The sequence below is a fragment of the Apodemus sylvaticus genome, chromosome 11 (genome assembly GCF_947179515.1).
Source record: "Apodemus sylvaticus chromosome 11, mApoSyl1.1, whole genome shotgun sequence".
Classification (NCBI taxonomy): Eukaryota; Metazoa; Chordata; class Mammalia; order Rodentia; family Muridae; genus Apodemus; species Apodemus sylvaticus.
Genome location: NC_067482.1, coordinates 51,728,007 through 52,304,722, shown reverse-complemented (window position 1 = coordinate 52,304,722; position 576,716 = coordinate 51,728,007). Strand labels below are relative to the sequence as shown.

The window sequence follows — 576,716 nt, the reverse complement described above, 5'->3', positions numbered from 1 at the left end:
ATTCTGTGCCAGTGCTCCCAGGCAATAACACATTTCTTTTCTCTCTATTGAATAAAAATCTTTGAGCATATTCTTTATTTTCCCACTAAATCTATTTAAATAATACAACAAATAATTTAACAATCACAATAGGCTCATAATCTCTGTGACCATTTTTTCTCATCCTATTTTCACTGGTGTGTGTGTGTGTGTGTGTGTGTGTGTGTGTGTGTGTGTGTTTGTGTGTGTGTGTGTGTGTGTCTACTATTTTGTCCAATCTCAAAAAACTTTTATAGTTGTTCTCTGATGTTGTTCTTAGAGAGTATTGGAAATTGACCTCATCCTGGACAGTTTGCTGGGACATTGCCTTTAGCAATGATTTGAAGTATTTTGTTTTTGTTTCCAGTTTTATAAGTAAAATGAAAACCCTTAGTAACCATAATTTATCTATTGGTTTAAAAACTCTCCAGCCCTTCAGCATGATACGGCATTATAAATAGCTTTTCTGAAGGCATGAATTTATATTTTTCTTATATATGAGTTTATTAAATGGCTAATTGCTTTTGTAAAATTTTAGATTTTTATCATCCAGGAGTACCTCTGAGATAATACTTTTGAGAACCTCATGGGTGATTAACTCAGGTAATAGTCAGGGTTTACAATAATAGTTTTTGAGATGTCACTTGCATTCTTTGCTCTTGCATTGATATGGTTTCATCTGGGCATGGCTCCAAGCTGTATCATTATGTTCCTCTTGGCTGTTTGCTAGTTGAAACAATTCACTCACCTTGTGAAAACTCCTTAACATCTATTTTTCCACATGGAAATTTGAAAATTAGTTCTATAGAAATGATTTTATAAATATGAACAAAAATATAAATAATCATTATTGGTTGGAAATCACTTGCAATCAATAGTCTAAGTACAACTTTTGAGATCAGTTGAATGTATTCTTGAATTTTTAAAATGAGGTCAAGTTTTAGAGATGTTGCCTTTATGGAAAATACTGTGCAGAAAATAAGTGAATTTTCTTATTTCTTACTCATGATTTTTCTTAATTTGCATAGCCCGTGAAAACATCTATGTACTATTAGATAATATTTTATACTATTTTACTAGATTTTCATTCATTTTACTTTTTATTGAAAATACATTTTTCTTTCACATAATACATCCTGATTATAGTCTCTTCTCACTCTACTCTTCCTAGTTTCTCCACACCCTGTCTCCCATTTGGATCTATTCCCTTTCTTTTTCTTATTGGAAAACAGACAGGCTTCTATGAAACCATAATAACAAAATATACTAAAATAAGACAAAACAGAAACTATGACATAGGACATTGACAAAACAAGCAAACAGAAAGAAGTTATTCTTCAGTCCACTGGTCCAACTCTTAAGACAGAAACCTCTAGGGTTTTTTTTTTTGTTGTTGTTGTTGTTGTTTTATTATATACTATTTTCCTAGAATATTTATAAATAAATGAGGAAATTTGAGCATTAAAAATGTATAGATGGAAGCTATTTGTGGCAGCACTGAAGAAGTAGGAGAATCTATGTGAGTTTTATTCTGGCCTGATCTTCATGTCCTTCCCAGGACAGCCTGGGCTACATAGTTAGATCCTTTCTAAAACCATGTAAAGGTGGAAATGAACTTATAAACATCTTCATTTTATGGTTGTGATCCTAGCCTTTAACAGCTGAGCCATCTCTCCAGCCCAACATCTTCATTTTAATTGAGTAAAAATTTTGTTTTCATTTTTAGTAAAAATGATTTAAAAGGTTACATCTAGAACAATGATTTCATATCTATGCTTGGTAGCTTCGAAACACACCTACAGTAATTTCCCTCCGCTTCCTATAACTGCCTCATTACAAAGTAGCTTAGTTGCTTATACCTTTCATCAGAAAGTAGACACTATTCTCATCCGTCACCACAATAATGACTTTGTATAAGTCTGGGAAGTTAAAAGAACAACAACAAAACATTCTCTCACAGATTTGGAAAGAAGAGTCTGAGTTCTCTGGAGGCTGTGGCATGGAAGTGGTGAGACATAGACCTGTGAGCCATGGTTTTCTCTTGCCTCTTCAAGCTCAGGTCATTCTTATCCCTTCATCTTCTGCCTGTGTCTTTACATGATTCTTCTCTGTCTCTCTGTTTTCTGTGTTATAAAGGGCACATGCCTTTGCATCTGATGTCTGCCTGAGGATATCCAGCATAGTCTAATAGTGAGATTTAATTGTATCTGCAAAAGTTCCTTTTTAATGCACACCAAAATTCATAGGACTTTAATTTTAGAATATAGCAATATATTTGTAGAAGTTATTATTCAGTCCACTGGTCTGACTCTTAGGTCTACACTGATTATAGGAAGATCAACAGCTCATGGGACAATGAGCTCAATGGCATCTATAGCCAGCTCTCGTCCTTATTTGCCAGTGTAAAATGTGCTGTATAGTCTGAATAATAGTGACCTACGTGTTATAGATTGTTAAAAATAATATAAATTTAGCATCTGTTTTATTGTAAATTGCACATTAACTTTTGGCACAGTGACTTCCAAGATGAATGATAATATTATCGTATGCTTTATCTTAGTGTATTCTTCTAAGGCTTCACTGTATCATAGTCATCTAGGTTGTAAATTCCTATTGGGTAGCAAACATCTGATATATGTATCATCAGTTATCGACTGCAACTTTTTCCTTTTTCCTAGTAGATAAATGATCCTGAAGATCTTAGAGGGCACTTTGAGTTTGGATTGGCTTGTGTTGTAGGCTATTCTTGCAACTGTGGATTTGAAGATTTATGAAGACTCATTGACATATCCTTTCAAGTATAGTCAAGTTGCTACTTATTCTCAGACATTTGTTGTAGGACGTTCAACTTTAGTCAGCTTCTCTCTCCTTTTCAACATCTCCTTTTCTTCATGAGGAAAACTGTGTCTTCTAGTTATCAGGTCTTCGGGAAAGTTTTCTAAAAGAATTAATTCAATTACAGGAGGACCTTAGGTCTGGAATTGGTGAAATATTGCTTAAAATTGATCCCTTTCTCCTTGGACAGCAATGCATGGCTATTTAATAAAAATCTCAGCTTTTATATTTAAGGGAATTGCTACTTCTTTAAATTAACTTAGTTGGGTTGAACCTAGAGTTTCTTCCTAAACTCTTTTTCTTCCATTTAGCTAAACTATAATATGCATATTTTAACCAATGCTCACTGGTTAAAAGTGAATCCCACTTTGCCTGGTTCATTTGAGTAAGCTTATTTACTGCTCCATTTTCTTATTTTTACACTTTTAACTTTTTATCTGTGGTTTCAGTTAAAAATACAAATTCATAATATAAAGAAAATAAGTTACACAATCCTTTTTGTGTTTGTATAAAACATAGAGTGCCTAATGATTTTTTACAATCTAAGAACATTCAATTGTCAATGGGTTTTGAACTGATATACAGAAAATTTATGTGGGTGTGTATGGGTATACACATGAGTCTAAGTATAATCATCCATGAAAATGTGTACATTATATGGGTAAACAAGACACAGTTTGGTGGCATTATGCTCATAGTTTCAAGATCATGTTAATCGTATACCAAAGTAGCACTATCTATGATATATTATATTGCTTTATTCTAATTTGATCAAGAATGCTGAAATCTCTACTATCATGTGATTATTTAAGAGCATAAATTTACTCTAGGGATTGATATGAGTGTATTGATGAGAGAATTAAGAATAACATAAAAACATGTGTTTATGCAAAACACCAAAAGTGTATTTTCTGAGGTCTTTAAATACAACTGATATTCCCTGAACATCATGAAGATTTTATGGCCTTGTTTTTCTAGGGCATCTGCTGGCTATCTCCTTCTGGGGATACCTACTATGGTCAAACGATACTGCGGTCTCTATATGGTTCAGGGCAAGATAGAAATTATAGATTCAGTTGAGGTTTCAAGTCTGCCATAATGGTATGAAGACTCCAAACCTAGAACTAAGATACATGGAGGAGAACCCAAGGGCAGTAGATGCTATAGGACAGCTACAATAGTGTCACAAACAGGCTCTTTCCTAGTAGCAGTGTTTAGATATTAAGCATGAGGTTAATCTGTCTTTGAGACTCACATGAATTTGGCTCAAGTATTACCTTTGCATTTGGGGGACTGTAAATTATTATTGGAATAGTTTCAAGCATAGTTGGCATCTAGCCTTGTGTTAGATTCTTCTCACCCTAGTAAGAAATCACCACTTTGAATTTGACCACTTCAGGTAACACAAACTCATAATTTTACTTTTTTGAAATTCCATGTTTCACAAGGTTGTGGAAATCGTAGGTTTAGTAGTCATGATTGGCTCAGATCTAGTATCTGCTTTAGAAGCATAAGCTGAACTTAGTCACCAATGCATACATTGGTCTCATAATAACTTAATACCACAGCCTATGTTTTCCTTCTATGCCTGCCATTCCTACTAGGACTAACGTCTAACATGAACCAGAATAGCACATAGAAAATGTTGTATTGTCTTTTAAATGTGTAAGTAAACAATCTTGCAAGAATGACAGACAGAGAGAGAGAGAGAGAGAGAGAGAGAGAGAGAGAGAGAGAGAGAGAGAGAGAGAGAGAGAGAGAGGGAGAAAGAGAAACTAGATTCTTGATGACATCACTTAGCCACTGGCTGAAGACTGGAACTGACTTCTTATTGATTGAGATGACAAATGTTTCTCTTGTTCAATCTTCTTTATTTGATATTCTGCAATTGTTTTTAAAACAGAATAAATGCTACACATCTCTACCTAAACACACCAAAATACACTATGGAAAATGTAAATGTATAATTAGAAAATCCATTATTCTTATGAAATATGGTAAATTATATATATTTATGGCATATAATACTAAATTCAGAAAATCAATATATAAATTATTAATACATCTGGTGATTCAGACTTTCCAGCACCCAAGATAGCAAGAAATTTTTCATAGGTTTTAACCTTTCCTTTTGACAGCAAAATAGCAATTCATGCTTTTGCTTGCATTGTTTTAGCAACAGACATTGAATTTAGTTTCTTCAGATAGAGCTATTGTTACTGCCACATATATTTTTATTCCTTATGATGTTAAATGGTTCCAGGTCAACATTGATTGTCCTTTGCTCAACTGCCTTTGCTCACGCTCTGATCCCCAGCCACTTCTGTCTCCCCTTCTGATCACTTCTCTGTTTGTACTGCTTTCTCCCTCCCCCAGGTTCTACTTCTGAAAGAAAGCATGCAATGCTTGGCTAATGGAATGTGGTTTATTCACTTAAACTGAAGCCAACGTGGATATGTTTCATTGCCAATGAAAATTCCTTCATTTTTTCATTATAGCTAAATAATACTGTGCTGTGATGATATTTATTATTTGTCTGCTGCTATGTTCCTAGGAATATTCCATGATCTGCTGATGACAGGTCAAGCCTGTTAGGTGAACATGTGCAATGCACTGAGATGCACCCCTTGTCACGGACAGCAGAGCTTCTGAGAAGTTTTGAAGACAGATTGCACTCTCTCTGCTTAGAACCTAATAATGATGGGAACCCAACAGAGCAGGATGTATTAAACCCATTCCCATAAAGAAAGCACACAAGACTGTTGAGTTTATTTGCACACTATGTCCAGCAAATTCTGCAAATCAGAATGTAAAATTGCAGTTCAGTGGCTTTCAGTTTCTTGTCCTTTGGTAGGACCAATGTCACTCACATAATCTCTAAAATAACACACTGTGGTTATAAAGCAAATCTTGATCCTTACAACCCCTTATTGCATGCATGCATATGTGTATATATAGGTTTATCTATATGTATTCTATATTTATATATGTAAATTTATAAATATGTAAATTTATATATTAACCTTATGTATTTTAGACTTATATATATGTATAAATCTAGAATATATATGCAATACATAGTCATATGTATGGATATATACATACATATTTTTCATGTACCTTATCTCATTCATCTTTCCTGGAGTTTTCTACTTTTGTGTTATAGAAAGGAAAACTTTGCTCAGCACATGAATAAATGTATGCAATTTACTTCTAGGTCCTTTATGGGATTTTAATAAAAGTGCAATTTACTTTTAAAATAAAGTAAAAGTAAAAACATCTATATTTTATTCGATTTTTTTAAAATTTTTTATTTAGAGGCTTTTTTGTTTCTTTTAGGAGGAGTAGTTATGCAAAAATCCATCATTTTACCCCTGGACAGGAAATTCCTAGTCAACACTATCCTTGCTACTTCTCTTTCCTTCTGTTAACCCCCCTTTCTCTTTTTCTCTCTCCCACCAATATATTATTATCTACACAGATATACAGAAACACACACAGGCATGCATGCACATGCACTACACACACACACACACTATGTAAGCTGTATAGGAATATAACCTCCTGTAGTTAATACTCATCTAGAGCCTCGTAAACAAAATCAACACCTTATTAAAGATACCATGACAATACTGAGAATTGTGCAGTCTACGTGTTTGCTTTACCAGCACTGAGTTGAATCATGCAAGATAGTTTCTTGTGGAAAGAGACTGATCATATTTCACCCTCAGCTTGCTGACTCCAAACCTTGTATTTCAAAGTACCTCATCCTCAGAATGACACCACTTTTTTAGAGCCAGTTCATTGTACAGTATTAACTTTAGGGAGTTTAAACATAAAACAAAGTTATCTTTTTCAAGATAAACATTGATATTCACCAGTATGAGTTTAGTCTTAATCCCTCTAGTAGGTAGTAGGAACAATGCATATACCTCTTTTTAATTTTGTGTCTTTACAAATATTTGACACTATCGAAACAGATACTTTTCATAGTATTCATTCTATTGGTGTGAAGAAATACCATGACCAAGCAAATCTTATAAAAGAAAGGATTTAATTTGGAACTTAAATTAGACACACTTTAGAGTGTCTAAAGCTTACTCCACTGTCATGACAGGAAGCATGGTAGCATGAGGGTAGACATAGTGCTGGAGAAGGACTTGAGTGTTTGCATCCTGGTCCGCAAGCAGTAGGAAAAGAGACTGGTCCTGGCATGTGCTTTTAAAGCCCAAAATCCCCTTCCAGTGACACATTTTCTTCAACAAAGCCATCCTGATGAATCTTTCTAATTTTTTCAAATAGTTCTACTCCCTAGTGATTCAGCATTCAGATATAAGAGCCTGTGAGGGCCCTTCCCATTCACAACATCATAGTTGGCATTAGTTGGCCTTCGTATTAAGTGCTCATTTCCACAGTAACTAGCATATGTATGTGATTCCTTACTACTGCCTCCTATAGCAACATAAAATTTCAACATGAATTTTGTAGGATGATTTCTTTTCTTTTTCTGTTCACTTTATTTATTTTTTTTAATTTTTCTTTAATCTATTTTTACAGTCAAGTCTTTATTACCCTTCTGTTCCACCCTCTGTCCCACATCCCACACCTCCTCCCCCATCTCCAAGAGCATGCCCTTACTCCCACTCCCAACCCACCAGGCCTCCCCACTCCCTGGGGCCTTCAGTTTCTCAAGGGTTAGGTGTATCTTCTCTGTCCAGACCTGGCAGTCCTCTGCTGTATATGTGTTGGGAGCTTCATATCTGCTGATGTATGCTACCTGGTTGGTGGCTCAGTGTCTGAGAGATCCAGGGGGTCCAGGTTAATTGAGGCTGCTGGTCTTCCTATAGTGTCACCCTCCTCCTCAGCTTCTTCTAGCTCTTTTCTAATTCAACGACAGTTGTTAGCAGCTTCTGTCCATTGGTTGGGTGTAAATATCTGCATCTGACTCTTTCAGCTGCTTGTTGGGCCTTTCTGAGCACAGTCATGATAGGACCCTGTTTGTAAGCACACCATAGCATCAGTAATAGTATCAGGCCTAGGAGCTGGATCCCAATTTGGGCCTGACACTGGACCTTCTTTTCCTCAGGCTCTTCTCTATAGACAGGAACAATTCTGGGTCAGGGTTTTGATTATGGGATGGCAACCCCTCCAGTTTGTGCCCTGTCTTTCTACTGGAGGAGGACTATAAAAGTTCCCTCTCCAAACTGTAGGGCATTTCATTTAAGGTCCCTTCCTTTGAATCCTAAGAGTCTCTTAAGCTGAGTGTTCTGTTTCTATGATGTTGGTAAAATAAAACATTCCTTCCAAAAGCAATGCCACAAGGAAAGGACTTATTAGGGTTATGTGTCTGGGTCACAATCCAGGTTTTTATAGAAGCCAGGGGGGAAATCTCAAGACAAGAAATTTTGGGCAGGAACCATGAAGAAACCCTTGCTGGCTTGCTTTCTGGATGACCTAGATGCATGTAGCTAGATTGGTTGTTCAATGGATATTCCAGGACCAAATGGCTAGGAATGGAACCCCAAAGTTGGATGAACTCTTCATGCCAATCGGTAGCCAAGATAACCCCTCACAAACATGCCCACTCACTCACTAACAGGATAAACACAGTTATTCAGTTGAGACTAATTTTTTCTTCTTTAGGTGACCATAGAATATGTGAAGTTGACTATAAATACCAACTAGGAAAGATTGGTAAACATTTAAGTGAATAACTAACTGAACTAAATTAATTAATCATAGTTTGGCATATCATAAAACCTCTGTAGATGTTAGAATTTACAAAAAGGAAGAAATCATTTTTCCTGATTATCGGTCTCATGCTACATTCCCACATATAACTATCACACTGCTACTGCCTCTGGTCATTCACAAAAATGCCCCACTTTTTCACTAGCTAACACCAGACATTAGACAGGTAGCTTAATAGAGGATTCAGGTTCTATAGCACTTGAAAACTCCGGGCTTAAGTGGAGGGGCTGTTCCACACCTACTAGTATCTTTCAGAGAGTCTTTCTTTTGCACCTCCTTCTTCTACATCAACTGGAATGTGATCTCACTGTAAACAGAGCAAACATGTAGGCAATTCCATATATTGTCTACTTTCCTTGAGACTTTGGTCTAAAACTTGAGAAGAAAGAAAACCACATCTCCTAAAAGGAGATGCAATGGAAAAAAATGGCTTCTTTGAATAAAATATCCATCTCTCTAACAGATGAAACTTTGTGCCCTTTTTTTTTATAGCCAACATTACATGAGAACAATGTGTACATTTGTAATTGGTGTGTGGGAAACAGAATGTCTCCTTGCTTACTAAGGAGCTCAATGGCCAATTTCAGGTAAACGGGCTGAACTGAAGACAAACACAACCTAGTTACACATTTAATTAAGTGACATGGCACAACAAAGTTATACAATTAGACTGTGATGTGCCAGACTTAAAATCCAATTTCCAGGCCCTTGGAACAATATTCTTTCAAAAATACTATAAGAACTCTCTTATAGTATAAAAATACTATAGGTGTTTTTATTTGAAACAAAAAAAGAATACTTATAAATAAATGTGTAAAATTATTACTCTGTTATTATATACATATATTCATATGCACATTTTCTATTATATTTAATTATCACTTTTAAGCATAAATTAGATTTGATGCTTTTAAATATTCTTTGGAAAATGCAAACAAAATCATCACATTTATATACTTTTCTGCAAAGGAGAAAGCATCCTTTGCTGTGACAGTTGGCACTCTTTCAATTGTGCCAAAGAACTGAATCTAAGAGAAGGTAAGAGAAGGAAGGTTGTGGTGTTTAGATGGCTTTCTTTAGAGCTGAAGCACATTTGTAATTTGATAAATGTAATCTGCTGATCTTACCGTGCTAGTTTATTGTGGTTTCAGCATCATGAAATCTACACAGTTACCATGAATATCTGTCCTGATTGTAGTCTTTCCATGCCTCCAAGTGTCCTCTGAGAAATGCCAGTCCTGATTTCAAGCTGCCATCATATACTAACATTATTAGACTCAGTACTGTAGCTTTCACTGCAGCTCCTAAGTGAAGCTTGATTCTATCTAAAATGTAGACTCAGAAATTACAATGTAAAACTCAGCCTGTTAAAGCTTGTTTCCTGTTCATGTCACTACAACACAAATGCCTACACAATGAAAAGCTGATCTTTTGAATGATTCAGATATATTTCTCTTCTTATGAACTTGAAATAAATGCTATTCAACATTTGTACAGATGTCTCGCAGATAAGGTAATAAAAAATATATGTCTTTGGTAAAGTCATTACTGCCCATCTAGAACATTTTATTTTTCCTTATTCACTAACCCTAAGACTCAAAAAGACATTGAGATAAGCAATATTTCAGCAAATTGATAGGTTAGTCCACATCAAGAGGCACCTTGATAATTTTCTCCTGACTTGTGTGCTGTTTAAAAAAAACGTTTGTAAAATACGTTCTACTTTATACCATCATTTTGCTACTTTCATGAATTGTAATGTAACTATCTGCTATGCAAACCCCAAGAGATCGTGAGCGATGGACTGAGGTCCACCACTCTAGAGCTACCTTACTACTCTGCCCTTCTCCTTTTCTTGCCCTTACTTGTCTTTTTTTAAATTGTCTTCCAAGTATATTTTTTGAAGATTAATTTATTTTATATATTTTATGTCTATGAGTTCTCTCTCTGCGTTTATGTCTGTATGTGAGTAGAGGGCATTGGATTCCACTATAGATCACTGTGAGACACCATATGGTTGCTGGGTATTAAACTCAGGACTTCCAGAAGAACACCCAGTGATTTTATTCTCTAAGCCATCTTTCCAGCATCCTCCTCATTCTTCTTCTTCTCCTCCAGAAGAGCACGCAGTGATTTTAACTTCTAAGACATCTTTCTATCCTCCTCTTCCTTCTCCTCTTACTCATTCTTATTGTAATTATCATCATCATTGTCATCACCAGTATTTTTACTCTTACTATTGCTATTACTATTATTATTATTATTATTGTAAAGATAAGTTCTCACTGGGTAATTCTGGCGTTCTGAAAGTCCCTTTGAAATCCAGGACATGAAATCAGAGATCCGTATGCTTCAGCCTCCCAAGTGCTAGGATTAAAGGGGTGTGCACAACACCTGCCTTCCCTGCCTTATGTCTCGGAGCATCTAATTTTGCTAGTAGAGATTACAGCCTTATTGCATTTTGTATTTGCCATCAACTGTGGTAAAACTAGTATTTACAATACTTGCAATGAAATCAAATGAAGATTAAAATTGTTCAACATATTTTGTATATAATTTTACCACAGTCACTTTAAAGAGAACCAGAAGAGGGAATTATGAATTACCAGTAAAGTAAAGTTGCTTTCTACAGCAGCATACTTTGATATTTAGGAATCACCTTGAGTAGGAAAAAACAACAAGAAAAAGATAAGGAAGACACCTTCAATATATCACACAGTGATAACCATCAGGGAGCAAATGAGTGTAAGGTAACACAGCAAACACAGTAGCTAAAGTGACGACCATTTGCCTACCTATACTGTGCTTTGAAGACTTATGAATCATAAAATAATCTTTTGAAAGTTCTTACATGAATTTTAACTATGAATAATGTCACCTTCAATTTTTTAACTCTTAAAGTAGATTTATTTGCTGATTATGTTTATTATTAGTTTTTAAAATTATAATTTCATTTCATTTTTCACTTCCATTCCCTCCCTCAAAACCTCCAATCTAACCCTCCCCACTCTCCTTCAAATTCAAGGTCTATTCTATTAACTAATGTTATTGAATACATACATATATATAAATATATGTATATATATATGTATATACTCAATACATATATATGTATATATAATGAATATACATATACATTCCTAAACTTAACCTCTTCTGCTTATTATATACTTGTATATATGCTTGTTTTCAAGGCAGACAATTTGGCATTGTACAACCAATTTATCTACTGTTCACTGGCAAAGACTACCTCTCCCATTTCCAGTTTTCCTTGTGCACCTATAGCTCCTTTTGAAGTAAGAGAGCAGAGGCCTGGGTTGGCATTAGGAGGTCCATATAACTCTGCACGTAGGAGCCTGAGCTGACCAACTTGGGGTGCAGTGCTTTGAGTCAGTCTACCTCAACATCTAGTTCATCTATTAGCTGCTGGAGCACATGACAGAGCTGGTTCCACAGAACCTGATGTCATTACTGAACAATGACTGTTCTATGCCCACTGGCTGGCCATCAGCCTGGGGCCACTGGAACTGCCCCAAGTGCTATTTGCCCTGATGGGAGTGTTGGGCTGTGCTTTTGCCCACAGGCTATAAGCACAGAGAACCTGCCCAGCCAACATTCAGTGGGCTCTCAGGGAGATCTGGGAGATGTGTGACAGCCTGAAGCTCTAACAGAACCTTCTCCCCCTGCACCATCATCACCACCACAGGCCCTGCCAATCTGCAACATCATCCTACCTCAGGGCAACAACAGGATGCCCAAGACAACTCTCAGCAATTGTCTAGTATTTATGGTGCTTCAGAAACCGGAATCATTGAACAGTGTAAAGCTGTTTGGGAAAAACAAAATGTGGCCTGACACCCTGCTCTTTCCAATGCCACTGTGAAAATAAATATGCAATGGAGAGTTGGGAAAGCCAGAGAAACAAAGTGATGTATAAGAATGTCCAATGGCAGTGCCTGGTGCACATCCATAGTGTGAAGTATTACAGTGTCTGTGCGTGAAGCTGCACTACAGGCCATGTCAATGTACACAGTCTGTACTGCCTGCGGACTCAGGTTGTATTGATATTTATCATGAGGCTGTGTTGATGTTTGTCATCCATGCTGCTGCTGAGTGCCATGTTGAGGTACATGGTCCTACTGCTGTAGGGAGCTGTATTAATATCCTTGGTGTATACCATCACCGAGGACCTATACCATCACGATGGTGAGGTCTGTGGCCCATTCTGATGCCAGAGTGCACATGAATGTTCGTGGTGTATCCTGTCAGCAGAAACCAGGTGAACATCTATGATCCTTGCTTCTGCTGACTATAAAAGGCAAGGAAGCTACTTTTGTCAATAATTATAGACTCACAGTTTTAAAAGGGACTCTGTGACAACCTGCACCCTCCCCATCCTCATCATCCTCTAGACAGGAAGCCAGAGAAGAGAACTCTTAGAAATGGTGATAAGGATGTTGAAGTGTGGCTCTCCACAATTGATGGCTTATGGTAAGGTTGAGCGAGGTGCAGAACTTGGTATCCTTTAAATGGCTGGCCATGGGAAATTTGATCTTGCCCCAGTGAATATGAAGACATATAAATTGGGCTTGTAGGCTTTTTGTTCTTTATTTTGTATTGTTTTTGTTTGATTGTTTGTGTTTTTGTAGTTGACGTTGTTGTTTCTCCCCCCCCCCCTTTTTTTCTGGTGGGGTAACAAGAGTCCACAAGGAGTAGACCTGGAAGTACTGGAAAGTGAGTATGAACATGGTGAATTATGTGAAATTCTCAAATAATCAATAAAAAATATGATGTTGGAAAAAAATTAAAGAGAACATGAAAGAAGAGAATAAAGGGAAGCATAATAATGATTATAATCTTCACAAGCCAAAAATGATTGGAGCAAAGAAAACAATCATTTTCTAGTGTTTTCAAATTGTTTTCACAAATTTGTGAACTCAATTTCCTCTGGTGATTCAACATTCTTCTTAAATAAAATTCAGAACCTGCCACATGTGCAAGTTTCCATGCACAGACAAGTAACTCATTCTCAAACATCTTAGGTCAGTTTCCTTACGGTGGCAGTCTTAGACAGCTTGCAGCTCTTACAGAACACTAGTTTCTACTGCAGGACCTTTGTATATCACTCACAAGTCTCCTTTTTACCAAATATCATGCCTTCCCCCATCTCTACCTCTTTTTAAGCAATCCTGTTTGCTTTTACATAGCCAGTGATGGTGATGAGTTCAATGAGTTTCAACTGAAATTTAAGTTTCCTGATATTGGGAATATAATTTCTTTACCTAGCATAGTTTATTCAATGGAAAATATCTATTTATGCATCATATAGGGTAATTACTGCATAGGGTCTATGAGGAAGGCAAACTACTTGAACTCCATGATGCTGCCTATTTGCTATTTAACTTTTCATCTAATTCTTAAGCTTGTATGGAAGAAATAGTCCACACTTGTGTTGTTAATTTAAACATTTTCAAATTATTTCACTGATAACTTCGAAATTACTAAAAGTCTAAAATTTGTGAGGAATGACCCAACAAGTGGTGTGGTGTAGTTTCTGAGCTTGTCTGGTTTGGAATACTGATCTGTTTAGAAAGAGAAGGCTCTCAACGAATGGTTGGGATCCTCAATTTATAAAACTCTGATGGTTGGGGATCTTTTGTCCATTCCATTATTTGGCTGTGAGCCATGGGTATTTTGATCCACTTTCCAATAAGGATCAAAGTATCCACACTTTGGTCTTCCTTCTTCTTGAGCTTCATGTGGTTTGTGAGTTGTATCTTGGGTATTCTGAGCTTTGTGACTAATATTCACTTATCAGCTTATCATAGCACCCGATGTAGCAGCTAGAGAAAGGACCCAAGGAGTTGAAGAGGTTTGCAGCCCTGCAGGAAGAACAATAATATGTACCAACCAGTACCTCCAGAGCTCCCAGGGACTAAACTACCACCAAAGAGTACACATGGAGGGACCCATGGCTCCACCTACATATGTAGCAGAAGACGACCATTTGCATGTCAGGAAGTTTGGGATGGGGGTGGGCAGGGGAAGAGGGTATGGTATAGGGGATTTTTGGAGGGGTAACATGAAAAGGGGATACCATTTGAACTGTAAATAAAGCAAATATCTAATTAAAAAAACAAAACAAAACAAAAAAAACCAAAACAAACAAACAAACAAACAAAAAAAACCAACCTCTAATTCGTTGGTCCAAGTTGCTGACAAGGAAAATAATAAAAGTAACTTTTATTTCCCTGATGCAATTGTCATCTTAAAGGCTGACTACTGAAAATGCTCATCCTTTCTGGTTCTTTCTAAACTCTGGCTGCCTGGTTCAACTCAGGTGTTCTGGTTCAAACTCCTCTCCAAGTTGACTGATTCAAATTGGCTTCTCTTGTCTTCTTACAGATTGCTCTAGGCCTCAAACTAATTCTGGCGATTTTGTTCTAATCTTCTGGATCCTTCTGATTCTCTGGCTTCAACTGCCTCTGTCCAAACTCAGAAACAAAAGAACTCAACTTTACTGTACTCACTGAAGTCTACCAAATTAAACTGAACTGAACTCAAGTGAACTCCATTGCATTGCCTGAACTCAACAATGGCCTTTCACCTGACTGACTGTCTCACCCTGTGCTGCTCTTAGTCTTTCCTGTTTATTCTCCCCAAAGTTGGACATATCCTAACTCTGACTCATTCTCTTAAATCTTTTCTGATTTGTCACTTGGTGTGCCCCTTAATTAGACATCACTTTCTTTTTTTTTTCTTTTTTTTTTGTCTTTTTTTATTCGATATATTTTTTATTTACATTTCAAATGATTTCCCCTTTTCTAGCCCTCCACTCCCCGAAAGTCCCATAAGCCCCCTTTTCTCCCCCTGTCTTCCCACCCACCCCTTCCCACTTCCCCGTTCTGGTTTTGCCCTATACTTCTTCACTGAGTCTTTCTAGAACAAGGGGCCACTCCTTCTTTCTCCTTGTACCTCATTTGATGTATGGATTATGTTTGGGGTATTCCAGTTTTCTAGGTTAATATCCACTTATTAGTGAGTGCATACCATGAGTCACCTTTTGAGTCTGGGTTACCTCACTTAGTATGATGTTCTCTAGCTCCATCCATTTGCCTAAGAATTTCATGAATTCATTGTTTCTAATGGCTGAATAGTACTCCATTGTGTAGATATACCACATTTTTTGCATCCACTCTTCTGTTGAGGGATACCTGGGTTCTTTCCAGCATCTGGCAATTATAAATAGGGCTGCTATGAACATAGTAGAGCATGTATCCTTATTGGAAATGGAAGAAGACCTCAAAAAATGGGAAAACCTCCCATGCTCATGGATCGCCAGAATCAATATAGTTAAAATGGCCATTTTGCCAAAAGCAATATACAGATTCAATGCAATACACATCAAAATCCCAACTCAATTCTTCACAGAGTTAGAAAAAGCAATTAACAAATTCATCTGGAATAACAAAAAACCCAGGATAGCTAAAACTATTCTCAGCAGCAAAAGAAATTCTGGGGGAATCAGTATCCCTGACCTCAAGCAATACTACAGAGCAATAGTGTTAAAAACTGCATGGTATTGGTACAGTGACAGGCAGGCAGATCAATGGAACAGGATTGAAGATCCCGAAATGAACCCACACACCTATGGCCACTTGATCCTCGACAAAGGGGCTGAAAACATCCAATGGAAAAAAGATAGCCTTTTCAACAAATGGTGCTGGTTCAACTGGAGGTCAGCATGCAGAAGAATGCGAATTGATCCATCTTTATCGCCTTGTACTAAGCTCAAATCCAAATGGATCAAGGACCTCCTCATAAAGCCCGACACTCTGAAGCTAATAGAAAAGAAACTGGGGAAGACCCTTGAGGACATTGGTACAGGGAGAAAATTTCTGAACAGAACACCAATAGCGTATACTCTAAGATCAAGAATTGACAAATGGGACCTCATAAAATTACAAAGTTTCTGTACGGCAAAGGACACCATCAAAAGGGCAAATCGGCAACCAACAATTTGGGAAAAGATCTTCACCTATCCTACATCAGATAGAGGGCTAATATCCAATATATATAAAGAACTTAAGAAGTTAGACTCCAGAAAACCAAACAACCCTATTAAAAAATGGGGTACAGAGTTAAACAGGGAATTCTCACCTGAAGAACTTCGGATGGCGGAGAAGCATCTTAAAAAATGCTCAACTTCATTAGTCATTAGGGAAATGCAAATCAAAACAACCCTGAGATTTCACCTTACACCAGTCAGAATGGCTAAGATTAAAAATTCAGGAGACAGTAGGTGTTGGAAAGGATGTGGAGAAAGAGGAACACTCCTCCACTGCTGGTGGGGTTGCAAATTGGTACAACCACTCTGGAAATCAGTCTGGCGGTTCCTCCGAAAACTGGGCACCTCACTTCCAGAAGATCCTGCTATACCACTCCTGGGCATATACCCAGAGGATTCCCTACCATGTAATAAGGATACATGCTCTACTATGTTCATAGACATCACTTTCAAACATGGCTACTTCCTTCTACAAACTCACTTGATCTTAAAATTGGATAGTAAGGGCATGTCTGTATTCTGACCAGAGGGATTAACAATGTGTGGTCTGTCTGCATTCCAGCTGGATCACACAGACCTAATCTTTTGATGTAATGTCTTGCCAGAGCAGATATGTTGCTGGCTTAAAATTCCTCTACAGCAGAATGTTACCACATACTATTCTTAGGGAAATGCAGGTTGAGCTCCTAGAAAGTAGTGTCTCAAAAATGTAAATGTTTTGTTTTGTTTACTTTCTACTAATAGCTAGGGCAAAAAGATATTCAGAGGACAAAACTGAGAGGATTTATAAGAGTGGTTGCTGTGCTATTTTTAGGGGGGGGTGAGTAAAGGAAAAAAGCAAAAGGCAAAACAAAAGATCTGACCCCTTTCTTGCCCACAGAAATCAAGCCTGTGTCTGTGCCACACCAGCACCTTGCCTCTATCCTTGCTTTGACTACTTGCTTCATTTGTCTCTTTATTATGATTTATCTCCTTCCATGTTTTTTGTTTTCCTTCTACTAGCTTTGAGTTCCCCAAAGGACAGGATCATATATTTTTGTCAATGATTTCACAAATGCAGACAAGTGCTTTACAACAATTTTAAGATCATTTGGGGAAAGAAAGTTTTAACTGTTCAGTGCAGTGTACTTTCTTCACCATAAAATAATAAAAAACAAATAATCCAAGTGTTCTACTATTCTGGGGATATAGCTCAGTTTGTAAAAATACTTCCCTAGCTTGGATAAAGCCTTAACACTGGTCCCCAGACCTATATAAATTGTGCAAGGTGACTTGCTTTGAATCACAGAATTCTAGAGATCAGGCAGAAGGACTTCAACTTCAACAGCATCTTCAGTTACACAGAAAGCTCAACACCAGCCTATGCTAAATGAATCTCTTGTCTCAAGAGAGCAAATCAATCAAAGCAGGAAATATAATATCCTGACTTTGTGAAAAGCACATTTAATGTTTATTCTGTTTTCAATGTTTAAAACATAGTTTATGTGATAAACAAATAATTTAATTTTCCACTAATTGGCTTTGCCCATTCTTTTGGGAAATTCAACATTACATTGTGAGTCATATAAACAGGGCCATGACTGATCAACTTCATGGAAGAACATCAACTGGCACCTGGGTAACTTAGCGAGTAACAGAGTGATTGATAGGACTCTTTGCACTTAGAAACTACACAAAATTTTATAGCTGGATATTCATCAAAAGCAGTGGACATGTATTTGACTGTTTTTACTGGTATGTCCATGGTCACAAATGTCTTGAAGCAGCCTTCACCATAATCTCACAGCATCTTCTAAGTCTCCCTGTCTCTCTGAGGCTGTCTTAGTGATTCACTGTGACTGTCGAGTAACTCTTTCTTTGTTAGTGAAGCTGTCCTATGTTGCACAGGAGACTCTTCAGTGTGAGGAATTGACTGCTATGTTAGTCTTTTATTTGGTAGTGGAGCTGTCATCTGTTGTACAAGGAACTCTTTAGTGGTTTAGCTTTTAAGGTATTGTCCATACTATAGGTGGGAGTCTTCAGTGTAGTAATATTTACTGAGAAGCCCAGGAGAATTTCTCGTGTAGATACCTCTGATGTTTAATGCTTCTTTAAATTACCTCTGTCAAGTTATTTCACCACCCTAGACTTGGACTGAATCCTTTTGTCCCTACATTTCCTATAAGGCTGAATAAATGTTCTACCTAACAAAAGCATCCCGACACATGATCTTTCAGATCATGAAAGGGTTTTGGGATTTTGGTAGAGTTTTGATTTTATTGGGACAATGTGAACAAATCTCTTACAAAACCATAACACTTAAAGTTATTGAGGCATATGGTGAAACACATAGATATAATTTTAACATTAAGCTTAAAATTAAAGTATACTTTTGACAATCTATAAAATGATTGGTTCAACTCTGTTAAATATAGTCCATTACTTAGACAATTCAAGAATGCAGCACTTCATTAAAACTATCATAGTAGCTCTCTTACTCTCTCTTATCTCTCTTACCTCTCCCACTCTCAGCTTCTCTCTTGCCCCCTCTTGGGGCTCTCCTCCCCTCCCCCTTATCTCCACATGGTGGTCATGGCTGGGCTCTGCTTCTCTACTCTCTCCTTCTCTCTGCCTTTCTCTGCCTCTACTACTCTCTTAAACTCCGTCCCCATGCTCTTAATAAACTCTATTCTATAAAAAAAAAAAAAAAAAAAAAAAAAAAAAACTGTCGTAGTTATACTAAGGAGATGGCTTATTTTCTAATGTGTTTGTTAAGAAACCATAACAATCTGAGTTTTTATCTCAAACACTCATGTAAAAAGCAAGTGTAGCAGAGTGCACTTGGAAATCCAGCACTGCTGGGGCAGAGACAAGTTGAGCACTGAGGAATGCTGAGTATTCTGTCTAACCAACACATTGGCTTCAATGATCTGTAAGACAACTCTCTCAAGAAATAGTGGAAAGATTTACAAAATGAAGAAGAGGAAGTGGACCTCTACCTTCTCCTGGTGAATACCAGGAGAAACATTGAAGCATAAACTGGAATGTATGACACATGAAAGCATACACATACATACATACATGAAAATAAGATAGTATACTTGTGTTCCCATGTAACCTTGACAAACACAAGCAAATGCAATTGGGAGATTAAAAAAAAACATCAGACACCATTTAGGCATGGAATTTTCCTTCTTGGGCATAATTTTATAATTTTTGCTTTCTAATATTAGGGAGAAAGTGGGAACTATTCTCAGTACATTTCTGATAAAATACAAGCATGCTGACAGACTAAGAGTAATGTCATCTTAAATAAGTAATAGAAAAGTTGAGAAGAATGGAGAAACCATTTTGAAGTGGCAGTAGATTATATTTTGTTGAGGCATACCCATAGTTGGGTCAAGATTACTATTGTATTAAGGTACTAGTACAGTACCTACAAAGACAAAGGACACAGGGAGTATACCCTTTGGAACATGAACAAATCTTAAGACTTCACGTAGAATATCACTTTTTCCTTCAGTTTCCTTGCTAGTATCTTTATTTCCAACATTGCTTTCTAACTAAGTTCCTCATCTAGGGTAACAGATTCCACAAATATGGTCAGGGTGAACTATTAGAAATTCAAATATTACCGTACCGTTTAACAGCTCAAAAAAGTTAAATGACTCTCCCTGAAGAAGAAATAAACATGTGAAGCCAAAGAAAGACACAAACTTTCCTAAGTCTGCCTGCTATGTACCTCTTCTGCCTCTTTGGTCTTCTATTACTTCATTTAAGCTCCAAGAAGCCAAGAGTAAAATAAGTCTTTCCTACCTGTTTTTAGACAGGGTATCAATATATAACTCAGGCTAGCCAGGAAATATACTGATCAATCTACCTCAGGTTTTTAGTGTAAGGTTGTAGGATTCACAACCATGAGCCCTAACTTTCCTGCTTCTTTTAGGATTCTTTGAATATAATATTAAACATGATATCTCCTCTCTGGCAAACTGTCATTGGCTGTCTTTTTCTTTCTTAGTCCCTATTTCATATTTCTTTATAAATCCATTTCTGCAAACTTTTCTGCATCTGAGTATGATCCCTTCAGGCTTAACATTCTCTCCATATTAGCAGTCTGGTAGAATGGCAGCAAAAACTGCACAGGTTGAAGCACGGTCACCTGCTGTTGGTTGGTCTTCCCCTGTTCCCTGGTATAATGGATGCAACATGAACAAGCTATTATAAGTTTCTTTTTAAAATACAATATTTTAATACAGAGTTGTCAAGTTTTAGGAAATCCTACAAACACACAAAGTAAAGATTTTGGCATTCTAATTTTAACTGGGAGGTTATAGTAATATTTGGATCTTATTTTCTTACAGAAAATATTTTGACATCCTCTCTCTGCCAATCTTCTTTCATAATAATTGTGATGCATACACACACACACATTTATGACATTCACAAAGTGATAAATAATATACATATATATTCAGTATGCTAAGCCTTGGTTCTGTTATTTTTATTTAAAGAACAATAAACACTGTCAGAAAGATATAAAGTAATGGTCCACAGTAACAAACATTATATGTCCAGGTGATGAATTTAGCCATAATCACCCCAACTCCAGCTTTTGTAGTTCTAATCTAGAATATCTTGATATTCTTATCATTTCAGTTTTAGATTCTGCCTTTGCTAGATAGTAATTTAACCTTTTAAGGAACCAATTTTATCTGCAAAATGAGATAAAAACTTGAGGTTTGGATAAATCCAAGATAGACAATGACTGACAGATACATTAATGCTTGATACATGATCTAAAGCAAATATTAAACATAAATGGCTTCTTAAAATGTAAATTCCTGTCCTGGAGAGATGGCTCAGAAGTTAAGAATACCAACAGCTCTTCAAGAGGGTCTGAGTTCAATGCCCAGCAACCACATGTTGTTATTTTTAAAAAAAAGTTAGTAAATTCCTCTTCCTTATCATCTATAGATCATGGGAAATAAATGTATGTACTATTTCATATTAACTTACTGTGTAACTCAGATTCCTCAGAAATTAATAACTTAAGGCAAACCTACATACTATATACTGATGTATAACCATGCCAGATTCCCACCTGCCTGGAAGTTTGATCACTCCTTATAAGGGCTCATGTTTTTCTAGGACATACTATGTAATAGTATGCCTATGCCTCTTCTACAGCTTTGTTCTTCATGCTTCTGTTTCTAATGGTCAAATAGAAGAAAGAAGATAGCACAGTGAGCCATTTTGAGAGAAGCAAGGGAAAAAAATGAAGAAAAGGAAGGAGTGAAAGAAAATGGTCACATGATTTTTATTACAGTTCATTACTATTGCTATAGTATTATTAGTTATGCTTAATCTGAAGGATCCTAAAGACTTTTTCCAGTCCCACTCACTCCTTATAGCTTCCCCCCATCTAAGTCTGCAGTCACGGCTAGGCCAAGTTCCATTCTACATGCACAGGAACATTCTTGAGTAACAATAATCTCAGAAAAGCCATAGAATGTACTGACTGATAGTCACCTAACCCTCTGGAAAGTCCCAGCTAGAGTTCAAATGCATGTCAGGATCTGCTCATGCTTGCAAGCCAATAGATTGAAAGGTGAATATGCTTAGCCAATAAGTTTAAACTGTAAACTTGCTGATGTATCCTGTACCCATAAAACATATAAAAACTGCTTGTAATAGCCATTCTGGATCTATTTCTAGTCATTCACCTTGAGGGACGACTTGAAGGTTGACCCCGACACACCAGAAAATAAACCTCTTGCTTTTGAATCAGCCTTTGTCTTGATGCCTCACTCTGGGAACATCTAGAAGTAAGCACCACTGATTGAGGGTTGGGGTCTTACATATATACATATACATATGTATATACGTATATATGTATATATACCATGTAAATGATTAGTCTTATCTTATTCATATGCATATGACTATATATATTTTATTCCATAAGTATAGAAGAAAACTGCACTCTCTCTCTCTCTCTCTCTACCTATATGTGTGTGTGTGTGTGTGTGTGTGTGTGTGAAAGGATGAAAATTACAGCCTAAAAATCCCCAGTGCCTAACTCTCAAATGACCCAGAAGTCAGAAGTTTAAATGCTATCTCACTCCAAAGAAGCTCTAACTCCAGCCTTCTAAGGAGCCCCAAACACCTCAAATCCCAGAGCCCACTCTTTGTTAGAAACTAGGTGAAAGGTCATATTTCAGAGTCAGCCCTTTGTTAGGAGCTAGGCAAAAGGGCCATGAGTACATGATCCTGTCTCTGTAAGGTAATGGGAAATGAGCTCATTAGCTGCTTGCTTCTGTAAACTGCTTATGCTATCACCCCCATACAGGAGCTCACACAGCTATAGACCTCTGAGAAAATAGGAAACTGATTCGTCCATGGAGCTTGGGCTCAGATAATTTAAACTGATTGATCTAAAAACTATGGAGTGATACAAATCAATTGGCTTGCACTATGTGGGCTCTTGATACTAAGGAATGATTGGTTTGTGATGCACGGGCTTTGTTGTAAACCCATAAAAGTTGTCCTGATTCTGCACTCAGGGTTCCACAGTCCTCTATCCCTGCGCGGTGTATGACTGTGGACTCCAGAGCCTCTGGAATAAAAATCCTCTTGCTGTTGCATCAAGACTGATTCTCACGAGTGATTTGGGTCTCACTGGGCATTTTAGAAATATGTCCTGTGGCTGAGAGAGGACAACTGTAGCATCATTTAGGCATTTCTCTATTTTGAAAATTGCCATTTTCTTTAATCAGATATACATAATTCATCTTCAAAGCCTGCATTCTTTCAACTTTTATGAGATGAACTGAAGCCCCTCTGTTTTCCTCTTCAGTATTGGTTAAATTCACAGTTCTATGTTTTGATGCTTCCTATCAGATAAGTGATCTTGGCAGAGTGTAAATGTTTAACATTTCATACATCCCATCCATAGTCTAAACCATTAACTTATAAGGATGACTTTCAAGTTTAAATTAGGTTACTGTGGCTATAGAAAAAAAAAGAACTATTTTAAACTGAACTTTTCATTACCTTAAATTTTTCAGTTAAAATATTAGAGATAATCCTGTTATCATTATTTCTGCTTTAAAACGTATACCAGTTATCTTCAGAGTGCAAATGATTGCACATGAAACACAACATGATTAGATAAGTGTGGGGAGACCTTGATAATTAAGGTCAGAGCCTACCATTACTGAATAGCTTCTCTGAGCTCAGAACAAAATAGAGAACTCTTTACTAGGAGCAGCACTTTCTCTTCTTTGACCTTGTCTAGGGAATCTGACCCCCCAAGACCCTCTACCTGGGAAAGGATGAGTAGTCCTTGGCAGATCTACAAGTTCAAGTTCCTCTTTTCCCTGGTAAGAACCCACCCAGGAAATACCTGAAATTCCTGAAATGCCTCTCCTTACAAATGAGGCAGTCACAGTATTTTAAACAGCAGCCAATAATTTCATTTACCCTAAAAACTCCTTCCCACTTTCTAAATAGTACTTTTCCACACCAAATGAAGTTTATGAGTACAAACCTACCCCAAATAGAGGTATGCACACAAGGTAAGATTGGCTAAGAAAACTGTTTCACCAAAGATTGTGGTAGGAGAAGGCTTTGTCTAAAAGAGTTGAAATATTAAGATCTGCTTTAGTAATTCTCTGGTAGAATTTTTTGGGGTCACTTAAGTATACTATCATACCTTCTGCAAATAGTGATATTTGACTTCTTCCTTTTCAATCTGTATCCTTTTGACCTCCTTATGTTATCTAATTGCTCTAGCTAGAACTTCAAGTACTATATTGAATAGATAGGGAGAGAGTAGGCAGCCTTGTCTAGAGATAACCCAATCATAAAAGAACACATGGTCTGCACTCACTGATAAATGAATATTAGCCCAAAAGCTTGTAATGCCTAAGATATAATTCACAGACCACATGAAGCTCAACAAGAAGGAAGACCAAAGTATTGGTACTTCAGATCTTCTGAGAAGGGGAACAAAATAGGAGTAAATATGGAGATAAAGTGTAGAGCAGAGACTGAAGGAAAGGTCATCCATAGACTGTCCCACCTGGGGATTCATCCCATATACAGTCACCAAACCTTGTCACTATTGTGGATGCCAAGAAATGCTTGTTGAAAGGAGACTGAGAGGCCCTGCCAGAGCCTTGAAAATACAGAGTAGGAAGTTAACAGCCAGTCATTGGACTGAGCACTGGGTCCCCAATGGGGAGTTAGAGAAAGGACTGAAGGAGCTAAAGGGGTTTGCAACCTCATAGGAAGAACAACAATATCAACCAACCAGAGCCCCCAGAGCTCCCAGTGACAAGCTATCAACCAAAGCGCACACATGGCTCCAGCTGCAAATATAGTGCAGGATTGCCTTGTCAGGCACCAATGGGAGGACAGGTCATTGGTCCTATGAAGGCTTGATAAATACCCCAGAGAAGGGGAATTGAGAGCAGGGAGGTGGGAGTGGGGTGGCTGGAGGAACACTCTCATAGAAGCAGGGGGACCAGAGGATGAGATAGGGGGTTTCTGGGAGTAGGGGAAACCAGGAAAGGGGATAATGTTTGAAGTGTAAATCAAGAAAATATCCAATTAAAAAATGTAAAAGAAATACTAATAAAAAATATTTTTCACTGGGAAAAAAAAAGATTCCCCCCTCACCACACACACACACTCTCTGTCTCCTGGATTCACTCCCAGCAGGACCCGAAGAGCCCATTCATTCAGCTCCTCTTCATCCTCTCAGCATGGAGTGCAGTGGAGGCTGAACTGGTAGGAAAACACAGATCCACAGCTGGACACACAGATCCACAGCTGGTCCCTGGCATGCATACCATAGACGGAACTCTTTTACCAATATATTACTATGTGTATTACTATTAATGTACTCTAGTCTGATGATACATGAACAGGCCTTGGTCAATTCTAGTTGATTGACAATAACAAGCGCTTGCTTTTGTGAAGGTTGGTTCTCTGGATTTGATACCATTTCCAGCCTATGCTATACTTGGAATCTTATAATGTCTCTATGACTCCTCATTTGTCTTAAAACAATCAAAACTAAATATACTAAACTTACCCTTCAAAAGGTCTGTCTTTGATCTCTTCCAACATTCATTCAAAAGCCTTTTATAGCTAGGAAAAAATAGTCTCCATATCCATTTTTGATGGTAAGGTGATTTCTAAATCTACTGTGATATCCTACACTGATAAATGACTTTAAAAGAAAGGGGGAAATGCTTAAGGGAGGACGAATTATCTGATTTGATTTTTATTAAATAGAAAAGGACTTTTATATTAAAGTGACATTTAAAGCTCTCTGTGTTTTGAAGCAATTTTATTTGAGAATGAGAAATCCTGACAACACTGAGTGTTAAAATAGTGCCTATGTTTGTTGGCTCAGTAATCTTACAGACTGCTTAATCTGGGCTTCAAATTTTGAAATGGAGCCCAGCCCCTGTACTTTTGTAATGGCCTCCCTTTATTTATGCACCTACCCATTGTCTGTGAAGTCACAGGTAATAGCTGCAAATCAAAGGGCGGGCGTGTTCTCACTCACTGTCACATGCCCTGCTCCTTAAACATTGAACAGATGTGGCTTGGCCAAAGCTGTTGTTAGCAATACACTGCTTCCAGTGGCAATAAATCTCCCACTAATGACATTAGGGAATAGAGCTGGTCTTTTGCATTGTCTTTCCTCCCTGCTCTATTTTAAGGTGATGTCTCTGTAAACAACCACTTCTATGATGTGCGGTATTACACAGTGTGAAATAAGCTGTGTCCATTAGCATGGTGTGAAGCTGGGGCTTAGAACAATAAAGGAATATATTGTGATGTGGATAGCCAGGGAAATACTGATCTAAAACACAGAAGCACACTGACAAAAGGCAGCCTGGCTTAATTTTCTATATAAAAGCCTTTGCATGTCTCTACATTTATTAAAAAGTGACCCTCTTGAACTCAGTCTGAATGGTATTAAAATGCTGACAGAGAGACAAAAATGAAATGTCTGCCAAAACATTTTTCCATCAATACTGATGTTTTCTATTTATTTTACCCTAAATGAGAAAGAGTGACTTCAGGAACTTGGTGCTTGTTGTCTCAATAGCAAATAGTACCTACGTAGAAATATCTTAAAGAAGTGAAGATTCATTTTTTATAAGCTCTTATAACAGGAGAGGGGGAAATATTGAGTTATTTGGAGCTATCAGATCTAACTCTCTTAATACTCCTCCAATGTAAATATAAAATTTTGGAAAAATGTATTGTTTCTCAAGAGTTGATCTTGTCTTGTCTAAAAGGCAATGCTCACACTTGGAGTATTCACTCTTCTGTGGTCTCATCGGCTGTGAAAGGCATATCCTCAGCCTTTGTAAATTGTCTTCTATGTCTTTCCTTCCTTTGCTATCCTTTTGCTTTTAAGAAGTTCGTTATCTTCAGAGCAGTGTGTTAAAGGACCTCAAAAGGGCATGAATTAACCAAAACAATTACATATATTTTACGGGAGGTAAAATTTTGAAAAACATTGTTCTGGCCCATTAATGTGAAATTGACTTTCATATCCTAGATGGAAATGCCTTCATTATTTTTGAGGTATTCAAAAATAATGATACCAGAGAGAGAGGTATTCTCTCTCTCTCTCTCTCTCTCTCTCTCTCTCTCTCTCTCTCTCTCTCGTTTTTCGAGACAGGGTTTCTCTGTATAGCCCTGGCTGTCCTGGAACTCACTCTGTAGGCTGTCCTGGAACTCAGAAATCCACCTGCCTCTGCTTCCTAAGTATAGGCATACACCACCACTGCCTGGCCTGAGGTTAGTGCTTTCTGTTTAACATTAAAGATCAGCAACTGATCCTAATGTGACCTCACTAATAACTCCTTCCATGAGACCTAAAGAGAAGGAATTAGTAACTTCCTCTGGGCTCCTCACTTTTAAGTGGCAGATAGATCATCACCCTCAATGATTTGATTCAGCATTTTTTTATTTTGTATTTTCATAAAAGGAAAAGAAATCATACTTAAAGGCCTGGACTAATGACTTAGTAAAGTCTTTGTGGCACAAGAACAAAGACCCACGTTCTGATCTTCAGTTCCTACTTAAAAAACTGCTAGTAGAAGCACACATGGGTATTCCCTGGATCCTTGGAGCTTGTTGATAAGTTAGTCTTATTGAAATATTGAGTTCCAGGTTCAGTGAGAAATTTATCTCAAAAAAAAAAAATGAGTGAGAGTAACTAGAGAAAACATCTGGAATTAACATCTGGTCTCACATATACACATCTACATGTACCTGAACAGAAATCTACACACACACACATACACACACACACACAGAGAGACTCCATGCATGCAGAGATATAGGTACAGAGCCACACACACATAAAGAAACCATACTTACCATGTAAAGTTAGATCTTTTTCCTCTGTAGAGTCATGAACAAGCATATGATCGCTGGATTCTGAGTGGCATTGGTGATGTTACTGTTGATGTTCAGTGAAATGTATAATCATTAAGGAAGAATACAATAAACAAACAAACAATCTGCAGTTCTATTCAGAATTGTGTTTCTAAGCTATAATGTATAATGTAGGGTTTTGGGAGCACTTTTAGTTTATGCTGACTTTACCAAACTAAAATTCCATTTTTTTTTTAAATTTTTTAATTTTTTAAAATTTTCTATATCTTTGTTTACATTCTGAATGCTTTCCCCTTTCCCAGTTTCCCCCTCCCCATTGGCCTCATAAGCCCTCTTCCCTCTGCCCATTTCCCAATCACCTCCCTCCCATTTCCCTGTCCTGGTACTCTTAGCTGAGGGTCATCTTACTATCATATTTCTTGGTATGGACCAAACATGCATTTGATATTGAGGTGAACTAAGTCTTTTTTCAGTAAAAATAGCAATTAAGAATGTAAACATATTTGCCTGTATAATTTCTATTCATCATATGTAAAGTAGTTTTTTAATTATTATGCAAAAATAACACCAAGAAAATCACAGTTAATTTATTTTCTTTCTGAATATATGCCAAACACATGGATACAGTTTTTTATTAAGTTTCCAGGACCAAATTAAATGATTAAGGCATAGTTCCTTCCCTTAATGAAGCTAGAATATATGAAGATATAGAAAATGCAAATAGTGAAAATACACAATTTAGCATGACCTTTGGAAGGGAAGAAACTCAAAAAGAGAATAAAATGCATTGGAAGGAACAGAAGTTAGAGTCGAGAACGGAAAAAAAATGCTATTTTACTGATTTTAAAGAGGAAGACAGAGTTACAATCCATGTCACCTCCAGAAACTGGCAAATGCATGGAAATTGAATCACCTTCAGCCTCCTGAGAGAACATGTCACTGCTCACACCTTGATTTTGGCCCAGTGAAACCTATTTTGGTCTCCTACACTGTAGCACTTCAACACAATAAATCTGTGTTGCTTCAAGCTGCTATTTTTTGGTAATATGTCTTCACAGAAGACAAACACAGATTCTGTCACTTGTGTAGGGTGTTGCTGTCACAGGGACCTAAAAATACGGAAAAGGATTTTGCTGGTCCATAAGCTGTAACTAGGATAATTTTGAGAGGATGAAAATATTAGATATCCTTGAGCAAAGTTGCATAAATGTGAATGTGGAAGAGTATTTGTCAGAGAAGACTGACAGTATAAGTACAGGAAAGACAACAAGTCATCTTGGTGAGCTCCTTAATTGTTATTAACAGACCATTGACACAAATATGGACAATTAGGGGCTGGGCAGATGGATAAGTTGGTAAAATGTTTGCTGGACATGCATGACTACCTAAGTTGAAATAATCAGCACTCACATATAAAGCCAGGTTGAAAAAATTTTTAATCCTAGTACTGGGTAGTGGAGATAGAAAAATTGTCAGTGCATCCTTATTTCTAAAACAATTACTAATCAGTGACCTTCGGGTTTAATGAGAAAACCTGACTCAAAACTGAAGTACTAATAAATAGAGAACGGTACTCAAAGATGCCTTCTTATCTTTACCTCCATAGGACACACACACACACACACACACACACACACACACACACACACACACATATATATATATATATATATATATATATATATAGAGAGAGAGAGAGAGAGAGAGAAGGAAAGAGAGAAGGAAAGAGAGAGAGAGAGGACAGGAGGGAGGGAGGGAGGAAGGGAGGAAGGGAGGAAGGGAGGGATACCACAAGTGAGGTTAGGAAGGAAGTTAGGAGAGCTCAGATATAATTAAATAATGGAGCATATTTTCAGTATGTACTCAGGAGTGGTATAGCTGGGTCCTCTGGTATATATACTATATCCAATTTTCTGAGGTTCCACCAGCTTGCAATCCCACCAATAGTGGAGGAGTGTTCCTCCTTCTCTACATCATACCCAGCATCTGCTGTTAACTGAATTTTTGATTTTAGCCATTCTGACTTGTGTGAGGTGGAATCTTAGTGTTGTTTTGATCTGCATTTCTCTGATGCCTAAGGGTGTTGAACATTTTTATGCGTGCTTCTCAGCCATTTGGTATTCCTCAGTTGAGAATTCTTTGTTTAGCTCTGTACCTCATTTTTAATAGGGATATTTGGTTCTCTGGAGTCAACCTTCTTGGTTCTTTGTATATATTGGATATTAGCCCTCTATCGGATATATGTTAGTAAAGATTTTTCCCAATCTGTTGGTTGCCATTTTGTTCTGTTGACAGTGTCCTTTGCCTTACAGAAGCTTTGCAATTTTATGAGGTCCCATTTGTCAATTCTTAGTCTTAGGGCATAAGCCATTGGTTTTCTGTTCAGGAAATTTTCCCCTGTGTCCATGTGTTTGAGGATCTTTTCCACTTTCTCTTCTATTAGTTTCAGTGTATCTGGTTTTATGTGGATGTGTTTGATCCACTTAGACTTGAGTTTTTTACAAGGAGATAAGAATGGATCAATTTGTATTATATATAAGCTGACTTCCAGTTGAACCAGCACCATTTGTTAAAAATGCTATCTTTCATCCACTGGATGGTTTTAGCTCCTTTGTCAAAGATCAAGGGGGTTCATTTTTGGGTCTTCAATTCTGTCACATTGATGCACTTGCCTATCTCCGTACCATGCAGTTTTTATCACTATTGCTCTGTAACACAGCTTGAGGTCAGGGATGGTGATTCCCCCAGAAATTCTTTTATTGTTGACAATAGTTTTCACTATCCTGGATGATTTTATTATTCTAGATGAATTTGAGAATTGCTCTTTCTCACTCTATGAAGAATTGAGTTGGAATTTTCTTGGGAATTACATTGAATTTCTTGATTGCTTTCCATAAAACGTCCACTTTTACTATACTAATCCTGCCAATCCATGAGCATGGGAGGTTTTTTCATTTTCTGAGATTGTTTTTTATTTCTTCTTCAGATACTTGAAGCTCTTGTTATACAGATCTTTCACTTGTTTGGTTAGATAACAAGGACACATGCTCCACTATGTTCATAGCAACATTATTTATAATTGTCAGAAGCTGGAAAGAATCCAGATGTCTTTCATCAGAGGAATGGATACAGTAAATGTGGTACATTTACACAACGGAATACTAATTAGCTATTAAAAATGATGAATTCATGAAATTCTTAGGCAAAAGGTTGGACTTAGAAAATATCCTCCTGAGTGAGGTAACTCAGTCACAAAAGAGCACACATGGTATTCACTCCTTGACAAGTTGATATTAGCTCACAAGTTCAGAATAAAAAAGATACATTTCACAGACCACCTGAAGCTAAAGAAGGAAGACCAAAGTATGGATGAATTGGTCCTTCTTAAAAGGGGGAACGAAATACCCAAAGGGAGAAGATTCAGAGACAAAATGTGGAGCAGAGAGTGAAGGAAAGGCCATCCAGAGACTGCCCCACTTGGGGATCCATTCCATATACAATTACTAAACTCAGATACTATTGTGGATGCCAAGAAGTGCTTGCTGACAGGAACCTGATATGGTTGTCTCCTGAGAGGCTCTGCCAGAGCCTGACAAATATAGAGGTGGACGCTCACAGCCAACCAGTGGACTGAACATGGACTCCCCAATGGAAGAATTAGAGAAAGGACTGAAAGAGCTAAAAGGGGTTTGCAGCCCCATGGGATGAACAGCAATATCAACCAACCAGATCCTCCAGAGCTCCCTGGGACTAAGCCACCATCCAAATTGTACACATAGAGCAACCCATGGCTCCAGCTGCATATGTAGCAGAGAATGGCCTTGTTGGCCCTCAAAGGGAGGAAATTCTCCTGTTCTTGAGAAGGCTTGATGTCCCAGTATAGGGGAATGCCAGGACTGGGAAGTTGTAGTAGGTAGGTATGTGGGAGAAAACCTTTATAGAAGCAGGAATAGGGAAGGATGTGATATGGGGTTTTCAGAGGGGGAAATCAGGAAAGGAATAACATTTGAAATGTAAAGAAAGAAAATATCTAATAAAAAAACAAAAAAAGATTAGTTATATAGGATAATTTCATCAGAAGTTTACACATGAAAGAGAGAGAGAGAGAGAGAGAGAGAGAGACAGAAAGAAAGAAAGAAAGAAAGAAAGAAAGAAAGAAAAAAAGAAAGAAAGAAAGAAAGAAAGAAAGAAAGAAAGAAAGAAAGAAAGAAAGAAAGATTGGTAGCCAGGTAGTTTAAGATAGACACAGAGTTGATAGATTTAAAATTAACTGAATTTCTGTTAGAAACTCTGTAGACTATTACATCCTGAGAACAGATATTATAATTCTTAAGAACAGCTGCATGTGGAATGAGGAGAAATGGTATAAATGAAGAGCTGACAGCAATACCAAATGGTTTAAAAAATTTAGCCAATAAGAAGTTTTAGCATGATCAAACAATATATGGAGTTTGTAGACTAGAAAATGGTATTGTATCTTATGATTAAGGAGCCATTACTTTCCTCAAGAGACCAATCTCTGTGGTAATGTATAGTGAAAAGATGGCAGATATTTTTTTTTTGAGTGACAGAAGGAAGGGCTGTGGTAACAATGGTTCAAAATTGAGTTAATTAAGCTTTTGGAGATTGTAGTGGCAAGTTTAGCTAATCTCTCTGACTCCTGGAGGGTACATGCGACTCTCCAGGAGCTCTTTGGATTTGCACATGTAAGACACACACACACACACACACACACATACACACACACACACACACCAGTTAATTTTTGGCATGCAGTGATTAATTCAAAGGATGGACACTCTTAACCCTTAACCTACTAACAAATGTTCCCTTCTGGTAATCCTGAGACTCTTGCTCGTGCAAATCTAAAGGTCCCATCTCAGTCTATCTGTCCAATCATTAGCGTTTGGCTCTGTATTGATAGATCAAAATCCAATTGGAGACAAGGACCTTTACTGTTTGGACATCAAGATTCCCAATTTGGGGGGCCTAATTAAATCAAAGCATTGGACCCAATCCCCAACGGGAGATCAAAAGAAAAATTAGTGTAGCAGTTTAAGGATAAACTATTTACAAGGAGTCGCTGTAAGAAAAGAAGTATTTTCCCCCTTCAGGGTATATAAATGCTACATGTTGTGAATGATGTGAAACGGGGCAGGGTGAATAGTAGGCTTTCATTAGAACGAAAGCAAATGATGGAACCAAAGGAAAATGGAAAAGCTGACTTCAGTCAGGAAGAATAAATCACTCTAATTCATCACTCTAATAAAGATACTTGAGGTCATCAACCTGTAAAGATAAAAGGCTTATTTTGGCTCACATTCTTGAAGGTTTTAGTCTGGAATCTGTTGTCTTCATTGCTCATTGTAAGGAGGAAGATGTGAGAGAGCTAAGCCGCATACCTCATTTTCAGGACAGAAAAGAATTAAAGCAAAGGGGAAGACTAGAGAAAGAAACACTAGAGAAAGAAAGCTTTCAAAGTCGGGTCTCCAAGGCTACAGAGACTCCTCTTTAGGCTGCACTTTGTACTTAGAAACAGTGGTGTCTACTAATGAAGCCTTTCTGGGAAGCATATTATTAGCATGTATGAGAATATTTGAACATTCAAACTACGTTAACCACTAGTACAATTAGCAATATTTCCGCTACCCAATAATATAAAGTAGCCTTTAGAAGGTAGCAGAGACAGAACAGGATTTTTCCACAGCAGCTGATTAGCAAAGGACTGAGAGTTTGCAAGCTGTGGTGAATGAGTTCTGTAAAAAGACATGACTTGTGTATAACCAAGAGGCAGAGCAAAGCACAATGCAGGTCTTGACCTCAAAAAGCCTCAAGCTTTGATTCTCATAGTCTCTCATTTCAGCATTACTAGGAATCTAACCTGTGATCCTAGATAAAATTCCTTGGCCCGACTACAGATATGCTAATTTATTAGGAATAAGGCACAGCTAGGTTTTTGCATTGAAATGCACACCCCAGGTGATTCTGACCCAGGTGTTCCAAAGCTCACACTGAGATGTAGTCTCTGATTGCATATTGAGAACTGTCAGCCTGGGAGAATAGGGATTAAGTTAAGAGGGTACAGGTCATGATGGTAATGAACAAGTTGGGTTGTAATTAGACAGTAGCCGAGGGCTGGGTGACTGTACAGTAGAGAGAGAAATTCATTTCACAGAGTGAGGGGTGGAAATGGAGCTCCTTTATAAATGAATCTTAGAGGAGAAACAAAGCTTTTCATCTGTTTCCCACCCCACTCTCTTCTCTGCTACAATCCAAGAGGGAGCTTTTTTTGTAAAGTTTCACAGCAGCGAGTTCAACATTTTTCGCAGTAGCTGGAATGGTAGTTCTATTTCATTAGGCATCCACACATGTGTGTATAACATTCCTATAAGAACTGTCACTGAAACTGGTATGTGGATAGGGGGAGTGCCCCAGTTAATACCAAAGCTCTACTCATTTCTAATTATACTGCCCTTTGCACTAAGACTGTTTTTTTTTTCCTTCCTCTAGGAAATAGTGCCAAAATGTGGAAAATTATATGAATTAGTAATCTTGATCTTCTAGCAAAATTTCATTACAAAAGTCCCAAACCACAACAGATTCCTCTACCAGAGGTCAAAGACTTGTGATTCACATACCAGATTGGTTTCGCTTCATTATCCTTTTTTTCTGAATACTGTGTTTTGTAAAATGTCAGGTGAGAGCCAACTTTAAATATATATATATGCTCTGTAATATAGACAGTCATCAGTGAATGGTCCTGTGTTGAAGTTAGTGAGTTTTTTTCTGCTTTTTTTCAATATCCATCCTAGGAGAGAGATTTATGTGTATTAGGTTATTAATGTAGGCATGTTGTTGAAATATTTCACATTGTTTAGAATTATAACTCTAATAATAAAAAGACTAAGAGTAATGGATGTTTGTGCACTCCCTGAACATATAGTTTCTGAGGTTATGTTCTCAATGGAAATGAGAAAGAATCAGAAGACAACAATATATTTGCAGGGGAAGAGTGTATGGTCTACTGCCATTAACTTACACTGCAGGATAAGGTCACTTTTTATTTCATGACAGACTTGGAATGCAAAGATATAAAAGGAAAGAGAAATCTCTGAGTAGGATAAAATCCCATTCCCCAAGAGGAGAGAGAGAGAGAGAGAGAGAGAATGAAAGAAAAGGAAAGAAAGAGAGAAAGAAAGAAAAAACAGAAAGAAATGCATTCATTTCCATGCCCCTAACAGGGTCTTTAGTTCAAAGTCAGGTTAAAGACTTAACCATACTTGGGGTAGAATGAAAGTTAGCATCATGCAGGATTCCCTGTGTCTCAAATAATACCTTACACTGTCAGACAATTCACTTTATTTTATTATAAATTAATCTATTACTTCTCAAGAATAACTGTTGTATGTTTCTCCATTGTAAGATAAAAATATAATAACAATAGTATAGTATTCTATCAATTTTAAAGTAGGTGAAATATATACATACTAAAGGAATAACTTATTATTCACCAATCAGTAACCAATTAGTTACTTTCCTGTTGCTAAGTGAAATATAAGCCACAAAATTCAAGCCGAAACTCAGAAGAAACCAAATCAGAGGGAGAGAAGAGTTAGGAAAATCAATATAAGTTCTGTTAAAATTAGCTACAGGTTGAGGGTCAAGTAGCATCTCTTTAAGCACATGACTAGTCTTTCAGAGATGGCACTACAATCATCATGCTGAAATGCAAGATATCTGCCTATCCAATAATTGACTATTTCTGCTTACCCCATTTTCTAGGGATGCCATAACATGCTAGGCTTCTTCTTCAAGGTATATCTTAGTGGCACAGCATTTGCTTAGCATGCACAAAGCTATGAGTTAAATCCCTAGCACTCCTTCTACAAACAGAAAAGTCAAACAAACAAGAAACTTAAACCTCCAATAAAATTGTCTTATAATAGCAAAAATGGACTATGTGACAAGATTGGAACCCCTGGTGGCTATGAAAGAAGAAACATTTCTTGTTCCTGCTTCACTATGTCATAAGGAGACATCACTTTAATCTCTGCCTCATCTCCACAATACCTTCTTTCATCTCTATATCATTTCCTATCTTATATTCCTATGAGAATGATGTGATTCGATTTTCTGGTTTCAAGTCTATTTGGGCCTTAATTAAATTAATCATTACAAACTTATTTTCCAGTTAGTTTTCTTTCTGAGATACTGGTTAGACATGGTATTGGAGAAGACTCTGTTCCAAGTGTTTTCTACAAAGAGATGACTGACTTATTTCTTTCCTATGAATATCTATGAGCTTAGGAACCAAAATTAGCTTTGCTGCTACAACTGCTACAGGATCTTTTTATAAAAGCTCACTAAAGTTAGCAAGTATCAAAACGTATAACTAGAAACTAATGCAGTATTCTGGGACTTAAAGCAATAACCATGCATCATTCTTCAAAGGTCTGTGGGTGATTTAGCCAGTCCACTGATCATCACTCTGGACATCCTATCTTATGTCTGGCAGTAGGCTCTGGGCACTGCTGGCAACTGGTTCACCTGACAGTTTCTGCTACATGACTGGCTCCCTAAGGTTGTATGGTGTTAATCTAAGTATACATAGGTTATTATCCTTGTGCTTCTAGGGTCTAAGAACAAGAGTAGAAGCAAGCAATGTCTCCTAAGACATAGCTCCTACTCCTTGCAGAGAATTCTATTAATAAAAAAGTTGTAAGAGCAGTAACAGACACAAGGCCGGGTAACAAAGTTGAATTTTGATGAAGAAAACTGAGAAGATAACATTGAAAGTGCTAAAGGAAAGAAAGAATGAGTTGTGTTCTAACTGCCCCAGCCTCCAGCCAAACCTGCTAAGCAGAAACAACAGAAGCTGCTGAAAATTCAGCTTTCTTCTAATTTAGATATTTGCAATTTATAAATGAATACATTGCCCTCATAAGTTCTCTATTTTGTGGAATTTGAGGAGGGAGAGAATATGAGAAGCACGATCATGCACCCTGAAGCTAAATTCCAATCTTTGCAATGTGAGATTTAGAGATGGCTCACAAGTTCCTTCCCGTTGTGAAACTCATGACTTCATTCTATAATGACATTGCTGTAGCAGTGACACATACTCTGTATGACAATTTTGAAAGAAAACTGAGTCCCAATCTCAGATATGTACTTTTTACAATGGGCTTAGCTAGAAAATGTCTAATTCATTTCTGCTACCTAACTCTATCATACAAAAATCAATGGTAAATTTATGTGTCCTTTTATGCTATTGAAATATCTTTATCCTTTAGCTTTGTTGAAAGAATTAAATAAGTTAGGCATACAATAACTAAAATACAAGCTGGTACATGTACAGTATATGTAGTTATGATTGTTGTAATAATTGCAGTATTCTTATTAATATTAATAATCCATTTCAATGATAACAAGCCACTGGCTTTACTGTTTCCTGTTATTAAAGTTTGTTTTGAAAAGTGCAAGTTTGCTCAGTGCAATTTATATGTTAGTAAACATTTTAAACATATTGAAGATTGTGTTTTGCTGCTTTCATTTTCACCCAGTAAAAATAGATGAGTGACCTCCATTTAATGGAATGTTGTAGTGCCATTTGAACAAATCACAACCATCTACACACACACACATACACACCTTTAGGATGAGACACAGATGCCCACATCTGGTGTGAAAATGTCTTTTGCAATTTCATATAACTTTCCCTGTACAACTTCACAGTTACAGCTGCAGCTTCCTCACCTTGGCTGGATGGCTGTATTTCTAGTTTTATATTTATCTCTTTTCTCAGTTCTATTTTGAATTGTCTGTTCTATTTTTCTCCTTAATTCTACCCTTTTTATAGCCCCTCTCTTTTGTCAATCTTACATAGAGTAAGGAAATTCATCAAAGTTGCCTTACAGCAATCTTTGCTACTATCGATTTCTGAATGACCATAGATATTAATAAGTTTCATGTATTTTAATTCCTAGGTTCCCATTCATTATGTCCAGTTGAGTCTCATTGAAAGATAAGGAAATCAGTTGCACAAGCCTGTAATACCAGCATTGGATTGGTTGAGGTAAAAGGATTGTGTTTTCACAGCAATTTTGGCAAAATAAACTTATATCAAAAAATGACCACAGCCTCTAAAATGAAATGCCAAATTCTAGGAAGAATAGATTACCTCTTTTGTAATAGTTTGTCAAAGGCTCCCCATAGACTCCCAAGCATGACGAGTTATTGCCGATGTTCTTGCTTACCCAGGAGAATTTGAGTGTAAGAGTCAATGAAGGATACTAGATACTTAATCACTGGACATGACTAAATCATGCTGGTACTGACATGGAAGATCTATCACCACAGGCTAGTTTTCATCATTAATTTTGATTATATACATGCTACTGGGGAACTAAAGTAATAAAGGGTCTTATCTAGTTGTGAACTCTGTAAGCCATAAGACTGGCTAGCCTGGCAAGTCATGCAATACTGGCATGAATGCTACAGAAGTAACCAACCACTTTGTGATTGAATTTCATGTCTATTACATGAGATAAAAACTCATGTCTGATGCCATTAATGAGATCAAGAAATCAAAATTAAGTAAACAGTGGGTCCTAGAGATGAGATTACTACTACTACTACTACTACTACTACTACTACTACTAGTACTACTACTACTATTACTACTACTACTACTACTACTACTGCTACTACTAAGTACTACTACTACTACTAACTACTACTACTACTAAGTACTACTACTACTACTACTACTACTAAACTATTCTGCTAAATGGACACAGAATTAAACATTGTCATAAGATATGTCTCTACTCATAGATAAGTTAGCATCTCAGCACTCACGTGAGAAGCTTCTTCTTTTAATATAAGACACTTAACAACAACCCCAAAAGTCAATATGCATAAAAAACAACTGTTTAGTGCTCAGCCCTAAATAGGACATCTATATCAAACATCTTTCTCATCTACCTCCTAATATCATGAATGTAAGGGAAGAAAGATCTCAAGAGTCACAGATAATGGATGTTTACAGGGAAACTGTTTTCTGGACATTCCAGGACAGCTGCAAATATGAACTCACTATGGTTGAGAGTACATGAATAGGATAAGAACATAACTAAGTAAAAAAAAAAATTCCCAACATAAAGGCAGTCCTACTCCCAGTTAAGAAACAATTGGCGATTGATTGTTGCTGTGACAGAGATTGTTAATTTTATCCAGGAATCAGTGAGTTAGAGGCTATCCATGCTTTGGTATATGACTCTGTTTCTATGAACATTCTGACAGCACTAAAGGGCCTCAGCGAGGTTTTAAAAACATGAAAGCTCACATGGAATTTGTAGAGAGCAGGAACTGGAGGGGAGGAAATGTGGGATAGACTTGATCAAAATACCCTATACACCACTCCATTGTTTTCAATTCATTTACAAGAGACAATAGGTGATTAGTAAGAACCAATAAAAGAACAAATGTAACAACATATTTTTTTATTTTCTTTCTTTCTTTCTCTTTTTTATTTTCTACCTTCTTTGTTTACATTTCAAATGAATTCCCCTTTCTTGGTTCCCCAAAAGCCCAATCACCCCCTCCCACTTCCCTATCCTGGTAATCCCCTACATTGCAGCAACAAGCTTTTCCAGGACCAGGGCCCTCTCCTTCCTTCTTCTTGGAAATCATTTGATATGTTAATTGTGTCTTCAGAGTTTCTGGGCTAATATCCACTTATCAGTTACTGCATTCCATATGTGATCTTTTGTGATTGGGTTACCTCACTTACGAAGATATTTTCCAGTTCCAATCATTTGACTAAGAATTTCATGAATTCATTGTTTTTAATTGCTGAGTAGTATACCATTGTATAACTACCACATTTTGTGCATCCATTCCTCTGTTGAGGGACATCTGGGTTCTTTCCAGCTTCTGGCTATTATAAATAAGGCTGCTATAAACATATTAGAGCGTGTGTCATTATTGCATGCTGGGGAATCCTCTGGGTATATGTCCAGGAGTCCTCAGGAAGTGTCATGCCCAGTTTTCTGAAGAACCACCAGACTGATTTCCAGAGTGGTTTTACCAGCTTGCAATCCCACCAGCAGTGGAGGAGTGTTCCTGTTTCTCCACATCCCAGCCAACACCTGCTGTCTCCTGAGTTTTTAATCACAGCCATTCTGACTGGTGTTAGGTGAAATGTCAGGGTTGGTTTGATTTGCATTTCCCTAATGACTAATAATGTTCAACATTCTTAACGTGCTTCTCAGCCATTTGAAATTCTTCAGGTGAAAATTTTTTGTTTGGCACTGTACCCCATTTTTAACAGGGTTATTTGGCTCTTTGGAGTCTAACTTCTTGAGTTCTTTGTATATATTGGATATTAGCCCTCTGTCAGATGTAGGGTTGGTGAAGATCTTTTCCCAATTTGTTGGTTGCCTTTTTGTCCAATTGACAGTGTCCTTTGCCTCACAGAATCTTTGTAATTTTATGAGGTCCCGTTTGTCAATTCTTGTTCTTAGAGTATAAGCTATTGGTGTTCTATTCAGGAACTTTTCCCCTGTGTCAATGTCCCTAAGGGTCTTCCCCAGTTTCTTTTCTCTTAGTTTCAGTGTGTCTGGTTTTATGTGGAGGTCCTTGGTCCACTTGGAGTTGAGCTTAGTGCAAGGAGATAAGAATGGACTGATTTGCATTCTTCTGCATGCAGACCTCCAGTTGAACCAGCACCATCTGATGAAAAGGCTATTTTTTCCCTGGATGGTTTTAACTTGTCGAAGATCAAGTGACCATAGGTGTGCGGGTTCATTTCTGGCTTCCCAATTCTATTCCATTGATCTACCTGCCTGTCATTGTACCAATACCATGCAGTTTTAACACGATTGCTCTGTAGTACTGCTTGAGGTCAGGGATACTGATTCCCCTAATAGTTTTTTACTGTTGAGAATAGTTTTAGCTATCCTGGGGTTTTTGTTATGAATTGATAAATTTAAGAATTGCTCTGTGAAGAACTGAGTTGGGATTTTGAGTTGTTTATTAGCTGTAGGAGTTCTCTGGTGGAGTTTTTTGGGTCACTTAAGTATACTATCATATCATCTGCAAATAGTAATAGTTTCCTATTACTATTAACTTCTTCCTTTCCAATTTGTGTCCCTTTGACCTCCTTATGTTGTCTAACTACTCTAGCTAGAATTTTAAGTACTATATTGAAAAGTTATGGAGAGAGGGGGCAGCCTTCTCTTGTCCCTGATTTTAGTGGGATTGCTTCAAGTTTGTCTACATTTAGTTTGATGTTGGCTGCCAGTGTGCTGTATATTGCCTTTACTATGTTTAGATATGGGCCTTGAATTTCTGTTCTTTTTAAGACTTTTAGTATGAAAGGATGCTGAATTTTGTCAAGTGCTTTTTCAGCATCTAATGAAATGATCATGTGGTATTTTTTTCTTTGAGTTTGTTTATGTAGTGGATTGCATTGATGGATTTCCATATATTGAATCATCCCTACATTCCTGGGATGACGCCTATTTAATCATGGTGAATTGATGCGCTCTTGGATGCGGTTGGCAAGAATTTTATTTGTCTGAAGTTCTCTTTCTTTGTTGGATCTTTGTATGGTTTTGGTATCAGCATAATTGTGGCTTCATAGAAGGAGTTGGGTAGTGTTTCTTCTGTTTCTATTTTGTGGATTAATTTGAAGAGTATTGGTGTTAGGTCTTCTTTGAAGGTCTGATAGAATTCTTCACTAAAACCATCTAGTCCTCTTCCTTTTTTGGTTGGAAGACTTTTTATGACCCCTTCTATTTCTTTAGGAGTTATGGGACTGTTTCCATGGTCTATTTTATCCAGATTTAATTTTGGTATTTGTATCTCTCTAGGAAATTATCCATTTCCTCCAGATTCTCCAGTTGTGTTGAGTATAGGCTTTCATAGTAGGATCTGATGATTTTTTTAATTTCCTCAGTTTCTGTTGTTATATCTCCCTTTTCAGTTCTAATTTTATTAATTTGGATACCTTCTCTGTGCCCTTTGGTTATTCTGGCTAAGGATTTATCTATTTTGTTGATTTTCTCAAAGAACCAGCTCCTTGTTTTGTTGATTCTTTGTATGGTTCTCTTTGTTTCCACTGGATTGATTTCAGCCCTGAGTTTGATGATTTGCTATCTTCTACTCCTTCTGGGTGAATTAGCTTCTTTTTGTTCCAGAGCTTTCAGATATACTGTTAAGCTGCTAGTGTATGCTTTCTCCAGTTTCTTTTTACAGGGACTCAGGGCTATGAGTTTTACTCTTAGCACTGCTTTCATTGTGTCCCATAGATTTGGGTTTGTTGTGCCTTCATTTTCATTAAAATCTAAAAAGTCTTTGATTTCTTTCTTTATTTCTTCTTTGGCCAAAGTATCATTGAGTAGAGTATTGTTCAGCCTCCATGTGCATGTGGGCTTTCTGTTGTTTTTGTTGCTATTGAAGACCACTCTTAGTGATCTAATAGGAGGCATGGCATTAGTTCAATCTTCTTATATTTGTTGAGGTCTGTCTTGTGACCAATTATATGGTTGATTTAGGAGACGGTACCATGAGGGGCTGAGAAAAAGGTATATTCTTTTGCTTTAGGATGAAATTTTAGACCATATGTTAAATCCATTTGGTCTAAAACTTCATTTAGGTTCACTGTGTCCCTGCTTAGTTTCTGTTTTCATGATTGGTCCTTTGAGGAGAGTGGAGTGTTTAAGTCATCCACAATTATTATGTTAGGTGCAATGTGTGCTTTGAGCTGTAGGAAGGTTTCTTTTACGAATGAGGGTACCCTTGCATTTGGAGCATAGATGTTCAGAATTGAGTGTTCTTCTTGGTGGATTTCACCAGCATGAAGTGTCCTTCCATGTCTCTTTTGATGGCTTTAGGTTGAAAGTCAATTTTATTTGATATTAGAATGGCTACTTCAGCTTGTTTCCTGAGACCATTTACTTGTAAAATTGTCTTCTAGCCTTTTACCCTAAGGTAGTGTTTGTCTTTGGCACTAGGTGTGTTTCCTGTATACAGCAAAATGTAGGGTCCTGTTTATGTATCCAGTCTGTTAGTCTATATTTTTTTATTGGGGAACTGAGTCCATTAATGGTAAGAGATGTTAAGGAATAGTGATTATTACTTCCTGTCATTTTTGATGTTATTTTTATATTTGAGCATTTATCTTCTTTTGGGTTTCATGATAGAAGGTTATTACCTTGTTTTTTTTCCAGAGTGTGGCTTCCCTCCTTGTATTGGAGTTTTTCACCTATTATCCTTTGTAGGACTGGGTTTGTGGAAAGATATTTCCACAAATATCTTTAAATTTGATTTTGTTATGGAATATCTTGGTTTCTCCATCTATGGTGATTGCGAGTTTTGCTGGGTATAGTAGTCTTGGCTGGCATTTCTGTTCTCTTAGAGTCTGCATGAGATCTGTCCAGGATCTTCTAGTTTTCATGGTCTCTGGTGAGAAGTCTTATGTAATTCGGATAGGTCTTCCTTTATATGTTACTTGGTCTTTTTCTCTTACTGCCTTTAATACTCTTTCTTTGTTTAGTACATTTGGGGTTTTAATTATTATGTGACGGGAGGTATTTTTGTTCTGGTCCAATCTCTTTGGAGTTCTGTAGGCTTCTTGTATATTCATGGGCATCTCTCTTTTTAGGTGTGGGAAGTTTTTCTTCCATAATGTTGTTGAAGATATTTGCTGGCCCTTTAAGGTTTAAATTGTCACTCTCATCTATACTTATAATCCTTAGGTTTGGTCTTCTCAGTGTGTCCTGGATTTCCTGGATGTTCTAGGTTACAAGCTTTTTGCATTTTGCAATTTCTTTGACTGTTAAATCAACGGTATCTTTGGCATCTGAGATTGTTCTATCTCTTGTATTCTGTTGTTATTTGCATCTATGCCTCCTGATTTCTTCCCAAGTTTTTCTATCTCCAAAGTTGTATCCCTTTGTGGTTTCTTAGTTGTTTCTACTTCTATTTTTAGCTCCGGGATGGTTTTGCTCAGCTCCTTCACTTGCTTGTTTGTGTTTTCCTGTAATTATTTAAGAGATTTTTTTTATTTCTTCTTTCATGACTTCTGCTTGATGACTCAATTTCTCCTGCATTTCTTTAAGTGATTTTTGCATTTCCTCTGTATTAGCTTCTATCTGTTGACCCATATTCTCCTGAATTTCTTTAAATGATTTTTGTGTTTCCTTTGTAAGGGACCCTAACTTCATCACGTTCCCCTCTATTTCTTTAAGAGACTTATTTATGTCCTTTTTGTGTTCTTCTAACAGCATCATGACCAATGATTTAAATCTATTTTTTTTTTTGGTGTGTTGGGGTATCCAGGACTTGCTGCTCTTGGAGAATTGGGTTCAGATGCTGCCATATTGCCTTGATTTTTGTTAGTAACATTTCTACATTTGCCTTTTGCCATCTGTTATCTCTGAAGATAGTTGATCTTGTCACTGACTGGTGTTTGAACCTCCTTTGAGACTGTAAGGCTATTTCCACACCTCTGGATGATCGAGTTTCCCCTGGCACAGCTTGCTGATGTGCTGCCCTCCTCTTGGGTGCCCTTGGAGCACAGAGGGAAACATCCTTCAGAACTGGAGTGAGAAAAATGTGTGCTCTGTGTAAGCAATCCCTTCATTCAATGGAAAAAAGAACAAACATGCTTCAAGAGTTAATCTAAGTGATAAGAATCAAAGAAAATTGTAGAGATCGTAGAAAGTTTGATCTGGTCTCCAGTAGATGCCTAAGTGTACAGATAAGTCTTGTTTCCCATCTCATTCATCTAAATATGGAGACATGGGCTGTTTTCCCACTCTCTGTGGGCTAATTTAAATGCAAAAAATCCTTTTATGTGACTGTTATTTCTAGCATGTCTTAATACATTACAATGCTTTTTACAAATGAGTTGGTTTTATGAGGGTTATCAGAAAGACAGTCAATCAATCAAAGAGCATGCAAAGAATGTAACATAAAAATAGCTCTCTAGAATCTGCTAAACAGATAAACAAGCCATGAGTGGGTAGCAATGGTACATTCATAAAATTACTCCTTGGAGGCTTCTACCAAAAAATAAAAAAGAGAAACTGACCAGAGTATATATCTGAATTTAAAATAATCTTCATGAAGAATTCCCTAGCACAATATTTATTGTAAGGCTTTGAACTTTTATGTTTGCTGAGCTCTAGAGACAGAGGAATCAAATAACTTCAGATGAGCAGAGAAGTTAAAAATGCAAGCCCCAAATCCAGGAAGCTGATCTCATGCCAAGTGGATGGGGACCCACTTGTCCCCTCCACCATGTACTCTGGGTCTCAAGAATATAAAGTTCAAGCCTTTGGAGACAAATTTTTTAAGTACCATGAAATGTTAAAGGAATTGAGCCACAAGAGGTAATAGTGACCCTCTTTATCAAAGGGATATTGTAAGTTCTTCATTGAATGTTTATTGATTATCTTAATAATAATAGACTTTTTTGAAAGTCAAATAAAGCAGTTCAAGAGGCACAACACTGGTGCTTTCAGGGGGTTTATATTCCACTGGGAAAGACAGAAGTAAATCAAATGACTCAATTCTAAAAACTCAGTTAACACTGGGGAGAGAACAGGCTAGATAAAACCTTCAAGGATGACTGAGTGTCATAAGTTATAGTGCTCTAGTGTGAAAGAGTAGACCCTGTTATCACTCTAATCACACACTATTCCTGAGACCAAATAAAAACCATAGGTAGTCTAACAATATAAAACATTCAAAAGAGGAAATATATAAGACCAACTTTCAAGTATAGTAGTGAGTTTTATTCTTTTAATTACTTGAAATCTTTTATTATCTGTGGTATGATTCTCCTAAAAATAAGAGCTTGGTAATTATGCAAGTAAATTAAGTAATATCAAAGTTTTCAATTATATTTTGTTTGGAGGATTCTTTGAACTGGATAATTTCTTACCACAATATTAAATCACATTGCCCCCCCCCCACCATGGTGCCTAAGTAACTAGGAGTCAATTATCCTGTGAAAAAAGGACAGTGGATGATGGTCTTAGGTGAGAGAGAAAAGCAGCATTGCTGGAGATCAATGGAGAAGACCAACAACAATCTTAAGTTGTGTCAATGCCTATCTCATTTATGATTATCAGTCACATCAGATATTAACAGATCATTCTCATCATTGATGAAGACATTCTGAGAAGACATTTTAAGGACAGACATACCATAGTTACATGATATTTATGAAAATTCTTGCCAACTGTGTTCAAGAACACATCAAAATGATCATTCACCAAGTAGGCTACATCCCAGGGATGCAGGGTTGATTCAATATACGAAAATCCATCAATGTAATCCACTACATAAAAATATCAAAGAAAAAACCACATGGTCATTTCACTAGATGCTGAAAAAGTATTTGACAAAATTCAGCATCGTTTCATGCTAAAAGTCTTGGGAAAAACAGGAACTCAATCCCATAACTAAACATAGTAAAAGCAAACTGGCAGCCAACATCAAACTAAATGGAGAGAAACTTGAAGCAATCCCACTAAAATCAGAGACAAGACAAGGCTGTCCTCTCTCTCCATATCTTTTCAATATAGTACTTGAAGTTCTACCTAGAGTAAATAGACAACATAAGGGGGTCAAGGGGATACAAATTGGAAAGGAAGAAGTCAAGCTATCATTATTTGCAGATAATATGATAGTATACTTAAGTGACCCAAAAGGCTCCACCAGAGAACTCCTACAGCTAATAAACAACTTCAGCAAAGTGGCCGATTATAAAATCAAACCCAAGCAATTCAGTAGCCTCCTGTACTCAAAGGATACGCAGGCTGAGAAAGAAATTTGGGAAATGACACACTTCACAGTAGCCACAAATAATATAAAGTATCTAGGTGTGACTCTAACCAAACAAGTGAAAGATCTGTATGACAAGAACTTCAGGTCTCTGAAGAAGGAAATCGAGGAAGACCTCAGAAAATGGAAAAATCTTCCATGCTCATGGATTGTCAGGATTAATATAGTAAAAATGGCCATCTTGCCAAAAGCAATATAAAAATTCAATGCAATCCCCATCAAAATCCCAACTCAGTTCTTCATAATGTTAGAAAGAGCAATTCTCAAATTCATTAAATTCATAATAAAAACCCCAGGATAGCTAAAACTATTCTCAACAGTAAAAGAACTTCTGGGGGAATCAGTATCCCAACCTCAAGCAATACTTTAGAGCAATAGTGTTAAAAACTGCATGGTAGTGGTACAGTGACAGGCAGGTGGATCAATGGAATAGGATTGAAGACCCAGAAATGAACCCACACACCTATGGTCACTTGATCTTTGACAAAGGAGATGAAAACATCCAATGGAAAAAAGATAGCCTTTTCAACAAATGGTGCTGTTTCAATTGGAGGTCAGCATGCAGAAGAATGTGAATTGATCCATTTTTTCTCCTTGTACTAAGCTCAACTCCAAATGGATCAAGAACCTCCACATAAAGCCTGATACACTGAAACTAATAGAAAAGAAACTGGGGAAAACCCTTGAGGACATGGCACAGGGGGGAAGTTCCTGAACAGAACACCAATAGCTTATGCTCTAAGATCAAGAATTGACAAATGGGACTTCATAAAACTACAAAGTTTCTGTAAGGCAAAGGACACCATTAAAAGGACAAATTGGCAACCAACAAATTGGGAAAAGCTCTTCACCAACCCTACATCTGACAGAGGGCTAATATTAACTATATACAAAGAACTCAAGAAGTTAGACCCCAGGAGACCAAATAACCCTTTTTGGGGTACAGAGCTGAGAATGGAATTTTCAGCTGAAGAACTTCGAATGGCTGAGAAGCGCCTTAAGAAATGTTCAACATCATTAGTCATTAGGGAAATGCAAATCAAAGCAACTCTGTGATTTCACCTCCCACCAGTCAGAATGGCTAATGTTAAAAACTCAGGAGACAGCAGATGTTGGCAAGGATGTGGAGAAAGAGGAACACTCTTCCACTGCTGGTGGGATTGCAAGCTGGTACAACCACTCTGGAAATCAGTCTGGTGGTTTCTCAGACAACTGGGCATGACACTTCCAGAGGACCCTGTTATACCACTCCTGGCATATGCCCAGAGGATTCCCCAGCATACAATAAGGACACATGCTCCTCTATGTTCATAGCAGCTCTATTTATAATAGCCAGAAGCTGCAAAGAACCCAGATGTCCCTCAACAAAGGAATGGATACAGAAAATGTGGTATATATACATAATGGAATACTACTCAGCCATTAGAAACAATGAATTCATGTAATTCTTAGGATGGAGCTGGTGAACATCATCCAAAGTGAGGCAACCCAGTCTCAAAAGAACACTCATGGTATGCACTCACTGATAAGTGGATATTAGCTTCTAAGCTTGGAATACCCAAGACACAATCCACATATCAAATGATGCCCAAGAAGAAGGAAGGAGTTGCCCTTGGTTCTGGAAAGGCTCAGTGCAGCAGTGTAGGGGATTACCAGAACAGGGAAGTGGGAAGGGGTGTATGGGGGAACAGGGGTAGGGAAGAGAGCTTATGAGACTTGCAGGCAAGGGGAATCAAGGAAAGGGGAAATAATTTGAAATGTAAATAAATAATATATCGAATAAAAATAATAAGGGTTGATAACCGCAACATACAAAAATCTAGACAAACTAAATACCCAATGTAAAACTAGCAATCAATCAATAAATAAAATGAAACAATTAACAGAAAATAAAAAATAAAAGTATTCACTTTTATGTGGTGTATGCATGCGTGTGTGTGTGTGTGTGTGTGTGTGTGTGTGTGTGTATGTGTGTGATATGAAGTTGGCTAAAAAGTCAAGAAAATGGTGTAAGATTTTTTTTGTCACTGTAGTTACAGATTGTTAAGTCACCTGTTATATTTGGGTGCTGGAGACTGAACTTTGGTTTTCTGGAAGGCTCAAACTGTTTTAGCTATCATGCCCATTGTAAGTACTCTCCGATGCCTTGAAACTTAACTCTTTTGTATTTTGGATCTTATATATTTTTGGAAGGCTAATATGCTTTATATAAAATGTTTATTAATTAGTCAACAGAAACAATGAGATAAATGGCAGTGATATAAAAACTGGAGAATAAACATCAATAAACTATATTCTTTATAGGATTAAGGCATGAAACACCACTTATTTACCAATGATTATCACTGGTTTAATCTACCCTTAGTCAATTAAGAAAAATGAGGATATTGCCAGGCATTTCTTTGTTTATTTTTGTCAAAATAAAATGTAAGTCCTTAATAGTCACATGTGCTAAATGGGAAATATAAATATACTTTATACACCATTACACATCTGATTATTGTCAAAAAATGAGAATATCGAATAATATACCTGTTCCACTGTTTCTCATGTAACTATCTTTCCTCAGACTCTCACAGTATTACACACATGTATTTGCTAACCTTTTAGCCCATGAAGCATGCCATGTGACATAGTAAATTTTCATAACTCAGAAGTGGAATGTTTTCAACAGTGAGGGTTTGTTTAATTTTGTCACCATGGGAACATTCTTTTCTTTTATTTTTTCCCCCTACAACACAGCCTATGGTGCAGAAGCTATGGTGACCATAGTCCCTAAAGAGAGATAAAATGTGTTAGAGAAGATACAAACACCTGCTGGAGTTATTTTTGTTTTGACTAAAGAGGCTCTTTGATATTCAGCTTGGGGGAGGAAATACAAGTGAAACATAAAGACTCTGATTAAAAACCTGTTTTCATTCCAGTGGGGGTTCTCTTCAGGCTTCCTCACTGTTTCAGGAGGTAAAACAAGAAGGCGTGTAACCTTTGGACCCTACTACTACATCATTAATCTCACCCAGAAAGAAGACAGAAGGTCCCAGTGTGTGGTGCCTGTGGAACAGATATATCTAATAGATCCAGGCTTGATTCTATCACAAACACTGGCATTTGCCAAGTTTAACTGACAGAGAAATGTAATCTTACAAATAACTGAAATAGAAGAAACTGCATAAAACACCTGTTTTTAAATGATTCTAATGCTTATAAATTGAATGAGCCACTTCATAATTTGAGACGACTTGTCTTTGTGGATTAATGGATTGTAATACTATTATTAAAAATACTAAACTTCATTTAAAGTTAGATCTTATGATGCTTTTGATTAATGATTGTCTAGAAAAGGAGTTGATTTGCTAGAGATTCTTTTTGTGGTATCTACTTATTCAGAAATATCACTTGTGGGTTAAAAGAAGTATTGTATGTATGATGAATTACTTGATGGGTATATTAGCATTTTATCATCTAGCACTCAACAAAGGACAGTTTAGTGAGCAGAAGGGGATGATGTTTATGAGTCAGAGGTATTGGATGGATGGAGTGAAACAGTGATATTGGAACATTTGGAGGCTGTTGCACATGTGAACTCACAGCAGCTGTGACTGCTCGTACAAGATCCGCACAAGGTCAACACAGACAAAATCCAGGAGTGGATGGAATCAGGAACATCCCACCCATCAGTAAGCATCAATCAGCACTTCAACGCTGCCAGGAGGGTAAATCAGTTTCCATTGGAACAAAGGTCCTGCTGGGTTATCCGTGCATGCAAATTACCTTATGCTCATGAACATATGGACTGCCCAATGTATATCTATTAAGTCCCAGAAATATATGAGCACATTAAGTTTGGAGAAAAAGATAGTGGTATGTCTTAGAAGACTGGAAGCAATTGGAAGGGAGGGAGATATGGGTAGATTTGATAGTTTACCTTCAGTTTTGTCTTCGATTTTGATTATTTTGGCAGTACAATTGAGGTTTTGTGTTTTTTCTAATAAAACCTTGATTCAGGCTTTGTGTTTGTCATATTAATAAGATATATTTTAAGCTTCTTCAGGAATGAAATAGTTACTTAAATCTTCATGAATTTTTATTTCCTTTCTATAAAAAGAGGGAAACGGTGAAACACTGAACCAGTCAGTAACATTAAAGATCTATGAGGAGAGACTATAGAAATCAAATACTTACAATCTCCAAAAATTGTTCTCTGTGCTACCGTCATGACTGCAGTACTGATATGCAGCAGTTGAAAGAGTTCCTATCAAAACTAAACCACTCCAGCATGTCATCTTTCAAGTTGAAGGCACTTCTAAAACATAGCCAATAGAGAAGGACATGCTGACCTAAGAGAGGAGGGGTTGGAATTTCCATGTAGACAGTGTCTTCTCTGTACCTAAAGAAGAAAGACATTCCTTTTACCAGAGATAGGAAATGGAAGCTGTAAGAAATCTGTACAAAGTTTAGCAAAGTAACCCTCATCCACGTAGTCACTCACCAGGGTTAAATGCCCTAAGCCCAAGTTCCTTCAGGTTGCTTTGTTTACTGCCTGTGGTCCCGTTCAGTTTATAAGCAGAGCACAACTCGCTTAAATTTTTTTTCCTGTAATTAGAGCTCCTTTATCTCAGAGAACTCAAATACATGAGTATAGTGTTCCATTAATCTGTCATGCCACTGAAATTCTCAGGCCCACCCACCTGGAAAGTACATTAAGGTCTGAGATCAAGTTTGCCTTTCTTATTATTTTCAAAGTTATTTTATACCCCAGTGGCTATAGGGAAAATGCTTTTCTTTGTTCTTTTCTTGATTTTCTTATTTTTTCATGTTTATTTTCTTTCCCTTCCGTCCTTTCCCTATCTATCTATCTATCTATCTATCTATCTATCTATCTATCTATCTTCTATCATAATCCATAGTAAGCATGATTGTTTCTAGGCAAAGGTGTCATAAAGAACCCCATGTAAAGGCAGACAGGAGTTGGCTGAAGTGAGATGTGGCTATGACTCAGCAGCTTCTCTGTTGTATTAGTCAGTTAAACTACTATTTCCTTGTATCTTGTCCATCCTGACACATCAATTTCAGTATGGAAGAAGCTTCTGCCATGTGACTTTTGTTCTTACTTCCCTGTCCTGAACTATTGATAGGCTGAATTAATTTCAACCAGATTGATAAATGGGGCACATTATATATTCAGTCAGTAGAAAATATTGATTACTACTGTCCACCTGCAAATGGAATGTATATAAGAATAACGGAACAACCACAGGATCAAGTTTAGGTAGTCAAGATAATTTTCTTTCTTCTTCTTCTTTTTTTAATGTTTAGATATGTTCTTTATTCACATTTCAAATGTTATCCTTTTTCCTGGTTTCCTCTCCTAAACCTCCCTATCCCAGCCCCCCTCTTCCTGCTCATTAATTCACACATTCCAGATTCCCTTTTCTGGCATTCCCCTATATTAGAGCATCAGATCTTCTCAAGGTCAAGAACCTCTCCTCCCTTTGATATCCATCAAGGCAGTCTTCTGCTACATATGCAGCTGGAGACATGGGTTTCTCCATGTGTACTCTTTGGCTGTTGGTTTAGTCCCTTGGAGCTCTGGGGGGTACTGGTTGGTTCATATTGTTGTTACTTCTATGGGGCTGCAAGCTCCTTCAGTTCCTTCGGTCCTTTCTCTAGCTCCATCATTAGGCAGCTTGTGCTCAGTCCAATGGTTGGATGAGAACATCCAACTCTGTATTTGTCAGGTACTGGCAAAGCCTCTAAGGAGACAGCTACATTAGACTTCTGTCAGCAAGTGCAAAGAACTTCTGGGGGAATCAGCATCCTGGACCTCAAGCTGTACTACAGAGCAATAGTGATAAAAACTGCATGGTATTGGTACAGTGACAGACAGGTAGATCAATGGAATAGAATTGAAGACTCAGAAATGAACCCACACACCTATGGCCACTTGATCTTTGACAAAGTAGCTAAAACTAGCCAGTGCGGGGGCGGGGAAAGATAGCCTTTTTATCAAATGGTGCTGGATCAACTGGCAGTTAAAATGCAGAAGAATGCAAATCAATCCATTCTTATCTACTTGCACAAAGCTCAAGTCCAAGTGGATCAAGCACTTCCACATAAAATCAGATACAATGAAACTAATAGAAAATAATGTGGGAAAAAGCCACAATCACATGGGAACAGGGGAAATTTTTCTGAACAGAACAACAATATATATCCAATATATATAAAGAACTCAAGAAGTTAGACTCCAGACAATTTTCTATACTTAAATAACATTTACAAATCAACGATATTGCTTAAAATGTCATATTTGGTATTTTCTAAAAATGAGTATTTTAGTAGTTAAATCATAAGAATCTCAGTTATGCTTAAATTCTAGGAAAACACAACCATGAAGGAAAACACTTGTTCTATATTAACTTCCAGAATGTCTTATTCAAACAATCTCAGCAAACCATAGACATTTTAATAGATATGCAAAGTTCTTTACTTGTTTTACTTCCTTTGAATTACTGGATTTTTCAACAAATATGGACCTGTACTTTTAATATCACACCCAAATTAAATATTAGCAAATGTACCATATTTTGACTGAAATATCCACATACAAGCTTTCAAGTATGCCCAATGATGTAATAATATACACAAGCAACTAAAAAACATTCTACCAGAGAACTTCTCCAGCTGATAAAAACTTCAACAATGTAGCCAGATTTAAAATTAAAACTCAAATAAATCAGTAGCCTTTCTTATACAATGACAAACAGGATGAGAATGAAATTAGGGAATCAACTTGCTTCACAATAGCCACAAATAATATAAAATATCTAGAGGTAACTCAGACCAAACAAGTGAAAGACCTGTATGACAATAGTTTCAAGTCTCTCAAGAAAGAAATCATAGAAGATCTTAGAAAATGAAGAGAACTTCCATGCTCATGGATTGGCAGGATTAATATAGTAAAAATGGCCATCCAACCAAAGGCAATCTATAGATTCAGTGCAATCCCCATCAAAATCCCAACAAAATTCTTCAAAGACATGGAAAGAGCAATTATCAAATTCATCTGGAAAAGCAAAAAACCTATAATAGCAAAAACAATTCTTAACAGTAAAAGAACTGCAGGGGGAATCACCATTCCTTACCTCAAACTTTAATACAGAGCAATAGTGATAAAAACTGCACAGTACTGGTACAGAAACAGATACATTGATCAATGGAAAATAATTGAAGACCCAGAAATAAAACCACACATTTATGGACACTTGATCTTTGACAATGAAGACAAAAATATACAATGGAAAAAAGAAATCATCTTCAATAAATGGTGCTAGTCTAACTGGCTGTCTGTAGAAAAATAAAAATAGAACTATATTTGTCACCTTTTACAAAGCTCAAATCCAAGTGGATCAAGGACCTCAACATAAAACCAGATACACTGAATCTAATACAAGAGAAAGTGGGAAAGAGCCTTGAACTCATTGTCATAGGAATGGAATTTCCTAAACAGAACTCCAATGGCACATTCTCTAAGGTCGAGAATTGATAAATGGGAGCTCATGAGACTGGAAAGGTTCTGTAAGGCAAATGACATAGTCAATACGACAAACTGGTAACCTATAGATTGGGAAAAATACTTCATTAACCCCATATCTGAAGGCTAATATCAAAAATATATAAAGAACTCAAGAAACTAATGACCAAAAAAAAAAAAAAATTAAACAACCCAATCAAAAATGGGGTGTAGAAATAAATCTAGATTTCACAACTGAAGAATCTCAAATGACTGAGAAGCACCTAGCCCTATTTGTAATTGCCAGATGCTGGAAAGAACCCAGGTATCCCTCAACAGAAGAGTGGATGCAAAAAATGTGGTATATCTACACAATGGAGTACTATTCAGCCATTAGAAACAATGAATTCATGAAATTCTTAGGCAAATGGATGGAGCTAGAGAATATCATACTAAGTGAGGTAACCCAGACTCAAAAGGTGAATCATGGTATGCACTCACTAATAAGTGGATATTAACCTAGAAAACTGGAATACCCAAAACATAATCCACACATCAAATGAGGTACAAGAAGAAAGGAGGAGTGGCCCCTGGTTCTGGAAAGACTCAGTGAAACAGTATTCAGCAAAACCAGAACGGGGAAGTGGGAAGGGGTGGGTGGGAGGACAGGGGAAGAGAAGGGGGCTTGCGGGACTTTCGGGGAGTGGGGGGGCTAGAAAAGGGGAAATCATTTGAAATGTAAATAAATTATATCGAATAATAAAAAAAAAAAAGAAAAAAAAAAAAAAAAAAAAAAAAAAAAGAAATGTTCAAAGTCCTTAGTGATCAGAGAAATACACATCAAAATGACCCCGAGATTCTACCTTACATCAGTTAGAATGGCTAAGATCAAAACCAAAGGTGACAACACATGGTAGAGAGGATGTGGAGTTCCTTCATTGCTAGTGGGATTGCAAACTGGTACAGCCACTCTAGAAATCAATCTGGAGGGTCCTCCGAAAATTGGAAATAGATAAACCTGAAGAACCAGCTATCCCACTCTTGGACATATACCCAAAAGATGCCCCACCATGCCACAGGGACACAAATTCCACTATGTTCATAGAGGCCTTACTTGTGGTAGCCAAAAGCTGACAACAACCCAGATGTCCCACGACAGAAGAAAGGACACAGAAAATGTGGTTCATTTATACAATGGAATATTACTCTGCTATTAAGAGCGAGGACATCCTGAGTTTTGCAGTCAAAAAGATGGAGCTAGATTATATCATCCTGAGTGAGGTAACTCAGACCTTAAAGGACATGCATGGTATGTACTCACTAATAAGTGAATGTTAGCCCAAAAACAAAACAAACAAACAAACAAACAAACAAAAAACCTCAGAAGTTACAGAGTACAGATACAGTTCACAGAACTCAGAAAGGTCAACAAGCTGAAATGCCCAAGTTAGGACTCCTCAGGCACTCTTGGGAGGGTGAAGAAAGCAATTACAACTGGCGAGGGAAGGAAGAACCTGGGAGGGAAAGGTGAGGGGGGAACTGAGTAGAGAGGAGAGGGGAGCCTGATATGGTATTGCATGAGTGTGAAGGACTGAAGGCCTGAGGACTAGCAGAAAAAGTGGAAACAGGCAGCCTCCTCAAGAGATAGGAGGTTGAGGGGACCCTCCAGAATGCACCAGAGACCTGGGATATAAGTGACTCTCAGGACTCAACGGGAGGGACCTTAGATGAAATACGTGACAATATTGAGAGGAGACTTATAGAGCCCACCTCCAGCAGGAAGACAGGGCATTAAATGAGGATGAGGGGGGCCATCCCACAGTCAAAACAAAGATCCATAATTGTGCCTCTCTGAAAGAATTACAGAGATGAAAATGGAGAGGAGCCTGAGGAAAAGAAGGTCTAGAGAGAGCCCCAAAGTGGGATCCAGATCAATGGGTGGTCCCAGGTCTAATACTATTACTGAGGCTATGAAGCACTCACAAAAAGGGACCTCTCATGACTGCACTCTGGAAGACCCATCAAGCAGCCGAAAGAGTCAGATGCAGATATTTGCAACCAACCAATGAACAGAAGCAGTTGAAGCCTGTTGTTGAATTAGGGAAGGCTGAAAGAAGCTGAGAAGGGCAATCCTGTAGGACCAGATCCCTGAGATCTCTCAAACTCTGGACTGCCAATGAGGCAGTATACAGGAGCTGATATGAGGCCCCCAACACACATACAGTAGAGGACTTCTGGGTCTGTGTTCATTCAGAAATGGTGCACCTAACCCTCAAGAGACTAGAGGCCCCAGGGAGTTTAGAAGTTAGGTGGATTGGGGGTTGAGCACACCCTCTTGGAGACAGGTAGATGGGGAGGAGGTATGAGATGTAGAATAGTCAGAGGGTGCATGTGGGGGTAAAATATGGAGTGTAAAAATATAAATTAATTAATTAAGTAAAAAGAGAAAAGAAAATGTACTCAAAAAAGAGAATGATTTAGAAAGTTAGATATTGTGTGGAATAAAGAAAACAAGAGGTCCTATTTCATTTTTAAATTTCAATTCTCTTCACAAATTTGAATCTTGCTAAAGGATTCAGTTAAAAGAGAATGACTATAAATAGGATGCCTTTTATATCCATATCCAAAGTTAAGTTCTCACTGAACAGTAAATGGTTTCAAATTTGTGTAGGGCCAGTGTGTAAGAGTAAGTAATGTAGTGATACCTCTGTGTAACACTGTTTCTTGGGAAAATCTGAAGGAATCTCTATTCACTACAGATAAAGCAGGATGGAACAAAAGTATTGATGCCACCAAAGTCTACTTTAGAGAACCAGTGGGTTTTTTTTCGGGGGGGGGGTATTTATAGAAGAATGGATGAATGGTTGTGTACAGAAACAGAAACAACTAAAGACTCTTAGGGACACTGGAATCCCTTCAACATTTTTTGCTATCAATTTGGTTGACTTTATAACATGTCTTGGATGCACTTATTACCTTGTGGCCTTTTTTTAACACCCCCAACCTCAACAACTTATAGCGAGGGACAAAGGACTAGAGAAAGCAGGAAGGAGGGGTTGTGTATAGAGAGGAAGTACATTCATGGGATAAAAATAGCATTGAAGTATTTTTACTTCAGGTCTTAAGTAATATTGACTATTAAGATTTATTGCATGTTAGAACCACCATGCATTTTGAAAACATTGTCTGTAGCCTGCTGTTAAAGGCTATTGATCCTAATACTCTAGTAGAGTAGAAGCTATTCAAATAGTAATTGCATTTCGAGGGTAGGGTATTTTCTCAGCTGATATTTAAGTAAATTATTCAAATATAAGCTTACTACCATACCTGATCCTCATATAAGCATTCTTTTCAGTTTTTCCCCATTCTCTCCCCTCACAATGCTCTGAACACAGCAGGGTTTGCCAAGGGAAGAGTGCACAGGTTGCTGGAGTTTGAAAGGTAGGAGGCTGACCTGTTGTGTCATTCTTGCTGGTTGTTATGGATATGGCTGACTTGCTTTGCCATTGTGCAATTGCTTTAATCCTCTGTTCATTCCTTTCTAATGAAATAAGTTCCTCATTCATTGTTTTGACAAAAGGTTTTCTGTTCCCAAGCTTAAACTCTGATGAAGGGGGCCATAATCTTTGAACTATATCTACCCTGACTGCCTCATGTCAGGACCTATTCTGGTTCACTATGCAGTCATCACTGGAGCAGTTGGAATATTTGGAACCTGCTTAAAGTATGTGCTGCCTGAAGACTAGCTAATTCCTCCTCCTTGTAAGTCTAAAATGTGCACAGTACTGAGGCTCTTTGTCATCGCAGTTCATGAAGGCATTTACAAGATCAGTGACTGCAAGATTGCTGGTACACTCTGCATTTAGCATCTAGAAAAAAAATAATCTAGTGCTTTACTTGTAGAGAAGACACTGTATTATGCTGTATGGTTGTGTTCTTGACTAATTCTCTGAAGTACTGTGGAAATGAACATGTACACATATCTGTACTGAGTAGTGTACATGGCGGTGTAAGTTCTGGGTTCTGTATGTTTGATAAGATATCAAAGTCTACCAGAGTGCCTATATTTGGTACACGTGTGAAAAGTTAAAATTCTCTCAAGTGATCTCTATTGCTAGATAGATTTTAAAGAGGTATGTTAATAAGTCAGGTTGTAGAGGTTGTGAGTTACAGTACCAACCTGGAATTCTCTCCGAATTTCTGCCTAATGCTGATCCTAATAGAACCAGAGAACAGGCCTGAGGCAAATTTCCCAGTTGAGTCAAAATCAGTTTTCCTTTTTACCTTCCTCCATCCCCTCCCTGCTTCCTTATCTTCTTCCTCTTCTCTACCACCTTTCCCTCCCCTCCATCTTCCATTTTTCGTTCTTCTCTCTTTCACTTCTCTTTCCTTCCTTCCTTCCTTCCTTCCTTCCTTCCTTCCTTCCTTCCTTCCTTCCTTCCTTCCTTCCTTCTCTTGTTCTCTTCTTCTTTTCCTATAGTCCTCGCTCACGTATTTTCCTGTTTCTGTCTTCTGAAATTATTCACCTTTAGTAGAGAGAGAGATTTTATTTTTCTTATTGGTTCACAAACGCTATAATATCTGCGCTTTAGCTTTCAATAAATCTCTATGATCTCTAATTTTGCTCTTTATCTTACAGATCATCCAAAACTAAATTGTTGCACTTTAAAAATATGTTTTACTTTTTGGCTATTTGCTTGCTGTTATTTAAAGGTGATCCACATAGATTTTTTTTTATTAAGTTATGTTTTCCATGGAGTTATTGTTCCCTGTATTAAGTGATAAATTACAATTGCTGAATAGAGATGTGGCAGGAAAAACTACAAAAAAAGAAATATTCCTATATCTATTGGAAAACAGTTAAGATTCAAAATGTTTTCACTACTCTCCCTTCAACCTCTTCAACTTCTCTATGTTTCATCTACAAAGTGATCAAGTCTGCAAAGACTGCTTCCTGTCTTTCAGGTCCATTTAAATCGACTCCTTTCCTTTTTCTGAAGTGTAACCCCCTATTAAGATCCCAATTGTGATCAATGAGACTGTGTATCAATTGGCTTTCTGAATAGGAAACTATCACATTATCCATTTATCTACTATCAACTCTATAATAAATATTTTAAATTAGCATATACTTCTCACTTCCATTTCTTCCCCCATATGCTCCCATGTACCTCTTACACCTGTACAGTCTCAAAATCATGCCCTACTGTTCTTCAGTTACTTATTGCATTTTTATATTATTAGCAAAAAGGAAAAAGAGCTTTATGATTTTTCAGGTTCTATATATTGATTAATTTCCATTTGGTTTCCTGTACAGTATAATAAATATTTACTGAGGAACTTCTATGTATAACACTGAGTTTTAATTCTGGTATGAGTATACATCAAACTCTCATTTTCTATGTGATTTCATTCTAAGTAGACAGCCACCAAGAAGGTGAAAAAGAGTAATTAAAATAGCAATAGAGGAAATAAAAATGATCCAGTAAGCCTAGTCACATAATTGCTAAAATATTTCTGAGAAACTGGAGATTAAAATGCAGACTGAACAGTGTTCTGGGTACTGGTGAGGAATAATACTATAGGAATGTTTAAATTATAGTCCATTTTAAGTTATCATAAAGTAGAGGAATTACAGTGTTAACAGAAATGTATTCATAAATTTTATTTCACAATATTTTTGGAGTGTGTACTTTCAGAAACCTCGCATGTCCATCATACATTTCTTGTTGGAAAACAATTAAAACCTGTGAAAATTTAGAAGTATGATTCAGCCAAATATTGGAATATTATTTATCCTTAGATTCTTTGGAAACCATAATCTATTTGAGATGCCATAATAAAATAGCACAGATCGGGCTGCTTAAACAAGAAAATCAGTAACAACAACATTTCTTTTCAGTCCTGGAAACTACAAGTTTAAGATCAAACTAGAAGTTAAGATCAAAGGCAGGTCTCTCTTCTGCTTTCAAATGGCAGTTTGTTGCAGAGATTAAGATGGAATTTTCAATCTTTGTGATCAGTACATAACCCCAAAGATGAAAGGAACTAATAAGGAGGGATGGGGGAGAGAGGAAATAGAGGAAGTGAAAGAAAGAGGTACAATTGGACTAGAGAGTAAGGAGAGGGTATAGAAGTGGAGAATAAGGAAAGAGATATCTGGGATCCATTCCATTTGTCTGTGTTCATGTTACTTAGGGGTTTTGTGTCAACACAAGTCTAGAAATTCTAAGAAGAAGGAATATCCGTTGAAGATACAACTTATCAGATTGGCTTGCAGGCATATCTTAATTAATGCCTGATGCAGAAGCCATCTGTGGGCAACAATACTTCTGTACATATGTTCCAGGGTAATATAGGAAAGTGGGCCCAGCAAGCCACCTAGTGCAGGGCCATACACTTTGCTCTCTGGTGGCGCTTCTGTTCCTGCCTTCAGTTTCTTGATTTCTTGCTTTGATTGCTCTCAGTGATGGATTCAGACTGGAAAATGTATGCTGTGTTAGTCACCGTATTATGGCTATGGCGAGACATCATGACCATGGATGTCTCTTTCATCTCTTGTAAAAGAAACCATTAACTGGGAACTTATTTACAGTTTCACAGGCTTAGTCCAGTATTATCATGGCAGGGAATATGGCAAGATAAGGCAGGGACTGGAGCAGTAGCTACATACTGATACATAGGCAGAGAGAGCAGGATTGGGCCTGGAAGACATCTACATGTCTTGTAAATGTTTTTTCTGTTCCATTATATGTTTCTTTAGCATATCTATAAACTATTTTAACATTAAAATTCCAATCAAGGAGCCTACAAAGATATCTGACTCACCATGGATATTTCATTTTTAAAATTTTATAGCTAAAACAGAATTAACTGTATATCAGTTTAGATAAATGTTAGATCATTCATCAGCCAGAAAGTCAGTTAAAACATGCACTTTTCCATGATGTAACATACCATAGATTCAGCAAACTCTCTATCAAATAGGTATACCAATCCAGTTTTATCTATATTTCATTGTTTTATTTTTTGCATTTAAATAAAACAGTAATGCATTCTTCAAATTGGACCCAAGATTGTTTGTTTTTTCAGTAAGGTTGAAGCTCATTTGATTAAATGTCTGTTATCTAGATCCAGCCATTCGCCTAAGAATTTCATGAATTCATTGTTTTTAATTGCTGAGTAGTATTCCATTGTGTAAATATACCAAATTTTCTGTATCCATTCTTCCATTGAGGGACATCAGGGTTCTTTCCAGCTTCTGGCTATTATAAGTAAGGCTGCTATGAACATAGTGGACCATGTGTCCTTATTGCAACCTGGGGAATCTTCTGGGTATATGCCCAGGAGTGGTATAACAGGGTCCTCCAGAAGTGTCATGCCCAGTTTTCTGAAGAACCACCAGACTGATTTCCAGAGTGGTTGTACCAGCTTGCAATCCTACCAGCAGTGGAAGAGTGTTCCTTTTTCTCCACATCTTTGCCAACACCTGCTGTCTCCTAAGTGAGGTAACCCAATCACAAAAGAACACACATGGAATGGAGTCACTGATAAATGGATATTAGCCCAGACGCTCTGAATACCCAAGACACAATTCATATATCAAATCATTCCCAAGAAGAAGGAAGGAGAGGACCCTGGTCCAGGAAAGGCTTGATGCAGCATTGTATGGGATTACCAGGACAGAGAAGTGGGAGGGGGTAGATTGGGGAATGGGTGGAGGGAAGAGGGCATATGGGACTTATGAGGAGGCAGGAACCAGGAAAGGGAAAATCATTTGGAATGTAAACAAAGAATATAGAAAATAAAAAAAGTCTCTTATCTACTAAAACTGAAAATTCCGCATCTACAATTATATTTAAAAAAAAAAAACCTTGAATGAATTTTATTTTATTTTATTTTTTATTGACAACCTGGAATTACATATTCTATTAAGCCTTACTGGTCAAATGTTATCTAGTGATAGGCCATGGTCTTGAATGCCTAAGGCTTCAAACTGCTATTGTTCTTGACCAGAAAATTCACTGCTGTATTCTAAGCAAAATCAACTAAGCAGAAACATCTTCTCCTCACTGTATTTCTCTCAAGGATGCAGGCAACTCCTTTAATTCCGTCTGTTGTCAGTATGCTAGATAATAAAGTCCATTGGGTGTTATTGTCTTTTATGGCCATTTATTTTCTTCAACTGGGGTTGTTATTGCTGTGATAAAACACTATGGCCATGAGCAATCTGAAGATATTATTTCATCTTTCAGTTTGGTGTCAATCATGGATGGAAGTGATTTTTAATATGTGTCCTGACACCTTTGTGGATCAAATGACCATTTCACAAGGATATCAACTATCCTGCATAACATGTATTAAAATTCATAACAGTAGTGAAATGAAGTAACAACAAAGATATATATATATATATATATATATATATATATATATATATATATACATATATATATATATATATATATATATATAGGAGTCACCACAACATGAAGAACTGCATTAAAGTGTCACAGTTTTAAGAAGGTTGAGAACATCTGATCTAGGGAATGCAGGGCAGAAATTCAAGGCAGAGATTCAAGGCATTAACTGAGTCAGAGATCATGAAGCAGTACTATTTACTATCTTGCCTCTTCTATTGGTTGAGCCTGCTTTTTTATTCATAGAAGAACCATCTTCCCAAAAATAGTACCATGCACAGTAGTCTAGATTCTGTTTTATCAATCTCTTATTAAGAAAATTAACTCAAGACTCCCTTTCTGTTCCTTATGCCCCTTCTGCCACCTGGCCTTTCTGTGTAAGGAGACACTTGGTGGGTCTGCTACAGAGAAGACACCATCTTCTAACCTATCCTAGAGAACCCACTGCACTTAGAGCAGCTGGTAAGAACACCCTCCCACCTCTGGAGTGCCAGAGCTATGGCTGGCAGCCTGGTGAACTCACTACCCAGCAACCACAGAAACCCCTACCCTCCCAAATACTACTACCCTTCCGTTACTTCTACCTGTTCCTCCTCTAGGCCATTCTGCTGCAGCAGACTCATGGCAGGTCCGCTACAGCAAACACACCATCCCTGATCCATCCAAGAGAACTCACTGCACTCAGATCAGCTGAGAACTGGCTGCACTCAGAGTAGTTGGAGTGCAGAGAGGCCTGAGACCACGGAGAGAACATGAATCCCAAGAATTCAGATACACAGGATTGTAGGACAGATAAGCCAGAGTCAGAGACAGCATGACCAACTAACAGCAGAGATAAATAGATGGCAAAAGTGAAATGCAGGAATTACCTGGAATTATCAACAGAAACCAGGGTAACATGGCACCATTCAAATCCAGTTCTTTTACAACATCAAATCCTGAATACTCCAACACACTGGAAAAGCAAGAGCTGGATTTAAAATCACATCTCACGATGCTGATAGAGGACATCAAGAAGAACATAAACAACTTCCTTAAAGAAATACAGGAGAACATGGGCCAACAGGTAGAAGCCCTTAAAGAGGAAGCACAAAAATCCCTTAAAGAAATACAGGAGAACATGTGTCAATAGGTAGAAGGCCTTAAAAGGGAAGCACAAAAATCCCTTAAAGAATTATAGGAAAACACAAACAAACAAGGGAAGGAACTGAGCAAACCATCCAGGATCTAAAAATAGAAGTAGAAACAATAAAGACATCACAAAGAGAAACAACACTGGAGATAGAAAACCTTGGAAAGAAATCAGGAAGCACCCACGACAGAATACAAGAGATAGAAGAAAGAATCTCAGCTGCTGAAGAAACCATAGAAAACATTGACTCAACAGTCCAAGAAAGTGCAAAATGCAAAAAGATTGTAACCCAAAAAATCCAGGACACAATGAGAAGACCAAACCTAAGGATTATAGGTATAGAAGAGAGTGAAGATATATGGGTCAGTAAATAACTTCAGCAAAATTATAGAAGAAAACATCCCTAACATCATGAATGAGATGCCCACGAACATACAAGAAGCCTACAAAAAAACTCCAAACAGATTGGACCAGAACAGTAATAATCGAATCACCAAATGCACTAAACAAAGAAAGGATATTAAAACAGTAAGGGGAAGAGTAAAAGGCTGAAAGACAATTTTACGAGCAAATGGTCTCAGGAAACAAGCTGGAGTAGCCATTTTAATATCAGATAAAATTGACTTTCAACCCAAAGTCATCAAAAGAGACCCTGAGGGACACTTCTTGCTGGTCAAAGGAAAAATATAAAAAGAAGAACTGTCAATCCTGAACATCTATGCCCCAAATGCAAGGGCACCCTCTTTCGTAAAAGAAACTTTATTAAAACTAAAAGCACACATTGCACCTAACACAATAATTGTGGGTGACTTCAACACTGCACTTTCCTCAATGGACCGATCAGGAAAACAGAAACTAAACAGGGACACAATGAAACTAATTGAAGCTTTGGACCAATTAGATTTAACAGATATATATAGAACATTCTATCCTAAAACAAAAGAATATACCTTTTTCTCAGCACCTCATGGTACCTTCTCCAAAATCGACCATATAATTGGTCACAAGACAGACCTCAACAAATATAAGAAGATAGAACTAATCCCATGCCTCCTATCTGATCACTATGGAGTAAAAGTGGTCTTCAATAGCAACAGAAACAACAGAAAACCCACATACACGTGGAAACTGAACAATACTCTACTCAATGATACCTTGGTCAAGGAAGAAATAAAGAAAGAAATTAAAGACTTTTTAGAACACAATGAAAATGAAAACACAACATACCCAAATCTATGGGACACAATGAAAGCAGTGCTAAGAGGAAAACTCATAGCCCTGAGTGCCTCCAAAAAGAAAATGGAAAGAGCATACATTACCAGCTTAATGACACACCTGAAAGCCCTAGAACAAAAAGAAGCTATTTTGCACAGGAGGAGTAGAAGGCAGGAAATCATCAAACTCAGGGCCGAAATCAATCAAGTAGAAACAAAGAGAACCATACAAAAAATCAACAAAACCAGGAGCTGGTTCTTTGAGAAAATCAACAAGATAGATAAACCCTTAGCCAGAATGACCAAAGGGCACAGAGAAAGTATCCAAATTAACAAACTTAGAAATGAAAAGGGAGATATAACAACGGAAACTGAGGAAATCCAAAAAAATCATCAGAGCCTACTACAAGAGCCTGTACTCAACACAACTGGAGAATCTGGAGGAAATGGACAATTTCCTTGACAGATACCAAATACCAAAATTAAATCAGGACCAACTAGACCATCTAAACAGTCCCATAATGCCTAAAGAAATAGAAGGAGTCATAGAAAGTCTTCCAACCAAAAAAAGCACAGGACCAGATGGCTTCAGTGCAGAATACTACCAGACCTTCAAAGAAGAGTTAACACCAATACTCTTCAAACTATTTCACAAAATAGAAACAGAAGGAACACTACCCAATTCCTTCTACGAAGCCACAATTATGCTGATACCAAAGCCACAAAAAGATCCAACAAAGAAAGAGAACTTCAGACCAATTTCCCTTATGAACATCGATGCAAAAATACTCAATAAAATTCTTGCCAACCGAATCCAAGAACACATCAAAACGATCATCCACCATGATCAAGTAGGCTTTATCCCGGTAATGCAGGGTTGGTTCAATATACGGAAATCCATCAATACAATCCACTACATAAACAAACTCAAAGAACAAAACCACATGGTCATTTCATTGGATGCTGAAAAAGCATTTGACAAAATTCAGCATCCCTTCATGCTTAAAGTCTTGGAGAGAACAGGAATTCAAGGCCCATACCTAAACATAGTAAAAGCAATATACAGCAAACCGGTAGCCAGCATCAAACTAAATGGAGAGAAACTTGAAGCAATCCCACTGAAATCAGGGACCAGACAAGGCTGCCCCCTTTCTCCTTATCTTTTCAATATTGTACTTGAGGTACTAGCTCGGGCAATTCGACAACATAAGGAGGTCAAAGGGATACAAATTGGAAAGGAAGAAGTCAAACTATTATTATTTGCAGACGACATGATCATCTACCTAAGTGACCCAAAGAACTCCACTAGAGAGCTCCTACAGCTGATAAACAACTTCAGCAAAGTGACAGGTTATAAAATCAACTCAAGCAAATCAGTGGCCTTCCTATACTCAAAGGATAAGCAGGCTGAGAAAGAAATTAGGGAAATGACCCCATTCACAATAGCCACAAACAGTATAAAGTATCTTGGGGTGACTCTTACCAAACATGTGAAAGATCTGTATGACAAGAACTTCAAGACTCTGAAGAAAGAAATGGAAGAAGACCTCAAAAAAATGGGAAAACCTCCCATGCTCATGGATCGGTAGAATCAATATAGTTAAAATGGCCATTTTGCCTAAAGCACTATACAGATTCAATGCAATACCCATCAAAATCCCAACTGAATTCTTCACACAGTTAGAAAGAGCAATTATCAAATTCATCTGGAACAACAAAAAACCCAGGATAGCGAAAACTATTCTCAGCAACAAAAGAAAATCTGGGGGAATCAGTATCCCTGACCTCAAGCAATACTACAGAGCAATAGTGTTAAAAACTGCATGGTATTGGTACAGTGACAGGCAGGAGGATCAATGGAACAGGATTGAAGATCCAGAAATGAACCCAAACACCTATGGCCACTTGATCCTCGACAAAGAGGCTGAAAACATCCAATGGAAAAAAGATAGCCTTTTCAACAAATGGTGCTGGTTCAACTGGAGGTCAGCATGCAGAAGAATGTGAATTGATCCATCCTTGTCTCCTTGTACTAAGCTCAAATCCAAATGGATCAAGGACCTCCACATAAAGCCAGACACGCTAAGGCTAATAGAAAAGAAACTGGGGAAGACCCTTGAGGACATCGGTACAGGGAGAAAGTGTCTGAACAGAACACCAATAGCGTATGCTCTAAGAGCAAGAATTGACAAATGGGACCTCATAAAATTACAAAGTTTCTGTAAGGCAAAGGACACCATCAAGAGGACAAATCGGCAACCAACAAATTGGGAAAAGATCTTCACCAATCCTACATCAGATAGAGGGCTAATATCCAATATATATAAAGAACTCAAGAAGTTAGACTCCAGAAAACCAAACAACCCTATTAAAAAATGGGGTACAGAGTTAAACAAAGAATTCTCACCTGAAGAACTTCGGATGGTGGATAAGCATCTTAAAAAATGCTCAACTTCATTAGTCATTAGGGAAATGCAAATCAAAACAACCCTAAGATTTCATCTTACATCAGTCAGAATGGCTAAGATTAAAAATTCAGGAGACAGCAGGTGTTGGAGAGGGTGTGGAGAAAGAGGAACACTCCTCCACTACTGGTGGGGTTGCAAATTGGTACAACCACTCTGGAAATCAGTCTGGCGGTTCCTCTGAAAACTGGGCACCTCATTTCCAGAAGATCCTGCTATACCACTCCTGGGCATATACCCAGAAGACTCCCCACCATGTAATAAGGATACATGTTCTACTATGTTCATAGCAGCCCTATTTATAATTGCCAGATGCTGGAAAGAACCCAGGTATCCCTCAACAGAAGAGTGGATGCAAAAAATGTGGTATATCTACACAATGGAGTACTATTCAGCCATTAGAAACAATGAATTCATGAAATTCTTAGGCAAATGGATGGAGCTAGAGAATATCATACTAAGTGAGGTAACCCAGACTCAGAAGGTGAATCATGGTATGCATTCACTAATAAGTGGATATTAACCTAGAAAACTGGAATACCCAAAACATAATCCACACATCAAATGAGGTACAAAAAGAAAGGAGGAGTGGCCCCTGGTTCTGGAAAGACTCAGTGAAACAGTATTCAGCAAAACCAGAACGGGGAAGTGGGAAGGGGTGGGTGGGAGGATAGGGTAAGAGAAGGGGGCTTACAGGACTTTCGGGGAGTGGGGGGGCTAGAAAAGGGGAAATCATTTGAAATGTAAATAAATTATATCGAATAAAAAAGAATGTAATAAAAACAAACAGTCTATTTAAAATATATTAATGGATCAAAAAAAAAAAACAGTAAGGGGAAAAGGTCAAGTTATATATAAAGGCAGACCTATCAGAATTAACCCAGAATTCTCACCAGAAACTATGAAAGTTAGAAGATCCTGGGTTGATATCATACAGACTCTAAGAGAACATAAATGTCAGCCCAGGCTTTATACCCAGAAAACCTCTCAATTACCAAAGACAGAGAAATCAAGATATTCCATGACAAAACCAAATTTACAAAATATTATTTCACAAACCCAGCTCTACAAAGGATAATAGGTGGAACAAACAAACAAAAGGAGGGAAACTACTTCCTAAAAAACCAATAAGATAGTCTTTCAATAAAACTAAAATAAGATAGCCACACAAACAGAATTCCACATTTAACAATAAAAATAATAAGAAGTAATAATCTCTTTTCCTTAATATCTCTTAACATTAGTGAACTCAATTCCCCAATAAAATGAAATAGACTAACAGACTGGATGCATAAACAGGACCCAACATTTTGCTGCATACAAGAAACCCACTTCAGTGACAAAGACACTCACTACCTCAGAGTCAAAGGTTGGAAAATAATTTTTCAAGCAAATGGTCCCGAAAAACAGGCTGGAGTGACATTCTTATATCCAATAAAATCTACTTTCAATCAAAAGGTGTCAAAAATGATAAGAGGGGACACTTAATACTGGTCGAAGGAAAAATCGACCAAGATGAACTCTCAATTTTGAACATCTATGCTCTAAATGCAAGGGCACCCACATTCATAAAAGGAACTTTACTAAAACTCAAAGCACACATTGCACCCCACACAGTAATAGTGGGAGACTTCAACACCCCACTCTTCCAATGGACAAATCATGAAAACAGAAACTAAACAGAGACACAGTAAAACTAACTGAAGTTATGAACCAAATGAATCTAACAGATATTTATAGAACATTTCTTCCTAAAGCAAAACAATATACCTTCTTCTCAGGACCTCATGTTAACTTCTCCAAAACTGACCATATAATTGGTCACAAAACAGGACTCAACAGATACAGGAATGTTGAGATAATTCCATGCACTCTATCAAATTACCATGGTCTAAGGCTGGTCTTTTTTTTTTTTTGATGTTTGGTTTTTTTCTTCAAGACAGGGTTTCTCTGTGTACCCTGGCTGTCCTGGAACTCACTCTGTAGACCAGGCTGGCCTCGAACTCAGAAATCTGCCTGCCTCTGCCTCCCAGAGTGCTGGGATTACAGGCGTGTGCCACCACCGCCCGGCCTAAGGCTGGTCTTAAATGTAAACAAAAACAACAGAAAACACACATATACATGGACATTGAACGATATTCTACTCAATAATAGCTTGGTTAAGGAAGAAATAAAGAAAGAAATTAAAGACTTTTTGGAATTTAATGAAAATAAAGACAAGTCATACCAAAACTTATGGGACACAATGGAAGCAGTGCTAAGAGGAAAACTCATAGTGATAGGTGCCTTGAAAAAGAAAATAGACAGAGCATACGCTAGCAGCTTGATAACACACCTGAAAGCTCTAGAACAAAAAGAAACAAATACATCCACGAGGAGTAGGTGGCAGGACATAACCAAAATCAGGGTGCAAATTAGTCAAATAAAAACAAAAATAACTATTCAAAGAATCAACAAAACCAAGAGCTGGTTCTTTGAGAAAATGAGCAAGACAGATAAACCCTTAGCGAGACTAATCAGAGGGCACAGGTGCACTACCCAAATTAATAAAAAATAGAAATGAAAAGGGAGACATAACAACAGAAAATGTAGAAATTCAAAACGTCATCAGATCCTACTACAAAAACTTATACTCAACAAAATTGGAAAATCTGGACCTAATGGACAATTCTCTAGACACCAAGTGTCAATGTTAAAACAGGATAAGATAAACCATCTAAATAGTCCCATATGTCCCTAGGAAATAGATGCAGTTATTTACAGTCTCCCAAACAAGCAAGCAAGTAAGCAAACAAACAAACCAAAAAACCAGGACCAGTTGGGTTTAGTTGGGAATTCTATAAGATCTTCAAAGAACAACTAATAACAATACTCTTCAAACTATTTCATAAAATAGAAACACAAGGAACACAACCCAATTCATTCTGTGAAGACACAATAACGCTTATACCTAAACCAAAAAAGGAAAGAGAACTTCAGATCAATTTCCCTTAAGAGAGAGCACTGATGCAAAAATACTCAATAAAATTCTTGCCAACCAAAACCAAGCATACACAAAAATGATAATTCACAGTGATCAAGTAGGCTTCATCCTAGAAATTCAGGGGTGATTCGATATACAGAAATCCATTGATGTAATCCACTACATAAACGAATTCAACGAAAAAAAAAAACACATGAGCATTTCATTAGATGCTGAGAGATCATTTGACAAAACTCAGCATCTTTTCATGTTAAAAGTCTTGGAGAGATCAGGAATTCAAGGCCCATACCTAAACCCAGTGATAGAAATATATAGCAAACCAGTAGACAACATCAAACTAAATGGAGAAAAACTTGAAGCAATCCCACTAAAATCGGGGACAAGATAATGTTGTCCACTCTCTCCCTATATGCTCAATATTGTACTTGAATTTCTAGTTAGAACAATTATACAAGAAAAGGAGGTCAAGGTATACAAATTAGAACAGAAGAAGTCAAAAATATCACTATTTGCAGATGATATGATCATATACTTAAGTGACCACAAAAATCCCACCAGAGAACTCCTAAATCTGATAAACAACTTCAGGAAAGTGGCTGGATATAAAATTAACTCACAGAAATCAGTAGCCTTCCTCTTTTCAAAGGATAAACAAGGTGAGAAAGAAATTAGGGAAACAACACCCTTTACAGTGGTCACAATTAATACTACATACCTTGGGCTGACTCTAAGCAAGCAAGTGAAAGATCTGTATGACAAGAACCTCAAGTGTCTGAAGAAAGAAATTGAAGATCTCAGAAGATCGAAAGATCTCCAATGCTCATGGATTGGCAGGATTAATATAATAAAAATGGCCATCCTGCCAAAAGCAATCTACAGATTCAATGCAATCCCCATCAAAATTCCAAATCAATTCTTCATAGAGTTAGAAAGAGCAATCCGAAAATTCATTTGGAATAACAAAAACCCAGGATTTCAAAAGCTATTCTCCACAACAGAAGAACTGGGAAATCACCATCCCTGACTTCAGGCTCTACTACAGAGCAATAGTCACAGCAAAAACTGTATGGCATTGGTATAGAGACAGGCAGGAAGCTCAATGGAATAGAATTGAAGACACAGAAATGAACCCACACACCTTCAGTCATTTGATATTTGACAAAGGATCTAAAAACATCAAATGGAAAAAAGACAGCATTTTTAACAAATGGTGCTGGATCAACTGGAGGTCAGCATATAGGAAAAGCAAATCGACACGTTCTTATCTCCTTGGTTAGAGCTCAAGTCCAAGTGGATCAAGCACCTCCACATAAAACCAGATACACTGATGCTTATAAAGGAGAAAGTGCAGAAGAACCTTGAGCACATAGACACAGGGGAAAATTTCCTGAACAGAACACTGATAGCTTATGCTCTAAGAACAAGAATCAGAATCGACAAATGGGACCTTATAACACTGTAAAGCTTTTGTAAGGCAAAAGACGCTGTTAATAGGACAAAGTGGGAACCAACAGATTGGGAAAAGATCTTTACCAATCCTACATCTGTTAGAGGGCTAATATCCAAATGTATAGGAAGAACTCAAGAAGTTAGACTCCAGAGAATCAAATAACCCTATTAAAAATGTGGTGCAGAGCTAAACATGGAATTCTCAACTGAGGAAACTCAAATAGCTCTGAAGCACCTTATAAAAATATTCAGTATCCTTAGTTATCAGGGAAATGCAAATCAAAACAACCCCAAGATTCCATCTCACACCATTCAGAATGGCTAAAATGAAAAACTCTGGGGACAGCAAATGCTGGAGAGGATGTGGAGAAAGAGGAACAATCTTCTATTGCTGGTGGGATTGCAAGCTGATGCAATCACTCGGGAAATCAGTTTGGAGGTTCCTCAGAAAATTAGACTTAGAACTACCTGAGGAACCAACTATATCACTCTTGGGCATATACCCCAAAGATGCTACTACATGTAAAACATGCTCCACTATGTTCATTGCAGCCTTATTTATAATATCCAGAAGCTGGAAAGAACCCAGATGCCCTTTAACAGAGAAATGCATGCAGAAAATGTAGTATATTTACACACTGGAGTACTACTCAACTATTAAAAACAATGACTTCATGAAATTCCTAGGCAACTGGATGGAAATAGCAAGTGTCATCCTGAGTGAGCTAAGCCAATCACAAAAGACCATGCAGGGAATGCATTCAGTTATAGGTGGATATTAGCACAAAAGCTCAGAATAAATGAGATACAACTCACAGACCACATGAAGCTCTAGAAGAAGGAAGACCAAAGTGTGGGTGGTTTGGTTTTTCTGAGAAAGGTAACAAAATATTCACAGGAAAAATTATGGAGACAAATTGTGGGGCAGAGACTGAAGGAAAGGCGTCCCAGAGACTGTCCTACTTGGGGATTCATCCTATAAATAGTCACCAAACCCAACAAACACTATTATGGATGACAAGAAGGACTTGCTGAAAGGAGCTTATTAGAGCTGTCTCCTCAGGGGCCCTCCCAAAGCCTTACCGATACAGAGGCAGATGCTAGCAGTCAACCATTGGACTGAGCAAGGTTCCCCCAATGGAGGAGTTGGGGGGAGGACTAGAAAAATTGAAGGAGTTTGCAGTCCCATGGGAAGAATGATGATGTTGGCCAAACAACCCCCCCAGGTCTCCCAGAGACTAAGCCATCAACCAAGGGGTACACATGGTTCCAGCCACAATTGTGGTGGAGGAATGCCTTGTCGGGCATTGTTGGGAGGAGAGGTCCTCGGTCCTATCCATGAAGGCTTGATAGATGCCCCGGCATTGGGAAATCGAGGAGGGTTAGGTGGGAGTAGGTTGGGGAAGGGGTATATTCTTGGAGGTAGTGGGTGGGAGGATGGGTTGGGGGTTTTCTGGGAGGAGGGGAAACTGGGAATGAATATAACATTTGAAATGTAAATAAAGAATATATGTAAAAACATTAATATGATAAATAAATATTATGCAACAACAACAAAAAAGAAAATTAACTCACAAGATTTTCAGAAGCAAATGTGCTTGGGGATTTATCATTTGCGGTACCGTCTTCTCACATGACTAGCTTGTATCAGGTTTATATAAAACTAGTCATTAAAATCTTCAAGATCTTTTTGTCTATAATTTCCATCTCAGACACCAGAAGTTTCCAAGTTTCCTGTTCTATAACACTGTAACTCTCAATGGTAAGATGCCTTTCAGTAAACTGTAATCATATAGTTATATGCGTGCTTATTATATTGAGAGTTGTTATCATAGGCATTTAAAATATTATCTATTATTAAGTAATTTCATCAGATATGAGAAAATTGCAAGGCAATATGCAAATGATCATATATAATAATTAATTTGATCATCATGATATAAAGTAAGGAAGAGTGTACTATTCCTATTTGATTTATAAGAAAATGAGATCTATAGAAGTTATATGAATGCACTACACAAGATAATTATTCATGAGTAAAATGAGCCATAATTAGACAAAGACTGTGTGACATTACAATAAGACACCCCTTTGCTTATGTGTTCACTTTTATATAGTTGTAGTGTTTTCAGTATGTTTTCTTTCACTCATTCATGATATTCAACTTTTCATTGCCTGTAATAAAATATAATGTTTTTCTTCATGATGAAACTAAAGAGAAACAAAAGACTTGCTGGGAATATTATATTGACTGGAGAAAATAACGATTAATTTTCCTTTGCCTTTCATTGTATCTAATATATTTGTCATAAATCATTTCCCCTAAATTGAATTTAATCAATTAAATTTCCAGTGAGTATAAATACAATTATATATATATATATATATTCTTGAAATATGTTTGGAATAAATGGTAAGCAAATATGTAGCAAAAATGAAGTTAGAAAAATATCATGAGTATGTACCATGCAATGTTTATGCCACGAATTTAGGAAGGAATTATCTATATTTAATAATCCATTGGCTTCCTTGCTAAATTTAGTTTGCAGTGAAATATCCATATCCTTATGTAAGCAATTTAAATTTGTAAAGGCAATGTCCAAACTCTAGAAATTTGTTGTTTACTAATTGGAAAAGTGAGGGGAACATTAATTACATATGTAAATGGCATTACTCTAGTGCAGGCTATTATGATAGTTGAAAAGTCTAGATACAAGTCAGTATTGAGGGAAATGTAAAAGGTTGGGTTATGAAAACATCCAATATAATTGAGGTAGACACTGGGAAAATATGTTAGTTTTAAACAAGAAATAAAAATTTCAAATGAAATAGTATTAATATCATACCATTCCAAGGTGATAGACTATGAGATTCAATATTTTTTGATTTGCTTGGAAAACTCAAGAACAGTGAGAAGGAGTTTGGGTACTTTCCTTGGAGGCTAATTTTTATGGAAATTAAAATCTACTTTTAAACAGAAAATCAAAATAAGAATTGATCCTATTTACTACTATTGAATTCAGTTAGTGTCTTATTCAGTGTTCCGCTATTAAGAGACACCATGACTGGATACATAAACAGGACCCAGCATTTTGCTGCACACAGAAATGCACCTCAGTGTCAAAGACAAACACGACTTCAGAGTAAAAGGCTGGACAAATGGTCCTAGGAAACAAGCTGGAGTAGCCATTCTAATATCAGATAAAATTGACTTTCAACCAAAGGTCAACAAAAAAGACACAAAGGACACTTCATACTCATCAATGGAAAAATCTCCCAATAAGAAATCTCAATACTGAACATCTATGTTCCAAATGAAAGAGCACCCACATTTTTATTGTAGCCCTGGCTGTCCTGAAACTCACTTTGTAGACCAGTCTGGCCTCGAATTCATAAATCTGCCTCTGCCTCCCAAGTGCTGGGAGTAAAGGCACACCACAGCACCACCACCCAGCCGGCATCCACATTCTTAAAAGAAACTTTACTAAATCTCAAAGCACACATTGCACCTCCCACAATAATTGTGGGTGACTTCAATACCCAACTCTCATCTTCAATACCCGACAGATCAGGGAAACATAAACTAAACAGAGACACAGTGAAACTAACAGAAGTTTTGGACCAAATAGCTATAGAATATTTCATCCCAAATCAAAAGAATATAACTTCTTCTCAGCACCTCATAGTACCCTCACCAAAAGTGACCATCTAATTGGTCACAAAACAGATATAAGAAGATTGAAATAATCCCATGCCCCTATCAGATCACTACAGATTAAGGGTGGTCTTCAACAGCAATGAAAACAACAGATTGCCCACATCCACATGGATGTTGAATAATGCTCTACTCAATGATAACTTGGTCAAGGAAGAAATAAGAAAAGAAGTCAAAGACTTTTTAGAATTTGATAAAAATGAATGCACAACATGCCCAAACTAGATGGTAGGAAATAAACTTAGGGCTGAAATCAACTACTTAGAAACAAAAAGAACTATAGAAATAATCAACAAAACCAGAAGCTGGTTCTTTGTGAAAACCAACAAGATAAATAAGCCCTTAGACTAACCAGAGGGCACAGAGACAGTATCCAAATTAACAATCAGAAATGAAAAGAGAGATATAACAACAGCAACTGAGGAAAATTCAAAAATTCAACAGATCCTACTGCAAAAGACTATATTCAACACAACTAGATTATCTGGATGAAATGAACAATTTTCTAGATAGATACCAAATGCCAAAGTTAAATCAGGATGAGACAGACCTTCTAAACAGTCCCATTAACACCTAAAGAAATAGAAGCAGTCATTGAAAGCTTCCCAACCAAAAAAATCACAGTACTAGATTGTTTTAGTTTAGAATTCTATCAGACCTTCAAAGAAGACCTAATACTCGTCAAACTATTCCACAAAATAAAAAGAGAAGAAACACTACCCAACGTATTCTATGAAGCCACAATCATGCTGATCACAAACCACACAAAGATCCAACAAAGAAAGAGAACTTCAGACCAATTTCCCTTATGAATATCAATGCAAAAATACTCAATAAAATTCATCAAAATGATTATTCACCTCGATCAAGTAGGCTTCATACTAGGGATACAGGGAAGTTTCAATATACGGAAATCCTTCAATGTAATCCACTACATAAACAAACTCAAAGAAAAAAAAACATATGATCATTTTATTAGACACTGAAAAGTATTTGACAAAACTCAGCATCCTTTCATGTTAAAAGTCTTGGAAAAATCAGGAATACAAGACCCATACCTAAACATAGTTAAAACAATATACAGTAAACCAGAAAGCAACATCAAGCTAAATGGAGAGTAACTTGAAGGAATGCGCTAAAATCAGGGACTAGACAAGACTGCCCTCTCGCTACATATCTATTCAGTATAATGCTTGAAGTTATAGCTGGGGCAATTAGCGAACAAGGAGGACAAAGGGATACAAATTGGAAAGGAAGAAGTTAAATTATCACTATTTGAAGATGATTTGATAGTATACTTAAGCGACCCCAAAGACTTCATTAGAGAACTCCTAAATCTGATAAACAACTTCAGCAAAGTAGCCGGATATTAAATTAACTCAAGCAAATCAGTAGCCTTCCTATACTCAAAGGATAAAAGGCTGAGAAAGAAATTAGGGAAATGACACCCTTCACAATAGTCACAAACAATATAAAGTATATTGGTGTAACTCTAACCAAATAAGTGAAAGATCTGTATGACAAGAACTTCACATCTATGAAGAAACAAGTTGAAGAAGACCTCAGAAGATGGAAAGATCTCTCCTGCTCATGGATTGGCAGGATTAATATAGTAAAAATGGCCATATTGCCAAAAGCCATATACAGATTCAATGCAATTCCCATCAAAATTCAACTCAATTATTTATAGAGTTAGAAAGAGCAAATCTCAAATTCATCTACAATAACAGAAAACCCAGGATAGCTAAAACTAGTCTCAATAAAAGAACTTCTGGGGGAATCAGTATCCCTGACCTCAAGCAGTAGTAAAGAGCAATAGTGTTGTTGCATGGTATTGGTACGGTGACAGACAGGTAGATCCATGGAATAGAATCAAAGACCCAGAAATGAACCCATACATCTATGGTCACTTGATCTGTGACAAAGGAGCTAAAAACATCCAGTGGAAAAAAAGATTGTCTTTTCAATAAATGATGTTGGTTCAACTGGCAGTTAGCATGCAGAAGAATTCAACTCCATCCATTCTTTTCTCCTTGTACAAAGCTCAAGTCCAAGTGGATCAAGGACCTCCACATAAAACCAGACACTCTGAAGTTAATAGAAAAGAAAGTGGGGAAGAGCCTTGAGCACATGGGCACAGGGGATAAATTTCCTGAACAGAACATCAATACTTAATGCTCTAAGATCAAGAATTGACAGACAGGATCTCATGAAATTACAATGATTCTGTAAGGCAAAGGACATTTTCAATAAGACAAAATAGCAACCAAAAAATTGGGAAAAGATCTTTAGCAAACCTACATTAACAAAGGGCTAATATCCAATATATGCAAAGAACTCAAGAAGTTAGACTCCAGAGAACCAAATAACCTTATTAAAAATGGCATACAGAGCTGAACAAATAATTTTCAACTGAGGAATAGTGAATGGCTGAGAAGCACCTAAAGAAATGTTCAACATCCTTAGTCATCAGCAAAATGCAAATAAAAACAACACGAGATTTTTACCTTATACCAGTCAGAATGGCTAAGATCAAATCTCAGGAGACAGCAAGTGTTGGTGAGGATATGGAAAAAGAGGAATACACCACTGCTGGTGGGATTGCAAGTTGGGGCAGCCACTCTGGAAAGCAGTTTGTTGGTTCCTCAAATTAGACATAGTACTACCTGAGGACCCAGCTATACCACTTCTTGGAATATACAGAAAAGATGTTCTGTATATATATATATATATATCAAGGACACATGTGTTCCAGTATGTTCATAGCAGCCTTATTTACAATAGCCAGAAGCTGGAAAGAACTCAGATGTCCCTCAATAGAGGAATGGATACAGAAAATGTGGCATATTTACACAATGGAATACTACTCAGCTATTAAAAACAATGAATTTATGAAATTCATAGGGAAATGGATGGAACTAGAAAAAATCATCTTGAGTGAGGTAACCCAATCAAAAAGAACATGCAGGGAATTTACACACTGATAAGTGGATATTAGTCCAGAAACTTGGAATACCCAAGACACATTTCACATATCAAATGATAGTCCAAGAAGAACAAAATATGGATTCTTTGGTCCTTCTTAGAAGGGTGAACAAAACACCCACAGGAGGAGATACAGAGACAGAGTATGGAGAAGAGACTTAGGGAAAGACCATCCAGAGACTGCTCCACCCAGGGATCCATGCCATATACAGTTACAAAACCCAGACACTGTTGTGGGTACCAACAAGTGCTTGCTGAAAGGAGCCTGAGAGATTCTGCCAGTACATGATAAAAGGGATACTATCTGCCAACCACTGAACTGAGAACAGGGTCCTCAATGGAGGAGCTAGAGAAAGGATCCAAGGACCTGAAGGGGTTTGCAGCACCAAAGGAGGAACAACAATATGAGCCACCCAATACCCCCAGATCTTCAAGGGACATATCACCAACCAAAGAGTACACCTGGAGGGTCCCATGGCTCCAGATACATATTCAGCAGAGGATGGCCTTGTTGGACATCAAAGGATGTCCAAGACCAGAGGCCCTTGGTCTTGAGATGGCTAGGTGCCCCAGTATAGGAGAATGCCAGGACAGGGTAGTGGGAGTGGGTGCATTGGTGAGCAAGGAGAGGGGAGGTGGGTTAGGAGGTTTTCAGGAGGGGGAGGGACCAGGAAAGGGGACAACACTTGAAACGCAAATAAAGAATATATCCAGTAAAAATCTATTTAAATCAAAAAGAGATACCATGTCCAAGTCAGCTCTCATAAAAGAAAATATTTAATTGGGGGCTTGCTTACAGTTTCAAAGGGTTACTTCATTTTCATTATAGCAGGGAACATTGAACCAGACATGTCTCTAGAACAGGAGCTGTGTGCTACATTATGACCTGCAGGCTTTTCAGAGATGAGAGGAAGAAACAGTAGGAGAGGAGAGAGAGAGGAGGGGGAGAGGAGGGGGAGGGGGAGGGAGAGGAGGAGGGGGAGGGGGAGGGGGAGGGGGAAGGGGGAGGAGGAGGTGAGGAGGAACTTTCTCACTCAGGTTACCACTGTGAGTCTAGATATCTGATAATAATTATTATCATGTAAATAAGTAATAGGCAATATCTCTGTATGTGATAGTTTATATTCAGACTCTGATAACCGCATCATTATGGTGAGAAATATTAAAATACTCATGTAATAGACTTTATAAAATATCTGAAATATATACCGAAGGAAAATATTTATTATATAAAGTACATCTTACAGTTTTTTTATCTGTAGCTATAGCAATGTCATCTTTACTCTTGACTCTTGGCATCCCTTTTGGTTAGTGCTAAGGTAAAATTATGTACCTGCAGTGTTATCTTACCCATTTTTAGCTTTAAATGTGATTGAATATACTCAGTAGTTAAAATGAACCAAACCTGTACTCTCAACAATGACAAACAGTTAATGTAATTGTTTGATAAACGTCAATGAAAAGGCTCTTCAATATATAGAAAACTCTCAACACACATGGTATGCTTCTCAGGTAGAATTAATTACTTTAAAATGTTACTTTTATCTTCATCATTGGGAAAAAAGTGTCTTATAATTAATCATTATGCTGTTTTTCATAGTACTTAGCATCGTGTCCTGGGAATAGACTACATAAATGATTGATAAAATAAAATGAAGACAACAATGACAAAAAGCAATGCAAAGTTTTGGTTTTTGAAAGAGAGGATAAATGCTTTGGAGTTGAATATAGAAAGTATGTATTGGAATTTAGACAATATAGATAAACTGTACTTTTACATTTGTTCTTGCTACTAAAGATAGAAAGATGTAACTTACTTGGAAAGTAAAGCTCTATACAATTTTTAAAATACAATATGCAAAAATATGTCTACAAACAGGTTAGTACCATTGGTTTATTTTTTATTAGACACTTGCTTTATTTACAATTCAAATGTTAACCCCTTTCCATATTACCCCACCAAAAACCCCTATCCTATCCCCCACCCCTGCTTATCCTCTTCCCTATTTCTTGACTTGCATTCCCCTATTCTGGGGAATTGAGCCTTCACAAGACCAATGGTCTCTCCTCTCATTGATGTCTAAAATGGTCATCTTCTGCTACGTATGTAGCTGAAGTTGTGGGACCCTCCACTATTTTCATAGTAGCCTTATTTATAATAGCTAGAAGCAGGAAAGAACCCAGATGTCCCTCAACAAAGGAATGGATACAGAAATGTATATTTCCACAATGGAGTACTACTATTCAGCTATTAAAAACAATGAATTCATGAAATTCTTAGGCAAATGGATGGAGCTAGAAACTATCATACTGACTGAGGTAACCCAATCACAAAAGAACACACATGGTATGCAATCACTGATAAGTAGATATTAGCCCAAAAGCTTGTAATACTCAATGTACAACTCACAGATCACATGAAGCTGAAGATGAAGGAAGACCAAAGTATGGATACTTTGAACCTTATTGAAAAGTTGATCAAAACCCCATGGCTCAAAGCCAAACAATAGAATGAGAACAGGGTCCCCAATGGAGCAGCTAGAGAGAGAACCCAAGGAACTAAAGATGTTTGCAGCTGCACAGGAGGAACAATAATATGTAACAACCTATACTCCCAGGGTTTACAGGGACTAAATCACCAACCAAAGAGTGCCCATTGGTTCTTCAGATGCTCAAAATTTACCTTTATGAACATAACAAACCTTGAAAAAACTATCTGTACTGAAGTTGCATATTTTTTTCTGAATCATTAGTCTCTAGCAAGTAGAATGTAAGAGTCACATGCCATTTTTTACACACTGGATATAATAATCTAAGATTTAAACTACAGAGTAGACAGTGTAGAGCACATACTAAAACTATGCCCTTTGGAAATAAGGACCTGAACATCTGTGGATATTTGTGCTCAGGTAGATTTCTGAACCAATGGCCAGATACAAACCAGATTTCAGTTGTTTTCATTTTACTGGAAACATTTTCACATTTCCAGTATTTAGAAGACAATGGTTTACAAAGTATTTGAAATAAAATACTGAAAGATTATAATCAATAGACTCTTTCATAGAGATTTATCTTTGTGATCATTGAGGGTAGCAGTGTTGAAATACTGAGAATCAAGAAGGGGACAATGATTTAGGGCGAAACCTTTTGATTACATTAACCATTAGGAGATTTTCAGAGTGAGAAGCATGATGAATGACTGCTCTCTAATCTTATCCACAGCTGACCTTTCTTATACGACGAGGGGAGATTTGGAAGAAGCTGACATCCAGAAACAACAGCTCAGTGGCCGAAAATTTGAATTTCATTTCCTGAAATGCCACTGGAATAAAACACATCTTCATTGGTAAAGGATTTCTCACTGCAGGTTTGTGAATGTGCTAGAGCATGACATGCAGAGAAAAAATGCCCTCTGCTGTTTCAGATCTGGTTTTGTAAAAACTGTACATGGCAGCAGAAAAGCCGATACGGCCCTTCCTCCCATCATGTGAGTGGCAACCCAATCTCTGGAATCTTGCCCCACATGGAAACACATCATTGACACTCACTGCTGTGGACACAGAAAATTTAATAAAAAGCTCTACAACAGAAAAAGCCTCTCAAGGTGAGGTGGTACTATAGTTTTATTACCTTCACAGTGCCTGCATAATAAAAGCATTACAGGGTTCCAGTAAATATTATATATCATACATACTCACCTATAAAAGTACATAATGAATTGAGCATAAATACCTGTAAAATATATGAATAACAAAACTACTCACACACATGCTGCATATAAATGAAGATAGAACTTTATTCTTGACTTCTGTAGAGGGCAGCATAAAATGCTGTTGCCAGCCCGACATCCCAGCTATGAAGTGCAACAGAAATGGAAGGGATCGAAAGCAGCAAAGTCGCACTCTGCTCATAAAAAATTTTCTGCCAGTTGTAAAAAATGTTACAGGTGTATACTCTATTTTTGTTATAGCATCTAATAACTCAAATCCTAGCTTTTTATTGTCTAACTGCATTTCCATTATTTATTGTATATAGAATCTATTTTAATTCTTTCTTTAAAATTATACTTATGCCATTTAGCACTATTTTTCTTGTGCATATGATGATATATCTATAATCATAAGAATCTATGTTTATATGTGTATATATCTATTATCTATCATATATATTTATATTCTATCTATCATCTATCTATTATCTATTTACCTATCTAACTACTTATCATCTATTTATATATCAGCCAATCTATCTAATATCTATCCACATATCTAGTATATAAATCTATCATCTATCATTTATGTATAAATATATCTACTTATCATCTATCACTCTATATATTTGCCATCTATCTATCCATTCATCATCTATCTATATCACCTAATTATCTATCATTTTCTATCATAAAGACAGAGGTATTCCTTACCTTTTTCTCAATCTTTATATAATTTATATCTATTGCCTGTGTCTGACCTGAGAATGGGTATGGGTCCAGATATAGTTTATGCAGTTTGAGTGCATTGATTTCTCCCTTGCATGGCTTGTATTATTATGAGACTATGGGTCAAATGAAGTGATGGTTGAGATAACAATTTTGAATTCTCTGGAATGAGGATTGGAAATAAGTTTAGAATAAAGCCAGCAGTCAACATAGATGTCAAGGAAAATTGAGAGAACTTGAACTTTTTTTATGCTAATAAGCTGCCGGCTTAACATATATCTAAATTTTGTTTTATGTGAGATAATAAATTTTTACATTGTTTAAGTTAATGAAGTCTGAGTGATCGATTACTTGCCTTGAATGTGCCATCACTGATAGAGAAAGGAGTTTAGGATGGAGTCACAATGATTAGGAGTCAGTATCTTAAAAGTATTTCAGCATGGTCAGTGAAATCTGTGATGCTTTTACATTGCAAGGCAAGCACAATGCCTTGGTCTACTTGGCTTATGTGAACATTAGGTTTAAACTATGTGAATCTTGCATTATTTTATAAAAAGTAATATCATTTTAGCATATATCTTAATTTTCACATGAATTAAATATAGCTTTTTTTACTTCGAAGGAAAAAATCAGAAAAATGAAATAAATATCTCAAGATGAATACTAGGACAGAATTGTCAACATTCCAACTTTTGAATGTAGTATGCTAAAGAAGTTGGTGACTTTTTTGGGACCTCCCCTTGAACTGGATCCTACTTTGGGCCTGTTGCTGGGTCTTCTTTTCCTCAGGCTCATCTCCATTTCCATTCCTGCAGTTCTTTCAAACAGGAACAATTATGGATCAGAATTTTGACTGTGGGATGATAAACCCATCCCTCATTTGATGACCTGTCTTTCTGCTGGAGGCGGGCTCCACAAGTTCCCTTTTCCTAATGTAGAACATTTCATCTAAGGTCCCTCTCTTTGAGTACTGAGAGCCTCTCACCTCCCAGGTCTCTGGTACATTCTGGAGGGTTCCCCCCAACCTCCTCTCTCCTGAGGTTGCATGTCTCCTTTCTTTCTGTTGGCCCTCAGGGATTTCAGTCCTTTTCCTGCACCCAATACCTGATCATGTTACCCTCTCTGCTGCCCCATCTCAGTTGCCTTCCAGATCCCTCCCTTTCCCCTTGTGGTTGCTTTCTTTTCTCTCCCAAGTGGGACTGAGGCATCCTCACTTGGGCCCTTCAGCTTGTTGACCTTTTTAAGTTTTCTGGCCTGTATCGTGTGTGTTCGACACTCTATCTATCTATCTATCTATCTATCTATCTATCTATCTATCTATCTATCTATCTATCTATCTATGTATCTGTCTGTCTGTCTGTCTGTCTGTCTGTCTGTCTATCTATCTAGCTATCACCTATCTATCTATTTATTGGATAATATCCACTTATTAGTGAGTACATACCATGCAAGTCCTTTGAGTTCTGAGTTACCTCACTCAGGATCATATTTTCTAGTTCCATCCATTTGCCGCCAAACTCAGGATGTCCTTGTTCTTAATACCTGATTAGTATTCTATTGTCTAAATGGACCACATTTTCTGTATCCATTCTTCTGTCATGGACATCTGGGATGTTTCCAGCTTCTGGCTATCAAAAACAAGGATATCAAAAACAATGAACATATTGGAACATGTGTCCTTGTGGCACGGTAGGGCATCTTTTGGGTATATTCCCAAGAGTAGTATAGCTGGGTCTTCAGGTAGATATTTATTTCCAATTTTCTGAGGAAACTTCAAAATGATTTCCAGAATGATTGTAATAGTTTGCAATTACACCAGCAATGGAGGAGTGGTTTTCTTTCCCCACACCCTTACTGACATGTGATATCACCTGGGGGGGGTTGATCTTAGTCATTCTGATTGATATAAGGTGGAATCTCAGGGTCATTTTGATTTGTATTTCTTTGATTTCTAAAGGACTTTGATCATTTTTTACGTGTTTCTCAACCATTCAAGATCCAGTTGTGAGTTGTAGGTTCTATACCCCATTTTTTTTATTGGATTGTTTGGATATTTGGTGGTTATCTTCTTGAGTTCTTTATATATTTTGGATATTGGCCCTCTATCAAATGTGGGGCTAGTAAAGAGTTTTTCTCAATCTGTAGCTTGCCAATTTGTCTTATTGACTATGTCTTTTGCCTTACAGAAGCTTTCCAGTTTCATGAGCTCCCATTTATCATTTATTGACTTTAGAGCATGAGTCATTGGAGTTCTGTTTAGGAAATTTCCCCCTGTGCCAATGAAGTTAAGGTTTTTTCCTACTGTCTCTTTTATTAGATTCAGTGTATCAGGTTTTATGTTGATGTCCTTGATCGACTTGGACTTGAGCTTTGTGCAAGGTGACAAAATATATCTACTTTAATTTTTCTTCATATAAACAGCCAGTTTGAGCAGCAGCATTTGTTGAAGTGCTTAATTTTTCCCATTGTTCATGTTTGGCTTTTTTGTCAAATATTGAGTGCCTGTAAGTGCGTAGTTTGTTTGTTTGTTTGTTTGTTTATAAATGTTCAACTTTTTTCTATATTCTTTCTTTTTTACATTCCAAATGATTTTTCCCTTTCCAAGTTCCCCCCTCTCAATAACTCCCATAAGCCTTCTTCCCTCCACCCATTCTCCAATCAACCCCCTCCCACCCCCTACATTGCTGCATCAAGCCTTTCCAGGACCAGGGCCCTCTCCTTCCTTCTTCTTGGAAATCATTTGATATGTGACTTGTGTCTTGGGTATTTAGAGTTTCTGGGCTAATATCCAATTATTAGTGACTGCATTCCATATGTGTTCTTTTGTGATTGGGTTACCTCATTTAGAATGATATTTTTCAGTTCAAATCATCTGCCTAAGAATTTCATGAATTCACTGTTTTTAATTGCTGAGTAGTATCCCATTGTGTTGGGTTCCATAGCTGCCTGCAGCTATTACGAAGTGAGTTTCTGGAACAGAAGCTGAGGGATAAATAGGGAAGGGAAGGGGCAAAAAGAAGTATGGCTAAGACAATATTCACTGATCAAAGCCAGAAACTTTAATGGCGCCAGACCTTTTAACAGTTTGGGCAAATCCTTCCCCCCAGAATCCGGGCTGAGTTTCAGTGGAAGTTGTCTAGCTTCTCTTGGAGGTCCTCATCTTGACTGCTCCGGCCGTTGGGTGGGTCACCTGCTTAATTCAGGAATTCCTAGACCTGGAGGAACAATGAACTTAACCTTTACTTCGAGCACTCCGCCCTAGGTGGAGCAGGATCTTGCCTATCTGGTAGAAGTTAACCTTGACCAAAGTCAAACTCTGACCATGTGCATGACTGCCCCAATATGGCTCTGTACACCATTGTGCAAATATACCACATTTTCTGTATCCATTCCTCCATTGAGGGACATCTGGGTTCTTTCCAGCTTCTGGCTATTATAAATAAGGTTGCTATGAACATAGTGAAGCATGTGTCCTTATCGCATGCCAGGGAATCCACTGGGTATATGCCCAGGAATGGTATAACGGGTGTGTTATGTCCAGTTTTCTGAGGAACCACCAGACTGAATTCTAGAGTGGTTGTACCAACTTGCAATCCTACCAGAAGTGGAGGAGTGTTCCTCTTTCTTCATATCCTGGCCAACACCTGTTGTCTCCTGAGTTTTTAATCTTATCCATTCTGACTTGTGTGAGGTCAAATCTCAGGCTTGTTTTGATTTGCATTTCCCTAATGAATAATGATGTTGAACATTTCTTAAGGTGCTTCTCAACCAATCAAAATTCTTCAGGTGAACATTCTTTGTTTAGCTCTGTACCCCATTTTAATAGGGTTATTTGGCTATCTGGAATCTAACTTCTTGAGTTCTTTGTATATTTTGGATATTAGCCCTCTGTTAGATGTAGGGTTGGTGAAAATCTTTTCCCAATTTGTTGGTTGCCGTTTTGTCTGGTTGACGGTGTCCTTTGCCTTACAGAAATTTTGTAGTTTCATGAGGTCCCATTTGTCAATTTTTGCAGATGATATGATAATATCCTTAAGTGACCCAAAAACTCCGTCAGAGAACTTCTACAGCTCATAAACAACTTCAGCAAAGTGGCCAGTTATCAGAGTTATAATTGTTTTATAAAAATAAGAACGGAGCTGGAGAACATCATACTAAGTGAGGTAACCCAGTCTCAAAAGACCAATCATAGTATGCACTCACTAATAAGTGGATATTAACCTAGAAAACTGGAATACCCAAAACATAATCCACACATCAAATGAGGTACAAGAAGAACAGAGGAGTGGCCCCTGGTTCTGGAATGACTCAGTGTAGCAGTATAAGGCAAAACCAGAAAAGAGAAGTGGGAAGGGGTAGGTGGGAGAACAGGAGGAGGGAAGGGGACTTATGGGACTTTTGGGGAGTGGGGGGCCAGAAAAGGGGAAATCATTTGAAATGTAAATAAAAAAATATATTGAAAAAAAAAGAAGCATATGAAGATTAAGTAACAACTCTCTACTAAGAAGGTGCAGATTAAAATATTTTTTAAAAACCCTTGGCTGTGCAGTGGTGGCACACACCTATAATGCCATCACTCTGGGAGGCAAAAAAAAAAAAAGTAAGAATGGATATTCTTTCTTCCTATCCCTCCCCTCCCCACCCTCCTTCTCTCTCTCTCTCTCTCTCTCTCTCTCTCTCTCTCTCTCTCTCTCTGTCTCTTGGTCTCCCTTTCTCCTACCTACTCCTCCTCTCTATCTTTCCCTCTTTCTCCTTCTCTCCTTTCTTTGTGTTTTTTCTCTCTTTCTCAATCCTTAGGCCAGTGAATTTGCCTGAGAGCAGCTTCCTAATAAACCTGACTGTAATATATTCTGAAAAAAACATGGCTATTGTAATAAGTGGCAACATTTTTAAGAAGTATTCATTTGCTTCAAAATATCATTGCAAATTACTTATTAAAATACAATATAATTAAGTTTACAGCACAGGGGCTCACAGACACCATCTTACTCCAGATGTCTTTGCTGAGATCATGACCTATAGAACTTCATAGGTGCTATGATACTCTAGAGGCCAATTCTCACATCAGGAGTTACAGCCTAATTGCTCATCTGTCTATACTGAGTGGCTCTTCAGTAACAGTTCTCACAAAAACTCAGGATCGTATCTCAGTTTAAGGAAGCTTCACACCAACCTGAAAGGACAGAGTCTCTGTAAGATCATCAATTTTATACTTTCTACATTTTATAAACCACAAAATTGTTTTCCAAAAGGCCAATTTCTTATAAATGTTTAACAAGTTTAATTTGTAAATAAGATGTTGTAAAGCAGTAAGGAAGAGAGAGAGAGAGACAGAAACAGAGACAGGGAGACAGAGAGAAACAGAGAAACATTGAGACAGAGACAGCCAGAGAGTCAGAGACACACAAAGACAATGAGATAAAGCAAATCATTATTGCATGAAAAATGGCATGAAGTTAACACTTGGTGAAGGAATCTACTACAGGTTTATGGTCAGAAAAAGGAGGCATAAATAGCATAAATTTTAATCTATGAATCCTGAGACATGAAAGTTTAGCCATGATGAGATGAGCATCCCAGGTAATCAGCACAGAACCAGCAAAAGGCATGGGACAAGAGTTTCATGTATGCCAGAAATCAAATCTTTTTGTAGTTGAGTCACAGTAATACTATCTCAACTGTTGATTCACTTAGCAGATACTGTGAAGTTAGGAAAAGCCAAAAATATATCCGATATTGACATCCTTTCTTGAATTACTTCCTGTCTTGATTCTCCATCCTCTATTAATTTTTACCTGGCAGGCTTCTTTAATAAATAATTCACACCTAAATCCTTGACTCAATGTCAGCCTAGGCCCTCAGTATTAAATTGTAGGGATAAACAGGAACACAGCATTGTTTGCAAGGTATTTTTCAGTGTCAGAAAATATTATGTGATAAATGAATCACAGACTTCTTCACACAACTCAAGAGTGAGCTGGATAAAGTCAGAGTCACACAGTTTAACAGCTGAGAGAAACAGCTTTGATCTTCTTATGCATGCTTCTCATTTCCCCAAGAAACCAAAGCTTGGGCAATTTGGGAATTCCTTATCAGGAGTTTGTCATAAAGGTCATATTTTATGACTTCATATCCCATTTTTATGGATTATAGCTTTGGTAAGTAGTCATAAAATCAAAGATTTATGTTCAGAGATTTTTCACCTGACTATTATAGAGAACAGTAAAAATAATTTGGAAGTCATCTAACTGTTCAAAATATGAGAAAGGGTAAACACATTTATGGAATTTATATTGGCATATTTATCCATGTAATAAAAATGGTGTTTTAGAAGAATACTAAAGAGTTGGGGAAAGGCTCTCAAGCTAATGTAGAAAAAATTATAGATAGTTGAATTAATTAGAAGAAAATAATAGAGGAGATACATCAAAATATTAATAGTGGTTATCTCTGGGAAGGTGATTTATATTTAATTATCTTGTCTTTTTCATTTTCAAGGCATTTGCAGCTTAAGCATATATTATTTTATCAGTGTTTTTTCAAAGAATATAAATTGAGCCTTGTGGATTTAAAATGTCATGGTCCAAGATCAAGTAGACATCATTTGTGGATCAAGGTTGTGTGTGGAGATCTAGCTCCTTAATCCTGATCTCTGCTTTGCCAGAGTTCTATGGGAACACAAGTGAACCAGAGAAGTTTAAAAATGAATTATTATTTCAACCTAATTTTTGTCAGATTTGCATGAGCAAATGAAATACCACAAAGACTCAGTACCTTATAATGCAACCCATAACTCACACTTTTGAGATTAGGATATTTAATATCAGTCTTCTGGTTTGGGTCTTCTAGCTGCACCACAATTTGATAGAGGCCATCCTATGTTACAGAAGTAATCTCCCAAGACTCTTTTATGTTGTCACTGAAACATGAAAATGAAAAAGACAAGATAATTAAATATAAATCACCTTCCCAGAGATAACCACTATTAATATTTTGATGTATCTCCTCTATTGTTTTCTTCTAATTAATTCAACTATCTATAATTTTTTCTACAAAATTTCTACAAAAAAGGGCTTTTGGCCATTTTTAAGGAAATGTTCTCTATGGCTGAATCACAAATGAATCACTGTATTTGTACATACAACACCAGTAGAAACTTAACCTTAGAATTTGGAATGACATACAAACTAGAGCATATATTATTTTCATAACATAAATAGGGCAATTGGTAAGGCTCTGATCTTTAGATTTTCCCTGTCTACCTCTATATTGCTCCCCTTTTTATACCACTTTATTTTGACATTAATTATATATTATATACAATAAATTATATATCACTCATATGTACATTACATATACATTATATATGTATTTATTATAAATATAAAACCATATTCTAGCCACATATATTTTCCAACTTTTAGGGAAATTTAGAAATATCACTTCTTCAAAATCCTGAGTGTTAAATGTTTTACATATTAAGTCCATTAGATACATTCATGGAACATTTTATTTTTCTTCAGGGATTCATTTCTGGACCCCTACTGCTGTGTTAAATGATGTAAGACTCCTGATTCTACCATATCTAAAATTCTTATACCTACATCTAGCATGCTTGTTTCTTACAGATTTTCAGATATCTTATTTGGTTAGCTCTTGCATATCTTCTGGTGCTTATCATTATAGTAAATAGAGAAGACTAGTATGAAACATGTAAAACTTGCATGTGTTACAAAATCATCCCCCCACACACATTCACTCACTCACTGAATAAATAAATATAAAATTATTTAAACAGCAAATACCAGATTTTCAGTACTTGTATCTCAGTTGTAGAAGCTGCATATGCCCAAAGTAAACCTATTTTGAAACATATATTGCCTTGGATTTACTCTGATATAGAACACCTTTTATAAACTAAGATTCTCTATTTTAAGTACAGTTCTAATGAACGCAATATAATCATTACTTTTCTTTGTTTTGTTTTGTATTATTTTTACCCTGGCAACCACAAGTCAACAGGGTTTTAAACTTCTGAAAGCAACTGGTTTTTGACTTAATACATACCATCGTTACTTTGCCATGACTGCAAAGCATTCTAAGCCCTAGCTTTATTTAGTCACTGAAACTGATTTCATGAAGCATTTTGCTTCAACATTCATTCCTGCTACCATGTATCTTCACTCAGTCTTAACACTTGCGGACGTGATTAACTATAATTTGGTTTATAGACAGTGTTGAAGATGAAAGAATGCTTTCCTGTGTTTTCATTAGCAAATAGAAGTTTATGTCATAAAATTCTTTATAAGTCCTAAATGGGCATGATGTGACTTAATTATGTCCATAGAAACATAAATTGCAAAAATAGATTATGAAATTTGAGAAAAATAATTTAGAATATTGTCATTTAAAGACCTATGAAATTTCACTTTTATGACCAATTTCACTATTTTTGGTGTCTCCATTTCAGCTTCTCTCTTTCTGAACTCAACTGATCCATCTAACTATAATAGAACAGCAGCCTTTAAGAGCAGAGAGCAATAAATTGTCAATTGGAAACTTATTCCATGATAGCTGAATAACAGATGATGATTCGAGTCTCTTGTTTTTTTAATCTTAAAAAGCAATGTAATACTTAGTCCATTCAACACATACATGAAACAGTATATCTGTAGTGATTTGTTTTACTGTTCTTCTAAGAACTGTATTATTTTTTTAATTTTTTTATTCGATATAATTTATTTACATTTCAAATGATTTCCCCTTTTCTAGCCCCCCACTCCCCGAAAGTTCCGTAAGCCTCCTTCTCTTCCCCTGTCCTCCCACCCACCCCTTCCCACTTCCCCATTCTGGTTTTGCTGAATACTGCTTCACTGAGTCTTTCCTCCTTTCTTCTTGTACCTCATTTGATGTGTGGATTATGTTTTGGGTATTCCAGTTTTCTAGGTTAATATCCACTTATTAGTGAGTGCATACCATGATTCACCTTTTGAGTCTGGGTTACCTCACTTAGTATGATGTTCTCTAGGTCCATCCATTTGCCTAAGAATTTCATGAATTCATTGTTTCTAAAGGCTGAATAGTACTCCATTGTGTAGATATACCACATTTTTTGCATCCACTCTTCTGTTGAGGGATACCTGGGTTCTTTCCAGCATCTGGCAATTATAAATAGGGCTGCTATGAACATAGTAGAACATGTATCCTTATTACATGGTGGGGAATCCTCTGGGTATATGCCCAGGAGTGGTATAGCAGGATCTTCTGGAAGTGAGGTGCCCAGTTTTCAGAGGAACCGCCAGACTGATTTCCAGAGTGGTTGTACCAATTTGCAAGCCCACCAGCAGTGGAGGAGTGTTCCTCTTTCTCCACACCCTCTCCAACACCTGCTGTCTCCTGAATTTTTAATCTTAGCCATTCTGACTGGTGTAAGATGAAATCTCAGGGTTGTTTTTATTTGCATTTCCCTAATGACTAATGAAGTTGAACATTTTTTAAGATGCTTCTCCGCCATCCGAAGTTCTTCAGGTGAGAATTCTTTGTTTAACTCTGTACCCCATTTTTTAATAGGGTTGTTCGGTTTTCTGGAGTCTAACTTCTTGAGTTCTTTATATATATTGGATATTAGCCCTCTATCTGATGTAGGATTGGTGAAGACCTTTTCCCAATTTGTTGGTTGCTGATTTGTCCTCTTGATGGTGTCCTTTGCCTTACAGAAACTTTGTAATTTTATGAGGTCCCATTTGTCAATTCTTGCTCTTAGAGCATATGCTATTGGTGTTCTGTTCATAAACTTTCTCCCTGTACCGATGTCCTCAAGGGTCTTTCCCCAGTTTCTTTTCTATTAGCTTCAGAGTGTCTGGCTTTATATGGAGGTCCTTGATCCATTTGTATTTGAGCTTAGTACAAGGAGACAAGGATGGATCAATTCGCATTCTTCTGCATGCTGACCTCCAGTTGAACCAGCACCATTTGTTGAAAAGGCTATCTTTTTTCCATTGGATGTTTTCAGCCTCTTTGTCGAGGATCAAGTGGCCATAGGTGTGTGGGTTCATTTCTGGATCTTCAATCCTGTTCCATTGATCCTCCTGCCTGTCACTGTACCAATACCATGCAGTTTTTAACACTATTGCTCTGTAGTATTGCTTGAGGTCAGGGATACTGATTCCCCCAGATTTCTAAGAACTGTATTATAATTATCTGTTTTATTAATGGTTATCCAGTCTATGTTATTGAGAATAATTTATGAGTAGAGATTAAATAGCAATAGCAATGATTAAGTGTAATGGGTGACATCTTAGTAACAGGTAAGTTTTCAAAACAGAAAAAACATTTTAAGATATCAAGTGATGTAACCCAGTCACAAAAGAATACACATGGAATGCAATCTCTGATAAGTGGATATTAATTAGCCCAGAAGCCCTGAATACCCAAGGCACAAATCACATAACAAATGACTCCCATGAAGTCATGGAGAAGTATGGAGAAGGTCCTGATCCTGGAAAGGATTGATCTAGCATTGGAGGGGAATATAAGGACAGAGAAAAAAAAGGAGGGAGGTGATTGGAGAATGGATGGAGAGAAGAAGGTTTATGGGACATATGGGGAGGGGGAATCCGGGAAAGGGGAAATCATTTGGAATGTAAACAAAGAATATAGAAGATAAAAATATTAAAAAAAGAAATATCACTAACATCTCATAAAGTGTCCTTAAATTAAACAAAGATCCAGTGAGTCTTGTTATTATCAAGGTATAAAACTTTCATTTCACTCAAACATTTTTTCTGTCAATATCTTATATAAGAATAATGTTTATGGCATATATATCCATACATAGAATAAGAACTGCTCATACAAAATCAATAAAATGAAAACTGAACTTATTGAGTTTTCCTATCAATAAGGTTAGTGGAGAGATTATATTAATGCCATTCCAGATATAGAACACAGAGAAATCTGTCAGACAATGTTACCATGAGGCATGGAGGTAAGCAAATGAGAACCTGGAACTTTATTTTATTGACAAAATAAAGATAATAGTTTCAAAACACTTGAATGATTTGAAAACTATGTGACTCTTTAATCATTAGTCATACATATTTTTAAGTAGTTTAAATGTTATCAATTTGGAATATAATTAGATAATGACTCGTGTGAATATAATTGTTACATCATTCTAATACTCTAATATTGATATTTCAAACATAAAATAAAGCTGTTAAAATCTCCAACTCTGGTCAACATAGTATGTGAGGCATAGGAATTAGATCTGTATATTAGTATTAGAGATATGGAAAATTTCTTTTGGAAGATTTTAAAGTGTTACTCTGTAAGTGTACTTTTTTAATTCATCAGACGTAATTAAGGTCTCAGAGGCTTTCTGCTGAATAAGCTCATACTTTTTAGTTCTTTCTGAATTCTGCCTGGCTGATTCAAGTCAGTTGCTCTGCTTCAAACTCCTCTCCAAGCTGAACAATTCAAACTGGCTTCTCTCGGCTTCTCACTGAATTGTTCTGCTTGAAAAAACTGCCTCTGTATTCCATGAATTGAACTTTACTGACTGCATTGATTGCACAATCTGAATGGAACTGAATAGAACTGCACAAACTCAACTGAACTCCACTGTATTCCACTGAATTGAACTGAAATAAACTCCATTGTACTGCCTGAAAGTAGATGAACTGCACTCACTAAACTGCTCTCCACCCTTTACTCATTCTCTGTTGTTCTTTTATTTTGTTGTTGTTTATTAATTAATTAATTAATTAATTTTTTACACTCCATATTTTATTTCCCCCACACCCTCTTACTGTTCCACACCCCATACCTCCTCCTGACATCTCTTGTCTCCAAGTGGATGTGCCCAATCCCTATGCCCTCTGAAATTTAAAATCTCTGGGCCCTCCAATCTCTTGAGGGCTATGTGCATCATCTCTGAATGAACACAGACCCAGCAGTCCTCCTCTATATGTGTGTTGGGGTCTTCATATCAGCTGGTGTATGCTGCCTGTTTGGTGGCCCAGTGTTTAAGAGATCTTGGGAATCTGACTAAATGAGACTGCTGATCCTCCTACAGAATTGCCCTTCTCCTCAGCTTCTTTCAGTTTTCCCTAATTAAACAACAGGGATAAGCTGCTTCTGTCCATTAGTTAGGTGCAAATATCTGCCTCTGACTCAGCTGCTTGTTGGGTCTTCTGGAGTGAGGTCATGCTTGATCCCATTTTGTGAGTGCTCCATAGCCTCCGTAATAGGACCTCCCCTTGAGCTGGTTCCCACTTTGGGTGTGTCTCTGGACCTTCTTTTCCTCAGGATCCTCTCCATTTCCATCCCTGTAATTCTTTCAGAGAGGCATAATTTTGGGTCAGAGTTATGACTGTGGGATGCCCCCCTCCCTTATTTGATGCTCTGTCTTCCTGCTGGATGTGAGCTCTATAAATTCCTTCTCCCTACACTTGGTCATTTCATCTAAGTTCCCTTCCTTTGAGTACTGAGAGCCTCTCACCTCTCAGGGCTCTGGAGCATTCTTGAGGGTACCCCCAATCTCCTATCGCCATAGGCTGCCTGTTTCTTTCTGCTGGCCCTCAGGGCTTCAGTCCTTTTCTGTCACCAAGTACCAGTATTCCCTTCCCCCCCCACTCACTCTCTTCTGACCACATTCTCTCTCAGGTCCCGCCCTCCCTCTCTACCTCCCCTTGTGTGATTACTTTGTTCTCCCTCCCAAGTTCTACTGAGGTATCTTCACTTGGGCACTTCAGCTTGTTGAACTTTTTTAGTTCTGTGGACTTTATCTAAGTTGCCTCTTTTCCCTATCTGTTTTGAGAGCTAGGCATTTTCTATCTCTGATTCATTCTGTCAGATCTTTCTCTAATTCATCACCTGGCCTGCCCATCAAGTAGATATAATTTTCAAACATACATGCTTTCTTATACAAACTAATTTTGCCTTCTTTGTTTGGGATTAAAGACACCAAGGTCATGTCTATATTCCAGTCAAAAAGATTAAAAGTATCATTCCAGCTGAATCATACAGTCCTAGAAGGGCTTTCGATGTGACACCTTGCCAGAGCAGCCATGTTATTGCTTTAAAGTTTCTCTACATACAACATACCCAAATCTATGGGACACAATGAAAGCAGTGCTAAGAGGAAAACTCATAGCCCTGAGTGCCTCCGAAAAGAAAATGGAGAGAGCATACACTACCAGCTTAATGACACACCTGAGAGCCCTGGAACAAAAAAAGCTATTTCACCCAGGAGGAGTGGAAGGCAGGAAATCATCAAACTCAGGGCCGAAATCAATCAAGTAGAAACAAAGAGAACCATACAAAGAATCAACAAGACCAGGAGCTGGTTCTTTGAGAAAATCAACAAGATAGATAAACAATTAGCCAGACTAATGTTTTGTTTTATCTTTTTTTAATTCGATATTTTTTATTTACATTTCAAATGATCTCCCCTTTTTAGGCTCCCCACTTCCCGAAAGTCACATAAGCCCCCTACCCTCCCCCTGTTCTCCCATCCATCCCTTCCCACTTCTCTGTTCTGGTTTTGCCCTGTATTGCTACACTGGGTCTTTCCAAGAACCAGGGGCCACTCCTCTGTTCTTCTTCTTTTTTTTAATTTATTGATATATTTATTTACATTTCAAATGATTTCCCCTTTTCTGGACCCCCACTCCCCGAAAGTCACATCAGTCCCCTTCCTTCCCCCTTCTTTTCCCACCCAACCCTTCCTTCCCACTTCCCTGTTCTGATTTTGCTCTATACTGCTTCACTGAGTCTTTTCAGAACAGGGGGCCACTCCTCAGTTCTTCTTGTACCTCATTTGATGTGTGGATTATGTTTGGGTATTCCAGTTTTCTAGGTTAATATCCACTTATTAGTGAGTGCATACCATGATTCACCTTTTGAGTCTGGGTTACCTCACTTAGTATGATGTTCTCTAGCTCCATCCATTTGCCTAAGAATTTCATGAATTCATTGTTTCTAATGGCAGAATAGTACTCCATTGTGTAGATATACCACATTTTTTGCATCCACTCTTCTGATGAGGGATACCTGGGTTCTTTCCAGCATCTGGCAATTATAAATAGGGCTGCTATGAACATAGTAGAGCATGTATCCTTATTACATGGTGGGGAATCCTCTGGGTATATGCCCAGGAGTGGTATAGCAGGATCTTCTGGAAGTGAGGTGCCCAGTTTTCGGAGAAACCACCAGACTGATTTCCAGAGTGGTTGCAACCCCACCAGCAGTGGATTTCTCCACATCCTTGCCAACACCTGCTGTCTCCTGAATTTTTTTTTAATTTTTTTTATTTGATATAATTTATTTACATTTCAAGTGATTTCCCCTTTTCTAGCCCCCCCCCACTCTCCGAAAGTCCCATAAGCCCCCTTCTCTTCCCCTGTCCTCCCTCCCACCCCTTCCCAGTTCCCCATTCTGGTTTTGCCGAATACTGTTTCACTGAGTCTTTCCAGAACCAGGGACCACTCCTCCTTTCTTCTTGTATCTCATTTGATGTGTGGATTATGTTTTGGGTATTCCAGTTTTCTAGGTTAATAACCACTTATTAGTGAGTGCATACCATGATTCACCTTTTGAGTCTGGGTTACCTCACTTAGTATGATGTTCTCTAGCTCCATCCATTTGCCTAAGAATTTCATGAATTCATTGTTTCTAATGGCTGAATAGTACTCCATTGTGTAAATATACCACATTTTTTGCATCCACTCTTCTGTTGAGGGATACCTGGGTTCTTTCCAGCATCTGGCAATTATAAATAGGGCTGCTATGAACATAGTAGAGCATGTATCCTTATTACATGGTGGGGAATCCTCTGGGTATATGCCCAGGAGTGGTATAGCAGGATCTTCTGGAAGTGAGGTGCCCAGTTTTCGGAGGAACCGCCAGACTGATTTCCAGAGTGGTTGTACCAATTTGCAACCCCACCAGCAGTGGAGGAGTGTTCCTCTTTCACCACACCCTCTCCAACAGGTGCTGTCTCCTGAATTTTTAATCTTAGACATTCTGACTGATGTAAGATGAAATCTTAGGGTTGTTTTGATTTGCATTTCCCTAATGACTAATGAAGTTGAGCATTTTTTAAGATGCTTCTCCACCATCCGAAGTTCTTCAGGTGTGAATTCTTTGTTTAACTCTGTACCCCATTTTTTAATAGGGTTGTTCGGTTGTCTGGAGTCTAACTTCTTGAGTTCTTTATATATATTGGATATTAGCCCTCTATCTGATGTAGGATTGGTGAAGATCTTTTCCAGATTTGTTGGTTGCCGATCTGTCCTCTTGATGGTGTCCTTTGCCTTACAGAAACTCTGTAACCTTATGAGGTCCCAATTGTCAATTCTTGCTCTTAGAGCATACGCTATTGGTGTTCTGTTCAGAAACTTTCTCCCTGTACCGATGTCCTCAAGGGTCTTCCCCAGTTTCTTTTCTATTAGCTTCAGAGTGTCTGGCTTTAGTGGCAGGTTACAAAATCAACTCAAGCAAATCAGTGGCCTTCCTATACTCAAAGGATAAGCAGGCTGAGAAAGAAATTAGGGAAATGACCCCCTTCACAATAGCCACAAACAGTATAAAGTACCTTGGGGTGACTCTTACCAAACATGTGAAAGATCTGTATGACAAGAACTTCAAGACTCTGAAGAAGGAAATGGAAGGAGACCTCAAAAAATGGGAAAACCTCCCATGCTCATGGATCGGTAGAATCAATATAGTTAAAATGGCCATTTTGCCTAAAGCACTATACAGATTCAATGCAATACCCATCAAAATCCCAACTCAATTCTTCACAGAGTTAGAAAGAGCAATTATCAAATTCATCTGGAACAACAAAAAACCCAGGATAGCTAAAACTATTCTCAGCAACAAAAGAAAATCTGGGGGAATCAGTATCCCTGACCTCAAGCAATTCTACAGAGCAATAGTGTTAAAAACTGCATGGTATTGGTACAGTGACAGGCAGGAGGATCAATGGAACAGGATTGAAGATCCAGAAATGAACCCACACACCTCTGGCCACTTGATCCTCGACAAAGAGGCTGAAAACATCCAATGGAAAAAAGATAGCCTTTTCAACAAATGGTGCTGGTTCAACTGGAGGTCAGCATGCAGAAGAATGCGAATTGATCCATCCTTGTCTCCTTGTACTAAGCTCAAATCCAAATGGATCAAGGACCTCCACATAATGTCTCCTGAATTTTTAATCTTAGCCATTCTGACTGGTGTAAGGTGACATCTCAGGGTTGTTTTGATTTGCATTTCCCTAATGACTAATGAAGTTGAGCATTTTTTAAGATGCTTCTCCGCCATCCGAAGTTCTTCAGGTGAGAATTCTTTGTTTAACTCTATACCCCATTTTTTAATAGGGTTGTTTGGTTTTCTGGAGTCTAACTTCTTGAGTTCTTTATATATATTGGATATTAGCCCTCTATCTGATGTAGGATTGGTGAAGATCTTTTTCCAATTTGTTGGTTGCCGATTTGTCCTCTTGATGGTGTCCTTTTCCTTACAGAAACTTTGTAATTTTATGAGGTCCCATTTGTAAATTCTTGCTCTTAGAGCATACACTATTGGTATTCTGTTCAGAAACTTTCTCCTTATACCGATGTCCTCAAGGGAGGACTTTATGTGGAGGTCCTTGATCCATTTGGATTTGAGCTTAGTACAAGGAGACAAGGATGGATCAATTCACATTCTTCTGCATGCTGACCTCCAGTTGAACCAGCACCATTTGTTGAAAAGGCTATCTTTTTTTCATTGGACGTTTTCAGCCTCTTTGTCGAGGATCAAATGGCCATAGGTGTGTGGGTTCATTTCTGGATCTTCAATCCTGTTCCATTGATCTGTCTGCTGGTCACTGTACCAATACCATGCAGTTTTTAGCACTATTGCTCTGTAGTATTGATTGAGGTCAGGGATACTGATTCCCCCAGAATTTCTTTTGTTGCTGAGAATAGTTTTAGCTATCCTGGGTTTTTTGTTATTCCAGATGAATTTGAGAATTGCTCTTTCTAACTCTGTGAAGAATTGAGTTGGGATTTTGATGGGTATTGCATCGAATCTGTATATTGCTTTTGGCAAAATGGCCATTTTAACTATATTGATCCTGCCGATCCATGAGCATGGGAGGTTTTCCCATTTTTTGAGGTCTTCTTCCATTTCCTTCTTCAGAGTCTTGAAGTTCTTGTCATACAGATCTTTCACATGTTTGGTAAGAGTCACCCCAAGGTACTTTATACTGTTTGTGGCTATTGTGAAGGGGGTCATTTCCCTAATTTCTTTCTCAGCCTGCTTATCCTTTGAGTATAGGAAGGCCACTGATTTGCTTGAGTTGATTTTATAACCTGCTACTTTGCTGAAGTTGTTTATCAGCTGTAGGAGTTCTCTAGTGGAGTTTTTTGGGTCACTTAGGTAGACTATCATGTCATCTGCAAATAATGATAGTTTGACTTCTTCCTTTCCAATTTGTATCCCTTTGACCTCCTTATGTTGTCTAATTGCCCGAGCTAGTACCTCAAGTGCAATATTGAAAAGATAAGGAGAAAGGGGGCAGCCTTGTCTAGTCCCTGATTTTAGTGGGATTGCTTCAAGTTTCTCTCCATTTAGTTTGATGCTGGCTACCGGTTTGCTGTATATTGCTTTAACGATGTTTAAGTATGGGCCTTGAATTCCTGTTCTTTCCAAGACTTTTAGCATGAAAGGATGCTGAATTATGCCAAATGCTTTTTCAGCATCCAATGAAATGACCATGTGGTTTTTTTCTTTGAGTTTGTTTATGTAGTGGATTGCATTGATTTTTTTCTGTATATTGAACCAACCCTGCATCCCTGGGATAAAGCCTACTTGATCATGGTGGATGATCGTTTTGATGTGTTCTTGGATTCGGTTGGCAAGAATTTTATTGAGTATTTTTGCATTGATATTCATAAGGGAGATTGGTCTGAAGTTTTCTTTCTTTGTTGGATCTTTGTGTGGTTTTGGTATCAGCGTATTGTGGCTTTGTAGAAGGAATTGCGTAGGGTTCCTTCTGTTTCTATTTTGTGGAATAATTTGAAGAGTATTGGTGTTAGGTCTTCTTTGAAGGTCTCATAGAATTCTGCACTGAAACCATCAGGTCCTGTGCTTTTTTTGGTTGGAAGACTTTCTATGACCCCTTCTATTAAAAGGACAAAATGACAACCATCAAATTGGGAAAGGATATTCACCAACCCCACATCTGATAGAGGGCTAATATCAAATATATACAAAGAACTCAAGAAGTTAGACCCCAGGAAACCAAATAACCCTATTAAAAATGGGGTACAGATCTTAACAAAGGATTTTCACAGGAAGAAATTCGGATTGCCGAGAGGCACCTTAAGAAGTGCTCAACATCATTAGTCATTAGGTAAATGCAGATCAAAACAACCCTGAGATTTTACCTTACACCAGTCAGAATGGCTAAGGTCAAAAACTCAGGAGACAGCAGGTGTTGGTGAGGATGTGGAGAAAGAGGAACACTCCTCCACTGCTGGTGGGGCTGTAAGATGGTACAACCATTGTGGAAATCAGTTTGGAAGCTCCTCAGAAAACTGGACATGAGACTTCCAGAGGATCCTGCTATACCTCTCCTGGGCATATACCCAAAGGATTCCCCGGCATGCAATAAAGACATATGCTCCATTATGTTCATAGCAGCCTTATTTATAATAGCCAGAAGCTGGAAAGAACCCAGATGTCCCTCAAAGGAGGAATGGATATAGAAAATGTGGTATATTTACACAATGGAATACTACTCAGCAATTAGAAACAATGAATTCACAAAATTTTTAGGCAAATGGTTTGATCTGGAAAATATCATCCTAAGTGAGGTAACCCAATCACAAAAGAATACACATGGAATGCAATCTCTGATAAGTGGATATTAATTAGCCCAGAAGCCCTGAATACCCAAGGCACAAATTGCATAACAAATGACTCCCATGAAGAAGTATGGAGAGGGTCCTGATCCTGGAAAGGATCGATCTAGCATTGGAAGGGAATATAAGGACAGAGAAAAAGGAGAGAGGTGATTGGAGAAGGGATGGAGAGAATAAGGTTTATGGGACATATGGGGAGGGGGGATCCGGGAAAGGGGAAATCATTTGGAATGTAAACAAAGAATATAGAAAATAAAAATATTAAAAAAAAGTTTCTCTACTTTAAGCTTTGGCTAATATCCCCTCTCCATCTTTTTCACACAGCTTAGTTTTTTTTTATTAGCTATCCTTTAAGATTTTTTAATTATAAGTATATACATATATACATACATATTTATACATGCATATGTAGATATATGTCAAATTATATACAAAGAGAGAATTTACTTTTAAAATATTAACATGAAATGTCTGCTGGTTACTCGTGGTTTGAATACTTGGTATCAAATTGGTGGTCTTTTTGTGAGATTATGGAAGCTTTAGGATATGTGTGTGGTCTAGCTGTTAGAAATGGGTCACTGGCAAGGGTATTGAAGGTCATGTATACTTCAGGATTTTCCAGAAGATTCTGCTTCTTTAAGTGGCCATGAGTAAGTAAAATAGGCTAAATTATCCAGCTGACATGCCTTCCTCGACAAGAGAGATTGCACTCTTAAAACTGTGATTCCCAGTAAATATCTCTTCCCTAACATTTGTCCGGTTTTGTGAAATGTCACAGTATAAGAAAAGCGGTTCATTCAAGTAGCTATTATTGTCTTTATGTAATAATGTATTTCCATCTTGATTGAAAATAAAGAATTATGAATAACTAGTAATTTAAAACAATATAAATACATCACATATTTTCCAAAACAAAACTAAAGTAAAAATCCTTTTAAGGTGATTTACATGAATGAATGAAATAGAATTAATAGTTACATAATTAAGTGTATTATCAATTATAATTTATTTATAGTATATTATTTTGAAATACATATGTCCTGGTGGGGAAGAAGACTCTAAATTCATACAATTCCCATACTGTGTTCTGGCAAAAGTAAATACTTCCTTTCATTTGGAACATAAAAGAGTGATTGTAACAAGAGTCCTGGTATAATCAGAGCTGTACTTTCTCAGGTTTATTCGGCAAATGTAATAAAGTGTCTCATGTTGCCACTTCAATTCCAATCACCTTCACAGAGAAACTAATATTTCATTGGGGGTTCAATTTATATTTTTGACATGAGAACTACAATAAAACTAAGTTTATGATACTGGTTTGCAGAGCAGATAACTTAAGAAATTGACAGATCTGTTTTGAATTTTCACCGCTGTAATTTTAATGGACCAAAAAGCATTACATGAAAAACAGCCAATGGCCTGTAAATTTCAGTTATGGTTTTACCCACAGTGATTATTTTTGCACCACATCCATATATATTTTGAATAATATGTGAATATGATACACATAATCAAAAGATATGAATAAAAATCAGTTATTAAAATCTACTGATCTCCTACATTGATTATGACTGGCATTATGATTTTCCGAATTCAGGGGAGAAAAATAGGTTGCCAGCTGGGCTACTGTCCATTGTTTTTAAAACTAATGAATTTGCTCTTTTTGGTTCTTTATTAGAACTTATTATCTTTTAATATTTGTTTGTTGTGATATAAAATCTCATTTTTCTAACTGGCAATGTAAGGTAAGCATACAAATGACTGTTCTTTAAGTATATTTTTACTGATTTGTGTCTACATACCTATATTAACTTTTTTCTACCAATGACATATTTATGACAATCAGAACCTCACTGAAGGCTTGGTTACCTACATAGGATCAGGGCAGCCAAAATGCTGGTATAGATGATCTGTAGTCCTCTGCTCTACAGATATATATTGCTCTACAGAGGATATATTGGCAGAGGACAATTGTGGGGTAGAGAGAATCACATGTTTTGAGAACATGTTCACTACTAGGTTATTAGATTCTGGTGAGTAACCCCTGGCCCATGCACATAGGGACAAAACTAACTTAGAATGTCATTCCCAAGAGAATACATGAAATTGGGAATGGCATGTGTTACAAATGATGCAGAATGTGTTGCAGGCAAAATGGTGTAGTTATAGTTATATATCATTGTATACATTTCTGAAATGCTCAAAACAAGAGTGACATAAAATAAACAAATGTGGAACTTAATAATCAGAAGCATTTTCTCTTTGGAACATTTGTAAAGAAATTCAATATGAATGGTGTTAATAGTTCCAAGAGCCATGTCAATGCTGATGAGTGGCAGAATTTCCCCAGGGTCAAAGTCATCCAGCAATAGCTGTGCTTGTGGGATTGAGAATGTGCAATGCAATCAGTTCCCATGGGGAGCAGTTGGCACAGCTAGTACAAGTGTATTTAGATAATTCACTTAATCACCAGCAGCTGACTCATGGTCTGGGCATGGCCAGACCTTTCTGCCATAATTTCTGAGGGCTCATCCATACAAGGAAGACAGCATAGCATCCTGTATGACTACTGCCTGGTTGGGGATTGCTTTGTCTCTAGCCTTTCTTTCTTATTGTCTATTTTTTAAAGAAAATAATTTATTGTACTTTTTGTGTGTATGAATAAATTTATGCCTCTGTTCCATTTATGTGTAGTGCCTAAGGAAGACAGAAGAGGGTGTCTGGTCCCCTGGAAGTGGAATTACAGACAGTTGTTCGCCATGTGAATACGGGGAATTAAACTTCCCTTTCTCTGGAAGAGTAAATGGTGTTTTCAACTTCTGTGTCATTTCTATAGTCCCTTGCTTCCTTCTTATGTGATGCCCTGCAAGGCCATCATTCTGCCCCCACTCTTCCATTTTCACCCTTGGCTGAAGTATAGATTGTAACCCTCTATTCTCTCTGAAATTGGTATAATATGAGGAATTTCTATTTCTCCACTTTTATCCAGGGATGTTAATGCCCCCCTTCCTTCTCAACTCCTCCATTATTGTCTGTCACAATCCAACACCTTCACAGTATCCACTGTTGCCTAAAGCTGTAAAGCAAAGTAGGAATAACCTGGCTTTTCTCGCCTAGCTCAGGAACAGGTTAACTTACTAACAGCTTGGGAAGTGAGTGCTAGGTACTCAATTCTATAGTTACCATCGGCTTACTTGCTTTGAGCTCAGGTCTTGAAGTTAACAGAGACATCACCAGATGATTGAGACCAGTTAGCAGTTAGGTTTATTGGTGGCTACATCTGGGAATATGATTGCAAGGAAACAGTCATAAACACACATGGTTCTGAGTTGGTTCCTTTTCATGTAAAAACTACATTTTACACATTGAAGATAGTTTATACAGGGGTCCCACTGACTCCCTAACTGGACTACTCTGGAGACTAATAAAGGGAACAGAAGGTCCTGGTCCCACAGACTCAGCAGCAGCTCCTCAGACCATAGCAGGCACCTGGAGCAGCTTCATACCACAGTGTTTTGGGGTTGGCGGGTCTACACTCCCAGATGTTGGCATATTTCTCACTTTCTGTTTAGGATTACTAAGTGCAATCAATTTTGATGCAAATATTTGGGATTAAGTTGAGACTTTTAAAATTAATATCTTTCTGTTTCTATGTCTCTGTCTCTGTCTTAATGTCTCTTTCTGTCTCCCCATCTCTCTATTTCTCTGTCTCAGTTTCTCTCATGCTCTCTCTCTCTCTCCCTCTCTCTTGACCCTCACCCTGTGTGTGTGTGTGTGTGTGTGTGTGTGTGTGTGTGTGTGTGTGTTTGTTTGTTTGTGTATGTCTGCACATGGGCACATGCATGTGTGTTTCCTGATGCATGGTTGAAAATTAAAGAACAAACTGTAGTATTCCACTTTATCCACCATGTAGATTTTAGGGATTGAGTTCAAATCATTAGGGCTGACATCAGGCACATTTACATTGATGAACTATCTGTCAGGCCCAGCCTTACAGATTATTTCTCCTCTAGTACCCAGAACATGGATTATAATCTTGGAAACCTTTGGACTTCTGTCACTTTTCAGATGAGATTAAAGTTAGAGATATCTAAAAGGAGGAGTGACTGATGATGAGCTCCTTGGCTGTGATTCAAGATAAGAGTGAGAACAGAAAATGAGTCAGAGAAATGAGCTGCAATAACCTGATCTATACCATTAAATCTGCAGACAGAGATACCTTGAACCAATCCAATGAAAACAAGCAGCTTTGAGGATTTATGTGTTTATAAATCACGGAATTCACAGTTATTTAATAGGCAAATAGTAGAAAATAATATATTGCCTATTGAAAATTGGTAAAAATAAAAGAAATGGTCATTTCATTGATGTTAAGTTAAAACTTACAAAATTGGGAAACCCGATAGATCAGATGTATAAAAAGAAAATATAAAATTCCTTCTATTTTATATACTTAGGCTTCCCTGAAACACACTTTTTTTATTCTCCACATTATTACTACTTAAAAATTTCCTAATATTGAGAAAATATGGGATCCTCCAAAAGAAGACAAATATTTACTTGAAATATTACTGCATACTAACCTGCTGATTAGAACTGCACCTATCTCATGACTCAAGTAGAGATGAACTATCTACCTCTAATCATTTGTTATCTGAATTCAGTTTCCTGGGGAAAGTTGGATGCTGGCCACTGTTTTTCATAATAGCTCATGAGGTTCTTCATAGGGTTTCTGTGACATGACAACTTTCTCTAGAGCCCTCAGCATGAGCAGTCCATAGCAGCAGAGCAACAACAGATCAATTACAGACACTAAAGTCTTTTAATATATGTTTTGGTGTAATGCTCCATCACTATATTCTACGCTATCGAGTATTTTGAGGATGCTCATTGGGTCAAGACAGCAATCAGAAGGAATTACAAAAACTATGATTATTTTGAAGCAGAGATCATTGTGAGCTTAAAAAAAGGTACCATTATGCTTAATAGACTAAGCATCTAATATGCCATAAGTGTTTTATTTTGTCATTTTATATCTGACTCCTTTGAGATTTCCATTAACGAAAGAAAGGAAGAGAGGGGTGGGGAATATAGTTTGGTGATTAAACATTCACCTTGTGTATAGCATTACTTGGGTTCAACCCCCCAGAATATAATTACTATGCCAATATTTATACTTATATAAATAAACAATTTGGAGGTAAAATACCTCTGTGAGAGAGATATAACTCAAACACACCTTTGTTTAGGGAATCTCATTTGAACTCACAACAGCCTTTGCAACTGTTATTTTTATTGCTTTTGCTGATAAACTTAGACTGATATATTCCAGGCAGACATGCTTTGCTGCATACTGTTCTTTATATTGATCTCAGTTGGTTTAAATTTGTCTTGCGTGAATGTTATGCACAAACAAGGCTGAAATAAAAAGATAGAGTATGAATTTTTTTTCCAGAAATGCCAGAAAGCCAAACTTATTGTCCAAAATTGGCACCTAAGTCTTCTTCTCATTACCACTGATCCAAGAACCAGTTTGTGGTCATAGATGCTTTGCCAAAGTCTTGCAGAATGTGCTATAAATAGGGTAAAAAGGGAAGTCTGACTTTTAATCAAGAGAAGAAAAATAAGCCATGTTTTTGACTCATAATACAGACCTTTCAGACAAAATGTTTCCATTGCACAATTGTAGCATTTTTAAAATGGAGGTAACCTTTCATTCTCTTGATTGAACTTGAGACTTGATCCACAGGAGACAATCCATACCCAGTTCTGTAAACATGTCTAAAAAAAAAATAATGACTAGGTAATTTATATTCCCCAGGAAAGACTCTATTGGTGTTGTTTTACTTAATGGTCATGTTGTCAAACAGCCTTCTAAATAGGACTTACATTTCTGTTTAAACATTTGTGTTACCCTCAACCTGGTAAAAGATGCTTCTTATTGCAATGTTTCTTGATTAATAAAGAGGCTAATAATCTTTAAAATGCTGAGAATAGGGTCCATGAGTCCATAATCATGGAAAAGATACGAATATCAACCTCACTCCCACAATGGCAAGGCTCAGAGTCCATCCTGGAAAAAGGTGCAGAAAGTGAGTCAGAGAATTAAGGAGGAACGTTGTAAAATGCTGCCCTCTGGACATTATATGGCAGTTACATATATGGATTCACAGCAGCTGTGGGTACTACGGAGGACCTGCACCACAGCAAATTATTTTACAATGTGAGCATGGAAGAAGGAAGGTCTCTTGAGACCCCATTCCCAGCCAAAAAGCTATTTGCAGCTGATAGCTTGCTGAGGGAGGGAAATTCACTTTTTTTGGGTGAGAAGTAGACACTTTCGGACTGTCCTTGCCCTTGACCATCTAACTAAGTGAATGTGGAGAGCACTAATGGGATTCAAAGTGTTACAATAAAACAATTAATAATAATAATAATAATAATAATAATAGTAACAAGGAGATGAGCATGTAGAGGAAAATTCTTAAATAGAATAGTCTAGGGATATTATTAGTAAGGAATGGGGTGTGTAGATTTTTTTCTTATCTTTTTTTTATTGGATACTTTTTTCATTTACATTTCAAATGTTATCCCCTTTCCCAGTTCCCCTCTCAGAAACCCCCTATATCAAACCCTTCCTCCTTCTATGAGGGTATTCCCCCAGCCACCCAATCACGCCCGCCTGTCTGTCCTCAAATTCCCCTATTCTCAAGACTTCACAGGACTAAGGGCCTCTTCTCCCATTGATGCTCGAGAAGGACATCCTCTCATGGATGGCTCCATCTATATATGTAGATATTTTTAAGATGTATTTCATGCATCCATACATTTTCAAGAAAGAAAAAATAAAAATATACCCATGGGAGGAAATACAGAGACAAAGTATGTAGCAGAGACCAAAGGAAAGACAATCCAGAAACTGCCCCATCTGGGGATCCATCCATATACAGTTGCCAAACCCAGACAGTGTGGTGAATGGCCACAAGTACTTGCTGACAGGACCTTGATATAGCTGTTTCCAGAGAAGCCCTACCAATCCTGACACGTACATAGGGGGACACTCTCAGCCAATGGTTGAACTGAGCACAGGGTCCCCAATGAAGGAGCTAGAGAAAGGACCCAAGGAGCTGAAGAGGTTTACAAACCCCTAGAAGGACCAACAATAGTAACCAAGCAGTAGCCCCAGAGCTCCCAGGGACTTAACCACCAACCAAAGAGAACACATGGCGGAACCCATGTCTCCAGTCACATGGGTAGCAGAGAGTGGTCTGGTCAGACATCAATGAAAGGAGAGGTCCTTGGACCAGTAAAGGCTCATTGTTCCAGGGTAGGGGAATGCCAGGTCAGAGAATGTGGAGTGGGGACTGGATAGGGGGATTTCAGAGGGGAAATGAGGAAAGAGGAAAGAGGATAGCATTTGAAATGTAAATAAAGAACATATCTAACAAAAAATAGTAAAAAGAAAAAAGAAAAAATGATGGACTTTTATTACCATTCCACCAGAAATATGCTTGGAAATCAGAAAGTGAATACTACCACATTGATATATAAAATATATTTAAAGTTTATTTTGGGATATAGTCGAAGAAGCAGCACCTCTTTCAGTCTCCTTGACCTTGGCCATAGACCCAAGTTGACATAAGAACAAAATACATTGGAAAGTTGACCCATGACAAATATGGTTATTGTCCCAATTGTGAGAGAAAGTATATCAGGTCAACTATCATGCCTTCATAGGACCCAGGACCTCTCCTTCCATTGTATAAATATATCATATTTTTGGCATCCATTCTTCTGTTGAGGGACATCTGGGTTCTTTCCAGCTTCTGGTTATTTATTATAAATAAGGCTGATATGAACTTAGTAGAGCATGTGTCCTTATTACATGTTGGAATATCTTCTGGTGTATTCCCAGGAGTGGTATAGCTGAGTCCTCAGGTATGTCCAATTTTCTGAGGAGTCAACAAATTGATTTCCTGAGTGCTTATACCAGCTTGCAATCCCACCAAAAATGAAAGTGTGTTTCTCTTTCTCTACATCCTTGCCAGCATCTTCTATCACTTAAGGCTTGATTTTAGCCATTCTGACTGGTTTGAGATAGAATTTCAAGGTTCAGGAGAGAAGCCACAATTTTGATAAGAGCAATTTCTGCCAACTCAAAACTATATATGTGTGACTGTTCTATAATTGATTTCAACAATATATTGTGGTTTTTCAGTCTACAAGTTTGGAATATTTACAAAAGAAATATACCTCTTTACACTTTTATTTAATGTAATAATGTTTTCTCAGTTTCCCTTGCTTATTACTACAATGTAGAAATATCACAGTTCATATGGAACATATTGCCACATTAATTTTATTAATTTTAACAAGTGTTCATTAAGAATTATAATATCTTATTTTTTTAATAAAGAATAATGGAATGCTCAAAGAGGAAATTTTGCTTTTTTTAATTTTAATGTGAATGTATACTTTTCTTACTTGTAGAGAAATGTTCAGAAGAAGTATCTTTCATATCTTTGCCTGATATTGGAAAAAGATTATTAAACAAGATGAAGATTTTTTTAGACATACATCATGAATGATAGGGAGAAAAATAAACATTTAAGTAAAGAAACATGAAAAATTTTGGGTTGAGAAGCATGAAAATTATTCAAGTGTTCCTGTTAGGTGGAAAAAGCATTTAAACAAAGCCTGAAAAATTTTGGGTTATACAGGTGTGCTTTTCCATTGTCTTTGGCAGTCCTAGTGCAGGGAGGAGGCATCTGCTGTGCTAGCAGGCTTGGGTATGCTCTAGCAGACAGGTCCCCTTGTTTTCCTCTTTGGTTTTTCTTGACTGGTATAACCTAAATGTAACGTGGAAAGAGATGAAAGGCCAACTTTGAAGAAAAACTCAAAGGAAGAAGCAGAGAGGCTTGATACCTGGGCCAGTGTGGGTGAAAGGCTGTACCCAAGGTTGTGCTCTGTCTGTTTCTAGCCCCAGCAGCAGCAGGTCACTGGCCAGTGCAAGGGGTGAGGGATGATCTAAGCACAGAGCTCAGGGCACGCACTGCCATCTGAAAGGCAGCTCCATTAGCTATGTAGGAGCCCTCACTATGGGGCCAGGGAAGGGGCAGAGACTAGGGGCTAGTCACCATCAAAGCAGAGCTTGTTGAGTCCAAAATAAGATTTGCAAAATGTAGCTAAGATTCAAAGGGAGTGGAAGAGAAGCTGGCCAGGAACACATGCGGAGGGAGTTTGTGTGTGTGTGTGTGTGTGTGTGTGTGTGTGTGTAGAGACAGACAGAGAGAGAGAGAGACAGAGACAGAGACAGAGACACAGAGAGAGAGACACACACACACACACACACACACACAGAGAGAGAGAGAGAGAGAGAGAGAGAGAGAGAGAGAGAGAGGGGTTTAATTAATGTGCTTAAGAGATCCATAAAACAAAAATGTCTCTTACCTGTTGACCATGTACTCAGGCCAGAAATGCTTCCAGAAATGCTGGAGGCTATTGTTTATCTTTTCACTTCTCTAAACAAAATTTTTGATCCAAATGCCCTGGATGTGCTTGATAACATAGAGGTGGGTGACACATAGGCAGAAAATATGTCAACATGTGTGCTTGCCCCTGATTGGTCGTAGGTTTGAGTTATATAGGCAAGTATATATGCTTGCCCCTGAATGGATCTGATGGGAAATACTGAAGTCTTGTGGGTTTTCCTTTATAAGCAGAGTCCATCATTCTGCCCAGTATTGAATTAAAGCCTGCTTCAAATTTGGATAAAAACCTATGGTACTGGTCTTTCTCTTGTGATTCTCAGGTTTAACAATACATGTGCATGCAGGCACACAGAAACAACAGACCTCATTCTGCAGACAGACTCTCACCCAAGTCTCTGCAGATTTCTTTGAAGGATCAAAAGTCACCTAATCTACTCCCACAGGTCAAAACAACTATGCTGATAACCATTACTTAATCCTTAATGAATAATCAGTTTCCTTTTACAAACAGTTACTGCCTATGCCAGAAACATAATTAACCTATATTCTTCCTCAGACATCCAGAGCAAACTTAAAGGATATCTTGCAGGACTAAATTCCTCAAACAGCATTGCTTTTCTAGGATCATAACAACAGACCATGATGGGATCCCAAGCAAACCATTTCAGGCTTAACACAAACTAGTCACCCTATGCAGACATCTCCCTGCTGGGGTTCTGCTCCTCTGTTTTGATTATCCTACACGCTTATCTACAGTGCTGCTCCCACCAATCCAGACAAGACTGAAAGCCATCTCCTTGAATCTGCCTGGGACATCCAAGCAGCCTTCCTCCAGACACCTCATCTGACTGAAGATTCCATGCTGAGATTCAGAGATAGTCATTGAGTCCCACAGAGGACAGACTTGGGATGTTCCAGCTACAGATGAACTCTCTTGCCAATGTCAAATGGCTACTGAACTTGGGGAAGTTACATGATAGTAGGAAAAACATGATGTCTATTTAGATTAATCAAATGTTGTTTAAAACCAATGTCAATACCCTTACAAACTGTTAAACCCATTGAACAATTATTTGGTTCAATAATCTCTTGTCTTCCCAACCCCCACTTTCAACCCTCCTTATCCATCTGGCTTAGTTGTGCTGCCCCTCCAGTCTGTGTAATGCTTCCTTTTGATACTTTCACCCAACCCAAAATTTTCATGACAAATGACACAGTCATTCCAGTGACCCCTCTCCTTTAAAAAAGTAAAATGGTGAGATGTAGGCAGCCTGGTTCACGGTTGAGCAAAGGCTAGAAACTGCAGTGATCCTGAATGGACAGAAGGCATTTTCATCCCTCTCATGGACACCAGGCTCCTGGCTTATAGCTACAGCCCCCCCCCCCACCGCCCTCTATAGATTTGTGGCCATCATTCATAAGCCCCTCCAAGTGGTCATATAGCAAAAGACAGATCTTCATTTTAATGAGGTACCTAAAGTCCTAGAGGACTTAGCCAATAAACTCTCATTTCTAGACACTCCTCCCTGCAAAAGGTATTTAAACTCAGACTCACCCTGAGAAGTGGGGTTACTCATCCACTTTCTGCCATGACGATAAATGTCTTTTTTTTAGACCTTTATGCATGAGTTTTATTATTTTACATGCATTTTCTTTTTTGTTGTTGTTTGTTGTTGTTGTTGTTGCATCTTTTTTTTAATTGATATATTTTTTATTTACATTTCAAATGATTTCACCTTTTCTGGGTCCCCACTCCCTGCAAGTCCCATAAGCCCTCTTCCCTCCCTCTGTTCCTCCATTTACCCCTTCCCACTTCCCTGTTCTGGAATTCCCCTATACTCTTGCACTGAGTCTTTCCAGAACCAGGGGCCACTCCTCCATTCTTTTTGGACATCATTTAATTTGTGGATTATGTCTTGGGTATTCAAAGTTTCTAGGCTAATACCCACTTATCAGTGAGTGCATACCATGATTGATCGTTTGAGACTGGGTTACCTCACTTAGTATGATGTTATCCAGCTCCATCCATTTTCTAAGAATTTCATGAATTCATTGTTTCTAATGGCTGAATAGTACTCCATTGTGTAAACATACCACATTTTTTGTATCCATTCCTCCGTTGAAGGACACCTAGGTTCTTTCCAGCTTCTGGCTACTACAAATAGGGCTGCTATGAACATAGTGGAGCATGTGTCCTTATTGCATGCTGAAGAATCCTCTGGATATATGCCCAGGAGTGGTATAACAGGTTCCTCAGGAAGTGTCATGTCCAGTTTTCTGAGGAACTGCCAGATTGATTTCCAAAGTGGTTGTACCATCTTGCAATCCCACCAGCAGTGGAGGAGTGCTCCTCTTTCTCCACAACTTCTCCAACACCTGCTGCCTCCTGAGTTTTTGACCTTAGCCATTCTGACTGGTGTGAGGTAAAATCTCAGGGTTGTTTTGATTTGCATTTTCCCAATGATTAATGATGTTGAACATTTCTTAAAGTGTTTCTCAGCTCTCCGAATTCTTCATGTGAAAATTCTTTGTTTAGCTCCGTACCCCACATTTTAATGGGGTTATTTGTTTCTCTGGGTTCTACTTTCTTGAGTTCTTTGTATATATTAGACATTAGCCCTCTGTCGGATTTAGGGTTGGTGAAGATCCTTTCCCAATCTGTTGGTTGACCTTTTGTCCTTTTGACAGTGTCCTTTGCCTTACAGAAACTTTGTAGTTTTATGAGGTCCCATTTGTCAATTCTTGATCTTAGAGCATAAGCTATTGGTGTTCTATTCAGGAACTTTTCACCTGTGCCCATGTCCTCCAGGGTCTTCCCCAGTTTCTTTGCAATTAGTTTCAGTGTGTCAGGTTTTATGTGAAGGTCCTTGATCCATTTGGAGTTGAGCTTAGTACAAGGAGATAAGAATGGATCAATTCGCATTCTTCTGCATGCTGACCTCCAATTGAACCAGTACCATTTGTTGAAAAGACTATCTTTTTTCCACTGGATGCTTTCAGCTCCTTTGTCGAAGATCAAGTGACCATAGGTGTGTTGGTTCATTTCTGTGTCTTCAATCCTATTCCATTGATCCGCTTTCCTGATAATGTACCAATATCATGCAGTTTTTATCACTATTGCTCTGTAGTAGAGTTTAAAGTCTGGGATACTGAATACCCCTGAAGTTCTTTTACTGTTGAGAATAGTTTTAGCTATCCTGGGTTTTTTGTTATTCCAGATGAATTTGAGAATTGCTCTTTCTAGCTCTATGAAGAACTGGATTGGGATTTTTATGGGGATAGCATTGAATCTGTAGATTGCTTTTGGCAAGATGGCCATTTTAACTATGTTAATCCTGCCAATCCACGAGCATGGAAGATTTTCCCATTTTCTGAGATCTTCCTCAATTTCCTTCTTCAGAGATCTGAAGTTCTTGCCATATAGATCTTTCACTTGTTTGGTTAGAGTCACCCCAAGATACTTTATGCTGTTTGTAGCTATTGTGAAGGGAGTCATTCCCCTAATTTCTTTCTCAGTCTGCTTAATTATTTTATTTATTTGCATTTCAAATGTTGTCCCCCATCCCAGTCTCCCTTCCACACACCCCCCATTCCCCCTCCCTTTGCCTCTATGAAGTTGCTCCCGGAACCATCCACCAACTCCTGGTTCACATATCTAGCATTCCCCAGTGCTGCAACAATAAAACTACACAGGAAAAAGTGTCCCCCCTACCACTGATGGCAGATGAGGCCATCCTCTACTACATATGTAGTGGGAGCCATGGACTCACTCATGTTTACTGTTTGTTTGGTGGTTTAGTTCATAGGAGCTCTGAGGTGTTCAGTTAGTTGATATTTTTGTTCTTCCTATGGGGTTGCAACCCCCTTATCACCTTTAGTCTTACCCCTAACTCTTCCATTGGTATCCCCAAGCTCAGTCCAATGGGTGGCAGTGAGTATTTCCATCTGTCTTAGGTGCTGGCAGAACCTCTCACAGGACAGCTATTCCAGAGTGCTATCTGCAAGCATTTCTTGGCATTTGCAATAGTGTCGGGGTTTGGTGTCTTGATGAAATAGATTGCATGGTGGGGCAATCTCTGGATGGGCTTTCCTTCATAATAAATGTCTTAAAACCAAAAAGGAAAAAAAAAAGGAAAAGACTATTTATAGTGATAATTGTGCCATTGAGTTTTTGTTGTATTACCATTGTGTGTGTGTGTGTGTGTGTGCATGTGCATATTGTCAGCATTCAATATTATCTAATTCTTTTTCTTGCATTTGTTGAGGTGAACTATATGGCCTTGTTTTGTTATTAATATGGAATATCACACTTGTAGCTTTTGCATAATAAACCAGTCTTGAACTTTTACTTAAAAAATATTTTCATACAGTATATTCTGATTTGAGCTTTTGACAAAAGTGATTGCATATTGATATAGGATCTTATATTTTAATGTGTGCATTGATATTTATAAGCAGTCATTTTAACTAGTATTTTTTCTTATACTTTCTCCTAAATTTTTATGTTGAAAATCCACTTAATTTTATAATTTCCATGTGGTATGTACTCTGATATATTTATTGAGAAATAATAAAGTGATCATTTTATATATGCATATATGCTCAATTTTTACTGTTGTAGGTACCCAATTTAGAATCATTGAATTTACAGAAGATATTTTTGTGCTATTTCTGTTTCTTTAATTCATAGATTGTTTTCAAATGTCTTTAAATATCATTTCATTTTGGGAATGATGTTTGTTTATTTGGAGAAAAAACATGCTGCTCTGATGTGCAGAATTTTATAGATATCTACTACTAGCTTTCACATTTGTTGAAGACTTGCATTTTCTTTTTAGTATACAGGTTCAAACTATGTGATGAAATCACAATGAAACGAGTAAATTTTGAAATATAATCGTTTTTCCTTTACATTTCACCTTCTTTCCTCTATCATTTCTTTCTCTTCTCCTTCCATCTTTCATTTTTCAAGAAGCACGCAGTGACAACATGTTCTGTACTTTATAATTGGACCAAAATAGTCTCATTTTGTATAATATGTATTCTGTATTATGAAACAGAAGAATGAAGATTCAGAAGTAAAATACATGGATTAGATATTTTTGGCTTTAGCAATTATCATTTCTTAAAAAGCAAATAAAACAAAGATATATAACTCAGACTGTAAGCCCAACTTTTGATCTCTGCCACAATTTTGGGAATACCTAATGAAGTAGATTGAGTAATGCTCAAATAGCATAAAATAATTGTAACTAGAGGAACCAGCAAATGTAATAAGACAAAGGCTTTGAAGCTGGGATTAGATGAGGCACCTTGGGAGGGAAAGACTATCTGGGATTATGTGGGTCTTAAATCCAATAAAATACTATATAAAATTATGTAGCAAAAGAGTTGTCACACACAAAGAAAACAATTGATAAATGGAGCAGACAGCCTTTTGAAAATGGTGGATGTGAAAATAGGACTGGGACAACGGCCAAAGTCACCAGACAGAGAAAAATTAGGAGGTATATTTACCACTTGAGCATTAGACGTATGGCTAAAGCTTTGTTTGACAAAGTTAGTGTTAGTTTCTATGTTCCACTACTGTGACATAATATATTTCTGCTATCAGTTGGTGATTTGAAATAATATGTTAAAATAGTCATATGATTCAAATGTTAATAGTAAACAAAGCAATGTTTTTTTAATAAGGTGATATTTGTAATGATTTTATGATTTGAAGGGTTTAGTAAAAAGAGAAGTTTAAATTGTGTTTAGAGACAGGTGGAACAGGAAATTAAAATTAATTTGAATTTTACTTTTAAATTTGAACATGGATTCAAAAGGAAGTGATATTTGAGATTAATTTTAAAGATATCTACTAAAATACTGTAAAAAGAGAATAATATGTGTAAAGGTTTGAAATCATGGGAATTTAATATTAGTCTAGGATATTAAAATATTTGAATCCTTTCTGTATGTACTTCCCAATTAGAAAAAATTAAAAAAATCTGTTTTGGTATAGGATAATGTTAAGACATAAAACTTGCATATGGAAGTTCCTCTCTCAACATCGATTTCTATTACTTGTATATGTGAACTACAATTTGTATGTAGATGATTAAGTTGCATTCTTAAAATGATAAGATCTCTTCTTGAAAGTAAAACAAGAAGTTATTTCATTAGATTAGGAGTTCTACTGAAGTGGACATGTTAAGGTGTATAATACATTTTCTTGGGGTATATAATAAATATAGGAACACTTAAAAAGTCAGAATGTTAAGGTATGTAGTAATTCACCAGAACTCTTCTGTCTATCTATCTATCTATCTATCTATCTATCTATCTGTCTGTCTGTCTGTCTGTCTGTCTGTCTGTCTGTCTGTCTGTCCGTCTGTCTGTCCGTCCATCCATCCATCCATATCATCTATCATTTTTCTGTCATTCATAATTTATCATCATCTGTCTCTCTGTTTATCTATATATCGCCTATCATCATTTTGTCATCTATTTATGATCTGTCTATTATCTAGGAATCTATTATCTATGAATCATCTATTATCTGTATATTTATACCTATATAATCCCCAGTGCATTTGGTCGATTTAGTGTTTAATTTAACGATGAAGTTAGTTGTTCTATTATATTTTCAGTACATATTCAGATGTGCTTTTACTTTCAATGCAGTTATGTCTTAATAAGTTTATCATAACTTAAAAATATTGGAGGTTCAAACTTTATTTAATGTACTTGATCTTGAAGAAACTTAATGACAGGATTTTCCCTGTCAATTACATTAAAATATTAGTGTAGCAGGAGTCCTGTGTTTGGACGCGGAAAAGGTAGGCAGAGTTAAGAGCTGCAGAGACACAGAAGGTCTGGGGGGACAGTCAGGAAGAAGAGCCAGATCTAATGTAGTTTTAATAGCCACAGGTAGTTATGATATCATAAAGGATAGAATATTTGGAATAATATGTCTAATCTAGGTGGGCAGTTTTTATCTTTATCAATTGGTTTTGAAATTATTGTATTGGCATCTTGTGAAGTGAGAATTTAATGATATATAAGTCTGATTGGTTTAGTAAAAGCTTCTAGAGTTTTGTTTCTACTGGGTAAATGGGTGTTGTGGTGGCTGATCACAGGGTGGATGATCATTTTGTGGGTCTGGTAAGAAGCAAAGGGAATTTGGGAGCTCTGGGCCTGTAGGAGAGCCAACAGAACTGAGCTGGGCAAAGCGTTGCTGGCAGTAAAGAATAAAAACCCTGTGGTTGTTTTTTTTAATATTTCCCACAATAAACCTCATGGCCTAGAATCACAGTGCACTTCAAAGTACTAGGGATTTCCCTGCCTGCTGATTGTGTGTGGCTGACTGGAAGCTGTGCCTCCCTGCTATGGATGCTCAATGTCCTGAAAGAATTTTGTATTGTTCAAACTTGCCTAGAAACCAGCAACATTTAAAATCAAAGTATGCTTCATAATAAATATGTAGCAATTTATAGCATTCTAAAATATTAATACATTAGAGACTATTTTCAGTACTTACATATCAAATTCCATATGAATAACATATGTGAATAATTAATATATTATAAAGTATTCATATATCCCAGACACTAACTTAAAAACATGATATTGATTATTTCAAACATTTCAAACATTACAAGATTCAACTTCCCTATGCCAATAAAATAAACAATAACCTTAATTTCTAATTAATATAAGGAGAACTATCCAAATTTCACTATCTAATTGATAGTGAAAAGAACATGTAAAGTTAAATTTTTGAAATTTTCATATTTGTGATCTTGGAGTGCCAAAAGAATAGTGACATGGTCTAAAATATATCCAAGCATGATGTTTTATCATGAAGGTATATGAGAATAGTAGGTATATATGAAGCGCAGATACTGTCTATGAAGACAGAGTAATGCTGAGAATTATCAAAAGCTAAAATGGAGTGGTTAATATTGAAGAGCTACAAGCACAACGGACAATCAGATATTGGTAAAATCAAATAATCTACTGAGATTTCAAAACTCTTTTCTTATTTAGAGCATGTTACAAGCAGAATTCATTTCACCATATCTCTCCATTTATTATCTTTGAATTTGTAACAAAGATTTCTGAAGCCTGACATATGTTCTTTGAATAATCAGTTCATGTAGGAAAAGCAACAGAGAGATAGAAAGAGGAATATAGATAATACCTTAGATCCTTCTTCCCTTAAATTATATCAGACAAAAAAGAAGTGAACACTGGGAGGTAATATCTAATACATGAGCTATTGTCCACTGCAGTTTTTCAGCCACTTTCAAAGGTACTATGATTTAGATGATATATATTTTCATCCACTACCAGTGTTTGCGAATTATAGCCTATTATCAAACTAGAGCTAAGTTCTTTTTTCCATCACAAAGCTGGAAGGAATGCTTACATCTTCCTCTTGTTGATTGCAAGTATACATCGAGCATGGTGAATTAATTTAGTAGTGATAGTTGGTGTCCATTCAGTACACATACTTCTACCTGTTAGATGTGTTATGAACTACACTAATTGTGCTGCAATGTCGTGTCACTATGCAGAACTATTATGCCCCAGATCATGCTTACTGTTTTTTGTTTTTAGTTTTCTGTTAGTGATGGCTACCTTCCATTTCATTGTCATATTACATCTCTTCAGAATTTTGGAATTCTCTCACAATTAGAGGAAGATGTTAGTTTGATTTTTGTTAGAGTCAAAAGCTGCTTCTGCCATAAGACTTCCTAAAGCACTGCTTAGTGTGCAAAGTATCTCTTTCAGGATTTTTCTGAATTGGAAGAGAAACATTCTCAGCTCATCGCTCTCATCTTACAAGCATTCCACTGCAGTTAAAATAACTGAGGCCAGTAGCAACTTATCATAATCCCTACACAAGGCTGTCAGCATCACAGTTGCCATGTGCTTTACTTCTTACTTGATTTGTTTTCCTAATTAAGTCTAAGTAAGAAGGCTAAGCCATTGTGATATAAATATGTTCTAAGGCTCATCACCTCCCCACTAATGTTGGTTTCCTATCGACGGGGACAGGCAAAGACTAATCTTGGCATTCCAATATAAGAACACATTTATAAATCCATTTCCTCTGAAACCAAAACTAGAGCTATGGGACTACAAAAACTATTTATACACTATTCTTATACACTATTTCTTCATTAGGTAGTATAACTTTGTAGAGCAAAAGGAGGTGGAAAAGTAAACCATATGAGGTTTAGTTTCCAGTTAGTGACTTGATGTGTATTGTGGCTGGAATGTAAAATCATACATAGGTCCATGTTGAGTACTTCATCTTTAAGTAGTGGAGGTGATTTGGAATTTTATAAAATCTTTAGGCTGAGGAGAGTTAATGAAGAAACTGAGTCACCGTGGTCAGGTTATGAGGTTTAGTTGTTCCCACTTTTCATCCTTACACTTTTCTATGACTTTAGGCTTCTTTTCTCATGTCTTCCTACTATAGTGGACTTCCCACTTCTTAATTTTGAAATCAAAATAAACAGTGCCTAAGTTTCTGTCTGTCAAGTACTAGTAACAGTAATGAGAAATAATATAGTGAGAAAAATGTTCATGTTAGAAAAAAAATGCCCCAAGAGCCTTATATTAATATTTTTAGATACCCCTGTGGAAAAGCCGGTGAAGCAAAAGGCTGCCATGCTTGTCTTCAGGCCAAGTCCTCCCACACAGGGCATTTCACATGCTATGCTCTTCTTTTGACGCAGCTGGTAGTTGAGAAATGCCCCACAGCACTCTCACCATGGAAGCTGCACGGACCTGGCATCAGTTAGGTGCTGCTTTTCTGGGAATCTAAGAGAACTGTCACCTACAACTTTTGCTGGAGGGTAAGCTCCAACAAGACACGAAAAAAGCTGCACGGATTGACGTCATAAAATGATGTATATGAGTATGTATACAGTTGTTATTAAATATTTGTGAACTTTTGATGTTATAACTCAAACCCGATTCAACTTTTGCATTCCCTTTCTCAGTGAATGTTACACTTCTTGATTTATCACTGTGCACTAGTCAGAAGCTTAGGCACTTTTGTGAATCGATTCATCTCCCTAGAATTCAAGGTGTCCCTATGCAAGTTACTTTTGATGACTGCTCATTAAAGATTTACTTGCTTCTCTTAGCATCTTTTTTCATCCTCCTCCCTGTAAGCCCCTTAATCATTGTCATGTCCAGTTTATATCACTATGGTAGTTGTCAGTCTTTTTCATTTCACTGCACATTTATCCCCACCTGATAGCTAGAGCAATCAATGGGGGAAAAGACTCTGATTTTCTCTTGTTTAAAGTCACCAATATGTTTCTAAAATAGTCCCTTTATCTAGACATCATTGCTGCTTCTTTTTTATTGATTCAGTCAAACCAACTAGAATTCTATTTTTCAATGTAATTCCATATTATGTAGAACATTGGTGTGTATATTTGTCTTATAATTTCATATTAATTTTCTACTTTTCATTTCATTTTGACTTCCTCCAAAAACTATCCCTACTTTGTTTGATGAATCAATGATTCTTGAACTATGAGCAGTGATTTGACAATATATGCTGTCATACTAACCACTCTTTTTGCCATTTTGAGAAACTCCTGCCAGCCCTTGCTTTGTTTTCTTCAAACTTAGATGCGTGTCCCTGAAGTTTGGGACTCCTTCTTGCCCACTGATAATATCCTATCACAATGTCAAGGCTTGAGCAATTCCTGCCTGCTTGATGCATGAAAGAATACGTGCAATTGTGAGAGATTTCACATGGTGGTGTTATAATGTAGAATGTGAACAAAGCAATTCCTGAATAAAAACCCCAATGAGTGAGGAATCTAGGGGACAAAGACAGAGGGCTGTTGAATCTATGAAAGACAAATTCTTTTGGCAAAGGTACCACACAAAGTCTGATGCTTCCTTAATGAAAAGAGTTGGGATTGAAAACATGTTCCATATCTTAGCTTTGCTCACTTTCCATCTGAGTAAAGAGGTAGGACACTGAGGATGGAAAAGAACCCATAAATAACCCTGGAAGGATGAGATTGTGGTGCTGTATCCCACTATAGACTGTAAGTTCCCTCAAGCTTGGACCTGTATCTCTTTTCACCATTGCACTTTGTGTACCCATTATGCGATTCATCAGGATATTAATGAACTTAATAACAATACACTGTACAGAGACCAAAATATTTTTGCAGAATCTGCCAGTATTTGCATGTTTTATTTCCTTTATTTGTTTAAAAAGTTGATCTACATGGCTCATCCAAGTACATTTTAAATGGTTATCTGAGGTAACATTTCATCCCTCTGGCTTTATGATTTGATCTAATTCTTTTTTGAGTGAATATTATCTTTGATATCTAACACTTGACTTTTTAAAACAATTTTAAGTAGAATATTTTTGGCTAAAATGTGGCCTTATGCTACTAGTTGATCAAAAGCTTTGGACTTACAAAAAACCTACTTATCTGTAATAAATATTTGAATACATTGCCAACCCTTTCACTTCACTGGACAGGAATAAAAGTATAAAGACAGAGCACCACACAAAGATATGATGAAGGGACTGCAAGATCATATGAAAACGAAGTAATATTTTCATCATGGGTTTACGTTTTCTTCTTTTCTTTTCCCCATTCTTCACTTCCAGAAATAGCTTTATCAAAGTTGAGAATCTGTGCTGCTTTATAAGAACTTCTATGGAAGTATCAAAACCACTGAATTTATAACAAATTGACAGGATATATTAGTGCTTGCATTTCAAAGTGCCTTTTACCTGGAGGGAAAGCTAGATATATTGGCAAGCTTCTTAAGAGAACCCCATTCATTCTCCTAATTTCTGGAAGTGTAGTGTGTTCATACAGCACACTTAAACCCAGATATCAAATCCATAATCTTCATATTCTAAATGAATCAAGAATCTCCTTATTCTTCATATCTGTACATCAGTCATGCATAAGAACAGCCATGTTTGCCAAGCAGTGGTGGTGCACGCTTCTAATCCCAGCACTTGGGAGGCAGAGGCAGGTTGATTTCTGAGTTCGAGGCCAGTCTAGTCAACAAAGTGATTTCCAGGACAGCTGGAGCTACACAGAGAAATCCTGTCTTGAAAAACCAAAAAAAAAAAAAAAAAAAAAAAAAAAAAAAAAAAAAAGAAAGAAAGAAAGAAAGAAAGAAAGAAAAAAGATGGTACCAAAGGTTGTGAATTGGAAAAGAGGGTACAAGAAGGGAAAATTAGACAACCAAATGATTTCAGATAAATGGCTGAGCTGTAAAATGTAGACTCTAGTATCATTAGAAGCTATGGAATATACAAAAAGCCATTCTTCAAATTATCCCATGATAGCTATTATTATGCTTTTGTTCAAATTGAAGGCTCAATATATGGGCAACTAGACCATCCTTTCATCTTTAAAAGTATTTCTCAATGGACACCAGTATTTCTTTTAAGTAGATCATAGCACTTGTGTTTCTGTCTCCTGCAATCTGTGAATTCAAATTATTCAAGATTTATTTTGTTGTAGGTTATAAAATTAGTTTTTATATTCAGGAGTAGACTTTCACCTTCATTTAAATTTCTTTTAGTTTTTGAATTTTGATCAATTCACATCACTTTCTTCCTCCAAATCTTTTCAAATACCCTCCTTTCTGTCACTCAAATACATGGGTAATTTTTCAATAATTGTTGTTAAATGAATATAATGAAATATGCAGATCTTTATGGTTTTGCCTAATGTATTAAAAAACCTTGTTCTGCCTATATTATTTTACTTGTATGTCTATTTTTTTTGGTCTGACTAATGGTAATAGAAAACCATTCGATGTTCTTTGGCTGGGGTGGGGGGACTATTCCAAACAACTTGTAAATTTTGTCATAGTAATAAGAATAGCATAGATCATCAAAACAACCAGCAAAACAATGCTAGAGGGTGTGTACAGAAAACAGAATCTTCATTCACTATTGCTGGGATTACAAATTGGTATTGCTCAGGAAATCAATGTGGAACATTCTTAGAACACAAAAAATAAATCTACCATATGACTTAACTCCTTGGCACATACCCACACGACTCAGTATCATACTCCACAGATACTTGCTCTGTCAAGCCTTTTGCTGCTTTGTGCAGCAAATGAAATGGAAATAGAAACAATCTAATTTTTCCTGAAGCCTGTGAATGGATAGAGGCTTTAAGTTTAATGAACATTTGTCAAGGTGTTGTGAAGACAAATATTAAATATAACTGGATGTAATTAGATAATGGAGTCTCTCTTGTGGGATCTTTGAGAGTTTAGGTTCAGTAGAGGGTTTATGGGAAATGATTAAACTCCTTTTTCTAAAATCTTTTCTAATTTCTTACATCCGTGTTCTGTGCACATGATCATGGGATACTCATTTTTTAACTCTTGTGCAGAAGTAAGATGAGAGCTTTAAGGAGAAAGAGTAAAGAAAAATCTCTCTAGATACCTGGGTGAAGACAAAATAATAATATGGGAGAAAAAAGAGTAATGCTGCCAGGAAGGGGAAGTAGATTTTCCTGAACTCCTCGGTCACTCTGATTGATCACTTGGATATAATGAACAGTTAAGCCACCTAAAAAAGTTCTGTCTGTATAAGTCCTAAAGGCAGAAATGGCCTGCTTCATTAAATGCAACACAATGCTCTCTGACTAGTGTGTCAAAATAGAAAAGTAATTGCTAGCCTTATTATCTTAAGCTGCATATGCTGTGACCTGAAAGTCAGTGTATAACAAGAACTATTTCCTTAAAGGGGTGAGCATAATTTCCTGAAAAATTAACATGTATCAAGTGAATAAATTACCTCCAAAAGACAAATACGATTTATTTTTAAATAATGGATTTTTTTAAAGGGCTAAATAGAATTTATTGTGTGAGAAGCTGGGTTGATCTACCCTGAGATAAGCTTCTTATTCCAATATCTTGCCCCAAAAATTTTTTCAGGGACAGTGAATGTATAAAAATGTGCCAGATAATCTATCTATAAATAATTCAGAATTATGTATAATTTTCTCAATTAAAAGAACATTTATTGCTTATAAAAACTTACTCATTATAGTTAGACCTTGTTGTAAGTCATGTATCATCTGTAATGCAGATATCAAAGCAGTATATGTTTAGAGAACATTTAAATAATAAGTCTTTCCCTAAGTTTAATTCATTCAGGGATAAGGCAAAATCATCTTTATAATCAATTATCTGACATTTTTAGAAAAAATTATGTTCTAATGAAAATAACTTAGTGTTGTTGAAATTACTCTGTACATGTATTTATTTTTTCTGTCCTTTGTGTACTACAACATGATAATATTTTATACATATCTACCATTTGATAACACAGTAGCCTGTCAGACTTTTATTAATTTTTTGACTTTTATTATTTTGATAGATTTGGTTACTAGACCACAATTCATCAGTTGCTGAATACTTACAAAGATATATTTGTAATGCATATTATTAGATGCTTGCCAATTTATGAATCAAAACATTTTCACTTCCTCAATAAGGTTAAAGTTAAAAAGGCAAGAGCAAACATCTGACTACTCCAGGCTTTAAGCGATGTCATGACAATAACTTTAATTAAAGCTGCCATCACTTTGACCCGATTAGACAGAGAAGCGTGGTACTACTCCTCTTTGCCTGCGTTAGGGTGGTAAGCTGCTGATGATCCTTAATACCTTTTGACAGCCTCCTTAATTATAACCTAGCTGAATGCATTTTCTTAGAGTGGATTTTTTTTTTAACAAAAGAAAAGGAAATTGTAGTGAAAGCTGTCAGAATATTTCTGAATATTGCTAATGACTGCATCTAATAACTCAGAAGTCTTAACTTTCTTGAGATTTTCCAGTATTTTTGCAATATGCTGAACATGTTTCCACAGTTGCATAAGAGAATTTGCCAAAGAGCATATGACTAACCTATGTAGGTCAAAGTAAATGGCCAATTTTCCTCCAAGAATTATTGTTTCTGGTTAATGTTTCTTGATTTGGTAAAATGAAAACCAATGATACTCTCCAAGTTGATGAGTTTAGAATTCTTGCATTGTGCTTTTGACATGGTGGTTCCAGTATATTTTGTATATTTTGTGGTCTGAAACACTTATGAGCTTTATGCTGCATAGTGTGATTTTCATTGTGTTATTTTATTGTATATCATCTCCAGGTTATATAGATACTCTACAGAATTTTGCCTCTGGCTCTAATTTTTAGTACACATAAATTTTAACACACATAAATTAAACATAATACATCAAAATTAGTATCATACATAATATTGGCATTATTTTAAACTGCTGATTACATTCCAGGTAAGTATGTATACTGATGTTTTGATCACAATTTTCCTTCCTGACCAATGCTTTCTAAACTCAGATGAATTAGGAGAAGCTGAAAACACTGACAAGTCCAAGTTCCAAGTCTTGTCTAACCGAAGGAATTAGAAACATTTCTTCCTCTCAATTATGAAAGCTTTCTATACATGGGAAGGCCATAAAACAAATATTTAGTAGTTTTAGTTCATTCATTATGTTTTCATTAACAATCAATCTAAAAGATGAGTTAGAATGCATATCATTTTATATGACCATTCATGAGTCTAGCTTCCCAAGACATTATCTAAGGGAAGCAAACTAGAATCAATGAACAATTATCCATGGACTGTTATGAGTATGTCTCATGCCTGATCATGTGGGGCATGAACATTTTCTTTTACTTTCCAAATTATATTAAAAAGATAGAACTGAGCCACCATTTAGAACATATCAAGCACTGATACTATCTTTGTAGCTTTCCTTTCAAAGCTTGTCTAAAGTAATAAAATACTTTAGAAATTTAATTTAAGGGATGAAGCTTTTATTTTGGCTTACAATTTGAGAGTATAGTCCATCCCCAGATGATCTGGTCCTATTTTTATCAATGGTCAGGATAATTCATTCAGGGATAAGGCAAAATCATCTTTATAATCAATTATCTGACATTTTTAGAAAAAATTATGTCCTATTTTTGTCAATGGTCAGGATTAATTCATTCAGGGATAAGGCAAAATCATCTTTATAATCAATTATCTGACATTTTTAGAAAAATTATGTTCTAATGAAAATAACACTTTTCATTACAGTTATTTGCCAGGCTCATATATGTTAAGCATAGGAGTCCTTTAGTATAATTTGGAAAGTCAAAAAATTCTGGGTGATAATAATTGGTAACTGTGGTATCAGTAGGGACAGCATCAATCACTCATCCAAGAGGAGTAAACAGGAATGAAGAAACCAAAACCCCAAATCCAAAAAAACAAAACCAACCAATGGAGCAAACAAACCAACAAACACAAAAAGTAAAGAATCAACCTAGCATCCAACCAACCAAAACAATCAAACATCAATAAAAGCCAAAAAGCCCTCACAAAACAAAACTAAAAACAAAACAAAACAACCACCAAAAAAAAAAAAATTCAGTAAAAAACAGTAGCATTTCATTGGTTCTCCTTATATTAGGACTCATTGATTTGACACATCTATCTATTGCAATCATGTCACATGAACAGACTATAATAATGCTAACTCTTAATGTATTATTAAGGTCATTTAGAGAATGGCAACTCTCTCCAAATTTAACAAAATTTCTTTTAAAAGGTTTTTTAAAAAAGTTTTACACGAATTTCAAACAATTCCAACAGCAGTTTCCAAGTCAAAGATTCAATTAGAGTACAATCTAAAAGGCTTACTATTTAGACACAAGTTGGAGAATGAGAGCAGGAGAATGAGAGAGAGAATAAAGTTCTCTTCTATACTTACATCATTGTAAGAGCAGGAACTTTTGTCCATATTTAAGAACTGTAATTCATGGAAATTCGTGACAAACTTCAGTTTTGAACCTGAGCTTACTTGTTTTAGGCATAATAAGAGTTTGTTTTCAGGCTTAAGAACACAAGCAATTCAAAGTGTACCTCCTACTGTGTGTCCAGAGCCAAAGCTGGGTGAAGTTATACAGTATAACATGATTAAGTATCTCAAGAAACACCACAGGTACACACACACACACACACACACACACACACTATTTTGAATTAATTTTTAGTTGTTACATCTTGAGAAACCCTTTAATGTTGACAAATTTTCATGACTAACATACTGGGTTATGTCATATGGGTCAATGGCTTCCTGTTTAAGAAATTAGGTCAGGGTGGAACAGATGATTCAGTGGGTAAAATAACTTTTCACGAAAGCACACAACCTGAGTTTTAATCCCATAAACTCAGTTAAAGAAGGATGCAAAAAGCACATGAACTCATTATACAATACCAAGTGATGAACTCTGAAAACATACATATAAGAAACACTATACAGACTGGACATGTTTCATTTAGGGAAATAGGTGTATTTACCTATTCAAATATACATTTAACAACAATTAATGAAAACAGTTTATAATTACCATATTGTAAATATATATTTGAAGAGTTTATTATAGGGTTTTCATATTAATAGGAAAAAAGTTATTTAAAATAATGCTGAGAACATTCTTATTGACACTAGCATGTTGTGAATTTTCAATAAAGGTAAATGCTAATAAGAAGTCTAAAAACAATTAGAGCATTTCACAGGAGAAGTGAAGAAGATATTTGTATTAAATTTTTATTTAAAATGTCTCTTCCTTTTAATTGACAAAGCACACTTACAATTTGAGATATATTGTGGTATTTTGACATGTATATACAATGTGAAATAATTAAATCAAGATAATTAACATTTATCACCTTATTTGCTAACCAGATATTTTTGCTGAAATTTTGAATTTCCTTTTATTTCCTTTCTGAAGTGAATCTTAATCTTATTTCTTGGTTCTTTCTGAAACTTTGTATAGCTTCTTAGCATAACAACCTCTCAGTTTGTAGGCTCTTATAGAATTGTATTGTCTACTTCCATGATGTCTTAGGATAACACATGTGACTAAGAACACCACATGTGTATCTTTCTGTATATCATATATTACTTAGAAAGGAAATGTTCTTCATGTTCACCAATGAAGTAACAAAGAACAGATTTATTTCTTTCCAGGTTGGAAGATAATATGTTGCCACATCTTTTATGCCAACTTAACCACACCCTGTTTTCCCTAATATTTCCACTTATTTCCATGCTTAAGCTTGTCAAACTCTAGCCTTCTGCTTTATTACTTTTGTTTTTACTTGGAATATGCTTTTTCTATGAACTAGGGTAATATACAAGAGAAAACAAAAACCATGTTCACTTTGAGCCTGAATTGCTTTACATTTTTTTGTATTGAGCCTGAATTGCTGTACATTTTTTATTTCCATTATTGTATTTTTTCCACTACCAAATGGTCAGATGAGTGGTTAGACTACTGTTGTCTTTCCAGTTCATTCTAGAATCTCTTAAACTCTTCATTACAGATGCCATTTGTTTCATTGTTTAGATTTGGTCACTGGTATTCTATGGGGAGGTTGGTGAAGGTTGGTAATTTTAGTGGATTTGCTCCCCTGTGCTTTTGTTTATAGTTTGTCATTAATATATAGAATTTTTAAATTTTGCATTCTAATACCTTAGGGTCTAATTAAGTTGGTTCTTACCATCCATGAAACTGTACATTGATCTTTGGGGGAAAACACTACTGTCAGTCATTGAATTCTTCCATCTTATGCTGGATCCTTTGGTTGTTTTTCTTTATGATCCTCTTATTTGCTGTCGCCTGGCATAAGGAGAGGCAGGAATGGACTATTGTTGATCCTTCCCAGCATTTACAAAATGGTTTTCTTTCACAGATGCTACAATGCTAACCTCAAGGGTGTTGTAAAGATCGAGAAGAACATGTGGATGATATGCAAACATGTCACCCAAAGGAGTCAACATACCTGTGTAGTTCTTAGGAACTTGGTGTGGTTCTATAAGAAACACAATGAAGTTTATGAGAAAGCTTCCAACAGTCTGCACTTGTAACTGATAAAACAGTAGTTAGTGAGTTTTGATCAAGCAGAAGCTATAAAGTTATTAAATAAAATATCAATAACAGGGGTGGCCCCTCTTCTGATGAGTTGTGTCTAGGAATTTCCATGAGCCTTGCAACAACCCAGGAGGTTGTGATACCTGGTTTTTGTCCAGAATTACACACTAAGTCATTATTGCTAAGATGCTGGATACTTGGTTTGGACATGACATGGTCAAAACAAGCTGGAATTTAACTGAAACTTTCATTCTAGTGATGACCATCATAGTAGTGAAAGGTTGCAGGAGGAGCATTTTCAACAACTGTAAGCTACACAACCAATATGTTAGCAGTCATGCACCTCCTAGAGTTACAGTGCCATTCCTGTAATGGGTGAAAATAACTGCTTGCTGATGGGATTTAAGGCTGGCTTTTTTTTAGGGGATTCAAGGGAGGAGGGAGTTTGTACCTGGTAATGTAAGTCCAGTCAAAATCATAAGGCTGAGGAGATCATAGGGTCTCATGGAAAAAAATAACAAACCAAACCAAAACCCAAAATGACTGTTTTGTTAAATGGATATGATGTGCAAGCCAATTTTTTCTTTTAAATATTTACTTTCATGCCACTATATTATTTCTACAGTCATACTTTGTTAAAGAGACTTCTTGACTGCCTTGAATGTCAAAGGACCAAAAATATTGAATATTCTGTTATCAGCATTAAATGGTATATATATATATATATATATATATATATATATATATATATACACCTCATCCTCTTAGGGATATCACAGAAAAGGGATAGGAAATAGGAGAGGGAGGGAAATGATATAAGAGTCAGAGAAAGGACAAGAGTTCTGAGAATGCTATTCTACAACATAACTTGCCCATTGCTGATTTGAACCTGAAGCAGCTGACTGTGCCTGCATGAGACCTGCGAAATATTAGACCCAGAAATTTTCTGGCATAGAGTAGAAAGTTTCTCATGAGGCCCTGGTGATCTATAAGATCTCTTGGTTGTTAAAAGGTTGAGGGTGAGGGTTCTTCAATGAAATAGATCCTCATAAACTATTCGTAAGTTATCCAGATTAAACTCATTAGTTTATCAAACTGTACTAGGGAAGAATCACATTTGTTTCTATCATTGATTCCCTATCTGGGTTGAGTAGATATGTGTTAAAATCTTTAAGTATTTTCAGAAAGAGTTCACTCAGCAAAGACTTTTATCACTGTTTTTATAACAAAATAAAAGAAATTGAAACAAGTCAGAACAAAAAGATAAGAAACAATGACCAGTATTTTGGATCCACTCAACAAAGCATGAAGAGAACATTGATAGCACAGAGTGAATTTTTACACATTTTATTTTTAGGGCAGTAGGACAATTTTTACCAAGAAATCAATATTTGGAAGCTATATAGATCTTTGTATCTGAGTGACATGTGACAGTAAATACATAGAACAATGGGTCTGACAAAATAATCATGACAAGAAAGGAGGGAGTTATTTTCTTTTTGTACTGGGAATTGCACACAAAATTCAGGAAGACAGATCCGTAGATGGAACAAGCCTTCTCCAAAGTCTTCACATACTGTCCAAGCAGTACACAAACACATCTGTCCTAAGGAAAGTGTCTGCAGTGGCAGGATTACTTCTAATGTGTTCTTGCTTTGTTTCCAGCCATGTCTGTCAGGCTGGAATGTGGAATGTACGTGATAGAGTCCGTCGGTCCCATTTTGTGTCTTTTTAGTTCTTTTCTTTCTGGCAAATAAGACTGATTTTTAGAAAGCCTCAGATTGTATCATCTTTTAATAAATGTACTGTGGATGTTGCTTAAAACCAAAGTGAATACTGAAAGAGAAAAGGAAGTAGTCCCAGAGAATCAACTAAAATGAAGAACTTTAGTAAACACTGAAAAAAGTACAGGGGAAATTGATTAACCTATTTATATTATCTCACTACATCATAGTATGATCTTTGATAAATGTTCACTATAGAAGAACTGGGTAACATGTAAAAGAGATACATAAGCCTGTAAAAATGGCATGTAAATGTCCTCCATGATTTTTATTGACATGCTGAGTGGTGACATTTGTAATAAAAATATACAATATGTCTTTTGAAGTTGAGATTAATATTCAGACCCATTTTCTTGTGTTTATTAAATATAAATTTCATCCAGTATTTGAACTCTAACTTTTTGAAAGTGTTTATGTATCAAGAATCTTTTGTGTGTACAAGGAATTTAATGAAAACTTAGTATATATCCAGTTTTGTGCCAGGAACCATTTACTTGGAGACTAATACAGTGTGTGTCCTTTCCCTGATCTCTCTGATACAATGTTAGAGACAGACCTGTACACAGCAAGTTCCACCTGGGCCACAAGAACCCACTGAATCAGGAAGCAGTGCATTGTAGGCTTTGCATTATAATTAATAGCTATGATAAGGATCAGCTGATACTTGATTTGTTCTAGCATCACAAAACAAGAGATATCCTTCCTAAGCATCTAAGAATGAAAACTTTATGAATTATAAATTCAAACTCTTTATTAATCATATATTGGCTGATTGAATATCTATTCAATGGGTGTGTTTTCAGAGAAAGAAGTCAAAGTCTATATTTTATTTAAAACAGTACTGCTAGTGCTCTGCACAAAGTGAGGGGCATACATGGTGTAATTTTAAACAAGTATTAGGTGTTTGGTTAATATCAATGTTTTCATATGTATTATATGAAGTACTAAGTTATATTTCAGAAGTAAATTTCATAATCAGACAGCTATATCTATGCATTTTGAATGAATTGTTTGTGATTCTGTTTATTTGATCATGAAGGCAGTAATGCCTCCATAGGTCCTCTATACATCTCATATGGGATAATAAATTAGAAAGTTCAGAAATTGTCCCAAAGTAAAGTTGTTCTGGAATACAGAGGAAGTCTGTTTTTGCTAGGCCTGTCCCTCCTTCAGTAAACTACTAAATGCAAAAGTCCTGCACAAGTAAGAAATTGCAGAGTGTGTGAAGTTACTATTTAAAAGTACCAGCTCATGAGTCCAAGATAAAAGCACCAAAACATACAACTCTTTATAGTAATAAAGCAGTTTCAACTAGATTGTCAGTCAGTATCTTACGGTAAAAGCAAGAATTCTAAAGTGCACTATTTACCTGCAGGTGAAATGAAGAATAATCTGTTGGTAGTTACTAAGTGACAGTTTACAATAGTTAGTTGTAAGATGCCTCAGTTATCCCAACTGCAACATCTCTAGTTTCTAAAAAAAAAAAAAAAATACTTAGGATTGATTTTAAAACACACACACACACACACACACACACACACACACACACATGTAGGTTTTTGCCTCCTGCTTACTATTAAATGCTGAGCTTAAAAATATACCCAAATGTGAGAAATAGAACAGAATGAATTTTGAATGTTTTTTTTTTCTTGGAAGTCTCATCTCCAGAAGGCTGTGTTTCCAGGAATGGCCTCCCACTGTCAGCTCATCTGGGTTACCATGCTGCCACCTTGTTCCCAGAAGAGCGTCTGTGGATTTGGGAGAGGAGGCATTACTTCTGGGAACGGTGCCCAGAACATGCAAGCTTCTATGTCATTTGAGAAAGTCGAAGCGGGGACAATCAAATCTTCATTTGCTGCATTCTTTTATGTTCTGTCATCATTTCTGGGGGCTAACAGCTGCAGTATCTGGGGATTCATATTTACTCCCTTGCCTTAAAGGACTCTCTGTGAAATATAGGTGTAGGATTTTCAGTACTTTCTCCTCCATAGTCTGTCCTCACCTCTTCATCCTTTCCCATTCCTCATTCTCTAAAGAATAACACAGGTATTAACAATGAGTAAACACATGGTCAAGTTAGGTAATATGGATAAAAAGCAAAGGGATTACTGTATTCTGATTAAAGATCATTTGAAATGATCAGATGGCTTGTACATTTTATAAGCCTTCAAGTCTGGCTGATATGCAATACTTATGTCATTACAGGAATACTCATTTAAGTTCACATTAGAAATCCACAACTACACAGCTAACATATGATGTACTGAGTTTTTCTGTTTTAAGGTACAGGGAAAGTAAATAATGTCACAGTCATGTGACAATGAAGCCTTAAAAACTGAATTATACCATTCTACTTTGTAAGCATAGGTGATGGAGGAGCATAAAATTGAAGTGTGGGTTTTCACATCCTGAAATGTCGAGTGTCTTATCTCCCTGGCTTTTGAGACACAAATACACATATGTTCTGTTTTTAATGGCTGTTATAATAACATGCCATAAATGCAGTTGCTTATAAGCAATAGGTAGTTGTCTCCAAATGGTTCTGGAGGCTACAAGCTTCAAAATGGCGGCGACAGTAGACACTATGTGGCTATGGACATCTTCAGGCCTTCAGAGGGGATTGCCTTGACATCTCAGAGCACCACATGTAACAGCAGAGGTACATGGGCACTCTTCCATCCCACCCTGTGAGGGTACCAATGTCATTCAAAAATGCTCAACCACCATCATAAAATCACAGGCTAAAACCCTCACTTTCTAATCACTATCCTATTAGGGATTAAGTCTTAGTTTACAAACTGAGGAAGACATAAATATTCAGAGCAAAGCAAAAAGGGTATGCATTCATGTGTGGCAAGTATATAGGTAAAAGATACATATAATGTATAAATAGATGTGTGTGAACATATATTTTAAAAATCTGCATAGCATTTATTTTCTCCTTTGAATTTCCAATAGACCAGTGGTTTAGAAAATGGAATATTAAGGCATGAAAGTAATATTTATTTAAATAGAGCAAGAAGGTTCAGAAATACAATAATGAGATATTCAGGATGGTATCAGACACATCTTGTATATACTGAATTGGAACTATTACTACTGCTATTAATATTATACTGCTTGTTTATTAAAGTATTTTTAGGAGCTATATTAATTAACATCCTTTAGTTTTTGTTAGCATTCTTAAAGTAAGTATTGAAAATTTTATGAAAAATATTTGAAACTAACACTCACTAAATTGCAATTAATGTATTTGAAGATTTTGTTTTAGATTTGATTCCTAATTCTAATCTCTCTCTCTCTCTCTCTCTCTCTCTCTCTCTCTCTCTCACACACACACACACACACACACACACATGCACACACATGCACACACACATACACTTAGAAATCTTAATATTGTATAAAGTACAGCTATGAAATTTTCAGAGCATTATAGAAAGCCTAGAAAGATATAGGAACTTTCAAAAACTTGTTATCACCCTAGTAAAGATTTTACTTGGAAAGATTACAGTCTTTGGAGTAATTATGAATAAATTTATCAAACTTCTTGGTAAAAATTATTAAAGAATAAACAGGGACAATACCAGCAAAAAATTGGTAAGTTACTTCTGCTATGCACTGTAGCTCATTGCACTATTACCAAATTAATAAAACCATAAACTCATGAATATTATCAACTCCCATAAAATCTATTCTATTAACTGTGAGCTAGTTAATCCTCTCATGTTGTGATCTCACTCTTTGGTCTGTGTTACATGGGAGCTGAACACTGAGCCCATGGAGACCTTTTGTTCTGCCAGCATTTGCCAAGTTGTACAGCTGGAGAAGAGATTTAAAATCTTACTAATAAGTTCATGACATCCTCTGGAAGTGATTTATTGGGATAACCACAAAGGACACTGAAGTCACGGTTGGTGCAAATAGGACTTGTTTCACATAAAAAACTGTGTCACAGGAAGTAAAGCTCCATGCCCTCCATCTACTATCCATACCACTCTAGACATATATATACATATATATGTATATATGTGTGTGTGTGTGTGTGTGTGTGTGTACATGTACATACACAGACACTCACACACATGTGCCACTAAACCCTTAAAGGTATCCTGATACTATTTTGTGCCAACAGATTCCATTATTCTAGTTGAAAGAAAATTCAACTATACTTTCATCATTAAGACCTTTAAGAGACCTGGGCAGTGGTGGCATACGCCTGTAATCCCACCACTATGGGAGGCAGAGACAGGCGGATTTCTGAGTTTGAGGCCAGCCTGGTCTACAGAGTGAGCTCCAGGACAGCCAGGACTATACAGAGAAAGCCTGTCTCGAAAAAACCCAAATCAAAAAAAAAAAAAAAAAAAAGACCTTTAGGAGATGAGATTCTATGAATCATTAGAGACTGCCTTTACATTTCAAAGTAATTGGCAGAGATATTGGCAGAAGTGACATTATAATATATCCTAATTATATCTACTTGTGTCAGTTTTCACATGTCATTCGGAGTATCTCCATGATTAAATGGAAATATCAGCTGTTAATTTTCTCTTACAACATGTTAGATTATTTTATGTCTCAGAAATGCTTAGTAATTGATAATCTATTATTATATGGATATACTGAACATATTTGGAAATGAACAAGATATTATTAAAGAGAAACAAAAGTGAAAGGCCTGTATGAACTAATTTCCTAAACTGGACATCTTTTTAATATTAAAAATCAGCATTTTTATTTCCTGTAGTTGTCAAATGACTTTACATACTCAGAGTCATACAATTCAGAGATCCTGTTGGAAGGCTTTTTGAAATAAGTTTGCTATTGAAACAAAAATCTACACTTGAAATTAACTTACCACTGTGTCAATAAATTCTCCATATTTATTCATACTGTAAAGACCCAATAAGACATTTTCAACTCCCAAATACAGCCACTTCTCAGTATTTATAGAATTTGGTTTAGAGAGTTATCTAGGATATCAAAATCTGTGAATTTATGTGCCTTTTACTCTTTGTTTTTAATGTTCTCATATCCTCCATGCTTATATACTGCAGAGACTTATAACATGATAAACAATAAATGAATAACTGTTATACTGTATTTTTTAAATCTTTTTTATTGAGTATCTTCTTCATTTGCATTGCCAATGGTAAAACCTTTTCCAATTTCCCCCCTCCCCAAAGCCCCCCTCCCAGATGATTCCCTATCCCTCCTTCCACCCCCTGCCTCCATGTATATGCCCCTCTACCTGACACACTCCCACCTCCCCCCCAACTCCTTTGTTGGGGCCTCTATTGAGCCTTTACCTGACCAAAGACCACTCCTCCCACTGATGCCCAACAAGGCATTCCTCTGCCACATTTTTGGCTGAAACTATGTGTATGCCTTGGTTGATGGTTCAGTCCCTGGGGTCCGCAAAGGAGGATCTGGAGGGTGTTCTGGAGGAGCTGAAAGGGTATATAGCCCCATGGGAAGAACAATGTCTTCGGACAGTCAGACACCCCAAGACTCCCAGGGACTGAACCATCAACCAAAGGGTATACTGTATTTTTTAATATATAATTACGAAGAAAGACGTTCTATGCCTTTTTAATAAGACTTACATTGCTTCATTTCAAGGATTTCATTAGTTGAATCAAATTCTCAGGTACACAGTGCTGAGTTTCACAGAAAGTTTGAGAAAGACAACTATCAAATGACTATAGAAGACAGCCTATGACTGCCAGTTTCCTACAGCAATACAAGTTGTTTTCTAGAGATTTAACCTTATCTGCACAGGTAGGTGCAGACCACACCCTTCACCAGAGAAGCCCATTTTTTTTTTCAGCAGTAGACTCCTGCAGAAAGCCTATTAGTGAAAACTGATCAGAGTATGCCCAACCCCAAATAGCACATCTACAACTCCTCTCCTACAGCCGCATCTCAGGAAATACAATGGAATGCAGGGCAGAAAATAGTGAAAGTCAGAGGACAAGGAAGTCTGCTGTGAGATTATGCCTTTTAATGACAGGAATGTCACACCTATGAAATTTCAACAACATGGATGCTTAAACAAGGCCTGAGCAATTGCCACATCAGTTGACATCTGTGGTGGTCTGAATGAAAATGGCACCCATAAGCTCATAAAGAGTGACATTATTAGTAGGTATGAAATAAGTGTGGCTCGTTGAGCAGGTATGACTCTAGGTGGGCTTTGATGTCTAAGAAGCTCAAGACAGGCCTAGTGGCACATTGTCTCTTACTGCTGCCTGCTGATCCAGATATAGAACTCTCAGCCATCTCTCCAGAACCATGTCTACCTGTGTATGGCAATGATTCCTGCCATGACAACAAATGATTAAACCTCGGAGCTATAAGTTAGTCTTCATGAAAATCAGGGCTTCAACTAATTAAAACAACCTCTCAACATATGAGGACCATGGAACTTTACTCCTAGATGAAGACCAATGGGCAGGTGATATCTGTTGAGCTTGGGCAAATTGTTCTTTCCCAGGGGTGACCTTCGAAATTGTGAATTGGTTGCCAAATGCAGTGGTCAGCTCCAGGAATATTGATATTCAGGCAACCCTGAAAGGACTCAGGAGGTTGCATTTATATGTTAGTTTATTTATAGAAAGTATATGGCAATGATTGGGGGAGGGTCTGAATTTGGGAGGGAGTTAGAAGAGAGACATGGAAAGAAACTATAGTAAAATCTTGGTATTTTATTTTTACTTAAATATTTATTTTATTTATTTATGTCCCCTCTCACAGAGTTCTTCCACCCATACCCCTACCATTTGCCTCTGAGAGGGTGCCCCCCCTCCTTGTATCCCTCCTCCCTGGGACATCAAATCTGTATGCGGTTAGGTGCATCCTTTCCCACTGAAGTCAGACAAGGCAGTCCTCTGCTACAGATGTTTCAGGGGCCTTGGACTAGCCCATGTATGCTCTTTGGTTGGTAGCTTAGTCTCTGGGAGCTTGCAAGGATCCATGTTTGCTGACAAGTTTGGTCGTCCTATGGGGTTACCATGCCCTTCATTTATGTCAGTCTTCCCCTAACTCTTCCATATGGACCCACCAATCTTGGTACAATGCTTGGTCTCAGGCAGATGCTGGTAGAGCCTCTCAGAGGACAGCCATGGTAGGTTCCTATTTATAAGCACAAAATGGTATCAGTAATAGTGTCAGGATTTGGGGCCCACCAATGGGAAAGATACCAAGTTGGGCTGATAACTGGATGGCCTTTCATTCAGTCTCTGTTCCATTTTGCCCCTGCATTACTTTCTTTTTTTATTAGATATATTCTTTCTTTTTTTAAAATTCTTTTTTTAATTTTCTATATTCTTTGTTTACATTCTAAATGATTTTCCCTTTCCCGGTTTCCCCGCCTCCCTCTAAGTCCCATAAGTCCTCTTCCCCTTATTTGCATTTCAAATGTTATCCCCTTTCCTGATTTCCCCTTCCAAAGCACCCTATCCCATCACCACCACCCCTTGTGTTCACCAACCCACCCACTCCCACTTCCCTGTCCTGGTATTCCCCTATACTGGGGCATCCAGCATTCTTAGGTACAAGGGCCTTTCCTCCCTTTGAAGTCCAACAGGCCCATTCTCTGCTACATATGTAGCTGGAGCCATGGGTCCCTCCATTTGTACTCTTTGGTTGGTAGTTTAGACCTTCTGAACTTTGGAGGTACTGGTTGGTTTATATTGTTGCTCGTCATATGAAACTGAAGACTCCTTCAGTTCCTTGGGTCCTTTCTCTAGCTCAGTCCAATGGTTGGCTGAGAGCCTGCACCTCTGTATTTGTCAGATACTGGCAGAGCCTCTCAGGAGACAGCTATATCAGGTTCCTGTCAGCAAGTTCTTGTTGGTATACATGTTGGTGTCTGGGTCTGATGACAGTATATAGTATGGATCCCCAGGTGGGTCAGTTTCTGGATGTTCATTCCTATACTCTGCTTCTCACGTTGTCTCTGTATCTCCTCCCGTGGGTATTCTGTTCCTTCTTCTAAGAAAGACCAAAGTATGGATACTTTGGTCTTTCTTCTTGTGTTTAGTTTAGTTTCTTTTAGGCAGGTACAATTTTGGGTCATAAAAATTGATGGCTGGTTGGTTAGACTCCAATGGGAGTCCTGTCTAGCTAATGGAGGATGTCTATTCAGGTTCTACTGTTGGAAATGTTGGGTAAGGTCACTCTCATTGAGGCCTGAGAGTGTCTTACCTCCCAGGTATCAGGTATTTTCTAGAGATTCTCTCTACCCTACATGCCCTGCACCTGCATTTTTCCATTCATTCTCCTGGCCCTCTGTTTTGTTTTGTTTCTATATTCTTTGTTTATGTTCCAAATGATCTCCCCTTTCGCAGTTCCCCACTTCCCCATAACTTGCATAAGCCTTCTTCCCTCCACCCATTTCCCAATCATACCCCCTCCCATTTCTCTGTTCTGATAAACCCCTACATTACTGCATCAAGCCTTTCCAGGACCAGGGCCCTCTCCTTCCTTCTTCTTGGGAATCATTTGATATGTTGTGTCTTGGGTATTCTGAGCTTCTGGGCTAATATCTACTTATCAGTGACTGCATTCCATGTGTATTCTTTTGTGAATGGGTTACCTCACTTAGGATATTTTCCTGTTCCAACCATTTGCCTAAGAATTTCATGAATTCATTGTTTTTAATTGCTGAGTAGTATTCCATTATGTAAATATTCCACATTTTCTGTATCCATTCCATCATCGAGGGACATGGTTCTTTCCAGCTTCTGACTATTATAAATAAGGGTGCTATGAACATAGTGGAGCATATGTCCTTATTGAATGCCTGGGAATCCTCTGGGTATATGCCCAGGAATGGTATAGCAGGGTCCTCCAGAAGTGTCATGTCCAGTTTTTTGAGGAACTGCCAGACTGATTTCCAGAATGGTTGTACCAGCTTGCAATCCCACTAGCAGTGGAGGAGTTTTCCTCTTTCTCCACATCCTCTCCAATACCTGATAACTCCTGAGTTTTCAATCTTAGCCATTCTGATTGGTGTGAGGTGAAATCTCACGGTTGTTTTGATTTGCATTTCCCTAATGATTAATGATGTTGAACATTTCTTAAGTTACTTCTCATCCAATTTAAATTCTTCAGGTTAAAGTTCTTTGTTTAGCTCTGTACCCCATTTTAATTAGGATTATTTGACTCTCTACAGTCTACCTTCTTGAGTTTTTTGTATATATTGGATATTAGCCCTCTGTAGGATGTAGTGTTGGCGAAGACCTTTTCCCAATTTCTTAGTTGCCTTTTGTCCTTTTCACAGTGTCCTTTGCCTTACCAAAACTTTGTAATTTTATGAGGTCCCATTTGTCAATTCTTGTTCTTAGAGCATAAGCTATTCGTGTTAGATTCAGGAACTTTCCCCCTGTGCCCATGTCCTCAAGGGTCTTCCCCAGTTTCTTTTCTCTTAGTTTCAGTGTGTCTGGTTTTATGTGGAGGTCCTTGATGCACTTGGAGTTGAGCTTAGTACAAGGAGATAAGAATGGATTAATTTGCATTCTTCTGCATGCTGACCTCCAGTTGAACCAGCAACTTTTGTTGAAAAGGCTATCTTTTTTCTACTGGATGGTTTTAGCTCCTTTGTCAAAGATCAAGTGACCATAGGTGTGCAGGTTCATTTCTGGGTCTTCAATTCTATTCCATTGATCTACCTGCCTGTCACTGTACCAATATCAGGCAGTTTTTAACACTATTGCTCTGTAGTACTGCTTGAGGTCTGGGATACTAATTGCCCCAAAAGTTATTTTACTGTTGAGAATAGTTTTAGCTATCCTGTTTTTTTTTTTTTTATTCCAGATGAATTTGAGAATTGCTCTTACTAATGCTGTAAAGTACTGAGTTGGGATTTTGATGGGGATTGCATTGAATCTGTAGATTGCTTTTGGTAAGATGGCCATTTTCCCTATATTAATCCTGCCAACCCATAAGCATGGAATATTTTTCCATTTTCTGAGGTCTTCTTCAGTTTCCTTCTTTAGAGACCTGAAGTTCTTGTCATGCAGGTCTTTCACTTGTTTGGTTACAGTCACACCAAGATGTTTTATATTGTTTGTGGCTATTGTGAAAGGTGTCATTTCTCTAATTTCTTTCTCAGACTGCTTATCCTTTGAGTATAGGTAGGCTATTGATTTGCTTGAGTTGATTTTATAACCAGCCACTTTGCTGAAGTTGTTTATCAGCTGTAGGAGTTCTCTGGTGGAGTTTTTTTGGGTCACTTAAGTATACTATCATATCATCTGCAAATAGTGATAGTTTGACTTCTTCCTTTCCAATTTGTATCCCTTTGACCTCCTTATGTTGTCTAATTGCTCTAGCTAGAACTTCAACTACTATATTGAAAAGATATGGAGAGAGAGGGCAGCCTTGTCTAGTCCCTGATTTTGTAGGATTCCTTCAAGTTTCTCTCCATTTAGTTTGATGTTTGATACTGGTTTGCTGTATATTGCTTTTACTATGTTTATGTATGAGCCTTTATTTCCCTGTCCCCATCATACTGATTCTGCTACCTTTTTCCCATCCCTCTTCCCTTTCTCACTCAAGTCTTTACCTCGCACTGATTCAAGATTATTTTATTCTTCCTCCTCCTGCAAACTGCCCAAGCAATCACTCAGTCAATATCACATTGCAAGCATTTGCTTAAAGGAAAGATTTTTGGCCTTTCAGAGTTTTCTACTTAGCTCTGATTTTAAAAAGACTATCCTTATATTGGAGAATGAGATAGCATATTTTTTCTATTAATATAGTAAAAAATACTTTCGTACACCAATCAATGGTTTATCAGATTCTCTACAATGTTTTGTAGTGAGATTTGCTTGTATGTATATGAGTCACATAATTTAAATGCACATTGTTTAAAAATACTTGAAAGAGGGGTTATTCTTATGAATAAAGTAACTAAAATCGTTCATCCTTGAACAGTATAATGACAGGATAAATTTTTCAAGTAGGATATTTTAGCTGTAATTTTAGTTGTAATTAAATAATTAAATATCATTCTCTAAGTTTTGTTTCCAACACAGTTTACTTAATAACTTCTTTTAAGTGTGGAGCAGTTTATTAAACAGCTAACAAAACAATACATATTGAGATTTCTAAATAGATTCAGTATAACCAGGTCAGTGTGTGAAGAACGCTATCAAGCACACATAAAAATTAATGATATTGAGTCCATTTCCAATGGATAAGTATGGCAATTGTCTCTGACTTTACAGTGGCAGAATTATCCTATGGATCAGCTGTCTTAGTAAGATTTTACCAAAGACACAGAACAAGTGTGTATATATACATATATAATATGTGTGTTATATTATATGTTGTGGTTACTGGTGGTCTATCTAGAATCCTGTCAAAACACGGGAGAGTTTTTTGTTATCATGGGGTGATATTAATGGAAGTTCCAAAGTCTGAGGCCAAGACTGAAACTTGGGTAAGTTTGTGTGTGTTTGTTTTGTTTTGTCGTGTTTTGTTTTTTTGTTTGTTTGTTTGTTTGATATATTTTTATTGTGTTTTGTTTTACATTCTAACTTTCCAGTTATGTTTGCAAGGAGCTCTGTGTAAAGACCATGGTGGTTCCAGTACACAAACATCTTTCCACACTGCCTCCAGAGGAAAGCTATCACACACACTGAGTATAGCTAATGTTTTTTTAGTCTAATATTAAAATACTTTCTTTAAGAAATTATGAGTTTCCTTACCTCTTAGAAAACCACAGTTTCTGTTTTTAAGACTGTCAACAGATTGATTGAGGCTGCATTGTGTAATCAAGGACAAACAATTCACTAATCTTGATACACACACACACACACACACACACACACAGACCCAGACACATACAACACTGCAGGCTATACTCACATAGAAAAATTTATCTATTCTCTGTCAAGAATCAGGTTCAGTTTGTATTTAGAAGTCAACACTAGCCTTAGAGCTTAAGTATTTGCTGAAAGATTGTGATGTTTGATGTTGATACTAGTTGATTTTCCTGTCAAGAATAACTGGCACGTGATAGCCAAAACTGATGGTTGAAATGAAAAGGAATGAAACACCGCAATTTTTAGAGAGATCTGACAATTTTCCTTTCATCTGGAATGGCTTTGTGAAATTACAATATTTCCAAAGTATCCTTGGCTTTTGGAAAAGTAGCTGCTATTGTAAAGTTATGCCCCAAGCCAAAGGTCTGTTTTACTTCCTATTCTGTTTCAATATCAAATATAGTGTGGTGGCAGAAAGCACAGCAGTTAGCAATTATTTTTCAATGAACAAATCCTGTATTTGGTAAATAAAAAGATATTGGTGATGATGTATTCATTTCTGCTTTTAGAAATACATTTTGACTTAGCAAAAATCATTCTTTGGGGTCAGAAACTTTCAATTGAAGGAACTCTAACACTAACTACTCTGAAGATCATGTTCACCCTGTTAATATGTAATATCTCAAGGATTAATCACACATTGGGATAAAAATATTTCACACAATAATTTTCATATCAAAAAGAGTAGATGTACCATAATAGGTGAAATTTAAATCAGCCAAAGTTACAGATATTTCTGGGAGCATCTATAAAATAATTATTTCTAGAAAAAAATGTCATATATTGATATAAATAAGTTTATAATTAATATAGCATCTAGGAAGAAGGTAATAAAAGAAGCATCCCAAGATAGAAAAGCAAGTGCAAAGGTGCTTGTAGAACTCAGATCTGTTAACATACAACACTATGATATGAAATTTCATCACCCCAATCTGATCTACCATACTTTACTAATAGAATAAATAATACTGTGAGGATAATGTAATGGCAGCTGACAGAAAGAGTATCTCCATGTCTTGCAGAAACGATGTTTCAAAGGCCTATGGTTCTCTGACATTTTCTCTACCATCTCCATGTTGGTGTATTTGAACATACTGAATTTCTTTTTAAGAAAGATTTCAACAGGAATTTTTTTTTAGATATCTCTAATGTTTAAATTCAAGATAGAAAAAACAACATATGGATTCTATCAAAATGGTTCATGGATATATTTTTACATCATGTAAATTTAAATAGTTTTAGTTCACATGGTCAAACCAGTTTTCACATGGGAGGTTATTATTTGCTTTAACCAAACTTCGCAGACTTCTGGCAATCTGGCACATCCTGGCTCTACTAGTATGATGTGATGGAGTCTGATGGTCTCCATTAGAAAAGCAAGACTGATGATCTCTCTTTCTTACTATAGTGATTTGAATATGGATTTAATTCAGAATTTACATGCATAAAATATTGTATTGCAAGGCTACTTAGTTTTTTTTTTTTTAATTTTCTCTATTCTTTGTTTACATTCCGAATGCTTTCCTCTTTCCCAGTTATCCCTCCACATCGGTCTCATAAACCCTCTTCCCTCCACCAATTTCTCAATCACTCCCTCCCATTTCCCTGTCCCTGTACTCCCCTACAATGCTGGATCAACTCTTCTCAGAACCAGGGCCCTCTCTTTCCCTCTTCTTGGGTATCATTTGATATGCTAATTGTGTCTTGAGAATTCAGAAAGGCTACTTATAATTTTGAATTTTATTACTTTTTTTATTTTTTTTATTTTTTATTTTTTTTCCTGCTTCTACCTTTTTTTATTTGATATAATTAATTTACATTTCAAATGATTTCCCCTTTTCTAGCCGCCCACTCCCCGAAAGTCCCATAAGTCCCCTTCTCTTCCCCTGTCCTCCAACCCACCCCTTCCCAGTTCCCCGTTCTGGTTTTGCCGAATACTGTTTCACTGAGTCTTTCCAGAACCAGGGGCCACTCCTCCTTTCTCCTTGTACCTCATTTGATGTGTGGATTATATTTTGGGTATCCCAGTTTTCTAGGTTAATAACCACTTATTAGTGAGTGCATACCATGATTCACCTTTTGAGTCTGGGTTACCTCACTTAGTATGATGTTCTCTAGCTCCATCCATTTGCCTAAGAATTTCATGAATTCATTGTTTCTAATGGCTGAATAGTACTCCATTGTGCAGATATACCACATTTTTTGCATCCACTCTTCTGTTGAGGGATACCTGGGTTCTTTCCAGCATCTGGCAATTATAAATAGGGCTGCTATGAACATAGTAGAGCATGTATCCTTATTACATGGTGGGGAATCCTCTGGGTATATGCCCAGGAGTGGTATAGCAGGATCTTCTGGAAGTGAGGTGCCCAGTTTTCAGAGGAACCGCCAGACTGATTTCCATAATGGTTGTACCAATTTGCAACCCCACCAGCAGTGGAGGAGTGTTCCTCTTTCTCCACACCCTCTCCAACACCTGCTGTCTCCTGAATTTTTAATCTTAGCCATTCTGACTGGTGTAAGATGAAATCTCAGGGTTGTTTTGATTTGCATTTCCCTAATGACTAATGAAATTGAGCATTTTTTAAGATGCTTCTCCGCCATCTGAAGTTCTTCGGGTGAGAATTCTTTGTTTAACTCTGTACCCCATTTTTTAATAGGGTTGTTTGGTTTTCTGGAGTCTAACTTCTTGAGTTCTCTCTATATATTGGATATTAGCCCTCTATCTGATGTAGGATTGGTGAAGATCTTTTCCCAATTTGTTGGTTGCTGATTTCTCCTTTTGATGGTGTCCTTTGCCTTACAGAAACTTTGTAATTTTATGAGGTCCCATTTGTCAATTTTTGATCTTAGAGCATACGCTATTGGTGTTCTGTTCAGAAACTTTCTCCCTGTACCGATGTCCTCAAGGGTCTTCCCCAGTTTCTTTTCTATTAGCTTTAGAGTGTCTGGCTTTATGTGGAGGTCCTTGATCCATTTGGATTTGAGCTTAGTACAAGGAGACAAGGATGGATCAATTTGACAAGAACTTCAAGATTCTGAAGAAGGAAATGGAAGAAGACCTCAAAAAATGGGAAAACCTCCCATGCTCATGGATCGGTAGAATCAATATAGTTAAAATGGCCATTTTGCCAAAAGCAATATACAGATTCAATGCAATACCCATCAAAAGGCTACTTATAATTTTGAATTTTATTACTATTGAAATCTGTTTATCGTGTTTTCAATCACTTGGCTTTATCTATCTATCTATCTATCTATCTATCTATCTATCTATCTATCTATCTATATCTGTCTATCGATCTATCTATCTACCTATCCATCATCTACTTATCTATTTTTATATTCTCAAAGAGAATATTAGCAAGGAGAATGGGGAAGTTTTTCCAATTTAAGATAAATTCCCTCTCCTGGGAGGAAGGATTGTAATTCCAAGAGCATGCCTGTTTTGAATTTCTTTTATGTACACTTGGATCTTGCTATGGAAAGGAAAACACATACATAGTGCACTGACTGTTTTCTTTTTTCTTTTTTTTTTCAGACTTCCAATTTGAATTACACATGTTGAGCTTGCAAGCATTGGCTGCTTGCCTCAGGGAACTATTGTTAGAAGACAATTTAAAACATTGACTCTGAACAGTCATGGTCTCTTTGGATAGGAGACATTTTATTCATCAAAATGTGGTCATTTTGATGTTTAGAGTAAAACAGCAATAATTCTAAGATAAAGCTTTCTTAAAATGATGCTTGGATTTGACTGAAGAAAAGCTATTTGCTATGTCTGATCTATATGGAGCAAATAGATTGTTTCCTTTTTTCATTTTTATTGTGTACTTGTTAATCTATTTCCAAAGGTATTATGCTAATTATAACACCACTCTTCACATTCAGAATCTAAATTGCACATTTTCAAGTTTTCTTTTTTTTTCAAATTGTAATCTGTTAATTACTTGTTTAATGGAGTGTGTAATTACCTACTTTAAGTTAGGAAACTGTTTCCATTTCAAAGAGAGAAACCTATTTTAGAAGTGAAAGAATATAAATGTAATCCTTTCCAATACAGAATATAATTCTTTACTTCCCTTAATGGAACTAAATGAGAAAATGAGATTGAAAAACAACTCTTTCTCCCCTCTTTATGTCTTTGTGTATACCACACCAAACATAGGTAAAATTTCGAACAAAGATAACAGGTTTCATTTAGCAACACATTTTCAGTGTAATTTTACACTCAATTCATGCCATTCAAACAACTAATCTCCAAAGTATGGATAGGACTCAGTTATTAATTAGATGTATTATAAATATATTTTTTTCCAAATATCTGCTGGGATCACAAAACAATTATAAAGATTAAGTGAAGGCTCATCTAAAAGGTGTGCAACAGTTTATATAATAGAATGACCAATGAACAATTAATTGAGATATGCATTTATATATGGTTCATTTGGTTTAGAATGAGGTTACAATTATATTAAAATGACAACAAATATAAGGTATAACCAGAATGTCTTTGTGCCAAAAAAGAACAAGGACATTTAGACATTAAGTACAATTGATGATTGCTACTTAATCAATGACCTGTAAAAGCTTTTTCCACTTCATTTCCTCCAAGTGATCACACGAAAATATTGAGAATTTGAAACATTTTGGCACATGAAAAAGAAGGTATATATTTATAATATTTTGAAGATGACTATTTTTATGGGTGTTATATGGCAGTAAGTTTTGGAAGTCAATGTGAAAAGTTCTCGATTTGAAATTCTACATGTTGAAAGAGAAGAAATAGTATTGTTAGTGTCTTCCTGGTGATAAAAAAAATACTGATATTTTGAGAACAGTTCATTGAGAACATGTCAAGGTGGAGTGAGAGAATCCAAAACTACAAGAGCAAGAACAACAAGAACAGGAACAAGAACAAGAATAATAATAATAAGAAGCACAACAACAACACAGCAAATTTTAGAAGCAAAATTTCTGTTCTTTTAGTAACAGAATTAAAAGTGACAAATAGTACCACAGGTAATTTTTCAGTTCTCTGGTTATAAATGAACAGCTTAAAGGAATTTGAAAGTGCTTACTCCAGAAAAATGGTGCAATCTTACTATGAACAAAGGGATTTCCCACACTTTCTTATTTCTGTTTTCATTTCTAAAGCTCTATAGTAGCTTCCACAGATTGTCAGCATGGTGAAAGCAAGACCTTTAGAAGCCACACAGGAAAGAAGTATGTTCCCATTCCTAGAAGATAACTATTGACTCAAGTCATGATTCCTGAAAACATTCTGGAGCATTCTGGGCACCAAAATGTGTTGGTGTCACATTAAGGAAAGCACATTGAGCACTCAATCCTGAATTAATTTGACCAAGAGTGAGTTTATGTTTGAATTTTCAAATTCTCTCTCTCTTCTTCCTTCTGTACATAGTTCATAGATTTTGGTTTGTCTGTAGTCTTTCTGTTGTGTATGTCTGATCTCTCCTTATTGCCGGTGTATATCCCTATCCCTGCTTAATGTGTAGCTTTACCTAACAAATGGCTTAGCTTTGTATTTATTGAACATCATAGAAAACATCAACATAGAGAAGGAATGAGAGATACTTTACAGAAATATTTAATACTGTTATTGGACTAAGTTATTTACTCCAACTAGTCTCAAATGACCTCAAAATCTCATTAGTGTAAAATACTATTATGAAGCTATATTTGTATGTTATTTGCAACACTCATGGTGAGTAGTTGTTGTAGCAAGTCACTTTTGATCTACTTGCAGTTTTCAACAAATAAATACCATAATTCACATACATACCCATATTCACAGCTTTTTGCCTAAGGGGTATGAGATAATATATAACTTAAGATCAACATTATGTATTAGCTTAGGTTCCAAAACCGGAAAGTGATTACATGTGAAATCCAGCCCAGGTAAGATTAGTTGTTGTAATGCTCTGTTAAAGGCAGGTTAAACAAACAGGTTGAATATACACCAGAATATCAGGGTGTCAGGGTGTCACAATTGACTACAAGAAATTCACTGGTCTTTGTATGTTTCAATAAAAGTCCCAATCTTAGAATATAAGAGAGATTTTCACAAAATATATATCACTACAACTCTCCTAAACATGTCCTTACTGGAACTGAGTTGCCTTTTATCCAACAGGAAAGGCCTTTTTACTGGAGTGATATGCTACAATATTAAGAGATAGCTATTGATATTTAAGAGTTTACTACAGGTGATCAACAACAGTTGGCATCAACAATGAATTACCCAAGACTTTTAACAGTCAAATTTAGGAAATAATACTTCTATGAGACTTTTAAATAATTCTGTTCCCAGTGATATAGAAATGTATAGATTCACAGGGTTCTTCTTATAATAAAATACACTGACCAAACTCAGACTAATGATGGGGATTTTGGAGGCAAGACATAAAATTAAAAGCTAGGGTAGAGTTATCAAGTACAAACTCTTCTAATAAAGGCATCTGATAATATTCACAATGAATCTTTCAGGGCTAGGGATATGGTTCAACTGGTAAGGCTCCTATAGTAAATGCATGGAGTTATGAGTATAGGTGCACAGTTACAAGTCTAGGCATGATCAACTGCATCTCTAATCCTAGCACCTTAATACTGTGAAGCAGAGACAAGATAATTTCTGTAGCTTTATGGACAGCAAAATTTAATCTATTAATGACTGCCTCGATCTGTTAGTATCTACAATAGTAATGTATGTGATAATCAAAGAACTCAGCCAATATTGCTTCTGGCTTTCTCACATTTATGCTCCCTCCTCATATTATCTCCTTACCCGACTCTCTTTACACACACACACACACACACACGAGAGAGAGAGACAGAGAGAGACAGACAGAGAGAGAGAGAGAGAGAGAGAGAGAGGAATTCTTCCCCAAATAATTTCAAGAGTTCATAAAGAAATAGGTAAATATACAAAATGAAAAATTTTGGAAAAGTATATGAAAACATAATCGGGACTATATTTGTTGCACACAGGAATATAGACATTGAGGAACTGTTGAGCAATGTCAAGAAAAACAAGAGTACACTAAAAAGTGGTTAATTTCTTATTTTCATCTACCATTTTATTAACATAATAGAGAACACAATACAAAAGATCACCTAAGAAAATACTACCTCCTTCAGTGATAAGGCCACTGGCCTGGCAGTTGTGAACATCCTTAAAAATTATCTGTGAAAAAACAGTAGTTAAGTATTAAAATATAAAGAGTTGAAGACTTAAAAAAATCAGACTATATTTCTGATTCAAGGGGACATAATTTCATAATTTTACAATGTGTAAGGAATCCACAAACAAAATAATACTCATCCTTTATAGGTCAGTGAGCCAATGTACAAAGATTAGTATGAAAATGCATCTTAATTTTCACATCAGTGAAAAACACAGAATTTTAATTTAAATAAATATTAACATCATAGTAGCATCAAATTATAACTTTTATGCAAGGAACACTAAGCATTTAAGTATATTGAAAAATCAGAATTATATATCCATTTTTATATCACAGTAGGTTTAAAATTAAGAGTAAATCTGTCTTATAATTCATAATCATATGAAATGTGATCAGTGCTAAACTACCAGATAATATCTGCAAAAACATAAAACTTTAACAATGATTTCTAAATTCGAATAGAACTGGGATTAATTAATAATACTAAGAATAGACTTAAAAAATAGAAGCATGTCCAATCTCAAAATTTACTACAAAGCAACAAATACTGTTTCATTTGATAATCACACAGGAAAAACAGGATTATTCTGTGAAAATAAAAAATCTAGGAGTAAACACAGACACGTCTAAGTAATTTGATTTTTACAAGATTATAACAGCATTCAATGAAAAAAAAATAATCATGTTGTGAACAAGTGGTACCAAATACCTGGGTGTCTTTTAACAGAAGTGTAAACATGAATCAACACATCAGGTCATTCAAAGTTGACTAGAGCCCATCAAAACAAGAAATAAAAACCTAACATTTCAGGGTTGTTTTGATTTGCATTTCCCTAATGATTAATGATGTTGAACATTTCTTAAGGTGTTTCTCAGCTCTCCGAAGTTCTTCATGTGAAAATTCTTTGTTTAGCCCTACTTTTTAATGGGGTTATTTGGTTCTCTGGGTTCTACTTTCTTGAGTTCTTTGTATATATTCGATATTAGCCCTCTGTCGGATTTAGGGTTGGTGAAGATCCTTTCCCAGTCTGTTGGTTGACGTTTTATCCTTTTGACGGTGTCCTTTGCCTTACAGAAACTTTGTAGTTTTATGAGGTCCCATTTGTCAATTCTTGGTCTTAGAGCATAAGCTATTGGTGTTCTATTCAGAAACTTTTCCCCTGTGCCCATATCCTCCAGAGTCTTCTCCAGTTTCTTTTCGATTAGTTTCAGTGTGTCTGGTTTTATGTGGAGGTCCTTGATCCATTTGGAGTTGAGCTTGGTACCTCACACCAGTCAGAATCGCTAAGGTCAAAAACTCAGGAGAGAGCAGGTCTTGGCGAGGATGTGAGAAAGAGGAACACTCCTCCACTGCTGGTGGGATTGCAAGATGGTGCAACCACTTTGGAAATCATTCTGGCGGGTCTTCAGAAAACTGGGCATGTCACTTCCTGAGGACCCTGTTATACCACTACTGGGCATATATCCAGAGGATTCTTCAGCATGCAATAAGGACACATGCTCAACTATGTTCACAGCAGCCCTATTTGTAGTAGCCAGAAGCTGGAAAGAACGTAGGTGTCCTTCAACAGAGGAATATTTGGTATATTTACACAATGGAGTACTATTCAGCCATTAGAAACAATGAATTCATGAAATTCTTAGACAAATGGATGGAGCTGGAGAACATCATACTAAGTGAGGTAACCCAGTCTCAAAAGATCAATCATGGTATGCACTCACTGATAAGTGGATATTAGCCTAGAAACTTTGAATACCCAGGACATAATCCACAAATTAAATGATGTCCAAAAAGAATGGAGGAGTGGCCCCTGGTTCTGGAAAGACTCAGTGCAAGAGTATAGGGGAATTCCAGAACAGGGAAGTGGGAAGGGGTGGATGGAAGAACAGGGGGACGGAAGAGGGCTTATGGGACTTTCGGGGAGTGGGGACACAGAAAAGGGGAAATCATTTGCAATGTAAATAAAAAATATATCAATAAAAAATAAATTTTATAGAAAGTAAAAAAAACAAAAACAAACAAACAAACAAAAGTAACATTTGAGATTCTTAAACTAAAGCCAGAGTCAAGCTTCATAACTTTTAGCTTCCTAATTTGTGCTGATTATTGGAATAAAATTGGATTTCATGAAAATTATAAGTCTAAAAAGCTGAAGCTGAAGCTTGGTCCTGACACGTGGTTTTAGTGTATTTCATTCCGTGGAATCTGTTTCCAGCAATACAAAAGTGTAAAAAGCATTCCTTCTATAATCAAAGGACAGATTAGAAAAAATATAAATGCAAATCAACAATGGAAGAATGTATTTGGAATTCAGGCCCTTACACAGTGCTGGAGGATTAATTCATGCCACAATTTAAAAAAAATTGACAGCACTCTAGATTAAACAAAAAATTTCTATATAACTCAGCAATTATATGTCTATAATATATTACTATATTACTATATTATACAATTATATATATTGTATAGCCAGATATAGCTGTAAATATAGATACAGATACAGATAAAGCTGTAGATATAGATGATGTAGAAGTAGATAATATATATATATATATATATATATATATATATATATATATATATAAAGATACAGATATAGAAATAGATGATAGAGAGATAGAGAGAGAGATAGAAAAATGGGTATTTGCCAATAAAAATATAAATTTGGAACTCTTCACACACCCACACATACACACACACATTTACATGAGAATTTTTAACAGTACAACTTAATCTAATACTCTTTAGCAGTCACTTTTTCCTTTTTTCTTTTCTTTCTTTATTTTTTTCTTAATTTCTTTTTTCTTTCTTTCTTCTTTCTTTCTTTCTTTCTTTCTTTCTTTCTTTCTTCTTTCTTTCTTTCTTTCTTTCTTTCTTTCTTTCTTTCTTTCTTTCTTTCTTTCTTTCTTTCTTTCTTTCTTTCTTTCTTTCTTTCTTTCTTACCAGAAGCATGATTTTTAACGCAGTAACATAAGAATAATAAAAAATCAAGACATTAATTCCACCTAAAAGTGTTAATCCTTCAGCAGTGTCATCTTGTGTTGGTGAGTTAAATGAAATCAGAAGAAAAAAATGAGAAGTCAGAGAAATCATTGTATTTTCAAAGCCACAGTAACTCAATGAAATAAGGAAGGCAATAGATGATATGAAAGAGGAATTATTTATGATATAATTTTATTTTCTATATTCTTTGTTTACATTCCAAATGATTTCCCTTTTCCCAGTTCCTCCCTCCCCGAAAGTCCTATAAACATTCTTCTCTCCACCCATTCTCCAATCACCTCTCTCCTTTTTCTCTGTCCTGATATTCCCCTCCAATGCTAGATTAAGCCTTTCCAGGATTAGGACCCTCTCCTTACTTCTTCATGGGAGTCATTTGTTATGCTATTTGTGCCTTGGGTATTCAGAGCTTCTGGGCTAATTAATATCCACTTATCAGAGATTGCATTCCATGTGTATTCTTTTGTGATTGGGTTACCTCACTTAGGAAGATATTTTCCAGATCCAACCACTTGCCTAAATATTTTGTGAATTCATTGTTTTTAATTGCTGAGTAGTATTCCATTATGTAGATATACCACATTTTCTGTATCAATTCCTCCATTGAGGGACATCTGGGAATTTCCAGCTTCTGGCTCTTATAAATAAGGCTGCTATGAACATAATGGAGCATGTGTCTTTATTGCATGCCAGGGAACCCTTTGGGTATATGCACAGGAGAGTTATTGCAAGGTCCTTAGGAAGTGTCATGTCCAGTTTTCTGAGGAACAGCCAGACTGATTTCCAAAGTGGTTGTACCATCTTACAGCCCCACCAGCAGTGGAGGAATGTTCTTCTTTCTCCACATCCTCTCCAATACCTGCTGTCTCCTGAGTTTTTAATCTTAGCCATTCTGACTGGTGTGAGGTGAAATCTCAGGGTTGTTTTGATCTGCATTTCCCTATTGTCTAATGATGTTGAACATTTCTTAATATGCATCTCGGCCATCCGAAATTCTTCAGGTTAAAATTCTTTGTTTAACTCTGTACCCCATTTTTAATAGGATTATTTGACTCTCTACAGTCTACCTTCTTGAGTTCTTTGTATATATTGGATATTAGCCCTCTATCAAATGTAGGGTTGGTGAAAATCTTTTCCCAAATTTTTGCTTGCCATTTTGTCCTTTTGACAGTGTCTTTCACCTTACAGATACTTTGTAATTTTATTAGGCCCTATTTGTCAATTCTTGATCTTTGAGTTTAAGCTATTGGTGTTCTGTTCAGGAACTTGTCCCCTGTGCCCATGTCTTCAAGGGATTTAACCAGTTACTTTTCTATTAGTTTCAATGTGTCTGGTTTTATGTGGAGGTCCTTGATCCACTAGGAGTTGAGTTTAATAAAAGGAGATAAGAATGGATGGACGAGGGCTTATGGGACTTGTGGAGAGTGGGGACCCAGAAAAGGGGAAATCATTTGAAATGTAAATAAAAATATATCAATTAAAAAAATGAATGGATCAATTCGCATTCTTCTGCATGCGGACCTCCAGTTGAACAAGCACCATTTGTTGAAAGGCTATCTTTTTTCCACTGGATGTTTTTGGCTCCTTTGGCGAAGATCAAGTGACCATAGGTGTGTGGATTAATTTCTGGGTCTTCAATTCTATTCCATTTGTCCACTTGCCTGTCACTCTACCAATACCATGCAGTTTTTAACACTATTGTTCTGTAGTATTGTTTTAGGTCTGGGATACTGATTCCCCTAGAAGTTCTTTTTCTGTTGAGAATAGTTTTAGCTATCCTGGGTTTTTTGTTATTCCAGATGAATTTGAGAATTGCTTTTTCTAACTCTGTGAAGAACTGAGTTGGGATTTTGATGGGGATTGCATTGAATCTGTAGATTGCTTTTGGCAAGATGGCCATTTTAACTATATTAATCCTGCCAATCCATGAGTATGGCAGATTTTTCCATTTTCTGAGGTCTTCTTCAATTTCCTTCTTCAGGGAACTGAAGTTCTTGTTGTATAGATCTTTCACTTGTTTGGTTAGAGTCACACCAAGATACTTTATATTGTTTGTGTCTATTGTGAAGGGTGTTATTTCCCTGACTTCTTTTTCAGCCTGCTCATCATTTGAGTATAGGAAGGCAACTGATTTGCTTGAGTTGATTTTATAACCAGCCACTTTGCTGAAGTTGTTTATCAGCTGTAGGAGTTCTCTGGTGGAGGTTTTTGGGTCAATTAAGTAGATTATCTTGTCATCTGCAAATAGTGATAATTTGACTTCTTCCTTTCCAATTTGTATCTTCTTGACCTCCTTAGGTTGTTTAAATGCTCTAGCTAGAACTTCAAGTACTATATTGAAAAGATATGGAGAGAGGGTGCAGCCTTGTCTAATTCCTGATTTTAGTGGGATTGCTTCAAGTTTCTCTCCATTTAGTTTGATGTTGGCTACCGGTTTGTTGTATATTGCTTTTACTATGTTTAGGTATGGGCCTTGAATTCCTGTTTTTTTCCAAGACTTTTATCATGAAAGGTTGCTGAATTTTGTCAAATGCTTTTTCAGCATCTAATGAAATGATCATATGGATTTTTTCTTTGAGTTTGTTTGTGTAGTGGATTGCATTGATGGATTTTCGTATATAGAACCATTCCTGCATCCCTGGGATGAAGCTTCAGATGCTGAAGATACATGTGGATCATCGTTTTCATGTGTTCTTGGATTCATTTGGCAAGAATTTTATTAAATATTTTTGAATTAATATTCATAAGGGAAATTGGCCTGAAGTTTTCTTTCTTTGTTGGATCTTTGTGTGGTTTTGGTATCAGCATAATTGTGGCATCATAGAATGAGTTGGGTAGTGTTCCTTCTGTTTCTATTTTGTGGAATAGTTTGAAGAGTATTGGTGTTAGGTCTTCTATGTAAGTCTGATAGAATTTTGCACTGAAGCCATCTAGTCCCGTGCTTTTTTTTTTTTGGTTGGGAGACTTTCTATGAACCCTTTTATTTGTTTAGGGGTTATGGTACTGTTTATATGATATATTTGATCCTGATTTAATTTTGGTGTCTGATATCTGTCTAGAAATCTGTCCATTTCTTCCAGATTCTCCAGTTGTGTTGAGTATAGGCTTTTGTAGTAGGATCTAATTTTTTTTTAACTTCCTCAATTTCTGTTGTTATATCTCCCTTTTCATTTCTAATTTTGTTAATCTGGATACTGTCTATGTGCCCTTTGGTCTGCCTAAGGGTTTATCTATCTTGTTGATTTTCTCAAAGAACCAGGTCCTGGTTGTGTTGATTCCTTGTATGGTTCTCTTTGTTTCTCCTTGATTGATTTCAGCCCTGCGTTTGATGATTTCCTGCCTTCTACTCCTCCTGGGTGAAATAGCTTTTTTTTTGTTCCAGGGCTTTCAGGTGTGTTGTTAAGCTGCTAGTGTATGCTCTCTCAATTTTTTTTTTTTTTTTTTTGAGAGACTCAGGGCTATGAGTTTTCCTCTTAGCACTGCTTTCATTGTGTCCTATAGATTTGGGTATGTTGTGTCTTCATTTTCATTAAGTTCTAAAAATCTTTAATTTCTTTCTTTATTTCTTCCTTGATCAGTGTATCATTAAGTAGAATATTGTTCAGTTTCCACGTGTATGTGTGCTTTCTATTGTTTTTGTTCCTATTGAAGACCACTTTTACTCCATAGTGATCTGATAGGAGGCATGGGATTATTTTGATCGTTTTATATTTGTTGAGGTCTGTCTTGTGACCAATTAGATGATCAGTTTTGGAGAAGGTACACTGAGGTGCTGAGCAAAAGGTATATTCTTTTGCTTTAGGATAGAATGTTTTATATATATATATATATATATATATATATATATATATATATATATATATATATATATATATATATGTTAAATATATTTAACATATATATATATATATATATATATATGTTAAATCTAATTGGTCCAAAGCTTCAATTAGTTTCACTGTGTTTCTGTTCAGTTTCTGTTTTCCTGATCAGTCCACTGAGGAGAGTGGAATGTTGAAGTCACGCACAATTATTGTGTTAGGTGCAATGTATGCTTTGAGCTTTAGTAAAGATTCTTTTATGAATGAGGGTGCCCTTACATTTGGAGCATAGATGTTCAGGTTTGAGAGTTCTTCTTGGTGTATTTTTCCTTTGACCATCAGGAAGTATCCCTCAGAGTCTCTCTTGATGACCTTGGGTTGAAAGTCAATTTTATCTGATATTAGAATGGCTACTCCAGCTTGTTTCCAGAGACCATTTGGTTATAAAATTGTCTTCCAGCCTTTTACACTAAGGTAGTGTTTGTCTTTGACACTGAGGTGTTTTTCCTGTGCAGCAAAATGTAGGGTCCTGTTTACATATCCAGCCGGTAGTCTTTGTCTTTTTTTTTTTTTCGATATAATTTATTTACATTTCAAATGATTTCCCCTTTTCTAGCCCCCCCCCCACTCCCCGAAAGTCCCGTAAGCCCCCTTCTCTTCCCCTGTCCTCCCTCCCACCCCTTCCCAGTTCCCCGTTCTGGTTTTGCCAAATACTGTTTCACTGAGTCTTTCCAGAACCAGGGACCACTCCTGCTTTCTTCTTGTATCTCATTTGATGTGTGGATTATGTTTTGGGTATTCCAGTTTTCTAGGTTAATAACCACTTATTAGTGAGTGCATACCATGATTCACCTTTTGAGTCTGGGTTACCTCACTTAGTATGATGTTCTCTAGCTCCATCCATTTGCCTAAGAATTTCATGAATTCATTGTTTCTAATGGCTGAATAGTACTCCATTGTGTAGATATACCACATTTTTTGTATCCACTCTTCTGTTGAGGGATACCTGGGTTCTTTCCAGCATCTGGCAATTATAAATAGGGCTGCTATGAACATAGTAGAGCATGTATCCTTATTACATGGTGGGGAATCCTCTGGGTATATGCCCAGGAGTGGTATAGCAGGATCTTCTGGAAGTGAGGTGCCCAGTTTTTGGAGGAACCGCCAGACTGCTTTCCAGAGTGGTTGTACCAATTTGCAACCCCACCAGCAGTGGAAGAGTGTTCCTCTTTCTCCGCACCCTCTCCAACACCTGCTGTCTCCTGAATTTTTAATCTTAGCCATTCTGACTGGTGTAAGATGAAATCTTAGGGTTGTTTTGATTTGCATTTCCCTAATGACTAATGAAGTTGAGCATTTTTTAAGATGCTTCTCCGCCATCCGAAGTTCTTCAGGTGAGAATTCTTTAACTCTGTACCCCATTTTTTAATAGGGTTGTTCGGTTTTCTGGAGTCTAACTTCTTGAGTTCTTTATATATATTGGATATTAGCCCTCTATCTGATGTAGGATTGGTGAAGATCTTTTCCCAATTTGTTGGTTGCCGATCTGTCCTCTTGATGGTGTCCTTTGCCTTACAGAAACTCTGTAACCTTATGAGGTCCCATTTGTCAATTCTTGCTCTTAGAGCATACGCTATTGGTGTTCTGTTCAGAAACTTTCTCCCTGTACCGATGTCCTCAAGGGTCTTCCCCAGTTTCTTTTCTATTAGCTTCAGAGTGTCTGGCTTTATGTGGAGGTCCTTGATCCATTTGGAGTTGAGCTTAGTACAAGGAGACAAGGATGGATCAATTCGCATTCTTCTGCATGCTGACCTCCAGTTGAACCAGCACCATTTGTTGAAAAGGCTATCTTTTTTCCATTGGATGTTTTCAGCCTCTTTGTCGAGGATCAAGTGGCCATAGGTGTGTGGGTTCATTTCTGGATCTTCAATCCTGTTCCATTGATCCTCCTGCCTGTCACTGTACCAATACCATGCAGTTTTTAACATTATTCCTCTGTAGTATTGCTTGAGGTAAGGGATACTGATTCCCCCAGATTTTCTTTTGTTGCTGAGAATAGTTTTAGCTATCCTGGGTTTTTTGTTGTTCCAGATGAATTTGATAATTGCTCTTTCTAACTCTGTGAAGAATTGAGTTGGGATTTTGATGGGTATTGCATTGAATCTGTATAGTGCTTTAGGCAAAATGGCCATTTTAACTATATTGATTCTACCAATCCATGAGCATGGGAGGTTTTCCCATTTTTTGAGGTCTTCTTCCATTTCCTTCTTCAGAGTCTTGAAGTTCTTGTCATACAGATCTTTCGCATGTTTGGTAAGAGTCACCCCAAGATACTTTATACTGTTTGTGGCTATTGTGAAGGGGGTCATTTCCCTAATTTCTTTCTCAGCCTGCTTATCCTTTGAGTATAGGAAGGCCACTGATTTGCTTGAGTTGATTTTGTAACCTGCCACTTTGCTGAAGTTGTTTATCAGCTGTAGGAGCTCTCTAGTGGAGTTCTTTGGGTCACTTAGGTAGACGATCATGTCGTCTGCAAATAATGATAGTTTGACTTCCTCCTTTCCAATTTGTATCCCTTTGACCTCCTTATGTTGTTGAATTGCCCGAGCTAGTACCTCAAGTACAATATTGAAAAGATAAGGAGAAAGGGGGCAGCCTTGTCTGGTCCCTGATTTCAGTGGGATTGCTTCAAGTTTCTCTCCGTTTAGTTTGATGCTGGCTACCGGTTTGCTGTATATTGCTTTTACTATGTTTAGGTATGGGCCTTGAATTCCTGTTCTCTCCAAGACTTTAAGCATGAAAGGATGCTGAATTTTGTCAAATGATTTTTCAGCATCCAATGAAATGACCATGTGGTTTTGTTCTTTGAGTTTGTTTATGTAGTGGATTGTATTGATGGATTTCCGTATATTGAACCAACCCTGCATTCCCGGGATAAAGCCTACTTGATCATGGTGGATGATCATTTTGATGTGTTCTTGGATTCGGTTGGCAAGAATTTTATTGAGTATTTTTGCATCGATGTTCATAAGGGAAATTGGTCTGAAGTTCTCTTTCTTTGTTGGATCTTTGTGTGGCTTTGGTATCAGCGTAATTGTGGCTTCATAGAAGGAATTGGGTAGTGTTCCTTCTGTTTCTATTTTGTGGAATAGTTTGAAGAGTATTGGTGTTAACTCTTCTTTGAAGGTCTGGTAGAATTCTGCACTGAAACCATCTGGTCCTGTGCTTTTTTTGGTTGGAAGACTTTCTATGACTCCTTCTATTTCTTTAGGCTTTATGGGACTGTTTAGATGGTCTAGTTGGTCCTGATTTAATTTTGGTATTTGGTATCTGTCAAGGAAATTGTCCATTTCCTCCAGATTCTCCAGTTGTGTTGAGTACAGGCTCTTGTAGTAGGATCTGATGATTTTTTGGATTTCCTCAGTTTCCGTTGTTATGTCTCCCTTTTCATTTCTAAGTTTGTTAATTTGGATACTTTCTCTGTGCCCTTTGGTCAGTCTGGCTAAGGGTTTATCTATCTTGTTGATTTTCTCAAAGAACCAGCTCCTGGTTTTGTTGATTTTTTGTATGGTTCTCTTTGTTTCTACTTGATTGATTTCGGCCCTGAGTTTGATGATTTCCTGCCTTCTACTCCTCCTGGGTGAAATAGCTTCTTTTTGTTCTAGGGCTTTCAGGTGTGTCATTAAGTTGGTAATGTATGCTCTCTCCATTTTCTTTTTGGAGGCACTCAGGGCTATGAGTTTTCCTCTTAGCACTGCTTTCATTGTGTCCCATAGATTTGGGTATGTTGTGTTTTCATTTTCATTGTGTTCTAAAAAGTCTTTAATTTCTTTCTTTATTTCTTCCTTGACCAAGGTGTCATTGAGTAGAGTATTGTTCAATTTCCACGTGTATGTGGGTTTTCTGTTGTTTCTGTTGCTATTGAAGACCACTTTTATTCCATAGTGATCAGATAGGAGGCATGGGATTAGTTCTATCTTCTTATATTTGTTGAGGTCTGTCTTGTGACCAATTATATGGTCGATTTTGGAGAAGGTACCATGAGGTGCTGAAAAAAAGGTATATTCTTTTGTTTTAGGATAGAATGTTCTATATATATCAGTTAAATCTAATTGGTCCAAAGCTTCAATTAGTTTCATTGTGTCCTTGTTTAGTTTCTGTTTTCCTGATCGGTCCATTGAGGAAAGTGCAGTGTTGAAGTCACCCACAATTATTGTGTTAGGTGCAATGTGTGCTTTGAGTTTTAATAAAGTTTCTTTTATGAAAGAGGGTGCCCTTGCATTTGGAGCATAGATGTTCAGGATTGAGAGTTCTTCTTGTTGTATTTTTCCTTTGACCAGCAAGAAGTGTCCCTCAGAGTCTCTTTTGATGACTTTGGGTTGAAAGTCAATTTTATCTGATATTAAAATGGCTACTCCAGCTTGTTTCCTGAGACCATTTGCTTGTAAAATTGTCTTCCAGCCTTTTACTCTAAGGTAGTGTTTGTCTTTGACCCTGAGGTGTGTTTCCTGTAAGCAGCAAAATGTAGGGTCCTGTTTACGTATCCAGTCAGTTAGTCTGTGTCTTTTTATTGGGGCATTGAGTCCATTGATGTTAAGAGATATTAAGGAATAGTGATTGTTACTTCCTATCATTTTTGACGTTATTTTTTAAATTTGATTGCTTAACTTCTTTTGGGTTTGATGAAAGGTTATTATCTTGCTTTTTCCAGGGTGAAGTTTCCCTCCTTGTATTGGTGTTGTCCTCCTATTATCCTTTTTAGGGCTGGGTTTGTGGATAGATATTGGGTGAACTTGGTTTTGTCGTGAAATATCTTAGTTTCTCCATCTATGGTGATTGAGAGTTTTGCTGGATATAGTAGTTTTGGTTGGCATTTGTGTTCTCTTAGAGTCTGCATGAGATCTGCCCAGGATCTTCTAGCCTTCATAGTCTCAGGTGAAAAGTCTGCTGTGATTCTGATAGGTCTTCCTTTATATGTTACTTGGCCTTTTTCTCTTACTGCCTTTAATATTCTTTCTTTGTTTAGAACATTTGGTGTTTTGATTATTATGTGACGGGAAGTATTTCCGTTCTGGTCCAGTCTGTTTGGAGTTCTGTAGGCTTCTTGTATATTCATGGGCATCTCTCTCTTTAGGTTAGGGAAGTTTTCTTCCATAATTTTATTGAAGATATTTGCCGGCCCTTTAAGTTGTAAATCTTCACTCTCATCTATGCCTATAATCCTTAGGTTTGGTCTTCTCATTGTGTCCTGGATTTCCTGGATATTTTGGGTTACAAGCTTTTTGCATTTTGCATTTTCTGTAACTGTTGAGTCCATGGTTTCTATGGAATCTTCAGCATCTGAGATTCTTTCTTCTATTTCTTGTATTCTGTTGTTGATATTTGCATCTCTGTCCCCTGATTTCTTCCCAAGGCTTTCTATCTCCAAAGTTGTCTCCTTTTGAGTTTTCTTAGTTGTTTCTACTTCTGTTTTTAGATCCTGGATGGTTTTGCTTAGCTCCTTCACTTGCTTGTTTGTGCTTTCCTGTAATTCTTTAAGAGATTTTTGTGTTTTTTCTTTCATGACCTCAGCCTGTTGACCAAAGTTCTCCTGTATTTCTTTAAGAGATTTTTGTGTTTCGTCTTTCATGACCTCAGCCTGTTGACCAAAGTTCTCCTGTATTTCTTTAAGTGTTTTTTGCATTTCCTCCTTGTTGGCTTTTGTATTCTCCTGGATTTCTTTCAATGATTTTTGTGTTTCCCTTGCAAGGGCTTCTAACTTTTGATCCATTTTCTCCTGAATGTCCTTCATGTGTTCCTGTACCAGCATCATGACCAGTGATTTTAAATCCAAATCTTGTTTTACTGGTGTGATGGGGTATCCAGGACTTGCTGGTAGAGGAGAATTTGGTTCAGATGTTGCCATATTGCCTTGATTTCTGTTAGTGACGTTCCTGCGTTTGCCTTTTGCCATCTAGCTCTCACTGGTGTTACTTGGTCTTGTCAGTGCTGGACTCACCAGTGCAAGCTGCCCCTTCCCCGTTGGCCTCTGGTGCACAGCTTACACTCTGCACTGCCTGTAGACAGGGTGCTGTTGTCCAGGCTGTTCAGATCCCGAAGCAGGCACCTGAAGGCTCCCGCTGGGGCCCGCAGGATTTATTGGAGCACACCGACTTCTCCCAGCTGGCCGCCCGGAAGCCCCCACTAGCCTCTTGAGGGACCTGGAGATGTGGCGGCCACCCAGGCTGATCTGAAGCGGAGAGAGTTGAGCTGGGGGCTTCTGCCTGAGGCCTTGCCCCAGATTGTGTCTGTGGACCAGGTGGAACCCGTGTGCACCCCCAGGGAGCTCCGAAGGTGAATGTTGCTGTGACCTCCCCTGTGCTCCGCTCACTCTGCTGGGCAGCCGATTTCCCCAACCGGGCTGGCGCACACTAGGTTAGCCTTGTCGCCCGGGCCCTGAGTCCAGGCAAACGCCTGGGAGGCCAAGGTCCGAGCAAAGTTCCCCTAGGGCTATGTCTGTTATTTGGGTCCGCCAGGTGACCCGGATGGCGGGCGTGCGCGTCCGCGCTCCCCGAAAGCACCGGGAGAGTCTGTTGTGCTAATAACCTCCTGGGCGGGTTGACACACAGATGGCCCACCAAGCCGCCCAGTTCTTGGGGTCAGTCCTGTGCCTTTTGGGGCCTAGACCCCCGTTTTGTTAGCCTCAGGCTATGCTTGTTAGCAGTCTCTGCCCTCCCGAGCACTCTGGCTCCTGTAGGCAAAATGGCGGGGCGTGCGCCGGCCGGGGCAAAAAAAAAAACTCCTGGCTGGGTTGGCGCCCCGATGGCCACTCGAACAGCCCAGGGCCTGGGTGCAGGCCAACGCCCGTCTGGCTCAGACCCCTGCGGTGTTGGGCCTAGGATTATGTTTGTGTACCTCAGTCTGACCGATCTCTGGAGCCCGGGATCAAGATGGAGGTGAGTCTCTCCTGACTGGCGGGAAGCCGAGTTCTGAAGTGGCTTCCGTGCAGCGAAAGGCTCCGCAGAACCGCAGTTGCTTGCCGCCCGGCTGGTCAGCGAAGGTCAGTGGTCGTGGGCGCAGGGCCTAACTGGACCCTGTGTCGCCTTGGTTCCACCGCTGATGGCCCTTCAGCTGGAGCAGCCACTGCTACCGCCGCCGCTGCCGCCGCCGCCGCCGCCGCCGCTGCCGATAAACCTCCAGTCTTTGTCTTTTTATTGGGGCACTGAGCCCATTGATGTTAAAAGATATTAAAGAATAGTGATTATTACTTCCTGTCATTTTTGATGTTATTTTTTATATTTGATTGGTTATCTTCTTTTGGGTTTGATAAAAGAAGGTTACTATCTTGCTTTTTCCAGGGTGAACTTTCCCTCTTTGTATTGGTGTTTTCCTCCTATTATCCTTTGTAGGGCTGGGTTTGTGGAAAGGTAGTGGGTAAACTTGGTTTTGTCATGGAATATCTTAGTTTTTCCGTCTATGGTGATTGAGACTTTCCCTGGGTATAGTAGTTTTGGCTGGCATTTGTGTTCTCTTAGAGTCTGCATGAGATCTGCCCAGGATCTTCTAGCTTTCATAGTCTCTGGTGAGAAGTCTGGTGTGATTCTGATAGGTCTTCCTTTATATGTTACTTGGCCTTTTTCTCTTACTGCCTTTAATATTCTTTCTTTGTTTAGTACATTTGGGGTTTTGATTATTATGTGATGGGAAGTATTTCTGTTCTGGTCCAGTCTATTTGGAGTTCTGTAGGCTTCTTGTATATTCATGGGCATCTCTCTCTCTTTAGGTTAGGAAAGTTTTCTTCCATAATTTTATTGAAGATATTTGCTGGCCCTTTAAGTTGTAAATCTTCACTCTCGTCTATGCCTATAATATTTAGGTTTGATCTTCTCATTGTGTCCTGGATTTCCTGGATGTTTTGGGTTACAAGCGGTTTGCATTTTGCATTTTCTCTAATTATTGAGTCCATGGTTTCTATGGTATCTTCAGCATCTGAGATTCTTTCTTCTAGCTCGCTATTCTGTTGTTGATACTTGCATCTATGTCCCCTGATTTCTTCCTAAAATTTTCTATCTCCAAGTTGTCTCGCTTTGAGATTTCTTAGTTTTTTTCTACTTCTGATTTTAGATCCTGGATGGTTTTGCTCAGCTCCTTCACTTGCTTGTTTGTGTTTTTCTGTAATTCTTTAAGAGATTTTTGTGTTTCATGACCTCAGCCTGTTGACCAAAGTTTTCCTGTATTCCTTTAAGGGATTTATGTGTTTCCTTCTTATTGGCTTCTGAATTCTCCTGAATTTCTTTCAATGGTTTTTGTGTTTCTCTTGTAAGGACTCCTAATGTTTGATCCATTTTCTCCTGAATTTCTTTTAAAGATTTATTTATGTCCTTCATGTGTTCCTGTTGCAGCATCATGACCAGTGATTTTAAATCCAAATCTTGTTTTTCTGGTATGTTGGGGTATCCAGGACATGCTGCTAATGGCGAATTGGGTTCAGATGCTGCCATATTGCCTTGATTTCTGTTAGTAATGTTCCTACATTTGCCTTTTGACATCTAGGTCTCATTGGTGTCAGTTTGTCTTGTTGTCAATGCTGGAGTCACTAGTGCAAGCTGCCTCTTCCCAGCTTGTATCCGGGTGCACAGCTGATCTGCACTGCCTGGAGACAGGATGCTGTGGCCCAGGCTATGTGTCCCAGGGTGTTCCAGATCCAGAGGTGGAGACTGGAAGGCTCCTGCCAGAGGCCTCAGGACTGGATCCTCTGCTCTGCAGGAGTGGACTCACCAGAGCACACTGCCTCTCCCCAGCCATCTTCTGGGTGCACAGCTGGCCCCTTGCACTTCCTGGAGATGAGGTGCCTTGGCCCAGGCTGTTCCTGATCTGGAAGAGGTGACCAGAAGGCTCCCGCCAGAGGCCTCAGGACTGGATCCTCTGCTCTGCAGGGCTGGACTCACCAGAGCACGCTGCTTGATGAAAGAGGAATTTAACAAAAGGATATACTGAAGAAAGTTTTATCTAAATACTGAAAAGAAACAAAACAAACACCATAATTAATAAAAAAAAGTCTCAAAAATAGAATTGATAATGGAGAGCAAAAATAGCTGAACTTGAAGATAAGTGAAAGAACTGGAACAATATAACAAATATAAATTGGTGGGGGGAGAGTAAACTAGAATGCATCAGAAGAAATTTCAAGAAATAAGCTATTGTCTTTGGCAAGTGTAATTCTGATAGGTCTGCCTTTAAATGTTACTTGACCTTTCCTTCCCCCTTACTGCTTTTAATATTCTTTCTTTGTTTAGTGCATTTGGTGTTTTGATTATTATGTGATGGGAGGAATTTCTGTTCTGGTTTAGTCTATTTGGAGTTCTGTAGGCTTCTTGTATGTTCATGGGCATGTCTTTCTTTAGGTTAGGGAAGCTTTGTTCTAGAATTTTGTTGAAGATATTTACTGGCCCTTTAAGTTGTAAATTTTCACTCTCTTCTACACCTATAGTCCTTAGGTTTGCTCTTCTCATTGTGTCTTGTATTTCCTAGATGTTTGGGGCTAGGAACTTTTTATATTTTGCATTTTCTTTGACTATTGCGCCAATGTTTTCCATAATGCCTTCTGCACTTGAGATTCTCTCTTCTATCTCTTGTATTCTGTTGTTGATGCTTGAATCTGTGACTCCTGACTTCTTTCCTAGGTTTTCTATCTCCAGAGTTGTTTCCCTTTGTGATTTCTTTATTGTTTCAACTACCATTTTTATATCCTGGATGGTTTTGTTCAATTCCTTCACCTGTTTGGTTGTGTTTTTCTTAATTCTTTAAGGGACTTTCATGTTTTCTCTTTAAGGTCTTCTTCCTGTTTATCTGTGTTCTCATGTATTTCTTTAAGGTAGTTATTTATGTCCTTCTTGATTTCCACTATAAGCATCATGAAATGTGATTTTTAAATCCAAATCTTGCTGTTCTGGTGTGTTGGGGTATCCAGGACTTGCTTTGTGGGAGAACTGGGTTCAAATGATGACATGTCACCTTGGTTTCTGTTGGTAATGTTCTCATGGTAATGTTTGTCATTTGGTGTTAGTTGGACCTGTTGTCTCTGGCTGGAAGAGCTCATGCCTTCTTTGGGCCTGCAAGCCTGTCTCAGCACCCCTGGGAGACCAGCTCTCCCCTGGCACAGAAGGCTGTGATTCAGCCCAGCTCCTGGAGCCCAGAAGGGCCCTGTCCCAGCTACTCTGCCACTTCTGTGCTCCCTGAGCACCTGGCCTTACAGATTTGGACAGTCACCAGAGAGAAAATGGAGATTTCATAGCACTCCTGGGGAACAGTTCTCCCCTGTCAGGACCTGTGCACTGGCGGCTATGGAGCAGTTCAGCTCCTGGGTACAGATAGAGCCTAGAAGGACTCTGTCCCAGCTGCTGTGCCACTCCTGTGCTTCCTGCACTCCTGGCCATACCTGTCTTGTAGTAATTTATTTATATATAAAGGAGGCAATCAACTATGTATGTACATATGTTAATATACTAGCATATATTAGCATATATAATTTATATATCAGATAACATTTGCAAAATACATAAAATCTACCAATCATTTCAAAATTCAAATGGAGTTGGTATTTATTCATAATGTCAAAGGTAGTCTTGAAAAAAATAGGAGCAATGCCCAATCTCAAAATTTTATAAAGCAACAAACTCTGCTTCATTTGCAGGAGAGGCAAGATTATGCTGTAATAATCAAGAATCTAAGAATAAGTTCATACATGCATCCCAGAAATACAAACCTATGGCATGACTTTTACACACTGTTGAAATAGTATGACATTCTCAACACCACCTGTATGGGATTACACAGCTAATGTACTGTGATTTATGCTGCTTATCAGTGGACTTCATGAGATTACTAGATTATTGTTTTACTTCAGTCCTTCAGGATATGTATTTGCATTTTTCATTTGCTATTCAGATAGGGTTTGATGGTATTTAAAAATTGGAATTTATCATTATGGTGACTACCAATTTTGTGCAGTTGTAAAAATAAAAAATAAGCCATATATTTATGTTCAAAATTTTTGAGATCCAATAATATCTTGTGATTTCAAAATTACATTAAAATACATAAAAATTGAAATCATTTTGATTAATAATCAGTAGTCAAAAGTCTCTACTAGAAAAAGTCTATTTTAGCTTACTGATTTTCTGTTAAAGCTAATCATGTCTTTTGTTTTGCATATTCCTATGTAGTTAAATATTTGTGAGGAATGTTTTGTTCATTTAGAATATGAATAACTTTCCACACTGTGGTTGAGTTAGGACAGATTATGAGGCTGAGACACATCCTGTATTAAATAAACTATTCCACTGAAAATTGTTTTGATATTATTTTTATCATGCATTCGAGCTATATACCCATTTTGCATGTTCTTTCACAAATAACTTCCTTCCTCTAACTTCCTTTGAAGACACTGCTTTACTTTATTTCTTTTGCATCATTGCCTTAATCAGAAAAGCATTTTGAAAACAAAAAAAATTATTTTTTCCTGAAAGTTAACAATGCACATTTTCATTTTATTTACTTTTTATTCATTTTAATTTAAAAATAAAAAGAAATATAGACGCTTCTTTGTGACCTTTGCGTGCAGTAGCTTTAATGCTCCTCCCTATCTTCCACTCTCATTACTTCCCCAACTCCTCCCCTTCCTCACAGCTTCCACTGTCTGCATCCTGTCTGCCACGGTCTACTCTCACATTACATGCCATCTGCAATCTGCCCGCCACCCCTCGCCACACACACATCTTCTTAACAGCCCCATTTCCGTTATCATGAGCCCCTTTCAGATTTTCTTGCCTCTATCCACATTCATTCTCACATAAATATTTATAAACTTTAGAAACTAGAGTCAACCTGAGAGAGAATATTTATTATTGTCCTCCTGAGTCTTGGTTACCCCACCTAAGAGTTTCTACTTCATTTGTTTCTTCTTGTCAGATTGATTTATTTTTAAAATGTTACTTTTATAAGCAACATTAATTACATTATACTCATGAGACTATGTTTGACATAGGAAATATTAAGATGTTAGTATTTTTGTTAGCAAAATATCAGCACCAAAATGTCATTGTATATTGCTACTATTTGGTCTCATGAATATACATGATCCTATGTTAGGTATAGCATATACAGTAGTAGCACTTAGGTTAACTATTGTGCTTTACTCTTAAAGCATATTTAATGACTTTCATAAATTTCAAAACCTCTTAAAATGTGTCCAGTGTTGTCTCTCCTCTCCTCTCCTCTCCTCTCCTCTCCTCACCTCACCTCTCCTCTCTTGCCCTCCCCTCCCCTCTTCTTTCCTTCTCTTCCCTTCCCTTCTCTTTTCATGCTTCCTTCAGTTTTTTGTTATTTGATTTTCTGTCTGTCTGTCTGTCTTTAATGTATGTGAGTACACTATAACTGTCTTCAGACACACCAGAAGAGAGCATTGGATCCCTTTACGGATGGTTGTGAGCCACCATGTGGTTGCTGGGAATTGAACTCAGGACCTCTGGAAGAGCAGTCCGTGCTCTAACCACTGAGTCATCTCTTTTCTCTTTTCTTCTCTTCCTCTCTTCCCTCTGTCCTTTCTCTCCCCATTCCCCACCCACCTCTCTGTTCATGGCCAGCTTCCACTCCTCTGCCGCTCTCTCTCTCTCTCTTTCTCTCTCTCTCTCTCTCTCTCTCTCTCTCTCTCTCTCTCTCTCTCTCTCTCTCTCTCTCCTCTCTCTGCCTTTCTCTTTCTCTACTACTCCTCAACTCCACTGTCCTAAATAAACTCTATTCTATATTTTGAAAATATGCATTCAGTGTTTATTAGATATATGATGATTGGTAACTTATGGTAAGCAACTAGCAAACCTTTCTATTGGCTGTTCCAATATAATAACTATAAGTAACTGAAAGACAAAATGTCCATTTGTTAGTGAGATAATTTAATGATTTTTATTCTGAATCTATAAGCACCAATATATTTTTTAAATATAGTTCTTCTATTTTAAGTGTTGTAAAGAACTAATTTCCTATGAAAATTACATGTACAGTATGTCATATATTTTGCTACTTCAGACCGACTGCTATATGAATCCCATGATTCAGACTGAGGAACTGAGTTCTAGTCTATGTGTTCATCTTGAAGCAGATTTAGTCAGTGGACCCTGCATCCATAAAGACCTACTAACTTCTTGGATTCATTTAGACTGCTTCATTTTTCTTTGGTTCCTTTACCTCCAGTGGATGGGAAAGGAATGCATAAAGTATCTCTCTAATATTTACAATAAGGTATTTCTAATTTGAAAAATATAGAGATAATATGTTATATAATGTTATTAACTTTGCCAAACTCTACCATCCTCCCACCAAAACATTGAATCATAAAAGAAAATCAAAATTTATAAATAATAGGAATTAAAATGCTTATAACTTTATGTTGGTCTTCCCAAAAGAACCTACTATATTTAATATGATTTACTAAGGAATTATGACCTAATTACTTAAATTATTATGTAGTGTTACTTACTAAAAATTATGATTTGTGGTTTGTTAATTCTGAACATTTGGAGATTTTTATTTGTATCACTATAGTTTACTAGAAGACTTGTGAATTCTAGTGAAGGTCTGCAAGCTACAGGAATATAGGGAGGTTTTAGAATGTGTATCTTTATCCATTTTTGAAAGATTTATTATTTTTTATATAAGTACATTGTAGCTGTTTTTAGACACACCAGAAGAGAGAATCAGATTCTATTATAGGAGGTTGTGAGCCACCATGTGGTTGCTGGGAATTGAACTCAGGACCTTTGGAAGAACAGTCAGTACTCTTAACTACTGAACCATCTCTTCAGCCTATCTTTATCCATTTTAATCAGCTCTAAAACTTTATGTTTCAAAATACTTAAGATAGTGGAATAAAATTAAATATTCATATGTGTCACTGCTGATGTTGACAAGTAATTATACAGTAATAAATTATTCTAGAGAATGCCTCACTGCTATTGTTGAGAACTTGAACTACATTGAGTTAATGGTGTGTTTAGGCTGAGGCGTTTCCTTACATCAAGTTTCCCTACTTTGCCACAGAAGTGATAGGAACAGCTGATGTCTAATTCTTGTGAATAACTGAAGCAGTTTGAAAATCACTTGTCTTTATTCAGTTGACTTTGTCTTTTCTAGGTTTCTTCCTCTGACTCCTCACTTCCCTCTCTATCTCTCTCCTTTTATTCTCTATTTCTTCTTTTTCTCATTCCTTAATCCTTTTTTCTCCTTCCAATTTCACTTACTGTATGTATGATACTCCCATTTCATGTAGTTTAAAATGGTGTAAGAATAGAATAAAAGCTAAATTATGTTAGGTAGAATTTAATATCTTATATTTATATAAGATAAATATGTATATGTATATTATTTGTATTTATATTTATATTTACTTATATTTATATTTATTTATAGTTACATATAAATATGCTAAAAACTGTACTTAACAAAAATTAAAGCAATAGATCAAACCATAAAGCAATCAGGGACAATAATAAAATGATTTTTAAAAACATTTTTATTAATTCTTTGAGAATTTCATAAGCTGTTTTCATCATGTATATATGGTTTACTAAATTCCTTTAAGATCCATTCTTACCTTCCTAACCACCCAGATTTCTATCCTCTCTCTTTTTAAGCTCTCTGAGTTCAATTTGTGCTATAAAAATATTCTTCAGTATAGGGCTGTTCCTTGGACAGTAGTTGACTTATCAGGAGTCACATCTTTAAAGAAAACTTACTGTCTTCCAGTAGATAAAAATTAGCAAGAGTTCCTCATCCTGTGGTTAGAATTTGTGTTTGCCTCCCCTTGCCATGATGGGAATTTAGTTGGCTTGAGCTTATGCAGGTCTTGTACACAAGCTGTTTGTCTTAGGGTTTCTATTGATGGAATGAAATATCAATGAGTACAAAGCAAGATGGGGGAGGAAAGGATGTATTGGGCTTACACTTCCGGATTTTAGTCTATTGCTGGAGGAAGTCATGTTAGGAACTCAAACAGTGTAGGATCTTAGAGGCAGTGGCTAATAAAAGGCCATAGAATTATACTGACTTGCTTCGCATGGCTTACTCAGCCTACTTTCTTTTTTTTTTTTAATTTTTTTTATTCGATATAATTTATTTACATTTCAAATGATTTCCCCTTTTCTAGCCCCCCACTCCCCGAAAGTCCCGTAAGCTCCCTTCTCTTCCCCTGTTCTCCCACCCACCTCTTCCCACTTCCCCGTTCTGGTTTTGCCAAATACTGCTTCACTGAGTCATGAGCCCAGGGATGACACTGTTCACAGTGGACTGGGCTAATTAAGAACACACCTAACAAACTTAGAGGGGCATTTTCTCAAGTAAGGCTCCTTCTTCCACAATGAAACTAGCTTGTGGCAATTTGGCTTAAACCCAATCAGTACACTGTTATATCTGGAAAGTATTGTTTGGTTAGAGAGGTTTACTGACATTAGTTCTTAGAATCTTTTCCTCTCCAGTTTCACAATAGCTCATTGAAATTTTTTAGGGTGTGTGATATAGATAGTCCACTTAGGGCTGAGTAATCTGAAAGTTTCTTTTCTTACCTCTTAATGAGAGTGACTCTCTTAATAGTCAACTACTGCAGAAATATATCTGATGAGGTTTAAGAGATGTGTTACCTGGCCATTGGCTCAGCCCCACCTTGTAAAATCAGTTTATACAAGTGGGTTCTGGCTTTGTCTATAAAAACTGAGTATATGCCCTCATTTGCTGAAAAGGTCAAGGCCTTCTTGGCTAATTCATCTGAATTTGAGTCTGCTGTTCCTGCTGCTGAGTCTGCTGTTCAGCCTTAAGCCAAGGATGAAGCCAAGGAAGAGTTGGAGGAGTCAAATGAGGACAGCAGACTTCCTTTCTTTAACTAAGCCATTCAAGGAAACCAGCTCAGCCAGCTTAATCTGAGAAAAATGGAAATAAAGGCTTATTTCTCTTAAAGCAACAGCAACAAAATTGTGTGTATATTTCTTAAACAACAGTGATTTCAGAAATATAAGATATAGAAAAAATTCAGGTTTAGTTTATCATGGAGCAAGAACACATGGTACACTGAGACAGAGATGAAATATCTCCCTTTATTGACCCTTCATGTGATTTTTTTATAGTCAATGAAAACTTTCTTGGCAACAAAGCAACAACTTATATTTTCATCTCATTTGCCATTTCAATGATTGTGGCAAAAATAAATTGGGCCATACAATTCTCATACATTGCAAATATTTACATGATAGATACTGTGTTCTACCAAGAAGGCATTTGACCAAGGACTTCCAAATTGTAATTTCCTACTTGTGTTTTTACATGTTCAGTAGCTATACCTAAAGTTTCTTTTTTTCCAAAGCAAGATTCTTTTAGTACATGCTGTTTGTTATAGAGATAGCATTTTCTTTGCACATTGCATGGAGTGGTATATATACATTTTGTTTCTGTGATTATGTTTAATGTCTATTATATTATATATTATCATATATAATATAATAATAATATTATATTATATCTAATGTCTATAAGCCTTTAATGCTAATAGAGTTATTAAATAACACTTCCAACTTATAAAGAATATACTTTTGGTCTTATATTGCATATTTGCCAGAAATAAAGAAAAACAAAGCAAACTGACCAACCAAATAACCAAACAAGAAACTGGTGTGATCAAATAATGAAGAGAAAAGGTTTATTTTGGTTCAGAGATTCTGAAATTTTACTTCATGATCAATTAGATCCTTTGGTTTTGAGTACATGTCCTCACTACTAAACTCCTTTGTAATTTAAAGGACTGGCCTTATGTCATGTTGTTATGTGTATGTCTATATTCTAAGTCATTGGAAATATATATATATATATTTGGCATCAATATTTTTCTCAAACAAGATCAACTGCTATGTGTGAGCTGAATTATGTCACATCAAAATTCATTTTCTGTATGTAACTACACTTGAAGATTGTATGTTCAAGTAGGTATATACGGTTAAATGAGATCCCAAAGTGGGTTTCCCATGTGATATATTTCACTAGTCAAATATGATTATTATATGAAATAACACTCACATAACCTTAGTCTCAAACTTTATCTTCCAGACATGTGTTAAAGATGTACACACTGGATCTTTTGTTACTAATGTCTGAAAAAAAACTATATAGCAGATAGGGGGGGTGTGCGTTTTGATTGTATAACAGAAATTGAAGTCATTCAGTTATAAATTATCACAATTAATACACATAAAAATTTACCTTTCAGAATTAATTGCAGTTATGGCTAGTAAAAGAATGATATTTACATGTATCATAGCTATAGCATATTTGATGAAATTACTATACAGACAATTTGCATAACTCTTTAAAAAAGTAAATATTTTTGATTTAGAAGTTCATAAAGATAAATCATTTAAAGAAAATGAATGGGAACATCTGTGCTGACATATCACCAGTCTACAATCAGAGTAATCAAAACTAGTTTCAGTGCTCTGAATAAAGGATGCTTCAATTCATGGAAATTAAAAATGCCTGCTATGGTAAAGAAACTGTTGTTTGGATTGAATATTATCCATTCATGTAGGGAATCAGTCTCTTGAATAAAAAACTGCCACAGAATATTTAGAAGGATTTAACTCATAAAGATGCAGTATATATGCTATCCCAAAGATATATCTTGATTTATATATTTTCCAACTTGATGGACGTACTTTGCTATTGGCATAATTCACTATTGAACATTACTATGATGTAAGTATTTATAGTACAATGAACCTAGAATTAAAAAACTGTATTACCACTTCAAAAGCTAAAAATTATTCATTCAAGAGAGAAATAAAGAAATATTAGCATCATTTCAAACTCAAATATTTATGAAACAAACACTAATAACTAACCCTTACAACTGTCTATATATTAATTTAATAGCTTTAGTTTCAAACATACTATTATTTAAAAGCATATTAATGGAAAATTTGAAATTAATAGATATATTTACAATAAGAAATAGAGAACTGTTATTTCTTAAATTGATATATTTATAAATTTTCACAAATATACAAAGTTCAAATATCTGGATTGATAACAATTGATGAGAGTGTGTTTGAACCTTATTATAAGTATAAGATCATAAAAATAATAATACAAGGGGAAGAAATAACCGAAGCTTATATTGTAGTTTAAAATTAGGAAAATATAAAAAGAAAAATTATCCATTTTGTGTGCAGAAAGAGTAACCATGTATTTATCATTATATATGCCTACTGCATCACATACTGTCTCAAAAAATGATTTATTATTTTTTATTTTTCATAAGTATTTGCATTGTCTAATAAAGAATATATTTGTTGATCTAAAAAGAATTACCTGGGCTGGAGATGTGGATCAGAGGTTAGAAGCACTGACTGCTCTTCGGAAGGTCCAGTGTTCAAATCCCAGCAACCACATAGTGGCTCACAACCATCTATAATGAGATCTGAGGCCCTCTTCTGGAGTGTCTGAAGACAGCTATAGTACACGTACATATAATAAATAAATAAATAAATAAATACGTAAATAGAATTACCTGAGCTATGTAATTATTATTACTTTCCAAATTATTTGATTAAAGTATTAGTCTTACATGAATATTATTTCTTTTATGAAAATTATTAATAAATAAGCTTAAATGTGATTCTTAAATATCATATATATTTCAGTATCTGAAGTGTGTACAGCAGAGGAAAATTTGTCATAGAATGGTCATATAAATCTTTTGAGAGAACTCTATATGTAGGATTGTGTGCTGAATGTGTGTGTGTGGGATAGATATAGTCTGGTGGCATAGGCATAAAGTACACATGATTTGAGTTCAAACACTTAGAACATTTGTAAACAAGCCATACATGGAACTTGTGCTTGTAATCCCACATCTGAGAAAGCAGAAAAATTTGGATTCCTGTGGCTCTCTAACCTGCCAGTCAAATCTCCTGCATCATTTCCTTGTTTTGTCTAAATAAAAAGAGAAGACATGAACTCTAACACAGTAAAATTACTTGCAATGACGGTATTATCTTTGTCAAGCATTCCATTGTGTCCAGCTTAATTGTATTGTGAAATTTTAGGATTAAGTAATTAGTCTCATATTAATTCAGCAATTTGAATGTCATGAGCAGTTTGTAGTCCCAAGCTGATCATTGGATGGTGCTTTTTCGGCAATCTTGACTAGGCAGGTCATACCAGAATGAGTATATAGTTTTCCATAGGTAGAAAAATGTCTAGATTTGTTTCTCAAAGAAAGAATATTTATTCTCTGTATATGGAAAGCATTTGCACTAAAAGACAACAAATCAATGCCGGTGGACTCCTTTTTGCTTCATGAAGAATCCGCAGTTGCCAATTCACCAAGGTATATGACATTCATAATTAGGGTTTTATCTTTTTCTTAGTTTGGGTTTTATTGTTGTGAAGAGGCAACAACAGGAAGGTAACTCTTATAAAGGCAAATATTTAATTCAGTCTGGCTTGGAGTTTCAGAGGTTCAGTCCATTATCATCATGGGGAAGTATCGCATGATCCAAGTGATGGTATTGGATGAACCTAGAGTTCTACATCTTGATCCAAAGGGAGCCACTCTGGACAGAGTTTGACCCTTGGACTTCAAAGCCTACCTTCAGAGTGACTCACTTTCAACAAGGCCATGCCTACTCCAATAAAGCCATACCTCCTAATGTGAAGTGCCATTTCCCATAGGCCAAATATATTCATAATCTTGTACAATATTGGTTATGTTTACATGCATGGAGATGACTTTACTGGCAGTGGGAAAAGCTATTCTTTGTTCCTGTTCCCATTGGAAATTTTCTGCTTTTCTTGTAACCCCGCACAAGGTGTTTTTGTTTGTTTGTTTGTTTGTTTTGTTTTTATTTTATAATATCTCCAAACATTACCATGTTATTTCTCTAGTGTCTACACAAACCAATTACATCTGAGTTTTGGGAATAGAGGCATATGCTATCACCACTTTGTTACAACTTTAGAATTTAGAAAACACCTACCATATAGAGATCTATAGAAATCTGCCTTTAAAGGCATGGGCTACCACCTCTTAGTTTAAAGATCTTATCTTAGATCCAAATCATTCCATATCTTAGAGATTTGTAAACTGAGTTTGAACTCCAGTAACTGTGTTTTTAATATCGAACAACAAAGTTATTCTTTTTATTTAAGAGAAAATTCAAAAGTTTAAGTGTAAGATGTTCTTGGCCATGTCTAATATTTTAACATGAAATTAAGACACACCATTTAAGAGATCCCATTTTTCATTTTATACCAGTAAGGCAAGTGAGCTTTTGGCAAGTTATCCTTCAAAAATATAATTATTTTTATTTTTTCGTGTTTGATCAAATGAAAGGTATTTGTTTGATATTTTTAAGTTAAATTGAACTAAATGACCAAGCCTTTTGATGAATTATTGCCTCTCTCCTTATTCAGGAGGTATTGCTTGTTCATATCTAATCTTTATAAATTTTGGTGGTATCCATCATTTTACTTCTCCTTTAGAAACAAAAACAAAAATCTCTTCCCCAACATAAGGCATATCCATTCAGAAGTCAACACCTTTTTAAAATATAGAGACTGATTCACTCAGCAGTTTTTTCTGCTATCCAATGCCTCTTTCTAGTTGTTGTTCCTTTCTCTTTAGAATTTAAAAAAAAATTAAGTTAAAAAAGTACGGTGTAATCTATGATTTTCTGGAGATATTTGTCACCTCTTTCTATTTATTAAGTGTATCTTATAAAGTGCAATTAGATCTTTCTATAACTGCTTATCCTATAGTTTTACATGGTATACCTGTAATATACTTTATGTTCTACTGTGCAAACATCATATACAATTTGCTGGAGATATATGCTGGAGCATTTTCTGTCTTAAATTATTCATGTATCTCTATAGTAGACATAATTTTTAATAAATGTATAGTCATAGAACATCGTTTTATTCTTTCTATTAGATATTTTATTTATTTACATTTCAAATGTTATCTCCTTTCCTGGTTTCCCCTCTGGAAACCCCCATCCCACCCTCCATTCCCCTGTTGAGGCTACTCCCCAACCCATCCATCTTCTCCTGCTTCCCATCCTGGCATTTCCCTGGAACATTGAGCAGTCATTGTTTTTTTAATAATTTTTTTCTTCTATTTTAAAAAATGTTATTGGTTATTTTATGTACTAACATTTCAAATGTTAATCCCTTCCCAGTTTTCTATCTGCAAACGCCATATCGCATACTCTCCCTCCTGCTTCTATGAAGGTGCTACCCCACCCACCCATCCACTTCCACCTAACCACCCTAGCATTCCCCTATGCTGGAGCATCAAGCCTTCAAAGGATGAGGCTTCTCCTCTCACTGATGCAGACAAGGCCATTCTCTGCTACATATGCAGCTAGACCCATGGTTCCCTCCATGTGTACTCCTTGATTGGTGGTTTAGACCCTGGGAGCTCTGGAGGTACTGGTTGATACATATTATTGTTCTTCCTGTGGGGCTGCAAACTCCTTCAGCTCCTTGGGACCTTTCTCTATCTCTTCCATTGGGGTCCCTGTGCTCAGTCTGATGGTTGCCTGTAAGCATCCATATCTGTATCAGGAAGGCTCTGGCAGAGCTTCACAGAAGACAACTATATCAGGCTCCTGTCAACAAGCACTTCTTGGCATCAGAAAACAGTTTCCAATTGTAATCCTGATCATATACCTGTGATATGGTGCATATACTTTAATTTTCCAAATTCTGCAAAATAAAACACATACATTTGCTAAATTTCATTTCTTTGGGTATCTTTTGGGTTACTTCCTGCAGGTGATGGAGTTTGGTTACATAAAGAACAAGCAGGACATTTCCTTGCTTGTTGCCAGGTAATAGAAAAATATTTTGTTTGAATATTTGTTGTTAACATGGTGTTTCTTGTGAAATTCTGAGGCTTCTAGCACATTTCATATTAGTTTGTAATCAATTTTATCATTATCTTATGATAGAGGGCATGAGATACCCATAAGGGATCAGATATGTGTTATATAAAATGGATGATATCTATTTCTGATTACTTGCTGTGGTTGAATAGAAAAGATAATTCTGAAATATCTAGAATAAGTTCAGCAGTTTCAATATGTAAAACAACTCTTTCTTCATTTTGAGAATCAGTAACTATTTTAAGAGATTCAGGAAAATTACATAATACTATAAGAATGTCATATATCTCTTAATTTTTTAATTCAATCATAAGGGGTCTGGACCACTTTACTTATTTTTTCTGACTTATAACCTTACAGATATATCTGCATTGGTATAGAATATAGAGACTCCACATATGAGGGTCACTTTTACTATACAAATAAGATCTGCATGTAGAAGAATGCAAATTGATCCATATTTATCTCCTTGTATAAAGCTCAAGTCTATGTGTATCATGGACCTCCATATAAAACCACATATCTTGATTCTAATAGAATAGAAAGTGGAAATAGTCCTGAAAGCATTGGTACAAGGGAAATTTTCCTGAACAGAACACCAATAGTTCAGACTCTAAGATCAACAATTGACAAATGGGACCTCATGAAACTGAAAAGCTTAAGTAAGGCAAAGTAAACTGTCAATAGAACTAAACAGCAGTCTGCAGATTGGGAAAGGAGCTTCACTAATCCTACATGCAACAAAGGGTTAATATCTAAAATATAAAAGTTAGACTCCACAAAACCAAATAACCCAATTAAAAGCTGGGCTACAGAGATAAACGGAGTAATGCTAAATGGCTTGGAAGAACATAGAGAAATGTTCAACATCCTTAAACATCAGAGAAATTCACATCAACAGGACACTGAGATTCCACAACACCTAAGATCAAAAATGCAAGTTACATGCTGAAGAGGATGTGGAGAAAGAGGAATACTCCTAATTGCTGGTGTGATTGAAACCTGGTACATCCACTGTGGAATTCAATCTGGTGGTTCCTCAGAAAATTAGAAATAGCTCTACATGAAGAGCCAGCTATACCTCTCCTGGGCATAAACTTAAAAGATGCTCCACCATACCATAAGTACACATGCTCCACTATGCTTAGCCTTATTTGTAATAAGGCTAAGCCTTATTTGTAATAGCCAGAAGCTGGAAAGAATGCAGATGTTCCTCAGCTGAGGAATAGATGCAAGAAATATGCTTCATTGACACAATGGAATACTGTTCAGTCATTAAAAACGACCACATATCTTTCTCTCTCCTTCAGCCAAGCAAGATGCCTAAAGGAAAGAAGGCCAAGGGAAGAAGATGGTCCTAGCCCCTGCCATTGTGAAGGCACAGGAGGCCAAAAAGGTAACCAATTCTTTGTTTGATAATATGCCCAAGAACTTCAGCATTAAGTAGGACACCATGTCCAAAAGAGATCTCACATGCTTCTTCCAATGCTCTCTCTCTATCAGACTGTAGCAGCAATAGGCTATCCTCTGTGACTCAAGCTGCCTGCTTCCATTAACCAGTTCATCCAGGCCCAGGACAGGCAAACAGCTACCCAACTGCTTAAGCTTGCCCACAAGTACAGGCCAGTGACAAAGCAAGAGAAGAAGCAAAGGCTACTGGCCCATGCTGAGAAAAAAAGCTGCTGGCAAAGGAGACAAGCCAACTAAGAGACCAATGTTCCTTTGAGCAAGAGTCAATACAGTAATCATCTTGGAGAAGAAAAAGAAGGCTCAGCTGGTGGTGATTGCCCATGATGTAGACACCATTGAGCTGGTGGTTTTCCCATCTGCTCTGTGTTGAAAGATGGGGATCTCCCTACTGCATCATCCAGGGAAAAGCTAGGCTGGGACAGCTGGTCCACAGGAATATGTACACCTCTGTTGTCATCACACAGCTTAACTTGGAAGACAAGGGTGGTCTTGCTAAGCTGGTGGAAGCTATTAGGACCAATACCAAGACAGCTAGGACAAGATCCGCTACTGCTGGGGAAGCAACATTCTGGGTCCTAAGTCTGTGCCTCTCAATGCCAGGCTGGAAAAGGTAAAGGCTAAAGAACTTTCCACTAAACTGGGTTAAATTTACACTGTTAAGTTTTCTGTACATAAATATGATTACAAAATTAAAAACAAAGCAAAACAAAACAAACAACCAACAACAAAAACCCTGAAGACATCATGAAATTTGCAGGCAAATGAATAGAACAAGAAAATATCATACTGAGTGTGGTAACCCAGACCAAAAAGGACATGTATAGTATGTATTCACTGATAAGTGGATATTAGCCAAAAAGTTCAGAATACCCATGATACAATGCACAGACCATAGGAATCTTAACAGAAAGGCCCAAGTGTGGATGCCTGAAACCCACTTAGAAGGGGAACAAAATAATCACGTGAAGCAAAAGGATGAAGGAAACTGGGTGGGAGAAAGGACAGAGGAGGAGAAGAGGAGGGGCAGGATCAGGTATGGGAAGAGACAGAAGGGATGTCCAGAGAGCCAGGGGAATAAATCAAAATATGCAGCAGTTGGGGTTAGGCGGCAAAGGGAAATTCTAGAAAGACCCAAAACCTGGGACGTGAGATGCTGCCATTTTGGTAATGCGGATGACATTAACCAAAATGCCACACAGTGAGGATGTGGAACCTGAAGAAACCACCACCAGAAGATAGACATGGCCCTCAGTTAAGGAAGTGGATCACCTCAGTTTGTGTTGTAATATCTCCCTTTTCATTTCTTTTTTTTTGTTCGATTTATTTTTTTATTTACATTTCAAATGATTTCCCCTTTCCTAGCCCCCCCACTCCCCAAAAGTCCCGTAAACCCCCTTCTCTCCCCCTGTCCTCCCACCCACCCGTTCCCACTTCCCCATTCTGGTTTTGCTGAATACTGCTTCACTGAGTCTTTCCAGAACAAGGGGCCACTCTTCCTTTCTTCTTGTACCTCATTTGATGTGTAGAATATGTTTTGGGTATTCCAGGTTTCTAGGTTAATATCCACTTATTAGTGAGTACATACCATGATTCACCTTTTGAGTCTGGGTTACCTCACTTAGTATGATGTTCTCTAGCTCCATCCATTTGCCTAAGAATTTCATGAATTCATTGTTTCTAATGGCTGAATAGTACTCCATTGTGTAGATATACCACATTTTTTGCATCCACTCTTCTGTTGAGGTATACCTGGGTTCTTTCCAGCATCTGGCAATTATAAGTAGGGCTGCTATGAACATAGTAGAGCATGTATCCTTATTACATGGTGGGGAATCCTCTGGGTATATGCCGAGGAGTGGTATAGCAGGATCTTCTGGAAGTGAGGTGCCCAGTTTTCAGAGGAACTGCCAGACTGATATCCAGAGTGGTTGTACCAATTTGCAACCCCACCAGCAGTGGAGGAGTGTTCCTCTTTCTTCACACCCTCTCCAACACCTGCTGTCTCCTGAATTTTTAATCTTAGCCATTCTGACTGGTGTAAGGTGAAATCTCAGGGTTGTTTTGATTTGCATTTCCCTAATGACTAATGATGTTGAGCATTTTTTAAGATGCTTCTCCGCCATCCCAAGTTCTTCAGGTGAGAATTCTTTGTTTAACTCTGTACCCCATTTTTTAATAGGGTTGTTTGGTTTTCTGGAGTCTAATTTCTTGAGTTCTTTATATATATTGGATATTAGCCCTCTTTCTGATGTAGGATTGGTGAAGATCTTTTCCCAATTTGTTGGTTGCCGATTTGTCTTCTTGATGGTGTCCTTTGCCTTACAGAAACTTTGTAATTTTATGAGGTCCCATTTGTCAATTCTTGATCTTAGAGCATATGCTATTGGTGTTCTGTTCATAAACTTTCTCCCTGTAACGATGTCCTCAAGGGTCTTCCCCAGTTTCTTTTCTATTAGCTTCAGAGTGTCTGGCTTTAGTGGAGGTCCTTGATCCATTTGGATTTGAGCTTAGTACAAGGAGACAAGGATGGATCAATTCACATTCTTCTGCATGCTGACCTCCAGTTGAACCAGCACCATTTGTTGAAAAGGCTATCTTTTTTCCATTGGATGTTTTCAGCCTCTTTGTCGAGGATCAAGTGGCCATAGGTGGGTGGGTACATTTCTGGATCTTCAATCCTGTTCCATTGATCCTCCTGCCTGTCACTTTACCAATACCATGCAATTTTTTTAACACTATTGCTCTCTAGTATTGCTTGAGGTCAGGGATACTGATTCCCCCAGACTTTCTTTTGTTGCTGAGAATAGTTTTAGCTATCCTGGGTTTTTTGTCCGGATGAATTTGATAATTGCTCTTTCTAACTCTGTGAAGAATTGAGTTGGGATTTTGATGGGTATTGCATTGAATCTGTAGATTACTTTTGGCAAAATGGCCATTTTAACTATATTGATTCTACCGATCCATGAGCATGGGAGGTTTTCTCATTTTTTGAGGTCTTCTTCCATTTCCTTCTTCAGAGTCTTGAAGTTCTCGTCATACAGATCTTTCACATGTTTGGTAAGAGTCACCTCAAGATACTTTATACTGTTTGTGGCTATTGTGAAGGGGGTCATTTCCCTAATTTCTTTCTCAGCCTGCTTATCCTTTGAGTATAGGAAGGCCACTGATTTGCTTGAGTTGATTTTATAACCTGCCACTTTGCTAAAGTTGTTTATCAGCTGTAGGAGTTCTCTAGTGGAGTTTTTGGGTCACTTAGTTAGACTATCATGTCATCTTCAAATAATGATAGTTTGACTTCTTCCTTTCCAATTTGTATCCCTTTGACCTCCTTATGTTGTCTAATTGCCCGAGCTAGTACCTCAAGTACAATATTGAAAAGATAAGGAGAAAGGGGGCAGCCCTGTCTAGTCCCTGATTTGAGTGGGATTGCTTCAAGTTTCTCTCCATTTAGTTTGATGCTGGCTACCAGTTTGCTGTATATTGCTTTTACTATGTTTAGGTATGGGGCTTGAATTCCTGTTCTTTCCAAGACTTTAAGCATGAAAGGATGCTGAATTTTGTCAAATGTTTTTTCAGCATCCAATGAAATGACCATGTGGTTTTGTTCTTTGAGTTTGTTTATGTCGTTGATTGCATTGATGGATTTCCGTATATTGAACCAACCCTGCATTCCCGGGATGAAGCCTACTTGATCATGGTGGATGATCATTTTGATGTGTTCTTGGATTCAGTTGGCAAAAATTTTATTGAGTATTTTTGCATCGATGTTCATAAGGGAAATTGGTCTGAAGTTCTCTTTCTTTGTTGGATCTTTGTGTGGTTTTGGTATCAGCGTAATTGTGCCTTCATAGAAGGAATTGGTTAATGTTCCTTCTGTTTCTATTTTGTGGAATAATTTGAAGAGTATTCGTGCTGGCTCTTCTTTGAAGGTCTGATAGAATTCTGCACTGAAGCCATCTGGTCCTGTGCATTTTTTGGTTGGAAGACTTTCTATGACTACTTCTATTTCTTTAGGCATTATGGGACTGTTTAGATGATCTATTTGGTCCTGATTTAATTTTGGTATTTGGTATCTGTCAAGGAAATTGTCCATTTACTCCAGATTCTCCAGCTGTGTTGAGTACAGGCTCTTGTAGTAGGATCTGATGATTTTTTGGATTTCCTCAGTTTCCGTTGTTATATCTCCCTTTTCATTTCTAATTTTTTTATTTGGATACTTTCTCTGTGCCCTTTGGTCAGTCTGGCTAAGGGTTTATCTATCTTGTTGATTTTCTCAAAGAACCAGCTCCTGGTTTTGTTGATTCTTAGTATTGTTCTCTTTGTTTTTACTTGATTGATTTCAGCCCTGAGTTTGATGATTTCCTGCCTTCTACTCCTCCTGGGTGAAATAGCTTCTTTTTGTTCCAGGGCTTTCAGGTGTGTCATTAAGCTGGTAATGTATGCTCTCTCCATTTTCTTTTTGGAGGCACTCAGGGCTATGAGTTTTCCTCTTAGCACTGCTTTCATTGTGTCCCATAGATTTGGGTATGTTGTGTCTTCATTTTCATTGTGTTCTAAAAAGTCTTTAATTACTTTCTTTATTTCTTCCTTGACCAAGGTATCATTGAGTAGAATATTGTTCAATTTCCACGTGTATGTGGGTTTTCTGTTGTTTTTGTTGCTATTGAAGACCACTTTTACTCCATAGTGATCTGATAGGAGGCATGGGATTAGTTCGATCTTCTTATATTTGTTGAGGTCTGTCTTGTAACCAATTATATGGTCGATTTTGGAGAAGGTACCACGAGGTGCTGAGAAAAAGGTATATTCTTTTACTTTAGGATAGAATGTTCTATATATATCTGTTAAATCTAATTGGTCCAAAGCTTCAATTAGTTTCATTGTGTCCCTGTTTAGTTTCTGTTTTCCTGATCGGTCCATTGAGGAAAGTGCAGTATTAAAATCACCCACAATTATTGTGTTAGGTGCAATGTGTGCTTTGAGCTTTAATAACGTTTCTTTTACGAAAGAGGGTGCCCTTGCATTTGGAGCATAGATGTTCAGGATTGAGAATTCTTCTTTTCGTATTTTTCCTTTGACCAGCAAGAAGTGTCCCTCAGAGTCTCTTTTGAAGACTTTGGGTTGAAAGTCAATTTTGTCTGATATTAAAATGGCTACTCCAGCTTGTTTCCGGAGACCATTTGCTTGTAAAATTGTCTTCCAGCCTTTTACTCTAAGGTAGTGTTTGTCTTTGACCCTTAGGTGTGTTTCCTGTAAGCAGCAAAATGTAGGATCCTGTTTACGTATCCAGTCAGTTAGTCTATGTCTTTTTATTGGGGCATTGAGTCCATTGATGTTAAGAGATATTAAGGAATAGTGATTGTTACTTCCTGTCATTTTTGACGTTATTTTTTAAATTTGATTGGTTAACTTCTTTTGGGTTTGGTGAAAGGTTACTATCTTGCTTTTTCCAGGGTGAAGTTTCCCTCCTTGTATTGGAGTTTTCCTCCTATTATTCTTTGTAGAGCTGGGTTTCTGGAAAGATATTGTGTAAATTTGGTTTTGTCATGGAATGTCTTGGTTTCTCCATCTATTGTGATTGAGAGCTTTGCTGGGTATAGTAGTCTTGGCTGACATTTGTGTTCTCTTAGAGTGTGCATGAGATCTGCCCAGGATCTTCTAGCTTTCATGGTCTCTGGTGAGAAGTCTGGTGTGATTCTGATATATAGGTCTCATATAAAGGTCTTCCTTTATATGTTACTTGGCCTTTTTCTCTTACTGCCTTTAATATTCTTTCTTTGTTTAGTGCATTTGGGGTTTTAATTATTTGTGGCAAGAGGTATTTCTGCTCAGATCCAGTCTGTTTGGAGTTCTGTAGGCTTTTGTATATTCATAGGCATATCTCTCTTTAAGTTGGGAAAGTTTTCTTCCATAATTTTGTTGAAGATATTTGCTGGCCCTTTCAGTTGCAAATCTTCACTCTCATCTATACCTATAATCCTTAGGTTTGGTTTTCTCATTGTATCCTGAATTTCCTGGATGTTCTGGGATACAAGCTTTTTGCATTTTGCATTTTCTTTGACTGTTGAGTCAATGGTATCTATGGTATCTTCAACAGAAGTGTGGATGCAAAAAATGTGGTATATATACACAATGGAATACTATTCAGCCATTAGAAACAATGAATTCATGAAATTCTTAGGCAAATGGATGGAGCTGGAGAACATCATACTAAGTGAGTTAACCCAGACTCAAAAGATGTATCATGGTATGCACTCACTAATAAGTGGATATTAACCTAGAAAACTGGAATACCCAAAACATAATCCACACATCAAATGAGGTACAAGAAGAAAGGAGGAGTGGCCCTTTGTTCTGGAAAGACTCAGTGAAGCAGTATAGAGCAAAATCAGAACAGGGAAGTGGGAAGAGTTGGTTGGGAAAACAGGGGGAGGGAAGGTGACTGATGGGAAATCATTTGAAATGTAAATAAATATATCAATAAATTAAAAAAAAGGAAGTGGATCACCCACCCAACTTCAAAAATTTAACCCAGAATTGTTCCTGTCTAATGAAAATGCAGGGAAAAGATGGAGCAGAGACTGAAAGAAAGGCTACCCAGTGATTGGTCCAACTTGGAATCAGTCCCATGCATGCACACCAAATCCTGGCACTATTGTTGAGGCCATTTTGTGCATGCAGACAGGAGCCTGGCATGGCTGTCTTTAGAAAGACTCTACCAGGAACTGACTGAGACAAATGAAGATACTTAAAACCAAACTTCAGAATGATATCAGGGACCAATGTAGGAGAGTTAGAGCAAAGACTGAACGAGCTAAAAGGAATGGCATCCTCATTGGAAGAACAACAATGCCAACTATCCTGGACCCCTCAGAGCTCCTAGAGATTAAACCAAAATCTAAGGAGCATACATGGGCTGCTTCGGGACCCCAGGTACATGTGTAGCAGAGGACTGCCTTGTATGGCCTCAGTGGGAGAGGATCCATTTAATCCCATGGAAACTTGATCACCCAGGGAAGAGGGAGGCTGGTGGGGTTGATTTAGGTGTAGGTGGTGGGAGAAACAACCTCTTAGTGTGGGGGTTATAGAGTTAAGAACTTGGGGGGGCAGAGACCAGGAAGGGGGAAGCTTAACAACTTTGGAATGTAAATCAGCAAAATACTTTAATAAACAAACGCAACAGCAACAACAAACAAAACAAGGAAAAATCCAATTAGTTATTTCTATAAACTGAAATCTTTTGGCTTTTGAATATTTGTTGCTAATATCTCCCCCAAATTAGAGCAAGATATTTGCCAATGCTATTTCTTTCCATAATGAGCATATCAGCATTAGTAAAATAATGAGACAATTTCAATATTAGTAAAATGTACCACAGTTTCTGCTGGGTATATTCTTGCTAATTGACTAAGTTTCATTTATTCCTTTCAGAATCAATTCAACAACATTTTTTAATATTGAACACAAGTATTTTTTCTTTTCTTTTTTAAAACTCTACCTTTGGGCCGAAATTATTCATTCTAAGATCTTATCTTCTCTCTGCATAAGAACTCCTATGTGAGAATGAATAGAAGGCAAAAATAACCCAAATCAAATCCAGAATTCAAATTTGAATCAAATTTTAATTCAAATGATCCACATGTGCATCCTGTAATTTCTTTTCCATCAGAGAAAATTTTTTCAGCCTCAGCTGATACTTTCCTGGACTATTTAAGTCTGCCTCATCTTGTATGTTTTGAAATAAATTAGGTAGCTCTTGAGTAGTTAATCCCATGTAAACTGTAGCCAGTTAATATGTCCCAGCAATTTTTGAAAATCATTATGAGTTTGCAATTAATCACTCTGGATTTCTTCTCTTTGTGGTTGAAATTTTCATAGACTTATCCTATATCCTAGACAATTAGCAGAACCTCTTTGTATTTTTTGGAACAATTTCTAATCCCCAGCAAGGTAATTTTCTTTTTTTCCTTTTAGTTCATCAAACAGTTTTTCTTATAGTATCTACCTCTGAATCATTCAATAACATACCACTCATTTAGTGGTAAATTTCAGATTGAGAAAACTGTTTACGAATTATTTCTAATGGCTGTTGTACAAAATATTGGCATGAGGTAGGACTGATTAACATTGCTTATGGTAAGACTTTCCAATAATATCTCCATTTTAGACAAATATTGTAAGTTGTTAGAGAAAAAAAGCAAACCTTCCCCTCTCATGTTAATTCAAAGGGATGTGAAAAAGCATTCTTTTAAATCAATTTCTATCATAGGCCATGACTAAGGTAACAAAGAACACAATGGGATTACAGTCTATGGAAAGCTCACTGGCTGAATCATTTTATTTAAGGCACTTAAATCTGCTAACATCCTCTATTTTCCTAATTTCTTTTTTAATAACAAACACAGGAATTCTGTGGGATCGAGTATTCTTCAATGTGTGGAGCATTTATCTGTTCCTGTACAAGCTGTTCTTTCTGTAATTCTCCTGTAATGTCTCCATTGTTCCTCCCACACAGGTTTGTGAGTTAACCATTTTAACAGAAGGGTAGTTGGTACCTGTGAAAGACCAACACCTGTCACATCTTCCTTGTGGATAACCCCTACAGTCTGTGACTGTTCCCAATAATATCTTTTATGATTTTCCGTAGAAGCATTCTTTATGGTTTGTTTCTGAGATTGGAGGAATGTCATTGGTGTTTTCTGTTGCTACAACAAATCATATTCTTGCAAATTCATGGCGATATTAGAAACATATATCTTTAATTTTCCTATTTGTCCTTCTGAATCTATATACATTGGACCCATCTTATATTTTGTTTTATTTGTGATAAACTTTCAATCACTAGAAGCTAAATATATACTTCCTGAAGAGGCTAACATGGATGCTCAGATTTGGGTGAAATTATTGTTACTTTGCTTCTGTGTCAACTGAACCTTCAATTTCAATGCTGTTTGTTTGTACGTTTAGCTTTGGTCTATGACTATTTATAGCAGTTTGCCAAACACTTGTTTTCTGGTCTCTCCTGAATTTTTTATTTTATCTACTGAAGATGTTCTGTCCTCAGTTACATACATAGCACTGTTGTTTTTAACAACAGGCATTAAATCTTTTAATTGCTTTGTGGATGAGTTCACAGGTGCTGACAGGGAACTATTGAATCAAATTTAATATCTGGGCCTGTTGAAGGTCCTTTAGGGCATTTCCCAATGGCAAAAGGTTACCTTGCCTGTCCCTTGCTGATCTGCATGCATTAGTTCAATGCTGGCCTTTGCCACACCTTCTGCATACTCTAGAAGCCTGGAACCTTTTGTATTATCTCCTAAAAGCATTGTTTCTAGGAACTCCTTGCCTACAACCCCTTTTCAAATAACTTTGCTTACCATAATTAACACATTCCACATTATGATTTTTCTTACATCTCTTATCAGAGTAGCATCATAAATCTGAGATCCAATAAAAGCAGTATTTCTAATCCATTCAAATATTGGTACTGATCTTGCCTCTAAAAGTCTAATCACCATTTTGCATTCTGAATTAGCATTTTTAAAAGCCAAAGATTTGATTACTATTTTTCTGACTTCTGAAACTGACAGGATTGGAGGGGGAACAAAGGCTTTTTTTTTTTAAGGGGAGGAGAGCCTTGTATAATTTTTCTAAATGACTCATACCTCTTTACTGATTATTCAACCTAGTCCCAAGCATTGAAAGCTGCTATATGACATAGCACCAAGATACGATTATCAAATTTATTCTGGTAATATAGCATATTAGCCTTTACCTTACAACTGATCCTGCAAAATTTTAATACCTCTAGTCTTCTGTTGTTGTTCTATGGCACTAGATTCCTCTTGCCACCGTGTTTGCCATTGTAACTGAGGATCAGCTTTCAGTATTGCTGTTGACAAAACTTTCCAGTCTTGGGAGATAATTCCATTCTGAGTTGCCCATAAATTTAATATCTGCTGCACTAGGATGAATGCATACCAGATGAAACAATTTTTTCCTCAAATGTAATATGCATATAGGATTTCATTTAACTTCTTCATAATCTTGGTAGATCTGATATAGTGACTAAATTAACTAATGTTGGTTTTCTAAATACGTTGGGTTTCCCCTCTTCAGTTTCATTATACAGTGGTATGGTAGGTTCTTGTCTAAATTCCTCTGTCTATGTCTGAATATTCAGGATGAGTACAGGTAGTGTTATTGAATATGCAAAAATAGTTTTACATTCTCAACAAGCTAAAGAAATACTACTTAAAATTATTGGAAACATAATAACCAGTGTGGTGGTTGTTGAAAGGTGAGACTTTTGGGAAAGTGCTTTGACTGTGAAAGATCCACTCTTGTGAGAACCAACTTAAAGACAGAAAAAAATTGCTTTGGCTTCTGACTTTAAAGTTTTTAGTATATAATCAAGTGACTTTGTCACATGTAGCATGATGAATATCTGCTGCAAAGCCTAATGCTTATCATAAAGCTACAAAATGGAAGACACAAGGCATTGAAGACACATGTTCCTCTCTAGAGCACACACTCCGTGATATGACAATTCCCCAGTTGGCCTAAGCTCTTTCCATGTGTCATATATTTGCAATAAATTGTAACACAAATGTTTCCCAAAGGCCTGTATATTCTCCAGCCTTGTGCAATCTGTAGCATCTTGAGAAGTAGAAATCTTTTTTTTTAAATTTTATTCAATATATTTTTTATTTACATTTCAAATGATTTCCCCTTTTCTGGTTCCCCACTCCCTGAAAGTCACATAAGCCTCCTTCCCTCCCTCTGTTCTCCCACCCATCCCTTCCCACTTCCCTGTTCTGGTTTTGTCTTATACTGCTACACTGGTTCTTTCCAGAACTAGGGGCCACTCCTCCGTTCTTCTTGTACCTCATTTGAAGTGTGGATTATGTTTTGCATATTCCAGTTTTCCAAGCTAATATCCACTTATTAGGGAGTGCATACCACGACTGATCTTTTGAGACTGGGTTACCTCACTTAGTATGATGTTCTCTAGCTCCATCCATTTGCCTAAGAATTTCATGAATTCATTGTTTCTAATGGCTGAATAGTACTCCATTGTGTAGATATACCACATTTTTTGCATCCATTCTTCTGTTGAGGGATACCTGTGTTCTTTCCAGCTTCTGGCTATTATAAATAGGGCTGCTATGAAGATAGTGGAACATGTATCCTTATTACATGCTGGGGATTCCTCTGGGTATATGCCCAGGAGTGGTATAGCAGGATCTTTCGGAAGTGACATGCCCAGTTTTCTGAGGGACTGCCAGACTGATTTGCAGAGTGGTTGTACTAATTTGCAACCCCACCAGCAGTGGAGGAGTGTTCCTCTTTCTCCACATCTCGCCAACATCTGCTGTCTCCTGAGTTTTTAATCTTAGCCATTCTGACTGGTCTAACATTCTGGGTCTAACTTCTTGAGTTTTTTGTATATACTGGATATTAGCCCTCTATCTGATGTATGGTTGGTTAAGATCTTTTCCCAATTTGTTGGTTGCCGATTTGTCCTTTTGATGGTGTCCTTTGCTTTACAGAAACTTTGTAATTTTATGAGGTCCCATTTGTCAATTCTTGATCTTAGAGCATAAGTTATTGGTGTTCTGTTCAGGAACTTTCCCCCTGTACTGATGTCCTCAAGGGTCTTCCCCAGTTACTTTTCTATTAGCTTCACAGTGTCTGGCTTTATATGGAGGTCCTTGATCCATTTGGAGTTTGACTTAGTACGAGGAGACAAGGGTGGATCAATTCGCATTCTTCTGCATGCTGACCTCCAGTTGAACCAGCACCATTTGTTGAAAAGGCTATCTTTTTTCCATTGGATGTTTTCAGCCCCTTTGTCGAGGATCAAGTGGCCATAGGTGTGTGGGTTCATTTCTGGATCTTCAATCCTGTTCCATTGATCCACCTGCCTGTCACTGTACCAATACCATGCAGTTTTTTACACTATTGCTTGGTAATATTGCTTGAGGTCAGGGATACTGATTCCCCCAGAATTTCTTTTGTTGTTGATAATAGTTTTAGCTATCCTGGGTTTTTCGTTATTCCAGATGAATTTGAGAATTGCTCTTTCTAACTCTATGAAGAATTGAGTTGGGATTTTGATGGGTATTGAATTGAATCTGTATATTACTTTTGGCAAAATGGCCATTTTAACTATATTAATCCTGCCGATCCATGAGCATGGGAAGTTTTTCCATTTTTTGAGGTCTTCCTCTATTTCCTTCAGAGGCTTGAAGTTCTTGTCATACAGATCTTTCACATGTTTGGTAAGAGTCACCCCAATGTACTTTATACTGTTTGTGGCTATTGTGAAGGGGGTCATTTCCCTAATTTCTGTCTCAGTCTGCTTATTTTGAGTATAGGAAGGCTACTGATTTGCTTGAGTTGATTTTATAACCTGCCACTTTGCTGAAGGTGTTTATCAGCTGTAGGAGTTCTCTAGTGGAGTTTTTTGGGTCACTTAGGTAGACTATCATATCATCTGCAAATAATGATAGTTTGACTTCTTCATTTCCAATTTGTGTCCGTTCGACCTCCTTATGTTGTCTAATTGCCTGAGAAGTAGAAATCTTAAGAGTAGAAGAAAGCTAGGTCATTGAAGAAAGCCTTGTTCCTTCTTGAGAGTGGGACAGTGGGACAGTGGGACAGTGGGGCATCCTTTTTCCTTCTTTTCGTTTCCCAGCAGCCATGCATTTAGGAACACCCTCTGGCTCATGTGCCTGCCATTATTCTTTGGATCTGTGTTAGCCAAGGATTCTGTTCTTATGATAAAAACATTATAAAAAGCAACTTGAGGTATCAACTTATTTCACACTACAGCCTATAAGTACATTTCCCAGAGAAGTGAGAGCAAAATCAAGACAGAAATCTGGAGGCAACAACTGATACAGAGGTCAAGAAGCATTGCTGATTCCTGTCTTGCTCCACAGAGCTTGCTCAACCTGGTTTCTTATAACACCCTGTACCAATAAATAGTGCATACATAGCACTACCCACAATGAGCTGGGTGCTCACACTTCAATCATCAATCAAGAAAATACTCCATGTGTGTACCTACAGGCTAATCTGATGGGGGCATCTTCTTATGTGAAGTTCTTGCTTCCCAAATGACTAACTTGTGTCAAGTTGACATAAAACTAGACTGCAGAAGCTCAATTTTAAGCTCCAAAGCAGTACTGAATTGCCATAGAAACATCTGTAGGTGTGAACCAATATAGACCTATTTATTAAGTTTTAAGTTATCTCAAGAATTTTGTCAAGCACCAAGCAAAATACTGAAGCCTTTAACATAAGGAATTTTCAGGGCTTACAAATCTAGTCTATCTACCCTCAAATGGATTAATGTCACTATGAAAAGGCTTTGTGAATCTGTACACTTTTGTTTCCTACTGTATGTGGACATATTAAGAAAGCACACAGCAGCTGCTGATACATTGATCTTAGTCTCAAAAACTGTGGGAAATAAATTTCTATCTTAAAAATATTCTCTAGCATTCTATTTCTGCTACAAATACTAAACAAAGAGAGTTTCTTATAAATTTTCCACAACTCTGGTCACAGGTATTAATTACCAGAATGATGAGACTGACACATTTACTAATTCCCATAAGCCTTGACTATTGATTATATATTTTGAAATTATTTGTATGACAATATGGAAATGCTCATAAAACATGCATTCTATATTCTATTTTTTGTCTTGTTTTAAATATCACTAAAAACTGCTGGCATTTGTGTTCTCAACAGAATCACAAAGACCTTGAGGCTTAAAGATAATTATGTTGCACACCATAGCAGTTTTAAGCCACAATATATTAAAGTAGATTTAATCAGCTCTGTGTGCTTGGTTGACTTTTAATTTGACTCTGTCATAGTGGCCCATCCTTAAGTGAATGTTTAGCTGCAAACCATAAATTACAAATGGCCAAATGTTATAAACATCCTTCAGCTTCTCGGAAAGCTACTCCATATGGTCCATTTGGCTATTGAGTCATCTGATTTATCCACAGCTGTGCTTTGTATTGACCATGCTAGAGACTGTCCGTTTCTTGAAGGTCAAGTTACTGCACAAGATGAAAAACTTTGGTCACAATATTAGATCACAACAAAGCAAGCTTCCAGGCATCTGGAAAGAAGTAAATATGTATAATATTATGAGTAGTTTTCTCTTCTTTTTCATTTTTTAAATTTTGGTCCTGTAATCTGTTCTCATAAAAGAGCTGTGATGGCACATACTAGGAGGATTCTGAGGAAGCAGAAGGATCATATGCTTACATCTAATTGTCAACTCAGAGATCCAAATTTTATATCTTATCTCTTTCAAATTCTTCATGAATTTGTAGATGTTTTAATATGTTCTCACAATATGTTAAAACATATAGTTATCAATTACCTTTTATAAGTTTGGCTAGAGTTACAGTTATCTTAAAATACATCTATGATAGCTCAATTTTAACAAATACTGTTAAAACATGAGTGCCAAAAATAAATATATAAATACTGAATAAATAAATAAATAAATCATAAATAAAATCAATCAAATGATTGCTAATCATCTCTGCTATACTCATCAATCCCATGCCTAGACAAGTCATTATCAGAGAGGTTTCCTCCAGCTGCTGATGGGGGCAGATACCAAGAATCACAAACAAACATTAGAAAGAGAGATCTCAGGTTGGAAGTCTCCATCAGGTCATTGGGACCTTTTCTCTTTGACTGGGTTGTCTCTCCTGTCTTAATTTGAGGATATCTTATTGTATCTTAATATGCTCTGTTGGGGTGATGTCCCATGGAGACTTGCTCTTTTCTGGTGTGAGAAGGGGTAAGAGGTATAAGTGGATCTAGGGGAGAGGGTTATTAGGGGGACTGGAAGTATTCGAGAGAAGGGAAGCTTCATTTGTGGTGTACTGGATGAGAGAATAATACAAATTTATGCTGGCAATGTAAACCAAAAGATAACAAAAATGCACCTCCTGAATGTAAAGTTTAGATTATAAAAGTCAGGGCTATTAATCTTAGTGATCATAAAATAAAGATTATAATGTATCATATAATACTATGAGCTACAAGAAATAAGTAATTTTTTCAGAGAAACCTCCAAACTGTAGGAAAACTTACCTGTGTTAAAGATTCTGTGATACCTATTACTGATCTAGGAAATATGTTAGTCTTTGTTATTATGGTATTTTAACAATCTCATGTAATGTTCCTGCCTAGTAGAATTTAACTCATAACCCTTATGCAAAGTTATCCAGGTAAATATAATGATTAGACTTCAACATCCCAGGGTATAGACCAAAGAAGAATTTGGAAGTGATATTAGTTACTGGAAAAATTAAACTATAATTAGCCAACAAGATATTGATATGTCAAGAAAAAAATCTTTCTACATAATGTGTGAAGACAGAAAAATTTCCTTGTGAGACTTCTGTTAATCAAAATCTTGAAGAGTATTATAAAAATCTGTAAGACAAATGTTTCAGAGAAAAGTATAAAAAAGATGATTTTTAGCAAAAGTTAAAATACAAGAAGACACACATACACATGAACGTGCATGCACACAAGTGCACACACACACACACACACACACACACACACACACAGGCACTAACTTTAAAGAACATAAATGCACGAATTAGTTTTAGAAACTGACGGGTAACCCAGATAAGGTGGGTTACAGTTGTGGCACCAGAGGCAGGTCGATTTCTGTGAGTTCAAACCAGTCTGATACATATAGTGAATTCTAGGACTGACACACATATAAAGAGAGACGTTTCTCAAACAAATAAACAGAAGAAACATTAACTACTGGCACTGTTAGCCACTTGTTGCAAAGCTTGCATAGCCAAGATGTAGAATGTTTCCATAGTCTTCTTCCTCTCTAGAGATGAGCAGAAATGAGGCAGCACAAACAGAAGCATTAGTCTTTTGAATAATCCATGATAGTGAGAAGATATTAAGTGAAATTATATGTGACTTAAATAGAATAGTCTATGGACATATGACATTTGGATAACTAATGGCCACACAATGAAATAGATACAAAAACAGTTTGAGGAAGAATAAAAAGACCCAGGTATGGACAGGAGACAAACATCTTTTGTATTCATTAAAACAAGATATACAGTAGAAGTTCCTATGGTTGTCTTCATATATTCAAAGTACACAGTGGAAGCTGCTATGTTTGGAAAAAGACGAGGTACATAGCAAAATACTAGCTAGTCAGAAAGAGACAGAGCCTGAAGTTAGGTAAATGCTTAGAAAGGCAGAGTGGGGTATAAAAAAGTGTGAGTATAAAAAAGTTTAAGAACAGGAGGACAAATGGCAATTGGGAAGATGAAGAATTGTGAGACATAGCCAAGGGAAACTTCCTCCTGTAAGTTCTGTTGATCTGGAAACTTTTTGGTAAGAGGCCATTGGATGATTTTGATACTGGTATTCCTGATCTTTGATTAGAGACTTACTGAAGATTAAAAAAAGGATAATTTCTGAAATGAGAAAGCAAGAATTTAGAAGAAATTATGATGGAAAACTCTTAGAAAAATAAATACAATTATTAGATAATAACAAGAAATGGCAAATATTTACTACGTTGTGAACAAAATAGGAAAAACATAAATGGATGAACACATGACAAATATATTGCCAAACACATTTTCATAATTTAAGTTGAAATTTTGATGAATTACTTATCATTGTCATTTCCAACTCAGGTTTTCAAACATTATATAGCTGAAATTTTATAATTGCCTATGTTCTTTGATATTTTAAGTTTTATTTTTACTATCTTATAATTCTATTGTTCTTTCTAGTTGGTAAGATGCATTATTATAGGTATGTTTTTTATTATAGGTGTTATTTGCTTATGTAAATAGTTATCCATATAGCACATCAAATGGATGTTCAAAACTAAAACTATGCATTACAGATATGATCTAAGAATAAAAAAATAGAAGGCTGTACAATAAATATTAAGGTTAAAATTATAGGATAGAACTTATAAGATAAAGAACATTTGTTGCTATGAAACTATAAAGCTATTTTGAGATTTTGTATTCCACAGCAAAATCAATTTAATTTTTCATCTTATTACTGCTAACAGTAATCATTACTTTTTCATTAATTTCAGTTTGATTTGTATAGGTCAAAGTACTAACTACTAGGAAGAAATGTGATATTTCGCTAAGGTAAAGCTTACAAAACAGCTCTCTTTGGCAGTATAAGCTTCATTCAAGTTGTAGGATTTTAGTGTTAAAATTTTTCAATCTAAACTGTTAAAGGACGAATCTAAATTAAATCTGGATGGGAGACATGTAAAAGCAGCAGTTAGAGAAGGCTCAGAGCAGAGATAAATGTTGAAATTATATGCTTTTCAGAATATGTATTTGTTTACAGCATAGATAAAGAGATTAAAGAATTCTTTTTTTTTCCAATACATTCCATTACATGTGCTCTTCACGTCACAGTTTGAAAGTCTGTAGGCTTCTTAAGTGACACTATCTCCCCCTGTACTGTCAGGGTTGCAAGAATTGGGCAGAAAGTGGTATGGTGAACTGCAGGCATCTTGGCATTTTGTCAAGGCAATGAGATTAGCAATCCGTACATTGACAGGAAATGACAAGAAGGTTGTTAACACTGTCCAGTAGACAGAGGGTGGAGAGCAGTCTCAGACTTTGATCTGAGATCTAACCATGACTCTCTGCTACAGGAAGTCGACAGAGAGAGGAGGTGGAATCTTGCAGCAGGCTGAGGAGTTCAGGGCTGCAGTTCTGCTAAGTTGTCCCCCATGCTAACACAGGACTTTTAAGTGATTCAGTCTTCTTCAAATTACTTGTTGTTTTCTAAGTAGCCCTAATTAACTCATTGGTTTGCCAGAATAAATTGGTTGAAATAATTTCTTTGGTTTCTTTTGTTTCTTTTCTGGATTGTTGGTTCTTATCTGGGGTGAAGAGATACTTGTTTATGTCTATTTAGGAAATGTTACATAATAAACATTAATTTCATACAAGACTTAGGAAATTTTTGCAGATAAAGCTACTTATTATGTGATGAAAGGAAGCCCTGTAGATGTACTAGGTTAATCCTGTTTATGATAGGAATGATTCTAGACCCTTATCTTTGATTCTTGTCTTCAAAGGACTTTCTACAAAGCTGTATATCATGTGCTTATATTCAGTCTAGAAAAATAAATGAACAGTAAGTTGAACCATATCCCTAACTAAGAGAAGTATAATCTCACCATTACTGTTGAGCCAAAGTTTTGGTTGAAGAAATATAGAAATTTGCCTTATGGACACCTTTAGAAAACATAACACAGAGCCAGGGAGATGTCTCTATTGATAAAATTCCTTCAGTGTCAGTATGATGACCTGAATTTGAAACACATTGTCCTCTACAAAGCACTGTGCCCTTAATGCTGGAAGCGCAGGCAAACATACCCCTAAGCTCATTGACTAGTCAGGGTATTATACTTTAAGAAGATCCGGGCTCTGTTTTGTTAAGCAAAACAAATAACCAAAGAAATGAAACACAAAGCAAACATGGAGAGCTATTAAAGACTATAACAGATTAAACTTGGTTCTGCATGAACATAAACATGGCACACACACACACACAGCTGAAGCCTGAGCACATATGGACATATAGACATATACTACACAAACACACATACACATACACACACATGCACACACATACACACACACAGAGTTAGAGAGAGAGAGAGAGAACAAGTATTGCCATTTGTCAAGTAGGAAGTAAGAATTGGAGAGCTTCATATTAAAGGTGATTATTTCCATAATATGATTAGTTGGCCTATGTCAAACCAGAAAGGGCTATTGGTTTGCATCTATGAAATGCAAACTTACTTATTTCAGGAGCTTTCTTAATAAAATGAGTTATTCCCTGGTCTAGGAAATCTTACTAGGAAAGCCGTAGAATCTAGGTCATGTCTGGGCATTGAGGAAAGGCAGATAACCTAGTTTGCTTCTGAATGGGATCCTTACTTTCTCTATAGCAATGTCCTGACACCTGTACAAGAAAAGGAAATTCATGGTGCTTTACCTTTGTCAGGCAAATTCACAAAGGTGTTCTGGATTCATCAAATCAACAATATATGTAAGAGTCATGTGAGTAAGCTGAAAGGAATTTCTATATTGTTCTTTTATTTTCTTCAAAGTAGTATTTTTAAAGTGACAAGTTTCAGAAGCAAAAGACTTGTAAGTAAATAAGGTTGATGAAATACCTATGACATACATGCATGACACCACCGGGTTAAATGTCAAAAAATATTACTGCTTTCTGTTCTTATCTTCAGTCCTTTACAATGAGGGTAGCACATTTTAGTAGCAGACCTCCTCCAATAGATTTTTTTCTCTCACCTCCTTGAAGATGGAATGACATTGAGATTATCCCTGAAGAATGCTTTAAGATAGAATTGTCACTATGTTTTTCTTAGCACAGGTTTAGGAGGATATTATACTAGTTTCTTTGTCCCTCTGAGAACCCTGTGTCTCCAAAATCACAACTCCAGATTAACATCATGAAGAGCAAGGTACATGGGAAGTAGACAGTGAGATCACAGCCAGTGCTGCCACAAACAGGATACCCCACAGAAAGCCTAAACTTTCTGTGACACATACACACCTTGAAGGATACACTTCCTGGCTTGGATCTCATGAACTCAGAAACCAAGGTGTTATAAGCTGCTATACCCTGGAGAAGTTTGCATGTAGCAAAAGCTATTTGATTGATCTATATAAAAAATGTCATTTTAGCAAGATGCTCCCAGGTGCAAGGTGCTTCACAGACAGAACACTCTTTTGAACTGTAGGTATGGGTTACAGTGGATTTTTTTTTTATCTCATTATGGCTAATTTATATGCCTCTTTGAGAGCACCTCGGGCCCTGTGCACACACATACTTATAGTGCCAGTCTACACTTCACTACCTGAAGAAGCAGCCAAAAGGGATTTCTTCCTCTGACTTCAAGCTATTCTAATGCCACTGTTGCTTTTATCTCAGCATGCAAATGTATGCTGATATATTTTTCACTCCCATTTAACTGCACACATTATGGTCTATAAACTTTTTTCATCCAATGAATCATCCTTCAATAGCTCTTTCTCCTTTTTGCCAAAAGAGTGTCCTCCCTTAGACAGCATAGTCATGAAAGATGAAAGTGCTTAAAATATTTGTGAAGCCCAATGAACTATACAAAACAAATTAACCTTTAATTTGAAAATATTTTTCTTGTATCATTTTAGGATTTTTTTTTTGGTCATATTTGTTTGGCTTGTAGTTGTATGCAGTCAACTACATGCCATGTAGTTACAGCTTCTGAGGTGCTATACCCATGAATGAATCAGGCAAATTACAATGTTTATAAGCATGTAGAAACTGTTCTCCACTAATTTAGAAATTTATAGAAAGCAATAATTCTAGTAATTGAAATATTTTCCAAAACCTTTTTTTTTAACTTTAGGATGATGATCCCCTGGCATTATTTAGGTATCATTGCTTAGTTGCATTACATTATTAATGACATCTGCTTGTTTTAATATATCTCTGGGTTCTCCTAATGTAGACTCTCCCATATCTGAGAACATGTTGTGTGTATGAATCACAGATTATTAAAGCAAAGAGGAACTTTTATGTTAATACATATGAAATTTGTAATATGATGCCTTGAAAGCAGTAATAAGCCTATAAACCCTCATTAATTCATCATCAGCCAATAAACATTCCTTGCTATTACTGTCAGTAAGTCACTTTAAAGATGAGAAAAAAAGGCAGTTACATAAATATTCTCAAGAACATGTTTTATGACTTTATAAAATGCTGTCTGTGTCATTTACATGTCAAGTGCATCTAGTATATACAGGTAATGGATGTGGTGAGAAAGTAAGAACTTTTCTGATCACTGAGAGTTTCTTAATGAGTTTACCACATACATAAAAGCATATTTTATATATTCATGGTGCATTATCTGTTCACCTTACCTTCTTTGGTAGTTCAGCCTTTCTCCAGCTTGTGTTGTAGTCAGTATTCTGCTAAGGAAGGATGAATGCTTGTAATTATGTACACTAGAAGAAGTAAAATATGAATATAATGTGTCCTTTGTGGTGAAGGACAATGCAGATTTTTTGGTGGAAAAATAAGGAAACAGGAATATGTTTTAAAAATCATGAACAGTGAAATTTTTAAAAAGAAAGGAGAAAAAACAAAGAAAGAAGGCTGGCATTAGTAATTTTGAATATTATTTTATAATACTATTTTATAAAATCTACTGAATAAAATAGGCCATAATCAGTTTAATGAGACTTCCTGATAAATAGTAAATTTTTGTGTATGTATATCCTAAATATTTAGTAAATGTATATAAATAAATAAGAATATATTTTGATAAATAAGTAAATATATAAACCAATTTACGTTTATTGAAAATCAATTTGCCTAGTATATTTTTCTTTCGTATTCTTGCTTTTTGTTCACTTGTAGTCAAATTCTTACTATGTAGCCTACATACTCATCCTCCTGTTTCAACCCTAAAAAATGCTGTAATTTAATGTTTATTATATTTGTATTTCCTAACTTCAGCAACTCTACTGTATAGCAGAGAGAAAAGAAAATATAGATAGATAGAAAATGAACAACTCTCTAGTAGATGACCACTACAGTCAGGGAGGAAGTAAAGAAATTAAAGATTTTCTAGAATTCAATGAAAATGAGGGCACTACAGACCCAAACTTATGGGACACTGTAAATGCAGTGCTAAGAGGAAAGTTCAGAGCACTAAATGCCCTCATAAAGAAATTGGAGAGTTCTTATACTAATGAATCAAAAGAACATGTGATGGCTCCAGAAAAGAAAGAGAGAATGAGAAACACAGAGAGAAAGAAAGAAAGAAAGAAAGAAAGAAAGAAAGAAAGAAAGAAAGAAAGAAAGAAAGAAAGAAGAAAGAAAGGGGAGAGCTGAGGAAGGACAGAAGCCCTGCGGCCATACTCGCTGCCTGCCAGGACAGAAAAGGGTCACTAGGTACTGTATCATCCTGAGCTTTAGATCTCTGGTGGAGCAAACTGCCAGGGTTCTGCCTGCACTCAGGAACTGAGCACATAAGCAGTTTGTCTGCCAGCCCACTGTGCTCAGGGCCTGTGTCCTACCCAGTGAGCTGCGGAAGGAGGGAAGCCCCACGGCCATACTCGCTGCCTGCCAGGACAGAAAAGGGTCACTAGGTACTATATCACCCTGAGCTTTAGATTTCTGGTGGTGCAAACTGCCAGGGGTCTGCCTGTACTCAGGAACTGAGCACATAGGCGGTTCATCTGCAAGCCAGTCCATCCCGGGACCTGTGTCCTATGTGAGAATCAACAGAGGGAGTGACCCCCACCACAACATCTTCGCTCCACAATAGAGCAGACAGAGAACACCTGGTTGACCTTGACAACCTAAGTATATCATTGCTTGAGGCAAGACTGAGAAGGGCTCCAAAGGCACAAAAGAGGAAGCAAGCATATCAGTAATCTGTGCCAGAGGAAACCCAGTTATCCAGTGTTGCAGAGATAACCTTAAAGATCCACAATAAGTTGAAGCACCAGCCAGTGACAATAAGACCATCTAACACTTGGGAGAATTAGATGGCTAAAGGCAAACGTAGGAACGTTACTAACAGAAACCAAGGCATTATGGCAGCATCTGTACCCAATTCTCCAACAATAGCAAGTCCTGGATACTCCAACACACCAGAAAAACAAGACTTGGATTTCAAATCACTGGTCATGATGCTGGTGGTACAGGAACACATGAAGGACATACTTAAAGAAATTCAGGAGAAAATGGATCAAGAATTAGAAGCTTTTACAAGGGAAACACAAAAATCATTGAAAGAAATTCAGGAGAATACAAAAGTCAATAAGGAGGAAATGCAAAAATCACTTAAAGAAATACAGGAGAACTTTGATCAACAGGCATAAGTCATGAAAGAGGAAATACAAAAATCTCTTAAAGAATTAGAGGAAAACATAAACAAGCAAATGACAGAACTGAGCAAAAACTTCCAGGATCTAAAATCAGCAGTAGAAACAACTAAGAAAGCACAAAGGGAGACAACTTTGGAGATAGAAAACCTTGGGAAGAAATCAGGGACCAAAGATGCAAATATCAACAACAGAATACAAGAGATAGAAGAAAGAATCTCAAATGCCGAAGATACCATAGAAACCATGGACTCAACAGTTAAAGAAAATGCAAAATGCAAAAAGCTTGTAACCCAAAACATCCAGGAAATCCAGGACACAATGAGAAAGCCAAATCTAAGGATTATAGGCATTGATGAGAGTGAAGATTTACAACTTAAAGGGCCAACAAATATCTTCAACAAAATTATGGAAGAAAACTTCCCTAACCTAAAGAGAGAGATGCCCATGAATATACAAGAAGCCTACAGAACTCCAAACAGACTGGACCAGAACAGAAATACCTCCCATCACATGATAATCAAAACCCCAAATGTACTAAACAAAGAAAGAATACTTAGGGCAGTAAGGGAAAAAGGGCAAGTAACATATAAAGGAAGACCTATCAGAATTACACCAGATTTCTCACCGGAAACCATGAAAGCTAGAAGATCCTGGGCAGATCTCATGCAGACTCTAAGAGAACACAAATGTCAGCCAAGACTACTATACCCAGCGAAACTCTCAATTACTATAGATGGAGAAACCAAGATATTCCATGACGAAACCAAATTTACACAATATCTTTCTACAAACCCAGCCCTACAAAGGATAATAGGGGGGAAACACCATTACAACGAGGGAAACTATACCCTGGAAAAAGCAGGATATTAAGCTTCTTTCATCAAACCCAAAGAAGATAACCACACAAGTATAAAATTAAAATCAAAAATGATAGGAAGCAATAACCACTACTCCTTGATATCTCTTAACATCAATGGACTCAATTCCCCAATAAAAAGACATAGACTAACAGACTGGTTACATAAACAGGACCCTACATTTTGCTGCATACAGGAAACACACCTCAGTGTCATAGACACAAACTACCTCAGAGTAAAAGGCTGGAAGACAATTCTATAAGCAAATGGTCCCAGGAAACAAGCCGGAGTTGCCATTCTAATTTCAGATAAAACTGACTTTCAACCTAATGTCATCAAAAGAGACATGGAAGGTCACTACTTGCTGGTCAAAGGAAAAATCCAACAAGAAGAACTCTCAATCCTGAACATCTATGCCCCAAATACAATGGTGCCCTCATTCATAAAAGAAACTGTACTAAAGCTCAAAGTACAAATTTCAACTAACACAACAATTGTGGGTGCCTTCAACACTCCACTCTCACCAATGGATCGATCAGGGAAACAGAAACTAAGCAGGGAGACAGTGAAACAAATTGAAGCTTTGAACCAATTGGAGTTAACAGATATGTATAGAACTTTTCATCCCAAAGCAAAAGAATATACCTTTTTCTCAGCACCTCATGGTACCTTCTCCAAAATAGATCATATAGTTGGTCACAAGACAGACCTCAACAAATATAAGAAGATTGAAATAATCCCATGCCTCCTATCAGATCACTATGGAGTAAAAGTGTTCTTTAATAACAGTAAAAACAACAGAAAGCCCACATACACATGGAAACTGAACAATACTCTACTCAATGATACCTTGGTCAAGGAAGAAATAAAGAAAGAAATCAAAGATTTCTTACAATTTAATGAAAATCAAGGCATAACATACACAAATCTATGGGACACAATGAAAGCAGTGCTAAGAGGAAAACTCATAGATTTGAGTGCCTCCAAAAAGAAATTCGAGAGAGCATACACTAGAAGATTAACAGAACAACTGAAAGCACTGGAACAAGAAGATGCTAATTCACCCAGGAGAAGAAGAAGACAGGAAATCACCAAACTCAGGGCTGAAATCAATCAAGTAGAATCCAAGAGAACCATACAAAGAATCAAGAAAACCAAAAGTTGGTTCTTTGAAAAAATCAACAAGATAGATAAACCCTTAGCCAGACTAACCAAAGGGCACAGAGAAAGTATCCAAATTAACGAAATTAGAAATAAAAACAGAGATATTACAACAGAAACCGAGGAAATGCAAAAAATCACCAGATCCTACTACAAGAGCCTGTACTCAACACAACTGGAGAATCTGGAGGAAATGGACATTTTCTTAGACAAATACCAATTACCAAAATTAAACCAGGATCAAATAGACCATCTAAACAGACCCATAACCCCTAAAGAAATAGAAGGGGTCATAGATAGGGTTCTGACCAAAAAAAGCACAGGACCAGATGTTTTCAGTGCAGAATTATATCAGACCTTCAAAGAAGACTTAACACCAATACTCTTAAAACTTTTGCACCAAATAGAAACAGAAGGAACACTACACAACTCCTTCTTGGAAGCCACTATTATACTGATACCAAAACCACACAAAGATCCAACTAAGAAAGAGAATTCCAGGCCAATTTCCCTTATGAATATCAATGCAAAAATACTAAATAAAATTCTTGCCCACCGAATCCAAGAACACATCAAAACGATCATCCACCATGATCAAGTAGGCTTCATCCCAGGGATGTAGGGATGGTTCAATATAAGGAAATCCATAAATGTTATGTATCTATCCACTACATAAACAAACTCAAAGAAAAAACCACATGATCATTTGATTAGATGCTGAAAAACATTTGATAAAATTCAGCATCCTTTCATGCTAAAGGTCTTGGAAAGGACAGGAATTCAATGCCCATATCTAAACATAGTAAAAGCAATATACAGCAAACCAGTATCAAACATCAAACTAAATGGAGAGAAACTTAAAGCAATCCCACTAAAATCAGGGACTAGACAAGGCTGCCCCCTCTCTCCATATCTTTTCAATATAGTTCTTGAAGTCCTAGCTAGAGCAATTAGACAACATAAGGAAGTCAATGTGATACAAATTGGAAAGGAAGAAGTGAAACTATCATTATTTGCAGATGATATGATCATATACTTAAGTGACCCTAAATCCTCTACTAGAGAACTCCTACAGCTGATAACCAACTTCAGCAAAGTGGCTGGCTACAAAATCGAAGCAAGCAAATTAGTAGCCTTTATATATTCAAAGGATAAGCAGACTGAGAAAGAAATTAGGGAAATGACTCCCTTCACAATAGCTATAAACAGCATAAAGTATCTTGGGTTGACTCTAACCAAACTAGTGAAAGACCTCCAGATCTCTGAAAAAGGAAATCCAAGAAGATCTCAGAAAATGGAAAAATCTTCCATGCTCCTGTATTGGCAGGATTAATATAGGTAAAATGGCCATCTTGCCAAAGGCAATCTACAGATTCAATGCTATCCCCATAAAAATACCAACCCAGTTCTTCATAGAGCTAGAAAGAGCAATTCTCAAATTCATCTGGAATAACAAAAATCCCAGGATAGCTAAAACTATTCTCAACAGTAAAAGAACTTCAGGGGGATTCAATTTCTCAGACTTTAAACTTTACTACAGAGCAATAGTGATAAAAACTGCATGGTATTGGTAAAATATCAGGAAAGCAGATCAATGGAATAGGATTGAAGATCCAGAAATGAACCAACACATCTATGGTCACTTGATCTTCAACAAAGGAGCTGAAAGCATCCAGTGGAAAAAAGATAGTCTTTTCAACAGATGGTGCTGGTTCAATTGGAGGTCAGCATGCAGAAGAATGCTAATCGGTCCATTCTTATCTCCTTGTACTAAGCTCAACTCCAAATGGATCAAGGACCTCCACATAAAAACTGACACACTGAACCTAATCGAAAAGAATCTGGAGAAGACCCCGGGGGACATGGACACAGGAGAAAAGTTCCTGAATAGAACACCGATAGCTTATGCTCTAAGATCAAGTATTGACAAATGGGACCTCATAAAACTACAAAGTTTCTGTAAGGCAAAGGACACTGTCAAAAGGACAAAACATCAACCAACAGATTGGGAAATGATCTTCACCAACCCTAAATCCGACAGAGGGCTAATATCTAATATATACAAAGAACTCAAGAAGGTAGAACCCAGAGAACCAAATAACCCCATTAAAAAGTGGGGTACGGAGCTAAACAAAGAATTTTCACATGAAGAACTTCGGAGAGATGAGAAACACCTTAAGAAATGTTCAACATCATTAATCTTTAGGGAAATACAAATCAAAACAACCCTGAGATTTCACCTCACAACAGTCAGAATGGCTAAGGTCAAAAACTCAGGAGACAGCAGGTGTTGGCGAAGATGTGGAGAAAGAGGAACAGTCCTCTACTGCTGGTGGGATTGCAAGATGGTGCAACCACATTGGAAATCAGTCTTGCGGTTCCTCAGAAAACTGGGCATGACACTTCCTGAGGACCCTGCTATACCACTCCTGGGCATATATCCAGAGGATTCTTCAGCATGCAATAAGGACACATGCTCCACTATGTTCATAGCAGCCCTATTTGTAGTAGCCAGAAGCTGGAAAGAACCTAGGTGTCTTTCAATGGAGGAATGGATACAAAAAATGTGGTATATCTACACAATGGAGTACTATTCAGCCATTAGAAACAATGAATTCATGAAATTCTTAGACAAATGGATGGAGCTGGAGAACATCATACTAAGTGAGGCAACCCAGTCTCAAAAAATCAATCATGGTATGCATTCACTGATAAGTGGATATTAGCCGAGAAACTTTGAATATCCAAGACATAATCCACAAATTAAATGATGTCCAAAAAGAATGGAGGAGTGACCCCTGGTTCTGGAAAGACTCAGTGCAAGAGTATAGGGGAATTCCAGAACAGGGAAGTGGGAAGGGGTAGATGGAGGAACAGGGGGAGGGAAGAGGGCTTATGTGACTTGCGGGGAGTGGGGACCCAGAAAAGGGGAAATCATTTGAAATGTAAATAAAAAATATATCAGTAAAAAAATGTAAAGGCCCAAGGGGGAAAAAAAGAAAAAAAACAAAAACAAAAACAAAAAACCAAAAAAAAAAAACCAAAAAAAAAGAAAGAAAGGAAGGAAGGAAGGAAGGCAGGAAGGTAGGAAGGTAGAAAGAAAGAAAGAAAAAAGAAAGAAAGAAAGAAAGAAAGAAAGAAAGAAAGAAAAAAAGAAAGAAAAAAAGAAAGAAAGAAAGAGATACATACCTGGGAGGCATAGATGGCAGGAAATAATCAATCTTTAGGCTAAAACCAATCAATTAGGAAAAAAGAGAACAATACAAAGAATCAACCAACCCCACCACTTGTTCTTTGAGAAAACCAACAAGAAAGACAGACCCTTAGCAAACTAACCAAAAGACAGTATCCAATTTAACAAAATCAGAAAAGAAAAGGGAGATATGGAAACAGAGACTGAGGAAATTAAAATAATCCTTAGGTCTTACTTTAAAAGCTAGTACTCCAGAAAAAAAAATTGGAAAATCTAAATGAAATGAATGATTTTCTAGATAGATAACGATTACTAAAGCCAAATCAAGATCAGATGAACCATCTGAATTTTCCTATGAGCTCTAAGGAAATAGAAGCAGTAATCAGATATCTCCCAACCAAAAAAAGCCCAGAACCAGAAGGTTTTAGTATAGAATTCTACCAGATTTTCAACAAAAAACTAATGCTTTTCTTCAAACTATTCCACAACAGAGAAATAGAAGGAACACTGCCAAACTCATTCTGAGGCCACAGTCACCCTGACACAAAAAGACCCAACAAAGAAAATTTCTGTAATGAAAGTTGGTGAAAAAATGCTCACAAGCTAAATCCAAGAACACCTGAAAAACAACATACACCATGATCAAACAGGCTTCATTCCAGGCATGCAGGAGTGGTTTAATTTAAAACACAAGATAATCTACCTAGATGTCAAAAAATTGTTCAATACTGCAGAGACTTGATGCACCAGGGTGGGGTGGATTCTGGGGGGGGCGGATTCTGGGGGGTTCGGGGCTGTCCTGACAGAGTTGAAGGGGAAGGAGTTTAGGAAGGAACTCTGTGAGGGGATGGGGGGAGCGGGGGTGCAGCATTTGGGATGTAACTAAAAAATTGATTCTCAGTTAAAGGCAACTGATTTAAACTAGTGCATTCTATAGATTGGGTGTTCCTGTACCATTTTCTGTCTCAGAGAAAGGCACTGCTCATTATCAAACTACAGATACTGTAAGTATAGCTCTATCATCTTCATGTGTGCCTTTAGCCTTCACCATTCCTAAACAAATATTGTCCTTCATTTCTCCAAGTTGTCTTTATTACTTTATATGGATTTCAGATATCAGTGTAATTTTTTTATTGCCATACTCTCATCAACCATTTTTTTCATCATAGTTGGACTCAACAGTTTTTTTAAAGCTAAATCTTGACTCCTTCAAACGATGCCCATGATTCAGTCTGAGCTGAGTCTGTGGGGGAAAAAGTGTGATCATGTTATTTCTGTTCCATTATATATTTCTTCCCAGAAATAAAGAAAATTTAAATAGATGTTATTTGAAAATTAATTTGAATTTTTAAAGTCGTTTAAAAAGATATAGTCATAAATATTTATTATTTTATATCATGACCAGTTATGTTTGTATGTTGCCAGAATATTTCTTGGGAAAGATAAAGAAAACATTATTTCAGCTCTTACTGAATAGTGTAAACCATTGACTGCTTTGCTATTTTAAAAGCCGTTTCTGAACTTATGATTTGTTTTCTTTTTTTGTTTTTAAATTATTTTATATACTTACATTTCAGTTGTTGAGCACACCATCCTCCTGGTCATCCCTCCCACAATCATTCCCTCTCCCCTTCTCCTCTAATTGGCTAGGCCCCCCTGGGTACCTCCCTCTCAGCATTTCAAGTCTCTGAGGGGCTAGGTACTTCCTTTCCCACTGAGGCCAGACAAGGCAGGTCTGCTAAAAGAACTTATCACAAGTACAGGCAACAGATTTTGGGATAGGCCACATTCCTGTTATTCGGGAACCACATGAAAGCCAAGCTATACATCTGCTACATATAAGTAGAGAGGCCTAGATCCAGCCCATGTATGTTCATTGGTTGGTGATTGAGACTGTGAGAGCCCCAAGGGTCCAGATTTATTGACTCTGTTGGTCTTTCTGTGGCGTTCCTATCCCCTTTGGGGCTCGCAATCCTTCCTCTTATTCTTCCATAAGAGTTCCCAAGCTCTATCCACTGTTTGGCTGTGGGTGTCTTATCAGTTTGAGTCAGATGCCAAAACTCTTTTTTATGAGGTTCAATATCACTTTTGATTATTATACTGATCTCCTGACAAAAGCCTTATTAGGAATAATAATGAAGTGATATGGTAGCCCCTCTTTTTTTCCTAATTCTCTACACAGGGGTGCGATCTCTCTCTCATGGTATGGGTTTTAAGTCGGACCAGACATTGGTTGCCACTCCCACAAATTCTGCACCACCCTTATCTCAGCACATCTTGTAGGCAGTGCACATTGTAGGTCAACGGTTTTGTGGCTGGGTTGGTGTCTCTCTTTACTGGAAGTCTTGCCTGATCAGAGGAAATTGTGGGTTTAGAAACTGTATCCCCCAATGTTAGGAGTCTTACCTTGGGTGACCTTCATAAATCCCTGGAAATTTCATTGTACTAGGTAGATTTCTTGCTTATTGAAGAGATGTCCCTCCTATTCCACTTCCGGTTGTCCCTCCTACTACTCTCTCCCTCTGTCTTCTCCTGATATGATACATCGAGTTATCATTTCTTGACTAATATTTGATAGGACTGGTCTTGTGTGTGCCCAGTGCAACTAACTACATTTGATATAATCTAATTACCACATAATATTCCATCAAGTCTAGGATATGGGGCTTCGTAGCTCTTCACTGTATCTTACATCAAAACCCAACTTTTATCAAATTTCTTGACCTTTGGTAAGAGTGGTATAAATGACTTGCTTGGAGCAAGTGCTAACCCATTGTTTATTTTTTGCATGTTGCATATACAAGAGTGTCTATATTAACAATTCATAATTGTGAGAAGGGGGTATCTCTGCTAAATGTTAGAAGCTTTTGTTTTATTTACAAGGATGAATATTTTTCCCAATCTGGTTTGTTTTGAGGTACTCAGTTGAATTATTTATTTCATATTTTTATTTTCAAATTAATATCTCACTAAAAGTTCAATACATATTAATAGGATACTTAAATTTCCCTTTTTTCTTTTGTCCATATACTTGCCACATGGAAATGAAAGTGAGATTTTTCTGAATTACAATATTTAATTGTCAACTTATACAGTATACATATATATCCTAAACTTAAAATTTGATTGGAATGAACTACTGCACAGCCTGCATTCCTTAAAGCACATACAATGCTTTGATAGATAAACATGGCCAGTCTTCCATGAGTGTTTGCTGGAAGGTGTGATATTTACTTCTACTGAAAACAGAAAAGGTCACCTGATACTCAGACCCTTTGAGGATTCTAGGATGAACAAGTGACTCTGAGAAAATTACCCAGGCCAGTTCTTGGAAATAAAGACTTCCTTATCCCCAGTGTACACACTTGAGATACTGAAGACTCCAGTCTTTGAACCTTCACCTGAACTCTCTTGGTTCTTCTTCTCTTTGTTGGTCATCTTCTGTTCCATTGTTGATTGTCCTGCAGCTCTGTCACATTTCAATATTTGAAATGTTTTGTATTTTTATTGTGGGTGACCTTAGATGAGTATAACAAACAAAAACTCCCCCACATCTCCCATCCTCTTCTCTTTTGGTATAGCTCTACCATAAGTTATTAAAGAAGATAGTGGGTATCTTTTTAATAAATGTCATCAGTAACCACAGATGTTATAAAGAGATATGCATTAAAAGGACAGTTTTTCTTTAGAGCATCCACATACTTTACAAAATAGTAACTGGTACTAAAATAAGGCTCCATTTCATACCCGAAGTTGGAGGAAAGTGTTCTGCTTGTATATTTTCCTCCTTATGTCAAAGATTTTGTTTGTAGTCCCATACAGCAGCTAAGGCATTTACCCTTTCAGGAGGTTCTGAAATGTTACAGGCAATGACTTATGTATTTCTTATGACAATCCTACAGACTGGGACTTGGCATCTTTAAGTCCCACAAGGCTGATGAGCACTATTGCCTGTTGTTGGTAGAATTTTAACAGATTGTATCTATACCCACTTAGTTACATGGCGTTTATCACTGCCTTTGAATTACATTGCTAGACATACGTATCAGTAACAGAGTTAATACAGGCTATAAAACTTACTAATACTTATTCTCAAGTCATTAATAAAATGTTTGCCAAAGAAGACTTGGTGGTTTAAAACATGTTTGTTCAGTGGGCTTGGGGGATGCAGTTCAGCAGTTGAACAATTGCTAGCATAGACTGTTGTTGTGTTTATTGCTTTTTCCAAAACCAAAGCAAGAAAAGTATGTTTGCTGATTAAATTAGTGGAGGGCAGGTATGAATTGCTTTGACACATGACTATATGTTTACTTATTGTCTGTTACAGTTGTTTTCTTGTTTAAAGCAGGAGTTATGATAAATATAACGATATATTTAAGATATATTAGCGATATATTTAAGATATTTAAAGATAAACATAAAGGAGTTAGATAAACTCATAACTGATGAGTTATCTAATGAAAGTACAAAATGACCTGCTTTACTTGACACTCAGTGACTTACTAAAATAGCCACCCAGAGTAGACTTCTGAGAGTTTGTTGGTTGTTTTAGAAATAAAATATTTTATGCTTCTAATTACCTTATCAAGCTTATTCAATTTTGTGTCATGCTGACTTAACATTTTATCATATGAGAATGTGTGGATTTTCAGCTACATACAAAAGTAACAGGTTCTTTATGTGAAAGTTTATAATCAGAAGAGATAAAGTTTCACAGTAATATGCTTTTATTTGTATATTACGTGTGAATTTACTATGAAACTAAGCCGAAGATACACAGTTCTTGTATATTGCATAGCCCCCTTCCATTTAGCCCTCTGCCAACATACCCTCCAAGGCAAAAGATTGTTAAGCTGAATGACTCTACAGAGACACATTATCACCCACTCTGTTGTTTACTCTTGCTATGTATGTTATATTCATTTTGACACATGTAAAAGCATGTATTTACCATAATAATTTCATACAAATAGTCTTGTTATACTAAAAAGTCCAAAGTTTTTCCTCTACCTATTCATCCCTCCTTTGGACAGTCTTTATAAAGCACTTATTATTTTGTCTTCTGTAGTTTCTTTTGTCTCTTCTATCATTAGATCCATAAATTCATATAATTAGAATGTAGCATCCATGCTCACCTTTTACATTTGCCTGTGTGTGCTGGCATAAGAGCTGTTGATGGGTACTCTACAATGTAGTAGATCTAGAAAGTTAACTGTTTTAAAGTTGAAGGAATTGACTCCAGCTTCCCTGAAGAGGGTTCTCTTAGCCATTGCACAGTATGCCCTGTTGGTAGAAAAGAGCAAGCTTGTGGAGAAGACAACTGTCTCTGATAAGCATTCATTCTTCAAGAACATGTTTAACCCCTGCCATATCCAATGACTTGAATGCTTTCTGGTATCGGTGTCCTTTAAAGCCCCACCATGTCGATATTGCTACAGTAAAGACTGAGCTTTTATACATCAAGGGAAAATTTAGTAAATCTCATTAAATCATAGCATATTTTTCATTTAGTCATGTAAAAGAGTTTTTAAGCCTGTCCAAAGGCTGATATCTGGTTTTATTAAATCCCTGAGTATTATTCCATAGTCATTGTATATCATGGCTAATTATCCATGTACATGTCAACTATGGATACGCTGATAGGAATGTTCACAGATCATTTTTGTAGTACATGTTTTCAACTCATGAGTACAAACATTAAAAACTTTGACCCTTGTAGTGTTTAGTGCTATGCTTAAATATATTTCTTAAAAGATCATGTATTGGAAACTTAATCCCCAGCCTGCAGTTTCTGGAGGCAGTTCCAGAAATGGAATTTTCTTGAGGGCCTCAATGACATAAGTAACTAAATATCAATTTAAAGTCCTGTGGCTGATAACTCAATATTTGCTTTCATACAAATTTGTTCTTGTTTCTCAGCCTTTCACAAGGGGTCAATGCAGCTTTACCCATACCTTGATCTGGACTTCGAAGCCTCCAGAATTTTATATAGTTACACACACACACACACACACACACACACACACACAAACACATACACACACACACACACACACACACAGACCAAGTTCCATAGAAGTGTGTTTAGTTTTGCAAGAAACTGCTGGAATAACTTCAAGAATGGATCTTCTTTTTTGCATTGATGAAAGTTCTTATTACTCCATATTATCTCCAACATTTGATGTTGTTAATGTTTCATAATTTTACCACATTTGGTGCTATGTTTATAACCATGATCTTAGAATGTTTTCAAGTTTTTAAAATCCAAGAAATTGTTATCATATAGAAAAAATTCAAATTAAAGTATTAAAACCATGAGTAAAGTTACCATGGTATCGTTTATAATTCTAATATCCCAAGAAAACTCTACATAGCAATGTTATTTTTTTCTCTGATGCTTAGCCTAAAATAATTCTTGGCATACTGCAGCTCTCTGTGGATATTATGTGAATAAATGAATATTTAAGACAAGAGCTCGTAGAGAGATCTGACTTGGCTGAAGCCTGAATGAACAGAAATATAATGGGATAATCTTGGATTATGTATTGAATAAGAGAACAACATACCATATGTATCAAATCCCCAAGCTTTAAGGCTCAGACGTTTGTTTTTTAAAAGAAGGATAAGTTAGCTAAATGGTTAATTTTTGGCATGAGGATATGTGCAGGCCCACCAGACCTAGTGATTACTCTTTTAACACATCCATATAATTTGAGCAGTTTCTCACAACAATTCAATGATCCTTGGCAGCTACTAGTAGTGGTTAATGGTACTTTCTCTTTGTCAGAACTATTATCAAACCATGTTATTAAAATAGATTTATTTCATGAGATCTGAGTGAATGTGTAATAAATATGAATGGAGTCCAAGTTGTTGTCTAGCATAAAGGAATTTGGAGAGCCTTTTCTTTATCCCCTGGGCTCCAACCACAGTTTATCACATTTTGAGACTGTTCTGAACAAACATCTACAAATGTAACTCATACAATTGTACATGTGAGCCAAAATTTCACTTTGAAAAATGTTTATATAATTTTGTATTTGGCTTCACATATCCATCTAGTGTAAGCTTTCATTGGTTCAAACAGTTTCTCAGTCCTTACTCTAAATGGAAAATATTTGTTTGTTTGACATTACAATGAAGAAGGTAAATATTGAACTCATTTTTGAAATTTTTTTGTATTTTTAAGATTCTGATATAATTACATTTTTCCTTCCCTTTCTTCCATGCAAACCCTGGCATATACCACTACCCACACTCCTAAAAAATCATGTCTTCTCTTTTCACTAATTATTATTGCATTTCTATGTATGCATATAGCCATATGTACTGTAGCATATGACCTGTTGAGTCCACATATTATTTGTGTGGATGTTTTCAGGGCTGACAATCTGATGCTGACAGTATGAAGTCGTGTGTATTTTAAGAATTTGTTTGATTTTCTTTCTTTTAGTTTAGCTTTGTTTTTTGTTTTTTGTTTTTAAAGTGAGAGAGAAAAAACAAGAAGATGAGTGTATAGCAAGCTGGAGAGACTCGAGTTGGGAAAGAAAAGATTGTGAAAATACCTTATATGAAAAATATTTTGAGTAAAAGATGCAAATAAAGACTTTAAATTATGACTAGCCTTGTAACTGAAAATTGTTGGAATTTTATTTTTAAATTTTTGCATGCAGGTTTTAGTCTTTTAAAATAGTAAGAATGTCATGATTATCTCTAATTTCAGTATATGAAAATTCTGGAAAAATAGCCTTTTATTCTTACAAAACCTATCAGGAATGCTAGAGAAACAGTTACTATTTTTAAATGTTTAATTACATTTATTTACTGCATGCTTGCGTGTGGGTGCCTATGCAAAAATGCAGGTGTGGAAGCCAGAGGACCAATTGCAGGGCTCAGTTCTCTCCTACAGTGTATTCATCATATTCATCAGCCTTACCTGCAAGTGTGTTTTCCTACTTACCCATCTTACTAACCCAAGAAATAATTATTTGTGCTGTGAAAATTTTACAAAGTACCAAATACAATGAAGGGCAATCCGATTTTCACTATTTTTAACTGCTTCTAAAATGTAATTATTTTATGATTTAGTTTTGGAAATTCCATATATATATATATGTTGAATTTTATTCATCACCACCACCCACAAGTATTTCTCTCTCTCTGATTTCTCTCTCAACTGCCAAAATCATTAATTTAGCAAGTCCCTTTCCTACCTTCATGTTTTCTATTTGTGCGTGGGCCTTCTAAACTTAATAAGTGTTTCTTGAGAAACTATGCATGGAATATTTTTTACTCAAGCAAAGATGACTTATCTGTAGCTGAACAAAATGACAATACCTTTCCCCACAAACATTGATGGGGGCTAGAATATAAATTTATACAAATGTGTTTAAATTATCATCATTATTTTCATATTAAAAGAGGATATTATGACATTTTTGTGTATATTTTATGACAATGGGACAATTCTGATCACATAGACATGTACTGATAAATGTAAGAAAATTCTAACATACAAATATGGGGTAAATATAATTTAATGATAACAATAATCATGAAGTTTAATAAAAGAAATTTGTACTAACTTTTTAAAGCACGTGTTATACTTCTTCAAATGTCTGTTTTCAATGGAAGCATTTTTACTCATCTATAAATAACAAATCAGTGTGAAGAATGTGCCAGGAAAATCTAGCCAATGAGGTAAAGATAAGATTTTGGTGGAGGCTTTATGTGTCATGATAAAATGTGAAAAATATACTGTAGAAAATGGAAAACACTAAAAATTTCCAGGGGAATGGAGCTAGTTTCACATGGGTTCAATACATATATAGTGTTTCATGTTGATAAGACATAAGTTAGGAATCTATTTCAAAGCTTAAGAAATGTTAGGAGAGCCTGGACTATGTCATTCTCAAAACTGCAGATAGTGCTTGGGAGTTTCAAATTGCAAGACAGAAATCATTTAAGGGGGGAAATAATTTTAAAGAAGGCAGTAGTATATAAGATGAGGGAAGGATCAAGGAGGGTGGGTTATAAGTAACTGAGATTGTAACATGTACTGAAATGGCAAATAAAACCTGAGGTGACAGCCATAAAAAGAATCAATGATGAGAATAAAAATAAGAAGCAATGAATTGGGAAAATCTTGTTTTACAGTAATAGTACATGGAAATTTAACTACATAATGTTTGTGTATATGTGTACGTTCATGATTTAAATCCATAATTTTGTATTATGTGAAATGTGTGCTTCTTATGAAAGCCAGAATTTGATGTCAGATATTCTTCTTGATCTTTCTGTTATTATTTTTTTGAGACAGAGTCTCATGGTAAATCTGTAGCTCCTTGATTGGCTACACAGACTAGCCAGTGAGTTCCAGGGATCTACCTATTTTTGATTCCCTAATATTGGGTTTACAAAGGTGTTCCTGAGTCTAGACTTTTACAGGAGTTCAAGAAATTGAAACCTGAGTCTCCTAGTTTCCTCAACAGGTATTTTAACAACAAAGACAGCTACCTTTGCACCTAATGTTATATTTGTAGTATACCTTTCATTCCTCTGACTCGAATACAGATACTTGTGTTTAAAAATGGCTAAACAACTTAGGAATATTTTAAGTTTTCTTAGGTAGGGCTGAATTTGAAACATATGCAGATAAACTACAAAAGACTAATCCAGTTGTACATAGATACTCTTCTAGGTCTTGTTTGTACTTGTTGAATTGTTTAATTTTGCACTTAAGTGCAATTTAGGAGGAGCTTAAGTAAATTTAGGAGACAACTTCTTGTAAAATAAAGAAAAACAGACTCTGTGCTAGTTTAAGTTCTATTATTACTGCCAGGCACTGCTTACATGTGGGCTTTGCATTGTCCTGTATTTTGGTAAAATGAAAAGCAGCTACCTTTCAAATAGTCAACAGCAAATGTAGTAGATTTCTTGTAGTTTTGGTTTTGTATTTGCTGAAATACTTGTTATCTATGTGGGATCATATGTTGAGGATTCTGAGAAAACAATGACCAATGTAGTGGCATATTCTTGAATACATCTAAAAATTATTTCTACTATATATACTTTCTGGCATATATGCATTAAAAGTGACATAATCTTTAACAATATACCCAAAGATGGATGAATAGTGTATGTTTGTGGTAACAATTCAAAAACTGGCTTAGGTAACACAGGACTATATCCTAAAATGTTAGTATAGCTATGATTGTCAGTCTGTCAAACATGTTGGGTTTACAGCATATGTGAGCGCACCTCTGGTGCTCACTATTACTATACCATCAAACAGTAATATTCAAAATAGATGTACTTAATTTTTTTTTTTGCTCAAGAGGTACTATTTTAAATTCTTTACTCTTCCAATGTTTTTTTCTGAGTTTTTCAAAATCACTTTCAATGTTACTTGACCATTTTCTTCTCATATTTTTAGCAACCAAACCATTGTAATGATATTGAAATAATTATTTTATTGGCATCAATTTTGAAATGTTTTCCCCTTTATTAGAAATTTTGACAATGAGTTCAAAACATGTTTAAGGAATCCCAGTTAGAAACAATATTTAAAACGCTTTGAGTGTATATTACACTGGAAAATATCCAAAAGGACTAACCAGCACTTTGTTCTAAGCAGAGATTTTATTGTATTGTATTTATAATTAATAATTTGTATATCTATACTACCAGTAATATAATTGCATTGTGTACTAATAATTAATTCTTATTATTCATCACCAGTTTCACAGAAATCATAATAATGGATCATATTTTTAAATAATATCTACAATCACTGGTTTTCTCATCATATCAATGCTTCCTTTTGCTCTTTTTTCCAGTTATTGCATATCTTTCCAACCTTTAAGCTTTAAATATCACCAATGCTAATTCATAAATCTTCATAGAGACTTTACCATGCCCCAAGGGCTTAACATTATTATCTAATTAGTTCACTTTCCCTAGTGTACTTCTACCTGAAAATTATTTACATTACACCTCCACTGGTGAATTCAAAAGAGGTTGCAGCTATCATGCATTTAAATTGAATCCAATTCTTAATCTTTCTTTCTATTCACTCTCTATGTCTTGAAGTCTTACAGATGTAAGAGAGCTTATTTCAAAGAAAGAAAACTGAAATTATGCAGGCCATTATAAAAAAGACTTTAACAATATCCTAGGAAGGACAAGAAGACTATGCCTAGCACTGACCTAGCAGACTATATCATAGGTAAGAAACTGATTTTTGTTGGCCTTTCTAGCATTTCTAAGACTTTGGTTTTATTCTTAGAGATGTAGTCACTGGAGACCTTCAGACATAGGGCTGACAGATCTAATTTATATTTCAGGAGAGTGTTGGTTATTCTGTTAATACAGACTATAAGAGTGAAATAGAGAAAGTAAACAGTGAAGGAGTACGTACCACAGCTCTCAGACAAAGGTGTTTGTAGGGGCAGTAATGATTGAGGGCAGAAAAACCTTCTAAACTAGACACTTGAAACTTGGAAACAACTTTCTCAGTATTTTTATTCCGATCACATTCTTCTGTGTAAAATTCTATTCAAATTAGTAGGCAGATATGCCTTTGGAGAAATAACTTTCCATTAGAAATATTTCTGTTATATATGAATGTGGCATGAAATAATTATGTGCATACCTCTGAGTCCAGAATCAGAATATAAGCCATGAAAAAGCCCCGGCTTAGTGTGCACATACCACTAGGTCTAGAAAAAAATGCTCTTTCTGTATTTTAAATCCAATAAAATTAATAAATTAAAATATACTCAGAAGCAAACATTAAATGCAATTGAGTGCAAATGGCGATACAGGCCATGGGTGAACAAAGAGGTCATGTGAGGAGTAGACTTATGTTTTGTTAAAAAGCATGAACTGTATTGAACTATATTTAAAAGACAATCAGGGGTCAGAAAAATATCATAATCATTGGAATATATTCATTAAAGAGTTATTTAATAAATACTCTTAAGACTCAGAAAAAAACATAATGAAATAAAGATGTGTTCTAAAGTAAAAACACAAAGAGGTTGCTCCTCAACTGTCCACAGGTCAGTGGGTGATAGCTTCAACTAGGGCTATTTGGATAAAAAGAAGTGGACATAGAAAAGACAGACTATGGTTGCAGAAATGAAAATACCTAAGGATTTTATGTTTGAAGATCAAGTAAAAGAAATAAGTAGAGGAGTCTTATTTTTTGCTTGACTCTCTGGGAAAGAAGCAACAGGAACACTCTTTCATTGCTGGTGGGATTGCAAACTGATACAACTAATCTGGAAATCAGTCTGAAGATTCCTCAGTAAATTGGAAATAGATCTACCTGAAGACCCAGGTATACCACTCTTGGGAATATACCCTAAAGATGCCCCACCAGGCCACAGAGGTATGTGTTCCACTATGTTCTAGATGCCTTGTTTGTGAGGCCTAGAAGCTAGAAACAACCCTGATGTCCCACGACACAAGAATGGATATAGAAAATGCAGTTCATTTACACAATGGAATACTACTCAGCTATTAAGAATGAGGACATCCTGAGTTTTGCAGGCAAATGGATGGAACAGGAAAATATCATCCTGAGTGAGGTAACTCAGACCCAAAAGAACATGCATGGTATGTGCTCACTAATAAATGGATATTAGCCCAAATAAAAAGTACAGAATACCCAAGATACAGTCCACAGAACTCAAAAAGGTCAACAAGCTGAAGGACTAAGTGACCATACCTCAATCCCACTTGAGAGGGAGAAGAAAGCAATTACAATGAGGAGGGAGTGGAAGAGGGAACATGATCTGGTGTTGGGTGGGGGGGGGGGGGAAGACTGAAGCTCTGAGGACCATCAAAAAAAATAGAAAAAGGCAACCTCTGGAGGCAGGAGGTTAGGCCGAGCCTCCAGAGTGAACTAGAGAAGAAAACATGTGCAGAGGTTGATGCGAGTGATTTCACATCAAGAGTGAATGCGCAGATACATATTGAGGAAGTTAAGAAATAACCAGATATATTGAGGATGCTAAGACATAGTCAGATGTTTTGAGGATGCTAAGAAATAGCCAGATGTAGGTAGTTAAAAAAAAGAACTAATAAGAAAACAGATGACAGAATGGCTGAGGGTTGTAACAATGGAGATAGCAAATCTTGGTTTGTTTCTGCAAATTTGGTGTCTAAGTGAAATTATGTGGCATATGTGATATGATATACATGTGGAAACTTAAAGTATTGATAAGAACAATCAAAATAATCCTGTTTGAACTAACTTGAGATATCAATTCAGGAAGCATACATGAAAATCCAATGGCTTAACCAAGTTGGCTAAAATGAGAAAGTTAAGTGTAGCTTTCTACTTACAATTTTTTTCTTTAAGCCATTATTCAGTAATGATATTCTTCTTTTTGAAGGGGTATATATTTTCATGGCTTTAAATCCTGTATTTTCATTTCCACTATTAAGATGAAGAACACCTGTTTTAAGTCATTGTGCAATCAATTTAGGTTAATTATTAGGAAATTCAAATCTGTGTGTAAATAAAAACAGACCCTCTAGAATAGTCTAAGTGCAGTCATATCAATCACAATAAAACAGACCAAAAGCAAGCCAAAACAAAACTATGATTGACAAAATTGAAACTGTTGACTATTAATCATTGAATATTAATTATTGGACTTTAAAGTGTCTAGAACATAAATGGGTAAGTGGTTCAAGGAACTGGTAAACCAATTCTGATTTTTCTTTTCCAAAAATGGGCAAGACAGAAATTACAGAAGCCTTCATTCAGTTAACAATAAATTTGAGATAGCAATATTCACCAGAGTATTCAGACTCAAGGTGTATAACTGAGACTTCCCAGTAAATCAAGAGAATCCTTGGTAAGGCATTGCCAAAGCAATGCCAATTGCAAAGTTCACAAACGGATGGGCTAAGCACAGCAAGAGTTCACTTTTATTCCTAAAACAGGCTGCCAAGATGCTCGATACAGTACAGTTATTTTAGCAGGTACATTATCTTGCAGAAGTCATTAGGGTGTTGTTACATGGATGGAAAGACCCTGTGAGCCTTCTTTAGCCGGTTCATAGCTTGTCATTTATCCAGCCGCACGGAGTAAGTGGTGGATGGCTGAGTCAGTCAAGTGCCCTCAGCAGATTCCTGTTTACTCACTCAGCAATCATTAGCATTTGGCAACTGCTGCCTGAGTTTGACTATAACATGACAAATAGATGCTCCATTTTTAAAAATAATATTATTTCTTTAAAAAACGCTTTTGTCATCGTAGTAAATCATGTGTGCAAAATCCTGTCACTGGATCTCTGGATGTGTCAGAGAAACTTCAGATATTTTCAGGATGCTGAAGAACAGATGCCCACATCTCTGGATTGCACCTAAAGTTAGATGTCACTGCTAATGTACATTGCATATCATGCCATGCTTCCACAGAGTGTACAAGACACTACAATACTGGCACCTCTGGCTCCTTCAGAAACAATGAATATCAAGAATCTTTGGGTGCCTAGATGATTTCAAGCCAACTGACTAAGAAGGAAATAATCAGTCAACTCAGTTTTATATGACATTTGTGTTAGTTTTCTACCGAGGCTGTCTTAAGATAAAACTTGGCTCCTCTTGTTTAGGCAATATACCTCATTTGAATTTTTGAGTTTTCTGTTATTACAGAATCTGGGAACTAGTGTACATACATGTACACATACACTTTATACATAATGTACATATTTTAATTTTTACTCTTATTGAAAATATTTTTAACAAATAATGTTTTCTGATTTCACTTTCCCTGTCCTCTATTCCTTTCAAGTTTTCTATAATTCCCTTCTCATCTGGCTCCACTAAACTGGAAACCATAATATATGTATATAAAAAGGATCACATTTGCCTTTCTGGGTCTGGATCAACACACAGCAGGATAATGTTTTCAAGTTCTATCCACTTACTTATGAATTTCAAGACTGCATTGTATTAATGTCTGAGTAATACTCTATTCTATAAATGTGCCACTATTTTTTAATCCATTCTTATATTGTGGTACATCTATGCTGTTTCCATTTTCTATCTATTATACATAGAACAGTAATGGACACAGCTGAGTAAATGTCTTTGCAATAGGATGAAGCATCCTTTTGGTATGTGCCGATAAGAAATATAGCTATATCTTAAGATAGATTGATTGCCATCTTCCAGAGAAACCATCACACTGATTTCCATAGTGGCTGTATAAATTTGCACTCCTACCCGTCTTGACTTGCTTTACTCATATGCTTGACAGAATGAGCTGTCATTTAATTTGTTAATCATGGCTGATCTGACAGGTGTGAGATAAAATCTCTTAGTAGGTTTGATTCCCATTTCCATGATGGCTAAGGATATAGAATAGTTCTTTAGTGTTTGTCAATCATTTGAGTTTCCTCTTTGGAGAACTTTGTTTAGATATATGCTCTATTTTTTAATTGAGGTTTTTTTTTGTTTGTTTTCTTGATGTCTTGTTCTTTTGAGTTATTTATATAATTAGGATATTAGACCTATATCAGATGTGGAATTGGTGAATATCTTTTTTCTTTCTGTATGCTACCTTTTTTCAAATGTTTGTATACTTTATCATGCAGAAGCTTTTCAATTAAATGAAGTCCCATTTATTAATTGTTGATCATAATGCCAATGCTAATAACTTTCTGCTCAGAAAGTCTCTCTCTACTAATGAGTTTAAGGCTGTTTCTCACCTTCTCTTCTATCAGGTTCATTATGTCGGCCCTGATATTGAGGTCATCCATCTATTTATACTTGAGTTTTGTGCAGGGTGATGAGTATGGACCAGTTTGGCTTCTTTTACATTTAGCTTTCCTGTTTAACCATCAATATTTGTTGAAGATGCTCTCATTGGTTTTCAGTCTGTTTCTGGCCTCTTTATAAAAAAAAAAAAATCCAGCTGGGCGGTAGTGGCACACCACCTTTAATCCCAGCACTCTGGGAGGCAGAGGCAGGCAGATTTCTGAGTTCGAGGCCAGCCTGGTCTACAGAGTGAGTTCCAGGACAGCCAGGGCTATACAGAGAAATCCTGTCTCAAAAAAACCAAACCCCAAAACCAAAAAACCAAAAAAACCACACAAAAAAAAAAATCCAACAGGGGCTGGAGAGATAGTTTAATGGTTAAGAGCACTGATTTCTCTTCCAGAGGTCATGATTTCAATTCCCAGCAACCACAAGGTAGCTCAAAACCATCTGTAATGAAATCTGACACCCTATGGATATGTCTGAAGAGAGTAACAGTGAACTCATATAAAACACATTAATAAATCTTAAAAAAGCATCAGGTGACCAAAGTTGTATATATTTATATCTGGGTCTTCATTTTGATTCCATTGATAACATGTGTGTGTGTTATTGCCAATACCATGCTGATTTTAATACTACAACTCTACAGTAGAATTTGAAGTCAAGGATGGCGATTCTTTCAGTAGTTCTTTTGTTATTTCATACTGTTCTAGCTGTTTTATGATTTTGTATTTCCAAAAGAAGTTTAAGATCATCCTGTAAAGACCTATGAGAAATTGTGTTGGAATTTTGTTGAGTTTAAGAAACCGTTCTATTTTCTGATATTTTCTTCAACTGATATTTTATCATATAGTCTTTCATTTGTATGATTAGACTTACCCCAAGAATTTGTGGGCTAAAGTTTTAAAGATTTTTATGGATTCTTCATGAATTTCACATCAAGTGCTGAAATCCCCTTTATTTTCCTCTCCTCTCATACCTACGGTTGCAACCTCCCACCAAACAGAGATAAAAACATTCTTATTATGGAAGTAGTATTATGTAACAGTGTGTCACACAGTGTTACCTTTTGTTCACATTTCTTTCCTTGCAGATTATCATCATTTTTCTGGTATGTGTCATTGAGCTTCTGCTACACTATCAATACTAGAACCTCACTGGAACTCCTCTCTGATATCCTGTTGTTTCTCTGTGACACAGAGATCCTGTAGATTTGGATTTGTAGGGCCAGCCCCTTCATACATACCAACAGTTCATGGATGGGGTAGATAGGGTGGGCCAATTCAAGGCATTTATCTGTCCAGATCGGAGATGTATTAATGATGTTCTGCCTGCTGGTTCTCACAATATCAAACCACTGAGACTGGCTTACTTACAACTCCCTTAACTAGAGTTTATTCTAATCTGCTATCCAGGTGAGGTACAAGTCTTGCTTTGCTAAGTTTTGCAGCTGGTGAAAGCCATGCCCAGTCCTGCCACTCTCATAACCTCCACCCTAGCTCTCCCCTCTGCCATAGATTATGAGGGAAGGGAAAGAAGGAGAGTGTCTCTGCTTATTCTCAGTACAACTCCACAGAGAAGAGTCAGGATCAGCTCTCCTGTGCTCATAACCTCAAGGCTGGCGCACCTGCAAGCATCATATCCAGGACCAGTTCTACTGTGCTGCCCAAGCAAGGTCCAGAGTACTGTACCAGGTGGCAGGTAGGGCTAGCTTTCCTGATCGCATGACCCCAGAGTATAGTGAGCCATTTTTATGGTGTCAGAAGCTGCACTCTCCCCCTAGCTTTGGGGCTGGCTACAATCCTGCTTTTGAGGGTCTGACCCTTTGTTCTCCATATAACAATGCAGCTTCCTGTTTAATACCTGGGAGTTACTAGCCAACACCTGGTGCTAGCCTGGGGCAGAGCACTGGGATCAAGGTGAAGTCTTCATCTGCCAGACTTACAGTTAGTTTCCTGAATCAAGCGGGCTATCCCTTAAGTAGTGTGGAACCGGTGGAGCCAACACCCACTGAGCTGAGTCTCAAGAGATTCACCCTGAGAACTCTTATATTGTCAGAACTTCAAATAAACTGGGGACCTCGATCAGCAATTGAGTTGTCCTGGCCTTTGTTCTTTTCCGCCACCCTCCTATCTATACCCAGCTTCTCTTCTAGAGATCCAGCTCACAGTAGCTGTGGGCAGTGACACTAGAGCAAGATCTTCCTGCTGTAGGTGGCAAGGAGTGTGGGTAGGAAAGAGTATTTCTCCCTCAACCACACAGTTGTATCACAGACAAGAGTCAGAGACAGCTGTTCCTTGCTCACACACACTTGGGCGGTTCACCTGCATATCTGCCATTAGAGCCAACTCTATTTGCTGCCCAGGTGAGGTGCAAGGCTTGCTCTCACCATTGCTGCAGAAAGTGAGGAGCAAGGACAACTCTCCCACTGTGATGACCCTAGGGCCATCTCTACTTCTTGCCTTGGTGTCAAGGGGTGAAAATTAGGGGTGGGTGGGGTGAGGAGGCATCTATCTCTCCCTTGTTCATGTCACCACAGGGCATACAAGTAGTATCACCATCGCTTGCAGACTTATGCAGGCTCACCTGCACCCTGCCACCAGGGTCATCTTTACTGTTTTGCTTAGGTGAGATGTAGAGTCCTACCAGAGTGCTGCAGTTGGTGCTGTCTTTACAGGGACAGCTCTCCTGATCTCATGATCACCCCTGCCTAGCACAGGGATAGGAGAGTATCTCTTCCTTGCTTACACCACTGTAGGAAGACATATGGCCAGCTCTCCTATAGTTACATCCTCAGGGCTGGCACACCCACAACTCCCACAATATGCATGCTATTTTCCTGAGTACTGCAGCTGGCTAGGTACAGAATCAACTCTTCTTCTCTTATGCCGCAAGAACCTACTCTCCCACATTGCCCATGTAAGGGGTAGATAGAATGTTCATCTCAAGCTAGTTCCCAGTTTGGGATCTATGGCACCAGTGGGTGGCCGTCATGGGCTATCTCCTAGCACAGCTTTCCCAAGTGGTCATCTGTTTCAGATTCACTCCTGCTTGGGTCTGTGGTCTCAGGCGGGGTTCTTATTTCTCATCCCGGGAACCAATTGAGACCTGCATGGCCCTCAACTAGTGGTCATCTCAGACTAGCTCGTTGTCCAGGTCTGCTGATGCCAGAATGGATGTAGCTGCCGTGTCTGTAGGTGGCAGAGAGGAGAGAGGCTATATCTACACTCAGCATTGTGGCCTCTGACCATGGAATTATTAGTAGCCTAACAGTGCTTGAAAAAAAGGTGTGTTAATTTTTTTATTCAGCAACTTTTCTGAAAATTATTAACAACAAATTAAACATTTCCAGGTTTAATTTTTGTGCCACTTGTATAAAGAAGATGCCATTTCTTCTTCCTTTCTGATTTGTATCCCCTTGACCTCCTTCAATATTCTTATTACTACAGCTAAGATGTCAAGTACTATGTTGAATAGCTATGGAAAGAGTGCACAACATTGGCTTGGTCACCAATTTGAGTGGAATTTGCTTTCAGTTTCTATTTAAGTTGATATAGGCTTGCTGGAAAATGCCTTTATTACATTTGAGGTATACTCCTTATATATCAAATCTCCCCAGGACTTTTAGAATGAAGAAGATTTTGCTAAAGGTATTTCAGTCTTGTTTTTATGGTAGATTGCATCTATGGATTTACATATATTGAACCATCCCTACATTTATGGAATGGAGCCTATTTGATCTGGTTAGATGATCTTTTCAAGTGTTCTTAAATTTAGCTTGCAAGTATTTTATAGGAAATTTTTTCCATTTACATTCTGCAATTCTCTTTCTTCTGAGACTCATTGTGTATTTTGGATATCATGGTTAGTGTGGCCTCATAAAATGAGTTAGGTAAGCTAGGCATGGTAAACATACTTTTTGCTGTACATTTTGTTGAACCTATTTTATATGACTTTGATTTGGGTTTCTTCCTCTCTTCCTTTTATTCCTAGATCTGGTCTTTTTATAGCATCCCAGATTTCCCAGACATTTTTGTTCCAAGAGAATTGAGAGTTAAAATTGCTTTGATCAGTGTATCAATTTCTTCTATAAGTGTGGCCAATCAAGTTCCAGGTAAATGTGCACCTATTTTCCTGGCCAAGTTTCTTCTCTGGCAGGTTTGGCTTTTAGTTTCCCCAAGGAATATCTGGTAGAGTTGAGGGCCGACATAATACAATGAAAGTTTGGAGGAGGGGTTTTATGTGATCCACTGAAAGATGAGAGGCCTGCTACAGAGCTCAGGATAAGTCAAGGACCTTGGATTTGGAAGAATACACAGACAGGTGAAGATCTCCAATTAGCCTACATGATTTTTTGTGTGGAGTGACCTGTAGCTTTCCAAGGAATTACATACATGTTTTTCTAAAGGCATTATATGAGATTTAATAATGCTGTAGGTTTTTTTACTCGATATATTTTTTTATTTACCTTTCAAATGAATTCCCTTTTCAGGCCCCCCAACTCCCCGAAAGTCACATAAGCCCCCTCCCCTCCCCCTAATCTCCCATCCACCCCTTCCCACTTCCCTGTTCTGGTTTTGCCTTATACTGCTACACTGAGTCTTTCCAGAACCAGGGGCCACTTCTCCGTTCTTGTTGTACCTCATTTGATGTGTGGATTATGTTTTGGGTATACCAATTTTCTAGGCTAATATCCACTTATTAGTGAGTGCATACCATGATTGATCTTTTGAGACTGGGTTACCTCACTTAGTATGGTGTTCTCCAACTCCATCCATTTCTCTAAGAATTTCATGAATTCATTGTTTCTAATGGCTGAATAGTACTCCATTGTGTATATATAGCACATTTTTTGCATCCATTCTTCCTTTGAGGGATATCTGGGTTCTTTCCAGCTTCTGGCTATTATAAATATGGCTGCAACGAACATAGTGGAACACGTGTCCTTATTACATTCTGGAGAATCCTCTGGGTATGTGCCCAGGAGTGGTATAGCAGGATCCTCGGGAAGTGAGGTGCCCAGTGTTCTGAGGAACTGCCAGACTGATTTCCAGAGTGGTTGTACCAATTTGCAACCCCACTAGCAGTGTAGGAGTGTTTCTCTTTCTCCACATCCTTGCCAACACCTGCTGTCTCCTGAATTTTTAATCTTAGCCATTCTGACTGGTGTAAGGTGCAATCTCAGGGTTGTTTTGATTTGCATTTCCCTAATGACTAATGAAGTTGAGCATTTTTTTAAGATGCTTCTCAGCCATCTGAAGTTCTTCAGGTGCAAATTCTTTGTTTAGCTCTGTACCCCACTATTAATAGGGTTAATTGGCTTTCTGGGGTCTAACTTCTTGAGTTCGTTGTATTGGATATTAGCCCTCTATCTGATGTAGAGTTGGTGAAGATCCTTTCCCAATTTGTTGGTTGCCGATTGGTCCTTTTGATGGTGTCCTTTGCCTTACAGAAACTTTGTAATTTTATGAGGTCCCATTTGTCAATTCTTGATCTTAGAGCATTTTGTTTCTTTTATTAAGTTGAAAATCTGATAAGTGTAAATTAATTTTAGAGAGTGTTCTGGGAAGATGGTGAAATACTGTTTGTAAGGAGTTGATCTTCCCAATGGAAAAAAAAAAATCTATTACAAAAGAGTCTGTGTGATTTCTTTCTTCTGAACATCTGGGGAATAGTTAAGATTTTCAATTTTTTATTTAGTAAACTTTTTTGTAAAAAATCTTGCAAATAATTAGAAACATCACATCCATTATTTAATAAGACACAAAATCAATTTATTCCATTAAACTTCTATAGGGTTAGAACTGGAATTCAGAATGAATGCTTGAAGAGCCACAGTTTAATTGTGGTCAGTCTCAGCTCTAGGCACAACAGTAGTCATTCATACCCAAACTGAGTCATGTAAAAATGCAAATATTGAATGCAGAAGAGAAGAAAAGTTGGGAACTCATAGCTATTTCATCTTTGTCCATTATTGCATTTTTCTTTCCAGGATAATCCATCCACCAGTAGATAAACAAATAAGCAGATGAGATTTAAATATGAAGTATAAATTACTATTTAGTCTTATGTAGGTTGAAGACTCTCTTATCCAATACAGAAGGGATGCACTTCTAGAACAGTAAGCAAACAATTCAATAAATTAAAATCTAGTAATTTATAATTCCATTTTTATAAATCACAAAGAATTCACAATTATAGAAGCAGAATGGAAAGTATTGACTACTAGGATTTTTGTGAGTATGAATGTGAGGTAGGGTTTAATTGGTATATCATGTATGCTTTACATGATAAAACATGTATAGAGATGTTAATGATGGTTGCTTACCACTATAAACATATTTAATACCATTCTATATTAAAAGTATTAAAAAGGTAAAATTGAATCTCTTCTTATTTTGCCACAATAAAATAAATTGAAATTTTAATTTGGTTGGTCTATTTCCAGGATTATTAACAATTTTTCTTGACAGAGAATCCAAAATGCTCCTTTGCTTTAGTATGTGATGAGCTAGGATGATTAGCTGTGTTCATTAACTTACCTTGGCTGCTATGCTAACAAGATTAAATAAAAGACTGCTTTAAAAATGTTTTTCTGATCCAGGCAGTGGTGGCAGATGCCTTTAATCCCAGCACTTGGGAGGCAGAGGCAGGCAGATTTCTGAGTTCGAGGCCAGTCTGGTCTACAGAGTGAGTTCCAGGACAGCCAGGGCTACACAGAGAAACCTTGTCTTGAAAAAACAAACAAAAAAAATGTTTTTCTGTTAGTAGGAACTAACATTTCAAGGAGTAGACTAAGTATGGCATATTATAAGGCACAATGATGATGACTTGAATAAATGAAGTAACAAATGTCAAATTTGGTACTAGTAAGAAGGATTTCTCCCAGCACATGATGTTAAGTACTTGTTTAGAATTGAGTCTCGGGTGATGTGAATGTGAACCCAAGACACAATTCCACTTGAATATGATTTGTGATTACTTATATTAATATTGGAATTAAAATAGCAGAATGTTCACTTTCTCCCTCTCTTAATGAAGATCCGTATGTCAGCATGGAAAAATGAATGAGAAGAAGAATTGAATGTCAGACATTTTACCAATCAGCAAAGACATGATCAGTTTGCCCTTACTATTTGTTCTTGAGAACTTTATTTATCAGATCACAGAAAACACATGGATGATTATATTACATTGTTCCTGTTATTTTCACATAAAAATATTAAGTAAATTTTTCACAAAGATAGAGAGAGATAGCAAAGAGACAGAGGGAGAGAGAGAATGAAAAGGGGAGAGGATATAACTTCAATGCTTAGTGAATGTGATTACTAAAACTAGTTTTAAATTTACAATTTGGTTCATTTCTCTCTTTTCATATTTCTGTTGATTTTCAAAATTATATGAAACCCTATAGTGATATTCACCTATGGTGATATAGTGTTTGATAATGTATACTGTGGGAAGCTTGGCCCATAAGCTGCAAGGCATTCAGATTAGGGTGTCTACACAAGATATGTCATTCGAGTAAGGTCAGTTTATTTATACAACCATTATTTATCATACTAACCCAAGTGTTAAACAGGCATCTCTCCAAGTCAAGAATAGTTGTTTGGGCAGAGATGCTTCTGCAGGGTCTACTGAGGAATCTTTTTTGGTGAGGAATCTAAGGAAACATACAGGCTCAAGACATGTCACTCCACAAGTCCTTTAGCTGTGGTAGGTGGAGGGAATAGTATTGGTGGATATCAAGGAGGACTATGAAAGCATAGTAGGTCCAGTAGCTAATCCTGACAGATCAGTCTGTGAGGGAATAGTACGTGAAGACCAAGAGTCATAGAGACCAGTGCCAGGTACAGTGTCTCAAGTCTTTCAAATGGAAGTCAACGCAAATGATGGAAAAGCCTGGGCTGGGGACAAAAGCATTGTGATCCTAGTGACTGTTATGTTCCAAGTTTTGTATCATTTCTTCAGGCAATAGCTTTGCATTATTTGGGCTCACTGCTTGGGACTGGTTCACTAGCACATCAATACTGTCTTGGTGTTGGTTCATCAGCTTATCAAAGCCAGTTGCAAGCTAGGCCAAGATCCAAGCTGTGAAGTGGCCTAGAAGAGTTTTGCTTCTGAGGTCTAGCTTTTATCAGAGCTGCCTTGTGGAATGCATGGTTCTATTATTTTAAGTCACACAAAATGGCTTTTGAGTTACACAGATTGGTTTTTAAACCATATTCTGTACATATACCTATTAATTTTCTTAAAAAGCAAAACAGAATATAAGTTTTTCCTGATAGTTTCAAGCTAAATAAAACAAAAAATGCAAGTCAAGAAGAAGAGAGAAAAAATGATCATAGAGCAAAGTGAGCCTAATGGGTTTTCCTGATATATAATCCATACACAGATCAAAAGAGAACACAGTGCCCAGGTCCAACTATTTTTTAATCAGATATTTTATTTATTTACATTTCAAATGTTATCCCCTTTCCTGCTTTCCTCTATGGGAAACACCCTATCACATCCTCCCTCCCCTTGTTTCTATGAGGTGCTCCATGACACACCCACCTCCACCTCCCTTCCTTGGCATTCCCCTATACTGGTGCCTTCACAGGACCAGGTTCCTCTCCTCCTATTGATGTCCATCAAGGCAATTGTCTGCTACATGTGTAGCTGGAGCTATGGGTCATATAATGTGTACTCTTTGGTTGGTGGTTTAGTTCCTGGAAGTTCTGAGGGATCTGGTTGGTTGGTTTTTTGTTGCTGTTTTTCTTCCTTTGGTGATGCAAACCCTTTCAGCTCCTTCAGTCCTTTCTCTAACTCCTCTATTGGGGACCCCGTGCTCAGTTCAATGGTTGGTTGCAAGCATCTCCCTTTGTACTTGTCAAGCTCTGGCAGAGCCTCTCAGGAGAGAGCTATATCTGGTTCCTGTTAGCCAGCACTTCTAGGCATCTGAAATAGTGCCTCAGTTTGGTGTCTGTATATGGGATGGATCCCCAAGTGGGGCACTCTCTGGATGGCCTTTGCTTCAGTCTCTGCTCCACACTTTATCTATATATTTGTTGCTGTGAGTATTTTGTTCCTCCTTCTAAGAAGGGCTGAAGCATCCACATATTGGTCTTCCTTCTTGAGCTTCATATGGTTTGTGAACTGAGCTTTGGGGCTAATATCCACTTATCAGTGAGTACATACCATGTATGTTCTTTTGTAACTGAGTTACTTCACTCAGTAGGATATTTTCTATTTCCATCCATTGCCTATGGTCATTGTTTGTAATAGCTGAATAGTATTCCATTATATAAATATACCATATTTTCTGTATCCATTCCTCTGTTAAGGGACATCTGGGTTCTTTCCAGCTTCTAGCTTTTATAAATAAGGCTGCTATGAACATTTGTCATTATTACATGTTGGAGCATTTTCTGGGTGTATATATGCCCAGGAGTAGTATAGCTGGGTCTTCAGGTAATAGTATGTCCAATTTTCTGAGGAACTGCCAGACTAATTTCCAGAATGATTGTACCAGTTTGCAATGCAATCCCACCAACAATGGATGAGTGTTCCTTTATCTCCAAATCATTGCCCGTATCTGCTGTCACCTGAGGTTTTTTTTTTTTTTTTTTTTTTTTTTTTATCTTAGCCATTCTGACTAGTGTGAGGTGGAATTTCAGGGCTGTTTGATTTGCATTTCCCTGATGACTAAAGTTGTTGAACATTTCTTTATGTGCTTCTCAGCCATTTGAGATTCCTAAATTGAGAAATCTTTGTTTAGCTCTGTACCCCATTTTCAAGAGGGTCATTTTATTACAGGTGTATTTGTGTTGTTCCGAAATGCAATCCATTCATATTTTCTGATTGCTTTCTACCCTTCTCAGTGGTGTTTTTTTTTTCAATTTTTGTAACCACTTAGTATAAACATTTTAAAAAGAGAAGAATTTGCCTATAGTTGTAAAAAATTAAACACTCTTCTGAAGAAAAATTGAGTAAGAAATTTTTTAAAAAATGTTGAAATCTTTGGCTTTTCAGTGTTATTTTTCCTTTATTTTTCTTTGTTAATTTTCTTTAGAAAATTGTCACTTTGGACAAGGTGTTATACATAGACTTACTCAAGAAATATCTGCTCACTGGAATTAAGTTGTGTTGAATTGAGGAAAATCACCTCTTAATACTTCAGTTGAGTTCTATTGAAAGAACTCCTGCAGGGTTAATTGGCCTTCTTTCTAAGTATTTACCATTTACTAGCCTTTTTCCTTCTTTATGTTTTAGCATTAAAGATGTGAAGAAGTCAGATCAGTAGTTCCTCTTACACAACTATTCCTTCATTCTCTCTTATCATTATATTTTCAATAAAACTCAGTGGCTGCCCAAAGAACCTCGGCTCTTTACACTTTCAGATGTTAATGTCACACATTATCGGCTTTATGCTAACATTCTTTTGTTATGTTTGCATCATAACTGTACATATTGTGAAATTCCCTACTAAGGGGAATACTTAGGCTTAAAAGCATCATTTCACAGTATAGTTCCGGTGCCTCTAATGACTCATAAGCACTGTTTCAGAACAATTGTTTTTACTTAAAGTTTGATATGGTATATATACAGAAAAGAACACAAAGAAAAAGCTTATACCAAGGAAAATTACTTGGTTGCATTTAATTTACTTATTTTCTTGTAGTGGACAAAATTTAAAAGATTTAGGCTTATTTCCAACACTTTTACCTGGCATTGTTACTGAAAAAATACAGTCAGTGCATGTTGTAACCCTCAGTGTTTGCCAAATCTATTTATACATGTATTTTTTTCCTTCCCTTTTTGTTCATCTTGAACTATTTGCTGATGTCATAATACATTTGAAGAGGTATGATTTTTGTTTCTTTGCTTTTGCTTTTGCTTTTGGTTTTGCTTGTGTGTGTGTGTGTGTGTGTGTGTATGTGTGTGGTGTGTGTGTGGTGTGTGTGTGGTGTGTGTGTGTGTGTGTGTTTTGGAATTTCGGGGTATTTAAAATCATAAATTCTAAATGTCCAAGAATAAGGAGAGGGAACTTAGAGAGCCCACCTCTAGCAGGAAGACAGCGCATCAAATAAGGGAGAGGGGGCCATCCCACAATCACAGCTCTGACCCATAATTATTCCTGTCTGAAAGAATTACAGGGGTGGAAATGGAGAGAAATATGAGCAAAAGAAGGTCCAGCGACAGCCCAAAGTGGGATCCAACTCAAGGGGTGGGCCCAAGGCCTGACACTATTACTGAGGTTATGAAACAGTTGCAAAAAGGGACCTAGCATGACTACACTCCAAAAGGCCCATCAAGCAGCTGAAAGAGTCAGATGCAGATATTTGCACCCAACCAATGGACTGAAGCAGTTGATTCCTATTGTTGAATTAGGGAAATCTGAAAGAAACTGAGGAGAAGGGCAATCCTGTAGGAGGAATAACGGTCTCAATTAATATGGACCCTCGAGATCTCTAAAACACTGGTCCACCAACCAGGCATCATACACCAGCTGATATGAGGCCCCCAGCACACACACGGTAGAGGACCCCCGGTTTTGTGTTCATTCAGAGTTAATGCACCTAACCCTCAAGAGACTGGAGGCCCCAGGAAGTTTAGAGGTCAGGTGGAATGAGGGGTAGGGGACATCCATATGGAGACAGGAGCATGGGGAGGAGGTATGGGATGTGGAACAGTCAGAGGGTGGATGGTGTGGGGTGGGAGAATAAAATATGGAGTGTAAAACATGAATTAGTTAATTAAAATAATCAGATATCCTTTTATCTATATATATTCTTGTCAGATTGAAAATGCATTATGTAATAGTGGCCTAGGCTTATTGAACTTCTGGAAAGCAGGAGAGAGCAGCTCCCTTGTTGCAGCTTTTACCCTTCTGTCCCCAGAGATCTATGCTCATCTTGGTGCAGTTCCTTTCTGGTTAACGCAGCAGCCATACCATGCTCAGAAGACAGACCTGCAATGGCCTTCTTTCCATTCCCCAGCTCTTACGTTTTGTCTACTTCCTTTTCTGTGATATTTCTGGGCTTCTATTGATACAGAAAACCTATCTATGACTAAGCAATCATAGTCCCTCACTCTCAGCACATTGACCAGCTGTAAATCAATGCATTTAGGATATCCTTATCTAGCATCAGTGGGATTGGAGACCCTTGGTCCTATGAAGGCTTGATGCCCCAGCGTAGGAGAATGCTAAGGCAATGAGGAGGGAGTGGGTTGGTGGGTGGGTGGCGAAATACCCTCATAGAAGCAGGGAATTGGAGTTTTTAGAGGGGAAACCAGGGAAGGGAATAGCAATTGAAATGTAAATAAATAAAATAACAATGCAAGAGAAAAAAGAAAAATCACTGTGAAAAGAAGCTGCTCTGATGAAAGTTGTATATGGGTATGAGCAGAATTATTTTAAGGCAGTTTAAAATATGGTAATTTTTCAAAACAGCAAAACTAGAGCCCCACCTAGAGTTTCAAATCTCCCAAGACATGGATTTTTACATTTATATTACCAAGTATAAAATCCTTCCTTGTGGAAGAGGTCTCCAATCCTATCTAAAAGCAGTTAGTTCCCTGATAAAGATTGTGCTATTGTGTCTTTATATCAATATAAATATAAATTTTATATAATATATATTAACACTAGTGGGTACATATTTTATTGTAGGCTGGTATTGCAGCACAGGGGTCCAGTGATAGTTATGAATATTGGTGTATTTTCTCCCCAGGAGCCTGTATAGCATTTTATAGCCAAACAAAATTTATGATAGGCCACCAAAAACCGTGATGAATGGCTGTGTGGGTTGCAGTACCTCTAGTTCCTCTCTGATTCCAAACTTAACAGTTGGTGTCCCATGCCTGGCCTTGAGACTTAAATGTCATAAGCTATACCTTCTAGGAGCAACAGTGTCTACCCATGCAGGATACCCATGATTTAACTTTTCTTAATATTATAATGTTAAATATCATAAAAACCACTGTTAGAAATCCCTGATCATATATGGTTAATTTTGGCTAATTCACCTTCTATCCCAATTCCTCTACATCCCATTTTTTTCCCCACATTCATCTTAAGCTTAAGAGCTGGTATCCACTTTCCAGTTCTCCATGCTATGCGTGTTCTATTGTCCTCTAATTAGAACATTTACTTGGTTGCAATATCATAGATTTTCACATTAATGCTTTCATAACCCTTCTCCTCCTCCTATTTTTCCTTCCTTGAAACTTTACATCCCCAGTCTTACCATTTTCTAATTTCATTTTATATTTATAGCACCCCTTCCTTTCTTTAGGCCTCTCTTCCCCTCACTCATTTCTGTTCTCTTAGAACTTCAAGGCATTCTGAGTTTACATGACCAAAATATCTGTTAGGATTTACATGTGAGAGCAAACATAGTGATTTTCTGTTTGGGTCTGGGTGACCTCTTCCAGCATACGTGTTCACACTTATATCAACTTTCTTGTAAATTTTATGATTTTGATTTTATTTACAGGTGAGTACTGTATGCTCTATTTTTCCCTGCCAGTCATCAGTTCATGTTTATATAGATTAATCTCATTGCCTAGCTATTGTAAATAGAGCAGCAATGAAGACAAATGTACAAGTGTCTCTGTAGTAGGATATAAACTCTTTAGGATATATATTCAGACAGTATACTTGACTCCTGTGGTAAATTTAGCTTTAGGTTTTTTTCTTCAATAATTTATTTTTTTTTACATTCCAATAGCATCCCCCCTTTCCCACCTCACCTCCCAGTTCCACTGTTACAAATCTAGAGAGAAGGGGACACCTCCCACCTTCTTCTGGGATCTCTAATCCTCTCCCACTGAGGCCCAACCAGGGAGTTGAGATAGGAAAGGAGATCCAATGGCAGGGAAGAGAGGCAGAGGCAGCCCCTGCTGCAATTGTTAGAGAACCTACATGAAGAAGACTAAGTTGGTAGAAGACATCTTGTAGGCAGGACAAATTTTGGGGCAAAAGTGCTATTTTTAATGGTTTGATGTACCCTGGAGGAGGCCATTTAATTCTATATATCTTCAACTGGCAGGAATCTCAGCTAGGGTCACCTCCTAGTCCCAGGGATGCCTACTGCAAATTTTTGTTCTAAGTCCCAGAAATCTCCTAGCCCACCCTATCTCCTAACATCTGTTCCCATTCTGCATCCCTTCTTCACCCTCTTTCCTAGCCATCTCTCTCTGTCTCTATATCTTCCTCTGATTCCTATTATGGTTCCCCTTCTGAGTAAGATTCACAAATCCTTTTGACCCTCCATATTCCTCAGTTTCTTAAGGTCTGTGGACTGTACTATGGATATCCTGCAGTTTATACCTAATGTCCACTTATAAATGAATGTATACCATAGGTCTGTCTCTGAGTCTGATTTACCCCACTCATTATGATATTCTGAAGTTCCATTCATTTGCTTGCAAGTTTTATAATGTCTTAGTTTTTCATAGCTGAATAGTACTCCATTGTATAGATATATCAAATTTTCTTTATCTATTTTTTAGTTAAAGGACATCTAGACTGTTTCTAGTTTCTGGGTATTATGAATAAAGTTGCTATAAACTATAGTTGAGCAAGTGTGATACAATGGAGAAGCATCTTTTGGATATATTCCCAGAAGTTGCATAGCCGAGTTCTCATGTAGAACTATTTCAGATTTTCTGAGAAACTGCCAAATTGATTTCCAAATTGTGCATCTTTGCACTCCCACGAGCAAGGGTGGAATGTTTGTTCCCCTTATTCCACATCCTTGCCAGTATGTGGTGTCACTTGAATTTTTGATCTTAGCCATTCTGATGGGTATAAGAAGAAACCTCAGAATTCCTTTGATTTACATTTCCCTGATGATAAGAATGTTGAACATTTTTTTAAAGTCCTTCTCATCCATTGAAGATTCGTCTGTTGAGAATTATCTGGTTATCTCTGTACCCTATTTTTAAATTGTGTTATTTGGGTTTTGGGTATTTGACTCCTTGCTTTATTTACATATTTTGGATATTAATCCTCTTTCTGACATAGCTTTAATGGGTTTTTTTAATCATTCTCTAGGCTGCTGTTTTGTCCTATTGATGGTATCTTTAGATTGGCAGAGGCTTTTCAGTTTCATGAGATTCTATTTATTAATTTTGTCCTTAGTTCCTGAACTATTGGTGTTCTGTTCAGGAATTTGTTCCCTGTGCCAATGTGTTCAAGGCAGTTTTCCACTTTTTCTTCTATTAACATTGATGTATCAGGCTTTATGTTTTCCTATCACTCATCAATTGATGGTTATTTAATTTCATTTCTTAGCTATTGTGAATAAAGCAATGACAAACACAAATGTTCAGGAGTCTGTATCAGGATATCAATCTTTTGAATATGTACTCAGAAGTGCTATAGCTAGCTCCTGTGTTAACTTTGGCTTTAGTTTTTATTTGTTGTTTTTGGCATTGTTTGTTTTTATAAAGAAACTTTCAGACTAATTTCCACAATTGCTGAACAAGAACAAATTTACAGCCTAGTGTATAGTGTGTGTCTTAGTTGGGGTTTCTATTCCTGCACAAACATCAAGAAGCAAGTTAGGGAGGAAAGGGTTTATTCAGCTTACACTTCTGCATTGGTTTTCATCACTAAAGGAAGTCAGGACTGGAACTCAAGCAGGTTAGGAAGCAGGAGCTGATGCAGAGGCCATGGAGGGATGTTCCTTACTGGCTTGCTTCCCCTGGCTTGCTCAGCCCGTTCTCTTATAGAACCCAAGAATACCAGCCCAGGGATGGTACCACCCACAAGGGTCCCTCCCCCTTGATCACTAGTTGAGAAAATGCCTCACAGTTAGATTTCATGGAGGCACTTCCCCAACTGAAACTCCTTTCTCTATAACTCCAGTCTGTGTCAAGTTGACACACAAAACCAGCCAGTACAGTGTATAAGAATTCACCTTTAGCCACATCTGTGCCAACATTTGCTATCATTTGTATTCTTGATGGTAAACATTATCACCAAGGTGATATGCAGTTTAAACAGTTATTTAATTTGCAATTCCTTGCAACTAAAAATGTTAAGCACTTTTTACAATATTTAGGAGCCATTTTGCCTTTTTGATTGTGTTCAATTTTGATCTCCATAAATGTTATTTTCTTATTTTTGCTACCCTTAAATTGCAGACACTTACACCTACTCTTAATGATTTCTATACACACAGTCATACACAGAGACACAGACCTACACACACTTTGTTGTTAAACTGTGATACTACAGCTGACGAGAAAGCAGTAACATAAGTCTTCTGGAAAAGACAAATATCTGTTCCTATGAATTATTATTTATATAAACTGTAACAAAGAGTGTCACCACCTTCTCTTTTTTTATCAGTAATTAGTTTATTTACATTTTCTCATTTTTCTTGTCTTATGGTTGTAGGATAGCAGATTGGGTTGTATTTTGTCGTCAGCAATTACTGAAATAGACAGTCCAACATTTGAATAAATATCCACATTTTAATAAGTAGAAATAATAGCAAAATCTCCAATAACTAATATTTTCTGTGACAAGTATTGTTATCTAACCTCAAAATGCAAAAAGACTTGTGTTCTAACTAGTCTGTTATCCTTAGCATTGTTGTTCTTGTTTACTGACCACAAGAGAACCTCACAAAGAAAAGCTGGGATTTGATGTTAGCAGTTTGATTTCCAGGGTGTCACATATAATGCACACAAACACTTAATTTGTCAAAACTCTTCGTATAAACATAGATCACCAACAAATGTGTGTTGCTTTGTCATTAAACTGTGAGATTCCAGCAGACAAGAAAGCAATAACATAAATCTTCTGGAAAAGACAAAGATCTGTTTTTACGAATTATTATTTGTTTTAAACTGTAACAAAAAGAGAGTCAACACCCTCTCTTTTTTATCATTAATTAGTTTATTTATTCACTATATCCCTCACACCCTCATAATTCCCTCCTCTCATTATGCCCTCCACTTTTCCTCAGACACAGGGTATCATTTCTTGGGTACAACCCCATCCTGAATCCCCACATTCGAATTTCTTATATGACTTCCTCCTGATGTGATTAAACACTCAACAATATTTTTTACCATTTCTCTTTATTCAGTTGGTTCAGATCTTCCTTCAAAACATTACAAAATGAGTTGATTAGTAAAAATTCTTGGTGTTATGTGTTTTTCATAACAGAGCCAGTTCGTATTTTCAAAGGGGATGATAGTAAATATATAATAAACAAATATAAAGGAAGCAACATAAACCAGACTTAGGGAAAACAATCAAACAAATAACAAAAACAGGTTTGTGTTTCAGTAACATTTAAGTAGCTTAGCAATCTAAAGCCCTTTACTGTGTTCTCCAAGCCTATTACATGCTAACCTCAATGGTCTGAGTGACTTTGCAGGCAATTTACCTGGCTTCAGGCCCTTCTGCCTCCCTGGCTTTCTCCACAGGATGAGATTGGTCCAATCCACAGGGAGCTGGGCAAATGCCCAACTTGTTCTTTCCATAATAACTGCAAAAAGAAAACATTCCTAACCTGCTGCTGACCTAGAATGCTTTGCTCAGTTCCAGGTTCATTGTGATTGGCAGGCCTACAGCCTTCATTATGGCAACTACGTACAACAGATAATAAGAAGATTATTCTCCATCTTTCATAAGTGAGAAAAACAGACTAGGCAATAACTTGGCAGTTGGTGCTGAATCCACATCTCAATTCTGAATAACAAGAGAGCAACATTTTCCAATTCACTAGTAACAACTAGATCCTTGGGAACTGATATAACCAAATTAATTTCTTCAAAAGCTAATTTATAAGCTTTAGGGATAATCTATAATATTGGCTGTAAAAAATAACAATGTGATCAAAACATCCATGATGTAGTGCTGTGCTCATCAACACATTGTAAAGACATTGCACAAAGTGACAGCTCCTGGAATTTTCAGGATGTATATAACTTAAAGTTTGACAGTTATGCAATAATAAAAGTTAATATATTATTATTGTCATCATTAGAAGTACATAGAAATAAAAATAATGGATAATCAGATTTATACGATTTCTTATGTTTTTTTACCTAACTAAAAATATAAGATCTTAAATTAGATTTTTAGGGAAAGAATGTATTTCTTATTTTAACATTTAGTTTTTTAAAAAACAATATTATAAAAAGGAAATCTATGCTTTCATTGTTAACAATCTATTCTGTGATAGGACGGTAGGAAAGGATCAGGAAATTTGTGCTTTATCCAACTAATTATCTCAATGCAGAACAGCCAAAGCCAATAACCCTCATCCCCAGTGAACAGTTTCAGCTGAAATTTGTCGATAATTGCCATCCAGATTCAGCACAATTTTTGAGAATATAAACATTTCTGTATGTTTTTCATTAATCCATTAATGAATGTACCTCAAAATTGTTCATCCCGGGCCTCCAGAACGATGATGACCATTAACTTAGTAGGAGCAAGTGCTTATGAATGCACAGTATGAGTGCTTACTGTGCATTCTCGTTTAATTTTACAAACCTAGGAAGGTGAGGGCTTACCTAGCACTGAATGAATGCTGCTATTTCTTAATATCGCTTTAACTTTTCTACATAAAAATTTTTAGTGCCTGTATTGCTCAAATAAAATTTCTTATGGCTAGTGTGTGAGTTCCTTTAAAGCGAATGAATATAGGTTTTTTTTTTTTTTTTGCCTTTTTCTTTAGATTGCTATTGTGTCTACAACGTTGAGTGATGGATGAGAATTCATGAATGTATATATAATGTACAGAATCTGGTTCCTCTATGTTTCATTAAAATTGCAGTTTCTGTTAAATTTTCAAAAGTGACCCATGTTTTATATCATAATAGTCTTTATAACCATTCTGTTACCAGATAAGGTAAAGGTATGAGTTACATTCTGCATGACACACAGATAATTACATCTTCAAATAACTGTAAGATTTGGCTGGGAAAAATTTCTGAGGAATTCAGTTTTCCCATAAGCGAGACAATGTCTAGGCAAAGAGATTCAACATTAATTTTCTTTTTATTTTTTTAATATTTTTTTTATTTTCTATATTCTTTGTTTACATTCCAAAAGCTTTCCCCTTTCCCAGTTTCCCCCTCCCCATATGCCCTCTTCTCTCCACCCATTCTCCAGTCACCCCCCCCCACACTTCTCTGTCCTGGTTCTCCCCTACAATGCTGGATCAAGCCTTCCCAGGATCAGGGCCCTCTCATTCCTTCTTCATGGGAATTGTTTCATAAGCTAATTGGGTCTTGAGTATTCAGATCTTCTGAGCTGATTAATATCCACTTATCAGTGACTACATTCCATGTGTATTTTTTTTTTTTTGATTGGGTTACCTCACTTAGGATGATATTTTCCAGTTCCAAACATTTGCCTAAAAATTTCATAAATTCATTGTTTTTAATTGCTGAGTAGTATTCCTTTGTTTGAATATACCACATTTTCTGTATCCATACCTCCATTGAGGGACATTTGGCTTCTTTCCAGCTTCTGGCTATTATAAATAAGGCTGCCATGAACATAGTGGAGCATGTGTCCTTATTGCATGCCTGGGAATCCTCTGGGTATATGCCCAGGAATGGTATAGCAGGGTCCACCAGAAGTGTCATGCCCAGTTTTCTGAGGAACTGCCAAACTGATTTCCAGAGTAGTTGTACCATTTTACAATCACACCAGCAGTAGAGGAGTGTTCCTCTTTCTCCACATCCTTGCCAACACCTGCTGTCTCCAGAGTTTTTAACTTTAGCCATTCTGACTGGTGTGAGGTGAAATCTCAGGGTTGTTTTGATTTGCATTTCCCTAATGACTATTGATGTTGAACATTTCTTAAGGTGCTTCTTGGACATCTGAATTTCTTCAGGTGAAAATTCTTTGTTTAGCTCTGTACCCCATTTTTAATAGGGTTATTTGGTTCCCTGGGGTCTAAAACTTCTTGAGTTCTTTGAATATATTGGATATTAGCTCTCTGTAGGATGTAGGGTTGGTGAAGATATTTTCCCAGTTTGTTGGTAACCGTTTTTTCCTTTTGACGGTGTCCTTTGCCTTACAGAAGGTTTGTAATTTCATGAGGTCCCATTTGTTAATTCTTGTTTTTAGAGCATAAGCTATTGGTGTTAGGTTCAGGAACTTTCCCCCTGTGTTCATGTTGAGAAAAAGGTATATTGTTTTGTTTTATGAAATGTTCTCTCTCTCTCTCTCTCTCTCTCTCTCTCTCTATATATATATATATATATATATATATATATATATATATATATATATATATATATATATATGTTCAATCTAATTGGTCCAAAGCTTCAATTAATTTCACTGTGTCCCTGTTTAGTTTCTGTTTTCCTGATCGGTCCATTGAGGAAGAGTGGAGTGTTGAAGTCACACACAATTATTGCGTTAGGTGCAATGTGTGCTTTGAGCTTTAGTAAAGTTTCTTTTATGAATGAGGGTGCCCTTGCATTTGGAGAATAGATGTTCAGGATTGAGAGTTCTTCTTGGTGGGTTTTCCTTTGACCACCAAGAAGTGTCTTTCAATGTCTCTTTTGATGACTTTATGTTGAAAGTCAATTTTATTTGATATTAGAATGGCTACTCTGGCTTGTTTCCTGAGACCATTTGCTTGTAAAATTGCCTTCCAGCCTTTTACTCTAAGGTAGTGTTTGTCTTTGACACTGAGGTGTGTTTCCTCTATGCAGCAAAATGTAGGGTCCTGTTTACGTATCCAGTCTGTTAGTCTATGTCTTTTTATTGAGGAATTGAGTCCATTGATGTTAAGAGTTATTAAGGAATAGTGATTATTACTTCCTGTCATTTTTTATGTTATTTTTATTTTTTTATTCGATATATTTTTATTTACATTTCAAATGATTTCCCCTTTTCTAGACCCCCACTCCCCAAAGTCCCATCAGCCCCCTTCCCTCCCCCTGTTTTCCCACTCAACCCTTCGAAATTCCCTGGTCTGGTTTTGCCCGACACTGCTTCACTGAGTCTTTCCAGAACAAGGGGCCACTCCTCCAATCATCTTGTACCTCATTTGATATGTGGATTATGTTTTGGGTATTCCAGTTTTCTAGGTTAATATCCACTTATTAGTGAGTACATATCATGATTCATCTTTTGAGTCTGGGTTACCTTACTTAGTATGATGTTCTCCAACTCCATCCATTTGGCTAAGAATTTCATGAATTCATTGTTTCTAATGGATGAATAGTACTCCATTGTGTATATATACCACATTTTTGCATCCACTCTTCTGTTGAGGGATACCTGGGTTCTTTCCAGCTTCTGGCAATTATAAATAGGGCTGCTATGAACGTAGTGGAATATGTATCCTTTTTACATGCTGGGGAATCTTCTGGGTATATGCCCAGGAGTGGTATAGCAGGATCTTCTGGAAGTGAGGTGTCCAGTTTTAGGAGGAACCGCCAGAATGCTTTCCAGAGTGGTTGTACCAATTTGCAACCCCACCAGCAGTGGAGGAGTGTTCCTCTTTCTCCACATGCTCGCCAACATCTACTGTCTCCTGAATTTTTAATCTTAGCCATTCTGACTGGTGTAAGGTGAAAATCTCAGGGTTGTTTTGATTTGCATTTCCCTAATGACTAATGAAGTTGAGCATTTTATAGATGCTTGTCCACCATCTGAAGTTCTTCAGGTGAAAATTCTTTGTTTCACTCTGTACCCCATTTTTAATAGGGTTATTTGGTTTTCTGGGGTCTACCTTCTTGAGTTCTTTATATATATTGGATATTAGCACTCTATCTGATGTACGGTTGGTGAAGATCTTTCCCCAGTTTGTTGGCTGCCAATTTGTCCTTTTGTTGGTGTCCTTTGCCTTACAGAAACTTTGTAATTTTATGAGGTCCCATTTGTCAATTCTTGATCTTAGAGCATACGTTGTTGGTGATCTGTTCAGAATCCTGTACCGATGTCCTCAAGAGTCTTCCCCAGTTTCTTTTCTTTTAGCTTCAGAGTGTCTGGCTTTATGTGGAGGTCCTTGATTCAATGGAGTTGAGCTTAGTACAAGGAGACAAGGATGGATTAATTCCCATTCTTCTGCATGTTGACCTGTAGTTGAACTAGCACCATTTGTTGAAAAGGCTATCTTTGTTCCATGGGATGTTTTCAGCCCCTCTGTCGAGGATTAAGTGACCATAGGTGTGTGGGTTCATTTCTGGATCCTCAATCCTGTTCCACTGATCCGCCTGCCTGTCCCTGTACCAACACCATGCAGTTTTTAACACTATTGCTCTGTAGTATTGCTTGAGGTCAGGGATACTGATACCCCAGAATTTCTTTTATTCTTGAGAATAGTATTAGCTATCCTGGGTTTTTTGTTATTCCAGATGAATTTGAGGATTGCTCTTTCTAACTCTGTGAAGAATTGAGTTGGATTTTGATGGGTATTGCATTGAATCTGGATATTGCTTTTGGCAAAATGGCCATTTTAACTATATTAATCCTGCCGATCCATGAGCATGGGAGGCTTTTCCATTTTTTGAGGTCTTCCATTTCCTTCTTCAGAGTCTTGAAGTTTTTGTTATACTGATCTTTCACATGTTTAGTAAGACTCACCCCAATGTATTTTATACTGTTTGTTGCTATTGTGAAGGAGGTCATTTCCCTAATTTCTTTCTCAGCCTGCTTATCCTTTGAGTATAGAAAGGCTACTGATTTGCTTAAGTTGATTTTATAACCTGCCACTTTGCTGAAGTTGTTTATCAGTTGTAGGAGTTCTCTAGTGGAATTTTTTTTGGGTCACTTAGGTAGACTATCATATCATCTGCAAGTAATGATAGTTTGACTTCTTCCTTTCCAATTTGTATCCTTTTGACCTCCTTATGTTGTCTAATTGCCCGAGCTAGTAACTCAAGTACAATATTGAAAAGATAAGGAGAAAAGGGGCAGCCCTGTCTAGTCCCTGATTATAGTGGGATTGCTTCAAGTTTCTCTCCATTTAGTTTGATGCTGGCTACCGGTTTGCTGTATATTGCTTTTGCTATGTTTAGGTATGGGCCTTGAACTCCTGTTCTTTCCAAGACTTTAAGCATGAAAGGATGCTGAATTTTGTCAAATGCTTTTTCAGCATCCAATGAAATGACTATGTGGTTTTTTTCTTTGAGTTTGTTTATGTAGTGGATTACATTGATGGATTTCCGTATATTAAACCAACCCTGCATCCCTGGGATAAAGCCTACTTGATCATGGTGGATGATCGTTTTGATGTGTTCTTGGATTTGGTTGGCAAGAATTTTATTGAGTATTTTTGTATCGATGTTCAAAAGGGAAATTGGTCTGAAGTGCTCTTTCTTTGTTGGATCTTTGTGTGGTTTTGGTATCAGCGTAATTGTGGCTTCATAGAAAGAATTGTGTAAACTTCTTTCTGTTTCTATTTTGTGGAATAGTTTGAAGAGTATTGGTGTTAGTTCTTCTTTGAAGGTTTGATAGAATTCTGCACTGAAACCATCTGGTCCTGTGCTTTTTTAGGTTGGAAGACTTTCTATGACCCCTTCTAATTCTTTAGGGGTTTGGGGACTGTTTAGATGATCTATTTGGTCCTGATTTAATTTTGGTATTTGGTATCTGTCAAGGAAATTGTCCATTTCCTCCAGATTCTCCAGTTGTGTTAAGTATAGTCTTTTGTAGTAGGATCAGATGAGTTTTTGGATTTCCTCAGTTTCTGTTGTTATATCCCCTTTCATTTTTAATTTTGTTAATTTGGATACTTTCTCTGTGCCCTTTGGTCAGTCTGGCTAAGGGTTTATATATCTTGTTGATTTTCTCAAAGAACCATTTCCTGGATTCATTGATTCTTTGTATGGTTCTCTTTGTTTCCACTTGATTGATTTCAGCCCTGAGTTTGATGATTTCCTGTCTTCTACTGTTCCTGGTGGAATTGGCTTCTTTTGGTTCTAGGGCTTTCAGATGTTTTGTTAAGCTGCTAGTGTATGCTCTCTCCATTTTCTTTTTGGAGGCACTCAGGGCTATGAGTTTTCCTCTTAGCACTGCTTTCATTGTGTCCCAAAGATTTGGGTATGTTGTGTCTTCATTTTAATTAAATTCTAAAAAGTCTTTGATTTCTTTCTTTATTTCTTCTTTGGCCATGGTGTCATTGAGTAGAGTATTGTTCAGCCTCCATGTGTATGTGGGCTTTCTGTTGTTTTGTTGCTATTGAAAACCACTCTGTGGTTTTCTGATAGTGATCTGATAGAAGGCATGGAATTAGTTCGATCTTCTTGTATTTGTTGAGGTCTGTCTTGTGACCAATTATATGGTCGATTTTGGAGAAGGTACCATGAGGTGCTGAGAAAAAGGTATATTCTTTTGCTTTAGGGTGAAATGTTCTATAAATATCAGTCAAATCCAATTGGTCCAAAGCTTCAATTAGTTTTATTATGTCCCTGTTTATTTTCTGTTTTCCTGATTGGTCCATTGAGGAGAGTGGAATGTTGAAGTCCCCCACAATTATTTTGTTAGGTGAAATGTGTGCTTTGAGCTTTAGTAAAGTTTCTTTTACGAATGAGGTTGCCCTTGCTTTTGGAGCATAGATGTTCAGAATTGAAAGTTCTTCTTAGTGGATTTTTCCTTTGACCAGCAAGAAATGTCCCTCTGTGTCCCTTTTGATGATTTTAGGTTGAAAGTCAATTTTATCTGATATTATGATGGCTACTCTGGCTTGTTTCCCAAGACCATTGGCTTGTAAAATTGTCTTCCAGCCTTTTACTCTAAGGTAGTTTTTGTCTTTGGCATTTAGGTGTGTTTCCTGTGTGCAGCAAATGTAGGGTCCTGTTTCCTTATCCAGTCTGTTAGTCTATGTCTTTTTATTGGGGAATTGAGTCCATTGATGTTAAGAGATATTAAGGAATAGTGATTATTACTTCCTGTCATTTTTGATGTTATTTCTATATTTGAGTGGTTATCTTCTTTTGGATTTGATGAAGGAAGGTTACTATCTTGCTTTTTCCAGGGTGTTAGTTTCCCTCATTGTATTGGAGTTTTCCTCCTATTATTCTTTGTAGAGCTGGGTTTGTGGAATGATATTGTGTAAATTTGGTTTTGTCATGAAATATTTTGGTTTCTCCATCTATTGTGATGGAGAGTTTTGCTGGGTATAGTAGTCTTGGCTGACATTTGTGTTCTCTTAGAGTCTGCATGAGATCTGCCCAGGATCTTCTAGCTTTCATGGTCTCTTGTGAGAAGTCTGCTGTGATTCTGATAGGTCTTCCTTTATATGTTACTTGCCCTTTTCTCTTAAGTCTTTAATATTCTTTCTTTGTTTAATGCATTTGGGGTTTTAATTATTATGTGGCAAGAGGTATTTCTGCTCAGGTCCAGTCTATTTGGATTTCTGTAGGCTTCTTGTAATTCATAGGCATCTCTCTCTTTTAAGTTGGGAAAGTTTTCTTCCATAATTTTGTTGAAGATATTTGCTGGCCCTTTCAGTTGTAATTCTTCACTGTCATCTATACCTATATTCCTTATGTTTGGTCTTCTCATTGTATCCTGGATTTCCTGGATGTTCTGGGATACAAACTTTTTGCATTTTGCATTTTCTTTGACTGTTGAGTCAATGATTTCTATGGTATCTTCGGCATCTGAGATTCTTTCTTCCATCTCTTGTATTCTATTGTTTATATTTGCATCTATGGCCCCTGATTTCTTCTCAAGGTTTTCTATCTCCAAAGTTGTCTTCCTTTGTGATTTCTTAGTTGTTTCTACTTCTGTTTTTAGATCCAGGATGGCTTTGCTCAGTTCCATCATTTGTTTGTTTGTGTTTTCCTGTAATTCTTTAAGAGATTTTTGTTTCCTCTTTCATAACTTCTGTCTGTTGACTCAAGTTCTCCTGCATTTCTTTAAGTTTTTGTGTGTGTGTGTGTGTGTGTGTGTGTGTTTCTTCTTTATTGGCTTCTATCTCTTGAGCCTTATTCTTCTGCATTTCTTTAAGTGATTTTTGTGTTTCCATTATACGGGTTTCTAGCTTATTCATTTTCCCCTGTATTTCTTTAAGAGATTCATTTATGTCCTTTTTGTGTTCTACCAGCATCACGACCAGTGATTTTAAATCCAAATCTTGTTTCTCTGGTGTGTGGCATAACCAGGACTTGTTGATGTTGGAGAGTTTGGTTCAGATGTTGCCGTATTGCCTAGATTTCTGTTAGTAGTGCTCCTGTGTTTGCCCTTTGGCATCTTTTTCTCTGGAGTTAGTTGGTCTTGTCTCTGGCTGGTGTTTGAGTCTCCTGAGGGGCTCTGGAGCTATTTCTACATCACTGGATGGCTGGGTTTCCCCTGTAGCAGATTGCTGATGTTCTGTCCTCCTCTTGGGTGCCCTTGCAGCCCTACTGTGCTTTGCCCCAGATTGTGTCTGTGAACCAGATGGTGCCAGTTTGCTCCTTCAGGGAGTGCTGAAGGGTATATGCTGTGGGGACCTTTTCTGCATGCTGATCACTCTGCTGGGCAGCTGATCTCCCAACCGGGTTGGTGCACACAAGGCTAGCCTAGCTGCTCAGGCCCTGAGTCTAGGCAAAAGCCTGGGAGGTCAAGGTTCGAGCAAAGTTTCCCTCGGGGTATGACTGTTAATTGGGTCTGTCAGGTGGCCAAGATGGTGGGCATGCGCATGCTCCCTAAAAGTGCCAGGAGAGTCTGCTGGGCTAACAACCTCCTGGTCGGGTTGACACACAGATGGCCCACCGAGCAGCCCAGTTCTTGAGGTCAGTCCAGGGCCTGTTGGGGCGTAGACCCCTCCTAGCCTTTGGCTATGCCTGTTAGCAGGCTTTGCCTGCTAGATCTCTCTGGCATCCTGTAGGCAAAATGGCAGCGTGTGTGCCAGCCCAGGCAAAAAAAACTCCTGGCTGGGTTGGAACCCCAATGCCCCCCCCAACAGCCCAGGGCCTGGGTACAGGCCAACGCCCGTTGGGCTTAGAGCCCCGCGATGTTGGCCTCAGGTTATATTTATGTACCTCAGTCTGTCTGATCTCTCTGGAGTCTGAAAACCAAGATGGAGGCAAGTCTCTTGTGACTGGTGGGAGGCAGAGTTCTGGAGTGGCTTCTGTGGGGTGAAAGGCACTGTAAATCTGCAGCTGCTTGCAGCCCGTCTGGCCAGCGATGGCCAGTGGTCGTGGGCACAGGGCCTGCCTGGACCCTGTCACCTTGGTTCCACTGCTGATGGCCCTTCAGCTGGACCAGCCACTGCTGTCGCCATCACCACTGCTGCTGCAGCCCCGATGTTATTTTTTAAATTTGATTGGTTATCTTCTTTTGGCTTTGATGAAAGAAGGTTACTATCTTGCTTTTTCCAGGGTGAAGTTTCCCTCCTTGTATTTGTGTTTCCCCCCATTATCCTTTGAAGGTCTGGGTTTGTGGAAAGATATTGTGTAAATTTGGTTTTGTCATGGAATATCTTGGTGTCTCCATCTATGGTGATAGAGAGATTTGCTAGGTATAGTAGTTTTGGCTGGCATTTGTGTTCTCTTAGAGTCTGCATGAGATCTGTCCAGGATCTTCTAGCTTTCATGGTCTCTGGTGAGAAATCTGGTGTTATTCTTATAGGTCTTTTTTAATATGTTACATGGCCTTTTTATCTTACTGCCTTTAATTGTCTTTCTTTGTTTAGTACATTTGGGGTTTTGTTTATTATGTGACAGGAGGTATTTCTGTTCTGATCCAGTCTGTTTGGAGTTCTGTAGGTTTCTTGTATATTCATGGGCATCTCTCTCTTTAGGTTAGGGAATTTTCCTTCCATAATTTTTTGAAGATATTTGTTGACCCTTTAAGTTGTAAATATTCACTCCCATCTGTGCCTATAATCCTTGGTTTGGTCTTTTCATTGTGTCCTGGATTTCCTGGATGTTTTGGGTTACAAGCTTTTTGCATTTTGCATTTTCTTTGGCTGTTGAGTCCATGGTTTCTATGGTATCTTCATCATCTGAGATTCTTTCTTCTATGTCTTGTATTCTGTTGTTGATAAATACATTATGGTCCCTGATTTCTTCCCAGGGTGTTCTATCTTCAAAGTTGTCTCCCTTTGCAATTTTTTAGTTGTTTCTACTTCTGTTTTTAGATCCTGGATGCTTTTGCTCAGTTCCTTCACTTGCTTTTTTGTGTTTTCCTCTAATTCTTTAAGAGATGTTTCCTCTTTCATGACTTCTACCTGTTGACCCAAGTTGTCCTGTATTTCTTTAAGTGACTTTTGCTTCTCCCCCTTATTGGCTTCTATCTTTTGACCCATATTCTCCTGAATTTATTTAAATGATTTTTGTGTTCCCCTTGTAATGGCTTCTAGCTTTTGATCCGTTTTCTCCTGAATTTCTTTAAGAGATTTATTTATGTCCTTCATATGTTCCTCTAACAGCATCATTAACAGTGATTTTAAATCCAAATTTTTTTTCTGGTGTGTTGGGTTATCTAGGACTTGCTGTTGCTGGAGAATTGGGTTCAGATGCTGCCATATTGCCTTGATTTCTGTTGATAAAGTTCCTACGTTTGCCTTTTGCCATCTGGTTATCTCTGGTGTTAGTTGGTCCTCTTGTCACTGGCTGGTACTTGAACCTCCTGTGGGCCCATAAGGCTATTTCTGCACAACTGGATTACTGGGTTTCCCCTGGCACAGATTGCTGATGTGCTGCCCTCCTCTTGGATGCTGTTGGAAGCCTGGTGTGTCCTGAAGCAAGCAATGTTTAACTTGGGTTGTCTCTGTGAACCGCACCTGGTGCTGCCTGTCTGCTCCGCCAGGGAGCGAAGATGGCAGCTGGGATCCCGCAGGCACCCTCCAGGGCACAGGACCCACGCCTGGCTGGCACAGGGATGAACCGCTGCTGATTTGCTCAGGTCCTGGGCACAGGTGGCAGCCTGCAGCTCGGCAGTCTGCATCCTCAGAGATCTTAGACTTGGGAATATCTTGGTACCTGGGGTCACCTCTCCTGTCTGACTGGGAGCTAAGATGGCAGCCGCTGACAACCCAGCAGGACATGCCTGGCTGGCACACAGATGAATTGTGGATCTGCCCAGAGCCTGGGTCCAGTCGACAGCCTGCAGCTTGGCGTTCTGCATCCCCAGAGGTCTTAGACTCGGGATATCTTGGTACTTGGGGTCACTTGTTCTGTCTGACTGGGAGTGAAGATGTTGGCACACTTGTTGAGATTCAACATTAATTAAAGTTAATGTGTAACATATAGGTCTTAAGTGAACAAACACATAATGGTGATCAGGGGGGAGTAAACTGCAGTAGAAATTATATAGCACCTTCTTGGAAACTGGTCATCTTTTAGGTGTTTGGTTCTATACAATGTTAAGAAATACTAGAAACACACTGGATAAAGTAAGAAAACTTCAGGTTGAATTTCTGACTTCTATGATTACTGGTTTTGTGACCTAGTAAAAAGTATTAAGGCATTCTAACTGCAGAAATGCTGCTAATGTTGTTAGGAAAAATAACATCTCTCTGTGATTAGATCCTTCATTACCAGAGACTATGTATCACCTGGACTTATTCTGTGACTCAGCAAGAGTCTGTTGAATATCATGGTCTACCCCAGGTACTATTTCATATCTCAGTATTTACATGTGAATCCTCTGTTAAACTTTATTTAAATTTTCCAGTGTAAGTTGAGAAAGAATGGATGATACTAAAGTATTTGCCATGCAAAGGAATACTTTTAAGGAACATTGGGAGTTCGGTTTGTTGTGAAATTTGTTTTAACTTTTGGTTTTAAAGGAATATATACAGGATCAACACTAATTTCATCAAGTAAAACTTATACTAAAAATAATATATGTAATTAAAGGAAAGTAGTAATCAGGAGTAGATTGTTTATAGTGTCTCCAGAAAGAACAATTATTATACCTTTAGGGAAAGAATTAATTACGTAATTTTTTAAAGATCTACCCTGAGACAGCTATTTACCAGACAAAGTGAGGGAAGACAGGGATACAAAGGGCAGGAGGACTAATTAAGGTACCAAAGTAATTTACGGCAATATGTGTGTCCAATTTGTCTAAGTTAAAGTAGAAATCAGTGGTACCATGCCACATAAGAATGTTCTGTGCTTCAGATATCATGAGTATGATTCATAAAATTCAAGTATCATGGAATTCAGGAAATAATTTTCCAATTGATAACAAAACACTTAAAAATTCAAAAATTCACATAAAGCAAAAATGCTAAAAAGTATCAGAATTTTGCTTAGTTCACAGCAAATTATGATCAAATCATTAGATAGTAACAATATTAGGGCATGTGTTCTATAACTGATGAAGTTGCATAACACAAAATGTCCTATAATTTATGATCATGTCCTTTGAATTATACCAATACTATAAAGTTATAGTCATTGGAAAGATATCTATCCATGCATATAATTTCACTTTAACAACAGTATTACATTGTAAAAGCAATGTCATTTCCAATGTGAATGCTGAGCAACACTTACATTCAGAATGGAAGGAAAATTTTACTTCCTCCAATTTAATTATGATTTTTCCTTGAATATATTACACTTCTGAAAAAAAGACTCTAATAATTTATTTCTATGTACAAGTAATCCTATATGCAAGTGATCTTGTGAACTGTGAGGAATGTGTATGAAATGGGCAGACTTGGGAAAACTCTACTGACAAAGTTCTTATGATTGTTCCATTAGTGTTCAAAACATAGAAAAGAGACTAAAGTGTGGATAATTAAAATTTATCTAATGAAGTTGATCAAGAACATAATAAAGATGAATTAATCATTTGATTATATTATCACATGAATCTCATTAATTGATTTTAAAATACATATTTAGATAAATACAATGAATATAATTTTATATTAAAGAAAATTAGAATATATAAAAATCATACAGAAAATTAGCTTAAAAATCATTTTACAATCTCAATAGCCTAAAATTATTATTATGATTTTGTATTGAATATTTAAATTACTTATTTTATTTTTTAAGACTATAGTATAATTGTATCATTTTTCTTTTAATTTTCTCCTACTAAGCTCTTCTCATTTCTGTTAAGTTTTGAAACATATATAAATGTAATATGTGTTTTAGGTAGTTAAATACTTAAATTTACTTAGGTTCTTTTTTAATTTTTATTTATTTATTTACTTATTTATTTTTAATTTATTTACACTCCAGGTGTTATTGCCTTACCTGGTTCCTCCACCCAGAAATTCCCTATTCCATGCCCCCTTCCCCTGCTCATATGAGGGTATTCCTACAAACACCCACCCCCAACACACACTCCTGGCTCCCCGCCCTCAATTCTCCTACAATGGGGCATCTATTGAACCTTCATAAAACTAAGGACCTCTTCTCCCATTGATGCCTGGCAAGGCTGTTGTCCTCTGCTACATCTGCAGCCAGAGTCATGTGTAGTCCTTGGTTGGTGGCTTAGTCCCTGGGAACTCTGGGGATTCTGGTTGGTTGATATTGCTCTTCCGACGGGGTTTCAAACACCTTCTGAGTGAAATTACTTTGGTTTTAAAAACAAGTGGTTACATTGTATAAATTTTTGTTTTCAACAGAAAGAAATCTTCCTACTTTTTAGATATTTAGCATTTTAGTGTAAATTTAATGGCAATCTGGTAATTATACAAGACTGCTGGTTTTCATGTATTATAACTCAGAGAGAAGAAATTCTATCAACAATTATGTAACATATTTTGTCTTCTGTGTAATTTAAGAAAAAGGACACAACTCTCTTTTAGAGGTTATATTTATGCATGATGAATGTCATAAAGAATATAGCTGAAATAATTCAGGTTTTATCTTTGTTATTCTCTCAAGGCACAATATGGCTATATGTTTATAATTGACACATTGTGGTGATGAGGAGTTTCTCCACTTCATGAATAAGTAGTAAGCCAGCCACATGAAAGGAATTGGTAAATTGCCTGGATCCTTTCTAGTAACATGTATAATTTTCACCCATGGAAAATGGCATTGTTATAGCTTATTACATATTGCTTTCTGGTTTTGGTGCATAAATCCTGTGTCTAACACTCAATATTATGGATTAAGCAATAAATTTCTTATGTTTCACCACAAGCTGTCAGCCATACTCTGGAATACAAAGGAAGTAATTAGGAAACACCAATGCCCTCAACATGAAAGTTTGGCTAAGAAGAAGAATCAATGGTTTCACAGCTAAGTTGACAAAATGTTTAGGTCTTTTACTCATTCCATTATGTCCTACAATGTTAAAGTCATTTAAGAGTTTGGCTTTAAAAATGTAAAAGTAGAATTAAAAGTCTGTGGATATTAGAAGTATCCAGCTTTACAATCAATGAAAAGGTCAGAAAGGCTTTTGTACTAAACAAGTCTCATTAGGGTAGTTCATTAACACAATTAGACAAAACACATTCTCCAGTTTCAGCTATCTATTCATTTGAAGGCATTTTCTGCCTTGCTTAATCAAATTTAACATGGTAGACTTTTCTTGGCTACATAATCAACATGTAAATTAAAATACAGTGGGGTCTCTGAAGGAACAAAAAGCTAATTATTTAATCATTTCCTCCATCTATATTAGGCAGAGAAATTTAATTAAAAGTTAAAGAAAAGTAAGAAAAGCAAATGTATTTTTAACATATGTTTTTCCTTTATATAAAAATCAAGTATAATTAATAATCTATATAAATGGAAACATGGAATATTGAATTTAGTGCCCAACTTTAATAAGAATATGGATTTAGGCTAATCAAATGTGGCCACTCGAATTGAAAAAAATAATTAATGGTGATAAACAGAACTTGCAATACACTTTGTTATTCTGACCAATATTCCTGTTGTGATTAGTTTCAAAATATAAAATGACAATATGTGCTCAGACATGATCTTGTAGATGATATTTCCCTTTTAACTGACTATATTTACTAAGTAGTTTCCGGTTATTCAAAGTAAAAATATTTTAGAGATTTAAAGAAAGAGTGAAAATTTAGCTGATATTTTATGTACAAATTTTGAAAGCTATTCATTTGGAGTTTCCTGTGCCTTTATTGAAGTGTATATGGCCTGACCAACAGAGATGTTGATGCACATAGCCAACCACTGGACTGAGCATGGAGACCCCTATGGAGGAGTTAGGGGTAGGACTGAAGGAGCCGAAGTGGTTTGCAACCCCATAGGAAGAACAACAATATCAACTAACCAGACTCCCAGAGCTCCCAGGGACTAAACCGCTGCATTAGTCAAGGTTCTCTAGAATCAGAAAATGTATGTGTAGCCTCTATATGTGTAAGTGAATTTGTTGATGATTTACAGTCTTTAGTCCAACTCCCCAACAATGGTCAGCAGCAGCTGTTGATGGAAGTTCAAGGGGGTAGTTGTTGCTCAGTCCCACAAGGCGGTCAGCAAAGAAAGACAGAGAATAAATTTTCCTTCTTCCAATGTCCTTATGTAGGTCTCCAGCAGAAGGTGAGACCGAGATCAAAGGCGTGCCTTTAATCCCAGATGACCTTGAACTCAGAGACCTCCTGTCTTAATATTCTAGAATTCATAGCTACTATGCCTCAAGATCTCCATTCCAAGGTCCAGGTCAGAAGTTTTTATCTTTCAGCCTCCAGATTAGGATCACAGGGGAACCTTCCAACTCTGGACTGTAGTTCATTCTAGATATAGTCAAATTGACAACCAGGAATAGCCACTACAACCTCCAACCAAAGAGTACACATACAGAAACCCATGGCTTCAGGTGCATATATAGCAGAGGATGGCATTGTTGGGCATCAGTGGGAGGAGAGGCCTTGGTCCTATGAAGCCTTGATGCTCCAGTATAGGGGACTGTGAAGCAGGAGAGGGTGGGTGGGTGTAGGAACACCTTCAGTGAAGCAGGGGAACAGGGGAGGGAAGAGGATATTTGCGGAGGGGAAACTGGGAAGGTAGATAACATTTGAAATGTAAATAAAATAACCAATAAAAAGATGAGAATATGGTTTCAACTTGGTATACACTATGCATCTAGATATTCTCGTCCATTTAAAAATTTTCAGTTAAGTGTAACATAAAATTTTAAAATCTGATCCTATGATTTTCTTAACTTTTCTTCATCTGTGTTTTAAGCACCCTAAATTGTAGAATTTATCCCCCCTTTTCATTGCTTAATTTGTCTAATAGTCATTCTTGTTTAAAGAAGGACCTCTTTGTTCTATTATTTCCTTGTATGTTTTCCTGTTTTATTAATTTCATTCCTGATACATGTTAATTTTCCATTTACTGATTTTGGAATTGGTTTGCCTTTATATTTCCAGTGGCTCCAGGTTCACATAAGTTTATCTGAGATCTTGATTATTTTAATGTAGAGACTGAGGTTGATGAACTTTTGTTGACTGGCTTCAGTTTACCCAGGACATGATAATGTGTTTTAATTTTTATTTAATCTAGGAATTGAAAATAATTTTCTTTTTTGTCTTCAATTAAATTTATCATTCAATAGCATGTTCCTTATTATGCATGTGTTTAGTAATTTCTATAATTTTTGATGGATTTCTATCTTTATCCCATAAGATATGACAGAGGATGTTACTTTAATTTCTCTGTATTTATTGAAACTTTTAAAGCATCCTAATATATAATCTCTTTTGGAAATATTTCACGAGTTATAAAGAATGTTAATTCTTTAGTTGTTTCAGTGAAAAGTTCTAAAAATGACTATTGCCTCTATTTTATCTGGGAAGTCATTTATTTCATCTGTCTAATAGTATGAATGATACAGTGAAGTCTCCAGTTATTTCCATGTTCAGATTTATCTATGACTTTAAATCTAACAATGGAATGGTATAAACATTAAATCTATTGAGCTCTATTTATCTGTTAAAGATCACTAAAGATACACTTATTTCTATACTGACTTTTCTAACATGTCAAAATTTATATATTCTTATTATGCAAAATTGCTAAGTTCAATTGCTGATAATCTTTGTTTCTTATTTTTATTTGGTATAATTCTATGAAATATAAATTGAGTTTTTCAGATCTGAGAAGTTCTTCGGTATGAGAGGAATGACTGAAATCACTGAGAATTTATTTGATATTGCTTTGCTTTATTCACTTACTGGCTAATCCTATTATGATTTACTAGTAAAATAACATTAGAATCAGAGATCTTAGCCAGCGAGGTATTTTATCCCGTGCTTAAATGTAAGTCTCTGTCACTTAAAAGTGCTTTCCAGAGTTTAAAGAAAATATGGTATACCACACCATTACATACCTCTCTGAAGTATGTGTGTAAAACTTTGACCTGTGAAAGACTGCTTTCCTAGATTGCATGGGACCATTGTAAGTGACCTCTACAGAAGCATATTAAAAGCAAGTATCTTCTCAATGACCATTTTAAAAACTTCATGATGTTCTTTTCTGGAACTATAATTTAAGATATTATGTTGTTCTGCAGTTATTTGTAATTAAGAGAGAAACAAAATTACCCCAAGGGTATGGTCGAATTTAAACAAGCTTTAGATGCTTTCTAATCCAGTAGCATGGGCTACTAAAGGATATGTATAAAAATGGTGAGCAAATTACAAAGTGTAGTCTTCCTAAAACATAAAATAATATAAATACAGAATAAAAATTAATATGTATGCATATGTATGTGTTCACAGATATTTGTACTTACATGTGTTTATATTAAATTGCCATGTAATAAGAATAAATCATACTCTATGAAACTCCTCAAAGGAGCATAAATGTCATATAATAACCAAGAGAAAAACATTTAATAGACTTCATTATTTGATGTATTTTTATGTTTAATTACAGTTTTGTTATGTTGATAATAATTTCATTTTCAGCAATAAAGCAGAAATAAAAAGAATTTATGTAAAACTATTAGGCAAAATTATGCATCTAGTAATTGAAATGATACTCTATGATTTGTAGTCTCAGTAATAATATTGTTGCTATCCAGGTTGAGATCAATTGGGAATTTTTTGAAAGAATAGTTATCTGATAAGTATCTATAAATGTTTGTTTAGTAGAATAGAAAGAGCTGATCATTTCTTAAGGAGAAATTGCACTTAATGAGAAATTATTTGTATATTTTTTTCTCAGGCAACCAATATTTATCAAATAATTTTATTTAAGGATCATGTATAGTTCAGTGTATTATTATGTTTTCTAATATACTTAACCTGCATTTGTATGTATGCACTGCTCTGAATGTGCTATATGGTGGCCATGACATGAATGGGGAGAAAGTTCTCATACTGTTCTGCTTAAGAAGATAGATTTCAGGTGTCAGTTTTCTTCTGTCTCCTAGTGGGCTCTTGATGTCAAACTCAGGTCACCAGGATTGGCAATGAGTGCTTTTGCCTGCTGAAATATCTCCACTGTCATTTATTTATTTATTTATTTATTTATTTATTTATTTATTCCAATATTGGTGATGCAGTTCAAGGTTTCACATACAGTTTTGTAAATTTATACAGACATTGCTAGTCCAGAGTGATCACACTGTCTTTATGACTTCCAATTCACTTACACAAAATACTCAGAACCATCAGATTCTATCATATAATACAATAAAATTAATACAACATAATATTATATTATAATTTGACCAACCTCTGGTAATATCTAGAGATTTCAAAATATAGTAAGTGAGTAGTTTCTGAGAATAGGCTGTAAATTATTGATGAATATTTTGTCATGACTGGTTCCTGAGAATGCTTTGATAATATCCATATTTCCAGTGGTTTCTCCTACAAAAATACAAATAGCATCTCCCATTTTAGATCAATGTTTCTCACATGGTGATGGTGCTAGGCAGGAGACTTGTACAGTCTAGAGAAATCTTTGGAGGTATAATAAAGAGGAGTTCCTGGTATTTAGCAGACAGTTACTATGAAGCAACTCACAAATTTCCAGGACAGTGTCCCTCGATAAAAGAAGGAATTAATGCTGAAGAACCTGTCAGTTAATACATGAAACTTAAACAAAAAGTTTTGTGCACAATATAAATGCTTGATTATGCCAGCCATTATTGTTATTGTAAAAAAAAAAGTCAAGAAACAAAATGCCCATTACAGACAAGTGAAAAGACTTTATGTGACCAGTCACAAGATGAATTTTCATCTTCGGGCATATGGAACCTTGCACTGTCTCCACTGAAAACAGAGATGAGAGTTCGTGGTCATAGTGGCCATGTCAGAAATTCATAACAACTATAGCACAGATAGGTGGTTTTCTTGAGCTTCACAAATATGTAAAACTATTTGTGACCTTATTTGATTTTCAGTTTGTATGTGTTGTCTAAGCAGAAAACAAAATTTTAATGTGAAACTCATAAAACACAAAGACTAAACAATAGACTCTGTTCATTGATAGCCTAATGGACAAGTGGGACCACTGTGACAGAAGGCATGTAAGCAGATAAGAGAATTCCATGGGTAGTATTGTGAAACTTCAGCTTAACATTGAGGCTCTGTGACTTTTTTGTTGTTATTCATCACTGTTCCTATAAATATTCATGAATTTCTCCAATTTACCAGCAGAAGTAGCAGGATCCATAGAAAAATACTTTGTTGCAAATGACTGAGGTTAAGAAGTACAAGAGGAGAGAGTACAGACATTTTTCAGCAGGTTATTATTCTGTCCATACTAACAAATGTGTATATAATATACTATCTGACAAAAATTTTCTTTACACTCTTTAAAATGTGAGTGATTATCTTGTGGAAAATATGAATCTGTCCGGGGTAATCAGGACCTAACAATTTTAGATCTTCCATTGAGGGAGTTCGTCACTGATCCTTTCCAATTTGTGCAAGAATTATATAACAGCCATGGTTTTGTATTATTTATCCAAATAAACAATGTTCTTGTGAAAGAAATAGGCAGTTTTATTAATGAAAAATGTAAATTCCAATTTCATGTGTTATTCATGAATGTTCTGATGCAGTTGTTATTTTGGAGTGCTTAGCTATGAAAAGTGTCTTCAGCAATGAAGTTGCATGTTGACTGTTGAATGTCAGAAATAACGATCTAGCTGCACTGCAATTTTTGCTGAATGAGATCTATTATAACTCATTTTCAGAAGAATATTTGTGTTGTCAAATGATTTTAAATTAAATATCTAGTATTGCCTGTTTTTATATAATCTAATGATAAGCATCCAGAAAGCTGTCCTATTAAGATTGCTAAATCAAATTTTGTACATTTCTTTGTGAAATAAACTAGCATTGACATATTTATCCAAAATCTCTATCCATTGTCATTGGTTTATGAATACAATATGTGAATGCTTTTCTTACTTTCAGACTTTACTCAATTCACATTCACTAATAGCGGGATTTCATTTAAACCTATAATAAAGATAATATTATTTTCACATGAATGTTGTAGTATAAATAAATTATATGAAGTGACAGAGATCCGTTAGGATTATTTGGCTATATTTTTGTCTCTCGACTAAGAAAGCGGATGTACTTACATTGTGGTTTACTTATAGACATATGTCCAACAGCAAATAAACATATTGGTTTAATACAAATCATTACAAAAGCTCTATATTATATTTGTTTAATTATCTTAGCAGAACAAAAAATATGTTTGAATAATAATTTCCATCTACTTTCTGTTAAAAAAAAAAAAAACAATCACAGGCCCTGATATTTCTTGCAGATTCCAAAGGTTAATGATTATTTACTAGTTCCTGAGTATTTCTTTTCTGAAATGTTGAATTAATAACACATTAATCCATTCTGTATCCATTCCCACAACACAGAGTTGTAGACCAAGCTTATGACTGGAAGTGAAGCCTTTCCATTCCACTTACTTTCTATGAAAGCAGACATAGTTGAGTGGAAATAGTGACTCTGTTTTGGACCAGTAAAAACCAAGAAGCCAGTAAGTAAGAAACCCTCAAGTGTTGTGATTTAAAATTACCCAATACTTAGTATAAACTGATGATGCTTCCTCAGTGAAGGACTAGAGCGTCATGTGGTCTGTAAATTATATCTTGGGCATTCTGAGCTTTTGGGATAAATCCAGTTATCAGCGAATGCATACCATGTGTGTTATTTTGTGATTGGGTTACCTCACTCAGGATGATATTTTCAAGTTCTACCCATTGGCCTAAGAATTTCATGAATTCATTGTTTTTAATACCTGAATTGTACACCATTGTGTAAATTTATCACATTTTCTTATGTATCCATTCCTCTGTTTAGGAACATCTGGGTTCTTTCCAGCTTCTAGCTATGATAAATAAGGCTGCTATGAACATAGTGGTGCATCTTAGAAGGGAGATCAAAACACCCATGGCTTACAGACAACCAATGGACTGAGCATAGGGTCCCAAAGGGAGGAGCTAGAGAAAGGACCCAAGGAGCTGAAGAGGTTTCCAGCCCCATAGAAGGAGCAACCAATACCAACCAGTAGTCCCAGAGCTCCAAGGGTCTAAACCATTAACCAACGTACACTTGGAGGGACCCATGGCTCCAGCTACAATGTAGCAGAGGATGGCCTTTTCAGACATCAATGAGAGGAGAGGTCATTGGTCCGTGAAGTCTGGATGCCCCACTGTAGGGGGGAAGTATGAGGGAAGCGTGGTAAGCAGAAGAAGAGGCATGAGATAGGGGGTTGTTGAAGAGGTTACAAGGAAGGAATAACATTTGAAATGTAAATAAAGCAAATATCTAATTTTTAAAAAAGTGAAGAGCTAGGACTGATGAGCCTCCTTTGCATCTGTGAAATATACAAAGAAGTGCTACTCAGGTATCTTTATACATAGGTGTCCCATCCTTTGTCACATTTGGAAAGTGTGTGTTACTTTCCTCTAGGAATCTAAAAGTATGTTGTTAAAATGACTAAAGTTCATTCCAATGCTGTATTATCAAATTGTTTCCATTTGAGGAATCCTTTACCAATCCCTCCTTTCCACTCTAACATAAAAATTAACCCCAAATTACAATTGTATCAGGAGAAATGTTATGACAATCTTCTCTTCAAAAACACACTCAATCCCCTCCGTAGTAGCAGTATATGAGAACAGACAGCTGTCCCATAAATAGATGGCAAAATGTCACAGGAAGTATGTATTAACACAAGAGCTTCTAACAGGAGATATATATTACTACTCAAGCTTCTGATTGACTCCTAAAAGTTCATTTACATTGGATTATGACTTTAGTGCTTTATTTTTTTAATTAATATTTTTATAAATTTTATTTAATCTTTTTTAAACACTCCAGATGTTATCCCCTTCCTGTCTACCCTCTGACTGTTCCATATCCCCTACCTCACTCCCCCACACTCCCATTTCCATGAGGATGTCCATATACTACACCCCAGATCCCATCAGACTGCTACATTCCCTGGGGCCTCCAGTCTCTTGAGGGTTAGGTGCATGTTCTCTAATTGAACCCAGAGCCAGCAGTCCTCTCCTGTATATGTGTTGGGGGCCTCATATCAGCTAGTGTATACTGCCAGGTTTGTGGTCCAGTGTCTGAGAGATCTCAGGGGTCAGGTTAATTGAGACAGCTGGTCTTCTTACAGCATCACCCTCCTCCTCAGCTTCTTCCAGGTTTTCCCTAATTCAAGCACAGGGGATACCTGCTTCTGTCCATGTTGGGTGCAAATAGCTGCATCTGACTCTTTCAGCTGCTTGTTGTGTTTTTTCGGGGGCAGTCATAATAGGTTCCTTTTTGTGAGTGCTCCATAGCCTCAGTAATAGTGTCAGGCCTTGGAGTCTCCCCTTGAGCTCCTGGATACCACTTTGGGCCTTTCCCTGGACCTTCTTTTCCTCAGGCTTTTCTCCATTTTTGTCCCTGTAGTTCTGTCAGACAGGAACAATGGTGGATCAGAGTTTTTGACTGTGGGATGGCAACCTTCTCTGTCACTTGATGTCCTGTCTTTCTGCTGGAGGTGGGTTCTACAAGTTCCCTCTCCACATTGTTAGGCATTTCATCTAAGGTAACTCCATTTGAGTCCTGAAAGTTTCTCACCTCCCAGGTCTCTGATACATTCTGGAGGGTTCTTCTACCTCCTACCTCCTGAGGTTGCCTGTTTCTATTCTTTCTGCTGGCTCTCAGGGCTTCAGTCCTTTTCCAGTACCCAATACCTGATCATGTTCTATACTTCCCTTCCTTGTCCCCTTTCCTACCCAAACTCCTCCCTCCCTCCTTGTGATTGATTTCCTCTCTCTCCCAAGTGGGACTGAGGCGTCCTCACTTTGGCTCTTTTGCTTGTTAATCTTTTTGAGTTCTGCTGACTGTATTTTGGATATTCTCTACTTTTTTGGACAATATCTACTTATTAGTGAGTACATACTATGCATGTGTTAGAGAAAATATGACTGGTTAAGTAGGTGTCAGTGTTTATATATACAGTGTGATAAAGGAGGGAAGGAACTCCTAAGAAAGAGGCATTATGGACTTCTGAAAATCCCAACATAACTATTAATCAAATGTTTCATGTTCTAGCAGTTCTGATGATATATCGGACTATATAAAATAGGAGTAAAAGAAAGGGAAAAGAGAATCCAAATTTAATATGCAGAAAATTCTGAGATTAAACATCTATAATCCAGTTCAAGTTGTATGTACATTATCAATATTATTACAGTATTACCATTCTGGATCTATGGCATTAATTTGTATTATTTTGTGTATTATTATCTGATACATTGCAATTTTTGGTATTTCAAGAAAGTGTGGTTAAAATTTATTTCTTGCTACATTTAATATTATTTAGTAATGGTCTCACTACATAATTACCCTCAATTCTTCTTTGGCAATTTATTCCTATTACAGGTACTGCTAAAGTATACTTAAAATTCAAATTAAGTATAACTATTTTCCCAAGACACTGAGGAGGAGGGTGACCCCATAGGAAGACCGGCAGTCTCAACTAACCTAGACCCCTGAGATCTCTCAAACACTGAGCCACCATCAGGCAGCATACACATATACATCAGAGGACTACTTGCTCTGGCCTCAATGAGAGGAGATACATAATCCTCAGGAGACTTGAGGCTCCAGGGAGTGTGGTGGAAGTAGGAAGTAGGACATCCTGTTTGAGATGGGGGGAGGAGGAATGGGATGAGGAACTGTGGACAGGGAGGAGGATAATGGCTGTACTGTTAAAAAAGATTAAATAATAATAGCAATATAATAATAATAAAAGGATATATGTATATAATCTCTCTTTCTCTCTCTCTCTCTGAGTGTGTGTGTGTGTGTGTGTGTGTGTGTGTGTGTGTGTGTGTGTGTGCTTATGTGTATGTGTGTAGGTACTTTTAGAAGCAAAAAGAGGCCTTTGAATCCCTTGGAACTGTAGCTACAGACATTAGTGAGCAACCAGTCATAGAAGTTTGTATATAACATCTGTTTTTTGATAATAGTTAAGAGTTTCTTATTGCTAAGCCATGTCTTCAGTCTGTCACTTGATATTTCACAGGGACAATACATATACTCGTTAGAGCTATTCAGTAATTCACAAATGTATTATAAATCATACCTACTTAGTCACAGTTTTAATTATAATACTACACTAGAAAATAAACATACTTTTATCTTAATATACTGCCAACAGAGGCCTTTCAAATGCAGGCAACCTTTTGGATAATCCCTAAAAGAGCATGTTGCCAAGCCAGAGTTATCCAACCATGAGATGCCAGCTTGCTAAAGTTACAATGACACACTCAGTGCTTTAAACCTGAAATCCTGTTTGATTTCCACTGGGAGGCTGTCATGTGAATTACTCTTAATTAGCTGTGGGGCAATCTGGAAATAAGAGAAACCCTAAACCTACTGTTTTATTTATGCAACAATTGTAATTTAATGTTTTTAAAATATAGTTTTTTAGGTTTATTTATTTTAGAAGTTTATTTTCTGTCATATGCATTTATGTTTATGTGTATGATATATGTATGTGAGTACCTGTGTAGTTCAGAAGATGTGTTAGATTCCCACTGCCCCCCAATCCCGAATTAACACTTGTAGCAAGCCTCCTGATATCAATGCTAGAACCAAACATAGGTCATCTGGAAAAACAGCAAATGTTCTTACCAGCAGATCCATATCCCAAGTTCCAACATACATGTATGCTTCATTGTACACATATATGAAATGAAAAGCCATCCAGAGATCACTCTATCTTGGGATCCATCTGATCTGCAGACACAAAACCCTGACACTATTGCTGATGCCAAGAAGTATTCCCAGACAGGATCCTAGTATAGCTGCCCTCTGAGAGGCTCTGCCAGCCTCTGACTAAGACAGATGCAGAGACTCACAGCTAACCATCGGACTGAGCATGGAGACCACAATGGAAGAGTTAGGGGACGGATTGTAAGAGCTTAAGGGGATTGCAACCCCACAGGAAGAATGATATCAACTAATAAGACTGCACAGAGCTCCCAGGGACTGAAAAGCCAAACAAAGAATATACATGGATGGGTGCATGGCTCTAGTTGCATATGTAGCAGAGGACTACATTAGCTGGCATCTATGGAAGTGGAGACGATTCATTGTGTAGAAGCTCCATGTACCAGCATAGAGGGAAGTTGGAGGAGTGAGGCAGGAGTGGGTGGGTGGGAGGGCCAACACCCTCATAAAGGCAAAGGGAATGTGGAATGGAATGGGCGTTTTGCCAAAGGGATACCGGGAATGAGAGACAATATTTGAAATATAAAAAATAACCAATAAAAAAATTCTCAAAAATAAACAAAGATTTTTTTAATTATGTAAGATATCTAGCTTATTCATGAGATGGATATGGAGCATTTTCATTCAATTTTAAATATTGTTAGAAATTTCACTTATAAAAATACCAAAAAAAGTAATTTCAATATTTTCTTGTTCTTTTTATTCTGGAACATTAACATTTGGCTCATTAATCTATAATATTTAATATAGTATACATTATAATTATGTTCTCAGACAGTAAAATTTATATATTTGGAGGTAAAACTAAAACATTCACAGATGCTATTGTGATAATTAAGTTATAACAAATAATAAGTTCCTATTGGAAGTATTTTAAGAGTACTATTGATGGACTATGTTAAAGCCAAAGAAAAGACACAGCTTTGCCTCAAGGAATGCATGAGATTACGAACAAGACTCTTTTTCTCTTATTAGTAACAAAGCATAGAGGCACAGAAGATGAAATCCTTGTCTTACACTGAGAAATAATTCTTACCTGAAAAATAAAAGAGACTCATAAGAGAAAGAAAACCTAAATATAATGACTAAACATTTGGAAATAATGCATTTCATTATAAGGCAATTTCATTACATTTGCATGGCTTGGTTTACCATGCATCTTTGTGTAGCTCTATGGGGTCATGTGATCCCTTATTCTAAATATGCACAGACTGAACTATTTCTGAAAAAAGTAAGTTCACAGTGAATAGCATGACAATATGCCTGTAATCATGTATGCAAAGGCACACACACACACACACAAATGTGCATACAGCACACACACACACACACCTCATTTAGTTAAATTTTAGAGGCATTAGTTTATCATTGCCACAGTAACAAATGCTTTATGTAAGCAATTGGAAAGGGTTATCATTCAATCAAGTCTGAGACTATGTGTGAGATATAAAGACTTCAGCTCTCAAGTTAAAAAAAAAAAATCCCCTGAAACATAGCTACAAAAAATTTCCTTGTACTTGGTATATTACAAAAGGGATCAGAAGGATTTAATTTTGTTTCATAATGGGTAATACAAATAGATTATTTGTTCCAGGTCCATTGTATGACAGTTTTGTAATCTTCAGCATATCGCCATGAAACTCTTCCCCAAACTAGGCCTTTATCTTTTGAGTAAATATTGACTTTGATAGTCATATACAATTGCATTGTGTTTTTGTTCAAACATAATTTACCTACTTACTTAAAAGTTCCAAGGTTCTCTGGTTTTTATAAGAAAGGTGAAATGTTCCGATCTTATTTTCAGTACACAATCCACATTTTACCCTGATATCTGATAGAAAATCTAAAAACAAAACAAAGAAGAATATAAATTAGCCTCTAAAGATTAATTGTCCAGAAATACTTATTTCAAAATTGCAAAGTCATGAAAGTAAGCAAAATGTAACTCACTAGCAGCCAGAATATGATTTGTTTTACTACTGTATCCCAAGCACCTGTAAATGTACTAGATTCAATACAAATAATTAAAACCACACCAAAAAGATAATTACATCATAAAATGTTATTCTGAGCTTAGATAAGAATGGGGTCCAAATAGATTGTGTGAAAATTCCTTAGTGCTAAAATTTCCCAAAAGTGTTATAAGTAGGCATGAAATTTACATAGATTGTGAAAAATTCCTTGTTATTAGCAATTACCAAAAGTTTTTTAAGTAGGAATGGATTCCATTTAGAACGTCTGAAAATTCCTTGATATTAACAATTACCAAAGGTTTTATCCCTCCTGCAGAGACAGCATATTGATCGGAAATTGGTTAGTAGATAAATTGACATGAAACTCAAAAATAACATGTTCTCAGTGGAATCATAGAGTCTCAAAGCTCAACTAAATTTTTAAAAAGTCACATTACTATGACATGAATAAAAATATCATATTCATCTTTCACTTCCTTTATTAACCCAGGTGTTTAAGAGGAGAGAGGATCCAGGTGCAAGTGCGACCGTGGGAAAACAATCACTGTAAAGGAACGGGAAACTCTGAACTGTATTGGTGTGGATCATAGAACTCTTAGAAAAGGAATTAGAGAGGAAGTTAGAGGTCATTTACTCTAATCTTATATCTGAGGAAATGATTCTTTCTTCAATTATAATACACACAATTGCAATACGTTTTCATTTATCTGGAGTCTGAGTTACTGGAAAGCTCAGTGCACTAATTTATCTTCCCACTTGACTTTTATGAGAAAAAAAGAAATTACAAATAATAGGAAGGATGGTTAATACATTTGAAGATGACTCTAGGGTACTCCCAGAAACTGAAGTAGTATTCAGTCATCAGAAGATACAATTATCTTCAGTCGCATTTTGGTGCTAATTTCAGGCTTTCTAAGCAGGCGGGAAAACTGCTTGTGTGGATGCTCACTGTCAAGGGATTTGCTGTAGAATGCTAGTGTTAGACACAGCGAGAAGAACTCAGAACTAATGCTGGAGTCCACAGAAGTGAGCAAGAGGTAAGAGGCGCTGGCAAGAGGAAGCATTAAGTCCTACAAGGCCTTAAATAAGTCAGGAAAGCCTATTTTTCCAAAGGATTAGAGTTTCAAAACTCCAGTCACAGAATTGGGAGAAGGCAGATTTGGAAAATCTTAAAGACTGTCTGAAATTTCTGATTCTGAAGTACACTATGACATGTGTCAGTGTCCCCAGTCTGCCCCCCTTCCTCTGAGATGCAGAAGTATACAGTTGCACTAGAAGACACTTCCTTTCAAAGCTTCCGAAAAGAACCTTTTGGAACCGAAGCAACCTTAACCGGGTATCAGTTTCTTGAAATCCACCTTATCTAACAAAGTGTACATAATAAAATCTGCCATTTAAGATACCAACGATAGGAAAAAAGACTCTGAAGACTAAGCCCAACATTCTTGGGATGTAAAATTACAGCTGTTGGCTGCTAAAATTCCTTCCTATGACCTGTGCCAACATGATCTCTTGAGAAGTTGCTTAGGGAAGATTCTGTTTTTCAAGAAATGGCAGTGCCCCTGCCCGTAGGGGTTTTCGACAGGGGACCCTAGAAGAGAAGGGCAGAGAAACAGAGACAGGAGACGTGACGAAGGCCAAGACCAACTTGTTCAAGGCCTCAAAAAGCTGTATTTTCTCAGGGAACTTATACAGGCAGGGAAGAAGTAAGGCAAGTGGGATTTTCCACTGTAGCCCGTGCATTCTGCCAAGGTGAATCTCTGGCAGCTGTAAGATGTTTTTTTCTTCTGGGAGGGCACAGTGACCATTGACCACTCAATATCTCCAAGGTCTGTAGCTGAGGAGAAGTCAAAACCTAAGCCTATCTTTAAAATGAACTCTAAACATAAAGTAAGGTCAGTATGGTTCCCAGCATGGCAGTCCTAATGTGTGACCCCCAGAACTCTGGCAATTGAGGCAGATTTTTAAAAAAATTACCAATTTTGGAGACAGTCTGAGCTGCAGAAAGAGAACCAAACTACCTAAAGGAGTGATTTGAATAAAAGTACATCAGGCAGCAAGTTTTTTAAGGTTTAAATGTTTTAGACCCAGTCACACCTCTGTTTCTCACATACATTTTCTTGTCCAATAATCTCCCCCATATTCCTCATGTGTTAGCTTTTTGCACAATCTCTCCCTACCCAACTTCACGTTGTTCTCTTGCTCACCCTACTCTGTTTCCATGTCTTATGTTTGCCACTTTATAAATTGTTTAAATATGGTGCATAAGTATATATTAGAATAAACTATACCACCGTGATAAATGTTAGCTACCGAAGCTCCCCACATGCCATGACAATTATTCAGCACATTTATTTAATAAACTCTTAAGCAGTAGTCATTACTACTTGCTAAGAACAGGTAAAACTATTAAGAGGATCTCACAACAAAATAACCTTTAACACATCTAAGCAATAAAAGAGTTTGTAGTTAAATGTAGGAGGCTTCAAATCTCAAATCCTCATTTTGTGAAAGAAGAGCCATTTGGGTGGTGTTTTCTCCTCTGACAGGGCCACCTAGTACTCGTCATAGTTCACTATTACCTAAACTGATGCTATAGTGTGCGTAGCTTATGAACTGGAAAGCAAACATAGTGTGTTCTCCAAACTTGATTCACTTAAATCATGCTTATCAAAATATTCTCTAAATCTTAATTTCTAGAGAACATTATTCTTCTTTTATTTTATTTGGGAGTAGTATATTTACATCATTTCCCATGTCCTCTCATGCCTTCAATTCCTTCCACATTTTCCCAAGTTCTCAAGACTCACGGACTCTTCTTTTCTCTTTGGTTATTAATGTCATATACACACATACAATATTAATATATACAAAATTACAGATTTAGTACAGTTCACATTTATAACTACTTAACTTCAGACACCTTGGGATTGGATAGTCTATCAATGGCCTCATCTCTGGAGAAGATTGATTTCTCTCATCAACCATCATCCTGCCTTTATTCTTTATCTAGACCTGGGGCCTTGTTAGATTTCCCCCATCATATTGACATTTCAGTGAATGCTATTTTTCAAGTCTTATTTAGGTCTTATTTAACCTATTTCTGAGGGTTGAGTACAGTTTCCCTGTAATATGTAGGAGAAATCAGCTCATAGCAAATGTCTTCTGGTTCATATATCCACTATTCACCCACCCCAACCCACACCATGCTATGATGTTCTCTGAGCATCAACACACAGAAGGACAATGCACATTCTCTCCCACTGATGCCAGACAAAGCAGTCTAGCTATGAGAAGGACATGTAATAGAGACAGAGACAGCCCCTACTCTAATTGTTAGGGGACTCATATGACGATAGAGATGCATGTCTGCCACGAGAAAGGCTAGGTCTAGCCCATACTTGCTCTTTGGTTGGTGGTTTAGTCTCTGTGAGCCCACATGGGCCCTGGTTAGTTGACTTTGTAGGTCATCTTGTGGTGTTCTTGACATCTCCAGCTCCCTCAATTCCTCACCCCTCAACTCCTCCACAAGACTCTCTGAGTTCCATGTAATGTTTGGCTGGTGGATGAAACCTCTCAGGAGAGAGTTGTGCTAGGCTCTTTTCTGTAAGCACAGCAGAGTATCATTATAGAGTCGGCGTTTGTCTCTCTCCCATTGGATGTGTCTCAAGTTGGGCCAATCATTGATTGACAATTCTTTCAATCTTTGCTATATCTTTATCCCTTCACATCTTGTAGGCATAACTAATTTATGATAGAATGATTTTTGAGTGTGTTGGTGTCTCCCTCCCTCACTGGGATGAGCCTGAAATCAGGGGTGGGGGAGGATACTAGGAGTCCATGGGGTAACCCTAGCTGAGACTCCTAGCAGAGGTAGAGACACTGAAGTGAGTATTTCCTGTAGCCAGGCAGGACTCCATATATACACATTTTAAGTGAACATAAAATAATATGAATCCCTAATGGTACTTTCAACATCCTTAGTGTTACTTTTTCCCTCTTTCATCTCTTCACTTTCCATCATTTTCCATTTCCCTTATAAGACAGCTCTGTTGTCTTACAAAGTACTTTTTGAAAGTCATTACCAAGCACCAAGCATGTATGTTCAAAAGGTATGTAGGTTTTGATTGCAAATGAATTTCTGATTTTATATATTACACTGACCTTTGTTAGTTTTCCTTGACTATAATTTACTCATATGTAAAGTAAGAAGAAAAAAAAAAAGCAATGTTACACGACCATGTAGAGTTCAAAGAACTCTATTTTTAAATTTAAATTACATTTTAAATGTACCTTAATTAAACCTCCCTGTTTTCTACTCATAACCCTGTATATACCCACCCATCACAAGTAGCCTACTATGATTGACTTAGACTTCTTTTTCCTGCAGGTTGCCTGAAACACTGTATGCATTCCACTTCACATACAAATTTCCCAGTATTAAAATATTGAGGATTCACTAAACTATTCAAATTTATTTTCATAAATAATTTACAGTATATAAAATGTTCATTAATTCACAATATTTCCCTTATACATCTCTAAGTTTGTTATTGTATTTTATTTTACCATTTTTATGAAGTCAATCAGAGTAGTTTCTTTTGGAATGATACATAGCACATTATTTTCTTTTCCAAAACATTTGTGTACCTTGACATCAGATGCCATGGCCATTATACATGTTTTTGCCTCTTAAATTTTGGAAGATATATATTCCAGGAACATAAACACATAAAAAAATCATTATATTTCATCACTCTTTAAGGTTTTCAAGTATTTAGTTTAGCATTTGGATTTCTACTTAAAATAAAATCATATTGGAATATGCAAAATATAAGGAATAATTTGTACTCTCAAAGACTTAAAAATGAGGAGGGGCTAGCTGAGCTGGCTTCAAAATTTATTTTCGTGTTTGCTGAAGATTATGCCTTTGAAGGATGCATTTTGTTCTTGGCTCATCAAATAAAAATATCTTGATCACCAATTAAGCCATGAAATTATAGTGCCTATTGATCAATTAAACTTATAAATACCAAGATTATGTCATTTTCTACAGTTATGTTTAGTTGTAGGCTCCAAATAGATATAAATATATGTGTATGATTGTATGTATATGTGCGTTGAATGCATGATTGTGCACATGTATATGAAGAGTAAGAAACCTAGCATCCTCACTTGCTTTCTGTCTTAGTTCCTCAGGTCAGGCTCTCTCCTGAGGAACCTGGAGCTTGCTGCTTTTTATGGCTATTGCCTAGAAAGCTTGAATGATCTTTATGTGTCTGCATTCCTCCCTGATAAGACTAGGGTTACAAAGAATGCAAGGTTTACTGAGCCATCTGCCCAACCCCTAATCGATATTTTAAATGCAACATTTTAGTTAAGCTTCAATGATAAACAATATTTTCAAGGGATGAGATGGAAGTTTCACTCAATATGTAATAGAAATATGGCGGAGGTGATTGTATGAAGGATGGCATTCCTTTAAGATTCTGGCAGGGAGCAAACGGTCTTAGGAACAGTAGCAATTCTATCTGAGTATGGGAAATACGGCAATATAGGAGGAATGTAAATTAAATATAGAGGATATGAAAGAAGAAATTTTACTGTAATGAGAACACTTGCAAATGCTGCAAAGGATGAAGTTCTAAAAGCTTAGCTTACCTGACAAGGTGTGACAGTCTAATCCCTGTGAGGACTTTGAAGAGGTCACCAAAGCTGTCTGAAGCCAGAGAACTGTGACTCCTGAGCCCTAGAATCAATTCCCTCTGGGTTTCTTGGCCGCCAAGGGAGATTCTGCTTAAACAGCCTGCAAGAAATCTTTCTTAACATATGGGGCTGTAAAGTGACAGAACATGTTGTCAGGTCCCCCATTATAACTGTCTCCCAAGTGAAGGAAAGTGTACAGATTCTTTCTAGCCTTGTCATTGTCAAGATCTGTCCAGAAGCTTCCAGATAAAATAGTTAACTTTAGTAACTTTGTCCTTAAGAAGGTGAAGCAGAAGATGGAGTTTCTGTCTTAATGTGTGGCAGAGAAATGAAGAGGTGAATTTTCAGTTTGTTTTTAAACAAGGCTGTCTCATGCAGTGAGAAATGAAGCATCAAATACATTTATATGACAACTAGTATGTACTTAGCCAGAAAGTAAGGTGACAGTTTCAAGAAGAGAAACTACCTCAAGAGTTAGTCAGAATTGTGTTCTTGTCCTTCAGAAGAACTCCTAAGCTACATGTGACTGCTCCTTTCTTGCCCATTTTCTGAGTTTTTACTTGCTAAATCTATTGTAGCTATATACCTTACTCAGTACATTTAAAACCTATTCTGGGAACTCTCTAGAACCCTCTCAGAATTTCACCCATAACTATTCAACAATTTCCTAAAATGTCTTGAATCTTCTACCAGAAAATTATTATTATATTCAGTACATCAATCTGAGACTATTTTACCAAACTGCTAACTGAACCTAATGTTAAATTAGACTTCAATATCTTCTTCTCTCTGCATGATATCCTAGATTAATGCGCTATATAAAGTTTGTAAATGTAACCATGTTTCTTCTTCTTTAAAAGTCATTAAAAGGGCTTTAATAAACATTGAAATGATAAATGTGTTAATTGGTCCCAGATAATGTTTATCAAATATTTAGGAAGAAAAAATAAAATACTGTATGGCAAAAAATCCAATTCAAAGAGATAATTCTTGTGGGGAAGAGATTTGCTTAATAGGGATAGAATTTCCACACTATCAGCTTTTTAAAATACAAATGGGAAAAGAGGCAAGAATTAGATTAAATAAAAGTTAATGCAACATTAGGTTTGCAAATTTAATGAAATAGTGAGAATTTGAAGTTTACATTACAAAGACAAATTCAAATTATATTCTTTCATTGTGTATGATTGTTCACACACATTTTAAATTTATAGAATTATTGCTAGTAATGTTTTTCATTTTGAAAAGTATTATTTATAAGATAGTTTCTGTTATTTTCATACCTAAGTATCTGTCTAGTCATAGAAAAGAAAAAAAAACTATGAACACGGGCATAATTCTAAGCAATTATTCTAATTTTCTTATGTTTCAACTTTAATTTTTTTTGTGGATTGAACGCAGTTATTGATGCACATAAGCTTTGTCTGAGATCTTGTGTTATATTTATTGATTGGTTGATTGATTGATTTACTTATGTATTTCTTTTTAACTAAAGTATAGAAGGATGAACCATGTACACAGACTGAGTGACAGGTATAGAAGATATTTTTCCTCTTTCTCCTTGTTCATTCTATTACTACTTATTAAGTAATGTATTTTCTTATATTTTCGGTTGTAAGCCTAGCCTTTAATGGCTGAGCCAACTCTCCAATACATAATGTACTTTCTTCATACTATTTAATGAAAACATTTTACATTTTTACTTTAACTGTTTCTTTCTAGCAATAATGAAAATAAATGACCACAGAAAGTTAACATTAATATTTCTCATACAGTTCATAGTTTTATGTGAACAAAGCCAGTTATATTGAAAAATTACTGAGGTTTACCAAGTTGATTAAGTTAAGTTCTGAAAACCATAACAACACCCAATGTTCAAAGGTGAAGGAGTAATCAGATTCCTATTGCCTAATCCAACTGAGAAGTTCTGACATTAACAAATATTCATAAGATACATGTAGGCTTAAATTATTCAAAAACTACTTTAATATGTATTCTTAAATGCTTTAGCCTCCCTTCTAGCACACTAGAGGTAGTGGAAATCAAAGGTTATTAGAATGTGGAGGAAGTAGACTTGCTTACAAATCATTCTTTGCTTGCAAATTATTCCACTCTTCCTTGTCAGGATATCAGCAGTTCAATCTACTAAAAAACTTCCAAAAACACAAATCAGCAGCTGCAGTCCAGTCCACTTAGAAGACACTACACATGAATCATCAGCAGCAGTTCAATCCAGAATAAACCACAAGGCTCCACTGATTGGTGCAGCTAGCTAAATGAAGACTAGGGAGGCAGAGCAATGGGATCCAATGCTAGAACCCCCTCCCACTGTCTGTGAGGTCAACTTTACATTCTTTCTAAGCATCATGCATCATTTCTCATGCCCACTTTAGCAAAACATCCTTTCACCTGTCTATCCCAGCAAAATATTGTTATGACCTAATGGAGTCTCCATGGAAATCAGAAATTTCCATTTATGATGCCAGGAAAATCAGAAAAGGTGTCCACATTTCTTTTGTGGCAAACTGGTGATTCCAGTTTATTAGGGAAGCTTGACTTAATTAATTTTGAATAGTCAATTCAAATTGTGAATAATTTGCCCGGTGTAATAGAATAAGAATTATGATACTTCCTAGTCTGAAACCTACTTTGTCCCCTTCTTCAATCCAGTTTTCAAATATTTTTTCAAAGTAATTTAGCAGATATTTAATCATTGATATTATAGTGTATATAGTGGGGATTATTGCCGTTTCTGTTATTGTTAGCCAATAATTAAGAATTAGAAAAGGCATAGAAAACAGGATTTGCAAAGAAGACATAATCAACTTGGAGGATATTGTAACTTTTACTGTAAAGTCTGTAAATTTTAACATGAAAATGAAATTCTTTATTTTTGAACTGTGAAAACTCACAGTTGTCTCACCCCATCTATGTTTCTTTAACACTAAGACCCAAAATGAGTTCTTGGTAAAGGAAGGAATTTTATTGAGCTGACAATCCTGGAGGATTAAGGCTACACTGATTGCTTTTGTTCATGTTTTGTGAGAGGTCTGTGACAAGAACAGGTACAGAAGGACCAAGAGTTGTGGCAAAAAGCAGAAGAGCAGAAAATGTCTGTTTTACCTCTGTTGAGAACAGGTACCCAAGTGAGAACACACTACATAAATCCCATCCAGAACCAAGATGACTGCCAAGTCCGTCCCTGAGGCTATGTTCTTTACCTTCCAGTATAACCAAATTAAAGTCTAAAACTATACTAAAGTTCCTTGCAAAGAAGCGCTTGAAAGACACACTCAAGGTCATACTCAAAACATAGTGCCATTTGAAGAACATAAAAGTCCTGATTGATACTAGGGCCAATGGCGAGATAAAGTGAATATGAGAAGAAGCTAAGGCAGAAATTGTTTTCTCATAGAAATCATTGATTGTATTAGTATTATTCTATATTGTAAAAAGAGCTTGTCAGAAAAACATTATGGGATAAAAATTGTAAGTTTTGAAAAACTGTCATGTTTTTTATATTACACTGTATTTCAGGTAAAAATTTAATATTAAAGGCTATTTGTATTTTCTTTATGGTTGTCTTATAATACATGTTATATATCATAATATACATGTAATTTATATGTGTATATATATATATATATATCATTTAAGAAAATATGGTTTGAGTTAAAGGAGGCAGCAGGAATCATTAATGTCAAATCCTTTCCAATGATCTCAATTACTTTTCTGAGTTATTGTGGATGTTTATTGTTTATATTGTACAAAACAATATTCCAAGAATGACTCTAATCTTTCTTCTCTCTTGTAAAGTTTTGTATAAAGTGATGATGCAATGCTTTCAAAAATTGAATAGAGGAATTTAGGAAATCTGACTATTGTTTCAGATCTTTATATTTGCACAGTAATTTTAGAATTCATGTAAGTCTATAAACATGACCCATTTGCAGATATTTGTACATTTCAATAAGATGCTTCACATCTCTATTTCTTCCTTCAGTGATAGAAATGAGCAAAGCTTGTAAGCCTCCATCAGGGAAACTGTCAAGTGCTTTGTGAACCACGTCACCACCTAGGCCTTTTGGAGGCCAAGGCCATATTAGACAAGTGAAGAGAGAATAAACAAAATTTCCCAGTGGAATCATATAGCTGAAAAGGAATGTGATGTTTTCAAGTTGAAACACTTACCTTACAAGAATAATGATTTTTGGGAAATTATATAAAAATTTTGAGTCTTATTTTGCATGTTTTCAATATTAAGTTAGTTCAATTGTTATTAAAATTTCCAAGTTTGTAAAACCTGACAACTACTTAAAATACAGTATTGTGTTTAAAAGGTTTGTAGGAAGGTGTGATGTCTCAATTAAGACACTTGTGACAAGTTTACCTAAGTTTGACCCATGGGGTCCATATGTAAGTTCAGTTCTACTTCCACATGATCACACACACACACACACACACACACACACACACACGCACACAGTGTCTCAAACAATAAAAAAAATTACGATACTATTTTTTAAAAAGCTCTTAACATTTTCAAATGCACTGCTATGTCTCTTCTCTGCAAAGTATAGTGGCAAAGTGAGGAACGGCAAGATTTCCTCTGAGTTTTTATGTTTTTCTGAATAATTTCCGACTAGTTTATGCCATTCGTTGTGTCCTCTAAGAGGAGGTTTCTTGTGTAAGGGCAGTGAGAATAGCGTCTCATTGGCGGTGATATGGTGGTGTTCCACACTGAAACAACATACTCACCTATTGTCTGATGTAACACTTGGGACTTGCTGACACAGTTGAGAGTACAGAGTGGAGTGGTGTATTCAATGCACCATTCAGAACACTGTAATAAAAGCTTATAAGTTGCAATGTTGATTTAGTGTCCTTGATAGCTGCACTGATTGATGATTTCCTGTGATGCTCATAGTTCCATGAACCCTTAGTGAAATCTAGGCACAGAAGAAGTGGAGTTTCAAATGACATTTGACGATTCACAAACCTAAAAATGACAGTGAATTCTGAAATAATAAATTATTTATTATTGTTTTTCAGGGAACTTAGGGGAAAAATTAAATCTAAGGAGGAATATAAAGCTTAATTTTAGCTACACTTCAGAAAGAAAATGTCATTCACAATTTATAAACAATGCAAACTAATAGCAATGCTGCCTATTGTAAATATTTATTAATTATATGTGTGCATTGTAATGAATAGTGTATATAATTTCTACCAGATTTATAAAACTAAAAAGTGGAAGACATTTGAATTATAATAACCTCACTTTACATTTTTCATGACATATGCCTATAATTTAGAATTTGGAAATGGTGACAGGAAGTCCAGATTTCACAGTTACAAAGTGAGTCTGATCACAGATTGGGTTACATGAGGCCCTTATCTAAAAGCAAAGTCAAAGAATTTAAGACTATTTTTGTTGGTTAAAAAATATAAAGAATGGTCAGCTATATGGCTTAGAAGAAAAAAAAGAGGCAGTCCTCATTGATCAACCTAGGGATCTAAACTTGATAACTGGAACACAATAGACCAGAAATAAAGAACAGACTTCAGCAAGTTCTCTGGCATCCCTGTGTGCTGTGTGGGAGTAAGTGCACATGTGTATTAGTACTTTGTTAGTCACATTTCTTTTTTTTTTTTAAATATTTTTATTTTCTATATTCTTTGTTTACATTCCAAATGATTTCCCCTTTCCCGGATCACCCCTCCCCATATGTCCCATAAACCTTCTTCTCTCCATCCATTCTCCAATCACCTCCCTCCTTTTTCTCTGTCTTTATATTCCCCTCCAATGCTAGATCAATCCTTTCCAGGATCAGGACCCTCTCCATACTTCTTCATGGGAGTCATTTGTTATGCGATTTGTGCCTTGGGTATTCAGGGCTTCTGGGCTAATTAATATCCACATATCAGAGATTGCATTCCATGTGTATTCTTTTGTGATTGGGTTACCTCACTTAGGATGATATTTTCCAGATCAAAGCATTTGCCTAAAAATTTTGTGAATTCATTGTTTCTAATTGCTGAGTAGTATTCCATTGTGTAAAATGTACCACATTTTCTGTAACCATTCCTCCTTTGAGGGGCATCTGGGTTCTTTCCAGCTGCTGGCTATTATAAATAAGGCTGCTGTGAACATAATGAAGCATGTATCTTTATTGCATACTGGGGACCTTTGGGCATATGCCTAGGAGAGGTATAGCAGGGTCCTCCAGAAGTGTCATGTCCAGACACACTGAAACTAATAGAAAAGAAACTGGGAAGACCCTTGAGGACATGGGCACAGGGGAAAAGTTTCTGAACAGATCACCAATAGCTTATGCTCTAAGATCAAGAATTGACAAATGAGATCTCATAAAATTACAAAGTTTCTGTAAGGCAAAGGACACTGTTAAAAGGACAAAATGGCAACCAACAAATTGGGAAAGGATATTCATCAACCCTACATCTGATAGAGGGCTAATATCCAATATATACAAAGAACTCAAGAAGTTAGACCCCAGGGAACCAAATAACCCTATTAAAATGGGGTACAGATCTAAACAAAGAATTTTCACCTGAAGAAATTCGATGGCCAAGAGGCACCTTAAAAAGTGCTCAACATCATTAGTCATTAGGGAAATGCAAAGTCACATTTCAATGGCTGTGCTAAGATAGTATGGGAGTCTATCAGGGGATAACAGTTTCAGTGGGTGACGCCATGATCTGCATGGCAGGGGTTTGGGAAGAAGGTGAGCATGCCTAGTGCTAGTATGTAAGACCTTATAGCATTGTCTACTAGCAGTTGGCAGTGGGAGAAATGGATGCCTGAAAATGGTGTGAGCTTTTAAAACCTCAAAATTTGCCCCAAAATTTTGAGGCAATTTGCCTCAAAATAGTGACATATTTCCTACAACAGGGACATACATCCTCATCTCACCCAAATAAGTCTATCAACAGAAGAAGAAATGGTCAAATGTGTGAGCATACAGGACACATTCCAATTCACAGCAGCATAACAATGCAGTTAAGAAATGTAATTTTTGAATGGAAATGAAACATGAACATGAAAAATTGCATCTACCATAAAATACTACAATAGTGCTTGCATTTTACATATATTCTATCTTTAAAATGTATGAAAATATGCATGCATATATATTAGTTTCCTTAGATCATATGGACACACTTTTCAGAAGCAATAAGGGATGGTGAAATTAATTATTTTTATCTTAAGGGGAAAGATCTCAATAAATGAATCTTGTTACTGAAAACATCATTTTTAGAGATGTTACTATTTTGAAATAAAGCATTGTGATTTCATTTGACTCTGCAATAACAGATTGTAGGAATCATGGAACAGGGAATTTGTAACATACTTTCTCCAAAACTTTGTTCTTTATTATTATAATAATTTTATGATAAACTGTAATCTTCTATGACAAGTCACATACCTCAGTTTTAAATCTTAAACTTTGTTCAGGCATTCAACAATACTGAAGATAGTGTAGTTTTAATTAAAATATCATTTCACTTAATGGCAAAATGTATGTTATTATTGTTGTCAGTCATGTTGGCATAGGAAAAAAATATTGAAAATATTACATTGAATTGCATCCATGCAAAAAATATTGAAATTAATTGGTTGATTCAAATTGTGATATTTTTACTATAAATATTTTTGCACAAATGGCACAAGGGGATTTTGTGTTGTTTCATGATACTTCTACAGTGAATGCCATCCTTTTAAAACAAGAGAGCTGTTATCACACCACAAACACACACACACACACACACACACACACACACACGCACACACTGCTTCCTGATAACCTTAAAAGAGAACAAAATTTGATCAAGTTCAAACTACTGCTATGCTACTAAACTGCCACCTTAAAGGAACTCAGTTAGTACATACAACAAGCCTGTGGCCACTGTGCAGTCATCTCAGTTCTTTATTCTATTACATTTTAGGACTGATAATTTCACTGTTATATAAATTTCTACAGTGTCAGTATATCAAGGTATATCAATTCAATTGTTTCTACTTGAAAAAAACCTTGCAAAATAGTTTTTTGAAGCTTTCGTGCAAACAGAAATTTTAATTTTACCTCCATAATTCAATTTTAATTCTCCTTTTGTTACGTGATTCTTTAACAACTGCTCGTTTTTGTGCATTCCCAAGTCCCTCCAACATGATCTAATTCCTTGATCTTTTTCCTTAATATTTTGTGTTATAAATTTTCCTTTTCTTTCTTATTTGTTATGTCTCCATCTTTACCTTCATACTTTATGTGGCAACTGGGATTATTTTAGTATTAGAGCTACATCTTCTTAAATTGAGAATCTTATAAGAGATGTCGACTCAGGCATCAAAAGTGTTCCATGGATAACTGGCATCCATGGAAGCCCTTCAAGTCTACCAACAGGCATCCCTGCTTACTGCCTTTGTCATTGAAATGTCAACTCTTCATAAGGACATCATAGGGGAACAGGGTCAAGAGGGAAATGCATTACTCTCTTGCGGAAACACTGCAATGTGTGTGCTGATTATAATTAGTATTCTAAATATGGATACTCAAAATGTCACAGAAATATCCTCTTTATGTTTATGACTTTAAAAAAAACCCTTCATCTGGTTTCTGGGTTGGAAATACTGAAAAGAATTAAGTCTCCCCCCACCCATAGATATAATGTAGATGAGTCTTTTTTGTCAAAATGTCTTAGTAAAGCAGTCTCTTAATTGCAAGTTAGTCTAGACGTTTTTACTATATTCATTTCAAGCCATACCAAGGAATTCTCTAAAGAAAGTAACAAATGAAAATCATGTAATAACCACCAATTCTTCCTCTTGGTCTTTTATGTTAAATACGACAGAAAGAAAGATACTCTGTCTGAAAATTATAAACTATTTTTATCTACAGAAAGGAAATGGGCAAGAAGGCAAAGGAAAGAAAAAACACCTAAAATCAAATGTATCAGCTAGACTGTTGATATAAATGCATAGTATTGATTGCATTTCCATATGATAGTCCAATCAGGCAGGTTTGTCTTCTACAGGTCTTGCATTCCTCTTTAAAACATCCTTGATATGCTAGAATCTGGTGATTGGGTTTCCTGTTCTTTTGGACTCATTATCTTTCCAGGAGATGTCATTTCTGCTTTCTCATCTGTTTCCTCCCAAGGTATATGGTACACATACCTCTATTACCAGAATATCAAACAGTATTGGCAACCTCACGATACCACAACATTAATCACATCTGGCCTTTGTTTTGTTTTTGTACACTGAAATTTCAACAAAGAAAAGTCTTAATGCTTTCACGTTGTTTTTTAAAAAGAAAAAAGCAATATGTATACAAAAGATTTTGGAGGTCTGAATACATTTATTTGCTTTGAAACTTCAGAGGAAAAGCTTGTCAATCTCAGTTTATGTTGAAAAGTCTTATTCAAAAAATTTGTTTTAATTTCAATTTAATAACTTTAAGTTTAAAGATTCAGTCTTATTAAAATTATCTTACATCCACTCCCTCACATTCAGGCCCTTTAACAACTATTTGATCATGATCTTCTGAATAATTTTAAAATTATCTATTTATTCATTATTTGTTTGTGTACTTGTGTTTGCCTGCATAGGTTTGATTGCACCAAATGCACAGAGATGCTGGCAGAGACCAAAAGGCTTTGGCTCACCTAGCAGTAGAGCTACAGAAAGTTCTGGGCCACCTCGTATGGGTGGTCAAAAATGAGCACACTGGAATAGCATCACATACACTTTATTACAGAGCCATCTTTCTAGCTTGTTTAGTCATTTTTAATTTAAAGACTATATTATTTTTGACTACCATTAGCTTATGTTTTTTTGGTAAGGTTTTCAAACACCTGTGTATGTGTATATGTGTGGATGTTTGTGTGTATGTGTGTGGTGTGCATATTACTATTTAATCTTTCAGAAAGTTCAGGGTTCTTATTTTTTCAGAACTAACACAATATTCTTCAAAATTGTATTTTAATTTTTGAAATGTTCGTTCATTGCTGTGCTTTACACAATCCTTCATAGCAGGCTTGCAAACATATCTGTTATAATATTTCTTCTCACCCAAGTTCTTTTTCACATATGTAAATGATTAATTCTATATCTGAACTATTTTATGGTCCTGAGTATCTAGGATAGTGTTTCTCATCCTTCCTAGATAAAACCCTTTAATATAATTCCTCATGTTGTGGTGACACCCAACCACAGCATTATTTTGTTCCTACTTCACAACTGTTATTTTGCTACTGTTGTGAATCATAATGTAATGTGAATCTGATAGGCAGAATATGTGACCAATGTGAAACCTCAACCATAAGTTGAGAACCATTTGTCCAGGAGGCTCAAACTTGTCATTTTCTCCTAAGGAAGGTAATGCTTATGTTATGCTCACATGAAGCCAGGTCTGTTCCTGAAACACTGAATTATTATTTGATGATATATGGTTCATTGTGTTTTTAAAGTTGATGTAAGTTAACATGTGATCTTTAAGAAAGTCTCATTATATGAAACAGCAAGCAGGCTAGAAACCACACCCTTTCAGTAATGGCATTCTAAAATAAATTGATACTTCTTTACATCAAATGTTTTATATATATATAATCGCTAGTGTAATTCATACTAGTCTATTGTATTTAAGGATTGCAAAAATCCTAAACCATTGTAGATTTATTTTCATTTGCTTTAAGAGTAATGCCGAGAGGGGGCGGCAGCGGCAGTGGCAACAGCAGCAGCAGTAGCTGGTCCAGCAGAAGGGCCATCAGCAGTGGAACCAAGAAGACAAGGTCCAGGCAGGCCTTGCACCTGCTACCACTGATCTTCGCTGGCCAGCCGGGCTGCAAGAGGTGGCAGATTTACAGCGCCTTTCATCCCACAGAAGCTACATCAGAACTCTGCCTCCCAGCAAATAGAAAACCTTGAGAAGAAATCAGGAGCCATAGATGCAAATATCAACAACAGAATACAAGAGATGGAAGAAAGAATCTCAGATGCCGAAGAGACCATAGAAACCATTGACTCAACAGTCAAAGAAAATGCAAAATGCAAAAACCTTGTATCCCAGAACATCCAAGAAATCCAAGACACAATGAAAAGACCAAACCTAAGGATTATAGTAATAGATGAGAGTGAAGATTTACATCAGAAAGGGCCAGCAAATATCTTCAACTGGACCTGAGCAGAAATACCTATAGTCATATAATAATCAAAACCCCAAAAGTAGTAAACAAAGAAAGAATATTAAAGGCAGTAAGAGAAAAAGGCCAAGAAACATATAAAGGAAGACCTATCAGAATCACACCAGACTTCTCACCAGAGACAATGAAAGCTAGAAGATCCTGGGCAGATCTCATGCAGACTCTAAGAGAACACAAATGTCAGCCAAGACTACTATACCCAGCAAAACTCAATCACAATAGATGGAGAAACCAAGATATTCCAAATTTACACAATATCATTCTACAAAACCAACTCTACAAATAATAATAGGAGGAATACACCAATACAAGGAGGGAAACGACACCCTGGAAAAAGCAAGATAGTTACCTTCTTTCATCAAACCCAAAAGAAGATAACCATTCACATATAAAAATAACATCAAAAATGACAAGAAGTAATAATCACTATTCCTTACTATCTCTTAACATCAATGGACTCAACTGCCCAATAAAAAGAAATAGACTAACAGACTGGATAAGGAAACAGGACCCTATATTTTGCGGCATACAGGAAACACACCTCAATGTCAAAGACAAAAATTACCTTAGAGTAAAAGGCTGGAAGACAATTTTATGAGCCAATGGTCTCAGGAAACGAGACGGAGTAGCCATTCTAATATCAGATAAAATTGACTTTCAACCTAAAGTCATCAAAAGAGATACAGAAGGACACTTCTTGCTGGTCAAAGGAAAAATCCACCAAGAAGAACATTCAATTCTGAACATCTATGCTCCAAATGCAAGGGCACCCGCATTCGTAAAAGAAACTTTACTAAAGCTCAAAGCACACATTGCACCTAACACAATAATTGTGTGTGACTTCAACACTCCTCTCTCCTCAGTAGACCAATCAGGAAAACAGAAACTAAAGAGGGACATAATAAAACTAATTGAAGCTTTGGCCCAATTGGACTTCACTGATATTTATAGAACATTAGACCCTAAAACAAAAGAATATACCTTTTTCTCTGCACCTCATGGTACCTTCTCCAAAATCAACCATATAATTAGTCACAAGACAGACCTCAACAAATATAAAAAGATCAAACTAATCCCATGCCTCCTATCAGATCACTATGGAGTAAAAGTGGTCTTCAATAGCAACAAAAACATCAGAAAGCCCACATACACATGGAGGCTGAACAATACTCTACTCAATGACACCTTGGGCAAAGAAGAAATAAAGAAAGAAATCAGAGACTTTTTAGAATTTAATGAAAATGAAGGCACAACATAACTAAATCTTTGGGACACAATGAAAGTAGTGCTAAGAGGAAAACTCATAGCCCTGAGTGCCTCCAAAAAGAAAATGGAGAGTGCATACACTAGCAGCTTAAGGACATGCCTGAAAGCCCTGGAACAAAAAGAAGCCAATTCACCCAGGAGGAGTAGAAGATAGGATATCAAACTCATGGCTGAAATCAGTCAAGTAGAAACAAAGAGAATCATACAAAGCATTAATGAATCCAGGAGCTGGATTTGAGAAAATCAACAAGATAGATAAATGCTTAGCCAGACTGAACAAAGGGAACAGAGAAAGTATCCAAATTAACAAAATTAGAAATGAAAAGGGGGATATAACAACAGAAACTGAGGAAATAAAAAAATCATCAGATCCTACTACAAAAGCCTATACTCAACACAATTTGAAAATCTGGAGGAAATGGACAATTTCCTAGACAGATCCCAAATACCAAAATTAAATTAGGACCAAATAGATCATCTAAACAGTCCCATAACCCCTAAAGAAATAGAAGGGGTCATAGAAAGCCTTACAACCAAAAAAACACAGGACCAGATGGCTTCATTGCAGAATTCTATCAGACCTTCAAAGAAGACCTAACACCAATACTCTTCAAACTATTCCACAAAATAGAAACAGAAGGAACACTACCCAAATCCTTCTACAAAGCCACAATTACACTGATACCAAAACTACACAAAGATCCAACAAAGAAAGAGAATTTCAGACCAATTTCCCTTATGAACATCGATGCAAAAATACTCAATAAAATTCTTGCCAACTGAATCCAAGAACACATCAACATGATCATCCACCATGACTAAGTAGGCTTTATTCCAGGGAGGCAGGGTTGGTTCAATATACAGAAATCCATCAATGCATTTCACTACATAAACAAACTCAAAAAAAAAAAAAAACTACATGGTCATTTCATTGGATGCTGAAAAAGCATTTGACAAAATTCAGCATCCTTTTCTGCTTAAAGTCTTGGAAAGAAAAGGAATTCAAGGCCCATACCTAAACATAGTAAAAGCAATATACAGCAAACCAGTAGTCAGCATCAAACTAAATGGAGAGAAACTTGAAGTAATCCCAGTAACATCAGGGACTAGATAGGGCTGCCCCCTTTCTCCTTATCTTTTCAATATTGTACTTGAGATACTAGCTCGGGCAATTAGACAACATAAGGAGGTCAAAGGGATACAAATTGGAAAGGAAGAATTCTAACTATCATTATTTGCAGATGATATGATAGTCTACCTTAGTGACCCAAAAAAAACTCCACTAGAGAACTCCTACAGCTGATAAACACCTTCAGCAAAGTGGCAGGTTATAAAACCAACTCAAGCAAATCAGTAGCCTTCCTATACTCAAAGGATAAGCAGGCTGAGAAAGAAATTAGGGAAATGACACCCTTCACAATAGCCACAAACAGTATAAAGTATCTTGAGGTGACTCTTACCAAACATGTGAAAGATCTGTATGACAAGAACTTCAAGACTCTGGAGAAGGAAATAGAAGAAGACCTCAAAAATGGATAAACCTCCCATGCTCATGGATCGGCAGGATTAATATAGTTAAAATAGCCATTTTTGCCAAAAGCAATATACACATTCAACACAATACCCATCAAAATCCCAACTCAATTCGTCATAGAGTTAGAAAGAGCAATTATCAAATTCATCTGGAATAACAAAAAAGCCAGGATATTCTCAACAACAAAAGAAATTCTGGGGGAATCAGTATCCCTGACCTCAAGAAAGACTACAGAGCAATAGTGTTAAAAACTGCATGGTATTGGTACAGTGACAGGCAGGCAGATCAATGGAACAGGATTGAAGATCCAGAAATGAACCCACACATCTATGGCCACTTGATCCTAGACAAAGGGGCTGAAAACATCCAATGGAAAAAAAGATAGCCTTTTCAACAAATGGTGCTGGTTCAACTGGAGGTCAGCAAGCAAAAGAATGCGAATTGATCCATCCTTGTCTCCTTGTACTAAGCTCAAATTCAAATGGATCAAGGACCTCCACATAAAGCCAGACACTCTGAAGCTAATAGTAAAGAACCTGGGGAAGACCCTTGAGGATATCGGTACAGGGGGAAAGTTCCTGAACAGAACACCAATAGCATATGCTCTAAGGTCAAGAATTGACAAATGGAACCTCATAAAATTACAAAGTTTCTGTAAAGCAAAGGACACCATCAAAAGCACAAATTGGCAACCAACAAATTGGGAAAGATCTTTACCAACCCTACATCAGATAGAGGGCTAATATCCAATATATACAAAGAACTCAAGAAGTTAGACCCCAGAAAACCAAATAACCCTATTAAAAATGGGGTACAGTGTTAAATAAAGAATTTTCACCTGAAGAACTTCAGATGGCAGAGAAACATCTTAAAAAATGCCCAACTTCATTAGTCATCAGGGAAATGCAAATCAAAACAACCCTGAGATTTCACCTTACACCAGTCAGAATTGCTAAGATTAGAAACTCAAGAGACAGCAGGTGTTGGCAAGGATGTGGAGAAAGAGGAAAACTCCTGCACTACTGGTGGGGTTGCAAATTGGTACAACCACTCTGGAAATCAGTCTGGCGGTTACTCAGAAAACTGGGCATGTCACTTTTGAAAGATGGTGCTATACCACTCCTGGGCATATACCCAGAGGATTCCCCAGCATCTAATAAGGATATATGCTCCAATATGTTCCTAGCAGACCTATTTATAATAGCCCGGAGCTGGAAAGAACCCAGGTATCTCTTAACAGATAAATGGAAGCAAAAATGTGGTATATATACACAATGGAGTACTATTCAGCCATTAGAAACAATGAATCCATGAAATTCTTGGGCAAATGGATGGAGCTGGAGAACATCATACTAAGTAAGGTAACCCAGTCTCAAAAGATCAATCATGGTATGCACTCACTAATAAGTGGATATTAGCCTGGAAAACTGGAATACCCAAAACATAATCCACACATTAAATGAGGTACAAGAAGAATGGAGGAGTGGCCCCAGGTTCTGGAAAGACTCAGTGTAGCAGTATAAGGCAAAATTAGAACAGGGAAGTGGGAAGAGGTCGGTGGGAGAACAGGGGGAGGGATGTGGGCTTATGTGACTTTCAGTGAGTGGGGGGCCAGAAAAGGGGAAATGATTTGAAATGTAAATAACAACTATATCGAATTTAAAAAACGATATTTTAAAAAAATAATAAAAAATTAATGCCACAACAATCTTGGGGTGGGCAATAGTTTAATCACTCAAGTCCTTAACTCATAAATATGGGGGAGTAGATATTAATCCTATGGGGTCACCTGAAAATGTTAGGCATTATGATTATGGCTACCATTCTGCCATTTTAGCAGAGATAGAAGAGTCACTGGTGTTCACTGCCGAACAGTTGAGCCTAGTTGGTGAACTCCAGGGAAATAAGAGACCATGTTTCAAAGCAGGTTAACCTTTGGTCTCCATAGTCACAGGCTTACACATTGTCTAGCACCCATTAACATAAGAACATAGTCAAAACGACTAAATAAATAAACCAGTTGGTTAAACAGTAGTAATTCTCTAAATGACAGCATGTAAGCAAAGGGAAAATAAAAATAAGATCATTTCTATAATAAAAATGAAGAGAACACGTCAAAGATTAAATTCAAGGATTCAGATCCCAAGGGTCCTTAGGAAACTTACTGGTCAGTATTCCGTGAGAGTATGGTTATTCATAGTGAAAACTGAGAGTGGATTTCTGAGCAAGCCCTCAGGATCTCAATAACCAAACTTTCCAGAAAGCTTAAGCTGCAAACGTAATTCCAAGGGATCCTGCCAACCCCATCAATCTTCCTTCTTGTCACTCACATTGACAGTCGCAAAGAGAAATTTAAAAATTCCATTTCAATGTTCCTCTTTAAAATGTTCAAGTGAATTCCCTGAACATCACTGAGTCTGTATTCATGACTTTTCATATAACGGGCGTTTGCTCTGTTAGAATTCTCATACAGATAATAAAACTTTAATTTATCCTGCAATAATTATTGTTTTTATTTTACAAAGTAGAAAACTTGAGTTAGAAATTAAAATTGCCTATGTACCTCTAGACAGAATTGTTTTTTTTCTAAAGGATACATCAGTGCCTTGAAATTATTCATTTTTTCTAAATATCATCAAAGGCTGTGATATGTAGAAAAATACCAGAGACTGTATTTTTATGTCATTTAGGAACTTTCAATGAAAAATGTTTAACAATGTTTGTAAGAGAGAAATTTGACTAAGTCAAATCCTGTGGAAAATAGAATGGGGTAAGCATTTGGCTTTGAGGCATGTCTGCCTTGACATTCTTTATAACATATATCATCCAATAAAGCTCCACTAAGGCAGTCATAATGCCAAAAGTTCCTTCCTTTCTGAAGTGGACACCCATGAGGAAACCTGACTGGGCAATTCAGTTTGGAGGGTAAGGCCATGTCCTCAAACAATGATCCTGTCAATGGTACTCTGAGCAGACTATATAAATCATTTACTGCCATTGATGTCCTTTGATAATAAATAGACAGGGTTTTCAAGTAAACATTTAGTACATGGGATAGAAATATATATTTACATAGATGGGCTTCTAATTTTGCCTGTTTATTGATACATATGGATGTGCTAGTTGCAGGGAGGGAAGCTAAGGAAAGTTTATTAGGGGAAGAATAAAGAAGGGTGTATAGCACAGAGGCTAAAACATGAATGGCCCACATCTCCTTGGTTGTGAGTCCAGCCTTTGCAGGTAAGTGTAGTTATAACTCTGCATCAAGCACACTTGTAGCTGCAGCAGATGAATGTCTTTACAGAACTATAAGCCATCAAAATGCAGAGTTGTGAAATTCATTATCAATGGACATAAATAACAGACAACTCCCAAAAATAAGGTTCCCGGAACATTGCCAAAGAGGGACTAGAAGAAACGAAAGAGCCGGAGGACAGAGAGGTGGCTGTGAAGCTCTATACCCTACAAATGTCACATGCTGCTCCCATCAAGTCTTACCAAAATGCTTCCCTGAACATGTGCTGAACAATGCTAAAGGGTACTGAAGAAAGATGATGAGCTCTTATCCTTACCAAATGAGCTACAGGTGATTGAGGAATGAATGCTGAGAGAAGAAATAGACTTTCCTAATGAAAAAATACACCAGTTAGTTGCTAATACTAAACGGTCAGCCTCTAAAATACATATCAACTAACAAATACAGATATATATTTGTTTATATATAAGCACATATATCAATAGTAATAAAAAAGAGGTAATTTACTTGAAATTAAACTAGGAGTGGTATGTGGGTAGTTTTAAAGGAGCTTATGGAAAGAAGAAATGATGGAAATGGAATTATGCTACAGTTGAGAGAGAAAGAGAAAGAGAGAGAGAGAGCGCGAGCAAAATGTGACTCCAGATCCAAATGGTAAGTGCTAGTTCTGATCAAAGAAAAGAAAATAAAAGATCAGAAATTAAGAAGGGAGGTGAACATTTGGCTGAGAGCATCCCCCTCTATTTATTTCTCAGACACTGGCAGGGCCTAGTGTAGGGGAATGCCAGGATAGGGAAGCTGGAGCGGGTGGGTTAGTGAGCAGGGGGAGGGAGGAAGACATAAGGGGTTTTAAGAGTAGAAAGGAAGAAACAGGATAAGATTTAAAATGTAAGTAAAGAAAATATTTATTTTTAAAAAAAGGAGAGAGAATTGAGGTCAAGAGTAAACCAGAGCTTTAACTCAAGAATACAGGATAAAATGCAAAATATTCTTTAAAACCATCAGAGACTTCAGACAGAAAGAGGCTCTAAGAAATTAAACATACATGATTTGGACCTATCTTGGATTATACACCCACTGAAATCCCATCATAGAAAACAAGTAGAAGGTAACAATTGCATGAGAACTTTTGGTTAGGGGTGACCATTTGTGTCTACCTCTCTTGGTCAGTGATAGTATTTTGCTTGGTTTTTGGTTGGTGTGTGTGTGTGTGTGTGTGTGTGTGTGTGTGTGTGTGTGTGTGTGTGTTTTGAAATTTTTGTCTTAAATTGAATGAGAAAGAGACAGAGAGAGAAATACAGAGAGAGAACTATGTTATGTAGTTAGGGTAACAAGTAGAATTTTGGAGCAGTTGGGGTAGAAGAAAGAATATGATACAGGATATACTTTGTGAGGAAAAATTTTCTAACTAATGTCTTTTCTTTTTATTCGATATATTTTTTATTTACATTTCAAATGATTTCCCCTTTTCTAGCCCCCCACTGCCTGAAAGTCCCATAAGCCCCCTGCTCTGCCCCTGTCCTCCCACCCACCCCTTCCCACTTCCCTGTTCTGGTTTAGCCAAATACTGCTTCACTGAGTCTTTCCAGAACAAGGGGCCACTCCTCCTTTCTTTTTGTACCTCATTTGGTGTGTGGATTATGTTTTGGGTATTCCAGTTTTCTAGGTTAATATCCACTTATTAGTGAGTGCACCTTTTGAGTCTGGGTTACCTCACTTAGTATGATGTTCTCTAGCTCCATCCATTTGCCTAAGAATTTCATGAATTCATTGTTTCTAATGGCTGAATAGTACTCCATTGTGTAGATATACCAAATTTTTTGCACCCACTCTTCTGTTGAGGGATACCTGGGTTCTTTCTAGCATCTGGCAATTATAAATAGGGCTGCTATGAACATAGTGGAACATGTATCCTTATTACATGGTGGAGAATCCTCTGAGTATATGCTTAGGAGTGGTATAGCAGGATCTTCTGGAAATGAGGTACCCAGTTTTCAGAGGAAGCGCCAGATTGATTTCCAGAGTGGTTGTACTATTTTGCAACCAGCAGTGGAGGTGTGTTCCTCTTTCTCCACATCCTCACCAACACCTGCTGTCTCCTAAATTTTTAATCTTAGCCATTCTGACTGGTGTAAGGTGAAATCTCAGGGTTGTTTGGATTTGCATTTCCCTAATGAATAATGAAGTTGAGCATTTTTTAAGATGCTTCTCCACCATATGAAGTTCTTCAGGTGAGAATTCTTTGTTTAACTGTATACCCCATTTTTAATAGGGTTGTTTGATTTTCTGGAGTCTAACTTCTTGAGTTTTTCTCCAGTTGAACCAGCACCATTTGTTGAAAAGGGTATCTTTTTTCCATTGCATGTTTTCAGCCGCTTTGACTAGGATCAAGTGGCCATAGGTGTGTGGGTTCATTTCAGGATCTTCAATCCTGTTCCATTGATCCGCCTGCTTGTCACTGAACCAATACCATGCAGTTTTTAACACTATTGCTCTGTAGTATTGCTTGAGGTTTTTTGATATTCCAGATGAATTTGATAATTGATCTTTCTAACTCTGTGAAGAATTGAGCTGATTTTTGTCAAATGCTTTTTCAGCATCCAATGAAATGACCATTTGGTTTTTTTCTTTGAGTTTGTTTACGTAGTGGATTGTATTGATGGATTTCCATATATTGAAACAATCCTGCATTCCTGTTATAAAGCCTACTTGATCATGGTGGATGATCGTTTTGACGTGTTCTTGGATTTGGTTGGCAAGAATTTTATTGAGTATTTTTGCATCGATGTTCATAAGGGAAATTGGCCTGAAGTTCTCTTTCTTTGTTGGATCTTTGTGTGGTTTTGGTATCAGCGTAATTGTGGCTTCGTTGAAGGAATTGGGTAGTGTTCCTTCTGTTTCTATTTTGTGGAATAGTTTGAAGAGTATTGGTGTTAATTCTTCTTTGAAGGTCTGGTAGAATTCTGCACTGAAACCATTTGGTCCTGTGCTTTTTTTGGTTGGAAGACTTTCTATGACTCCTTCTATTTCATTAGGCGTTATGGGACTGTTTAGATGATCTATTTGGTCCTGATTTAATTTTGGTATTTGGTATCTGTCAAGGAAATTGTCCATTTCCTCCAGATTCTCCAGTTGTGTTGAGTATAGGCTCTTGTAGTAGCATCTGATGATTTTTTTTGATTTCCTCAGTTTCTGTTGTTATATCCCCCTTTTCATTTCTAAGTTTGTTAATTTGGATACTTTCTCTGTGCCCTTTGGTCAGTCTGGATAAGGGTTTATCTATCTTGTTGATTTTCTCAAAGAACCAGCTCCTGGATTCGTTGATTCTTTGTACGGTTCTCTTTGTTTCTAATTGATTGATTTCAGCCCTGAGTTTGATGATTTCCTGACTTCTACTCCTCCTGGGTGAATTGGCTTCTTTTTGTTCCAGGACTTTCAGGTGTGTCGTTAAGCTGCTACTGTATGCTCTCTCCATTTTCTTTTTGGAGGCACTCAGGGCTATGAGTTTTCCTCTTAGCACTGCTTTCATTGTGTCCCAAAGATTTGTGTATGTTGTGCCTTCATTTTCATTAAATTCTAAAAAGTCTCTGATTTCTTTCCTTATTTCTTCTTTGGCCAAGGTGTCATTGAGTAGAGTATTGATCAGCCTCCATGTGTATGTGGGCTTTCTGTTGTTTTTGTTGCTATTGAAAACCTCTCTTACTCCATAGTGATCTGATAAGAGGCATGGGATTAGTTTGATCTTCTTATATTTGTTGAGGTCTGTCTTGTGACCAATTATATAGTCGATTTTAGAGAAGGAACCATGAGGTGCTGAGAAAAAGGTATATTCTTTTGCTGTAGGGTGAAATGTTCTATAAATATCAGTCAAATCCAATTGGTCCAAAGCTTCAATTAGTTTTATGCTGTCCCTGTTTAGTTTCTGTTTTCCCGATTGGTCCATTGAGGAGAGTGGAGTGTTGAAGTCCCCCACAATTATTGTGCTAGGTGCAATGTGTGTTTTGAGCTTTAGTAAAGTTTCTTTTACAAATGAGGGTGCCCTTGCATTTGGTTCATAGATGTTCAGAATTGAAAGTTCTTCTTGGTGGATTTTTCCTTTGACCAGCAAGAAGTGTCCTTCTGTGTCTCTTTTGATGACTTTAGGTTGAAAGTCAATTTTATCTGATATTAGAATGGCTACTCTTGCTCGTTTCCTGTGACCATTGGCTTGTAAGATTGTCTTCCAGCCTTTTACTCTAAGGTATTTTTTATCTTTGACACTGAGGTGTGTCTCCTGTATACAGCAAATTGTAGGGTCCTGTTTCCTTATCCAGTCTGTTAGTCTGTCTTTTTATTGGGGAATTGAGACCATTGATGTTAAGAGATATTAAGGAATAGTGATTATTACTTACTGTCATTTTTGATGTTCTTTTTATATTTGAGTGGTTATCTTCTTTTGGGTTTGATGAAGGAAGGTAACTATCTTGCTTTTTCCAGGATGTAGTTTCCTTCCTTGTATTGGAGTTTTCCTCCTATTATTCTTTGCAGAGCTGGGTTTGTGGAAAGATATTGTGTAAATTTGGTTTTGTCATGGAATATCTTGGTTTCTCCATCTATGGTGAATGAGAGTTTTGCTGGGGATAGTAGTCTTGGCTGACATTTGTGTTCTCTTAGAGTCTGCATGAGATCTGCCCAGGATCTTCTAGCTTTCATGGTCTCTGGTGAGAAGTCTGGTGTGATTCTGATAGGTCTTCCTTTATATGTTACTTGGCCTTTTTCTCTTACTGCCTTTAATATTCTTTCTTTGTTTAGTGCATTTGGGTATTTGATTATGTGACGTGAGGTATTTCTGCTCAGGTCCAGTCTGTTTAGAGTTCTGTAGGCTTCTTGTATATTCATAGGCATCTCTCTCTTTAAGTTCGGAAAGTTTTCTTCCATAATTTTGTTGAAGATATTTGCTGGCCCTTTCTGTTGTAAATCTTCACTCTCATCTATACCTATAATCCTTAGGTTTGGTCTTCTCATTGTATCCTGGATTTCCTGGATGTTCTGGGATACAAGCTTTTTGCATTTTGCATTTTCTTTGACAGTTGAGTCAATGGTTTCTATGGTATCTTCGGCATCTGAGATTCTTCCTTCCATCTCTTGTATTCTGTTGTTGATGTTTGCATCTATGGCCCCTGATTTCTTCTCAAGGTTTTCTATATCCAAAGTTGTCTCCCTTTGTGATTTCTTAATTGTTTCTACTTCTGTTTTTAGATTCAGGATGGTTTTGCTCAGTTCCATCATTTGTTTGTTTGTGTTTTTCTGTAATTCTTTAAGAGATTTTTGTGTTTCCTCTTTCATGACTTCTGCCTGTTGACTCAAGTTCTCCTGCATTTCTTTAAGGTTTTTTTTGCCTTTCGTCTTTATTGGCTTCTATCTCTTGGGCCTTATTCTCCTGCATTTCTTTAAGAGATTTTTGTGTTTCCATTATATTGGTTTCTAGCTTATTCATGTTCCCCTGTATTTCTTTAAGAGATTCATTCATATCCTTTTTGTGTTCTTCTAGCAGCATCATGAACAGTGATTTTAAATCCAAATCTTGTTTCTCTGGTGTGTTGGCATAACCAGGACTTGCTGATGTTGGAGAGTTTGGTTCAGATGTTGCCATATTGCCTAGATTTCTGTTAGTAGCGTTCCTGCGTTTGCCCTTTGCCATCTTGTTCTTTGGAGCTAGTTGGTCTTGTCTCTGGCTGGTGTTTCAGCCTCCTGAGACGCCCTAGGGCTATTTCTGCAACACTGGATGGCAGGGTTCCCCTGTTGCAGATTGCTGATGTGCTGTCCTCCTCTTGGGTGCTTTTGCAGCCCTAGTGTGTTTTGCCCCAGATTGTGACTGTGAACCAGATGGTGCCCGTTTGCTCCTTCAGGGAGTGCTGAAGGGTGTATGCTGAGGGGACCTTTTCTGAGTGCTGATCACTCTGCTGGCCAGCGGAACTCCCAACTGGGTTGGTTCACACAAGGCTAGCCTTGCTGCTTAGGCCCTGAGTCTAGGCAAAACCTGTCAGGCCAATGTCTGAGCAAAGTTCCCCTCAGCTCTGAGTGTTGTTGGGTCTGTCAGATGGCCAGGATGGAGGCATGCGCGTGTTCCCTGAGAGTGCTGGGAGAGAGTCTTCTGGGTTAACAACCTCCTGGCCGGGTGGGCACACAGATGGCCCACCGAGCAGCCCAGCGCCTGGGGGCAGTCCAGGGCCTGACCGTCTGAGACCCCTGCTATGTCTGCCTCAGGCTATGCCTGTTAGCCAGTTTGGTTTTGCCTGCTAGGTCTCTCTGGCTTCCTGTAGGCAAAATGGCATTGGCACACGCGATGGCCCAGGCAAACAACCTCCTGGCCGGGTTTGTACACCGTTACCCCCCCCAAACCCCCCGACCAGCTCAGTGCCTGGGTGCAGGCCAATGCCCGTCGGGCTTAGATCCCTTCAATGTTGGTCTCGGGTTGTATTTGCATACCTCAGTCTGTCTGATTTCTCTGGCGTCCAAGAACCAATATGGAGGCCTCGTATCTGACTGGTGGGAGGCAGAGTTCTGATGTGACTTCTGTGTGGTGAAAGGCGCCGTAAATCCTCCGCTGCTTGCAGCCCGGCTGGCCAGCGATGGCCAGTGGTCGTGGGTGCAGGGTCTGCCTGGACCCTGTCAGCTTGGTTCTACTGCTGATGGCCCTTCCTCTGGACCAGCTGCTACTGCTGTTGCTGCTGCCACCACTACTCCAAATAATGGAGAACTTCTGATCTAACTAATGTTTTTCTAAGGAGGTGATTCAGATAAAATAGATCCATTGTCAAGCTGGGTAACAGGAGCTAGCTTGTCGCATAATGCTTTGGGTTATCAGACAGAATAATGCTAAAAAGGATGCATAAGAATGGAAGAGTATGGACATTCAGATTGGCAATACCCAATCGTGATGAGAATTATACAACATGCCACATTTTCCCATCTTTGTGACTCAAACTAATCTTTGATAAATTGGTGTTTGGAATTTGGTATTACCTTTATCATATTCAATAGTTTGAAACTATCAGTTTCTGAAGTATGGTTTCAGTTTAGGCACTCACTTCTCTTCAGAATGTCTATCCATCACAGCTTCAGATCTCAGTAAAGACACTAAGTCAGCAAAACTACAGTAATTTGCACTCTGGTCTTTTGACAAATGTTCTTCAACAGCTTATGACTCTCAGAGGGAAAATGAGCAATGTTTTGGTTGTTCTTTACATTCCTCACAAGTGGATACAACATTCTAGTGAAATACATTTCAGGTTAAAATAATACGCTCATAAATTTCAAAGGAAAACCTGAAATGATTCGTTGATCTCTTTACTATCCAGCGTGAGTAATTACAGATTTTTAGCTGAAATCTTTTGATTCTTTTGATTCATGCTTTATCTTATGTAAGCATTTTAGGGGAAGAGAGGTTTCCCTAGTATGATTTTGTAACAAACATACATGTGCCAAGGTGAGTACACTAAGACACAATATCAAAGCAATTCCAAAAATAAAATGGCACCGTACCATGCCTGAGTTGACCTAGCTTCTTAATCTGGAAGTCACTGTCTTAGTAGTGATTTTTGCGTCTCCTATTTTACAATGGCCTGTTTCTTTTGCATCCATCCATATCTAGATCCCACTTGAGAAAAATCAATCATTAAAATTAGTTACCATGTACTCTCAGCCATTATTAAATTTGATGGATTAAGTAAGTAGTATCAAAATCTTCAAACCACAAGTATTAAATGTTTTAAAATTTAGTTAATAAATATTAAAGGCTTTGTAAACTTACTATGATTATCTTCTAAGGATTTTCTGTATTTAAAGTCTCTGTATTGTGCACTAAAAATTTCACAAATAACCTTCTTCTTTCATGTTTCAACTCAGATTAAAAGGAAACTTATCAATCTTCAAAAATTTTTATTTTTCAAAGCTGTGACTAACAATCACAAAAAACTTTCACACTGAACATTCAACTTACAGGTAAACAATTACAGTTACTATTTTTGAAACTTTTTTATAATTTTTAAATATTTTCAGATAATGAATGTAAAGTCAGAGATAATGCTGTAAGTTGTTTAGCGATCCTACCCTTGCAACCACCAGATTTCCTGTATAAGTGTTCAGTGCCTCAACCAGACTTCCTGTTTACATGGTCAATGCATCAACCAGACTTCCTGTTTATGTGGTCAATGCATCAACCAGATTTCCTGTTTATGTTCTACTCTCCCAACTGTTTCCATAGACATAATCTTATTAATTTGTTGCTATATTTGATTTCTCATGGGAATTTCACTTAACTAATCTCTATACCCTATTTTATAATTTTATTTTCTCTTCAATATTAATTCACAGTTTTACAACAATTACATGATAATTAAATACACAATTCTTTTCTTGTCAACATACCACAAGTGGAATTTCATTTCAATTTTTCTTCTTTAAAAACTAATTACTGGAAACTAAAATTTAATATCTTAGTCTAATATCAAGTAATAACTTTGAAAATTAAGTATCATGTTGGTATAAAAGATTTCCCTCTTCAAAATAGTAATATAGGTTTATGTAGGACAGAGAAGACACAGTTGCATGAACTAGTCTGTTGAGAATCAACATATCATATGTCACCTTGTATTCCAGCATGCATATTTCCTCATTCAAACACTTATCTGTTGAAATGTATGGCTCTGAATTATGTTAACCATTTTGTTGTAGGTCAGCGCACAAAACTTAAATATCAACACAATAATTCCTATCTTCACTTCCTTACGGGCAGTCTCTATTCAGTGGGATAGATGCATTTAGAAATGGAAAAGAAGTTTTTTTTTACATATTTTTATTTGAGCTCACATACTGTTTGACCTATGTTACTGATGTTGCAGAAATGTTATGAAGAATCATTTTAAACATTGAAAAAGTAGTCACCAGACATATGCAACATACACACATATAAAATGGGCAAATAGTTTAAATGTCAATATCATATTTTTTATTATTTCTAAAATAAATATGCACATACATCAGAAATATTAATTTTGAATATATATATATATGTATATGTATATACATAATTGCAGTGCACTGAGTGAATTCATTGCTTTTCAAAAGAACATTCACTTTTGACCTATGAATAAATCATCTAAAATCCTAAAAGCTAAAATTAAATTGTCCTTTCCTTAGACTAAGGATCAATCTAATTAGACTAGAAATTATCAGACTCAATATCCTCTTAGAATAGAAACTTCTACAGGGTGATGTTATGTAAATAAATATATATTCATGATTTCAAACTGAGTAAAACTAAGTGGATAGGAATTTAATTAAAGGCAAAGTGCTCTCTTTTAAATGAATAAGTATTAAATAATTCTCTCCTATTACAGAAAAAAACTTACTTTGTTTCTTCATAGAATAAGCTTCTAATAAATTTATAATCTTACATGCTGTATTTTAACTTACTCTAAAAGTTATCTCATCCTGTATTTCTATTTTCACAAATAAATATGGTGTATATGACTCACCAAAAGTTTAGTAAGATTTTACATGGAAGTCATTAATTTTAAAAAGTAACAGATACATAGGCAGTGTATTTTACTACATATTAGAGAATAACTCTAGTGAGCCACCTGCAGCCAAAGCACTTGGAGAATTAACACTAAATGATAGCATGTGTAAACATTTCAGACTGTCTATTCACTTAGCCTAGCACATATAAACCATTTTCTCTCTTCTTCTTCTTCTTCTTCTTCTTCTTCTTCTTCTTCTTCTTCTTCTTCTTCTTCTTCTTCTTCTTCTTCTTCTTCTTCTTCTTCTTCTTCTTCTTCTTCCTCCTCCTCCTCCTCCTCTTCTTCTTCTTCTTTTACTTCTTTTTCTCCTCCTCCTCCTTCTCCTCCTCCTCCTCTTTTCTCTCTCCCTCTCTCCATCTTTCTCTCCCCCACCTTCTTTCTTTCTTTCTTTCTTTCTTTCTTTCTTTCTTTCTTTCTTTCTTTCTTTCTTTCTTTCTTTCTTTCTTTCTTTCTTTCTGCAACTTTTTATTACCTAAGAACTTAAACCTTACACCACAATTATTGCATACAAAACAACCATGAATCTTAAATGTTTAGCAACAATATATTATGAATAAATTTTCTTTAAATATATTCTTTAAGTATATAATATGTAATAGAAATATTTTATATGTATTAAAGAGGAAAACAGATTTGTATATTACCGTGACAAGAAAACTTATTTATTTTTACATAGTTAAATCCTTAGTATTATTACTTTTTATGCAATACAGAAACCCTTTTTAATATATTGTAGAGTTTTTAGTATGTTTTCATAAGCGTCAATAATAAGAGTACTGCATTTCAGACATGTGTAGCAGAAAGTACCAGAGTATGTTCATTGTCATTTTGGCAATTGTCACGCTGCCCTAAATTCAAACAAAATTATATCAAACTCAAGACAACAACTCAAAGAGCAAACTAAAAAATTAGAAATTCTGAAACAACATGATCCAAACATCCACAAATTTCATAACAATATGCTGGAAAGTTATAGCAGAAAAATATTGAGTTTGAATTTTCTATAATTAAACTGCAACATTTCCATGAAGGCATAAAATTTGTGTATGCAATAGAAGCCTCATCACTCGTTACACATGAAAGTCATGAATCCAATCCAAGGCATTTTCTAGAACATTGATTGTCTTTGTGTGGCTTACAGGTATGCAAAGTGCAAAGCATTTTTACTGTATCTTCTGAGGCAAGACTGCAATGAATTTACACCATTTAACATGGATAAATAGGAATAGAAACACCATCCAGCTTTTGTGTGTGTGTGTGATTACAAATTAAATTGTATCCTTTACTTACTTTCTGATGACAATATTTTGTGGTGCCCATTTTCAATTATACATCCCCACATGCAGTTGTGAACCCCAGTTTAAGAAGTAGTGTATGGATCAATGAGATAGTAATTGCAGAGGGATGTAGTATAATTTCCATTTATTTTACTTCCAGAAACTTCATCAGGTCTTTTGGATCACTACTACAAAATTCCCTCCTGCTTGTAACAGAGAAAGAATACTGTTTTGTGTGTAAAATACCACTGAGTCTTAAACAATGTTATAAGTATCAACATCCCACAGAGTTGAATATCCACATATGCCTTTAGATTGCCTGGAATAGTAACATAAAGTTATTACATGAAATTATAACAATAGTAGAGTATAGGAGACTGGTAATTTCACACAATTATGGTTTAAAGTGTTTCTTGTTTATGTTTACATTTCTTTTGAATATATATTCTTTATTGTTGTAGAAAATAATGTAGACAATTATCCACTGATAGCACTTATGCACTGATAGAATATCTTTTTCTTATATTTTGAAAGTTTCAAGGCTATATGATTTATGAGTTTTTTTCACAAAATGTTATAAATATGAAGAAAAAGAGAAATAAGAGGAGGATTTTCTCAGTTCAGGCATGTGTTGTTCAAGATCAACTATACTGAGAGCTTTTTTCAATGCCACATGTTCATTCTCTGATGAAAGGATTTGTGTCAGTTTTATCTTAGTAAAAGAAAGAGAATTCTTACTTTAATTGCCACCAATTTCTCTAAAAGCTAACATAGTCAATAGGAGGAAGTTTCTTGGAGTGGATTGACAGTATCCATAGGAAAGGGGCTAGAAAGTGGGGACAACAGCTATACCTTTAAAGAGACAACCATGGATGTTGCCCAATAACTGTTATAGAATGCTTTTCTTCAACTTATATTACATTAGAAGAATCAGGGTCTGAGCAAAGACAGAATGACAGGGAAATATGAGGGACATTGTGAATATAAGGAGCCCCTCTTTAACCCATAGCTCTCAGGCTCAAATTTATATTCCTTACCAGACAGAACTTAAGAATCCACATACAAATGACAAAGCCAGAGTTCTGAAGGGAAAAAAGCATTTATATATAATTTATACACATACAAACATACACACATAGCGTTTTGTTCTAAAATCATTATCAATTGACCTTATCTACCCTTATTTTTTCAGCTACAAACTTGGACAGTATACCTTAATTAGTCACCTTCCAATTTCTTTTAATGAAGACAAGTATTTTGTAGTAGAAATAAGTAAGCCAGATCATTTATATTCAACTTAATTTTTAAACACTATCAAATCTTTGAATATGAATGTAAATTTTATCCTTTATGCAATGTAGTATCATGAAGAACTAAATCATATAGGTATAGTCATTCTTAAGACACTTAAGCAAGAATCTAAAAGCCAGATTTTATTTATTGAACAAAAGTTTTGTCTTATTATAAAACTTTTTCTCAATTCCTTCATTTTATGTTGTATGTGAATTCTTTCTATGATGTTCAGAAGCACTTGAAAATGCTCTGCAGAATTTTATATTTAATCTGTCTATGAGAACTCCCTAGCCTTAACCACCCAGGAGAGCTCATACTCAAAAAAGGATAAAAGGCACGGAATCTATATGAAGAATTGTATTTAGGAATTCACAAAGTCAATGTGAAAATAAAAATTGGGGCAAAATCTGGGAATCTCCACCACTTACAAAAAGCAGCAAATACTTACCATAACCAAGCTTAAAGACAAATAAGAAAAAGTTTTCATAATGCAAAATAAGTATAAACTTTATCAAAAAGCAAAATAAGCATAATAATGCATCATAATTCCAATAAAAAAATAATACAAGTATGTGTATGAGGCTGACTTGGAACTCAGAATATAGCCCAGTATGGTATTAAGTTTAATATTATCCTCAGGTCTCAGAGTGCTCACTACAGGACTTAAGTAGTCTCTTCTTCCCCTACTGTTCTCATGAGAGTTGGGCATATACTATCTCTGACTTAGTCTATCAAGTCTTTCTCTGATTTATCACTTTGTCTGCTCCTTTATTAGACATGACATTCAAACATGCCAGCTTCCCTCTAAAAGTAACCTTGCCTTCCTCGTTAGGGATTAAATATTGTAAGAAAGGCATGTAAGTATCGCAGCCAGATCACAAAGTAATCCAACACGAGCCCGTGTTCCATCCAGATCATATAGACCTAAAAGCATTGTTGATATTATCCCTTGCCAAAGCATATACATTGCTGGATTAAAATTCCTCTACAAGAATCAATTTTCAATAAAAAATTAAAAATTTAGAAACAAACAAAAACCTAATTAGCAAATAAGAAAAAATCACCATCTCTGATCTTTGAAGAAATCTCTTACAAAAGAGCTAAATTGAAATTTCATCTCACTACAGAAAAATCAACTGTCATCAAAAAGTTAAAAAGCAAAACCAACCAAACAAAACACAGTCACTTTGTAATTACTTTGTGATCTTGCTGGGATACTTACATGCCTTTCATACAACATTTAATCCCTAACAAGTTAGGTAAGGTTACTTTTAGCGGGAAACAGCCATGTTTGAAAGTCATGTCTAATTAAAGATCAGACAAAGTGATGAATGAGAGAAAGATTTGACAGAATGTGTCAGAGATAGCATATGCTCAACCCTTAAGAGAACTGCACAGGAGGAGAGGCTACATAAGAGCAGTGCAGGGAGAGAAAATGTGAGTGTTTACCAATTTATCTGGTACAGATTTGCTGAAACATGTTGCAAAGAGAACCAGTTAGAAACAGATGAAGGCAAAATGATCCAGAGAGTTAGAAGGAACCAGAGGCTTAGATTATATTGCTAAGGTTTGTATGAGCCAAGCAGAGCAATTCAGTGAGAAACCTAGGCAAGTTAGATTGACTCAGTCCTCTTGGAAGATGACATTGTATGGATACTAGAAGCTTTCAGGCCTAGGCCTAGGGATAGGTAGAACAGAAAGAAATGCTTTGTGCTCAGCCGAAGTCATGTATTTGTATAGCTTTGGTGGGATTCTCATCTCATACCATCATTTGGTGAAATAAAGGCATAGCATCGTTTATATATCTTTGTCTCATACCATACATCCTGTCCACAGTTCACAATCATCCTACTTCTGCCCGCTCCCTCCCACCAGTTCTTCTTTTGATTTCCACTCTCCTTGGTTTACTCTAGGTTTCCTTTTGATTATTCTATGAATCAGTATCCCATGACCCCATGCTCTTAATTCTTAGGAGACAGCAAGCACACATTTCCTTTTTTCCCCCCACTTTTTAAATTATTTTATTTATTTACAACCCTTTGACATTGTAAACAGATTCAGAGATCTGCCTGCCTCTATTAAGCACAGATGCTAAACTAGCTGGGTGGGACCCAGTCCTGAAATTACCATTTCTAGCCCACTGGGGCCTAGGCTGCTCCTGAACTCAGAAATTTGTTTGCCTTTGTAAACATAAACATAAAAGCTTATCTGGGTGGACTTTCCTGTGATCACTACTCCCTAAATCTCTTTATCTCCTTCCTTAGCATCATTCTGACAAATTGGTTCATTGTGTGGCTGCCTCTGTTCCTTTTGGTTTGTGAAATCCCTCATCTAATTCATATTACATTTTTATTTTTAAAGAGTCAAGAAATTGTATATTTTCAAACTCATAATTTTAGAGTTATTTCCCACAGCCTTAAGGACTGTCCTGATAGTCCAAGCATTTACCATTGTGCTAAGACATTAGCCACAACTTCACATCCTGGATTCTGCTGTCTCAGATTATCATGCAGTCACTAATGTTACGAGGAAGGACATTCCTGGGAGAAACATGTAAAATATGTACATTGCCAGTATGATAGACTTCAACACTCTTAGATGCTCACATTTGTTGGCCCTGTCCCAGGGATAGAAACCATGTCATTCTGTCCCCACCAAGGTCATTCCAGACTTGTCATTCTCTATTAAAGACAATTTCTTCCCTTTGTTGCCCCCATTTCCAGTGGTGAAAAGTAAATCCCTATTCTTAAAGATAGCATCTACTTCAGAAAATGGTCCAGATGTCTCTGAGCTTAAACTGGCTTGAATCACCCCTCCTTGAATACCGTTTCCTGGTACTTGAAGGTGACAAATAAGTTTCCAATAGAAGGCAAGAAACAAAGAAGGCAAGAAACTCAGATATGACGTATGTGATTTATAACAATGATCAGCATAGCATTATAAGCCTAAAGCTTCAGTAGTGGCATTCCTACATTGACAGTAAGAAACATTTCCCTAACTGGGTATAAGACCTCTAAACAAGTGGAAAATTGCAGACCTATTTTGTTGTTGTTTGTCTGTTTGTGCACTGGGCAGGAATGAGAGGAAATAAGCTTGTCTGGGTAGGTAGGTTTCCAGAAACCCTGTTGTCTTTGTGCCCATGAAGAAAGAAGTCTTCTCTGAGAAACTTTTCAGTGTTTTAGCGCTCTTTATTAAAAAAGGCTAGGTGAGGCTATGTGACTGTTGCAAAATATTTCCTATCCATTCACATTGAGGCAGTGAGAGGCCAGTAAATAGAGGGGAGAGAGGAGAAGGAGCTAAGGGGAGTGAGGAGCAGAGAGAGAGGAGGGGAAGTCTGGTTGAGGAGAGCAGAGCTCTGGATATATACATGAATATCCAGATGGTTTCAGACATATTTCTGGTGTTTTGGAGAGGTTAGAAATATTGGGATGATACTTTATCATTGTAAGTTGGCATTATGTAATTGGTAGTTGATATACGTAAATAAATTTGGTTAACTATTCAAGTTTAAGAGTCATGCTTTACCGGATACTTGGAAGGAGTGGTGCAGAGCCCTGACAGTGTGGTACTCTTTTATAATTATTATAATTATTACTACATGTGACTACCCCAACTGTGATGTAGGTGGCCATCATAGGATTACCAGCCTAGAGTGTGTGGGCCAGGAACAGAGAGGGAGTGGTCCTTACTCCTAGCAGTCTCAAGATGAAATTTTTGGGATTTGAACATACCTCAACCTCACTCTTTTTCCATGCCTGTTCCCCTTCACCCCCTTATCTTTGTTGTTGTTGTTCTTTTTTTTACAAGAGTAATAACCTCTTTTATTTTCTATATTCTTTGTTTACATTCTAAATGATTTCCCCTTTCCCAAATCCCCCCTCCCCATATGTCCCATAAACCTTCTTCTCTCCACCCATACTCTAATCACATCCCTCCTTTTTCTCTGTCCTTAAATTCCCCTCCAAAGCTAGATCAATCCTTTCCAGGATCAGGACCCTCTCCATACTTCTTCATGGGAGTCATTTGTTATGTGATTTGTGCCTTCAGTATTCAGATCTTCTGGGCTAATTAATATCCACTTATCAGAGATTGCATTCCATGTGTATTCTTTTGTGGTTGGGTTACCTCACTTAGGATGATATTTTCCAGATCAAACCATTTGCCTAAAAATTTTGTGAATTCATTGTTTCTAATTGATGAGTAGTATTCCATTGTGTAAATATACCACATTTTCTGTATCCAGTCATACTTTGAGGGACATCTGGGTTCTTTCCAGCTTCTGGCTATTATAAATAAGGCTGCTATGAACATAATGGAGCATGTGTCTTTATTGCATGCGGGGGAATCCTTTGGGTATATGCCCAGGAGATCACCCCTTATCTATTTGAACAACATCACTCCCATTCTGATTTATAAAGAGATTTCATCATAGTCTTCATCCTCTATATTGGGAACAGTTTGATACTGAACCAGAGGATGTTTGGTAGTGATTTTTTCAACACCATTTAACTGCCATTTTAGAAATTGGATGAGGTAGAGTGTCAGGAGTATGACTTCAGTGTTTAATATGGAGCCAAGAAGTGGGATAATCCAAGATACTAGCAGGTTTGAGTACGGAGCAGGATTGTTGGGTACATAGCATGCAGGGAGATATTGCAGGATATCTTTGAACATTTTTATCTCTCATTCCACAAGCCCAGATTAATTGACATAGAAGAAACATTTTTCCTCCAAGACAATCAAGTCCCTCCCTGCTCAGAAGTCATTAAGTCTAGGACCCACTGGTTTTGAAGAACAACCCCTGGTAGGGAAGTGACCTGCTGTGTGAGGGATTGCTTGTTCAAGCTTGTCCTGGAAATCACTGTCCAAAAGGTATGTCTAGGTAAGGGCTGCTCCAGTGGCTTCCATGGTGACCAGTGACACAATGAGATCCAGTCAGATGAGAAGAGGGTAAAAAAAGATTTTCTCTTTTCATGTGATCTCCTTCCAGCTGCAAAGCAAGTTTTTCAGGATCATAGAGATAAATCTGAGGAACTATCATTACGGGGTACACAAACCATAAAAAGGTGGTTTAAAGCAGGAACTAGTAGTGTTGCTTCACCAGAAAAGAGTGGAAGGGGAAAATGGGGGAGGGAATAGTACACATTATCTTGGTGCCAATGCTGTTATGGGAACATGTAGGAAGGGGTTTTGAAGAGGGTCCTATAAGGTAAAGATGAGGGATAGATTTAAGAGAGGAATATTTTGTGCCTTTTGTGTAAGGATTCATGGAGTTCATGAATGGTAATGGGAATAGCCACCAGTAGTGGCCAGGATAGGGAAGAGCAGAAGAAGCATTCAGAGGACTTGAGGTGGATAGTTAGGTGAAGGTGTCTGCTGCATATTGGATATATTGCAGTCAGACGAGAATTGCTTGGAACTCCTGAGTTCAATTCTCCTGTTGAAGAATGGTAAAGAACAATTAGGAGGTAGGAATAAGCTGGTGAGAACCATCATTCAACCTAGGCATTACAGATGAAAAGCTGAAAATGAGTTTTAAGGTTGGAAAGCATGATACCACCTTCTGGATTAAAGCTGGCATCCCCAATTCAGAAACCTTCATATTTGGAAGCCTTTGTAAGCAGTCACCCATGTTTTGGTAAGGAAAGCAGAGGAAAGATCTGGGAAAGAAATTGCGTTTTAGGAAGTTCTCAATCCTGGTCTAGGATCCTTGAAGTGGGCAGTACCGGGTTACGAGGATTTTGTTGTGTCCAGTGGTGGATATTGTGAGGAAGAGCCTGGGTATTAACATAATTAGAATGAGAAATAACACAGACAACCCTAAGAACATAAAGGGAAGTCTGTGGAGGACACATGGCTTAGATAACAACTACCAGGTCATGATGTCCTTCCAGAAGATTTTGTTGTCCTGTCAGGTGTGACTCTCCTCTTCCTCCTCCATCCTTGAATCATCAGTGAGAAGCAGACCATCCTTTTGGTCTGTAGAGTGGTATTGGAGATTCCTGGAAAGGACCCAAGAGGCCTAATCTGATTCTGGGGAAAGACACAAGAAAAGTTCCTTCCAGTTTTAAGTAGGGAGTCTAGTCTCTTCTAAATCCTATGGAAGGACTCAAAATAACATACTGGGATGGGAGGATTTATTCCTTGTTTGTGTCAATGGAGAAATATAGGAGGGTATTTGGAGCTGTTGTAAATGTTAAATATATTTAGAGTAGTCAGAGCCATCATTAATCGATGTTAGGTGGTAGGTGTTTGCTTTTTGTTTTATAAGTTCTACTTTTAAGGTTTGATGTGTTCTCCCTATTATTGCTTGACCCAGAGAGTTGTAGGGAATCCCTGTGTAATAGGCAGTTTACCATGGTGAGGAGAAGGTTTTGTATTGGGAATTGGTAAAGAAAGGCCATTGTCAGTTTTTATCTGTTGGGAAATGCTCACAATGGCAAAGGTGGCAAGCATAACCTTTTGAGTTTCCTCTCATTTGGACTGTAGCCCATATAAAATGTGAGAATGTGTCAATGGTTAAAAAAAAAAAGACATTTTTCTTCGCTGAATTAGGGAATGTGGGTAACATCAATTTGCCATCAGACATTGGAATTTAAATGTAAGGTTAGTGTAGTAATAAGGGATGCACAAGAGGAGAATATTTTTCTTATCTTCTGAGGCTGAAAAAGAGGGATGTGAGGGAATCAGGTGTGAAGTCCCTTTAAATTTGTGCATGTTCGTGAATGAAACTGATCTGCTTGCTCAATGGAAGCTGTGCATGTTCCTGTAGAGGCAGTCTGATCAGAGGGGGCATTTCCTTAAATAACAGACCTGGCAGGGGAGTGTGGGATCTGACATGGTGGATGTACAGGGGAAAGGCTCTTCTCTGTGAAAGGGTAGAGACCTGTAAAAGTAAATGGGAGAATGAATTTGTGTCTAGTTTAATAAAGGATCTTGACAGAATAACAATATAGTATCAGGTACACAGTCTGAATAATGACTAAAGGGCCTGTTCACTTCTTTTAAGACTACATAGATAGCATATTGTTCCTGATATTGTGGAAAGTGTTGAGGTAGCTTATTGAATCAGATAACAGAGGATTCAACTCCAGGCGAGTAGTATGTTATTGCTGGGACTCATCCTCTTTATTCCATTAGTAAATATAGAGGGGACCCTGGTGGTTGGCTTCTTTGTAAAGAGCCAGGGTGGGAGGGGTAGGCACCATAACAATGGAAAAACAGAAATCCATTTTTCTTAGAGTAGTGAGTATCAATTTGTCCTGGGAATCCTATTAAGCTAATAGTCAAGCAGGAGTGATTTCTTTAGTAGCCTTTGAATATTGGAGAGAAAAAAAGGGAGTTACAAGAATATCAGATTCTTTCCCTAAGACTTATAGGGCTCTATCTCTAACATTTAAAAACATAATATTGAGGGCATCTACCTCAGTGAGAACTCTGGGTGTGATGCACCCCACCCTGGTATGTGGAGCCTTTCCAGCATTCCCTGGGGGCACATATAGGGTTCTCAGAAGTGTAGAAGAGGAATTAAATTAAGCAGCTGTGCAGACAATTTTGGGTCATTGCTAGCAAGTTCATGTCCTTTAGGGCTGTATTGACAGAATTTAGAGCTTGAATTGCCTCTGGGGCAATTGTTAATGGGGAGTAGGGCCTTTTATTTCTTTTTAAGAAGTCAAAGAAGGATTGAAAAGGTCTTGTGGCAAGAGGGGGCCAGTTAAGTTTACTTAAAATGCTTTGAAGGAGGATGAGAGCTCCTGTTTGGGGGTGGGGGAAGAAAGGATGGGTTTAAGAGGGCGTATTGAAGTGAGGAAAATTTCTGTTCCCAAGAATGCACTGGGCAGCCTAAGCTGTATTTTGTAAATGACCATTTTGAATACTAGGGAGCATAAAGAAGGTTTTAATTGATCTTTAATTTTGAAAGAGGAAGCGGAAGGATCTCCTCATACTACTATGTCATCCATATAATAGTAGCTATTGAGCCCATTGTGTAACAAAGATTTTATGCAGTGGTCACAGAATCCTTACAGAGGGTGGGGCTGTTAGTCATTCCCTGAGGAAAAAACTGTCCATTCATCATGGAGCTTACTGAAAATACATCTCAACCTCACTCTTGTTCCAGACCCATTACACAGCCCATTCCCCCACCCAACCAGTTGCACTTGACTCAGAGCAAATTATGGCTGGAACAGAAAATCTAGCCAAATAGATGCTGCACTTTCTTCAGTGTATATCCTAAACCTTGTGAATAGTCAGATGTAACTGTGTAGACTTTTGCTGGGCACTCTAGTTTGTGTCTTTGGACCATGCATCAACATTTACAATGGTGCCATAGTTCTGGCTACTGAAAGCCTATAGAAGGTCTTTAAATTGTGTTTGGTGATGCTTTCTCACACTTGGGCTGCTTTGGAAACTTGTGGGTTTTTTTGTTTTTTTGTTTTTGTATGAATTTTCAATGCCTTTTTTTGATGCATTGTGAATGTCATCAGTATTTTGATAGGGCTTGTTTTGAATGAATAAATTACTTTCGATAGTATATATTATTGGCATATTAACAATATTATCCTAGTCCATGAACATGAGAGTTCATTCCAATTTATGTATATGTGTGTTCTCTAATTTCTTTCATTAGTATTTTATAATTTTCATTTTAGATATCATTTATTTTATTGATTTATCTTTTTCTAGATTCTTTTTGCAGCTAATAGAAATCATAGTGATTTGTGATTAGTTTTGCAGAAAATTTATTATTGGTTCTATAGGTGTTTGTCAATTTTCTATAATGTTATTTTTATTAAATCTGTTTACCAATGTTATTAATCCTTCAGTAGAATCTTTTCTATATGCAAAATCATGTCATCTACAAAAGTTATCCTCTTTCCTTCCCACTTATTTGCAGTTTATTCTTTTCTCTAACATAATTGTTTCTGCTAAATTTTGGAAAAATTTAGCTAAAAGATGGAAAAAGAATGGGAGAAGTACACACAATTTTCTCATTCAAGATCTGGGAAATGCTTTCAACCTTTTGAAATTTCATAAGAGTTTTGTTATTGGAGCCTATAGTAACTTGAGTTATGGTCACCCACCATAGAATTTCAGAGTTTTTAATCATAAAGATGCCATCAATTTAACTGACCATGTTTTCTGAATATGTTGAGGCAGTTTACATGTTTTTTATTCTGTTGAGTTGATACATTGTACATATTGATTTGTATATATTGTTCAATCATCTTGTTATCCCTTGGCAACATCCCACTTCATAATGTTCAATAATCATTTCACTGTACTGCTGTATTTTCTTGATAATATTTTGATAAATTTTCCTCTAGATTTAGGGGTATTGGTGTATAATTTCAGCTTTATTTCCTATATGAGAGTAAAACTGGCCCCATCTAATATGCTCACAAAATTGCCTTTCTTGTCAATTATTCAGTTTTATGAGGGAAATTGATAAGAATTCAATAATGATGATGATGATGATGATGATATTAGTAATAATTTTTAAGATTTATCAGCAAAGTAGGTGTGTCCTAGACATATCATTTGCTAATGATCTGAGATAGCTACTGAAACTTAACTTGAAGTTAGGCATCATTGTTAAGGTTTTTACTGGGAGGATCTCCTACTCCTATGTGTTAATGAGCAGTGTGTATCAGAAGATCATATAAGGGGAATCTCCTGATCCCTTTTTTCTGTAATAAATTGTAAATTAGTGCTTCAGAAGGCAGACTACAATGAGTTATGGTACTGGAATGATACTTATTTATTAAATGAAAGATTAACATTAATAGTTTCAATTCAATGAACTCCAGAAATCCACCTGTGTTTGCCTCCAACTTCAATTGGTTAATTGACTGATTCACTGTGCTAAGTTGTTTGTATAACTTTCTTTAAGAAGATACAGTACAACCATTTCCACTCAAGGCAACTTAAAGAAACAAAGAAAACAGGTTTTCTCACACTAGATTTATCAACACATAGACTTTCTGATGTGTTTTGTTCCGGCTTTTTTTTTGTTTTATTTTTCATTGCCCATATTCATTTGTATTTGCTATAAACATTTACAACTTCAAACAGAATCCACTGGTGAAAGACATGGATTTCTAACTTAGTGGAAGAAACACAGTGTACAATGTCTTTGCAGCAGAATTCTGGGACTCTTCCAAGTGGTTCTGTAGTTTAAGGCTATCTATGCCAGTACTAACCCTTTCCTAAAGAACCAGTGATCCTTTGAAATATATAAACATTTTTGATTTTCTGTGCACAACTAAGGAAGAGTTTTCATGGCTTTCATGTCCCAATCTAATGCTTTAGAGAAAAATGTCAGCAGTCTAAATCTATTGTTCATGTTGAAAATTAAGTATATTTACGCAGACAGGTTCCTTTTATCTTTTCCTTCCATTCTTCATCCTCAGAGTTCTTGAGTCCAGCATTGAAAAAATGTTCCTTCAGCAAATCAATAAACATTTTATTAAGGCTCAACTCTTAGGATTGTTAAATTGGCCTTAATTTTCCTCCTGCTGCACAGAAAGAAACATTAATTCAGTTCAATATGTAATGTTTTTATTATATTGATATTGCCTCCCTTTTGCTAGAACTACGACTACAGTATTACCTTGAAAGTTAGATTATCTTACAACTGCCGCCTTAAATCACAGATATCCTACTCTTTGTTCTATGTGACATTTTAAAAAATATGACTAGCAGAAATGAATGAAGAATTAGAAATAGACCAGACATAGACAAGTTCTACAGTTCATTAGCCTGAAGCATAGTCTTCTACCAGACAGTCAATTAGATATGGTCTTGTCTGTTAATTTGCATTTACGTCTGTTTCTCTTCCTTGTGTAGATGCTGCAATTCTCTTGTATTATTCTGAATTTGTGTATTGGTTCTTTTATAGTCTTGCTTGCCACAGAAAACCACAAACAAACCCCACATACTTAGCCTTGTAATAATTTAACAAGTGTAAGTATAACATAATGTAAAGTAATGAATCTAGTCACAGAACTTTTGAATTCATATAATATAAACTCATTAGTTCAGGTTCTACTTTATATTGGATATGTTCATTGAAATTCTATTCCAATTACAGTGTAAACAGTTCTAAATTACACAGACTCAACCTTATAAAATTCCTAAAATTCAATTATTTGGATTTGCCGTTCACCTGATATAGAAAATAAAATATAATGATGTTATAAATGATTTGTGTGGTTCAATATTCTCAGACTTTTAATTTGTATTGAGGATGGAAAATAATATTTTTAGGGAAGCAATAAATATTTTTTTTTATTTTTGAATACAACGGATGAAGTGCTTGATCTACTTGGACTCAGATGCTGTGAAATCACAACCCCCACGTATAACGCTTTATCCTGTGCCACCATGACACTCATTACTCAGTAGCCTATGGAGGCTGAATAAAACCAGTCAAGTCTGAGTGGCCTATGCAAAATACCATTCAATTTAAGAACAATAGTATTTTATTTCCCTGCTTAGAAAGAACAATCATCCCCCACACACACACACCCTTAAAAGGGAAGCAAGGAAAGATTGCTTTATTGATCAATAAATGATTAATGTGTTAATCACTTCATTGCTGAATTTTTATTTAAATAACAAGTACCTTTAGAGGATGTCTATGCTGTGAGAGCATTGATAATGCTAAAGAAAATTTCTCCAATATTGTAAGAACAATATTTCCTTCCAGGCTCTAGAAATGGCAGTATTAGAAACATATTCAAAATGGTGATGCTCTGTACATAATTTTTCAATAAATATTACTGGCTGTGATGATGTGAGATTGCAATCTGAGTTCTCAGCTCCTGATGCAGGATTGTAGGTTTGTGATAGCTTGCTTAATATATAGAAAACATGATTAAAAACAACAGCAACAGCAATATAATTCAAAACATTAAAAAATTAGAATGACACCTTGAATTTTTATTTGACGGCTTTAATAATATTTATTATTTTTAGTATTAGTTTTTGAGGATGTGTAACAACTTACTCAAATCATTTTCATCATCCTCTCCTTTACTTTCTAATTTCTCCCAGCTCCATTTTCACAATCTTGCCTCCTCCATAATGTTCTTTTATTAAATAAAAATCCATTGTGTCCAATTTGTGTTGCCCATAATCTCTTCTTTTGAGGCCAGCAGGGGAGTGTTCTCAAATTATCAGGAACCATAATCTTAGAAGAAACTGACCACCTCTCTCTCTAGAGGCCATCTAGTGTCTATAGCTCCTCGGTGAAGAAAGAGAGTCTCATGAACCCCTCCTACTCAGTGCTGAAATAGTCTAGTGTACCAAGAAGCTTTCCAATGTGGGATGAGAGCTGCATTAATCTATGGGGTGGAGACATATAAATCTAGAGTGTACTTAATACTAACTAACCCCTTTGAGAGGAATAATAGGCACACAGCCTTTAGAAGGCGCTACATTTCAAATGATTTCCCCTTTTCTGGCTCCCTACTCCCCGAAAGTCCCATCAGCCCTCTTCCCTCACCCTGTTCCCCCATCCACCCCTTCCCACTCCCCTCTTCTGGTATTTGCCCTATACAGCTGCACTGGGGAAAATCATTTGAAATGTAAATAAAAAAATATATTGAATAAAAAATGCGAGAAAAAGAAGGCTCTAAAGTCATGAGTTCTTCGACACATCTACACTGTTCTTATTTGACACGTTTTAAATAATATAATGTCATGATTAATAGAAATTTCTGAGAACACAGCATCTATCATTTCTTTGATGATGCAACCCTTCTTCAATAGTATGCCTTAGACATAACACATCCTATGACAGTCGTAACAAATTTAGTTGCTTAATGCAAGAGCACTGTTTTATCTTCCAGGTTGAGGTACTGGGATTCTAATACTTAAAATGTTCTGGGATGAATTTCATGTGAAGATCTAGAAGATGATCTATTTTTTCAATTTCTTTCTTTCTTTTTTTCTTTCCTTCTTTCCTTCCTCCTTCCTTCCTTCCTTGCTTCTGTCCTTTCTCTCTTTTGTTTTTTTTTTTGTGATGTTCCTTCAATCTATGGCTCGTGGACTTGCAAATTATTACTTGGTGTTTTGTATTCATAGTTCTTTAGAATTACACTTGTGTGCTAATAAAACTCTTCTCCCTTCAAGAGAGCTAAGAGCCTCAGAAGATATCATATTTGCAAAGTTCTTTTGTAATACTAGGGAATATAATATACCTGCAGGTTATATTTTAAAGCCATGGCTATTTTTCTGGGGACAATATCAGTGTACCCTATCATTATTGAGATGACACAAACTGGTTCAAGTCCCCTTTATATTCTTCTTCAAATTAACAGAAAAACTATCTCAGTTAACAGTGTCGGGTCAGTAAAAGGAAACCTGGAGTCCTCCTAGAGATATTTATTTAATTTGAAAAATTATAGTCTCTATATTTTTCTCTTCTATATGCTAACTGCCACAAGTGAAGTAAATATCAAGTCTTGACTCTAGTGAAGCTCTTTTATTTTATTGGCTTTGAATGTTCATCAGCATATGTTCATATTTTCAAAATTGAATTTCAAAATACATTTAATTCCAGTATATAATGTATTTATAACATATTGTCACTGAGCATTAACATTGGTTGTTTTTCTCTTTTCATACCAAATTGTCTCTCATATATATATATATATATATATATATATATATATATATATATATATATATATGTATATACATATATATATATTGTTGTTGTTGTTTTTCTTTTTTGTTTGTTTACATTGTTAGAATTTTATTTTTAAAATTAAATCTTTTAATTAATTAATTAATTAATTAAGTATAATATATTAATTTATTCATTTTAACATCTTAATCGCTGCCACTCCTCCTGATCCTCTTCTCAAAATTCCCTCCCCCATGCCCCATCCCTTTCTCTGCTTGAAGGAAGTTAGTTCCCCTTAGTATCCCCCAAGTTGGCTCATCAAGTCTCTAAAGGGTTAGGTGCATCCACTCCCACTGAGATCAAAGAAGGCAGCCCAATTAGGATAGGGCAAACAACTGCTAGAGGGATAGTCTATGTTCCAGTTGTTCAGGGCTCACGTGAAGACAAAGCAGCACATCTGTTACATATGTGGGTTTGTGGCAGAGAAACATTTGGTCCAGCCGTGTATGATCTTTGGTTCTTGGCTCAGTCTCTGGGAGTCCCCAATGTTCCAGCTTAGTTGACTCTGTTGGTCTTCCTGTGAAGTTCCTAACAGCATTCAAGGCTCTGAATTACACAAATAATTTCATGAGTAATTTCCTTATTTTCTTTTATTAATTTCCTAATTTATTCTTGCCCCAACTTTTTCATAAGACTCTCCAAGCTCAGTCTAAGGTTTTGGTTTTGGGTCTTTGCATCTGTTTCAGTCAGTTGCTGGGTAGAGCCTCTCAGAGGAATTAGCTTATGTTCCTGTATGCAAGTATAGCAGAGTATCATTAATAGTGTCAGGGATTGGTGCTTGCCCTTGGGATGAGTCTCAATTTGGCGTAGTTTTGGTTGGCCATTCCCTCAGTATCTGTTCCATCTTTGTGGAATGGCAGAGATGGAAATCAAAAACTTCCAAATACTATAGTTTTCCACTTGTGATTTCCTAATATACTTTTTTTAATCAATGTGTTGGGGTCATTTTAAGGATAGACCTTGCCTGTACTTTGAAGTGCTTTTCCTTAGGGATTCCTGTCTCATATCTTACATTAAAGTCTTTAAGACATTTTAGATTTCCTTTACTGAAGGGTGAAAGACAAGTTTCAAGCTTTCTTTTATCACATATGATGTTTCATTTTTTTCACAAGGTTGGTTGACAAGGCAGCCTTCTCCTCAATGTATATCTTTGAATCAGAGTAAAAATGTGTAGACGTGAAAATTTACTCACTGGAGTCCAGTCAGTTCCCTTGTTCTACAAGTCTGCTATTAGTATTCACCCTTTAGTTTTGTTTACAATAACACTGCATATTATTTGAAATTGGGTACTATGATAAATTATTCACATTTTGCTGAGGATTGTTATTTAGGCATTTTTGACTTTTAATATTACCCTTTATAATGATGTAAGAACGTAATTGTCTTTATGATGGGTAGTGCTTTGGACTCTTGTGAGTAGGATAGCCATTTTACAATATTCTACTTAGCAGTGTACATTGGCATTTTTCATTGTCTACATTTTTCACTTCTTCAGTAAATTATGTTGATGCTTTTTTCTTCAACTCTCTTTTTTCTTCAACTACATATTTTAGGATATTTATCATAAGGGGCAGTGAAGTTCGTCAAATTCCTTTTTGTATTTTTAAAAGGATAACTTGATTTGTATACTTAATTCCATTTATGTGTCATATCATATTTATTGATTTTCCATATGTTGAACCATCTGTGCATCCTTGGAATGATGCCAACATTCTCATAATGAATCATTTTTTAATGTGCACTCTTTTCACAAGAGTAATTTAATTAGTATTCTATTTTCTGTTTATTCTATGTATCAATTTACTGAGGAAATTTAAGTGTAATTTGGTGTGTGTGTGTGTGTGTGTGTGTGTGTGTGTGTGTTCTTATTGGCTTTTATTTCAGAGTAATGGATTTCTGACATGAGCATGTTCACATTGCTACTCTTTCTCTTTCATAGAATTCCTGCAGATGATTATTGTTATTTTGTTTACGATGCAGTGCTATTCAGTAGGGAACCCATTCAATCCTGAGCTGTTTTGAGATGGGAGATACTTTTTTTCTGTTTTTCTTCCATAGGTAATTATACATCTGTTTAAGTGTTTTGAAAGTAATTCCAATCCTCTTGCTTAATTTCTGTAGGACACACCTGTCACAAGAGTGTCCCTTCCTTCTAGATTTTTCACCTTTCCTTTAACATAGATTTCAAAGTATTTGTAAATGTCCCTTTGATTTCTATTCATATCAATTAAAAACTCATTTTCATCTCAAATTTTACTAATTTCAATCTTGCTTTCTATTTTGATTAATTTAGCTAAGGTTTACCTTAACCCTTTTATTTTTACAATGAACCAAATTTTTCTCCCATTCTAGGAAAAAAAAAAACTTACTTTGTTTCTTCATGGAATAAAATTCTATTAAATTTATAGTCTTCCATGCTATATTTTAACTTACTCTAACAATTATCTCATCCTGTATTTCTGTTTTCACAAATAAATATGGTTTATAGAATTCACTATAAGTTTAGTAAGATTTTACATGGAAGATGTCATTAGTTTTAAAAAGCAACAAATACATAGGCAATGTATTTTACTATATATTAGAGAGTTACCCTAGTGAGCAAAAGCACTTGGATAATTAACACTAAATGATAGCATGTGTAAACATTTCCGACTGTCTCCTCACTTAACCTAGCACTTACAAAACATTTTCTCTCTCTCTCTCTCTCTCTCTCTCTCTCTCTCTCTCTCTCTCTCTCTCTCTCTCTCTCTCTCTTCCCTCCTTCTCCTCCTCCCTCCTCCCTCCCTCCCTTCCTCCATTCCTTCCCACCCTATCTCTCTGATCTCTCTGCCTAAACTTGTTTTTTTCATTTAGCTACTTTCCTGTTCTGATTTTTGCCTATCATAAATATTTCTCTTGGGGATCCCAGAGGAAGACCAATCAGAGTCAACTAACCTGGACCCCTGGGAGCTCTTAGAGACTGATCCACCAACTGAAGAGCATATGTAGGGTGTAATAAAACATGAGCATATATGTAGCAGATGTGCAGCTCAGCATCCATGTGGGACACCCAATAACTGAAATTCAGACTCTCTAAAACTGTAGTCTGGTGGAGTCCCTGTCCTGTATTGATCCCTTAATCTTTCTCCCAACTCTTCTGTAAAACTCCCCAATCTACATTTACTGTTTGGGTTTGAGTCTCTGCCTCTTTTCAAAGGCTGAAAGTTGGAGCCTCTTAGAGGACAGTAATTCTAGGTTCCAGTTTGTAAGCATAAAGGAGTATTCCTAATAGTTTGGGGGTTTGGTTCTTGTCCATGGGATGGGTCTCAATTTGGGGCAATCAATGTTTGTCCATTTCCTCAGACTCTGACTTATCTTTGTCCCTGCACTTCTTTTAGACAAAACACATTTTGGGTCAAAGGTTTTGTGGGTGGATGGCTGTCTTAATTCTTCCACTGAAAGTTCTGCCTGGCTAAAGGAAGTGGTCACTTCAGAATCCACATCCGCCACTGCTAGAAATCTAAGCTAGAGCTGCCCCCTTATACCTTCTGTGTATACCCTTATGCTTCACTATCTCAGGTCTCTGGCACTCCCTAGAGACTGACCCTGCCCCCTGCCACTTTGCCTTCTGTTCTCCCTGCTCTACCTACATATCATCCCCCTCCCCTTCCTTCCCCTCCCCTCTCTCACCTAACCTGGACCTTTGAGGCCTCCCAGAGACTGAATCACCAACCAAAGAGTGAGCACGGACTGAACCTAGGTCCTCTGCATGTATGTAGCCATGCTGTTCCTTCAAACTAGAACAGACACTCTCCCTGAGCCTGTTGCTTGCTGCCTACTTGCAGATTCTACACCCCTAGATGGACAGCTTGTCTGGCCTCAGTAGGAGAGGCTATGCTTATTCTTGCAGCAACTTGATGTGCAGGATGAGAGGTTAGGTGGTGGGGAGTAGAGGGCGAGAGTGTGCAAATCAGGGGAATAAGATGTGTGGGGTAAATTAGGAGGCTTCCCCTATCTAAGGGGAATGGAGGATAGCCTAACATAAGGAGGTACTGGAAGGACAGGAAGGACAGATAATTTAATAATATGACAATCTGTAAAGTGAATAAATAACTACATTTATTAGAAAAGAAATAAACACAAAACAAAATAAAACAATAACAACAAATACCCTGCAGCCTGACTGTGGTATACCTTCCTCAACAGGTATACCTTGTCTTGTCTGGCCTCAGTGGGAGAGTATGTGACTAATTTGGCAGATAGTTGAAACACCAGGCTGGGGAGATACCCAGGGTGAACCTCATCTTCTCAAAAGAGGAGGTGGGGGCAGGGGAAGGGACTCTGTGAGGAGGGTGCGACCAAGAGGGTGGGCAGCGTTTGGGATGTAAATAAATAAATAAATAAATGAAAAAGAAAAATTCTGTTGATATTCCATTCATAGTGAGTCACTTAATTCACTTATGTTTTCAAAGTTCCTTCACATTTCAGCACATACCAATATTCACAATCACTTATGGGTACATAATAGTTCATGGTATGGTTAAAACAAACATTTTTGTTTGTTTATATATCAGTTGGTGGATTTAAAATCTTTCTACCTTTTTGATATTACAGATATTTCTACTGCTATTAATATTTATGTACAGCTTTTAGTTAAGATACATTCTTATTTTTCCTCGGTAACTTGCCATATATTTACTAGCACTATAATTATAGAGAATCAGTTTAGCTCTTTGAGAAATGCTCTGAGCAAGTGTTTCCCAAATATATTTATATGATGTTACATTTATATAATAATATCTGAGGGCTATTTTCTACCCACAGGCTTATCCCTATTTTCCAGTGTATGTGAAGTGTGATCTTACTGTGATTTGAATGTGTGCTTTCCCACTGGTGAATTCTGCTGAACATTTATTCACATATAGGGTGAACTATGCGTACCATTTTAGAGAAAGTGTTTAAAATCTTTATAAAAATTTTAACTTACCATTTAACTTTTGAAATGTGAATTTCTCTTTGTTTCCTGAACGGGTGTGTTTATCAAATACATTGATTTTGGTGTTTTCATTTTGACAATGACTTTGTTGGTTGAATATTAGAATATAAAATCTCTTTTTCCTAATGTTTTCTTATATGGTTTGTTATTTCAGTGAATTGTATAAAAAACTTTGGATAATAAAAAAAAATGAGGATTAAAATTATTTAGCAATTTTTTATAATTGCTGTTAAATTATTTTCTATCACTATTTTATTACCTACTTGTTTAAATATGCATAAAGTTTAGTTTATTTTTTGTTTCTTTCCTTGTTTTCTGTTTCTTTGTTTCTTTGTTTTAAGTGCTGGGTATGGAACCCAGGATCTCACAAATGCTTAGTTCTTTCTCTGTGAATGAGCTATTCCCTCAGCTCTCTTCTGCATGATGTTTGGTATCTTCCATACTGTATTCTTGAATCCCACGAAGTATTATTTGATCCCAGTTCCACTTCTTGTAAAAATAGTTCTTTTCATAATTGTGTGGATTCTTTGGGTGTCCTCTAATATAAATGTAAGAGGGTTTCTTTTTTTACTCTTAGAGTGAATCCATCACTCTTTGCTTAAGGTCTAAGGTCCCCATAATGCTAATATCAAAGATTTGGAGTAAGTATGTAAATAAGGAAAGACAAGTGTTGTTATCATTATTTAAATCACATTTTACTACAGCACAGGAAGTCTGTATTACTTTGTTATTGTTTTAGTTAGTGGCTTTTCAAGTCAAATAGGCGAGTAGAAGAATAAAAGTCCACTTATACTGCTTTATATTTTTCCATGTGCTTAGCTTTTGCATTGCCTTTGTGCCTTCATGGAGATGTTAGCTATAGCTAGTGTTCTTTCTTATCTGTCTGATCAGCCTTCACGAACAATACCTCTTAATACCTCTTGGACATTCTGCTAAGTTAGTCCCTCTAGAGTGCTTATTGGGAAATCCTTTAATGGATGCTTCCTTTCTAAAGAATGGTTTGGTGAAGCATAACATTTTTAATTTAATTTTTTTTTCTGAGCTGTCTGCCTCTTCCATTTCTCTTCCTGTCCGCGTGACACTCAATAAAATGATGGCCATTTTTTAACCTTGTCTCATTCATCATCTATATATTTCTTCAACTTTTCATCTTCCTCCTCCTCCTAACGTTCTTTTACTTAATTGGAAATTAAGTAGTGTGTCTTTTTTAATAATGAACATATATATTGATTTCTTTTGACAATATTTTTTAACTATTAAAATTAGATGAAGAATAGGACCATGCAGCTTTAAAAAGCCCTATACACATTTAATACATTTTTGCTAAGATCATAAATGCTGATACTAACAGTGGAAATATTAATTAATTAATGAGTCTTCAACAGACATTCACTGCCTTACTGATTTGTACATATTAATTCATGAAACAGCAGTAAGCTTATTTTACATTCTCACCAACTCACTGAAACAATCATCATTATAATACTTATTTTAGAAATAAAGAAGCATCTTAAGTTTAAGTGATTTCTCCATGGCACACACAAATGCAACAATGGTATTGATTCTCATAGTGATAGTATATAAGCCACAATCCTAGGAGAAAAGAATCAACCAAAGAAATTCAAACTGCCTATCTTAGATATCTGCCTTCTGTTCTACAGTTTCAGAAAAATTAATTATGTATCCTAAGTTAGAGACTTCTATATGCTCTATCAGAAAAGTTAGGCTCCTGCCTGCACGCTTCTCCTCCTCTGTAGAGTCTTAAAGAAAATGAATTAAGTGGAGCGACTGGGTGATTGTGTTATATTATCAATTCTATACAACTTCAGTTTTTCAGTGTTTACTCAGTCATCATTTGGTGATTATAGTCTTACAGTGGCATTGGATATAGCATGAATTTTGCTTTCTCTTGGATATATGTTAAAAATAGAACAAAATCTCTTCTTATGTATTCTTATTATTCTAGTTCCATATGGTATTCCAATTCTTTCTCTTGACATAGTCATTAATATCTATTTTAGGCAAACATCTACATATTTCTTCAATTGGCTCAGAAATGGAAGATTGCAACAATGCCTGAGGCCAATACTAGAATTAATTTGATAAGACAGGGAAGGCCAATTATCAGGACTTGAGCATGTATTCTTTTTTTCCCCAGTGAGGAAACTCTTGGAAGCAAGTCTAAGAGGAATGGTCCTCAGGAAGTCATTGCCTATCAAAGTAAACTGTGGAAGTCAGAACCATTTGATGTCTTCATTGGCTGCTTATTACATAGCATTGCATCTATAAATTGCTTTGTTAACATTTTTGTTTTTATAAAATTTTTGAAGTAGAATCAGTTTGTTACTACATTTATATATTTTAAATCAGATCATTTTTCTCTTAGAACTTGACAACATGTAAATGCACATAATTGAATTTGTATGTTTTTCTTTTATAAAATATTATTATAAATTAGATTGCTATGGCAAGCAATATTATTCCTCCTGATCTTTCACTCCAACCCATAGAAATTGAATTGTTAATGACATGAAGATATCTAATGACTAATTAATGAGATTAAAAACATACCATCTTTGGTGTCACATGTATACTAGGATCCTCCTTAATAACTAAAATTAAACAAATATAAATATATTAATTAGAAATTTTACGTAGAATTTAATCTAGTTTAGGAGCACCATGAAGCAGAAAAATATGTTGCCTTTTGACTCTATATCTTGTCAAACTCAAATTAGTCAGAAGGTACTTGTGCAATCCACAGAATAGTGAAGTTAAGAAAGAAAAACAAACAAGCCTTATTTGTAGAAAGAGACCACTATGACTAGAACAGGGATATAGGTGGAATGCAATAAAACAGAAGCAGCACTGTGTCCCTTACACCAAGTTCATCACTTGGCATGATGAAAATATGAAGGCTTTACTGAGGCTCAAGGAAAGAGATGATTACAATATTTTTTCGGTGGAAGTAAGGAATAGATTCAATCGGACATACTGAACAAAACAGTGTGCTTGGAGTACTGAAGCAATAGCAGGTGGCCAGCATAGGTGGATGAGTTAAATCAATGTGACAAAAACCATCCTTTGCCAAATATGTTTAAGGGCCAGGCATGGTAGCATATGTCTTGAATCCCAGCACACGGAAGGCAGGAGGTTCACTGTTAGTCCAATTCCAGTCTATCCCAAATAATGAATTCTAGGACAGCCAAAGCCATGTAGAGAGATTATCTCAAAAGAAAACAAAAACAAAAAGTCAATATGGCCAGGACACTCACTTCTTGACTTGTTCAAAATCTTGATCATTAATTAACTGAGTAAGGAATTTTTGGCTAAAAAACAAACATAAAAGCTAAAACATGTCTATGTAGGAAAGAGAGTTAAATTCAAACAAGTGTCAGTTTTACAGGAGTCCAGATAGACATCAAATGAAACCTTCTCTTATAGCTTATAATTTTTATTTCTACAACTATTTATAACCCATCTTCCTGCATTCCCCCCTTTGAAGATCTTGTGAACTCTCTAAAAGTTGAATGCAGTTCAAATATTTCCTCTTTCATAGTTAGTTAATAGATGAAACATGTTTACCGTGTTTTAATTAGCATTCTTGTTAATCTTGGACAGCAGTAGCTTATGAGTCAAAGTAATTATGTGCCATTGAAGACAAGATTAGACTAAGCCTTTTAATCTCTGATAATCTGAATTTTATTTATAATAACTTGAAATCTATTGAGGCTTCTTTGAGCTAATAAAAAGGAAGATAAGAACCCATCCAATCTATTTTAGTTGAATATATGGTGATTGACAAATAAGAATCAAAGAGAGCAATTTTGATATTATAGTCATTTTCTTTAGTTAATAGAGGTGAAGAATATTTACGACACATTATGAGTACACTTGAAGATTGTACTATTGAGATAATCTTATGCATTATGGGAGTTAAATTTTCATGTATAAGAATTATATATGTATGTATATATACAATTTATATGTAAGAGATAAATTACAATTTTATACATTGATCAAATATTTATAGAAAAATATAAGTTAAGGTAAAGGCAGAAAATTATTTTGTGGAAGAAAATTACTGCTGGTTAATTAAAAAAATCAAGATATGATATGTATTTCCTACTTGGTTTCTTTTCATCTAACTAATTTCAGTGCAGTACATGAAGACAAATCAGTATAGTAAACAGAAGATCATAGTGACAAGAAATCTTACTTTCATGGCTATCTGTACATATGATATCATTTTCTATTCTCTCTACAAGACATTTGTCTCACAATCTTTATGAAAAGTATGAAGAAAAAGACAATACCAAAGAAAAATGAGAATATTATTCAAATACATGTGTGGTTTTATAAAATGTCTTTATTAAAAAAACAGTTCTTCCATTTGCCTAAGAATTTCATGAATTCATTGTTTCTAATGGCTGAATAGTACTCCATTGTGTAGATATACCACATTTTTTGCATCCACTCTTCTGTTGAGGGATACCTGGGTTCTTCCTAGAGAATATCATACTAAGTGAGGTAACCCAGACTCAAAAGGTGAATCATGGTATGCACTCACTAATAAGTGGATATTAACCTAGAAACCTGGATTACCCAAAACATAACCTACACATCAAATGAGGTACAAGAAGAAAGGAAGAGTGGCCCCTTGTTCTGGAAAGACTCAGTGAAGCAGTATTCAGCAAAACCAGAACGGGGAAGTGGGAAGGGGTGGGTGGGAGGACAGGGGAGAGAAGGGGGCTTACGGGACTTTTTGGGAGTGGGGGGGCTAGAAAAGGGGAAATCATTTGAAATGTAAATAAAAAATATACTGAATTAAAAAAAAAAACAGTTCTTAAAACCTAGTTGTATTGGTGTGGAATAAAATTTCCTGTATGATACTCACAGCCATTGGAAGCAAGTCAATAACTAGAATTTGAGTTCCTGTTTTTTTTTTTTAATATTTCTGTTTTTTCCTCTTTGCTTTATTTTATTTGTTCACTTTACATCCCAATCACTGCCCCTACTCCTAGTCATCTCCTCCCACAATCCTTACCCTCCACTTCTCCTCTGAGAGAATCCCCCAACCTTGTCAATTCAAGTCTTTACAGGGCTAGGTGCATCCTCTTCCTCTGAGTCAGATCAAGGCAGCCCAGCTAGGAGAACATATCCCACAGACAGACAACAGCTTTTGGATTAGTACCCCCACTCCAGTGGTTTGGGACCCACATGAAGACTGAGCTGCATATGTGCTAGGGGGGTGAGCTAGATCCAGAGTCCAGCCCATGTTCTTTGATTGGTGGTTCAGTCTCTGAGAGCCAAAACAGTAAAAGCTAGTTGATTCTGTTGCCTTCCTGTGGATCTTAAGTACCTTTTGGAACACAACTCAAGCAAAAGAAGAATATGTTTAGTAAGGCTATTCTCGTGAAAAATTAATAAAAGAGAAGAAAACTATAATTACAGTAATAAAGAATTGGCTCTTTGAAATAAAATAGAGTGGTTAATTATTAGAGAAATCAACTAAAATAGGTAGATTGACCTTAAAAATTAAAAATGAAAATTGTATATATTATAGAAAAATATCAGGGAACGTCAAAAGGTCAATTAGAAATACTTTAGAAATTTATATTCCAGTAATGTTGAAAATCTAGAAGAAAGGGACAAATTTGTAGACAGGTGTAGGTTATGGTAATTAAACAAGGCACTCAAACTGCAGAAATGGGCCTATAGGGAACAATGGAAGTAAATCAATAAGAAAGTATCTTCCAAGAAAAAGGAGCCCATTACTGGATGTGTTCTCTGCTTAATAATACTAGATCCTAAAGAAGAATAAAGATTAATGAACAGAAAATGTTGCAAAAATGTGAAACTTGTGCTATGAACCTATCATCATGACACTAAAAAAATAAATAAGCACACACACACACACACACACACACACACACACACACACACAGACATTATCTCCCATACTCATGAAAACAAAATCCAAGTCAATTTTTCAGGAACAAAAAGACATGTACCTGAATACTAATTAAATTACTTGTGAACAAAGTACACTTTTAAAAAATGATACATCATGAACATGTTGGCTTCGTTTCAAGGATGCACAGATGGTTCAACATATGAAAATTTAATAAATGTGATATGGTACATAAATAGAATTAAGGACACAAATCAAGTGTTTCTTCTAGTAATATAGAAAGGACTTTCAACCAAGTTCAACAGCCCACATGATAAAGGTCCTGAAGAAAACAAAGAATTGAAAAAAATACATCTCAACATAATTAAAATAACAAAAATAGGCAATATTACAGTAATCAGCATAAAATTTAAACAAAATCTGAAGTTTCACAAGAATTATAACTCTGTCCACTCACTCAATTTTGGTCTTGACATCCTAGCTGTATATTAAAGCAAAAGAAGGAAATAGAAGAGTTACAAATAGAAATAAAGGATAAGATATCCATGATTGCAGAAAATGAGATCCTATACTTATAAGATCCTAAAAACCAAATCAGAAAAGTTTTAGAATTTACAAACACTTAAATAATTAAATGAGTTAAAACTTAGAAAATCAATTTATTTTATATACCCATAATAAAATTGTCAAAACAAAAAATTAATATAAAATTAAACAAATAAAACAAATGTGGAAAAGAGTTTTATTCTGTTTCCAGAAATCAACAAATAATACTAAAAAGTAAACTTGGCATAAATATGAACAATATTTAAAGATATCTAGAAGGAGACCCTCAAAACACTGAAGAATGTAATTGAAGAGAACAGGACTTTCTTTAAAGAATTGGAAAGTTAACAATTACTCATAATTTAAAAAATACACAGATTGCTTTTTGGCCTTTTGGCTAAGATCAAGTGTAAAAGATACACAGAGCTAAAAAAAATAACAAAATCATCACTTTACAGATAGAAAAGCGGACATGTAGAACAAGGGAAGAGACTAGAAAACCAACAGGAAAATCTACAGAGCTATAGTCACCCAGATTTTAATACCAGGTCCAAAGATACACACTGAGGAGAAGACTGCCTCTTTAATATATGGTGAAGGACAATAAGCATTCATATGTAAAAGAATTAATCTTTTTATACTGTCCCCTCACACTATGCTACACACACACACACACACACACACACACACACACACACACACACACACAAGAAATCTAAAATGGATTAATAAACTTAATGAAAGATATAAAACAGAAACTAACTAAGGAAAACACTTGAAAAATATAGGAGAACATCATACTAAGTGAGGTAACCCAGACTCAAAGGTGAATCATGGTATGCACTCACTAATAAGTGGATATTAACCTAGAAACCTGGAATACCCAAAACATAATCTACACATCAAATGAGGTACAAGAAGAAAGGAAGAGTGGCCCCTTGTTCTGGAAAGACTCAGTGAAACAGTATTCAGCAAAACCAGCACGGGGAGGTGGGAAGGGGTGGGTGGGAGGACAGGGGGAGAGAAGGGGGCTTACGGGACTTTCAGGGAGTGGGAGGGGGGCTAGGAAAGGGGAAATCATTTGAAATGTAAATAAAAAAATATCGAATAAAAAAAAAAGAAAAATATAGGAAGGACCTTTCTTTAAAGTATTCCAGTACCTCAAGAAGGCACAGCAGAAAAACACAAGTCAGAATCCATCAAATCAAGATTCTGAGTAGCACAGGAAACAGGAAATGAGTTGTTATTCATTTTATAAAGAATAACCTATAGAAGAATATAAAGTGTTGCCATGTATACCTTTGACATGTTATTAATACCTACACTATATATGTTTTCAGGAATTACATAATAAATAAGTAAACAAAGTGATCAATACATGGAACAAAGAAAGGGATTTTGAAAAAGTAAAATCATAAATGACATATTTATAAATATATATATACACATATATGCATATATATGAAATTTTTCTTTTTTTGATATTTTTAATTTCTATATTCTTTGTTTACATTCCAAATGATTTCCCCTTTCCCAAATCCCCGCTCCCCATATGTCCCATAAACCTTCTTCTCTCCTCCCATTCTCAAATCACCTCCCTCTTTTTTCTCTGTCCTTATATTCCCCTCCAAAGCTAGCTCAATCCTTTCCAGGATCAGGACCCTCTCCATACTTCTTCATGGGAGTCATTTGTTATGTGATTTGTGCCTTCAGTACTCAGAGCTTCTGGGCTAATTAATATCCACTTATCAGAGATTTCATTCCATGTGTATTCTTTTATGATTGGGTTACCTCACTTAGGATGATATTTTCCAGATCAAACCATTTGCCTAAAATTTTTGTGAATTCATTGTTTCTAATTGCTGAGTAGTATTCAATTGTGTAAATAAACCACATTTTCTGTAACCATTCCTACTTTGAGGGACATCTGGGTTCTTTCCAGCTTCTGGCTATTATAAATAAGGCTGCTATGAACATAATGGAGCATGTGTCTTTATTGCATGCCAGGGAATCTTTTGGGTATATGCCCAGGAGAGGTATAGCACGGTCCTCCAGAAGTGTCATGTCCAGTTTTCTGAGGAACCACCAGACTGATTTCCAAAGTGGTTGTACCATTTGACAGTTCCCCCCCCCCCCCAGCAGTGGAGGAGTGTTCCTCTTTCTCCACATCCTTGCCAACACCTGCTGTCTCCTGAGTTTTTGACCTTAGCCATTCTGACTAGTGTAAGGTGAAATCTCAGGCTTGTTTTGATTTGCATTTCCCTAATGACTAATGATGTTGAACACTTCTTAAGGTGCCTCTCAGCCATCCAAATTTCTTCAGGTGAAAATTCTTTGTTTAGATCTGTACCCCATTTTTAATAGAGTTATTTGGTTCCCTGAGGTCTAACTTCTTGAGTTCTTTGTATATATTGGATATTAGCCCTCTATCAGATGTAGGGTCGGTGAATATCCTTTCCCAATTTGTTGGTTGCCATTTTGTCCTTTTAGCAGTGTCCTTTGCCTTACAGAAACTTTGTAATTTTATGAGGTCCCATTTGTCAATTCTTGCTCTTAGAGCAAAAGTTATTGGTTTTCTGTTCAGGAACTTTTCCCCTGTGCCCATGTCCTCAGGGGTTTTCCCCCGTTTCTTTTCTATTAGTTTCAGTGTGTCTGGTTTTACATGGAGGTCCTTGATCCACTTAGGGTGGAATTTAGTACATGGAGATAAGAATGGATCAATTCGAATTTTTCTGCATGCTGACCTCCAATTGAACCAGCACCATTTGTTGAAAAGGCTATCTTTTTTCCACTGGATGTTTTCGGCTCCTTTGTCGAAGATCAAGTGACCATAGGTGTGTGGATTCATTTCTGGGTCTTCAATTCTATTCCAATGGTCCACTTGTCTGTCACTGTGTCAATACCATGCAGTTTTTAACACTATTGCTCTGTAGTATTGCTTGAAGTCTGGGATACTGATTACCCCAGAATTTCTTTTGTTGTTGAGAATAGTTTTAGCTATCCTGGGTTTTTTGTTATTCCAGATGAATTTGAGAATTGCTTTTCCTAACTCTGTGAAGAACTGAGTTGGGATTTTGATGGGGTTTGGGTTGAATCTGTAGATTGCTTTTGGCAAGATGGCCATTTTAACTATATTATCCTGCCAATCCACGAGCATGGTAGATTTTTCTATTTTCTGAGGTCTTCTTTGATTTCCTTCTTCAGAGACCTGAAGTTCTTGTCATATAGATCTTTCACTTGTTTGGTTAGAGTCACACCAAGATACTTTATATTGTTTGTGGCTATTGTGAAGGGTCTCATTTCCCTAACTTCTTTCTCAGACTGCTTATCTTTTGAGTATAGGAAGGCAACTGACTTGCTTGAGTTGATTTTATTACCAGCCGCTTTGCTGATGTTGTGGAACATAGACTATGATGCCACTGCAATATCAATATCTTTTTGTTTTGTTTTATTTTGTTTTCAAGACAGGGATTCTCTTTAAGGCCCTGGCTGTCCTGGAATTCATTCTAGACCAGGTTGGCATCCAACTCAGAAATTCACCCACCTTTGCCTCCCAAGTGCTGGGATTAAAGGCAGGTACCACCACAGCCTGGCTCAATATCAATATCTTAAACAATCCTATAGATGTTTTATATTCCCTTTTATCACAAAACATACTTGTTAAAAACAACATCTCTTATCTCTTTTGTTGGGAAGATTTTCTTCATTTTAGTAGGTCAATGTAAACATAAAGAATTATGAGTACAAGCCAAAGGTCATAGTTTGCATGGCTTGGAGTCAAAGAATGAAAGAACACCAAGAGATTGCAGAGTATACAAATTACTTCTTGGATTTCATGGAGAATTCATTCCAGCAACACTTTGAGTTCAAGAGTCCTGACCCCTCCAGCTGGAAGGTAAAATACAGCTTGTCCACTAAACAACTAACTATATGACAATTTGTTGAACTTCAATAGAAACCATACTATGCACGCATACTAATTGAATAGAGGATTATACTACCAGAGAGAAAGGAAGTTTTTATTATGTTCTGGGAAATCTCTATTAGTCATAAGATTATATTATTCAAATCACAAGTCAAATAAATAAGAATACTCAGACTTATGTGCCACCAAAAATATCATAAGACAACATCACATTAATGAAATATTTTTTCAAACTGTGCTTGGTTTGGATCTTGCAGTTCTGCATGCCAAGTGAAGTAAATTTTTCTTTTTCATAAATCAACTCATTTATTTTCACCTTGTCAAGTTTACCTTAAGGGAAAACTTCATCCATTTGTCAAAATAAAAATTATGATCAACTTTTGAGAAGTTGAATATAATTATAGAAACAAAACAAATATATAAATAGTGCACTACAGGTGGTCTTGCAGTCAATGTGCCTTTCATTTAGTGTTTAAGACTGCCAAAAACATTTTCCTACCTCTGTGTCTTTCTCCTTGGTTTTGAGTGAAAAGAAAATGGAGGTAAGAATTTTTCTCTTATGAAATTTAGTATTTCAGGAATGGCTGTGATTTTCGTCTTTACAGTGGTTAACCCACCATACTTTGGTTATTTTCTAGGGGAAAAGTCCTTGTTGAAATTTGCATTTTCTCTATCACTCCTAAAATTCCCCACAATGACTTCAGTGCTCTGTATTCTAATGTTTCCTTTGATGATGAACAAGTATGTCCCTTTTCAGTCATTATATCCAAGATTAAAACAAAAGAAACCAACCAAACAAAAACTTAGAAATTGAATTTAAATCCTAGCAGTTGGAAACCAGTTTTGAGTTCTTTATAAAGACATCATCCATTTCTTCTCTAAAAGAGGTTGGGAAGTAAAGATTTAAACATCTGTTTGTAATCTACAAACATTTTGAATCACATACACTGTAAGAAAATGGAGAGAAAAGAATACGCTAGGTTCTGGAGAGATGGCTCAAGATTTAAGAGAACTTACTCCTATTGAAGTGGAATTTGGTTCCTAGCACTTCTATCACACAGCGCAAAAGTGCCTGCAATTCCATTTGAAGAAGATTCAATGCCCTTTTTGGCTTTCTTGGGAATCTGCACATATCACACACACACACATTCACACCCACCCCCCCCCCCACACACACAAACACACATACACACACACATTCACACACACACACACACACACACACTCACAAAGAGAGGGGGAATGAGGACACCAACAGGCACCCAAACATGAACACACAAAAATAAAATAAAATAAAATAAAATAAAATAAAATAAAATAAAATTGTAAGTTTAATTCATCTTTGTTTATATGACTATGATAGTATCTGAACTAAAAATGTACTAAGGAATGGTTGTGAAATAGTGTTGCAAAATATGTCCTTGGATATTCTTATTTAATATATTATTATGATACTAGTCTGCTTTAACAAATCTGCAGTATGGATAACCCCCCTGAACCCGACCAACACACATATAACAGAGGATTGCCTGGTCTGTGTTCAGTCAGAGAAGATGCACCTAAGTGTCACGTGACTGGAAGCTCCAGGAAGTGGAAAAGTCTGGCCGGGTTGGGGTAGGCCCATCCTTAGGGAGACAGTGAGTGGAGGGAGGAAGTATTTGTTGTGGAACAGTCAGAGAGTGTTATCCAGGAGAAGGATAAAATATGGAGTATAAAAAAAAGATTAATTAAAATTTATTAAAAGAAAGAAAAAAATTACTGCTTATGATTTAGGAGGAATGAGGAGTCCAAAACAAGTTGATGATGCAGTTTGTATCCACAAATTCACAGAGGACATTTTTCTTATATACCAATAAATAATTCTGAGAACATGAGAAGTAGCTTGGGAAGGAAATGGAAGAGGAAAGAGATCAAGAGAAGGAGAAGGAGAGGAAGAAAAGATATGTTGGAGAGCAAGATGGGGAGAATGAAGGAAAATGGAAAGAAGAGGAAAAGAACAAGACAGCACAGTGAAGTGTTTAGTACAAATAGTGACTGTGTGGGATCTCATCACTGGAGGAAACTGATTCTGCCACTGGCTGCAGACATTCACCCTAGGGCTGGAACCATGTACACTTTCCTAGACAGGGTTGTCATTATAATGCACTTTTCGGATAATCTCATTGTTTAGAATGCATACATGCATGTTCCCTTGCCATGTTTTGGTGACATCATTTAATAAAAGATGTTCTAATCCTCCATGTCTTGCAATCTTTCTGCTCCCACCTTCCCACTATTTCCTCTAAAATTAGGTTTTTAAAATATCAATCTAGTCAAGATCTACCCTGGTTTTAATTTAGATCATGGGCAATTCTTTATGGAGACATTTAAAATTATAAACCAGGCATTAATAAACATTTTCTCTAAAGAGCTATATGGAAATATTGTAAGCTTTGTGGGCTATATGGTTTTATTTTAAATGTGCAAGTCTATCAACAGCAGGAAAACAACTGAAAAGAGGGGACTATAGGAATGAATGAGCATGAGTCTGTCTCAATGAAATTTCACTTATGAGTAGTAAAATTAAGTTTATTATATTTAAAAAGTCATAAAATATTTTCATTTTAGTGGCCTTTCCTATTATAAAATTAAAACAAATTACTTCTATGCTTTTACATACAAATATTTAAGAGTAAGTTAAATTGTACATTCAGTTACGAAGTAAAATTAATAGCCTTGGAGGGGTACTGAAGTCATTGTTCTCAGTCCTGTCACCACTGGGAGGTTATTCATGCTTTACACTCACATCCATGTGAGCTATGTGAGTGCCCATGGTTACACTTAGTGTGCCCAAAACAAAATAAAACAGAACATCGCATACAACAACAACATAAAACAAAACCACAACAAAAACACCATAATATACATCAAAGTTGGATAAGAACTTACTGGGATTAAAAGCAGTTTGTGGAGACGTAAGAAGAAAGATGGGAGAGAAATAATTGTGACTAGAATGGACCATATGCATATATTAAATTGTGAATGTATAAACATTTAATCAAATTAAAACCACATTCCTTGCCATGGATCCTGCAGAATAACCTTTGCTAACCTCATAATTGAAATTAGGTTCCTTTCTTCTATTCTTCCATAGGATCCTGCACTTTCCCCTTCAAAGCCTTTTAAGATGGATAACGTGATATTGATTTTATGATTTTAAAATCTTTTCTTATCATTGTCTTGTGTTCAGCACACACTAGAAATTTTATGGAAATTGTTGAAGATTGTATCAGGTTCTTTTCTATGAAACGGCTATAAGGAAGCTGGCAAATGTTTTACATGGAAATACACAGGGAATGGGAAAACATAAATTTCTAAGAGAAAAATGAATTAGATTTAAATATGTTGAAGAAGATAGTCTTTTATCCTTGTATGCTTCCTGGCCTTGTGGACCACACGTTTCACTTTCTTGAACTATTTGGCATAGGTTAACACAGTGGCATTCCACTGAGCACCCTGCCCAGTTTCTCCAGTAATGCAGAAGTTCCTCTGAGTCACAGTCTCCTTAAGTTCCATGGCCTTTATGCAAATAAGCTTCCACGGAAAGTTTCATCACTTATCCATCAGCTAGCTAGTTAGCACCAGACCTGAACTTCACCCCAAATTTAAGTATGACAATAAGTTGTATGTGCACTAACAGTTAATACGCTATCTTTTTTTCTCATCATCTTAGGGTTTTCCTTTGAGGAAAGTAATTCTATTTCCACCAAACAGTCCCTGGGTAAATCATTGGGTGCAGAGATGGCGGTTGCGCCCTCACATTTTAGACATTTTCACTTATATCAGCCAGTTTCTATTATAGAAATTCCCTCTTCGAGCTCCTTCTAAGGAACACATACATTTTTTATTACAAAGAGATAAAGAAAGCTGCAGCAAGCTAAATCATGTTTCCTGGGCCAAGGCAGTAATTAATGTTTCAGACAAGAGGTTTCAATTTACGTATCTGTGGAATTTTTAGATGCACCCCATTTATATTTGTCTACAGCCAGATAAAGAAAGATACCAAGATAGCAAGCCAATTGGGACAAAAAAATAATTTGGCTTTTTCAAGAGTCTGAATTTTGATTGTTAAGATGTTCCAAGGGGATATCAAGTTGAACGCTATTATCACTTGTGAAACTACTTAATTGCATTTTTCTATTCTTACATATCTTTCTCAAACTTGAAATGATGAGCTATTGCTTTTCTTTGTCATAAAGATATTTTTTTCTTAGTTTACTGGTAGGAAATAAAGCTGCTCAGAATTTGCATGCTTTTAATTGTGTGTGGGCTGGCATACATGTGTCCCAGTTTGAATTTTAAATATAGCTTTAAATGTCTTAAGGGAATGTCGGGCACAGTTTTGTTTGATTGGGATGGAGACGGCTACACTCTGTGGGGGGAGGACTGAAGGAGATACAGATGATAATGGTTCTAGTAGGTAAAAGTATATCATTGGGGGATGCAAGAAGGAAAAAGAGTCAATATTGGGAAGAGGTAAAGAGGAAACTAATCCTTGTTAATGTGATGCATAGTAAAAATTATTTTCTTTTCAGTAATAAGAGCATTAAATTCAAATCTGAGTAAAACTTGTCTGTTACCAATTCAACAATATTTCTATGCAAGCTATACCTATATGTATTCCAATAAATGCATCATATATATAAAGACAAATTAAGACATTTTCATAAATCAGCAATTTTGAAATTCTGAAAATTTGATATGACAGTCATTTAGACCAGGAATCCAGAATGGCACAGTCTAACTTGCCACATGCCTTACTCTATTGCTTCTCATTTAGTTGACACACAATATGACCATCCTAACTTTTAATATGAAATATCTGTGGAAGGTACATTGTATGTCACATGCCCAATATCTTGTGGCTAGTTGAAGGAAGAGATTCATTATAGCTCTGTATTAAATGTGATCTTACATTTGTTAAGTAGAAATACTCAATATACAAGAATCAACTTCTTAAAGTAGTCATGTCAGTATCTCGAAATACACTCAAGTATGGTCAAAATAGTTCAGATTGTGAGAACACTGGTTGTAGAAGTAGACAGTTGTTATTTGAATTACATTGTCATCTTTTAATCAGGTAGGTGTCTCAAAATGTGTGTCTTCCAATTTCTGCATTTAATGAGTTGCTGTTGGAAATGCTTATGTCTTTGTATATCTGAGAGCTTTGTAATTCATCTGGATAGAAACCATGTACTGAGACATACCTGGGAGACATGGTTGAGTATTCAAAGAACTATCATATAAACTTTAAATAAGTCAAAAGTAGCAATTAGTTTCCATCACTTTATACCACCATTAGATCTTGACTGCTTCCCAAGTGTCTGCATGTTAAATATTTGTTATCTAAAGTGTTTTTATTGGGGGGTATTAGATAAATAACTGATTTAAGAGTTTTATAACTTTTTAATCCTATTGTGAATTTAATTACTATTACTCAGTAAGTTATTTTGAGTAAGAAAAGTTTCTACAGGCTTTATAATGCACCACTTGTCCTATAGTTCATGGAACTGTTTAGAAGGGATTGGTAGGTGTGGCCTTGTCAAAGGAGAGGACTGTGTCCTGGCTTTAAGGATTCAAAAACTTTAATTGTTCCCAGGTAGCACTGCCCCATGGTTCCATCCAACATGTTAGTTCTCAGTTACTTCTTAGTGTCGTGATCCTTGTCATGATGGTCATAAGCTCAATATTTAGATAGTAGACCCCAATAAACTCTTTTCCTATAATTCACCTTGGTCATGGCATCTTTTCACTGCAATAAAAATATAGTGTAACAAGAAATGCTGCAGGATTAGATTATCAATCTATTTTAGGAACTCTCACTAAATCATGAAAATACTATATATTTAATACATTAAAAGAGTTCAAATATGTCTGAGACAACATCTATCTATGTTCATGCTTACCTTTATGTCAATATAATAGCTGTGAGCTCACTGTCTTTTTGTCTTTTTGACTGCTGTGAATATAGACATATGCCACTATACTAAATGTAAAGTTTTAGATTAACTCTTTTAACATTTTTGTTACATTATCTATTGAATAATATATTTTATCATCTGTATAAGTTTTCCTATATATTTCTATAAGAGTTCTGCAGTAATGCTGAATAGATGGGATAACAGGTACAATTAACCATGATGATAAACCCAGACTGGTAGAAATGTCGTTGTCCCATTTTCTCTGTCAACAAAGATTACTCCTGTTACCCATATTTGGGTTGAAGTAGCCTTTCTGTCTGCTTTTTTTCTGCTTTCTATCTGAGTTACCTGGGCTGCATTATGGGAAGCATGGTTTTTGCATTTCCCACCCCTCCTCTCTCTGTCTATGTCTCTCCTTCACTCTTTCTCTTATAGTCAATCAACAGTGTCTGTTGGATGGGAGATAAAACATTGGATAAGAACAACACACAGAAATTCATTATTTTTAATGGCTGAATAGTACTCCATTGTGTATACATGCCACATTTTCTGTATCCATTCCTCTGTTGAGGGACATCTGGGTTATTTCCAGCTTCTGGCTATTATAAATAGGGCAGCTATGATCATAGTGGAGCATGTATCCTTATTACATGCTGAGGAATCCTCTGGGTATATGTCCAGTAGTGGGATAGAGTCATCCTCCAGTAGTAACATGCCCAGTTTTCTGAGGAACCACCAGACTTATTTCCAGAGTGGTTTTACCAGCTTGCAACCCCTCCAGCAGTGGAGGAGTGTTCCTCTTTTCCACATCCTCACCAGCACCTGTTTTTGCTTGAGTTTTTGATCTTAGCCATTCTGACTGGTGTGAGGTGAAATCTCAGGGTTGTTTTGATTTGCATTTCCCTGATGACTAAGGATGTTGAAGATTTCTGGAACTGGAAATATCATCCAAAGAGAAGTAACCAAATCACAAAAGAACACTCATGGTATCCACTCACTAATAAGCGGATATTAGCTTGGAATACCCAAGACACAATTCACATATCAAATGATGACCAAGGAGAAGAAAGGAGAGACCTCTGGTCCTGAAAAGGCTCAGAGAAGCAAGCAATGTAGGAGAATACCAGGAGAGGGAAGTGGGAAGAGGTATATTGGGAAACGGGGAGGGAAGAGGGCTTATGGGACTTTTGGGGTTGGGGATATAGGAAAGGGGACATCATTTGAAATGTAAATAAAGAATAGATCCGATAAAAAAAGAACAGCACACACAGTTAACTGTTATTTCATGCAAATAAGTAGATTTTTATGTTTAGATACAAATTTACGATATATCTTTTGTCTATTTCCAGAATGTTTGCCTAATTTTCTGCTGCCAAGTTTTCTATTTTATACTGATAGTAATCATTTTATATGAGGATGAGGTTATGACAGTTCCTGAGAATAATATAAAAGAATTGAAGTGTATATATTAAGGAAAACAAGTTTACAGACTTTTCAAAATGGTTGGTTTCTTGGACTGGCTTTTGTATTGGCAAAAATAGGAACTAAAAAATTCAAATTCATAGTTGTGACTTAGCAATTGTTTAATTTTTAAAATGCTTATTTTTTCAAGTCTAAGATTCATTAATTACAACACTACATTATAATATAGGTATTTGTATAATTTTGTTTAATCATTAATGTCTGAGATATGCAGAAGAAATTAAGATATATAAACTTATGCATATATGCCCAGACAAATTCCTCATTCTGTACAAAAATATTGTGTGTTCATTTAAAACTCTATTCTTTATTTTCTCTTTGTTCTCCCTTACCATTCTTCCTTCTCAATGGGAAACGTTGAATTTTACATGATAACTTCAGTGTCTGTTATCCAAAATTCTTCTTACTACATGTGATTAAGATCTCAAAAATGTTCAGGCTTTTTAATAGTTGTAGATTTTGTTAGTTGAGTATTAGTAATCCCCACAGCAAAAATCTAAATATTCTCTATCCTATATTTTTTTAGTACAACACATACAATGCTAAATATTTCTCTGTTTTAAACTTTCGTTTATTCATTTGATGTGTATGGGTGTTATACCTGCATGTTTGTCTATCACCAAGTACATATCTGGTTCCCTTGGAGGATGGGGAGATTATTAGATTTCACTTGATTTACGTAGCACGTTGATCCACCACGTGGGTCCTAGGAAATTTAACCTGAGTCTTCTGGAAGAATAGTCAGTGCTCTGAATTGCTGAGCCATTTCTCTCATCCCATTTTTCTCTATTCTAAATTTGAGATTAAAAGTACATTAAAATTGATGTAGGAGTGTATATGTTAATACAAATATCCTTTACTTCCTTTCTGGTAAATAGCATCATGGCGTTAACCAGGTGCAGTTATCTGTTACTCAATTGTATAACATCCTTAGGAAGTGAGGTTGGGGTGTGTTTTATGGATAGAAGGTCATAGTTTTAGAAGCAGATCATGTCTTGACAGATGGAATTTTCTCTAAATTGTTGATCTACATTTGCTTTTCCATCTGAAACAATCTATTCTGTAGTGAGAGATAAGATTTTATTTATCTAAAACAATTTGATTTGGGACTTAGCTAGCTTTTACATCAGAGTTTAGCCTAATCTGACACAGGACAGTCTTGAGAGGATAAAATTTCTAGTCAGTGTGGCACATATGTGCAATCATAACACTTGGGATGTGGAAGTAGAAGGATCAAGAGCTGAGAACCAGCTTGTGTGAGACCAGTATGAGACCAGGTCTCAACTCCTCCCACTAAACAAAATATAACATGCATTTTATAATGTTCTTTTACATAAGTAATAGTGAATAGTGTTTGAAGTATTTATTTACCTGGAGTAAATTCAAGTCTGTCAATGTCTATAAAAATTCATGGAATTCTGGTTTAAGAGCTAATATTATTTGCATATGATTTTATAGTTCAAAATAATAATAAACATAAGTTGGTAGCTTAAAGTATCCAAGCTGCAAGTCATTAAAGTGGAATAAGCTCTTGAAAATGAATATAGACTCTGATAAATGCATATATTTAGTCAAACATTTCTGAATGTACTTTCTCTAACTGGCAAATTCAGAAGCATGGAAATAAATGCAAGTAATTTGAGTGCTCTGCACTGGCATTTAAATACAAGAGAAAAAATGTTAATAGGATAAGTACCAGAAAGGATTAAGTGTCGCTAAACACTAAAGAGGATTAGTTATTATCCTGCCTTTACAGGCACCCAGGTTTCATGTGGCCAAGTAGATACAAAACAGAGAGCCAAGCTTAGAAATTGGATTTTTTTTTCTTTTGGAGCAAGCTTATATTAAAATCAGTTTTATTATGGCATATAACTAAACAAGTAATATAATACCTGAGCTTTCCTGTAGATAATCTAAAATGTGGTATGCTTTTAAATGTACGTAAGGAGAATTTCAAAGATGTTTTTATGCTAAACATTGCTTTTAAGATAAGCACCTGGATTTGTTATGAAACAATAGTCAGCCTTTTTCAATACTATCTTTCATATAAATACAGTACGTCTTCAGTATTAATGTCAAAGGGAGATGCAGATTGGCAGTTTTCATTTCATTATTGCATACATTTCTTTGCATTAAGGTGAAAAGTAGTATTGAGAGCTTTGACTGAAACTTACTCCATTTTATTACAAATAGGACTAGGTTTCAGATTCTAAAAGAAGTAGGCAAGGCTTTTCAAAAAAAACACTCAAAATGGGCCATTAATAAGTAATGGCCCCTGACATCTAGCAGAGAGACATAGCCAGCCCAAAGACTGAGACAGTTCCTAGAATCCTCTAAGTCTTGAAAAAAAATGGTAAAGCTAATATAGCAACCAATTAAAAGTGTACTAATATAACTGCTGCTTACCTAGACAATGATATTAAAAATGATCCTAACCTCCAGTTGAACCAGCACCATTTGTTGAAAAGGCTATCTTTATTCCATTGGATGTTTCAGCCCCTTTGTCGAGGATAAAGTGGCCATCGGTGTGTAGGTTCATTTCTGGATCTTCAATCCTGTTCCATTGATCCTCCTGCCTGTCACTGTACCAATACCACACAGTTTTTTTGCTGTGTAGTATTGCTTGAGGTCAGGGATACTGATTCCCCCAGAATTTCTTTTGTTGCTGAGAATAGTTTTAGCTATCCTGGGGTTTTGGTTATTCCAGATGAATTTGATAATTGCTCTTTCTAATTCTGTGAAGAATTGAGTTGGGATTTTGATGGGTATTGCATTGAATCTCTATATTGCTTTTGGCAAAATGGCCATTTTAACTATATTGATTCTACCGATCCATGAGCATGGGAGGTTTTCCCATTTTTTGAGGTCTTCTTCCATTTCCTTCTTCAGAGTCTTGAAGTTCTTGTCAAATTGATCCATCCTTGTCTCCTTGTACTAAGCTCAAATCCAAATGTATCAAGGACCTCCACATAAAGCCAGAAACTCTGAAGCTAATAGAAAAGAAACTGGGGAAGACCCTTGAGGACATCGGTACAGGGAGAAAGTTTCTGAACAGAACACCAATAGCGTATGCTCTAAGATCAAAAATTGACAAATGGGACCTCATAAAATTACAAAGTTTCTGTACGGCAAAGGACACCATCAAAAGGAGAAATCGGCAACCAACAAATTGGGAAAAGATCTTCACCAATCCTACATCAGACAAAGGGCTAATATCCAATATATATAGAGAACTCAAGAAGTTAGACTCCAGAAAAACAAACAACCCTATTAAAAATGGGGTACAGAGTTAAACAAAGAATTCTCACCTGAAGAACTTCAGATGGCAGCGAAGCATCTTAAAAAATGCTCAACTTCATTAGTCATTAGGTAAATGCAAATCAAAACAACCCTGAGATTTCACCTTACACCAGTCAGAATGGCTAAGATTAAAAATTCAGGAGACAGCAGGTGTTGGAGAGGATGTGGAGAAAGAGGAACACTCCTGCACTGCTGGTGGGATTGCAAATTGGTACAACCACTCTGGAAATCAGTCTGGCGGTTCCTCCAAAAACTGGGCACCTCACTTCCAGAAGATCCTGCTATACTACTCCTGGGCATATACCCAGAGGATTCCCCACCATGTAATAAGGATACATGCTCTACTATGTTCATAGCAACCCTATTTATAATTGCCAGATGCTGGAAAGAACCCAGGTATCCCTCAACAGAAGAGTGGATGCAAAAAATGTGGTATATCTACACAATGGAGTACTATTGAGCCATTAGAAACAATGAATTCATGAAATTCTTAGGCAAATGGATGGACCTAGAGAACATCATACAAAGTGAGGTAACCCAGACTCAAAAGGTGAATCATGGTATGCACTCACTAATAAGTGGATATTAACCTAGAAAATTGGAATACCCAAAACATAATCTACACATCAAATGAGGTACATGAAGAAAGGAGGAGTGGCCCCTTGTTCTGGAAAGACTCAGTGAAGCAGTATTTGGCAAAACCAGAACGGGGAAGTGGGAAGGGGTGGGTGGGAGGACAGGGGGATAGAAGGGGGCTTATGGGACTTTCAGGGAGTGTGGGGCTAGAAAAGGGGAAATCATTTGAAATGTAAATAAAAAATATATCGAATAAAAAAAAAAGAAAAAAATCCCAAAAATTAAAAAAACAAATGATCCTAACCATTCCTGGTGTATTCATCTCTTTGTTGCCATTTGTATGAATGAATGATTCCTGAATGCTGGTTCTTTCTGCAAAATAAATGCTCTTTGCTTTTGCATACTGTTTGAGTCTGGAGCCTTCCTTCAGAGACTCTCAGACCCTTACATTTGGGGCATGGTGCAAGGAATACTGGCTTCTTCTGACTCGATATAGCAATTGGCTCTTCTCTGATTGTTAGTTGGAGAATGCCTCTGTGTTGTGTATCTTTGTTTCACTCTGCTGCTTGGTTTTGTCTTACCACATTCTTTGATTTGTTTGGCATGCTGGATACAACCTGGAGAACAACATCGGTGGGGAGGAAGCTCCAACATCTTCTTCCTGGCTGGGGGTTTTAAGAACTCTCTGACACTATTGTGAATGCCAAGAAATGCTTGTTGAAAGGAACCTGATACTGCTGTCTCCTGGGAGGCCCTGACAGAGCCTTACAAATACAGAGGCAGATGCTCACAATCAGCCATTGGACTGAGGGTGGAGTCCAGAATGGACGAGCTAGAGAAAGAACTAAAGGAGTTGAAGGGGTTTGTAACCTCATAGGAAGAACAATAATATAACCAACCAGATGCCCCAGAGCTCCCAGGGACTAAGCCATCAACTGAGGGGTCCATATGTCTCCAGCTGCATATGTAGCAGAAGATTGCCTTATCAGGCATCAATGGGAGGAAAGGTTCTTGGTCCTATGAAGACTTAATAGATGCCCCACTATAGGGGAATTAAGGCTGGGGAGGCGGGAAGGGGTGGGGGGAGAAACACCCTCATAGAAGCAGGGTGGGGAGTATGGAATAGGGACTATCAGGGAAGGGGAGAAACTGGGAAGGGGGATAACATTTGAAATGTAAATAAAAATATATTCAATAAAAAAGAAATATAAATAAATTAAAAGTAAATAAATTATATAATTAAAAAAATGAAGAAGAAGAACTCTCTGGACCCTCTTCTGCTGGAGTTAGAGAGAGCTCTAGTCTGATTCAGCTTTTATTGGATAACAACTGTTTATTCCCTTTCAATGGAGCCTGTTTATGAGATATGTCAGCATATGTATCATTTCAATTTCATTTTTGACCACCTGTAGGCCTGTTTCTGTATTTGTGTGCTTGTATTTTGGTTGTACTCTATGTTACTTTCTTGAAAGGCACCATGGGACAGGCAACAAGCTCCACCCCATTAACCCTGATCTAGACCCACTTTAAGGACTTCAAATGCCTGGCAGAGAATATGGGTTTAAATGTTTTTCAGGAATGATCAACTTACTTTCAATGTAGGATGAGCAAAAAAGAGCATCTTCCATCTCCCTATTATTTACTTGGATAAAGGTATCATGCATGGGAAGCCTGGGCACCCTGACCAGGACCCACATACCACTGTTGACAGTATCTGGTAGAGAACCCTCCTTCTTGCAACCAACCCCAGCAATCTTGTAGATGAAGGAAACAGAGGCATTGAAGAACCTTAAGCTAATGATTTTACCTTCTTCCACTCCAGAGGAGAACCTCTATCCATATCCTTATGACCTTGTCCCAGTGCATACATCTCCCAGACAAAAGGCTGATTAGGCCCAGAGGAGGCCGGAGGGGAGATAGCAAGCCTCCCCACATGCAGGCCCAAACCCCAAAAGAGGCAGATTCTACCATAATCTCACTGCCACTGCTGGTGACTGGCCCCATGATGAGCAGGCCAAACAATACAGGACATACATCTCCTTTTCCACAAGCAACCTCTACAACTGAAAATTGCAGAAGCCAAATTCTCAGAGAACACCCCCATTCTGTGAGATCTATTAGACTCAGCTATGTTTACTCACCAATCTACATGGATGATTGTCAACAGCTTTTGCAGGTGTTCTTCATGACTGAAGAATGGGAATCTGTCACAGCTGCAGCCCGGAAATTGGTTCCAGGAGCTGATGGCCAGCCCACAGCACTTCAAACTGATTTGATGTGGCATTCTTTTTGACCTACCCAGACTGGGATCCTAATGGACCTACAGGTGATGATAGGCTAAAAATCTACTGCCAGATTCTAATGAGGGTGACTCTAGGAGGCCACCTATAGCTGCACAAATTTCTCTAAGACAGGACAGGCTATACCAGGTAATGAGTAAAGACTTGGGGCATTTCTCACAAGGTTACTCCACCTTCATGCCTCTTGACTCCGAGGCAAGGGAAAACTAGTCTGCTGTGAATCTAGCCAACCAGTTGGCATGAGATATCTGCAGAAAACTTCAGGGACTGGAAAGATTCAAAGGTAAGCGAAACGCTGAGTGCATAGCAATAGTTAAAAGAAGTCTACAACAATAGCAGGTCTGAAGAGGATAGCAAGATCAGGGACTTAACAACATGTTACTGTTAGCCAATAGGAGGGAAACATCAAATATTTGAGCTGAGGAATATAACTCTCAAATATGGAAGAGCAGAGGGAAACAGACCCTCACATATGGCCTTATCTTCAAAAAGACGTACGTGCCTGTTTTAAAGAAATTGGGCATTGGAAGAACAAATGTTCCCAAAAGACTAAAATTCAAAGAGCCTAAATTTCTGAAAATAGAAGAGCTAAGTGACTGAGGGCATTGAAGACCACAGCCTCTCACTGAGCCCTGAGTAATCCTAAAAGTGGAGAAGTCTATAGACTTCCTGGTAGACACAGGAGAACAACGTTCTATCTTGAAACAACCCATGGGATCCCTGTCCAACAAGAGAACATGGATACAAGATCCACTAGAACTAAGCAATATTCATGAACTAACCAAAGACAGATGAACTTGAGAATGGAAAGGATAACCCATTCATTTGTGTCATCTCCAGATACTCATACCTGCTCCTGGGCCAAGACCTTCTGATTAAGATGGAAACACAAATACCCTTTGGCCCCCAAGGTGTTCAAGTTCTTAATGATAACTGTTCCATATCTTGACTGTGACACTAGAGTAGGAATATAAGCTCTATGCAAGTTTGAATATAGACAAGGACTAGTACCTAGTGAAGTTATGGGAAGTGATTCCAGGGGTATGGGCAGAAAGAAATACCATATGTATATATGTATGTATGTATGTATGTATGCATGTATGTATGTATGCATGCATGCATGCATGTATATATATATATATACATACAAAAAGTTACTGTTTAAGTTATATATATATATATATATATATATATATATATATAATAAACTGAAAAGTTTATAAAGTATATAATAAATTGAAAAATTTCCACAATAATGTCCCTGAGAGAAAGTGACAAACACGGGCTTTTCTCACACCTCACACAGTTCAAGCAAAGACAGCTTTGCTGCTGTCTGTGTCATGTTCAGTAACATCAGTTGGGGATCAGTTCTGAGGACTGGATCATGTGACCTACTCCATTCCCATCCATTACTCAAGTAGTGATAAGTGTTATGGGTTGCCTGTGGTGGAAGCTCTTTTGTACAGACATGGAAGTCTCTGTCTCCACACATACTTGAGTATTATTACTATTAAACTTTGGACAATTCCTTTTCTCCTTACTCTGTGTTTTCAAAATTAATTTGTTTTTTAAATATAAGTCTTGTAGAACAATATTTGTGTATAATCTTGATTTTAAAATGAATTAATGAAAAATCAAAAAAATTTTGACATGTAAGGTCTTGGTGGGAGTAAATGAGTAAAGGCTCTAGTATTTGTGAACGTGTTCCTATTATGTACCACTGTGTTTTAGAAAAGTCATTATCAATTCTGAAATGTCAGCTTTGTCAATTCTATAATGGAAGAAAAGAGACACTATGATAATTAAAATTCTCTCCATTTGAAATCACTACAACTTACATGTTGGATATTAAAGTTGGGATTTGTTTCTTTCTTTAAGACAAAAGCCTCATAGAAAGAGAGAATTTTTTCTTTCTCTTTTTTATTTTTAATTAATATGAATGATTTCTCGTAAAAGTCTGTAATGCTTTGTCCTTTATGAAGCAAATGCAGTTTGACTTCTTTAGATTCATTTCCTGAGCATGGAGCAGAGTTTACTATAGGATTGTAATCCTCCCCTAGAGCATATCTCTTGTCAGTCACTAGTTTTCCTCTCAGTCATACTGATTCTTTGACTTATAGACTTGCATTTCTGGTTCAGTCCCACCTTTCTCTCCAACACTCCAGCCTTTTTCGAAATTATTCTGAGTCAAAGAGTTACATTGGTTCTCATCAATAATTTTTCCCTTAGGTTAGCATAATATGTGTAATATTTTAAAATTGTTAGGTGTAATCCATTAGATAATTCAGTAAATTCATCACTGCTAGAAAAAAATAAATTAATTTGACGTGTTCAATTGCTTTGAAAAACACAGTAAGTTCTATAAACAGTGAATCTTCAATTGGAGAATTCAAAACAGCTTGCTTTGATACATGATTTTCTCAATAATGACATTACTTTACAGACACCTCAGAGTGTCATGTCATCCTGTGCATCTATTTTGGTTTTACTTACCTGTGTTTGGGAATCATATACAAAAACTCATTTTCGGAGCCAATGTTCCAAAGTGTCCCCCCTATGGCTAGCTAGTATTAAACTTAAATCTTATATTCACATTTGGATTTCTGTATATAATGACAGTTGGGGATCCAGTCTTACCCCCATGCATGTGAATATTTGATTTCCTGAACATGAGTTTGTTCATTTTTTGGTTATTGTTTTTTATTTTTTTCATTTATTTATTTACTGTCTTAACATTTGATAACAGCCTGCTCATTCCTTTCCTCCCAGGTCTACCATTTTTCCTTATTTCCCCTCTCCATCAGAAAAGGAGGGGCACTCCCAACTCAAGTACCACCACCCACCACCCCGGCACATCAAGTTGCATCAGAACTAATGTATCTTCTCCTAGACAAGGCAGCCCAGCTAGGGAAAAGTGATCAAAAGTCGGATAACAGAGTCCCACTCATGGACAACTCCTGCTCTTAATTGTTAAGAGATCCATATAGAGACCAAACTACACATCTGCCTCATGTGCACTGGACATAGGTCCAGGCATACATCCTTGTTGGTTGGTGGTTCAGTCTTTGAGAACACCCAAGGGCCCAGGTTAACTGTTCTATAGGTCTTATGGTGTCATCGACTCCTCCCCTCAATCCTTTCTGCAACTCTTCTGCAAAACTACCAGTGCTTCCACTAACATTTGAATATATGTCTCTGCATCTGTTTCCACTACCTGTTAGATGAAGCCTCTCAGATGACAGTTATGCAAGGCTCCTATCTAAAAACATAGCAGAGTATCATTTATGGTCTCCTATAGGGTCTCAAGTTGGGCTAATCGTTGGTTGCCCATTCCCTCCATCGCTTTAACCCTGCACATCTTGTAGCCAGGACATATTTTGGGATAAGGGATTTACGGGTGTGTTGGTGATTGGCTCCCTGTTCATGGCTATAGGAGTTGGCCACTTCTGATTCCCTGTCCCTTGTTTGTAGGATTATCAGCTATGCTCATCCCTATAAAATCCCTGGAGCCTTCCCAGTCCCCTGTCTCCAGCTTGTCTCAGAGATCTTCTCCTAACAGTATTCCTTTTCTCTCCCGGCTCTCTCACCTCCCACCCTGGCTCTTCCCTAACTTAATTGCCAACCCTGTCCCCCACTTGTCCCCTCTCCCACCCAGTTTCCACGCTCTGTCCACTTTCAATGTCAGTTTTATTTCTTCCTCGAAATGAGGCCCAAGGTTTCTCCCTTCAGTCCACCTTGTTATTTACCTTTTTTAGGTCTGTGTATTGTATCATGATTATCATATACTTTATAGATAATTTCCACTTATATGAATGTATGTATTTTTGCATCAATCTTCATAAAGGAAATTAGTCTGATGTTCTTTATTATGTCTTTGTGTGGTTTAGGTATCAGTAATTGTGGCTACATAGAATGAAATGGGTAGTGTTCCTTCTGTTTCTGTTTTGTAGAATAGTCTGAAGAGCATTGGTATTAGGTTTTCTGTGACGGTCTGATAGAACTCTGCAGTAAAACCATCTGGTCCTGGCCTTTTTTTGGTTGGGAGACTATTAATGACTGCTTCTCTTTCATTAGGGGTTATGGGGCTGTTTAGATCATTTCTTTGATCCTGATTTAACTTTGGTAACTGGTATGTGTCTAGAAAATTGTACATTTCATACAGATTTTCCAGTTTTGTTGAGTTAAAGCTTTTATGGTAGGATCTGATGACTTTTTGTATTTCCTCAGTTTCTGTTATTATATATCCCTTTTCATTTCTGATTTTGTTAATTTGGATACTGTCTCTGTGCCCCCTGGCTAAGGGTTTATCTATCTTGTTGATTTTCTCAAAGAACCAGCTCCTGGCTTGGTTGATTCTTTTGTTTCAACTTGGTTGATTTCAGCCCAGGGTTTGATGATTTCCTGCTTTGTGTATTTGCTTCTTTTTATTCTAGAGCTTTCAGATACGCTGTCAAACTGCTAGTGTATGCTCTCTCCAGTGCCTCCAGGAGACACTCAGAACTATGAACTGTCCTCTTAGAACTGTTTTCATTGTTTCCCATAAATTTGGGTATGTTGTGGCTTCATTTTCATTAAATTCTATAAAGTCCTTAATTTCTTTATTTCTTCCTTGATCAAGTTTTCATTGAATGGATTATTGTTCAGCTTCCAGGTGTATGCAGGATTTCTATTTTTTTGTTGTTATTAAAGACCAGCCTTAATCCATGGTGATCTGATAAGATGCATGGGATTTTTTAATCTTCTTGTATCTGTTGAGGCCAGTTTTCTGACCGATTATATGATCGATATTGAAGAAGGTACCATGAGGTCCCTAGAAGAACGTATATTCTTTATTTAAGGATAAAATGTTCTACCAATATCTGTTAAATCAATTTGGTTCATAACATCCATTAGTTTCACTGTTTCTCTGTTTACTTTTCTATTTCCATGATCTGTCCATTGATGATCATGGGTTTTGAAGTCTCCCACTATTATTGTGTGATGTACCATGTGTGCTTTGAGTTTTAGTAAAGTTTCTTTTATGCATGTGTTCTTGCATTTGGAGCATAGATGTTCAGAACTGAGAGTTCTTATTTGTATATTTTTATTTGATGAGTATGAAGTGTCTTACCTTATCTTTTTTGATAACTTTTAGTTGAAAGTCGATTTTATTTGATATTAGCATGACAACTCCAACTTGTTTCTTGGCACCATTTGCTTGAAAATTGTTTTTCAGCCTTTTACTTTGAGGTAGTGTTTGTCTTTGTCATTGAGGTGGGTTTCTCATATGTAGCAAAATGTTCAGTCCTGTTTACATATCCAGTCTGTTAGTCTATTACTTCTTAATTGAAGAATTGGATTCAATGATATTAAGAGATATTAAGGAAAAATGATTTTTGCTTCCTGTTATTTTTGTTGTTAGAAGTGGAATTATGGTTATGTGACTATCTTCTTTTTGGTTTTTGCTTTTTCTAGGGTGTAGTTTCCCTCCTTGTGCTCAAGTTTTCCATTTATTATCCTTTGAAGGACTGAACTTGTGGAAAGATATTGTGTAAATTTGCTTTTGTCATGGAATATCTAGGTTTCTCCATCTATGGTAATTGAGAGTTTTGTAGACTCTAGTAGACTGGGCTGGCATTTGTGTTCTCTTTGTGTCTATGTGACATCTACCCAGGATCTTCTAGCTTTTATTGTCACTGGTAAGAAGTCTGGTATAATTCTAATAGGTCTGCCTTTATATGTTATGTTACCTTATTCCCTTACTACTTTTAGTATTCTTTCTTTGTTTTGTGCATTTGGTATTTTGATTATTATGTGACCAGAGGAATTTATTTTCTGGTCCAGTCTATTTGAAGATCTGTAGACTTCTTGTAGGACCATGGGTATCACTTTCTTTAGTTTAGGGAAGGTTTATTCTATAATTTTGTTGAAGATATTTACTGGTGCTTTAAGTTGAGAGTCTTCACTCTCTTTTATAGCTATTATTCTTTGGTTTGGTCTTCTCGTTGTGTCCTGGATTTCCTGGATGTTTTTTCATTTTTATTTTATTTACTGTTGTGTCAATGTTTTCTGTGGTATCTTCTGTACCTGATATTCTCTCTTCTCTCTTGTATTCTGTTGGTGATGCTTATATCTATGACTCCTGATCTTTTTCCTAGGTTTTCTGTCTCCAGAGTTGTCTCCATTTGTGATTTCTTTATTGTTTCAACTTCTATTTTGGATCCTGGATGGTTTTGTTCAATTCGTTCACCTGCTTGGTTGTCTTTTCCTGTAAGTTTTTTAAGGAATATTTCTGTTTCCTCTTTAAAGGTTTCTACTTGTTTACCTGTGTTCTCCTGTATTTCTTTAAGGGAGCTATTTATGTCCTTCTTTAAGTCCTCTATCTTCATCATCAAATGCAATTTTAAATACAAATCTTTCTTTTCTTATGTGTTTGGGAATCTGGGATTTGCTGTTGTGGGATAACTGGGTTCTGATGGTACTAATTAGCCTTGGTTTTGTTGGTAAGGTTCTTGTGCTTGGCTTTCTCCATCTGGTTATTTCTGGTGTTCGTTGGTCTTGCTGCCTCAGCTGGACCTTGTCCTTCCTATGGGCCTGTAAGCCTGTGTCAGCACTCCTGGGATCCCAGCTCTTTCCTTGAGAAACACTTCCTGTGAAGCAGCCACAGCTCCAGGTTTGCAGATGGCGACCAGAAGCCCTTTAACTATGTCTTAGAATGGAAAACTAGAATTAATGGAAAAAACTACCGCTTTTTAAAAAATTCTTGAGATACACTGAAAGTTAATATATCAATGTAAAATTTTTAGTTATGACATTTCTCACAGTTAAGTTAGAAAGGTAATCGGATAAAACTGCCCATAACTATGAGAATGGTTAACTCTTATGGTGAAACTGGGAAATGTAAAAACACTCTTAAATTTTTTTGTAATTAATTATTATGCACAGCATTTATTTTTATTGAATTTCTACTAGTATACATAGCTTGAAATTGATTGATAATAAAAGTATTTACTTGATTTTTCAGTACGTTATATGTTAAATTTTTGGCAGATATTTTAGATCAAAGACAACATATTGATAAATAAGTATTGGCAAACACAAATCATTTTTTCCAACAGGAATAAGTGAAAATGTTAAAAAAATCCCACAAACCTTCTTTATTTCAGTAATGTTTTAAAGTTTAACATGTTTTTATACATATCCAAAAAAGTAATTTGCTCATTTATCAAACATAATCAAACATACCAGCATTTAATTAATATTCCTTGTAAGAAATTGTCACTACTGTTTTCCAGTAAAACTTGGAGATGAGTGGTAAAATAAATGCATAGACAAACCCTTAAAAATATACTAAACAGGATTTAACTCTTATCTTAGAAAGGCAACAAACTTGCCAAAGCTAATGGGAATGTACTTATTTTTATACTTTTGATATAAGAAAAGGAACCTATCAAATTATATAAATGCTATGCTATTTTAATGATATAAAACTCTACAGTTTGAAACTTTCTTTAACCAATCCACTTAGGATTCAAAATTGCAATTGTTAAATATCTGCTGTAATTTCAAACCATTGTCATTATTAAGTATTATATGTAACACAAGAATAGCTTCCAGTACCAAGACATCAGAAAGCTATGTAAATTTATGGAGCAGAAAAGAATTCTTTTTTCCAATATTTTCCTTATCAAAATTTTGGCTGGAAGCTAAGGTTATACGATAGGTATTCTTTAGCAATGACAGATGTATATGCAGGGTTTGGAGGAAAAAACTTAAAACATTACTGGTTGCAAGTTACCATAAGAGTCACTTAGTCTTCACAAACAAGATAATTAATATGAAGATTAAGTCAGCCTCCAAGGTTATTGTGAGATAGAAATGTTAGGATAATTAATGACCATCAAATTTATAGTAATCATTCTAGTTGGTATTTTTGTCTGGATTACTATGTAATACACTGCTATGTTTTGTATAACATACCTTATGAAAATATACACAGATTTAATCAAGATTAGACACTAATCATAATTAAATGACTTTTATATATGGTCAGAACCAGACTTTAATGCTTTATGATCATGATCCATTATCTTAATAAAATAGAAAATGTGATGAATCTTAGGTTCTTTGACTAAAGCTACTGAATTAATATATAACACTTGATATTTTAGATGTGATCAAATACATTCAATTCTCTGTCAAGTTGTACTGGTAACAAAATGAATTATATTAGAGTCGTTTTGTTATCTCTGAAGCCTTAGTTTTTTCAACTAAATATTTGCCATATTGCATCTACTTTAGTGTGTTGTTACAAGGATATGTGAATATATAATGCTAATATGTGAAAAATATGCCTTCAGTGCTGATATAATATATATATTTATGTTTATATTTATATTTATGTTTATATCTATATTTATGTCTATGTTTATGTTTATGTCTATATTTATGTCTATGTTTATGTTTATGTTTGTTTATATTTATTTTTATAAAAATTACCAGTCACAGCCAACTATATGACTTTGTTTCCTTATACTGGAGGAAACAATGTATTGATGTGGATATCTCTAGATGGTCTTCAATTTGAACCTTATCTTTTATTTTTTTTGTGTGTCTTATGTTCATTTAACAAAATAAAAATAAATATTAAAAGTTGTTCTGGGTAGTTGTCATATACACTTGAAACAAGTTAGAGTCATAAGAAAAGATAGAGCTTCAGAGGGAAAAATGCCTCTGTAAGATTAAGCTATAGGCAAGCCAAAAGGAACAATTTTAAATTAGTGATTCATGGATGCGGGCCATACCATTATGGGCAGTACTATAGGTCCTATTGTTTTCTATAAACCAACAAACAAACAAACATGATGAGCAAGACACGTGGAACAATCCAGGAAGCAGCACCCCTTCATGGCTCTGTCATCTCCAGTCTCCAGGTTTCTTCCTTGTTTGAGTTCCTGCTCTGACTTCCTTTGATGTTGAACAGTGAAGTGCAATCATGAAAAAAAAATGAAACTTTTTCTCCCACAAAGTCTGTTTCATCACAATGTTTCATTATAGCTATAGTAAGCCTAAGTAAGACAGAGCATAGTCAGGTTATTGGAATTTAAGCAGTTGCTTAATCAAATTTCATTTTCTATTTTTTTCTCCTTCTCCATCTGTCTTGTGGTCATAATTTCTCCATATCTTTCCTTTCCTGGTAATCTGTTTCTTGCCCAGAAGGCCTGCCTTTCCCACTTACAGCTCATACAAATCCTAATAATTATCTCACAAGGAACAGATTGAGTCTTCTTTTGCCAGACATTAATTTTTGATGTTTGAACTTCTGTTTCTGTACTCTTGGATGCTCAACATAATACTTAAAAACCCCAACAGTTAGTTGTTATTTTATTTTAATAGAAAAATACACCGGATTTGTAGTGAGCATATGTGAATTCTATATTATCTGTTTCTCATATAAGGTTACTGAACTCCAAAGGGTTTTGGTAGCCTCACCCTACAGCTCTGCTATTTAAGTACCCATTATTCTCTTCAAAGAGCTCCACTACAAGCCTGCATGTTTCCACAGTATATGATTTTGTCTACTCTAGTATCGGAGCTCTTCATTCCAAAGTATGGCTTTACTTTTAAAGTTTTATATAGTAGACTCACAGAGTCTCTTTCAGGATACTACAACCCTAACACACATTGTTGTTGCTCTCAGGATCAATGGTTCAAAATTCCATGAAGCTGGCAGCCCTACTGTTCTCTTGCTTCTTAAATTAGTATCTTGTGGACAATTCTGTCAAATTCTACTGCCAGCACAGACTAGAGCCTGGCTACTTTGGAGCACAGTTGCATTGCATTTTTGTGCTGACTTGTAGAAACAATTCTCTGGGTGGTTCCTTTGAACAGGGAATACCTTCACGGTATTGTCTTAATAAGAATCCTCTTTTATGGAGGGCCAACAGAGTCAACTCTGAGTCTACTATATAAAACTTTAAAAGTAAAGCCATACTTTGGAATGAAGAGCTCCGATACTAGAGTAGTCAACTAACCTGGACTCTTGGTGGCTCCCAGAAACTGACTCACCAACCAAAGAGCAACCACAGGATGGATGCTGGCCCTTGCACATATGTAGCCTGTGAGGAGCTTAGTGTTTGCAAGGGTTCCCCAACAACTGGAGCTGGGGACTGTTCCTGAGCTTGTTGCCTGCCTGTCTGCCTGTCTGCCTGTGGATCCTGTACCCCTAAATTGACAGCCTGGTCTAGACTTGGTAGGAAAGGATGTGCCTAATCATGCAGGAACTTCTTGTGTTAGGGAGGATGTTTGGGAGAAGAGGGGTGCTGATTTGGGGATGTAAAGTAAATAAATAAATAAATACATTAATAAAGAATCCTTTTAAATGAATTTGCATTTTCAGATGGTAGAGCCTTAAACGGATAAAGTCTTGCCTTTGGTGCACATTTCCTGTTGTCCTAATAAAGGGCCTCATAGTTTTCTGTAAGGGTACAAAACTTTTATTCTTTACAGATGCTTTCCAATTTGTTGTCTCTAAGTATGTCATCTTTTCTATGCATTATTATCTACTTTTTAAATTTTTTTACTGTATGCCTAGATGAGACAATAAATAATAATCATGGTTTAACTTGTTATTGTTTTAACATTTCTTCTGCAAAACAAATCAGTTCACTATCATCAATTCAACCTCCCACAAGTTCTCAGGGCATTGTCAGACTATAGCTGTATTATTTGCAAACATGTCATAGAAATTTCCTCTGGACCGTGATAGATGTCTTATTCCCTTTGAAATTTTAGAAAGTAGATCTCCACTGTCCATGTTTGGCCACATTTTTTTCAAGCATGCACCAAGAAGTATCCACTAAGTTCTATTTATAGTATTTGTATTAGTTTGGGTTCTCTAGAGTCACAGAACATATGGATAGTCTTTATATAGTTAGGGAATTTGTTGATGACTTACAGTCTATAGTCCAACTCCCCAACAATGGTCAGCAGCAGCTGTGGATGGAAGTCCAAGGATCTAGCAGTTTCTCAGTCCCACGAGGCAAGCAGGCAAGGAAGAGTGAGAGAGAATCTTCCTTCTTCCAATGTCCTTATATATCTCTAGCAGAGGGTGTAGCCCAGATTAAAGGCTGTAAGTCCCCAACAGAGGGTGTGGCCCAGATTAAAGGTGTGTACATCCATGCCTTTAATCCCAAATAATCTTGAACTCGGAGATCTCCTTGTTTTAGCCACTATGCTTCAAGATCTCCATACCAAGATCCAGGTCAGAAACATATCTCTGAGCCTCCAAATTAGGATCCTAGGTGAGCCTTCCAATTTTAGACTGTAGTTCATTCCAGATATAGTCAAGTTGACAACCAGGACTAGCCACTACAGTATTAAAGGGCTTTCCTGTCCCCAAGTGTGAATCATCCCTTATTGTTCTTGTAAGCCTATCTAAACACGTAATTACCAGATAACTAAATCCATCACAATGATGGTTTTACTTCCCAGAAGCAATATTCTGTATTAGTCACTTGACATACCTCACAAAGCAACCCAAAGATGTAAGCATTAATTTGACTTGCTGTTGGAGAACCCAGTCCTGCAAGGCAGAGAACCTATACCAGTCTGCCCATCTGACACTGATGTTTATATTGCATCAACATCAATATATGCAACAATATTGCATTTGTTGTTTGAAAGAAAGTAAGTCATGAATGCTGTAGCTTATCTAGCTTTTTTCATGTTACCCACTGTGAGGCTTGGGTATCTCTCATTTAGAGTGGTTCTACCCACTTCAATTAATCTAATCTAGATAACTACTAACAGATATGTTCAAAGATTTGTATCCATGGTGATTCTAAATCCATTCAAATTGAGAATTGGGTTTAACTATCACACAAGGCATGTGTACACACACATTTCAGAGATTAATTACATTATTTAAAGCCTTATATTGTTATGGGATATATATTTCATTAGCAGGTATAAACTAGTGAAAAATAATGTTGAAATTGAGCTGACACATTCAAATTATTACAGTGTTTTTTCCTCCCCTCAAAGTCTACAGTTAGTGAAATAGCAGAACTTAAATCCTCTATCTGCCAAGGAAAGACAGTAAAGCAACTCAAAAACACAACACCGAAGAATATCAGTAACTCATCTTCAGCAACATAGTACTGTGAAGCAGTATTCACTGATTATATTTTAAATTTTCACAGATTACACTGAATCAATTTCTCTTTGTGCCAGTGACTAAATATATTCAGGTATAGGCGAATGCATATTACTGTACTGATTCTGCTTTTGTGGGCTGTGTGGGAAAGCATAATTCAGATTATGGTCAGATTAAGAAAGGCAGGGTGACTAGGCATCTGGAAAAATTATAACTTAAGAGAGCAAACAGTTGATGTTTCAACTAAGTAACCAAGTGGGTAAATAAGGAATTTAGATTTTAGATATGTAGACAATTATAGAGCATGAAATAATGCATACGAACATTATGCTTTTGTCACTTACACAGATTATACACAAAACTGCTCCAGAACTGTCGGGCAAATGCAGAAACACATTCTGGAGCCTGACAATTTCTTCTTCTTTCTACCATCATTTCTTTAGTCCTCATCACAGCTGTGGCTCTAAGTTGGTGTTATGGCAGTCGGGAGGCGCTTAACACACCAGACATTGTTACCAGGTTCATTTCAACAGCAAAACTTTACCAATGTCTAAAAAAGTCAAGCCTGTCTTACTAATGAGTCCATATTTTGGGTACACTCAGGGTGTTTGTGCCCTTAAACAGGAGCCAATATTTGTCTCATTTTAATTTGTGGGGTCTTGTAAATTTTCCTGTGGAAGAGTATCAACAAAAATCAATGCATTCCTATATACTGAATAGCTGATATTTTTCATTATCTGTCATATTAATAGTGTGAAGACTATTTTCATCTAAATTTCCTCCTATAGCATTCATGATTTTTTCCATATGTTTTTTGTGTGGGATCCTAGAATGGTCTATGAATAATGATTAGTTTCAGCAATAGATATTTTTTTTTAATCAAATCCATTCAATTTTGCCTTATCAGAGTAAGTCTTATACAGGGTACTATTCAATAATGAGAAACATATGTAACTCAGAGCTGTACAAATATAAGCTGCTTCCAGACAATTTATAGAAATGGTAAGAAATCAATGCTTTAAAAAAATGTTACTATTGAAGAAAATATGCTTCTTTCTGAAGAGTAGTGCCGTGATCCAATTTTAAAGGAATAGCTAACAGATATGAAATACAGGAATTAATCATTGTTCTCTGGAGCATTCACTTCACTGGAGGTCTCTCTACTTGGAAAAAAAAGTGAGTAAAAGATTTCCAGTCCATTTCTCTGACAAAAACTTTAAGCAGAAGAGGATATATTTGGACTGATTTATAGGCATAAAGTCATATATACTGGAAATTATCCAAGTTGTTGTGTGTTGACTGTATTATAATCCATTTACATAAAACATTGCAGAAAGTCCCTATGAATATCTAGGTATCAGCTATTTCTAACATCTTCTCATTTAGGACTACTTTCAGAAGCTAAGGAAGTTTGAGAGTCAATTCTTTATGGACCAGTATCTAATAGTTCTGAAACTCTTAAACTCAATCTGTCTTCTCCACAAAATATCTACTTTTTTCTACATTAATTAGTTTTTCTTTTCATTGCTTTATTTCAAAACAGCAAAAGCAAAAAGACTACAACAAAGAGAGTGTGTTCCCTATGGGCCTTCTATCTCACATTTATGATTTTCAAGCAATCACATACTGGTGGAAGAAAAGCGTGTGGGGGTATGTTTCCCTTGTTGCAGGACCATTATAACCTGCTGTTTCTTCATTAATACATAGCATAGAATTGTTACCAGATGAGTACACAGTACCTTTTTTTTATCATTACTTGTAGTTTATCTCTGAAGATGTATATAATAACTCTCTGTTTGTCCTTGGCCACAATATTATATTTATTGATAAGATTATATAAAGATTTACTAACCTAATAAACATGATTTTTAATTGTTTCCCATGCCTCAATAGAGTCATGCTAAAAGTTTGTCATAATCCAGAAAATAATAAAACTCTATAGACTTCACATCTCCAGTTTTTATTCTCTCATTTTAAACATTTTTTCACCAAAGAAGATTTTTGTTTCTGAAATAATACTTTTTCCCTTCACATAACCATTAGCTCTGTTCTAGTATTAACTGTATTCTAGTATTAACCATTTTTACTTCTTGTCCAGGATTCAAGACATGACAGTTGTTGGAATGATTGTTTTGTACCTACAAGAAATTCTCAAATTTGGCTGTTAATCTAGTTAGCAAAAAGTCATAAAGATACAAAACAAAACTGTGTCATACCTGTTCTGTTTAGTGGAAGTTTTATAGTTCATATAATGGATATACTTACAGATTCAGTTTTAAGAAATGTAATTTAAAATGTATTTCAATATGGTGCATTGCTATAAACATTTTGTGAAGATTACGTAAATCATTCAAACTATATGAATCTGCCATGCCTATTAAATGTACTTGATAAACATTTATTACATATTGTGAATATTTGCAAAAATTATCATCAGATTGTTAATTTCATACTTTCCTACCTTAATTCTCAGAATTCCATAAAAATGTGCTGAGAGAAAAAAAATGCACTTTCTCATGAAGTGTGGAGAAACTTTAAGAATAATCTGTATAAATGCATGAACAACACACATAAAATGAGATGCCCACAAAGTGTGAAGTGAAAGATCTCAGGTTGAAAATTTTTAATCCCAATCTTCAGTTTTTGCCCCACCTTTGAATATTTAGTTCTCAGATAAAGCACACATACAACCTTTATATCCTAATAATCCTTGATCAGCACAAGAGCTGGGCAGGCATCTATTCCCATACTGTTATGTCTATTGCCCAGCAAATAATCCCACTAAATAATTTGCCCTATTTTGTTTGGGCTGCTCTTAACTCCAATTAGCCAAGGCATACGGCCATGGTTTCACCATTCTTGCCCCAAGGTAACTTCTTTTTTCACCTCCTTTCCTTCCTCATGATCTCTTCACACACCAAGCATGGGCTGATTTGGATTTTCTCTGTACATTAGACTGGCCTCAGACTCACAAGGAACCTACCTGTTCTTGCCTTTGTCTCTCAAATGTTGAGATCAAGGCCTAGATTTATTCATTTAATCTATGTATCTTTGCAAACATTTATATGAGTCCCCATTTCTTTCACCCTTCTTTTGAGACTGTGGTTTAATATGCTTCAAAGATCAATAGTTCTTTAATTTTGGGTTTAAAATTGTTAATTTTAATTTTGAGATTATAATAAATCATAAATATTTGAATTATCTTTTTCCCACTTATCTTCAATATCCTCCATTCTTGGTCATTTTCAAATCTATGATTTTTCAATGTTACACAAATATAGGCAACTAAGGAATGTAGAAAATATAAGAAAAAAATTTCCCCAGGAAAACACATACCAAATAATTATACAATACAGGTAGTCATTCTGAAAAGCCTACAGTTAACATTATACACACTGAGTAAGTTTTACTTATGTCTTTAGGAATAGATAAGTACACACACACATACACATGCACACACACACACACACATACACACACACACATCAACAATTAGTGGAAAAATAGGCAATGAAGTATAGTAAGTTCTTTAGAAAGAACTTAAGTGATAATAGAAAAATTATTAATGGATGAAGCATTTCCTTCTGCCTACATCAATTTTCTTAATAAAATGAGAATCTGATTAATCTTCAGATAAGTATCAGAAAGTCATATAAATTCCTAATCAATTACATGATTATATTTGAAGTATACTACATGTGCAATATACTAGTAGATAAACTACTAGTCAAATTTTTTGTATAAAATTTGATTTCATAAAATGTATTTTGTACATGTTTTTCCCTTCCCCTAAGTCCTTCCACCTTTTACTTACTTAAGTTCCCAGTCATTTTCTCTTCTTATTTCTCCTATACACTCACACAGAGAAAAAACACAAGCAAAAATTAAAGAAAAATAAAACCAAAAGAAAGTAACAACAACAAAGAAAAAAATTCTGACGAACACACTGTCATAGGGCTTGCCTAGGTGTGTGCTTGACATATTGAGTAATTTTCTTGATATTGCTTATTGGTTAGGGGAAGTGTTTCTTCTCCACTCCTATTTTCTGTGCTGGAAGTTTTATGTGAACCTAGCTGGGACTTGTGCATGCTTTCCCAGTCTCTGTTAGTTAACGTGTTTATTGTACTGCTGTGTCTGGAAGACAATAGCTATGATGTCATCTATCGCTCTAGTACTTATAATATTTCTTCCTTTGTTTCTGTATAGATCCCCGGGGTTTGAAGGAATGATAAAGCTATCCTGTTTAATACTGAATGATGCAGTCTCCCACTCTGCACTTTGATTACTTGTGGATCTCAGTGTTAAACTCCATCCACTGAAAGAATTTTCTATCAGGATGATAGATATTAACATATAAATATGTCATTATTAGTCATTTTATTATTATTTGAATTTAGCATAATAAATTTGAAAGTATCAAAGTATCTTTTATTTACCAGATGCTATTGTTGTCTTAGAAGCATGAGGCTGAATTTGTTCATCCTTTCAAGTTCTTTCTGAATTTTAGCAGGATGAATAAACTCAGATGTTCTGCCCCAAACTCTTCTCCAAGCTGACTGATTCAAACTTGTTTCTTGGTGCTTGTGACTAAATTGTTCTTATTGGCCTTAAACTAACTCTAGCAATTTTTCTAATCTTCTACCTCCTCATTCTCAAGCTTCTTCGGTCTTCACCTGCATCATTTCTCTGTAAAACTGTCTCCTCTCCCTTTCCCCATCTCTTTTTCCTGTCCTTCTGAGAGTTGGATGTATCCTCTCTGAGACACATTCTGTCAAATCTTTCTGTGATCCATCACTTTGTCTACTTCTCAATTAGATCTCTCTTTAAATATTAGTGCTGTCTTCTACAAACTAACTTTACCTTCATTGTTTGGGGTTCAAGTATACTAAGGATATTCTAGCTACATCCTTTTTTTGATTTGCATTAAGAGATCATTTAGCACTTCTTTTCTTCTGTGTGATAGGTAGGAAATAGGCTCTGCATTTCCTAATCCAAAACAACATAATTAGGATCAAGTGGATAATAAATTTTGACACACTCGGCATCTTCACACACATGTAAAATGTATAATGTATTATCTCTCTGAACCTTTAACTATTTCTGATATGGTTAAGTCATATTTACAGACCAATAGTAATTTTGAATATGAATCACATGCTCAAGTTTTACCAAACAGTTGTTTGAAAATTAACAGCAACAATAGTAAATAATATATATGCAGCATTGTCTCAGTACCTAATAATATGCTAAATTTTTATGGTTATGTATCCAACTTAACTCTCAAACTTTGCTGTTAGATTCATATTATTATCACTTAATTTTAAATTAAAACTAGGTCTAAGTGTGGTAAAACTGATAGCAGTATTTCAAAGTGACAAGCCAGAATTAGCTCCATTTGACATCATGTTCTACTCTTCAAGTAGAACATCAGGTAACAAATGAAGACATGAAAGGGAGAAGGAAGTATGAAGTGTTTACCACTGATTGTGGTGGGACAACTGGGCTTGGATAACCACACATAAGTGTCGTTAGTCTAGTATCTTTGTATTTATATAGGAGGCTCTAGGATGTATTTTTTTTTTTTTTTACTGACTAACATAGAAAGAAATGAAGCTTAAAGAATTAAGTTGTCTACCAGGTAAATTCTTGATGTCAAGTTTTATGATCTTCATTTGATCCTTGAAAATCACATGTAATAAGAGAGAATTTTTATTGCAAGTTATATATGGAAGACTTAACTTTTAAGTAAATATTCATCTAGTGATCATTTAGAATTCCCTAATGTAGTCTAGTGGGAAAATGTTTGTGGAAAAGACAGCTGTGTGGGATGAGAGGGCAGTGGCCAACATGTAAAGATTCATTTGCAATGCAGTGCAAAATGTGTTTATCTGTGTAATAGAATTATAAATTATATTGTCATTTGATATATTTTAGCATAAAGTTGTAATTAAATAGTGATCATTTTAAATATTATGGTGAATTTAAGTTTTATTCTCCCATAGTGGATTCAAATGGAAGACAGCATTTTGGCTATCATCTATCATATAGTCATTTAAATATAAAAAAGTTTTACTGGGAGTAGGAAGTCAAAGGAGATTAAGAAAAATGAGAAAAAAAATAAAGTGATAAGGAGATGTAAAATTCAACAGAAAATAAATGTGTCTTTATATCTGTGCTTAGTCCAAAGTAGGAAAATATAAAATAATTTAAAATATTACTCTTTTAATTTTCATCAATAAATTTTTTTCTTTTTTTATTCGATATTTTTTTATTTACATTTCAAATGATTTCCCCTTTTCTAGACCCCCCACTCCCCGATAGTCCCATCAGCCCCCTTCCCTCCCCCTGTTTTCCCACCCAACCCTTCCCACTTCCCTGTTCTGGTTTTGCCCTATACTATAAATTTTAATTTCATGATACTGTTTAGAAAATTAAAACCAGCAATTTTCTTTTACCTTGATTACAATGTTAAACAGAAAATATATGTACCATTTTCTATATATCATGCTTTAATTTAAAAGCATACTTCAGAAAAAAAATAATACAGGTTTTTTTTTCCAGTGCAGCAGGTGAGACCAACATAGTTAAATCCTGAAAGTTGTTCTCACAGCTTGCAAAAGATCGCATTTTAGAAGGTGACTCATAATCTGTAACTCTGTGGAATTATGTAGAGCATCAATGATATTGATAATCTCTAAGTTTCCTACGTTTTAAATCTTATTCTTGAACCATGTATTCATGACAAATTATGGGAATTTTAAAGGCAACAATAATGTTTTTCAATAGCTACCCGATCCAGACAATAACTATTTTAAACTTCCTGTTAGTCTCAAATTTTCTATACGTTAAAACATAGAAAACTGTTGCCTTAAGGCTGTATGATGAAACATTTCTAGGATAGTATAAGAGAAAACATACATAAAAAAGTAGCACTCTGGCTACTTGGAGTCCTCATCCTTGAGGATATTGACCTTCTCCTTTTCAATATGTGTTTAGTTCCATTTTATATGGTTCTATTATTTTTAATTTGAATTTAAGCCTATAAATTTCTTAAGTATAGAGTCTTATGTCCATCATACACTAGGCAAACTGCTAGCTCATAACAGTATCAATTCTATTGTAACTTGTTTTTTTTTTTGTTTCCATTCCTGCATGTATTTCTGTTTATCAATTTATTATGTTCATCATTTTGATGTATCTTTTATTATATCTGATTCTCTGTCTTCTTCCAATTGTCCATTTCGCGCTGGAAACTTCCATCATTTTAAAAATTATTTTTTTATAGCCCTGTCATTACCATACTCTCCTACAGTTCCACATCCCATTCCTCCTCTTTACTGAGGTACGAACTTCCATTTTTTGAAGCATCTTCCTTTCCCTCATGAATTGTTTCAATCATCCATTTTCATTTCTGAGTATAAGCTTGCCTTTGCAACACTGGTAATTGACATGTGCCTCAAGTGAATGGACACTATTTATGTCCTACATGCTGTTCTTGTAAAAAGCTCTTATGTTTGCTTGGTTTTTTAACTACCCTTGGAATAGCATCAGAGATAATGCAGACTTAAATTTATTCTCCCAATGCTCAGGGGCTTGCAGGAAAACATATTTAAGTATTTAATTTAATGAGATTCAAAGGGTGGTAGGACAATTACTCTATGGATTTAAAACATAGACCAATGTTTTCACAGTTGATTTATATAATAATAATCTCTATGATTAGGTAGGGTTTTAGGCACAATTATTTTAGTCTAATAACAAAAGGGTCTGACTTCATTAATTTTCCTTCATTTTCAGACAGAATGCTATTCTTATATAATGCTGAATATATACCCTCTCATAAAGGTGAGATAGCTATTCAACCACCAAATAGAAAGCTGTGATAAATGGTACTTTGATATTCTGAGGATGTCTCTGAGAGTTCCATGAGTTAATCTGACTTTTGGGGCTTTCATTAAAAACACAACACTTACATATTCACTGGGTGCAGAGAAAGTATGCAGCTTCCTATCAGTCATGCTTTCAGTAAATAGAACAGCTCAGTGAGAGAAGTACTCTTACATGCTTCACATGAGCCAAGTCTTGGAGAATAAGCCACTCAAACATAAATTAGAGTTGAAAATAAAGAAGCAAATAATATGATCCAGTAGAGTTATCTACACGCATATAAGGACAGTTAGAATTTGCTGTATGGTATAATCACAACACAACATAGGTATATTTGTCATATCAACTCAAAAGGAGAATAACCAAATAAATGAGATTTCAAATTAAATGACAAAGAATAGAAGACACACATGCTGGAAGAGTCATGTAGTAAAAACAAGACAAAACAAAACAAAAACAACCTCCCCCCCCCCCAAAAAAAAAACAAAATAAAAATGATTAGTGGATTCTTTGGAAGTTTTATTAGAATTAAGGCCATTCATGTATTTATCATCTACATATTAGTAGCAATATAGTTTTAGATATGTTCCTTATATTATCGTATGAAAAGCAATACTTTAAGTTGTATCAACTTCAAAATTTCAAATTTTCCCCATTAGGTTCTTGTACCTTTGATAATGACTATGTCTTAGGGAATGGAGAAGAGGGATTGATTACCTTTAAATACTAAAACTTACATGAGCATGTAACTACGAGCACATGTTGGGCATTTGTTCTTTTAATTTATTCTCTTTCTCTCCCTCTCATGTGTATGTGTGTGTGTATGTGTGTGTGTGTGTGTGTGTGTGTGTGTATGTATGTATGTATGTATGTACTGTATGTGCATGTGCTCAAGGACCAGAAAAAGTTGCCAGGTTCCCTGAAGCTGTAGATATAGCCAATCATGAGTATTCTGACAGGGAACCTGGGAATGGAACTAGGGCCCTCTGGAAGAATAGCAAGTTCACATAAATACTTAGCCATTTCTCCAGTCAATCTATGTCAATTATTATGTCAAATATATCTTTATTGATATTTTGCCTGTTTATTACTCAATAGTTTAGAGAAGAGGATTTGGGAGCCTGTCTTAGTCTGTTTAGAGTGTTACATTATTCCATTACTTAGGGAGAAAATTAATACATCAAAGGAATGTATGTTTTAAATTGAGAAGTCCATGATCATCAAATTTATCATCAGTAGAGTCGATGGTTTTAGGAACCTTTTTTCTTATATTAGCATAGTCCATTCTTACTATGTTTAGTGATGATGGAAAGGACACAGGATGCTTTTACAATAGGACACTAATCTATTAATAAAGTTAATGCTGATCTGACACAATCACTTCCCCCTGGTCACTGGATTCTTTTTTTTTTTTATTCGATATATTTTTTATTTTCATTTCAAATGATTTCCCCTTTTCTAGCCCCCCACTCCCCGAAAGTCCCATAAGCCCCCTTCCCTCCCCCTGTCCTCCCACCCACCCCTTCCCACTTCCCCGTTCTGGTTTTGCCCTATACTGCTTCACTGAGTCTTTCCAGAACAAGGGGCCACTCCTCCGTTCTTCTTGTACCTCATTTGATGTGTGGATTATGTTTTGGGTATTCCAGTTTTCTAGGTTAATATCCACTTATTAGTGAGTGCATACCATGATTCACCTTTTGAGTCTGGGTTACCTCACTTAGTATGATGTTCTCTAGCTCCATCCATTTGCCTAAGAATTTCATGAATTCATTGTTTCTAATGGCTGAATAGTACTCCATTGTGTAGATATACCACATTTTTTGCATCCACTCTTCTGTTAAGGGATACCTGGGTTCTTTCCAGCATCTGGCAATTATAAATAGGGCTGCTATGAACATAGTAGAGCATGTATCCTTATTACATGGTGGGGAATCTTTTGGGTATATGCCCAGGAGTGGTATAGCAGGATCTTCTGGCAGTGAGGTACCCAGTTTTCAGAGGAACCGCCAGACTGAATTCCAGAGTGGTTGTACCAATTTGCAACCCCACCAGCAGTGTTCCTCTTTCTCCACACCCTCTCCAACACCTGCTATCTCCTGAATTTTTTTTGTCTTTTTTTTATTCGATATATTTTTTATTTACATTTCAAATGATTTCCCCTTTTCTAGCCCCCCACTCCCTGAAAGCCCCATAAGCCCCCTTTTCTCCCCCTGTCCTCCCACCCACCCCTTCCCACTTCCCCATTCTGGTTTTGCCCTATACTTCTTCACTGAGTCTTTCTAGAACAAGGGGCCACTCCTCCTTTCTTCCTTTACCTCATTTGATGTATGGATTATGTTTGGGGTATTCCAGTTTTCTAGGTTAATATCCACTTATTAGTGAGTGCATACCATGAGTCACCTTTTGAGTCTACTATTCCACAAAATAGAAACAGAAGGAACACTACCCAATTCCTTCTACTAAGCCACAATTACGCTGATACCAAAGCCACACAAAGATCCAACAAAGAAAGAGAACTTCAGACCAATTTCCCTTATGAACATCGATGCAAAAATACTCAATAAAATTCTTGCCAACCGAATCCAAGAACACATCAAAACGATCATCCACCATGATCAAGTAGGCTTTATCCCGGGAATGCAGGGTTGGTTTAATATACGGAAATCCATCAATGCAATCCACTACATAAACAAACTCAAAGAAAAAAACCACATGGTCATTTCATTGGATGCTGAAAAAGCATTTGACAAAATTCAGCATCCTTTCATGCTTAAAGTCTTGGAAAGAACCGGAATTCAAGGCCCATACCTAAACATAGTAAAAGCAATATACAGCAAACCGGTAGCCAGCATCAAACTAAATGGAGAGAAACTTGAAGCAATCCCACTAAAATCTGGTCACTGGATTCTAATAAAACTGTCTCAGAGGTTAAGATCTTAACATTTCCATATGCCCCATGGATTCAGGCCATAGTCCTCAATAATATATTTACCTATTTCTTACTTATCCCTTTTGGTCTTACATTACATATTTTGACAATGTGGAGTTGGTATCATATACACTATATTATACATAGATATAGTACAAGCAATATTATCTTCTTGGAGAATGAACCCTTATGTGATTCTGTTCATTATTCTTTATAATAGTTCTTGATTAGAATTTGTTTTAAACAACAATCTCTGCATTCCTTTATTAATATTTTTGTGACATAATATTCATTACACATGCATTTTTTACATATCTTAAAGTTAACATTGCACTGTATATTTAATTCACATTGAAGTTTAATTTTTTTGAACAAGATATTATCTACAATGACTTAGAAGACCAGAATCAGGCATTTCTGTGGGTCATTGTCTAGAGTAAGTTAACTTTGATAGGAAGATCCACCATATATGGACAGCACTATTTCACAGACTGATGTCTTGGACTGATTAAAGAATGAGAAGTAATCTATATGTGCGCATCACTCTGTTTTCTTTTTCTTTATTCCATATCCAATAGGAACAGTCATCCCAAGCTCCTGCCATTGTGATTTCTCGGCCATGGGGAGTGGTGGCTACACTCTTATATTTATAAGACAAAATAAACTATTCCTTTCTTAATTCATCTTTATGGGGCATTTTTATTACATCAAAAAGCAAAATGAAATAACTAATACAGATACCACATACTTAGATATTTATATATTCTTTCAGTTACTTAATGTATATATTATACTGTTCATTTTGAATGAGTTAAAATAGGTTAATATTTTTATGTATACAATTACATCTATTTACATGATCATATTTTCCTATCATCCTTAATCTGCCTCTGGTTTTAACTATGCATTCACTAGTATTGCTGCATTACTGGCCATTTTTTCATCATATCAGTCATGCTTATTTTAAAATGTAATGACTGTCCTAAAATTGGTGATGCAATTTGTATTTGACATATGCTTTTAAATAACACTATGCTGTTTCATGTATAGAGGGATATCTTATAGAAAGTATGCTGAATATTTTATTGCCATCACTTTTATTATTTTCTTTCATTTTAGTGTCTTATGCTATAAATTACCTAATGTATTGTAACATTACTTCCTTTGATTAGTGTCTTTCTCTTCATAGAGAAGGTAGGGGAGCAGATGAGATTTAAAACATTATGGAACTCCTCCTGGAGGTTATACAACCAGAAAACAACCAAGGAGGATGAAACTCTTCCATGGTACACCTACTTGCAAGTTGCATACAGGACTCAAGTGATATAGCTCTGATATCCCATCTATGTGAGAGATGCTTTTTGGTGGTCCCTATATTCCTACAAGTAGTACAGTAAGTTCACAAGCTCTGCAGTCTAGGCTTTTGGAATCATTTTGAACTGTCACAACCTTCTCTATTTGGAGGTTGGGGATACAAATAGATTCTGTGGTAACAAAAAAATTGCAAGAATTTATTTAAAGCTATTTCTGAAATTCAGTAAAACAAGGGCATTTCAAAAGCTACAAGTTCATATATTCTTTATCTGATTTTTTTCATGCATTAAATACATTGTGTCATCTAACTCATGCTTGCCAGTTCAAACATCAATGTCTTCTTTTGCTTATGTAATACTGAATGTGTTTTCTTTCCTAAATTTGCTTTTTCTTATCATTTTGGCAGGCCATATAATTTTTATGTAAACCAGATACTACATATAATGTCAAAGAAATTAGATTATAGCACTCTTATAAGGATTTTTACACTCATTTGAATTATATTAATATTTAACATTTTCTGCAGTTGTGACTAATACCATCTTCTGTGTTAGTCAGTGTTCTCTAGAGTCACAGAATGTATGGGTAGTGTCTATATAGTTAGGGAATATGTTGATGTCTTACAATTTGTAGTCCAACTCCCCAACAATGGTCAACAGAAGCTGTGGATGGAAGTCCAAGAATCTTGCAGTTGCTCAGTCCCACAAGGCAAGCAGGCAAGGAAGAGTGAGTGAGGATCAACATTCCTCTCTTATTCGTGTTTTTTCTTCATCACCATCTTAAGACAAATTTGTGCTTTCTAGCTTCACAAGTTGTAAGTATCTGTCACTTGCTAGAATCTTACTGGTGAGGTAATAAGCACTGTTGCAAGGAAAATGTTATGATCTTGTGAAGCAACCTCAGCTCTTTAATGCTCTTATTTTCCACTGCTTCTCACTGATTTCATGCCTATTAGCACAGATTTGAGTCTGAAAATCAAGTGGTCTGAAGTCTATAAGACAATCTCCTAAATGGCATAACACTATATTAGTTCCCCCAACTCTCTGTCAATCCCTATCCCTCTCTGATAATTCCCAGTGACTTCTCTTCCTGTCTCTCTGCTGGAGTTACATTACTATGTTCTTGGCTTCTCACAAAGAGACTGGTCAAATTTTGAAAAGCACTGTTCATTTTCACTGTGGAATTTGAAATTTCTCACTCTTCAAATTACCTTTGCTATATACTTTTCAACAAAATTAGCTATTCTTAACTACATGTCTCCAGCAGCCTCTACTACAGAAAAGCAGGTCCTGACTATGACTTTGGGTCACTTTCATTATAATTCAAAAAAAGCAAGCAAGCAGGCAAGCAAACAAACAAACAAACAGAAAACAACAACCAAATATGAAAACCAACAACTAAAATGCTAAATTAAAAAATTGTAAGATTGAAAATCTGAGAATATAGAGCCTATACACAAGTATAATAATATTTGTGTGTAAGAATCTTTTGAAATAAGGAATACTCCATGAGACCTTAATTCTGTCCAGTTCTAAAACAGTACATCTGATTTCACTCAGACGCATTCTTCAGAGATAGTAAATCTTACATTTTATTTTTACTCACTACATATTTCTTGAGTTTTATGAGTACTAGCGACATATGTCACTATATATCAACTCCCTCATTATTAAAAATGTAGAAGCTAGTAGCTTTTTTATTTTCCAATTTCATATGTCTGAACATAATGAGGGCACATTTTGGTGAGAAGAATTCTTTACCATATTATCTTACTACATTGACACATTTTTACATTCACATATTTTTCTCTAAAATTTTACTTTTATTTTTCCAAGAAATTGATTTTCTACTAACAACATTTTCAAAGACACAGTGATTTTCACAGATGATCTTACAAGGACCAAAATAGTGAAATTATGGAAAATGTGCCCACTTGATATATTAATTTTGTCCCTTGTGTAAATTTTCAGAATAAAAAAAATAGTCACTTGTATCTTGTAATCAACAAACAATCCAGTAGCTGTGGGGTTAGGGAGGGAGTACACTCTTTCTATATCCTTGACTTATTAAAAGAATAATCATGAATCATTTTCTAAAACTCATGTATTACATAAAAGGTCACAACTTTATGCAAAAGTCTTCCCTGCAGAGACACCCACCTTACCATTTTATTCAATCTTGGTTTGATGATCCTTTTCCTATTCATTTTTGGACTTAATTTTAATTGTTTTAAAACAGTTAAAATAATTTCTGCTTTCTTCCCTTTCTCATATTTAGTCAGCTTTTGGGAAACACATTGCACATGGAACCAGAAATGAACTTTTGGTTTTGAGAGCGGACCTCCCTTTCTATTTTGTGTTTGACATATCTGCTTACATGTGGTCATTCCTAGTGAACTATGAGAAAAGATATTTCTGTGACTACTTTCAGCATATGAAATTAATATACCTAAGATTTAAAGTTTTCTCACATATATTTACACTTTTTCTGGGTGTTTCAAATTTTAACAACTGTATGAATTTATCCATATGCCTTTTAAAAGTCATTATTTTAGTACTATTTAATTTTAAAATATTGAACCCAAAACTTAAAGAAAAAATAACAATGATATTTCAGAAAACTCCTCCAAGAGCATGTATCTTAGGTTAGATTTATGAAAATTAATCATTGTTCTTTACAAAACCTGTGATCAGTGTCTAGCCTTTCTGGTGCCTGGGTGAGTTTGAGGGGAGTTACATTTGATGATATATATTCCCCTTTCTAACCAGAAGCCTGAAGGTATTGGCTTAGTTGAATATCTATTTTTATTCTTCAAATTTATTATTTGTTAGGTTTGCCTTGAAATTTTAAACAGTTTTGTAGACATATAGTATTTAACAATGAAGTGAACAGATTCTGCTTGTTATGAAAACTAAAAGCTATCTCTTTAATCATAATTTTCCAAAGTCACCTGTATAATCCTCATATCCCTTTGTTGTCTCATTCACAGCATGACAACAAGCATCACATTGAGCTCTAGCAACACGATTCATAATTACTTGAGCATGAACTTTAAAACAAATGGAATTAGATGACATGTGGTTTTTTTTTTTACCTTTTTCTCAACCTATCTTTGATTCCTCACCTTTAAATTCTATTAACTGCTGTGCATGCATCCTACCCATAAGTGCAGTTGGTTTCACTGTTGAGACTTCCTTTGAGAAAACTAAATTTTGATTGGCAAAAGGTTATCAATTGGAGATTGCATCTGCATTAGGAATAGGTGTGATTCTTTCAGCCCTAGGACCCCATCTGATATAGTACTGTGCTGACCTCTGGGATGCTACCACAATCTGTCTGAGTTCATATGTGTGTTGATCCTGCTTATTTAGCGTCTTATTTCCTTGCAGTTCTCCACCCACTCTGGCTATTACACTCTTTTGACCTCCTCTCTGAGAAGAAATTTGATGAAGATACCACATGCAGGACTAAGTGTGCCAAGGTTTCTCAGTCTCTAAATATGTTATGGCTGTTTGTCTTTGTGCTTATTCTCATTTATTGCAGAAGAAAGCTTTCCTGGAGATGACTGAGAAAGACAATTACATTTGATGCATTTATTGTTATATATTCTTAATAGAAAAGGATTATCTAATTTTACCCTAGGTCCCAGAGTCTAGTCTCACATTGTTGGTCTCTCAAGCAGTGTCAGGTATGGATTACATGTCCTGGAGTGGACCTATAGTGAAATCAGATATTAATTGGCAACTCCCACAAGCTACTTGCCACTATTGTACCAGTATAACTTACAGGAAAGAAACTGTGGTAAATTGAACCATTTATGGCTGAGTTGGTATTAACATTTCTTATTTGACAGTATAGAGTCTACCTTCCTGTACCAAAAATAGCGTATGGGTGTGAAGGCTTCATGAAGGCACCTGATTCTTTTCTATGTTCAGTGAGTTGTATGAGTTTGCGCTTTCTGCAATAGGGACATGTTGAGGAGGTGGAATGGAATTCTATTGGAACCCTTTGGCCAACAATTCACCTAGATGTAACAAATTTCCAAAACTGAAAGCTTTGTTTGGTAATAACTAGATGTCTAGTTGGGGCTCTGACTCACCCATTATTTGGTGATTTTATTTTGATTGCCTTTATATATATGCATATACATGTATATACATATATAATTAATATAATATATATAATATATTATATATATATATATATATTAAGGAAGTTTCTATGGTATTAGGTTCTCATACAGAACCTTCAAAAGGTTCTTAATTTTAGATGCATATCCTCATATTACCTTCTTCATCTCTCTCTTTCCTCCCCTGCTTCTGTTCATCCTCCCATTCCAGTCAACTGTCCATCCATATATCTTATCTATTCTATTTCCCTTACTTAGTGAAATCTATCAGTCCCTTACTATACACCTATCTTTGTGGTTCTATCGAATGTACTTTTGTTATCATTGATATAATATATATACCCATATCTTATTTGTCTTCCTGAATCTAGGATACCTCACTCAGTATGATTTTTATTTTTAGTTAAATTTATTTACCAATATTTATCATTATTTCATTTTTAAAATAGCTTAGCAATATTTCCTTGTAAAAATATACCACATTTTCTTTATCCATCCTCTAAGTGAGGTATATGCAGGTTGTCTATAGTTTCTAGTTTTGAATAGAGAGAACAGGAATGAACATTTTTTTTTTTTGGTAAGCATGTGTGTAGTATGATGAAACATCCTTTGGATATATCCCCAATAGTGATATAGCTAGATCTAGAGGGAGATTGAGTCACATCTTCAGAAGGAGTTGCGACACTAATCCACAATGGCTGTAGGAGTTTATGCCCCCATGAGCAAGTTCCCCTTACTCTGCATCCTACTCAGCATCCTTATCTGGTACTTGTTTTATTGTTCTTGGCTTTTGTGACTTATGTAAGTAAAAAAATCTGAAAGTAGTTTTGATTTTCAGTTCTCTAATGACTAACAATATTGAACATTTCTGTAAGTCTTTCTTAATTACTTGAGTTTATTCTTTTAACAATTCTCTGCTTAAATCTGTACTCCATTTTAAATGGTTTCTTTGTTTACTTGATATTTTGTTTCTTGAGTTATTTATATATTTTGGATATTAGTCTTTTGCCAGATGCAAAGCTGATGAAAAAAAATCTTTTCATATTTTGCAAGCTACTGCTTTATCTAAATGATGATATCCTTTTCTTTGCAGATGTTTCTCAGTTTCATGGATCCCATTTTACAACTGTTGATCTTAGTGTCGATGTGGTCTAATGGTATTCTGTTCACAAAGTCTTTTCCTGTGTAAATGATTTCAAAGTTAGTGCCCATTTTCTCTTGTATTAGGATCAGTGTATCTCATTTTATGGTTTTATATTTCATTCATTTAGAGCTGAGTTTTTCACAAGGTTATAGGTATGATATATTGGATTCTTCTACATGCAGATGTCCAGTTTGATTGGCACCAAATTTTGAAATCTTGCAGTGTTTCAGGGTGTATATTTTTTGACTTCTTTATCAAATATCAAGTATCTGTAGGTATCTGTATTTGTGTCTGGGACTTCAATTCAAACACATTGATTGATTTGTGCCTAAACCTTTCTGTATTCATTAATATATCTTCATAGTATGATTTGAAATTGGCAATGTTGTTATCTTTACTAATTCTTTTATTATTCAGGTTTGTTTTAGCTATTGGTCTGTGAATGTGTGTGTATGTGAGTATGTGTGTGAGTTTGTGTGTGTGTGTTTCCACATGAAGCTACAAATTGTTCCTTTCTGATTATTGAAGAATGAGTTGGAATTATGATGGAGATTGTAATGAATCTATAGATAGCTTTGGTTTTGTCTTGTGTTTTTTTAACTTGATTCTATTGGTTTCTGAGCAATGAGGAAAATTTTCCATCTGCTGATATCTTCAACTGTTTTTGTCACTGTCTTAAAGTTTTTATCATATGAATCTTTCCCTTACTTGATTAGAGCTACCTCCAAATATTTCATATTGTTTGTGAGTATTGTGAAAAGTATTGTGTCCCTGATTTCTTTCTCAGTGTGTTTATAATTAGTTGATAAGTCTACCACTGATTTTTGTGAGCTAATTTTTTGTAGCGGGAAATAATTATAAAAGTACTGCCTCACCAAGCCCCAGCACCAAGTCCTGACTCAGCTTGGTTCCCACTATTGTCACTGAGTTAATCTCTCTGATCTGGCTCTCACAGTATGCCAGCTGTGTTTCCTCTCTGCCATAACCCTGAGCTCACTCCTTCCAAATGCCCAGTAAAGCTGGACTCTCAAACTTAAATAGTTAACCAATTATATTTATGTAACTCCAAATTACAAGATGCCAATTTACAATGATAAAAGTCTTATATCAATATTTCTAACCTCTCAAAAACACCAGTAATACCTCTGAAGCCATCTTGAATCTCTGACCTCCCCTGCATCTCCCCTCTCCTGAGCCTGTGTGCTCTCCATTACAACTCCTAGCTCTACCCCCTGTCTCCCCATTCAATCACTGTAAAGATGAAATTGGACAGGAAAGTTCCTATAACATTTCACCCTTTCTGTTTAATTAAAAAAAGACTTTCTCAATTTGATGGTTGCTATTTTGTCCTTTTAACAGTGTCCTTTGCGTTACAGAAATTTTGTAATTTTATGAGGTCCCATTTGTCAATTCTTATCTTAAAGCATAAGCTATTGGTGATCTATTCAGGAACTTTTCCCCTGTGCCCATGTCCTCAAGGGTCTTCCCCAGTTTCTTTTCTATTAGTTTCAGTGTGTCTGGTTTTACATGGAGGTCCTTGATCCACTTGGACTGAAGTTTAGTACATGGAGATAAGAATGGATCAATTCGCAGTCTTCTGCATGCTGACCTCCAATTGATCCAGCACCATTTGTTGAAAAGGCTATCTTTTTTCCACTGGATGTTTTTGGCTCCTTTGTCGAAGATCAAGTGACCATAGGTGTGTGGATTCATTTCTGGATCTTCAATTCTATTCCATTGGTCCACTTGTCTGTCACTGTGCCAATACCATGCAGTTTTTAACACTATTGCTCTGTAGTATTACTTGAAGTCAGGGATACTGATTCCCCCAGAATTTCTTTTGTTGTTGAGAATAGTTTTAGTTATCCTGGGTTTCTTGTTATTCCAGATGAATTTGAGAATTGCTTTTTCTAACTCTGTGAAGAACTGAGTTGGGATTTTGATGGGGATTGCATTGAATATGTAGATTGCTTTTGGCAAGATGGCCATTTTAACTATATTAATCCTGCCCATCCATGAGCATGGCAGATTTTTCCATTTTCTGAGGTCTTCTTCGATTTCCTTCTTCCTATTAAAAAATGGGGTACAGATCTTAACAAAGAATTTTCACCTGAAGAAATTCGGATGGCTGAGAGGCACCTTAAGAAGTGCTCAACATCATTAGTCATTAGGGAAATGCAGATCAAAACAACCCTGAGATTTCACCTTACACCAGTCAGAATGGCTAAGGTCAAAAACTCAGGAGACAACAAGTGTTGACGAGGATGTGGAGAAAGAGGAACACTCCTCCACTGCTGGTAGGGCTGTAAGATGGTACAACCACTGTGGAAATCAGTCTGGAGGTTCCTCAGAAAACTGGACATGAGACTTCCTGCTATACCTCTCCTGGGCATATGCCCAAAGGATCCCCCAGCATGCAATAAAGACACATGCTCCATTATGTTCACTGCAGCCTTATTTATAATAGCCAGAAGCTGGAAAGAACCCAGATGCCCCTCAAAGGAGGAATGGATACAGAAAATGTGGTATATATACACAATGGAATACTACTCTGCAATTATAAACAATGAATTCATGAAATTTGTAGGCAAATGGTTGGAACCGGAAAATATCATCCTAAGTGAGGTAACCCAATCACAAAAGAATACACATGGAATGCAATCTCTGATAAGTGGATATTAATTAGCCCAGAAGTCCTGACTATCCAAGGCACAAATTGCATAACAAATGACTCCCATGAAGAAGTATGGAGAGGGACCTGATCCTGGAAAAGATTGATCTAGCATTGGAAGGGAATATAAGGACAGAGAAAAAGGAGGGAGGTGATTGGAGAAGGGATGGAGAGAAGTTTTATGGGACATATGGGGAGTGGGGATATGGGAAAGGGGAAATCATTGGGAATGTAAACCAAGAATATAGAAAATAAAAATATTAAATAAAAAAAACTCAGGAGACAGCAGAAAAGAAAAAAGACTTTCTCTCCAAATATAAATTGTACAAAACAATTACCATTTTGTTAATTATAAAGTAAAAGTTAGACCCAGTCCATAGTCTCTATCAATCAAACAGAACCTCTGTCATCTCTTCTATTTTAAAAGACTATAATTTTACACCTGACTCAGTCTTGGCTATAAATTGTATGTCATCTGGAAACCATCTATTTAAATCTATATCAGCTTTCTCAATGCTAAACAGCTTGGGCTGGCTATGAGACTAACAGTCTTCAACCCCATTGGAAATCCTAGAATGACCAATAATAACTGAAAATATATAGGAAGCCTAAAACAGCTTCCAACACTTAGGCAAAGGATAGAGACCACTGAAAACCTGGACAGTTCTTCTCCTTAAACATCAGAGCATAGGTCTTCAGCCCCCTGGCCCAAGATCATCTGACAGACTTAGAGAAACTGGAATTATTAAGGACAAGCCATTCTGTCTTGGCAGAAATCAAGCTGTTCTAACCTATAAAAGTGTCCTGTTTCTGAACAGTTTGTCTGTAAGTGAAGAGAGGCAATTTTTGCCTCATGGCTATCCTGCCACAACAAAAGCAGCTCTATTGATGCTCAGTTTCTTCATTGAATCCAAGAAACAAAAGCGTCAGGAGCAGACTAGTCTCTACAATAAGTGAAATAAATAATATAAAATGTCACATCAGTAGATTTCTGATGTTTTTAAAAAACAACTATCTATGTAAAGCAGTCTGGAATGCTGTCCGTATAAATACATTCATCTGTTTCTGATTAAAATCTTAAAAACACCCTAATCATAAACCCAGAGCCAATTTTGATATTTGGCCCTAAACTCACAGACTTAAATATCTTAGATCTGTTTATACTAACAGCAAAGAAGGACTGGGTCTAAGCCCTTTACTTTTAATTCTTTAGTATCAATAGAAGAAATTTATACCAAGGGAAACCTCGATTTTTGTATCAAAATGAATTTTGTACCAAATCTTTATGCCTATCATTTTATCTATAAAATTTCCATGATAATCTTTAATTTTAACATATTTTTCTATATATTTCTACAATTTTATCAGAAATATTTTCCATGTAAATCTTCAAGTTTATCAGAAAATGTTTATAATTCCACTTTCAATCAACTTAGGAATACTTTTATGCATACCATTATTATATCTATATAAAAATTTCCATGATAATCTTCAGTTCTAACATGTTTTTCTATATTTTTCTACAATTTTATCAGAAATATTTTCCACGTAAATCTTAAATTCTAACATAAAAAGTTTCTATCCCATATTTCAATCAATTTAGCAATGTTTTACATGTCTACCACTTTACTCCTTAATTTTCCATGAAAATTGTCAATTTTAATTTGTTTATCTGAAATATGTTCCATGTAATACTTTAATTTTATCATAAAATATTTTTACCTCCCTTTACTTCCCTTTCCAATAAAAAAAATTAAAAAAAAAAAGAACTTCTGGCAAGAACTTAGTAACAATTAAAATTTCTACCAAATGAGATTATGGCTATATAATCAATCCTATTTCCTCCCTATTTCAAATCTGATAATTTCTACATTCCCTAGAAAGAAAACCTAATAATATAAGCCTCTCTAGGCCCCAATCCCAGGGAATAGGGTCAAAGACACTTCATGGCTTCTTCAAACTGAATATGGGCATTGAGATATTATGAGGTAGAGTAGGGAAGGGTAGGAAAACAGGATCAATCAGTATCTTATATCTGTGTCTTGACTGGATCCGGCTAAAATCCAGGATATCAGGAGTTCAAGCAGGTCAGTTTAGCATGTCTAATGAGGAAATTTACCAAAGCTGTGTGTGCTCTGCCATATATAAATCTCAAATCAAAATTTTAGTATCACGAAGATAGATTTTTCTGTTTGAAATTTTGGAATCTAGTCCTCTGGTCATTTCTGATTCAAATAGCTCTGGAAGATGTCTAGTATGTAATCACCCTTTTTAAAAATACAGAGACAAAAACTTTTTCCCATATCAGCATATCCGTGATCCAGTAACCAGAAAATTCTTCATTTTGACCTCTCTCCCAGAGGAAAAATATAAACACAAAAATCAACATCACACCCAATATGAAAATCAAACAATCAAAAACAAATGAAATAAACTAAGATACTCTATGAGTTTCTACTTAGGCATTTACTATGTTGCCAAGCAGGAAAACACACCCAAAATTCCATGTGTGGGCCACATTAAAATATAATTCAGATTTGCTGAAAGTTTTCATCAGCTTCAGGAGTTTTCTGGAGGGATTTCTAGGATCACTTGTGTATTCTATCATATTATCTGAAAATAGCAATACTTCATCGTTCTTTCCAAACTATATGCCCTTAATCTCCTTGCATTATTTTACTGCTCTGGCTAAGAGTCTGTTTAATATGTATGATGGGAGTGGACAACCTTGACATGTTTTTCTGCTTTTTGTGAAACTGTTTTGTGTTTCTTTACATTTAAGTTTTTGCTTACTATGCAGATGCCATAAACTATCCTGATTTTATTGAGTTTGTCCTTTGTATTCCTATTCTCTTCAAGAGTTTGATCATGAAAGGGTGTTGGGTTTTATCAAAGGCCTTTTTTGCATCTAATAAAATTATAATGTGACTTTTTTCTTTCAGTTGTTTACATGGTGGATTACATTTATCAATTTATGTATCTTAAAGCATTCCTGTATTTCTGGGATAAAGCCTACCTCATCATGGTGAATGAGCTTTTCCATGTGTTCTTGCTTTCACTCTTCAAGTTGTGTATTGGAAAATTTTGTATCTATGTCTACAAGGGAAATTGTCTTATAGTCTCTTTCTATTTTGATCTTTCTGTAGTTTGGGTATTAGGGTAACTATGGCATCATAAAATAAATTGGACATGTCAGGCATGTTCTTCATGAAATTTGCACCATTAACACCAGCATTTGGGAGGTAAAAGCATTTAGATCACTGAGTTTCAAGTCAGCCTGGTCTACAGAAACAGTTCCACGACACACAGAGCCATATATAGAGACTATGTCTCAAAAAATTAAATAATAAAAATAAAAAATATTGTCTAAACTCATCCATAATATGACATAGCTAAAAAAAAATAAACCTGGTCTCCAAAAAACAAGTTTCTTGATACTCTAACATTAATATTATGTATTATTTAATTGGCATACTTCTAACTTGAAATTGCTGTTTGAATATTTTTAAAGCCCATATAATTTTGCTTCTTTTGAAAAAAAAACCAAGGTATCAGTATTAAAATACAAAGAATATTTTCTACTGTCATTATTTTCAACTCAAATAAATCCATACAATGCAGTTAAATCTATTTTCATAGAAAGAAGTATATAAATATATTCATGTGGCTTCTAAAATGAATATAGAAGTCATTTTAATTTAGATAGCTCAAATAAAAGAAAGTTATTTTTATTATTGTCAAAGTACTTATAGCAATGATATGGAAATATAACCAATATTTTGATTTTTATGAATAGTATTTCAGATATATTTAAGAAACTAGGAGCAATTAAAAATCAACTAGAGAAAACTCGACTTGAGCCATAAGAATGAGGAGATAAGGAAATAATCTTCATTCAAATTTAGATGGATAGATGATGTGCAGAGAAACTCACAATATAACAGAACAGAAACAAAAGAGCATCATCCCACTAAGTTAGCAACAAATTCTTGAAACTGATCAGAAGAAATGAAGAGCTATGTTTGGGAATCTTGAATTTTAATTGACAAGTTGCTAGGGGCTAATTGTGAACTAGTTCTGTAACCTCGAAATCCCAGAATAAGAGCAATATCTAGTCTTATAAATTTTACCTCAAACTGTTTATTTGATTTTCACAGAACATGATAAGGGGGGAAATTTCCTTCAACTTTTGACATGAGTAAGATAGAAGCAACAATTCTGAAATATATCAGGAAATGCTGTTCTTAGTTTGGTCACCATTAGAAAAAAATGAAAACAAAATAAGAACAAAACAAAACAGCTATCTTTTCAAAACATAGCCAGGTGTGCTCTTAGCAGCCTAACCCACTTTCAGGAAGAAAATGCTGACTCTACAGGGCTAAGCAAAGTGCTATAAAATGCCTCTGCTCCTATCTTGACACTTCATTATGAAAGACATATTTATGTCACTCCTTCACACAGGACTACATGTCTACTTTTTGACCCAAAGAGAGAAAATATAACAAACATTAAAACCTAAAAATGTCCTCAATGGTGATTATAACAGGAATCAGATATGACAATATTGTCAGGATTATTGATATAGAAATATTTTGCAACATTTTAATGACTTTTTTTATACCTTTCTGAAGAATTATAGTGCATTCTGCATGTTCTAACCTGTCAGTATTCAGTTTTCTTCATATTCTGGTCAAATTACATTTTCTTTACAAATTTCTATCTTCTATCCATGTTTGTGTTTTGCCTTATGAATAAATTATAAATAGATATTTAAACTAAAGTGAAATAAGTGTTTAAGTGTTTTAAGGAAAAATGTAAACTATATATGATAATAGTTGGATTTTTTTGTTTCTATATCTTTAATAAATAATAACAGTAACAACAATGATAATATTAAAGGATATTATTTATTTATTTATTTATTATTCTATATATTTTTTATTTACATTTCAAATGATTTCCCCTTTTCTAGCCCCCCACTCCCCAAAAGTCCTATAAGCCCCCTTCTCTCCCCCTGTCCTCCCACCCACCCCTTCCCACTTCCCCGTTCTGGTTTTGCCCTATACTTCTTCACTGAGTCTTTCCAGAACAAGGGGCCACTCCTCCTTTCTTCTTGTACCTCATTTGATGTATGGATTATGTTTGGGGTATTCCAGTTTTCTAGGTTAATATCCACTTATTAGTGAGTGCATACCATGATTCACCTTTTGAGTCTGGGTTACCTCACTTAGTATGATGTTTTCTAGCTCCATCCATTTGCCTAAGAATTTCATGAATTCATTGTTTCTAATGGCTGAATAGTACTCCATTGTGTATATATACCACATTTTTTGCATCCACTCTTCTGTTGAGGGATACCTGGGTTCTTTTCAGCATCTGGCAATTATAAATAGGGCTGCTAAGAAGCATCTTAAAAAATGCTCAACTTCATTAGTCATTAGGGAAATGCAAATCAAAACAACCCTGAGATTTCACCTTACACCAGTCAGAATGGCTAAGATTAAAAATTCAGGAGACAGCAGGTGTTGGAGAGGGTGTGGAGAAAAAGGAACACTCCTCCACTTCTGGTGGGGTTGCAAATTGGTACAACCACTCTGGAAATCAGTCTGGCGGTTCCTCCGAAAACTGGGCACCTCACTTCCAGAAGATCCTGCTATACCACTTCTGGGCATATACCCAGAGGATTCCCCACCATGTAATAAGGATACATGCTCTACAATAGTTGGATTTTTAAAAACAAACAAAAACATTATTGGAGTTAAAGCAGATTGAATATGTCTAAAATATTCTGATCATAAAAACTGAAAATGCCAAAATTTAAGTATACTGGGGGAAAATGAACTTAAGCACAACAGAAGAAAATATCTTAGAACTATGAAGAAACAAAGAAACAAAATATAACAAATATCATGGGGAAATGGCCTAAGATATAATAGTGGAAAAATATTACTAAACTCTTCATTCGACAACCAGGCTTTAAGGATGAAATGGGAACCATAGAGGTCCTGGTCAAGAGCCAAACTAGTCTTGTACAGGATTCAAGTTTGTTTCCCACCACTTACATTGCCTTCCAACCACTTCTAAGTCTGGGTTTTAGCGATCTGCAGTCCTTTCTGGAACCCACGCAATTTCATGTATACAAATCATTGCACAGTCACAAACAGATACACACTATTAAATATAAAACTGAATCTTAAAGAAGATCAAGATTATATAATTAGAGTGTGTTTTCTTTGCATTAGTCTTTTAACCAAAATTAATTTATTACAATTTTTTAAATATATAGATGATTTTTAAAAGAAGAAAAGAAATTGATTCAGGTATAAAAATTCTGAAACTGCATCAATTGTATTGTAGTTTGGATGAGAAATATTCCCCATACGGTTTGCACATTTGAATATTTAGTCTCCAGTTGATAACTTTGTTTGTCAAAGCTAAAAAGGTGCAGCTTGATGAAGGAAGTGTGTCACAGAGTAGGCTTTGGAGTTTTAAAATCTATGTTCCTGTTTGAGCTAGTGTGCTCTCTCTGCTTCTTGTTTCAGATTCAAGATGTGAGCATCCATCTACTGGTCTAGTTGCCTGCAGCCTGTTACCTTCATATTACCAGCTCCAAATCTTATCTCTGTGGAACAGTATGTCAGGTAAACCCTTTCTTTTCTGAGTTGCCTTGGCCATGGTGATTTATCACAGCAAAAAGAAAGCAACCAATATAACAAGGAAACTCCATTACAGAATAAATAAATGTAAGCAATCACAAAGATTTATTTTTCATATTTTTTAATTAATATCACTTGATTTACAGAGACAACAAATTCTCGATCTACTTTTTGGCATTAATCAACTGATTTAGAAGTTCCTTTCATTAGAAAAGTAGAGAGATGGGCTGGAGAGATATTTCAGTGGTTAAGAGCACTGACTGCTCTTCCAGAGGCTTTAATTTCAATTCTCAGCAATAACATGGTGGCTCACATCCATCTGCAATATGATTGGATGCCCTCTTCTGGTGTGTTTGAATATAGCTACAGTATACTCATTTAAATAAAATAAATAAACAATTCTATAAGAATAAAAAAAAATAGAGAGATTAGTAACTTCGGTATTTAAGTAAAGGATGAAAATCACAACATGGTCAATACTAAATGCATGTTCCCATTCTGTTAGAGTCTTCGAGACAGCAATGTTAATTAAAATTAAAATAGATAAATGGAAGAACATTAACAGAACATATGAAGATGGCCAATTGATCTCAGACAACCAGCAAAGGAAGTACAGTGGGACAGAGGGTTATGTCTATAAATGCACAGGAGCAATTGCCACAACAGGCTATAAAGAAATGAGAAGGCAGAAACTACTTAAAGATAGCAGAGAAAGCCCATGTGAGATTCAATATGGCAATGAGGTTTTAAATCAACACCTGGAGTTTGAGAATGGGATGGATTCCAAGGTAGGGCTATCTCTGGGTGGCCATTTATTCTATTCTATTCTATTCTATTCTATTCTATTCTATTCTATTCTATTCTATTCTATTCTATTCTATTCTATTCTATTCTATTATTTTATTTTATTTTATTTTATTTTATTTTATTTTATTTTATTGTTCCTGTGTTTCCTTTAGACAGGAACTACTCTGGGTTAAAAATTTTAAGATGGGTAAGTGGTTCCTTCCCTCAACTGGATACCTTGTCTATCTATTGGAAATGGTCTCTTCAGATTCTATCACCAAACCCCAACATTATTCTTGATGTCAAAAAGTGCTTACAGACAGGAGCCTAGTATGGCTGCCCTCTGAGAGGCTTTACTAGAACCTGAGCAAGGCAGATGCAGATATTCACAACCAACCATTAGACTGAGCCCAAGGACTCCAGTGGATGACTTAGGGAAATACTGAAGGTGACTGCAACCCCATAGGAAGAACAACAGTATCAACTAACCACACTCTTTAGATCTCCCAGGGACTAAACCATGCATGAAAGAGTATACATGGGTGGGTCCCTGGCTCTTGTTATATAGCAGAAGATTGCCTTATCTGACATTAGTGGGAGGGGAGGCCCTTGGTCTTGTAAAAGCTTGTTGCCCTAGGGAAGGGGAATGCTAAATGGGTGAGCCAGGAGTGGGTGGGTAGGTGGTAGAGTACCTACCTTCTTAGAGGCTAAGGTGAAGAGGGATGGGATGGGATGTTTGCAGAGGGGAGACTGGGAAAGTGGACATTTGACTTGTAAATAAAATGATAAAAACAAAACAACAGCATTAAAATCTAGCCAACAAACAATGAAAATCAAAAACAAACAAACAAAAAAAAAAACAAGAAACCAACCAACCAAAAACCCTGGAGCTAGAGAGATGGTATATTGGGTGAGAGATCTGGCTCCTCTATCAAAGCACCCAGGTTCCTGGGTTTGATTCATAGCAATAACCTGGCAGCTCACAGCCCTCTGTAACTCCAGTTCCTGGGAGTATAATACACTCTTTTTTTGCCTTTCTGGCTACTGCACACATTTTATTTTCAAGCGTATGTGCAACCAAAACACATAATATAAAACAATAAAAACAAAAATATAAAAAGTATCCTATATTTATTATAGGATATATTTATTATTATTCTATATTTATTATTCTCCACTTTATTTCAGATTTATCTGCAGCCTTGAATACCATTCATAATCTTCTAGAACTTCATTTTCCCTCCAAATGAAGCTACCCTATTATCTCAGTGCTGTTTATTGAAAGGTGTTTTAATTTATATACAGTAAAAGATTATGCACTATGAAAATTGATTTCTACTACAAGTGCATGTACTAGAAAACTGTTGTATTATATACTATAATAAATATTAATGAGGCTCTGTAATTGTTTCTGATTTTCTTACTGATATTCTTAATACCCAGAACATCAACATGGAGTTTTGTTCCATAAATACCTTTGAGAACATGAAAAAAAATGAAGAACTTATATACTGAACCATTCTCTGATATTGTTATGCATTAAAAATTATATCTCTTTTGAACAAAACCTTGTCACATAGGAATTGACTGATAATGCAGGGATATCTCCTGCACTATTTCACCCAAGGGCTGTTAAGCTCTACAGTTTGGATATTTTTACGTGCAGCTAATGGAATGTGCCACAATAAGAAAGCTATCCAAAAAGCTATTACCTGTCCATGGGGCATGTTCTAGCTTGGCTGACTTGTTTTAGCCTTACAGAGACTTGATGTGCCAGGGTGGGATGACAGCCAGGAGTCCACCATCTTCTCAGTGGAGAAAGAAAGAGGGGATGTGGAGGATGATTGAAGGAGAGGGGTCTAGGTAGGGTCTGTAGGCAGCATGTAACTTGAATAAATAAAAAGAAAACATGGCCTAAGTAGAGCGGCAATGCAAGGCTTTTGTTCATGCCCACTCTCTTTAGAGTATTCAGAATACTGAACCTTCTTCTCTTATTCCTTTCCAAATAAGAAATCTTTAGATTAAGTTGCAACTGAGGGATTAGTTGGAATTTATTTAATGCAAACGTTATTTAAATGCTATGAATACAAAATGCCATCTTTATATCCTATAAACCAATAGATTGAGCACAAATTTGTAAGCCCACTTGAATATATGCTACCTTTTGTTTCTCTAAGAATGCCCGATATGGTTGTTTATTATGGTTTCATGTGTTGTATATAAATCTATTTAAAAATATAATCATATGTAAATGTATTCATATCTTTCTCTACCTCGAACAGACTGTCTGACCTTGTGCAACCCTAAAATACTGTTTAGCCATACTTTGCATCTTACTTATCCTCACAGGCTCCTTCTATAGTTAGCATAACAATAAAGAGTTCTGTCTTAGTTGATTTTAATATATGCACAGTAAAGTCCAATATTATAAAAATCAATGGTAAATCAATTTTTAATGCATAACAATATCAGAGAATGGTTCAGTATATAAGTTCTTCATTTTTTCATGTTCTCAAAGGTATTTATGGAACAAAACTCCATGTTGATGTTTTGTGTATTAAGAATATCAGTAAGAAAATCAGAAACAATTTCTCAGTTTTATGTTCTTTTATTGGGTCCAGATAAATTCATAATTGTCAATATTTAGAACTTAGAAAGAAAAGTCAATTAAATTAAATTTTGTTATGTCTCAAATAAATTGAGAAACCAAAGGTTGATATGTTCTGATATTAATTATTCATCCAATGTCACAGGTAAATGAATGAAATGACAAGGAGTCAATTAACTATCTATAGTAAGACCTGGCTGAGGCAAAGATGTGCAATGAAACTATAAAACTTCTTACCTGGTAGATTTTAATTACTTTTGTAAGTATATCATTCACTTTTTATTGCATAACAATACTACATCTATAAACACAATATATCAAGTAATATATTAGATCAAGACACATAATAGTCACATATATTCATTTATTTCAAGAATTGAAGTTTTATTGAAGTTAAATCTTTATAACCCTTAAGTGGAACATAATTACACTTTTTTGCTATGCCAAAAAATAAAAATAAAAAAAAATTAAAAAGGAACATGAAACCTTTTCTCCAAAGGATGTGAAAACCATTTAGACTTTATGGACCGTGTGATCTTTATCACAACTCATCATCATTTTTTTCATAGGACAGAAATAATCATAGAGAATAAGTAAGTAATTGAGCAATATTATAGATCAATGAAAATTTATTTCCAAACATAGAAAGTTTTATTTGTTCCACAAGAGTTTGATAGCATATAATATATGGGATTTTAGACATATACTATAGCTGTTTGTTCTATGTATAGATAATTACAAATAAAAGCAGATGCAAATTCTGCAACTAGTGTTTCCGCTGCTTCAAATAAATAACACCATTACATATTATGACATAAAATAAAACTGAATAACTTATTAGGCATCCTATACCTTTTCTATAGAGACATTTCCTTTCTAAAGAAAGCATAATGTAATTTAGTATATTCCAGTAAAACTGAGCTACTGATTTACTGAAGCATATGAGACTAAATATTGAATGAGCAAGTGCCAGCATACATTATTTTAGACTCAACTTATATACAGATTCATGTGAAAAGGTACAAAATCCTGATTACCCTATCTATCTCAAGGCAGAGAACTTAAAGTGAAGGTTAGATTTTCTAGATATTCTATCTCAGAACTGGGGTTAAAATCACTGTCACACAACAGATGGAGCACTCCCAGTGTGTAATTGAAATTGGCAAGGTAACCCAGTCACAAAATAATACACATGGCTTTGGTCCTTCTTAGAAGGGGGAACAAAATGCCCATGGGAGGAGATACAGAGACAAACTGTGGAGCAGCAACTGAAGGAACAACAATCCAGAGACTGCCGCACCTGGGGATCCATCCCATATACAGTTACCAAACTCCGACACTATTGTGGATGCCAACAAGTGGTCCCTGCCAGGAGTCTGATATAGCTGTCTCTTGAGAAGCTCTGTCAGTGCCTGACAAATACCGTGGTATGCTCTCAGTCAACCATTGGACTGAGCACAGGGTCCCGAATGGAGGAGCTTGAAAAAGAACCCAAGGAGCTGAAGGGGTTTGCAGCCCCATAGAAGGAACAACAGTATGAACCAACCAGTAACCCCACAGGTCTCAGGGACTAAATAACCAACCAAAGAGTACACGTGGAGAGACCCATGACTCCAGACGCATATGTATCAGATGATGGCCTTGTCGAACATCAATGAGAGGAGAGGCCCTTGGTCCTGTGAAGGCTGGATGCGCCAGTATAGGGGAATGCCAGGATAGGGAAGCTGGAGTGGGTGGGTCAGTAAGCAGGGGGAGGGAGGATAAGATAGGGGGTTTGGGGAGGGAAAACCAGGAAAGGGATAACATTTGAAAAGTAAATAAAGAAAATATTTTAAAAAAATAAAAGAAATTGGCTAAGATGAAATTTAGAATGAATAAGAACTAAACATAATTGTGGTTCTCTTAATTCCTTGATCACCTCCTTATTAGTTTGTACACCTACTTTAAGAAAATGAGAACCAACTGTTTTTCCTCAGAAATGTCTGATAGAAATATATCTCTTCCTAATAAAGACACGTTGTAACTCTTAGATGAATAGACCTTTAACCCATTTCAAAAGTTCATTGCCTTAAGTAGCTCAGTATGAAGATTAGTAGCACAGTTCACAATGATTTTGACATCATATTGCGTTAATATTCATATTTAAAGTACATTAGTTTTACACTCTTATTTACAAGTTGATGGTTGATTTTTAAAACAAAGATTAAGTTACACTGTCATGCATAAGTATCATATTTGTATAATAGTACTCCTAATGAATATTATAACCATAGGTCAACAAAATTCTTAACCCTCATCTGAAAAACTTCTATTTGCAGTAGATTGTGACTAAAAGACCCATAACAAAACAGTGTGTAGAAAATAAGTAACTACAGAAAGTGCAGCTTTAAAAGGAGTGTGCTTACTGCACCATATGTAACCGCTACAACTAGCACGCAGTGCAGGTATCACTATTAAAGTTGGGGTATAAAAAGTGTAAGAATTAGAGGTGTTGGTTGTGACAAGGAAAGATTGTCTATTGAGCAGAAGAGTGCACCTGTGGAAATGAAATCACAGTGGTTGTGACACTATGTCCAAAATTTTTACAGCAACTGAAGGAGAAAGGAACATGCAACCACACCTAAAGATATAGAAATATTGACAATTGTTAGCTGCTGGGAGGACACTCAGTTTTCTTGAAGAATGTGTGCAGCCCCTATTAAGTCAGCCAATCATTTTCCAGTGGAATACCACATATTGAAAAATATTGGGGCAGCACAAGTTGATCATAAAGAGCTTTCATACATTAAAAAAAAAACAAATGATAAATTTGAGTGCAAAAAGAAGGGGGATAATTTTGGCAGAGTTGGTAAAGTAGAGATAAGATCAAAACACACATAAACACTCAATATTTGAAAAAATATACAATGAAATACTTTTTACTTTAAGATCCTTATTTCATCTGATTTTGATGCCACTTTGACAATCTGTAGCCAAGAGATATCTCATCACCTGAGAACACTCAGCAAGTATGTTTCTCCCAAGTGTATGACTAAAACAATGCTTGAGTTTGGAATTGATTAAAAAACAAACAATAAAAAACAAAACAAAACAAAAACAGCCAGTCAGTGGTGACATATGCCTTTAATCCCAGCACTTAGGATGCAGAGACAGGTGGATTTCTGAGTTCAAGGCCAGCCTGATCTAGAGTGAGTTCCAGGACAGCCAGGGCTAAACAGAGAAACCCTGTCTCAAAAAACAAAAAAACAAAACAAAACAAAAAAAAACTAATGAACTTAAGATCATACCCAAAACATAGTTCTATAACATGACTTTCAGTTAAATTGCTGTTAGACTCAATGTATTTGTAACTTTTTCTAAGAATGAATTGCCTATATAATATAGGCAATAGAAAATTATTAGCAGCCCTTTTGCCAAATCCTTCCTGCTGGGGCAGAATCCTAGCTAGTGTGCTTCCTTGAAGATACAATATCCTGACCCATTCCAGAGTACCCGATGCACTCAGAGCAGTTGAGGACCCACAGCACTCAGGGCAGTTGAGGATCCACTGCACTTGGAAGGATCACCTGCAGAGCAGTTGGACACATCTTGTCTTCTCTACTGAAGACTCAACAGTTTGAAGGCCTTCCAAGAGATCTACTGAAGCCAGGGCAACTAATCAGCATATTCTCTGCCCTTCTGAAGAGTATCCAGTTGGAAGCCCTACAGGTGGTCCACTACAGTGAAGACTGCAGGCTTACCCAGAGATCTGAACCAAGCCAAGTACAAAAGAGGCGGTCACCAGACAGTCACTCAGAGCAGCAAATACCAGGGATATCCAGATGGCAAGCACAAGATCATAAACAACAGAAGCCAATACATGGGCATCCTCAAAACCCAGTTCTACCACCACAGCAAGTTCTGAATGTACCGACATACCGGAAAATCAGGAACATGTCCTAAAATCCTATCTCATGAACATAATAGAGTCCTTTAAGGAGGATATCAATAACTCACTGAAAGAAATACAGGAAAACACAGGTAAATGGGTGAGGGAATCTCAGGTATAGAAGATACCATAGAAGAGATTGACACAACTGTCAAAGAAAATTCAAAACACAAAAAACTCCTAACCCCAAACATCCAGGAAATTAAGGACACAATGAAAAGGCCAAATGTAAGAATAATTGGAATAGAGGAGAGCAAAGATTCCCAGCTCAAAGGAACCAAAAATGTCTTCAACAAAATCATAGAAGGAAACTTTCCCAACCTAAAGAAAGAGAGGGCCATAAAGGTACAAGAAACCTATAGAACACCAAATAAATGGAACCAGAAAAGAAAATCCTCTTGTCATATAATGATCAAAACACTAAATGCACAGAAAAAGGAAGGGATATTAAAAGCTTCAAGGGAAAGGGGTCAAGTAACACACAACGGTAAACATATCAGAATTACACCAGACTTCTCAGCAGAGACTATGAAAGTCAGAAGAGCCTGGTCAGAGATCACAAAGACTAAGAGAACACAAATGTAAGCCCAGGCTACTATACCCAGCAAAACTCTTAATCAGCATAGATCGGGAAACCAAAATTTTCTATGAGAAAACCAAATTCAAAAAGTATTTATCTACTAATCCAATCCTACAGATGATCCTAGAAGGAAAACTCCATCACAAGGAAGGTACATGCATCAAGTAAAGGACAAGGTATTAAGCATCTCAGAACAAGGAAAAAGGAGAGAACCACAAGCACAAAAAGCCACCTACAGAAACAAACATATCAGGAGCCAACATTCATCTCTCTTTAATATCTCTCAATATAAATGGACTCAACTCACCTGTAAAAAGACATAAGCTAACAGACTGGATATGCAAACAAGATCCAGCATTTTGCTGCATACAGGAACCACACTTCAACAACAAAAACAGACACTATCTCAGAGTAAAAGGATGGAAAAAGGTCTTCCAAGCAAATGTTCCCAGTAAATAAGCAGGAGCTGCCATTTTCATATCAAATAAAATAGACTTTCAACCAAAAATTATCAAGCGTGATGAAGAAGGACACTTCATATACATCAAGGGGAAAATCCACCAAGATGTACTCTCAATTATGAACATCTATGCCCCAAATGGAAGAGCACCCACATTCATAAAAGAAACATTGCTAAAGCTAAAACACACATTAAACCTCACACAGTAAGAGTGGGAGCAATAGTGGGAGACTTAAACACCCCAACCTCACCACTGGACAATTCATCAAAACAAAAACTAAACAGAGACACAATGAAACTGAGAGAAGTTATGAACCAAATTGATTTCACAGATATCTACAGAACATTTTGCCCTAAAGCAAAAAAAAAAAAAAATACACCTTCTTCTTAACACCTCATGGTACTTTCTCCAAAATTGGGCATATAATCGGTCACAAAACAACCCTCAACCAATACAAGACAATTGAAATAATAACATTCATTCTTTCAGATTGGCATGGCCTACGGCTGGTCTTCAAAAACAGCAAAAACCTACGGAAAGCCCACATGCATGTAGAAACTAAACAGCTCTACTCAATGATAACTTGGTCATGGAAGAAATAAAGAAAAATTAAAGACTTCCAGAAATTTAATGAAAATATTGACACATCATTCCCAAACATATGGGGCACAAAAAAAGCAGTGCTAAGAAGAAAGTTCATAGCACTAACTGCCCTGGTAAAGAAACTGGAGTGATCTTACACTAACAACTTAACAGCACATCTGAAAGCTCTAAGACAAAAATAAACAAACTCACACAGCAGTAGTAGAAGGCAGGAAATAGACAAACTCAGGGCTGAAATCAACCAAATAGAAACAAGGAAAAGGGTAAAAAGAATAAATAAAATCAGAAGCTGGTTATTTGAGAGAATCAACAAGATAGATAAACCCCTGGCCAAACTAACTAAAGGGCCTAGATGCAGTATCCAAATTAACAAAATCAGAAACAAAAAAAGGAGATATAACAACAGAAATAGAGGAAATTATAAAAAATTATCATATCCAACTAAAAAAGCCTATACTCAACAAACCTGGATAATCTAGAAGAAATGGATGGTTTTCTGGATAGATGCCACATACCAAAGTTTTATCAAGAGTAGGTAAACTATCTAAACAGGCCAATATCATACAAGGAACTAGAAGAATTCATTAAAAACCTCCCAACCAAAAAAAGCAGTAGGCCAGGTAGATTTAGTTCAGGATTCCACCAGATCTTCAATGAAGAGTTGATACCAATTTTTCTCAAACTATTCTATAAAACAGAAAGGGAAGGAAAATTATCTAACTCATTCTATGAAGCCACAATTACTCTGATACCCAAACCATGAAAGGACCCAACAAAAAAGAGAACTTCAAATCAATCTCAATTATGAATGTAGATGCAAAAATACTCAATAGAATTCTTGCAAACTGAATCCAAGAACACATCAAAACTATCATCCACTACATTCAAATAGACTTCATTTCAGGGATGCAAGACTGGTTTAATATATGCGAAAATCCATTAATGTAAGCCAATCTATAAACAAACTCAAAGAAGAAAATCACATGATCATCTCCTTAGATGCAAAAAGAACATTAGACAATAGACAACACACCTTCATGTTAAAAATAAAGGAGGAATTTAAGGCCCACATCTAAACATAATAAAAAGCAATATACTGCAAACCAACACCCAATATCAAATTAAATAGAGACATACTGAGGCAATCCCACTGAAATTGATGAAAGGAAAAGGATGCCCACTCTCCCCATATCTATTCAATATAGTACTCAAAGAACTAGCTAAAATAATAAGACAACAAAAATAGATCAAGTGGATACAAATTGGCAAAGACGAAATAAAGGTATCAATATTTGCAGATGATATGATAATATAAATAAGCGACCCCAGAAATTCTACCACAGAACTTCTCCAGCTGAAAAACAACTTCAGTAAAGTGGCTAGATATAAAATTAACTCAAGTAAAGAAGTAGCCTTTCTTTATACAAATGGCAAGCAGACTTTTTAAAGAAGCTAATGAAACAGCTCCCTTCACAAATATTATAATAATTATAATAGCCACAAATAATATAAAATATCTTAGGGTAACTCTAACCAAACAAGTGAAAGGTCTATATGACAATAACTTCAAGTCTCTCGAGAAAGAAATCAAAGAAGATCTCAGAAAATGAGGAGATCTCCCTTGTTCAAGGATTGGCAGAATTAGCATAGTAATAATGGCCATCCTACCCAAGTCAATCTATAGATTCAATGCAGTCCCTATCAAAATCACAACACAATTCTTCATAGACATGGAAAGAGCAATTCTCAAATTCATCTGGAAAGGCAAAAAACCCAGAGTAGCTAAAACAATTCTTAACAATACAAGAACTTCTTGGGGGAATCACCATCACTGACCTCAAGCTTTACTACAGAACAATAGTGAGAAAAACGACATGGTTTGGTACAGAAACAGACACGTTGATCAATGAAATAGAATTGAAGACCCAGAAATAAAACCACACACTTACAAACACTTGATCTTTGACTAAGAAGTCAAAAATATACAATGGAAAAAAGATTTCATCTTCAAAAATGGTGCTGTGCTAACAGGCTGGCTATATGTAGAGATGAAAATAGGCCCCTATTTTTCAGTTTGACTAACGCTCAAGTCCAAGTGGATCAAGGGCCTCAACATAAAACCTGATGTACTGAATCTAATGAAAGGGAATTTGGAAAGGAGCCTTGAATTCATTGACACAGGGGGGATCTTTCTAAACAGAATTCTAATGACTCATGCTCTATGATCAAGAATTGATAAATGGAGCAGGATGATGGTGGCTCACGCCTGTAATCCCAGCACTCTGGGAGGCAGAGGCAGGCAGATTTCTGAGTTCAAGGCCAGAACTACAGAGTGAGTCTACAGAGTGAGTTCTAGGACATACAGAGAGTTCCGGGCTATATAGAGAAACCCTGTCTCAAAAAAAAAAAAATAGAATTGATAAATGGGATCTCATGAAACTGGAAAGCTTCTGTAAGGTAATGGACATAGTCAATAAGACAACCAGCAACCAACAGAATGGGAAAAAAAATCTTCACTAACCCCACATCCAATAGGGAGCTAATTTTCAAAATTTATAAAGAACTCAAGAAGCTAATCACTAAAAAAAATCAAACAACCCAATCAAAAAAAATGGGGTATAGTACTAAACTGAGATTTGAAAACTGAGGACTCTTGAATGGCTCAGAAACACCTAAAAAAAACTGTTCAAAGTCCTTAGTGATCAGAGAAATGCAAATCAATGTGACCCTGAGATTCCACCTACACCAATAAGAATGTCTATGATCAAAACCTCAGGTGACAACACATATTAAAGAAGATATGAAAGAAGAGGAACTCTCCTCCATTGCTGGTGGGATTGCAAAGTGGTACAACCATTTTCCAAAACAATCTGGAGGTCCCTTAGAAACTTGAAAATGGATCATCCTGAAGACCCAGCTCTACCACTCTTGGGAATATACCCAAAAGGTGCCCCACCATAGCGCAGGGGTATGTGTTCCACTATGTTCATAGCAATCTTATTTGTGATAGCCAGAGCTAGAAACAACCTAGATGTCCCTTGACAGAAGAATAGATGCAGAAAATGTGGTTCATTTTCATAATGGAATACTATTCACCTATTAAGAACGAGGACATCTTGAGTTTTGCAGACAAATGGATGGAACTAGAAATTATCATCCTGAGTGATGTAACTCAGACCCAAAAGGACATGGATGGTATGTACTCACTAATAAGTGGATTTATTTATTATAAATAAATAGATAGATAGATAGAGAGATAGATAGATAGATAGATAGATAGATAGATAGATAGATAGATAGATAGATAGATAGATAGTACAAAATACCTGAGATACAGTCCACAGAACTCAAAAGTTCAACAGGCTGAAGTGCCCAAGTGAGGACACCTCAGTCTCAGTTGTAGGGAGAAGAAAGCAACCACAAGTGGGGAGGAGGGAAGGAGGGTCCTGGGAGACTCTTGACTGGAATGGCGGAGAGGGGAGTAGGGGCAGAAGGGAACCTGATCTGACATTGGGGGAGGGAAAAGAACTGAAGCTCTGAGGGCCAGCAGAAGGAATGGAAACAGGAAACTTTGTGATAGGAGGTTTGGGGGACCCCACAGAATGCACCAGAGACATGGGAGGTGAGAGACTCACAGGACTAAAAGGGAGGGACCTTAGATGAAATGCCTGACAGTAGGCAGAGGGAACTTACAAAGCTCACTCCAGGATGAAGACAGGGTATCAAATGAGGGAAAGCGGGGAAATCCTACTGCCATAACTCTAACCCATAATTGTTCCTGTCTGAAAGAATTACAGGGATGGAACTGGATAAGAGTCTGAGGAAAAGAAGGTCCAGTGACAGGCCCAAAGTTGGATCCATCTCAAGGGGAGGTTCCCAAGACCTGATAATATTACGGAGGCTATGGAGTGCTCACAAAAATGGACTGACCATGACAGCATCAAGCAGACCCATCAAGCAGCTGAAAGAGTCAGATGCAGATATTTGCTCCCAACCAACAGACAGAAGCTGCTGACCCCTGTTGTTGATTAGGGATGGCTGAATGAAGTTAAGTGTGACCCTGTAGGAAGACCTGCAGTCTTAATTAATCTGGACTTCTGGGATTTCTCAAATACTGGACACCCAAATAGGTAGCATACACCGGTTGATATGAGCCATCTAACACACATACAATAGAGGACTGCTGGGTCTGTTTTCATTCAGAGATGATGCACTTAACCTTCAAGAGACTGGAGGCCCCAAGGAGTTTAGAGACCAGATGGATTAGGGACACCCACATGGAGACAGGAAGAGGGGAGGAGGTATGGGATATGGATCTATCGGAGGGTGGACAGGGTGGGGAATAAAATGTGGAGTGTATAAAAATAATAAATAAAAATTACTAAAAAAGAAACATATTAACATAATATATAACAACATAGTACTAATAAAATAATGAAGTATTTATTTTGACATGTCTAGGAATTGATATTACCAAATATATATTTAAATGTTTTCAGATTTTTGTGTATGTATCCTCTCTTTGTCATAAATATGTGATATATATGTATATATCACAGTTGAGAAACTGAAAAGGGTGTTTTGAATGACAGTGAAAAAAATGCCTGAGAATTTATCTTTTATTACACATTGCTGCGTAGTATAATTTTTTATGATATTTAAATTAAATTTATTTTTTATTTCCTCTAAAACTGAATATCAGCTCTTCCTTTCCTCTCAGTACCCCTCATTCAGTTCCCCCTGCTTCATCCTTCCCCTTCTCTTTTTGAGAAGGAAACACCCCTTTTAGTTGTCAACCCCATCCTGCACACACATCAAGTTGCTGAGGGACTAGATGCATCCACTCATGCCAAACAAGGCTGTCCTTGTAAGGGCGTGAATCAACCACAATGTGTGAACGAGTAGATCTGTATTTTTTGAATCTTCTCTTGATCTCTTTTCTTTCAGTTTGTTTCTATATTTCATGTCCTAGTTTTTGTTCTCTGTTATGCTATTACATTTTTTTATTATTATCCCCTGGAAATGTGGATGTTTTTTTAATGAGAGGGAAAAGGAGTAGATCTGGATGTCATGGAATTGGGGAAGAAGTGGGAAGAGTAGAGGAAGGAGAAACCATGTTCAGAACATATTATGTAAGAAAAATATAAAGAATAAAAGAAAAAATAAGTAAAAGAAATAAAGCAAAAGAGTAACCCAAAATGATTTTGTAAGTTAATCTCTCTTAACTATTTAATGGATTTTTTAACCCTCTATTTGAACTAGATATTAACAGAAAAGTGACACTAAATATAAAAGTGTGTGTGTGTGTGTGTTTGTGTGTGTGTGTGTGTGTGTGTGTGTGTGTATGTGTTCTGGTAAATTAGCATTCAACATTTTCCAGTATTGAATAAAAACATTATTTTGGTTAGTTGATATGAAGAGATTATTTTGTTTTGAAAAATGTAGCATAAATAAGTAATATGTTTTATTTTGATATTAATTTTTTGTTTGTGGCTATAGGAATCAGCATCATTTGCTACTATTTCATACTAATGCCAAAAAATGTGAATTGCTAGTTTGTCACTCCATGTGTTTGATATGCTAAAAGCATAAAATATTATTGCCTTATATGTTGACAATTTCAGCACATGCTATTAATTATAGAGAAGTCAAAATATTAATCTACTCATAATGGTAATTTTTATGAAGGTCACACTATTGGTTGTACATTGCACTAAGTGTGATATATCATATCAGGTAATATAACATAATCATGTATATATGCATATACTCTTCCTATTAAATTCCTTAGTAAAATATATATTGTTACTAAATGACATGGAAAATCTAAAGTGGTCCTCAAGATGCTCATCATTTGTGTATCTTCCCTTTTAGTCAGTTGAGTATGATTTGTATGTTTGAATAAGATAGAACACCATCATCCTCAAGGAAGTATGCTGATGTTCTAGGTTAGACATCTCTTATGGTGTTTAAAACATTTTGGTTTTACAATATTTAGATTTTTGGAGATTTAAGTGAATAAGACTCATCTGACAAAAACTATGAAACACACAAATCACAAATGTTCAAAATGTAACAGTTCTCATCTCAATCATATGAACAAGAGTTTCATTATTGTAAAAGAAGTTACAATTTCCCCACTCCTTTCAAAAACAGGTATGCAAATCAGGCCAACAACCAGGGAAGATAGACTTTGCCAGTAATTAAGGGAAATTGGAAGAGCACCAGATCTCCTAATTGAAGGATGGTCTGATGTCCTTGGCAATTGCTGAGTAGATAAAGCAGTTTAATCCAAACCAGAATTCAGAACTCCAAGGCCTACCTGCAAGGGGGAGAGGGATGACAGCTACCTCAGAGAACATGTGGAGTTCTGGAATACCAACGTTCTGAACTCAGGAAGAAACTCACCTTCAATGAATAAAGCAGAGAATAATCTAGCAAGGCACCTTTTGTCACCCCTAGTGTGCAAAAAACACATGCATACATATAACCAGAAAACATATTCACATGTGAACATGCATATATATATATTTGATATACTCTATAAAAATTTACCATTGAGAGAGGGTGAAGAAGAGAGAGAGGGAGAAGGAGGGGGAGAGAGAGGGAGAGGGAGAGAGAGCATAGAAGCATAGTCTGGATAATATATGCATGGCCAATATGAGAACATAAGCACAAGTTCACCTGTACCACTATATGTATAGGTGTGTGTGTGTGTGTTTTCCTGTATGTGTTCACCATACACCTGTACCAATATATGTATATGTGTGTGAACATGTACATGTGCATGTGTATGTATATATTCTTAAAATTTAAAGAATGAACAGGAAGCTAGCACCAAAGGTTCATGGAATACTTATGAAGACCTCAATTCTACATAAAGAACTGCAGCCAACTATAGAAAGCAGAGAATGGAAGAAGAAGTCTCCCTTGGGTAGGTTAGACAATCAATAACAATGGTCAGTCATAAAAAACATACATATATAAGTAACATCATACAGATTGATCAGGTTATATATAGTAACATATATATGTATATGTGTGTGATATTATATAAATTAATCAGGTTATATTTAGAAATACACGTGTATATACATATATGCACATTGCAGCATTTAATTAAAAAATATGGCCATGATTTTGAAAAAAGAATGAGACATAAATGGGAGCATTCCAAAGGATGAAAGTGAACTGGGAAATGATGTGAATTATAGTCACAAAATAAAAGAAAATTTTAAATAAAACATAGAAAAGAATTTAATTTATATATGATCAAAGAGATTAAATAAACTCTCTCTGAAAGCTAATTGCTTAGTGAATGACCTTGCATCAATAAATGTAAACTAGACCCTATGATTATAACATAATGGTGAGCTTAAAGCCTATACTATCCTAGAACCCATGATCTTTCCAACCTAGCAATAGTCTATTGTACTTGATGTTGATATTATTTTTTAAAACAGGCCTTCAGATACATCTCTTACCTTGTAAACCAACATTAAGATTTACTGAAAAGACATTTAGCCACAAGTCTAAAAGAACTCAACTGTTGCCTTCATAATGCATGTATTATACATACTTTGGCTAAATTACTAGAGAGATACACCTGAGAACCTGAGATTCACACCTTCATCCAATTTGAGTGTGCTCTCTAATCTGCACTCATCCCAGATTTCCTTTCTGCCCTGTGCTGCATATAAAACCTTGTATCTCTACAAAATATACTCTTCTTTTCTTTATTAGGTTCTTATCCTTTTACATCAAAGCACAGAGGCCACACAATAATAATATCACCTATTGAGGTAAATATCAAGAAAAAATGTCTTACAATAAAACCATGGCTCCAGGGCCAGTAGCCAAGAATTAGATAAAGCCCTGTCATAATAATGTGATTGACTGTATGACCTAGGGTCCTTCCCTCATTTTATTTCACAACTTGGGATGCACAGCTAAAACACAGCATTAAATCAATATATTAATGGAATGAATACTTTAATTTAAAAATCAACAGATATTGTGGGAAAAACACAATTCATCCTTAAGCTTTTTATGCACGCTAGCTTAAGCCTATACTTTATATATGTTTATTTAGTCACTTATTTAGCTGTTGCATGATGCCAGAGTTAAAGGAGTAATGAATTCACACTGAAAAAAATGTATTTCACAAGGACATTGTTAAAAATATCCATGGTCATCATTCTGAATCACTTTGTTTTATGATCATTGCTCTCCAGGCATAACAATTAATAAAAAATACATGAACTTGCATTGCTGTTAAACATAAACAATGAAGACATGTAAGATAAAAATGCTAAGCTAGAAAAGCAAAATAAATTAATTGAAGAAACTAAATTTACCGTATTTGCTGTTAAAGTTCCTCAGTTACAGTTTGAAATTGAACGTATGATTACTCTTTCATAAATGTTCTCAATTTTAGGATGACCAGATTACAATTTCTGAAATCCAATATGAGGTAAACTGTAAGATTAATTTATAAAGAAAAAGAATTAGCCATTATAATGCAAATTCATTGAACAGACTGAACAAATGGAACATTAAAGGAATTCTAGTTCTATTTTTGCATATGCTATTGATCAACTAATTCTCCAAAATTAGACCTTGAACCTTTTTGGGTTAACATGCACTATATTTGCCAAACACTTCAGCTTAATTGTTTATTTATATTTTGTGTCTGTGGCACCTGAATTACATTAGAAAATATTTGTTTTGCGATTTAAAAAAAATCCCTATTGTCAATTTCTGTAACAAACTTTTCTTTCCCAAAGGCAATGGTTTGCAACTTTATTTATTTTTTATAATTAACCAGTCAGATTTATATAAATAAATTCTCAATTCACAAGATAATACACACAATAATTTCAGGGCCAATTGATAATGATATAAGCTTCCCACCTAGATTAGACATGTCATCCCAATTATTTGGTCATTTATGATATCATACCTACATGTGCCTATTTAAAGCCGTGCAGGTTAACGATCTTCTCCCTGTCCATTCCCCATCTTGCTTTCTTCCCTTTCTCCTCTGAATTGCTCTCTGTCCCTGCAACTCTTTGCTCCACCTCCCTTTTCACTGTCCAATCACAGGCCTCTTGCTAAAACCGTATTATTTAATTATTCACTACATTCTGAGACTTCACAGTTTTATTTCCAATCCCAGAAGCAATTTGTCATTTTTTTTTAAGTTTCAACTTTACTACATGTATAAGATTATTTTCCTAAATAACAAAGTGTCTAGATTTAAAATAGAAAATTGAATTATATCTTTTCTAATATCTTTCCAACTCTGGGAAGGAATGCTATTAAATTCTATATTTATAGTTATTTTGAAAAGGCTGATCTCTTCAATTTTTTAAAATAATTTTAAGAATTATTATGTTATGGTCACTGTGGTGGTTAATGTTGGTTGTCAATCTGATAGAATTAGGAAATCCTAGAACAGAGATGCAGACTCGTCATTTTCCTGGAAAAAGCATATAAACAAACATGATTAGATCATGAGAGTTCTGGTCATATGGGTGGCTTATGCTCATCAAGTGATTTGTGATAGGAAAGCTTTATTCGGAGATGGTGCAAACATTAAGGGACATCTAGTTGTAATAATTATCTCATCAGCAGAGATACCAGGAGATTTTATGTTGTAGTGTCTGCTTTCCTGCTTCCGTTCTCCATGTACCGGAGAACACACAGTCAGCCATCACTATGTTCCACTTAAGCCCATTCATTAGGCCAATCCTCCACACACTAAGCCCTGTGAAGCTGTAAGGCAAAACATGGTGTGACTCTGTGTCCTTTAAGATAGTGTGATTAGTGTGCTAAGGAAAGGAAATCATTCCAGGAACGGTAATGTTGAAAATTTGAATACGGAGAATCAGACTTCACTTATAAAGCAAAACATGATATTATTGCTGAAACTATATCCAATAGAGAATCATACTCTGTTATAGTATATGTTTTGCTGTTATCCATTGATCAATGTCTACATTTTAAATAGGGTATGCCATGCAATCTTAATAAAACATCTTTTATTCTTATGACTTGCATTCTCATTACAGTGAAGGAGATAACAGGCTTTTCAAAGTGGGGGAACTCATAAAATCCAAAATAAAATAAATGTGGAAATTTATATACAAACCCAATCCCATGAACAGACACACACACACACACACAGAAACAGAAAAATACAATTGCAATTTCTCAAGAATGTTTTTTTCATTTTTTTTATTATTCGATATAATTTATTTACATTTCAAATGATTTCCCCTTTTCTAGCCCCCCCACTCCCCGAAAGTCCCGCAAGCCCCCTTCTCTTCCCCTGTCCTCCCACCCACCCCTTCCCACTTCCCCGTTCTGGTTTTGCTGAATACTGTTTCACTGAGTCTTTCCAGAACCAGGGGCCACTCCTCCTTTCTTCTTGTACCTCATTTGATGTGTGGATTATGTTTTGGGTATTCCAGTTTTCTAGGTTAATATCCACTTATTAGTGAGTGCATACCATGATTCACCTTTTGAGTCTGGGTTACCTCACTTAGTAAGATATTCTCTAGCTCCATCCATTTGCCTAAGAATTTCATGAATTCATTGTTTCTAATGGCTGAATAGTACTCCATTGTGTAGATATACCACATTTTTTGCATCCAATCTTCTGTTGAGGGATACCTGGGTTCTTTCCAGCATCTGGCAATTACAAGTAGGGCTGCTATGAACATAGTAGAACATGTATCCTTATTACATGGTGGGGAGTCTTCTGGGTATATGCCCAGGAGTGGTATAGCAGGATCTTCTGGAAGTAAGGTGCCCAGTTTTCGGAGGAATCGCCAGACAGATTTCCAGAGTGGTTGTACCAATTTGCAACCCCACCAGCAGTGGAGGAGTGTTCCTCTTTCTCCACACCCTCTCCAACACCTGCTGTCTCCTGAATTTTTAATCTTAGCAATTCTGACTGGTGTAAGATGAAATCTTAGGGTTGTTTTGATTTGCATTTCCCTAATGACTAATGAAGTTGAGCATTTTTTAAGATGCTTCTCTGCCATCCGAAGTTCTTCAGGTGAGAATTCTTTGTTTAACTCTGTACCCCATTTTTTAATAGGGTTGTTTGGTTTTCTGGAGTCTAACTTCTTGAGTTCTTTATATATATTGGATATTAGCCCTCTATCTGATGTAGGATTAGTGAAGATATTTTCCCAATTTGTTGGTTGCCGATTTGTCCTCTTGATGGTGTCCTTTGCCTTACAGAAACTTTGTAATTTTATGAGGTCCCATTTGTCAATTCTTGCTCTTAGAGCATACGCTATTGGTGTTCTGTTCAGAAACTTTCTCCCTGTACCGATGTCCTCAAGGGTCTTCCCAGTTTTTTTTCTATTAGCTTCAGAGTGTCTGGCTTTATGTGGAGGTCCTTGATCCATTTGGATTTGAGCTTAGTACAAGGAGACAAGGATGGATCAATTCGCATTCTTCTGCATGCTGACCTCCAGTTGAACCAGCACCATTTGTTGAAAAGGCTATCTTTTTTCCATTGGATGTTTTCAGCCTCTTTGTCGAGGATAAAGTGGCCATAGGTGTGTGGGTTCATTTCTGGATCTTCAATCCTGTTCCATTGATCCTCCTGCCTGTCACTGTAACAATACCATGCAGTTTTTAACACTATTGCTCTGTAGTATTGCTTGAGGTCAGGGATACTGATTCCCCCAGATTTCCTTTTGTTGCTGAGAATAGTTTTAGCTATCCTGGGTTTTTTGTTGTTCCAGATGAATTTGATAATTGCTCTTTCTAACTCTGTGAAGAATTGAGTTGGGATTTTGATGGGTATTGCATTGAATCTGTATAGTGCTTTAGGCAAAATGGCCATTTTAACTATATTGATTCTACCGATCCATGAGCATGGGAGGTTTTCCCATTTTTTTGAGGTCTTCTTCCATTTCCTTCTTCAGAGTCTTGAAGTTCTTGTCATACAGATCTTTCACATGTTTGGTAAGAGTCACCCCAAGATACTTTATACTGTTTGTGGCTATTGTGAAGGGGGTCATTTCCCTAATTTCTTTCTCAGCCTGCTTATCCTTTGAGTATAGGAAGGCCACTGATTTGCTTGAGTTGACTTTATAACCTGCCACTTTGCTGAAGTTGTTTATCAGCTGTAGGAGCTCTCTAGTGGAGTTCTTTGGGTCACTTAGGTAGACAATCATGTCGTCTGCAAATAATGATAGTTTGACTTCTTCCTTTCCAATTTGTATCCCTTTGACCTCCTTATGTTGTCGAATTGCCCGAGCTAGTACCTCAAGTACAATATTGAAAAGATAAGGAGAAAGGGGGCAGCCTTGTCTGGTCCCTGATTTCAGTGGGATTGCTTCAAGTTTCTCTCCATTTAGTTTGATGCTGGCTACCGGTTTGATGTATATTGCTTTTACTATGTTTAGGTATGGGCCTTGAATTCCTGTTCTCTCCAAGACTTTAAGCATGAAGGGATGCTGAATTTTGTCAAATGCTTTTTCAGCATCCAATGAAATGACCATGTGGTTTTGTTCTTTGAGTTTGTTTATGTAGTGGATTGTATTGATGGATTTCCGTATATTGAACCAACCCTGCATTCCCGGGATAAAGCCTACTTGATCATGGTGGATGATCGTTTTGATGTGTTCTTGGATTCGGTTGGCAAGAATTTTATTGAGTATTTTTGCATCGATGTTCATAAGGGAAATTGGTCTGAAGTTCTCTTTCTTTGTTGGATCTTTGTGTGGCTTTGGTATCAGCGTAATTGTGGCTTAGTAGAAGGAATTGGGTAGTGTTCCTTCTGTTTCTATTTTGTGGAATAGTTTGAAGAGTATTGGTGTTAACTCTTCTTTGAAGGTCTGGTAGAATTCTGCACTGAAGCCATCTGGTCCTGTGCTTTTTTTGGTTGGAAGACATTCTATGACTCCTTCTATTTCTTTAGGCATTATGGGACTGTTCAGATGGTCTAGTTGGTCCTGATTTAATTTTGGTATTTGGTATCTGTCAAGGAAATTGTCCATTTCCTCCAGATTCTCCAGTTGTGTTGAGTATAGGCTCTTGTAGTAGGATCTGATGATTTTTTGGATTTCCTCAGTTTCCGTTGTTATGTCTCCCTTTTCATTTCTAAGTTTGTTAATTTGGATACTTTCTCTGTGCCCTTTGGTCATTCTGGCTAAGGGTTTATCTATCTTGTTGATTTTCTCAAAGAACCAGCTCCTGGTATTGTTGATTTTTTGTATGGTTCTCTTTGTTTCTACTTGATTGATTTCGGCCCTGAGTTTGATGATTTCCTGCCTTCTACTCCTCCTGGGCGAAATAGCTTCTATTTGTTCCAGGGCTTTCAGGTGTGTCATTAAGCTGGTAATGTATGCTCTCTCCATTTTCTTTTTGGAGGCACTCAGGGCTATGAGTTTTCCTCTTAGCACTGCTTTCATTGTGTCCCATAGATTTGGGTATGTTGTGTTTTCATTTTCATTGTGTTCTAAAAAGTCTTTAATTTCTTTCTTTATTTCTTCCTTGATCAAGGTATCATTGAGTAGAGTATTGTTCAGTTTCCACGTGTATGTGGGCTTTCTGTTGTTTCTGTTGCTATTGAAGACCACTTTTACTCCATAGTGATCAGATAGGAGGCATGGGATTAGTTCGATCTTCTTATATTTGTTGAGGTCTGTCTTGTGACCAATTATATGGTCGATTTTGGAGAAGGTACCATGAGGTGCTGAGAAAAAGGTATATTCTTTTGTTTTAGGATAGAATGTTCTATATATATCTGTTAAATCTAATTGGTCCAAAGCTTCAATTAGTTTCATTGTGTCCCTGTTTAGTTTCTGTTTTCCTGATCGGTCCATTGAGGAAAGTGCAGTGTTGAAGTCACCCACAATTATTGTGTTAGGTGCAATATGTGCTTTTAGTTTTAATAAAGTTTCTTTTACGAAAGAGGGTGCCCTTGCATTTGGGGCATAGATGTTCAGGATTGACAGTTCTTCTTTTTGTATTTTTCCTTTGACCAGCAAGAAGTGTCCCTCAGGGTCTCTTTTGATGACTTTGGGTTGAAAGTCAATTTTATCTGATATTAAAATGGCTACTCCAGCTTGTTTCCTGAGACCATTTGCTTGTAAAATTGTCTTCCAGCCTTTTACTCTAAGGTAGTGTTTGTCTTTGACCCTGAGGTGTGTTTCCTGTAAGCAGCAAAATGTAGGGTCCTGTTTACGTATCCATTCAGTTAGTCTGTGTCTTTTTATTGGGGCATTAAGTCCATTGATGTTAAGAGATATTAAGGAATAGTGATTGTTACTTCCTATCATTTTTGACGTTATTTTTTAAATTTGAATGCTTAACTTCTTTTGGGTTTGATGAAAGGTTACTATCTTGCTTTTTCCAGGGTGAAGTTTCCCTCCTTGTATTGGTGTTGTCCTCCTATTATCCTTTTTAGGGCCGGGTTTGTGGATAGATATTGGGTAAACTTGGTTTTGTCATGAAATATCTTAGTTTCTCCATCTATGGTGATTGAGAGTTTTGCTGGATATAGTAGTTTTGGCTGGCATTTGTGTTCTCTTAGAGTCTGCATGAGATCTGCCCAGGACCTTCTAGCCTTCATAGTCTCAGGTGAAAAATCTGCTGTGATTCTGATAGGTCTTCCTTTATATGTTACTTGGCCTTTTTCTCTTACTGCCTTTAGTATTCTTTCTTTGTTTAGAACATTTGGTGTTTTGATTATTATGTGACGGGAAGTATTTCTGTTCTGGTCCAGTATGTTTGGAGTTCTGTAGGCTTCTTGTATATTCATGGGCATCTCTCTCTTTAGGTTAGGGAAGTTTTCTTCCATAATTTTATTGAAGATATTTGCTGGCCCTTTAAGTTGTAAATCTTCACTCTCATCTATGCCTATAATCCTTAGGTTTGGTCTTCTCATTGTGTCCTGGATTTCCTGGATATTTTGGGTTACAAGCTTTTTGCATTTTGCATTTTCTTTAACTGTTGAGTCCATGGTTTCTATGGAATCTTCAGCATCTGAGATTCTTTCTTCTATCTCTTGTATTCTGTTGTTGATATTTGTATCTCTGTCCCCTGATTTCTTCCCAAGGCTTTCTATCTCCAAAGTTGTCTCTCTTTGAGTTTTCTTAGTTGTTTCTACTTCTGATTTTAGATCCTGGATGGTTTTGCTTAGCTCCTTCACTTGCATGTTTGTGTTTTCCTGTAATTCTTTAAGAGATTTTTGTGTTTCCTCTTTCATGAGCTCAGCCTGTTGACCAAAGTTCTCCTGTATTTCTTTAAGAGATTTTTGTGTTTCGTCTTTCATGACCTCAGCCTGTTGAGCAAAGTTCTCCTGTATTTCTTTAAGTGTTTTTTGCATTTCCTCCTTGTTGGCTTTTGTATTCTCCTGGATTTCTTTCAATGATTTTTGTGTTTCCCTTGCAAGGGCTTCTAACTTTTGATCCATTTTCTCCTGAATTTCTTTATGTATGACCTTCATGTGTTCCTGTACCAGCATCATGACCAGTGATTTTAAATCCAAATCTTGTTTTACTGGTGTGATGGGGTATCCAGGACATGTTGGTAGAGGAGAATTGGGTTCAGATGTTGCCATATTGCCTTGATTTCTGTTAGTGACGTTCCTGCGTTTGCCTTTTGCCATCTAGATCTCACTGGTGTTAGTTTATCTTGTCAGTGCTGGACTCACCAGTGCAAGCTGCCCCTTCCCAGTTGGCCTCTGGTGCACAGCTTACCTCCTGCACTGCTTGTAGACAGTGTGCTGCTGCCCAGGCTGTTCCTATCCCAAAGTAGGCACCCGAAGGCTCCCGCTGGGGCCCGCTGGATTCACTGGAGCACACTGACTTCTCCCAGCTGGCCGCCCGGAAGCCCAGCTAGCCACTTGCAGGACTTGGAGATGTAATGCTGCCGCCCAGACTGATCTGGATCCGGAAGCGGAGAGAGTAGAGCTAAGGGCTTCTGCCTGAGGCCTTGCCCCAGATTGTGTCTGTGGAGCTGATGGAGCCCGTGTGCACTCCCAGGGAGTGCCGATGGTGTATGCTACTGTGACCTCCCCTGTGTTCCGCTCACTCCGCTGGGCAGCCGATCTGCCAACCGGGCTGTCGCACACAAGGTTAGCCTGGCCGCCCAGTCCCTGAGTCCAGGCAAAAGCCTGGGAGGCCAAGGTCCGAGCAAAGTTCCCCTAGGGCTATGACTGTTAATTGGGTTTGCCAGGTGACTAGGATGGCAGGCGTGCGCGCCTGCGCTCCCTGAAAGCGCCGGGAGAGTCTGCTTTGCTAACAATCACCTGGGCGGGTTGACTCACAGATGGCCCACCAAGCCGCCCAGTTCTTGGGGTCAGTCCTGTGCCTGTTACAGGTCTGCCCACCTGTGCTCTCTGTCGTCCTGCAGGCAAAATGGCGGCGGCGCGCTCGCAGGCCTGGGCAAAAAACCTCCTGGTTGGGTTGGCACCCCGATGGCCCCCCGACCCGCCCAGGGCCTGGGTGCAGGCCAACGCCCGTCGGGCTCAGACCACCGCGGTGTTGGCCTCGGATTATGTTTGTGTACCTCAGTCTGTCCGATTCCTGGAGTACGGAACCAAGATGGATGCTCCTCTCCTGACTGGTGGGAGGCCGAGTTCTGAAGTGGCCTCCGTGCAGGAAAGGCGCCGCACAACTGCAGCTGCTTGCTGCCCGGCTGGTCAGCGAAGGTCAGTGGTCGTGGGCGCAGGGCCTAACTGGTCCCTGTGATGCCTTGGTTCCACTGCTGATGGCCCTTCAGTTGGAGCAGCCACTGCTGCCGCTGCCGCCACCGCCACCGCCGCCGCCGCCGATCAGGAATTTTTAACTATCTATTGTGCTTGATCAATGGCAACAATTCCTCCAAATATTCATTTGCACTTAAAATTAGCTTTCATTCCTTATATTCCCATATTTGGAAATCTATATTTTCAGTTTCTTAAGATCTGAAGTTTAAAGGGGAGATTTGAAAAGAAAATGACTGGTTATACTTTCCTACAAATGGCAATAGTAATAAATGAAATATAATCTGACAGCTTAAATTTAATCAGTATGTCACTGTTTCGTCTTAATAGAGGAAAATCATCCTGGGTTGAATACTTAATTTACTCTCAGCCGCAAGAGGTGGGTAATGAAATCAGGAGTTCACACACTAGTTGGCTAAAGCAGGTAGTACAATTAGGCTGCTCATAACAATTTAAATTAGATCTGAATCGTGGAAGACTTTGCTAATTTAGACAAGTATAAGTTTGGAAAGCTCCATGACTTCTGCATGTCAAGTAGGCATGGCAGCCCTTGCATGATGAGTCTCTGACATTTGCAGGTGATCTTTTTAAGTTGCTGGCAATGCATGCTTGCAAAGCACCAGGGCTTGTAGTAGAAAATATTCATTATAGGTGTATACAAATAAGGTTTTCTTCCCCCAAGACTCCATTTTATAGCACTGGAAAGGGCAAAGGAGAGGCAACCAATTAGTAGAAAGAAAGTCATTTTGTTTGAGTATCAAGGGAATAGAATTAGACTAAAGGCTTAAGCAAACAACCGGAGACCATTTAGATTCCTTTGTGGGATTTGCTACAAAATGAAACACTCATAAGGAATTCTCTCCATTTTGTGACTCATTTGCCCTTTGTAGATCATTGGGAAACTTACTGTTTAACATACATTGAAGTGAAATTTGTTGACAACAGTATTCAGAGATAAATGTATATAAATGTATATAAAACTAAACATGCTTTTTAAGGTAAATACAGTGTTAGCAAAGGTAAGGAAGTATGTCATTTGCCTTTTCCTGACTACAGCTTACTGACTACAATATACTACAACTTAGAAGTAAAAATCTGTTATTCTAAAATAAATAGGGAGCTAATAATGCTAATATTCTAAAGAAATGATATATTTATGTACATTTTTAATTATGAAAAACTTTAAGGGAATAACCCTAATTTTGGAAAAATTAGCAAACATTTGTTTTAATAAACAAACCAGTACTTGCATTTTGTAAAAAATGTATGATTTAATATAACATATTTAATACTCTCTCCTCTCTCTCTCCCTCCCTCTCTCTCTCTCTCTCTCTCTCTCTCTCTCTCTCTCTCTCTCTCTCTCTCTTCATTGTTATAGAAAATACCTGATGAATTTAAGTAAATGAAAGTTTATTTTTGCTCATAGCTTAAAGAGAAAGGCAGTCATCCTCAACATTTATGGATGGATTCAGGAATGTAAGGCAGTTAGTTACATGGTTCTCACAGTCAGAGAAAGGAGCCCAAATGATGGTGCTCAACTTGTTTTTGCCTCTTTATTCAGTAAAGTATCCATACCAAATAATAGAACACTGCTATTCATACTGAGTGTGGGTTTTCCCATTCAGTTAAAATAATCTAAACATGGCATCATAATCACTCCCAAAGGTTAATTTTCTATATAATTCTGGAGCATGGCAAGTTCATAATCAACACCAACCAGCATAGCTGTTAACATTTATTTATTGACTTGTTATAATTTTGGGTTTCCCATATGATAATACAGGTATTTTTTCAACTACTATAGACATAAAAGTGAAGAGTTGTTGACAGTCATGTAAAATGACACAAAATAGGTAAAGTTACAGAATATCCATTTACCATTTACTCTAGATCTGATACAATCGAAATGCCTTATTCAGTGTTGATGAGAAGTTAAATGTTTATGTCAATTGTAATGGTGTTTCTCAGGTATTGAATGATTTTTCATATTGAGTTTTTTTCTACACCAAAAGAATACTAGATATAGTCTTGGAGAATCTCCCTATTTCACTGGTATCAGTATGCTTTGTTTCCTTCTTTCTTTATTTTTTATTTTATATTTGTATACATGTCTTGGCAGTTGAATATTATTGATATTTTATATAATCATGTAAATTCTCACAGTAGATCCTTTTATTGTTTTTCTTATTTCATTATTTTCATTTAGTAAATGAATGCATGAATTAATTTAAGACTTTAGAAAATCTAATAATTAGTCAAATATTTTAAAAGATATTTTGAGGTATTTTATAAAAGAACCATTTCCATACAGACATTTAAAATTATATTATTTATTTGCATATTCAGGTCGACTAAAGTGAGTGTGCGTGTGTGTGTGTGTGTGTGTGTGTGCGCACGTGCACTTGTAACATAGTGGTGGAAGTCAGGAAAATTCTTATGAGTGTTTTATCTTGTACCAAATGCATTCCAGAAATTCAGGTCTTCAAGATTGATTGCAGACATTTTACCCTCTCGTCCATCCTGTTAGTCCAACTTTAGTTCTTGTGGCTTCAAATTAGGAATAGACTTGTACAGTTTGAGTCCCCATTGCTTACAATGGATACTGAACTAGAGTAATAATAACAAACTCCTGTGCAATGTCATTGAAGAGTTTAGTATTAATAATTAGGTTCAGAAAATAAATGTCTCTTCCTTCTGTGCTCCTTTAAGAAAGCCTGACTACATTATGATTTGTAAGAATTATACTGCAACCAATTTAACTAGCTCATCCTTGTAGAATGATTTTTGTGTGTGTGTGTTTGTTTATTATTTTACGTTTACCCCACACAGGGACACTTCACTGTAGCTATTCCCAGTTTTTCCTTCTTGGTTGTAATATCAAATGTGTTGATTTGAGACTCTCCAATTCTGGTTATGACACGCCTACCTGAATGACAAGAGAGAACAAGATCTCCGTGAAAATATATTGAGGGGAAAAGTTGAATATAGGTATTCAGGGAAAAATATAGAGAAAGGAGTATAGGAAGAAAACATTAAAACCCCATGGATACTATATATCAGCCTCGTTTTCATTTTGTGGAATTGGCAGACACAGTGTATGCCTGCAGCAGCTGTGCTTTTTCTTCTCAGACTCTGTCAGCAGGAACAGCTAGACTCCCTGCTCAGAGGAAGTAGCTGATATGGCTGGGAAGTTGAGAAACTAAGATTAGGGAAGACACCTGGCATTGAATCTGAGGGACTGCTTTGATCCCCAAAGATTGCTCTGTATATTGCAAACGTTGAAGCTTCTTTTCCATTCTTTCTGGCTAATGTGTGAATATATCCATTACTGACCTTCCCAGCCAATACAGTAAGCCCCAATCAGCCAGAGTTTTCGGGAGACTGAACACTATTATTGGTGACAAAAGACAGAATTAAGGTGAGAACAGCAGTGAAGATATCAAGAAGAAGCAGTTCTTCCAAGGGTAGAAGTGATTATCAAATAATGTGCTCAGGGCATTCTTTCTGCAGAATGGATGTTTGTGTGACTCTTGTTCAAATGTATGAGGTAAAAGTTAAATCCCAAGGTAGGGGGTTGGGAAAGGATGAGGTCATGAAGATAGAAGCCTTAAGGAAGGAGATTATTGCCTTTATAAGCCAGTTCATAAAGAATCTCTTGCCCTTCCACAATAAAACATGAACCAAAATGAAATATCTAAAGTGCTTTGAAACAAACCAGTCTTCAGTGACTGAAACTTAGGCCTGATCTGCAACAAGAATATAGAGAAATTACTTCTGATTTTAGGAGTTTCCCACTTTATCTTATTTTGTATAACAATATGAAAAGAATTAAGGTAGACCCCTTTCCTTTATTATTGATGTTAATATCTATCATGATATCTTAAAATCAGTTCTAGAAATAGGTTTTTATGGCTCAAAAACATTTTCAATGAAAACTATAATCACACTAACTAATTTTAAGATTCAGATGTAATTTTTGTAAACTCCTAGAAAGGTAACTTCAATTACAACTGTAAATGGAGGCTTTGTGGGTAGGTTGGTGTCCCTCTGCCATAACTGGAAATCCTGCATGGCTACAGGAGATAGCCACTTTAGTCTCCACATCACCGGTTGGTAGGAATCTCAGCTAGGGTCACATCCAAAGACTCCCTGTCCCTTCCCTGTCCCAGTTCTCCATCTAGTTCCAGAGATGCCTCCAAATTTGTCTTGCCTACAAAATGCACAGGGACAAGCAAGGAGCAGAGATTGAGGGAACAGCCAACTGAGATGACCTATCCCAATCTATTATATAACTGGGAGCCATATTAGGCCTTAAGTTTCAGTTTTCCAAAGAAGCAGATGAGGATCCTTAGGAGAGTCACAGACAGTGGGTCAATAGTGGCCTGACATTTGGCCAAAAGGCAGGATAAGCCCAGAGCTGAGTCAGTTCCTGGGACATCTAATTGAAGGAGATAAGGAGGCTAGAGCTAAATCGGTTCTCAAAGTTCTTCAATACTTTACCAAACTAGTAGAACTAACATAGCAACCACTCTAAATTGTACTAATGTAACTGCTACATCCATAACCCTAGACAATCATATTAGAGGTTCCCCAATCCTTCTAGAAAAGCTACTCTAGCCCTGCATAAAAGGATTCCTGTGACCTCAGCTGGTTGTCACTATTTTAATAAATGGTTGACCTCCATATGCTAGTAATTTCTGCAGAGTAAAGGCTTTTCGTCTTTGCATATTATTTCAGTCTGAAGGTCATCCTTTATGGATTTTTGGACCCTAACAAAACCAATGACTGTTCCAAGTTAAGATCCATCCCATGTTAGAGAACCAGCCCTGACACTACTAATGATGCTCTGCAAACTTGCAGAAAGGAACCTAGCATAGCATTCTCCAGAGAGAACTCATCCAGAACCTGATCAAAACACACAGAGACTCACAGCCAAACATCAGACAGATCTCAGAAATTCTTGTGGAGTAGTAGGGGATAGAATTGAGAAAGCCAGACAGGTCAAAGGCACCATAAGAAATCATGCAGAATCAACCCTTGGATCAAGGGTTCAAGCGATTGAAACACTGACCAAAGAACATGCAGGGGCTGGAAGAAGGCCCCTTGTACATTTGTAGCAGTTGGTTTCCATGTAGGTCTCCTAACAACTAGAGTGGGTACTGTCTCTGACTTTGTTGCCTTTCACTGGATCCCATTATCCTAATCTGACTGCCTGTTCAAGTCTCAGTGGAGAGGATGTACTTATTACTATTGTGACTAGATGTCCCAGAGTGGGGTAGTTACCAAATGAGGGGGTTCCATTTCTTTGATGAAAAGATAAGGTAATAATGGGGGGTATTTGTAAGGATACAACTGAGAAAGAAGATGGAAGAGAGATGCAATCAGGATGTTGAGTAATAAATAAATACATTAATGAAAAAATTGTAAATGGAAATTAAGGTGTCTTTAGGCATGTTTTGCATTTAAAATTTTCTTTAGCTTAATTAAAGAACTAAAGAGACTAAAGACATGGACTATTTCTTTCTTTTTTTCTTTTTTTCTTTTTTTCTTTTCTTTTTTTTTCCCCTGATTTTTTGAGACAGGGTTTCTCTGTGTAGTTCTAGATGTAGGAACGCACTCTGTAGACCAGGCTGGCTTCAAACTCAGAAATCTGCCTGTCTCTGCCTCACAAGGGCCTCTGTTTCCTAAGTGCTGAGATTAAAGGCACATGCCACCACTGCCAGATTACATCTTTCTTATGTATACAAGATGTGTTTTCTTTTTCTTTCTGTAAGAAAATATCTGAGGATGAAGAATGTATAAAACAAACAAGTGAGCAAACAAAAAACTGACCAAACAAAACAAAAACAAACAACAAAAAACCTACTTAGCATACAGTTCTGGGAGTTCAAAAGCATGTTCCTAACACTCACTCAATTTCTGGTCAGGCACAAGTACTTTCCTTGTACAAGAAAGTTAAACAAAACAAAGGACTATGGAATGCATGTGGGCATTTTCAAAGGAAGAAGTAGGCCTGGATATCTAGAACAGCTAACCCATTATCACAAGAGACTCTCTTGACACCAAGTGCCCATTAAACACTACCTCATTTGTAGGCCACTAACTGAGAACTGACTTATGAATTTCAATGAGAACAACTATATTTTTTTAAAGTCACATTATGTTATGTGGCACTAGAAAATAAATTTTAAGCTTCTGAAATATTTTTTGTTAAAAACCATATTCCCATATGATGTGAAGACAGAAGCTCAGGTATGCTTTCTTTTTTATTATTCAATATATTTTTTATTTATATTTCAAATGATTTCCCCTTTCCTGGATCCCCTCCCCAAAAGTCCCATAAGCCCTCTTCCCTCCCCCTGTTCCCCAATCCACCCCTTCCCACTTCCCTCTACTGGTATTCCCCTACACTGCTGCACTGAGTCTTTCCAGGACCAGGGGCCACTCCTTACTTTTTCTTAGGCATCATTTGATATGTGAATTGTCTTGGGTATTCCAAGCTTCTAGGCTAATATCCACTTAGCAGTGAGTGCAAACCATGAGTGTTCTTTTGAGACTGGGTTACCTCACTTAGGATGATGTTCTCCAGCTCCATCCATTTGTCAAAGAATTTCATGAATTCATTCTTTCTAATGGCTGAATAGTACTCCATTGTGTATATATACTACATTTTCTGTATCCATTCCTTCTTTGAGGGACATCTGTTTCTGTAAGGCAAAGAACATTGTCTAAAGGACAAAACGGCAACCAACAAATTGGTAAAAGATCTTTACCAACACCACATCTGATAGAGGGCTTATAACCAAGATATATAAAGAACTCCAGAAGGTAGACTCCAGAGAGCCAAATAACCCCCTCAAAAATGGGGTACAGAGCTAAACAAAGAATTTTCACCTGAGGAATATTGAATGGCTGAGAAGCACCTAAAGAAATGTTCAACATTGTTAGTCATCAGGGAAATGCAAATCAAAACAGCCCTGAGATTTCACCTCACACCAGTCAGAATGGCTAAGATCAAAAAATCAGGAGAAAACAGGTGCTGGCAAGGATGTGGAGAAAGAGGAACACTCCTTCACTGCTGGTGGGATTGCAAGCTGGTACTACCACTCTGGAAATCAGTTTGGCAGTTCCTCAGAAAACTGGGAATGATGCTTCCTGAGGACCCCGCTATACCACTCCTGGGCATATACCCAAAGGATTCCCCAGCATTTAATAAGGTAACATGCTCTACTATGTTCACAGAAGCCCTATAATAGCCAGAAGCTGCTAAGGTACACTTTTATCTTCAGCAGCAAGATAAAGCAAATACCAAGTGTTTAAGCCACTCAGTGTATGTAATTTTCTATGGCAGTTCTAGGAGACAAATAGAGAGGGAAAGCTGTAATCTATAACATCACAGGTAAGATAATGTATATCTTTGTTTTCTGTGCTGAATATATATTGATGTGCACTACAGCCAAATATTGTCTTCTACTAATTTAATTTTCTCTACCATAGGGATCTGGGGTAGAGCTGAGTTCTCTAACTGTATGCCTATGCCCATTTAATTGCCAAGAGGTATATATATATATATATATATATATATATATGTGTGTGTGTGTGTGTGTGTGTGTGTGTGTGTGTGTGTGTGTTGCTAAAACAAGATTGAATACATCATAGTCTGAAAATGGAGAAGTTGTTGTTTTGTTACTTTTTGGTTTCTTTTTTTTTTTCTAACTGTCCCCACCTTCTAGAGACAGATCTTACTCTTCCTTGGTGTCCAGGCTGGGCCTGAGTGATCACTACAAATTTCCCATTGCACCAATGGCCCTGATGCATTCCATCTATGGACACACCAGTATGACATAACAAGACTGGTGTGAAAAATAAACTCACAAGTTTAGAAGACATTGAGTGTGGGCACAAGAAAAAAGTCATTAAGTGAATTAAACAAGTTGCCTAAAGAGAAAAACATTTACATCAGGAATCCACGAAGGCTGGGAAGACGTGATTGGCTCCTGCAGGCGGGAGGACTGTAGTACAAACATAACCTCACATGTCTCCAGGGAACTGAGTGGAATAGGTACGTGGGTGGTATGGTCTGTGAGCTCCTCTTGGGATGTATTCCAGAGCTGTGTGGGATTTTTTAAAGCATCTAACAATGTCCCCTGATGTTGGGAAAGCTTTTAGGCAAGGTTTTAATTTCTGATTTTTTTTCAATTTTTTAATTTAATTTTATTTTATTTTTTTTATTTATGCTGCAAATGATTTCCCCTTTACTGGGTCCCCACTCCCCGCAAGTCCCATAAGCCCTCTTCCGACCCCCTATTCTTCCATCCACCCCTTCCCACTTCCCTGTTCTGGAATTCCCCTATACTCTTGCACTGAGTCTTTCCAGAACCAGGGACCACTCCTCCATTCTTTTTGGACATCAGTTAATTTGTGGATTATGACCTGGGTATTTAAAGTTTCTAAGCTAATATCCACTTATCAGTGAGTACATACCATGATTGATCTTTTGAGACTGGGTTACCTCACTTAGTATGATGTTCTCCAGCTCCATACTTTTGTCAAAGAATTTCATGAATTCATTGATTCTAATGGCTGAATAGTACTCCATTGTGTAAATATACCACATTTTTTGTATCCATTCCTCCGTTGAAGGACATCTAGGTTCTTTCCAGCTTCTGGCTACTACAAATAAGGCTGCTATGAACAAAGTGGAGCATGTGTCCTTATTGCATGCTGAAGAATCCTCTGGATATATGCCCAGTAGTGGTATAACAGGGTCCTCAGGAAGTGACATTCCCAGTTTTCTGAGGAACCGCCAGACTGATATCCAGAGTGGTTGCACCATCTTGCAATCCCACCAGTAGTGGAGGAGTGTTCCTCTTTCTCCACATCCTCGCCAACACCTGCTGTCTCCTGAGTTTTGACCTTAGCCATTCTAACTGGTGTGAGGTGAAATCTCAGGGTTGTTTTGATTTGCATTTCCCTAATGATTAATGATGTTGAACATTTCTTAAGGTGTTTCTCAGCTCTCCGAAGTTCTTCATGTGAAAATTCTTTGTTTAGCTCCGTACCCCACTTTTTAATGGGATTATTTGGATCTCTGGGTTCTACTTTCTTGAGTTCTTTGTATATATTAGATATTAGCCCTCTGTCAGATTTAGGGTTGGTGAAGATTCTTTCCCAGTCTGTTGGTTGACGTTTTGTCCTTTTGACGGTATACTTTGCCTTACAGAAACTTTGTAGTTTTATGAGGTCCCATTTGTCAATTCTTGATCTTAGAGCATAAGCTATTGGTGTTCTATTCAGAAACTTTTCCCCTGTACCCATGTCCTCCAGGGTCTTCCCCAGTTTTTTTTCAATTAGTTTCAGTGTGTCAGGTTTTATGTGGAGGTCCTTGATCCATTTGGAGTTGAGCTTGGTACAAGGAGATAAGAATGGATTGATGCGCATTCTTCTGCATGCTGACCTCCAATTGAACCAGCACCATTTGTTGAAAAGACTATCTTTTTTCCACTGGATGCTTTCAGCCCCTTTGTCGAAGACCAAGTGACCATAGGTGTGTTGGTCCATTTCTGGGTCTTCAATCCTATTCCATTGATCCGCTTGCCTGATATTGTACCAATACCGTGTAGTTTTTATCACTATTGCTCTGTAGTAGATTTTAAAGTCTGGGATATTGAATCCCCCTGAAGTTCTTTTACTGTTGAGAATAGATTTAGCTATCCTGGGTTTTTTTGTTATTCCAGATGAATTTGAGAATTGCTCTTTCTAGCTCTATGAAGAACTGGGTTGGGATTTTTATGGGAATAGCATTGAATCTGTAGATTGCCTTTGGCAAGATGGCCATTTTAACTATATTAATCCTGCCAATCCACGAGCATGGAAGGTTTTTCCATTTTCTGAGATCTTCTTCGATTTCCTTCTTCAGAGATCTGAAGTTCTTGTCATATAGGTCTTTCACTTGTTTGGTTAGAGTCACCCCAAGATACTTTATGTTGTTTGTAGCTATTGTGAAGGGGGTCATTTCCCTAATTTCTTTCTCAGTCTGCTTATCCTTAGAATATATAAAGGCTACTGATTTGCTTGCGTTGATTTTGTAGCCAGTCACTTTGCTGAAGTTGTTTATCAGCTGTAGGAGTTCTCTAGTAGAGTTTTTAGGGTCACTTAAGTATACAATCATATCATCTGCAAATACTGATAATTTGACTTCTTCCTTTCCAATTTGTATACCTTTGACTTCCTTCTGTTGTCTAATTGCTCTAGCTAGGACTTCAAGAACTATATTGAAAAGATATGGAGAGAGGGGGCAGCCTTGTCTAGTCCCTGATTTTAGTGGGATTGCTTCAAGTTTCTCTCCATTTAGTTTGATGTTGGCTACCGGTTTGCTGTATATTGCTTTTACTATGTTTAGATATGGACCTTGACTTCCTGTCCTTTCAAAGACTTTTAGCATGAAAGGATGCTGAATTTCGTCAAATGCTTTTTCAGCATCTAATGAAATGATCATGTGTTTTTTTTCTTTGAGTTTGTTTATGTAGTGGATAGCATTTATGGATTTCCGTATATTGAACCATCCCTGCATCCCTGGGATAAAGCCTACTTGATCATGGTGGATGATCGTTTTGATGTGTTCTTGGATTCAGTGGGCAAGAATTTAATTTAGTATTTTTGCATTGATATTCATAAGGGAAATTGGCCTGAAATTCTCTTTCTTAGTTGGATCTTTGTGTGGTTTTGGTATCAGCTTAATAGTGGCTTCGAAGAAGGAGTTGGGTAGTGTTCCTTCTGTTTCTATTTGGTGGAAGAGTTTGACGAGTATTGGTGTTAAGTCTTCTTTGAAGGTCTGATAGAATTCTGCACTGAAACCATCTGGTCCTGTGCTTTTTTTGGTTGGAAGCCTATCTATGACCCCTTCTATTTCTTTAAGGGTTATGGGTCTGTTTAGATGGTCTATTTAATCCTGGTTTAATTTTGGTAATTGGTATCTGTCTAAGAAAATGTCCATTTCTTCCAGATTCTCCAATTGTGTTGAGTACAGGTTTTTGTAGTAGGATCTGATGATTTTTTGAATTTCCTCGGTTTCTGTTGTGATATCTCCTTTTTCATTTCTAATTTTGTTAATTTGGATACTTTCTCTGTGCCCTTTTGTCAGTCTGGATAAGGGTTTATCTATCTTGTTGATTTTTTCAAAGAACCAGCTTTTGGTCTTGTTGATTCTTTGTATGGATCTCTTGGTTTCTACTTGATTGATTTCAGCCCTGAGTTTAATGATTTCCTGTCTTCTCCTCCTCCTGGGTGAATTAGCTTCTTCTTGTTCCAGGGCTTTCAGTTGTTCTGTTAATCTTCTAGTGTAAGCTCTCTTGAATTTCTTTTTGAAGGCACTCAAAGCTATGAGTTTTCCTCTTAGCACTGCTTTCATTGTGTCCCATAGATTTGTGTATGTTATGCCTTAATTTTCATTAAATTCTAAGAAATCTTTGATTTCTTTCTTTATTTCTTCCTTGACCAAGGTATCATTGAGTAGAGTATAATTCAGTTTCCATGTGTATGTGGGATTTCTGTTGTTTTTACTGTTACTAAAGACCACTTTTACTCCATAGTGATCTGATAGGAGGCATGGGATTATTTCAATCTTTTTATATCTGTTGAGGTCTGTCTTGTGACCAACTATATGATCTATTTTGTAGAAGGTACCATGAGGTGCTGAGAAAAAGGTATATTCTTTTGCTTTGGGATGAAAAGTTCTATATATATATATATATCTGTTAAATCCAATTGGTTCAAAGCTTCAATTAGTTTCATTGTCTCCCTGTTTAGTTTCTGTTTTCCTGATCGGTCCATTGGTGAAAGTGGAGTGTTGAAGTCACGCACAATTATTGTGTTAGGTGCAATGTGTACTTTGAGCTTTAGTAACGTTTGTTTTATGAATGAGGGTGCCCTTGTATTTGGGGCATAGATGTTCAGGATTGAGAGTTCTTCTTGTTGAATTTTTCCTTTGACCAGCAAGTAGTGACCTTCCATGTCTCTTTTGATGACATTAGGTTGAAAGTCAATTTTATCTGAAATTAGAATGGCAACTCGGCTTGTTTCCTGTGACCATTTGCTTGTAGAATTGTCTTCCAGCCTTTTACTCTAAGGTAGTTTTTGTCTTTGACATTGAGGTTTGTTTCCTGTAAGCAGCAAAATGTAGGGTCCTGTTTATATAACCAGTCTGTTAGTCTATGTCTTTTTATTGGGGAATTGAGTCCATTGATGTTAAGAGATATCAATGAGTAGTGGTTTTGCTTCTAACATTTTTGATTTTAATTTTATATGTGTGTAGTTATCCTCTTTGGGTTTGATGAAAGAAGCATAATATCCTGCTCTTGCCAGGGTATAATTTCCCTCGTTGTACTGGTGCTTTCCCCCTATTAACCTTTGTAGGGCTGGGTTTGTAGAAAGATATTGTGTAAATTTGGTTTTGTCGTGGAATGTCTTGGTTTCTCCATCTATAGTAATTGAGAGTTTCGCTGTGTATAGTAGTCTCGGCTGGCATTTGTGTTCTCTTAGAGTCTGCATGAGCTCTGCCCAGGATCTTCTAGCTTTCATGGTCTCTGGTGAGAAATCTGTAATTCTGATAGGTCTTCCTTTATATGTTACTTGCCCTTTTTCTCTTACTGCCTTAAGTATTCTTTCTTTGTATAGTACATTTGGGGTTTTGATTATTATGTGATGGGAGGTATTTCTGTTCTGGTGTAGTCTGTTTGGAGTTCTGTAGGCTCCTTGTATATTCATGGGCATCTCTCTCTCTTTAGGTTAGGTTAGTTTTCTTCCATAATTTTGTTGAAGATATTTGCTGGCCCTTTAAGTTTTAAATCTTCACTCTCATCAATACCTATGATCCTTAGATTTGGCTTTATCATTGTGTCCTGGATTTCCTGGATATTTTGGGTACAAGCTTTTTGCATTTTGCATTTTCTTTAACTGTTGAGTCCATAGTTTCTATGGTATCTTCGGCATCTGAGATTCTTTCTTCTATCTCTTATATTCTGTTGTTGATATTTGCATCTATGGTCCCTGACTTCTTCCCAAGGTTTTCTATTTCCAAAGTTGTCTCCCTTTGTGCTTTCTTAGTTGTTTCTACTTCTGTTTTTAGATCCTGGAAATTTTTGCTCAGTTCTGTCATTTGCTTGTTTGTGTTTTCCTCTAATTCTTTAAGCGATTTTTGTGTTTCCTCGTTCATGACTTCTGCCTGTTGATCAAGGTTTTCCTGTATTTCTTTAAGTGCTTTTTGTGTTTCCTCCTTATTGGCTTTTGTATTCTCCTGAATTTCTTTCAATGATTTTTGTGTTTCCCTTGTAAGGGCTTCTAATTTTTGATCCATTTTCTCCTGAATTTCTTTAAGTATGTCCTTCATGTGTTCCTGTACCAGCATCATGACCAGTGATTTTAAATCCAAATCTTGTTTTTCTGGTGTGTTGGGGTATCCAGGACTTGCTAATGTTGGAGAATTGGGTTCAGATGCTGCCATAATGCCTTGGTTTCTGTGAGTAACATTCCTAATTTGCCTTTAGCCATCTGGTTCTCCCAGGAGTTAGATGGTCTTATTGTCACTGGCTGGAGCTTCAACCTACTGTGGATCTTTAAGGTTATTTCTGCAACACTGGATGACTGGGTTTCTTCTGGCACAGATTACTGATATGCTGGCTTCCTCTTTTGTGCCTTTGGAGCCCTTCTCAATCTTGCCTCAAGCAATGCTATACTTAGGTTGTCAAGGTCAACCAGGTGTTCTCTGTCTGCTCTATTATGGAGGGAAGAGGTTGTGGTGGGGGTCACTCCCTCTGTTGATTCTCACATAGGACACAGGTCCTATGATGGACTGGCTTACAGATGAACCGCCTATGTGCTCAGTTCCTGAGTGCAGGCAGACCCCTGGCAGTTTGCACCACCAGAAATCTAAGTCTCAGGATGTTACAGTACCTAGAGATCCTTTTGTGTCCCTGCAGACAGCGAGTTTGGCCGCGGGGCTTCTCTCCTTCTACAGCTTCCTGGGCAGGACACTGGCCATGAGCCCGGTGGGCTGGCAGACAAAAGCTGCCTATGTGCTCAGTTCCTGAGTGCAGGCAGACCCCTGACGGTTTGCACCACCAGAAATCTAAGGCTCAGGGTGTTACAGTACCTAGAGATCCTTTTGTGTCCCTGCAGACAGCGAGTTTGGCCGCGGGGCTTCTCTCCTTCACTTTTTGGTTTCTTTATGAATAGAAAAAGAAATGTAGAGAGAACATTTAAGGGTCTGGAACACAATGGTGATGGAGATGTTACAGGCAAAACTATGAATGTTTTAGAGAAATTAATACAAGATGCTTGAACATGGGTAATAACATAAGTACATGCAACCCTTGATCTTTTATTCCCCTTGGGATATTGTTGATTAAAATCATAAGCCCAGAGAGAAATGGAAAACTAGAGATAGGGAGATGATGTCATTGGATGACTGAGTTGTTTTATGGCAATAAAGTAAAAATTAATAAACTATAGATATAAGTGTTTATGTTACAAATAGCAAGTGGAATATGCACAAAATATTACAGGATTAGTATGTATTTGTTGTTTAAGACTAAATGGATGGCTTCCGGGCAGCCAGCAGGGAGAAGTCGGTGTGATTCCTGTGAATCCAGCTGGCCCCAGCAGGAGCCTTCAGGTGCCTACCTTGGGATCTGAAGAGCCTGAGCCACAGCACTCTGTCTCCAGGAAGTGTGGGAGACCTGGTGTGCACCCAGAGGCAGTCTGGGAGCTCACAGCACAGCTCAATCCTGTGGCATGGAGCTTAGGTTCCAGTCCTGAGGCCTCTGGCGGGAGCACTCAGATCTCTCCGCTTCTGGATCCAGATCAGCCTGGGTGGCAACACCACATCTCCAGGTCCCACAAGAGACAAGAGGGGTTTCCGGGCGGCCAGCGGGGAGAAGTAGGTGTGCTCCAGTGAATCCAGTGGGCCCCAGCGGGAGCCTTCATGTGTCTGCTTCAGGATCTGAACAGCCTGGGCAACAGCACCCTGACTCCAGGCAGTGCAGGAGGTAAGCTATGCACCAGAGGCCACCTGGGAAGGGACAGCTTGCACTGGTGAGTCCAGCATTGACAAGACCAACTAACACCAGTGAGAACTAGATGGCAAAAGGCAAATGCAGGAACGTCACTAAAAGAAATCAAGGCAATATGGCAACATCTGAACCCTATTCTCCTTTACCAGCATGTCCTGGATATCCCATCACACCAGTAAAACAAGATTTGGATTTAAAAATCACTGGTCATGATGCTGGTACAAGAACACATGAAGGACATACTTAAAGAAATTCAGGATAAAATGGATGAAAAGTTAGAAGCCCTTGCAAGGGAAACACAAAAATCATTGAAAGAAATCCAGGAGAATACAAAAGCCAATAAGGAGGAAACACAAAAAGCACTTAAAGAAATACAGGAGAACTTTGGTCAACAGGCTGAGGTCATGAAAGAGGAAACACAAAAACCTCTTAAAGAATTACAGGAAAGCACAAACAAGCAAGTGAAGGAGCTAAGCAAAACAATCCAGGATATAAAATCAGAAGTAGAAACAACTAAGAAAACTCAAAAAGAGACAACCTTGGAGATAGAAAGCCTTGGGAAGAAATCAGGGGACATAGATGCAAATATCAACAACAGAATACAAGAGATAGAAGAAAGAATCTCAGATGCCGAAGATACCATAGAAACCATGGACTCAACAGTTAAAGAAAATGCAAAATGCAAAAAGCTTGTAACCCAAAATATCCAGGAAATCCAGGACACAATGAGAAGACCAAACCTAAGGATTGTAGGCATAGATGAGAGTGAAGATTTACAACTTAAAGGGCCAGCAAATATCTTCAATAAAATTATGGAAGAAAACCTCCATAACCTAAAGAGACAGATGCCCATGATTATACAAGAAGCCCACAGAACTCCAAACAGACTGGACCAGAACAGAAATACTTCCCATCACAAAATAATCAAAACACCAAATGTACTAAACAAAGAAAGAATAGTAAAGGCAGTAAGAGAAAAAGGCCAAGTAACATATAAAGGAAGACCTATTAGAATCACAGCAGACATTTCACCTGAGACTATGAAGGCTAGAAGGTCCTGGGCAGGTCTCATGCAGACTCTAAGAGAACACAAATGCCAGCCAAAACTACTATATCCAGCAAAACTCTCAATCACAGTAGATGGAGAAAGTAAGATATTCCATGACAAAACCAAGTTTACCCAATATCTATCCACAAACCCAGCCCTACAAACGATAATAGGAGGAAAACACCAATACAAGGAGGGAAACTTCACCCTGGAAAAAGCAAGATAGTAAGCTTTCATCAAACCCAAAAGAAGTCAAGCATTCAAATTTAAAAAATAACGTCAAAAATGATAGGAAGTAACAATCACTATTCCTTAATATCTCTTAACATCAATGGACTTAATGCCCCAATAAAAAGACACAGAATAACTGAATGGATACGTAAACAGGACCCTACATTTTGCTGCTTACAGGAAACACACCTCAGGGTCAAAGACAAACACTACCTTAGAGTAAAAGGCTGGAAGACAATTTTACAAGCAAATGGTCTCAGGAAACAAGCTGGAGTAGCCATTTTAATATCAGATAAAATTGACTTTCAACCCAAAGTCATCAAAAGAGACCCTGAGGGACACTTCTTGCTGGTCAAAGGAAAAATACAAAAGGAAGAACTGTCAATCCTGAACATCTATGCCCCAAATGCAAGGGTACCCTCTTTCGTAAAAGAAACTTTATTAAAACTAAAAGCACACATTGCACCTAACACAATAATTGTGGGTGACTTCAACACTGCACTTTCCTCAATGGACCGATCAGGAAAACAGAAACTAAACAGGGACACAATGAAACTAATTGAAGCTTTGGACCAATTAGATTTAACAGATATATATAGAACATTCTATCCTAAAACAAAAGAATATACCTTTTTCTCAGCACCTCATGGTACCTTCTCTAAAATCGACCACATAATTGGTCACAAGACAGACCTCAACAAATATAAGAAGATAGAACTAATCGCATGCCTCCTATCTGATCACTATGGAGTAAAAGTGGTCTTCAATAGCAACAGAAACAACAGAAAACCCACATACACATGGAAACTGAACAATACTCTACTCAATGATACCTTGGTCAAGGAAGAAATAAAGAAAGAAATTAAAGACTTTTTAGAACACAATGAAAATGAAAACACAACATACCCAAATCTATGGGACACAATGAAAGCAGTGCTAAGAGGAAAAATCATAGCCCTGAGTGCCTCCAAAAAGAAAATGGAGAGAGCATACATTACCAGCTTAATGACACACCTGAAAGCCCTAGAACAAAAAGAAGCTATTTCGCCCAGGAGGAGTAGAAGGCAGGAAATCATCAAACTCAGGGCCGAAATCAATCAAGTAGAAACAAAGAGAACCATACAAAAAATCAACAAAACCAGGAGCTGGTTCTTTGAGAAAATCAACAAGATAGATAAACCCTTAGCCAGACTGACCAAAGGGCACAGAGAAAGTATCCAAATTAACAAACTTAGAAATGAAAAGGAAGATATAACAACGGAAACTGAGGAAATCCAAAAAATCATCAGATCCTACTACAAGAGCCTGTACTCAACACAACTGGAGAATCTGGAGGAAATGGACAATTTCCTTGACAGATACCAAATACCAAAATTAAATCAGGACCAACTAGACCATCTAAACAGTCCCATAATGCCTAAAGAAATAGAAGGAGTCATAGAAAGTCTTCCAACCAAAAAAAGCACAGGACCAGATGGCTTCAGTGCAGAATTCTACCAGACCTTCAAAGAAGAGTTAACACCAATACTCTTCAAACTATTCCACAAAATAGAAACAGAAGGAACACTACCCAATTCCTTCTACGAAGCCACAATTACGCTGATACCAAAGCCACACAAAGATCCAACAAAGAAAGAGAACTTCAGACTAATTTCCCTTATGAACATAGATGCAAAAATACTCAATAAAATTCTTGCCAACCGAATCCAAGAACACATCAAAACTATCATCCACCATGATCAAGTAGGCTTTATCCCGGGAATGCAGGGTTGGTTCAATATACGGAAATCCATCAATACAATTCACTACATAAACAAACTCAAAGAACAAAACCACATGGTCATTTCATTGGATGCTGAAAAAGCATTTGACAAAATTCAGCATCCTTTCATGCTTAAAGTCTTGGAGAGAACAGGAATTCAAGGCCCATACATAAACATAGTAAAAGCAATATACAGCATACCGGTAGCCAGCGTCAAACTAAATGGAGAGAAACTTGAAGCAATCCCACTGAAATCAGGGACCAGACAAGGCTGCCCCCTTTCTCCTTATCTTTTCAATATTGTACTTGAGGTACTAGCTCGGGCAATTCGACAACATAAGGAGGTCAAAGGGATACAAATTGGAAAGGAAGAAGTCAAACTATCATTATTTGCAGACGACATGATGGTCTACCAAAGTGACCCAAAGAACTCCACTAGAGAGCTCCTACAGCTGATAAACAACTTCAGCAAAGTGGCAGGTTATAAAATCAACTCAAGCAAATCAGTGGCCTTCCTGTACTCAAAGGATAAGCAGGCTGAGAAAGAAATTAGGGAAATGACCCCCTTCACAATAGCCACAAACAGTATAAAGTATCTTGGGGTGACTCTTACCAAACATGTGAAAGATCTGTATGACAAGAACTTCAAGACTCTGAAGAAGGAAATGGAAGAAGACCTCAAAAAATGGGAAAACCTCCCATGCTCATGGATCGGTAGAATCAATATAGTTAAAATGGCCATTTTGCCTAAAGCACTATACAGATTCAATGCAATACCCATCAAAATCCCAACTCAATTCTTCACAGAGTTAGAAAGAGCAATTATCAAATTCATCTGGAACAACAAAAAACCCAGGATAGCTAAAACTATTCTCAGCAACAAAAGAAAATCTGGGGGAATCAGTATCCTTGACCTCAAACAATACTACAGAGCAATAGTGTTAAAAAAAAACTGCATGGTATTGGTACACTGACAGGCAGGAGGATCAATGGAACAGGATTGAAGATCCAGAAATGAACCCACACACCTATGGCCACTTGATCCTCGACAAAGAGGCTGAAAACATCCAATGGAAAAAAGATAGCCTTTTCAACAAATGGTGCTGGTTCAACTGGAGGTCAGCATGCAGAAGAATGCGAATTGATCCATCCTTGTCTCCTTGTACTAAGCTCAAATTCAAATGGATCAAGGACCTCCACATATAGCCAGACACTCTGAAGCTAATAGAAAAGAAACTAGGGAAGGCCCTTGAGGACATCGGTACAGGGAGAAAGTTTCTGAACAGAACACCAATAGTGTATGCTCTAAGAGCAAGAATTGACAAGTGGGACCTCATAAAATTACAAAGTTTCTGTAAGGCAAAGGACACCATCGAGAGGACAAATCGGCAACCAACAAATTGGGAAAAGATCTTCACCAATCCTACATCAGATAGAGGGCTAATATCCAATATATATAAAGAACTCAATAAGTTAGACTCCAGATAACCAAATAACCCTATTAAAAATGGGGTACAGAGTTAAACAAAGAATTCTCACCTGAAGAACTTCGGATGGCGGAGAAGCATCTTAAAAAATGCTCAACTTCATTAGTCATTAGGGAAATGCAAATCAAAACAACCCTAAGATTTCATCTTACACCAGTCAGAATGGCTAAGATTAAAAATTCAGGAGACAGCAGGTGTTGGAGAGGGTGTGGAGAAAGAGAAACACTCCTCCACTGCTGGTGGGGTTGCAAATTGGTACAACCACTCTGGAAATCAGTCTGGCGGTTCCTCTGAAAACTGGGCACCTCACTTCCAGAAGATCCTGCTATACCACTCCTGGGCATATACTCAGAAGACTCCCCACCATGTAATAATGATACATGTTCTACTATGTTCATATCAGCCCTATTTATAATTGCCAGATGCTGGAAAGAACCCAGGTATCCCTCAACAGAAGAGTGGATGCAAAAAATGTGGTATATCTACACAATGGAGTACTATTCAGCCATTAGAAACAATGAATTCATGAAATTCTTAGACAAATGGATGGAGCTAGAGAATATCATACTAAGTGAGGTAACCCAGACTCAAAAGGTGAATCATGGTATGCACTCACTAATAAGTGGATATTAACCTAAAAAACTGGAATACCCAAAACATAATCCACACATCAAATGAGGTACAAGAAGAAAGTAGGAGTGGCCCCTGGTTCTGGAAAGACTCAGTGAAACACAAAACCAGAACGGGGAAGTAGGAAGGGGTGGGTGGGAGGACAGGGGAAGAGAAGGGGGCTTACGGGACTTTCGGGTAGTGGGGGGGCTAGAAAAGGGAAATCATTTGAAATGTTAATAAATTATATCGAATAAAAAAAAAGAACTCTCAATCCTGCACCCTCTTTCTTAACAGAAACTTTATTAAAGCTCAAAGCACACATTGCACCTAACACAATACTTATGGGTGACTTCAACAATGCACTTTCCTCAATGGACTGATTAGGAAAACGGAAACTAAACAGGGACACAATGAAACTAATTGAAGCTTTGGACCAATTAGATTTAACAGATATATATAGAACATTCTACCCTAAAGCAAAAGAATATACCTTTTTCTCAGCACCTCATGGTACCTTCTCAAAATCGACCATATAATTGGTCACAAGACATACCTCAACAAATATAAGAAGATCGAACTAATCCCATGCCTCATATCAGATCACTATGGAGTAAAAGTGATCTTCAATAGCAACAAAAACAACAGAAAACCCACATACATGTGGAAACTGAACAATATTCTACTCAATGATACCTTGGTCAAGGAAGAAATAAAGAAAGAAATTAAAGACTTTTTAGAACACAATGTAAATGAAGACACAACATACCCAAATCTATGGGAAACAATGAAAGCAGTGCTAAGAGGAAAACTCATAGCCCTGAGTGCCTCCAAAAAGAAAATGGAGAGAGCATACACTACCAGCTTAATGACACACCTGAAAGCCCTGGAACATAATGAAGCTATTTCACCCAGGAGGAGTAGAAGGCAGGAAATCATCAAACTCAGGGCCGAAATCAATCAAGTAGAAACAAAGAGAACCATACAAAGAATCAACAAAACCAGGAGCTGGTTCTTTGAGAAAATCAACAAGATAGACAAACCCTTAGCCAGACTGACCAAAGCGCACAGAGAAAGTATCCAAATTAACAAACTTAGAAATGATAAGGGAGATATAACAACAGAAACTGAAGGAATCCAAAAAATCATTAGATCCTACTACAAGAGCCTGTACTCAACACAACTGGAGAATCTGGAGGAAATGGACAATTTCCTTGACAGATACCAAATACCAAAGTTAAATCAGTACCAAATAGATCATCTAAACAGTTCCCTAATGCCTAAAGAAATAGAAGGAGTCATAGAAAGTTTTCCAACCAAAAAAAGCAGAGGACCAGATGGTTTCAGTGCAAAATTCCATCAGACCTTCAAAGAAGAGTTAACACCAATACTCTTCAAACTATTCCACAAAATAGAAACAGAAGGAACACTACCCAATTCCTTCTACGAAGCCACAATTACGCTGATACCAAAACCACACAAAGATCCAACAAAGAAAGAGAACTTCAGACCAATTTCCCTTATGAACATCGATGCAAAAATACTCAATAAAATTCTTGCCAATCGAATCCAAGAACACATCAAAACTATCATCCACCATGATCAAGTAGGCTTTATCCCGGGAATGCAGGTTTGGTTCAATATATGGAAATCCATCAATGCAATCCACTACATAAACAAACTCACAGAAAAAAAAAAAAAACACATGGTCATTTCATTGGATGCTGAAAAAGCATTTGACAAAATTCAGAATCCTTTCATTCTTAAAGTCTTGCAAAGAACAGGAATTCAAGGCCCATACCTAAACATAGTAAAAGCAATATACAGCAAACTGGTAGCCAGCATCAAACTAAATGGAGAGAAACTTGAAGCAATCCCACTAAAATCAGGGACTAGACAGGGCTGCCCCCTTTCTCCTTATCTTTTCAATATTGTACTTGATGTACTAGCTCGGGCAATTAGACAACATAAGGAGGTCAAAGGGATACAAATTGGAAAGGAAGAAGTCAAATTATCAGTATTTTCAGATGACATGATAGTCTACCTAAGTGACCCAAAAAACTCCACTAGAGAACTCCTACAGCTGATAAACAACTTCAGCAAAGTGGCAGGTTATAAAATCAACTCAAGCAAATCAGTGGCCTTCCTATACTCAAAGGATAAGCAGGCTGAGAAAGAAATTAGAGAAATGACCCCCTTCACAATAGCCACAAACAGTATAAAGTGTCTTGGGGTGAATCTTACCAAACATGTGAAAGATCTGTATGACAAGAACTTCAAGACTCTGAAGAAGGAAATGGAAGAAGTCCTCAAAAATGGGAAAACCTCCCATGCTCATGGATCGATAGAATCAATATAGTTAAAATGGCCATTTTGCCAAAAGCAGTATACGGATTCAATGCAATACCCATCAAAATCCCAACTCAATTCTTCACAGAGTTAGAAAGAGCAATTATCAAATTCATCTGGAATAACAAAAAACCCAGGATAGCTAAAACTATTCTCAGCAACAAAAGAAAGTCTGGGGGAATCAGTATCCCTGACCTCAAGCAATACAACAGAGCAATAGTGTTAAAAAAAAACTGCATTGTATTGGTACAGTGACAGGCAGGAGGATCAATGGATCAGGACTGAAGATCCAGAAATGAACCCACACACCTTTGGCCACTTGATCCTCGACAAAGAGGCTGAAAACATCCAATGGAAAAAAGCCTTTTCAACAAATGGTGCTGGTTCAACTGGAGGTCAGCATGCAGAAGAATGCTCACCCTTCCTTTAGCCTCTATGAGGGTGCTCCTCTACCCATTCACCCAGGCTGTCCTTATTCCTCTAGCATCCCTCTACGCTGGGGCATGAACTCTCCCCTCTCCCATTGATGTCAGATAAGTCAATCCTCATATCTAGAGTCCTGGCTCCCTCCTTGTATACTCTTTGGTTTATGGTTTAGTCTCTGGGATCTCTGGATATTCCAGTTAGTTTATATTTTTCTCCTTATGGGGTTGAAAGTGATAATTTTCTAATAAAATAAAATGTTATTAAAATTTCAAATGGCTTAAAAGCACTTTAAAAAATGTTCAACATCATTAGTCAATAAGGAAATGGAAATCAAAACAACCCTGAGATTTTACCTCACACCATTCAGAATGCCTAAGATTAAAAACTCAGGAGTCAGCAGGTATTGGCTGGGATGTGGAGAAAGAGGTAAACTCCTCCACTGCTGGTGAGATTGCAAGCTGGTACAACCACTCTAGAAATCAGTCTGGCGGTTCCTCAGAAAACTGGGCATGGAAAACTTTTGGAGGACCCTGTTATACAACTCCTGAACACATATCCGGAGGATTCCCTGGCATGCAATAAAGACACACGCTCCACTGTGTTCATAGCAGTCTTATTTATAACAGTCAGAAGCTGAAAAGAACCCAAATGTCCCTCAGTGGAGGAATGGATATAGAACATGTGGTGTATTTGCACAATGGAATAGTACTCAGCATTTAAACACAATGAATTCATGAAATTCTTAGGCAAATGGTCAGAAATGAAAATTATCATCCTAAGTGAAGTAACCCAATTACAAAAGAACACACATGGAATGCAGTCTCTGATAACTGGATATTAGCCCAGAAGCTCTGAGTACTCAGGACACAATTCACATATCAAATCATTCCCAAGAAGAAGGAAGGAAAGGGCCCTAGTCCTGGAAAGGCTTGATTCAGCAATGTGGGGGGGAGGGGTGTTGATTGGGGAAGGGGCAATGGGAAGAGGGCTTATGGGACTTATGGGGAGGGGGGTACCAGGAAAGGGGAAATCATTTGGAATGTAAACAAAGAATATAGAAAATAAAAAAATAAAGTGATAATTTTCTAATAACATAAAATGTGGATTTTATTTTAGCATAAAATAGAAAAAAATTTAGGAATGAGCTTAGGATGATCCTTTATTCCAGAAATTAAAATGATAGCACAACGGTGAGTTTAATATTATTAACGTCCTTTTATGACATTTAAAATTGTTAGTTCATTTCATATTTTTCCGATTGCTTTGAGTTTCATTAATTTAATAAAAGCAATGCAATATGGAGCTGAATGGAAGAAAATAAGGAGGGTCTGCTAACAACCATTTACCCTCATTTCTTCATTATTGCGTATTGTCTTACTTCTACCTGAGAAATTGTAAACATTACTTTCCAAGGCATTTTTTTTTTTGGCCATTCTGTGCACTGTTTTTAGTTCTATTTTGGGCATACAAAAAGCATCCCTTGAGATAGCTCTAAAATTATGTAGAAGAATTTCTTTGAATGCTAAAAATAAATAAAAGTAAAAGCTCAAATTTTTTTCTTGGCTAAGAATCATATTACACATTATCTTTGCTTTTTTTTTACCAAAATTATGATTGTCTATCTCATTTTTAGAATGTTAGTATATTAAAATACTAAGTACTACCCTACTGTTTCTCCCCCACTTCCATATTCCTCCCAAGAATGAACTTTCTCCTTATGATGAAATATTAATTAATTAATTAATTAATTACTACTTTCCATTTTTCAGGGAATACATTAATTGGCATAGAGAAGCAAAATGCATGGACTATAATTATCTTCTCTTATTCCTATACTCCAGTGAGACTCTGAATATCTTTCTACAATGAAATATTATGACCTTGGCAATTACAGACAGAAACAATGAAAGCTTCAAGGTTTTGGCTTTTAATAAAAAACAAAAACAAAGAGAGATATCAGTGTGTTCAAAGCCAGCATGGTCTTCAGAGTGAGATTTAGGTCATCCAGGGCTCCACAGAGAATTTCTGTCTCAAAGTACTTGAAACTATATTTAACTATATGTAGAAGACAGAAGCCACCTTAAAATACAAGCTGTGGTACAAAATACAAAGTGGAAATGTTTAAGAACTCATAGTGTTTCTTGAACCACCATGGTGGTTTCTCTATATGATATGCACAAAGTAATTAGTCCTGAGAAATGCTTAGTCAGTGAAGTACACTGAATATTTATTTCTACCCCCAGAATTTGAAATATGCTTCATATTTTGAACTTTGACACAAATATAGATGATTTGTACCTAAATGATGTTTGAAGTATATTAATTTATAAAATTGAATGCTGTTTTTCCAAAATATATTGAATATGGGGATTTCTTCTTATATTAATTATGGGAAAAACAAGTAACTAAATTATACTACCATATTACAAATAAAACAATGTATAATATTTATTATAGATGCATGTCTCTTTATTTGAGACTCTGTAGATTATTACTGGAATGTAGGAGAATATTTGCTTTTCAAGAACTTTGGGATACGACGGAAAACACTTTCATTGTTACAACTGGGGAAGGATGCGGATGTTTCTAAGTCAACATCTTACAATGAGAGACTTGGCAAGTCAAAATTTAAAATGTCAGCTTTGCCATAGTGGGAATCTTGCTCAGCAAACATTTATATAAACAAAATAAAGACTATTTCCCTTGGGTGTTTATCCTAATTCCTTTTAGCTACAGTACATTGTACATTAATGATTACAATAATACTTTTGGCTCTAACAACCCTTGACAAACAACAATGACTTAAAATATTAACTGCAAACATATCCCAGATAAGCATTTTCTTTTTTTTTTCTTTTTTCTTTTTTTTTATTTGATATAATTTATTTACATTTCAAATGATTTCCCCTTTTCTAGCCCCCCCCACTCCCCGAAAGTCCCGTAAGCCCCCTTCTCTTCCCCTGTCCTCCCTCCCACCCCTTCCCAGTTCCCCGTTCTGGTTTTGCCAAATACTGTTTCACTGAGTCTTTCCAGAACCAGGGACCACTCCTGCTTTCTTCTTGTATCTCATTTGATGTGTGGATTATGTTTTGGGTATTCCAGTTTTCTAGGTTAATAACCACTTATTAGTGAGTGCATACCATGATTCACCTTTTGAGTATGGGTTACCTCACTTAGTATGATGTTCTCTAGCTCCATCCATTTGCCTAAGAATTTCATGAATTCATTGTTTCTAATGGCTGAATAGTACTCCATTGTGTAGATATACCACATTTTTTGTATCCACTCTTCTGTTGAGGGATACCTGCAGGCAGGAGGATCAATGGAACAGGATTGAAGATCCAGAAATGAACCCACACACCTATGGCCACTTGATCCTCGACAAAGAGGCTGAAAACATCCAATGGAAAAAAGATAGCCTTTTCAACAAATGGTGCTGGTTCAACTGGAGGTCAGCATGCAGAAGAATGCGAATTGATCCATCCTTGTCTCCTTGTACTAAGCTCAAATCCAAATGGATCAAGGACCTCCACATAAAGCCAGACACTCTGAAGCTAATAGAAAAGAAACTGGGGAAGACCCTTGAGGACATCGGTACAGGGAGAAAGTTTCTGAACAGAACACCAATAGCGTATGCTCTAAGAGCAAGAATTGACAAATGGGACCTCATAAGGTTACAGAGTTTCTGTAAGGCAAAGGACACCATCAAGAGGACAGATCGGCAACCAACAAATTGGGAAAAGATCTTCACCAATCCTACATCAGATAGAGGGCTAATATCCAATATATATAAAGAACTCAAGAAGTTAGACTCCAGAAAACCGAACAACCCTATTAAAAAATGGGGTACAGAGTTAAACAAAGAATTCTCACCTGAAGAACTTCGGATGGCGGAGAAGCATCTTAAAAAATGCTCAACTTCATTAGTCATTAGGGAAATGCAAATCAAAACAACCCTAAGATTTCATCTTACACCAGTCAGAATGGCTAAGATTAAAAATTCAGGAGACAGCAGGTGTTGGAGAGCGTGTGGAGAAAGAGGAACACTCCTCCACTGCTGGTGGGGTTGCAAATTGGTACAACCACTCTGGAAAGCAGTCTGGCGGTTCCTCCGAAAACTGGGCACCTCACTTCCAGAAGATCCTGCTATACCACTCCTGGGCATATACCCAGAGGATTCCCCACCATGTAATAAGGATACATGCTCTACTATGTTCAAAGCATTTTCATAAGTATGGAAAGCAGTGCATTGTACAGTGAAACTATATATTAATCTGAAAGCATGCATATAAATATCATTACATAGACTGAGCAGGTTTTATTTAGGAATAAATATATAAATATATGGATAAAACAGCAATTAGAAATTTGAGGCCCTGAAATTTAGAAAGAGCAAAGAAGGGTATATGGGAGGATTTGGAGGAAGAAATGGTTGGGAAATTATGAAATCATATTATAATCTCAAAAATATAATTAAAAACAGATGATGAAATTCTATCCAACACTGTGCTAATGGTGAGCCAGAGGAGACACCTTCTTCTTAAGAAGAAGGAAAAATGAAGAATAACCTTTGCCATTCTTCAAGAGCCATTTCTAGAAGCTGATTATTGATGTGACCCTAACTAAACAAGTGAAAGAATTGTATGACAAGAACACCAAATCCCTTAAGAAAGAAATTAAAGAAGACCTCAGAAGATAGAAAGATCTCATATGCTTATGGATTGGTATGATTAATATAGTAAAAATGGCCACCTTGCCAAAAGCAATCTACAGATTGAAAACAATCCCCATCAAAATTCCAATTTAATTCTTCCCAGAATTAGAAAGAACAATTCTCAAATTCATTAAGAATAACAAAAAAACTGGGATAGAAAAAACTATTTCAACAATAAAAAACTTCTGTGCAAATACAGAGCAATAGTGATGAAAGCTGCATTGTACTGGTACAGAGACAGGCAGGAAGATCAATGGAATAGAACTGAAGACCCAGAGATGAACCCACACACCTATGGTCACTTGATCTTCGACAAAGGTGCTGAAACCATCCAGCGGGAAAAAGAGAGCATTTTCCACAAATGGTGCTGGTTCAGTTGACAGTCCGCATGTAGAAGAATGCAAATTGATCCATTCCTATCTCAAGTCCAAGTAGATCAAGAAACTCCACATAAAACCAGATATGTTGGATCTAATAGAAGAGAAAGTGGGGAAGAACCTTCCTCAACAAAACACTAAGAGCTTATGCTTTAAGAGCAACAATCAACAAATGGGACCTCATAAAATTGAAAGGCTCTGCAAAGCAAAGGACACTATCAATAGGATAAAATGGCAACCCACAGATGGGAAAAGATATTCACTAACCCTACATCCAATAGAGAGCTAATATCCAATGTATACAAAGAGAACCAAGTAACCCTATTAAAAAGTGGAGAATGGAGCTAAATAGAGAATTCTCAAATGAGGAATCTCAAATGGCTGAGAAACACTTAATGAAATGTTCAACATACTGAGTCATCAGGGAAATGCAAATCAAAATGACCCTTAGTGTCTACCTGATACCAGTGAGAATGGCTAAGATCAAAAACAGAGGTGACAGCAGCTGTTTTGAGATGTGGAGAAAGAGGAACACTCCTTCATTGCTTCTGGGACTGTAACCTAGAAAAACCACTTTGAAAATCAGTCTGGTGGTTCCTGAGAAAATTGGAAATAGTTCTGAGGACCCAGCTATACCACTCCTGGGCATACACCCAAAAGATGCTCTATCATATCATAAGGACACATGCTCCACTATGTTCATAGCAGCCTTATTTATAGTAGCCAGAAGCTAGAAAGTATCCAGATGTCCCTCAACAGAAGAATGGATACAGAAAATGTGGTACATATACACAATGCACTATTATGCAGACATCGAAAACAATGACTTCATGAAATTTGCAGGCAAATAGATGGAATTAGAAAATATGATCTTGCGTGAGGTAACACAAATACAAAATGATACACATGGTATGCACTCACTGATAAGTGGATGCTAACACAAAAGCGCACAATGCCTATGATAAAACTTACAGACCGTTTGGAGCATAGAAGAAAAGAAGACCAGGGGTTGAATCCTTCAGTCCTGCATAGAGGGAGGAACAGGATGATTGTGGGAAGTGAGAGGAGCAGGGGACAAGGGAAGGAGAAAGGAGGGAGAGTAAATAAGGGTGACAGTATCATCAACTGTAGATGTGAGAGGGGCATAAAGGGACAGGAAATCAAATAAAAACAGGTAGCAGAGATCATAAGAAACTGGGGATGGCCACTGGAGGGTCTCAGACCCTAGAGAAATGTTAGGCTTCCAGGACCCAATAGGATTGATTTTAGCTGTAATGTGCAGAGAAGGAGGAGATCGAACCTTTCAGGACTACCTCCATAGATAGGCATGGCCCCTGTGGATGGGGCCATCAAAAAGTTTTTTTTTAACCCATAAATGTACCTGTCCAAAGGAAGAACAAGAACAAAAGAAATGGAACAGATACACAGAATGGCCCCATCTGGGGATACATGATGTCTGCAGACACCAAACCCAACACTGCTGCTGTGGTCAAGAGGTGTTTTCTGACAGAAACCAAGTGTGACACTTCCTTAGGAGTTCTGGCCAGCAGCTGACCAATGCAAATGTTGATGCTTGGATCCAACCATCAGACTGAACTCAGGGAACCACTCAGGGTGGGTGAGCTGGCAGAAGGACTGAAGGAGTAGAGGGGGATTGCAACCCCAGTGGAAGAACAACACAGGTTGGCCTGACTACCCAGTTCTCCCAAAGTCTATCCACTTATCAATGCCTCCAGATACATATGTAGCAGAGTATGGCCTTGCCTGACAGCAACAGGAGGGGAGGCCCTTGATCCTGGGGAGGTTAGATGCTCCAGAGTACAGAATAGCTGGAACAGTGAGGCAGTAGAGTGTAGATGGGTGGGGGAGCACTTTCATACAGGCAAAGTGGAGGGGAGAGGGCAGATGTGAGAAAGAGGGTTGGTGGAGGGGTAACAGAAATGTGGGATATCATGGGATGGAGGGTTGGTAGAGGGGGTAACTGGGAAGTGGGATATCATTTGAGGAGTAAATGAATGGAATGATTAATAATAATAAAAATAATAATAATAATAATAATAATAATAATAATAATAATAAAGAGTAGAATTTTGATCTACACATTTATTTACTAATTCTTCCGGGAAACCAAAGTCTAAGATTAACTTCACCCTAACAAGAACTTCTATGACTGAGGAGGACACAACTCCTTTCCACGTGGCAGAAAACTTCAACTCTTGAAATTGTAACTCTGAAAGCTGGAGAGCTAAGCACTCCACATTTGCTACTTTAATACTGACCTACCTGTGAAGTGACAGAGGCGTTAATGGCCTCTTTTAAGTCAAGGGAGATGTTTTCCTCAGCAGGTACTTTCCATTTATGAAAACCTAAGCTGATAGTTAAAAAAGAAAAAAAAAACAAAACAAAACAAAAAAGCAAAACACACAACAAAAAACACCACCAAGATTCTTTGTTGCTTTTTACCAGTAAGTGGAAGAAAGCAACCTGTTTCTTATTTTATCCAACATAAAAACAAAGTATGTGATTTGATTTAAATTTAGATCTTAAAATTTGGCCATTTAGCAGCACTTCTTTCCTACACACAGATAATATTCCAAGTGCATTAGAAGGTAGCAGTGGAAAATAGCATTTAGCATTTAGAGGAGACAGGAAGTTCATACCAATAAACTTCTCAACTCTTTAGTTCTATACAATTTTTGAAACATTAAACTACAACTTTGCAGAAATAGAGAAACTACTTATTTAGTATCATTTCTTTTTTTATTTAAATGTAATTCATAGCATGGCTTGCTCTAGGGAAACTAAGAAATATAATTCTGAGAACACAATGTTTATAAGGAGTTTTGATATTAAACTGGTGAAAAGAAAGTACTCAACAAGGGATTGGCAACCTCCAAGTTACAAAGTCACTTTCATTAGATGTTTTCTAAGATGAGGTTAAGTGCTTCTTCATCTCTCCTGGGAAAAGACTAGGTGGTAACACCAGACATTAGTAAATCCTTTAGTAAATCCATTAGTAAATCCTTGTTCTTATAGGCCATTCATTAGTTACTGAGCGATACTAATATATAGTCTAGCTGGGCACAAATCCATTAAGAATTTTATTATTTGCATTTTTCAACTCTTGTTGATGCAATAGACAGATTTGAAAATTCTGAAATCCTAGGCTTTTAGCATAATGAGCCAGGAGTCATATATCAACCACTTAGAAAATGAATGTCATCATTTATACAACCAATTCAACACATTTATAACAAAGAATACCTACTTCAGACAACTTTCTCACTTGGGTGTATACAATAAATATGCTGAATATCAATGTGATACTCTATTTGACTGACATTCCAACAGGTTAAGATTTGTTGACATGAATATACTACTTATTTTTTGAATGAGAAAGATCCACATTACGTTCAAGATCTAAGGAATTTATTACACTGAAAATAACTTTGATTTCCTTATAATTGAAATTGATTAGATATGCTGGTTTTCACCCGTGGTATGTTGGTAAATGTGTAGTTCTCTGGGGAAACAGAAAACATACCTATGTTGGGCAAAGTCAAGTTTGCTTTTTAAGATGGAATCACTAAGTGCATAGTTGAAAAGCCATGTTCATCATTAGCTCCAGTGAGCAGATGTGAGCAGGCACTGATACATAACCCTTCTGTTCTGAGTGACAGTTGCTATTCTTTGAACTATTTTTTTCCCTCTGTATACTGACTTCAATTTTTGCCCATACAACCACTTCAACACCAAGAATGAATTACCACTTCATTACCAGCATCAATAGTTGGAGTATTTTTCTTTGACCCACAAAATTTGCTTGCTAGCATCTATGAGTACAGTATCTTCTCTGACATATGAAGCATATAAAATATAATTATAGTTCTTGTGATAATATGACTATATTTCTCGATGATAATTCTAGACTCCTACAGTGTTCATAGACTTCTGCAATAGAATCCATAATCCCTATAACATCAGCAAGATTACTGTTCATTTCCCTCTCAGACATTAGATTTATCACTTCAGCTTCATAGATGAAAACAAATCATATTGCTTATTTATACTCTCTCCCAGGAATACTGGCCATAGGACATTCAAAATTTGTGAACAATATTTAAGAGTTCCAGATACTTAGTGTCATTTTTCATTAAATAATTGTATTTATTTATATTCTAAATGTTACCCCCTTTTCTTGGTCCAATCTCCCAGAGTTCTTCATGCCATCCCAGCTCCCCTTTGCCTCTGAGAGAGTGCTCCCCCATCCCCATCCTCCAAATGTGGAATGCCATCTCATCCTCCAGGTATGCCCCTTATTAGAGTCATAAAGTTTCTACAGGATTAGGTGTATCCTTTCCCACTGAGGTCAGATAAATCAGTCCTCTGCTACATATGTGTCTGGGGCCATGGACCACATATATGCTCTTTGGCTGGTGACTTAGTTTCTGAGAACTTTAAGGGATCTAGGTAAATTAATACTGTTGTTCTTTCTATGGGGGTTGCCATTTTCTTCAATTCCTTCCATCCTTCTCCCAACTTTCCATGGTCCCTGACCTCCGTCCAATGTTTGGCTATAAGTATCTGCATCTGTCTCAGACAGATTGGTAGAGTCTCTCAGAAGACAGACATGCTAGGCTCTATAAGCACAGCATGGCATCAGTAATAGGGTCAGGGTTTGGTGCCTTCCAATGGGATGGATGACAAGTTGAGCCAATCACTGGATGGCCTTTCCTTCAGTTCCTACTCCAGTTTTGTCCCTACATTTATTTTAGAAAATTCAGGATCAAAATATTTGAAGGTATGTGGGTGGCCCCAATCCTGAACTGGGAACCCAATCATTTTAATCCTTCCATTTCCTCAACACTAAAATACAAATATTACCTTTAATAGATTCCATTCCTTTCCTTATTCTGCCCTAAGTCTCATCCAAATGCTACTTAGCCACTGAGAACAGAGCTTTCACTGCCATCCCTATCTCATGGTCCATTTTCTTAATTTCTCAATGTTCAATCCCCACATGTTCAAATTGTTCCATCTTTTAGGAAAACACCACTTGAGTGTCTAAGGTTTAGACTATGAAATGGAAAGTCCAATATTTAGGATTACATTTTAACAGTGTTTTACTGTTTGATTTCCCTGATCTAGAGAATCAGAAGATTATATTTCACATTAATATCTGACACCTGATAATCATGTTTTCCAGAACCTGAACCAAGCTTTAATGGTATATATAAGTAGCAGGAATATAAATATAATCTGTACTTCTGTTAAGTCATCAGTACTATTTTCAATTTTCTAGATTTTGGAGATTATTGTAGTTTTTGTTTGTAAGTTAATTAATAATTAGTTTAAATAAATCTCTATAAAAATTGAGCATTTAACTGTATAAAATGCCTGAGTTTTAATCTGAAAGCATTCTGAGCATAAGGTTAATTTCTTTTTTTTAAATTCGATATATTCTTTATTTACATTTCAAATTATTTCCCCTTTCCTTGATCCCCATCCCAGCAAGTCCCATAAGCCCTCTTCCCTCCCCCTGTTCCCCCATCCACCCCTTCCCAATTTCCTGTTCTGGTATTCCCTACACTGAGCTTTCCCAAACCAGGGGCCACTCCTTGTGGGGAGCGGGCATGGCGGCCAGTCTAAAATGGCGCCTGGGCTGGTTGCCAAGTCACATCACTCAGGAACGCTCCCCCACGTTCCCCGTTAAGAGTCACATACCACTGGAGAAGTGTGCACGCACCCTTTGACGTCATATTAGGCCACTCCCGGGCCATCATCTCGATCCTATCATGAGCCTCCACGTGGCAGTCACTGATTGGTGCAGGCTGGGATATATTACTGGGGCAATGGGTTAGGATTGGGGGCTTCCTGAAGTAACGTTCCTGAATAAACTGCCGCGAGAAGAGTCTCCTGTGTCATCTCCCTTATTCGGCTGGACTGATTTGGTAGTGACAAGTGGTGGCCCATACAGGGATCTCAGAACTCATTGCAGTCAGGGCAGCTAGCTGGTAAGTTCCAGGGTAAGTGGGACAAGTGAAAGTTCTCGGGTTAAGAGACAATAAGGTTCCAGGTTTGGACTATAACTCATTATGGGTAACATATCTTCTAATAGATCTTTGCTTGCAGCGCTTAAGAGCCTGTTAGAAGCAAAAGGGTTAGAATTGAAAGAATCTACATTGCAGAAATTTCTTTGGGCTGTGGATGAAGTTGCTCCCTGGTTCGCTGTCTCAGGACATTTGACTCTCCCTAGCTGGGATAAGTTGGGAAAGGATATAGATTTTGCTAGGGAGCAAGGAATTGTATGTCCAGGTATGCAATCGATATGGAAGCTCCTTCGTTCTTGCCTTGTAGATTGAGAAGGGGAGTGTACAGCTGAGATTGAAAGAGGAAGTGCAGCTCTTGAGCTCGTGAAAAGGAGCATTCAGTAAAGTCAGAGAAGGGTGACAGCTCTGATAGTTCTGAGGATGATGAGCTGGAAAAGCTAGTGGAGGAAATGGAGTTCATGAAGCTGAAAGTCCAGCCCTCAGACCCAGGACCACCTTGTCCTCCCCCGTATGGTCCTCAGCCATCTACGGCATCTGGAGGACGTAGTTTGTACCCAGAAGTTTGGAAAGAGTTGAGCACCCAGGGTTGTTTTCCTGTTTTTCAAGACCAGCAGGGAAACCATCATCATGAGCCTTTAAATTGGAAAATCGTGGAGAGATTAGTAATCGTTCCTATGGCACTAGTGCTGCCTATGTTATTTCCATGCTTGAACACCTCCACCGATATTGCATGACCCCTCATGATTGGCAAAATTTGGCTCGCGCTTGACTTTCCCCTGGACAATATCTGGACTGGAAGGCAATGTTCATTGAACATTCAGCTAAGCAAGCGGCAGTAAATGCAGCCAATGGCCAGCCTTCTTGGGGACAGGACATGCTTCTAGGACAGGGCCGCTTTGCCAATGCTCAGATTGGATACCCCCTTCAAGTGTATGACCAAATTAATCAAATTGCCACGAGAGCTTGGAAAGCCCTTCCAAACAGAGGAGAAGTAGCAGGAAATCTAACTAAAGTCATTCAAGGACCAACTAAGGCTTTTGCTGGTTTTGTGGTGCGAATGGTTGAAGCAGCAAGCAGAATTTTGGGGGATGCTGATCAGGCCATGCATTAGTGAAACAATTGGTTTTTGAACAATGTACTAAAGAATGTAGACAAGCAATTAACCTGTATAAGGGCAAAGGCCTAGAGGTATGGATGAAAATATGCAGAGTTAGGAGGTCCCCTAACTAATGCTAGATTAGCTGCTGCTGTCATGCAAGCATCCCACAAATAATCCGGAGGTAAGCAAGGGAGTTGCTTTAAATGCGGCCAACCTGGCCATCTAAAGCAGCAATGTCCCCAGATGCAAAATCAGGAAAGACCGCGGCCTAGAATGCCTGGTCTATGTCCCAGATGTCATAAGGGTAATCATTGGGCCAATGATTGTAGATCTGTGAAGGATATTTCAGGACAACCCTTGACAGCTGGATGTGGTGGAGCCAGGCCAAAAAAACGGGGCACGGGGCCCTCGTCCTCAAGGCCCTCAAATATATGGGGCAATGTTGGAAGCATGGCCTGATCTCCGACCTCCAATGCAGTGGAAACAATTGGCCCGCCCAGGCGAGCAAGCTCAGGAAGCGCAGGACTCGACCTCTCTTCCACCACCAGACTCATATTAACACCTAAGAAGGGACCTCAATTAATTGGGACTGATTTTAAAGGGCCCTTGCCGCCAAACACTGTAGGCTTACTAATAGGAAGAAGCTCAGTTACCATGCAAGGTTTAGTTATTCATCCTGAAGTGATTGATTCAGATTTTACAGGTACAGTCAAAATCATGGTTTCTTCCCCTAGAGGAGTGTTTGCAGTTTCACCCGGTGATAGGATAGCTCACTTGTTAATTCTGCCCAGTTGCCATGGACTCTTTCCTTCTCATAACAAACAAAGAGAAAATAAAGGGTTTGGCTCTTCAGGAGGTTCTGCCGTGTATTGCTCCTTGGAGCTGGAGGCTCGACCTTTGCTTTCCTTAGAAATTAATGGTAAAATCATACTTGGACTTCTGGATACTGCAGCTGATAAATGTATAATCAGTAAAAAAGACTGGCCAAAGAATTGGCTTTTGCAAGTATCAGATCAAATGTTAAGAGGCTTAGGATATGCACAAGAACCAGAAAGGAGTACACGAATTTTGAGGTGGAAAGATGAGAAAGGTCATGTTGGGGAGTTTCAACCATATGTTCTGGAAGTTCCTATTTCACTGTGGTGAAGAGACCTCTTGAATGAAATGGGATATGTACTCTCCAATGAGGGGGCTGTATAGCTCACAGTCACAACAAATGATGCAGAAGATGGGACATAGGTTTGGACAAGGGTTGGGAAAATATTTCCAAGGCCACACCTCCCCGATCCCTGTAACATCTAAAGAACCCACAAGAAAGGGATTGGGCTTTTCCTAGGGGGCAACTGGGGAGGTCTTCCCATTACATGGAAGTCTGAGGCTCCAGTATGGGTTCCTCAGTGGCCTTTACCCTCAGAAAAATTACGGACCATCCACGAGTTAGTGCAGGAAAAATTGAGCATGGGCCATATTCAAGCTTCTACCTCTCCTTGGAATACCCCAATTTTTGTTAAGAAGAAGTCAGGAAAATGGAGGCTCTTACACGATTTACGAGCAATTAATAAGCAAATGATGCCCATGGGCCCAGTGCAAAGAGGTCTGCCTCTTCCATCCACTTTGCCAAAGCAGTGGCCTTTGATAGTTATTGATATAAAAGATTGTTTTTTTCTATTCCACTCTGAAAAAGATACGCAAAGGTTTGCTTTTATAGTTCCCTCAATAAATCACGCATCTCCAGATTTACATGATGAATGGGTGGTTTTACCTCAAGGAATGTTGAATAGTCCCACCATATGTCAATTATATGTTAATAAATCTTTAGAAAATGTGAGGCATCACTTTCCTAAGCTTACATGTTTGCACTATATGGATGATATTCTGTTATCTGGGCCTACTGAAAAGATGGTGAAGGAAGTTTATCGAGTGATGATACAGAATCTTAAGAAAATAAATTTATATATAGCACCTGAAAAGGTTCAAAATGATCAGGTAGTTAATTATTTGGGAGCCAAAGTATATCCTGATAGGGTGCAACCTCAAAAGATTTTTAAGAACAGATCATTTGCATACCTTAAATGATTTCCAGAAATTATTAGGAGATATACAATGGGTTCGTCCCTATCTAAAATTAACAAATAAAGAATTACAACCCTGTATGATATTTTGCCAGGAGACCCAGATTTGACTTCTCATTGTTTTTTAACAAAGAATGCTAAAAAAGGCTTTGAGTCTTGTGGAATCACATATTGAGCAGGCTGCTCTTGCCAGGCGAGAAAGTGAATTCTCCTATTTTGTTATGTATCTTACCAACTGAAGTACAACCTACAGCAGCGCTATGGCTCCCTTGTTGTGGGTACATCCTAGAATTTCTCCAGCTAAAACGTTGTCCTGTTATCCTACCGCTGTTGCTCAGTTAGCGTTAATGGGAATTCAACAATGTTTGCAGTATTTTGGATCAGAGCCTGCGAGTCTAATTATCCCCTATTCCTCTCAACAATTTGAAGTACTTACAGCCAGTTGATGATTGGGCTATAGTGCGCTGTATGTTTGGTGGCACTATTGATAATCATTATCCCATGGATCCATTGTTACAATTGGTTAAAGAACATCCCATAATATTTCCAAAAAGGACTTCTACCATGCCTTTGAAAGATAGCCCTGCAATATATACTGATGGCTCAAAGACAGGAGTGGGAGCTTATGTTCTTTCTGGTTCACCGCCAGTAGTTATTTCATTCCCACCTGCATCGCCACAGGTAATTGAGCTGCAAATAGTAATACGTGTCTTTGAACGGTTTTTTGGTTCCTTCAATTTGATTTCTGATTCTTTATATGTTGTCAATATATTAAAACATTTGGAGATTACTGGACAAATAAATTTGAAAAATACTATTGGGGATTTATTGGTTCAATTTCAAGCCATGTTTGGCAAAGAGATCATCCATTTTTGTACAACATAATAGAATACATACTGGATTGCCAGGACCACTGGCTGAAGGTAATGATTTGGCAGATAGAGCCTCTCACTCTATTTTTGCGTTTTATAATTCCACCCCTTTTGATTGTGCACAAAAGTTTCATTCCAATTTTCATGTAAATTCAAAGACATTAATGGCTAAATTTAAGATCACTAGGGCAGAAGCCAGGGATATAGTAAAAGGTTGCACCTCCTGTGCCCCTTTACTTCCTCAAGCCTCTTTAGGTGTTAATCCACGAGACTTGTGCCCTTTGCATGTTTGGCAGATGGATGTGACTCATATACCAGAATTCGGAAGATTAAGATTTGTGCATGTTTCTATAGATACTGCCTCTGGTGTAATTTTTGCCTCCCTCCATAGTGGAGAGGCTACTAAACATGTTATTGCTCACTGCCTGGAGGCTTGGAGTGCATGGGATATGCCCAGCTCTCTGAAAACCAATAACAGTCCAGCATATACTTCTTCATCCTTTGTTACCTTCTGCCAAGTTATGGGAATTTCCTTAGTACATGGCTTACCCTATAATCCTCAGGATCAGGGTATCATCGAATGTGCCAATCACATGTTCAAAGAATGTCTTCTTAAACAAAAAGGTGGAATTGGCCAAGGCAGAACCCCTAAAGAACGTGTCTCTCTTGCTCTTCTGACTTTGAATTTTTTTCAATTGGATATACAAGGGTGCTCTGCTGCTGAGCATCATGCTTATCCTGATACCACTGAAAAGGGACAAGTGATGTGGAAGGATATGTTGACAGGCAAATGGCATGCCCTGACCCTGTGTTAATCTGGGTGAGAGGGTCTGTTTGTGTCTTTCCACAGAATCAAGTCAAACCACTGTGGATCCCTGAAAGATTGATGTGGGTAATTGCCACATGACCTATTTCACAGCACAAGGAAGATGAAGCCATGGGTACTGTTGGTGTGACTGCTCCCACTGATGCTTTCTGCCTTACCTTTTGATGGAGATATAGCTGCCTTTCAGGACCAAAGCCATGTCCCATCTGAAGGAGTGGGTGGGCATTGGGTCCCTAGCCATATGCCTGACTCTGATTAGCTTCCTCCTGTTGAGGTGTGTGTGTGTAAAATGAGGATGAGACAGTTGAGATAACAAGCGCTAATGGTGCAAGCCTTTGCAGCTATCGAGGTGGGTCAATCCCCTCAAGTGTAGCTCGGCATGCTAGAGAAGTAGTCAATGACGGGTAAGATCTCATGGACGTATTACCAACCTAAGACAGAGAGCAAACTAATGCTGTTTGTATCTTGATAAGGAACAGTGTTGCACGGGACAACCTAAGTCAGGCATTCTCTCTGCCATTTTTGTAAAATAAAGAAGGAGGAAATGTGGGGAGTGGGCACAGTGGCCAGTCTAAAATGGCGCCTGGGCTGGTTTCCAAGTCACATCACTCAGCAACACTCCCCCACGTTCCCATTTAAGAGTCACATATGCACTGGAGAAGTGTGCATGCACCCTTTGACGTCATATTAGGCCACTCTCAGGCCATCGTCTCTATCCTATCACGAGCTTCCATGTGGCAGTCACTGATTGGTGCAGGCTGGGATATATAACTGGGGCAAAGGGCTAGGATCGGGTGCTTCCTGAAGTAACGTTCCTGAATAAACTGCCTTGAGAAGAGTCTCCCATGTCATCTTCCTTATTCAGCTGGACTGATTTGGTAGCAACAACTCCTTCTTTCTTCTTGGACATCATTTGATATGTGGATTGTGTCTTGGACATTCCAAGCTTCTAGGCTAATATCCACTTATCAGTGAGTGCATACCATGATTGTTCTTTTGAGACTGGGTTACCTCACTTGTTGGTGGGTTTGCAAGCTGGTACAACCACTCTGGAAATCAGTGCGGTGATTCCTCAGAAAATTAGACATAGTACTACCTGATGACCCAGGTATACCACTCCTGGACGTATACCCAGAAGATACTCCAAAATATAACAAGGACACATGTTCCACTATGTTCATAGCTGCTTTATTTATAATAGCCAGAAGCTGGAAAGAACCCAGATATCCTTCAACAGAGGAATGGATAGAGAAACTGTGGTATATATACACAATGGAGTACTATTCAGCTGTTAAAAACAATGAATTCATGAAATTCTTAGGCAAATGGATGGAACTAGAAAGTGTCATCCTGAGTAAGGTAACCCAATCACAAAGGAACGCACATGGTATGCACTCACTAATGAATGGATGTTAGCCTAAACGCTCAAATTAAGCATGCTACAACTCACCCTGCACAGGAAGCTCAAGAAGGAGGACTTAAGTGAGGGTACTTTGGTTCCTCTGAGAAAGAAAACAAAATACTCACTGGAGCAATAAGGGAGACAATACGTAGAAGAGAGACTGAAATAAAAGCCACCCAAAGACTGCCCTACGTGGGGATTCACCCTATAAACAGTCACCAAACCCCGGCACTACTATGGACAACAAGAAGTCTATACCCAAAGGAGCATGCCATGGTTGTCTCTGGAGGGGCCCTGACTTAAAAATACAAAAAAAGATGCTAGCAGTGAACCATTGGACTGGGAGGAGCTAGAGGGTAGTCTGGAGGAGCTGAAGGTGTTTCCAGCCCCATGGGAAGAACAATGATTTCAGCCACCCAGATCCTCCAGGATTCCCAGGGACTAAACCATCAACCAAGTGGTACACAAGGTTCCAGCCAAAAATGTGGCAGAGTAGTGCCTTGTTGGGCATCAGTGGGAGGAGTGGTCCTTGGTCAGGTGAAGGCTTAATAGATGCCCCAACAAAGGGAAATCGAGGCGGGGGTAGGGTGGGGTGGGTGTGGGAGGTGGGAATGGGTCAGGTGGTGGGGCATATACTTGGATGCAGGGGGTGGCAGGAGGAGTTGGGGGTCTCTGAGGAGGGGGGAAATCAGGAAAGGTTTTACCATTGGCAATGTAAATGAAGATATTCAAGGGGTGTATAGCCCCATGGGAAGAACAATAACTTCAGACACCCAGACACCCCAAGACTCCCAGGGACTGAACCATCAACCAAGGAGAATACATGGTTCCAGCCAAAAATGTGGCAGAGAAATGAATTCCTTGTTGGGCATCAGTGGGAGGAGTGGTCTTTGGTCAGGTAAAGGAACAATAGAGACCACAACAAAGGCAAACTGATGGGGAGTGAGGAAGTTGTGGGGGGAGGTGGGACTGTGTAGTGTAGAGGGGCATATACATGGAGGCAGGGGGTAGGAGGAAGGGTAGGGAATCATTGGGAAGGGGGGCTTTTGAGAGGGGGGTGATTAGGAAAGGTCTTACTATTGGCAATGTAAATGAAGAAGATACTCAATAAAAAATAAAAAAATTAAAAAAAAGAATCAATTGTGAAGTTGTCTCTTAGTTTCACTTTTTTTTGAAATGTCTCTATGGTATGCTATTTGATGAGTAAAAATTCTTGGCAGTTTAAACTGAACCATTCTTTTCAACAATAACAATTGTTTCCTGGGACCCATTTGATGCTTACATTTTTTATTGTACATCAAAAGAAAATAGTTGCAGAGGGCTTTAGTACAAAAATACAAAACAAAACAGGGATCATGGCTTATCTCTCTCATTCTCTAGAAACGATTCTTTCACTTAATAAACATTTTTATGTTATTATTTACCTTGTATACAATGTTGTGTTCTATAAGTTACATTTGGATATATATATGAACATGCAGCAATGATATCCACTTACTACATGTTGTCTAGAGGGCTTAGCATAGTAATATAATTGGAACTGGGCAAATATAGTTATAAACTTTAAATGAATAACTTTGCTTATCCTGAATATAAAATTTTTAAGAATTGAATAATTGTAGTTCTTAAATTGAGAATATACCTTTTTATTTTTATTATTAATTAAAAATAGACTGTTTTCTCATAGAATACAAACTATCCAGTTTTCTCTCTCTACTCCTGGCTACCTCTCTACTCCTCACCTCCCCAAGAATGCAAATTTATCAAGTCCATAAAGTTATAACAAATATACTCTGTTGAAGATATCTTAAGTTCATCATTAATAAGTGATCCAGAAGCCAAATATTTAAAAAGAACTTTCAAGTAAAAAATAAATAAAATAAAGTAGAAAAGAAACTAACTATGAATATACATTAAAACTATTTTATCATTTAAATAAACTCTATAGTAAATATCTATTTACACCATGCAGATGGGCTAAAGCCACATTAAAAGGCAGAAGCCCAGTTGAAGGAGAATCTGTAGGTATAATTTTCCTGGAGTCTCTATAGCTGTTATAACTATAGCTGTTATTACTAACAATAAATTATAAATATGTTAGCCTTCATATTAGCAATTCCAATCCCAAGGATCTACTTCAGGAAAATGAGTACTGGACGTCCAGTAGAGACAACTGGGTGGAGTGGTGGTGTCTATTTTCCAGATGGTCACTAAACACTCTCATAGTACATTCATAATCAAGTAATAACTGAAACTTATGCAAATGATCACTAACAGTGAGTCAACAAGTTGTCATGTGATTAGATAGTGGAGATTAGATATAAAAGATAAATAAGGGAAATAACAAATATGAATACCAATTACAAAAGCACAATAATATGAAGTAAAATAGAGAAACATAGTCTTTAGGACTAGTGACATGGCTCAGTGAGAAAACTACACTATGCAACAATGATGACTCGAATTTGTATTCTAGCACCTATATAAAATCTGGGTATGGAGACTGCCTAAATACCTAGGATTATGAAATCAGAGAGAGGAACTTACTAACTAGCCAGATGAGTTAGTGAGAGACCTGGAAATCATATATGTAGATAATAGACACCAACACAATCTTTCTTATTTTCAAATACTATTGCACCTAGTCACACATACAAATGTGTACACATGCATGTATCACACACAGAAACACAAACATAGACACATATGCAGACATACACACTCATACAAACATTTGGATGACACACACACACACACACACACACACACACACACACACATATATATATATATATATATATATATATATATATATGGCCATGGAAATATTTATCTCCATTTGAGATAAAATATACAAATATAAAAATTGCATATACAGTATCATTTGCTTAAATCATCAAGAAACAAGCATTGCATTATCAATTTAGTAAAATGCTTAATTTACCATTTATGCTATTAATTAATTAATATTATTGATTAGTTATTTTTCAAACAGGAATTTTAGGTGCCAAAATATTGTCACCTACCTATTAGACAAAAGTATTCATAGTGTTGGCCTGGTTATCTTGATAAAAGTTTTAGAAATTCCCACACTTCACAGAGATTTGGCGCTTTGCTTCTATTTTTTCTTTTTAAGCAGAAGAGTATGTTATGATTATACAACATTAACATTTTCTGTCTTTACAAGTGTCATTAATGCTGGCAAATATTCCAAATATATGAACTGAAGTAGAAAATAAGTGATTTGTTTCAAATTATTAAAACCTACAAGCAAATATGTAAAAAATTTCAAAGTGATCGAGACTGCTTTAAACAGAAAGAAAATGAAGTAAAGATTACACTTGAGATATTCCACAGAGGAGGAAGATTAGAATGTAAATAGTTAGGAGTGCTTCAACTCAAGCAACAGATTAAATTATAGGGTCAAATGCTTATCCAGGAGTATATTTATCCGCAAATTTTATTTCTTTTACCCTAGTTGAATTACAGAAAGGATAAAGTTCATTTAATACTACAGGAAAGAGAACTTAATGATCCTGAAAAATTGATCAGGGCTGCCTGTCCTTGAACATTTAAAATAATTTTTCTCACCTAGAAAGTCGCAAAATGACTTCTGAAATATTATTGAGTTTCATATGAGATGTAAATTCTTAAATTTCCCTAGAGAATAAAGTGGACTAATTCACAAACCAGATTTGACTTTCACTGTCCTGTCTGTTTGGATGACTGAAGTCGAATAGTTCCTTTGACTTTTATGAGATGAGTGCTGGAAAATGTATTAATTTTCTCTGAAGACTTTTGCTGCACTGGATGTCACCACTACACAAGATCCATTATAACTTCATGCATGAAGTACAACCCACTTTGTTCTCGTTTTCAATCAAGTTAAACTGAGAAGTGTCCACTGAGTACTTTCTCACATGATAACAACTGTAAAACAAAATTGAAAGCACTTTACAGAAACAGTTAAACATACAATATTTACAATATTTCCTTATACTTGATAATTAATGGCATTACTTCAACAATATATATAGCCATAGCCATATCCATATGCATATATGTATACATATACATCATATACATATGCATCATATACATATACACATATACATACATATACATATATATCTGTATACATATATATTTGTGTGTGTGTATATATCTATATCTATATCTATATCTATATCTATATCTAATCTATATCTAGATAGATAGATAGATAGATAGATAGATAGATAGATAGATAGATAGATAGATATGTACAAGTAAAGACTAAATTTCATTCATATAAACACAAGGGTATCTTTTGTCCTTAATTTTCTTATTGAATGTATTCTTCATTTACATTTCATATGCAAAAACATTTCCCTGTTTTTCCTTCCCGAAAACCCCCAACCCCTCCTTCCACCCCCTGCCTCCAAGTATAAGCCCCTCCACCCGACACACTCCCCCTTCCCCCCCCATAAATTTCCCTTTGTGGGGGCATCTATTGAGCTTTTACAGGTCCAAGGACCTCTCCTCCCACTGATTCCTGAGAAGGCATTTCTCTGCAACAATTTTGGCTGGAACTATATGTACCCCTTGGGTGATGGTTTAGTCTCTGAGGGTCCTGGGATGTGTGGGTGGCCAACATCATTGTTCTTCCCATATTTTATCAGACCCCACTCTTCATTAAAGAAATATAATCCTCATGCAATATAAACAATGAATGAATGAATGAATGAATCAATCAATCAATCAATAATCTCATATGTTGGTTAAACACATTTAATTCCAGCTATGTTGAGAAGACCATGTGGAATTCTTTTGAGGTCAGTCTTGTCTACATGGTGACTTCCAGATATCTACAAAAGTCACATGGATTCACAAATTCCCATATTTCTCAAACAGCTTCTTTCTGCTTAGTAATAAGGCAGAACTTTTTCTGACATTTAAAGTGCTGAGACAAACCTGTTTAACTTTATTTGTGTGTTCTTTTATCATTTTGTTATTTTTTCTCCTGCTTTTACCTATCTTCTTTAATCTTTTTTCATTACCTTTGTCTTTCAATCTCCATTTACTTCTTTCCAATTTAGATGTTAAATCTCCTTTTTACTTAAAAAATTGAAAAGTCAATTGACCAGAATATTCACTAGTGAATGATAATTCGTTTTATACTCATACGTTCTCTATCTCACTGATATCATTTTCTATGTAGAGTAAGTTTGGTTTCCTTTTGCAGTAGCCTTTGTTGATAAAAATAGTCTTTAGCACTGATAACTTTTTTTGTCTTTTTTTGGGGGAGGATAATTTCTTTATTTACTTCTCAAATGTTACCTCCTTTCTCGGTTTTATGAGGATGATTCTTCACCCACCCACCCACCCACTACCGCCTCCCTGCCCTCAAATTCTCCTATACTGGGGCATCTATCTAGCCTTCACAGGACCAAGAACCTCTCCTCCCATTGATGCCTGACAAGACCATTCTTTGCTACATATGCTGCTGGAGCCATGGGTCCCTCCTTGTGTACTCCTTGGTTGATATCTTAGTCCCTGGGAACTCTTGGAGGGTCTAGTTGGTTTATATTGTTGTTCTTTCAATGGGGTTGCAAATCCATTCATCTACTTGGATCCTTTTTCTAACTCCTACATTGGGGACTCCATGCTCAGTCCAATGGTTGTTTGTGAGCATCTGCCTCTGTAATTGTCAGGCACTGGCAGAACCTCTCAGGAGACAGCTATATCAGGCTCCTTTCAGTAAACCCTTTTTGGCATCCACATTAGTGTCTGGGTTTGGTGACTGTATAAGAGATGGATCCCTGTTGGGGCAGTCTCTGGATAGTGTTTCCTTCAGTCTCTGCTCTATACTTTATCTCTGTATTTGCTCCTGTGAGTATTTTGTTCCTCTTTATAAGAAGGACCGATGAACCCACTCTTTGGTCTTCCTTCTTCTTGATCTTCATGTGTTCTGTGAATTGTGTCTTGTGTATTCTGAGCTTTTGGGCTAATATCCACTAATCAGTGAATGCATACCGTATATGTTCTTTTGTGATTAGGTTACCAATCTGCAAATTTCATGAGTTCATTATTTTTACTAGCTGAGTAGTACTCCATTATGTAAATGTACCTCATTTTCTATATCCATTCTTCTGTTGAAGGATATCTGGGATCTTTCCAGCTTCTGACTATTAGAAGTAAGACTGCTATGAACATAGTGGAGCATGTGTCCTTGTTATAATGTGGAGTGTCTTTTCGGTATATGCTCAATAGCAGTATAGCTGAATCCTCAGAAAATACTATGTCCAATTTCCAGAGTAACCACCAGACTGATTAACAGAGTGGTTGTACCAGCTCGCAATCCCACCAACAAGGGAGCAGTATTCCTCTTTCTCCACATCCTTGACCGCATCTACTGTCACTTCAAATGAGGAATATCAAATGGTCAAGAAGCACCTAAAGAAATGTTCAACATTCTTACTCATCATGGAAATGAAAACATTTCTAAGTTTTCCCTTAACATTTATCTGAAGACTGTGGTCCCTAGATGTATTAATTCAGCATGACTGACTTGATAATTCTTAGCCTCTCAGGGATGGTGATGACATAGTTAGTAAATAAAATGTATGAGTCTAACACAGTGCTGCTTGTTCATTCAGTAAAAAACTTCATAATCTTTATTTGTTATGGGATTTCTTTTAAAAATTATTGGTGATGCTGGTTATCACTATTTCTATAAATCATACCTATTAGTATGTAAAGATGAGCTCATTTAAGTTAAATCAATATAACATGATTGTTTTAAGATGAAATGAGGCTAAAGAAGAAACAGTATTCAAAAGTATATAAATATGTGAAATTTCAATAACATATTCAATCAGTAAAATGAAAATAAAAGTGCTCAATATTTTGAGTAGTAAAATGAATCTAAAATAATGTTTAAGTAGTCAAATAAGATTAGTAATGTTTAAGTTCTACTTCTGAATGTATAGAAATGTGGATCTAATTACAAAGCTAAATGTATGTATATTCCTCCTCTATCTCCTTGTTTTTATCTCTGTCTTTATTTGTCTGTCTTTTTCTCTCCCTCTCTGTGTATCTCTCTCTCTCCCTTGCCCCTGCCTACAAACCATATACACAGAGAGACCACACAAATACACACACACACACACAAACACACACACACACCCATACGTACATACCTGAAAACATAATAATCATTTCATACAACCTCAAAATATAACTGAATAAAACATAAATTCAAAACTTTGGTTTTACAATGTTCCCTAAAATATATTGTTTATTGTTATAGTAAACTTTTTTCTCTGTATTTTATTCTATCATCCATATTCCATAATTCTAGCAAGAGCAACTATGTTTTTTAAAATTTTATTTTCTACATTTTTTGTTTACATTCCAAATGATTTCCCCTTTCCCAGTTCCTCCCTCCCCATAAGTCCCATAAGCCCTCTTCCCTCTGCCCATTCCCCAATCCACCCCTCCCACTTCTCTGTCCTGGTAATCCCCTGCATTTCTGCATCAAGTCTTTCCTCTCCTTCCTTCTCCTTGGGCATCATTTTATATGTTCATCGCGTCTTGGGTATTCAGAACTTCAGGGCCAGCAACTATGTTCTAATTTAACATATGAATACTGTCAGTGTAGTCTCAAGCTTATTTCTTACCCCTCAGTCAGGACAGTGGGTGATGGAAAATTGTTCTGAGAGATACACAAATGGAAAATATTATTTAATGCCATTTAACGCTGAAGTAATAGCCTCCCCCTGGTTTACCTTGAAGATTCTAAAGGTGAGAGAAACAGGGTTTGGCACAACAAAGTCATATTTCCATGTAATTTGATAACCTTATTTTTCCCGCTCCTCTTTCATTGTTCTAACTTTTGAACCCAGCTTTACATTTAAGTTCTCTATTCTTACCCAAGTTCCTTGTATTCATGCTTTCGTGGATATTATAAATTGCTTATCTAATGTATCCACCAGGAGAATGTCATTTACCTGCATTATGCTGCTGCCATGTATCATTAGAACCATTATCTCTGTGGCATCTGATCCTCTTTTCAGGACTCGCCCTTCAACTAATCCTTCAGAATATTCCCACTTATGAGTAACCATGTCTTTTTTTATTATTTATGAGCAGTTTGAAGTAGGAGAGGAAAATTCCTCTTGGGGCAAAGTAATTATGCTGAATTGCCTGGTAGTACTAAACAAAACTAATTACAGTTCAATTAAATTGGATGCTCAAATAGAATTATCATTTAATTATTACAATAAAAACAAATACAAGTTGAAATAAAATTGTGTGATTATTTCATATTGATGAAAGAAATTTAGGTGTTACTTTCCAAGACTAATATAGCCAAAAGGTGTACAAATCTCAGTATGATTCCACACTTCTGACATTAGTCAAAGCTCTGTCTGAGACAGGTAACTAAAGATTGGGTAAGTGACTGGCTTGTACAGTGCCCAACTATTCAGTTGTGTTACATATATTGTGGCATCATAAATTTTTTTTTATTATTTTAATTTTTTATTAAATATATTATTTTTTCTGCATTCTTTCTTTACACTCCAAATGATTTCCCCTTTTCCAGTTCCCCACTCCCCATGAGTCCCATAAGCCCTCTTCCCTCCACCTATTCCACAATCAACCCCACTGCCACTTCTGTCCTGGTAATCCCTTACATTGCTGCATCAGGCCTTTCCAGGACCAGGGCCCTCTCCTTCCTTCTTCTTGGGAATCATTTGATATGTTGTCTCTTGGGTATTCAGAGCTTCTGGGCTAACATCCACTTATCAGTGAGTGCATTCCATGTGTATTCTTTTGTGATTGGGTTACCTCACTTAGGATGATATTTTCCAGTTCCAACCATTTGCATGAAAATTTCATGAAATCATTGTTTTTAATTGCTGAGTAGTATTACATTGTGTGAATATATCATATTTTCTTTATCCATTCCTTCATTAAGGCTACTGATTTGAGTTAATTTTATATCCAGCCACTTCCTGAATTTAATTCTCCACTGTAGGAGTTCTCTGGTGGAGTTTTTTTGAGTCACTTAAATATACTATCATATCATCAGCTAATAGTGATAGTTTGACTTTTCTTCCAAATTATATCCCTTTGACCTTCTTTTATTGTCTAATTGCTCTAGCTAGACCTTTAAGTATTATGTTCAATAGATATGGAGAGAGAGGGAAGCATTGTCTAGTCCCTGATTTCAGTGGGATTGTTTCACATTGCTCTCCATTTTGTCTGATGTTGACTACTGCTTTGCAGATGCTGGAAAGAACCCAGGTATCCCTCAACAGAAGAGTGGATACAAAAAATGTGGTATATCTACACAATGGAGTACTATTCAGCCATTAGAAACAATGAATTCGTGAAATTCTTAGGCAAATGGATGGAGCTAGAGAACATCATACTAAGTGAGGTAACCCAGACTCAAAAGGTGAATCATGGTATGCACTCACTAATAAGTGGTTATTAACCTAGAAAACTGGAATACCCAAAACATAATCCACACATCAAATGAGATACAAGAAGAAAGCAGGAGTGGTCCCTGGTTCTGGAAAGACTCAGTGAAACAGTATTTGGCAATACCAGAACGGGGAACTGGGAAGGGGTGGGAGGGAGGACAGGGGAAGAGAAGGGGGCTTACGGGACTTTCGGGGAGTGGGGGGGGGCTAGAAAAGGGGAAATCATTTGAAATGTAAATAAATTATATCGAATAATAAAAAAAAACAAACAAACAAAAAAAAACAATCATTCGTCACGATCAAGGTTGCTTCATGCCAGGGATGCAGGGATGGTTCAATATAAGAAAATCCATCAATATAATCTACTACATAAACAAACTCAAGGAATAAAACCACATGGTCATTCCAGAAGATGATGATAAAGCATTTGACAAAATTCAGCATCCTTTCATGTTAAAAGTCTTGGAAAGATCAGGAATACAAGGCCCATATGTAAACATAATAAATTTCTCAGATTATTATTAATGGCTTTGGAGATAAGGAAAGATGGCCCAATGACTGAGGGTCATCTACCATTCCATAGGACGTGGGTTTGATCCCAGTCCCCTTCATATTGGCTCACAACAGCTATGGTGTATGGTTCCCCATTCTGAACTTTGCCCTGAATGCTTAAATAATAGTGAACATACACAGACGAAGCACTCGTAATACATAAATAAATAAAAAGGTAAAAGAAAATTTAAAACCTGACTTTGGAATGATAGGATTAGATAGTGAACCTGTGTTGATCTCCCCAGTCTACTTTTCTCATAGTTTCTGGATCGAAGAGCAACTTTCAACCTACAAACATCTGTGATAGCTGTTATTAAGCTTTATAGAAAAGGAAAATTTACACTATGAGCTCTGGCTTTGTCCCATACCCAGTCCACAGGGAAATATCTCACTGATCTCCTGATGAGCAGGAAGGACAGACCCCACAGACTGAAGCTGCTGATGGAATCTCTAATCACAGCAGAAAGAGGAATGTAAAGCTTACAAAAGTTGACTTCTCATTGGATCTGTCTTCTGAGAATGTATATAAGCACTGATCTACAAGGTTCAGAGTGAGAAAACACAAGACTATTCTCAGAGTCCACTTAAATGGAAGGCACCAGATAAGCAGAAGTGACTCTTGTTGACACACTATGAAGAGTCATTTAGGGAAATGTCTATGTACTAGACAAATATCTTACCTAAGACCCACTCCAAGAATGTAAATGTGAGCCTTAGCTTCTATGAGACTCTACTGTCTTCTTTGTCTCACTGCTGCACACATGTTAGGGTTTCTGAAGATCTAACTTTAAGAAGGATGAACACAAGTATACAAAAGTTCAAGGTGTCTAGTGAAGATCATCTTCCTAACAACAGTATGAGGACCTTTCAAAGGAAAACAGCAAAAGTTAGGAAGTGTTTATTACATTGCTCCCATAAAAATGATAATTGTAAAGGAATTCAAATATAGACAAACTAATGAAATGTCCATCAAATAATATGTTTTTATTACACCGATCTTCTATTTTATCTAACTTTAGGGTGAAATAAAGTGGGATATGGGATAATGTGCTAACAAAATAATGTGATACTAAACCATGTATAAATGTAAGAGAACTATCTTATAAAACAGATTTCTGGATTAATCCTCAGGTCAATATATTATAGGACAGGTATTTTTCAGCTTTCCTTCTATCTATCATTTTTATGACTAATTATAGTTATCATAATGATAAAGCATTATTAGCCCCTGACCACTCTGTACAGAGCTTCGACCTTGATGCTGAGATATCACTGTTAAAAAATAATGATGAGAACTCAATAAAAAATGTTGAAATATCCTACAGTCATAAAATACAATAAGAGAGTGAAATGCAGTTGTTTCTGGGTAATTATTTATAATTAGACAGATATAAATTGGGATATGAGTAGTGGATTTCTGTGTCTTTTTTTTACTGTGGGGTGTACTTTTCATTTGCAAATTAGAATTTTTTTCTAGTTTGAGACTGGGGTCTCCTTTTACCTGTGTCTTCAGTTAATGAGAATGAATAGTGAGAGAAAGATATCAAAATTTCTTTTATTATTCAAGTATATATTTGAAGTTCTCCAAAGAGGTTTTTTTTTTTTCAACTCTTACAAAAATGAAAAGAAGACCTAAATTAAAGAAATTCCTTACTAAAAAGAATCTGAGGCTAGAATCCTTCTCTGAATGCTCTTATCCAACACATGCCAAACTGTGTGAACACCTCCAGTGAAAGAAAGTTCATTTCTTCCTGAGAAACCGTATATCAACTTGGATTGCTCTGATCATCATCCAGAAGATAAAATCTCTTTGTTGCTATAACCAGCTTCCCATCAACCTGGCTTTACCAACTGTCTCCATCCTGGTAGTTGGCTGGGACAGTCCTTACTCAGTATATTGTGTCCACTCTTAATTAGCAATCATCTGTCTGTTTTTGTCACTTCCAACCTTCTTTCCACATTGTAAAACTCAGTTTTTAGCTGTAATTTTTTGAGTGGGTTGAGCTACTGCTGCTCTTCATACAAACTGAACTACTGCTATTCTAACAGAAAGATTGAAATCACCCAAAATAAATATTTCTAAACAGGTATACTCTCTCTTTTACCATACTAATCTTTCCTGTCCATTTCCGTTGGTGGGTGGTGGGCTAGAAAGGAGATTAAAGAGTTTAAGTGCCCTTACTAAATTAGCGTTTAAAAATATAAGCCTGTGTGTGTGTGTGTGTGTGTGTGTGTGTGTCTGTGTGTGTGTGTGTCTGTGTCGTGTGTGTCTGTGTCTGTGTGTGGAGGGCGAGAGGGTAAGAGAGAGCGTGAGATAGAATATACAGCAAAATGGAGTTTCAAATATAATTTCTATTCCATGTTGATTCTCAATATGGGATATAATTTCATACATTATTAATTTTTGCTTTAAATATTAAAGAAGTTCACAGCTTTAATTTTATTCTAAACATATAATTCATACCTTAGTTCAAGAAATTTCCTCTTAGGTATGGAAGTGCATCTGTTTAGAGAAAAGAGAGATAGATGGTTCAAGGTAATCAATTGCACAAATTGTTTGAGGTCTAAAGTTTGCTTTTTCTGTCTGTTTGTTTATTAAATGACTTTGAGAGAATTTGTTTGACATGAAATCAAAGGAGTTCTGTGGGAATTGTATTATCTGTTTCATGGCTGTGCATAATGAGTGACTGTGTGAGGGATTAGTTACCTCTGCTATTGAATATTCCAAGGAAATTTGGATTTATTTTGCTTTCAGCAGGACACCAACTGCAGATTTTGGCATTGTAATGCTGTGTTACCTTGTTTGATAGATAACCTCTACATACTTTATCATACAACAGAGTAATCTTACCTCTATCCCATTTCACATGTGCTCATATTAAAAGACTAGTTCACTGTATCCCCAAACTGAGTTGTACTATTGAAATCATGCTTTGTTGCTATTCGAGCCCACACCCATGTTTAAACTATCAAACATTTGCTAATGAGCCAGATATTTTCAATGGGAATGTTACCACTGGCATACAAAGAATGAAACAACTGGAATGAGCAAATGGTATGTGTAAAGAAGAGATTAAAGTGAAATGGTATTTAGATAGATCAACACTGCCTAAAGAATTTGGCTGTGAGTTTAAAACTGTTCAGGACTATTAAGGAATGCCAATGTTATGAGAATTCTGTGTTTTGAACACTGTCCAGTGTTTGCTTTTCTTTCATGTACGCTAAGCTGCTGGGAACCAGAATATCTAATCTTTTAACTGACAGACCTTCCCTGTCTGTCTGATTGCTCTGAACAAGTCACAAGCTGTACTCTACATTATAATGCTTATAGACTGTAAGGTCCTTTGCATCCTGCAGCTATTCCTCTTCTCAATGTAGCCAAGGACTGCACTCTCCATTGTCTATAGAGAAACTGATAAGGAGCAGGAAATGTTTGCTTATTCCAAGGTTGTGATTGGTACACACATGGGGTTTATTATAGCTAGGATGAAAAGCTATGCCATAGGTTCTCATATTTTTCTTTTGCCTTTACAGTGTTTCCAGGTTTTAGCTTTTCCTACAGAATTATCTCCTGTGCATTGACACTGCTGTACCCACTTTTTAGAAATTACACCCCACAAAGCACCTTACATATTGTTTTTAGTACCACTTTTGCTCTTTAAGATGGGTAGGGCAAGCTGAATTGGTTATACTAAGAACAGATTCAACAGTGGGACTCATAGCCTCAGGAACTGGGTCAAAGCTAGACAGTAGCTAGAGAAAGACTCAAGCGCCAGAGGACTACTGGGACTAAGTACTGTCCATTTATTCAACACACAGCATATAGTTAGATATTTCCAGAAAGCATGTGGAAGAAGATACAGATGCCTACAAAGGATTCTCAAAGTCTACCCAAGGGTGATTAAAAGAACAGAAAATTCTGCTTACTGTGAATTCACTAGAGCCATGGCAGCCTAATACCTTTAGACTGTGATATTTGAAACTGAGATCTGAACTACTGTCTGCTGGCTGCTGAGCAATTGATACTCAAAACTTAGAGAAATATTTACGACTATAAGTTCTTAGCTTTGAAAGCCTATAGCTATGAGACATAATTCTTTAGACCTTAAGGCCTAGATCAATTAGTTGATAACTTTTAAAAATATCTCAGAACAATAAACCTCTTACTTGAACACATGACTGTCATGGAGAACATATAAGTCAATCTTTGAAAGGCCAAAGTCCTAATTATCAAGATCTAGAACTATAAGATTCTAGGGTTTGGTAGCCCAGTACATGGCAGTCAGCCAACAAGCCTCTTGGGTTCAGGATAAACAACAATGAGAGCTGTACTTTGCTTATTCATTGTTTACATATGACCAGATGATCAAGAGCCTTAGCTGTTTATTCAAGTCTAACACGCAGTGTGATTGTAGTTGTAGAAAAAAAATGGGTTCTGGATCTTCAATTCTGTTCCATTGATCTGCCTGCCTGTCACTGTACCAATACCATGCAGTTTTTAACACTATTGCTCTGTAGTATTTCTTGAGGTCAGGGATACTGATACCCCCAGAAATTCTTTGAGAATAGTTTTAGCTATCCCGGTATTTTTTTATTCCAGATGAATTTGAGGATTGCTCTTTCTAACTCTGTGAAGAATTGAGTTGGGATTTTGAAGGGTATTGCGTTGAATCTGTATATTGCTTTTGGCAAAATGGCCATTTTAACTATATTAGTCCTGCCGATCCATGAGCATGGGAGGTTTTTCCATTTTTGGAGGTCTTCTTCCATTTCTTTCTTCATAGTCTTGAAGTTCTTGTCATACAGATCTTTCACATGTTTGGTAAGAGTCACCCCAAGGTACTTTATACTGTTTGTGGCTATTGTGAAGGGGGTCATTTCCCTAATTTCTTTCTCAGCCTGCTTATCCTTTGAGTATAGGAAGGCTACTGATTTGCTTGAGTTGATTTTATAACATGACACTTTGCTGAAATTGTTTATCAGTTGTAGGAGTTCTCTAGTGGAGTTTTTTGGGTCATTTAGGTAGACTATCATATCATCTGCAAATAATGATAGTTTGACTTCTTCCTTTCCAATTTGTATCCCTTTGACCTCCTTATGTTGTCTAATTGCCCAAGCTAGTACCTGGAGTACAATATTGAAAAGATAAGGATAAAGGGGACAGCCCTGTCTGGTCCCTGATTTTAGTGGGATTGCTTCAAGTTTCTCTCTATTTAGTTTGATTCTGGCTACCGGTTTGCTGTATATTGCTTTTACTATGTTTAGGTATGGGCCTTGAATTCCAGTTCTTTCCAAGACTTTAAGCATGAAAGGATGCTGAATTTTGTCAAATGCTTTTTCAGCATCCAATGAAATGACCATGTGGTTTTTTTCTTTGAGCTTGTTTATGTAGTGTATTGCATTGATGGATTTCCGTATATTGAACCAACCCTGCAACCCTAGGATAAAGCCTCCTTGATCATGGTGGATGATCGTTCTGATGTGTTCTTGGGTTTGGTTGGCAAGAATTTTTTTGAGTATTTTTGTATCGATGTTCATAAGCGAAATTGGTCTGAAGTTCTTTTTCTTTGTTGGATCATTGTGTGGTTTTGCTATCAGCGTAATTGTGGCTTTGTAGAAGGAATTGGGTAGTGTTCCTTCTGTTTCTATTTTGTGGAATAGTTTGAAGAGTATTGGTGTTAACTCTTCTTTGAAGGTCTGATAGAATTCTGCACTGAAACCATCTGGTCCTGTGCTTTTTTTGGTTGGAAGACTTTCTATGACCCCTTCTATTTCTTTAGGGGTTATGGGACTGTTTACATGATCTATTTGGTCCTGATTTAATTTTGGTATTTGGTATCTGTCAAGGAAATTGTCCATTTCCTCCAGATTCTCCAGTTGTGTTGAGTATAGGCTTTTGTAGTATGATCTGATGATTTTTTGGATTTCCTCAGTTTCTGTTGTTATATCCTCCTTTTCATTTCTAAGTTTGTTAATTTGGATACTTTTTCTGTGCCCTTTGGTCAGTCTGGCTAAGGTTTTATCTATCTTGTTGATTTTCTCAAAGAACCAGCTCCTGGATTTTTTGATTCATTGTATGGTTCTCTTTGTTTCCATTTTATTGATTTCAGCCCTGAGTTTGATGATTTCCTGTCTTCTACTCCTCCTGGGGGAATTTGCTTCTTTTTGTTCCAGGGCTTTCAGGTGTGTCGTTAAGGTGCTAGTGTACGCTCTCTCCACTTTCTTTTTGGAGGCACTCAGGGCTGAACCCGCACACTATGCCACTTGATCCTCGACAAAGGGGCTGAAAACATCCAATGGAAAAAAGATAGCCTTTTCAACAGATGGTGCTGATTCAACTGGAGGTCAGCATGTAGAAGAATGGGAATTGATCCAACCATGTCTCCTTGTACTAAGCTCAAATCCAAATGGATCAAGGACCTCCACATAAAGCCAGATACTCTGAAGCTAATAGAAAAGAAACTGGGGAAGACCCTTGAGGACATCAGTACAGGGGGAAAGTTCCTGAACAGAACGCCAATAGCTTATGCTCTAAGATTAAGAATTGACAAATGGGACCTCATAAAATTACAAAGTTTCTGTAAGGCAAAGGACACCATCAAAAGGGCAAATCGGCAACCAACAAATTGGGAAAAGATCTTCACCAACCCTACATTAGATAGAGGGCTAATATCCAAGATATAAAAAGAACTCAAGAAGTTAAACTCCAGAAAACCAAATAACCCTATTAAAAAATGGAGTACAGAATTAAACCAAGAATTTTCACCTGAAGAACTTCAGATGGTGGAGAAGCATCTAAAAAAATGTTCAACTTCATTAGTCATTAGGGAAATGCAAATCAAAACAACCCTGAGGTTTCACCTTACACCGGTCAGAATGGCTAAGATTAAAAATTCAGGAGACAGCAGGTGTTGGCGAGGATGTGGAGAAAGAGGAATACTCCTCCATTGCTGGTGGGGTTGCAAATTGATACAACCACTCTGGAAATCAGTCTGGCGGTTCCTCCGAAAACTGGGCACCTCACTTCCAGAAGGTCCTGCTATACCACTCCTGGGCATATACCCAGAGGATTCCCCACCATGTAATAAGGATACATGTTCCACTATGTTCATAGCAGCCCTATTTATAATTGCCAGAAGCTGGAAAGAACCCTGGTATCCCTCAGCAGAAGAGTGGATGCAAAAAATGTTGTATATCTACACAATGGAGTACTATTCAGCCATTGGAAACAATGAATTCATGAAATTCTTAGGCAAATGGATGGAGATGAAGAACATCATACTAAGTGAGGTAGCCCAGACTCAAAAGATGAATCATGGTATGAACTCACTAATAAGTGGTTATTAACCTAGAAAACTGGAATACCAAAAACATAATCCACACACCAAATGAGGTACAAGACCAACGGAGGAGTGGCCCCTTGCTCTGGAAAGACTCAGTGAAGCAGTATAGGGCAAAACCAGAACAGGGAAGTGGGAAGGGTTGGGTGGGAAAACAGGGGGAGGGAAGGGGCCTGATGGGACTTTCAGGGAGTGGGGGTCTAGAAAAGGGGAAATCATTTGAAATGTAATTAAAAAATATATCGAATATAAAAATAAAAAAAGAAAATATAAATTTTAATTATCCCAACCAAAAAAAAAAACAAAAAGGTGGGGGGGGGGTCTGTTGGTGGCATCCAAATGAAGTAGGACTGGTGTCTAAGAATGAAATTCTTGAATGGCACCTTTCTCCCAGGCCATAGATAGGTGGTTATGTGACTATCAGCATGATAGGAAAAGGGCATACTGAAAATTAGCCATTGGGGTACCTCGTTCTTATATTTCACCTAATGAATGTATGGTATACCTAGCATGCTAATGTACATCCAGATATTTCTATAGATGTTTGAATCAGGAAAAGAATACTTTATGCTAATGAGGAATTTCAGTGAAGGAATGTATCTGGCAGCCCTGTACAGATGGATTCACAATCCATAGAAACTATAATGCACATTTAACTCTATGAAAATAGTAATTTTTAAAACAGAATCTGGTTTTGTTTGTCCTACTGCAGGCTAACAACTTATGCTTAGTCTATTTATTTTCTGCATCCTTTTGTTAAAGCTGCATTCCAGCAAATACTATGGGCAACTTATAAAACTGTTTCCCTATTAATCTTGTAAGGAATTAAGAATATTCACCTTTATAGCACTAAAAACTGACATACATAAGGAATATAACAGAGACTTTATTTTGCCATTACCAGCCTTCTCTTTCTCTAAAAATGATTTTCTAAAATGTGTTTATATATCAATAAATAAAGGAATAATAGCAAATACTACCTGGATGTGGTGGTGATAAAATCAGAAAATTTTCGTAAAGCATACACAATAGTCTCTGGTATATAATAAAAGCTCCTTTAATGACTGATTCAAATCTTTAACAAAATGAATGTTCAGCAACAGTCATTTGATGTGTATAGGGATGCTATATAGTCTACTATTGTGATTGTATTTTCTCTAGTACTATGTTTATGGTACATTTTAAAATGAAGAATTTTACTTAATTCAAATATGCTAATATCATATTCAGTAAAGTGTTATTCTTAGAAGTGAATACAAGAACTTCAGAAAAATGTCAAAACACTGAAACTGTGAGGAACATAGAAATGTTTAAGTGTGCTGTTAAAAAGAAACATTCTTCAACCAATCGTAACCAGTTCTGAGGGAATAAGTATACCATATAATTACCTTTATATTATTTAGAATTTTAACCACAGATGGCTTATGGAAGGTTGAAATAAATAAACCAATACTTCTATTAGTATGGCATTAATGAACTCTGTCTTCATAAATACTATTAGCAGAGATATAAAAATGTTATGCATAATACTCTGCCACATTTTGCCAGTAGGTATAATTTGTAATAGAGGCTACTGCATCAATATTTAAAATAAGAAATTTAAAATCCAAAAATTTAAATAATTTGTCAAAGTTTAATACTGAATATCAAGGATATGAAGGAAACCCAGGATTAGGTCAACAGGAAAGCCTGCAAGTAAAGGCCCTTTGTCCACAAATTTGGAAACCTAAGTTTGATCCCTGGAACTTTCATAGTGGTTGAAGGTTAGATATATGTCTTAAAATATTGTCCACTGATCTTCAAATGTACACCCATGAATATCTATACACACACACACACACACACACACACACACACACACACACAAACACACCACAGGGCATTCACTCAACTAGAACATTGGTAATAATGGTTTCATAAAGATAAAAACCATGAATAACACACTTAAAACTACCTTGCAGTGGTTTGAAAGTTAGATTTAATGAGTTGTATATTGTACAAAATTGTTTTTCAGTAAGCAATACTTACATAATTGAGATTTAGTTATCTTTGTTCCAGCTAATAAGACCTAGAATCAAAGTAAGTTGTAGTGGCGTATGTTTTTAGGTTAGTAATCATAATATTATAGCATGCTAAGTGTCAACAGGATTTATAATAATTGAATATGTCAAAATAAAAATTCATCATTAAGAAACTTAGGATTTTGTTCATGGTGTGTGTGTGTCTGTGTGTGTGTGTGTGTTTATGTTTCTATACATCCATTCATGTACTTTGTGGAGGCCACAGTTAACACCATATGTTCCTCTATCACTTTACTTTATGTTGTGAGATGGATTTTTTTCTCACTTGGATAAGAGGCTAGAAAATCAGACATGACTGGGTGGTCTGTAACTACCTGGATGTTCTCATTATTATTAGAAAGTTGGATTACTGGAAATGATTGCTGACCTTGGCTTGTCACATGGGTATTGGCATCCAAACTTAGGTCCTCATGATTTTATGACAATCACTTTCATTACCAAGTTATTTTGTTAATCCCTGAGACCCTGTTTTCAAAGAAAATGAGCATATTGCACAGAGAAGCTCTTTAATGAGCAGTGAGTGTTATTTTGTGTGAGTATAAAGATAAGAGTTTAGAATTCAGATAGGTATTATTTTGGTCTAGTAAAGTGGCTTTAGAAAGTCCTATTCATTTTGTGTTTTTTTTTTTTTTTGTTAATCATTCACTTATTTATTTATTTGTTTGTTTATTTGTTTGTTTATACTCTAGATTTTATTCCCGTCTCAGTCTACACTCCGAGTGTTCCTTATCCCATATCTCCTCCCTGGCCCCTGTCTCCTAAAGGATATCCCCATCCCCACCCCCACCCCACCAGACCTCTAAACTCCCTGGGGCCTCCAGTCTCTTGAGGGTTAGGTGAATCTTTTCTGACTGAACCCAGACCAGGCAGATTTCTGCTGTATCTGTGGTGGGGGCCTCATATCAGCTGGTGTATGCTGCCTGTTGGTGGTCCAGTATTTGAGATATCTCAGGAGTCAAGGTTAACTGAGACTGCTGGTCCTCCTACAGGGCTGCCCTCCTCCTCAGCTTCTTCCAGTCTTTCCTTAGTTCATCCACAGGGGTCAGCAGCTTCTGTCCACTGGTTGGGTACAAATATCTGCATCTGACACTTTCAGCTGCTTATTGGGTCTTTTGAAGGGCAGTCATGATAGGTCCACTTTTGTGATTGCTCCATAGCCTGAGTAATAGTGTCAGGCTTTGGGACCTCCCCTTGTTCTGGATCCCACTTCGGTCTGTCACTAGACCTTCTTTTCCCCAGGCTTCTCTCCATTTCCATCCCTAGAGTTCTTTCATACAGGAACACTCATGGGTTAGAGTTTTGACTATGGGATGGGAACCTCATCCATCACTTGATTCCCTGTCTTTCTACTGCAGGTGACCTCTACAAGTTCCCTCTCCCCACCGTAGGACCTTTCTTTAAAGGTCTCTCCCTGTGAGTCCTGAGAGTCTCTCACCTCCCAGGTCTCTCATATATTCTGGAGACCCCGACCCCCAACATCCTGTCTCTCTGGAGATTGCCTCTTTCCGTTCTTTCTGCTGACCCTCAGGGCTTCAGTCGTTTTCCCCTATCCAATACCAGAACATGTTTCCCTCCTCCTGCCTCGGCCAACCCTGTCCTCAGTCTCCAATTGTGATTTCTTTCTTCTTCCTCCCAAGTGAGACTGAGGCATCGGCACGTGGGCACTTTAGCTTGTTGACCTTTCTGAGTTCTGTGGACTCTATCTCGGGTAATATATATATATATATATATATATATATATATATATATATATTTGGCTAAGATCCACTTATTAGAGAGTACATACCTTGCGCAGCCTTTTGGGTCTGAGTTACCTCCCTAAGGGTGATATTATTCAGTTCATCAATTTGCCTGCAAAACTCTGGATGTCCTCATTCTTAATAGCTGAGCAGTATTCCATTGTGTAAACAAACCACATTTACTGTATCCATTCTTCTGTCAAGGGGCGTCTCGGTAGTTTTCAGCTACTGGCAATCACAACAAAGGCGCTATGTACATAGTAGTACACATGACCTTGTGGCATGGGTAAGGCATCTTTTGGATATATTCCCAAGAGTGGTTTTGTTGGTTCTTCAGGTTGATCTATTGCCAATGTTTTGAGGAATTGCCAGACTGATTTCCAGCTTGAAATCCCTCAAACAATGGAGGAGTGTTCCTCTTCCTCTACATCCTTGACAGCATCTACTGTCACCTGAGTTTTTGATAGTAGACATTCTGACTGGTCTGAGGTGGAATCTCAGGGTTTTTTGATTTGCATTTCCCTAATGACTAAGGGTGTTGAACATTTCTTTAAGTATTTCTCAGTCATTCAGATTTACTCAGTTGAGAATTCTCTGCTTAGCTCTGTTCGCCATTTTTTAATAGGGCTATTTGATTCACTGGAGTCTAATTTCTCAAGTTCTTTGCATATATTGGATATTAGCCCTCTATCAGATGTGAGATAGATAAAGACCTTTTCCTAATCTGTTGGTTGCTCTTTTGTCCTATTGACAATATCCTTTGCTTTATAGAAGTTTTGCAATTTTATGATGTCCCATTTGTCAATTCTTGATCTTACAGCATTAGCCATTGGTGTTCTGTTCAGGAACTTTCCCTGTGCCCATATGTTCCATACCTTTCTACACTTTCTCATCTATTAGATTCAGTGTATCTGTTTTTATGTGGAGGTCTTTGATCCACTTGGATTTAAGATTTGTACAGGAAGATAAGAATGGATCAATTTGCCTTCTTCTATATGTTGACTGCCAGTTGAACAGCACCATTTGTTGAAAATGCTGTCTTTTATTCACTGGATAATTTTAGATCTTTGTCAAAGATCAAGTGCATATATATATATATATATATGCATATATATTATATAATTCTTCCCATATTATAAACCAAAGAACAGGTGGTAATCAATTTGAAAGGAAATAAGTGTGATGAATTGAAAATGGATGGAGGGAGAGGACATGGGACCAATTGATGAGAGGATAAGAAAGAAAGAAATATTAAAAATTATATTTATCGGATTTACGGTTGGTGAAGATCCTTTCCCAATCTGTTGGTTGACGTTTTGTCCTTTTGACAGTGTCCTTTGCCTTACAGAAACTTTGTAGTTTTACGAGGTCCCATTTGTCAATTCTTGATCTTAGAGCATAAGCTATTGGTGTTCTATTCAGGAACTTTTCCCCTGTGCCCATGTCCTCCAGGGTCTTCCCCAGTTTCTTTTCTATTAGTTTCAGTGTGTCAGGTTTTATGTGGAGGTCCTTGATCTATTTGGAATTAAGCTTAGTACAAGGAGATAAGAATGGACCGATTCGCATTCTTCTGCATGCTGACCTCCAATTGAACCAGCACCATTTGTTGCAAAGACTATCTTTTTTCAACTGGATGCTTTCAGCTCCTTTGTCGAAGATCAAGTGACCATAGGTGTGGTGTTTCATTTCTGGGACTTCAATCCTATTCCATTGATCCGCATGCCTGATATTGTACCAATACCATGCAGTTTTTATCACTATTGCTCTGTAGTAAATTTTAAATTCTGGGATACTGAATCCCCTGAAGTTCTTTTACTGTTGAGAATACTTTTGGCTATCCTGGGTTTTTTGTTATTCCAGATGAATTTGAGCATTGCTCTTTCTAGCTCTATGAAGAACTGGGTTGGGATTTTTATGGGCATAGTATTGAATCTGTAGATTGCCTTTGGCAAGATGGCCATTTTAACTATATTAATCCTGCCAATCCACGAGCATGGAAGATTTTTCCATTTTCTGAGATCTTCTTCGATTTCCTTCTTCAGAGATCTGATGATCTTGTCATATAGGTCTTTCACTTATTTGGTTAGAGTCACACCCAAGATACTTTATGCAGTTTGTAGCTATTGTGAAGGGAGTCATTTCCCTAATTTCTTTCTCAGTCTGCTTATCCTTTGAACATATAAAGGTTACTGATTTGCTTGCATTGATTTTGTAGCCAGCCACTTTGCTGAAGTTGTTTACCAGCTGTCGAAGTTCTCTAGTAGAGTTTTTAGGGTCACTTAAGTATACTATCATATCATCTGCAAATAGTGATAGTTTGACTTCTTCCTTTCCAATTTGTATCCCTTTGACCTCCTTATGTTGTCTAATTGTTCTAGCTAGGACTTCAAGAACTATATTGAAAAGATATGGAGAGAGGGGGCAGCCTTGTCTAGTCCCTGATTTTAGTGGGATTGCTTCAAGTTTCTCTCCATTTAGTTTGATGTTGGATACCAGTTTGCTGTATATTGCTTTTACTATGTTTAGATATGGGCCTTGAATTCCTGTCCTTTCAAAGACTTTTAGTGTGAAAGGATGCTGAATTTTGTCAAATGCTTTTTCAGCATCTCATGAAATGATCATGTGTTTTTTTTCTTTGAGTTTGTTTATGTAGTGAATAGCATTTATGGATTTCCTTATATTGAACCATCCCTGCATCCCTGGGGTGAAGCCTACTTGATCATGGTGAATGATCGTTTTGATGTGTTCTTGGATTCAGTGGGAAAGAATTTTATTTAGTATTTTTGCATCGATATTCATAAGGGAAATTGGCCTGAAATTCTCTTTCTTAGTTGGATCTTTGTGTGGTTTTGGTATCAGCATAATAGTGGCTTCGAAGAAGGAGTTTGGTAGTGTTCCTTCTGTTTCTATTTGGTGGAAAAGTTTGAAGAGTATCGGTGTTAAGTCTTCTTTGAATGTCTGAGGCTAATATCTAATATATACAAAGAACTCAAGAAGGTAGAACCCAGAGAACCAAATAACCCCATTAAAAAGTGAGGTATGGAGCTAAACAAAGAATTTTCACATGAAGAACTACGGCGAGCTGAGAAACACCTTAAGAAATGTTCAACATCATTAATCATTAGGGAAATGCAAATCAAAACAACCCTGAGATTTCACCTCACACCAGTCACAATGGCTAAGGTCAAAAACTCAGGGGACAGCAGGTGTTGGCGAGGATGTGGAGAAAGAGGAAAACTCCTCCACTGCTGGTGGGATTGCAAGATGGTGCAACCACTTTGGAAATCAATCTGGCAGTTCCTCAAAAACCTGGGCATGACACTTCCTGAGGACCCTGTTATACCACTACTGGGCATATATCCAGAGGATTCTTCAGCATGCAATAAGGACACATGCTCTACTATGTTCATAGCAGCCCTATTTGTAGTAGCCAGAAGCTGGAAAGAACCCAGGTGTCCTTAAGTGGAGGAATAGATACAAAAAAATGTGGTATATTTACACAATGGAGTACTATTCAGCCATTAGAAACAATGAATTCATGAAATTCTTAGACAAATGGATGGAGCTGGAGAACATCATACTAAGTGAGATAACCCAGTTTCAAAAGATCAATCATGGTATGCACTCACTGATAAGTGGATATTAGCCTAGAAACTTTGAATACCCAAGACATAATCCACAAATTAAATAATGAAAAAGAATGGAGGAGTGGCCCCTGGTTCTGGAAAGACTCAGTGCAAGAGTATAGGGGAATTCCAGAACAGGGAAGCGGGAAGGGGTAGATGGAGGAACAGGGGGAGGGAAGAAGGCTTATGGGCCTTGTGGTGAGTGGGGACCCAGAAAAGTGGAAATCATTTGAAATGTAAATAAAAAATATATCAGTAAAAATTAAATTTATCAAAATTAAAAATATATTTTAATTTTTAAAGAGTACATTACAAATAATTATTATCAAATAGCAGAAATGAAGGTTTGAAGATCAAATAAATTTAGAATTTCTTACATCTGGAGTTCCTTGGTATTCCCAAGTATATGGTAAGTGAACTTTGCACAAGGTTTTTTCTTTTACCTTTTTTTTTTAAAAAACAAGAAAGCTCAGGCTCATTAATTTACCAAAGATAGGAGAAGCATTTTTAGCAGTTTTCCTCTGTTAAGATGATTATTTAACTATAATGTCAAAGATTCCAGATTTTACAAACAGATAATTAAAGTAGGTGCTGCTGACTCATTAGTCATAGCTCTTTGGTGATTAGATTTTAAAAGCATTTCTCAAGACTCTTGTTCTAATAAATGAAGAACATGAAACTGTGAATTACACAAAGTTTTATTCCACTAGTTTACATGTGATTAACCTTTAAAGGAGCACAATGCCAGCTGAAGAATTTCATTAAAATGGCCAGGCATTCAAGCTTTAGTCAAAGTCATTTATTAGCTACCAATAAGAATATAATATATATTTATTTTTTAATTATGTTTTCTGGAATATTTAAAACTCAATGGATTTAAAAGACACAGTATGACATGTACATCAAAAATAAAACTACATAGACATATTAACATGAAAAGAGGAAATCTCATGAGTCCCCAATCCTAGACAAAGACCTACAGATAAGTAAAGAATGGTGAGAATGAGGAAAAAAAATAGTCTTTCTCCTCAAAAGGGCTCATTTTTCAATACTAAGTGCTTCATCCTGAAATCATGAATCATATACATACAGATAACTTTATATGGGCTAATCAGTATGTATTCATAATATGGGAAGAATTATATAATATATATGCATATATATGTACATATATATTATATAATATAGTTATGTCAATAATTAAAGAAAAAGAGGCCTAGATTTGAGAGCAAACAAGGTGTGTTACATGGTGGTGGCTGAAAGGGGATACTTAATGAAATTACATTTTAATTTTAAATAGTAAGATAAAATGCATCATAAATTCACAGATTAGACTTATACATTAATTATATTAAATAAGTAGCTAAATACAACTATAGGTAAATCACTTTAATTTCTGAGCAATAGGTAATAAATTTTAGTATTTATTATGGAGTAAATTGTACTGGTTTCATGATTCATTCAATGAAGTCATGAATAAAATACTTCAGAATGTATTTCAGTTTTTATTGAGTGCATTTTAAAATAAATGACTTAAAATGAGGTTAGTAGGATTACCCTTTACTCAGTATGACTGGCACTCTCAAATAGAAAGGAAATTAGGAAAAATTCCTCTACAGGAAATTAAAAAGCACTGTATGAAAACACTGGAAAGAGGCCTTGGTCTATGAATTAAGCCTAGAAAATAAATATGGGAAATTTTATTTGCCAAAATCAATGATCTCAATTTAAAATATAATTGAGTGTTTAAAGTGCAAACAAAATCAAACAAATTGTAAATCAATATTTTTCTAGTTACATGCTTGTAATTGTCAATAATACTGTTTTTATATACTTAGAGGACAGAAGAGAACTGAAAGCAAAATTTATTATTATTTTTATTTCTATATTTTAACCACTTTAATGTTTCTGCTTTTTTGTAATCTTTCTTTTTGTATTTTTATATAAAGTTACATTAATATTAAAATTTCTTGTAGGAGAATGAGCAGGTTATGTTTAGGAATATGTATTCATTTACATGTATGTATATAACAAATAATTGACAAAAGAAGCTGTAAATTTTAAATTAGCAGGGAGGAGTATATTGGAGCATTTGGAGGAAGAAGGAGAATGGAAGAAATGATGTGATTATATCATAATTTCAAAAAGAAAAAGAAAAAAATCTTAAATTATATGTTTGCATGTGGACAGCATCATTATATTAGATTATATGTTTTGTCAAAAGTGTTTCATTTTTAATTGTGAAATGTTCTGAGTTGTATGGGTTACGTCAAGGAAGGAGAGAGTAAAGTGTGTATCTGGGTATCTTCTGGAGGCACTCTTCTAATAAAAACATCAGTAATTTAATCATAAGGCACCACTTTGATAAGCTTTCTAGTTCCCATATCATCCAAAGTCCCCATCTCTAAATATAGTAGACTTATAAAGTATTTTAACTCTTAATAGTTCTTAATGGAGTTTGAACATCATTAAATGCAACCCTAGGACAGTTTCAAACCAAACACAGTTCAGAGCAATCATTTTAAATATTTTTCTTTAAGATCACAGTATGTTCATTATTCGAAAAAGACAGGAAAGAAGATTGTTGTAAACCAGGAAGTTCAACCTTAAACATGACATCTTTCCAAATCTTTCATAATAGCTCCCAGAATTTCATGGTTTGTTTATGCTAATATGACTAGTAATAGAGAACTCTTATTAACCAAAGTGACTATCTGTCAGCAACTCTGACTGACTCTCAGCAAAGCTGTTTAACTTTTAGGACTGTATAACCCTAATAAAATGATCGTATGGTTTCTACCATTGAGTCTATGTATTAAATGCATTATATTTATTGACTTTTGCATGTTGAGCCATCACTGCATCTCTGGATAAAACTTATTTGACCGTGATAGATAATCATTGTAACATGTTCTTAAAATTGATTTGCAAGTATCTTTCAATAAGTTAAATATATTTTATTTTATTTATCTTTGATAACATTATTCATGTATACCAAATTTACGTGAACTGAACAAGGAAAGCAATAGACATGGCAATGTGCACTGGAGAAAGCCTATCAAGCTTTAACAGTATGGGAAAAAACATTACAGATAACTAAAGAATGATTGAGTAGCAAAATTCTTCCTAAGTAATACCTCAACAACTGGTTGTCCAATAACAAATGGGCAACCCAGAAAACATAGCAGTGTGTAATTATATATTTAGAAATATATATCCATATTTATATATGTATGTAACAAGAATGAAAAAAGAGGCCATGAATTTGAAAGATATTAAAAATTCTTATATGAATGTGTTTGGTGGAGGCAAGAGAAGTGGTAAATAATGTAATTATTATAATTACAAAGAATAAAATAAATAAATTTTGAAAAACCCAGTGTCAGGAATGGTTTACTTCTTTTGTTGTTGTTTAGTAAAATGTCACAGACCACAAACATTAAAAGTTATTGCCTTTGTTCTAGATTACACTTCAGAATTGATAAGTCCCTTTGCTGAAGACATAATATATACGAAACACAGAATACATAAAATTCAAGCTAGTTATCATCTAGAATATCTTTCATTGTGCTGAGAAATGTTGTGTATGTTACTGTAGTAGAAACTAATCCTAAGTCTTACCCAGCTATAAACCTAGTATACTACCATAACTACTTTTCTGTGTAGACATTTCAACTAGGGCAGGAGTGGAATGAATGTCACGAGAGTTACTAACCATTTCGTGATCAAATTTAAGTCCTGATGCACAAGATGGCACCAATACCTGGCATTGTTTTCAGAGCCAAAAATCTTTGGCAAAGCAGGCAGTAGGGCCTAGTGGAGGACTATATTCCCATTACTGCTAAACATATACTATATCACAATTATTCCTAGTGACTTATCATTATACCCATTGATTATTCCATCTCTCAATCCTCTCATTATAGAAGCTTCTTTTGGCAATAGGAGGTGATTAGCACAGAGACATAATTGGTCATGATGCCAATGATAATAGACAATAGACTGCTCAGCTCTAAATCTAATCTCTACATCCTATTTGTTTCTCTCATAACCATGGGATAATTTCAGTATGAGTGGAATAAATATTGGAATATTCAAAAGTGGTATTCAACTAGAGTGAAATAGAATTTTCAGAACATGGGAGGGTAGTTGCATAAGTAAGTTCATAGTGTTTGGTGACCATGTACACAAAATTGTAAGTACTCAAACCAGGTAAAATCCTATATAGACATGGAAGGTTGGCATGAAGTTCTGCTCCTAAATGTGAAGCTCTTGAAAAATGATGCCTGTTGTGAGTGGCAGAGCCACTTTTTTTTTTTTTAAGAGTGTGGCCTCTGGTAAGTTGGCCAAACTTCATTGGGTAACCATATACTCAAGAGGGTATGGACAACACAAGTTTGACTTTTTAAGTTTTCAGAAATTGGGTGAGTAGATAAGAAAAGGAGATGTAGCAAGAACTGGGAAAATAGGCTACTATATTCAAATACATTGCACATTATTCTCAAAGAATTAAAATAAATATTTGGAATGTCTGAGCAATAACACGAAAAATGAAAAGACAAAGTAAAATGTTAAAGAAACAACTAGTAGTCAATTGAATGCTTTATTATGACTTCCATAAATACTATCTCACTGCATAATAATCTACATTTTTTACACTTATTAATAATAGAACAAAGCATATGAACAAATGAAATTTCATATATTTTAGTGTCTAACTTTTTGAAAAATTTTTCACAATTTTATGTCAAAAATCTATGAATATATAATAGAAACTGTAGCCAATTTCCAACATAAAGAAAACTGAGGGTTGTAGTGTTGCAAGAAAGTAGTATATCAAGATGCTTAGTTACACCTTACTGTGTCATGAATAGTAGCTGTGCTACTCCCCCTAAACATTTTGTAAACATTCTCTAAAATGTTGCTAATTCATAAGTGATGTTTTCTAAATATGCTCTCACTCTATGAAGGTTTATAATAAAGTTTAGTTCCCACACTTTCTCCTATTTAACTCTTCTCTTTTGCAGATCTTATCTATTGAAGGTAATACCTTTCTATCATTTGCATCACTGCCAAGCCTCTGAAAGGAATATTCACTGTTTTTGAATGTTTCATGATATAGACTCTAGAATGCCTTACTGCCACATAATATCTTGGTTAGGGTCTACATTTCTGCGAAGAGACACCATGACCATGGCAACTTTTCTAAAGGCAAATATTTAATTGATGGTGGCTTAAAATTTCAGCAGTTTAGTCCATTATTATCATGTTAGGAAGCATGGTATTATGCATGCAGACCTGGTGCTGGAATAATCAAGAGTTCTACATAGAAAAGACTATCTTCTCCAGGCAGCTTAGAGGAGGTTCTCTTCGGCCCAGGGTAAAGCTTAAGTATAGGATCTTAAAGCCCACCCCCACAATGATGCACTTCCTCCAACAATGTCACAGCTACTGGAACAAGGACACTCCTCATAGTAGTGCCACTTCCCAGGAGTCAAGTATATTCAAACCACCACATGCAATGCCTTCAAATGAAACTACTTCTTCAGTTTTTATGCAAGCTTATTTTTGCTTTGAAAAAATAAGTAAATTCTCAGTAGGTCACCCAGACACTGGATCCCTTTAATTCATTCCACGATTACATTTAACATATGTCCTCTTGCTTACTCTTTATGATTTGTCATGTACACATTCATGACAAATAAATTGAATCTCTTGCTATTATTTTGTTATAAGCATTTTCTAGAGTTCCTTGGGTTCATTAGTAGCTCTGGCAACACATATTTTTGGATAGCTCTTATCATTAAATTTCTTATTTATTATAATTCCCACATATTTCTATATGGCTAATTCAGAGAAAATGTTTGTAGATTTTTATGATACAGATAAAAAATCAAAATGGTAGGTAAAATGACAAGTATGAAATAATAAAAAGAATATATTTTTATTTTAAAACTTAACTAAATATTTTAGAAAAATCAAAATTAGACAATATGTCAACTCTGAGAGCTACACATAACTTATGTATGTATAACTTAAGTAGGTAAAATGACAAGTATGAAATAATAAAAAGAATATATTTTTTATTTTAAAACTTAACTAGATATTTTAGAAAAATCAAGATTAGACAATATGTCAAATCTGAGAGCAACACATAACTTAAGTTATCTGACACATAAAAAATCTTGCAGTTCATTCTACAATGGCTCCAGGACAAAAATCTACCCAAAATGCTACTAGTTATACTTCTTTAAACTACTGCTTTCACCAAGATATGTGCCCCCCAAGGAATACATTTCCATGTCTTTCCCTTAGTCTACCAGAAGAAAAAAAATTCATTACCACATTTTAACACCTTTTATAGTTAGATCCTATAAAATATGTCTAACTTCATTTTTCACACAAAGCTATTACTCTTCACTCAACATATTTCCTATTCTGATGAAAATTCCATAGAATTTGAGGAGCTTTTATTTTTTAACTCACTCATTGTAGAATTCCTTTCATTTCCATTTTTTCCAGCTCTTTGAATGTCAAGATCATTTTTGATTGTATAGCATGATCAGTTAAACAGAATCATTTTCTGACTACCCAAAGCCTCATTAATTTTTTTCTCACTGATGAATATTTCAATATTTATTTATTATTATATATTTCCTTAGGGTTTTATATTTACTTAGGTTCTGATTTAAGAACAGGTCCAACTATGTTTTCAAACTCACAAACTCTTGTCTTCCCCCCTCATTACCATCCTGCTTTCTAAATGGGTGACCCTGCAGACATTTACCACCATATCTATTTTCATGTACTTCCATGTGCTTTATAATGAATCAATTATTTATCATAAAGTTTGATAATAAATAACATCAACATTGTCTTAGGTCTCTAACTGATAATTTATAAATTTGTACCTACTTTGCTCATTCAAAAAAGGTGGTGAAAAATATTATAATCCATACAGAAAAAAACAAAAAGTGAAGGCTAGTGTCATGTCTTAGAATATGAACATCTGCTGGACAGTGGTGGCATAAAAAATTAAAGTAATCCCAGCACTCTGGGAGGTAGAGGCAGGCAGATTTTTGAGTTTGAGGCCAGCCTGTTCTACAAAGTGAGTTCCAGGACAGCCAGGGCTACACAGAGAAACCCTGTCTCGAAAAAAAACAAAAACCAAACAAACAAAACAAAAAAGAATATGAACATCTAAATTATTTTTTTGCAACCAGATACGTATTTAGAGTTCTAAGTCTTTTTTTTTGTTAAGATTTTTGTTGTTGTCACTATTATTTTTAAACAAGTATCTCTTTTTAAGCTAGCCTGACCAGACCCAGTTTTACTCTTTGAAACAATAAAGCAGCTTTGAAACAACAGTTGCTTTTGATTTCAGGGCTACCAAAATATCTCTACCTCTGTCATATATCAACATGTTCATGAATACATTGACAGTCACAGGAAGTAATAAATATTCATTTGTACATTTTTTTCCCATATTACACACACACACACACACACACACACACACACACACACACACACACACATATATATATATATACACTTATTTTAACTCTCTTCAAAGTTGAAAGTACTTTTAAAAGTGCATTTTATATATTTGTGCTAATGCACTATTGAAAAGGTTACCTTCTGCAGAGTTAAATCTCTAAAATGTACCCTGTTAAAGAGAAGTTTCCCAAAGGAATTCATAATGAGAAGCTACATATTAAAAGAGAAAGCACACTCCTTCTCTCAAAGGATTGGATTCTGTCATTGGAAATGGAGACTGCACATCTCAGTTTAATTTCGATCGATGAAGATACTCAGAGAATGATAAAGGTGGTATTTGTAAAGACAGAGGCTTTTGCGGGTAAGTGAATGACAAGAGGGCTTAATAACTTTCACAGTGAAAGTCTAATTTGGAAAGAAAAACTCAATCTAAAATAATTAAAATAACAAAAAATTAAAGAAATATAAACTAATATTTTTGAAAAAACAGGTAATGGATGTGAATACCAGTCTAGGCTAAAAAGACAAATAATGTGAATAGATAGCAAAAAATAGTTCTAAATTACTGAGGATATATTAGTAAAAGAAAATATTATATATATCATATATGGCTAAGGTATAGTTTTGAAAAATTTAAGAGATGTTTAGTGATAACTGAAATAGCTTGCTAAAAATATAAGGTTTTATCTTTTAAAAAATCTAGTGACATTTTTACAAACTTATTCTAATACATAGATGTTATTGAATTATGACAAAAAGTCAATAATGTTTAAAACAAGCTATCTCAGTATTAAAACGAGAATAAAAAGTACATTTAATGATAAAAATCAATGATAAAGTTAATTGGAGAATTATCTTGCAAATAGTAACATGGTGTGGTTAGTTGGTAGAAGGAAGCAGCCATGTTTGAAAGTGTTGTCTGACTGACATTCAGAGTGACAAATCATAAAAAGATTTAACAGTGAGGCAGAGATAAGATACAACCAATTGACAAGAGTGTAGGTAACAAGTGTTGATTGTTAACTGTGGTTATGTAAGAATATGGATGATAAAAGTTTAGGCTTTCCTGCAGAGATAAACAAAGAATTTTCACCTGAAGAACTTTGGATGGCTGAGAAGCATCTTAAAAAATGCTCAACATCATTAGTCATTAGGGAAATACAAATCAAAACAACCCTGAGATTTCACCTTACACCAGTCAGGATGGCAAAGATTAAAAACTAAGGAGACTGGAGGTGTTGGCGAGGATGTGAAGAAAAGAGGAACACTCCTCCACTGCTGGTGGGAATGCAAATTGGTACAACCACTCTGGAAATAAGTCTGGAGGTTCCTCAGAAAACTGGGCACGTAACTTCCAGAGGACCCTGCTATACTACTCCTGGGCATATACCCAGAGGATTCCCCATCAGGTAATAAGGATACGTGCTCCACTATGTTCATAGCAGCCCTATTTATTATCAGAAGCTGGAAATAACCCAGGTATCCCTCAACAGAGGAATAGATTTTAAAAATGTGGTATATATACACAATGGAGTACTATTCAGCCATTAGAAACAATGAATTCATGAAATTCTTAGACAAATGGATGGAGCTGGAGAACATCATACTAAGTGAGGTAATCCAGTCTCAAAAGATCAATCATGGTATGCACTCACTAATAAGTGGATATTAGCCTAGAAACTTGGAATACCCAAGACGTAATCCACCTATAAAATGATGTCTAAGAATTGAGGAGTAGCCACTGGTTCTGGAAAGGTTCACTGCTGCAGTATAGGGCAAAACCAGAACAAAGAAGTGGGAAGGGGTGGATAGGAAAACAGGGGGAGGGAAGAAGGCTTATGGGACTTTCAGGGAGTGGGGAGCCAGAAAAGGGGAAATCATTTGAAATGTAAATAAAAAATACATCGAATAAAAAAAAAGAGAGAAAAAGAAAGTGAATAATTTACCTATTTTATAGCCACCTTAAAAAAATTTGAAGATTGAAAAACTTAAGGATAGAATACACTATGTTTTTTACTCTAGAATATCAAAGGAAACACTAAAATTTAATAATTTTAAAATAACTAACTTGAGGTGGGAAAGTATTATCTAGAGCACTTTGTCCAAAGAAGAAACAAAATAAATCTAAAGTCTATAAAAATAAATCTAAAGTCCATAAAAGTCAGTTCAGTATCATTTGTTATGCAACTTATGATGGAATCCCTGTCAACTCTGAAGGAATATATGCAGTAAGAAGGACATGATTATATGTATGAGTGAATATTGGCCATAATATTATTATTGCCAATAATATGAGTACATTATTGGCAATGGTATAAATTGGGAAAGCCACATCAGAAAATGATCTCATAATTCCTCTAATATTAAACCATATGATAAACCTAAGAATATTGAATATGTGTATATATATATATATATATCAATTATAAGTTTTCAGACATATTAACGACTACATTATTACTATTCATAAATGACAAAAATAAGAAAGCAGAGCCCAAGCATACATTATTTGTTACTTCATAATTGCAGATACAATTTTTTCACCTGATTCAAATTTCTGCTTCCTTGAATTCCCTATAATAGGGGATTATACCTTTGAAGTACTACGTAGTGAAAACACTTTCACCCTTAACTTCTCTTTCATGATATTTTATCACAGAAACAAAAAGAAAAAGAAAAAGAAAAAAAGTATTATAGGAAATCTGCCAAGCTTTCCCTTTGTGATAAACCCTACAGTGTGGTGTTAAGCTTTTTATTGCAAAGAGGATAGCAGAAGAAATTGTAATTTTGAACTAAAAAATAAAATTCATAGTATATTCTCCTGATATCTTTAAAAGCTAGTGTTCAGACAAAGATAGATGGCAGATAACATCTGTTTTTTGATATTTGAAATGGAACAAGAACTTAATCTGGAATCAGGATGCGTGCCAGTCATGTAATATTTTGGCTTATTATAGGTTTTATTCTGTCTGTGCCTTGTGAACATGAATACACAAGAATTCTGTTGAGGAACTTCAATACAGCAACATGGCTACTGTAGCAAGGGATCATATCCAAAGACCTTTGAGATATATGTGATCAGACAGGAATGCAGACTCACCCTGAATTCTACTATGATCTGTGTGGAATAGTGATTCACTCTTAATATACACATTAATCCCAAACAATAAAGGTTGGGTTAGTTGGTAGAAGGAAGCAGTCATCTTTGGAAGTGATGTCTAATCGAAAGCAAGACATAAAAAGATCTAGGGCTTTCAGTTGGTCCAGCCCAAAAGCTACCCGATCTATAAACAGTGTGAGAGCATGAAGGGGCCAGTTCTAACAAACCAGAGCTGCAGGACCTCCCTGATACAGGGCAACAACAGGATATTGGAGAGGAGTCCTGGTGAGGATCCAATATTGCCTGTGTAGCAGAAGCCTGAAGTCTTGAACCAGTGAAATGACTCATTGCAATAAACATTTGCAAGTAAAGGTTTTTGGACAAAAGGGTGTAGTATGAAACACTGCAACACACTGCAGCTTATAGACTGAGATGAGATTATTCTTTTTATTGTTGTTGTTACTTTTGTTTTTGTGTTTTCTTTGGGAGGGGCGGTTACAAATGAGGAGGCCAGATAAGAAGAGACAGAGAAGTGAGGGAGGTTGAGGTGAATGGTGTGAAATTTACAAAGAATCTATACAGGTTCTATAAAAGATTCATGTCATTTGTAGTGCTAAGACCTAGGTGACTGATGTCGTTCTGTCATTACTGTAGCCATTCTGTCTTTTGCTATAGCCAAGCATCTTACATTGTTACAGAAGTCCTTTTCCAAGCTTGAGTTAATAATTAACCATATATTATGTTGAGTTCTATGACTTGGTGTTCATGGGAATTCCCCAGTCCCTAGTCTTCCTTTAGAGCCAGTCAAAACAAAGGTAGGATAGAAATGTATTACATAGTTAGTTACTATAAGCTTAGACGATTATCAGTCACCAAAACTACAATGTAGCATTTCCTCAGCCAGTGTATGAGCTTTCAGGGTTGCTATGAGCATTTATGGGTTTTGCCTTTATAAGCTACCCATGTGAAACAGGGTCACAATCTCAGGTCCCTAGTCTGACCGTTTTTACTGAGTGATCAGTCCCAGGACGTGTGTTCAATAAATTATCCTCCCTGCTTGACTGAGATCAATGGCTGACTGTTCTGTGGGGTGATTCCTGGTCCCCGAAAGTAGTGTGACCACTCAGCTGCTCCATCCACCATGCCAGTTGCCTGTTGCCTCTGCTGCACCATGATAGACACCCTTCTGCAAGCTTAGGCTGAAATAATTTTTTTCTGATGTCAAATTACCTTCATTATGACATCTTATCACAGAAGTAGAAAAGACGGTAATACAGAAGAGAATATAAAGGATTGGACATTATCTGTAAATAATCTGAGTGTGTGTTTTGTCTGTATTACTTTATTTTTGAAGAATGTGATGACTTTGGGATTTTAGAATTGAAAAACAGTTGAAATCTATAAGTAAAACTTAATGCACATGCTAAAAGAAACATATAATACAATAGTTCTGAGATGTATACAGACTGTGAAGACACTGTTTAAGAAGTTTCCAAGTAAAACAATACTAGTAACTGGGTTAGAGACTGTTCTGTAATATCTTGAGGGAAAAAATGTGGCTGCTTTCTGTCCTGTCCTAAGAATTTGCCTGAGGCTAAAATTAAGAATAAAGAACTAATTTATTTGATAGAGAGTTAAAGCTTCCTTAATATTGAATCTGTCAAATGATTATTAGTAACCACTTCTGAGAAGGTCTGAGATGAAATGGAGAAAATGAGAGACGGGGGGAAGAGAGGGGGGAGGGAGAGAGAGAATGTACAGATTGAGAGAATGCAGATATAACAAAGGTTAATGTTATAGTCTAGGCTTGACCTTAAAGAGATAAGTAATTTAAAAAGATGCTTGATCTGCAGTGAGATAAACCAAAAAGGCCCCTATGGGTGAAAATACACTTAGATAAGGTTTTATCTTGTGAAAAAGATAATAAGGGCTTTTTTCCTTCTTCCCCTTTCTGGAAGGCTACTTCAATGAAAAGCAGAAGCAAATGGATTAAAGATGGGATGGTCCACCTCATATTGGTAGGCAATCTTGGCAGTGTCATTTACATGATTATGTCTTTACAGTCATTAAGGACACATGGGAAAAAAAAAGAGTCATGGGATCTTCCTCTGCAGTTTCCCAGAGAAACTGAGTGAGATCATAGACTGTGCAACTGGGTAGTCCCCGCAAGATGACCCTGAGATGTCACTTCATCAAGTGGTGACACCTAATTCCATGTTGCAGTAAGGAACAGAATATGTTAGAGATACTGCTCATAATCTGGAGCCTTTGAATATTGGTGACCAATAGAAGTACCGTTCTACAAGTTTTAGGGATGTGGTTATGTTGGAGAAGATATTTCATGAGAGGTATACTCTTTTGAGAGTATAAAAGATTATCTCTCTTTTTCCTTCACCCTCTCCCTGTCTGGCACCCATGAATGTGCTTACTGGGAGCATTCAGCTGCTGCTCCAGCTGGGATACTTGCCACCTGCTGCCTCTCTTCCACTTAAAACAGTCTGTATCACCCCTGCAATCTTTTTTTTTCTTTTTGAAAAGCATGTTCTTTTATTGAAAAAGGAAGTAAAAATATTTTATGATAAAATTGAAGATTTATGTGAAAAATATTTTTGATGTGATAGAAGAAATTAGAATTGCACTTTCAAAACCTGCAGTTAAGTAATTGTGTATAGCCTCTTTTATCTATTTATTTATTTACTGTTATTTTTAAGCAGTCCAGCCATTGTCCCCACCTACTGATTTACCCGTCCACAGTCTCTCATCCTCCTTACCTTGTATACAAGAAGATGTCACCACCATATACCTATCTCTCTGAGGTCTCAAGTCTCTCAAGGGGTCTCAAGTCTTCTCTCACTGAGGCCAGACCATGCAGTATTCTGATATATAAGTGTCAGGGGCCACATACCAACTAATATATGCTGACTGCTTGGTGGATTAGTATCTAAGAAATCTCAGGGGTCTGGGTTAGTTGAGACTGCTAGTCTTCCTATGGATTTGCCCTCCTCTGCTTCTTTCAGCCTTCCCCTAGTTCAACCTCAGGGGCCTCCAACTTCTGTCCATTGGTTGAGTGTAAGCATTGGCATCCTTCTCAGCTACTTGTTGGGCCTCTTGGAGGACAGTCATGTTAGGCTCCTGTCTGTAAGCACACCACAGCATCAATAATATTGTCAAGCCCTGGAGCCTCCGCTTGAGTTGGATTCCAATTTAGGCCAGTCATTGGACCTCCTTTCCCTCAGTCTCTTCTCTATTTTTGTCCCTGCACTTGTTTTAGACCAGAAAAATTCTGGGTCAGAGTTTTGGACTGTGGGATGGCAACCCCATCCCTCCACTTGATGCCCTGTCTTTCTACTGGAGGTGGACTCAACAAGTTCCCCCTTCCCCACTATAGGACATTTCATCTAAGCTCCCTCCTTTGGAGGCCTGAGAGTCTTTCATCTTTCAGGTCTCTACTATATTCTATAGGACTCCCCAACCTCCTACCTTTCAAGATTGCCTGTTTTCAATAATTTTGCTGGCCCTTAGGGCTTCTGTTTTACTCAGCCCCGCCCCGAATACTTGATTATGTTCCCATTTTCCCCTCCCCTTCTCAACTCCCATGCTAGTACCTCCCTTCCTCTGCACCCATGATTGCTCCTACACGGCTTTGAAGCATCTTCACTTGGATGCTTTGACTTGTTAACCTTCTTGAGTTTTGTGAATATTTTTCTATTTGAGTCCTTGGTATTCTGTTTTTTTTTTTTTTTTTTTTTTTTTTTTTTTTTTTTTTGCTATTATCCATTTAGTACATACTTTGCATCTTCTTTTGGGTTTGAGATACCTCACACAGGATCATATTTTCCAGTTCTATCCATTTGCTTGCAAAACTCACATTGCCCTTGTTCTTAATAGCTGAATAGTATTCCTTTGTGTAAATGAACCACATTTTCTATATCAATTCTTCCCTTGTGGGACATCTAGGTTGGTTCCAGATTCTGGTTATCACAAATAAAATGTATTATAGCATTTCAATTTTTTAAATGAGACATTCACCAAGTAAAAACAACCCAAAAGATTCATTTATACATTTTTAGTGGTGAGACAGAAGAGGCCAGTGTACGGTGGAATACATTACTTAACCTAAGGCTTTATAAAAAGCTAAACCATAAAGAACTGTTCACAAATGATTGTCATCAAGATTGTGTATATAAATTCTACTTGAATATCTTATTTTTCCTTATTTACATGCTGTCTTCATCAATGTTCTATTGCTAAGAAGAGACCCGTATCTTTTTTAAAAAGTATATTTATTTTTCTTCTCTCATAAGTTACATCTAATGCAGTTTCCAGTCCTTTCTCTTCTCCCAGCCACCATCTACCTCCTCTCTTCCAAGTATCCAATTCTCCTTCTTTTCCTTTTAGAAAAGAGAAGGTCTCCCATGGAGATAAACCAAATACAGCATAACAAGTTAGAATAAGACTAGGCACATACCAAATATGAAGGTTGAACACAGCAAAGAAGGAGGAGGAAAAGAGTCCCAAATGCAGGCAAAATAGTCAGAGCCAGACCCTGTTCCCACTGTTAGGAGTCCCACAAGAGCACCAAGCTAAACAACTGTAGCATATATGTAGAGGACATAGATCAGACTCCTGTAGGCTCACTTATGGAATCATGTAGACATACAAAATATGAGGAGATTTAAGGAAGCAGTTGCTTATTATGTTTCTCATTCACCCTATGTGAAGCATATATTAAATTCATGGTCAACTCAGGACATAATTATCCCCCAAGACTGGAAATATTTGACAAAAGCATTATTGGAAGCCAGTCCTGGGTTACAATGCAAAACATGGTGGAAAGAGGAGGTTAGAGGCACAGAACAACAAAATCAGGCTAGCAAATTGATATTTCCCAAGATCAATTGCGAGGTGAAGAACAATATGATGAATTACAAACACAGCTTGAATTTGATGAGCATGCTTTAACACTATGCTGTTTATGAGCTTTAAAGGTTTTGGAAAAGGTTGATGTATCAGGAAAGAGGTCTGAATTATTTGTTAAAATTATCTACGGCCCCAAATAAGCCTTCACTATTTTTTTCCTAAGCTAACCTGTAAATAGAATAGTATCAGATTCAGAAGTCAGAAAAATAGTGATTGAATCTTTGGCCTTTGAAAATGCTAATTCAGAATGCAAAGGGTAATTAGAACTTTAAAGGCAAGATCAGCCCCAGTAGAGGAATGGGATCTACAGCTGATCCTGGATCTCATGTTTACGATGCTAATAGGCTAAGAGAAGTAATTCCTAAAAGTTTTAAGAAAAATGAAAATGTGAGATGTTTTAATTATGGTAAGCAAGATCATTTGAAAAGGCAAGGTATTTCTAGAATCAATGAGTTTTCTTCTAGAAATAATCTATAAAGAAGGCCTCAGGCTTCTAGAGTACTCAGAAGTTTTGGCAAAGATTGGTATTGGACTGATGAATACAGATCTACAAGGGATAGGCAAGCTAACCTTTGCCATTTGGAAATATCCTAAGAGCCTTCCCACAGGCCTTTGAATTGATTTCAAATTCAATTCAATCATTCCCTCTCAGAGTCAGAGAAACTCAGCCATAGAACAATTAAAATATTTAATTATTGTAAACAACTCTGCCCTCAATATAATTAAAATCAGATCAACTTCAAGTAGATAAAACAAAAAGATCTAGGAGAAACCAGGAAATAAGTATTTTGGCAAACTGCTATAAATAATCAGAGACTAAAGCTAAAAATACAAATAAATAGCATTAGAAATGAAGATTTAGTAGACATAGGAACAGTTGTAACAATAATTTTATCAACATTTTGGCATGGAAACTGGCCTCTTCAGGAGGTAAATATTCAGTTTCTAGATATTTATACTTTGTCTCAGGTAAAGCAAAGTGTAAGATATGTCAAGTGTGTGGCCAGAAATACAAATATGAAAATTAAAATCATGTAAGGCTAACATAGACATGAAATTTTAGGGATATGAATTTTTGTATCAAAGGAAAACACAGATTAATATTACTCCAATCTCAGAAACACGACATGAAATAAAGAATACTTCTGAGAAAAATATTAAAAGCTATTATAAAGAACAGTCACAGCCTATCTAAGTTGTCCATAAGTAGGACAGAACAGGCTACCTGCTACTCTTTCTGAGGTCCCAAACACCTAACCTTTAAAATGGCCAACTGATAAACCTTTTTGAGAAGATCAACTGTCTATAACCAAAGAAAATAATACAGGTACTAGAACAACCAGTACAGGAGCAGCTAAATTTTCAACTCATTGAGTAATCTACAAGCCAATAGTATTCGGGGATCCAGGAAAGGGAAAACCACTTGAAATATAAATAATGAATATATCGAATAAAAAAAAAAGATCATAGACCTGAAAAAAAAAGGATTCCATTATGTTTGTTTTGTTATAAAACAAAAGAAATCAGAAAAATGGAGAATGGTAACAGATGGTAACAGATGTAAGGGACATAAGTAAGATAATTCACACAAAGACCTAAGTAATTTATTTTAAACCTTTACAACCTGAAATCCTATTGCCTTCTTTATTACACCATTTATTCTTTATCTACTTACAATAATAGCTGTCTAATAAACAGATAACACTGGAAAGCCTTACCACAAGGAATGGGACACAGTCTTACCTTGTGCCAATATCTGTACAACAAATATTAGAAATAATTTGTAAACAATTTCCTCAACCTAAAACTTACCATTATAAGTATGATATCTTAAGGGCTGGTTCAGATGAAAGATAATATGGATAAGAGATATAAAAAAAAACAACTAAGGAGATAATGTAACAGTGTAGGATTGTTATTTGTTTTGCTTTAGTTTGTTTTCATACTAACAATGTAGAAAATTAAAGACCTATGTAGAAAAGGTTTCTGGATTGATTCTCAAAGGATAAATGAGACTCCATCAATTAGTGGATACACTCAGCAGAGATTTTAGTCCCCTTTACTAATGCTGAAATTGCCTCATTATAGGCAGAAAATGAATGCTGGCAAAGAGCTTGCAGTAATTTTTTGGGAGAGATTAGCAACAAATATCCCCAAAGCAAAATACTTCAGTGTCTAAAAAGAACTAACTGAAAATTTCCTCATATACTAAAAGCAACAACAATTTCGGGAGTTCCTACATTCTATACTGATGCGAATAAAACAGGAAAATCAAGTCACATGTTAGAAAAATGAGTAAAATGGTTCAAAGCTCATTTGGTTTAGAGAAAAAATTAGAGCTATGCTACTCTTGTGGTATTAAGTGATTTTCCTGACTCTCTTAATATAGATACTGACTATCAATATTCAAAATGAGTTGTGTTGCATACTGAAACTTCTACTAAAACAAGTATTCAGATATATAAATCGTCTCTGTTATGTGAACATTTGAGATTCCATATGAGTCTACCAGGCCCTCTAGGACAAAGGTAAAGATAAAATTGATCAGGTATTAATAGGAAATGTCCTAGAAGTTTCAGGTTTTTATAAAAAACAACACCATTTAACAGCAAAGGATTAAAAAGGCATTTTTCTATTCCTTTTCAACTATAAGGAAATATATACTTGGTCTCTGTATAACCAAAACGCATTATCTGCAGGAAGTAATCAAAAGGTACCCAAAGCAATGAAATTTGCAAAATTCATGTGTTTAATTTTGTGGAATTTGGAAAATTAAATACCATAATATAGATACAAATTCACAATTTCAATGGGCAACTGCTTATTGTTCACAATGTCAATGTTCTGAAAGGGCTGATTCAGTAATTGCACATTTATTGGAAGTTATTTCTGCTATACAAATTAAGTCTGACAGTGCTCCAACATATATTTCTAGTGAAATGTGAGATTTTTTTGCATGTTACAATATAAAGCATATTACAGGTATAGCACACAATACTACAGGATAAGGAGTTATGGATAGTTTTAAATGTATTTTACAACATATTTTAATAAACTGAAAGTGGTAATAAAGAACCCCAAAGAAAGATTACACAGTAATTTATTAAATTTAAATTTTAAAATTCTAATTGGAAAGGAATAAAAGCTGCAGAGAGACAATAGATAGTAGGGGAGGGGGAAAGGCCTGAATTAAAGCAGTTTGTATATGTTAAAGATGTGTTAGCCTTGGAATAGAAATCAGGATATATGTTACATTGAGGTAGAAGTTTTGTCTTTGTTTCCAGGGGAGAAGAAAAGCTGACACCAAAATTGATAAAGATTAGATTCAAAGAGGAGAGGCCTCCACTAGTTGATCAGAGAGTTTGGTCATTCAGTTCAACCTTACTTGTAAAAAAGCTTAAAATGTTTTTAGTAAAGTTAAAGAGTTGCTATAGTGCAAACTTGTTTTCTAAATCCCTAATTCACTCCTTTGAAAATTTAGGAATTTTTGAAAATTTTTAACTCACTCTATGGTTGGAGAGATTTGGAGCCTAGATAAAATATTTGAGCAGGGTAGTGGTAGCACATTTCTTTTGTTCCAGTAGAAATAGGCAAATATATATATAAGCTAGTTGCTTTTTTTTTTTTTGGTTTTTTGGATTTGGGTTTCACAAGACAGGGTTTCTCTGTATAGCCCCAGCTGTCCTGGAACTCACTCTGTAGACCAGGCTGGCCTCGAACTCAGAAATCTGCCTGCCTCTGCTTCACCACCGCCCAGCTAACTAGTTGCTTTCTAAATTCTAGAGTTACGGTGAAGACAGTGGTGGTACTTCATACCTTTAATCCTGGCACTTGGGGGGCACACGGCTTTGATTCCACAATTAGAAAGCAGAGGGAAGCACATAAGAATTACAGTGATGAACATTTAAAAGCTTCTTGCAAAAGGCAGGCTAAAAATCAAAGTTAATGACCTTTGTGATCTAAAAATAAATATACTTAAAGCTTGAATTAATATGTATATAAAGTAAAAGGGGAATATAGATATATTTGCCCACTAAGGTATGTTCCTGTAAAAACATCAAAATACCTTTTGAAAATTTTAAATGGAAGAGAATACTTTTTCTGTAAAAAAAAAAATGTTTTTCCGTAGGAAAGATATAACTTAGCAAAAAAGACAACCCCAGTGTTAGGGTTGGGGCAGGATTTTGTCTTCAATGTTGCCAGAAGAATAAACACAACCAACTAAGGAATTCAGAGACCATTATACAAGTGAAACAGCTGAAGAAAAACTGACAGACGATGAAGAGAAAGAGTAAATTCACAAATAGTATTGCTACCTTCTACCGACAAATGTGGCAAATCAACTTTTTGTGCTCCCAAGTCAATTAAAAAGTAAAGCTTTAAAGCTCTGGTTCCCAAACATTTCTAGGATCTGTTGAATATGACATTATTTTATTTGATATATTTTTTATTTAGATTTCAAATGATTTCCCCTTTCCTGGCTCCCTACTCCCCAAAAGTCCCATAAGCCCTCTTCCCTTCCCCTGTTCCCCCATCCACCCCTTCCCACTTCCCTGTTCTGGTATTCCCCTACACTGCTGCACTGAGCCTTTCCAGAACCAGAGGCCACTTCTCTGTTCTTCTTCGACATCATTTGATATGTGGATTATGTCTTGGGTATTCCAAGTTTCTAGGCTAATATCTACTTATCAGTGAGTGCATACCATGATTGATCTTTTAAGACTAGGTTACCTCACTTAGTAAGATGTTCTCCAGCTCCATCTATTTGTGTAAGAATTTCGTGAATTCATTGTTTCTAATGGCTGAATAGTACTTCATTGTGTATATATACCACATGTTTTGTACCCATTCCTCTGTTGAGGGACATCTGGGTTCTTTCCAGCTTCTAGCTATTATAAATAGGGCTGCTATGACATTTAAAATGTTTAGTTTTTCTATATTTTTTAACAGTAACCTTTTAGGTTTTGAAGAGCATCACAGGGCCCCACAACAATCAATCCACCTGGATTGTAGTAATGCAACCACTGGGCAAATCTGAGCAGTCTGCTTTGACCACAGGTTCTGTGCAAACAATGGACACACCTTTGTGTTGAATTGTTATGTTCTCTCTACCCAGGAATACCACTAAGTCGTGAAATGTCACCTAAAGTTCAGCTTGGAACTGCAAGCTCTTCAGGATATTCAAATTTCTGAAGTCATCTGAGACTGACAAGAATATTTTATATAATGTTGATCTCAAAAAATACTTAATTCTAAAGATTCCAAATAAGAATAACCTGGACATTGTGGAATGCTTGTCAGAAATAGCTACTTTATTATAATTATTGTCTTTCCTATTTATTTAGATAAAAAATGAGGGATATATGAATAATAGAAAAATAGCTACATTATTAAATCTACTATTCTAGGTTTTTTATATTGATGCAAAATTAAGATTATATTTGGTTACATTGGTGTACATGTTCATATATTGATACAGAATAAAGTGCTATTTTGGCTACAACATGCTATGTATCAATTCACTTTAAGATAGTGTACCTATGTAAATCTTAAAAATGTAATATGAAATTCTAGTCCTTTTGAAAGCTTCTATTACAAATTGTTTAAGGATAATGAAGATATGCAAGTTAATAGTCATTCAAACTTGTTGTTAGGTTCTAATTTAGTTAATCACAGGTGAGTTCTAAGATAATCACATAGTAAATAGCTAGAGACAAGCATCATTTGGCTATTCAAATATATTGAGATACATGGGTGGTCTTCAAAAAAAAGTTATCAGTAAATGGGAGATAAATAACTTAATAATAGGTTAAGAACAAACAATCAGGTGATAGGTGTAAACATAAAAAAAAAAAAACCGTGAAAGAGAAAAGGGGGGGGGTCTTTTAGTTAAAGAATCTTTAAGATAGCCTGCAGCAGGAGAAGGGGAAGGGGAAAAGGAAGGAGCTTTTACTTTCTGAGATGTCTCTGATTTAAGCAGATGAGCTGGGTGTTTTCTTTGCCTCTTTGAGCCAGCAGACTTTCATCACTGGCTCCTGAGTTTTTCATTCTGTAAATCAAACTTTTTGATATGTTGTATTAAAACCACCACCTTATTAGCCCTTATTAGTCCACTCTGTGAGCCAGTGTTCTTGTGGCACCCTTGACCCTCTGCATCTACAATTCTTGTTCCTCTTTATTCCTCCTTGGAATTCTCTGAGCTCTACTTAATATTGTGCTGTGGGTCTTTACATGTGCTTCCAACAGTGTCTGGACAAAGCCTCTCCAGTGCTACCAATATAGCAGAATATTATTAGAAAGCATTTCCCTGATTTTTTTTTTTTACATTCTTGTTTTTGTTTCTATTCTAGGTCTCTAGGCTACCCAACCTCTGATTCCTGGCCATACAGGCAAAGTCAGGTACGGAGTCCATCTCATGCCGTGGATCTCAATTTGGACCAGTAATTAGTTGGCCACTCCTACAAGTTTCCCATAGCATATCTTGTAGGCAGGTTAAATTGTAGGTTAAGATTTCGATGGGTGCCTGTCTCCTGAGAGGCTTTGCCAAAGCCTGACAAATACAGAGGCTCAAAGCCAACTATTACTGAGTAAAGGGACCCCAGTGGAGGAGTTAGAGACAGGACTGAAGGAGCTGAAGGAATTTGCAACTCCACAGGAAGAACAACAATATCAGCTAATCAGACTCCCCCTCCCAAGGGACAAAACCACCAATCAGTGTACACACAGATTGACCCATGGCTTCGGCTGCATATGGATGCATAGAAGAAGGTCTTGTCAGGAGTCAAAGGAAGGTAAGGCAATTGGTCCTGTGAAATCTCTCCAGATGCTGGAAAGAGCCCAGGTGTCCCTCAATGAAGGAATAGATATAGAAAATGTGGTATATTTACATAATGAAATACTACTCAGCAATTAAAAACAATGAATTCACGAAATTCTTAGGCAAATGGTTGGAACTGGAAAATATCATCCTAAGTGAGGTAACCCAATCACAAAAGAATACACATGGACTGCAATCACTGATAAGTGGATATTAATTAGCCCAGAAGCTCTGAATTCTTAAGAAACAATTAGCATATCAAATGATATCCAAGAAGAGGGAAAGAGAGAGCCCTGGTTCTGAAAAGAGTTGATCCAGCATTGTAGGGAAGTACAAGGACAGGGAAATGTGAGGGGGGGTGATTGGGAAATGGGTGGAGGGAAGAGGGCTTATGAGACCTATGGGGAGAGGGGAACCAGAAAAGGGGAAAGCATTCAGAATGTAAACAAAGAATATAGAAAATTAAAAAAAAGAAATCTCTCCATGTCCCAGTGCAGGGGAGTGTCAGGCTGGGGAGGCTGGAGTGGATGAGTGGATGAGAGGGCACCCTTATAGAGGCAGGGGGAGTGGGAGTGGGATACAGGGGTTCTGAAGGGGAAACCAGGAAAGGAGATAACATTTGAAATGTAAATAAATAAAATAGCCAATAAAAAATTTTAAAAAAGGATGCTAAAAAGAAAAAAAATGATTTTGTGACTGATTTGGTTTCTCAGTATTTCTATAGGAAGCTATTTCTGGTTACAGAAGACTGGTACATGCTCTCCATCCTCCATTGCTAGGTTTCTACCTCATTGCTGAAATACCCACTCCCAATTCCAGCTTTCTCTCAGTACCTCTCACTCCCTCTCCTCTGGCCAAATCTCTTCTGTTTCCATCCTTATCCACATTCAGTATATCTTAGAATTCTTTTCTATTTCCCCTTTCCAGGGAAACCCATGTGCCTTTCCCTAACTTGAGCCAATCTTGTAAAGAATAGAAAAAGATTTTCACCAAATTGCACATTTGACAGAGGGATGATATCCCAAATATATAAAGAACTCAAGAAACTAGACATCGAACAAACCATTAATCCAATTTAAAAAATGATATTCAGATCTATACAAAGAATTGTCAACAGAGGAATTTAAATGGCTGAGAAACACTTAAAGAAATGCTCAACATCATTAGCCATTAAAAACTGAAAATCAAAACAACTTTGACATTCCATATTATAACTGACAGAGTGGCTAAGATAAAAACCTAAGTGACAGGTTATATTGGCAAGGATATAGAGCAAAGGGAATATTCCTCCAAAGCTGGTGGGAGTGCAAAATTGTAAATTCACTTTGGGAATCAATATGACAGTTCTCCAGAAATCAAGAATTGTTGTATTCACAAAACAACTATACTAATCTTCATCATATAACCAAAGAAAACTAGATCATATAAAAAACAGCAGTGGCTCAAAAATATTCATAGAAGCAATATGTTTTATTCCTCCAAGAGAGGTGATGAGATCCAATCCTTCCCAGAATCAGAAGCTCTTACCTGCTTTTCACTTTTTTTATGAGATGTATTCTTTATTTTCATTTCAAATGTTGTCCCCTTTCCTGCACCCCCCAGAATCCCCTAACACATTTGCTCTCCTCCTGCTCAACAATGTACCCATTCCTGCTTCTCTGTGCTGACATTCACCTATTCTGGGGCATCTAGCCTTCTCAGAACCAAAGGTCTCTCTGCCCTTTAATGTCTCAGCAGAGGTCCATCCTCTGCTGCATATGCATCTGGAGCCATGAGTCCCTCCATGTGTACTCTTTGGTTGGTGGTTTTGTCCTTGTGAGATCTGGAGGTACTGGATGGTTCATATTGTTTCTCCTATGGTGCTATAAACTCCTTTTGCTCCTTGGGTCATTTCTCTAGCTCCTCCATTGGGGACCTTGTGCTCAGTTCAATGGCTGAGAGCATCCACCTCTATATTTTTCATGCACTAGCAGAGCCTCCCAGGTGAATGCTATATAAGGCTCCTTTCAGAATTCTATCAGACCTTCAAAGAAGACCTAACACCATTACTCTTCAAACTATTTCAGAAAATAGAAACAAAAGGAATATTACCCAACTTGTTCTATGAAGCCACAATAAAGTTGAAACCAAAATCACACAAAGATCCAACAAAGAAAGAGAACTTCAGACTCATATGAATATTAATGCAAAATTACTCAGTAAGATTGCTACCAAGCAATGGCCAGCAGAAGCTGTGAACAAAAGTCCAAGGATTTAGCAATTGTTCAGTCCCACAAAGGCAAATGGGCAAAGAAAAGAGAGAGTAAATCTTCCTTTTTCCAATGTCCTTATGTAGGCCTCCAGTAGAAGATGTGGCCCAGGACACCACACCTTTAATCCCAGATGACATTGAACTCAGAGATCTCCCTTCTTGTTTTAATCTTCTGGAATTCATAGCCATATGCTTCAAGGTCTCCATGCCAAGATCCAGGTCAGAAAATTACATCCCTGAGCCTCCAGATTAGGATCATAGGTGCACCTTCCAATTCTGGATTATATTTCATTCCAGATACAGTCAAGTTGACAATCAGAAATAGCCACTACATCTAGCCTGATCTTCTCTAATTTAAAAGCCCACCAATAAAGACACACCTACAAGGCCATACCGTTTAATACTTTCAATCTCTATGGGCCTATAGGGGCCATTTTCACTCAAACCACCATATATATGACAATGAAGCAAGAGTATATTGATTTAATTTCATATATATTAAGGGCTCATTCACTTTATATTTGTTCTACACTAAGCTAGGGCATTAATTTGCATATTCTAAAACCAGTTCAGTTAGTTGCTCATTTATCAGTAGTGGCATTACTGAACCAATCATACATCTTAGCCAGTTAGTTTGTCACTAAAATTTGTAGGGTTCACATTTATTTCCACAGACAAATGCCGTTTCATCTTTAATTAAACAAGTTTTTCTTTGCAGTGAATGGTGGTTAATACAAAGTCACGTGGATGCTCAAGTGGCTTAGAATAGATGATGGTTTAATGCTTAGTCTTAGGTAGGATATTCTACCATTACCTTTAAGATTTGGAGCATATTGTGGAATAGAGAAGAAAGAGAATATTAGAGCTGGAAGACAGAAAAAAGTTGTGTATGTATGCATGCATGCATGTATTTCTTTCTTTCTTATTTATTTATTTATTTATTTATTTATTTATTTATTTATTTATTTATAAGAACATGATGCCACCCTTGTAAGCTGTGGGTGTCAAGACTGGGAATGTGCACCACCGACTCAGTTAACAACAATCATGGTTACTGATTTGTCCTATTGACTGTGTGTTTTGCCTTACAAGAGCTTTTCAGTTTCATGAGGTCCCATTATCAGTTGTTGATCTTAAAACCTGAGCTATTGGAGTTCCCTTTAAGAATTCCCCCACCCTACCCCAACCCTACCCACCCCTGTGCCACTGAGTTTGAGGCTCTTTCCCACTATCTTTTGTATATATTTTATTGATCTGTCTTTATGTTGAGGTCCTTGATCCACTTGGACTTGAGCTTTATGCAAGGTGATAAATATGGATCAATTTACAGTTTTCTACATACAGGCTAACAAATTAGATTAGCACTAGTTGTTGAAGATGCAAAGATGTGTTCTCTTTCCATTGTATGTTTGTGGCTTCTTTGTCAAAGATTAAGTGTCCATAGGTATGTGAATATATTTCTGGGTCTTCAATTCTGTTCCATTGTTCAATCTTTCTGTCACTATACCAAATACCATGAGGATTTTATTTTTCACTATTGCTATATAGTACATCTCGATTTCAGACATGGTGATTCCCCCAGAACTGCATTGAAATATTGATGGGGATTGCACTGAATCTGTTGATTGTTTTTTTTTTTTTTACTATGATAATCCTGCTAATCCATGTGAAATGGCTATCTTTCCATCTTCTGTGGCCTTTGATTCCTTTTTTCAGGGATTTGAAGTTCTTGTCTTACAGATATTTCACTTCCATGGAAAGAGTTATACCAAGATATTTTATACTATTTGTGACTATTTTAAAGTATGTTGTTTCCTTAATTTCTTTATTAAACTGCTTGTCATTTGTATAAAGGAACACTACTGATATGTTTGAGTTAACTTTATATCCAGCCACTTTGCTAAAGTTGTTTATCAGCTGTAGAAGTGTTCTGTAGATTTTTTTAGTAGTCATGTATGTATACTGCATATCATATTTTCTACAAATAACAGATACAAAAAATGTAGTACATTAACAAAATAAACACTATTTAGCTATTAAAAATGAAGATACGAGTTTTGTAGGCAAATGGATGGAACTAGAAAATATCTTCCTGAGTGAGGTAACCCAGACTCAGAAGGACATGCATAATATGTACTCACGATATTAGCAAAAAGTACAGAATACCTAGGTTACAACCCGCAGAATTTAAGAACTTCAATAAGCAGAAAGGCCAAGGATGCTTCAATACCACTTAGTATGGGGAAGAAAATAATCATGGGAGACAGAGGAAGGGAGGAATTTGGGCAGGGAGGGGAGGAGGAAGGGAAAAGGAGAACAGGATCAGGTATGGTGGGACAGGAGAGAGGCCAAGAGGGCCAGAAAAATTAATGGAAATATACAGCCTAATAAGATAGGTATGGAGCACCTCTAGAAAATACCAGAAACCTTGGAGGGGAGAGACTCTTAGGATTCAATAGGAGTGATCTTAGGTGAAATGCTTAACACCAAAGAGAGTTGTTCACCTCTAGTAGGGAGACAGGGGCCCTCAAGAGGAGTGATGGTGTTGTCAGCCCACAGCCAGGCAGAATTTCTTATCCAGATTTGTTCCTATCTGTAAGAACTGCAGCCCCCACCCCCCAAAAAAAGACTGAGGAGAAGGTGGTCCATTGACCAGCTCAACTGGGGATCTACCTCATGGGAAGACACTATTACTGATGGTGTGATGTGTTACAGACAGGAGCCTAGTATGGCTATCATCTGAGAGGCCCAATGAGCAGTTGACTGAGACAGACACAAGTACTTACACCCAATCATTGGACTGAAGTTGGGGCCCCATAGAGTTGGATTATAGGAAGGAGGGAAGAAGCAGAAGAGGAGGGTGACCCCATGGGAAAACCAGCAGTCTCAACTAATCTGTACCTCTGGGAGCTCCCAGAAACTAAGCCATAAATCAGGAAGCATAGAGAAGCTGGTCCAAGTCCCCTAACACATATATAGCAAAGGAATGCCTGGTCTGGCCTGAGTGAGAGAAGATGTACAGAATCCTGGACAGTTTTGAGGCCCTAGGAAGGGGGAAGGCACAGTTGGGGAGAATCCTCTAGAGAACAAGGGGGAGAAGGAATTGGATGTGGGACTGTGCAAGGGGTGACCAAGAAGTTGGGCATCGGCTGGATTGTGAATAAACAAAAACAAAAACAAATAAACAACAGCACCACCAAAATATTAATTAATTAAAATTCAATCATAGATTAGGGGAAGCCCCTGGCATCTTATTCATACCTGCATATCTGTCACTATCAGGCAATCCTTATTTCAGTGGATAAAAACTAATGGCAAATAAAGTAACATTGCCAAGACCACAATTTAGGTGATTGTAATCAAACAGCATTTTGGACTCTGCTGAGTAAACCAGAACTCATGTGCTGACAGCAAAGAGAATTCTATCTGGTACATCTTAAGAACACCTCTAAATTGTACTTCTCATTTTTATTGAATGTTGAAGAGTTTTGAAATATATTTAATGTAGTAGTGGTAATATGTATAGATCTGTTCTTTTCTGTCATGAGCAAGACTCTGAGTGTTATCTCTAGGAGTACAAAAATAAAATAATTCAAGGAAATAAGAAAAGGAAGTAAAGAATACATAGTATTGGCTGTCATTGTCTGACTATTAACTCATTCAAAGAAAATAACTACAGGTTACCTTGCATGTATGTTTCTGTACCTTTCAATTTTGAGTCAACAGTGAATTGAATTTTTGGCTTATCGTAATTCACTTTATTTTAGTGCTTTGTATCACTAAAATCTGTTAAATTAACAGTGTTTTTTTTTTTAAGTTTTAGAGACACATTGAAGCATTGTTCAGTAACCTACTCCTGCCTATTACTTCTGTTTCTGTTGTTCATCCATCACGAGGATGAATGTTGCTATAATTAATCTACTTTTTAGAAACAGAACTTTTTGAATGAATCTGTTACTAGTTATTGTTAGGGTAATCTCACATGTAGCTTTTGTATATGAACTATATTTGATTTAATGTTTAATTATTTCTAAATGTGATAGTATAAATTGATATTTATACAGTTTTACAAATGGAAAATTCTTGATTATTAATTGATCCATGCCTGCTACAAAGAAGAATCATGTAGATTTGAATTAGAATACAAAAGAGTTTTATTAATTTGGAATTAATATTGAGAGGCAAAGGTTTATTTGTGAAAAGTAGTGAAGAGGTTAAAGATACAATTTCACAAATGAAAGGAGGAAATTTTAGATACAAGCCAAGTCAGAAGGACTCTCCTCTTTTTTTTTTATTTTTGTATAATTATCTGTAGCTATACTTGATAATGAGGTATAATCACTGGAAGAAAAACTTCAATCAAGAAAATATGCACTAATATACTATCACAAATATGCTGAATTTTACATCATAATCTGGAGTCGGTTTAAGTTAGATGACTTACAGCATTGCTTAAATTCTAGTGTCCAATGACTGTCTCAAGAGAGTGAGGAGGTCTATTTATGACTCAGATGAGTAGTGGAAAGGCCAAAAAGCACATTTTTATATTCAGATAGACTGAAGGACGAAGAAGAAAATAAAGGGTAAATAATTAAACTTTAGGATAATTTAATTGCAATCTGTGGCAATAAGTATATGTACACCAAAATTCATACCACTCACAAATATTTTTCTCAATCCTTGTAAGACCAAATCTATATACAATCCAGTTGCAATCTGCTTTTTTTTTGTTTCTTTCTACCTTAATTCAAGTTCTCCTACTGAATTTGTTTTGAAGTTGCATGCTTAGTTGAACAAGTCTAAAGTGTTTTCCAAATCCTACTTTCATATTCATCTTTTGACTACTGAAATTTGGGAGAGTAAGCAAGAACAAAAACTAGAATCAAAAATTGCTTTTGTGAAATTACTCTCTGAAATTGAAGTCTGTAATTCAATTATCTTTGAAGAAGTTTCTTTTTTGTTTCGATATTAAAGATTTATCTCATATGAAAAGATTTATTAGATATGTGATATCTTAATATCACAACTATTAACAGTAGCACAGTTACTATTAACAATATTATGAAGACATGTTGGGCATATTATATATTCCAACATTTTTGTCTTTTTATTTATTTGTTTGTTTGTTTACACTCCAGATTTTATTCCCCTCTCTGTTAATTTTCCCTCCCTTCCTCCTCTCTTGGGATTGCTTTCACAAGTGGGACTGAGGAATCCTCACTTGGGCCCTTCAGCGTATTGACTTTTGTGTTCTGTGGACTCTATCTTGGGAATCCTTTCTTTCTTTCTTTCTTTCTTTCTTTCTTTCTTTCTTTCTTTCTTTCTTTCTTTCTTTCTTCCACCCCGTCTTCCTCTTCTTCTTCCTCTTCCCCTTCCCCTTCCGCTTCCCCTTCTTCTTCTTCTTCTTCTTCTTCTTCTTCTTCTTCTTCTTCTTCTTCTTCTTCTTCTTCTTCTTCTTCTTCTTCTTCTTCTTCTTCTTCTTCTTCTTCTTTCTGCTAATATCCATGTATCAGTGATACCATGCATGTCATTTTAGGTCTGACTTACCTCACTCAGGACAATATTTTCTAGTTCCATCCATTTGCCTGCAAAATTCAGGATGGCCTTGTTCTTTTTTTTTTTTTTTTTTTTTTTGTCTTTTTTTTTATTCGATATATTTTTTATTTACATTTCAAATGATTTCCCCTTTTCTAGCCCCCCACTCCCCGAAAGTCCCATAAGCCCCCTTTTCTCCCCCTGTCCTCCCACCCACCCCTTCCCACTTCCCCGTTCTGGTTTTGCCCTATACTTCTTCACTGAGTCTTTCTAGAACAAGGGGCCACTCCTCCTTTCTTCTTGTACCTCATTTGATGTATGGATTATGTTTGGAGTATTCCAGTTTTCTAGGTTAATATCCACTTATTAGTGAGTGCATACCATGAGTCACCTTTTGAGTCTGGGTTACCTCACTTAGTATGATGTTTTCTAGCTCCATCCATTTGCCTAAGAATTTCATGAATTCATTGTTTCTAATGGCTGAATAGTACTCCATTGTGTAGATATACCACATTTTTTGCATCCACTCTTCTGTTGAGGGATACCTGGGTTCTTTCCAGCATCTGGCAATTATAAATAGGGCTGCTATGAACATAGTAGAGCATATATCCTTATTACATGGTGGGGAATCCTCTGGGTATATGCCCAGGAGTTGTATAGCAGGATCTTCTGGAAGTGAGGTGCCCAGTTTTCGGAGGAACCGCCAGACTGATATCAAGCTTTACTACAGAGCAATAGTAATGAAAACTGCATGGTTTTGGTACAGAGACAGGCATGTTGATCAATGGAATAGAATTAAAGACCCAGAAAAAAACACACATAGACACTTGATCTTTGACAAATATGCCAAAAATATACAATGGAAAAAAGACAGCTTCTTCAATAAATGGTGCTGGGCTAACTGGAAGTCTGTATGCAGAGAAATAAAAATAGATCCATATTTGCCACCCTGCACTAAGCTCAAGTCCAAGTGGATCAAGGACCTCAACATAAAACCTGATATACTAAATCTAATAGAAGAGAGAGTGGGAAAGAGCATTGAACTCATTGGCACAGGGAGAACCTTCCTAAACAGAATTTCAATGCCTCGTGCTCTAAGATCAAAAACTGATAAATGGAACCTCATCAAACTGGAAAGCTTCCATAAGACAAATTGGCAACCTACAGATTGGGAAAAAAATCTTCACTAACCCCACATCTGATAGAAGTCTAATATCTAAAATATATAATGAGCTCAAGAAACTAATCACAAACAAACAAACAAAAAACAAACAAAAAAGCAAAAACTAATTTAAAAAATGGGGTATTGAACTAAACCTAGATTGCACAACTGAGGAATCTGGAATGGCTGAGAAGCACCTAAAGAAAGGTTCAAAGTCCTTAGTGATTAGAAAAAGGCAAATCAAAACAATCCTGATATTTCACTTTACACCAATCAGAATGGCAGGTGACAGCACATGCTTGTGAGGATGCAGAGAAAGAGGAACACTCCTCTATTGCTGGTGGGATTGCAAACTTTTACAAACTCACTCTGAAAATCAGTCTGGAGGTTCCTCAGAAAATTGGAAATAGATCTTCCTGAAGATCCAGCAATACCACTCTTGGGAATACTCTAACTTTCAAAGAGAAATCAGTTAAATAATAGTCTTCCAAAGGAGCAGATTTTGTCATTCTGGGCCTGGAATGGGGCAGTGTTATTTTAGACGTGCATTTTAATTTCTAGCTAAGCTTACTCCCAAAGAGCTCAAGCAGACGGGAACTTCTTTTCTTCAGAAGGGAACAATCTTAAAGAGAAATGACTTCTTTTCTAAGTTTACAGTTACAACTTTGTTATTTACTATGGTTATTTGTTTCCTACCATAAAAGTCATGCTGGAATGTAAAGCATAAATAATAGATACCTATAAACTTACAGTCATAGGTTTTATCAGAACTATGCTACAAAGATTTTTATTATAGTATGAGAAGATATGTTCTCATTTTGTTGATGCTGTGTTAACATATTTTGTTTTTTTAACTAGAAATTCTCTCTCTGTCTGCCTCTCTCTCTCTCTCTCTCTCTCTCTCTCTCTCTCTCTCTCACGTTCTTGCTCTAGGTCACTCTGGAAAGCATAGATATCTATAAAAACCTTACAGGAATGATTTTGAAAAGATGTTCTATTACTTAGTATAATTACATTTAAACTATAACAAATATCCATTTCATCAATTATCAAGGATTATAAATATAATTTTGCTGTCTTTCATTTCTGTTGATATCTGGTAAGCTGCTTCTTCTTTATCATTAGTGTGACATGCATCCACCAGTAGTAACATTTGCTGACCATTATTCCAGCAGCAGAAGGAGTCATTTCATAGTACATCTATATGCAATGCCACAGCCATATTCTTGTCTACATCTGTTTGCAAGCAAACATATAATTTCATCCTACACAGGAAAAGAAGAGATACAAACCTTAGTAATTTAGCACATGTGAGGATCACATTTCTGTCTCTCATTCATCATATATCTGCTCCTTTATAAGATTGTGTAAATCTCTACCAAATCTATTTGTTAAATTTTTAATGTACACAACATAAGATTAAGATATATGGGGGCATGAAGTCTGTTCAGAGATTCCCAGGCACTAAATAAAGATTTGTGCCCCCAAAATGGGGTTCCATGAGTTAGCAGTGTTTTTCTTTGCACCACTGAGGTTATATCACAAGATATGATCTATGATAGGCAGGCAAGTTCTGGAGATATGGTAGTTGAATAAGAATGCCTACCATCAGCTTATATATTTGAATGTTTAGTCACCAGGAAGTGAAACTCTTTGATAGGATTAGAAGTGTTAAAAACTCATGCCAGGCCCAAACTATCTCTATCTCTGCTTGCAGATTATCCATCCTTTCCCTCATGCTCCCTGCTGTGACACTAATATGATGCCTGCTGGAACTGTATGGAAAGCCCAATTAAATCCTTTCTTTTATAAGAGCGGTCTTGGTTATGATGTATTTTCATAGCAGTAGAACATAGAGTAAGGTATTGGACAAGGCATATTTCAGGGTTTTGATCTGAGATCTTCTGGATATCAATTTGTGACAGATAAATTCCTTTCTCTCTTCTTAAAAGCTTCTCTGCTTTTAGTTATCCAAGATTAAGACTATCTCACTCAATCTTCTTCATATACAAAGAGTTGATGCCCGGTTTAATAACTCAGTAAGGTTTAACTTATCGCAAGGTCCATCTAAAATTTCTTATTTGAGCCATTCAGGGTAGGAGTTCTTTGAGAAGAGCCACACATGGAGTTCTCTGGTTTACAACGAGAAATTGCTTTTCTTGATCTTAAACCCTTCATTTTGGTTAGTCATCTCCTCTGCTGTGTCACTAGCCAAAGTGTTGCCATTCAATTTCCTGATTAATGCTTTAAGTTGACAATATTTTTCCCATCTATTTCCATTTTATTTATATTCTGGCATCTCCATCCTTTAGTGATGCTTCTCTGTACCATTTCTCACATTTTAGTTTCCAAAAGTTAAAGGCACAAAATAAATGCTTGGTGATAGGAACCCCATAGGAGAGAGAAGAGGTAGTATTTGTCTTTTTTTTCATGTGTTACTGCATCAAATAAACTTTTTTCCAACCTGTTTATAACTTTAATCAATAATGTAGTTTCTCTAGTTTTATTCATTGGCCTGTAAAAATCATGATCTCCTTTTTTTTCTTGCATCTGTATAATGGTTCATTGAACATATTTCAATCCATTTATCTCTTAATGGACATCTAGCTTAATAACCATTTCCTAACTATTACAATCAAGGCAGCAATAGCCCTCGGTGTGCAAGTATCTCTGTCATAGGATATCAATTGTTTTGTGTAAATTCCCAGGAATGGCAAAAGTGTTTGCATGGTGCTTCTCAATTTTAAGCTTCACCTTAGCTTTACATCCAAAGCATCTGCAGTATTTTCACTCCCATCAGCCATGTATAAAGATCTCTCCCTTGTTACATTCACACCAGTAATTTTTATCATTTCTATTCCTGGTAATGGCCATTCTGTCTGTGGTGCAATGGAATCATATGTAATTTAAATATCCAATTCCCTGGCTACTAAGGATGTTTAACATTTTACGAAATGTTTATTCGGCACTTGGATTCAGTTCCATATCCTATTTTTAGCTTGGTTTGGGTGTTCTTAAAATTCAAATTCCATTATTAGTAGGTTCTAATATTAATCTTCATACACTTATGAATGGCACAGATTTTTTCCATCTTTGGCTGCCTGCTCAAGATGGGTACTATCCTTATCACAAGAAAAATCTTTTAACTTCATGAAATCCCACTTCCCAATTATTGACCTTAATTATTACCAGAGTTCTATTAAAACAAACAAACAAACAAACACACGGTACAAAACAGAACATTACTTGTATGTACATATTGAAATGTAGGTTTTCCTCAAATAGTTTAAGGAACTGGTCTTATATTGAACTTCTTGGTGTATTTCTCATTGAATTCTATATGAACAGATCAGTACCTAGTCTAACTTTCATGAATAACAGTTAGGGTTTCCAGTGCCCCTATTTTAAGATGTGACTCTTCTCTGATTAATATTGCATGTCACCTTTGTAAAAATCAGTTAGTTGTATGTGAGATAATGTGTTTATATCTCAGTCCTTTTTTCTGCATCTTTGACCTATGTGTCTGTCATGTCAATAAAACTTTCTTTTATTCATTGATAGTCTATAGTATAATGTGAAATCATATATGGTGATATCTCCCACAGTTATCCAGAATTTAAGAATTAATTTGTCTGTTATCTTTTGGGTTCCATTATGAATTTGAAGGTAATTAGATTTTTTATTTTTGTAAATAATAGCCTTGGATTGTAAGTGGATTTCAATTATATTGCCTTCTATACAATAGTCATTTTTCACTCAATCTTCTCTCTAATCCATACACATGAAGGGATTTTTCATCTCCTATTTTCTTCATCTTTTTTTTAATGTTTTTGGTTTTGCTTTCAGTTTTGCTTTTAACTGCTTGCTTTGTGTTTTCCCCATATATTTTGCTTAGTGTTATATTATAGTTATATTAAGTTATAGTGTCATATTAAGTTTGTCATTTATTCTTTTTATTTATGATTTCAACATATTCTGTTTGTGCGTGTATGGTTGCTCCTTAGTCTCTATACATGATGGAGTGTGTGTGTGTGACAGAGAGAGAGAGATACAGAGGCAGAGACAGAGAGGCAGAGAGAAATATCTTTAGGGTTTTTATAGTATCTGAAGATACGGTTATTTTAACACTTTTCTTATTTGTTTCCTTTGATTATTTTGTCTTACTGTTCTAGATAAGACCTCAAGCAACATATTGTTGTGAAGATAGTAGATGTGCTTTTCTTGTATGGATTTTATTGGGAATGCTTTGAGTTTCTCATTATTCTAATATTCATTAAACTTTGTCAGATTTGGGATGGAGAGATAGCTCAGTGGTTAAGAGCATTGACTGCTCTTCTGAAGGTCCTGAGTTCAAATACCAGCAACCACAACCATATGGCAGCTCACAACCACCCATAATGATGTCTGACACCCTCTTCTGGAGTGTCTTGAAGTCAGCTACAGTGTACTTACATATAATTAATAAATAAATCTTAAAAAAAAACTTTGTCAGATTTGCTCTTCATTATTTGAGGTACTTTCCTCCTTCTCTCCTTCCCTGTTATCTTGAATGGGTGATGGATTTGTGTCCTGGTATCATAAACATGGTATCAAGTAACCAGCACATACTGATTTAAAAAGAAAAGAAAAACCTAAAAAGAAACTTCAAGTTCTTAGCTATTAAAGCTGAAATGTTGTATTTAGTATGGATTTTTGATATAAATTCATTTTGGTAAAAACTTACATAGCTTCTCTTTGAAATATTTCCCCATGTTCTCTTTGCAATATTTCTTTTTTACTTGCAAGAGAACAATGAAAACAAAATGAATATTTTATATTTTTCACTAATTATTATTACAAATTCTTCCTCATATAAATATTTTATTATGACAAGGATTAATGTTACTGCCTTCTGAATGGGATAATCAGCTAGTCTTAGATACCTTAAGTCATCTGTGACAGTTCAGAGTTCAATGAAGTAGCTTTACAATTACATGCAATTTCATTATATATCAGTCAAAGTTTTTAGGAAAACCTCTCTCTCTTTGTTTTGTTTTGATTCTCAGCAAACCCCTTGTGCAAGATTTACAGTTTAGCCTCGTATTTAACTGTAAGGAAATAATGTATACAATGGTATCCAGACTTGTAATTCTCTTTACTCCTCCAATATATCTAAACTCTAAGTTAGGTGTTTCAGGGGGTATTCTCCATTTAATTAATGACTATTTGTATCTTTTAAGACAAAGTCTCACTGTGTAGCACTTGCTTATCTTAAAATTTGCTGCATAGAATAGGCTGGCTATAAACTCACAGAGATTCAGTCACTTCTGCCACACACAGGCAGAAGAGAAACACATATGCTGTGAATCCTAGCTATCAATCATGTCTTTATTCCATCCTTGCCACAACCAAGTGATAAGACTATTACCCTTACTCTCACAATGAAAGAAACTTGCATTTACAGACACTAGCCAGCAAGAGAGCCTGGATTTGATATACACTTGACTGATTTCTAAACCATTGTCAAAGGGATTTGAATCTCTGCATTACAGTATAATTGGTTTTAACATATCAGTTATTACAATTTTGCATACTCCATCTTAACAGAGTTGATGAAAGGAATAATGGCACTGTAGAAATGTTCTTAGAAAGAATCATTGTCTTAATGTCTCATCTCTATTTTTCTATCTACTTTCTATAGTTAAGAGTGTGTCTATATATTTATATATACATGCACAGTATCAATTTTATCTTTGTCTAGTAAATTTTATTAGCTTTGTGATTTTCCTCAAAATAACAATTTATTTTGTTTGTTTGTTTGTTTGTTTTTATCAAGACAATGTTTCTCTGAATAGCACTGTCTGTCTTGGAATTCACTCTGTACACTAGCCTAGCTTCGAACACAGAAATCTGCCTGCCTCTGCCTCCCTGCCTGCCCCTGCCTCCCTGCTAGGATTAAAGGCATGTGCCACCACTGCCTGGTGACTTAACAATTTTTGCTTGAACATAATTACACATTATTTATAATGTCTACACATTTAAATCATTTATCCACATTACTATTTTGTCATCTTAATTATGAACACCTTATTCATGCATGTACTAGTATTATTTATGGTTAGAATGACCCAGAATAGATCATAATTTACTCTCTGAGCATTAATGCTTTAATTTCTCATGCCATTATTCAATATAAATCCTGTGTGCTCTAGAGATGTGGCAGAAAGTTGACTTAGAGATAGATACACACCTGAAAACACTACCTTTTTGCTCATTATGTTGCCCGTCTTATATAAAACATTAAGAGAAGGATAATTAATATTACCTTACTTCCTGTTTTCATTTATGGGTAAAGAACTGTGCATTATTAACAATTAATTATTAATTATCTCTTATTATAGAAATTGAGTACGACTTTAGTTTCACTTTCTTATTTAAAGGCTACTTTTTAAAAAGGGTATTTTCCATTTAATTAATGATTATTTGTATGTTTTAAGACAAAGTCTTATTATGTAGCCCTTGCTTATCTTAAAATTTGCTGCAAACAGGAGGATGGCTGCAAACTCAGAGAGATTCAGTCACCTATGCCACCCACACACAGGTGCAAGAGAAACACATATGCTGTAAATCCTAGCTATCAATTATGTCTTTATTCCATTATGAGCAGGCTACTCTCAAGCTTTCTATATAAAGTAAGCTTTGAAGTTGTGGTCTTTCTTTGGTAACTTCTTGTAGGCATATCCCAGTACATTGTGCATAGTTGTTCTTATTAAATATTAAATGTCTTTTCCACACAATTGAGCTATACATGTATTATATTTTACATGTATTCTAGTCTATTCTAGCTATTTATTATTCAATTCCAGTTATAAGTCAATAGATGCCTGAATTGGTTCAAACAGAAGAGTACAGTACAAACAGATGATTTAGATAAAAATTTGAAGAAAACAGCATATTACAACATGACAGAGAAGAAAACAAATTTTAAAGGTGAAAGCATTCCATCACAAACATTTTCTGACACAAAAGGTGCAATCGATACTATTATTAGGAGATGGAGAACATCATCCTAAGTGAGGTAACCCAGTCTCAAAAGATCACTCATGGTATGCACTCACTGATAAGCGGATATTAGCCTAGAAACTTGGAATAACCAAGACATAATCCACACATCAAATGATGTCCAAGAAGAAGGAAGGAGTGGCCCCTGGTTCTGGAAAGTCTCAGTGCAGCAGTATAGGGGAATACCAGAACAGGAAAATGGGAAGGGGTGGATGGGGGAACAGGGGGAGGGAATAGGGATTTTGGGACTTTCGGGGAGTTGGGAGCCAGGAAAGTGAAAATCATTTGAAATGTAAATAAAGAATATATCGAATAAAAAAAATAAATAAATGAAAAGGAAAAACTTTGCTCTTGAAATTTTATTTAAGACATCAATAAGTATAATTAAGTTTATCAATTAAACCTGCACACTACATTGAATTAAAGCTTCTTTGTAGTTTTGGACCTCTCACAAAAACATTTTCAAATGAACATTTTGAGACTCCATAGAATCAAAAGAACTGCTAAAACAAACAAAATAGTCAGGGGAAACTATAGTAAAGGACTTCCAATGATCTTGCATACAAACCAGGCATACCTTGTTTTAGTCTGAGGTGTTAGTATTTTAAAGAGATTACCTACCTAATATCAATGCCAATGAGTTTTTATTCAAGCTGTCTTAATTTTACCTAGATGGTTTTAATTTTTACCCATATTTTAAGATTAGAAGGAGGAAATATTATAATTCAGTTATCTCTGATAGAAATACACAAACTACTTGATGAGTAAATACTCAGTTATTACAATCCAAATGTATAATTTTTATTGCTATAATAATGTGCAGGATATTAACAAGGCATAAGGCCAATTTAACAGTCACTTTCAGGTACCTAAAGGCAGTAATACAAATTAACTAAATCCCACACTCCATTATGTAGTTAAGGTAATTGGTAATGTCCTGTTTTTTCTGACCATTCTGTTTGTTCCTCAAAATAATGACTCTGAGACTTCTTATATATGAATCCATGATTAGATAATTAGCTTTAGTTCTGTTCCCTAACTAGCTCACATCTTAATAACCCAGTTTATTTTTTAGCATGCCACATGGCTCGTTACTTTTTTTGCAGGCTCATACATTGGTCTCCTCCTCAGAGTTCAGAACAAATTTCCTGTGCCTATCTCCCAGAATATTCTTTCTGTACCTAATTCTCCAAGGAACCTGAAGATAATAGTAACTTGTGGGTCATACTACTTGTTGTACAATTGAACTAAATGCTTATTCAGGCTTTATTGTTTATTGAAATTAATATCTTAGTTTCTCCATAAAGCCAAATCTATTACTAAAAAAATAGAGAGGCTAGGATTAGCATTCCTCATCTTTACTTATTTTTGAAAAGGATTCGCAGTGTGTTAAAGATAGGCAGTAGGACTGATAGTAGACTGCAGGAAATCATAAAGATGCAAGGAAACTAGCATGTAGCATCTTTGGGTCTACAAAAACAGAAGACACAGGAGAGAGTTTTCTCTCTGTCTCTATAAAATTTTTGGCAAGATAGTAATTGCTCCCAATGCATAAGTGCATTTATAAAAATAGTAAACTTCACTTGACAACGCAGTAGCATTTAGGTCAATAGTAATTCTAAAAAGATATAATGAGACAGTATAATGAAGGTACAGATGGCTTTTACATAATTCTGACCATGTATATTTGAGCTTCACAATTTTGCTTTTGGAAATTTCCCCCCAAAACAGTTTGTATGGACGTGTACTAACATGTCCTATGCACTAGCCATTCTTAATTTACTACCCCTTCCTTCTCCGTGGGTAATTGTAATGAGATAATTCATACAAATTCCCATGGGTAGCTATCACAGAAGAAAACAGGGCTTTGGTGATTTGGAAATTATCAGGGAATTCTAAACTCGGTCATTTCACTAATCATAACATTAAAAATTTTATTGATGAGCCATTGAAAATCTTGGGTGTTCTCAACCACAAAATAGAAGACTAACTTTTATAACTACCAATATTAATTATTTCTTTCCTAACTTTCTCTCACCTCTCCCTCTTCCATTCTCCTATCTCTTTTCATACTTTGAGCAACTGTTATCTTCTATGAAGGGCTCTTTTATACAAAGCCTAAGCAATAACTGTTGAAGAGCAGAAATTAAATTAGAAATTCTAACCTACAGAACAATTCTTCTGAGCCCATTTGCAAGCTTATCGCCTTATAAAAACCGAAATACAAAAATGTTTAAGAAGAGAAAGTGGACAAAACATAAAAGGATCCAGGACAGATTCTAGACTAGAACACTACCTGATGTAAGGCTCAGTTGCTCTCCTGGAAGGATGGCTTTTAAAAACTCTTTTGTCACTCTATTTAAGTCATATCTGTATTGTGCTTCTCTCTCAGTGACTGGGAATTGAGACGGTTAACATGAAAAACTCTATAAATACGCAAAAATAAAACTACACTATAACATTTCAAACTTCCACTAAAAACTTGTCTGTACATAGAAATAAATATGGATTTTAGGCATTAAATTATTTGTATTTTCCCACACCACCCTATGCTTGTGCAGAAGCATGTTTTTGCTATTGCTAAATTGGTATGCCTTTAATAAATGTTTGTGGTGTGTTCATAGTCTAAGCAATACTGCTATTTACAGATATTAAATCAAGGGCATATAGGGAAAATAATTTATTAATTTTTACAAATCAATGACCTTGTATTGCATGCTGTTGGGCACAAAAATGCCTGATTTTTGGTAAGTAATGTGATTATTAAAGCTGGATGTTCCCAGGGGAACACACTGGAGGTTGGCTCATTAGTTAACCAGTTTATTATTTTTCTGTCAATGATTGTATGAAATCATTCTTTCTAAAGAACTAAAAATTAATAAAGGGATGGATTTATTTGTAGCATGGTGTTTTAAAGTAGGACAAACTTATGAAAAGCTCATTTAAGTGGTCAGAAAACAGCAGAAGAGAAAATAATGAAGAAATGTGAGTTTGTACTTTATAATAAAAACCAAAAGCTGGAGTGTGAGTAGACATGGAGTCTGGGAAGTGGATGATATCATCACACCAGTGAATAAGCAAGGAGTTAAGGAAGGAGATACTTTCCTTCGTGACTTCATGATATCAGCACACTATCTCTGTTTTTCTTTAAAGTTCTATTGGACTCTCAAGTTGGGATAATGTGTTGTTATTATTGCTTATGTCATTGTACATCTGAGGGTCATTCAAACTCGATCTAAAGTCTAAAACCTTCAGATTGATGGTTTCTCAAGTATTCCCAATAGTGCTGTTTTTGGTAATTCTCAATGAGAAGATTTCTTTCATCAGGAGATGTAATGCTCTAAGCAGATACATTCTTAATTGTGTCTGTGCCTATTACTATTGCTATTGTCTATTTTGTCACCAGTCCAGATTGTCTTGTAAATTTAAGTGGAATGCATAAAACATTATAACTAATAGATAGCTCATTAATTTGCTAAAAGCTAGCACTTTAACAATTTTCATTCCCATCTGAATTCCTATATATATATTCTTCCATTGCAGGTCACTACATATTTTACATTCAACATCACTGAAGAATCTAAGAGACTTTTATTACCCAGGAATTTCATTTATAATGGGTGGCACTTGACCAAACCATATAATAAGGTTGAATATATCATTTAGTATAAATTCATGATTTTGAATTCTGTATTAGGGATGGAGCAGAATTATCACTATGACACTGTCATTGCACAGTTGAACATATGACAGAATCAGATGGAAGAAACATATGCACAGATTCAGAAACAGAAGGGTTTTAACCATGGCTAACCATTCGTTTATTTCATATAATATATTTCTACTCTAGAATAAAATTTTTAATAGCCTAAAATCATCAAGAAATAATTCTGCTTCATTTCTTTTTCTTATTACCAATCTTTAAAATGAAAAGATGATAATAAAGTCCTGCAGATGTAGTTACAATTCCCTAAGTATATATTGTAAAGAATCATTTCAGTTCTGCTTTAAAATAGAAGAAAAGAAAAAGAATAAACTTGCAAAGCTGTCTTTTTTATTCAAAGCACATAATTTATAAGCAAACAAATATTAACTTTATATGCAGAAAAAGTCCTTATTTCAATAAGGAGATGTATCAGGAATCTAAATTCTTTAATTCAAGCTGCCTGTGCCCAAACAGAGCTTCTGAAAGTCAAATTTCCCTTCATTAGTCACAAAGACTTAGGTCTGTCCATTCACAGGAAGCCTGGTAAATGGTTACCGTGCTCCCTCAGGGAAGCAGAGGGAGCCAGTGTTACTATTCTTGATGACTTGTACGATCTAGAGTAAAGGAGGGATACTCTATTATAAATACCTCTGCATACCATTCTTCAATATACGTTTGAAAGAAATATAACTACTGTCTACTTTTTGGGAGGGATAAACGTTTGGTAATTTGCCTTCTGAATTATGTACATATGGGATTGGGACAGGTCACTATTTTTTATCAGTTAAAGATTCTTGTTCAATGTCAATCTATTATAGGCACAGTGCACTAGTTCCTGGAGTCCCATGTCCCCAAACCCAGGTATTTATGGAGATTTCAAAAATACTTTACATTTCAATATGTTATATTTGGGGGTATATAATTCTTTGAATTAATATTACTGATAACTTAATTTTTGAAACAATTCACCTATTGTGCTAGCTGGCAGGTCTACCGATGTTTGTCTTTGGGATTGCGTGCCATCAGCAATCAGGCCTGTTTTTATTCCAGTTTATATTGCTTTATAGATCCATACGGTAATGCAGAAAAATGCTTTCACTTATTAATGTAGCCCTGACATATTTGTCATGACAATCAATTCGGCCTTTCTGGAGGCTGAGCTTTGCCAGTCGTGGTTGGATATTTTGATCTTGCAAATGGCTTAGTGTGCTTTGGCCAAGGAAAATATTAGAGACCTCAGCAACAAGAAAGTCACCCTTGCTAGCTTGGCAATACTTTTAAAAAATATTCCCATTATCTGGAACAGTGTGTGAGAAAGTAAGTACCTAAAAGTATTTGTTCAATCAATTAATGAAATATTAAAGATAGAGGAATATAGAAATGATTTGACTTTAAATACTAATTGATTTTTTAAAACATAGCTTACAGGTGAAATATTCAGATAAATTAATGGTATCCACAATGACAAGTCTCACCACCAGGAAGAAAAGCATTCCTTAGTACATTCCTTGTCCATCCCCTGCTGAGTCTTCCTCAGTCTGATGACTGCCTCTGTGCTCTAACTGTGCAGAGCAGGAGGAAGTCAGGGATCATACACTGGGCTTTCTACTCTTTATCAAGCAGACAATTGTAAATTCCTAATCTTTTCTATGCTTGCTTTTCATATACAAATTTATTTACAAAATGTTTTCTACTGCAAATTTTATTTGAAAATTTCAACCAAAAATTGCTGTCCCTTGAGTTTTCCAGGGTGAAATAAATAAAGAGAATAATAAATTATGGATAGAAACAAAAAACAGCTATAAATGCAGAGGTAATGACTATCAGCAACAGGGTATCTTATGGATGTTAGAGAAGTATTATGAGTGGTAGTATCTGAAAGCATTGTGTTGCCACAACTACAGAAAGCTCTGGAAACAGGCAGAATTATTCTTTCAATTGTTATGTTTCAATTACTCAACACAAGACAGTAAGTAGTGCAATCAATAATCAAAACTAGGTTGAGCCTCTGCCATAGAGATAAACAATCTGAAATGCACACTATATACTTCAGGACAGATATATAAATGCTCAGTCCAGTAAGACAATGCCAAATGTAACAAAGTTCACAACTTACAGACATAAGGTGCAAAAGTAAATTGGTTGTAAACTGGGTTTGGAATCACCTCTGCCCTGCACTCTTTTGAACTTAAATAGTCTTTTGGGCAGAGGTTTTTAATCTGTCTTAATCTAGCTGCCTTATTGGAAAGTAAAATGACTAAAGGTATGTAGCTAGAAAAAGTACAGAACTGTCTTCTCATTAACATTCAGGGGAGAGTTTCAAAAGAGCATACAATGTGCTTTGAGGAAATTACTTCTGTTCTCTCCCAATTTGTCCCCTTCCCTTCTCACTATTTCCCTGCAACCTCATTTGCTATTTGCTTTGTTTTTTTTATTGATATATTTTTAATTTACATTTCAAATGATTTCAAATAATAATTATTTGTAATGTACTCTTTAAAAATTAAAATATATTTTAATTTTGAGAAATATAATTTTTATTGATATATTTTTTATTTACATTTCAAATGATTTCCCCTTTTCTGGGTCCCCACTCACCACAAGTCCCATAAGCCCTCTTCCCTCCCCCTGTTCCTCCATCTACCCCTTCCCGCTTCCCTGTTCTGGAATTCTTCTATACTCTTGCACTGAGTCTTTCCAGAACCAGGGGCCACTCCTCCATTCTTTTTGAACATCATTTAATTTGTGGATTATGTCTTGGGTATTCAAACTTTCTAGGCTAATATCCACTTATCACTGAGTACATACCATGATTGATCTTTTGAGACTGGGTTATCTCACTTAGTATGATGTTCTCCAGCTCCATCCATTTGTCTAAGAATTTCATGAATTCATTGTTTCTAATGGCTGAATAGTACTCCATTGTGTAAATATACCACATTTTTTGTATCCATTCCTCCGTTGAAGGACACTTGGATTCTTTCCAGCTTCTGGCTACTACAAATAGGGCTGCTATGAACATAGTGGAGCATGTGTCCTTATTGCATGCTGAAGAATCCTCTGGATATATGCCCAGGAGTGGTATAACACGGTCCTCAGGAAGTGACATGCCCAGTTTTCTAAGGAACTGCCAGACTGATTTCCAAAGTGGTTGCACCATCTTGCAATCCCACCAGCAGTGGAGGAGTGTTCCTCTTTCTCCACATCCCCGCCAACACCTGCTATCTCCTGAGTTTTTGACTTTAGCCATTCTGACTGGTGTGAGGTGAAATCTCAGGGTTGTTTTGATTTGCATTTCCCTAATGATTAATGATGTTGAACATATCTTAAGGTGTTTCTCCGCTCTCCGAAGTTCTTCATGTGAAAATTCTTTGTTTAGCTCCATACCTCATTTTTTAATGGGGTTATTTGGTTCTCTGGGTTCTACCTTCTTGAGTTCTTTGTATATATTAGATATTAGCCCTCTGTCGGATTTAGGGCTGGTGAAGATACTTTCCCAATCTGTTGGTTGACATTTTGTCCTATTGAAAGTGTCCTTTGCCTTACAGAAGCTTTGTAGTTTTATGAGGTCCCATTTGTCAATTCTTGATCTTAGAGCATAAGCTATTGGTGTTCTATTCAGTAACTTTTCCCTGTGCCCATGTCCTCAAGGGTCTTCCCCAGTTGCTTTTCTATTAGTTTCAGTGTGTCAGGTTTTATGTGGTGGTCCTTGATCCATTTGGAGTTGAGCTTAGTACAAGGAGATAAGAATGGATCAATTCGCATTCTTCTGCATGCTGACCTCCAATTGAACCAGCAACATTTGTTGAAAAGACTATCTTTTTTCCACTGGATGCTTTCAGCTCCTTTGTCAAAGATCAAGTGACCATAGGTGTGTTGGTTCATTTCTGGGTCTTCAATCCTATTCCATTGATCCGCTTGCCTGACATTGTACCAATACCATGCAGTTTTTATCACTATTGCTCTGTAGTAAAGTTTGAGGTCTGGGATACTGAATACCCCTGAAGTTCTTTTACTGTTGAGAATAGTTTTAGCTATACTGGGATTTTTGTTATTCCAGAAGAATTTGAGCATTGCTCTTTCTAGCTCTATGAAGAACTGGGTTCAGATTTTTATGGGGATAGCATTGAATCTGTAGAATGTCTTTGGCAAGATGGCCATTTTAACTATATTAATCCTGCCAATCCACGAGCATGGAAGATTTTTCTATTTTCTGAGATCTTCTTTGATTTCCTTCTTCAAAGATCTGAAATTCTTGTCATATAGGTCTTTCATTTGTTTGGTTAGAGTCACCCCAAGATACTTTGTGCTGTTTGTAGCTATTGTGAAGGGAGTCATTTCCCTAATTTCTTTCTCAGTCTGCTTATCCTTTGAATATATAAAGGCTACTGATTTGCTTGCATTGATTTTGTAGCCAGACACTTTGCTGAAGTTGTTTATCAGCTGTAGGAGTTCTCTAGTAGAATTTTTAGAGCCCTGGAACAAAAAGAAGCTAATTCACCCAGGAGGAAAAGAAGACAGGAAATCATCAAACTCAGGGCTGAAATCAATCAAGTAGAAACCAAGAGAACCATACAAAGAATCAACAAAACCAGAAGCTGGTTCTTTGAAAACACCATCAAGATAGATAAACCCTTAGCCACAGTAACCAAAGGGCACAGAGAAAGTATCCAAATTAACAAAATTAGAAATGAAAACGGAGATATTACAACAGAAACTGAGGAAATTCAAAAAATCATCAGATCCTACTACCAAAACCTGTACTCAACACAAATGGAGAATCTTGAGGAAATGGACATTTTCTTAGACAGATACCAATTAGCAAAATTAAACCAGGATCAAATAGACCATCTAAACAGACCTATAAACCCTAAAGAAATAAAAGGGGAGATAGCCTTCCGACCAAAAAAACACAGGACCAGATGATTTCAGTGCAGAATTCTATCAGACCTTCAAAGAAGACTTAACACCAATACTCTTCAAACTTTTCCACCAAATAGAAACAGAAGGAACACTACCCAACTCCTTCTTCGAAGCCACTATTACGCTGATACCAAAACCACACAAAGATCCAACTAAGAAAGAGAATTTCAGGCCAATTTCCCTTATGAATATCGATGCAAAATTACTCAATAAAATTCTTGCCAACCGAATCCAAGAACACATCAAAACGATCATCCACCATGATCAAGTAGGCTTCATCCCAGGGATGCAGGGATGGCTCAATATAAGGAAATCCATAAATGCTATCAGCTACAAAAACAAACTCAAAGAAAAAACCCACATGATCATTTCATTAGATGCTGAAAAAGCATTTGACAAAATTCAGCATCTTTTCATGCTAAAAGTCTTGGAAAGGACCGGAATTCAAGGCCCATATCTAGACATAGTAAAAGCAATATACAGCAAAACGGTAGCCAGCATCAAACTAAATGGAGAGAAACTTGAAGCAATCCCACTAAAATCAGGGACTAGACAAGGCTGCCCCCTCTCTCCATATCTTTTCAACATAGTTCTTGAAGTCCTAGCTAGAGCAATTAGACAACATAAGGAGGTCAAAGGGATACAAATTGGAAAGGAAGACATCAAACTATCACTATTTACAGATGCTATTTGCTTTTTGTAACTACAAATGAATAAACTTAAGGCTGCCTATGCAAGTATATGCAGAGAATCATAGACTGGAATGTGAGCAGCCTCTTATGTCCTGCATCCCTGATAAACACAAGTTCTCCCTTCCTTGACAGCCACCAGTTGACACTAGCACCTCTGCAAAGCTATGGGGGATTAATGTGCCCCTCCTCAGTCCATGCTTAGACTTTTTTTTTTATCTTGGGCTAGTTTGTGCACATGTTGTTAGTCACTATGAATTAATATATGGGACACACTGTTTCAAAACTGACATTTACTGTGTCTAACATGGAAAATTTCTCTAGTTCATCTTTCATTATAGTCCCTGAGCCTTAGAGGAAGAAAATACTGAAACCCCATTTAGAGCTGTGATTTACATAGTCACCCATTCTCTGAATGGGAATTTTGATAATTCTTTGAATTGTGCTGCATTTTCTCCAAAACGAAACCTCTCTAGTGAGGTCAGATATGCACCAACCTATGAATGTAGACCGATGAATTTAGGGGGAAGTTGAATAAAATCTTGGGCTTAGTCAAATATTATGTTCGCCTCCAGGGCCTATAGTTTGTCAAGTGGGCCTTTTTCCCGATTAATGATAAAAGGCATGTGTTTCTTCTTGTAGATTATGCTTCAAATCCAACAGGAAAGTGTGCGGTTGATGTGTCATGCATAACACTTTTGAATTGCAGATATTCTTGAACTTTGAAATGTCCTCATGCTGAATGATTCTCAAAAGAGTGAATTTAAGTCTCTTGAGAAAACATGAATTAGATATTATAAGAGGGAAACTGGAAACCGTGTTAGTGGGAAAGTTAATTACCCTAGTGCACAATGAAGTTATAGCTCTGAAAGCAAAGGGGAATCTAGTTTGGTACTTTTTAGAGGAAGGGTGTTGTGCAGGAGATAGTAGAAAGGGCAAGCCTATGGAAGCCAGGATAACAGATGATACAAGTTCAGCAGAAGATGTGTTCAGATTTCAAAATTAATATGTAGCCTAGGGACATGTTTAAATGCTTAGCAGTTAAAAGTATCTCTGTGCAAAAATTAAAACAAAAAGTCACCGTGCATTTATTGAGAACTGTCTAGTCTTTTCTAAACCTGGTCTTCTTCATCTGTAATTTGGAATACTACCATCTACTTCATGGATTATTATAAGAGGTACAAATCATAAATAATTGTATAAAAGATCTTGCTGTGTTTAAAAAGTAGAAAGCAACAAAATCTTTGGACTACCTCCCACTAATTGAGTGATTAGTTCCCTTACTTTGTGGTCACAGAGAGCTCTCATTGTCAACAAGATCTACTAGAAAACTAGGGATTTCAATTATAGAATTACAACATATTGGAATGTGGAGGAGATTATTGACTGTTAATTGATGTAGGAGGACGCAGCCTATTGTGGGTTGTACTATCCTGGGAACGGAAACTGAGCAACAGAAGCCAACCAACTTAACAATCTGTGTTCCTCCATAGTCTCTACTTTAAGCAGTTGTGTTGGCCTCCTTCTCAGAATGGGAAATTACCTATAAGTCAAAAGAACCATCTCTTTCACACTTTGCTTTTGATCATGGTATTTTATCACAGAAACAAAAGCTAACTAGAACTGAGGTAGGTACCAGGAACATAAGAGTATTGCTGCCATCGAAATGAGCATGTTGCTTTTATGGCTTGGAATGTTTTCTTTGAATCAGGTGGACTATTTGCGAACACTATGCTGGATAAACCATTGACCTTGGAAGATAAGACTGCAGATGATGGAAGCAAGACTTTCAAAGGAAAGTTTGAGTCTCTTAAAGCCTCCAATGTGGTCATTCAGGTAGTGCATTTGAATATCCAGAAGCAAAATATTGCTTTGCTTCACTAGGATTTCAAAGGCTGGCCATTTGAAGCCAAAATGAAATTGTGATTCATAAGAGAGAGACAGTATTGGGGTGAAATCTTCAAGGGTATATTTCCTCCAGACTCGGAGGCTATGATCTATGGGATGGCCAAACTGCACAATAGTCTGGTTGGATAATGTGTCAAATTATGTGTCTTCCACATATACCAGTTTTTACTGCCTAAATGGGATCATGAAGAATACCAGATGCTTGGCACTGTGAGAGACTATCAAAGACCAGTGGTGAAAGTCTAGCCCCAGCTTCAGTAGCAATGTCAGGACAATGTAGTGACGTCCATGGAAAGTGGCAAGTAGTGACTGGAGCCAAACTGAGATACGAGACAAGATGTATACATTGACAGTGGCAGAGATGGAGAAGCAGAAGTGTCTCAGTCCTTATATTCTATACAAGTCTGAATTTCAGATGTTACATACTGTTCAAGTTTGGCTTTATTTAAGTATTACTGTTCTGTATCCTTATATCCCGTTTCTTCTCTTTTGGAAACAGATAGTATATAAGCTGTTGCTTTTATTTCATCTTATTTTACAGGGTCCCAAAGTTAAGAAACTTGATTATTAAGGATATACTGTGTATATAAGATGTGTCCCATTATTGAAGAATACTGTCTTTCTCTTCACCAGATGGAGCCAGCGGCCAGAAGCTCCTCAACCAGGAGTTAGACTTCCCTTCCTCAGATTTCATTAAGTTTCAGTTTATTCATGTTCATGCATACTTTCACAGTCACTGTGAGTTGATATGTGCATTTGCCCTGTTAAATCTGGCAAAAAAAAAATCTGTTTCCTTGAACTCTCTCACCATGTCTGGCTCTTTAGTTCTTTGTGTTTCTACTTCCGCAAGAGCCACTGGGAGTTTGTAAAAGGATGACGAACAAGGTGAAACTCTCAATGAACTTGGAGGATATTGTAGTACAAGAGAGACGACTATATTCTATTTTGTGTAGCTTTTACATTCAAAACCTGATACAGTTGTGGTTTTGGTTGTATGTTCAGAGTAGTTCCACTTTTGATTACATTTTGTTGTGATAATGGGTGTTAGGTTTGGGAAACAGCTCCTGAGGGTTTTCAGAATTTTGAGTTTTTATACAAAGATATGATCATAGACAATCTGACCGTGGATTTCTTTTGGCTATATTTGCTTACTCATGGGACAACAGATTCATCCTGTCTATTCCTCCATGGCTGTTATTACAGTGAATGCTAACACACACACACACACACACACACACACACACACTTTTAGGCAGATGTAGGGAATCTTGAGTTCCTCTTTTTTGTGCAATGGTGAAAAAGTACTTTATTAATAGGCCTGTCTGTTTTAATTTTTTCCTGTGTACCCACAATATTTTTAGTGTCATTTTTTTTTTTAAAAAATCACAACGTAGCTGGAAAGAACCCAAGCTAATTCATATTGTTGACATGCTTGATTTCAATACAACAAGCTCAATTATGCCCAAAAGTGGTAATATTATCAGATTTTTACAAATTATTTAACTATTCTTACTTTTAAATTTTGACATTTTTGTTTTCTCATGTAGAATTAAAACCTTGAAGAAGGAGACCAAATTTTCAATGAAAATAAAACAAAATGGTAAATATAAATATATTACCAACTCAATTCTTCTCTAATGATCGAGAAGCATATCACTGTAAATGCAGATGAGAGCTCCTGTACTCCCCTGGAAAAGTAATGTTGTTTCCCTCCTTGTGATGGTGTTACCCATCCATTATCCTTTGTAATTCTGGATTTGTAGCAAGATATTGTGTATATTTGGTTTTGTCACAGAATATCTTGGCTTTTCCATCTTTGGTAATTGAGAGTTTTGCTGGATACAGTATCCTAGGCTGGCATTTGTGTTGTGTTATGGTCTATATAATATCTGTCCAGGATATTCTAGCTTTTATAGTCTCCAGTGCGAAGTCTGGTGTAATTCTGATAGGTCTGCCTTTATATGATACTTGACCTTTTGCCCTTACTACTTTTAATATTCTTTGTTTTGTGCATTTGGTGTTTTGACTATTATGTGAATAGAGGAATTTCTTTTTGGGTCCAATCTATTTGGACTTAGTTCTCTGAAGGCCTTATGTATGCTTATGGGCATCTCTTTCTTTAGGTTAGGGAAGTTTTCTTTTATAACTTTGTTAATGATATTTACTGGCCCTTTAAGTTGGGAATCTTCATATTCTCTTTTATACATATTATGCTTCAGTTTAGTCTTCTCATTGTGTCCTGGATTTCCTGAATATTTTGGGTTAGGAGCTTTTTAGCATTTTGCATTTTCTTTGACTATTGTGTCAATGTTTTCTATTGTATCTTCTGCACCTGAGATTCTCTCTTCTATGTGTTGCATTCTGCTGGTAATGCTTGCATCTATGACTCCTGATTTCTTTCCTTGGTTTCCAATCTCCAGGGTTGTCTCTCTTGTGATTTCTTTGTTGTTTCTATTTCCATTTTTAGATCCTAGGTGGTTTTGTTCAATTCCTTTACCAGTTTGGCTGTGATTTCCTGTGATTCTTTAAGGGATTATTATGTTTCTTCTTTTGAAGCTTCCAGCTGTTTACGAATGTTCTCCTGTATTCCTTTAAAGGACATATTTATGTCCTTCTTAAAGTCTTCTATCATCATTATGAGATATGATTTTAAATCAGAGTTTTGCTTCTCTGTTGGGGTATCCAGGGATCATTGTGGTGGGAGAACTGGGTTGTGATGAAGCCAAATAACCTTGGTTTCTATTATTTATGATCTTGCCCTTACCTCTCTCCATCTGGTTATCTCTGGGGTTAGCTGGTCTTGCTATCTCTGGCTGTGACTGATCCCTTCTGCAAGCCTGTGTGTCAGTACTTCTGGAAGACTAGTTCTCTCTGAGAGGAATTTGGGTATGGAGAACTGTGGCATAGAATCCGCTCTGGGGTACAGATGGAAACTAGAAGGCTCCTGTCCCTGGCAGTTCCTTGGTTCCTATGTCATGATAGCTCTGGGCAGGTCCCTCTTGGGTCAGGAATTTGAGCTGAAGTGATGGTTTCACCTGTGCTCACATGCATATCTGCACTCCTGGAAGAGCAGCTTTCTCCTGGTGGTATTTGGATATGGAGCAATGTGGCACAGGATCAACTCTGGGAGCAGATGGAAACCGGAAACATGCTGTCCCAGGCTGTTCCTCTTTTTCTGTGTCTTCTAAGGACATTTCATATAGCCAACAATGATGACTCTAAAATGTGAGGCTAAGTAATCATATGCATTTGGACATTCTAAAAATGTTTGAGTCTATTTATTTTCAAGGTGTACAGGCATTACACCCTGAATATGGATTATTTTCTTTCTCCACTTCCTTCAATTATGTGACAAAGTGTTGCTTGTGACCTTTTCTACTTAATTGTAGTGTCTTAACCTCTCTTTTATATGGTACTTGACCCTCAGGATTTTTAATGAAGAAAATATATTTTGCTTACATATAGTGTTGTTTACTTCAATGATTGTATATGCTTGGCCCAGGGAGAGTCACTATTAGAAGATGTGGCCCAGTTAGAGTAGGCACATCAATGTGGGTGTGTGCTTTAAGACCCTCACTGTAACTACCTAGAAGTCAGTCTTCTATTAGTAGCCTTCACATGAAGATGTAGAACTCTTAACTCCTCCTGGAACATGCCTGCATGGATGGTGCCATGTTCCTTTCTTGATGATAATGGTCTGAACCTATGAACCTGAAAAACAGCCCCAATTAAATGTTGTCATTATAAGTGTTGCCTTGGTCATGGCATCTATTCACAGCAGTAAAACCCTAAGACAGTTAGTTTTCTAGTTGCTATGACAGAACAGCTGATACAAACTTAGCAAAGAACAGTTTAGATAATAGTTATGGGATACAGTGTATGACAGCATAAGAGAACATGTGCATGACTTGCATTCCACTGGATGACCAATTGCCAAACAGAGGGCTCAGGTTGCAATGGGCAGCTTCTTACCTTCAAAGATCCCCAATGACTCACTTCCTCCTCTAGAGTTTTACTTCCTAAGGTTCCACAACCTTCTACTGTAGCATAATCATCTGTGAAGCCTGAGGAAGAGTTTTATATTCAAACCTCAATATTTAGTTAATATTAGAGTTAATATTAATTCAGTTAAATTTCCTTTAATATTAATCTTTCTCATTTACAGAGTAAATGCAAAATGTTCCAAGAGCTTAACATCTAGCAACATCTAGAATATTTTTATAGGTGCTATGACCACTCTTGTTCTTGATTGGATTCTTTGTTACTTAACTAGAACTGATTTGTGAGTATTTCTCAATTGTGCTTCATGCTGTCTTGACTTGCAGGTTGTTTTGCCTAGAATTCATTCCCTTAAAGGTATTTTGAAAACTATAACCTGTCTTTGAGGACACTAAAATTTCTTGTTTCTATGTATTAGTTGAATATTTTTTTCTGGGTTACTTAGCTTTTTTAAATCTGTTTCCTTTGGATGTACTTTTGCCAGCAGAGAAGAGATTTTCTCTTGCTTAATGTCTTTGAAAATAATGTTTATCTTCAGGTAAAGTTAAAACTCCTAATGAACTCTATTGTTGTATAAGTAATGATACCAATTGTTCCTTTCTCACAGCAGGTGTTCAGTGTGCATTTGGTAAATTGGGATTTAATTAATATATTCCAAGATGTTGAAATGAGTTCCCTTTTACAAAGGTGAATCACTTTGAAAAAGGAGACTTACGTGGATCTGGAGACACAAAAATAACACTAGAGAGTAAGACACAGAAGATGCAGTATTTTCACAAATTATCAAAGTTATGTTCCCACTTCTTTGTTGTTAAAATCATTATTTTAAATTATTATTTATAATCATTTTTATAAATTAGTTTTATAGCTAAGTTTCTGTTTATATATGTTCCTAATACTATGAATTGCATGATAATATTATATTTAATTCAGTTCTGTTTTGAAAATTGCAGAGTACTTCACACATTGTTTATATTAATCTGCTTTTTAATTGATAAATGAATAAATGTACAAAGGACTGAAATCTAGAACTTGAGATGCTTGATGCTCTCAATGGAAAGTCATATAGCAGTGTTGAGATTTAAGGCATAAAAATGTGTAATTTAAAATCCTATTATTATTATTATAATGCTGAAAATGGAAGAATCACTGAAATAATTAACCACAGTTTCCTGACTAAGAATTTTCTACTAATGGTCTTCCAAATATTTGTTCTGTAAATTACTTTTCTTCTAATTATTCTAGATGACTTCTGAAAATTTGTTGTTGTTTAAATAAATGGAGTTTCTGCTCCTATCTGATTTCCGATTGTTGTATATTTATTGTCTTGTCCCTTCTGGTTACATGTGCATCTTGCATTCCAATACCTATAAAACTTCCTAAAAAAATCTCTGGGTTTTTTATTTTCTGCCTAAAAATGAGCACACAGAATTTCTGTTAGGGAGACTATTATTAGTGATCAGAACATTGAGAATTTCCTTAGTTATATTTATGGGAAAGACCTCTGATAAATGTCAGGGACATAGTCAACCACATCCCAGTACACAGCTGATTGATCAGCCTCTTAAATTATTGAGAGATTGGTGATAAACATGCATGTAATAATGACTACATGTAATCCAAACCATTTAGAGTACAAATGTAGACGAATTTCAAGTTGAAGAGCAACCCAGGCCACATATAAAGACCATGTCTGTATATGTATACATGCACATGCATACACATGCACACACACACATACATACACACATGTAGTGTAAGGAAGTAAGAAACAAGAATTATAGGTCATGGGAACAAAGGTGGAATAGAAATGGTGTCAGAGAATAAAACAAACATTTTAACCAGGAATCAAGGCTGTAATAAAGACAAAAGAGAAGCCCAAACAACATTGAAGAACATACTGAGTCACTATTAGCAAGACAAATGTGACTGTAACTCATTTATACCAAAGAGAATGCGCTTTCACTTCAGAGAACACTAAAGTTGCTGAAGTTATATCTTATGAGAAACAGCCAGCACGGTTGTGAGTACACTCGAAGACTACTCTTTATGGTAATCAGGCCTTAGTGATTTAGAAATCATTTCAGACAGCACAGCTATAAAATGACTTGCAATCTTTTATTTAAATGATGAAATTTGCTTTTAGGCTTTTTGAGCCAAAAGGTTAAAGGAAAGAGATTATAATTTCCTTCACTTGTCATTTTGTGTTCCATTTCAACATTCAAGCTCCTGAATAGCCAGTTCTTCTGTGCTGTTTAGAAATTGTTTAAGCAAACAATTCCTTTATTAGACTTTAAAACAGAAGTACAGTTGAATATCTGATGCATTGTACATGAACTGTATTTTATGGTGATATACAGAGAAATATAGAATAGTGAATATACCTTATGAAAAGACAGGGACTAAGATTAAAGCTTTTGGCTATTAAAAAATAAAACATGATAGCAGGCTATATAAGATAATATCGTTCTGTATTCTCAATTATTTTCCTGTATGCAATGAAGGTAGAAGTTCCTAGCTATCTGCACCAAGTTAGGTATTGTCTTTACAACCATTAATGTAATGAAGATGTATGTAATTCCAAGAGCTTTCCAAAATTCAATGATTTATTTGTGTAATAAGAGAAAGAAAGCACTGAAAATATGCTTTGCATGACTTGTTACCATACATATCTATTTACATTGATCAAATGTCACCACTGGAGCCCACAGATTCAGATAGAACTAAGAATGTCTTGGCAGTTATGCGTACAGAGTCACAATTTACATGAGAATTTGACAGAAAAGGCAGTGCAAAAAGCAAAACAAAATAAGAAGAAACTACAGAATTTTAAAAGTTAAAATAGTTTACCAGTGTCTGTCTGTCTGTTTCAAGTTCCAGGATTATTCCTGTAAGGGGCAGTGGATGGGGACCATACTTTTCTGTTTGGGGGCTAATATGTGTATGTACCTTTTGAGAGATAGATAGGGTAAATGTCTTCAGAAGTAGATACAAGTTGTTATAGCAGTTCTTTGTGTTTACCTCTTATCATGCATTTCAGAAAGTGATAATAGCTACTCAGAATGTCATACAGAAGCAGGCAGGATAGCCTATCATTTTGCAAGAGGGCAGGTATAATTTTAAGAGTTCCTCCTCTTCCTCAAGAATGACTAAGGTAAATGAAGGAATATCATTGGATATAAAAAAATTGTTGTCCAGTGTTTGGTAGATCTTGGGGGGTCCAGGTTGATTGAGACTCTGGTCCTCCTAGATGGTCGGCCTCCTCCTCAGCTTCTTTCTGCTTTTCCCTAACTCAACCACATGGGTCACTAGATCTGTCCATTAGTTGGGTGCAAATATCTGCATCTGATTCTATCAGCTGTTAGTTGGGTCTTCTGGAGTGCAGTCATGCTAGGTCCCTTTTCGTGAGTGCTCCATAGCCTCAGTAATAGTGTCAGGCCTTGGAACATCCCCTTGAGCTAGATTCCAATATGGGTCTGCCGCTAGACCTTCTTTTCCTCGGGCTCCTCTCCATTTCCAACCCGGCAATTCTTTCAGACAGGAACACATATGTTTCAGAGTTTTGACTGTGGAATGTCAACCCCCTCTCCTATTTGATGGCCTGTCTTCCTGCTGAAGGTGGGCTCTATAAGTTCCCTCTCCCTACTGTTGGGCATTTCAGCTAAGGTTCCTTCCTTTGAGTCTTGAGAGTCTCTCAACTCAGCAGCATACACGATCTGGTATGAGGCCACTAAGACATACAGAAAAGGACTTCCGGGTCTGTGTTCAATCAGAGATGATGTATCTAACCCTCAAGAGAGGCCAAAGGGAGTTTAGAAGTTAGATGATGTGAGTGGTGAGTAGTAGGAGGATTCTTGTGGAGAAAGGGGTTGTGGAGTTGGTGGAAAATAAAATCTGGAGTGTAAAAGAATAAATAAATAAAATATAATAAATCTTTTAAAAACGTAAAAAAAAAAAAGAAAAAGTGGTTCACAGCAATATTTGACACTATTGTGCAAATTCAAGAAATTAGGGTAGACTATATTAAAGTAGCTCCATAATTGTAATTGAAGAAAAGCAAATAGAGATATCATGATCTATATTTAGCCTTTTGATGACAAGTTTATCATCTTTTAAAAAATGTAATTTTCTGTGTGTATTTGTATGAAGAACAATTATTTGCAGTGATTGTTTTGATTGTTTTTATTTATATTGGGAATGATTGCACCATAATTTAATGTTATAAAAGTGAAATAGAATCCATTGTGGAATTTTGTTGTTGAATAATTAAATTTTCAAGTATATTATCATTAGAGCAAACCACAGTGTAGAAATAAGTCACCACATATATGTTCATGCCGTGTGTATTGACCATTGTCTCAAAGCAAACAAATTTGAGATTGTATATGGTTCAGCTGCGGACATGGTCCGATGCATTGGCCTAATTAATGAAATATACAAAGTTCGTTAAGGGTTTCTGAGAGGTGAAGGCTGGGTAGATAGTGCCACCAGAAGAGTGGTATAACAGCTTTCCTTCAGACGCCCCCTTCTGGCTCAATGAAGAACTACAAATATTGACCAAAGAACAAAGGAAATCAGAAATGGCCAACTGATGAACTCTTCTAATCAGTAATTTACTCTTCAAGTCTTATCCACAATGGATGAAGCTAACCAATTCAGGAGGCAGAGTTGTGTAGCTGACAGGGATCAGTCACCCTCCATTCTTATCTTACACACTGTACAAGAAGCACAAATGGTTGGAAATTGATCTGGAGAATAGAAGGACTCATCTACAAAAATATGGTAGTACATTACAAGTCTGATTCGGAACCTTTGTTCTCAAATGCTGAGGAGTTTCTCGGTATGGCCTTTGCATAAGCTATGGTAAGGATAACATGCTAATGCATACAAGCTAGTAATGCTTTATATTTTCCTTTGAGATTTCATAGAACAAAAGATTTTACTCTTTGAACTAGGGCAGAGTTGACTTGAATGGCAACTATATATATATATTTTTTTTTTTTTGAGGAAGGGGGCAGATTTGGTTATGGAACAAGTGTTTTATGTTAAAATGTCATTTAAAAGTTTAATATAATTTAAGTAGCAAAAATATAAACTACAATATGTTATGTGAGAATTCCACAAAGGCTTTGCATCTGAGACAAATTATAAATATATTTGTGTTCATACCCTAAGAGCATGTGCAGCATATTTACATATGCATGTGTCAATCTGTGCCCTATTCAAACACCAGGGTAGAATTTGCATCTACCTTCCTTGCTCAATTAGAGCCTTTTTAAAAAAAGCTAAGAAAAGTTTTTTTTAAATTAAAAATAGCATTCTGTGAAACAGCTAAATCTAAAATAGAATATGTGTGAATCCCAGACACTAAAATAGAATTTCTACCACCCCACAAATCCAAATGCTTTAATCATCTCCCTCTCTCTCTCTTCCTCTGGGTGTGTGTGTGTGCTTTAGTGTGTAACATAATCATGTCTGTCTGACTTAAAATCACCATTTCAGGTTTTTTTTTTTTTGTGGTTTCCATGAAAATAAAAAAAAGACATGTGAGAAAGCCTACTTTATTCTTCGATATGTGAAAGTTATTATTTGAATCCATTGTCTCTAGTTTGTACTCTAGAAATGTAGCTTCACAGTTGAACTTTGGCATAAGAGACTGTGCTTGCTTGTATGTTAGAGACTGACTATATAATTTAGTGGCTTTCATCGTACTTAGCTCATATTCTCTCCAATGCAAATCTTCCCTGAAATGGAATGTGCAATAAAGTGCAGTCTCTTTATCTCTGTAATATCAAAATTCACCAGGAGCCCAGCTTCTTATATGTGGCTTGTGATGCCATTGATGTTATGCTAGGTGAGTCAGAGGCTTGTGAAAATTGACAAAAAACAATAGGTTGCATTTAAAATCAAATGTATAATGAATTCCAGGATGTTCTTGCAGCACACCAGTAATGCATCACACAGCTACACTACAGTGCTGCTATGAATCTATAGCATGCAGGCATGACATGTAGGCGTGGCATGCAGGCATGGCATGCAGTTGTGGCACCAGGCATGTTTTCCTGCCCTAAGTCAACAATGAGCACTGCTTAAAGAACCTGAGCTCTGGCTTGAGGTTGTTGTATGTTCTGTAATGAGGTCACATGCTGAGCATTTTACTCTTTTACAAACACAGTGGTTTAATTTCAGATTTCAAAGATGTTACTGCTTTTCTCTCTATTCTCCACCTATTACATCAAATTAATACATATTTGTCTTACAGTTTGTTAGAATAATGTAGTTTACAGATTTCCAATTCATTTGTTAGCTTGAGTCTCCTATCATGATGAATTTTGACTTAGTGCAGATTCTCCACAACTTATTTTGCCATTTGTGCTGGCTATGTATTTATGTGACATGGCTATGTATTATGTGACAATTGTCAATTGTAAATTTTAGTAAGTCATTAAATTCTGACAGACTTTGAAGGCACTCTATATCTACAGTATTGAATATTCAGTCAAAATTTCCTCATGTAAAATATGTAAGCATATCCACTTTATTTACAGACAAATTTCTTATCATCTTCAATAAATGGTAAGTTCATATGCATAAGAGACTTTACAATATATTTATTGTGATTCTTTATCATTACATATTTGATTTGTATACTCATTTTATGTACTTCTGTACATGAAGAATCTTGTTAAAAAATCTGTCAGAAGAAAATGAAATCCCAGGGTAAATGTTTACAGAGCCACTAGCTAAATTATTAACTTCTAGATAATTTTATTTTGTTGCTTTGAAAGATTATAGGGCTTTCCAACTTTCCATTCTAGGCTCAGCAAAAGCCCTTTGAATAATCAGAAGACCTATTTCCAATAACTGATTCTGATGAAAAAATTTGCAGGAGTGGAGTTGAAAGAGCAAAGATACTCATAGAAGAGAAAAAATGGGAAGATTTATTTACTGATTTATTTATTTATTTATTTACTGATTCAGCCTTTCAGTAAGTTGAAGATTTGCCTCCTTTTCCCTCTTTGGTACACTGTTGTAAATACCCTTATCTTATCTGCTGCTGGTACACACAGTTGTGTTTTGTGAACTCATGTGGGGTGTGTGTGTGTGTGTGTGTGTGTGTGTGTGTGTGTTTGTGTATTGTTCTCAGATATCTTTATCTATTACTATATCACCTACTCCCTAAAACACCTAAGATGTATTAGAAAGTTCTGGATAGAATTTGGCTATTTTTTTAATCACAACAAACTGGATTTTACTACTTAAGACCTTTAATTCCCAGGGTTAAGTTTCTCAGAGAGCAGAAATATTTTCTAGGACTTGTGTAAGCCAATGATACAAGTTTAACCTGAGCTAAGATTCTTACACATTTAATTTCCTCTGATGTGCTCTATAATAAGAGGCAAGGTTATCACATTGTGCTATTAGGGCTTTTCCATTATTGTGGTGTTTTTCCCCTTTACCCTATGAAATCAAAGATGGTAGTCTTACCACTTGAAACAGAACTCTCACCAAGTTATCCCATCTGACTAATTCCCATTCTGCTTTATGTAGATCATTTTCTTTGCAGGATAAAGACAAGCAAATGAGGAGGTAAAGATGGATATGAAGAGGTCAGTGTGATGAGATGCAAGATATTTTCTTGGGGAAATTGAAAAGTAATTTAAACAGAATGAAATGGTTAGCAGCAGAAGCCAGAATTATATTCCATCATAAGAACATAAGAAAAACAAAAGTTTCTTATTTTTCCTCCCAAATTCTAGTCTAATCTTTGACAAATAATGCTAATTAGATGATATTTTATATTTTCAAATCAATGATGTAATATATGATGGAATTAAATGAAAAAAGCTACTTTTATTACACATTTATAATTTTATTCTATTATATTTAGGACAATCCTAGTTCTATATACATTATCGATGGCCATCCTGCATATTAGCTAATATTGCCTTGACATGATTTTTATTAAATTGTTGATCTTAAGTATGTAGAAAATACAATGTACCTATTCATTTTTAAGGCTACACATATTACTTTAATTGTACTAAATTTAAATTCAGCCTGCTTCGGAGGGAATTAAATACGTGATTTATCTGACGTGTACTCTTGTCAAATGCATGTAAGATATACAAAGAACAGTATTTTTATGAGTTGTTTTAGCCACAAACTGAATTATATATTTATGTCTTTCAGTGTATGCACATGATTAGAGATAGAAATGAAAAGTCTATATTATGACATAATTTGCTGAATCTAATGTAAGAAATGGAGTGTGCTTCTTCAACTGGATACATTTTACACAGAGAAAAAGTTTGAACTTCAGGTAGGTGTTCTGCAATATGACAAAGATGGGTGAAACTACAAAAAATTCAAATAGTCTTATTACTTAATTGTAGCTTGATGAGAAAAAGGAAAGATTTGAAAGCAATTAGTCTGCTTATTTTCTTGTGTATCAGATAACACATTACATGTGTCTTGTTCTGCTGACTTGAACTCATCAAGACTTGAGCGTACCTTTTAAAATTTTTTTCCCCAAAGCTTGTTACACAACAGATGGGATGTCTAACAGCCTTTTCTATTTAAAACATGCAAGTTCTAATCAACAGGAGGGTTTTGGAATGTTAAACCAGCCAGCCATAAGAAATGTGTCACGCAGTTTCCTGTCATTCTAATTAATTAGATAGCATTATTTGTTGTCCCCAATGAACCTAAATGAGCTCAACACTGGGATAACAGCTTCATTCTTATCAAGAGTTCATGTTTATATTATTCACTTGAATTAGAGAAAATAAATGTTATAAGATGACTGAATTTATAAGAACTGATTTAGTTGATATAATATGAACTAATTATATTTCTTGTGATTATATAAGTATCTTAAAATTTTATTTTCAGATGCTTTTACTTGGAAATTAACTTTTATCTAATCCATTGTATCCATAATTTAAAAATAAGTCATAACAATTTTATAGAAAGATTTTTTTATGTTACATATTTCTTGTGATATTCAACTATTTTGTATAAACATGTTTTAGTATTCTAGGAAGCTTTTCAAAAAATATCCTTGTTTAAAATTACTGATTATAATAAATTTTACAGAAACATGAAACCTGACTTACAGACCTTATGCCTTCGTTATTTTGGCTTAGCTATGATCAAGTGAGCATAAAATTAGAAGTGGAGTGAAAAGGAGGAAAGAAGTTAAGAACTAGTGGAACCTGAAATATACAATATTTGTCTGAAGGACATAGATTCAGATTCTTAGTTGGAAACAGTTATATTATAAAGTAAAGCACAGTAGTTACAAGTAACTAAGCATGGGAGAAAATACTACTTTCTCAGTCTGTGATCTTAGGATTTTTAGACCTTAGAACTCAGTGAATAATTGTCTATTATTGTCATCATTTACAAACAATAAAAGTAGACCTTGTATGAAATTTAGGGTTTGTCTCTAAGCACTGGAATTTACTTGTCAATAGATATGAAAGAACTCATTGATGTAAATAAATTGTTTTGTTTCCTAATACTTTATCCTCGATGTTTCTTACAAAATTATTTAAGTACTCATTTAATTTAAATGTGCTACACTCATATTTTAAATGTCCAAATGTATCAATACTTTTATTTAAAAATAAACTAATCTCATGAGAATATCAGTGTACTTATGGATTTTAATGCATTATATTATGTCTAATAATAGAATAAATCCATGTTAATTTAATGTAGCCTCTCCAAACATTTCATTGCAAGGGAAAATTTTCCATACTATTATGTCAAAATTATGTATAGATAAAAACTATACTATACACACAGTTAATAATTCAAAACTGTCATTAAAGAGTTTTGTTATCCTTTATTAATCTAATTTTTAAAAGTTCTCTTATAATTTTTCACATCTTAGGACATGGAAATAAAGATAAATAAAGATACTAAATAGGCAAAATATGCAAACAAAACAAAATAAAATGTGAATCACTCATGATAGCATTATAAACTGTGTTCCTATGCATTCTGAAATTATTTGACAATACAAACAATGAACTACATAAACGTTTTTCATGTATCTTGGTGTGTTTGTAAATAAACAAGTTTCTTTTCCTTGAGGACATTTCAGTAAAGGAGACTCTGACCTTCAATGAGAAATCTTGGCAAAATATAAGAAATAAAAGAATTCATTACAATTTTTACTACTATCTATAAGATAAGGAAGACTGTTCTTGCCAGGCACGGTGGGACCTGCCTATCATCCCAATACCCAGAAGGTGCAGTCAAGAGGAGCAAGTTCCACTGTACATTGAGTGACACTGCAGTATCATTTAACTAAAATCTGCATATGAATTTCTGTGGTAGATGCTTGTCTCTCAGGGTTCCATCCCTGTCAGTGCAATTAAAAAAGAAACAAAATTAATTTTCTTTTGTCTTGATGAATTTCAGTTCTAACGATCCTTCCTTACATTCCCATATACTAAAATCAAATATTGGATTTTACTGCAATGTACACATTACCAAGATAATCACTTCATCTATTGGATCCCAAGAGACACTGAATGTCTACTACACTGCTGAGAAAATCAGCCATTGGACTCATTGAGAAAAGCGCATGTACTTTCAAAGGTTAAAAAGGAACAAACATTTCAAGGGAAAAAATAAATTCATTTCACATTTATCTGTTAGATTAATTAATTTGAGTACAACATGGCCCAACTAGTAAATTCAAATTTATTGAGAGATGCCACAATTAACCAGATCTACTGCCTTGTCATTTTTACCACATAAAATGCATTTCTATAAAATCTTTATAGTCATTACTTTTCTTTCCAGAACCTTGAAAAACAGGCTCCTGAAATTTGTTTTCTGCAATGTTTCTAGTATATTGATATCATTTATCTTTTTTTTGTTTTTTTGTTTTCTGTTTTCTTTTTTAAGGCTTATTTATTTATTTATTTATTTATTTTAATATTTTTATTTTCTATATTCTGTGTTTACATTCCAAATGATTTCCCCTTTCCCGGATCCCCCCTCCCCATATGTCCCATAAACCTTATTCTCTCCATCCCTTCTCAAATCACCTCCCTCCTTTTTCTCTGTCCTTATAATCCCTTCCCATGCTAGATCAAACCTTTCCAGGATCAGGACCCTCTCCATACTTCTTCATGGGAGTCATTTGTTATGCAATTTGTGCCTTGGGTATTCAGGGCTTCTGGGTTAATTAATATCCACTTATCAGAGATTACATTCCATGTGTATTCTTTTGTGACAGGGTTACCTCACTTAGGATGATATTTTCCAGATCAAACCATTTGCCTAAAAATTTTGTGAATTCTTTGTTTCTAATTGCTGAGTAGTATTCCATTGTGTAAATATACCACATTTTCTGTATCCATTCCTCCTTTGAGGGGCATCTGGGTTCTTTCCAGCTTCTGGCTATTATAAATAAGGCTGCTATGAACATAATGGAGCATGTGTCTTTATTGCATGCCGGGGAATCCTTTGTGTATATGCCCAGGAGAGGTATAACAGGGTCCTCTGGAAGTCTCATGTCCAGTTTTCTGAGGAACCTCCAAACTGATTTCCACAGTGTACCATCTTACAGCTCCACCAGCAGTGGAGGAGTGTTCCTCTTTCTCCGCATCCTTGCCAACACCTGCTGTCTCCTGAGTTTTTGACCTTAGCCATTCTGACTGGTGTAAGGTGAAATCTCAGGGTTGTTTTGATCTGCATTTCCCTAATGACTAACAGCAACCATCAAATTGGGAAAGGATATTCACCAACCCCACATCTGATAGAGGGCTAATATCCAATATATAGAAAGAACTCAAGAAGTTAGACCCCAGGGAACCAAATAACTCTATTAAAAAATGGGGTACATATCTTAACAAAGAATTTTCACCTGAAGAAATTCAGATGGCCGAGAGGCACCTTAAGAAGTGCTCGATATCATTTATCTTTAGAGCAAATAGAGTTTTATGCTCCATTAAATCCAGATCAACCAAACCCAGTAATCTGTGATCTGATCATCTCTCCCTTCTGTGGCTATAACATAACAACTTAAAGCGTCAGAGATTTACAGTCAGAAAGCTGTTGTATTTGATTCCATGGCCACATATTTGAGTTAGAGTGAAGCCTGACTTGATTATCTGGTAAAGGGTTCGAGGGGATAAAAATTTGTTATCTGTTTAGAACCACCCTTAATGCTGATTCCTAAAAGTTCTGGATTTACTAAAAAGTAGATGAACCATAATAATCACTCTTGTCCTTATTTCTGAAAAGCTCCACACACCACTTCTCAATCTACAACTCAATCATCTATTTTTATTCAATATACTTTTTATTTACATTTCAAATGATTTCCCATTTTCTGATTCCCCCACTCCCTGAAAGTCACATGAGCCCCCTTCCCTCCCCCTGTTCTCCCACCCACCCCTTCCCACTTCCCTGTTCTGGTTTTGCCTTATACTGCTACACTGAATCTTTCCAGAACCAGGGGCCACTCCTCCGTTTTTCTTGTACCTCATTTGATGTGTGGATTATGTTTTGGGTATTCCAGTTTTCCAGGCTAATATCCACTTATCAGTGAGTGCATACCATGATTGATCTTTTGAGTCTGGGTTACCTCACTTAGTATGATGTTCTCCAGCTCCATCCATTTGCCTAAGAATTTCATGAATTCATTGTTTCTAATGGCTGAATAGTACTGCATTCTATCCTTTTTCAGCATGTTGTTTCTTCATACCAGTATCAATAAAACCCAACCGCTTCATTCCAATGAATAATCTTATCTTGGCACATAATTTTGTTTCTTTCATTGTTCTTTTGTGTTTCTATTTTCATATTTATTTGTCTTTTTGTTTGCTTATTTACTTATACAGACAAAATCGTATTATATAATCCTGGATTGCCTAGTTCACATTGTCACAGAATGGCTTTGAACTCACAGAAATCCTATTTTGTTGTTCAAAAGTACAAGGATTATAGGGTTAAATGACCTTATCTGGTGTTTTTCGATTGCTCCTAAATAAAACAAGCCAGTTTTTGCATCAAGAAAAGCACTGGATTTAAAGAGAAAAATTAAAATCATAAGCCACATAAAGCTGTTATACTACTCGATGTTATTCTAATCAAATAATGAGCACTGGAACACATGGTTCTTTGTATTCTGTTCTTTGCAATGAAATTTAGTTTCTAGATTATGCACTAAGAACTTTTTTTGAATTTGTTAATATACATGAGGATTCTTCATTTTATATATATATATATATATACATATATATATATATATAAAACAATGTTGTTAACGCCCTAAAATTTATATATATATATATGTGTGTGTGTGTGTGTGTGTGTATGTGTGTGTGTGTGTATGTGTTGAAATTGCAGGAATATCAGGGAATCACTGAATGTGTTATTTCTCAAAAAATATCCATAGGATATTATACATAGATACATATATATATATATATATATATATACACTTTGTTTAATTCAAATATTATGGTCCTGTTGTATTTTCAATGACTCAGTATTTGAATTAGGCTAACTTACCAGATACTGTGTTTTCTGCTTATTGCTCAGGGCAATGTTGGCCAAATTTACAAGGAGATTAAACAAAACTGAATCAAACAAAGAATCAACAAACCAAACAAAAGTAAACATATAATTTCGTGTACCTTGAACCAATCAATTTTATTCTATTATCGATATATATCAATTGCACATTGCATTATTAAAGATGGTCAAAAGTTTAAGAAATTTTCTGTTTTTGGAACAGTCATAGTGTTTTGTTATGGTACAATCACAGAAACACAATTTATTTTGTAATACTTGGAAAAGCAATAAACACTTTTAATCCTGGTTGTGGTGTAGGAATGTCTGCAGATAGCAAAGTTCAAATTCTTATATCCTCTATCCAGTGACTTTTTGAACAGTCAGCCTCACCTTTGCATTTTTCATGTTTTGTTATTTAAAAATCAGTGACAGAAAATGCTGTGCTACCTAGATGAGTGCCTGCACATGAGGGTTCTGTCACCCTAATATTAGGCAGGGGTGAGATGGAGGTGGTATTTTATTGAAGGTATCTGAAATAAAGTTGGAATACACAGAACCATTATACATTTGTTTTTAGAGTCATGTAACATATACACAGAACAAACAGTGTAGCTTGAGCAGTTACATAAATCATGCTGATCTAACAAGCTTTAGACAAGAGGAAGCCAGGCCCTTGTCTTGTCTCTAAAGACTTTCTCTGTTTTTGGGTTGAGCCGTCTGTTCCAGGAAGAGTTGACACAGGCTTCACAATAACATTAATCTCCAATTGCTAGGTAGGAGAGGTGAATTCAGGGAAGGCATTAATTGTGTTCCTGGGGAGCTGGAGGACAAACAACAATGCCTGGGCAGCAGAGCTGACTGAACCCACTATCAGGAAGATAAACAATCTCGGGTACTTTCCTCCTGACACACATTTTCATCCAGTTGCCGCAGCCACAGGGACCCCAAGGAAAAGCTGTCAAGAAAAACACAACTGACAAAATAAAACCTGTACACAATTACAGTGTTTGTTGAGACAAAGCAATTATAGAACTATCAGGCCCATTTACAAAGCACATGGAGTCAATTGCCATAAAGTTTTTAGAAATCCAAGGAGAGGAGCTGTTTGACCAGCATTCTTCTGTTTAACACTTCCCAGCTCAGGGGCCTCCTTCTTGTTCTTTGCAAAAGTCAGACAAGGCACTTTGTAAATGTGCTGTTTGTGCATTCTGCCCTTAAACATTCACAGGGTGGGGTGAGGTCGGGGGATGAATTCTTCATGGGATCTTCTCTCCTTAACCAGAAAAATGATATTTGCCTGATTCTCATTTTAGTGTTTGTTTGTTTGTTTGTTTGTTTATTCTTGTGTAACTCAGTTCCTTTCTGTTTCTTAAAAATGAACCTAGACAAGGTTAGGTTAATGTAAAGTTGCTTAATATTTTGTCTTGACAACAGCTTAAAAATGCGTGCCTATGAAATTCCTCCCACAGGATCTCAGTTTGAATACTTGATATTGTGCAACTTTCCCAAAATTAAGAAGCTGTGAAACCACTGAACAGGAGATCTGCTTGGATGTCACGTGACCTAAGGGATGGTGATGTATTCTGTCCTCCATGTCTACCTAGGACTTCTGGTTCTGGTCCATGGATATCTCAAGAGCACAAATTCTATATAATTTATAATGCCATTTTGACCAGTATGAACAGCATCAGCTAAAACTTGGAGATAATAAATCCTTTCTTTGCATCAAATATATGTTTTCAGGGATGAAAAAGCAATGCATACATCTTATAAAATTTGTATTTTATGTGGAGCTCAGAAGTGGAGCTTAGAGGCAAAAATGAAGTATACTTCTTTTAAAATTTTTAACAGAGTTTTACATGGGATTAAGTCACTTACTCAAACTGATTCCAAGTGGCACAGACAACAAACTGTATTACAAAAAAAATTGTTACCAACCAATAGGCATATGTTGTCCTCAAAATTTATTGTCAATTATATGAGGTTACTGTCAATTTATGTCTGCTATTTTGAGTGAATGATTATTATCACACACATACAAATATACATGCATTACTTTTGGATAAGGGGCTTAGAAGAATAAATAATGTAAGATTTTAGGTATGCATTAGTTGAAGATACAAAAACTGAAGAATCAAAGGAACATAATTTTAGTGTTATGTTGTTCTTTAAAATCTAGATTAAAAAATCAAGGTGAGAAAATAGCAGCTGAAAATAATATGTTTTAATTAATTAAGTAATTAATTAGCATTACATCCTGACCTCAGCCTCCCGCCCTTCTCTCTGCCCAGTTATTCGTGCACACCGGCCCTCCTCCCTCCCATTCATTCTTTTTACCTTTCTCTTTAGAAAGGAGGAAGGCTCAGGTGGGCCTCAATCATCCCTGGCATATCAGTCTGTAAGAAATGGAACCCCAGAAACTTGTCTAGGTCTCTAGTAACAGGCATGTTTTTTTGTTTTGTGTACTGTTCCTCAAGTCTAATTAGATAATTGTTGGTCATCTTCAAGATATCAATACCACTAATACACATTTAGGAATAAAAGACAATTGAGAGCAATAGACATAGTTTATATTAATTTAGCAGTCTCTTGCTTCACTTTACTAACAAAGAAAAAGTTGGCATTTTGGCCTGTATTTAGAGATTTGTTAGTCTATGGCTCTTGGAGAAAACAGTGCTAGCACATTTGGAAAATTATCCGTTAAACTATAAAAGGGTTCATGTAAAAGTATATAGATTGTGTACAATTTTAAATAAATCAAAATTGGGTAATGCAGTATGTATATTACAAATTTATCAAGATCCATAAAACATAGTGTCATAGTAAATATTAAATGAAGGTGCTGTATTGTTCACTATATTCAAGCTTTTCATTTGAAAACATAATGATTCATCTTAGGTTGGAACGTTCGTACCTTTTTATCAGCATTGCTATTTCTCACCATTTCTGTCATTAACTACTAATTGCACTGTTGTTTTCTCTTATTTTTTATTTTTAGATTGATATATAGAAGTGAGAACGTGAAACATTTGGCATTTTGAGTTCAGTGTACTTTATATTCATAGTAACCTTTAAAACCACTCACGTTTGTATGAATTCCTTCCCTTAACAATGGTCAAAATTGCCCATTTTTCATATATGTGTATGTGAAAATCTTAAATATGAATGTATATATTTGTTTATAAAAAGGATAAAATAAAATATAGCTATTAAATTCACATTAGATTAACTTCATATCTGTTTTTTACCAGATAAAATTAAAATGACCATAATTATATATACATTGGGTCTCAACAAGGGTTACCAAATGAGCAAGGATAGTAATTTTGTCCTAATAAATTATCTTTCTCTCCTATAAAATTTCATTGACATAGACTATGACCACAGCTCAAACCCTATTCATTAACAATTTTGTATTGATAGATCACCAGTGAGTTTCTTGTTAATTTTTAAATATATAGTACTTGTCACTATTACTACTATGCAGATATTAACAACATCATTCCACAAAAATGATGAAACATTGAAGGGAATATTAAAATAATTTGAAACATGCACTGTCTTCCATTCTGAGACTCAACAATCTCTTGCTGATGCTGCTATAATACATATATTATAGCTTTCACTTTTAGTTAGAAATTACTATATAGCATGGTTTACGATAGCTGTAAATTTCTGATAGACTCCTATATTTTCTTCCCCTTCAGATTTCTTTTTCCCTTTTTTTTCTCTCTGTTTTTATTTCCTGTAGTTCTGTTTCATTCTTCTCAAGGACTGAAGCAGTCAGTAGGAGAAAGTTCTACCTTGGTGTAACTAGCCCCTGAGGAGTGCTTCACAGATAGGAAAATACGTAAGATTTGCTGAAGGACAAAAGGAAAAAGGTATAAAGGTAGTGAAAATCCACTTAAGATCCCAGGTCCCTTGCGATACAATGCAGCATATCTTACTGAAGAGTAAGAATGAACTGAAAGTTTCTGTTTCTAAGTTCCTACTAAACCTTCATCAATTATTTTTATTATGTTCTTTATTCCATGAGTATTTTATGTATATGTACAATGCAGTCTAATCATAGCTACTCACCATTTTTTCCTTTCACCCTCTCCATAATTCTTAACATATTCCCCTTCCAACTTCATGCAACTTTATTTGTTGTTAATGTCTTCTTCCTCCTGTTATTATTTTTGGTATGATCCACTACATCTGATTTGTGCTGCTTTTCTGTGATTTAGTGTGGGGGCCATCCAATAAAACACAAGCAATCACAAACCTACTGGTAGCTACACTCTTCAGAATAGAATGATTCCTATTACTTAGCAACTGTAAGCTGTGGATAGCTCTATAGTAAGGGGTGGAGCCTGGAAACCCTTCTCCCATTTAAGGACCATTAGACAGATTGATCTCATGTGGGTCTTGTGCTGTTAAAAGCGCAGCTGATGTAAGTTCATTAGTGTCATAACATGTCATGTCAAGGAGATGTTGCTTCACAGCTTTCTTCCACATCTTCCTATCCCCTGTTTTTTATATTTTTTCCACTGCACTACTATTCCCTTAACTATGCTGGTAATAAATCTTATAGAAAATAAACCATCTTTGCAATTCAGCTCTTCTTATTGTTTGTTACATTCTCCTATGTGAGCCAGATAGTATGAATGTGAATCATATTTTTTAAAAAATAGTAATAAAAATATACAGTACCCAGGAAAGCAATTATTCATAAAGCAATTCTGGAAATGATTTGAGTTTTGTATTGCATTCAGTTTAGAATTCCCTAGAAATTCTTACAATTAATTCCAAGCAGATCTTAATAATTTGCAAATAATATATGAGTTCATTAAATTGCTATTCATTTACTTGACAATATAAGGAAGGTAGTATGCTTTATTATGTCAATGAAATTAATCTTATTTGTGTAGCATTAATAATTTCATTATATTTTCCTTTACCTGCTTCTTCTCCTTTACTACAGTCTTACTCCATGGAAACTAACATTCAAGACTCAATGGAAATTGTTCCTCAGGAAATTTTAATGTACTTTAAATCTGTTTATTTTAAAAATGAACTGAGAAGGTTTATTGTGGTGATTTGACTTTCATTAAAGTTTGAAGAGTCAAGATAGTAATGTCATTTAAGCTTGTATGTATGTAGAACTGACAATTTTTACATATATTTCAAAGTATATGTTTTTTAAATATAACATTATTTTTGATAAATTGGTAAAATGTCTCAAGAAAGTCAATATTATTTGAGTTATTTTGTAGCATTGATGTATTTGAGTGGAATCATCAATAAAATAAATTTAGTATTATTTTAATGTCTACTAATCAACATAAGTGACTTTCTAGCTCAGGAAAGATCAATCACAGGTGTTTTCAAATAGCTCAAATTAAGAAAGTAGTTGATAAAAATGCATGTGTTACCTTAATTGAGTACATTATTAAATTGTATTAAACCACAAGCCAATCCTCTCCAGTGGAAGATTGATAGAAATGGAGACATGGGGAGGTTATGAGACTTTCATAAGCTGATTAGGCAGCTAGCCTCTTGACTGACCCTGTGGAGTATTTTCCTTAGTATTAGTCTATTATGGTTTTCAGTGAGTAATTAAATTAACATTACATATAAATCTTTACTTTTTACAATATTTTATTACCTTAAAAGAGCAATGGATTATATTGGAGGCCATCTCTATTATTTCTAAAAACCTGATCATTTACTCCCTATGAAAAGTTATAGTTTGAATTACTGATTGCTTTTGCAACATTACCCCAAAAATCAATTTAATGATAATATCTTAAATAATATATGAATTAAATAAAATTGTTTTAAAAAATTGTTTAAAGATTAATATATTAATAATACTTTTAGAATATTTATCAATGCAAAGAATACAGAGCACATTTACCAAGTTCAGTTGGTTTTAAAATGTAGAAGATGCAAATTAAGTATTTATTTTAAAACATGCTGTGATATAAAAACAAATTCTGAAAAAAAAACTTAAAAACATCAATTAGAATTTACTTCACATTTCTTTCCTTTTTAAAATTATATGCTATCATTTGAATATGAAGATTTTTCATTGTGACTATTTTTACAGCGACATATTGAGTTGGTGAGCAAGTGTTGGTGGGTCTTATACCTCTTACTAGTGAACTTTAAGGGACACATAGACAGTGAGAGAGTTTACTAAGGTTGATGTACAAAGTAGCTTGGAGGTTTTACCTATGGCCCCACCTACCTACTCTAGCCATGAAGGAAGGCTAGTGACCACTTTGGGGTCATTAGCATGATAGGTATGTATTCTTCATTTCTCTAACTAGGAATTTTTTTTCTTTTCCTTACTCCCTTAGTTGAATGAATTTTAACTTAGGCTGACCGAAGATTGCCATTCATCTTTGGCTGCTGGCATGGCCATATCCACTGGAAAGAGTAAAAGTCATGACATCAGGACAGCAGGTCTGCACAGTTCCAGCAAAGCTGAGACAAAAGCCACAACCATTGTAATTCTGTTTCTTACTTTTAGTTATTTTCTCTGCATGTTGCATTCTTGAGGTCTTTCTGAATTGTGATTTATTTTATGTCTTTCCTAAAGAATATTGTGTTTTAATTTTTGTAGGAAACCCTAAACTTACTATCTCTTCTACTTTTAGAGGGGAAAACAAACAAACAAATAAACAAACAAACAAACCCTCTGTCTGGCTGGCCCTATTTAGAAGTTTACCTTATGTCATTGAGATTGTGATAAGTCTACTTAAGTAGTAAAAAAATAAAAGGAATTTCTAAATAAGGTTATGATTGCAGGAATTTTACTGGGGTATCTGCCCCTATGCAATCTTTAACAGTATAACTGGTACATGGCAAAAAGATATAATAAACAAATCCTAATTGACCAGGAGAATTTGTAACAAATTTAAGGCTTCTGAAAATGTCGTTGAAAGATTGGGGATCATATAGGTTAAAGCCCTAGAGGAATAGAACTCAGTAAATGAGATAGATTGACTAAAACACACTTTTCCTGCATTGTAGTATAAATGATAAAAAGATAACAAAAATTACCTAGGTATTAGTATTTACTCTTCATAAAAAAAATCAGTTCAATTATTGTCTGTTTGCTGGGTTGTTTTAAACTGGAAATACTGGAACCCTAAAGCATGCTGCCATGTAAAATATGTGTTTGCTTTGGCAGAGACATTCTATAGATTCTTTGAATTGAAGTTATTGGGCTGATAATAAAAATAAAATTTGCTCTATTTGAACTTTCTAATTGTGATTTAACTTGAAACTCCAGACACATAATGAAAAATCAAACACATGTCCAGAGACAAAAAGATATAATCTGTGCTTCTTGGACAATGATCCATTAATCTTAATTCACTCTATTATGTGAAAACTGTATAAATAAAGAAGTGATCTGATTGCTAGTCATTCAAAAATTTAAGGTTCCCATCACCTCAGCTCCAAACTCATTATACTTGCCAGCCATTTTTATAGTTGTTTAGTTTTTAATTATAACTTAACTACATTTGTCCCTGCTTCTTTCTCCTTTTAAGCCCTCATATTTTCTCTCACTATTCTCCTTTGGTTTTATGACTTCCTTTTTATTGTTATTGCATACACAAATATATTTGCATAGGTCTACATATTCTAAAATATAAATAAAGTCTGTATATTGTTATTTGTATGGTTTCAGAACTGACTGCTCAGCACTGGACAACTATCTGATGTGCTTGTACTCTGGAAGGATCACCTCTCCTCTTCCAGCTTTATGATGTTGCTTGCAGTCCTTTGTATAAGTTTGAGAATTTGTGTTTTTTTTTCTCATTGAATTTGGCATGTTTATTGGTATAATACTTGTTTAATTCATGTTTGAGTTATGACATTGGTGAGACTTTACAAGTATAGCTTCTGATGTTGCACAACTTTTTACAAACAGTAATTTGAGATAAAGTAAAATGAGAGTGAAATGAAATTATATTTATTTATTTACATTAGTTTGCAAAATACACAGGTACTAAAACTCACTGCATGTCAAGATCCATTATCAATTAGAATTTTTAAAAGGGGAAACAGGCTTTGTGTTTATTGAGGTTTAGGTGACTGGAGGTAACTTTGGTGTCAGGAATGGCTTTGTCTTTGGATTTACTGTCATTGTCTAGTCTTAAAAATCTTAGTTTACTTTTAAGTCCAGTTTTTAGGAAATTAACCAAACTCAAATATTGAAAGATATTAGGGGGGAAACTATGAGGAAGGAAAGATCTAGAAATTGCAATCAAATGATATTAGGAAAATGGTGTAAGGAGTGGGAGAATCTTTGTGAATATATCTGTATGTCCATACATTCCAGTGGTCAGAGAAGCCATTGTATACTCTGAGTGTGTTATGTTTGCCTTAGACTAAGGACAGAAGTGTTTAAAATTAGATAATTTCAACATCTCCTTTGTTGGTTTTGAGCTGCTACCAATTTCTCTCATGTTATTTCATTTTTACCCCTGTTCCACTGCTGCAACTAGGGTCCCTATACCATAATTGTTGAGACTAGGCTTGTCACTGGCCTGGCACCAATTATGATAGGCTGACAGGTCAGAGTCTCTAAGGATCTACCTGCATTTGGCTCCTTACTGCTGTAATTACAAGTGTGTGCACATTAGCTTGCTTTCTGAGTGGTATTTGGGTCTTCAAGGTTACATGGCAGGTTGACTTGTAACTGACTAAGGAATTTCCACAGCCCAATTTTTCTACACTCAAGTATGCAATAACAGCAGCAAGAAAGTTATAGATTGGGTTTACAAAACACATTAAATGAGTAAGTTGATTAAATGATAACATATTTTATGCAGAGGGGTGTTTCTCTTTCACATGGACATTTTTAAAGGCAAACTATTCAATATTGAAAAAGGTATGAAAAGTCTACAATTATCATATGTAGAATTTTGAGGAGAATTTTAAAAACTGCATAGTCAACATTATTACTAATAGAATGTCAGTGAGTATTTTTATATAGCTTATATATTATAGTGGACAGAATGGGTTTGAACCCCCTCCTTGTGGACTGTGGATCAAAATGAAGAACTCTGGGATCCTCCAGTACCATGTGGGCCTGCATGCTGAAATGTTTCTGGCCATGATAAAATGAACTAAACTTCTGAAATTCTAAGCCAGTCCTAATTAAAAGTTTTCTCTTGTAATAGTTACCTTGATCATGGAATCTCTTCACAACACTGAAACCTTAACTACAACATATATATATATATATATATATATATATATATATATATATATATATATATATATATATATATATATAAGGGAAGTCCAGAATTCCAGGTTGCTGTATTTTATGTTTATATTTGAAAGATAAAAAGATTCAAATATGGACTTTTACTAAAGCAAAAGGAGATTTAGATGATGAATTCAGAATATAGAACGCAAGGAAGCTTAGTATATGTCTTGGTCTATAAACATACTTCCTGAACAACAATAAGGACTTGTGTACTGAATCTCAATACCCACATATAAATCATTTAGAATGACATGGTCTTATAACCTAAGTGCTAAGTTCATGCCTGGGATGTGTTAGCCATTCAGCCTGGCTGAATTAGTGAGTTCCAGCTTTAGTAAGGTCTCAATTTCAATGACCAAGGTGAAGAGTAATTGAAGAAAACACATGATACAGTCTTTAGCTGTCACTTATAGTCACTTTCAACATCGTATAAGTACTCACAATATGGAAAATAATACAAAACTAAGTAAATGTCTAAAGTAAAACAGTATTCAGAAAATCTTACTTTGGAGAAGATGAGTTTTGAGTAAATTAAGGTATGGGCTACAGTGATTGGGAGACATGACCCTGATCATACACATGATCTGAAGCCTGGCAAAATTAACATCCATGGTAAGTAGGATGCAATCTGTCCAACCCCAAAAGAAAAATATTCTGTCAAAGAAAAGAAAAACATTTACTTTTCTGAGGGTGACAGCTGAGTGTGTGTCTAACTCTTCTCCACTCTCTTCTCTGGCATGTATCTATGCTGTCTTGTACCCTAAATCATCTTTATACTTCTTTGTGTACCCTCACACTTAACCTCTTTGTTGCTGAGTTATGAGGACAAATTAGATGGATGTGATTTAAAAAGATGTGAATAAATTGCAATTCAAAGTGTTGTCACTTACCATTTCCCTTTATCCAAAGCGACATAAAGAACATTTATTTCATGAAGGTCAAGACAGTATTGAGTGCATTTGAAGTGCTTCTTGAAGAGCAACTGAAAGAGAAGTTAAAATATTTCATTCTGCTTCTCTGATTGATTTTGCAAACAAACTTACTGGATCTATTTATCTTACCCCACAATTTTCAAGGTCAACACTATAGGAAGCAATACATGCACGCACACACACACACACACACACACACACACACACAATCCATATGTTTTAGATTTCATATATGGTCACTTCACAAAAATCAGTTTTTTGCCAGATGATACAAATCTAGAAATTATAACTGTTACATTAGTAAATAACTGTGATGTCAACTTAAACCACATAGACATCCCATGTGCGAACAAAGAAAAGGCATAATGGCTTACATTCTGAAAATTTTACCTATTAAAGTTTCAAATCAATTTATTTTGCATTAGAAGCATAGTACGTGCTTTATATTTGTTACAAATTTCCAAGAACTAAAAATAGTATGGAATAGACAGAGACACTCAGTTTTTCATAGAATAGAATGTGTTAAATCATGATTACAAAAGATTTATGGGAAGAAAGTTGTGCCACATTCCTAAACAAACATGTTATCAATCCAAATATTACATGGCTGTCCTTAGTTATGTTTTCAATGCCCTAATGTTGACTTTTATATTATGATTTTGTGGAAAACTGATATTACCTCTGATAATTTGTATATATACAAATTTACAGAAAACATTTATTTTTTATTTTTATTTTTTAACTGGTAACAGTCCAGTTGCTACCCCCTCTCTCAGTCTGCCCACAATTTCCCATCCTATTACTTCTCTCACCTGTCTTTAAAGACAGTCCCTACCCCTCATTCCCTGCTCCTGCCAATCATCCCCATTCTCTGGGGCTTCAAGTCTCTCTTGAGGGTTAGGCATGCCTTCTCTCTCTGAGGCCAGATCTGGTCCTCTGCTATATATGTGTCAGTGGTCTCAGATTAACTTGTTTATGCTGCCTGGTTGGTGGTTCAGTGTCTGAGCGATCTCAAGGGTCCAGGGTAGTTGAGACTGTTGATCTTCCTATGAGGCCACCCTCCTCCTCAGCTCCTTCCAGCTTTTCCCTAATTCAACCACAAGGGTCCCTGAATTTAGTCAATCCCTCGGTATAAAAACCTGTATCTGTCTAGTCAGCTGCTTGTTGAACCTGTGGAGGACAGCCATGCTAGGCTCCTGTCTGTAAGCACAAGAAAGCATCAGTAATAGTGTCATGCATTGGCACCTCCACTTGAGATGTATCCCAAGTAGGGCTGTTCACTGGACCTCCTTTCCCTCAGTCTCTTCTCCATTTTTGTCTCTGCAGTTCTTTTAGACAGGAATAATTCTAGGTCAGAGTTTTTGACTGTGGGATGTCAATCTCATCCCTCCACTTGAGGCCCCATCTTTCTATTGAAAGTGGACTCTACAAGTTCTCTTTCTCCACTGTTGAAAATGTCCTCAACGTCCTTCTCTTTGAGTCCTGAAAGTCTCTCACATCCCTGGTCTCTGATACTATCTAGAGGGTCCCCCACCTCCTTCCATTCCAGGTTGAACATTTCCATTTGTTCTGCCCACCCTTAGGGCTTCTCTCCTGTTTCTCCCTGACCCAGCTGTTCCATTCTTGGGCATATATTCAAAAGATGCTACGCCATTCCATAGTGACAGTTATTCCTCTCTGTTCATAGCAGCCTTATTTGTAATAGCCAGGAGGTGGAAACAACACAGATTTTCCACAAATGAAGAATGGATACAGAAAATGTGGTTCATTTACACAATGGAATACTATTCAGCTATTAAGAAAAAGGATATCATGAGTTTTGCAGGCAAATGGATGGAACTAGAAAATATCCCAAGTGAGGTAACTCAGACCCAAAAGGACATGCATGGTATGTACTCACGAATAAGTGGATATTAGCCAAAAATGCACAGAATACCTATGATACAATCCACAGAACTCAAGAAGATTAACAAACAGAAGTGCCCAAGTGAGCCTGGTTCAATCTTACCTGGGAGTGGGAAGAAAGCAATCACAGGAGGCAGAGGGAGAGCGGGACCTGGATAGGAGAGGGGACAAGGAGGGAAAAGGGGGAGCGAACATTTATTTTTTATGAAGAAAAATGTTAATAGAGGGATGACAGCATTGGATGTGGAAAGTTTGATTTACATATTATGTTGAGGCTTGTTTAGTATAAGGAAGAATTGTAGCCGCAAAGGACTGGCTAGGAAACCAAACATAATTGACTACCTTTCTCAGGACTTATCACTGGAGGATTTAATATATAGAAAGAAGAGAATGAATTATTAGTAAAAATATAAACACATTTGTTAATAGAAACATATGACATACAAACACATACAGAAATACATGTTTCAGAATTTCAGAATACAAGCATAATGATCTTATTAAGGACTCCTAAACCTTTATCATTTAATATTTCTCAGATATTTATTACTATATGGGCTTATTTCTAGTTTCAGTTTACCTTTGTCCAATAATACACATCCAAAAAGGCAGTGGGTTTTTTTGTCTGCTTCTCCCCACTGATAACTATGTAGCACTTTCTTAGGTCAGTTGTCAATGTGTTATAAGTATGCAGGAGATATTTACTAAATGAATAAATGTATATTTTCAAGTATTTAAAAAGATGATGGGGTATTTGAGGGTTCTTTGCTCAGAATCTTAGCCCATTTACTTTCTTAGGATCATTTTCCTTTTCTTAGTGAGCTTTTCATTTCTGTTATACTACTTGGTTAAAACACATGTTCCTTTTTCTTCATCTCTTCCTGATAAATGGCTGGATCTTTACCCAAACTTTACTATTTTTCTTTTAAATGTGGATAAAATTATTTTTTGTGTATGAAAAGACAAAATTCTTGTGAGAAAAGCATACTACTTTGTCATCAGTTACCAAATGGTTATCTCTGAAGAAATATGCATACATGTAACTATCAATGAACTGAGAAAGGTGCACAGTTATATTAACAATTAAAATTCAAAAGGTCATTGTTTTAAAGATGAACATTAGGGAATACATAAGAAAGTTTGAATGGAGAAAAAGAAATGGGGGGATGATGTAATTATAATCAAAAAATAAAACTATAAGACCACCTATGTAAAGGTTCTAGATATTGACTGTATCTGTATATACACTAACCTCTTATAGCAGTGAGCTATTTATTCTAATTGCTATTATACTTTATTTTGAAAAGATTCAGAATAATATTGTAAGGGAAATTTCAAAAGTGAGTTACACTTGGATTGACTAATAGACAGTGAGAAGGGGAAAGGGAAGGCTTGGAAAGAAAATTAGGGTGAGAGAGAGTAAGATGAATTTATAGAAATATATGCCAAAATGAGTTAGGAGTCGATGTAAGACACAAACTCAAAAGCAATGAAAATCAATACCAGTATAATATTAGTGCTAAACTGCACACTAATGGGATTATTTAAATATAAACAAAGTAATGGAGACTGCTTCTGCTGAAGCATGCAATTCCCAACTTGCAAAATCAAGTAAGTTACTTTCTACTGCTTGTATTAACCTCCAGAATAGAGCACCACATCACAAATGGCAGGATGAATAAATAATTAAGCCAATTAACAAGTTATCCAGCAAGCGTATATAACATATTCCCAGCTGATGGGAGCAGGTCAATATATTGGAGCATAAATCAGAAGGTTGTTTAAACAATTAAGTCAGTAGGTAACTGAGACTCAAAGAATGGAATTTTCTTCTCTCTACAACAAGTGAGACATTGATCAACTGTAGCTCTGACAATCTTTCTACCTTCTTGTCCATAGGATCCTTGAACCTGGGAGGTAGGGGCAGATTATGACAACCTATGTAGGATTGAATGTTTCTACATCTCTCACTCTGTGCTCATTGCCCAGTTGTGGGTCTCTGTGAGTTTCCATCTGGTTCTCTGATGTGGGTGGATGTAGACACTTGTCAAAAACAAATCCAATGATGTTTTTGTGAACTTTATGCTTTGCTTTGATATTTATAAGTTTTTGCCACACTTGTCTTTTATTTATTTTTTTAATTTTTCTGTTCTTCATTTCTTGTTCATATTTTTAATTCTCATTTCTTAATTATTTGAAAGACAAAGAAAATAAACACTTTTGGATTGTCACAGAAATGGAGAGTTTCTGGGATGAGTTGTAAGATGGAAATTCATGATGAAAGTATAGTATCTGACTCTTTTTTATAAAAATAAACAATGTCTGCTGAATTTTTAATCTTAGCCATTCTGACTGGTGTGAGGTGAAATCTCAGGGTTGTTTTGACTTGCATTTTCCTAATGGTTAATGATGTTGAACATTTCTTTTTTTATTTATTTATTTTCTATATACTTTGTTTACATTCTAAAAGCTTTCCCCTTTCCCAGTCCCCCCTCCATATGTCCCATAAGTCCTCTTCTCTTCATCCATTCTCCTATCTTTCCCCCTCCCTTTTCTCTGTCCTGGTACTCCCCTACAATGCTGGATCAAGTCTTTCCAGGATTACAGCCCTCTTCTTCCTTCTTCATGGGAATCATTTGATATGCTAATTGTATCTTCAGTATTAAGAGCTTCAGGGCTAATTAATATCCACTTATCAATGATTGCATTCCATGTGTATTCTTTTGTGATTGCATTCCCTCGATTAGGATATTTTCCAGTTCCATCCATTTGCCTAAAAAATTCATGAATTCATTGTTTTTAATTGCTAAATAGTACTCCATTGTGTATGTATACCACATTTTCTGTATCCATTCCTCCATTGATGGATATCTGGGTTCTTTCCAGCTTCTGGCTATTATAAATAAGGCTGTTTTGAACATAGTGCAGCATGTGTCCTTATTGCATGCTGGGGAATCCTCTGGGTATATGCCCAGGAGAGGTATAGCAGGGTCCTCCGGAAGTGTCATGTCCAGTTTTCTTAGGAAATGCCAGACTGATTTCCAGAGTGGTTGTACCATCTTACAATCCCACCAGCAGTGAAGGAGTGTTCCTCTTTCTCCAAATCCTCGCCAACACCTGCTGTCTCCTGAGTTTTTGACCTTAGCCATTCTGACTGGTGTGAGGTGAAATCTCAGGGTTGTTTTGATTTGCATTTCCCTAATGGCTAAAGATGCTGAGCATTTCTTAAAGTGCTTCTCGGCCATCTGAATTTCTTCAGGCGAAAATTCTTTGTTTAGGTCTGTACTCCATTTTTAACAGGGTTATTTGTTTCCCTGGGGTCTAACTTCTTGAGTTCTTTGTATATATTAGATATTATCTATCAGATGTAGGTTTGGTGGAGATTTTTTCCGAATTTGTTGGTTGCCGATTTGTCCTTTTGATGGTGTCCTTTGACTTGCAGAAACTTTGTAATTTTATGAGATCCCATTTGTCAATTCTTGATCTTAGAGCATAAGCTATTGGTGTTCTGTTCAGGAACGTTTCCCCTGTGTACATGTGCTCAATGCTCTTTCCCAGTTTCTTTTCTATTAGTTTCACTGTGTATGGTTTTACATGGAGGTCCTTAATCAGCTTGGAGTTGAGCTTAGTACAAGGAGATAAGAATAGATCAATTTGCATTCTTCTGCATGCTGACCTCCAGTTGAACCAGCACCATTTGTTGAAAAAGCTATCTTTTTTCCACTGGATGATTTCTGCTCCTTTGTCGAAGATCAAGTGGACATAGTTGTGTGGGTTCATTTCTGGGTCTTTAATTCTATTCCATTGATCAACCTGCCAGTCACTGTACCAATACCACGCAGTTTTTAGCACTATTGCTCTGTAGTACTGCTTGAGGTCCGGGATACTGATTCCCACAGAAGTTCTTTTACTGTTGTGAATAGTTTTAGCTCTCTTGGGTTTTTTGTTATTGGAGATGAATTTGAGAATTGCTCTTTCTAACTCTATGAAGAACTGAGTTGGGATTTTGATGGGGATTGCATTGAATCTGTAGATTGCTTTTGCCAAGATGGACATTTTTACTATATTAATCCTGCCAATCCAAGAGCATGGAAGATTTTTCCATTTTCTGAGGTCTTCTTCGATTTCTTTCTTTAGAGACCTGAATTTCTTGTCATCCAGATCTTTCACTCGTTTGGTTAGAGGCACACCAAGACTTTATATTGTTTGTGGCTATTGTGAAGGGTGTCATTTCCCTAATTTCTTTCTTAGCCTGCTTATCCTTTGAGTATAGGAAGGCTACTGATTGGCTTGCATTGATTTTATAACCAGCCATATTGCTAAAGCTGTTTATCATCTGTAGGAGTTCTCTGGTGGAGTTTTTTGGGTCACTTCAGTATACGATCATATCATCTGCAAATAGTGATAGTTTGACTTCTTCCTTTCCAATTTGCATCCCTTTGACCTCATTATGTTGTTTAATTGCTCTAGCTAAAACTTGAAGTACTATATTGAAAATATATGGAGAGAGGGGGTAGCCTGTTGGCAAGGATGTGGAGAAAGAGGAATACTCCTCCACTCCTGGTGGGATTGCAAGCTGGTACAATCACTCTGGAAATCAGACTCTTGGTTCCTCAGAAAATTGGGCATGACACTTCTGGAGGACCCTTCTATAACTTTCCTGGGCATATACCCAGAGGACTCCCTAGCATGAAATAAAGGCACATGCTCCACTATGTTCATAGCAGCCTTATTTATAATAGCCAGAAGCTGGAAAGAACCCAGATGTCCCTCAATGGAGGAATGGATACAGAAAATGTGGTATATTTGCACAATGGAATACTAATCAGCAATTAAATCAATGAATTCATGAAATTCTTAGGCAAATGGTTGGAACTGGACAATATCATCTTAAGTGAGGTAATCCAATCACTAAGAACATACATGGAATGCAGTCAATCAGATATCAAATCATTCCCAAGAAGAAGGAAGGAGAGGACCCTGGTCCTGGAAAGGCTTGATGCAGCAATGTAGTAGATTACCAGAACAGAGAAGTGGGGAATGGGCAGAGGGAAGAGGGCTTATGGGGCTTATGGGGAGGGGAGAACTGGGAAAGGGGAAATCATTTGGAATGTAAACAAAGAATATAGAAAATAAAAAAAATAAAGAATGAAAAAAAACCAAGTGAAAGAAATGAAAATTATTCTAATGATTGGTATGGGAAAAATGATACAGTACATATTGTGTCTTCTACACAAACTGGAAGACCACATCTTGGATCCCTAATACATGTTAAAAGAGGTGGTGTACTGGTCCTTCATTAGTGACCATACTGTTTTAGAGTAGTGGAACAAAGAACAGAGATAGGTTGATCCATGAACTCATGGAAAAATTAGACTTGGGATATGCATGTTTGTGAATTCACATTCATATACATATGGCATATATATAAAATATATATCCACAACACATAGGATTATACATACACACACATGCATATATACACACACACATACACACACAGAGGAAGAATAGAAAATATTGAAAGGAATATAAAATTAAATGAATACTAATGAATTTGGCCTTAATATGTCATGTAAAAATCGTTATGAAAACCATGGGGCAACGTCTGTCTTTAATTAAGCTCATCTTTAATGGTTACACTGTGAATACCTTTTGTTGTTGATATTTGTTATTCTTTTGTAGTTAAAAGCTTACCTTCCTCTATGTGTGTATTGGATCTTACCATATTAGTCTTTTCATGGTACAGTAAAGAAAGGATGAATAATCCTAGAATGGAGAGTGAAAAAATTACTATTTCATGATAATAAAAGGTAAGTAGAAATGACCTTTACAGTTCCATATATTTATATGCAAGAAGAGTCCAAGAGTGTAAAACTTCTAAAAGTTATTAAAGCTTTATCTAAAATTGACTGCAAATATTTAAGGAACAATGCACTGCCTATAATTAAGGACAAATTCCCCAGACACAAGCATTTCTAAGTCACAATTGGGTATGAAGGGGTAGAAGCTGACTTGATCAGAACAGGAGGTCACACAAAAAAAAGGACAAGGGAATTTAAACCATCCAAGACTCTCTGCTGTTAGAGAAAGCTGTCATTATAACAGAGCAGAATCACACAACCTTGAAATCCCCAAAGACCTTTCACATATCAAGGGTTAGCAAGTGCCCTCATTATTTTCCAGCTCAAAACTGACTCAAAATGTAATGTGAGGAACCGAAAGTAAAGAGAGGAGCACTGAATAAGTCATGAAATCAGTGATAAGGGTTCTTGTCTTTTGAAATTCCTTTTGCCCCATCCTTCTCTTCTTAAAGTCACTTGGTAAAATAGAAAAATGCTAGTTTTCTATCAAACACACACACACATACACACACACAGACAGATACCAAAACACAAACACATACCAAAATACAAACACACACACACACACACACACACACACACACACACACCAACACACCACAAATACCTTCCAAAACCTGAAGATGATCATTGAATACTTCTACCAGGGCTCAGTATACAGTCATAGTCATCTGCTAATATTTAAATAGTTTACATACTTTATTTCTTTCCAAGTCACATCATTTTTACAAAAAAAATATATGGCTTCATTGATACTTACCTACCTCCTCTCAGAAGCATCACTGATTGTTTTACTCAGGCTTAGTGCATGTAAGATAGTATGTCCTTGTCATTAATGATCCAGCCTTATTGGTCTTTAAAGCTCTTTTAATTGAAAAACTCTATGAGTTGACAGTATCTAAACTTAAAGTTTCTGTTTTATTTTTGTTTCTTTATATATCAGGATAGAAGTGTTTCTACATTCTACAAAGTTGGCTATCTTACTGAGGTCTTGGTGCTATCATTTTTACTTCCTTTAACAATTCAAATACAGGCCACTGGTCACAATTAATTTCTACAATTCATCTAAGAATGCCATTGCATCTTTCCTGAAGCTATGCACATGACACCAACCTACAAACTTTTACAAATGTAATTAAACTGGGTCAGTGTAATATTCAAATTGGGAACATTAGAACAAGTGAGAATGTTGGGTACTGGAGTAATGAGAATTAAATGATTATTCTCAAATGCCATTAACATTTGATATTAGTGTTCAGATTGCTAACACTGTTGTCCTAAATGCTGACCTATGGACCAGTAACTACATTTAGAAAACCACACAGATTTATTTAATGACTTGTAATCAATTTTAAAATAAAGAAGGAAAAAAAATGGGCAGTGGTTGCACGCCTGTAATCCCAGCACTCTGTGAGGCAGAGGCAGGCAGATTTCTGAGTTCGAGGCCAGCCTAGTCTACAGACTAGGTCAGCCAGGGTTATACAGAGAAACCCTGTCTCGAAAAAACCAAATCCAAAACAAACAAACAAACAAACAAACAAACAAATAAATAAGGAAAGAAAATATTTAAGAACAATGATTTAGTGACTCAGAGACAAATCCAACAGCTTTACCTCACCTCACATTCTACTTCAAAATTCAATAACGGTGTTTTGACATTGTAACAAAGTTTTGTTGTATCTATCTACAAACTAAAACCATTCAATAGAGTAATAAATGTCACAGAAACACCTTACAATGATTAAATCTATTAATGATTTTGTGTTATGCTGTATTCAAATTATTGAAGTATCAACTAAAATATAAATGCATATTAACACATTTGTCTGATTTGAGGGTGTATTTTAATGATTTTCGTATATATATACATATATATATATAAACATAATTTAATTCCCTTCTTTTTAGAAATCACAGCATATAAAAAGTTAACAAGTTGATAATAAAGTTAATTTAGTATAAATTTCCAGTAATATGATGTTGCTTTTGTAAACAGCATTTAAGAGAAAAAATTAAATTTGACATTTTCTATGAGGAACGAGACAAATTTTTATATTCAGTACTAGTACATTCTGTTAATAATTTATCACGCAAGCCTTGTTGATACTACCTAGATAATGCTCTGACATTGAGGGCACTGAAGCAGGAAGATTATGTCTTGTTCAAGACCAACCGGGGGTATGTAGGGATTGCAACACAGACTTGACTGCAAAGTGAGACTCCATTTCACAAAGCACAATTATCTTCTCTCAGCGACATTGAGAAAGGAACACATTGCAGCAAAGGGGAATGAACACCATAAGTTACACCACAAATCAAGCCGCTAATGGGCAGGGTGGCTATCACAGCCCCAGAGGCCTGCCCTTCACTAGACACTCAGATATGATACTGTTTTCCTCATCAAACGAAAAGACAGGCTGAGCCTCCATAGAAGCTCATAGATAGAACTCTATGTGGACGAACACATATTCTATCACTGCAGGAAATGTAGACTCTGTTTCTCATTATTCCCATGGAGAAACTGACACTGATATTATACATCATTATATTCCAAATTTACTCTAGAAATTAAAATGGCTTGCTAGAGATTCAATGACTAAAATGTACAAAAGGAGGTCAAGAATGTTATTCTGGGAGATCAGATTACAGCTAGAATGTTATTTTCAACGAGTATGAGATAATTTTCATAAAGATAGTTTATTAACAATATACAAAATATTCTAGCATGTACTGGAAGTAACAGATGCCAGTATGTACAGAAACAAGTTATTGACACAAAAGATAAACTGAACATCAAATGATTAGAGCAGAGATTCTTTATAATACCACAATAATTCTAAAATATCTACTAATGTGGCAATTTTCATCTGAAATATGTAAAATTTAACGCGGTACATATATCATGATCCAAATATTTATCTGTTGTTTTGATAAAAAGGTCCATACAGAGATATCATTTCCTCAATACGATATATATTTAAGCACAGTTCTCAAGACGTTGCCTTCTGGCTTTGTCCTGTTAAGCTTGGCAGCAGATTCACCCTCTCTGGTGCTACTGGCTTTAAGAAGGAAGTTTAGGCCACATTTTAATCCTGCAGTTCTGGGGCAAACGTTTTCTTCTCATAGAAAGTATTCTTTCAGGTATCCTACTACTGAATGAGGCTCATTCTTACAACAGAGAATAATCGTATTCATCAAATTCAATTATTCCAGGTATTTGTCCAATACTCTAGATGATATGATTATCAGGTTAATTTTTTCTTTTCATTTTTACAACTGAAGTTTACTAAACCTGAAAATTTTATTAAATATGAGATTATGATACAATTACAACATTTCTCCCTAAATATCTTCCATATATCCCTCCCTGCCAACTTTACATTTTATGACTTCTTTTTTCATTAGTTGTTACTGGATACATATTAATTTTCTTGGTGAAGTTGACACCACCTAGATAGCCTGAGTAGCATCTCACTGAACACTTGTTACATTGGACATATCTGCGATATGATTGGCATAAGTAAATTAAATGATGTCATAAAACCTAACTCTCTGTGGGCGGTAACACAAGATAGGAGAAATCAAACTGATCCCTAATATGGAAGCAAGCAAATTTACAAAAAAGTACCATTGCTTGCTCTTTGTTGTCTGTGGATGTGATGGGAGGTTCTATTTTAAATTCCTGCCACCTCGATTTGCTTACTGTGATGGAGTGCAACCTGGAGTTATGAATTAATATGAACCCCTTTATCCCCTAAATTCGTTTTTGTCAGAGTATTTTATCATAGCAACACAAAGAAAGCGAGAATAAATGGCTTTAGAGCCACAGCGATGTCAGTTTTTAATAAATAATAGGATCCTGCTCCTAGACAAGATTACTCATAAATTAACCACTGCATTTTGTAAATAGATAGATACCTTATAAAATAATAAATATTTTAAAGAAAGAATAAAGATGAAGTTCAGTTTTCTTCCAGTCTGTGTTAGCACAGAATGTAGTTCTATCCGTTGTAAGAAGACTTGCATAATTTATAGGATGACCAGGGCCATGAATGTAGGAGAATTTTTAATAAGTTACAAAACACCTATTTCAAAACAGCATCTATGTTTGAGCATTTTTTGAATTGTATTGGAATTATTTGATATATATATAATCCTTTACAGAACAAATGATAACAATATTTGATTTTTATATATTATCATGTATAAAATTTAAAAGTTACAAACTGAAAAGACATTTTAAGTGGAATTTTAGAACCGCCACAGATAGAATGTGCCACCTATTTGCAATTATCCTTTTCCCGGTTGCTTTAATCTTCATAACACTTGCCTGATTTTTCATAAGCAAAAACAATGATACAATGTAAGAGGGACCTGTGTATGTTTTCCACTCCTCAGAAGAGTACATCTAAGTAGGATTTAGCTCCAGCCCTCTGGAAAAATATTATCATTTTTAAAAATTGGAGTAAAACAATATTATGGTAGTCTAAATGACATAACCCTTATAAACAAAAAACATCTTCAATTCTATCATAAAATGTTTCTACTTCCCTTTTCAATTAATTTAGCAATGTTTTTATGTCTACCACTTTACTCTTTAATTTTCCAAGAAAATGGTCAATTTTAATGTTTTTTCCTTATATCTGGTCTATTTTATCAGAAATATTTTCCATGTAAATCTTCAATTTTATCATAAAATATTTTACTTCTTTTATCAATAAAAGAATATGCTTTTCAAAAAAAGCAAAATATGTTTCTCAGTTGTCCATATTTTTGAATCATCATTTCATCTCTGCTTTACTATTCTGATAATGAACTAATATTGCATAGTATATATCTGAAAAGTACATGCACATGCGTGCTTTACTTACAGAGTAATAATGCTTTCTTGGGATGAGAATTAAACACACACACACACACACACATACACACACATACACACAAGGTACTTTGCCTGTGTAAGGTCTATGAAAGAAGCAAATGAAAAGAGTGTACATTAAGTCAAAAGAATGAGGGGGCAGCTCGAATAGAAGAGCGCAACCTGACCTAGTCAATATTTTAAAATTCAAGTGATCAATACATTCAAATTGGACAATGATAGAAATGGAAAAACGGACATAAACAAACACAGAGAAATATTTCCAGAGAAAATATATTAAATATTATCATCTTATACCATAGAATATCTTTATTTTAAAACAAATTAAAAATACTTATTCAGCTTCAATATGAAATGTTGCTAGGCAATCATGGTATAGTATGTCTTCAATAGCCATGGCCACATGAGGACTGTCAGGCAGCATTACCAGGATGTCAAGGAATGTGGCCATACTTGAAACATAAACTTATGTCAAACATTATCAGATAGTATTACTTTTTTATAACTGTCATTTTCCTTTCACTTTGTAGTTCATCAGTATGAACTTAGGTTAGGTTATATTATAAATACAGATCTGATATAAAATATTATAGTTTTGATACATGGGACCATGTATCACTTTAATCCATGTACACTATTTCCAATTAATAATTCAGAGAATATGCCTGTTCTCAGTTTTTATACTTGTATTAGAAATATTTGCAGTTACTTATCTTTATACTAACAGGATAGTAAAATAAGGGTGAAAAATTTAATGTGTTTGAGTTATAAATACTTAATTGTAACATATGAAACATTTAATAAATTGTTTATATTGAATATTGCATAAAAATCAGTAATTATAGTTAATTAAAACATATTCCAATATAATTCATATTGATTTTCCCAAAGATTATTCTTTTATGCCTTAAAATATGCTTAAATGGAAGTTTAAAGAATGATCTATTTATTAAAAATGTTTTAATTAATTTGTATGTTAAAACAATCACCAACAACATAACATACCTTTTCATGTAAAAGTTAACAAGATAATTATAAAAATTTCATAGAAATGAAACACTGAACACCAAATACGTTTGAAAGACAGTCATAAATGTAGCACTTACATTGTCCAATATAATACTTTAAGTTACTATAGTTTTGAACCACAATTAGAATCAAAGTATCTGAATATAATAGAATCCAATAATAAATTTAAATCTCTTTGGTAAATTTATTTTTGACAAAGGTAAAAAATATCTGATTAAAATAAAGAAAAATGCTGCTATTCATATTGATAATCACAAAAATATCAACAAATATTCTCAATTATTCTTTTGACTATGTAAACATATGAAATTAGGTATATTTCTAGTAGATTTAAAACTTGGACTTTGTAATTGACAGAACTTGAAATTCTTTGTAGTTTTCCTTTATATCCTTTATAGATAATATGTATTATCCTTTATAGATAATAAATGAATGGTACTATTTATTTTCTATTATTATTATTATTTATTGGTTTACTTTATACCACAATCTTAGCTTACTTTCCTTCTTCTCCTCCCAGTCCATCTTTCTCAGCTTCCTTGGCCCCCATCTCCATCCTCTTCTTCTCAGAAAAGGGGAGGTATTCGTTAGATATCAAACAAACTTCCCCTATCAATCACAGTAAAATTAGGTATTTCTTTTTCCATTCAGGCTGGACAAGGAAGCCCAGTTAGGGGAAAGGGATCCAAATCAGGCAGGATAGTCAGAGACAGTTCTTGCTCTCACTTTACGAATTCCATAAGAAGACCCAGTTGCACAACTGTTACATATCTGCCCAGGGCCTAGGTCTGTCCTGTGCATGCTCTATGTTTGGAAGTTCATTATTGGTGAGCACAGATGAGCAGAGTTGAAATGATTCTGTAGGTTTTCTTGTGGTGTTTTAATTCCTCTGACTCCTTCAATCTCATTCCCTCTCTTCCACTGGATAAATAGATACTACAGGCTGCACTTTATGCTTGGCTGTGGGTTTCTGAGTCCCATTAGTTGCTGGGTGATGCCTCACTGGTGATGCTTATATTAGGCTCCTATCAGCAACTATAGCAGAATATCCTTAATTAATAGAGTTAGGGGTACATTCTATGGAGTACAGATCTTAATCTGAGCCAGTCATCAGTAGGCCATTCCCTCAAATTATGACCCATCTTTTATTTGGGACAAATTGTGGGTTAAAGTCATTATGGGTAGGTTGTTCCACCAATCCCTCCACTGGGAAAATCTTGCCTGGTTTCTTAGTTAGGGTTTTACTGCTGTGAACAGTCACCCATGACCAAGGCAACCCTTATAAGGGCATTTAACTCAAGTTGGCTCACATGTTCAGAGGTTCAGTTCATTATCATTAAGATGCATGACAGCATCTAGGGAGGGATAGCACAGGAGGAACTGAGAGTTCTACATCTTTTTCTGAAGGCAGATAGAAAACTAGCTTCCAGGAAGCTAAGATGAGGGCTTTAAAGCCCACATCCATAGTGACACACTTACTCCAACAAGGCCATACCTACCCCAATAAGGGCATATAACCAATCAGTGCTATTCCCTGGGCTAAGATTATTCAAACCATCACACCTGGGTACAGGAGATGGCTTGTTCAGACTCCATAGCCCCCATTTATAGGAGTCTTAGATAAGGTCACCCAAATAGATTCCTGGGGGTTTCCTTAGTCTTAAATTTCTACCTCATTCCAAAGATACAACCAGAACAAACTTGTCTCTTCTAGTACTCTATCCCTTATATTCAGCCATCCCCCATACATCTTGTTCCCAACCCCAATCATGTCAACCTTGGAGTTTCCTCTCTCCATCTACTCCTGATATTCAGTCTAGTTACCCTTTTAATTGTGATTCAAGTGTCCTCCCACTGGGCCCTCATTGTTACTTAGCTAACTTCTTTGGGCCTGAGATTTGTAGCATTGTTAACCTATACATTATGGCTAATATCCACTTACTAGTAAGTACATAGCATGCTTATCCTTGTGGGTCTGGGTTACGTCAGTATGATCTTTTCTAGTTCCATTCATTTGCCAGCAAATTTCACGATGTCATTATTTTTAATGGCTGAGTAATACTCCATTGTGTAAATGTACCACATATTCTTTATTCTTTGGTTGAGGGGCATCTAGGTTGTTTCTGGTTTATGCCTATTATGAATAAAGACACTATGAACATAGTTGAGGAAATTTCCTACTGGTTTAGTGGAGCTTCTTTTAGGTGTATGCAAGGAATGATGTAGCTCTTAAGCTATATTGATTCCATAATTTCTAAGAACCTCCAAAATTATTTCCAAAATGGTTAATAAAGTTTATGCTTTCAAAAGTAATAGAGGAGTGTTCACCTTGCTTTATATTTTGTCCAGCATGAGTTGTTTATCTTGAGATTTTTTATATTAGACATTTTGAGAAGTGTATAATAGAATCTCAAAGTTGTTTTAATTTGCATTACTCTGATAATTAAGGATATCAGCCATTTCTTTTTTCTTTTTTATTCTTTTAGATATTTTCGTATTTCCCTAATTTCTTTCTCAGACTGTTTATCTGTTGAGTAGAGGAACTCCACTGATTTATGTGAGTTAATTTTATATCTAGCCACTTTGCTGAAGTTGTTTATCAGGATTAAAAGATTTCTGGTGGAATTCTTGGGGTCACTTAATTAAGCTATCATATCATCTGCAAATAGTTATATTTTGACTTCTTCCTTCCTAAATTGAATCCCTTTAACCTCCTTTTGTTTTCTAATTGCTCTGGCTAGGACTTCAACTACTATATTTAACAGGAGTGAAGAAAGTGGGCAGCCTTTCTTGTCCCTGATTTTAGTGAGATTGCATCATTTCTCTGCATTTGGTTTGATGTTGGCTACTAGTTTGCTGTATATTGCTTTTACTATGTTTAGGTATGGGCCTTGAGTTCCTGATATTTCCAAGATTTTTACCATGAAGAGGCATTGGATTTTGTTAAATGCTTTCTCAGCATCTAATGAAAGGATCATGTGGGTTTTTTTTTCTTTGAGTTTATGTATGAGTGGATTACATTCAGACTGGATAGGTAAATAGGAACCAACAGTTTACTGCTTACAAGAAACCTACCTAAGTAATAAAGACAGACACTACCCTCAAATAAAAGATTGTAAAACAATTTTCCAAGCAAATGGTCCCAAGAAACAAGCTGGAGTAGTCTTTCTATATCAAATAAAATCAACTTTGAACCTAAAGTTATTGAAAAAGATATAAGGAAGGATATTTTATACATATAAAAGGAAAAATCTGCAAAGAACAACACTCAATTCTAAACATCTTTGCTCCAAATGCAAGGGAACCAGCATTCATAAAAGAAACTTAACTAAAGCTCAAAACACACATTGTCCCTCACACAATAAGAGTGGGAGACTTCAACACTCCATTCCCAACAATGGACAGATAGGTCATGGACACAGAAACTAGAAAGAGAAACACTGAAAGTAACAGAAGTTAAGAATCAAATGGATTTAACAGATATCTATGGAATATTTTATCCTAAATCAAAAGAATATACCTTCTTCTCAGCATCTCAGCATACCTTTCCCAAAATTAATCATATAATTGGTCACAAAACATGCCTCAACAGATGCAAGAAGATTGAAATAGATCCATGTATCCTATCATATCACTACAGATCATTTCTGGTCTTCAACCACAAAAAAACAATGGAAAGCCTACATATGCATGGAAGTTAATCAACATGCTACTCCCACCTTCCTGCCCTGGTATTCCCCTGCACTGGAGCACTGAGCCTTCCCAGGACCAACAGCATCTCCTCCCATTGTCTCTTCCCATTAATGTCCAACAAGGCCATCCTCTGCTACATATGCAGCTGGAGCCATGGATTGCTCCAGCTGTACTCTTTGGTTGGTTGTTTAGTCCCTGGGAGCTCTGCGGCTTTTGGTTGATTGATAATGTTCTTCCTTTGGTGTTGCAATGCACTTCAGCTCCTTCATTCCTTTCTCTTCACTCCTTTATTGGGGACCCAGTGCTTCGAGCATCCACCTCTGTATTTATCAGGTTCTGGCCAAGCCTCCAGAGACAGCTATATCTGGCTCCTGTCAACGTGCGCTTCTTGGTATCCACAATAATGTCTACATTAGATGTTTGTATATGCGATGGAAGTACTCCCTGATAAGTGTATAATAGCCCAAATGCTCCAAATATCCAAGACAATTCACAGACCACATGAAGCTCAAGAAGAAGGATGACCAAAGTGTGGATGCTTCATTCATTCTTAGAAGGGGGAACAAAATATGCACAGGAGGAAATACGGAGAAAAAGCATGGAGAAGAGACTGAAGGAAAGGCCAGCCAGAGGGGATTGTAGTTTTCTTTCCAGTATTATTTATAGTTTTGGATTTGTGGATAGATACTGTTTAAATATCTTATCATGTGATATCTTGTTTTCTCTATCTATGGTAATTCAAATTTTGTTAAATGAAGAGTCTAGGCTGACATCTGTGATCTCTTAGAGACTGCAAGACATTTGCCCAGGCCTTCTTGATTTTTAGAGTCTGTGCTGAGAAATTGGGTGTAGTTCTAATAGCTCAGGCTTTATATGTTACTGGGCCTTTTTCCCTCGAAGTTTTTAATATTCTTTGTTATGCACATTTAGTGTTTTGATTATTATGTGGAAGGGACTTTTTCATTTCTGGTCCAGACTGTTAAGGTTCTTTTATGTTCATAGGCCTCTCTTCCTTTAGATTAGGAAGATTTCTTCTATAATTTTGTTGAAAACATTTTCTGGGCCTTTGAGCTGGGAATTTTCTTCTTCTATTCCTATTATTTTTAGATTACTCTTTTCATAGTCCCAGATGTCCTGGATGCTTGTACCAGAAACTTGTTATATTTAACATTTTCTTTGACTGATATAGGAGCTTCATCTATCAAATCTTCTAAGCCTGAGATTCTCTCTTCCATCTCTTTTATTATGTTGTTCATGCTTGTAGCTGTAGTTCCCGTTCTCTTATTTAGGTTTTCCATCTCCACAAATCCCTCAGCTTGTATTTTCTTTATTGCTTCTTTTTCCATTTTCAGGTTTTGAATAGTCGTACTAATTTCCTTCACCTAATTGATTGTATTTACCAGTATAACTTTAAGGGATTTATGGTAATTTCTTGTGCTTTGGCTTGTTAGGATGTCTATAGTTTTCTGTAACAGGATAGCTGAGTGCCAGTGATGGCATATTGCCCTAGCTCCTGGTGACTGTGTCCCTATGCTGGACATTAGCCAGTGAAGTTTTGGCATTATTATAGGTTTAGATAACTGATTTGTGCATTTATTTTTTTATTTTATTGTTTTCTTTTTGGTTTTGGTTTTTCCTTCTTGGTTCTATTTCGTCTCTGTCTTCTTGGCAACTGGGCCTGGAATTCTGATGACTACATAGTCTTCAGATCTAGCTTAGGTGTCTCCTGGAATTTTTGTGGCCTATAGGGTCTCTGGAATTTTCTACCTCTGTGGTGCCTAGTACCAGTGTGGCTTGAGGTCTCTGGTCTTAGAGTGGCGACCTGGAAAACAGGGAATTTTATGTACTGGAAAATGATGCTCAGAAGACAGGGTGCCCTTTACAACATTTGAGTGTTCTTTAAGGATATTTGGTGGGCAAAGGCTTCGGATGAGGTGTTGCTGTCTCTGATGCTAACAGGCCTTGCAGAATGGAGGCAGAGCAACGTTATCGGCTGGAAATTGGAGCACATGGACCCAGGTGCAGTTTCCCATTGTTGGGTGTGCCTTAAGGGTTTTCATATTTCTTATTTTGAAGCACAATGCCATGCAGCTGAGGTTGGCCTTGGACGTTTTTAAATAGTTCAAATCATTATTAGAATTTTCATCCCCCTGCTTCTATCTCACAGTATGTTGGAATTCCAGGAGTGAGTCACTATCATTAATTTACCTTGGGAAATTTATTTTCTTTGTTAAGTGCAATGCTCAAGACCCAGCCCAGGGCCTTGTGTATCCTCAGCAAGCAATCTACCAACTGAGTTCATTCCTGAGACTTCAGTTTTATGTTTTGATGAATGTTTGCAGACAGAACTTCAACATTTGAGTTGTGTTCCAAGTATTACAACTTAATATATAAGATAATTAGCTCTTATCATGTTAACTATATCAAAAATTATGTGGTTGAGATTGAATATTGAAAGATACTATCAACTATAACCAAGAAACATGGAATGGAAATGACTGACTTTGGGAACAGGGGTGTGTGTGTGTGTGTGTGTGTGTGTGTGTGTGTGTTTCCCAATTATTTAAACCTTTGGAATGTGCAATTAGAAAAAGCAATCAAATTTTAAAACCATGGAAATGTGCATTCTCAGGTAAGAAGTGCTAGTTGCCAATTTGAACTCCACATTTACATTAGATGCAGACTTTGTGAACTGCAGGAGACATCAAAGCAGGCAAGGAGTGTGGAGGAGTGTGTGTCAAGCCTCCAGCCCTCCCCTGCTGAGCAGGTTTCCAGGAGGCCTTGCAGCTTCACTGCAGGCTCCAAGTCATCTAAGAAGAGGCTGCAGGTGCCATCTTGAGCTCACAAAATAAATGAAAATGACTTCAGCAATCCTTGAAAAATAGTGCTAAAGAAATGCGCTTCGGAAATTTCCTTCTACTTCTTAATCTCTCCACATTTTGAAAGAGGGGAAAATAAACATGGTGAAAAATTGTGCAATCAATTCTTAAGACCTTTGGGTTTCAGGTGCTAAGAATGATCACATTTTAACATATTGATTTGTTTTATATTTTATGTTAACTGAGTTACAGGAGACAATAATATCAATAAAAGTCTATTCTTGGGTTCTGATAATTTTTGCATTTACATAGTTCAGATTCTAATTACAGCATGGGAAACAGTCAATACCATGCCTTGACCTCTTGTTTTTGTTCACCTTAATTGAGCCATGCATCTGCAGTTAATGATAGGACAATATCACATGACATTGTGTAGACAATCTGTGAAACACTTCTTAGAAAAAATGTTTGGCAATAATATCTTATTAAAATAACATGGCAAAAGAGTCAACATTTTAAATTCAGAAACAAATTATGTACTTCAATGCAAACTAAGCTAAATACTAAGGAGGGAAGTAGATGGGAGAGGGCTGGAGAAGGGGAATGGGGAGGGCAGGATCAGGCATGGAGGGAGAGAGAGAGAGGGGGGGGAGAGGGGAGGGAACAAGGGACAGGGGACAGGGGAGAGAAGGGAGAAGGGAGAGGAGAGAGACCCAGAGGGCCAGGAGAATGAATGGAAATCTGCAGCTGCCAGGTGTTTAGGGATTGGGTAAAATATTTAAAATGTCCCAGAGACCTGAGATAAGGGAGGCTGCAAGGAGTTAACATGAGCAAACTTAGTCAAGATGCCTAACAGTAGGGAGATGAAGTCTGAAGAGGACACCTCT

At 36.4% G+C, this 576,716-nt stretch overlaps 1 pseudogene; it reads left to right on the top strand.

The window, feature by feature from the left end:
- Positions 1 to 228,893: 228,893 nt before the first annotated feature.
- On the top strand, positions 228,894 to 228,986 carry LOC127696926 (uncharacterized; annotated as a pseudogene).
- The last annotated feature ends 347,730 nt before the right edge of the window (positions 228,987 to 576,716 follow it).